Source organism: Anoplopoma fimbria, chromosome 20 (genome assembly GCF_027596085.1).
Source record: "Anoplopoma fimbria isolate UVic2021 breed Golden Eagle Sablefish chromosome 20, Afim_UVic_2022, whole genome shotgun sequence".
NCBI classification, from domain to species: Eukaryota; Metazoa; Chordata; class Actinopteri; order Perciformes; family Anoplopomatidae; genus Anoplopoma; species Anoplopoma fimbria.
Window position 1 is genome coordinate 9,445,880 of NC_072468.1, and position 563,943 is coordinate 10,009,822.

At 41.7% G+C, this 563,943-nt stretch overlaps 16 protein-coding genes across 32 annotated transcripts; 8 read left to right on the plus strand and 8 right to left on the minus strand.

Moving 5' to 3' along the window:
- Positions 1–576: 576 nt before the first annotated feature.
- On the plus strand, positions 577–121,402 carry zfpm2a (zinc finger protein, FOG family member 2a). Its single transcript, XM_054621880.1, has 8 exons — positions 577–794; positions 32,409–32,567; positions 40,454–40,555; positions 58,181–58,305; positions 76,367–76,478; positions 117,202–117,408; positions 118,165–118,392; positions 118,737–121,402. The coding sequence occupies exons 1-8, from the start codon at positions 755–757 to the stop codon at positions 121,331–121,333; spliced, it is 3,570 nt and encodes a 1,189-aa protein (XP_054477855.1). The 5' UTR covers positions 577–754; the 3' UTR covers positions 121,334–121,402.
- A 196-nt stretch (positions 121,403–121,598) lies between these two features.
- Positions 121,599–145,359, minus strand: si:dkey-122a22.2 (uncharacterized). The gene is made up of 11 exons (XM_054622017.1): positions 145,189–145,359; positions 144,450–144,612; positions 144,259–144,330; positions 143,794–143,870; positions 142,592–142,692; positions 140,436–140,552; positions 138,530–138,604; positions 126,086–126,224; positions 123,599–123,681; positions 123,375–123,471; positions 121,599–123,264 (listed from the first exon to the last, which is right to left on the minus strand). Exons 1-11 carry the CDS (start codon positions 145,246–145,248, stop codon positions 123,097–123,099), a joined length of 1,152 nt encoding a protein of 383 aa, XP_054477992.1. The 5' UTR covers positions 145,249–145,359; the 3' UTR covers positions 121,599–123,096.
- A 9,198-nt stretch (positions 145,360–154,557) lies between these two features.
- oxr1a (oxidation resistance 1a) lies at positions 154,558–304,006 on the plus strand. 3 transcript variants are annotated; one of them, XM_054621113.1, is made up of 17 exons: positions 154,558–154,701; positions 168,393–168,478; positions 220,498–220,694; positions 259,345–259,427; positions 270,797–270,904; positions 273,116–273,229; positions 283,321–283,473; positions 284,757–284,941; positions 286,742–287,430; positions 289,864–290,029; positions 292,995–293,160; positions 296,303–296,383; positions 297,583–297,708; positions 300,356–300,508; positions 300,662–300,757; positions 301,559–301,632; positions 301,868–304,006. In XM_054621113.1, the coding sequence occupies exons 2-17, from the start codon at positions 168,462–168,464 to the stop codon at positions 302,001–302,003; spliced, it is 2,544 nt and encodes an 847-aa protein (XP_054477088.1). In that variant the 5' UTR covers positions 154,558–154,701; positions 168,393–168,461; the 3' UTR covers positions 302,004–304,006. The 3 variants fall into 3 exon arrangements, with proteins under 3 accessions (XP_054477088.1, XP_054477090.1, XP_054477089.1); XM_054621115.1 differs by lacking the exon at positions 296,303–296,383; XM_054621114.1 differs by lacking the exons at positions 154,558–154,701; positions 168,393–168,478; positions 220,498–220,694 and adding an exon at positions 242,297–242,565.
- A 1,409-nt stretch (positions 304,007–305,415) lies between these two features.
- sqlea (squalene epoxidase a) lies at positions 305,416–313,668 on the minus strand. The gene is made up of 11 exons (XM_054622008.1): positions 313,212–313,668; positions 312,580–312,838; positions 311,039–311,216; positions 310,468–310,564; positions 310,247–310,360; positions 309,784–309,955; positions 309,234–309,329; positions 307,850–307,992; positions 307,493–307,589; positions 307,241–307,328; positions 305,416–306,589 (listed from the first exon to the last, which is right to left on the minus strand). The coding sequence occupies exons 1-11, from the start codon at positions 313,488–313,490 to the stop codon at positions 306,397–306,399; spliced, it is 1,716 nt and encodes a 571-aa protein (XP_054477983.1). The 5' UTR covers positions 313,491–313,668; the 3' UTR covers positions 305,416–306,396.
- A 4,453-nt stretch (positions 313,669–318,121) lies between these two features.
- LOC129109389 (protein LYRIC-like) lies at positions 318,122–326,115 on the minus strand. Its single transcript, XM_054621449.1, has 14 exons — positions 325,449–326,115; positions 325,051–325,170; positions 324,319–324,400; positions 323,689–323,862; positions 323,208–323,258; positions 322,875–323,009; positions 322,603–322,674; positions 322,404–322,472; positions 322,167–322,312; positions 321,073–321,189; positions 320,657–320,682; positions 320,438–320,600; positions 320,137–320,263; positions 318,122–319,105 (listed from the first exon to the last, which is right to left on the minus strand). The coding sequence occupies exons 1-14, from the start codon at positions 325,776–325,778 to the stop codon at positions 319,041–319,043; spliced, it is 1,677 nt and encodes a 558-aa protein (XP_054477424.1). The 5' UTR covers positions 325,779–326,115; the 3' UTR covers positions 318,122–319,040.
- Positions 326,116–326,882: 767 nt separating this feature from the next.
- ubr5 (ubiquitin protein ligase E3 component n-recognin 5) lies at positions 326,883–359,988 on the minus strand. 13 transcript variants are annotated; one of them, XM_054621207.1, is made up of 60 exons: positions 359,566–359,988; positions 355,912–355,956; positions 355,700–355,781; positions 354,604–354,680; positions 352,975–353,094; positions 352,124–352,409; positions 351,782–351,941; positions 351,392–351,541; positions 350,365–350,558; positions 350,041–350,157; positions 349,847–349,957; positions 349,390–349,544; positions 349,236–349,277; positions 348,936–349,053; positions 348,566–348,750; positions 348,268–348,377; positions 346,588–346,700; positions 346,252–346,398; positions 346,000–346,111; positions 345,725–345,879; positions 345,431–345,628; positions 345,027–345,237; positions 344,581–344,707; positions 344,283–344,434; positions 343,636–343,731; positions 343,128–343,251; positions 342,879–342,976; positions 342,364–342,521; positions 341,726–341,817; positions 341,474–341,620; positions 341,148–341,266; positions 340,836–340,962; positions 340,559–340,688; positions 340,160–340,320; positions 339,729–339,968; positions 339,350–339,473; positions 338,985–339,096; positions 338,725–338,856; positions 338,309–338,341; positions 337,464–337,721; positions 337,082–337,350; positions 336,162–336,373; positions 335,611–335,844; positions 335,184–335,257; positions 334,902–335,074; positions 334,030–334,179; positions 333,440–333,657; positions 333,010–333,130; positions 331,634–332,006; positions 331,365–331,452; positions 331,126–331,270; positions 330,786–330,916; positions 330,579–330,657; positions 330,205–330,386; positions 330,010–330,094; positions 329,743–329,898; positions 329,149–329,262; positions 328,837–328,981; positions 328,593–328,678; positions 326,883–327,633 (listed from the first exon to the last, which is right to left on the minus strand). In XM_054621207.1, the coding sequence occupies exons 1-60, from the start codon at positions 359,625–359,627 to the stop codon at positions 327,421–327,423; spliced, it is 8,628 nt and encodes a 2,875-aa protein (XP_054477182.1). In that variant the 5' UTR covers positions 359,628–359,988; the 3' UTR covers positions 326,883–327,420. The 13 variants fall into 13 exon arrangements, with proteins under 13 accessions (XP_054477182.1, XP_054477179.1, XP_054477187.1 ...); XM_054621204.1 differs by having other exon boundaries at positions 344,581–344,704; positions 350,365–350,576; XM_054621212.1 differs by having other exon boundaries at positions 330,205–330,383; positions 330,579–330,639; positions 331,661–332,006; positions 350,365–350,576.
- A 6,341-nt stretch (positions 359,989–366,329) lies between these two features.
- On the plus strand, positions 366,330–369,741 carry LOC129109199 (Krueppel-like factor 10). The gene is made up of 4 exons (XM_054621217.1): positions 366,330–366,528; positions 367,161–367,379; positions 368,115–368,958; positions 369,054–369,741. The coding sequence occupies exons 2-4, from the start codon at positions 367,170–367,172 to the stop codon at positions 369,308–369,310; spliced, it is 1,311 nt and encodes a 436-aa protein (XP_054477192.1). The 5' UTR covers positions 366,330–366,528; positions 367,161–367,169; the 3' UTR covers positions 369,311–369,741.
- A 774-nt stretch (positions 369,742–370,515) lies between these two features.
- On the minus strand, positions 370,516–378,776 carry LOC129109200 (antizyme inhibitor 1-like). 3 transcript variants are annotated; one of them, XM_054621219.1, is made up of 12 exons: positions 378,616–378,776; positions 376,644–376,765; positions 375,097–375,307; positions 374,819–374,992; positions 374,296–374,468; positions 373,826–373,960; positions 373,566–373,647; positions 373,008–373,082; positions 372,430–372,595; positions 371,977–372,092; positions 371,311–371,531; positions 370,516–371,208 (listed from the first exon to the last, which is right to left on the minus strand). In XM_054621219.1, the coding sequence occupies exons 3-12, from the start codon at positions 375,196–375,198 to the stop codon at positions 371,094–371,096; spliced, it is 1,359 nt and encodes a 452-aa protein (XP_054477194.1). In that variant the 5' UTR covers positions 375,199–375,307; positions 376,644–376,765; positions 378,616–378,776; the 3' UTR covers positions 370,516–371,093. The 3 variants fall into 3 exon arrangements, with proteins under 3 accessions (XP_054477194.1, XP_054477195.1, XP_054477193.1); XM_054621220.1 differs by lacking the exon at positions 378,616–378,776 and adding an exon at positions 377,715–377,968 and having other exon boundaries at positions 371,311–371,528; XM_054621218.1 differs by lacking the exon at positions 378,616–378,776 and adding an exon at positions 377,715–377,968.
- Positions 378,777–382,246: 3,470 nt separating this feature from the next.
- On the plus strand, positions 382,247–389,724 carry LOC129109201 (V-type proton ATPase subunit C 1-A-like). The gene is made up of 13 exons (XM_054621221.1): positions 382,247–382,395; positions 382,914–383,078; positions 383,696–383,763; positions 384,700–384,785; positions 385,054–385,148; positions 385,404–385,495; positions 385,670–385,768; positions 385,859–385,927; positions 386,070–386,162; positions 386,383–386,476; positions 387,310–387,407; positions 387,580–387,706; positions 389,085–389,724. The coding sequence occupies exons 2-13, from the start codon at positions 382,947–382,949 to the stop codon at positions 389,181–389,183; spliced, it is 1,152 nt and encodes a 383-aa protein (XP_054477196.1). The 5' UTR covers positions 382,247–382,395; positions 382,914–382,946; the 3' UTR covers positions 389,184–389,724.
- A 2,007-nt stretch (positions 389,725–391,731) lies between these two features.
- On the plus strand, positions 391,732–432,336 carry spire1b (spire-type actin nucleation factor 1b). Its single transcript, XM_054621373.1, is given in 19 exon segments — positions 391,732–392,407; positions 396,502–396,530; positions 405,713–405,949; positions 409,620–409,745; positions 418,944–419,018; positions 419,176–419,340; positions 419,916–420,002; positions 421,146–421,275; positions 421,911–421,952; positions 424,963–425,013; positions 425,895–425,966; positions 425,969–426,057; positions 426,169–426,262; positions 426,499–426,641; positions 429,535–429,672; positions 429,869–429,939; positions 430,043–430,070; positions 430,448–430,740; positions 431,540–432,336. Coding segments are annotated over 19 exon segments (2,487 nt in total). The 5' UTR covers positions 391,732–392,046; the 3' UTR covers positions 431,796–432,336.
- A 4,258-nt stretch (positions 432,337–436,594) lies between these two features.
- iqcg (IQ motif containing G) lies at positions 436,595–441,268 on the plus strand. The gene is made up of 10 exons (XM_054622088.1): positions 436,595–436,681; positions 437,034–437,163; positions 437,398–437,432; positions 437,510–437,632; positions 437,825–437,909; positions 438,072–438,233; positions 439,058–439,132; positions 440,697–440,828; positions 440,939–441,028; positions 441,145–441,268. Exons 2-10 carry the CDS (start codon positions 437,035–437,037, stop codon positions 441,265–441,267), a joined length of 954 nt encoding a protein of 317 aa, XP_054478063.1. The 5' UTR covers positions 436,595–436,681; position 437,034; the 3' UTR covers position 441,268.
- A 5,291-nt stretch (positions 441,269–446,559) lies between these two features.
- Positions 446,560–460,372, plus strand: rnf144b (ring finger protein 144B). The gene is made up of 8 exons (XM_054621756.1): positions 446,560–446,909; positions 450,031–450,298; positions 451,501–451,605; positions 452,722–452,782; positions 454,880–455,093; positions 456,709–456,853; positions 457,021–457,110; positions 459,223–460,372. The coding sequence occupies exons 2-8, from the start codon at positions 450,119–450,121 to the stop codon at positions 459,397–459,399; spliced, it is 972 nt and encodes a 323-aa protein (XP_054477731.1). The 5' UTR covers positions 446,560–446,909; positions 450,031–450,118; the 3' UTR covers positions 459,400–460,372.
- A 1,013-nt stretch (positions 460,373–461,385) lies between these two features.
- On the plus strand, positions 461,386–466,642 carry LOC129109824 (uncharacterized). Its single transcript, XM_054621965.1, has 14 exons — positions 461,386–461,485; positions 461,899–461,975; positions 462,469–462,541; positions 462,744–462,856; positions 462,965–462,990; positions 463,254–463,391; positions 463,510–463,619; positions 463,715–463,810; positions 463,899–463,982; positions 464,061–464,187; positions 464,322–464,427; positions 465,552–465,734; positions 465,846–465,920; positions 466,022–466,642. The coding sequence occupies exons 1-14, from the start codon at positions 461,458–461,460 to the stop codon at positions 466,103–466,105; spliced, it is 1,320 nt and encodes a 439-aa protein (XP_054477940.1). The 5' UTR covers positions 461,386–461,457; the 3' UTR covers positions 466,106–466,642.
- Positions 466,643–467,981: 1,339 nt separating this feature from the next.
- Positions 467,982–478,435, minus strand: nod1 (nucleotide-binding oligomerization domain containing 1). Its single transcript, XM_054622090.1, has 12 exons — positions 478,283–478,435; positions 477,290–477,486; positions 477,025–477,199; positions 473,739–475,545; positions 473,551–473,634; positions 472,612–472,695; positions 472,412–472,495; positions 471,578–471,661; positions 471,410–471,493; positions 471,236–471,319; positions 470,005–470,088; positions 467,982–468,891 (listed from the first exon to the last, which is right to left on the minus strand). Exons 2-12 carry the CDS (start codon positions 477,464–477,466, stop codon positions 468,819–468,821), a joined length of 2,820 nt encoding a protein of 939 aa, XP_054478065.1. The 5' UTR covers positions 477,467–477,486; positions 478,283–478,435; the 3' UTR covers positions 467,982–468,818.
- A 4,726-nt stretch (positions 478,436–483,161) lies between these two features.
- On the minus strand, positions 483,162–515,736 carry enpp2 (ectonucleotide pyrophosphatase/phosphodiesterase 2). The gene is made up of 25 exons (XM_054621963.1): positions 515,719–515,736; positions 514,806–514,911; positions 509,458–509,613; positions 505,372–505,497; positions 504,267–504,327; positions 503,996–504,093; positions 503,740–503,819; positions 502,843–502,962; positions 502,193–502,248; positions 500,038–500,103; positions 498,463–498,535; positions 498,120–498,228; positions 497,775–497,900; positions 497,017–497,048; positions 496,288–496,415; positions 493,599–493,674; positions 492,788–492,875; positions 492,427–492,596; positions 488,843–488,888; positions 488,470–488,609; positions 486,930–487,065; positions 485,733–485,810; positions 485,390–485,522; positions 485,076–485,229; positions 483,162–483,332 (listed from the first exon to the last, which is right to left on the minus strand). The coding sequence occupies exons 1-25, from the start codon at positions 515,734–515,736 to the stop codon at positions 483,162–483,164; spliced, it is 2,547 nt and encodes an 848-aa protein (XP_054477938.1).
- Positions 515,737–520,080: 4,344 nt separating this feature from the next.
- Positions 520,081–544,906, minus strand: taf2 (TAF2 RNA polymerase II, TATA box binding protein (TBP)-associated factor). The gene is made up of 27 exons (XM_054622015.1): positions 544,352–544,906; positions 544,058–544,112; positions 543,331–543,491; positions 542,390–542,508; positions 541,993–542,134; positions 541,517–541,748; positions 539,839–540,023; positions 539,523–539,636; positions 536,947–537,046; positions 536,220–536,305; positions 535,948–536,083; positions 534,938–535,092; positions 534,464–534,578; positions 533,967–534,076; positions 533,662–533,727; positions 533,393–533,519; positions 533,003–533,128; positions 530,658–530,798; positions 530,296–530,406; positions 528,933–529,126; positions 528,175–528,314; positions 527,688–527,757; positions 526,843–526,952; positions 521,929–522,158; positions 521,148–521,312; positions 520,831–520,933; positions 520,081–520,732 (listed from the first exon to the last, which is right to left on the minus strand). Exons 1-27 carry the CDS (start codon positions 544,399–544,401, stop codon positions 520,440–520,442), a joined length of 3,636 nt encoding a protein of 1,211 aa, XP_054477990.1. The 5' UTR covers positions 544,402–544,906; the 3' UTR covers positions 520,081–520,439.
- Positions 544,907–563,943: the final 19,037 nt, after the last annotated feature.

Consider the following 563,943-nt stretch of genomic DNA (forward strand, 5'->3'; position numbering starts at 1 on the left):
GCAAACTAATGTCAAATAGACTCTTTAAGAAATAAAGATGTGAGAAAATGTTTACCTGAGATAAAGGCGATGCAAATGTTGTTTTTTTATTATTTTTATTTGTATTATCAATGTGATTGTGATGCCTCATGAGCTCAGTGTGTCTCCATCTCCCCTCTTAAATAAAATAAAAACGTGGGCGCTAATTAAGGGCGACGCTAATTAATAACTGGAAGTTCAAGTAATTGTGGATCAAGTGAAGTTCACCGAGCTGCGGCTACGGTACCCGGGGAGGAACAAACCTTATCTTCAAACAAAAGCGCGAAACGCTCTCACCTCCCCAGTCAGTCCGTGCGGATCGCGGCGAAGCGCAGCCTCATCACGGAGAACGGCGCGGAGAAAGAGAGAGAGAGAGAGGAAGAGAGACAGAGAGAGAGAGAGAGAGAGGGAAGGAGGGTGTGCATCCGTGTGCGCGCGTGTGTGTATTGCGAGAGAGAGAGAGAGAGAGAGGAGAGAGAGAGAGAGAGAGAGAAAAGCTAGCTCCGGAGCCAGAGAATCGAGAAAGATAAAGGAAAGACAGACGGAACGATAGACTTGCGCGTAAAAAAAAAAAAAGTAGCGGTGCCCCCGTTCTTCTTTTTCTTTCTCAATTTCCGTCAGACACACACACACACACAACCAGACAAAATAACCCTAAACCGGCTGCTTGGATGAACCAGAACCTATCGATCTGTCAGTACTACACCTGGATTCAGTGACCAGCCGCACAGCAGGCATGTCCCGAAGGAAGCAGAGCAACCCGAGGCAGATCAAACGTAAGTTTTGTTGTTGTTTCTTAACGTCGTGTATCCGCTTTACTACCAAGTCTCCTGGTTTATTAAGAGTTTATTTTTATTATTGTAATGATAAGTGACCACGCTGAGGTGTGTGTGTGTGTGTGTGTGTGTGTGTGTGTGTGTGTGTGTGTTTGCCCGTCACGGTGCACGCCAGCTCCCCAGTCTCCCACCGCAGAAATATGCTTGTGTCTTTGAAGAGATCGTTTTTTACAATCTCCAAAGTTCCCCTCTTCTTGCTGCTGCCAAGTTGTAGCAACACAAAAAATGAAGTTATTCTGTTGTCTGTTTGATGCGACTGTTCTAGTGTGCGAGACAGTGTGACTGTTGGCTATTTATTCCAATATTTAATCCTACATTTATAATACGCAGCGAATCTTTATCACGAGATTGCTTTAAAAAGGCCGATTTATTTTTGACTGACATTTGTTATAAAATGTTTTTAATTGTAGCACGTAAATATATATATACACACACACACACACACACACACACACACACACACACACACACACACACACACACTTCCAACTCCTTGATATTTTCCCTTTACTACTTGCACACTCACTTGCAGGTGTAAATACGTGCACACACACTTTTTCCTTCCCAAAATTCCACAGTAAAGCACACACACACACACACACACACACACACACACATGGTGTAAATAATATTGATCTGAAGAGTCCATAGTTGTACCTGGTGTTTTGGCTGTGGAAGAGCAAAAGTGTGTTGCAAGTTATGGCTGGTTTTAATTTGAATTGAATTGAACTGTAGACTATAATAGCTCTAAGGAAAGTGTTGATATTGATTATCAAATTTTAGGGAAATTTAAATGGAAATTAAGAGCAGTGTTCTTTGTTTTACAGGCACAGAAATATAAATAAAGTGTGTCACATTCACGTTGATGAATTTTAGTAGTATAAAATATATATTTTTTCAAGATTTTTTAAAAACAACTTGTCATAATTGTAATGATTTTAAAGACCGTAGAGATGAATCTTAAATACGTGGGAATTTGTACACACACCCCCACACATTCACAAGCACAAAACACACTTTTACATCTCAGATCCAGCTGACATCTGAGTGTGTGTATGCTGTGTGTGTGTGTGTGTGTTTTCAGTTTGTCCACTGTAACAAGATGCTCCCAGCTGGTGCTGCTGCTGTGAAACTGTGGTTACTTTGGGGTCAAAATACCAAACCACTTCCACTGATTTGTCTTTGTACTCATGATACTGTTTGTCTGTGCTGAGAGACTTTATGTGGAATTCAGAGCTAATGCAACATTTCTATATATGTGTGTGTGTGTGTGTGTGTGTGTGTGTGTGTGTGTGTGTGTGTGTGTGTGTGTGTGTGTCCATGTGTGGGTGTGGGTGTGTATGCTTGTGTGTTTGTGTGTGTGTGTGAGCTCACATGCATGCATTCATGAGGGCATGTAGGTATACAAGTACTTTTTTTATTACACTCGCGTGACACAGATTCTGCGACACGAGAAATTTGCATGTCGTCACGTTTTGTTTTGTTTTGCACACAATTATTATTGTTTTACCTCTTACATATTTATGGCTCGTACATTTAAAACTTAAGTTTGTAAGGCATTCTAGTTTCTTCTTTAGGGAAAGAAAATTGGAATTTATTTGTCATATTTAAAAATGACTACATTTTATAAAAGTATTTCTAGTTTATTTTTTTTTACGATCAACCAGTTTAACTTTTATTTTGGAATTATAGGGAAAAGGGGAGTTGTTAAAATATTTTTTATGAATAAATATTGTTTTAATTTCAGTTTAGAACAGTCTGGTACAGTATAGTTGGCATTAGCTCTGAATTAAAATAAATATTTTTGCAGAAACACCCTTTTGCTTTAACGACCTTTGAGTTTCGTATTTGTGTTTATTGTTGGCATCCACCACGAACCCGCAACCGCTTCTAACCAACAAAGGAGCGCGACGCCGTCGTGACGTGATAGGCCCCGACTCATATCCGGACCAATCCCCTCGTAGCATCCCGAATTTTTGTTGTCGAGCAAAAAGGAAGCGCAACGTTTGTGTGTTTGCTGCGCTTTCGTCTTTGTGACCCATGCCTCGAATTAGTATGTCATGTGTAAAAGATCTTGTTAATATGGAGGCCCGTGTGCAGTCGTATAATCAAGCCCTAGTTAGAAGCAGAAAAAGGTCACGAGGAGCCTAGATCCTCCCTGCTACCCCGGGAACTCTGGGGGGAAAAAAAAAAAGGAGAGGAGGCACTGCACAGAAAGTCAGCACAGACAGTCATTCTAAAGGACAAAAAGGTTGTTGGGCGCAGTCCCCCCCTCCCACACACCTCCTGCATACATTGGGCCGTTATCTAAAATTGTGATTTATGCAGTATTTTAATATTTTGCTTATTCTTTCCCCTTGGGTGCTCTCTGAGCGGTGATAAAAAGGCGATGCTGAAAGAGCACCATTAATTTGCTCCGATGACTGGGGAGATAAGGCCAGATAATGGGAAAGATAAGCGGGGAAGATATACCATCAGAAACCCCGATTATTACCATTAAAATTCCAGCCCAGCAATCTGCAGCTGGCTGATAATTCCTTCTCCGTTTCCACCACTTTGGATGATAAGGCAAAAATAGTCACTCAGTGCTCCTTGATTAGGCTGCCTGGATATCCCGATAATACAGTGATAAATTATGTATTTTCCCCCTTGTTTTCTTTCTGTGAAACGTTACATCTGATTTCTTTTTATATTTATATATATATATATATATATATATATATATAAATATATATTCCTGGACCCCTTTCTGTATCCCCCGCCTCTTTTTGCTTTTCCAGGAGAAAAAGGGAAAAAAAAGCCCCAAACACTTTTATTGTAATAAGAGTTAGATAGGAGGAGGAGATAGTGGTGGAGGTGTTTTGTGTGGGAGCACATATCAATGTTATCAGCCCATCTCCCGGGGCCAGCTGCTAGCTGCTGTTGTTTTTAGCCTTATCACCCCGTGCCAATATGCCAATAAATTGCCCCGGATTGTTAGCCGTTCCAAAAGGCGGGTCGGCGGAATTTTGACGGGGGGGGGGGGGGGGGGTAGGAATGATGAAAATATCACCGATGCTCTGCGGATTGCGATTAGCTGCTAGTAATATGATGTGTGAATTCCGACAAGCTGCCCTCCATCCCCCCACCTTTCCTTCACGCCCCCCCCTTGCCTCTCCCTGGTGTCGTCTGTACCTCTATTCCCACTGTGAGAGAAGGGGGGAGAACATTTTGATGCTTAATAGGAAGGAAAGATATGAACAGGCTGAATTGAAACCGGCACCCCTCAGAGTAATTTTTCTGCTAAATTGCCACCCCAAAGTTTCCCCCGGCGTTAAAGGTGGAATCTGGATGATGTAGGGAGCGTGCCTCGCGCAGTGTTTATGGGTACACCGCCGGATGGGCCCTCTGAGGCCACGGGCGGACGTCTCATGTCAAATGTGCTTATTAAGCTGACTTAGTGCTCTCCAGCTCAGCTGCTGTTGTCTCCACCGTACGGGCCGTCTGAGAATTCATGTTGCCTCCCTTTTTGCTCGCCGCCATCCAACCACAATCCAGCGCCATCACAGTGCCTTGCTTCTGTAAGTTTGCACAGCACATGTCCCCCCCCCGAGCCTACCACTGTGTCTTACTGTCCCCCAACGCCTAATCTACTCGTGCGATAGCCATCTTACATCTGTAAAGCTGGCCCACTGCAGTAATGCCTTTTTGTGGTTTTGTTTTATTTATTTTTTTACCCATAATACCTTGTGGATAAAGTTGGAGCAGGAAACTAGTGGTGCTTTTGGTAAATATCGCTTTTTCCTACTCCATTTTCTTATTCTTACACTAATATATTTCTCCTTTTCGAGGAATGCGATGCCAACTGTTTGTTTATTTGTAACTGTTTACTTCTGTTTACACTGACAACCATGTTACTTTAAATCTAATATACTGTACGACGTACAACCCTTAGGTTTGTATAATTAGATCCCTGCTTTTCTCAAGTAGTCCGCTTGGAACTGAATGACAGCCAAAGAAGATTCTCTGCGAGAACTTTTTGTTGTATTTTTATATCATTGCGACCATTTTTTTTCCATCTCCGCTCTACAGTTAATCTCTCCAACTCCTTAGCATAAGGCCACTTTATGTAACGTCAGCATGCTGTTTACCATATCAGGTGACATTTCTATCTTTGAGGGGCATTTATCAGAGGCAGATTACAGTAGTAAGGGATAAGAGGAGTGTTTACTGAATTGACTGCCAACATCCTGTATCTGAATGTGTGTATGTGTGTGTGTGTGTGTGTGTGTGTGTGTGTGTGTGTTTGCTTGTGTATACATCGGTGCATGTGCAGTATGTGGGACGACTGGCGCGTCTTTAGCAGAGGGGTCGGAACTGTTAGCTTGATTTATTTTCTTGATTTATTTCACTACAGCTATGCTTGCTCATATAAGGTGAGCGTTGCTGTGGAAGTCGTACACGCCACGTTTTCACCCTTGGCCCAACAAACGCTGGCAACTCCGGCAGTCAGATGTTTCGGGGGTGTTAAAAAAAATAAATCAAAAAAATATGTTTGCATGCCAGCCTCCCTGTATATTTAAGGGGGTTTCTCTTTCATCGGGTGACAATCGGCGACTTGCCTCTCGTGTTTCTCTTGTTGATTTCTGTCAGAAGAAGAATGGTCGCTGAATGCCAACTTTCCCTCAAACATCTGTTCCCTGCCAATAACAGCTTGTGCCGTTGCCTCGTCTTAGCTGAAGGATCCCCGATCGCCTCCTCACTTTTGACACGAAACAACAACGCAGATGAATGTCATCGTCTCGTAATGTTTTTTTAAATCAATTGTGTTCTAAAAGTACAATGTTTCTTGTGCAGAGAAAGTGGCGGTTTATGTCACAGGCTCTAGCAGCTATAGGGAGAGGAATGTATGGCAGCTGCTGCTTCCTTTGTTGAGATATGTGTGTGTGTGTGTGTGTGTGTGTGTGTGTGTGTGTGTGTGTGTGTGTGTGTGTGTGTGTGTGTGTGTGTGTGTGTGTGTGTGTGTGTGTTTGTGTGTGTGTGTGTGTGATGCGTTTGACGAGCTGTGGTTGGCAGGCGATGGGACTGACGGTTTCTGATCCTGCCCTCTCTGTCGTTGAGGCCCTCAGCATGCCTGGACAGCGGTGTGAAATGTGGGCAGGGTTGCTGCAGAGGTGGAGGTCACTTCCTCGTGCCGCTTCCTCTTTATCTTCCTCTTTCTTGAATTCCACTGCTATTATTCCAATAAACCGCCGCTCAAAGCTGTCGCTGTTGTGTTTTTTGAATTCAGGCTGCGACTGTCAAAGACTGTGAATTTAGTGTTCATTTCAGAAATGTGTGCAAAAGCAAAAAAAATAACCTGCTGGTGCCTTTTCTGCTGGCTGTGTTTTCCCTCCCTGACCGCGCTCCTCTCTGTTTATTTAGATTTGATATCAATGACGCCCATTGAGCCCCCGGGTAACAATTGACTTTCAGCCTGCTTTAAGTTAATGGCCTTGTCTCTTGCTTGTAGGGATCAATATTGGTATTAATTAATCACCGTTATCAAGGGCGGGATCTGGTTCCATTTGTTGTAACATCAGCCAAATATCAATAGAGAAAGTGGACTCCCTGATCGTCATGGCAACTTCATCTCTTAGGTCAAAGAGAGTTTATCTTATCTTGCTGCTGTGAGTGGCAAACTGCTTGGGAATCTAGTTTAGACTCAGAGATCATCGATTTAAGCCGTTCTTTTTTTCCCCACCCCACCTTGTTGTTTTGGCGTAGAAAGAGGGGGGTAAAAAAAAAAAAAAAAAAGACAACAACAGAGAAAAGGCAGCATTCTAATCACAACAGAGATGTAAGATTTAAATATTGATGTCCAAAGGCCATTACAGGCAAAGAGGGCCTCTGGTCTCGCTCTTGTTCAAGTACGTCCTTTTAAGACCCAGACAAAGCTTTGATTATCAGACGTGTCACCTCGGAGTATGTCTGTATAGCTGACAGTGCGGTGGCTGCAGGGGGGGATTCGGTTTCCTACAGCCACCGCCACAGAATGTTAACGGATCGCGCTTTGCATCCTGGTTATTTTTTTTTTGCAGGCCTCGGCTCCATGCAGAACATCCTGGCACTCGCCGTCTATGATGCCGATTGGGATTTGTGTCGATCTGAATTGATTAGTTTAGATTCAGGGAAGATGATTTTGATGACTGATTCATCTTTAAGCATCTTTTATACTGTTGTGGTCGGTCTTGGCGGTGCCAATTTTCACCATTTGTGTCGATCTGAATTGATTAGTTTAGATTCAGGGAAGATGATTTTGATGACTGATTCATCTTTAAGCATCTTTTATACTGTTGTGGTCGGTCTTGGCGGTGCCAATTTTCACCACTATAATGTTGTTTTGAACACATTTCTCTTTAAATACAATCAGGTTTGCTTTTGAAATCATAATATGCAATGGTAATTGTAGCTACAGCTGTCAAATAAATACAGGGGAGTAAAAAGTTAGATTTTTTTTTTTTTTTATATATATATATCTGAAATTTTGAAAATTAAATTAAAAGCAAAATGATGCTCGTGCACAGTCCTGTAGTAAATCTACTTAGTTACTTTGCATAACTCCCCAAAAATTATTATAGCTGTGCTGTTTGTCTGGGCTGATTGAGATTTAAGTTCAGATTTAAAGGTCAATATTTTTTCACGCAGTCATCGCACATTGTTTTTAACATTATACTAGGAAACACATAGACTAATGAGTAGTGCATGTAGTTGTCCAATGTAAAGGGTACAAAAGAATTCGGCCGGGGGCAAAGGGGTTGGGGGTCACACCACCGCTACCTGCGGGAAACACTGAGGTTTTGCTTTTGAAATCATAATATGCTGTGTATAAGAGTGAAGTTCTGGTCTGAGCCTATTTGGGCGGCTGAAGGCCCGGATGCTTGGATGTACCTCATCATGCTGCAGAATGCTCCTCAGGGTTAGAGCACAGAGCAGGGGCACTGCCTGCTTTTTCCTTTTTTTTTCTTCCTCTTTTTGCCTCCGGGACACAATTGCCTCATTTAACATTCTCTATTTGGCCCCTGCCAAGAGGGGAAATAGCCAGGGTGAGTAAGAGAGGACGCCACACATCATGAATTCTCCTTTCATTTAACTTGCGCGGTCCTTTCTCGCCCCGGTGATGCACATGGATCAGGAATGGAGATATTGCTCAATTAAGGGGATTTCTGAGGTCGCTCCTGTGGTATTGCAGTTATTTTTGTGCCGCGCCTGGGTTTTGATGTATCATGGATATGGATATTGGGTTCGTCGCGTGCGTGTGATGCTTTGACATCTCCACAGCCCAGAAGAAGAAAACAGAACGGGGGAACTCGCCTCCGCCGCGTTCAAGGAACACAGTCTGTCAGTCTTCCACTGAAACTTTTTATGCGTGTATTAAGAGCCTTTTTTGTTTATTGCAATCGAATTAGCCACAGCTCATCAAAACGTTTTCATGGAATGTGTCAAAATTGATATTAGGGCTTTGACTGAATCTTGGACGAGAGAAGGGGAAAGGGGGGGCTTCTTGGGAATGTGACTCACGTTTCTCAGCAGGCATCGTCACAATACTTCGTCTGCAATGTACAGTAGAATTATTGGCCAAGCCTTGAGTTTGAATTCAACCACATAAACTGTTTCAGCAATTAAAAAAAACAAACATGAAATGGTGTTTTTTTTGTTTGTCTTAATAGATGACGATGAAAGGGGTTGATTTGGTGAGCAGGGTAGTAGCTGGCACATCCTAATAGCTGTTCAGTGTAAATCTCTGGCTTGGCAGGAATTACTGAGGATGTATTTGTGTGTGTGTTGGGGGGGGGGGCAGAACTTTTGCATCGGGATGAAATGCAGCCGGCTCCGTAGTTAAGGGATGGGTGGCGACAGCGGATTAAGTAACAAGCCTTTCAGTCCAATTTGTACATCAGCATTTTCCCGCCAGACGGGACGGACGGGCACGGAACTTAAAGGCCCCGCTGGAAAATCGCTAATGACAAAGCTTTGTAAACAGATAAACAATTTATGTCAAATATGCTGAACATATAAAACAAACTTCAGAAAACGTTTTAATGCTTTAAAAAAAAAAAAAAAGAGGCCGTGTTTTGATTCGCCCCATCGCGAAAAGCCGCTAAAGCTGTTGACAGCGCGGCTTACTACGCGTCACGTGATCGGAGGCCGCGTGTCTGCCCGCTGTGATTAGCACTCAGTGAACGCCGCTGTTAAGGGATAGCCATAACAACCACGTTGTAATCTGAACACTGATGATGACGATTATATCTACTGTAAAGCAGGCAAATCAGATTGGACTGGGAGGATATATATTTATATATGTAACTACATATAATAATTGACAGTGACGAAAGGAGTGACGTGCTGCGTCTCCTGCTTCTGATTATTTCAAAGCAGGCTTTGTGAAGTGACAGAGTAAACATCCATGGAGAGAGAGAGAGAGAGAGACGCAGCCGCTATTATTTCAGAATCAGCCAATTTTCTCTCTCTGTGTATTCCAGAGAATGCTTATCTGGTAATTACTAAAAAACTGTTGACATTGAGCAAGTGCTGTAGCCAACTAAAATGCCTTTTTTTTTTTTTTTTTTTTTTTTTGTCTTATGATATCAGATTGGATTTTAATCTTGGGCTCATGCATTCCTGAAAACCAAAGATAACTGGCTCAAACTCCTTATTTCCACCACGGGTGTAGAATTAAGAGCCTCATTTTGATAAAAAAAAAAAGAAAAAAAAGGATCATTACATCCTTCATTCATTGCTGTGGTGTTAATGTTTTCTTTCCCTCCGGTTCGGTCGAGAATGCCCCTGAATCTTCCAAGACATACATTTGACCATAATCACGTTTTTTTTTTTTAAAGCTTCAGAAACAGGATAACAACTGGGTCAGATGATAAGCCCGGGCAAAACAGGGGAGATAGAAAAAAAAAAAAAATAGAAGCCTCCTCTGATAGACGAGGAGAAAATCTGATTGATTGATGTCTGCTGGCTTTGCCACCATCACACGCCAGTTGACAGTTAGTTTGGGATCAGATGATTTGGCTCTTTGAGATTGGGGTGGAGGGGAAGCTAGGCAAATATGAAGGACACAAAGGTCAACGGCTCCTCTCCTCCCCTCTGTATCTATCCCCCCCCCTCGCAATAGCTTGCTTTGACAAACTGTAATGTGTTGCTAAGCTTTGTGGCAGCGGGGACACATGGTCATAGTTTGTACAGTAATATCCTATTGCCGTAATCTCACGAGGAGTGATTGAAAGTGCTGGGGGGAAATCTGGTGTGAGTGGGGATGGAGAGGGGGGGGCAACCCGTTGACATCATCAGCCTCCACCGCCACCGTGGACTGGCAGATGTCTCCTGACTTGTTTGAGCTGAATCCCCCATCCACCCCGTGGGATTGAAAGGGTTAAACGACGTCTCTCTCTGACTCCGAGTGGATCTGTTATTGCGAGCGGGATCTGATAAGGACGGCACCGCGTTATGAGTTTGTGTAGCAAAGAGGGCCAAAAATGGAATCTCTGCCATTGTGGAGTGTCTCTCTCTGCGGTTATGGGGGGGGATACATGGAACTGTGACAAAGGATGATTGGATGCATATTGTAAATAAACACCCAAGTCTCTCGCGATCGCCCTTCTCTGTCTCCCCCATAAAGACGTCTCATGTGCTCCTCAGATCGCGCGTCGCTGAGATGAAGTGACAAGGCTTGCTCCGGGTTTGAACCCGCGTGGCAAAAACTAACAGTTGGATAAGGTTTAACCAAATTAAACTCGTGGAAGATGTTTTAGGATTGTTTTTTTGTTTCAGAATGATTCGAAGCATTGCCAGACAGTGTTTGTCCCTTTTGCTATTGTCACGGAGCTTGATGAAATGTAATAAGACGGGCCTTTGGGTGCACCACAGTGATGTCTGTGCTATTAAATAGAAGGCCTCGGCTCCTCTGAGTGCCCATCTCTAATAGACATAACAGACATGTCCATTAGCTTTGAATGGGGCTGCTTTCAAGATCAAGGTCTCACTTGTAATGAAGTGCCTATGCAAATGCAAGTCAAATTCTACTATTGTGAATCGCTTGTTTTAATCAAGTTTTTTTCCCCCATCCCCGAAAGAAATGTAGCCTCCATTCAGAGCAGCTAACCGAACAATAAAAAAAAAAAAAAAAAAAAAAAAAAAAAAAAAAAAAAAAAAAAAAAAAAAAAAAAGGATAATCCGAAGACAATCCCCATCCAAATGGAACCGGACATCATTTAGGGGGAAGAAGACAACAACTCTTTGTTTGTTTGAAGTGGCTGATATGACAACCTTCTTGTCAAAGACTCAAGGCCAATAAAAGGGATTTGTAATTACCATAATTATCTCTTATATGTTTTCACCTAATGATGTCCATTAAAGTGCCTGAGGCTTCATTTGGAGACCGCCTCTCGCTGTAGGTTGGCGCCTGACTCACAATGCGGCGTGTAACATTAGGCGCCGCGCGAGTAATGAACTTCTTTCATCAGAGATGTTTATCGCGCCGTGCTTCTGCGGGAGGGGGAGAAAGAAGAAAAAAATGTACTTCAGCCTTTTTGTTACAGTTGGATTATAACAATTCTCATAGTTCCCACTTATCTTTCAAATTTCCTCTACATGTGATATCAACCCCAATTGGCTTCATGTCTAAACAGGATGGCGCTCTAATCTAGGCCGCTGTTCGCTTCATGTAAAACATCTCATTTTGTGGCTTAGGCTGGTGGCTGCCTTATCGTTACATAATTCGCTGCCCTCGCCGCGATTTTTCTTTGTGGCAATTTATTTAAATTCCCCCATGTTTATATATTTCCTGTCTCCTTTCATTCACAATGATTGCCTTTCGTGAGTTCAAAGACTCATCTTAGAGACTTTTGGGAACTTTGCAGATAGGGATTCGCAGTGGGGAGGAAGAGAGGGAGAGAGAGAGAGAGAGAGAGAGAAAGGAGAAGCTATTTTGTTGGAGAGCAGAAGAAGATGGAGTGTTGGTCCATGTCCATCTCCGTCTCGAGGCCCAATCCGGAGGTCGAAACCGGCCGCGATCCACGGCTCAGATTATAGTGCGCTAACGGTCCGCACCTCCGCCAGTGCTCCGTCGGCGTGTGTTGCTCTGTCTCCCAGCGCTGAGGCCCTCAGTCCTGAATGTGGCTCTGCTCCTGTGGTTGCTTTTTGGTCTTTGTCCGCCGCCTATCAGCATATCAGCAGTGTCTCTGAAGCCCGCTTGTATAATGCACCATTTATGGCTTTGTGGAGGGAGATGGCGGCCAGGCGGCGGAGTAGCTCCGGGCCTTCCCCTCGGTGAGTGGATTAGCGGCGGCCTGCTTTAGCGCACACTGCCGCGGTGTGAAATCGGCCCCGCTTTGGAAGCGGCGGTGGTGGCGATGAGGCTCCCTCCCTCTTGCTCTCTCTCTCTCTCTCTTCTCTCTCTCTCCGTTTCCTCACCTCCAATGCAAAGCCTCTCCCAGCCATCTGTGAAATGTGGAAACTCTGTGTCTAAGTTGAGTTCAGATCCCATCCCCTCCGTCAAGCTGAGGCCAGGAAGCAAATGGGCAGGCAGTCTACGGAGGGGGGTTTTGCAGGGGAGGAGGAGGTGGGTGAGGGTGGTGGTGGTGGTAGGGTGGGGAGGGGGAATCAGCTCACTGATGTCGTGCCGCGTGTGCAGGAACCCTGCCTGTTCTCCCCGGGCGAGTTGGAGGAGGGTCCAGGCCTGGGTGCCGGCCGAGAGATCTCTGGTTCCTGCTTGCAGGTCCAAATCCCCCTCTGTGTGTGTGTGTGTGTGTGTGTGTCTGTGTGTCTGTGTGGAGGCGAGACGGTGGCACAGCTCCCCTGAGCCCCTGCCCAGTCCTTTGAAGATAAGATGGTGATACAGAGTCTCTTTCGGTACGTCGCTAACCGATGGTCTTTGTGCGACACACATGCCTCTCTCCTTTCGGAGCCCGCGGCTAAAACACCTATGGTCTTTACTGAAACGAATCGGCCGCGCGGCCTCGGGTCAAATTAGATTATGAATGGGTGACAAAATCCTAGATCGTATGTCTAGGATAGTTTCCCACCACCACCACCACCATTTCATGCTGATAACGTATAGACTTCTGCTGTGGTTGATATTGTATTTCTATTCGATTCCCCCCCCATTGAGAAGAATCACTTTCATAAATTCCCCTTGTACAGTCAGACTTTTCTTTTTCCAGTTTTCCATGGCAACCAGCTGTCATCTTAACTGCTTGCTGATTTCTCTGCTATCCGAGCCGTATTGCTCTTGATCATGACAGCTTTTTAAACACGTTTTCCTCCTCTGCATTTATAAGCATATTTTGTGGCACTCGCAGGGCCCGATTCTCCCACTTCTGGCTCTCCACAGCAGCTTTTTTCACAAGAGCGGCCATCATAATCAGGCTTTTGAATTATGAACTCAATATTCCCTTCACTTTTCTTTTTTTTTCTTTCTCTATCCTGTGGCTTTGGGGGTTCTGATCTGTGCATAATGTCTTGTGATTGCATGGCATTATGGTGGTTTGGAAAAGCTGAGCGGAGGCCCGGCCACGCATCATCTTTCCATAGACAATGTGGATCTCTGTGTCTCTCTGAGCTCATCAGGGATGGGGCGTTGATTGCTTTTTGATACCCCTCCAATGTGGATGAGGTCCTGCATACATCAGCTAATTAGAATGTACTCACAGTGTGTGTGTGTGTGTGTGTGTGTGTGTGTGTGTGTGTTTGTGTGCGACAGACCCTACACTTCTCATCAGATCCTCAGCCCAAGTGCTCTAACCACACTCACTAAAGGCTTTATCAAACAAGAGAAGAAGAAAAGCTATACAGAGCAGGGGCGTCTGGGTGGGATTTGATGTCTGGGGAAAAATGAAAACACAGAAAATAAAAACCACGGGTAGTTGTTCCAGCATTTGGGTGAAAATTCCACAAACCCCCACGTTTTATAAGCGACACATGTGAGGAAAATCGGATCACTGCTGTCCAGGTTTTAAACCCTCGAGGAGAAACCACCTCCCTACCGTACCAGACCACACTGAGTAAAGTACGCAGCAGTGGTGGAGTTAACTTCGTCCCGCTGTTGCTAATGACGGGGTAGCTTTGCTAGAAAGCTCTGAATGGATGGCACGGCGGTGTGTGTGTGTGTGTGTGTGGGGGGGAGCTGCAGCAGCTAATTAGGCAGCGCAAATGAGTGAGTGGTATCGTCCCGTGCACCTTGATGATATTACGGCCAAAGTTTTTGCAGTTGCCTCTCTGACACACAGCACCTATTTCCCTCTACCTCTATGATCTGTGGAAGGTGCTGGGGAGTCTCTATATATATATTTCATAAAGGCATCCCATTACACCCCCATGGCTCGTTGGGGGACGGCACACTGTGGTCTGGTCCCCTAGCAGAGGAGAATAAAGTGTAGGACGTGGAGCTGGAACAGAAATCTAAACTGCTGTTTCCTCAGATAATCTTGACTTGGATCTTAATACCAATAAAGTGTTTTCTTTTTTTTTCACAGCGTAAGCCAGATCCGAGCGAGAACACTCCACTCTGTATTTCTGCGGTCATACTTTATTGAATATCATTTCAGATAAGAGGTGTAATCCTTTGGGTGGAAGTGATGTATATTGACCAGCTCGACGATAGCGATATTCAGTGCATGTCTCCGATATGTGAGAGTGGTAAATAACGATTTGTGTCGTCGGCTCAGTCAAATGGCGTCTGATGTTGAAAAACTGCTCCTTATTTTTTATTTATTATATATATTTAAAGGTGCGGGTAGGTGTTTCTTTGGTTCAGAGTATAGTAGTAACGCTAAATGCTTGATTGGCTGAATGAAAACGATAATCAGTCAGCTCATCAATCGCTCAATGAAAGCAGTGATAAAAGTATTCAGATCTTTTACTATTTATGCTACTTTCTCTGTAACAAAATACTGTATGTTCATGTCAAAATAAGTAACAGTCCAATTTAAAGTTCAGGAGAAAATATCCTTATATTAAGTTGTTAAGTGAGCCTGTGTGACTGACAGTGACTTGGCAACATGAGCAAACAGCCCCACAATTGCCATCAGATTTGAATCCAAGTGTTGCTTAGTTCTGATTGGTGCACAGAACTGCGTGATGTCACCTTTTTTTTTCCAACTGAGCCCCACCAACTTCAAATCAGTGTAAAAAAATAAAAAACAGATTAAAAAGCTACAGAAAGCTGATGTAACAAAAAGGGATATAACGTGTTTACGTACGGGAACCCATCAGTCATAAAGTGTTTGCAGAAAATCAGCAGTGCAACAACGTAGAAATTAAAGAATAAATAAAAATTAAATGATGAAAAAGTAGATAATAAAAGAGTGACATTACATCCGCCCAAATCGGACCATTGTACTTTAATAATCTGGATAAACACATTGGCATACTGTAGCACAGTGTTAGGCTAACAAATATATAACAAAGCATCACATTTTATAACCTTTGTTTTGTGTGTTAACTATTTATTTGCAAGTTCACTCTAGCTGTCAAATTATTGTAATGTTGTGGAGGCGAAGTGTAAAGTAGCTGAAAAAGGAGGGGAAAAAAAGTAAAGTAGAAGTAATCAAGTAATCTGCTATTCAGGTTTGTTTTGTGTCTTTAACAACTGCAATGACATTTCATTATATTTAATGTATTGATTGAATTGCTGAAATGAAATATTTTGAACGTACATGGAAATTAGAATGAGTTTATATCCCTACCATTGGTGTTAAACTCCCCAAAGGGTTAGTTTCGGCTGCCAAACAGCGACAGTACATCAGTAAATCCTCTCTAAACAGAGAGTGGCGGAGTTCAAGCAGTGATCCGGGTCATTCGGGTCAATACGACGCTGTTACAGTCTCACCTCTCAGAGTGACCGGGCTCCTTCCATCAGTGCAGAGCAGCCCTCTCTGCTCCCACACGCTTCATCTCGTCAGGGTTTGTTTTTATCTCGACTGGCCAGGCCCGTGACCCCTCTGAGCACTGATAGTCCAATAAGACTGCAAGGGAGCATCATCTGGGGGCCCCATTGTGGACACTGAAACACAACTTTAAGTTCCTCTTTCCCTGTTAAGTTTGTGTGTTCGCATTCACTCATGTGTGAATGTGTTGAACCTTTTTAGCAAAAGTTCAGTTGGGAAACTTCACAGGTAACTGCACGTGAATGGGGATGGGTTTAACATGAAATATGTATCATGAATTAAATGCAAATTCATCTTTGAAGCATTTTTAAAAAAGAAAAAAAAAGAATATGCCAAAGCAGCGGCAGGGCGAATGCATCTAATGCTGAAACAGAAGAAAGAAAAGGGCTGACCGTTCTGCTCAGAACTGTTCAATTCCATGAGCCTGCAGAGAGTGCCGTGTTTACTTTCCTTTAGCGTAGAAGAAGAGACAGGAGCGCTCTGGGTTCCCTGTAAAGACAAACATGAAACGGCATCACTGAGAGTTCTTTGGGCCCTTTCTCTCGTGTTGTGTGTAATGCAGCTTCTTTACCGCCCAGGTAGCTGCGGCCATCTGACTGCCGTTTGAAGTCGGCAGAAGTCGACAATATTTGCTTTTCAGCGAATTCTCTCCCACTGTGTCTCTCTGTTGCGTTTCAAAGTGTGGCCGGCGTGGAGCCTATCAGTTCACTCCCTTGGAGGAAATGGCCTAGAGTTTGGGCGGTTTGTTCGGCAATGAGGTCCTCGCAAGTGAGGGGGTCATTTGTTGCCAATGTAAGGGGGGGTGTGAGCGTGATTGACAGGGAGGGTGGAAGGGTGCAAGGGAGAGCCTCAGCTCGGACCTGCTGGGGTGCGATCTCACCAAAGCACCAAGCGCGGGCCAATCTCAGTCATCCCACCCAACGCCCCTCCAAACCCCCCCCCCCCCCAAAAAAATGGCAGAGGGTAGAAGAGAGAGAAAAGGAAAAAAAGTGCCAGACGAACAAAGGCAGCCCAAAAATGAACCTCCCTTTATTTCAATTCTTTTTTAAACTTGGTAGGTTATTTCACTTTTTTAGAACTTTTTTTGAACAATACAAACATGTTTTTCTAAAAAAAGAAATGAAGCCACACTAAGATCTGACCATGCATTCAATGGCAACTTGGGAAACATGCGTCACCGAAACATATCAGTACAACATTCAATGTGGGTTTCATTGTATCCGTCTAATTCTCCTTCTCCATCGAGCTCCTTGCAACATACAAGCATCCTGCCACCGAGATCAAGAGATGCAGCGTTACCTATTCCAACGGTTCTGTACTGTGCGTTTCCCCTAGTTCAGAGAAGCAGCTCCTCATGGCATTATCCAGTGTGTGTGTGTGTGAGCTGCTCCATCTCTCTTGTGGGGTTGTGTGTGGGTGGGTTCGAGGGGAGGCTGGGAGGCGTTATCAGCGCCAGATGCAGGTTGACTTCAGACTTTCAATAGAAGGTAAAGAGAGGGAAGGGGCGGAAATTAATGAGAGCCATAAAGCCAGCAGGATAAATAATTAGCCAACTGCTCCTAAGATCCGTCCCGTCATTAGCAGCTGCAAATAAAATCCTCCTTGCAAAGTTTGTTCGTCAAAACTGCAGCCTGATGCCTTTTTTTTTTTGTGATTGTTGCGAATGCATGGGTGCGTTTTTAAAGATTAATTTGTTGGCGTTTTCCGCCACGTTTTCCCTTTTCATTTGTCACGTACATTCAGAGTGACAGGTTTCCTCTGTCCTGCCACATGTAAATGAACGGAACCGGTGCTTTCAGCGCCGGCAGACGGAATAAAAACATTAAGAAAAAAAGAGACAATTCAGCTGTCATTGGATTCTTCATAAATCATCTGGATGAGGGGTGTCATACTTGTGTCCACATTTTGTTTTTTTGTATAATCAGTGGGACATAATGTTGCTTGTTTGCTCGAAGGAGGAATGCCCCCCCCCCCCCTCTCCCAGTCGGGCCTTCTGGAAACGGCACGGAGCTGTAAAAACACGTGGCTTGGTGCAGATACGGGACCAGACGTGCCTCAGAGCGCGTTCTATGTCCGACAATTGATGCCATTTCAGCGGGCTGATTGCTACTTTGCGGCGCCCTTGTCGGGATCAAAGCTAATTTTTGCTGCATTAGAAGGACACTTTGTGCCAGCACGCCGCACGTTGATCTGGAGTGTTTACACGCGCTTCACTTCCCTGAGGATTTCGTATTACTGTTGTCACACTGTATGGAGCGCAGCCACTCCCATTGTTCTAACACTCCGACCGGTAGATTTGAAAAAAAATAAAAAAAGGGCTGAGCAATCACCCAAAGACTTACATTATCCTCCAGTCTTTGATCGCTATTCATGTGTCTGGGCGAAGTAATCTTCCCCTCTAATCTCATTCACAGATATAAATAAACAAGTAATGCTCTGAACGAGAGAGATCACACGAGTGAGCACCCAGAGGATTATGGTAATTTGTGGGTAAATAGAGGTGTTTAAGAAAGAAAGAATTTGACTTTTTAGTAAAAAAAAAAGGTCTGTTTTCACTTCCCACTCAGAGAAATGAATCGGTGAATTGTATTTCACTCTGATATTCTGCACCAAGTGATGATCTTCTAATGTCTTTTTGGCAGATTTAGATTTATAACATTGTACTCCATAAAGTCAAAATTCCCCTGGGAATAATTTAGTTGATAGATACTTCAGTATTTGCTCGCCATTGATTAACAACTTATAAATAAAAGCCCAAACCATTAAATACCACCCAAATCAACATGCCCATATTGCCGATTGATTTTTAGGACATTGCTCTTTTTTTTTTTCTTCTACTCATCTGATCCAACTTGACATTTGGAAAGTCAGAAATCAATTATGTTCCCTTCCCAAATGAAAGGCTGAAAAAAACTAGTTTATGACTTTAAAGTCAGCCTGGCTCGCCTTTGACACGGCGCATTACAAAGGGAAAGGAAAATCACACTGCATACCTGATCCATAGAAAAAAAAAAAAAAATACAGAAAGCCTTTGAAATGGATTGCTGGGTGGGATCCAGTCTGGCACAAGTCGTGGCATTGATGGCACAGCCCCCCCTGGGCGCGGGGATACTTGGCCTGGACAAGACGGTTGCTGGGCCCCGTATCAGTGGGCACTGGCCCATCCTCCGGGAGCTCCTAAGCCATGCCGTCTGAAGAAGAACTGATGGGGTTGGCAGCACATATGGGCATACCACGGGTTTTTTTATTTCAAAAACAGTCCCCGATGTTATCGGCCTTCAGTCGGCAGCACAGCAGCATCAGCGGGCTTCACAGGGGATGAAAAAAGTACGAACCTCCTGCAAATTAACTTCAAAACAACAACTTGTCTTTCGTCCCACATGCGACCGCTCCTTCATATACAGCCCAGGTGCTCCGATCTAATTGCGAACCAATGCTTCTATCTTCCATGTTGGGTTGAGGTGACAATTTGTTCTAGCTAATTGGACTATTTTTTTGTTTTTAGATTTTTGCGTTGGCCTTCTCCTCACACAACATCAGCCCATCACAAATGACATTGTTATGATAAGCTTTAGACGCCACTTTTTTTTTTGTTGTTGTGTAAAAAAATAAAAAAAAAACATACAGGAAGTTCACAGCTGCAACAGTTCTTCTGTAATAGTTAGTTGATAACCATCCACCGGGGGTATTGAAACTTCCACCTTTGATGAAGAGTTGAAAAGGGAGCGTTTCACTGTTGGCTTGGCAGAACATTAGACGTGGCTGCAGGCGGGCAGGGGCAGGCTGGGGATCGAGCTGCTTTAATAGGGCTCATCCAGAGGTGACGGGAGCACGGCGTGCACTGAACTGGAGGTGTGAGCCGGGGCTGCCAGTACATATCTTTTGTCTTTCATTATCTTTATTTCCTTATTATTTTAAATGGCCGGTGTGTGTGTGTGTGTGTGTGTGCGTGTGTGTTTTTTCTTCACTAGAAGCTTTTTTGATATCCATTTAGATTGGAGCTTCATTAAAAAACCTCAGACAATGGAGTGACTTCTAATTAAGAAGCGCCGCATCTGGCCCCTGGCACCCTATCCCGTTGTTCCATCTATTTTGCTGGGGAGAATTCATTTGTTTCTTAATTAAGAAAAACACCAATAGCGTGAAAAATCTGCTTATGGTACCTGAATCCTAATTAGTTAAATAGTGAGGGGAAGGCGAAAACACATTCCAGTAGCCCTAGAAATGAACTCGGGAGCTGATAAAAATGAACTAACTAGCCTTGCATAAATCCGAGCTGGGGAGAAAGTGTGCCATCATTATGGCTAAGACAATATGCAAACTATCTTCAAAGAAATCAAATTGCCGGAATGTTTTCATTTGCATGCATTAACCATTAACATAATGAGGAGAAGTGACATTGGACCCGGATTGTGTGTCTGTTCGGATTGATAACTCTTCTGCATCTGCAAATAGTCGCCTCTGCAAAATTATGCCAGCAGTCAAATCAGTGTTGAACTGTGGAGGGAGAGGGAGAGTGATGGAGGGAGTGAGAAGAAGACAGAGACACAGAGAGAGTGGAGGAGAGAGAGTGGAGGCTTTTTTTTTTTTCCTCCGTTTTATCAGGGAGCTCTGTGCAAACCTGCTGCAGTGTTGAATCGGAGCCATCATCCTCTGACAGCTATCCTTAAACAGGAAGGGGCCGCGAGTCATTGTCTCTAAGGCTCTGTGGAAAGCTGCTGTGTGTGTGTGTGTGTGTGTGTGTGTGTGTGTGTGTGTGTGTGTGTGTGTGTGTGTGTGTGTGTGTGTGTGTGTGTGTGTGTGTGTGTGTGTGTGTGTGTGTGTGTGTGTGTGTGTGTGTGTGTGTGTTTGGGGGCAGGAGGGGGAACCAGGCGGATGTGCCCATGTGGCTGCAAGCTGGAGATGGACCTCGAGTGGGCACACTTCACACTCGTACATATCGGACACGTGCACACGCCTGCACACAAAACCATGCATGCATGTGTTGTTCCCCCCTCCCTCCCCTCCACAAAAAAAACCACACACACACATCCGAGTGCTTCCAGGATACCAAAGGCTCACTTATCTGTTCCGTAAAGACTCGCCACGTTGGCGAGTCGGCGGGCAACTAGCCAAATCCGCCGCTGTTTCTCCCCGACTGCAGGCGTCATGCGAAACGCCGAAACCGTCTTCAATATTCAAAATACATTTCTTCCAACACGCTACTTCCCGGGATCAGCCTCTTAGGTCAAATTATTCAATTAAGTGTCTGTTTATTACTGATACCAAAGCCGGGTGGCGGTTCTACTTATCACCTTTTTTGCAGATTGGTGTTCTCGCAGAATACCACCATAAAGATTGCCTTGGCTGTAATTAAAATGGCACAGAGACAAATTTGGCGCCGGGCTAGGACACGGGGAAATGAAGGAGGTAAGGGGAGGTGGGGGAGGTGGAGGTGGGGGGAGAGGAATTGCAGGGGCCACGTTCTGTCATCCAATGAAAAAGTTGAGGCTGTAAAAGCAGGCGGCGTTTTTTTTGTCAGAGAGCCACTGAACGCCACATACGAGCAGGTATGTGAAAACAAAAACAAAAGAAAGCAACCTTTGTGGTGGTGGTGGTGGTGGTGGTGGTGCGTTTATGTGCAGAAAATAAATGTAGCTCTGACTGGAGAAAGCGAGCAGGACGCGGCGATGGTTTTGCGTGGCAGAGCGGATGGCGTTTTCAAAGTCCCGAACGCCAGCCAGACTTGCGTCTATCCGCGGGCCCGGGTGCGTTTGATGAGCTATTGGCAGGCTGCGGGGACACGTGTTCCCAAGCCTTGTGGCGAAAAAACATACCTTTCACCGTCTTTGACTCCACAAGCCTGTGTGACTTCTCGGGGAAAAAATAGGAAGAAATCAAAGAGCCAATAAGCTGAGAGTGTTAAGCCAGAGAGAGAGAGAGAGAGAGAGAGAAATAGAGAGAAAAAAGAAAAGAAAAGACCTGAGCGACTTTGGATTTTGACAGAATCTTTATGCGCTCTCTGACAAAAAATTTGCATTGTTATCGCAGATAACTGGTGATGTTTTTACTTGGTCGTACATTTTTCGAGAAATATGTAAAATGTAAACCGAGCCTCTAACGATTCCCTTAATGACGCGGATCTTGCTTTTTTTTCCCCCCCCAAACAACCCCTCCGAATCGCGTCTTAGCGGGCTTTCTCGGTGCAGGATGTCTGATATCTGAATATTAAAAGGGAGTTTCAAGCTCATCTGCAAATGTGATTTGCACATATCACACTTCTGCAGTCGTCAAGCTGCTTCATCGCCAAGCTTCTGAGCGAAGACGGCTGGGGAGGGGAGGGAGGGAGAGAGGGAAAAAAAAAGAAAAGAGAAAGATGCACATATGGGTTGCTATTGATGTATTCCATTTCTGACCTAATTTAAATCCCTGCCAACGAGCTCATATGCATACTGTACATTTGCTAAATTACGGAGTGTAAACCTTGCCTCCTCGCGGAGACAGGTGTAAACATCGGTGTTGTCATAATGCGCCACCGGTAAATATGATAATCTTGCCATGCTGCAATAGAGCACAAAAATAATTTGGACATCATTTTGATGCCTGAGGGGCCCGGGGGGAATGCCCTCCAGAACGAAAGGTGGCCCATTGACATGCTATACACGCCAAGATATAATTATGGCTGCCTGTCTTTGTTCCTCCCAAGCTTCCTCTCAGAGCACTTGTAATTTGCTTGTGATTTTTCTTTTTTTGTTGGGGTGGGTGGGGGGTTATTCTTTATGATTGAGTTATTCTCCTCAGACTTCATAGGAAGTGACGTGGGATTCCTACACTCTTCAAGAGTCGTCGCTGGCTATCTGTGTAGGACATCGCTTATAGTAAATATGTTTAGTGTATATGCAGTGTGTGTCCGTCCGTCCTCCGTCCTCCGTCCCCCTCATTTGTAGCGCCGGGATCAGCGGGTCACGGCTCGCCACTCTCCTGCCGTGTCAGGACTCGGGACTGGCGAGGTTGGATTGTCATTTCTGAGGCAATATTTTGACAGCGCCTCCGCTTTTACCCGTTTGCCGCTGCTCAAAAAGGTCAGAGCGGCGCCACTTCCATTTACTGCGTGTGTGTGAACACTCAATCCCTGAGGAGTGGAGCTCTCTACATCTCCCCCTGCATTGGTCTCTCTCTCTCTCTCTCTCTCTCTCTCTCTCTCTCTCTCTCTCTCTCTCTCTCACGCACACACAAAGTCTTTCTTTCCGCCTCCCACCATTTGACTCACTTGTTTTAGGGAGATAGATGTCAAGGCTAGTCCCACACAGAGCTGTTAAAGCGGGCCTAAAGCTCGCAAATTGAAGGGAAATTACCACTTATGAACCTTTATAATTGTGTAAATGGAGAAAAAATTAATAAAATAATAAGGCAGCTGAGTTGAGTTTGGCTCACTGTGATGCTCGATTCCCCCTCCTGCCATCATTCCAATTAGTGTATCGCAAAGACAGCCACCTCTCCCTCCTCAGTCACCGCTGTGTTCTTGCTCGCCTCCTATCACACACACACACACACACACCACACAGCTTTTTTTAAACATAGCCTGGTATGATTGTTACAGCTGCACAGTGTCTCTGTGGTGTCATCCATTTTCCCTTGTGCTTAGCAGCCACTCCTCAGACACACTGAGGCAGGTTATGTCAACCAAATAAGGCACTTGTCAGCAACACAAAAAACACATTGTTGCCGGTCCATTGTCACCTGCTCTGCCAGCCATCATATAGGAAGTGATGGAGTGACGGTGTTTTGGGAGCGAGGTGCAGCCCCCCCCCCACCACAGGGGTATTATGGGTGTAAATCTCCCTTGTGCAGTTCTGCTCCAGGCCAGGGAGAGCACCATCATTAGCCAGAGCAGATGGAGGGGCTTCAGCACTGTTTTCCTCCCTCTCTCTCTCTCTCTCTCTCTCTTCTGTCGCGACTACAACTGCTGGAATCTGGTTCGACACAACGCGAGCAGGCGACGGCTGATGAAATCCGCACGAAATCAGATGAAAGCCATACAGTACGCACACAGAGAGAGGGCAGTCTGATTCATCATTTATTTGTGAAGTGATGAGAGAGGAGGTTTGGTGGAGTGCTCTTTGGTGTGTGTGTGTGTGTGTGTGTGTGTGTGTGTGTGTGTGTGTGTGTGTGTGTGTGTGTGTGTGTGTGTGTGTGTGTGTGTGTGTGTGTGTGTGTGTGTGTGTGTGTGTGTTGTGTGTTCACACGGCGCGCCTGTGTTTCTGTTGTTTTTGTGGCAGGAAAAGTGTCATGCAAGCTGAAGGCTCATAATGGAGGCTGATGATGATGTTGGAAGTTAAACGATTAGTCGATTGATCGATCAGTCGATCGACAGAAAATTAATCGAATTGGTTTAACGTATTAACTGATTTCTAAGGCAACAAAAACTTCAAACATTCTTTGGTTCCAAATTCTAAAACTTATTTATTTGCCACCTTTACGTGTCTCACATTAAAGGAAAATGACTGCTTTCAGTTACAGTCAGACAAAACAATTAATTTGTTGTCATCTCTGGTTTCGGCTTTTTTTAACAAAAGATGAAAGGATAAAATATTGCTCACTAATGAAAATGATCAAGTACAACTATTTTATGACACCTTTTTTAATATTTCCACCGGATTTGGTTCTAAACTTCTAAACTTGTTGTGTCATTAGCCGTCCTCTATATTCTATGTTATGTTTTTTTTTTTTACTGAAGAAAATATATCTGTAAAATGAATAAATAAAAGGTTGTCAAGAGTTTTTAACACTGGACTGGAGAGCATGACCGATATTAGAGACTTCTTAAAAAAAAAAAAAAAAAAAAAAAAAAAAAGTCAACATCAACCTGATGTAACAGCCTGATTCCAAGCAGCTAATCAGTGCAATCATTTATCAATGAGGAGTATTTATCTCCAGCAGCCACTAGCTCCCCATTGATGCAGCAGTATTTCACAGTGTGCTAGAGGCCTGCTATCCAGGGAGCATGGAGAGTGTGTGTGTGTGTGTGTGTGTGTGTGTGTGTGTGTGTGTGTGTGTGTGTGTGTGTGTGTGTGTGTGTGTGTGTGTGTGTGTGTGTGTGTGTGTGTGTGTGTGTGTGTGTGTGTGTGTGTGTGTGTGTGCTGTCTGAAGCACTGGCAGAATCCTAATCTTCCAGCAAGAAGCTTCACATGGCCAGATCAAGAATTAGGAGGGAGGCTGAGGGGTGAGGAGGAGAGGGGGAGGAAAAAAGCCCATCTCGGTCTGTGTGTTTTAAAGGACAGTGCTTTGAATGTCATTTGACAATTTCCTTTTAATTAGAACTAATTTACAGAAAGATGCCCACCAGCTAATCTTTACAGGATAATTAACTTCTATTTTCTTTACTTTTAATTAAAAAGTGGAAAAGATTGAGCTGATCCATAAAGAATTGTTCTTTTGAAATGTTCATCAGACTTCACACTTCTTTTGGCATTGGTAATATTTAGATCCTATCTGCTGCCCGCAGTCTCCACTGAGTCATCCCCCCCCCTTATCCGAGGTATTAAGAAGTGGAACTATCAATAGTAGAAATAGGAACCAGAGGAAAATTAGAATTAAATTAATGAAGAATTTATAGCAAAGGAACCCCCCCATATCCTTCATAATACTGGAATGAAATTCACATCTTAGATATATCCATTTCATAGAAATTCCTTGATGGGAAAATATTGTTTTATCTACATTATTTGATACAGTAATCAGTTTTTTTTTTTTCTTTTTCTAAAGGCTCCCCAATTAAATTCTTTGAAATGGCGCTTGACTAAAAGCTAATCACTGCAGAGGCACAATCACAACGTTGCTATTTCAGCGGCCGCAGACGGGCCGGCCACTGACTGTTATGAATATGATGCCTTTATTTTATGTCAGGTTAAACAGCGGCATTGTTTGAGACACTGTTTAGTGCCTCGGTGAAAACCCTCTCATCCTCGTCAGAGCTTGCTCTGAGGAAAAGTAGTTTCCTTGGCCACTTTTAGCCCCGTCCAACAAGACTTTACTTAGTGGAGATAAAGTGAGCCAATATGAGGTGAGCGCGCCGCAGACGGGAGCCTCCGCTCGTCTGCAGACGAGCCAATGGCTGAAGATGGATGCCCCCACTTAACCATGATAGCTCCCTGGAGGAGCCTCACTCAATGGCTTCATTAAAAGTGAACGTTCTGCTGGAAAAAAGCTCGCTTATAAACCCGTAATTAAGGCCGCACATATTTTACCCGCTTTGTTTCAGCTGTCACGTCCGGTGTACAGGCACATGGTTAACTTTTATTTCCTTATAAGTAGCAGAATGACACTAATAAATCACTCAGCTGGAGGGGATGTTACAGGAAGGAGCTGAGGACGCTTGAACACAGGGGAGCGGCCATTTTAACAGCATTTTGAATCGGCCCAAGTGTTACCCTGCAAGAGAGCTTAGCCCGTATTACTTGGAGATAGGGCTTTGTGTGACTTTTACCGGCCCAACGCCGCACCAGTGTCCACTTGGACGCGTGTCTCTGCAAAAAGCTCCAGAGATGGCGAAGGGAGGCGGGGAACCCGGCTAACTCCACAGAGAAACTGGCTGGCATCTGCCGAGGCCCTCGGGCACGCTCAGAGGTGCCTCCAGCATTTTAATGGCATAGTCAAATGCCAGCATGTTTTCATGCCGTTCCAATTCCAACTCGTTGGAGAAAGAAGTGAGAGCACGTTATTCCCCTTCAACGGTCCAGACAGAGACGCCCGGGCGCGACAACACAGGACTTTTTAGCGATTCGGCGGAACACGCTGAGATCCAACGTCGTGTCTGATTGGGATAAGATGCGCAACCACGATTGTGTTTTGGGTGAAATGCGAACAGAAATAGGCCTTGTTTTAGAGCAGTGACATTTTTCTGCATCTGGGCAACACAGAGACAGCGATAGTGACTTTTCATTTTTTCCCAGCCGATGGGTGTGTCTCAGTTTGACTACATGAAGCGTAATGTAAACTTTAGTGGGCCATCTAGACGCATGACGTCATCGGATTGCATTTAGATGCCTTGTCATCTCTGCAGCCTCACAGCACAGTGTGTACGTTCAAACGTGTGTGTGTGTGTGTGTGTGTGTGTGTTTTTTACAAGAATGTGACTACATTTACTCACCCTCCCCTCACCCCTCCCCTCCCTTTTCAACCACAATTTCCAGATGAGCGTTCGCTGCTGAGTTTTCAAGCCGTTTTTGTTGACTGTTGATTGTAAGTGCCCGAATTTAGGAAGGCAGCCATTTCTAATCAGGAGAATTACATTGCTTAGCAACCGGAAAATCAAGTTAAACAATGCCATCGCTTATTCTTGGTCACAGGCTGCGAGGCTCTGAGAACACATCAGTCTCTACTGAAGCTGCTCCGCGCTCCTCTCAGCGCACACACACACACACACACACACACACACACACACACACACACACACACACACACACACACACTTGAATTCACAGAAAAAATACAAACGGTAATTTACTTTTGACTCGTGCTACGGCTTTAGCTCCACATTTAGTTTGATCACAGAGTACAACTTGGAAAAAAAGGCTTTTTTTTAATTTAGTAACATTTACGCAGTATAAAAAAAAAAGGAGACGTTAGAAACAAGAAATTCCTTTGAGGGTTCCTGTAGCATATTAAGCTATTAAGAGTTGCGGGAATGGTATCTATTTCATTACAGTGATCAAGGATTAAATTAGAGGCTTGAGCCCTGTAACATATACACTAAGACTCCTCCAAGGCTGAGGGAGCCCTCTGCTTCCCAAAGGTCATTAGAGCTGAGGAGAGAGGATGGCCCCAAGTCTCTCCTCGCCTCTCCTCCACTTCCTCTTCCTTCTCTCTTCGCCTTTCTAATTCTTCGTGCAAGATGAGACACAACTGGTTTTTCTACTTTCACATGTGATTTTTCTCCAGCTGTGGAGGTAAACACGCAGCATGAATGTGCAATCTAAGCCTATACCTGGCCCTCACGGCGCACACAGCTACTTGCAACTTGAGACAAAGTCTACACTTCCTCCCTGCAGAAGTTTGAAGGCTCCTGCGGTGTGTGTTCGCGTGTGGGTGTGCGTGTGTGTGTGTTCGCCCTGGAAGCGAGGAAGGCCCCGGTATCAGCGTTGGCACAAAAGGACCAGTCACAGGGAGCGCAGTTGGCAGAGGGTTGAGCCGTGTGGCCCTGTTGGATCTTTTTTTTTTTTAGGGCTGCATTATGCATTCATGTTTAGTCTCAGGTGCTGCGTTTTATCCCCCAGGCCAGCTTGGACACATTTTCAATGGACCTTTTTGGATGCAAAACTGTATAGGTGGGAGCAAAAAATAAAAAATGATTTCCATGCTTATAGAGATCTGCCGCTTTGTTCTGTCAGATTCAATTACCTCACCTCTAATTAGGGAGCTATAGAGGAGGCTGGGTTTGTGATCCACGCATCGCACGGTGGAGCCCGCTGATAATGCGAGGTATCGCTATCACAGCCCGGCCACAAGCTCCACAAATTGAAAAAAAAAAAGAAAAAGAAAAAGAAAAGAGGGACCCTGTCAGCAGTCGCTCGAGCACTTTTGCACACACATATTGGTTTAGAGCTTTTATTTTAGTGAGTTTCGAAGGCAAGGTTTGCATATCTGCGTTATTTTTTGCCATTTAGTGTTTCAGTTTTCTCCTGAAAGATGTGCTCATTCCACCACCTCTGTCCTCGTCCTCTCCTCTCCTGTGACTCATTAATCCTCTGTCCATCATATGGTCTCAGAGTATCACCCCATTTTATAGACTCGGCGGGGGCATTACCATATCCCTCTCCGGAGCTGCACTCCGCATGGCCGATCCCTATCAGACGGAGGCCACGCCACGAACAAAAGAGCCACTGTGATCAGGCCTTGCATTCAGCCACCAATGTCTCTATTAGCATTGGCTGCTCCTGGCTGCAGGACTGTTTGAACAGGGGGGCTGAGATTTTCTTCCTCTCCGGTCGGCAGAGGAAGAGTCCGATGAATGCGGATGATACAGCTCAGGGCGGGAGGGCTAGCAAACCGGGTCTTTTTCTCTACAAAGTAAAGCTCAGGAATTAGCACCTGAAAGTGCGACCTGAACTGCTGTCGGACTTCAGGGAGAAGATGAGCATTGTGGGACAGCAACTAATGGTTATTCCTTGTTTTTATCCAGTGGTTTCTAACCTTTTTCACTTGTGACACCTTAGAATGAAGCAATGAAGTCTCGTCAGGTTAGGGACTGTTGAAAATGTTCAAGGATCCGGAATTTGAGGAGAAAAAAAAAGTAAACATCAGAGGACAGGTATATTTGAAATCTACTGTTTATGTAACAGAAACATTTATATTATGTATTTATAATGAGTTAATTAGCCTTTTAGCCTTACATTGGAAGCGCCTCAGATCGATTTGCACTAATATTTATATTGGGCAGATACTGACTCAAACAGCTGGATCAGGTGTCTGTGAGAATGGAGCAGATATACTCAATTCACTGGAACTAAATCCCGCCTGATGTTGCCTTACCCATAACAACAATTATCACAGCCACTGCCATACAGTGAGGCATACAGATTGTTAATTAAAAACTGGTATCGGATAGGTACTTGGTATCTGACGATGTCCAAACCCCAGGTATCAGTGTCGGTATCAAGGCTAAGAAAGTTGCATCGGTTCATCCCTAGCCTCAGATATTTAGGATCTCTTAGGGTTCCAAGTTGGCAACCACCTGTTCAGTGATATGCAAAGGTTACATCTCCAAACGTCCAGCAAATACTGACATTTGAGAGGCTGCTGCCTAAAGGACCATTTCTAGATCAATCAATTATCAAAATAGTTTAGTTCAGAAGAACCAAACTATTTGTTACACATATAAATGTTACTCATGTATGTTTGATGATGTTTTGAAAGCTGAGATTCATATTTCAAATTTAAAAACAGCTGCCATCAATGGTGACTTGGCTCTTCTTTTGTAAACAGTAGACTAGTTTAAAACGGCCGCATGGTGGAAAGCAGGGTTTGTATAGATTATATTACGAGGACAAGACAGATGCAACCAGATGCTACCAAAAGATTCCCAAGTAAGTTTCCAAAACACAGAGTTTGAATCCAAAATCTCCTCTCCCTGCTTCTTACAGATTTCTGTGTCTGTTTTAATGAGCGCAACCATTTTAAAGCGGACCAAGTTGCTTTCTGTCGGGCGAAAAACGCCAACGCGCTCCCCGCGGTGTCATTGGCCATCTGAACTCCAGAGTGAGTCCTGATAAGAGGGTGAGGCAGCACACATTCCATCCGGGCCCAGTTCGTCGGCAGACCCTATAGAAATGCACAGAGAGGCACGGGTCACACAGGCGAAATGTGACAGGATTTTAAACAGTACACAACTAAATATAGCGGGGGGGGGGGGGACGCCACTATCAGAAAATGAGTTAGGAGTGTGGTGCTGGTCGTTTAGAAAGTCATTATTCTTATCATTGCTGTCTCTGAAATAATTTCAGGTCTCTCCATGCAATGAATACTGTATAATAAACTAAACATGTGAGAATGCTCACAAACTTTGGTAATCTACGCCGTGCCCGAGAAGTAGCCATCAGACCCCCCCCCACACACACACACACACACACACACACACACACACACACACACACACACACACACACACACACACACACACACACACACACACACACACACAATGTCTCAGATTGGGTTGAAGTCCTTCATTTTTTTCCATATTCAGCAAGGCCTCCGGTGTCTCTATCGCTTTGAAAAAGCTCCATTTAGTTACTATCTGCTAGAGTGGGGAAGTGAGATGCCCTTATTCCGAGTCTATTAAACCTCAATTCTATCTCATCTTATCTCCCTAATCTTTGTGTCTTATTGACCATGAAGTTTATCTTTAATCTCCCTTTACCCTTATTATCGCGCAACACTGTAGGTCTATTTTCCGCGGTGCAATGGTGCTGCTGTATTTGCCGGCAACAGAGGAAGAATCGTTTAGTTGTACACACAGTTCTTATTCAGCTGTGTAATGGAATGTGTACAGAGTGTGTGTGCGCGTATAGAAACGCGTTTCTCCTCGCACTGTCCTCAATTGCCTTGGCAGGAGCTTCTTTCTTTTCTTTTTTTTTAACGCCAGTCATACAATCTCCCCTTGATGCTGCGATATTTATCTCCCAGCATCATCTTGAGCGATGGTCGCCTCGTGGAGTCACTTCACGCCTCGCTTCGCTCCTCAGCGAAATCAGCAGAAGGCGCCGGATAAGATCATAAAAAAACTGTATCCTAATTTGAAAAGCGCCACTCCTTTTTGCCTCTGCAGTGTCTATTAGGGAGATCTGTGCGCTAATTCTTTTCATGTCCGGGGCTTCCTGCAGATGTGGTGCTTTCTACAAAGGGGTAATTTATAAGACTAATGAAAAGAGCAAGCGTTTTTTTGCGGACATCGGGGGGGTCTTTTATGAGGCTCGGCGCGAGGGGAAGAAAGAGAAACAGGAGAGCCCCTGCTTTCTGAACTGAAATTATTGCTTTATTAAAAGCTGAGGGGGCCTCCCTCGCGCTACAATAGAACAAACACATTAGAAGGTGTCGAGAGGATATCGCCGCGCTCCGTTTGAGCTCCGGAGTGATGCACGAGAGGCTGCGAGCAAAGCGCATGTGTGACCGGAAAGACAGCATCCACATCTGGCAGCACTTTAAATTTGAATATTCCTTTAAATGCATCTCGAGTAGATCCTTTTTTTTTTTTTTAAAGAAAATTACGCAGGTTTTCACGTAATTTTTAAAACATAAACTAACCTTTAGCTTCTTCGCCGCGGTAATTCACGCGCAGGCGTGTTCTGGTGGGGAGGAGAGCAGGCAGGATGCACATTATCTTAATAACATTCAAATGCCGGATGAGATGTTTTTCAGAACTAATACAATCCCAGGTAGCAGTACAGTAATTCCATCAGCGCCCTTGATTGAAGCAAAAATGGTAATATGCAAATGGCGAAAAGGAGATGTACAGCTACGAGCGAAACTCCGGAATCATTTAGATTTAAAGAAATAATATTGCACAGAGGGGGGAAAACATTAATCACACGGAAAAGTGTCTCCTTTAAGATTGCACTGGTGTATTACCCGGAGGCACGGAATGTAAATGGAAAATCAACATTGTACCCTGTGATAAGGCTAACAAATTAATAAAAGTATTTTCTTTCCTCCTCCCCATGCTGATGCCTGTATGAAAAGTCTGGAAAAGGAACTTTTATTTCTTTTTTTTTCTTTTTATGCCCTCCCTCCATCTGTGTGAGGTTTTGTTTTGCAGGTGAAGCGGATTAACATCAGCGCTCACCTTGGCTGCAAGTCAGCGGTTTTTTTTCAGTCTCTAGGGGCTTTTTCAAAAGCTATAATGAAAAGACCTTTGTGGCAAAATAATATTCATTATTGACATGGCCTTATCTTTGTCAATGCTGTGTGTCTGAACATGGAGCGTATAGCATGGCAGTGCTGTGCTGCTCTTTGAGTTGCATCTACATTTGCGGTATCTCAACAAAAGAACCAAGTAGAAGGATTTTTTTCAGAGAGCCTGAAGGATGTGATGAAACTGCTGAACATCTCCCTTGTGTGTTTGTGCGTATGTGTGTGTGTGTGTATTTATATGTGTGTGTTCCCTCAGGTCCTCTGGAGGATGGCCTGGAGGAAGAGGAGGAGGAGTGCGTCTCCGAGGAGAACGAGCTCTTGGCCAAAGACGAGTTCTCGGCGGAGGAGAACTTCTCCGCAGAGTTTGAGGCGGAGAACATGAGCTGTGAAGAGATGGAGTACTTCTGCAGCAAAGGTGTGTGGTGGGGGGGGGGATTATCCACTCCTCATTCTAAGCCATGTGTTGTGCTTTTTTTTATATTTACGTGTCCGAGCATCAAAAAGTTAAACTCCTGCTAATGGCTTCTAATAAAAATGTTCAAATCAGACCTGGCAGGACTTGAGTCCGATGCCGACGCTTTCTACCGCAGTCGCTGCCGAGAGTTGAAGCCGTCCATTCTGATATTTGATCCCAGAAAACCAACCCAAGAGCAGTGGTTTGATCTGGGTGAGGGAGATGGCATCGGCACCGGCGCTGGCTCTCCCTCTGTGGCGGCGCATTGCGAAGGCTGTGCGTTACGGCGCACCGAACGCACCGGCGCTTCCCTTTATTTTTGCCTTCACTGAGGCCTTGTGAGCGCTCGTCAGCACCTGCTGCCGCTCCGAGGTCCAGCACTATGAAAGCGCCTCGGTGTCGCCAAGTGCGCCCGAGCCCCCCTTTGAACTCCGATTCAATTAGACTGCTTCTTTGTGTGTTTGTTTCATTTTCGGTCACACCTTGCCATCACAGGAGCTAATTTGTGGTCTGCTCCAGGTTACAGTGTGAAGATGACAGACGTGTCCCGCCTCACTCCCCCGCCCCCACCTCTTCCTACCTCCCCCCCCGGTCGCGTGGCTCCCACTACCCCAGGTGTCTTCCCCCCCCCACCACACACACACACACACACACACACACACACACTTTTACTGGCGCACGGATGCCATAAATTTGACTTTTTAATGAAGGGCCGATGCTTTGAATGCCTGCCTCCTCTTTCTCCTTTCAAAGGGGAAATTGTTTAGAATTATTTCTCCACACTTCTAAACTGATGTGCCTCGTGGGATTACATTATTGGAGAAAAACAAATCTTTCATGTTTCAAGGTAGGCTATGCCCCGGTAATCGTATCAATAACGCTTTCCTTTTGTTCTCCGGGAAAAGTTGAACGGCGCAATTGTTCGGAAATTGCAATTACCGGCGACGCTTCGTTGGCTCTACCCTTTGTCTCCGTCGTAATGTGGCCTTACACAAACTTCAAAGTGGAACGTATGGTCTTGTAATAACCCAGTAGCTATTAAATAGATGTTGGAGTACACACTGGTGGCTACAGCTAGAAAAGGAAGAAGAAAAAAGTACAACTTGTGAAAATCTTCAAAGAACCTTGTCAGAGCCGTTTGATATTTCTATTGTTTTGGTTAAAACCATGCGAGGACATGGGCCTCAAATCTCCTTTCCATGTTTATGAATAAAGTCAACACTAAATAGCAATCCCAAATGTCAAATACTACTTTTTTTCAGAAGGGACTGCTAATCTGTTCCTTGTCATACACAAGCCTTACTAGTCAGATTCTTTTCTATTACTTTGCTATCTAAGCTTACAGAGGCTAAGTCTCCCTGTGCCTCCTAAGACCTAAATGATGTACTATCCGAATTTCTTTTTCCTCGTTGGCAAGTCGTGTGCAATCATCAGGTGTAGCCATTTTCCCCATGATCCCTCCCTTCATTAGATCTATTTAAAACCAATGTCGGAGTGGCTTAAATTTACCCCACTTATGTGAAAGCGCCGTGAATTTAACAGGACGCAATCCTGGCGGCATTAAATGGTTTTAAGTGTGTTATTCCTCGACTATAGGAGGAAAAAAAAAAGAGAGCCTCCTTGATTAACTAAACCCTCTCAAATGTGATGGCGTGCGGTAATTAGCCCTGCGCGGACTTGAACGTGGGTTTTAAAGCAGCCACTCATCCCATGGCCTTTATCTTCTGCTGCTTCCCGGAGAATAAGGTCTCCCGTGTAAGGTTCCTCCACTGAGCAGTGACTCTCTGGTCTTAGCTTAGCCTTGTATCTGTGTAGTCACTCTCTGAAATGGGCTTGTCAGGGGGACCTAAAACCTCCATTAAAAGTTTCAGTCTATAATAGGTATTAAAAAGCTGTAGGAACACAAAGAGGAGTACCAATTTTCATTAACATATGAAGCACTTATTAACTTTGATCAGAGTGCGGTGAAGTAGCAAAGCCGCTTAAAGGCGCAAAGGTCAAGAAGTTGAATGCCACCAAAGACTCAGCCATTTGCCTTACCCTTGCAGAAAAGGGACTCCCCAGATAAGTGCGTGGAGCACCTTGGCGTCCCATCTTGGTCTGAGGCTTGGGAACCTCTAAATTGGGTGATGGTTGACCCCGTAACCCGTTTAGTTAATGGTGTCGTGGCCCCTCGATGGTCTTTGGTGCTTTCATGGATGTGGTTTGGAAGATGCTGGTGGTATCACATAGAGGCCTGTTAGCCCTTAATTTGCAACATTAATGTGAAATTTCACTGAAAAGGAGAAGTGGCATACAATACATTTACCTCCTAGCCCCTGCTGTATTATCTACATCAGTGGATCCTTACCTTTTAGGCCTATGACCATCAACACACACTTTTATTAGCTTGCTACTACCCTCATCACGTGGCATATGTCTTTTAAAAAAGTGATTTTATTCCTTGGAGTATTTCAAGTAGTAGTTTCAGAGGGAAAATATTTTACTAGTTACTCTACTACAGTTATTAGAAAGATTAAGTTACCTTGTCGGTTCAGATTTAAGTTACAAAACACGTGATCAACACATAAATATTGATGCATTTGTATTGAATGAATACCCAAAGTAGTTATAATAAGCCAAATCTAGACTAAACTGGTCTATTAATAAAAAGGGTAAAAGCGTAATGAATGCTTTTACTTTTGTTACTTTAAGGGGAGACAGCAGGTGAATAGGGTGAACAACCTACCATGTCAATAATACAATTATTTTGAAAATGCATGTTTAAATACAGAAATGAGGCACTATCTTATTAAATGAGTGCTGATTTACATATATTTCCAGAACAGAAATCTTAACATTGGATTAATCCAGGTTCAAAATTCTTGTTTCATTTTGTTGACATATGAGCCAAGGTTTTGATGAAGGGAAATTTGGATATCTTTTTGTATCACTCCATAAATGAGACAAATACTGTCAAAGTATCGAAAAGTATTTTTTTTTTTTAATGTATTTTTACCATTTTTTTAAGAATAAAATGTTCTATAATTAAGACTATGAATGATATGTGAATAAACCACTCTGTAAAAATCTTCTGACTATAGATAGGAATGAAAATGGAACTTTTGGTTTATGTAAGTGCTACTGAAGTGGAGATTTCTGGCTCAGAATGAAATACAGCTTAGCCTACAGGTAGCAGCTGCTAAGGTTGACATCACTCCACTAAATCTTTACATAAAAAACAGTTGTTTAATGCTATATCAATGCCCTGAATTTGGAATTTATAACGGTTAAGTATATTTTGATGATCATACTATAATAATACTTTGAGATAATACTGTACTTTTATTGTAGTAAACTTGGGAATAAAGGACTTTACTTGTGGTACATTTTTGTTAAACGGACTGAATGTCAGTGACACTCAACTTAAAGGTATACTATGCAGAAGATAGAAGGAACTGTGTTTAATATACATGGGATTAGAGGGTGTCTGCCTACCTATTGAGAGCTCTGTGAGAAAAAGGCCACATATCTAAAGAAATAACCTTGGCTTTTCCTTTTGATTGAAACAGAACCTTTCCTCAAACAGCTTCTCCTGCTCGGTACAATTTCACATTTATGGAGCTCTGCTTGTGAAGAGTCCACAGGCGATTCCACAGCAAAGATTTATACTCTATTGACACCCCCGGCTCCATAATTGTAAGAAAGATACCTTTTTTTTATACCGAGTGGCATCTTTTTTTTTTTACTGAAATTGTGAAATTTCACCTTGCTGTTTCACCCCGTCTTTTATTGTTGGCTATCTGTGAAGTTCAGCACAGGGTGTTGCCACAAGCTGTTCCCTTTGTGCGCTCCAAGTGTTGTCTGATGACAAATGGCTTCCTTAGTTAGCTCTGACGGCAGATTTACATGTCATTTCATGTATCTCATTTCCTCCATGTAAGACGCCTTTATGCGAGGTAAAATGACATGATTTTTCAGCTCAAACTACTTGTTTCTGATGCTGTTGTGAGCGTTTGTGTATCTAACTAGTGAGAACATATTGCGCTCTCCTCAAATTACAAAAGAAATAAGAAAATCATAATGCAGGCAGGAGCATTTTATCACAGTGGAAGTGAAGAGTGAGAGGCAGGGACTGCACGCACGGCGCTTAACACGGCGAACAACAAACCCACCTTGACCCCTTGAATAACCTCTCGGTGGGCAATTTGACTTGCGGCGGTCAGAGGCGTACAGTAACCAACGGAGAGTGGCAGAATTAATTATGCCACTCTTTGTGCACCACAGAGGCAATCAGAATCCCCAGCAACACGGGACGAAGATCTCCTTGGCGCTTTCGCCACAGCTGCCGGTGCCCAGAATGGCAAATGTGGAATTTTAATGCACAGCCGATGCTGGAGAATATGGGGAAATGCTAATTTGCGGTGCGATAAGATGAATCGAGTCATCCCTTTAGCCCCATTTGACTCAGTGGAGGAAATTAATCATTAATGTTTGTTAAGTATGACAATCTAACTGGGCCAGATCTACATGCTCAGAGACTGAGGCAGAGCGAGATAAAGACCCGGGCTGCAGACAGGGAGGAAAACTGCCAGATTCTGTAATGATGGGAATTTATTGGCATTTAAAGAGACAGTGGCAAGGCATTTCACTAATAGCCTCCCTCCATTGGAGTGCCTCTCTGCCTGCCACAAATTGCACGCAATCCAAACCTATTTTTCAGATAGCAGGGAAGTCTTACAGCTATGCTTGACTTTGGTGAATAAGGTTGCTTCCTGGATTGGACTTTATCTGTCGCAGCGTAATCTGCATCAACAACCCAATATGCAATATCAACAGACTAGCACTACCACTGGTGGTGTTAGTGGGGGGGGAATAACAGGCGCGGGCGACCCCCCCTCCTAATATTACATTCTGAAAATCACTGCCGAGCTCAAACACTAGCAAAGATTGGGATGGGTTTAGGAAAGTGGCAGCGGGTTAAAGTCATCCAGCCTCGAATCCAGTAACACATAGAATACTGTGCAATCTCATATGAAGACTTAAAAAATACTTATACTCCATTTTGCAGGAATTGCGACCTGTCTCTGGACTCAGTGGTCAGGATTAGAGTGCTCTGAGCTCCTTAAAGTCGCATGCAAGAGATTGACATTTTCAAGGGCTTCCTTGGCAGAGACAATGCTAAAAAGGGGGAGGGGGGAGAAAAAAACCAATATGACTTTGTTGCTACCTTGCTCCAGGAATTGTTTGTGTAAATCGCCTATAAGCTTATTGACCCGGACGCGTAGCGCGCTGCGTGCCACTGTGATTTGGCTAGAGAGCTGTCCTTTGATAGAGCGGCGATAGGGCTGATTTTAACAGCTCACTGGCTCCTCTTGCATGCCCGCCAACCCTGCGCCCAGCAGGCCTCCTCGCCTCCCCAGCACCCCCCACCCACCCACCTCCTCCCCGTCCCTTCTGTTCCGTTCAGCCTTCTCTCACTCGACTTTAAGTATCTCCATTTGATTGCGCGAGGAATGGAGCCTAAGCCAGATGTAAATTATGATCCAGTTGATAATGTAGAGAATGATCATTGACAATCTGTCTCCCTTGATAAGACGGTAGAGGGTTTCAATTCAAATGACGAAACAAGGCCGAATCTCTATTACTTACTGTGGACCTCTGCGAATGAAATGGAGCACCTCAATCAATCTGTTTCTCTATCACAAAGGTCAGATCTCCTTCGTCGTTTAAAACCATTAAAAAAAATGGGCCCTCCACATTCCGTCCGTACTGCAGGTTTTTTTATCAAATCGTGCTGTAAGCAAAGGAGTGCTGCTCTAGCACTTCTTCCTCTGCCGCGTGACATTTGTGCAGGAAAAACTTCATCAAAGCCCTGTGACATTGTTCCCTGTGAGGTTGCCGAGGCGATTGTGTTTAAAATGCAGTGCAAACTGCGCTAGATAGAAGGCAGAAAATCCTTAATCACTGCTTAATTAAGGAATCATCTTGTAGCTTCATTTCCCGGGCTGTAATTAAACACTTCCAATACGTTTCGTTACAGGGCTTAACATGTTCGCCTGAGATCAAGGTAGTGCCTTTAATGTTATCTCGGCAGCTTTTTTTTTTTTTTTTTTTTTTTTTTCTAACTCCGCTCCATTGGAACGAACTGTTGATACGCGCCTTTTGTTATCCTCGTCATAATACGAGCCTGGTTTGCTAAAGAGGTTCTTCGTGCCCAACAATAAATAGAGGGGGAAATTTAGTTGAGTGGGCTCCCTGATAATGTACTAGGGAATGGGAAAAGAGCGGGGGGTGGGGGTTTGAATTGCCAGCCCAAGCAGACACTTGCATAAGCAAAACTGGGTCATAATGACCTCATGTACTGTAAGTAGGACATTTTCTGCACACTTCCCTTCAGTATCTCTTTTTTTCCCCTTCGTATACGTCTCCTCTTTCAGCACGAGGCAGAAAGCTGACATCCTTTTGGCAATGTTTGCTACCTTCTTTGAAGTGAGCCACGTCAAAAAAAAAAAAAGCTAAACAAGCATGGTGTGTGTGTGTGTGTGTGTGTGTGTGTGTGTGTGTGTGTGTGTGTGTGTGTGTGTGTGTGTGTGTGTGTGTGTGTGTGTGTGTGTGTGTGTGTGTGTGTGTGCTTGATCTGGAGATTAACCTAACTGAGGACTGGACTGACGTAGTGTGTGTCCTGTGGCAGTTGTCGCTGAAAGTGTAATGACTAACACTCCGATATGTTTTTGGGAAGCTGGGGGGGGATTCAGATACAGATGTAGTAAACAACCATATGACAACCACATTCATGTATGCTCTATCACATTTGGTATGATTTTAATTATATGCACATGCTGTACAGGATACATCATTACGACGCATTGTTTCTGTCATATTGATATTTTAATCTACACGTCAATCCTCTTTTTCTTCCTTGTCGAGTGTGTGAAGTGTAGTAATCCATTGTAGTAATCCAGGCCTGTCCTTGACCGTTCACTATTGGGGGGGTTTAAAACATCAAAGGGACGAAAACGATACTGTGACAAAAGTGTTCCTCCACAAACTATCAACCGCCACTACACGCCCCGAGCAGATTCGCTATCACTCGCCCGAGTTAAGAGAGACGACCGGTGCGTCAGCCACTGTGGATTTATTCAGACCACCGCACCGGGGGTTCACCTACAAAGCACTGATTTATGTGCCTATAAACTTTGAGTACAAACTGTGCTTACTGTATACATGCAAGGAAATAGATTTCTTTTTTTTCTACAGTCAGTGCATCTTAGAGTGCCAAACAATCGGACCAGTCAGTGTTCTTTTCTGCTGCACACTCGGGAGGCGGAGTCTGTTTAACAAGGTCTTTAAGCACTTACATCCTGGAAAGAGATACCCAAATATCCCTTAGCGTGGTCTGTGCGAGCCTCGCGACTGTAAATCAGCCCTACATCCTATAACACACATTCTCGCTCGCTCCACAATAGATCAAACGGTAATAAATAGCCACCTCTCTCCCACACATTGCTTTCCTTCCTGTTCCACGGGGCTTCCTCCTGTTCCTGCAAACACCCATGGGAACTCCTTTTTACATAAAAGTATGCAGCTGGACCTGGTGATCTCACAGCAAAATAGACATATAACCAACTATATATACACAGTCCCACACAATGACTATGGCTCACATGACTTCAGATTGTGACACTTAAATATTACAGTAAAGAGATCCCCCAAATCCTAAGAATCAACCCTTTGGAAGGGCAGCACAGTCGATAATGCAGTGTTTCATTAAATTAGGAGTCTGAGCATTACATTTGGCTTGAGTGCTTTTATCACTTTGTCTTGTGTGCTTCATAGGACTTCTTTTTTTTTTTTATGCCCTGCAGGAGAGGAAGATGGCAACCGAGAAGCAGGAGAGTCGGAGATGGACGGGCAGGGCGAGAAGACCAGGCATACCGCCGTGGGGCCCGATGACTGGGACGGTCCAAGTAAGAGAAGTCTAAATATCACTTTCCTAGATAGCTCATTCACAGGTCGTCAAATACGGACGATCGGGCGGGGGCCCTAAGAATCTTGATACGAGAAGACACTAGTCACTTCTGCTAAGCGCGGGAGGATTTCTTGGTGGATGGGACAAATAAACACAGGGCTTTGACTCAGATGACCAGCTTTCTTTTCCTGTGTGACACTAAACCTTTAGTTATTTTAACTAAGATGTTCTGTCACGTGCGCTATGTCAATGAGTCGCTTATTCTGCAGTTATTTTAACCCAACCCAATATCTAACCAAGTAGTTCTGTTGCCTAACCCAAATGTGGCCATTTCACGTAAACCACATATTACAGCCGAGTGTTAAAACTACATTTAACAACCACATTTTACAACTACTTTTTCCAACCTTTTCTTACAGCATTTACCACGTGTTAGAACATCAACTGTGTGTTACAACCACATGTAACATTAACCATGTGTAATGTAACGTTCACGACGTGTTACAACCCATTGACACAACCACGTGTTTCACTATTAAATACTCGTGAAAACGTTAACTGTGTGTTACAGCGTTGACTGTGTGACAACCATGTGTTACCACATTACCTATGTGTTACAACAGCTTGTTACAACTGTGTTTTACAACATAAGCTCTTTGTCACAACAAAGTGTTGCATCCACATGTTGCAACCACATTAACTATTTGTTTCAACCGCGTGTTACAACCCTGTGTTACAACCATGTGTTACAACCCTGTGTTACAACCATGTGTTACAACCCTGTGTTACAACCATGTGTTACAACCATGTGTTACAACCATGTGTTACAACCCTGTGTTACAACCATGTGTTACAACCATGTGTTACAACCATGTGTTACAACGTTAACCATGTGCTGAGATCTGCTTCAAGATACTTTGCAAAAGGCTGCTTCGGCCTATGCAGCAAAATATGACGGGTAGGTATCAGATGACGTTTGACAGTAGTTACCAATTTGCAATGCATGGTGCTTAGTTTGAGGTTAAGTACAGTATTGATTTTGGCATTGAATAGAAAAGGAGCAACAGGAGCATTTATGGACACTTCTGGTTCAAAAGTAAAGTTATGTTCGTCATAGCAACTATAGATGGACAAGTGACTCAGAAGTCTGCATGCTACATAACAAGCCACTTTAACTCAATGCACACCCACCAGTCTGATAACAGTACATTCAATTACCAACAATTGCTTGCTCAAAGAAAGCAGGAAAATCTTTGAGAGGAGCATATAACGCAAAGCAGATGTAGCTTTTCTGAAGTTTACAACACATTTTTTTTTTTATATCTTGTGTTGCCCTTTTACTTAGGTAAGTAACTTCATCAAAGTGATGGATAATACATTGAACAAGATAGTTGCACAGCAATTACTGCTCAGCAATAGCCTGCACACACTCTGCTGAACACACAAAATATGATTCCAGTTAATGCATAAAATGACCTCAAGAATTTATTGCAGGTACATGCGTTTGAATAAAATAAAAAAAAAATAAAAGAATGAGAGAGGGAGATAGAGAGAGGTAGGGGGTAAAAAGAAGGGAGAGAGAGAGGGAGAAAAAAGTGGATTTGGGCAAGTTGTGCTCGCTGGCTCGAAGCCCCCTGGGGTGTGTATTTTATACTGACAGTGAATCAGTGTTATCGCACCTATCAGATAATGCATTTATCATTAAATTTCACATTTGCATTTAAATCTGGGGAAGGAAATGAGCATTGCTGGCTAAAGATAAGAGCGCTGGGACGACAGTAATAAACCATCACTGTGATCAGTCAGGGGACAGGGCTGAGGGGGTCAGCTCTGAACTATGGGGGCCGTGACAAAAAGAAGGCATCACATGCGGGGAAAAAACGGGCCCTTTTGGGCGAGAAAAATGCTGAGCTTAAAAATACCGCTTTGAAAAGGAGCGATGGATGTAGCATGACTCGATGTACGACTGACTGTAATTATCCTCCCCCTTCTACTTAGCCATCAGAATGAGAATTAGAGGCTCAGAAACACACTGTTGGACAGGCGGTGGACAGCGAGTGTTTTACGGGACTAAAGTGTATCTTGCGTACAGCCAGCGAGGACGGCTGAACTTCACAGGAGGTGATGTGAGACATGAGGCCCATTTCATGTTTTACTAAACCACTGCGTGAGTGGCTCACAGTTATCGAGTGACATCCAGTTTGAAGACTCTATCACTGTGTCCTCATCTCTAAACTGAAAAAAAGATCAACTTAGCACATGGCTGCATCCAAGTTAAAGCAACACGCTAATATATACGTGTACAATAAAGCAGGGTTTGTCATAGAGAAGCACACGGATCCTGTTCGTAATCAACATGTAACCACGGATATAACTCTGTCGACATCTCAATGATGTGATGATTTACACCAAGGCACTCGTGCCCCCCCGCTCTGTTTTCTCAATGGGCGCAGCATAGAGTGGGCAGAAATTAATCTTGGTGCATAATAATGCCATTCACTCTCCCATCATGGCGGCCATGAAAGGTCATTTCCCTTTTTAATTTTCCCCATTGTGCTGGAAAAGTCAGATGGGCATGTTGTAATTTGAATAAAGAGAGGGGGGAATCAGACAATCAGATAGGGACATTTGAATTGACATGACTTCCTGTTCAGAGCGATTAAAAGCAAATTTATTTAGTTTGAGACTGTCTCCCCTTTAATCTCTTTGTAAATGCTCAGATAGTTCCGCATTCAAAAAGTTCTTTGTTATTCTTTGGCTTAAGTTTAAGCAGGTGTGATAACCATCTCAAACAGATAATTTTTAATCACTGCGCGTGTGCATCTGAATAGGATGTGCAATGGCCGTTCCATAAAAAAAAAGAAAAGAAGGGAACTGAAGCCTTTTAATGAGGTGGGCTAACTCGGAACATGCCCACCTGCTTTGGTGATTCTATTCAAGCACCTCCGTGCCGTTTTCCCTTTTGCTGAGTAACAACAAAAGCCTTTACAATCTACATCCTTTAATTGAACTTTTTTTTCTTCTTCTTCTTGTCCCTGCATTTCATCTCCACTTTCGTAACTCATGTCAAGTGCTGTCCGCGATTGCCCCGTGTTCTCTGATTGTCTCTCTTGTCTGTAACGGCAGAGAAGCGTACAGAATGACTCACTATTAATCTGATATAGCTGCTGTGCAGAGAGTGCCGGGTTCTCTGATGTGGAACACCCAGTGAGTTCCCCTTTCTCTCCCCTCGTCTCTCTACAAGTATGTCCTTAAGCAGAATCTGCACACTGATCTTCTGTCTCGTGTTCATTTCTCGTCACGGGTGTTTCGCAATCAGCCGCTGATTTGGGAGATAGCGCGTTATGCTATTCTATTCATTTTCACGGACTGGCGCTGATAGGAATCTGACTCCGTCTCTCTCGTTCTCTCCCACTCGCTCTCCTCCAGGCTAATTGGGAGTGGTGTCTGTTAGCTAGCTAACTCCGCTAATGAACTTGTTCTCAGCCTTATCTAAATGCGTGCTCGTGTAAACTACACCCCCTTATGAAAGTCATGAAAATCCAGGGTTCGTTAAGAGCTGCTGTAATTATGATCACTGCCATGTCTGCTGAAAGTGTTCAGCCTGCAAGATACCATTTGTTTCAGTTGCCTTAAACTATCGGAACTGCACATATTCCAGTGTGGGTTGTCCACTAATGATGAAATGAAATTGTGCTGATTACATATATAACACTACATTGGTTGAAAAGCCCTGACCTTGCATTCATTGTAACGTTGCATGTACACATGAACACACTCTTTCAGGCTAATTAAAGATTCAATTTTACAATTGTTAAAGAAAACAATACCATACAGCTTTATTGACTTTAAAAAAATAAACATTAATAAAAGGGTTCAGTTTACTCATAACAGCCCATCACCCTGTAACCCTTTTAGGCTCTGGGAGAAGCTTCCCAAATTCTAAAGAAAATAACCCAGATGATGTCATCAGGGTTATCTGAACTTGAGCTTGGACTGCGGGGCTGGACAGTAAAGGTTGCCAGGTCACCAATGGCAACCTTTTTAAGAAATTGGCAACCAATTCTCGTTCCTTTAAACTTTAAAAGGCGTCGGCATTTAAAAGCAGTGACAGAATATTGTATTCAAGTAAAAGTACTTGTTTACTTTAGAGAAATTTTACTACTTACCACTAAAAGTACTGTGAAAATGTTCTAAAGTAAAGGAAAAAGTAGGTAGGTTAAAATGTACTCTAGAGTTAACATTACAGTTTTACATTAAAATAAGGGGGGGGGGGGGGTATTTGTAACAACAGGTAACTTGAAGAACATCTTTTAGGTTACAAAAGAGATTGCATTAAACGTCAACTTAATCAACATCATTAACAAGCTCCCTTATGTCCAAACCAACAGATGGTCACTCTTCAGTTTGTGCATACAAGTGGTTATCAATTATATTAAAAAGCATCTGCCTTCCTCAGTGTATACTAACAAGAATGAACCAGAACAGAGACAAAACTCAGACATGACACAAAAATGATCAACAATACAGATCCTCAAACTGCTCTTACAATCACCAGTGACACAAAGCATCAACGAAGCAGACAACTGGGTCATATAAACGATATAAACTCCACAGGGCTGCAGACGCTAACACACATATTAGAGCAAAGAAGAAACTGCACAGCTTCGCGCACATACACACACACACACAACTAAGTTGCTAGGCAACGAAGCGAGTGTGCTTCTGTAGGACTCACCTGTCTGAACGGCACCGCCAGGTCCTCCGTCGTGTATTTCAGCCATCACAGTCTAAGCTAAAAGTTCCTCTCTAGAGTATCCATCACTAGCATGTAAGCATTTAGCATGCTAGCTGGGTCCAGCATTCCTCAACTGCACAGGTCACGAGCGTAGTGGGTTTGTCCCTCAGCGTGTGCAGAAACACACCTGCAGCTTCTTCTCTGGTGCATTTGCCGATCCATCTACTTTCTTCTGTTACATTCTCACAGACTTTATCAGGACTTCTGTTTTCATTGTAACAGATGCGACTTGAAATACAAGCATGCGCTACAGGTATGATTAACAGTACTCACGTGAAAGTAGGCCTCAAATGACTGATTTTAAAAACTACCAAGAGGAAGTCAAAGGCGACTTTGTTAGGGTGTTAAGCGTTTCCCATTACCTCCTCAACCCCAGTAACCAGGGAGGGAGGCTACAGTTAGATATGTGATTGATTTGCATTATGGGAAATGTAGGATCCAGAGTTTTAGGGGCTTGACCTTGATTGATACTTAAAGTCAAGATATCTCAGGCTCTGCTGCTTTCATTCTGACCATTCTTTTTAAGAATCTGTTTCTTATTCTTCTTTTATGGAAGTTCAATTGCTTGAGCGCCCCTTCAATACAGAGAACATTAAAGACGGCATGTAAAACAAGATGCAATATTTATATTTTCAATTGAATTGAACAGATCTCTATTTCTTTCATTTTACGAATAAATCAAATACATAAACCATGGTGCTTTCCAGTAATAATGTCAACAGTAAAAGGAGTACTGTATTTTTGAAAACCTTACTGTAAAGAGTGATTAATGCTACTGCAGCTGTCAGGTTTTAACATTCTAAATCCCACACTAGTTTAACCTTTCACTTAAACCACTAATGCCAAGTAAACCTGCATTACTTTATTTGCGTCACACATAGCAGTGACCTCAGGATCTAAGATACTGCAGCAAATAATAGGTAAAATAAGGCCACACAGCAGAGAAGGAGACGAGTTCGACAGAGAGGTAACAGAAGCCATGTGATCATCAGCCTGGCCCAGCTTGCTCAGCCCCCGGTGCCAGCTGGGCATCGGCCAGGGCCAAGAGGCAGGGGTCAGCTGAAGGAGGTGGCCATCTGAGAATCTACCTGACGGTCAGACACAGACGGAGCACAGGCAAAGAGCCCCCCGCCACCCATTTTCATCCACCACCCTTCCTTTCCTTTTTTCAAGACATCAAACACGCTGAAAACGCAGCTTCACTCAGATGTAAAAACTCTCGAGTCTCATTTTTGACTGCAGCCAACCCAGAAGGGTCTGTGGCCGTCTTCTTGCAGTCTCCAACAAAAAAAACAATAACCATTTCAGGTTTAATGCACATATGTCATGCTAGGAGGATTGGAGGACCAGATGGCCTCAATGCTGTGGCAGGTGCCTCAACAAATGTTTGCGGTTGCCCGTGCTGCTATTTATATCACGGTGAAACACAGACACGCAAATATTTGCAAAAGGACAGTGGGCCCTTTTTGTCGGAAGTCAAAGTGATCAGCGAAATAAACAGATGGGATTAAACCTTTTGGGCATCAGGCATCTGAACATTGAAATTCCCTCAGTTCATCTGAAGAAATTTCTAGTTTATGAGTGAAAAAAATAAATGTCTTTATTGTAATCAACAGTTCACAATGTTCACATTTTGCATTTCAGTCAGAGGAGCTTTTCAGCATTTACCCCAACCGAACTGAAAAGCAAACTGACTCCAACTTCAGTGCAAATACAGCAAAATAAAAAACTTTTGAAATTCTTGCACGGTCCATTCGAGCGCAGTTCAGTCAGGTTGCTCTCGGTAAACAAGGCGCTTTCTAACTCGGCGCCCGAGTCCATTATAAAGTCAGGGTGTCGTCAAGGAAGGAGGGGCGCGGCGAAATGAGAGAGGGAGACAAACGGAGCACCCAGATGCAGATTAGGCTGCAGAAGATGAGGGTGTAAAAGGGATTTAATGGTAGGATGGATTAGAGAAATCCTTGTAACAATGTTAAATAATTATGGTTCCAGCCGAGATCAAAGCGCCATTGATTGAACCCCTCAAGCCTTCAGCACACAGAGTCTTGGAAAGCAAAGATTGGTAAACTAGTGCTCAGACCACTCCGGCTGCTCCAGTTAAATTGGATTGGAAATATTAGGATATAGATGAATCCTTCAGGAGGCTTTTCGCAAAGCTTTTGTCACCGGAAATGTAGCTTGGGAGCGGTATGAAAGGTTTGATAGTGTACTGTCTCGACAGAATCATAAGACGAGGGTGTCGCAGCTGTCTCCACTGATACCTAAGCGTTTTAAGTAGACTTATAGACACACTTGACTGTTATATCAGCAAAGTGGAAACTTTCAGCGCGGGGCTTTCATTCAAGGTTTTTATTTTTTATTTTTCCTTTCCCCTCCTCTTTCGTCTTGTAATCAAGAAATTTGGACGTGCATCATGGCAATTCTCTCTCTGGAAAAAGGAGGATTTTTTTTTTTTTTTTTTTTATCGCGCTCTTCCAGGGGTTTATTCAAAGTCTTCAGACAAGTCTCACAAAAACATGAATGACACTCAGATGGCTGATACTGATGATGAAAGTCCATCATCAGCCTCTCTGTGAGTTCTGGGCCCTGAGTGATGTAAAATTAAATTGCAATCAAAATGCTGTGTGTAAACATTGTCCGCCTTTTTTTTTTTCTCCAAATGCATTCGTTTCTTAGTGAGATTGCTGATGCTTGCTTTATGCATCACCTGTGTGTGGAGAGAAAACACCCTCCCCCACCGCCACATACACATATTTTCTCCTCACAATGTGTGATTATAATGATGAAATATGCAACAAGAGATTAGACAAATCACTGTACTCCTATGCCGCATCGTCTTGATGCAAATTTAGTCACTGATCCGCTATACTAAGAGGCTTTATGAGGGAACTTCATGGTTGTTAGTTATATAATCTAAAATAGGGCAAAATGCAATCGCTGTTCTCATCATCTGAGGAAGATGTCACCACATTTGGTTCTAGTTTTGTGTGCGGCTACGTGGGATGCGGCACGCAGAGAATGCCCTTAATAAGATAATTCACTTCCAACCATTTTGTCCACATTTCAGCTGAATTTGTGTCCGCTCACAATGCCATCTTTTTTCTTTTACTTTTCTTTTCACACTAACAAGTCCAAAATAATTCAGAAAGGGCTGTTGCTCTATATGAAGCCGACTTGCATAGCTGGTGGTGCTGGTGTCTCTGCTCCCGGGGGGGGACTTGACACCCATCGCGTCTTTCTTTAGCTCTCTGAATATGTTTGTTCTGCAACGCTCCCCCTCCCAGGCAGCTGTAGCGGCACCAGCTTTCTGAGAGGTATCACTGTAATTGGTTGAATAACCGACGTGTGTGTTTAGCATTAACACGGGGCGCTCGTGCAAGCGGTGCTGGATGGGGGGGGGGGGGGGGGTGGGATGTATAACGCTGGGTAAACTCTGGACTGCTCGACTGAAACTTCCTCGCATGTGGAGATTTTCATTTCTTTTGGCCTTAAATAAAACTACAGAGTGTATTTGAGTCTGACTTCGGTTTGTAGTTTTTTTTCATGCATGAATTTGCAAGCCTTTTTTTTGGGACAGATAGTGCTTAGTTTCATATGCATGAATATTTTACTTCCATTGAGTTTGGTGTCCTCACATTTTTATTTGGTTTGAAGGAATGCAACCCCACCCCACCCCCCACCCCTATTCACACACACATACTCATGTACAGCCTTCCCACTGATATGTATTGATATCAGAACAGTGAACCCCCCACCCCTCCCCCTGTGAAGGCCTCTCACTGGTGATGAACAGCTGGGCCCAGTTTGGCACCGCTGGTCACGCCAATTCCACCTCCTTCTTTTTTTCCTCCCTGTTTAGAGGTGGTGCTGGTGGTGGTTGGGGGGATTCGGTTTGTGCCCCGCTTGTCAAGTGAATTAAAATACCAAATAATAGCAATAATAACGATGATAAAAAAGTTCATAAAAAATGGCATGTTCCTCCCTGATTGTGCGGGTGTTGTGGTATTCAATTATGCAATTTTCATTGGCATATTAATCATCTTTTCAACAAACAAGCCGCCGTTAATTAAAGCAAAGCATGGATAAAGACGTGTTGCCGGATCATCACTCCGTTTATCACCGCGCGCAGACCCAGCAGTTAAGTAAATTCAGTCTGTGAGATGAATTTCAATGGTCTCCCTGTTACTTCCTCCCTCTCTCTGTGTGTATGTGTGAGTGTGTGTGTGTGTGTGTGTGTGTGTGTGTGAGCAGATACTCGTGTATTAATGCACGTTGTGTTCGGAGGTGTGGCTAGTGACGTTGAGAATGACTTTTATTGTTTAATACAGACATCCTATTCGTGTGGGAGGTCTGTCTTTGATTGTCCCCGTTTTTCCCTTAGGCAGATTTGAACGACAACTGTTCAGATTAGCCCCACTGACTCCGGTTGAATGGATGTAGATTTTGTCCACCTTTGCCTCTCAGTGGCCACAACCCAGTGTGTGGAAGAGGCCGGGTGGAGCAAGCAGCCCCTTTCTCTCCTCACCTCTCTTTTGCGCCGCCTCTGTGCCTTTTGCTCGCTGGTGGGAGGGGATGGAGATTATTCAGGATCTGGTAAGATATGGGCTCCTATAATCACAGCTCACTGCCTCTACTGTCATTCAGTTACTAAATAGAAGTGTGTGTATGTAGTGGGGCGGGGGGGGGGGGGGAGTCTTGGTGACGGGAGCAGACAGACATGCAAGCACTTGAGTTCCGCCGGCAGGTAAAAGAACTGGAGGCATCCGCAGACACGCCGGCTTGTCCCTGTCCCTCATTGTGGAGCAACTTTATCAGCGCCAGCCGCTTGCCCGCCTGCTAAACTGGAGGGGGCCAGTCGTCTCTTAACTTAAACATAAGATCTTTGTGGTTTGAAGCACTCGGCTGCCCCGCGGCCCCAATGTGGATCTGAAAAGGCAAACGTTGACTCCGGCGTCCGCCCATCACAAAATCACACCTCGTGGAAAAACTTGTTCCTGCTGTGTTAGCTGGAATCTAAATGCACTCAAACAGACTGTTGCACACTGGAGCGAGATCCAGCTCTGAAGGAAAGAGAAAAAAAAAGAGAGAGATGATGGAGGAAGAAAGAGAGACGGTGGGAGAGAGAGAGAGAGAGAGAGAGAGACTGGGGATGGAGGAGAGTGGGAGAGGAGATGGAGATGGAAGGAGGAGGAGGAGTGAGAGAGAGAGAGGGGGAGAGAAAAGTCAAAAACCTCCACATAACAATGCCGGAGAAAAATCAGAACATTTTCCACCGAAAGATGGGCCATTTCCAAATCCTTGTGCCCTATCAGACAAATTAAAGTAAATCAAGCATGAAATGAAGCAGAAGAGCCCGGAGATAAGGCTCCTTTAAGTCGTTTACAGATTAGGACAGAGGGAGAGAGAGAGAGAGAGGGAGAGGTGCATCTGGTCTCTGCCAGTGAAGGAGGCTAGTTTCTCATTTCACAATAGCAGCCTGTGTATAGGATTACTCTCCCCTGTCACCGACATGAGGAGCAGTGGGGGGAATAGACGTCCACATAAATGTGTCTGAATGTGTCCCCTCAGAAACCGTCTCCAGCCCCCCAAAATAAAAAAAACCTCTCCGCGAAGGGCCAGATGTGACACCCGATAAACCAGCGGCGTTTCGACCCCGGTGTACCGCTCTGATTTACTATTGTTATTTTTTCTTCACCTTTTTTCTCTCACGCTCAAGTGGCATCATCACCGCGAAAGCTTAAAAAAAAAAAAAAAAAAAAAAAAGAATCAAACGGATCCGGGATTGGCCGAGCCTGCATCATGTGACTGTACGGCTGTCAGCTCCTGTGCGCATGTTAAGCACGACTCAGATCAGGTTTTGGGGGCGGTGGAGGCGGGGGGGAAGGTGGTGTCGCGCACATTCTATTCTCAAAATGTGATTTTTGTTTCACTGTCGCAATCGCTCTGTAAACTGGGTTGTTTAATATGTGCGCCGCACTTCTATTTTCTGTCTTACATCAACAGATTAATTGCTGTTTTATTTTAGTGCTCGCAAATAATCAAAACATAATTATGGAGCTAGTTGCTCATGGAGGGAGCGATATTTTACAGTGTGCACACAGGCAGACTCACACACACACACGCACACACACACACACACACACACACACACACACACACACACACACACACACACACACACACACACACACACACACACACACACACACATATCTATTTAACGCAAATGCAAGGCAGGAACTAAACATCCCCCCTCCTCTTCCACACACACACACAGGCACCCACACAAGGCGATGGGTGCTCTGCTCTTTGATGCCCCCCGTCGAGCTCTCGCTGGGATTTTGTTTCACACCCTGCGTGTATATCTTTTCTGGGAGCGATGAGAGGTGGGCCGGGCCACGGCGCTCCGAGAGAGACGAGAGCTGGCCCCGCAGTCGCCGGCTAGCCGCTCTCCAAAGCGCCGACCTTGACCTTCCCGGGGACCCAAGTCTTAGGTTTAGCACCTCTATCGCGCTATCTCCAGGCATTTAAAAATACTCCTGAAACTCAACGATTTAACCCGCTTTTACGCTGTTCACATCAAAACTGGATGAGAGAAAAAAAAAAAAAAGAAGCTTAATCCATCTTATCTGTTGACTGTCAAACTGCTCCGGCTAAAACCTACTCACAAAAGACAACTAGGTCACCCAGGAAAAAAAACAGAATTCCCCCGTTACCCAGGGGAAGTTGCAGCCTGGTAATTGACTTGGGAGGAGATTCAGGAGCACTTTAAAAATAGTCTCTTCCTGAATTAACTGTGAGACTCGGAGGTGGCAATGTTTACTTGTGTTCATTGCTAAAAAGTTGCTTGTTTAGATATTTCACAGCACACTCATATACAGATCTTTCAAACCAATCTCTTGCTACATTTTTGTCCAACTATTTCATGTCACACTTTGTGTTACACACTTTATTTATGACAACTGAACAGACAAAATAGCAACTTCCTCCTTGCAGCTGAAGTCTTAGCCCCTGTTATCTATCTGTCTAGAATACACGCATCCCCAACGCACATTCCACCAATTACTCATTCAACCTGACACCCTCAGGTGGAGTAATGTCCTTTTGATGGTTTTGAAATTTTAAGAAAAGCATTTAAAAATGATCAGATTCCGGCGGGAGTGGCGTGTGTCCTCTAGATGTTGCCGGCTGATACGCTGATATCTCGGAGTGAGGACAGTCATTCTTTAGGTTTCGCTGTCTCTCTTTACATGCTATCAATAGAAAATTGCAGCACTTCTCCAAAGATGGATGTCTCAGAGATTGTTGTCAGCGAGGCCTGCTGCTAACTTCGCCGGGCTTTTGTGATGAAGCGGAGCGCTTCGCAGCTGGTGTATTTCAATTGTTCAATGACACCGAACAAGAGTGTCAGTGTTGGTAATGCACTGTGTGAGTTAGTGTGCATGTGCAGCTTTACTTCAAATCCAGAGAGGGTCATGGGCATGGCAAGATCCTGGGCTATCTTCAGATCACCATAAACACTGAATCCAGTATCCCCATAGGAATTATGTCCATAGTGGACGATTCTGCACTCCAACGTCCACTCCCAGCTCTCAATGCCAATGTAGGAGGTAGTGTGCCGACTATGCAGCAAGGCGGAAAGTAAGTGTGTGGAGGTCGGGGTGGGTGGGCATGTAGCTTGTCAGAGGCCCCTCGCAGACCTGCACGAGGTCTGCCTTTTCATCAAAGGAATAGTGTTTGCTCTCCGGCAGAGAGTTAGATGAGAAGATTGATAGCACTCTCTTATCTGCCAGTTAAATACAAGGCCACAGCCGGCAGCCAGTTAGGTTAGCTTAGCACAAAGACTGCAAACAGGAAGGGAAACAGCTAGCCCTGTCCAAATGGATCATGATCTACCTGCCTTCTTTAAAGCTCACAAATAAACATGTTATATTTTTTTTGTTTAACCGTATAAAAATGTAAAACAACATTTCCCCATTTTTGTAGGGTCTTGAGACGTTTTTACTTCTTGATAGAAACGCTACGTGACCTACTGTAAATAATAAAGCATTTTTATACTTTTTGTAGAAAATAAAACTGAGAAAGATATAACAAGTTAATAAGTGAGCTTTGGCGATATATTTTTTTATCTTCTAGGAAGGCCATGCTAGCTGGTTCCCCTTGTTTTCAGTTGTTGTTGTTGCTAAGCTAAGCTAACCACCTGCTAGCTGACACTATTGATTAAAGGGGTGGTACTCTTATCTACAAAAGGAGACAAAAATATATATTTTGCTTTTTTGTTGCAATGCATAGATATTGTAGAAAATTTGAAAGCATTAGCATTGCATTGACATTAGCATTGCACATAATTATTTTGTTGTGGTCAGAAGCGTCCAATGTCAATGTTTCCGTCTGTGGATTGACTGAAACATCTGTACTGAAACAATACTTTGCAGGCATTGTTGGGTCCTTCTACAACAACCTGGTGGGAGTCCTCCATCCAAAGGTGCCCCCCACGAATCCCACCCCAACCTCCAGCTCAGCCTGTGCGGAGGGTCACAGCTAAAATGCCCTAATTCCTTTGGCTTGTTTAGCTCTTTCACCCCCAAACCCTTCCACAGCCAGAAAACACGCCTCATCTGAAGGGATAAATCTTGCTACCAAGCAGCCCCCAAGACCCCCCGTCTCACTTGACCAAACGCATGTGGTCGTCAACTTACTCCCTGCTGTTAAGGGCCAGAAGCAGCTGGGTTAGGCAGGGTTTGTGGGAGATGGAGGAGGCTGAGGAGGGTGAGGTAGGAGATGGTGGTGGTGGGGGTCCTCCACTGTTTAAAAAAAAAGCGCCTTTCTCAGAGATAATAATGTGGGCTGTGGGTTATAAATGATGCATTTTGCTCACCAGGACCTGATAATAGCGGATTGGGTATGGGGGGTAGAAAGTTCATCGCTCTCTTATCAAAGCTCTGTGACATTTCTCCTTCAGCTGTAAAATTTCATATCACATATCTGCTTTAAAGATGTGGCACCTTTTGTTGAACCGATACCGTACATTCCATTTCACCCCATATGCCTCTCTCGCGGTATATTAATTTATAGCCCATTTGCGGGCTCTATAACGCGGCCTGTCTGTGAAGATGACTGGGATTCTGTAGGACATCTGTGAATTGCCACGCACAGGTTATTGAACTTTGAACAGCAGACATTTATTTGCTTTGATTCAAAGGTAGTCCGCGATATCAAGAGCGATCCTCTGCCTTGTGAAGCTCAAACACATTCTCCCCACTTGTCTCTGCTGTTGTCGTTCTTTGTTTCTCCATAACATCCTACCTCCATGTTAATATGCTGAAGATAACTGGGAAAAAAGGTGAAGTAAACCAAAAGCTTTTTTCTTTCTTGCCTCGGGCAATTTCTATTCCTTGAAGTTGGTTCTTTGAACTAGTTAGAGAAGTCAAATTCATGTTGAGAACGGCTCGAACAGACCCATTGCTTTAACAAATGTTAATCTGCGGTAGCAAGTTGATGATGTCATTTGTCATCTCTGACCATTCGCAGAGACCTCACTCCAGGCCAGAAATTGTATTAAGAAGATTCAGGCTTACACTTCATGTGCATTAATAGAACCATTTGTAAGGTGAAATGTGAATCTATCACCGCATTTCGAAGAACTAAGGTAAAGGGTATTTCAGTTCCAGTCTTAAAACAACATAACATTCTGATTAAAAGTGTAGTGTTTTACTTACCTTTAAAAACAGACTTCATCAAATAACCTATATACTTTGTATTGTTTGAAATTCCAGTCGAGATCCCAATATTTCCAAAGCAACCAAATATGTTCCCAAATATATGAAACTTCTGGGGAAATATGTATTAAATTATCGCCTATATATAGAACTTTTCCCATTGGATTGTATGTTGTAGCCAAAAAGAGTAGCTTTTAAAGACCTGGTGCAGAACAAACGTGATCAATAAGATGTTTTTTTAAGAGTGTTGATTCTATCTGATATTATTTAGGAGTAAATAGTGGTTGTTGAGCTTTTTTAGGGTCTCTGTCTATCAACAGTCCAAACCCATTTATTCTTTAAATCATACCCATGCTGGCACCCTGCCACTGAGAAGCTCATTAGCATTCAGTAATATAGCAATGAAGGGAGAGATGAGCTCTCCTATTCCTCCAAACCATAACATAAAAGAAAGACAGGACACACATTATAAAAAAAACAAAACAGATGCCAGCGTGGAGCATCTTGGGTGCTATCTGAGGAGGATCTCCACACACAAAGGGACATTCATTGGTCTGCCAAGTATCTGTGGAGTGCAGGAACAGACCCTAGAGTCTAGCGACAGATGATGATCTTATCGAGGGAGGGGTGGGGCGTAGGGGTAGGTGGTGGTGGTTGTGGTGGTGGTAGTGGCTGTGGGGGTAGGGTGGTGTAGAGGGTGAAGGTGGTGGAGTGGGGTTGGTTGGGATTTTCGGAGGAGGGGGTATAGTTCGCAGGCCACATCATGAGCTTCGTTTGGCCAATGAACACAGGAGATGAATGTATTAAATCCCCTCATAACTCATCATGAGCTCTCCACTTGGTTCAGTCTGTTTGACGGGTTGCATTTGTACAAAAGTATTTGTGAGTTGTGATTTTTGGGGACTTGTAAAAAAAAAAAAAAAAAAAATACTCATGACATCAAGAGTTCTTGCAACCTTGTCCGTATCCTAGTTGGTAACAGAACTACCAGTATATTCTTAGATTTTTCCCCAAAACCTGTCAATGATCATATAGAGAACATACAGACAGTTTACAGAGCGAAGTCATTATTCATCCACGGGGTGTTTTTGTGGAGAACTTCCACCAGTTTCTGCAACAGATGTGACAAGCCATCTGTGAGCCAAGGTCCTCAGGCAACATTTGGTGTGAGATGCGCACAACTGGCACCTAAACATGGCGGACCACAAACCGCACAAATTGAATCGTACCCTCTTGCCCCCCCCCCCCCCATCCCACCCTTCTCGCACCCACACTACTCAATACCTTCTTTTTTCATTCCAAGCATCCCACCCGAAAAAATTAATAGAAAGAAAGGGTAGAGGAAAAGGAATCAGAATCATTGGCTTGGGAATGGCTTGTGCCGTTTGTCAAGCGGGGCTTAACAGGAACTCGCATCCAAGCGGTTAAAGGCCGTGGGTCTTATCTGAGGACAAACAGAATGCATCAAGCGGTGGCTGTTGCTCTCCGTGATGACGACCAGCTGTGCACCAATGTTTAATTATTTCTCTGTAATGAGCTTACCCACCTTCCACTGCAGCACCGAGGAAGACAGCATGCAACAGCAGGAACACTGGAGGGGAGACGGAGGGAAAAAAAGAGCGAGATAACGCCGTCCAGATGATCTCACTCGTGGGCCTTTTCCAAAACTGTGCCTGCGTTTCCTCTCGAATACGACCTTGTGTTACGACCGTGTGTTGGTGTTGCAGAGATATCTTTTTTTTTCTTTCTTAAATATACCTTTGACAAAGATTTGGTTAAATAGGTGAATTTTTATTATGGGTGACATTTAGCTTTTTTATTGTCATCGGAGTGACCACCGCGGATGAGTATATGATCAGCAAGGGGGTTATTTGTGGCGGGTAATAACGCTAAGCAGTCATGTTTATGCATGCAACAGAGCACATAAGCGCACATTTCCATATGAGCACAACAGACAGACACAATGGCGCACCCGCAGATACACGGCTGATATTTACACAGCAGAACAGGGCTGAATAGGTCATTATACGGCGAACGCATCAGAAAAGTTCAGCGATCACTTCAGCCCATTCAGAATGCCCTGAATACCTATTAGCCAAACGTGCGAACAAATAGGTTAAAGAGACACAATGTTAACAACTCATGTAGAGTTTGTTTGAATAATAATACATCAGGATTATTTGCCTGGCTAGATAGTTGGCGGGTTGGCTTCCTGATAAAGCCTCAGTCTCTCCCGTTGGAGGATCTCAGAATAATGATGGAAGCTGACCCACGATCTCTGGCCTCCCAAAGATCATACCAATGATCAAACAGCCGCACATAATGAAAGCCTAAAACATCACTCTTTCCTGATAAAAATGTCCTTTGTTTGAGTTGGTGAAACTTATTTTGTCTAGAAAGTTCATAAAATCACACAGAACTTGTAGCTACAGATGTCTGAATCATCACACTTCCTCTAACAAGGCCTGTCTGGGTTGTCAAGGCAACCGGTCGGAAATGTACAGTTGAGAACTCTCCCATGTACACACACACAGGGAAACATCCTCTCTGGTAAACTATGTCACGGCCTGCCATGGGGTTTATCATAACTATTTGATTAATCACCATCCCGAAAAAGTAAACTGAATCTAAGAGATTAGATAGTAGGGGGGTGACAGGGAGGTGAGCACCGGTAGTTCCAGCAGCGCTATCCGGTTTCACTGTTAATTAACTGGAGCTCTGCACAGCACTAACAAGGGCCCAGTCTTCCCGGAGCAACAGAAATAGGCCTGCCACTAGCTGCTCTCGGCAGCCAGCGAGCCTGCACTGTCTCACAGAGATTATCTCAACACAAGACACCTTTCAAGTAAGGTTAGCGCGCCATGTGTCTGAGGAACACCATCAGATGGATGCTCGCTTGATTTGCTTATCCATTTTGAAAAAAAAGAAAAAAACAGCTTGGCTTTAACCTTCGCTGTTTACCGCGGGGCTCTGAGGATATAATGTGATGTAGGTTTGAGGGGAGAGGACAACTGAATGGTCGTCACTGTGATTTGATGTGGAACTGTGTGCTATAAAGATGTCTGACTGCTTTGGGTTCTGTTGTTTTTATTTTTTTTTATTTTAGGAGAGCTGGATGGCTTTCTTAAAGATGGCGAGCGTCGGATCCACAGCCGGCAGCAGCTCCCCGTGGGGACGACATGGGGACCCTTCGATGGGAAGATCGAGATGAACACTGACAGCACTGCACTGGTACGTCCTTGTTCTAGTCAACTGCTGTATCATTTTTTTATGTTTTGGTACCACTGTGCGATATTACCCAAACACAACAAGACAGGCCGAAAACACAATGGTTAGAAATGACTGGATAAGATAATAGGGAGCTTGAGTAACTTAAATCAGGGTGATTTAAGAAGTTATTCGCAGTAAGAGGAGCCAGAATCAGCTAAACAAATCTTATCCAACACATCATTCCAGAGTTTTGGGGCCTTAAAGGTTCTCAATGCGGAATTCAGAGCGTATCATTTGCCTTCACATGTCTCTCAACGTGGAGAAGGCTGAGCCAGCTAACAGTGCAAAAAAAGGCAACATTGAGACTAAAATGCAGTTAAATGCCCACGTGACTACATAAACAAAGCATGGAGAAGCTCGGATTACAACACACACAGAGGGAGAGCGACTTCCTTCTCTGATCAGGTAGACAAATACTCCACTATATCTTTACATAGCACATTGTCGTTTGCTGATATATTAATACTCTGAATCCTGTAAAGAGGTCTTTTAACAGAATGTAGCAGATCACAGTCAATAGCCCACTGCCAGTGGATTTCAGGTTATTTTCATTTCGACCTCAGCAATGTAGTTTACTGTCTCATGGAATGCTTCAAACTTAGCATTAACCTAAATCCTAGAACAAACAGAGAACCAGTGTAAAGAAGCTAAAACTGGTGTGATGTGATCCCATCTGGTAGTTCTAGCTTAATACCCTTTACAGCCCTGTACAAATCTAAATAAAAGCAAGTGAAAGGAGCATCGCAATTATCCAGACGAGACGAAACGAAGGCATGTATGGCAACTTTTACCATTTTCATAAGATCGGTACCTGATCAGGAACATGCTGTGGTCCTGTAATCAGAATGTCCGTCTTGTCAGGAATTTAGCTGAAGAAAGTTGTTTCCCACAGTCCTTCGTTGAGTGCAACTTACCAAAGTCAGTGGGCTTTATTGGAAGGTGTATAATGAGGCATACTTTACAAGGTGTTATAATTGGATGCTCTGAAGCACTTTGTTGGAAAAGGTCAAGCTGTCCATTGGTGGGGTGATGAGTAAAAAGACAAAGCAGGTCATGCTACAGTAGAAGAGGATGTGGACACACTTTCACAAACCGAGAGCCCAAATGATGTCTTTATTAATGACTTGCTTCAACATATTAAATAGCAATTATTTATTTATTTACCATTAGTAAGCCACCATTCATCCTTGATACAGTATGCCTAATTAAAAAAGTGTTTGTTGGACTAAAGGATCATTAAATTCATTTATTTGGTCAATCTTTGCCTCTGGCAGCCATGGGAACACGATTGTCCTACTGTACATCTAAAGACCGTATTAATGGCAATTCCCATGACAGGCAAACCCATTGAGGTGGCTCTCCTGGGACCCAACTGGCCCCCTTTGAAGTGCATCCATTTCAACCACTTAATCTGCATATTTCATGACAAAACGCTTTAATTGGTGGATTTTGAGTTCTGTCCAGGCTTCATCTGAATGAAGTCACAATCCATTATTTTTGATGTTACCCTGCACACAGCAGCCTTTATGTCTCTTGTTTCAAAGAGGCTAGTGTTGACCCGCCGCTCCAGTGGAGTGACGAGCCCCTCTACGGGTTTCATATCCCATTCTGCATTTGGATTAATTAAGAAATTCCTATTAAAATGGTAACCAAGCTCACGTTCATCCTGTTAAGAAACATAAGGAAAAGTCCATTAGGATTTTTTGGACTCGGAGGCCCTCCCCCCAACGTTTTTTTTCCTGAAACTTTATTAAATCATTTTCAGAGCAGTTTCGACTGTTTTCTAAGCTCCTCTTGCGGTTTTGAAGTCATCAGTGGCTTTCAATAACCCGGGCCGTATTATAGCCATGAAATACGGCTTCTCTCAGGGTAAAGCCAGTTATCCTTGGGCGGAAAAGTGATTTGACAGAGCAACACCTCAAGTCGCCCGCCAAAGTATCACACTCAATATATTTCTCCAGAAATCTCTGCATAAATTTCCCTAAAAGGCGTCCAATCCCAACCAAAAACTGTTCCTCAAATGACCCCCTGCAGACTCACGCGGAAATTATCTTTTGAGAATCTTTTTGTTGCTCGGGTGCTTTTCGCAGACACAAACTTTACCAATTCAACACCCAGCTGAACTAGATGCATAAACTGATTGTTGCTCTTGGCAAGAGTGATATGTTCTTAACTAACTGCCCTCCGAGGAATTCATCCAGATCCTCCTCAGGTTTTTTTTTTTTAAGTGAGCAGGTGCTGGTCATCACCTGTAATAGGCTGTGGAGGGGTTACAGAATATGCCAAACCTCCCTCGCAATTAAAAGCCGAGGAAGACGCTTTGGCATATTGCCTTTAAGGATCTCATGTGTGTCTATTCTCCCGGGGGCCCCTCTCAGTGCTTTGCCGCTTGCCCTCCTCCTCTCCTAAGTTTCATCTCTCCACCGGGGTACTGGCTGTTAGCAGCTTCTCACTATCTCTCATTAAAGGCTAGGTCAACCCAACTGGCATGTTTTGTTTTACCGAGCCTCCTTTCAGGGTTCAGTGTAACTTTTTTACTTTGTTTCTTGGACACTGAACGAGCCAGAAAAATATCAGCCGATTTCTCGTATTTTGGCACGACACGAGGGAATCATCTCATTTACAGTAGTGTAGTTTTTTTTGTTTTTTTTTAATGAAACCTCTAGTTATTGAGCTGTTGCCTTGTTAAAACATGCAGCCGTTGGCAACATCCGTAATGTGGTGCTGTGTTTATCTCAAGTTATTTCAGTGGGAGGCGAGGGAGTTGTGCAAACCTTCCAACACAGACGCATCAAGAAGGGGAACAAACTCTAATGCCTCACCTAAAGAGAGGAAAGGAAATTTGAAAGAACAAATGTGAAAGTGAGCAAACAAAGAAGAAGAAGAAGAAGCCAGATGCGTGTCAGAGCCCGGTGCTGCAGAGCAGGGTCAGAAGGCAGGCAGAGAGTGTTTGAGGCAGAAATAAAGGCTCATTGCTTCAGCTAGGAGGCACTCTCAGTCATTCTTATGAAGTGTGACCTCCACAGACTATTAAATCTCCTTTTACTCTCTTAGCTTTTTTTTTTTTTTTGAAACCATCGAGGTGAATGAATTACCCGAAGGCGGCCAGGTATACGGCAGGAGCGACACCTCTCTCTCGTGAATGAAACGCGTGACCCGCGCAGTGAGATATTGATATGCCCTCTCTGAAGTCAAACATATTTTACCCCTTCGTCCAGACGCGTCATTTCAGATACGGCTCTTTAGAGGTCAAGCTATTTTTGTCAAGCCGCCACGGGTTCGTTTCTCGATCCTTGGCACGGAGCCTGGAGAGTGACTAAAAGTCTAACGTCTCCTTAAAGTGGCTCACAGTAAATAATGAAAATCTAGTGAACTTTGCATTAAACTGGAGCAGGGCGGTTTAAGAGCAGGGCACGTGTAGGATCCAACCGGAGTCTGATGGAGGGAGGTGGCGAGGACAGGAGTTGGGGGAGGGTTTGCTGGTCCCCAGAGTCAGCGAACGGGAGCAGGAGCTGGAGCCGGCTAGCCGTATGGGCCGCGCCGTGGGAGCTGACGCGGTCCGGCTGCCGGTGGAAAACAGGCCTCGGTAGCCGGCTCCCGGGAGTGATGGATGATGCTGGAGAAAGACGCCGAGTGGAGCGTTACGCAGTGTTGTCCAGACAGGCCTGAAAAGAGAGGTGTACAGCTTGAAAAAGAAGAGAATAAAAATAGAGAGAGAGAGAGAGAGAGAGAGAGAGAGAGAGAGAGAGAGGAGGCAGGGGAAAACAGAGAGGAAACAAGCATGACAGGAAATCTGGGCATCTGCAGGACAGAGATAGGGTCACATCTCAACCGTTTATCAAAGAGGAAAGCAGATTTCACAGCTGATGGGTCGGCCGTGGCAGGTCTGCAGACCCCAGGGGCTCAGCTTTGGCGGGAGGCACTGGAGTTATAGTTATTGCTGTTGCAGACCTGTTAACGCAATCACATTACGCTGTATTGGGGCAACACATATGCCTGGTCTTACTGTGGTCTTTATCATTCCTAGATCACATACAGACTTGAGAGGAGTTAGTCTAAATACAGAACTGGTTTCCACATGTAGTATATTTTAAAGACGGTAAGAAGGAGATGTAAGGCAGCCTAATGGGACAAAAACAGAAGACTCTTTACTAGATTGACAGACAGAGACCAGAGTCTGAGTTTAAGACTGAGGAACGAGAGAGGCAGAGAGAGGCAGAACAGCAAGACAATAAAAACAAGCGAGCTGGAAAGAAATGAATAAAACGCCCAAGAGTTGGCGCTGTGCTGCTGTCGTCAGCTGCTTCCTCCGCCCCGCTCCTCTTCCTCCTCGTCCGCCTCCTCTCCTCTCTGTCTGACTGATGGAGCTGCCAGAGCGCCGTCTCATCCCTCACTTCTCTCACTGATCAATCAGACCATTAGACTCCAATTACAGCCGCAGCCCCGGCGCAGGTGAGCGACGAGCACATCCAGCACCCGGCTGCCGAACAACGCCTCCGCCCCGGCTTCCCTCGCGCTCTCTCTCTCTCTCTCTCCCAAATTAACGCAAATTAATAGTGACACTCAGACATAAATGTCTGCGACGGACGGGGCTAAATTAACAGTCTGGGTCGAAGCTATTGAGTAGCAGGTGTCTTTTTAAAAGAGGTAATTACCTAGGCCGGACAGAACCAGGAGGAGATGGCCCTGTCGGTTTGCCTGGAGTGAGAGGCCTGGCCCCGGTGAGCCTGGCCTCCATTGTAGGTGTTAATAATTGATTGGGAGGCGAGCTATTAATGAGCAGCAGATTTAGAGCTCGGTTGTAAATGTGTGTTGATGAGGGTGTTGCCGCCTCTCGTACAATGCCTTACCAATGCTAATTACCGGGGCTTAGTCAAGGTGCACTGTAATGAGTCTGGATTCAATAGAATTCCGGTCTGCATGTGTTTTGAAGGCCTTTTAGTGCAAATGACATGGTAATTGTAATGCATAATGTCAGATCAAGATCTATCGGGTTTTATCTTGTCCTCCATCTTTATGTACTTGTTGTGTAAGAGCTTATATGAGCATATGGTTTATGATAAAACACAATACTAGGGGCCTGAAACGAAGGCAATGATTTGGAAGGTTGAAAGGGCATTATAAGAGTCCCCTTAGCACTATAGGCTAATAATGTATAATAACCAATTTAGTCTTAACACGATATGAAGACATTACCCTTGAATGAAAAGTACTCATAAACATAGTTATGTGTTTGCCAATACATATATATGATAGTTGGAATATTTTTCACATCTGTTACATTTTTGTCTGTCATTTTGAATTGCTTATGATACAAAATGAAGCCTTCATAAATTATTTTAAATCTACTGGTGTCGCATTAGAGCAGAGCCATTAAATGTCAGTGTGCTTCCATACGTGCACAATGCGTCTGAGGTATGTGTGTGTGTGTGTGTGTGTGTGTGTGTGTGTGTGTGTGTGTGTGTGTGTGTGTGTGTGTGTGTGTGTGTGTGTGTGTGTGTGTGTGTGTGTGTGTGTGTGTGTGCAGGCACTAATGTGTGGGTGTGTGTTTGTTTTGGGTGCTGCTGTATGTATGGGAGGTGTGTGTGCGAGTGCGTGCTGTGTTTTTTGGGGCTGTGAACAGAGAGCTTTAGCTTGTAGACTACAGAAGAGCAAAAATGTCAAGATACTGTCCTAATTTTCACCTGGGACAGAGAGAGAGAAAGAGAGAGAGAGAGGGAGAGAGGCTGTCAGCCGATGGAGTGTGATTATTGTGTAATTTAGTACTAGGGTAGGAATATGGGCCTGTGCAACTCCCTCCCCAAAAAAAGATGCTCCAGAAATTATTCAGCCCATCACTCAAGCCATTTATCTCCCCCCTCTCTTTTTTGCCCACCCTCTCCCTTCCCAATATGTTTATTGTTAGCTACCCCTAAAAACTTTAACAAGTGGTGGCGGATTTTTCTGTTTCAGAAATTATATTTTTCTTCTTGTCACTGCTTCATTAATCAAGAGGAGGCATTCTGAAAAATGTTTTGTTTTGGAGGCTGCAATCTATTTTGTGTGTGTGTCTGTGTGTATGTGTGTGTGTTTGTGTGTGCGTGCGTGTGTGTGTTGTAGTTAATCTGCGCCCGTGGCAGGTTTCCCCTCCGAAACGCAGCGCTAAGCAGCGGTATCGCAGGCCTATTGTTGTAGCCTCTGTCATAGCAAGGAGAGCCTGATGCAGGCCTGGGCTCGGCTGATAAGGAAAAGAGGATTCAACATGGCTGGAAAGGAGAATCAGTGGGACTTGAGAGTGGAGTACGGATGGGGCAGATGCGCTCGCACACACACACACACACACACACACACACACACACACACACACACACACACACACACACACACACACACACACACACACACACACACACACACACACACACACACACACACAGAACCATGCACACACGTCCTACACACACGCACACAGTCACACATGAGCCGACGCGCACACACAAATCATCACCATCATCACACTGGCACATGCCCAGGCAATTATTTACAGTAACATCCAATTACATATGCAAGAAGGCACCCCAGGATAGGACCTCTCTGTGTAGCATAGCTGCTAAATGACACACACACATACACACACAAACACACACACACACACACACATCCTGCAATATGCATACACATACACAAAACAACCAAACAATTAAACTTTAAAAAACTAACATTTTGATTTATGTTTGCATTTAAAGGTGGCCAGTGCTTTCTATCTGTAAGTCACACTGTCTTGGATAGGGTCTTTTCTTTTTTTTTTTTTTTTTTTTTAAATGCCAGACACTATCAGGACTAACAGGATTTGAATTTCTAGCATTTGGACACACAAATAATTTTGGCACAAAGAATGTGGCTCCATCTAATGAAATAATGGGCCCAAATTTTAGGCGGAGAACCAATTTGTGATTGCATGCATCAATTATTTCTTGGGTTTAAACCAATATCAGGGCTGGGGTCTCTTCAGATGGGTAAAATGGTAATTATCTGGCGCTGCCCCCCCCCAAATCCCCCCGCCTCATCCATGTATTTATCGACGGCAATTTATCGATGGTTTTCATGTTCTCGCATTGCTAAAAATGAGTAGGGGAACATCATTGGGAATTCTATTGAAGTATCCCTTTAAATGTGGGCTTTTTTTCTAACGCAGATCAACATGACATTGATGTCCGTTCGGGAGGCAGATGGATTACAGGCTGTGGCGAGAGCAACCCACCACTAGTGGGTTTTTTTTTTATTTATTGCTATACGCATTTATTTCCCAAGCCTGCTCTTTCAGAGTTACTGCGTGCATGGCTTGAAGTCACTGCTCCTTGTATTTAGCCTTCAAGCACTCAGTCAGTCACCACAGTCAGACAGCTATTACGGCCCTGCTCCACTGTTTGAGAGATAATGCATGGTTGACTTGATCTACAAGTGAACCTGACATTTTCGCCATCCCTTACACCAAAACACAACTACACCCAAACTGATATGGCAGGTCCCCCCTCCCCGATAAGCAGAGCAGGCCTCACTGATTTGCTTCGTGCTCGCCATGATGGCTGATAGGTTTCCTCAATATGACAAGGATGCAGTGATCAACACAGATATAAAGATGGGGACATTCTGCAGGGCCAATCACCGTGTTAATGATTATGTACTAGTTAGTGTAGCATTCTTATTTACATTATCTTCTTCTAAAAGTTATAGAAAAATGGTATTGAAGCTTGGGTGGGAGCAATAATGGCTGTAATTTCTAACAATGAAGTCCATGTTTTCTCCTTTCACTCGTATCACAATGGGTCAAAGATTCTATTCTTCATCTCCTCAATATACAAGGTAAACACGTTGACGTTAAAATGTTGAAATTAAACGTGTTTTTTCAGTGTCCTTTATCTTCCCTAGCACTTTTGCTTTCACTAATTTAAAAGCACCTTTATGCTACTTTAGACTTCTGGTCGTTTCACACGGAATTCTCACTTTATTTATCCCTACATTTATCAGACAGCTATAGTTACAGCTTACTTTACAAACAAGAAATGAAAAACAAATCATGAAAATACAGTGTAATAATATTGATTGAACTTGGACCTTATGGTGTAATTTATCATTATTAAATACTCAGAGGGAGAATTTTTTTGCAGATTGTGTACTCTTACTTTAACAATCAATCACATTTAGCTCATATTACTTCCATTGTTATTTGGGATCTTGAATACAGGTCTGTTACTTGTAATGTATTTCAATAACATTGCTCTATTGCAATTGTTCCTTAAGTAAAGGATCTGAATACTTCTTCCACCACTTCCTGTTTCCTGCTTTGTGCTGTAAAGTAATTGTAGTAGTCTTCTGAAAATAAAATGTGGTTGCACACAAATTTATTATTGTAAAAATGCGACTACTGTTGGAAACATTCTAGAACATCCATTTTATAGAATTTTCTATACCACAGATCATAAAATGCTAAAAATGCCTTCATCCGGTAATTTATTTATTCTCTGCCGCTGTCTGTGTAGAAGGTAGATCTAGATAAGATGAGCGTGCCTTATTGTGCAGATTTCACACTAAGGAAACATTGCTCATGTCGCTGTAATGACATGAATGGCTCCATCCTCACAGTAGACACTAAAGATGTGGCCGTTCTACTGTAAATAGATAGACAGGCTGCTGTCTTCCTGCAGCAGAGCAGGACTTGTGACGGCTGAAAGCCCCACAGTGAGGCTCCAGGTCCTGGGGGGGGAAAGGGTGAGCTGGGGGTCCCTGTCCCCCCCCCACCCATTCGCATCCGACCCTCATACACAACTCTCTGGGTGTTTGCTGTCTGCCAGAGGACCATCAGGGAGAGACACAGTCTGCATAGCAAACATATCACACTGAAGAGATGCAGCATGTAAATACTTATGTTTCCTGTACGTCATAAACACACGCAAAACGGTTTTATGTGAGCATCGACACTCCTGAACAACTGTTCCTATCGGGATAACACTTACGTCACCCGCTATTGCTTACACACTTATCTCAAGATTTTCGGGAATCAGGGGTAAATGCTTCTTTAGCTGCAATATACCTTAACAATGAAACAAGCAAAGCTCAGTTTCAGTCTGTACATGCGACAATATTCAAGCTCAGAACTCCCTGGCTTCACGATTATCGCCTTCTTTTTACAGTACGCAATATGTCTTCCCAAATGAATGACTATATCCAACACTTCAATACACGACGGAGCACTGTTGCAGCAAAGGCACAAGAGGAGGAAGAATAAGAAGAGGCAAGAAAAAGTGAAACAAAGTTGAGTGGTGCCAGCTGCTTTGCCATCTGTCACTGTCACGGCTGCACAAGTGATATGTTGAAACAACTTTCTTGAAAAGTGGTGCAGATAATCCCCCGATTGGTTCCATTTGCAAACCTCCCCCATCCCCCCGATAGTCCTCTTGGTACATCCAGGACAAAGTGAGATCAGAGCAGGGTTTTGGTGGCTGAACCATCCCTCTCCATTAGCTGCGATTGTAAAAAATGTAAAGTTGCAGTTCTCCATGTTTGCCGTTGTCCCCCTTTCTTGGCACATTGGTATAGGAAGCAGAGCAGCAAAGGGGCTTTCCCTTGCTTCACCTCCTTCTGAGACTAGAAGGCCACCCTACAGGGATGCAAACCCCTGCTGGTGGACCTTGATAAGTCCTCGTTGTCCCCTTTCCTGGCCTTAGCCCTCTGATCCTCAGCCTATTTGGATTGGTGCCGACCAAAGACAAAGCTCTGTCAAAACGACCGAGCAGAGAAAATTAAAGTCCTGTGACAAAAAAAAAAGGTTAGCATTCATGATAAGAAAGCTGATAGGTGCTGGAGGAGATGAAGCTCTGGACAGTGTTCATTCGCTCCCTGATGGTCCAGCAGCACCTCATTAGATGGATGTGTATGAGGCTGTCAAAGTGGGAATATTATACCGCGGGGTCGTCTGCAAACTAATTGGGTAACAAAGACCATTTCCAGCTCGAGAAACCCATCTTTTAACAGTCAGCGTGCTGAGACTCTGATAAGAGAGTTCACGTCTAATGCATTTAGCAAGGGCCAAGTTCACCATCTTTATCTTATTTACTTAACTTGGTGTAAATATTGTCGGTGGATTTAGCCAGACCTCTCTGAAGTGCATCCGGGGATCAAACTATTGCGCACTGCAGCAATATGTAGACGATCAGGTGGTATGCAAATCAAACACACCTTTGGTTGGGTTTGTAAGTCGTTAGAACAAAGTGACATGCTTCCTCTTTGTCTTAAATTATAAATTTATAAAACATTTTATTTTTTGTTCTTTTGCTGTTATTATAATTATGATTCTGTACAATTTGATATGTTTAGAGCTCCGATTCCGAATGCACAGACTTAAGAGAGTCTCCTGAAATATAAAAATCACATACAGATGCTATTCTTATGCATCATGAAACTCCACCAGAGGAGAGAGGGGAGTTCAAAAGAATATTAAAATCCAATACCTAGAGGGGGGCACAGGGGTTTATCTAAAGTCAGGGGCTTTATTCAAGCATCATGCCTACTATTTTATTGTTTGTCTTTATTTGCTGCCTCTGACTGATCCTAGTCTTCCGCGTGTGGTTATGAGAGCAGGGATTTGTTGTGACCCCATTGACTGATTGACTCCTGAGTTCCCTTTCTTCCTCTTTGAAGAAATCCTCACCCCCATCCGCATGTTTATTCCCGACAGAGAGTGGGTGGTTCTGTCCGGAGAATACGCCACCCGCCACCTTGACCCCCAGGGGCCACGGTAATATCCATACAGGTGAACATTACTGGCTCCGGGTTCCCCTATTATGTTCCCTCACACAGCTCCTTGCCGCTCGGGGAGTCAGCCCCAGCTTACATGCAAGAGATCAAACAAGTCCTTCCCAATTGAATTCAAATGGGAAATTTCGAGTAATTCAAACAGTGAGTAGTGGAGCGACAGGGCTGTTCCGTCCCCTGACCAAAGCCAAACACTAGAAGTACACGTGTGTGTGTGTGTGTGTGTGTGTGTGTGTGTGTGTGTGTGTGTGTGTGTGTGTGTGTGTGCTCATACCTTCACTCATACCTCCGAGATATGATTAAGTCCTGGAGCGCATGCATTACAAATTCAGCTTTCTCTTGTTTACAACTTCAAATAGTTCTCAGGACATACGCATTATACATAGTTACGGAGGTACACGCACATTTACTGTGAAGTTGAATTATACATTCTCCACTACAAAGAAAGTTGGGGACATTGTTGAATGATGCTGAAGGGCTGGGGAGGGAAAGGAAGTTTGGACTGGATCATTGGAGAGAGGTGTGGGTGATGTTCAAATATTAAAGGAAAGGACTGGAGAGATGAGTGGAGGAAAGGAGAGGAGAGGAAAGAAAGTACAGGAGAGATGAGAAGAGGAAAGGATTGCAGAGGAGAGGAGAGGAATAGCAGAAGAATACATCAGAATTAAAAAGAGAGAAAGGAAAGGAAAAGAGAGATGAGAGATGATAGGAGATGAAGAGGAAAGGAAAGACACTGAGAGGAAAGGAAAGGAACAGCAAAATAAAAAATAGGCAATGAAAGGAAAAGAGAGAGAGGAAAGGAAAGGAGATGAGAGGAGGAAAGATAGGATTAGCAAAAGAAAAATTAGGAAATGACAGGTTAATAGAGAAAAGGAAGGAAAAGTGAGATGATAGAGGATAGGAGATAAAACGAGGAAAGGAAGGGAGAGGAGAGAAAAAGGAAAGGAATATCAAAAGAATAAACAGGGAGTGGAAAGGAAACAAGTGGAAGTAAAGGGAAGCATAACACCACAAAGGGAATGACTGGAAAAGGAAAAAAGAACAGCAAAATAAATTCATAGGAAAGGAAAAGAAGTAGAGGTGGAGAAAGGGGTTGCTTGTCTTCAGGGCAGGTACAGCTTACTCTAAACTGTTTGGCTTTAGAGTTGGAGCACCTCGATGCGCCCGAAGGTCTTGAAGAATGGAGTACAGAAGATAGAGAGCCCCCCTCCTCCTGAGTCTCTATTCTCCTCTCTTCCCCTCCCTGATTTAGTAAGATTCACTTTGAAAAATAATATGACAAAATCATTTCTGGATGTGCTGCTCATAATTTAGCATTGCTACCTAATCAGCATCCGAGCAGCCAATCACTAGTCGGCCTTATAACCACTCTGTTATGTCTTAAACCAGCCACTGAGCATGCGGCCATCATGCAGTGCCGCCCGCAGTCAATATAAATACAAGCAGTGTGGGCATTTCAATGGAGGGAAATAAGCAATAGCTAATGCAACACATGAACTTTGATGCGTACAGTCCAGTCAGCAGGATAAAAGGTGATTTAAATGAGGAAATATTTATTCCCCAAAGCGCCGCCAATGATAGCAGCAGCCGAATAAAGGCACATGCGCACAGTGATGGGTGTCCCTTTAAAGATTCCGGGGAACAGCAGTGACTCTCTCAATTTAATCGATTTTGAAAATGAAAAGTCAATTTAACAAAGTTGAAAAGAGAAAGATGGGCTAAGGGAGGAGGAAGAAGAAGAAGAGGAGGAAGAAGAAGAAAGGCATTCTCTTGCACTCAAGCAGTAAACTAACTGCCGCACAGAGCAGGCAGAGATTTCAGCTGAATTATCTCCCACCTCACATTTGCTCTTAGGCAAGCAGTTTAAAAAGCCAAGCGATTGAGCCAGTGATCCAATTTGAAATGCAGAAATGATTAGAGCAGCTTGCCTCATTTCATATCGAAATTCTCTGATTTATGACAGGGCACCAGCCAAGATCTATCTCTAAAGGGAATTAGTGTGCAATTCCTGCATATTTCTGTTATTTAGTCTCCCAATAGCAGATGCTATAGCCTTAGAGAGAGGGGGAGAAAAGGGGGGCAGGACGGCATGAAAGCCGTTTGTGGGTATCTTTTCATTTCGGCAGATGTAACCATGGCCATTTAGGAGAAGGAGGGAATGACACAAAAGCAGACTTGAGGAATGACGGTATATCTCACCTTATGTAGGATGTTGACGGAGAATCTTATTTTCAGGACGCAATGGAGGAAACATGCAGCAGCCCTAACTAAGCATTATGCACAGCTTTTCCCCCGGCATATATATTTGGCGGTGGTAGAAACACAGACTGTGTTTTTTATATTCAACAGAAAAAAATAAAAAATAAAGACCCTTGCAACCCATCCATCCTTGAGGCTAAGAAAATATTAATACGCAGAGCGATAACGAGGGCTAGAGGAAAATCTCCCTTAATGAAATTTCCAGTTGACCACATGCAATTTGTTTCATCGCAGTGAACAACTAATTGCAATGGACGTTATCAAGGTGTGAGTGTGCTGTCTGCTGTAAACTGACTGGTAAAACAGGTACAAATCCTTTATCCTCCCTCCCATGTTGGAAACAGAGAACATATAAACTTGACATAACCCATACATAAGCTTTTTTTTTTTTTTTTTTTTTTTATTATTATACTGCTAGTATCCTCTGAAAAGGACATGGCGCTCCTGAAAATGACATTGCCATGGAACTTGTGACATGCGATTTAAAGGAAATATATTCTGTTATGGATTCATTTTGGTTTAAATTAAGTTTAAAAGAAATCCACAGAAGTACGCATATTGAGGACGTCTGGGTGGTGGAAGGGTCAGGTTTTTCACCCAGGAGACTGTTGGTGGTGTCCCATGTTAAGTGCTTTTGTAGTCTTAACATGAACAAGTATTTTTCTTATGTTATTGTTTGGCTTTGTTTCAGTTTTGTAGTTGTTTTAAGCCAAACCTAGATGTATTTAGCTAAATCTAACCAAGCAGCTTCTTAGCTTTTTTTCTGTTTTGTTTTTATTAACAGCAATATCACATGTTTCGACATGTTTAAAACCACAGAACATTTATATAATTTTAGTTGTATGGGAAGGTCATTTTGTAGGAGAGGGTCAAACTGTGAAATGTTTTTGGATATTGCATGGCATTGATTTTGGACATTGCGTTACGTTGCATTTTAGAGTGGATGAAGTAAAATATGTTTATAATATATATCAGGGATTCGAGCGAAATTGAAATTGATAACGTGTTTTATTCTTTATCAAAAAGATGTAAATGGCATTATTTGCCTGGTGTTTTTGTTTAAAAAAAATGGCACTACTTTATACTGAGTGGGTGTTGAAAGCGGGGGTGTATGAAGCCAATGAATGTGTCGAGATATTCAGACGGAGCGGTTTTGATCTCTCAGTTGTCTAAATCCTGCAGCTGTGGGATCAAGACGGATACAGTGCCAGTCAGTGACCTTGGTGGAGGGAGAGAAAGAGGAAAAAAAAAAAAAAAAAAAAGCCATGGGGAAAATAATCATTCCCACCAAGGTTTGTATCGATTTCACCTGCCCTGACCATGAAGCGGGTTAAGAGTAGCCAGTGGTGGTGAAATGGTCAGCGGCGATATCATTAGCTTGTTGTTTACACAGGGAAGCAGGGAGTTAGAGGAAGGCTGAGTGTCACAAGCCACTTTCTTCTTCACCTCCTTCAGCTGATCAGAGGATCATGGTATCAAGGAGGGATTAGTAGCGACTTGGGATTTGTGTGATTGGTTAATTTATTGCGGTGATGGCAGGTCTTTCATCTATGGCAACATTTAATCAGCGCAGCCACAGAGGCTATTACAGGTTAGCTCCTTTCTGGAGTCAGTCCGGCTGTGCCATCAGCTCTATCACAATTCCCCTGAAATTTCCAAATTATCTGGAACAGGCTTTAGCTTCTCAGTAATAAAAATTAGAACAGATTCCTGATAGAAGCTTTTGCTCACACAGGGCCAATTATAAATAGTACAGCCCTGCCTTGGAAGAGGGAGACAGGGGTGAGGGGGAGGGAGGGAGAGAGGTAAAAAAAAAATCCAACTCTGAGAGATGTGCGAGGAACTTATCGTTCAGCCTCTGCTCTGCTCTGATCCAAATCCGGGTGGCTGAAAATTTATATTAGATCTTATCACAGAGGCCTAAGTCGAGAAAAAAATCAATGAAGGTTATCTTTTATGTTGCAGCAACTTGTGGAAATATTGATTTTCATTTTATAGCGAATTTGGAGCATCAGTTTGTAATCACTTCCTCGCTGACTACACTGTTTCGGTCACTGTATCTCTTACACGGGGAATGGTAACAGGGCTCAGGGAGGTGAAAAAAAAATAATAGTAAAAAAAAAAAAAAACACCGGCAGAGTATTGAAACCACTGGAGTGAAGGCAGAGGGTGGATAAACCATAACACACTGCACAGACAGGAAGCTTTTTATGCCGGCTCTGACAGGGATGATAGTGTGTAAACTGATATTTAACACTGTACCTCCGTCAACAAAACTAATATTGACTTGTTTTCTAACATCTCATCATTTGAATATTTATAATTAATAATTCAAATAAACTTGTAATATTAAAGAAGTTTTTTTTGTAAGTGACATATTTAATATCCAATAGGGGTCAGCATATTTTTACATTAGCATGTTTTGGACAGGAAAGAGCTTCCATACGTCACATCCGCTGCTTGTGATGTGTTAAGAGCAGTTTGTTTATTGTGCACCTCCCTCTCTACCAGGGAAATCTAAATGTTCTGCCTGTCAGTCTGCATTTCTTCAGGCCTCGGCCAATCAGGCCAAAATGATCAGGTCCTTAAAATGTTTTTCATTTGCATTTGGCTCCTCCCCCTCCTGCAGACACCGCTGCGTCTTAATCCTAAATATGTCGTGTGCGGTTGCTCCTTCTGCGTTTCTTTGTCTGCGTGACGTCTGGTACATGCGGCATGCTTACAAAGCACGCGGGCCACCATTGTCGCGATCGATGCATTATTTAAATCTGCACTAAAAAAAACTGTCACTGGGTTTGCTGCTGCTCTGTTTGCTAACAAAAGGGGAAGTAGAAGAAAATAGTGGTGAATCAAGATTAAATCAAATTTAAAAATTTAAAAAAGTTTCTATCTCAGCAGCAACTAAAGGATTAATCCAGATTGCTGTAATAATTTGAACACATTTCTAACAATGGGAAGACGTCTAGTTAAGGTGGTATTTTTGTCCCTGTTGGCTCCCATTGAGAGCAGCTGGAATATCATGAATTCCCAGAGGCTCAGGGGGGACGGCGGAGAGGCCTCTCGCCGCTGAATAAGAGATGGCTCCAGTCTGGAGATCTAAGGAAGGGTTAATCTGATTCCCATTTCAGATAGTCGTCCTAGCAACAATCGGCCGGTCTGCTCTGCTCCTTTGACAGGGGTGTGAGATTTTCAGGTTAGCCAGATAGAAGACTTTATTGTGAGGCTAATTTGAAATGTGAAATCGAGGATGACTTAAATTACAGAGGTCCTCTCTCTCTCTCTCTCTCTCTCTCATCTGCTGCCAGGACGGGATAAGAGGATGCCAGGAGAAGGAATAAGAATATCAACAGACACAATTTACTGTCTGTGTTTGATCAGTTTGGCAGTGTAGTTTGCCAGCGTGCAGATATAAATATATATACACACACACACACACACACACACACACACATATATATATATATATATATATATATATATATATATATAGGGACAACGTAGGAATCTGTCTTCATTTAGTGTCTTTAATTTGCAGACAAAATCCAAACAGATTGCTATCATCTCCCTGGGATGTATTTGCTATTTGTAAATAAATGCTCTCTGAAAAAAAAGAAAAAGTCAGTTTGTCCTCCAGCCTCCAGGACTAGATAGAGTTCATGGAGAGAGAAATGGGCGGCTGGAGGAGGAGGAGGAAGAGGATGAGGAGGAGGGGGCATGCAGGCGCACTGCCTGTGCTCATCTCTTGTGCATATCTGTGCCAATTCAGACCTTTAACATGCTCAAGTGACATTTGCATTTATCCTTGAAGGTAGTTTGCCTTCTGCGGGGGAGGAAGGAAGTGAAAAGCGCGAGCATTTTCTTCTGTTTCGTTAGGCAGATGGACGCCGTCCTGTCGCCTCGGACGGAAAAAAAGAAAAGAAATGAAAGTGTCAGGATTGCACTCCCAGACCCATTTTTTTCTCTTAGCTCAACTATTTCTGTAACATCCTAATAAAGGAGGGCTCCCCCCTGGGGTTCAAAGTATAATGGCCTTGAAATACTGACGTTTTGCCTTTGAGTAATAATAGTACTACTGTACTGATGTGCCTGGGATGGTGCTCACACTCACACATCCAACGCCTCCATTTTGCAGGAGGCGAGAGTAAAAGGAGCACCAAATAAAACAGAGCAGGAAATCACATGAGGATAAATAGAGCAAGCAAGATCCCGGTGACACCGCGGTGGATGTCGCACTCTATCTCCCTTTTTAGTTTTTTCATTTCTTCTCTCGATGGAATAAAACTCACACGCTTGACCTCTGACTGGGGAAGAAAAACGACCTTACAACATTCAGAATAATTTTTTTCTTCCCACGGCATATTATAAAAACCCCTAACCTCAATCGGCCTTTGAAATGGATACTGATTCTTTAAATTCTTCCCTGCTTGTTTTCAGGAAATGGTGAGATCCTGGCGATAGCGAGGCACAATGTGCCCAAAGTTCAGCGCTGAACGCTCGCTTCCTCCTCTCTGAGAGTCGCCAGCCTTTTCTTTCTTTCTTTCTTTCTTTCTTCCTTCCTTTCTTTTTACATAAATCCCAAAGACCCTTTCTTAATCTTTAAGAGATTAGATGCTGAATCATCGGGGTTCAATCCTGGATGATTATTCCTTGTTTTTTGACTCACTTGCTCCCATTTTTCACCACCGTGCAGCCTCACACACCCACACACACACACACACACACACACACACACACAAACGCACACACATTAACCTGCTCTGATTCTCAAATCTTCTCAGCAATGTAAAAAAAAACAAAAAAATGAAGAAAAAAGGGGATTTGGGATGGACTTTGGTTGCATGGTGTATAGTTTCTGAAATTGTGTGTTTACGTCCATTCAGAGCAGCAGAGGAGCGTAACTCAGTGGTTATTAATGTTTCTTTAATCACCGAAATAAGCAAATGATTAGTGTGTGTTATCTGTCCCCGTCCAGAAGACGAAGAGCACGGTCCCGGTGGTGCTGAGCGCCGGCCCCAGGTGGCTGCTGGATGTGACTTGGCAGGGAGCGGAGGACAACAAAAACAACTGTGTGGTGTACAGCAAAGGTAAGCAAGCAGCGCCGGCATCCTGTTATCTCTCGGAGGCGCGACACACCACGCCACACAGCGCCGCCGCCACAGAAAAAATAAAAAGAATATAAAAGACACTGACAATCCTCCATCCACTCCACTCCCCACCTGCCTGTCTGTCTTCCTCTCCATCTGTCTCTCTCTCCCTCTTTCTTTTACTTTTTTCTCTCTCTCTTCTCTTCCTCACTTTTCAAAGTCACAAACATGCAGAAATAATTGCACTACGAGGACACACACACACACACACACACACACACACACACACACACCACACACACACACACACACACACACACACACACACACACACACACACACACACACACACACCATATCTGTTTTACTCCAAAGAGTAATTTATATCACTAAACCTCTGATTAGGAACTGAGAAACATCACTTGACACACAAAGTTAATGGTCTTTAGATTTCACAAGGTAATTAATGCCTACTCTCCCCCCCATTTCTTTTTTTTTATGCTCCTCTTTTATACTAAGTGAATCCACTATCTCAGTGCAGATAACGAGCAAGGCACAAGTGGAGTAGGGGCTCTCCATTTCAAATAATTTGCTCTCGTACTAATACAGCGAAAGATTTATCTGGTGCATCTATAATAAATCAGACAGCACTGGATATGGATTCATGTAAATAAGCGAAATATCTATCAGAAAAAGAAGAAAAAAAGAAACATGTTGTTTATTCAGCCTTCACCCTTTAAAGCACAAAGAAAACCCCCCAAATGACTCACTGCCATGGGGATAAACCCCCCTCAATCTGCAGCATTGTGTCCGGCTTGCCCTCATTAAAACGGCCTGACGTGGACGTGCACAAACCCTCGTTTTTTGTTGCTGATTGCACGAGGAGATGCTTCAAAATGTTTGCAGCCCTGACACCAGCAAGTTTCCATGAAAGGGCCAGGCTTCTACAGCTATAATTGGGTCTTGACGGGTGTTAACCAGGGAGACGGGCTGAAAAATAAACACGTAAATAAAGATGTGTTTTTGGATCCCAGAAAAGGGCGAAGGAGAGGGGCTCCATTTATCACTTTTCAAAAAGTGATTACCCCGTGACAATACCCCCCCACCCAAAGCTGAAATGGAGCTTCTTCCCCCCTCAAAGTGAATAAGTGGCAGGAGTGGGATTTGCAACCGGGATTTTCAGTCTCCCAATTCTCATCTACTAATCACTAGACTGCACTGGGGAGTTATCCTCTTAACCGGCTACTTAACTTTGTGCTCTTTATCACCAAATCATTAAAGTTTTGATAAGCTGTGAAAGAAGATTATGCACTTCTCTAAAATCTTCTAATCTTTTTGCTCAGAGACCGACTGTATGAAACAAAAAAAGGGGGGGGTAACAGGATTTCTCACTTTATTTTGTCTCCTCCGCCACTCTTCATACATGTGTCCTGGAGATAGCATCATCATCATCATCGCCACCTCAGCTGTGTATCGTTTTCCTTTTGTTTCGCTTCCCGTTTGACCTTATTAAATTACACACAATGACATCTGCAGACGTCCCCTTGTGAGAGTTGTTCTGTGTTGTGCTGTATAAGTTCATTACAGCAAATCCCCCCCCCATAAGTATCTCCACAAGCTTGCCAACTGATGCGGACGATAATAGAGAGGATGTTGAATACGAAGAATTAATTTAAATCTCGCCGTAGAAGTTAAGTATCTCTCGTCACCTCGTAGTTGCGCCGTCTTAAGGCACAAAATACATCAGACGCCATTTTGTTCCGCTGATATTTCACTTACATTTTTTTCGTTTTGTGCTTAGTGATGGAAGTATCTTTTTCCCAGAAGAATTTTGAGTTTTCTCATCCCGAAAACTGCTACAATAAATTTAAAAAATTCGCCACCATGATACCACACGGTACAAAAACTTCAGGCTGTGTAATTCCACACTCGACTCGAACAGCTTTGTACCAACTCTGCCACAGAGAGCTTTAGATAAATTGGTTGGGTGTCCGTTTTTCATGGCTCTATATCCAAATTTTTGCTCCTGGCCACTCTTTTTTTTTTTTTGTGGTGGACTGGGAGTAAGTTCAGAAAGCGGTGAAGTGTTTGATGCCGCTCATTCCTCTTCACCGCCAACCTGCAGGTGTGGGCACCCTCTGGAGGTGACACTGAAATTGAATGTCATTGCACTGAAAAAACACCAAAACTTTGTCAAATTCAATTCTGAATCCGGCCTCTTTTTTTTTTTTTTTTGCGCTTCAGTTTTTGAAGCAGAGCCGGAGTCGTGTTTATCGTGTCAACGCTACGGCACGGATCGACTAAAACGAAAAAAAAACAGGAACTCTCTTCCCACCTTGAAAAAAAAAAAAGGCTGAGGCCTAGACTGTTTATATCTTCACCCTCTGCAGGCTGCTTCATTGCTCCCTGCAGATGCGTCACTTATGGAAAACAGTGAATATCTCAATACACAGTATGCTTTGCAGGAATATGCTTTGGCTTACCTTTCAGTGGTCTCGGCTTTTCTTTATGGCTGCCTGCAAAGATAGTAGTGGTTCACTTTGGATGCTTGCCAGGGTGAATCTATGGGGGAGTATCTCTAAGTAAGGACTGGTGATTGGTTTGAGTGGCTGTAGCTTTCTGCTGGGTGTTCTGTCTATGATTTCTGCATTACATTTTTTTTTGTACAACCGCTCATCTTCCAGCACCAGAACTTTGGAGAAATATGTGGAGAGAGGACAGGATTCCTCTGGGAGTTGTATTCCTAGCAGCGTGTTATGTATAATACATGCACTGGAGTGTGTAACAAGCAGCAGGGAGGTGTATTCAGGTCCCCCACGGGGCGCCCCCGGTCATCAGCACTGAGACAAGCTAACCCTATAGTGTCAAATATAGATTTATTTTTGGGATCCCACATTTCCTGTCTTCCGCCAACAATCTGTATTCCGTTTCCCCGTCTGTATCGTTTTGTCCAGACGAGCAGAGAGGACAGCAGCATTTCACCCATTTCCAGAAATTAGAAGTCAGTGGTAATATTTGAGGCATTTTAAATGTCCTAAATTAGGATTGACAGAGCCATCCCATGAATATGAATCCTTTTTTTGAATTCCCGTTTGCTCAAAATAAGAGGCAGCAAGAGCCCTGAAGAGGAAGTACAGTATCGTTTTTTCCCAGGCTGTCAGCGCGGCCCTGTTTGTTTTACATTAAACTCCCAGGAAGAGCCTTAGCAGCCAGCCATTACTAAAACTCTCAACTCTACCGGCACGCTAACTCATTATCGAGAAATCCACCTGGAACTCCCACAATGCTCTCCTCCACACTCCGACAGTTTCTTTGAACCCCCCGAAGTTATAAGAAACAGGCAGCAAGTCTGCAGAGTAATTATATGTTACAGTAAGGCTGGAGATGGAGGAGAGAGAGAGAGAGAGAGTGACAGACAGGGACTCAGAGAGAGAGAGACAAACCTGTAGAGAATTTTCCGTACCGATAAACAACAGATTGATAAACAATGCAGCTCAGAGATTCAACAGAGGAAAGAAATTCAGCCCCATTTTGATTTTTTTTTCTCTTCTCCCAGTTGGATGTGTCTGTTCAAAAAGCTGCAAACCTCCCAGATCGAAAGAATTTTAGCAACTGTTCGGTTTCTCTTATTGTGAACAAATCCCATGAAAAGAACGAGAATGCATTTGTCTTCTCCTCAAAACTTTCTGACCTCCCTAACCTGTTCTACTGAAGACGTAAATCCTTAAAAACACGACATGAATACATTCCTGAGTGTAAAATTGTGCATTTTGTTGGGAATTTTCAGGGATTAGTACATGTTTGGTATTTACAGCTGGACTGAAAGAAACCATGGAGCTGTCACAGTCTGGATCTGTGTGCAGATGAACTCAGACTTTAAAAATATATAGCTAGCACTATACTTTAAAATTTGTGTATTCTTGAAAATGCAAAGACTCTTACTGTAAAGGAACATTTTATTTCAATAATAAATTAGTTATATTTGATCACATTTGCAGAGAATCTTAGAGGACATCAAAAATGCCTTTTTAAACCTTTTAAATCACATTAATGCTCATGTTGTGCACCTATTTAACAATATATGAAATAATAAATATATTTCTCCTCATTTATTTCTCAAAATCCAATCTTCTTTTCTGCCTGTAAAACAAAACATGACGTGTGCTTACGTAAGCTAGTACAGACTAATTTCAACCAATAATATCCATCCTTCAATCAATCTGCAACATTTAGAGACAATGGAGGTGTGTCAGTGGAGCCACAGTCCTTCCCATAAAAGTGGAAGTAGTCATCGTGACGTCAGCCATTGGTTTGTGGACCACAGGTTTGAAGCTTCGAGTTAAGCATTTAGTCGGTCGCCCACTTGGTTTTTGGCTGACGCCATCTTGTCGCCAAAATTTTACTATCAATCACAAGGTAGCCCCGCCCTAAAGCATACCCTGCTTTATGGTCTATTTTACTCTAAATGGGACCATAATTTACTATCCATCATGCTGTATTGAAGAAAACTTAAAACTAGAGATTGAGACCATAAACTCATGTTTACAATGTTTACTGAGGTAATAAATCAAGTGACAATGTATGCAATCAGACTTCTTTTTGCAACCAGAGGAGTCGCCCCCTGATGCAAGTTTAAGGCATTTCTGCATTGGCCTCACTTTTTAGACTTTCTAAGTCTACCCCTTTTAAGCTCCTTTCTTCAGCTAACGTTTGCTGGAATCCAACACGGTCACATGACTGTACACTAAAAGAACAAGTGTCATTTTAGGTCTACAGTACAATATATGACTTCATTCAGCCTTCTTTGTGCCTTCCCCATTGTTACCTGCTATCTGAGCCCATTGAAACTATGCACACTCAATGTGACCACATTATGTGGCATTATTCAGAGGTCACCTAAACTTTTCAACAGTAAGCCTCTTAAGCCAGACCACATTCAGATACAGCTTGTCCAATAAGTCTCCGGAGCAACTCAGCCCCATTGTTCGTGCAGAAATTGACCAATGTAACTAGGCCGTTTTACATAAGCCCGGACAGTGCCGAATTAGCCAACTGGCTGTGTCTTTGTATTATTTCATATTCACTAAGTCTTCACAATCAGATCCTTTTTTTTTTTTAATGCCTACATTTGCTCCTTCCACTGCTCCAGAGCTGTGGACCTCTGAGGCAGAAGAGGAACTAGCATGACTTGCCTGGACAGATTTACTATCTTTTTGACTGTTTAAAAGAAGAAATAAATAACTCAAGCTTTCCAATGTATTGCCAAAGACATTTTGAGTAGTTGTTTTTTCTTCCCAACAGAAATGAAAGCGTTAAACTGCACTGTTTCCTGCACTGCTGCCTGGCAGTATGCAACATTAAACAGTGAGAGGAGAGGACTCTCACAGTTCAAAATGTAATTGTTCATTTCAACCCTCCTCCTTTTAAAATGAATAGGAGGTGCGAGGGTTATTATCTGTTATCTGGGAACATAGCGAAATAGTGTGACTGAATAATAACTAAACAACTGACACAATGTAAAAATTTCATTATCAGTGTATTAAAACAAAATTGTACCCTAAAGGAGTCTCCCACCACGGCTCCGAGCAGCCGACTAATTATGTTTAATTAAAAGACAACAGATCAACAGAATCGTTTTCATTAGGAAATTATTAATGATTCCACTGCAGCAATAATTGATTGCACTGAGCCGCGCGATAACTCGGTACGGTCAGGCTGGAGTGAGCTGGTTTTTTTAGGCATTTGGCAGCTGTTGAGCAACGTGTCTTGTGGCTGGAAGCCTCCACATTAGCAGCGGAAGAGAAGTTGTAAAGCTGGCTTTGTGGCGAGGAAGAGGAGGAGGAATGGCGTGTGTGTGTGTGTGTGTGTGGTGGGTTAAGGAGAGCTAAAATCCAAATCGTACGGCGATCTGAGAGGATTTAACCATCCCACACATGCAGTTTAGGAGAGCAGGCATTCATAACACGCACAATTTAGTGAGACTGGAACACACTTTTTATTTTGGTCTACAAACATGTTCAAGAGGGTGTTTCCCCCCCCATTTTTTCTTTCTTTCTGCCTCACTCTTAAGCATATAAACCACACACACACACACACACACACACACACACACACACACACACACACACACACACACACACACACACACACACACACACACACACACACACACACACACACACACACACACACACACACACACACACACACACACACACACACACACTTTGCTCCATTCAGAGCCATGTGAAAGACGTCAGCTCCAGACGCTTCCTCCGGCAGCCTTTTATGTGCATTGTTCTCCCGCCGTGCAGGCAGCTTCCCTCTGCTAGACGCTGTAGCACAGGCACCAGACGCCACACACTCTGCCACAGCACCCACATTCACTGTGAAAACACACAGGCGCCGACCAAAACGCCATTACCCAAGATCTGAATAATGGCCGCCGACACATATACTTCCATCCTGCATTCAGCGTGGACTAAGCCTCGAGACAAAAAGCAACAATACAGGGAGGGAAGTGATGGGCACTGATGAGGGGACCAGATTGTTCTTCTCATGCACCGCCACGCAGCATTTTTTTTGCAGCATGTGGTATCTTTTTTCTTTTTTTTTTTTTTGGCGCGTGCGCCTTTGACTCATGTTGTGAGTGTGCGCGCCCGTCGTCCTTGTATCAGTGCCACGGAAAGGTGTCAGGCTAATGAGCGTGGGCTGTCCTTAGAGCAGGAGGGTTTGGGTTGTGCCATTCACTCTGCATATTTAAATGCCTTGTAGAGCTTAAGTAGGCCCACTTTTCCATGTCAGGGCAGCGTTCAATCCTGCTGCGACCATTAATTATGATACCATTGTGCTCCAGTGTGGCTAATAAGAGTGATGTATTGCACCCTCGTGGCATTATAATCATCTGAGTGAAGTACCTGGACTACGCTGAGCTCGCTTTAAGCACCACGTTTAAAAAAAAAAAAAAAAAAGAGAAGAAGAAGAAGAAAAAAAGAGCAGTGAGCAAAGAGGAGGCTTCTTCCCTTCCTCTCAGTCTCTACCGCCGGCTGCAGTGGTTAATGCTCGCACATGAGTGTGTCACAGATTTAACTTCCCTATAATTGTATAATCAATGATGTGAAATGCTTCGGTATTGATCATGCTGGATGGCTGATTGTGCGTCTGGGACTGAAGCTCAAAATACTGCAAGTGCACGGCAGGCATTGGAGGTGCACATGCACCCTCCCTTTCTGCACTGTATAAGAATGTGAAATGTCCTCAAACACAGAACAGCCTAAGTGGATTTTTGAGAAGCGGCTTTTTAACATTTGGAGCATGTCTCCTCAGTGCTGAATGTGTTCAGATGCAGATTGTGGGGGGAATAAGAAAAAAAGATCACATTTTTATTACATTAATCACTGCAAGTTAATGTGATTATATGTACTTTATATTTCCATTCCTAACTCCCGCTGCCTTAACGGCATAATCAATGGCCGTTTTTCATATTCATTGAAAAAATTCTGCGGATATGAATATAAGCTTCTGGGAGATTTTTTTTTTAATCTACTGGCGGGATCTTGAGTCAGTAATTAAAGAGGGTCCGTTATGTGTGTGTGTGCGTGTGCGTGTGCGTGTGTGTGTGTGTCTTCTAAAAGCCCTTATGCCTGCTGTTAGGCCGGGTGTATGATGCAGCCCAGCGCCCCCGTCTCTGCTGTGGTAAGTAGGTGTGAAAAGCATTGTCAGTGTGCTTCAGGATAAAGCCCTGCTGCTGGATGCCATTGGTCAGAGTCAAAACCCCCACAACCACCATCACACACACACGCATATACACAAGATTCTGGAGCAGGTTGAGAAGAAGAGTGTGTATGTGGGAGAGAGGATGTAGGGGGTCGTGGAGGGGTATGAGTGTGTGTGTGTGTGTGTGTGTGTGTGTGTGTGCAGGGATAATCAGAGACAAAAGCTGAAAGCTGGAGAGAGGGGCCTTTCTGCACATCCACACAGCTTCTTTTTTGGTGGTGGAGGGGGGGCGCCTTTTTTATCAGGCTCGAAGGGGGTCACAGTGTGTGTGTGTGTGTGTGTGTGTGTGTGTGTGTGTGTGTGTGTGTGTGTGTGTGTGTGTGTGTGTGTGTGTCAGACAGCGTGAGCAAGAGAGATGGAGGGAGAGCGATAGAGGAATCACTGGGGTGGAGGGGTGTTTAGATCGTCAGTCAGCGTGATGGAAAACCACACGGTTAAAGTCTCTCTGAGGGTTGACACACAGGACTGCAGCGAGTGGAACTAAACAAGTGAAACTGAGTCTAGGTGAAACTCTGATGCACTGAGGGAGAGAGGAGATGATCATACTAAGGTGGATGGGTGGGGAGGGGGAGAAAAAAAACACAATGAAGGGGGGGAAAAAAGAGCACATGACACTGGAAGAAAAAAAAATACTGCTATGATACCGCTAGCTTAGAGAATAGAGTTAGAACCATTCAATTCGAACCTCATAAGGTCTGCTGAAGCGGGAGCAATTTTTCCCTTTGATAATGTATACCCCCCCTGAAAATCAAGGCCGGGCCAAAACATAATCAGATTTACTCTGAAGAAATAGCTCGGCGCATTACAAAATTGTTTCGTGGGGTCGCCACTGTGTTCATGCGGCAGAAAGCGGCGATAACCTTTATACATACCTTTGCAGCTAATCCATTTTATTGATTGTACATCCACCTGCGCGGGAAAGAAAAAAACACACAGCCCCCGTAGTCTTTAGAGCGGCGTATCAGTGTGATATCACCGTTTCTCTTTTCTCATTGCAGCACACGGAGAAACGCAACTGCACGCCACCTCTAGCATTAGTGCCTTATCTGTGGGTTGTTTTATCGCGCTTATCTGCTCACGCGATCTTCGCTATTCCACCCCTCTTAAAGTCCAATGCCATTGGTAAGGACACAGGGAAGCGTGAGGCTGGTTCCACAATGAGCTTTAAAAGGTGTAGTTGTAGCAGTTTGGCAAATGTGATACATGTAAAGTTGTGAATCCTGCTAGAGGGAAGCACAGCTAATACATGTTTCATCTTGTATTTGAATCATTTGGAGATTCTGAGGTTTTTTTTTTTAATTCGGTTGGTTGAGGATGCCAATTTTTAACTCTGAAGAACCCAAAAAAACAGGTTCAGAAGAGACTCTAAGGCACCCATACAGTTTCTATAAAAAGAACCCTGGTGTCAGATTTGTAATTGGTATCGGCAGTTGCTCTGAGTTGAGGTATTGTAATCGGTGGAACAAACTATGGTTTAGGTAAGTCAACGACAATGTTTGGTTATGCCTGTGCTATGGTTATGGGTAGGCAAGGAAGGAAGTGGTCAAGGTAGGGGAAGATTGTGGTTTGGGCTCCTGCATAAGAGTCTGATGTGGTACATGTCAGGGCTGGGTATCAGTACTTGTTACCTTTAAGGTATCGACTGAAGTGACCCAAGAACTATCAAAACTTCTCCATTCAAATGATACCTGCAATTGTTTCTTTTTGCGCCCAGATATAGAAAAAAAGGACTATTTGTCCAGCAACTATAACCCATTCAGCTGTGATTCCCGGCCTGCACATGGCTCTGAACACTGAGATGTCTGAGCTGGCGGCTAGCGGCACGTTGCTAACAGCGCAAACAGCACTAGTTAAAGCAACAGTTCTGTAAAAGGTAATCGTTTTAACCTGCCGGGGAACCGTAGGGTGGAGGTTATGGTTCCATGACAACGCCACCGGGGAACGGCGTTTGAGCCTTAACTGCAATGAACACTGTGCGCACACAGCTTGTATTCACACGATGGGTATCAAATGAAGTTCTATTGGTATCGGTATCACTTTAAGGGTTTTGGTAGTGGCATCGTGACATTACCAAGCCCAAGTGAATGCCCACCACTCCGACATCCATACAATGGTCTCCTGACTACATATATGGCACAGTACTTCCTGCTGTGGAACTGATCATTGGAAAATGGACGTAAACTGTGATGTGCTGAATCATCCACGAAAGATGTAGTTCCTCATGTGGATTCAGGCAGAGGGCATTGACCTGTTTTGCCATTTAACTTTGAAGACTTCTTGTTCTGATTCAAATTACAGTAATTTACAGTTAAGTAACAGCCCTGTTTTCTACATTTAAAGGTTGTTAAGACGTATGCCTTGTGTCTGTCTTCACCATGACACTGCTTTTGGCTGCTATCAGTATGAGCACTTCCTCTAGGTTGCTTTAGTGCCTGAGCTCTGCTGACCTCTGCCTGTCGGCGCTGGGTGACAGAGATGGGTGCCCCTGCTACTTGTGTGCGCTCGCTGTGTGTGTGTAAAGGAGAGAGAGAGAGTGGACAGAGCTGCGAGCGAGCGAGACAGGCGTGCTGTAGGTACAGTAGTGTAGAGGACTAGACATCAGTGTCGTCCAGGTCAGACAGGGCCATCCATTCTCCAAGCCCCAGGGAAGAGAGAGAGAGAGAGAGAACGAGAGGGAGAAGGAGGGAGAGTGGAAGAGAGGTGTGTGTGTGTACAGAAAAAGAGAGATGGAGGGTGGGGAGGGGGGGGCGTTGATGCACTGTTTCTCTTAACTCTGTCAAAGCCACTCCATTGTGCTCCCCCGTGCAGTGAGTGGAAACCAATCTGTCATCGCTCCACTAGCCAGCATACTAGAAGAGGGTTAGACCGCTGGAAACACAAGTCTATTCAATGTGAAATGTAACCGGAATCTGAGCCCCTTGGATTGAAGAAAAAAAAAAAAAAAGTGAAAAAAAAAATTGATGTGAGATTTTTGAACTCCGCTCTCCCACAGACTGTGAAATGGAAGCCGTGAGTACAGTATTTGGGGTCTGAGATAGGTTTCAGTCCCCTATCTCTGCCTTTTTTCACGGAGAGGTGATTGACATGTTTTGTTGATGGAACTCTATCCAAACCATGTGAGGTTTGCATAGGCATGAAGGGCTCAGTTGAATAAAAAAATAAAAGACAGACATCCTCGCTCCATATTACCCAACAGAGTTGGCCTCATTTGTTTAAGTTTCTTTTTTTAAATCTCTCTGGCATTGACATTATTGAGACCGTCACACAGGGGTGACTGAGCAGCAGAGAGTCCTCAAGTGGAGCTGTGAAGATTTCAGCTTTCTTTTTTCCCCCTCCATGTTTTCCTTACACCCATCACCTATAGAAAGCATCATCACCTGACCGGCGCAGAGAACTTGACCGCCTCCGCCGCTGCCCTGAGCCCGCTAAGCCTGCATACTGTTGAATAGTGGCTACTAATGCCGTGTTCCCATTGCCATTTGGAGTCACTTCTTCCCCTCTCCTCGCAGGAATCCCCCTCGCGCCATTTTCCCCCTGTAATCTCCCCACTCCTCTCTGTTGTGGGGTGGCTCGCCCGCTGCTCCCGTCACTATCCCACAGCCCCTCTCCTTCTTACAGCCGGCACCTCCACCATTTTAATCCCTTTGACCCGAACCCTGTGTGTTTCCCTGTATCAACAGCTCCTGGAGATTACATCCTGCCTGCCTCCTCGCCGCTGCGTACTTCAGTCGCTGTGGCTGCGGCCGGCTAGTGCATGCTAGGGTCTTAGTCAGACACTGCTGGGTGTGATAGCCACTGTGGCTAGTTGGCTCGGTCGGGGTCGTGGCCGGAGTGCAGGCAGCTGGAAGAAATGAGGGGGGGAAGAAAAATCGGAGCTGGCATCAGAGGTTTGTGGCCCTCAGGAGACCAAGTGGAGACTTGAGGAGGGCTCTGACCTCAAGTGAAAGTTTGTTTAGGTGAAAGGAAACATCGGACACTTTGGGGAAATAGAACATTACTATTTGATTATCTCTCTCAACTACTCTCAGTGTTCCCTTGAGCAAGGCATCAAACAACAATTATTGAAGGTGTTCGGTGAGCAACAGTTCTTCAGCTATACGAATAAATGGATGAAGGTGTGTGAATATAAAGCATCTTAAAGGAGACATATGCTCATTTTCTGGTTCATACGTGTATTTAGGGTTGCTACTAGAATTTGTTAACATGCTTTTATGTTAAAAAAAACAAAAAAAATTCTCATACTGTCTGCCTCAATATAAGTGTAGTCATCCTCTGTCTGAAACGCTCCGTTTTAGCGCCTGTCTCTTTAAGCCCACCTCTCGAAAAAGCTCCAGTCTGCTTTGATTGGTCAAGGTTTTTTGGTCTTCCCCATATGCTCTGTCACCTTCTTCACAGCTTTACTGCAGCTGGAGAATCACTGTATGTGTCAACGACACAGAGTATAGCAACACTTCTTCCGGTGACGTACAGTTGTGACATCACAACATCGTTTAAAGGCACAGCTTCTGGAAACGTGTTGTGTGCATTTCTCTGTGGATTGAGCGTTTTTGATTCATTCACAGTATTTATAAAGCACCAAGATCTTCCTTATAATCAAAAAAGACATGGAAATCATATTTTCTACAATATGGGACCTTCCAGGTTTTGGTGGTTTGCTTAACTCAATTATTTTATAAAAACAATACTATACTAATACTAATACTTCACCTTCAAACAGAAATACCTTCCATCTTAAACTAGTGTCATTGAATAGTGAATTAAATCTCGGTTTCAGTTTTCTTTTTTTGAACACATCTCTTTAGTTCCTCTTAGTTATATTTATTTAATTAGATTTTTAGATGAATAACCCCACATTGAAATCACCCTGTAACAGACACTGTGCTCAACAGTTTTTTTGTTTACTCTTGTGTTTTTTCACACATTTGTTCATTGTGTCATCATATCACTGGGGTAAACGTAAAATACAGCAGTGCCCCACTGATTTGCACCATTCCTATCTTACAAAGGAAATTTGTGACCCTCATATCATATTGCAAGATTTCTGGGTAATGAAGTGACTCAAAACAAATACAATATGACATCACTTGCTGACACCTAGTGCTGCAAACAGTGTGTATTGGAGGTAAAGGCTATGGATTTGTAGGTACAACTGAAACTATGAATAATTGAAATGATAAAGTAGTGCACTCCTAATTAAATACACATCATTTTAAGCAATTTCCAAGTACGTCAACATTCGGGGCAAAACTATGGTGAAGTTTGAATATTTCACTCAGTATGAGCATCATCTAACTTCAAAGAGGAAACAAGCAGATACGGTATACATATGTGATAATTACACACACTTCAGAAATGAGTTTCCCCCACAATTTAAGCTACTTTAGGGGAGGAATTAAGAGGAAACCGGGGTTCAAGAAGTTATGGGAGTTATCTTGAAGCAGCCTGTCAGGACCCATCACTGTTTCTGCATAGCTCTTTTGGAGAGTTAGAGCCGATTCTGTTGTGCTGAGCAGCAGCAGAGGGCCCCTCCCCTTCCATGTAGCGTTTCTGGTAATGGGCGAGGGCTTTATTGATGTGAACTTATGTGATCATTGCATAAAGAACTACCACGTCTCTCTCTCTCTCTTTCCTTCCCGCTCAGTTTTCCTGTGGGCCACATTAAATCAAGCCTCCGACCTAGACTCTGGTTAAATTAAACCCTATCAGCGTGTTGCCCTCTCATATCGGAGAACAGGCCTTTATATAGGCGGCCTGTAAATGGTGATTAGTCAGTGTTTTGATTAAAATTCAACCACATGTGTGATACTCCGACAGAGCCAATCACCTCCTCCTCTCCCTCCCTCCTCCGGTCTCTTTGTGCATAAACATATATTGAGACGTACACCCAAACCCTCCTCCCCCTCCCTCCCTCCCTCCCTCCCTCTCTCTGTCTGTCTGGCCTGTTCTCATGCCTCAGCAGACTGCAAGGCTGATTTAAGGGCCCTTACAAATGGGAAGGTTGCAAGTGAAGACAAAAACCAGAGACAAATCACACCGCGGCAGTCTCAAGGTTTTTCCGCTAAACCTATTCAACTGAGGAGGGGAGCGGCAGAACAGTGAGAAATATACACACACTCCATCCTGTCAGAACGCTTTTGGCTTATCTTGAGTGACTGTCAAGGCTGGGAATATCAGGGAATGGACAGAAATATATAAAATTAATAAGCCGCTGGATGTTGTCGGGAGTTATGATGCTTCATAAATCCTGGTTTGATCATGGCGGACAAGGCTTAAACCCACAGCTCCCTAATGCGCACAGCAGTGTTTTGGACTGGATTTCATTCTGTTTGGGAGATAGAAGCCCTTAGCTGGCAAAAGTAAGATTTATCTTCTCTCTATCCCCCCCACCCCACCCCATCCCATCCCCCATTTCTTTCATGAGTGACAAATATTAAAAAGAAGGCCTGAGGGAAGTTGGCAGCCATTACCACCTTTAATAGAAGGGCACAGGCGTAGCAGGGTGAAACCGGGGCCAACGGCAGAGAAATGCTATTCAAAGGAAAAAGAGGGAGGCAGGAGAGGAGGGAGAAATTGGTACTAACTTATCAGTTGTACCTCCTCGGTCGGGTCAGGGGTCGTGGAGCTTTTGTTTGTTTGTTTGTTTCTCGTACTGGAGGGATGGATGCTATCTCTGCTGCCATCCAAGCAGGGCCGCTCTGTCGAGTGCTGCGGGTAATATTTCATGTCAGGAATTAAGCAAGCCAGCCCACCGACTCCTTTCTACAGTCACACGGCCACCACATCCATCATGGTCCCCGCTTCCTCTTTAGTGTCGGTTTCAGTGTAGAACGCAATGGATTTACCCAAGAACTGCATTTAAGTACAAATTTGACAGTTGGTTACCTTACAAATTACAACTAAGACACAAAACATATGAAGGCATTGTAAAAACATCATCTACCTATCATGCACTTTGTATAGATTAGTTAGTTTAAACAATCAGCAGATTAATTCATCAGCATTCAGCATCTTTTCCTTGTCTTAAATTACAGTAAACTATATGACTTTGAGGTTTTGTTAGTTAGTCGGACAAGACATGGGAAGGTGTCAGTTTGAGCTCTGGATGATTGTCTTCAAAAGAAATTCACGTTTAACCACCCTAAAAATACATGGGACGATCAAGAAACCAGCAGATCAATCTGTAATGACAATAATCGTAAAATTGAAGGGCACTAGGAGCAGACCTCTACCATTGTTAACGTAAGTGAAAAACAATTGTGTATCTGTCCCGTGATTTGCACTGCTCTTATATGTTACGGGTTCTTCCTCGGTTCAGGCTAGACCCTTTCAGCCAGTTTCATGATAATCGGACCAGGGGTTTTCTCTGTGATCCTGCCGACAAACACACAAACAAACTGAACCAAACACATAACTCCTTGACCAAGGTAATAATTAAAAATAGTTTTAAATGAGCTCCATATTGATTTCTTTAGTAAGTGGCCACTTAATAACCATGATAATGTACAGCAGAGGGGATAATTGAACCTGAAGAGTGGTATATAAACGTATAGAACTTAGGAGTATTTTCACAGTGTTGTACTTGTACTTTCACCAATGTAAAGGATCTGAATACTTCTTCCACGACCGGCTGCTTTTGTCTGGATCACTTTCCTTTCAGGGGCTCCGGATGTGTAAATACGACGGTGTATAGAGAGACTAATTAGTCCACCACGTCTAATCTCTGGAGGCTATACCTGTCAATAAAAATGTTGTCAGTGACGATGACGTGTCTCTAAATGAAAGGCTCGGCAGTTTTGATATGTAAAACACATGTCATATTGTTTCATTCACTAACATCCCGATGAGACAAGTTGTCAACAGAAGTATAAATGACAACAAAGACATCTTTGCTGGACCGAATCAGAATAATGACATGCTTATTTAAGATTTTTTTCCTTCCCCTTGTTCTATTTGGGAGAGGTCATGCTTTTTGAACACAAGTTGTAGCGAGTAAATTTATTCCACTTATTTCTTGTAACGGCACGAAAAAGTAATGAGGTGTTGGAGATAAATATACCAAGACAATAAGCCATGCAATGCTACTTTTCTGCAGCTGCTTTAGTGTCAATTAGCACATCCCGGAGACTCTGAAGAATGTCGCCTCCTTATGTAGCTCCTCAATATGCAGCATCTGACTTTTATCCAATTACATTATGTGAGGTCCGTGGGCACGGCGGGCACGGCGCACATAATGGAGGATGCCATCTTTGGTGTGATATTCTTCGACACTTTTTTCTTCTTTCTCCATTGCATATGCCTATGGCTCTCACCATGAATTATTCATCCACACAGAAGAGGAGTGAGGAACCGGGCTCCATAGTAAACAGATTTTCTGCTCGCCATTTTCGCAAATCTGAAGTGTATAGGACATTGTAAGTACCAAATAATTACACGGTGGCCCCCTTTTCCCCTCCTGTCTGAGTGAACCTGGCCTCAGAATGTTATTTTGTCGCTGGTGAGTTAATTGAAGTTTGGTTGCTCTAGACCTCCAACTACAGATGAATAAAACCGGTGCGTGACGACACATGAGGACTCATCGTTTCATGTAATTCCATGTTAAAATAATCCTCCATTTAAATATTTCTTATCCCGCTTGGTTTATTTTTTTATCTCATCAAACATATTTGACTCAGGAAATGACTCCGGAATATTTGTGCTCCCTGAATCTCCCTCTGTTGATTTATTAAACCATAATAGATAACGGCCCTGGAATTTGACTCTGGCTATGTATAATCACTTTAGTTCCTTACTGGCTATTGTGCTGTGAAATAGAAAATATGAATATTACATGGGTTTTAAATCCCGACAAAAAATCCTTTTTTTCTCTCCCCAGAACAAGTAAAATGGACATATCCGTTGCATTACTGCAGCGCCCATCTTCGGCTAATGGAGATTTCACATTATAGCGCTCACATTACAGCACCGTGAAATGTGCTAAGCATTTAAGAAAAATGAACTTTTTAAATAGTCCATCAGTGTAAAAAAAGAAAAGGGATTGAGACATTTTTTTTCCTCTCTATTCTCTTGCTTTGGGGATTTGCCCTGACCTTCAACTGGTCGTATCTTCCAGAGCAGATCTGTGGCGGTGACACATGTCATGTGTTGGAGAGGATGGAGGAGGAAGCAGAGGAGACGAGAGGGAGTGATCTTGGTCGGTAGCCCAGTCGGAGTCGGGAGTCCGCCCTCATGTCAGAGGATGGGCATGTTTGGCCCAAAACACAGACTGAACCTCGTCTCACTAATCTCAGCACAAAAAACACCTTTGGGTGGCGGGGGGTTTGAAGGGGGGAGCGCTGAGGGGTTCAAAGCTGCCCTTACATTCTTGAGCTGTGGGGAGGGATGGTTATACGTTGTGGTGGGGTGGGGTGGGGGGGGGGGGACAAGAGAAAGAGTGACGGGGAGCATGGAGACCGGCGTGTCTCCAGTCTGTCCTCTTGTGGAGCCAACCTGGCTGAAGTCACGCCAAAGCCTCCTTTTCTCCTTCCTCCTCAGCTTTGTAGCGAAAAACCCTCCACGTTTTTCTCTCCCACTCAGGAGAGACAAACACAAACCACAAAAGAATAGACGACATCTTAAGACACACACACACACTTCCCCCATCTTGAATCTCAGGTACGCTATCTTGTACTTGAAAGCGCATCATCACATGTGAATGAAGTTAACACAACACATCGACCTGCGCGTCGGACGCATCGCTTGACTGAACACTCCCTTTTCACCAAGACAGATTGTGTGAAGGCGGTGGAATAATTTGTTATCGACTCAGCGAGCCTCTGAAATTGAGATAATAAACCCCCCCCCCCCCCCCAAAAAAAAAAAAAAAAAAGATTAACATCTGTACTTTTACAACGATGGCTAATGTCACACGCTTGACAACTATCATTACATCCTGCTTACTTTTGAGCGTTTGTTCCTTTAATCATCACAAGGCTGCATATTACCTTTTGTCTCGGAGCTAATTGATCGGCGGAGACCTCGCTGTTTGTGCGCGGTGCGCCTCGACTTTCAGCACATCTGTGAAATAAATAAATCATAAAGTTTGTTTTTTTCTCCACAGTCAAAAGAAACATTTTCTTTGTCTTTGTGTTTTGGTGCCTTTTGCGTCGATGCAAGGCTAAAAAAAATAATTAAAAAAAACGAAGACTACAACGTTTAGGGAAAAGCTCCTAAACGGGGGCTCTGAAGCTAGGTTTGAGCTTTGTCATCACGCTTGAAGAATTTCCTTTTAATGTACTGTAATGTGAAATTCAGTGGGGACAAGTTTAATTGAGTTTTACACAAACCAGTTGGGAGTAGCGCTGGAAGGTAGGTGATGTTGAGGTTTTTAATCTCTGGCTCCGGAGAGGCTTGTTGACGGAGTGGTTCTTTCTCTTTGTGGAGAAAAAAAGAGGAAGCCTAAGAAATGATACATCCGTGGATAAAACCAATTGGCAACCCTCAAAGGGACGGGGGGGTGATAAGGCAAATCCAGCACTTGTAGAGAAATAAAAGAATCCAACTGTTCATTAAAACGGGAAACAAAACAGGCGATTGAGAAGGAAGGCAGACTGCTCAGTGGAGGAGTGAGTGAAACAGACAAACAGAGCCAGAGATATCAGAGGCAAGGATTGGAAAATAATCAAGGATTTGTGAGGAGAATTAATAAGGAAGATAGGCACAAATAAGCATTTTTTTTGTCTGACTCCCTGCAAAATTAGGAGGGATGGACTACAATTATCAAACAGGGGAAATGGCATAAGCTACATAGACACCTAATTATAAAGGATAACCTAGATATGAAGGTTGCTGTCTTCTTATTTTACACACTTTGACTGTGAGTCAGTGGGGTCTTTTGTGCTCAGTAAAGCAGATATTCACTGGATAGAGAATATCCGGAGACTGTTTAATGTAGTCGTTCTCTCTTATTCTCTGCCAGCAGTCTATATATAATCCGTTGAGAAAAGGAACAATTTTAACTTCTCATAAAAGCTTCTTCTTTTTTAACCAAAAAAAAAAAAGTACAGATGATTTTCTAAGATAAAGCCAACAAACAATCAGATGAAAATAATAGATTTTATTACAATTACAATCCCCTCATAGTATAGTATGACTACATATAGTGTACTAAAGCAGTGTAGTAATAGTGTAAAAACACTGGAGAACGTGACGTCACTCGAGGAGTTTTTTTTTGCAAGAATATTTCATTGTGCTGTTTAAATCAGCCGAAAACTGACTGAGGTTTGGCCTGAATTCAGAATCGCTGGGTATCTCTATGCAGGACGGGGCAGACGCCTGTGTGATGTTGGACTGTTTGTTTCTGACAGTAACTCGCCTCCTGGAGGTTAGTTGGCTCTATCACCCGATCCGGCTCTCGGTAATGAGGTCTGGAGTGAGGGACTTAAGGTGATACAAACAAAGGGGTAATGAAAGACAGAAGAGGAGGGGGCTGACGAGGAAGGCGAGGCGGGAGGTGAAGGTAACTGGCGGTGAAATAATCAGCACCTGTGTGATCGGCCGCTCAGACATTCCATTGGTGTTTTGTGCGAAAGAGAGCCATTCATCAACGTATCAATAAAAATATGGAGCAGATTATTATTGTGTTTGCTTACCATAGCCCTCCCCCATCGTAAATAATGGGTCTGCCGCTGCTGCCTGTATTAATTATAATTAGAATGCTGATAATGTGTATGCTCTTTTATTACGGGAGCTGAATCAATTTTACAGTCTTATTCAGCCACACAAGGTCACACCAAGTTGCCAGGGTGAGAGATGGCGCTTTGTACGGCCGTTTCTGCAATCAGAGCCGAGGGGACGCAGGACAGAAGGAAGGCCCAAACTGGTCAGAGAGATGTCTCAGCATCTTTAACTACCATGAACTTTTTACTTCGGCAAAAAGCAGATTCACGAGAGAGGGAGAGCCTCTTTCACCAACATTCAATGATATCTAGTTTATTTTTAAGATGCTTTAATTGATATTGTTTGGGCCACTTAGGCGCAGAGGAGCTCCAAAAAATGCTGAAGAGCACAACATGTTAAGTAAATCATTAGAGTTAACCTCTTTGCAAACAATTGCTTATTAACACATTCAGCAGATGTGTGTAACATTAATTTTGAGTCAGGTTTCTTCCTTTCTTTTGCTCTCTTTTTTAGCTCTGTTTTGTATGTTTGGGTCTTTAGCTTGCAAGCTGCTCCATTAAAAAGGCTGCAGTTAAGTCCAACCTAATCACGTCCAATTCAAGTCTAAGACCAGGTCGAGTTTGAGTCAAAACCGGGTCCGAAGGCAGTTGACACCAAGTCAAAACCGAGTCCAGAGCAAATCAAGTCCTGTTCAAGGATCATAGGCAACGGTGTCTTTGCAATACATATATCTACAGATACGTTAAGGAAGGGGCGGAGGGGCTTTTCCTTTTTCACACATCATGTTGGTAGAATAGGCAACGTTCTGAAAAACAAACACAGGACTTTCACCCAGAAGGCTGCTGTTTGTGTCCCATGTGAAACCAGGAGTCAACATTGACTTAGTTCAACCTACTTTTGTACGTAATTTATGGAACAAAAAATACTATTGTAACGCAAACTACAGTCTTTTTTAAAACTATCCAATTAGATTTGTGGCCTAAACAGGTTCGGCACTGATCGCTCGTGTTTGTGACCTTCATAGGAGAATGTTCCAAAAATGTAGCATTCACTTTTTGTAAGATATCATAAGAACCGCTGTACGAGGATCTGTTGAATTAAGTGATGCCTTTTCACATGACACACATCCATTGTGAATGTAAAAATATAGTGAGTATTGCAGCCTTCAAGCTGTTTGGTGACATGTCACAATTCTGCTTAACAGGGATTCACACGTATTATAGCAATGTCAGTGTCACTTATTTCTCTGCACATTGTTACTTTAATTGGCACATGTTGTCAGAGCACACGCCAGGAAGGCAAAATGCTTTTTCACCAGTACGGTTGTTGGTGGGTTGGTTTGCATTTGTTGACAGTTCACAGGAGAGTGTGTGTTTTGTCCAAATGTTGAATCTCAACTTAGTCTAAATTCATAAGGCACCCCACTGGCTTGTTCCTCTGTTTCCCCCATCCTCGCGAGTCGGACTGTCAGATGGCCCAACAACAATGGATCTCACCGGCCTATCAGCCGGCTCCTACCTTTATGGCTCGCTGCGTGGCTTTAAAGACCGGATTTAGCATGGCTTGGCAAGGTTCAAAACCAACAAACCATGCCACAGATTTTTTTTTTTTATCTGCATATCTGTTTGTCCCATTTTCCCATTTGAAATGCATTGCGTTAAAGTTACATTAAACTGGTCTCCTCCCACTGTGAGTCCAAGAAGACCACAGCGGTTTGTTCCTAATGTGTCTTCTCAGTGAGTCACCTGTTAGAACAAATAAGCTCATAATCTTTACAATAAACATGATCACCCTAATTAATGTTATGCATACACTGGGATTTGTCCAATTAGAGACGCATATTTATAGCCATAGGATGCCGTGTTTCCAAATAGCTACATGGATTCGTTGCTATTAAGAGCAGCGCACGTATTTGTATATAATGCCAAATTTGCATTTCATGAATCGTCTGCTATCAGCGAACAAACATTTTACATATTTATTTTTCTATTGCCTCATCTCGCACCTTAATAATTGGGTGTGCATTTCCCTTTCTTGGGTGAGTTGTTGTATTTTTTTTTTTTGCCTGCGAATGTTAAAATGACCTTGTGTTCGTCTGTGAATGCGTGCATCTGTCATGAAATTATACATTCCATCAGCCCTCATTGAACTGGGCATTGACTCCGAGCCGCAGACTCCGGCTCTGGCAGTGAATCTTGATTATGGATTCTGTGATATTGTAAATGACTTGCGAATCCCTCTGAATGTTTCGGATTAATCGGTTTGTGCAGATGTGGTTCCCTTTTTCTTTTTTTTTTTGGAAGGCGCCATCTTGAACAGTTGCTCATTTCCATTCCGCCATCACATTCTGCATACAAAGCAGATTCACAGATAGGTAATCCTTGTAAGGTTTTTAGAAGACAGGTTATTAGAGGATTGAGCGCTCAGTGTGTGTGTGTGTGTGTGTGTGTGTGTGTGTGTGTGTGTGTGTGTGTGTGTGTGTGTGTGTGTGTGTGTGTGTGTGTGTGTGTGGGAAATTATGTACATTTTTTAAGTTCGTGACAATGAGCTGTGTCTCAAGGCAGGAGACATAGTAACTGTCTCCTTTCACTTCTCACCTAACAACATCCCACCCCCTTAAAAACGAGCACATAACAGGTTCCCACACACACACACAGACACCAACACACACACAATCTCCACCTGCTCCCCCTTTCTCCCTCTCCACCACCCAGAATTCTTTGAGACGCCTGAGGCTAAAAAGCTGGTTACTCTCCCCTGGCTCGCAGCTCACAGCTCTAGATTATTCCTGAATGCCAGAGCTGGTCTGCCCCCATCATCCCGCGAAAAAGCCCACCAACCCGCCCCCCCACCCACCCACCACCACCCGACCCCGTCTTAGACCCCAGCTCTACCTGTCACCTGTCAGACGCACCCCACCTTTAAGTGGCCAGTTATTTTTCCGTCGGTTTTTAGATGTCTTTCATATCATGGCTCATTAAAGCGCAGCGCAGTAGGCAGCGTATTTACATAGGCTACCGGGGGAGGTTTTAATTTGCGTCGGTACAGAGCATGACCGGAACTGAGGAGTGCAGCGCCAAAATGACTTTTTTCACACGACATCCCTTCCAGCCCCCCCCCCTTTTTACCGCCACCCTCCCCTCCCTCATCCGTTCCCATCTGAAAACATGTAGCTGGGCGTAATTGCTCGAACGGGGGCACAAAGACGGAGACAGAGCCGTCACTGAGGGAACCGGGGGCTTCTCCCAGGCGACGGACCGGGAGGCCAATCAAAGCCCGCAATGAGCGGTCCGTGGCTGTGATCATTCTACTGCATATATACCATTAGTGTCTTCAGAAAAGTCCCAACTCTTTCAGCCGCTGTGTAACTTCCTCGTTTTTTTCCCCCCACTCGCTTTGTCTGGCTGCTACGCTCATGGCTCAGTCCAGAATCCGACTATCCTGCCATCTGCGGCTCCACTTTCATCCCAGCAATGGCTGCGTTTATGTTTGTTTAGTTAATTAGAGGATATTGCTCACTTTCAAATTGATACTTTAATCATTGAGTTGGAGGTGAGTTTTAAACGTATTTAAAGCAGCAAAGAGTTGATTCGCATCGTTTTGTTTCACATCTTTAGAATGGTTCTCATTTTGTTTTGCTTGTCTTTTTTACAGTTTACAGTCAAAATGTTGGGCTTTACTTCCAAATTATGCTGTAATTCCAGTGTTTTCTTTAAACAGTAACTATGAAAGAGTTTTCCATGTTTTTTATTTGAGGGCAGGGGAAAGGAGGCCCCTCTGCTGAATAATTTACATGACAAGATAGTCAAGCTGCCAACTTCTGCAATTCTATCTCTGACTGCGCGCGGCAGAGGAATAACGTAATTTCCCTCAGACAAGATTTTCAACACAGATTCGCCCCCAAAAAAAACAGCAGACCTTTCCCAGTTCGCACGCAGAGACGCCCCGTATCAGTTGGAGATACCATTATCACTCTCCGCTTCAAGATTCTGTTCAAAAAGTCGCGGAGGGATGGAGGCTAATATTGTCATAAGATGCTCTGTGTCACTCCCCATTCTCCCCCTCAAAAAAAAAAAAAAAAAAAAAGAAAACACACAGCACTGGGAGACTCAGCAGTCCCAGAGTCCGCTCCTCAAACATTTGCTCTCCTCCCACATCTCTCCGAGGACCCGGCCCTACAAACTGGCTCCTGCGGATGCACTCCAAATAGCAGGCTGTTCATCACGCAGTGTAATAGAACAGGCTCATTCCCTAGCTGCCCCCCCCCCCCCCCCCTCCCCTCCACGTCTCCTCCCCCACATCCACTGATGCTCCTGCTGGCCCTACATCCCATCGCAGTGCTATGATATCAATCAACAGCAACGAGGCTGGCTCCGGCTTCCCCATCATCCACCCAACCCCTCCGCCCAGCCAGGCGCCACACCCCAGCAAAAGATGGCCAGGAGTTGCCATGCAGGACGGATGGACTCACGGACGGACAGACAGACACGTGGCCATGTGATTGCAGTGTAATTTTGGAAAGCATATTGTCTAATTTCGCCATCTGTCCGGGAGGGAGCGATGGCAGCGTGGAGCTCATTTGCCGTCTGCTTGCTTTATTGCGGCTATACAGAACAAGTTTTTGGAGCGGGATGTTGGTGGCAGTCCGCTGGAGCCGGGAGGCGTGTCGAAAAAACACAGGCATCAGGTTTACCGCCACTCCATCATGGGCGACTGTGTGTCTGACATCCAGAGGCACAAATACCTCCGAGTGAAACGGCACATTCAAAGCTCTGTTGCTTGAGTAAGTTAAAAATGCAAACTCTAGAGTGTCCTCTGAGAACAAGTTATGAAAACAAAATAGTTTTGCACTCTTTGACAGTTCTAAGTCGTCTCTCATACCACCAGGCCATTATGAATTTGGTCCAGTTTGCAGCGAATGGTCATATAGACACACACACACACACACACACACACACACACACACACACACACGAGCGCTCTCGCACATCGCTGTCACACATTGTGGATCACGTCTGGTTCAGCTGCTCCTTGGCTCCGACATTAATACAGAGCAGATTGGTGGAGATCTGCAGCCCTTGTTGTTTGATCTTTCCTCCTCTTGCCACATTTCCTGGCACTGCCCCCCTGCCACACCGCGTGGCGCAGGCAGGACTGGCATGGCCTCAACGTGCCTGCCAGGTTTGTTCTCTGTCTTCTTCCCCTTCCAACTTATTCCCTTATGCCCGCTCCATGGATTCGGTTCTGCAAATTACAAGAGCTCCCCTACCCCCAGCGACAGCCCGGATTCAAGAGACCTTCAATCCGCCAGTTTGTCTTCTTCAGAGAGGAGCGATGCTACCTCGGCCCGCGATGTGTCTCGTTTTTCTTTTTTTTCACACCATAATTGTCCTCTGCACTGAATTAGGTTATTGTCCTCGTTCTCTTTTCCAAGTTGAGCTGAAACATTCGCCTCTGAAAATCCCTTTTTTGGAACAAGTTATCCCCCCACAAGATATTAGAAACATTAAGCTGTTAGGCCATGACTGAACATAAGATAGGGACCAAGCTTCACCTGAGAACAAAAGTCATTCCTTAGCCAACAGCATCAAACTTGAACAAACACTGTATCATCTTATCACGACCTCCCCTCACATTTTCTATTTACTCAGGTCCGTCATTTGGCCCGTAATGCCTCAATAGAGAAATAGTTTGAAAATCGAAATGTATGAATTAAAAGCAAATACATCTCAGAAGGTGAAGGCAGCATCAGCACCTCCCGTTTGATCTGAAGTATTTGTATAAAGAATAATGTCTCTAAGTGCCGAACAATGGCGTCCTGTCTCTCTGCTGTAGGCTGTGATCAGGATGGGCGGGAAAAAAAAGAAGAAAAGAGCACAAGATAATTTGGTAATAACGTTGACGTTGAATTTGCACGTCCTATCTGCCATTTTTGTTTCAACAATCTGCCTCCTCTTTCATGAATCGGCATCAGATCTCAGCCTTATCTCCCACCTTTTTTTCTATTTCTTTTTTGCGTTAACCACTTCATTTGTGACTAATGGCATACGCGCGATCGTTATCGCTCTAATTTATTCCAAGTTTAAGATGAAGGGCCGGATAAGGTGCGAGAGACAATAAGTTGAAAAAGCCAGTGTGATGCCTCAGTTAATGAGGCACATCATCGTTTTCTTTTCTTTTTTTTCTTTGGGCCCGCCGGGGTCAAAAGCAGAACGCATGCTGATTGAGAGAGAAGGGGAGGAAAAACTGAGATGGCAATTCAGAAATGGAGAGGGAGAGAGAGAGCAGAGAGGGAGGGCGAACCAGGGGTTTCCTTCAGCGGGAATCAGCTTTTGAAGGAGATACGAGATCAGCTTTGAAATGGAAGATGGAGATGAGGGTTAGCTGAGGCCTCCATTGGAGACACCGACTCTACATGGATACTGCTGATGTCTCTGCTCAGAGAGCTGCACCTTCTGATGGACAGCAGTGTATCAGAATATGTTACTGTTCGGACTGCTCATAGCACTGTATAAGTATAGTTATAAGCAATCATACATATTCATAATGCTTAATAACAATAATAACACACTATAAAGCACTAGGTATCAAAATACTTCATAACTGCTGCACGCACTTTCTTATGATTTTTTTAGGATATTATAATTGTCATTGGTGTAATAACATTATAATCATTGTAATCATGTTATAATGCATTATAATGTGATTATAAGCTACTCTATGTGGTCATTTCTTGCTTTAAATTAAGTGAAAAAATTATTTCACAATGTTTTGTGTCCAGTTATTGCATAGATTTAAAAAAAGTCACCTTACTTAAAGCAAACAATGACCACTTAGAGTAACTTGTAATCACATTATAATGCATAATAACTGACATTATAATGCATTATAACTGACATTATAATGCATTATGAAATGTGAGCTTATAGGTCCCTTTAAAATGTGTTATGATTATTGTTATAAAGCATTATGAAAGTGTATTAGTTGGAGAACAGGTCCAGATGTTTGGACTAATGCTCAAGCAGCATTTTGCCATTTTAAGTGACCTTAGTGACTTTTAAGTGGTTTGCACCTTAAAGAGACAGTACACATTTTGAACATGTCATGAACACATCTCAGTTAAAGCCTTAAAGCTACCAGGGTTAAAGTTGTTTGTATACTCATAGTTTGCCTAAATATCTTTGAATCAATTTCTTTGCATCAATATATATATATATTTTTTAAAAGGCGGCGAAAAGAAATGTATAACTAATGATGAACACCTCACATTGGTTTGGCTACTCTTCCCTCCACGGAAGAATTAAGAAAAAAAAAGATAACTCTCAGGAGTGAACACGGTGTCTCCTAATGCGAAAAAACGCTGGGGATCGGGCCTGTCTCTCAGGCCTCCTGGGCAACATATGGAGCCCTCCAAGTTAGTGCTCAACTTCCCAGCGGCTGTTGTGAAAAGTGCCGCGCTAACTGCAGCCCTCCGAGAGCTAATTAGAAACCCTTGTGCATAAAAAAAAAAAAAAAAAAAAAAAAAAAAAAAAAAAAAAAACCTTGCTTGGAAGTTGCTGTGGGGCCCAGCCACGGCAGGATCTGTGCTGCCTGCGAGATAATAAACAACATTTGCATATAATGTCAACTGTTTGGCAACCTTCAGCGATGGCCCAGACGCTCTTGTGGCAGCCTTTTGAAACGCATCGATCAAAAAAAAAAAAAAAATAACAGTTTGGGCAAAACGTCTGATCATTTACAGCCTTTTGTATGTGAGAGAGAGATGTTCGCATCTATTCAAGCATTTTTTTTCTATTAGAATTCTGGATGCCTAAATCCTCCCTAATTATCGCTCCCACCCTCCAGTGGTTCAAACTTGTGATTTGTAACAGATAGAAAGAAAAAAAACCCACATAAGAGATCCCCGACAGTACGCATTTAGCTGTGGAGTAATTAAGCTGTATTAGACTTCATTCATACCTGCCAGAGTGTAATACCGCGCTGTTACACAGTGACGCTTTCAATTAATGAAAACGTCGGGAAAAAGGCGGCGTGCGTCTGGGATCACCATGCCGGGGTCTGGCTCCACTGTATTCATCACCGCGCTGTAAGCCAACACAATTACACAGACCTAACATAGTAATTGCTACGTAGCAGCTCTTACAATGGCGGCGATGGAAAAATTACCTTGACAGGAAACGGGGAAACGGAGGAAGAGGAGGGAAAGGAAGGGGTGAAGGGGTGAAGGGGGATGGAAAAAAGGCGCAACCTTTTACCAAACTGTAAATCATGCTTCACTTTTAAGAGGTGTCCGGAAAATAAATAATGTCTGAAAGTGCAATGATTTCAGTGATTTAGGGGGAAGCTTTTGAGAAGCGTATTACTAGAGGTGACAGCCGCTGGGAGATAGGCAGGTTGTGTTAAGAGGAAGGGATAAGAGGCTATGACATTATGTCTGCAGGGTTACGGTGTCAGAGTCGAGGCGTGAACCACCATTACTGGATCAATACTTCTCAGTTTTGCACTTATCTCTGGCCCCGATGGTTAGCAGCAGCAGCTTTTCTGGATATACACAGGGACTAAATGCCACTACTGAGGGAGGGAGGGGGGGCACACCTGCTCCAACGTCTACAACTGGAGAGGGAACAGGAAATGCTCTCCGCCGGGCTCGGTGAATATAGGACAGCACGGTATTTTTTTTTATCCAAACAGGTCTTTTGATTCAGTGTGTTTTTTTCTCTGAGTTGCTGTGCATTATTGTGCTTCGTCAAGTGCCGCCTCTTTAAGGAGAGCGAGGTCCATCCTAAAAGGTACAAAGACAAAAGTCGAACGCATGTCATCGCACGTGGGAACAAAAAAAAAAAAAAAAAAAAAAGAGGAAACATTGTCACAGTCGGGGAAACAAGGAAAAGTGCGCACTTTCAAGTCTTTCATTAAACTTCTGAAGCCTCTGAGTTAATCCTTGCCGCACGCAGAACAAAAACTCAGCATTCAACAATTTAAAAAAAATTAAAAAGCCAAGAGAAAGAGAGAGAAGAGATGAGGAGGGGGGGGGGGGGGTTGGGGACTGGCCTGATCGCTACATATTCATATTCCTATGCAGGCGTTATCACTTAAAAGGCTTTCTAATTACAACAACAAGACAAAAACTCCTTGGATTCCTTCCAGACCCGCTAAATGATAAAATAAGCTCGCGCTCTCTCCCTCCGTCTTAATCTCTGCAAAGCACCTTGGAGCCTCATCTCCCAAATACAGGCGAATGAATGTGAAAATGCCATTTGGAGATGCAGGTGTGACATTTGATAAGAAACTTCTGGATTAAATATGTTCTGCTAATGAGGAGCCCGGCTACCCCATCAGGGCAAACTATTGGTGGGATTGTGCGTGCGCGCCGATAACGCTGGCACGCGCAAACAACCCAAATTCATTATTAATAAACAGCCGCGGTCCCTCTCTCTCTATCACGCAGAGACTCTGGATCCTTTACGGTGGAGAGGCAGGGATGTCGGGTCTCATTAGGAGAGAGGGGGGGTAAGGGTGTACGAGGAGGGGTAAGGGTATCGACTGTTTTCATATTTAGCTGTTTTGGGGGCTTTATTTTCGTGTGTTTTTGGGGAGGAGGGGGATTTCAAAGCCGTATGTTAATGGCGCATTGAATGTTGGAACAAAAGGGTTGAAAGTTTCAGTGGGGAATCTGGCAGTGAGTGTAATATTCTCTGGCTATAGCTAATACGTGGGAAGAGAGGGGATAGCGGGCTAAGCCATCGGTGCAGCGGACTGGGAAGTCCCTGGCCCCAGCTTGACATTTATAACGATTTGGCGAAGATTAAAGCCGCATTACTGCTGTAGTCCATAATGTGGCCCTGTAATGAGGTGCGAGTGCATTACCGTCCTGTGGAAGTTAGCAGGCTTTTTCAGACCCTTTTTTTAACAGGGAGAGACACAGAGAGAGAGAGAGAGAGAGAGAGAGACAGTGACGTTGGTCATCTGCGGTGGGAGCGTCCGAGGCCTGCCAGTTCGGAGGCTGAGGCTGCCACCGTTGAGGACTTGTCAGTCTAAACCAGCTTAGTTCAGCCAGCCAGCAAAGTGTCTCCGAACTGACAGGCGGCACTTTGTTACTCGGACCAGTAACCGGAGGTCCATGTCTGACTGCCGCCTGGAAATATTTTATATTCAAATAGAAATTACAAATGGACTGTGTTATTTCAGGCACAGCGTACAGCAGTTAAAGGTGCACACAAACTCATACAGCTTTAGGAATTCTGCCAGCACTCTGTTTTTGACAATTACTATTTTGGCCTGGTGGCTTTATTTTTAGTTATTTATTATTTTTTACAGTACACAGAAAAAGAAAAAAAAAAAGGACAGTGGTTCCAACTCTAAAGCCAGCAACGGGAAAAATGAATATTCTAAAAAGGTGTTAAAAAATGCACGCGTTATCTGCAAAAATAAAGAAGAAGAAAAAAACACACACAGGTAATATTGCGTTGGCGTGTGCAAATGAAGGTTGCAGGTGTCGTCCGTCCATTTAAAACGCTCTTTATGATGTTAATTACTTGTTAGCGCAATTTCCCAGCCTCCGCCATCAAGCGTGAGAAGTTCAGAGACCTGCTGTTAGCTGGGAGTCGGCGCCGTGGCAGCGCTTCAAGAGCCCCCCGAACAGGACAGCCGGCGATAACGAACAGGTGATGGGGCCTGATGATGCCTATGGCAGCAGGATATTGCGGAGACAATTGAATTTGTGTGTGGGTGTGGGGGGGAGGGGAGAAATGAATCTCCTGGACAGCGTATCAAATGTTAAAACAACACACATTGCATGCAATTTGCTTATGCGAGAGGGTGATAAAGTGTGCTTATTTAAAAGATAAACAAAAAGGAGGGGGGGGAGGGGTGATCTCGTGCAGTAAATTGTGCATGTGTGGTTTTTTTCCCTATGAGTAACGCCAGAGGTTTATAGTCCCAGACAGAGGCAGCACTACTTTATGGCTCCTCTGTTTGGGTGATAGCAGTATTTATGATATTGGAATTTATGTTGTCCCGTGTCCACACTGTCTGCATTCTAGTGCTGGACCGTATTTAAATGTACTTCAGGAGATTCTGTGTTTGGATGATGTCAGCTTCAGCAAGAGGTCAGATTTGTAACCCCCTCCCTCCCTCCCTCCCTCCCTCCCTCAGTGCTCCTCGCAGGAACCCGGCCCTCCCAAGGTTAAACCCCGACAGTCCCAAGTTTCAGTCGAGGAGTGAAAGCCACTCTAACAGAGAGGAGTTTCATCTCCTTGGCCTCCTGCTTCAGCTAATCTTACCTCCCCCCCCCTCCTCCTCCTCCTCCTCCTCGTCTCTCCCCATTGCAATGACATTTCCACTCCGGCTCCTCCGACTTCCAACTGGACATATTTGCTCTCCCTCGCCGTTCATGTCGCGTTAAGATTTAAACGGCAAACATAAAATGTGTGAGATAACCTGCGAGAAAAAAGAAGGAGAAGAAGAAGAAAAAAAAGCTTTGGAGAGACTTGACTCCCAAACATTATTTTAAAGACCAGATCTGAGAGCTCCGGCGCAGCAGTCGCGAGCGATTATCTGCTGTGATCCCTCCACGATGCACCAGAGTCATTCATCTGCCGATCCCCCCAACACACACCAACACGCAGCCCTATGCAAAGGCAGACCCCCTAATCATGTCGACACCGTGTGTCAGCGCCGCGGATGAGCAGGGCCTAGAGATGAAGAACGGCTCTGTAAACACAGGCAGCCCAACCGCCCCCACCCCCCAACGCTGCTCAGAATAAGCAAATGGGAAGATTTAGGGATTTTGTCGGGGCCCAACTTTGTAGCGTCGGCTCAGGGTCCTTGTTCCGACGTTTTCCGGGCTGCTGCCTATGGGATATTGTTCTTAGCTTATGATGTGCTGCGTGCCGCCCGTTATAAGCTGTGTGTCTTCTGTCAATAGTATTACACCCCCCCCCCCCCTTACTCCTTTGGATTTAACTCTTCAGTATCCCACACATATTGTCTACATATTCTGCCATTGACCTTTGCTGTTGACCTCTAACATTCAGATAAACCACTAGAATCTTTACGAGGGAACTCTTATTATACGGCTGCAGACATTTCTTTTTTTTTTTCTCCATTCGACCTCATTGAGTTCTTTTTTTTTTTTTTTTCCAGCACAGTTCGATTATGAACTATCATGACAGACTAGTAAATCTAGCGTGCATCAACGGTGTGCGTTCCATAAACAGGCCAACCCAATTGGCTGCATCAAACGGGATGTATATTAACGAGAGTCAAGCGTTCTCTCCTGTCAGGATTCCATTATGGAGCACGCTCCCACCCCTTGTTTTGATACAGCGGTAATTTAAAGACCGATCTTAATTGACTTGTTGTTTTTTTGTTTTTTTCATCCCACATGTCTGTCGGAGCTTGCGCATGCACCGCAGCAAGAGTCTTGTTCTTTATTGGGCCACACACAATGTACCGAGTTCAATTTTACCATTCATAATGAATGCAGCCTCGCCATTCAAATGCAGCCATAAGCACACAGCAGATAAGAATTTAATTAAATGTAGATTAAAACCAAACAGGAAAACACACTGGCTGATAATTTTTTATCACGTCCCCTGGTCATATTTTTTTTTTTTTTTTTTTTCTCTTTCCACCCACCCCTCCCCACCCTCGTACTTTCGACTTGTTCTTCCTTGGGCTACATCTTTTCAGCTTGCCAAAAGTGGCGAAACACCTCACACATCTCACCGTGGCGCCGCCGAGATTGTGTAAAATGCAAAAGCGGAGGGGCGGTCACACGATTAATCAGAATCCTCGCGTCTGGGGAGGATTGAGGGAGGGTGAAGGAAGGGGGAGAGTGTGGGGGGCGGGGGGGTGTACAGGGGTGCAAGGAAGGAATTAGTTGCTTCATCCCAAATTTGCATCGTATTCCAGAGGACAACCCCAGCACTGTAGGCAAGGGGAAAACATATCTTGCTCTCTGCAGGAACAATTAAATATTATTTTTTTTCACGACAATGCTGAATAAATGTCACCTTCAGTTATCAAATTGTCCATACTTGCTAAACATGGTGTAACCAGCGAGTGCCTGGAAAGCATGCCCGAGCAGGGAGAAAGCACTATTTTAGATGTGGACCGCAGACTCAGCTAACGCGCTGTAACACACATTCAGGAGCTGTTCACCTCGGGCACTAGTGGTGTGCTGAAACTCCACTGGGGATACCAGTGAGGAAAAGAGACAACTGCAGGGATTTCCCCACTGTTGAACCCGGGTGCTCGGTTACATATTAAAACACATTATTTCATTTAAAGGTTCGTACTCTGCTAGCCCCCGTCTGTGGTGTGTTTTAATTATCATGAAAACCAACAGAAAGGCCTTCTCAAATATCTGAACGCAGCCTCAGTGTTAATGCTCACCATTTTTTTCCAGAAGAAATACATTAATTTCCCACCATCTGGTGGACTTATCATGTAGCATATTTCACTTGCATCCAGCTTTTTTCTAACAGTTTCAGGCAGCTGTTTCTTAGACGTCTACCTGAATGACTTGAAAGATATATTCTGCTCTTCAAATGTTTTGGTTTTTTTTTTTTTTTAATCAGAAGGGACGTTCAAATCTTCTGCACGCACACACACACAGATTCACAGCGATATGCTCACAGTGAAAAAACTGGATGATTGTAAATTGTCATTTTTATGACCGTAGTAATACGAATGTCGCTGCAGCAGAGAGGTTAGAAACGTGGTGTTTTTTTGTAACATGGCGGTCGAGGAAGGAACTCGTGCCATCCCGTGCCACCTCCACAGCGGCTGACACCGCCACTCTCTGCCTGCCTGGCTGGCTGTGCCCGCGGCCCGCCTGCCCACCGCGCCGGCGCTGCAACTCAGTTCCACTCTATTACCCTCACGCAGGCGATTGGCCTTTTCTGTGGGGAAAAGAGCAATTTCCTGTCGCAGTCTGTTTGATCAAGTGCTAAACCCTTGTGATCAATAGAGAGACAGATGTCGGCTCCAGATGGCCGCGTGGTGATACCTGGGGCAGCGCGGGGGCTTGCCAGGACGACAGAATGGCAATGAGCAAGGGCAGCGGCTGTGCTCCCGACGCACCAGCCGCCGAGACACAATGTGACAAACGCAATTAGGCCTTTTAGCCGCCGATTATTTATTTCCCTCGCAAACCGACAGAAAATTTAATTAGCGCATACTTTAAGCAATATGTAGAATTACAGGGGTGCAGAGACAGAGGGCATGCTGGGATGTTGCACCGGTGACTGGTGTGTGTATGTGTATGAATGTGTGTGTGTATGAATGTGTGTGTGAGCATTGCTGTGCTGTGAGCACCAAATTAGCACGCCTGCAATGAGCCACAGAGGCACTTTGCAAAAGAGAAATGTGCGTGTTTTTTAAAGGCACAAATCAACGAGTGTTCATGGAGGAACAAACACTTCATGAATTCCTTTCCTCAGATCAATAATGTTGAATTTCAAAATGGATGACAGGTGCATCTCCCTGGCTCTCTCTCCTTCTGGAGAGGGAAAGAAATAACTGCCAGCACCAGAAAGCCAAAATAGACCTTTCCAGAGAGGATAGACAGAGGAGGAGAGAGGCTCCCATTTTTTTAAACGGCAGGCATTTGCATTAGGGCTGGCATTCACCATACACCCCCCCCCACACACACACACACACACACACACACACTTAAAAACACACACAGACTGGCAGGCCTGGCCCATGTGGCGTGGGGCCGGAGCCATGTTGGAGGAACCACTGAGGCGCGTGGCGATGGCGCGCCGTTCTCTCCCAGGACAAACCGAGCTCACCGGCGCTGGCCCTCCGCCGTTCACCTGCTCCCGCCGAGGCATGATGGGTAGAGGGGGACACGGGCCACGGGGCCGCAGCTGGAGGGGGTGGAGGGGCAGGGCCCGCCGTGGTGCCCGACACACAGCGGCGCCCTGTCACGATTGGGGTCTTCTGGTCCCATTAGCAGGGCTCGGTTCAGGACGGGGCCCCCCCCCCCCGACCAGCCTGCCGCCGCAACGGGGGCCCGCAGTAAACACATGTCGACCGGACTCAACCGGGACGCAGGCGGCACTACCCGCCGAGAGGGGGGAAGACGGCTAATGGAGTGCTCGGTGGGACGGACCTGTCCAAATAAAGAATAAAGCGGCGTGGAGCGGAAGAGGAGCCAGTCAGAGTGGACTCTGCTCGGTGTGGAGCAGGGAGGAGCCGAGTGTGTGAGGCAGCTAATGAGGGAGAGCAGCTCTGTGCTGGACCAATTTGTGGCTGTTATTGTCTCAGACTGACAGCAAAGAACTCACAATATAGAACGTTCGAATAATCCTGGATAGGTCGTATATTGTTCACGGGGGGATTTTTATTTGTTTTGATAATATGTCAAAAATATATTTGTTTTTTAACTTCTTAAAATATTTTTTTTTAAAAATCATAGTAAAACAGGTGATTAAATGTCCCTCAATTAAATATCAATACATTAGTATGAATTGAAAACATTGCATTACACTCTAATATAGCTGCTAATTCAAATCTTTTTCCCCACTCTCCCTCTCTCTCAAAATGATTACAACACCATTAGCAGGCAAACATCCTCCTGCCAGTGTCGTTCTCACTGTAGAACAAGCGTCTCCAGAGACTACAGCCGGAGATCTTTTCATTTCAAAGTGAAACGTTTTAATTTCTGTCGTTTTTTTTTTTTTTTTTACACAGCAATACATTTGCTGAATCACTGCAGTTTTCTGTGTGTTCAAACAGTTCATGAATGTGCGCCCAATGACATTGTTCGGGGCGCGCGCTGCTTTTAATGTCTTTGTTGCCTGTGAATGTATGCACGTGGAGGGGAGCGGCGTGCGCGTGGCTCCCCCTGGGAGGTTTTTTTTTTTTTTTTTTTTTTTTTAATTTGTGGATTCTGACCCGCGTGCCATTCGCTCGAGGCCATCCATGAGCTCTAGGTCTGCCCGGCTAGATCTGCAAAACAAATTAAAAAAAAATAACACTTGATGCTAAAATTAGTGTTGTCGCTGCAGTGCACGAGGAGGGATACATCTGGGGTTATTTATTTATTTATTTTGGGGGGGGGGGGCAAGACAAGACAAGTCGGGGCTCTGTAAACACATATTTACTGAAATATATTTATTCCTCTGGGACATGAGGTTTTTTTTCCTGCTGCAATTAGGACATTTTATAAATATAAATATGTTGAAAAAAAAAAAACTCTGGTATGCTTAATTACTGCAATTACAGCAATGAATCGACAACAGACACACAGATTATTAGACATAAAAATAGAAACAAAAAATCAGAGATTTTTAGTCCCACGTTCTTAAGCACACTCGACGCAAAGATCACCTCAAACATGAAGTCAGAAGAAGGCCAGTTTGATCCGCATACGTTCCTCAGGAGAGAGGAGGTCTGTAGCACCTGCCTGCAGACCGGTGCCTGCTCTGTGCTCTGCCATGTCTGAGGCGCCTCTGCATCACCACAGCAGACACACACCGATCCACCGGGCTGCGGCTGGAGCATGAGAAGAGCGCCTCCTGGTGGCCGGGACACGAAGCGATGAGGAAGGAGGAGGAGGAGGGATAGAAGTGGGGAGAGAGAGAGAGAGAGAGAGAGAGAGTCAATCTGTGTCAGTGCCTTGGTGAAATAATAGTAGAGTCAGCTAATTCTAGTTTAGTGTACCGTCAATAATAGTAAGCTTGTTTGACCCCGTGAATGATGTGCCCCGCTCGGGTCTAACTCAGCGTTTTCCTCCCTCTCTCTCTCTCTCTCTCTCTCTCTCTCTTTCTCTCTGTTTGCTTGTGACGCGAGCTTGACAGCCATGACTCACCCCAATGTGTGTTTCTGACGTTCCGGGGAAAAAAAAAACCCCAAAAACGGTCCAAATATTAACAAGCATTCATCAGGAGGCTTTTTTGTTTCGAAGCTCACCTGTCTGCCGTCAGCGGGCGCAGGACCTATATTGTTCATCCGCGGTTTTAAGGTTTAACAACAACTGCGCGGACGCGGCTGCTTGCTATTCGCGGGTGTGAGGGACGCTCGCTCCCCGTGTGACCGGGAGGAGTTTGGGGAGCTGATGTGGAGACAAGAGGAGCAGAGGTCTTTAATTACAACCCCTCTCTGTGGCTGCAGGCTTCAGGCGCCACTAGCCTCACTACGCAATTAAGACCAGCAGTTAATAATAGACAGAGAAGACGACTTAAAGGAGCAGGATGAACAAACGGAGGGGGGGGGGGGATGAACACCAGGGTCGACAAAGAGAAATTAGATGTAGATTTGAAACTTTAAAAAAACAAAAATATGTATACAATGGCACATATTCTCTCCTGTTTCTCAAAGTGCTTTATAACACGTGACCCATTCAGGTAACGCCAAGGGGGGGGGGGGGGGGCACTGTTAGTTTTACCCAGAAGCCCCATTCAGCCCCTCCCAGTGATATGAGGCTGCGACGCAGTAATGGCCTCTGCAGCGGTAATGTGTTTGGACAGATGGGAGAGAGGAGAGTGCTGATGTGCTTAACTACGCATTTTACAGCTCAACTATTAAAGAGTTGTGCTGTTTACACACCAACATTTTTTGAATACCTGTCTTCAGGCCAGTTTAATTATCCGGGCCCCTTCTGTTATTTATTTATTATTTTTTGTTATTTTTTTTTTTAGTTGCCTGCTTTGTTGTCTCTCAGCTTCTGTGCGAGGCGTGAGAGATTTGTTTGCGGCTTCATTAAGATATGGTGGTCGGCGGCACGGTTTGCAGGGAGCCCAAAAAAAAAATATATATAAAAAAATATTCCTGCTCAAGTATCTCATGCTCTTTTCTCTCTGCCTCTCCCCTTCTCCCCCCACCCATACATACACAGATACTGTACACATCCGTTTTTTTTATAAAGTCATTTAAAGTGAGCAAATTAAAAAATGCCCTGTGATGCCTGCACTTTGAAATCTCTCAGGGCTTTAGGCGAAGGGGAGGCGACACACACACACACACACACACACACACACACACACACACACACACACACACACACACACACACACACACACCCCACACACACACACACACACACACACACACACACACACCTCGGAGTCCCTGTGATTCATCCTGAGACATTTGATTAGTTTATAAGTGCTTATAGAAGGAGAAAAGGGGTCTGCATTATAATTTTGTTTCATGAATTCCCTCATATGTTCATCTTCAACTGCATGTTCAAATGAAGCGTTAATCAAAGGGGAGGAGAGGAGGAGAGGGCATTTAGCCAGCAGAGCCATAGTCTCAGGGCCTCGGTGAGCCGGGTGGATATGCCATTGAGAGACTGCAGGAAGCAGTGGTTTTTTTTAATTATCTGGACTACGTACAGGATGCCGGTTTTTGATTGTTTTAATGAGGCAGCTGGCCTATTGTCTCCCTTTAATTCCTCCATTGTTTTTAGAATATGTCATAGTTCTTTATTCTTTTATCAGGTGCTCTGCAGGAGGATTCAGACAATAGCCTTCGTTCCAACTGCATTGGCCACTGCACAAAGGCGGCTCACTGCAGACAGTTAGCAGGCAAACAAGTGCAAATCGCGAGCTGCACTTTTTCCCCTCGGCCTTTACCCCAGTTTCGCCACTCGAGCTTTTTTCAATGCTTTACGCTCCAACTCTTGACCCCTCCCGGCTCAACTCTGTCACTGCCATTGTCGTCGGCGGCTCACCTGCGTTTCTGCGATTTAAATCACCTGTCGTGAAAACAGGCTGGCAGAGGGAAACAGCCATGGCCAATCTTTCCATTGAGCTCCTTCGTGGAATGTGAACGACTCGGCGCCGACTGTTTTCTATGCCTTGCATCTTCTTATGTGCATGATGCATGCACTGTAGGTACTTTGATTGCAGTTGATAGAGTGCAAACTTGCAGATGTTACGGCTGCACAATCACACGTTTGCATATCTAAGTTTTAGATTCCTAAATGTCTTGTGTGTGAAGTTACAAGTCAATATATATATATATACACCCATGATGTACAAAATTGCAGTAAGACCTGTCAAACATCTGAGAGAAACAGCTATGATTTTAAATTCTGATGACAACCTATGGTGTAGTTTTTAAACCGTAATCCTGCAGCCGGAGCACATGTATCTTACTAGCTCGTCTTGGTTGAGTGACTGTAACAAGTGCTGCCTCAGTGTTTTGTGTGGCTCAGTAAAACTGGGACATGCAGTCCTAAAAACTCACTTCCAGCATTGCTCGCACACAACAGATGGATCTGTAGCACTCTTGGCTGAAGGGATGCAATCGGAGTGCATAAAAAAACGCAGTAAAAAACATTTAATCGGCTTCATTTCGGCTGAGGGAAAGCGAACAGCATCTTTGATTTGGATTGATCCAAAAAAACACTGATTTGTATCTGAGCGTCAGCGGGGCCTCGTTCATAATTCTCTTTGTAAGCCGAGCGCGTGTGAACTAAGAGATCCATTCAGAGGCGAGAAACTTTTGTGGCTGCGACTGCGATATATATTCCCCGCCATTGTCGCTGGCAGTTTGTATCTACCTTGATGGTAACTTGGGCAGACAGTGGAGGGGAGTTTTGTTATTTTAATTAGGAGATAAAAATTCAAAGGGCCTCTCCAGGCAGTGTGTGGTATGACAGAATCAAAACGATGAAGTGGAGCGGCCTGAAGTGTGCGTCTCGTCACGGCAGATTGGCCGACAGATAGGAGCTGCTCTTTAAAGCAGCGCTGACATGCACACGCAGGCACACACACACACACACACACACACACACACTCACAGGAAGGAAGCCTGCACACAAATGGGACTTTGAAAGATAGCATATTTTAATACTATTTCACTCCTTTGACACGTTTGTGCTGGTCTAATTTCCAGCGCTTCACCGGCAGATAGGACGGGGCTGGTGAAGGTTTTAATCAAAACATGTGAAATCTGCAATATTCAATTTGGAATTAAAATAATGGGGCAAGTCCAAAACGGGAAACTTAACGATGATTTACACATAAGACATGTGGTAATGGTGTAAAGTCATGGTGACTGTGTTTTTGTTCGACACAGAGCTGCACTGGAGCACCTTCCCTTCATCTACAGGGTGGTTTTAAACATGAGTAATCAGTGTTCCACGTGTGTGTGTGTGTGTGTGTGTGTGTGTGTGTGTGTGTGTGTGTGTGTGTGTGTGTGTGTGTGTGTGTGTGTGTGTGTGTGTGTGTTGTCTTTTCTAGCCGAGTCTCCACCCCCGCCTTCATACCTCTCTCCTCAGGACTCTTTATTCCACATCAGCCGGGGCTCAAAAATCACACGTCCCCTCTCAGCCTGACACTCCGTCGCCATGTTTGCACATCTTTGAGAGCCAACAGCGCGCTTTAATTAATTGTCCGGCTTTTCCTCAGAAACAATGTCCTAATTCTGCCATTTAGCAGGAGCGTATCATGGTTTGTTGTTATCTCCCCGGCCAGATTCCTGTAAATAGTCACATTAAAAACTTTAATCTCTTCAATGGAAAAATGAAGTGCAGCTGAAAAGCCTGTCATGTGCCGAGATAAATATTATCTAAGCTAAAACCTTCACTCTCTCCACCCTCCCCGCTTCCTTCCTCCCTCAACCCCCCCTCTTCTCTGACTTAATGAATATGTTCAGAAGATTTCAGAGGAATGCTTAATCCCAAAACACAACAATCTAATAATATGAAGGACCTGTCTCAGTGTTCTAGCTGACAACAGCAACTGTAGGCTACAGTTTACCCAGTTGAGGTTTGCCTTGCGGCTGGAAAACACGTTTTAGTGACAATTATTCACCTTTGCTTGTGTAGTTTTGGCTAGATTTGAACCGATTTTTTTAGTCTAAGAGATTTCTGCCTCCACGACAGATCGGTGGAGGTGAATGTAATTTTATTCTAAGTGCTCATAGCATTGACATTGAGGTGTCTTTCCAGAAACAGTGTCTCCATTTCAGACCTCACTGCAAATATTTTTTATTGGAACTACATCAAAAATAGCCCTCATGAATATCCAGTAATGAGGGCACTGATTTTAGAAATACGTGTAGCTGTGGAAATGTTTGAATGTGATTCTTCCAATGCTGTGTGAACCACAAACGCCATTCCACTGTTACGCAACACACCGTTGAAATGCTGAGTTGAGGAGATTGAGTTGCACCCAAGGCGCACACAAGTATGAGTTCTAACGTTGCATAACACCCTGACATTCAAGTCCGGAACGACTCATGTTTACATGCAGCAAAGCTTTTCTTTTTTTCTCTCTTCTCGCAGCAAGCATTTAAATGTCTTCCTCCCTCTCTCCGCTTTGTCCAGGTGGCCAACTGTGGTGCACCACCACCAAGAACATGATGGAGGGCGAGGAGCTGGTGGCGTTCGCCGTGGACTTTGACTCGCGTCTGCAGGCGGTGAACCACATGTCTCTGAGCGAGGGCATGTACCCAGCCAGGCTGCTGGACAGCATCCAGCTCCTGCCGCAGCAGGCCGCCATGGCGTCCATCCTGCCCACCGCCATCGTCAACAGTGAGTGTCCGTGCACCGAACAGGAGCGCGGGGAGCTGGAACCAGACAGGCTTTTGTTTAGACACGCGTGCATGCTCTTGTTCTCTCACACACACACACACACACACACACACACACACACACACACACACACACACACACACACACACACACACACACACACACACACACACACACACACACACACACACACACACACACACACACACACACACACACACACACACACACACACACACACACACACAGTCCGCAGCCTGCACTCAGTCACCTGCTTAACAAGGAGCGTCGTCTCCGCCGGGCGTAGATTAACCCAGATGAGTCTCTGCGCTGGAGATAAGAGCCATCGACCTTCAAGTTTTGGGTTCACATAAACACACCGCGGCTCGCACGAACGTGTTAATTGCAAAATACACGCCTCATGCAAATAGTGTGTTTGTTTACTTAGCGAGGGCTATCTGGGTTCAGCTCGACAGGGAGGCTTCTGTAAGCAGATGGTCCAGTGTTCTTGTTTGCCCTTGAGAAAGGGCACCAACCGAGTGGTAGCAACACAGCGATATGCAGCAGCTGAGGATTTGTTGGAAAAGCCTTTTAACGCGGGCTTTGAGAGTCAGAGCTGTAGAAGTGGAGACGGAGGAGGAGTGTATATGTATGCCTGCATGTGTGCAAGCTCTTTATCTTTGTGCATGAATATGAAAGTGCTGGATTTATCCTGATATCATGTCCCCTTTGTCCCCTCTCCGTCCCCCCCTCCAGAGGACATCTTCCCTTGCAAGGCATGTGGAATCTGGTTTAGGAGCGAGAGGAACCTGCAGGCCCATCTGATGTACTACTGCAGCGGGCGGCAGAGGGAGCCAGAGACAGTGGTGGAGGAAAACGACAACAGCCCCCATCAGACGCCCAACATGTGTCCCTTTCCACAGTGCAATAAGAGCTTCTCCGGAGCCAGGGCCCTGGAAATGCACTTGAGCACCTCACACAGTGGTGAGTGAAGGATGGAAAAAATCTTTGTTTTTATATAGTCTGTTCTTGATGATGGCTACTTTCAATACATTTTTAAAAGAAAGAAGGTTTTAAAAGTGTTTTAGAAAAAAGAAAAAGACAAGGTTTTACACAGGTTTAGAAAAATGTCGTTTCTTTTCAAAAATATACATATCCTCCTGTCAGCTACCACAGTTGACAGTTTATCCTTGAGCGAAAAATATATATCTAGTGGAGGGGAATAAGCTTGGCATAATGCATGAGCGTTTGATGGTTTCTACAGTTAACTCTAAAGGAGAAGTGGGAGGCGAGATTCTGAGCATTTCTCCCTTTTATCTCCTTCACAGGTGTCAAAATGGAAGAGAGCCTCCCTCCTGGCACCAGCTTGAAATGCACAATCTGTAACTACACGGCAGATTCTCTTATTACATTCCAGCATCACATCATGTCTCACCTGTCACAGGCGGCCTTCAGATGCAATCACTGCCATATCAGCTTCCAGAGCCACAGGGAACTCTTACAGCATCAGGACTTACATGGGCACGGCAGCAAACTTCACAGGGAAGGCGACGGCACCGAGCATTCCCCCAGGGGGCCCGAGGAAAGCCTCCAGCAGCAGCAGCAGCAGCAGCAGCAGCAGCAGCAGCAGCAGCAGCAGGCCCGCGCTGAGCTGGCCAACAGGAAGGATGCTCTGCTGGGGAGTCCCAAAGGGACCCTCAACAAGGAGACCAGCACAGACGGAGAGGCTGACAAGGCTGAGAAGAAGCCCATGCTGTCTGTTCAGAAGGGAGAGGCCCACCCAGGCAGCAAAGCCAGTTTTTCTTACACTAGGATCAAGTCTGAGCCCTCCAGCCCCCGGCTGGCCTCCTCCCCTGTGCAGCATAACATGCCTACATTTCCCATGGGCCCCTTCTTGTCTCAGTTTGCTTTCTCCCAAGACATTTCAGTAGTCCCGCAGGCTTCTGAGATTCTGGCTAAAATGTCAGAGCTTGTTCACCGGAGGCTGCGCCACGGAGGGAACAGCTACCCCCCTGTCATCTACAGCCCTCTCATGCCCAAAGGGGCCACCTGTTTCGAATGCAATATCACCTTCAGCAACCTGGACAACTATTTGGTCCACAAAAAGCACTACTGTAACAGCCGCTGGCAACACATGGCAAAGTCACCGGACTTCTCCGCCCTCTCGGATAAGGTTCCCGAGGCGGTGAGCCCCAACAGTGGTCACAGTTCTGTTAGCATGTTGACCGGTTGCCACCCTACAGACGCCGACAACCACCTCATGCAGTCTGCATGTCTGAACACCAATGTTTTGGACATGATCAACGCTGGGGCCAAAGGGCCTGAGAAGGATCTAGCCGGACAGGTGAAGAAGGTCTCTACCCCGACAGGTGCTGAGGAGAGGCTGAACGGCAAGCAACTGGAGGGGAAAAGCCCCAGTACAGGTTTGGTGGAAAGTGACAATGACCCAAACAAGACAACCTGCGAAGCCTGCAATATCACCTTCAGTCGTCACGAGACCTTCATGGTCCACAAGCAGTACTACTGTGCCACGCGTCATGACCCGCCCATGAAACGTATGTCCAGCAACAAGGTACCCTCCATGCAGAGAACCATAAGGGCCCGCAAGCGCAGGAAGATGTACGAGATGTGTCTGCCAGACCAGGACCACCAGAGGAACCCTATGGGTCAGGCAGGTTTCCTCGGGGTTCCTCCTATGAACCCTTGTACATCCCAGGAAGCTGTAGAGAGCCTAGCAGACCGCTTCCACCCGCGCTGCGACATCTTTCCCGGCATGGTACCCAAACACCTGGAAGCCTCCTTGACCGTCACTAAACCTATTCTGGCTCCCAAATGCAATACAGTGGAGCAGCAGGAGCTGGACGCCCCCATTGATCTCAGCAAAAAGTGTTCGCCTGTCTCCGACAAGACATGTAGCTCCCCAAAAAGACTGTTGGACTATCACGAATGTGCCGTGTGCAAGATAAGTTTTAACAAAGTGGAGAACTACCTGGCGCACAAACAGAACTTTTGCCCTGCAACAGCCGCCGCCGCTGCTGCCGCCGCCGCCGCCGCCGCTCAACAACAGCCACAACAGCAGCAACAACACAATGAGACTGGCAGCCTGGAGCCGACCATGTTCCCAGATGTGAAGAGCGAAGGCAATAACAACCCTGATGACGTCTACGATAAGAGCCCGGGCAAGTGTGAGAAGAATGGCAGTGGGAAGGGGATGGTGCAGAATGGAGGCATGTTCCCCCCTCACCTGGGGAACGTGCCAGGACTCAAGCCTTTTGCTGAGCCCCAGCTCATCCCATCAAAAGACGAGAACAAGAATATGTTTCTGCCCCACTGCCTTTATCCCGGAGCAATAAAGAAGGTGAAAGGTCCCGAGCAACTATCGCCGTATTTTGGGATAAAGCCAACCGATTATGTGACCGGGGGACCAGTGATGCAGGGAGAGCCCAGCGAGCAGGAGCAGAGCGTTAACGGGGGAGGAGGCACAGGAGGAGGAGGAGGAGAGGCAGGAGCGACCAGAGAGCCGGCCCAGCAGCCTGCTGCTAACGGCTGCCCCCACCCTGGCAAGGAGCCCCTTCCCCTTCTCCCCAAAAACCGGGGCATGGTCATCGTCAACGGGGGGCACAAGCCCGAGGAGCGTTCGGGCACAGCTCCACCGCAGCAGGAGAATCAGCCCCAGCCAGACGGCCAACCTCCTAATCCGTCACCTACGTGGGCCGGCGAGAACCAGGCCGACTCCAACGAGAACATGTCGCCTTCCTCCAAGTCTCCGGGCGAGGAGGCGGCGCCCACAGCCAACAAAGGCGTGAACGGCTCTGGAAGTGGCAAGTACTGCCGCCTCTGTGATATCCAGTTCAACAACCTGTCAAACTTTATTACCCATAAGAAGTTTTACTGTTCATCACATGCTGCAGAGCATGTCAAATAAGTTGAGAAGAGGAAGACGTGCTCATCTTCTCACTCCCACACCTTTTACCCCCTCCCCCCACCCAACTTTTACCCCCTTTTTTCCTCCTTTGTTTTGGTACACTGTTGTGTCTGGAATAGTGCATCATGCAGTGCTAAACGCTGCTCGTGGACAATCAAGAGAAGCTTCTTCTTTCATCATTTTAAGACTTAAAAATGCAAAACCATCGGTTAAAAAAAAAAAAAAAAAAAAAAAGAGAAGAAAAATGAATCAAGAATAATATTGGTGCCACTTTCTCATTAATTTATTTTACAATCAGTATTAATAGGAGTAGTGATCTTAATTTAAATTCAAAATGAAATTTATATCAGAGTTGTTTGTAATGTTATTGTATAGTCATTCTTGTGTAGCACACATATTGTTTACACTGTAGTGTAGGCTCAATGAAACAAATAGACAATACAAAAATGAGATGCATTTTAGACACAAAAATAGCTACTGAGGCACTTGTGTATTCTTATTTGCTGTACCAGTTTCTGTATACGCTCACAATGTCACATGCAGATTGCTACTAATGACTTGTTTGCCTTAAAGAAATCACCATTTCGGGGGTGATAACCAGGCACAACCCTGCATCTCACATTTTGGCATATACATATGGCTTTGCATACATATGTGGCTGTTTGTCCCTGTCTCTTTTCTTCAACTCAGATGTGGATGTTTTCATGAGGATGGCAGCATTCTTGTATAGTACTCGTATTTCTGTTTGATGATACACTTTGGTCTCCCTTTTTGAAATTTTGCTCTCAATGCAATACTTTGTAAATGAGGGAACATTACTGAAAGCAGTATTATGAATTGGGGGACTGTGCATATAATTATTTGTAACCCCCGTAGGGAAGGAAAAAAAAAAGAAGTTGTACAAGAATTACGTTTATTGCTGATGAACAAGATGGGTGGGAGGTCAGTGGGGATACTGATGTAAAATGATCATTCCAATGTCCTGATTATGGGAGAAAATGTTTCTTAAAACGTTGTTGCTATGCATGTATATGGATGGAATTAAATTCCAGATCTGTTGGAAATTTTTATTTTGATGTGGTGTCATAATTAAACTTAAATCCTCAGGATAAACCATTGCTGTCTGCCCTTTCTTTCATCGAAACAAATCATGTTGGACACAAAAGTGAGTTCCATGCAGTTTAAAACGTATAAAAATACAGCTTTGCAGGCCAGACTCATCTGTCCGCTGATTAAAAGTCCAAACATGGAGGTCTACAACTGTTTGTGATGTAACTCAATTATATGCAAGAAACAAATGACTGAAGCTGACGCAACAGAGAGAGAGAGAACTCAATGTACGTTACCCTGTGGCTATAACAAGGCAGAATATTAAGACTGAACCAAATGAGATAAAATGAGCAGCGGCGTGTGTGGCCTTTACATTGATAAGGAGTAATGTATTAATTTTTGTCACTGGCCAATCAGGTAGAGAGACTGAAATAACAACTCGAAAGATAAGATTTCCCGACTCTAAGACAGCAAATATGTCATCGCACTGAATAACCCTCCAGTTATTTTACAATTTAAAAGCTCCCAATGTTCAAAAATTGACTTTTTGATGAACCCTACCAGACATGTACAAAATCTCTATAGATTGCTGCAGGGAAAGTTTTTAAAAATAAAAAATAAAAAGATGGACCTGAATATTTTATTGAATATTTAAAACATATTCAATGATTACCCTGTCCATGTCTGGGCTATTGTTGCATGTTGGCCATGGGTCACTCGCTCTGCTGTTTGGCTTGTCGTCGGTTGACTAGCTTCCTCAGGTGCTGGCTGATGGCAGATGGTTCCTTGTAGATCATTCGCCGGTCTGCTCCTTTTATGTGGATGTGATTGGCTGACGGGTAGGACTCCTCCAGAAACTTCTTTTGAAGCTCGGCTACCATCTGGTGCAGGGAAAATATATATATATTTTTTCCACACAAGCGTGACTACAGTACTGTCCTGTCACTGTACAAGAGTTAACAATGCGTTGTGGAGTTGTAAACACTCTCACCTGGTTTAGATGTTCTGGTATTTGCTGGTCAAAGGAATCGCCGGTGATCACGCTCACTGACGTCCTGCTGGAGAGCGGCTTAAACTTTGTGATATCCCTTTAAAAACGACAACAAAAATGTAATATTATGATGTTTTCTAATTCCAATGTTCATCTTGACTTCCACATTAAACATGCAAATTGCAAAACCACCCGGAAAACAGGGACAAAAACTGTCATCATACCTTACTTGAGATGCACTTTCATTCAGAAAGTAATGCTCATCCACAGCACTGCTCTGGTGGGCAGGGTTACTTAGTAGGTATTTCTATAAGAGACAAAGAGATAGAGAAAATAAAATTGTCACAACACCTAAAAGGAATGATTTATTTGTTATAACGCCTAAAAGACATATGTTACCTTCAGAGGCAACGGAAAACAAAGGGGAAAGCCACGTGACACTGAAGAACATATAGAAAGTTACGCCCTGGATAGTAATCTGAGAAATCCCAGTAAAAGATCTGTTCGGTAAGTCTATTGGCAGACATGTTGATCAAGCATCTTCACAGTCGCAGCATGTCACCCTTTTATTTGCCTTGCCACACACGGCTCTGGTCCCATATCACCACACGCTAACAGTTTTTGGGGCCATTTTATCCATGTCCCAAAAATAAAAGCATAACTCGGCTTTGCACTTTGTCATTTCTTTGCTTGTCTACAACCAACCTAGATCCCTGCAGCGTAATCCAAAATTGGGACGGACACAGTTGTGTGTATGTGTTGTAAGCAAGATCTTTACAAAGCCTCGCTTTATTTAGAACAACCCCGCGTATAGTTTATCATAACTGCCCTTACAGTATGATTATAGTTTGTTTAAATCCCTGAGTCAGAGCTGCTGAAGCGTCTTCCAATGCCAAGAGACATGTAAAGCTCTAACTTCTTAGTCCCATCCTTGCATTTTCCAAGATGATATGGAAAAGATGTGAAAATGAGCTACGAGCTAATTTGAATGCACTGAAGTCTGCGTCCGGCTCAGACCAGAATACTGATATGACATTGAAAATCTCAGTCTTGGTTCTCTTGATTCTGCGGCTCAGGGCAGAGAAAGTTCACCACACGCTACTGAGGAAAAGACGTGAACCCCCAAACTGAGCAGAATTTGCATCAATCTTCCGCATGCGATGAGACCAGATAGCTTTGGAGCCTCTAACATAGTAGCAAACAATTCTGCTCCGGTTCAATTAAGCGCTGGTTACAGAACATGCCCTTGAGAAATGGACTGCATGCTCTATTGAGTCCGGCTAGCTTGTGACTGTCTCTGTGCGTGTGTGTGTGTGTGTGTGTGTGTGTGTGTGTGTGTGTGTGTGTGTGTGTGTGTGTGTGTGTGTGTGTGTGTGTGTGTGTGTTATAACCTTCACTAGCCTGTCTGCAAAACCCTCTCTCTGTCCTTGGAGAATCCCAGCACAATGATGTCCTTATCTCTCTGGCAACGACTGTAATACTTGAAAAGCTGAAATGGGTCCCTCATCACTGCTGCCATCAAATCGTGGGTGGCTGGCTGCAGAGAACGCGCCGTCTTAACCAACTGTTAACAGCTGCGGCTCAAATGTGATGCTGGGGGGATGTTGGAGATCGCAGAGGGTCACTGAAGTCTCCGAACACATAAAAAAAAGGAATTTCAAGTGGGACAGAGTGGGTTTAAATACTGCTAAATTAGCTCCCCTGCAACAATCTCTTTTTTTCATGTCCCTAGTGCTCCCAACATGAGCGTTTGTTTCCCTGCTATAATGAGATGTCATCTATACAGAGCATTATGTTACCAACGAAATTGGTTGCTCTTCATCACTAGAATCTAGAACTCCTCCTCTGCCTGATATGTTTTCCATAGCAGCTCAAAAAAGACATGACTACAGGGCTTCATGACAGCACTGTGTGTGTGTTTTGATTCACAGCAGATCAGAGTGTGGACAAGTGCGAAATAAAAGAAAGAGAGAAACTTCATCTGCGGCAGAAAAAAGCGTGTCGCTTATATTAAGAGCCTGTTTCCTCGCGGCCTGTATGGCCTGTCAGAGGGCTGGGTTTACAATATAGCAGACGTCAGAAGATAACAGTGCAAACTGCAGCGTCACGTCAGCTCCGGGAACAGGTTCAATACTCATTTATTTTAAAAGTGAAGCCTGCCGCCCGTGTGCCAAAGAAATTCACATTCCCCGGCCGTCACTGAGACACAAACGCCTCTGCAGTCATCACCCACTCGCATCTCTCTGCTGAGGAGGGGACGGTATTATTCTCGCACTAGCACCATCCTGTGGCCGCAGGGAGAAGATGGGGTAAGATGGGAGGAGTTCCTTTTAAATTCCTTGAAACATATCATTGTATTTCCTTAATATTCCTAAATGAGGTTAATGAAAGCACAGACATTGCCCGAGCAGAGGAACAGAGAATAAAAGTGTTGTCTTCAGACTATAGAGATGTCAACATCTATGGTATTTAAGCCCTTGATGATGTTATGTTTATCCCTAAATCTCCTCTAAATCATCACTGACCTGCTATGTCACTTTAAGAATGATACAACCAGTACAAAAAAAAAATTCTTTAATTTCTTGAACATTCTATGTCACAGTCTTTGGGGCATACTGCAGTGTGTGCGTGTGTTTATTTGTGTGTGTGTGTGTGTGTGTGTGTGTGTGTGTGTGTGTGTGTGTGTGTGTGTGTGTGTGTTTTAGCCTGACCTGACGCTGGATGACCTCCTCCGAAACATTTTCGCCTTTAACTGTCGGTTCCATCACCCCGAGGATGATCAGCATGCGGCTCAGCCCTGTAGCTGCTGAAAACTGCCTGACTTGGAGCGAGGGCAACAGCTTACCATACCTGAACAGACAAACACACACACACACACACACACACACACACACACACACACACACACACACACACACACACACACACACACACACACACACACACACACACACACACACACACACACACACACACACACACACACACACTAAACTTCAGCAGGAGGCAAACCAAAGTCCAACAATTTAACTACACTGTGGTTTTTAAAAGCTGCATTTTTGGATTTGGGCCACTTGTGGGCAACAGAAGAAGCTAAAAACACACTGATATATGTTAGCCCTATAAAGGTGCTCTGGCTAACGAGGGTTCCCACTCTTTGATTTACTCAAAGACCGCGCAAGACTACGCCGCTTGTTCTAGCTGTTAGTTATTACTGTACAAAATGATTACTGTTTGCAGTATCCGAGGCACCTCAACCCTTAAAAATCCTGCTATGTAGCTTTAAAAAAAAGAGAAACCATTTAACAGAGCTAAAAGTTCTACTAAACGTTTCTCAACAAGCATCATTACATTATTAGCATCAATAGACGTTGACCTGCTTGCTAACAGTAAGCTAGCTTTGTTAAGCTAGAAAGCTAGCTTGCTTTGTTAAGTTGCAGTTGGTACAAACTACCAGTGTTAATGTAACACAAAGCAGTTAGTTAGCTTAGTTCGCGCCACTTAAGTCACAAATAATGGTAAAATGATTGAGGAATTTGGCTAAATGAGTTAAAAATCGTAATTATAAGTGAATGCAAGGACACTTTTTTGAATGACATGAACAGACATGAACAGGCCTATAAATTATCATTATGAAATAATAATTGATCGTAGAATTATATAATAATAGAAACTACAACAGTTGCCAGCCAGTGAGTGACTAATCTTTACATTAAATCATACATTACATTATTCATAGTATTGGACAATTGTGTTGTAACTTACATGTGCTACCATATGATGTGACTTGGGGAAGGGGCTATTCAAAATACTCTGGTCCATAAAATACCATAGAATGTTATGAGTATAATCCTGAACACGATTTAGCACACGGCAATGCTATCTGTTTTGGAGAGCTGCTCTGAAAGTTAGCCTACCAATGAATTCTCAGCTAAAGCAAAAGTATCCATGTGTTTTCCATGACTGGAAAACAGAGGTTTTGGAAAAACATGTAGGAACCCTGCTATTGGCTAGCAAATAGTTGCCTATTTGCACATCGAGCAGAGGAGTAACCGTGAATATGTAAGCATTCATATGGAGTCCACTTTTTAACAACCTTTAACTTGCTAAATGCTCCACAAGCTGGTAGCTAATGTTTTGGTGTCACAGTAACGTTAAATCTATCAAAGCATTTTTACTAGAAACAAACACCTGCTACTGTGGAAGGAAAGGCAAGCAAAGTCATACAATTCTTCCCGTGTTTTTTTTTTTTTTTTTTCAACCCCAAAAATTTCAAACTTTCTCTTGGAAAACATTTGCCTGGGGAATGAGAAACACTTTTTTTTCTTGGCAGATGAGAGAAGAAGAGCTGTGGGATTTTGTAACTCAGGAGGCCCAATCGGTCTCGGCTCACTGGTGCTCTGAATTGGCTGGTCTCAGCCTGTGGAGCCCAATCAATAGTGGCGTGCGCCTGCTGCCGCCGCTGCCGCCGCCATTGCCGCGCTGCCTGCCCCTACATACAGCCAACACACTGTAGATCAGCACACACCCCCACTCCTCTTGCACCGTGAAACACTCGTCCCTGTCTTAGTCCTGATCTGGGCCAGAGTTATAGCACTGTGTCCTATTAGTTTCTCTCTGCTATATTCAATCCTACAGTCAGTATCAAAACCTGATAAACAACTATGAAACGCCTTTATAAAATATCAAACGCACATGCTGCAGCAATGCAATTAATGCTTATTTATTCATTTATCATTTGACCAGTTAATTGCTTTAATCATCCAGTCCAAAAAATTTCCTTTAATGCCACTGCGAGGTCGTCACTGTTTTTTTTTTTGTGAAATGTCTCAACAGCGATTGGATGGATCGCTGTAAAATGTGGTTAATACATTCATATAGTAGATTCATTTTCCTTTATTGCCTGTATTACATTTTTTTAACCAGGGAGAAATGAACGTGGATTTTGCAGTTAGGTGGTAACAATGGGACTACCTGAGCGCAAATTATCATATGTAAAAAGTGATGCATTATTTGTTCAATTGACTATTCAGAACTGAACTACAACTTGAGTTGCTACAGTATCTTTTGTCACAGCACAAGCCAGTAGCGCAGTATACTTCATTTTACAACAGGCAGGCCTCGGCGCTGCTTCACTGCCGTCGTACTGATCATATCAAACGCTCATCATAAACGCTGCACTTCTCAGTTGTAAAATAACCTATTTCACCTGTTGTTGATATGACGTGCTGCTACCTAAAGAACTGTAGCTGCTCCGGCAAAGCATGTCAGCCCTGATGGGTCAGATAAAGCCGATAAAAACAGCAGGGGACGGTTGTGCACCTGCTACAAATGGCTGTGTAGAGAGAACATAAAGCTGCCATATTCAGTCCCTACATGTTCAAAGGTAGATCCATGCAGAGGGATGTAAAGAAACAAGTCGACTGTTATAATTCTCAGCCTTCGCCAGACAGAGAAAACTTTTTTAAATCAGACCTCCGGAGAGTGACATTTTGACATTTTCATCTTCCTTTTCCCCCCCGAAGTCATTCTGGCACCACAATTTAGAACCTACTCTCTCCGACCTGCCTCTTAAGGGACTTCTCAGTCTCTGCACATTTTCCACCTGTCACCCTTTTCCTACACCTTGATTCCAAAAATAAAAAGGGAGGAATATAAAAAAACCTCTTTCCCTATCAGCCCCCTCGCCCCTGGTTTGAATCTGGTCAAATCATTCCCGGCTCTGGCATTGAACATTATTTCAAGGATTCTCCAGCCACCTGTCCTATTCCCTCCTCTTTTTTCCCATTTTTAATTCTGCCCCGGAGTGAGGATTATGCGAAGCAAGGCATGCGTGTCAAAGGGAAATTTAGTGGGTAAAGACAGCCAAGATTGGCGGGATGAATTAAACAGATAACGGGAGGAGACGAAGTGGGGGAACCATGTAGAGCAAAACGCCTCACCGATGTTGGTCATTTCAGAGGGGCTCTTTTTTTTTTTTCTTCCCTCTCCCTCCCCACAGGAGCGAGGAGGCAATATCTAAATTAATAAAGTGATGAAATGAGTTTGTGCCGTGGACTTTCTGCTGTTTGACTTTCCCATCTGGATTAGTGCAGGCTGAATGGACGCTCTGTTACTTTTGTTACAACTGCGCAATTCACTGTCGGAATTTGGCCCTGCAGTGATAAGGCTCCCCTCCTCCTCCTCATTACCATCTCATTTCATATGCAGGGCCTCTGTTACCTGAGAGCCCGCTCACACACAAAACACCAACTATTACACGAGCTCCCGCCAACTATTACAATGAGCGGAGAACATTTAAACACCAACTATTACATGAGGCTCAACGAACTATTACGCCGAAGGAACACTTATTTCTTTAAAAACGGGTTACTGCGAGGACTTCCAGAGGCTATTATAAGAGGGAGGACACAAGGACCTGGACCTGTACACGATGAGGCCTCTAACTCTCACGCAGGCAAAAAAAAGTCTAGTGGCAATTTGACATTTAACCCCAAATTTTACATGGATCACAACACAAGGCTGTAATTTAATCAAAACTTGTAGAGCATTAGTCGGCTTCACACAGCACAATATGGTCTAAAGAGTGAATAAAGTAAAACATTTAACCGATAGAGAGAGAGAGTGTCATTTTATGACTAACTATGCAAATGCAGCAATATCTTTTCAAATATGTGTTAATTTGCATACACTTCCAGAACAGAAATCTGAACATTGGATAAAAACAGGATTGAAGTTCTGGTTTCATTTTGTTGAAATATTAGCCAAAGGTTTTTATGAAAGGAAATTTGGGATATCTCTTTGCATCACTCCATAAATCTGAATAAAATGTTCTATTTATAAGGCTCTGACTGATATATGAACAGACCTTCAGAATAAGTGTGTGTAAGTGTATGCATGTGGTACTGAAGTGGAGATTTCTGGCTCAAAATCGGAGAAAAACTAATTTTAAGCAAACATCCTTTAAAGATATATATTGTAATATGACGTACATTTTGTCACTACACTACATATGAATAGGTTTAAAAAATTAATATAATATTAATTATATAATAGATATCACCATGAAACTTCCCCGGTTGATTACTTACATTAAGACTATCATTTTTTATTACACATTTTCTGATACGTTACATATGCAAATGAGGCATTGTCTAATGCTAACTTTTGGTGAATTTATGAGAAATCTACAGACGCAAATAGACAAAGTAGTAAAATAAACATGCAAATGCATATTTTGGATGTTTTTTTTCTGCCAGTATCAAATAAGAAATGTTATTAAAGCAAAAAAGCCCCAAATCTGCATTGAAAAAAAGTCTTGAAGTCAAGACAAAACAGTACGCTTTAAACATGTGTGAAACACTACATGACATTTGAGGGACTTGTCTGAAACAAGCTGAACCAATCAATTAACACGACCCCTAGGTTTTTTCCACTGATGATATACATGCTGGTATTTATAGTGTTGGGTTGGTGTTACCTCCACATTTGCTATTTACATGAAGAAGTACAATGCAAAATAAATGTTGGACTTCATTGTGTTACATTTTACATTTTTGTGTTTGAGTGTGATTTGATGTCCTCTTCACAAAGACACTTTGATGTGACACAGTGTCTTGAGAGAGCCGAAGTGAAACGGGAACCTATGGGTTCTGCTTAAGAAATACATTTTTTTTTTTTTTTTTTTTTTTTCAAATTCTCATTTATATTCTTAACTATACCAATAACTACAAGTCCAGCCTGAACAGATCCTTTCTCAACAGTATGTGGCTCACTACATACGTTTAGATCATAATGGTATGGTCGTTGCTATTTAACACTTATGCCTTTGAGAAACACCATTTCCCACAAGCCCTAGACATTTTGCTGGCTAAATGTCAAAACTCGACAGAGGCGTCGTAGCTCTGATATGTTGCTGCAGAGATAACAACTAGAAAGTTGAAAAAATTTGCTTAGAAAAGAGCGTTTTTGGGATATGGACGAAAGCAAGTTAGAAGTATCCACACTATAGCTGTAGTTTTATCTGTGCATACAAAGTAATCAATGCTTTACTTCATTAAAGTCACAAAGGTTTCTATTTCTAATATCAAGATGCTGAATCAGAGATTGGGCTGCCAGTGGGACACAAGCCAGACAGAACCTCATGACTACTCTATAAGGCCTCTTCCACTACAGGAACTAAACGACCTGTAACATGGAGCTTCCCAAACCTGAACCTGTAAGAACGCGTGATGTTTAGATTTTAGGTTCTTAAAGAGGCGTCACTGTATGGCAACACCGGGATCAACGGCATCATTTATTTTCCGTGGGACAGACCACAATGCAAAAGTGGGACTAATATACATTTAAAATACATATATATATTTTTCATATATGTAATTTTTAATCATCAGTACCACTTTATAGGCATAAGAGCCTGGAGCTTAATACATTATATTTTTTTGTGAAAACAGTAAAACAAACTGTTGTAACTCTTCTGTAAAACTTCACATTTGGACCTTTCACGAGTCAGACACAGCCATCCAAGTTGTCAACTGCACTTGTTTGTCTACCATCACTGTTTAAAGGAGAAGTGTGTAGGTTTTAGTGGCATCTAGAGGTGTGGTTGCAGATTTCAACCAACTGAACCCCCCCCTCCGCTCTCTCCTCCCTTTCCAAGCACGTCGGAGAACTACGGAGGCCTTCAGGTAAAAATGCGAAAAGCAGTCTTTAGAGTCAGTGGTTTGTCCACTGAGAGCTACTGTAGAAACATGGTAGTGCAACACGGATCATTCTTAGCTAATGATTTACACAATGATTTTAAGTTTCAGGTGATTAAACACAAATTTTAAAAAAATTGTTATGAATATAATATTCCTTTCTGCCAATAGATATTCCAAAACCCTATTCACTGGACCTTCAATGGTCTGTTTTTATGTTTGATGTTCATACTTTTATAGTAAAGCTAGTCAGTAATAATCAGACAATTTTTTCACTTCAATCATTCACTATTTGAATCGCAAAACAGATCAGAGAAGTGGCAATTCACAGGTTCAGGAACCAGGCTACTTTACCACACTTCATACTGTCAAATAGAGACCAATCATACTGTATGTAGAGCAGTAACTTTGGCTCATGGAAAACTCATCATTTTTGTTTCTGACCATTTCTTTTTTGAAATGGTTACGACCATTTAGATTAGGGAATAAGCAGTAAAATGCCCAAATCACAGACAAGTGAAATATTAACGATGTAATACCCGGAGTGAACACAAGGTGTCGCTCTTGCACCACAGCCGACGTTGGCCTGAATCCTCCCCGCATCAATCCGACAGATTACACTGGGGGTGAATATAGGGGAGTGCGGCAGCCTTGATTCATTAGTGGAGTGGAACAGCAATAGTTACGCTTACAGTGCTTCTAATTACAATTAATTGGCATTCCCGGCTCGTCGGGGAGACTCTGGATGAGGGGGGAGGATCCGGGGAAGGGAAGGGGGGAGAGCAGCTGAGTCAGGAGAGGACTGAGGCCGACAATGGGAGCCATTACAGTACCAAACTGTGAAGCATAATGAATCACACACTGTTGGAGCCTTTCTGTATGGAAGCCATGTACAGAATAAAGTATATTCCTACTATATATTCCTAAAATAGCATTTATTTGTGTTTTTTTTAATCACTGTACAAAACATACATAAACATATAAATAAGGATTTTCTACAGTTCTCTATTCAAAACTGCTTGACATTTACCACAAAATAAAATCATTTTTCAATTTTTTAACTCACTTTGTGTGCGAACGAAGACAGGGATGAACCACTTGAACTGTTAACAAGTTTCACTCAAAATTTGTTAAGGTCCCCGCATACATCTTCTCCTATTGCTTAATTTCACTTCCTGCTGTCCCAACTCTTCCCTCTATCTCACACCATCCCTCCATCGGTCCACAGCCGGGTGATTGCTGCCAATCTCAGCCAAGCATCCCCGGAGGGGTTTAGAGCGGCGCTGTGTGCTCCAGCAGGTTATTGAACGCAGCTCGCGGTGAAAGCGAATGGGGTTCTGAAGGTGGGGGGGGATACGTTATCACTGGCTGCTACTGTTCATCAATGATGGGAAGAGTGCAAATGCTTTGAGATTACATAATGCCAAATGATGATGTTAAATTAACTACAGAAGCATCAGAGTGCAGAAATGTTTAAATATCTAGAGAGGAGAATCTGTTAGGCCTGTAAATCTATCCTCTCACAAAGTGCTGCGTGGAGGGATGGAAACACTCTTCCTCCTCCCTCATATTCAACCCTGCCCGGCTTATAAATCAAACCAAACGCAGCGGTTGCCAGACTCTGAGGGCTGGTCGCTCAAAGTGACAGTCATACGCTGCCTGTCATACAGAGCGGGCTCCAGGTGAGCTGGAGAAACGTGTCGATTATCTGATACACACTGCAGCAAGCTGTGTGTGTGTGTATGTGATGATATGCATATATATAAATACAGTATGTCAGTGCATAAATGTGATCATGGCTGTGTGTGTATGTTTGTGCAGGCCTTGCTCAGCATAATAATGACAGGTAGGATGATGAATGGGACAGAAAGGGCTGTTTTCATTTTGGGGCTCATAACTCAATCGGGATTCCATCTCGGCGTGCAGCCACAGCTGCTAGGCCACCGCTCTACCAGCAGCCATTTGAACACATCATGTATCCACACAGAAATAACGACAGGACGCACCCCATATACTATAGATCTACACATCTATTTAGCAAGATATAAGACCTTGAGCTGCGCAACTGAGAAAAAGACCTTAACTACAGACTTTTGTGTCTCAGCATGAAATTATCATCAAAATAGTAATTAAAAAGACTTTAAAAAAGGACCAAGATGCGTAGAGAAGGGATGAGGGGGCTTTCAAGTGGTGCTCCTGTTGAGGACCGAGTTGCAAAGTGATGGTAGATGAAAACGGAGAGTTTGCCAATCAATCAGCATTCATTAAATTGGAAGGGCCTTCCCATTAGAGGGAAGCATTCCCCACTGATCTTTCTCTCCGAGCAAACACATTCCCCATGGGGTAAATTAAGTTTTATACTCCACACTTACACACTCCAGTGTGTAAATGCACAGCTGAGTTCCTTCTTTTAAACACAAGAAGAAAAGGATTTGTTAGTGTAATTCCTTCAGTTATATTGATCCTAACTTTTGATGGCATTTGTCTAATTCCAGCCTGAATCTCAGACCAGTGAAGTCATCTGGAGATATAGAGGCTATTATTATGAAACGAGCGCTACAAGCCAGAAAAGTATCCACGTCTTATTCATGATGAAAAAAAAAAAAAAGCAAGAGTACGCTCCACTTTAAAATGATCCAACCGATGATGCCTACGAAAGTAGTTAGCAGCACTAGCTCCAAAAGTCGCTAAATCTATCGAGAAAGTTGCCAAGTTCGCAACACCGACCCCCCTTCCCTTCAAGCCTCCCTCCAAAGCCACTTCCCAAAAATGATCAGTATGGACGTAAACAAGGAACATGGCTTGTATACTTACAGGTGCTAACCCCCATTAAACACCTTTGGAATGAAATGGAACTTGGAATGTCAGCCAATAACAACAGGTTAAGCTAGATATTACAGGCCATATCTTTAAACATGATATGTCCATCACATATGGGCGTACTGGCCATCTCCTTGCATCTGTCTGGCCATGTGGTGGAAGTTTAATCCCAGTCTTTATCCCAAATAGTAAGGATTTATGTTGAAATGTGAGGAATCTTTCTGTCTGTATTCGAGCGAGGAGATGCAATGCTTCCAAAGCCTGAGCCGCTGAAACAAAGACTGACAGCACTGAGTGTCTCAAACCGGTGGCTCTCATCCAGAATGTAATTTGTCCAGACGTACACTGGGGCTTCCTCCTAATCTCTCATGCTAGACCCACTGCTTGATTTTTCCCATCAGGCAGAATTATCTTTGCCCGCGAGGAAAATGAGACACATGCTGCGATGCCTGCAGAAGAAAATCCCAAATAGGAAACGTTGACCCCTTACAACAAGTGTATACACACACACAGACACACACACAGAGAGAGACAGACACACACACACACACACACACACACACACACACAGAGAGAGAGAGAGACACAGACACACACACACACACAAACACCACTCTCGGGAGATGGTGGCGATTCATTTTGTAAAATGCAACAGAACTAATTTTGGGAGTGAGCCTCTGTTAATGAGCGGGGCTTTGATGTGTAAATCCTTCCGGTCCCAGAGCAAAGCCGATACGGTCTCCCCGCAATCCTGCTCAGGTGCAGCACTGCTCCCTTCTACTACGCTTATCTTGTGTAGCGAAAACCGTAAGACCTCCGACAACTAATAACCCCGTATCTAAGAGAGAAGAAAAACCCTTCTTCATGCGACCTTGCTGAACAAACACTAGAACTACCGACCTTGCGGTTGTATGCCTATGCCAACCAGTCATGTTGCAGTTTACATCAATGTCTCTCCAAAATGGACCGTACAGAGAGACAGACAGTCGGACGGACGGACAACTCGAACTCATAATCCCCCCGGAAGTGGAAAACATGGAAGAAAAGTTGATGAATGCCATTGTTGCTGTGATGCTTCTTTTCTTTCTTCACACTGCACATGTCATTCCTGTTTCTATTCCCTCTTGAAATCAGACACGGATGATAAAAATGATTTTCTCACCAAGTAAATGCAAGTCTTTTAATTTCCCCGTTGCTTCTCCACAGAATAATTGGATTGTGGCTGCGCTGTGGTGTACTCAGTGAAATGAATGCCTATTAATCGGTGGATAATTGGACACATGCCCCTGATAAATGGAGCCGCTCCACTTTGAGTCACGTACAAATTAGGCCATTTTGAGGGATCCATTTCTTATCTGGCTTCACTCATGCTGATATGAAATGTGAGCTAATATTGGTGGACGGATGCGCCGTATCATGGAGTAATGCCTGAAATGAGAGTACTTGATATTAGTTTATATTTTCTTCCTACTACGATATCTGAGCACACATTAACTCAACTTAAGTTGGTGGTTCTAGATGAAATATGAACAGAAATATGTTTTATAAACTCTTACAACCACTTTGCTGACATTGATAGAACTTGTGAAGGAAAGGTTGATATTGACCAAGGATTACACTTAAACATAGAAAGATATTCTAGTTTCACTCTCCTGGTAAAGTACCTACACAGTAAATAGGTAAGCAGGAATAGAGTGGCCCAGGAATGAGTCCTAAAACCCACAAATGAGTCAGCATTTTTGTGCTCCGGGTTCCCTCGTCTCAAAGTCAATGTGTTATTTCAATGGGTTTTCGGTTAGATGACTAAGGTTAACACAAGCTTAAGAGATTTTAAAGTTTTGCTCTATTAAGTAAAACGTGTCAGGGAATATAATGTATTAACAATGGCGGTTGCTAACAAGTGGCGAAATGAGACCATCACGCTATCTACTACACTTTTACTTCTTTACTTATTACTTCTGGTGACTGCATTTATGAATCTGTAAAGATTATAGTGTTGACTAGACGTGTAAGTATCTTAAACCTTGCCACAGGGGTAATTTCCTGCAATAAGTGAAAAATCAAATGGAAAATTCCTGTTGGCTTTTTTTGAGGGAACCTTTGAGACGCTAACTTCTAGGTTGGCCTTACAAAGACAAGTCATCCCTGAAGCACTCTATGTATTCAGATTATTAACTTTAAACATGATTTAAATTACTTCTGGGGTTCCTCATGGCTGAGTAATAGGACCATTATTTATTTGCACATAAGTGCAAATCCCAAAACACTGAAATCTGTTTTATTTTGCAGATTAACACATTTTTAGTTGTTATGGTATAAAATTTGAAACAACTTTTGGAAATTTTGTTTGATTTCTAACAAAAGAATCCTCGAATTAACAAAAGACTAAATTCATGCATCTAACAAATTTACAAAGCAATCTATCATAAGTGATGTTGAGCTGTATAACTGTAGAACGGATGAATTTACTTCTTAACAGTTATAGTGAGGAACTTGGACTTGTGTAGTACACTGTAAGTTTAAAACATAATTTAATATACAAATGGAAAACCAATATGATGAGAAGATCAATATGTTGTATTTCATTGGGAGGAATTATTATTCTTTTGTTGTCTAATTGTTTTTGCACTTATTTTAATCCCAAATAGTTTGAAAGAAAATACATTTCAAATAATGGATACTACTATTCTGTCAAAATATCTGATGGGTTTTGGGAAAAAAAACAAAAAACATTTTGATTTAATTTGTTAGTGGAAAAACACAGTGTAGATGTCCTTCAGATATGTGCTCATGATGTAGCCATCGCTGCCCGGCTGCTAGCTACAAGTAAAAGCTTAGCATGCGTTGTTAAATTATATAACTGATTAATTACAGTCTCTTCGGCTATAAAACACCTTTTAAGGATTACACATTACATGCGTCGCTTGTAAACAATCTGCAATGCGTCTAGTCTTGCATAATCGACAAGTCTACCAACATTCCCCCATCCCCTCCCGCTCTCTTTTATCATTAATAAAGACCCGACCTCCATGTATGATAATTAATGCATAATGAGATATATGCTGTGACAATGACTACCACTTGACATATATATCTCGCCTGGAGGATTAAAGCAGTGTTATTACACTCTCTGTCACTCAGTCCCGACCACCGCCCCAACCCTCGTCTGTTTCACGCTAAAGGAGCGCGATCAGCTAATGGCTTCCTTTGGCCTCCGATTAATCATGCTAATGAGCCCCGCCCAGCAAAGATAATCAACTCTTCTCTCCTCGCAGAAGCCAATAAGGGGGAGAGTTTGGAGCTTCAATGTGGAACACGCTGGCGCCTCTGCTCTCCTCATCCTAATCCTCTTTCTTGGTACATTTCCCTTTTTTTCCTTCTCCTCTTCCCTGCCTCTCGCTTTTTAACGGCTTCCTCTGTGCCCTTCAGAGCTCCTTATCATCCCCTCTTACTCTTTTCCACTCTGATCTTTTCTCAATCTTCTTTTCCACATCCCTCACTAGTTCCTGCTCCTTCAACATCTGTCCATCCACATCTGTCCATACTCTCTCCTCTTCTGCCTTTTTGCATCCTCCTGTTTTCATTTTCCCCAGTTCCATCCTCCCACACGCCCCTGAAAACCAGCTATGAACTCACCAGTACTCTGTCCACTGTTCGTCCTCGAAAATGTCGTCTGGGATGGGATCAATCAGCACCAGGTCTGACACTTGCCTGAGGACAAAGAGAGGACACACACACACACTAAGATGAACTAAGACTCATAGACTTCCCTGGTCCACTGTACCCCTCCAGGCCCCCGGCCGTAATGAGAATGAGATGGATGGACGTCCTCCCCTCTGTCTTCCCCGTAGATTCTTCTATCCTCCGTCACGACAGACAGATGACCACATATACGCCAGATCCAGGGGCAATATTTCCATTTGGAGGTGTCATCAATTCACCATCATTTTCTTCCTCAACGGCAGCAACATCGTGCCTGATTAAATACTAAATCTTTCGTGCCTGGTGCGGGCTACTTGTCACTTTAATCACCCGGTTGACTCCGAGATGGCCGAGTCATGGGGAGGATGGGAATGGACACTGGAGTATATTTTGATAAGAGCTAGTTTGGTAGGCCTACAATACTCGAAAACTCTTAATGCATACGCAGTGTTTGGGAGTAACTATGTACGTTACATGAAGCAGAGTGATGTAATTAAATCAAGAAATAAATCTTACTGTAATTTTTTTTACAGTTACTGCAGAATAAAGATGTAATTAAATTATAGTTACAAATCAAAATGTCTATCCAAAAATATTTTTGCAGTGAAAAGCTTATATGTAAAATATATCATTCATTCTGTAGCTCTGTTCCAATCTCAACTGAGGAACTTTGAATTTAAAAGTTTGACACTATTCAATTTGAGGTTTTTAGGAGATTTTTAGGTTTAAAATATTTGTTGTAAAAATAATCAAATGTTATATTGACATTACTGTAATGAGGTAATTAAAATCGCCACATAAATTGTATTTTAACAGTAGAACTAATAATCAGTAACATATTATATTTTCAAAAGTAACCATCCCAAGACAGTATTTGATGAACTATAAAGTCATTTTAAGATGAACTCTTTTAAAATGTTATCAATGATTTGTTAGTACAAGTCTGGTTATGTTATATTTTTTTAATCAACAAATCCCATGAAAAGATCCCCAACGTGTGCATTATGTATTCATGTGTGAGTCAGTCACAATCAGCGACTCATGTCTGTGGGTGGTCTTTGATGGTGGATGATGATGATGCTGCTTGCCTTGTAAACACACACGTCTTTAAACTCTATACACTAGTTGTGATGTAGGCTTTCTGTCCTCTCCCTTCAGAGCAGTATTCACAGGCAGAATAATAACCCCTGTGATCAGTGTACATTTTGGCAGCTATTTTAGATTTAGACAAAAATGCTTATAAATTTAAAGTCAAGATTTAGTCATTTTTATCCTTCATAGTTTTAGTAGACGACAAATCAAAGTGTGTAGTCGCCCAAAAGGTAATTTTAGTCAACTTTAAGTCATTGCCTTTAGTCACACATTTCACATTATTTAATCTACTTATTTTTACATCATTTAATTAACATTTTTAAGATTTTAACCTATAATTTTCTGATGAAAAACAGGTCTAACAAAGGCAGATTGTATGGTTGGATGCTTTGTAAAAGCTTTTAATCTTTTTCAAGGTTGAATAATTAAGAATGTAACTTTGTAGGGAGGGGCATTCAAAGCAAAAGTACAATTAGATAATCACTGGGAACTATTTAATCAAATATTTCTCTTCCTAGTTTTGGTTAACGTATTGATCACTCCCTGTGACGTGTAAACTGAACTTCGCTTATGTACGTTTTTTTATTATCAAAGTGATATTTAAGCAATTTAGTATATAACAAGGTGGGGACTCGTAAGATACGGATAATAATAAAGCTCCTTCAGAGCCAGAGATGATGTTCTACAGCTCTTTTCTGACAAAAACTGACCTTCATGTTAGATGCAGATTTCATTATGATATACTTACACGTCGTGAATGTGGCTGTAGAACCTGCCGTTGAGGGTGCCGATCTCAGAGCCAACCAGGATGAAGGGCTTGGCTATTTCAGCGGCCTGCAGGAGTCGGTGCAGATCATCCACCATGCTGGAAGGCAACAACAACACTGTCTCATTTGTCTCAAAACTAAACCAGGACACGCTGAGATCTGGGCCATGAGGTTTATTTATTCAGCTAGGTTGGACTAGGGCTCCTCATTAATATCTAATCTGACCGTTAACAGGTCGACTAAGAGTCATTATCAAAAAAACTAAATAACCTTGGTGGGGAGGGGGCGGAGTGTTACAAAATAAACAGCACTGCTGAAAACTCAAATGACAGCATAAAAGGAGCAGACCGCTGGTTCCTTTTCATTGCAAATCTGCAAGAAAAACAATCACCAGCAAACTTCTATCATCAGAGGGAGCATCATCATTACATGAGATGCAGCGGCTCCTGTCTGAGAGCCATCTGCTGCCCCGGGTTTTGTTGTGCTAATAAATCAAACCCAGAGGGTGTCCCGGTGGGATTAGGCGTTTTCACAAGACTCCCCGGGGTTAAGGTCATGCAGTCGTCAAACCTCCTTGAGATATTGAATTCTGGGAAATTGATTGCTCGCCCCTCAAACGGGGCAGCCGCCTGCTTCCTGTGCCAGGTGCCAAGGTAAACCACACCGCTGACCGTCGGAGAACCCCGGCCTCGCTCATCCCTTTCGGGCCAGATTTAAGGCTCGACGAGCGTGTTGCAATGTCGGAGGTGAGCCGATTGGAGCCCAATCCTCACAACAGTGTGAGGAAGGGAAGGGGTGTGTTCAGCGGAAGAGAACACATCAGTCTGTGCTGACTGGCACATGGAAGAGAAGTCCAAGTTCAAGGAAATATTGATTCCCAAGGGGCAGTTACTGTACAGTTGTAAATAATACAAAACCAAACTAGAGCAGCTGTAGGTTGGCTTTTTTAGCTTGACACAGTGCAATTGTCGAATTTACCAGCATACACAATCTGATCGGTCTAGTGCTGAAATGATCACTTTGATCGTCATACAACGAGCCGTTCTACAGAGAATAAATTTGATAATAAATGATTCAGTTTCCAAGCCAAAGCTCCATAGATTCTACAGTTCTAGCTTTTCAAATGTTAACGGGACAGTTCGCCACAAAATCATGAATGTCTATTTTTCCTGTTACCTGTAGTGCAAATATTAATCTAGATTGTTTTGGTGTGGGTTGCCGAGCTTTGTAGATATAGTAGAGATATCTGCTTTCTCTCAAATATTATGGGACTCTATGGCACTGGGCTTGTGGTGCTCAAAGCGCCAAAGAAATCATGACCAGGTTATTGAAGATACTCCAAAGACCTTGTTGTAAGAAGCACTACAGGTAAGAGATAAAATAGGTAGTTCCAATTTTGGGGTGAACTGTCCCGTTAACATTTGCAGCCCCAGACATTTATCAGCCAACAAGAGTCTACAGCCATGCTAGCATCCCTGTGGGGCTGTGAACACTGACGTCTGGTAATGGTGCTAATGGTAAATACTGAAGTCAACACCAAAGTCATTAGGATTCATCCTCTGGGAGTCATAAATTTGATGTCAATCCATTTGGTAGAAGTTGGTAATATCTACCAAGCACTCCAAACGTTTATTGGATCCAGCTTCCTCAGATGTAAAAATGATTTTCTCTGTGAACTTAAGATTTTTCAATTTTAGACCGACAATTTGTCTTTCTTTCTGGCACAAGCAATATGGAAACATCTTTGAGGACTGTTGGAAACATGATGGGTATATTTAACACTTTTCTGACAACATACTAAACGCCTGTGTCACCCGAATAAGTCTCCAAATTAGATGCTGGCTCCCCACAATCAGCCCTTATCAGACCCAAACTCACCTGCACCACACAATTCTGTATTTGGCCTACATCTCATTCAAAAAGTCCACAAATTCATTTTTACAAACTCAGCAACCAGGAGATGAATGAGACAGATGGCTCTGCAGGTGTAAAACAGCCCACTCACTCATTCAGAAACCGCTTTGTGACAAAAAAACAACTGGGCCACTATGTTTACAATGTAGACTTTGAGCACAGCAGAAATGTGTCACACCCCCCACACTCATATGAAAACTGCCAACTGGAGTAGTGTACTTACCGTCCAGACGTCGACATCCCCCAAACTTTCTCGGTTCCCGTGGTTTCATTCTGCAGCAGCCGCTTGCTGAAGCCCAGTCCCATTCTGTCAAAGGTGCAGACCTGAGCAGCGTGACAAACAGGGACAACACAGGTTTACAGGGATTTTTTAAACAACACCATGCTCTACATACACATGAGATGCTCTCAATAAGGACCCCCCTAACATAATCTGTGTATGTACTTTAAAAATGTATGATGGCCAAGTAACATTGATAAATAAGAGATGGTGTAAACAGTGCACTGTTACTGCTTTTGTGATTTAGTTGTTCAGATGTATCTAGGCCCTTCCCCAACAAGCCTGTGACCCAATTTGAGTCAGATCTCAGACAAACGACATGGGGCAGGCTGTCAGCCCAGACTTTCTGCTGTACCGAGTCCTTGTTTAGCAGAGAGGACGTGGCACAGCCACAGCTGGAACTCTCCCTACGTGACCCTGACAAACAACAATGCTGCATTAGTTGCAACTTATTCTAGACAAAGTTCAACACAGAGGGATATAATCATCTGAGATATTTTGTTAAGTTCAGATGAACCCACTTGTTTTAACAAGACGCAACCTCCGGTTCAGAAAAGTGAAGGCAATGCTTAACCTGCATTCTTTCTAATGGACAACAGGGGGCGACTCCTATGGTTGCAAAAAAGAAGTCTGATTCTATAGAAGTCTATGAGAAAATGACCCTACTTCTCACTTGATTTATTACCTCAGTAAACATTGTAAACACGAGTATCTGGTCTCAATCACTAGTTTCAACTCTTCTTCAATACAGCATGATGTTAATTTTATAAAGTATGCTAATTTAGAGTCAAATAGACCATAAAGCAGGCTCTGCTTTAGGGGGTGGCTACTTTGTCATTGAAAGGTCTCTACCAAGTCGTTGTCCGGTCTGGGAGTTGTCAGTGTTTTGGTTTTATAACTTTAACCCTTTCACAGTGTGTTTCCACTTCATGAAATTTAATTGTAACATTTTAAGTTGCCAAAAATGTCTTATTCAGCATTCAGTTGTACTCAGCTCCACCCTCTTGGGTCACGTCTAGTGGACAAATACAAGATGGTAACGACCAAAATGCATAATACAAGGTTTCAAAATCGCAGTTCCCGAATGTATGAGTGACGTCAGAGTGACATCACTCAGTGACAGCAACCCTGAAGCCCTTCCTCACCTTTGTTAGTGTGGCCACATTTTCCTGCACATGCAACCAAACGTCTGAGGACATTCCAGTCGGTGCGTCCAGTATTACTTAAGAAGAAAACAAAGTGGTTAGGGCGAGCTCAGCGAAAAGACTCACACAGACATGGAACTATGTGCCAGACAATGTAGATCAATGAGGCTCAGCTTCAGGATTTGGCTCGCAATCAAGCACGGCTGGCCTATATATAACACGCACACACACACACACACACACACACACACACACACACACACATACACACATATATACATATATATATATAAAAAAATCTGATGAATGTTATTAAAGTTTGTTTATTAGCTTTGGCTTCCTGTCATTTTAAAAAGTGGACCCGGGTTCAAAGCAAGTTGAGTGTCCCTGATGTAGATAACATTTCAAAAGTTGAAAGACAACCAGTCATTGCAGATCATAGAATATCATCATAGGATTTATTACCAACTGGTTGTCCTTGTCCTTTACACAAAAGATGCATCTTTTGACCCAAACCAACATCAACAATCTGGCCATCTGGATGTTAAAAAATGGAGAAGAATAGAAGGAAAGATTAGGTTTCTTCTTAAAAACGTGGTTAATTAAAAAGTATACTGAAAGGAACAATGACTCTTTTAGTATTAGATATAAGGAACCTTTAGGCAAGAGCATCTGTCCTTCTCTCTGCAGCGATGCATAGTTGAGGAACGGAGGGATGAAGATGATCAAGAGTAAACACTTTCCAATGGTCATGAGCACAGAGCCATACGACACTCTGCCTTCAGCCCCAGATTGGCTGCGCGGTCTTTGATTGGGATCCTAGTTTATGTAGAAAAGAAGGAAATGCTATGTTAAGTCACACATTAACCTGACTCAAGCACTCTATAGTTTGAAAAATCTTATACCAACCTATTTATTTATATATACACTTGTAAACTCTACATTTATGATATCATTTTAGCATTTTCAGTGGTTTCAAAGCACTGTAGTAATATTTAGTTGTTATGTGTTGTGTGTTATTAGTGGAAAATTTGACCCTCGAAAGGCAAATACTGTTTTGATTTAATTGATTTAATAAAAAAGCTATTGCTAATGATTTGTTAGAAAATAAATTATAAATAGTCGAATGCGTGAGTAAGCAGTAAATATGCAACTATTCACATATTTGCACTTCGTACAAAAGTGGGGGACACAGTCGGATACTTTGTCATTCTCCAGATAACGTAAGCAGCGTAAGATCAGTATAAGAACAGAATAGAAGCCAGCACTTGATCTGAACGAGGAAGGACTGGAGAACAGGTTTACTTTTATCTTAGCTTGTGTTAGCTAACAGAGGTCTGCTGATACTTGCACAGTAGCTATGAGCAGCAGCGAGCTATACTAACGTTGTATTACCTTTCTGTCGCCATTGGCAGGTTCGTTGTTTGATGCTGGAGCTTCGGTTCTTCTACGCATTTTGAAATGAAGAGTTGTAACAGGTTTCAACACCGCCACACAAATTGAATGAAATTGTTGTAACTTCCTGGTGGAGGGTACAGAAGCCGACAAGAGACAAACCTTGCCTTGCGCGTTTCACTATATTGCAGCCACCACATCACATTCCGCTATGTGTGTCCTTCTCCATTTATCAGTCTTTACTTTGCAATTATTTATGAATCACCTTCCTGTTAACACAATTTCACTAACACACATACATTTACAGCTCACTTTTTATATAGTGTCGTACAAGTAAGTTTAACACATGTCACAGTCAAAATGAATAATTAAAATAAGAATGCCATATATACATTTGTATGCTGTTGAATACTGCATGTTTAATGTTTTTAATGATATAGCAATAATTGTCTTTGACTAGAGCATTTATAAATGGAGGGGCCGAACAACTGCTTGCCTGCAGGGGTCGCTGCATCCCACAAACCCATCCTACAATCTCCATCATAAAGTACTGCACTCAACAGCAAAGGCAGCAGGATTAACATTAAATAGGCTCCTAATCACCATTTAATGAGACTCTTTTTGAACATCTCACACCCTTAAATGAAATGTGACCCTAATAAAGTCTTAACTAGAGGTCGATGATTAAACATGGAAAACTTAATCTTAATATAATCAAATAAATGAAGAGGATCTAAAATTGGGGCCCGTGATTGCATGTCCTCTACCCCTCTTAAAACAACCACTCAAACAATCATCATGTATAATGAAGCGTTTATGGCGGACCGGACAGCTGCTTCAAAGACATGTGATGTATGCAAATTGGTGTTTTTAATGCACTAATACATGTGTGGCACGCCAAAGAGTGCTGGTTTGCATCATTCTGGCACCGTGACATCCATACTGATGAATTGGGCATCACACACATAGACTTTTACACACAGCACTTGTTGTGAATTGGGCTGTGCTCCATGTCTCTAATCATTCTTCACATTTCAGACACCGGGGAGACATCAGATAATAAAACTTAATGGTTTTGGGAAGAGATTCAAGTTTTTAGGCAACGACAGAAACATATCATCAGAAAGGAACTACGAGGCCGTGTTTTAGTTCTCATTCAGAATCCTGATTCCAGAAATGTTCCTTTATATTTTATATTCACCAAAGAGAGAACAAAGCCAGCCTACCCTGACTATTTATCCATGAAATAGTATCTGGACAAAGCAAAACCTCAACAATAAAACCCTGTTTAGATAGTAGTGATAATAGTGACTGGAGCCATGTAGGGAATTCATTGCAGTAATTAAAAAGCCTGGGTGGACCTGAAATGATGAATGTCAGGTATTGACTCACTGTCAGGCTGGCTGTTGTGTATGTATGTGTGCGTGTGTGTGAGTTTTTGTTTCAGGGTATCTAGGGTTGATTAAAGCTAATGCCTCAGGGCCTTCTCTGCCTGTTGCCTCTGTTCAAGCTCCACATAATTAGAACTGAGAGGATGACGGTCTAATCACGCAACTGTAGCTTCACTCTGTAGTTTGTGACCGTCATTCAGAAAGCAGTCACTCGGCCCTAGCTTGACTTCATCGTGGTCCCTTTGGTATGAACAGCGGTGAACAAAACACTGTCTGCTGTTTGCCTCTTCTGGGAAATCAAAGACAACTCATTCCATTGAAGACTTGGACTTAGTAACAAGATTCGCCATAGTAACAGAAAAAAAAAACTCTGCCTTTAGTCTGGCATTCAAGGACATCATGCCAGACTTAAGGTTGGTGTCCCTTGGATTACCGGTGCAGGGTTCAGGGCTTTACACGTCTCTGATTGTTGACCAAGCTCTAAATCAAATCCATAGCAGTGATTGAACCCTGAAATTGGCAGATACGACCTGCAGTGCTACTTTATGATTGCTTTTTTTATTTTGTTAATAAGCCTTCCCTCTATTTTATTGTAAAAGAAGAATCTGTCATATTCCTACAATATCCCCTTAGGGATTTACAGTGCATTTGTTGTGGTGTTTACAGTGACCTTTATGTAATCAGTAGTATTATTAAAATCATCTTTGGTATCAGTGTAATCCCTTAGAGACTTCTATTATATCCTCTATACGTGTACTTCTGTGACAATGTTTGTAATGAAACTGCTCTGACCAAAGACAGTGTTGTAGTTTCCCTGTGTTTTGGGTGAGCATGATGTTACCGTGTCCTTTGGCGCCAACAGAACAAGCAGAGAATGTTCTCCATAGTGTATTGCTTGTGCACTCTGCTATTCTAATTAGACATTGTTCACCAACTGCCCTCAAGCCACATGTAACATCTTCGCACTGGTGGCGCGCACAGCTATGAAGAGCCATTCCTACAGTGCCAGGTCACCGTGACACCATCTTTGCCATTTGTGCTATGTCTGAAGGCAGCGGCCATTTTTAAGGTGTTGCTTCTCTCCCCGCCCTCCAGCCCTGACATTCAGCACACAGTACATTTCATCCCTAGTTACAGGGCAACCTCCCCACACAACAGATATAGGATGGGACAGCCAGAAAGAATGGGGAACAGAGCCTAAGTGCAAATAATAACCTACTATTTTGACATTTCTCACATGCCTCCACTTCCCCTTGACCTGTTTCAGCTCTTTCCCAAGCAGTGCAACTCACTTTGCGCCCTTGCTTGATATCAAGACTTTACAAGCACGTACATTAAATCAAATGGTGATTGAGATAGCATTGCCGTCGGATAAAAAGCCATTTCCTGTTTGTCTTATCTGTTTTGTCACAGAGCAGGTTAACCAGGGTGACATTTCCGCACTGTGCCTGTCTGTATCACCAAAGGCCATCGCCAAATTCTGCTAGGGCATTCATATCTAACAATATGTTGGCTTGGCTTTATTAAATCTGCCTGACTGAATGATGGTTTGATGTTCCAATGCGCCATCTCAAAGTGAAATCTCATGTTTAACAGGAGCTGTGGTTTGTAGCGGCTCGTATAGCGGCACTGCTCTAGGGATGGTGATGTTATTGGTCGGTCCACCACATTTGGTCCGGACTAAAATATCTCTACAACTATTCGATGGATTGCCATGAACATTTTTACAGATAGTTGTTGTGCTCAGAGTGATTAACTGCCATGACTTTTGTGATCTTCTTCCATTTCCTCTAGCGGTTAAGGTTTGTGGTTTTTACCAAGTGACTCAACAACCATTGATGGATTTTCAATTGTTATAACTTTGATGATCTGCTGACTTTTCATCTACTAGCTTGCAATTTTTCCTTGGTTTATAACCAACTACTTACAAAACGAATGAAATTCCCATCAGTATCCGCTGTACTTGTACAGTGTTTGCTGCTAATTAGCCAATATTAGCATGCTAACACACTAAATAAGAGGGTAGGCGTGCATTTCATAACTTTCAGACCATAATAGCCAACAGTGGAGTGAGACAAAACCATCCATGTCAGCCTCCGACTTGTAATTCCAAGTTGGAGCTATGGGGAATTTCTGACAGCAACTATAACTGCCTCGTTGAAAAGAACTACAGAGGTGTCAGCTAACTGGCGGCAACATGGCCGTACAGACAGTTGCCTCTTAGTAGAATCCAATATTAGCTCTAACTGAACCAATTTTAGCTATTTTAACCCTTAAATGCTGGATGTCTTTTCAAGCACTCCTACGTAAATCGGGCCATCAAACACTAACATAATGCAGATTAAACCATTTATAAACGCAAACTTTAAATAAAAATAAAAATTATATTTTTGCAAATTATGACATTTCTAGAAACGTTTATAGGCATCAGAACAATTTTTTTTGAAACACATTAAGCATTTTATCATAGCCTATTTTATTTTTTCATAAAACTGTACTATCTTTCAAATAGGCTATTCTTACTTCTCATGAACTGACATCTACCTAACTTACATAAAACAGCACAGTGCTAAAAATCACAGTCTCCTGCTTGTTGTCAGTGCGTCACGGTGGTGTGCACGGCTCCACTGTTTTATGGTTGAGTATGGTTAGGGAGACGTGGCATCTCCAGCGTTTGTGTGGGAGATCCTGAGCTGAAGCTGTTCCGTTTGTGGACAAACCAAAGACTTTAAGAGCAGCCATCGGCTTTTGAAAGCCATGCCAACTCTTTTCTCTTCTCCAGCCACGGACAAAACTGCCAAAGGCCGTGGTTTTCCAGGTTTTCCAGGAACGTGCAACACTTGTAAGATCTTCTGGCTTCCCAAGTTGGCCAGAAAAACTATTTGTGTGTTTTTAGCAGCACTGTCAAGTCAGTTGAGATAAATATGAGTTTCCCTCATCAGTCCTAACTTCTCTTATGACCTCTCATGTTATCTGAGCTGGTTTCATCATTTTCATGTGTTGTATTTATTCATAGTAACAGCAGGACAAAGCCATCATATTGCCAAACAGGAAAACACAACATCACCACTACCACTTGCTCCAGCAATAAGTAGATTAAAAAGCGTAACTCTTACATCCCTTAAGTCTCTATTGACCCAATTAACGTTTACAAGAAAAACATTCTATAAAAGGGTTTAAAGGACGTTTTCTTCCCATTCCGTCTAGGCTTAGAACATAAACATTAAAGATCTTTTTTTTATTTAATCTTTATTTAATCAGGCCGTCACTATAGACACTAGATTTAAACAAGAGAGAAGATGTGATGTGGTTTGGGAGCCTCAACAGTAGAGCTTTGTAAATGACACCATGAGATGGACATTTCTTCTTGACTGTAAGTAGGTCCATCCAACCTTGTGATAGCATGAGTCAGAAATTTGTAATTTGTGATAAAGCATAATACACTGTGATACACAGTTTTTACCAATAGCATGACAATACAGAATACCTCCATAGTCAAGGACAGACGTGAAAGTTAACTCATTTTTTGGAGTCAAATGTTGTTAATGTATCTTGAATGACAGTCCGAAGTATGACTCAGCACTGGTGGAGGATGCCTAGTTGGCCTACTTGGTCTTTTCTGCATTTAAAATTAGTCTATAATTCAGAAGTGATAGTTGGAAAGCATCAAAAGCAAACTGAGGACGAGTCTTAGTATTGATAAGGCTGAATCATATAATTTGAGTACAATTCAAATGGACCAAGGACAGACCATTGTTGCAACCCAACTCTGATGGTAAAATGGCTTGACTAACTACCATGAGTAACAAAAGTCTGTGTTATCTTTGTAAGTTTCATCTAGACCTATAGACTGTGGTTTGTGGAGCAGGATTGTATGATCAACGGAATTAAATGCAAAAGAAAGTTCAATGAAGAGGGCAGCACAAAAAAGTTTCTTTAATCCAGGGAGGTGCTATCAATGATGCTGTGACTCAGGCGTGAACCAGACTGTTGTGGCTGGAGTTTAGTGAGTCAATGAGGCTGCATAGTTTCAACTTGACCAATGATTTAAGGATTTTTGCCAAGGCAGGTTGTTTAGATATAAGACGAAAGTTGTTGAGATTCTAGGCATCTTCCTCTGCAGAGCTTTGTAAACATCTGCCCTCCCTACCAAACTAAAATAAAATTGCAGTCAGAAGACGCTGATGTATTGGGGACTCCCTCTGCTGGACGGATATAATTAATTGTCTACAGGTGAATCTGCAGACATGTTAAATAAGAGACCAGAGGAGAGGAAATGGTGATGAAAAGCTTGGGTGATCTGTTGTTAATGTGACCATATAGTTGTGACCATGACGAGTTCTTGAGAGATGCTATTGTGTCCCAAAATTTAGTGGAGGTGTCACAGATAGAGAACACTGACTGATAGTAATTTCATTTGGCCTTCCTAATCCTGCTGCTGCTGATGTTTCTTTGTTGCCTAAAGGTTGCTCAGTCCTCAGGGGTGCCACTGGATCTAGCCTTGGATCTGGCTTTGTCTCTGTTGTGGTTGCCATTGGAGAGTTGTGGGGAGAACCAAGGACTGTATCTGTTTATACTCAATGTTTGTTTCATAACAAGCATGTCCGTCAGCAGTAAAAGTAAAGGATCCCAGAACCACTGTTCAATTAGTTAAAGAGAAAATATTATGTGATGTTAGCATTTAGCTCAAAACACTCCCCAAAGAGCTGCTGCCATGGCCATAGACTGTAAACCCTGAGTTCAGTGATGCTAAATCAAAGAATCACCTCTTTTAATTTAATCCCTGACTGACGGAATTAAGATGTTCTGTGTCAATTTATTGCTACAAGGCTTCACTACAAATACAACCAAATAGGAGCAGTTATTTAAAAAAATTCTTAAAGTTTTTTCTATGTTGTTGCAACCACATGACAGTTGAGATGCTGTGAAAAGTTGTGTAAAGTTTTCCTTCTAACTATTCCATTGAGCTTTATTTCACATTACAGACAACACGTTCCAAGTAATTTCAGACTCAGTCAGATGAGAAATTCATACTTACTGGCTCTCAGTTAGTCTCAAGCCAAATTAATTTGAGCAAGACTGTTTACAGTTTAACGATGGGTATGAGAATAATCACACACATACACACTAAATGTTATTGCTGCAATAAAGTGCCTCTTTAACTAATTTCTGATAAATGGATTCTCCGCTCCATAAAAAAAAAACAGGACATGTATTTGTGGAGTGAAGAATATCTCATATTTTTATGGGCATTTTTTTTCTGTTTGAAAGGATGATTCACTGTGAAAAGGTATACGGAGGCCCCTTCCCCTCAAAGCAAAGCAATTTTTCAGGAAACGCACTGTCTCCCTCATTTATTTATGAGTGAGCTCTGGGGTGTTCGGGAGGGGAGGCATCGCAGGCATCGGTCTTCAGCCCTCCATGTGTTGCTCATCGATTTTAGCCCCTCGCTGCTGAAGTACACCATCAATCAATACAGTAACAAGTCTTCATTTATACTTGAGAAATGCAGTTTCCAACTCAGTGGGCACGGAGTTCCTGGTATTGTCAGTGTGGTCGAGAGAGACAGAGAGAGAGAGAGAGAGAGAGAGAGAGTGAGTGAGAGAGGCACTGGTCTGCATTTGGCCTGGGGCCTCATAACTCCAATGTGACAGTACATCCCCATTTTGACACAAAACACAACATAAATGCACAAGCAGAAACAGCCCCTTTTAAAATGCACGTTTTTAGGCGTTCGTTTTGATTCTTCTATGCAACCTCAAGTCCCCCACACTGAACCAGTTTGATATCTGTATTTTCTCCTTTACACCCACAGTGACAACTTTATAGTGTGTGGGAGCAACCTCTTGGATAGGAAGCAATGGTTTATATGAGGCTGTGTTCTCACAAGGCCACACATTTTAATGTAAAGCAACAGTCCAAGTTGTTGGTTTCCATTCATCACAGCCAGGCTTTTTTTTTTTTTTTTTCTACTGATACAACTTTTTCAAAGATATTCCCTTTACTCCAGATATAATAGCTCATAAAGAGTTGATAGTGTGCTATTTGGCCAACTGGAAATTCTGTCATATCTAACTCAGTTGGTATTTTTAACTGAGTAGCTCACATGTGACTAAATAGAGTTAAGAGACCTCTTTTTGCCATTTGATTAATCACCTATTGCTATAAAATTCTATTAGTATTCTGTCTCTATGGGGCAAGTGAGTGAGAGTTGCAACCTTCTACATCCACTGTTTTTAGATTCAATTCCTACATGGACCGTGTCAACGTTTTAGAGTAAGTTAATAATGCCCTTTAATCATCATAACATATCAATAGACTTGTGCTAAACTGTGTGCTTGATAGGCCTATAAAACAGCCAGTTGATCGATATGTAATTCATAACTTTTCAACACAAAGCATGTCATTTATTTTTTGTAGTAATCCTGAATGAACTTTAGGAATTGCTGTTATTTGTGATGCATCATTTTACAATGAAGGGTCTAGTGTTTACTGATACTCTATAGAGTCATGGGCCTAGAGATGACAGAAGTCATGAATTGGCAATAAATAAAATCAAAGTATTAATACGAGTTAAATCATTTGTTGTGAATGGTTTTCAAAAAATTTGAAAATACTATTACTTTTGAGGGCTATGGACCGTTAAAGTCTGTCGTCAGGGACTCTGCAGCTTTTTTCACTTAACCTCACTACTTCAGTTTTCTGTTCTGGACTATGGTACCATCCTGTATATGCATGCGTCAGTCCTGTTAACCACCTCTCTTTCATGTGACCTTTTTCATGTTTGAATCATCCCTTGGTAAACTCCCTGTGTAAACTACAAACAACTATTAGACCATCTTATCAAGATAAATAATCTTCAGAGTCTGTTCTGGACTTGCAAAACGGCCTTTTTTTGTACCACAACCTTTGAAAATTTACAAAAGAAACTTTATTTTTTATCTATGCAACATTCGGAATATAGCAGCATACCAGTATCATGTATGTAAAGACATAGTGGAGTAAGTTCTCCCTGAGCAGAGAATAAACCTGCCTTTGTGTTGTAATCAGGGTTTTGCGCGTGCCTTTTAATGCATGTGAGCGTGCCCGCCTGGTTAGCTCAAGGCTCACTCTCTGAAGCTTAATGCTTGTGTTTTTTGAAGGCGGTGTACTCACATGAACAGCGGGTCTTGCTTGTTCTTTTGCTTCCCGGCTGATAAAAAAAAAGAGTTGCTGGATACAACACATAGGTCATATAATGTTATATTTGGGTGTAGAACATAGCTAAGTTACCAAGCTCTCTAGCTAGCAAGCTACGTGGCGGCCATGTTGGCGTTCATTGTGCGAGGTGTGAGATGTGCAGTTTCACACAAAGCTAAATGCTGCTACAACAAACCTATGACCAACTGCGACTTTCTTGACTTGCATAATTATCTTTTAAAGAAAGAATATAACTGTTTGAAATGATTTAGGCTTTATGCCTGTCATGTCCTCTGTCAATGTGCTACAGTATATGAATGGTGTAAATGTTTAATCTGGCTAGGATATGTTTAATCTTCACTGGCCATTTTTTGGCCAGGTCCCTCTTGTAAAATAAATCATGTATTTTGATATTCTTCATGGTTAGATAGGCCTACAGGCTAAATGAAAGGAACTCTTCCAAATGAACAGTTATTCTCTGGAACTCTCAGTAAATATTACATCCATTGTTTGTGTTTCAGCATGAAATTAAAAGTAGCCTACTTTTAATGGGGAATACAGCAGGGAGATATTGCTACACCCTTCTACTTCACTCTATTTTCCATCAGTAGTTCCACATTTATTTCCACCCTTCACTGCAACTACTGTATCATTCTCATTCCTGCAGTGCATCCCAGGATGACAGCTCTCCCTCCGGCCCAAAGCTCCCCCTCGCCTCGCCGGGACGCCCGCTTGGTACGGTCCGCTCCTCCCCTCTCCTACGTCTCACCGATGGTACTTTCTATTGGAAGAAGGTCAAATGATTCCGCATGTCTGCATGTGTGTGTACATTCCCGCGACGGTGCACGCCTGATGAAGAAACACTCCTAATACCCTGAATCGCGTGTCCGAAGATGTTTGCGACTGTCTGAAGCGGCTCCCTCGTGTCATGTCCCTCCTGAAAGTAAGTACCGGAGTGCAGCGACCGGTCATTGTTATTTCCGAAACGCTTCAAGCGGCTTATATTTTGATACGGCCGGTAAGGTCGCATGCCTTTATTAAGGTTTAATGTTTGCAAAGTGTTGTGTTTCCGTGCAGCCGGCGGAGATCGGGGAGCCCGGATGGTTTTAAAAATAGTTTGTGTTAGGATGCTGCTCCTTGTGATGCTTTCAGGCGGTGCAGGTGGAATTCAGGTGAACGGTCGCTGGAATTGGTCCTAAACGTGGCATCGGATGCTGTTTGTGTCGTTTAAATGAAGTTGTACTACTACCAAGAGGCAGCTTGTGTACTGTTTATCTTTAGCACTGCTAGTAACGTGCACCAGCCCTATCTCCTTTCTAGAAAATGGATAAGGATCTTGGCAAAAGTAGGTAGGGGACTCCCTGCAGGAGTATTATAGGAACATTTAGAAGCGCTGGAGGAGAAGAAAGTAGCATTAAGTGAGATAAGTTCAGGTCACTATAGACTTTTTTTTCATTATTAGAATATAATAGAGATAAAAGAAAAGCATGACAATGCTACAGACCTACCAAAAATGAATTATATTTATATATATACTCAGATGTGTCTGTATCAAATAAGGTTTTCTTGTTAAAATGTGTTCATATGTGGATGTTTACCTCCTTTACTCTACTGTAAATGCCATCTGAGGTCAGTGTTAATGTGGGAGTGTGGAAAGTTCATCCCTCAGCAACTACAAAGCTCTTAGGAAGGGAGACTTAATGAAGTGAGTCATCAGAGTCAGTCCAGAACCCCCCCCTCCCAGAGTAGCATGTGGCTAAGCCTATTACCACATTGCATAATGCAATAAGGTATAGTCCCATAAGGTGCAGAGTGAGCTGCCTCCAGGGTCTGTATATTGTCCATGCTACTTAATCTCTTATTATACATCCTAATAAAACATATCCGCACAAAGCAGGATCAGTGTGTTCAGGTAAAGGAGCTGAAATGGGGAGCTGTGTTACTGTCCAGAGACCCGCTGTGCTCTGATGATCCACTCTGTAGTGAGATGTTCAAGGGCAATTTAAAGCAAAGTTAGATGCAGGAGTCGGGGTGTTAGGTGTTACATCTTGATGAAAATGTGTCCCGATATGATTTTGTTTGGTTGTTTTACTTGGTCCATATTAGTTAAAAGATATAGGCTTTCATTTTGATCTTTTCATTTAAACTATTTCCTATTATTGTCGCCTTGAATCCATTAAAATATACTCTCAAAAAGGAGCTACTCCAGGTAGAGTTTCAATTATTTATATCTCTATTAATAGTTTCGTTTGTGAAATATTGTAAAAAAAAAAAAAAAAAAAGTGCCAGTTAGTTTCCCCGCAGCCTAAGGTAACATATTCAGATGGATTGTTTTGTCCAACTAATAGTCATAAACCCAAATATATCAGTATATGGTCATTAGGGCTGGGACAAAATGTATGCTCACGTGGATTGCAATTAACAACACTAACAATAAGTTAAATTGTGGTGGATGTCCATTGTCAAATATCATCACATGAGTGACTTGAAAAAGCTGTCTAGCTTGCTATCATGGTAGAGAAGTGAAACATAGAGCCTCATTAAAAGAAAATACAGGAATGATCATGTGATCATCCTTAATTTATGCACCTTACGATTTATGATTACCTTATTTAGTTTATTTTTCTTTTTCTTTTTTCTTTTTTTTGTGAACGTCCTGTATAAAATGAAAATCCAGATTGAGAAGTCTGCCATGTTTGAGAGAAGGAGCACCATCACCTCTGTTACTACTATAAAGCATGGCGGTGACAAAAACACACACTTACACATACACCTTGAATGATGACTCTCATGATGAAATTATGCACGGCCCTGCTGGCTTTGATTAAACCTTCACCCTGCCGTCATCAGCCAGTGCTTGCTGTTACCAATTGATTACCGCATTGAGATTTGCCTAGATGAAACTGAACCGTATTCACTTAGCAGAGATGATTATATACATGGTATTTAAAAAAAAGAAGAAACAAATTCAATTGGTTCTAACAAATACATTTCAAGTATATCAAACTGTGCTTTCATGCTTTTGATGCTTTGTTTCCCTGCCGATAAGCCGGAGCTGTAAGGGACGAGGCTTGATGTTTATCAAGGTGGCCTCGACGAAATTCGGTATCTCTCCGATTCATCTGTGAAAGGCTATAAAGTCATGTGGTGTTTTAACAGCTGCGACTATCTCATCTGTCTCTGCAACCTCATTAATGCACACACACACACACACACACACACACACACACACACACACACACACACACACACACACACACACACACACGCCCGGCTCTCAGGTAGTCAAGGGAATCTCGGTGAACGTTGACTAAATTACCAGCATCACATCTGACTTTATTCCTGAAAACACTTTTTCTGGGTGTTAAGCTGCTGCCGTTTTTAGAACAAAGGTGTTTCCTACGACGACATCTAGTTCAATCTGCTTTACATTGAGCTGATTCTTTATGGCCTCCCATGATATGAAGGTAGATTAGTGGTTTCGTATCAACCTGAGAGGTTCCATGCAGATATAAATGGTTGGAGACGGAGCCCTTTGTAACCAGCTGATGCTAATCTGTGTTCAAGCCCTACTGAAACTCTACAAGGAGTTGTTGCAATGAAAAAGAATAAAGAAGCATTCAAGGCTGAACGATGCTGGGCATTGCCACACGAGACTGTTGATCTTAAATAATAAAATTCCTAAGAGAGGGTTTGTCTGAAATCAAAATCCCCTTCCCTCTGATCATGGGCCAAAGTTTTGACTCTGTTAAGCACTTTTCTTCAGGCTGCATAAGCACCCTGTAGCTGCTCAGTCTCCTAATGTTCTATTTCACAGGCCAAAAGAAAGCATTAAGTCTAAAAACTTACCTTGATTAATTTAATGTATCAAAATGTACCACGAAACACTTGCCAAAATACTTGCATATGGCCGACTCAGCAGTTGATGCAGGGTTTGTACGCCTGGACAAGTGAAGGAATTAAAAAAAAAATAGCAATCTCCAGGCCTGGAGAAGTTTTGGAAAAATAAATCAATCAAAGTTTTGGAAAAGTCATGGAAAATTGTTCCACAAATGGCTTTATAATACAGTACATAAGATCGAATGGGGAAAAATCTGTATTGGTTAAAAAATACTTTGATGTTCCGGCAGATGCCAATTCGTTAAGAGGGTAAACGTCTGGCTCAGACTGGAGTTAACTAGTACTTTTTTGACACTTGAATTTTTTATTAATAATGTCTTAACGTGGACAAGTCACGTATTAGGCATGGCTTGAGAAAGCGCAGGATCCAGGCCGTACATAACGTGAACTGGATTGTAATTTTAATTTCCAACATGGGAGAGGCAGCACTAGCTAGCCATACTAGATCAGCTAGGCACCAGGCTGCTGCTGCGCACGTATCAACTCAACCCATCAGCCCCTTTCTCTGTCCGGTGACAAACGTGAAAGCCGCGCCCAAGCGTCAGTGCTTCCCTCTTTCCCGCCATCAAACAAGGGACCACTGCTGTCTCCAAAAACAAAGCCCTAACAGCAGAGGTAATGTAACGGCAGCCACTAAAGGTGGCTAATTCTCACTACACCTACAAGCAGGGCTTGCCATTAGCATTGACTAAAACATCTGCAGTGGCATGTAACAGCCACTTTGGTGGGTGCCATATATAAATGAAGACTTCACAGGTTATCTTTAAATCATGTCCAATGAATTGCATGTGGAAATGAGCATTACAACTTCCCAGAGTCCAAGGCGGGGTCATCTAAAGTTTTGACAGTAAGAAGGTAGTGAAATAAATATCCTCCGATCTTGGCAAGCAGCCGCATGTTCGTTTCAATTCAATCCTGGTGGCAGCAATTAAACTGCTAGATGAAGGAATTTTATCCTGGATTAGTTTAGCTTTTGCAATCATTAGTTTATATACACTGTGTTAATGTTTAATTTTTGGAATTATAGAGACGTGTGGTGTTCCAAAACGTGAATTGATGGAGGGAGAGAAACAACCAGAGCGAGGGAGGGAAGGGGAGGGTCCTGACTCCACAAGAAAGCAATAAAATAATGACAAGGGCAGTGACATGGTGATTTGTTGCCTTCTGTTGTGATGTGATTCCTGGAATCCAGCTGAAAACGAATTTTGAAGCTTCCAAGAAATACATTCTTCCATTAAGTTGCTTTACGGGGTCCATATCGGCTTGAGACATTGTTTACAAAGATGCACCAGATATTCTGTGCCACTTAAATGTGTGGTGTGCTTTGCTAGGAATGACTGTTGTTTACAAGAAGGGTTGTTAAAGCTCCAGTTCTCTGTGATGATTTTACTTTGTATCAAAAAGAAAACTGATCACGCAGCCAGACTGCGGGCTACAAAGAGGCCCTCGTCTTGGTATAAACACCCAGAGGAATGATTTTGTTTCTCTCTCTCTCTCTCTCTCTCTCTCTCTCTCTGTGCTTTTCTTCTCTTTTGTCTGGCTCCCTCCCTGTTATCCCGCTGTCTAATGATGATAATCTCAAAAGAGATTTACGGAGGATAAACACCCTCAGCAGTTGTCTTAAAAAGAGAACAGGTGAACAATAGTAGAGGACGGGCAGTTTTAGGGTGTAGGTTGATCTGGGTCCATAATAGCTTTACCTACATACAGTAACCAGCGCCATGGGACTGGTTGGAGGATTATAGAGGATTTGCCATGCTAAGCCGCAGCCTTTCTTGAGCATAACAACAAACCACCCTCTTCTGTCTCCTCCCAGTCCACTCGGCCCATGATGCATTACGGGGCCGGCCATGTCACCCAAATCGCTGATTATATGGATATCATATAGGATTGGCGGAGGCCCTCCTTTGGATGTAGACGTTTCATAAAGTGATTAAAATTCGTTTTACTCGAATTGGCGGTTTGAGAGTAATGGATCTGCGCTCATTTCTTCTGTTCCGCCGTTTTTGGTCCCTTGCACGGACAAGTCTTTTTCTGATAAATCGGCACATTTTACTTTAACGTCCAAACTTATCATCCAAATAGCTGTCGGGGTAAATTAAGGGCATGTTCCGAGTGCATTTCCCCCCTTGCGAACGGAGTGATAATGTGACAGGCAGATGACACGCATCACAAAACCCGCGCCACGTAACTTGACGGGAAAAGGCGATGCTGTCAGCAAACTAAAATCAGATTCGGCCCCCGTCACTTAAGTTGAGCGACCATTGCCTTTGGTTCCACTATAGGACACGGCTTGAAAGCTAATTGAATCAAAGCAAGGGGGATGGGGTCATTTTTGACTGATACTCCACGGGCGTTTGTCTCTGTCAGCCTAATATCACACGGTGAAGTGACTCAGCAGTTCCCAACCCCAACTGTGTGGATGTCTTTAACTCAAACTGACAGTGTTCTAGCTCCCGTACATACCTTGCCATGAGCTACTCTGCCGGAAAGCTGAGGTTTTCTCTTTTTTTCTCACATTGTCATCATCATGTGCAGCCTCCACGCACATAGAAACTTCAGGAACACTCGCAGACAGAAATAGATCAACCAAGGAAGACAGAGGTTTATTTTGAGTAAATGGTGAGCTGTGAAGAAGAGATTCTCAGTAGTTTTCTTGGCATAATGTAATCTCAGGGGGCTGTGCAGTTCCTGACTGGAATGGTGTTATATTGTGCAAGCAAGCGAGAGCAGAGAATCGTTCCCTCGGTGTGAGAAATGACTTTGTTGCCAGGCCCTCATGTCAATATCTCTTTAAGTGGTTAATTTTTTCCATCGACCTGTTGGTTGACTGGAATTGAGGAAATGCTCAGAGAGGGAACTTTCTAGGAATCTGCTGCTTTCCACACTGTAGCTTACAGTGTTAATCTTATTAAAGGTGGGGACACAATGGTTAAGCGGATTTTATAGACGCTCCTTTCAGGATTGTGTAGCATTATTTTTTTTATTAAACTACTCTTAGCATTGTATATTAGGTAATAAAATAAAGCGATCTTGGTGATCGATTGATTCAAGAACCCTTAGTGGGAACTGGCTCAGTTGTATTGCATCCCAACATAACACCACGGACCTCTTGGCTTAAAATCTCCCCATATAGAACCATTATCATGTGACAAATATTCCACATGTGATTACACCTGAACCTTTTTCATTTGCTTGAAAGGTCTGAAAAAGCTAGTGAACCTTGATTATTATGTCAAAAAAGTATTTTTTTTGACTAAAATGATATGTTAGCGAAGAGCCACAGTTCATCTAGCAATAGTTTGATATTTTGCCATATTTGCTTTTTCTTGCCAAGAGTTGGATGAGAAGATTTGGACCACTCTCATGTCTGTACTATAAATATGAAGCTACAGCCAGCAGCCACAACAACAAAACTTTTCCTGCCTAGGTAGAAGTAGTCACAGCACATAAATCACTATAAACCATACATTGTTGACATTTTGTTTTTTATAGCAAATGAGATACAATGTGTTGATTGGCCAGCTTTTAAAGGTGTTGGTAGGCAGAATTTGACCTTTTGAAAGAGCCAGCCTAGCTGTTTCCCAGATTTCCAGTCTTAATGCTAGGCTAATCTAGTCTATACTGCCATAGACTGCCTGCTGACTCCTCATTCACTACTCTTAACCGGCCTTGGCCAGATGTTGCTGCCAGTTATAACACAGCTGGGAGCATCACCGTCCTCCAGCTGCTGCTCTGCATCCAGTGATACAGTTGGGGTGAAAACAATTGACTGCATGTCTATGGGGAAAACTTTTCGCCACTTTTATTGTCTTGGAAGGTGTGTTTGGCCATCAGCGAACAGCTAACGGAACCTTACACACAGCTGATTGCATCGCCGGCGTTCTACCGCCACTATGCCGCAACTCTGCCACCAGAGACACAGATATTCTATACCTCAACCTCATGTTTACACGCATTTGTCTTAACAAAATATAAGCCGCGGTTGTGCCCGTGAGACGGTGCTGAGACGTTGAGCCGATGCAGACATCTGCATGGATAAAGTGAGAGTGTATCTGTTGTGTAAAATGTGCGAGTAAAAAAACACGTCTGATACACTTGCAGTCTAGGTGGGTTGGTTAGCCAATTGTGGGTTGTATTCATTCAATCAAATACTACATCAGTGGTCTTTGCAGACACACCTGGTAGAGATCTGCTCTCTAGATTAATATGTGCTAATTTCTGACTGACGAGAGACGTCTCGTTTTACCAGCTCAATTCAAATGTACCAACGGTAATCTCTCCATCATATCACATAGTATCTATGACTAACTTTATGGCCAATTTCTGCAACCATTAGTGTTACAGTGAGCTCACTTTACATGCATGCTTTTATTTTTTATTTTGTACCTTATTATCTTGTATTGAAATTCATTATTGGACCGTGTACAAAAAGTTTAATGAAACATATTAAATGAACTCAGCCGGCGTGAAGTCATATTCTGTTTAGTGGAAATGTTAATTTAAGCAGTCTTCCATATTTTAACATCATTGCATTGAAATTCCCATAAGCATAGATAATATTACCCAAAGCCGCCCATCTATAAAAGATATAGCTATTATGATTCAGGCTACAATGAGCCTCCTGCTGCTCTATTAGATGGTGGGAAGAACTCATTTAATTTCTTTCAACCTCTCAATGTGCTAGAGTTATATCTGTCATATTTTCTGCTTTTCTGTCTATAGCAACCCAGTTACTAAATAGAAAGATATTTTCAAAGTCCAACGTATTGTCATTCTTAGGCCTAAATAATATATCCTGAAGTGAAAACAGGAATACAGTCAAGGCCACGTGACGGTTGGACACCGAATTCAAACAAGATGAATCTTTTATCCTTTTCACTTTTATCCTTTTCACTTTTCAGTGGCTGGCCAAATAACATTAAGATGTTTTATTTGCAGGGGCAAAGCTCTGATCCAGGGCAACCCTAACATCACATAATCACACTACAGACCTTGAGCATATTGCCGAGTTCCTCCGGGAGACGCAGATAAGATGCACCCCGAGCAGGTAACAACCACGCATCGCAACCACTAGCCCAACGCAAATATGAGAGTCGGAAAAATGTTTATTCGTCGCCCAGTAATTGACTGAGAATTTCCATAATGGCATTGTGTTTCCTGCCAGGCTAATGTGACCCCCCATTAGTTCAGGAAATGTGCTGCAATCAGGCTCCTTGTGCGCCACGAGACAAGGCCAAGGAAACGCGTGGGGGAGAAAGGAGAGATGAGGGACTGGAGGGAGGCAGGGAGAGATGTAAACAATGGTGAGGTGCAGACAATGGGACGACCAGGGGACAGGGGAGTGGAGAACAGAAGGGAAGATGAGTCATATCACTGCAGCGAACCGGGCCCTGATTGAAATGCCACTGCAGCTACCCGACTATATGTTTTAATACTCACCAAATGCTCATGATTTTAAAGCGGGCTTTATTGTCTCTTCACTGAATTTTTTGCTTTGAATCCCTGTATTATAATACAAAGAAACATAGACATTTTCTGTATTAAAGCTGCACAGGACATCAAGAAATCTTGTCCACGTCATATCAGTGAACTGTTTACCCTTCAAGCCTACGATGAATATCGATACAGTCAACATTGAAAATTGATTAAGACAACAAAAGGATATTGTCTTCACTTCTCAGCCAATGAAGCAGCCAGTTCAGTTTTTCCTGCTCTTCCTTGATTGTTTTCGAGGTGTATTGGAAGAGAAAAAACGGCCGTGCCTTGCTTTAAAATACTCCAGCTATACTTACTGTGTTGCATGGCTGCTGTTGTGTTGTTTTCCTTCCTCTGTACTTCTTCACGGCCGTTACTGATTTAGCTGCATGCTGGGCCAGCTGATCCTGCCTCTGATCAATACTCCACTTCTCTTGCTAACACCCTGGATTTCATCCAGGAACCAGCGCAGCTGATATCTTTATTCACCATCCCCTTCTCGTCATTCATAAACCTGGCGTCGGGGAGGATTGAAATTTACATTTGAAACAGTGCAGATTTGGGAGCAGAATTTACTCCATTTGCCTTGGCTGGATAAGCTTTTGGCCCGTTTGCAGTTGGTCGTGTTAACGGTGCACTGGGTACATGCTTAGCTCATCTTTGTTTTGTGTGAAATAGCTCAGTCAGCCCTGAACTCGAGGCTGCGTGTGTTAAAGTGAACATATCACCCCTGTGTCATCAAGTTGGTTTTTCTTTTTACGGCCGGCAGCTCTCAGCAAAAGTGCACACCAGCACCAGGCGACACCTGCTGTCCCTCTGTCTGTCCGAGGGATTCGCCTCAACCCATCGCATGCTTGGATGCTGATAGTGTTTGTCAGGATGCTCTGCATGTGCACAGACAATTAAACTGAAACACAAGGCTGGCTTAATGAAGCTTGGCACGGAGAACATCCTTAAACAAGGTTATTTTGCCATAGAGATAGAAGTAGACATGGTCCATTCATGTCGGGGGGTGGGTGGATCCACATGGCTCCACTGATGGGTTGTTGTGGTGCAGGTTTATGCATTGGTGATAGTGCCGCTAAACAGATAAACCCATACTTACTGACACACTTGCAAATATGAGCTACACATTCCATTTAAGATTAAAATGCTCTTTAAGTCCCATGCATATGTAACCTCACCCATCTCATGTCTGTTACATGAAACTATCTCAGAAGCGGACACTGGACACCATTTGGAAAAGGACAGGCACTTTAAAAAAAATACGTTGCAGGTAATCGGATGAACCACCTGTCAATCAACCTCTTACCGAAGCAAGTTAGAAAAGCCTTGAGTCCAGTTCTCTGCCCTTCTTTCGATGAATCGATATTTTCCAGTTCTGAAGTAGCTGATGCTATTGTAGCAGCTTCGCTAACCTCATTAAGAATCCATCTGCCTTGTCTCTATGTAATAGTGATACAGGGATGGCGTATTTTTGTAGGCCAGCCTCAGAAGTTAGCATTGAACTCGTTCCGTTGAGAATTTCGATTTTGGATTAATGAGTTTTGTTACAAACACAAGTTCATGATACTGCAGAAGTAAAAAGCTAACATTAGGCTATAAACTAACTACACCACAGTCACATTAGCGCAGATGTACACAACGAGGCTGTAAAGGCGGACTAGTCGGCGTGATGATGTTTAGTGATTTGATTTAGCCGCTTTTTTAGCAACAGCCTTTTTTAGCAGCCGCCTTTTTTAGCAACCGCCTTTTTTAAGGAGGACTTAAAAGCTTAAAAATTCACAGGTTATTTGCTGACGCATTTTAATTCAAAGACAAAAAACATTAAAATCTCTTAAGCACAGACCTTATTCTAAGCATCTAACCAAAAACCCATTAACTTCAAGAAAAGGGAACCGAAAGTGCAAAAATAAGTTCATTTTTCAGGTTTTAGGACAATTTCCTGCACCCGTCTTCATTGTTATGCTAATATTTCACTGTACATTTCCTACCGGTGTGACAACCTGGGTCACTTAATGAAATGTTTGGTCAGCTGAGAGTCAGCATCTGAATAATATCTGGACCTTTTTTTTCGTAGTTCCTTATTTATTTTGCTCTTCTTGCGGCTATAATTAATGAGAACTTTAAGATCACATTTTTGATGCAAATTTGGGATCTAGCTATGTAGGTTCAAGCAAAACACAAGCTTTGTGAATCTTATCTTCATCAATCTATATCATTAAAAAATACTTTTCTGATATGAAAAATATGTGAATAATAACCGTTGACAACTGAAAGGCGGCAAACATTATTGAGGTTCGACCAACTACTGTGAGCCCGGGAAACGTACAGGGAAAGGCACGGCCTAAACAGAGAAACGTGATTCTTTAGTGTGCGTCAGTTGGTTAACGTGTTTTTTGTGAAGAAAGCGCCATCTCATGGTGACACCATTTCATAAGCCCCAGCTTTGTAAACAAATGGAACATGAACACTAGTGGGTGTCTGACTTCACACTTAACAGAAAAATGGAAAAGAAAAGATCATGCAAATGTGATGTCGCATAATTTTAAATGAGACATTAGTCACTCAACTTCATGTGGTACACTTATGCAGCTCTCCTCTCCTCTTTGTTTGCTTCAAGTTGCTTTTCGTTTTACTGTATATGGCTTAAATAAGAAAAGTACTGGTTCATGTTCACTTTAAGCCCTCTGGCAGGTGAAGCCGGCCTCGTATAATCCCAAATAATGTCTGAATGTATTTTCAGTTTTGGTCCTGGTTCAGTATATAGACTCTAGAAAGCTGGAAGGTTTGTTATTATTTTTCTGAGGGTAGCGCTGGGTTTGGTAAGGCACTCTGTGTAATCACTTTAAAGCCCTGAAACACTGTGACGAATGGGTGGATGAGTCACATTTTAACAGCAATGGAAGAGGAAATTATGCGACTCTTTGAAAATCTCTCCCTGTACGCCCTGGGTTCTGAATTTTCCCTCAGATTAGATAAACAGTTCTGTTTAATGAAATGAAATATTTTAGAATAATTGGCTGTCAGTGGGCATGTACTTGCAGCCCTTTATGGAGAGGTATTTGTCATCTATTTAACTTCCCCCTGCTGCCATAATGGTATGAAATGTTTCAGATATAAAAAATAAAAAAGAACTGCTTTAAATTTGAACAATTTCCAAACTGATATATCTTAACAACTAGCGTATTGTATTTACAATGAAATGTGCTGATATTCATGATCCCCAGAGGATGAATTCTAATGACCTTTCCTCTAGTGCCACCAGGAGGATGACTGATCACATTTAGTCAGCTTTTTTTTGCATAGTGTCAATGTTGTTTTATTAGTAGAAAAACACGTTTTTGGCAGCAGCTGGTTGGCTGATCTCCAGCAGGGAGGACAACTTTGGCGAACAGTGTGTTGTTAGCATTGGTATTAAGGAAGGAGCACAGTGGCACCCAAACTGACCAAATTATCCTTTATAGGCAAGTTAAAATGCTGTTCATTGTGCTGCAACTGACCAGCTAATTGGCTATCTAGCCTGCATACAGATGTTAGCAGTGCATTTTTCATGTCCAATTTTAATTGTCTTTACTGTATGACCAAATTCCTGCAAATGCATCCCATTTCCATCTGCTTTGTGTTTTAACTGTGAGTGTGTCTAATTAGCAAATGTTAGCTTGCTGACGGGCACTAATTTGAAACCAATTTGGATGCATGGCAAACTATACCTGCTAAACCATAGCATGTTAGCTTTGACACTGGTAGCGTTGTTGGTTTTAGATGACATTAGCATATAGCACTGACTAACTTATTACTGCAAAGCTAGCTTCCCTAAAGGCGGACTAGTCGGCGTGATGATGTTTAGGAAGCGACTTGAAATAATGTGTGAACATGGATGGAATAAAAGTAGTTTTTTCTATTCTTCTCAACATTGTGTGAATGCAGCATAAGTTCAGCCTCAGAGCTGCTATAGTTTGATCAAATATGTTTTATAGAGCGGTGGAGCCACCGTTGATGGAGCGTGAAACTGGTGACAGACTGTTGACAACAGCTTTAACCCTCATTTGAGATGTGTGTTTTTCTGGCTTCTAAAAGTGACTCTAACCCTTAATCCAGCTAATTGCATTAACAAACGCAAGTCATACCTTAACAGCAATTCAGTGTGAGAACCTTTTTTTATTTTAACTGCAGGCTGTATTTAAAATCTTTTTTTGTCTGTAATACACCCGTCTGCCAATTGTAATATGAAGGCATACTTTTTTTAAATTTATTATAACATTTTTGTTGCCTTTTGCCTGTTCTGCTATAATTTGTGGCTCATGGATGCCACAAAGTTGGCCGGCACACTGCCTTAGATTACTTACAGAAGCGAGTACATCCACGGTATCCATGTCACCTGGAGGAATTATCAGATGTTTCCAGTGTCGCACTACTTTGTTAACCTTTACGCCTGCTTATTCAGCTCTGCTCTCTGCCGGCAGTGTGTGGAGGAGAGAGGAAACACTGCAGGTGTTATAAATGAGATGGTGTGTTTGTGAGTGCTTGCAGCATCTGACTGGTGGTGGTGGTGGGGGGGGGGGGGGATAGATGAAGCTGAGCTGGCTGCTTTAATCACCCCATTCTCCTTCCCTCTGGCCCTCCACTCATCTCATTACAGACAGGAGAGGGTGAGGAGTGAGACCTGTGTAGACCTCTGCATTAATTATTGAACCCTATCTTCTTTTACTCCAGCTCCTTCCTCCACAGTCTCTGATAACCTAAACTCCCAGCCATTATACAACGTGGTAGGTATAGCGCTGACATCCAGAGAGAGACCCACGTTAGGGATTTAACCATTCAGCGGCCCAGCTCCATGTGACATGTTTGCCAACACAAGCAGATTTCTCCTTCTTTTTAATTGGGTTTTAATTATTCCTCATCGCTCCAGTTGAGCCCCAGTGCTAATTAATTCCACTCTGGTTTGAATCTGTGTTGCTGTGGCAAAGAAAAACAAATGATTATCAAAGCTGACATTTGACTCCGTGCGTTGTCTTTGTCATGTCGGCCAAGTTCTGCTCCGCTCCCTTCCCTCCTGCCATGCCCGGTCAATTTGAATCGCTCAGTTGGAGTCCAGCAAATGGAAGTAGATGAGATCAGCGTGGCCAATGCATTCAAGCAACTTGATGGCAACCTAAATGTGATGCTGGAAATCTAACTGTTATTCCCTTCTGTCCCCTGTCCCTGTCTTTTTGTTTTGTGTGTGTTTGTTTCGTCCGTGCGTGCTTCCTGCAGGTTTGAAAAGTCAACATCAAACCTCGACCTCCCAAAGCCTCCGAGCAAGAGAAAGAAGACGCTGCCAAGATGTTCAGCACCAAAAGGTCAGCACAATGTCACTTTTGATCTATTCTTATCCACTCAAAAAAAAAGGAAAAAAAGAAGCCCTGCAGAAATCTCAGGGAATTTTAAAATGGCTTCTGCTGATAATGGCTGACATTTCTGGTCAGCTATGTTCCACTGATGACTTTGGAATCGAAAAGACATTGATGTGAAGATGATGTGATGGTTGATTTCAGGTCACAATACGAAATCATTCCCCTTTTTGTTTATTGTAAAATATGTGAATTATTTTGAGTTTATATTTTCAGCTCTCACTTTTCTAAATGGGTAGACCCCAGAGAACGTTGTGAACTGAAGTTTAAATACTCTCACACAGCCTCTGTAGGAGGTTTAGGAAACCCGGTTCACAGTCTTTCTCTGACTGTGTATACATTCTGTATTTTTAATGTGACTTGTGGTAGCGTACGTACAGTCTGCATACATCATTCATCAGTTGACTGCAAGGTTGCAAGTGGTCACATTGCTTAGCCGGTATGTGTTAGGTGGATCAAAACAAAGTGCTTTTGGTTGTTTCTTTCATGTTGTTTTAATCTGAAACAGCTCACAGCTTGGGTTTGGTTTGTATTTTACTATCTTCAGCACTGGATACATTTCTGAGAAAAGCCCATTCATACCATTGAAAACGCAAATTAATTCCTCTTGAATAATTAATTACGTGAGTTCTGAAAGAACTGTACGTTCTGTATCAATAACGTTATAATGTGCAGTCTTGTTCCCTTAAAAGCTCATTTTGTTTTCACAGCCTTCAGCTATTTAACCTAGGGAGGTCCTTTGCAGAAATTGCAGCTTGCGTGACTGTAGTTTTTCTACAGGAAATGTTAAATGTATGTGTCCACAGCCCATACTGTTTATTTTATGATTTATTCAGATATATTTTGAAATGTATTGTTTGTATGTGGTTAGAGCAATAGTGTTTTTGAGGGTGTTCTTTCTTAAAGTGGCCCTATTATGCTTTTCCACTTTTTCCCCCTCTTCTTTAGTGTGTGATATATATTTTTGTACATGTAAAAGGTCCGTAGAGTGTAAAACCTGAAGTCCACGCCTAAAAGGAGTTACCCTCCCCCCTCAGAATCACTGCTCCTGAGCTGCCTGAAATGGCTCGATTGAATTCTCTCCTTCACTTCCGTAACTTTATGAGGTCATAATGTTACAAAAGTGACGTAGAACTCTCCGGCTAGTTTGCCCGCCCTCAAACATAAAACAAAAAGATAGAGCTGAAGTTTACATCTACCATAGTGTACCAGTTAAGACAGCAGTCTGTCACCCAGGAGACACGTTTTGAGTTTTTGAAATGTGAAACGTTGACCAACCACAACTGAGCGTGCTAGCTGACCAATCAGACCATACCTTGCTTTCTGGAGGGAGCGATGCAAGGGCTACAACGGAGCATTTCAGAGAGAGGGTGAGAAGAGGTGCTGCAGGACAGTCAGGATGAGAAAAAAAGGCGGATTATGAGCATTAACGCATGTAAACATGTTGTAACTTAACTTGAGATAAAAATATGCACCCGGAAAATAGCATAATAGAGCCTGTTTAAGCCTTTCCAAAACCAAAGATACAAGAGCATAAGTGTTAGAAATTAAAATAAATTATAACTATGTTTATCTGCTCTAACTTAAGCTTTACAAGTTAGCATGTCTGGCTAACTATCTAAAAAGCAACAGTGGTAACCCTAGGGTTATTTACAACTCCAACAATCAGAATTGTTTCAAGAGGCTTTAGGATATATATATTTAAAAAAATGATGGCATATCCACTGTGTACTATTTCCCCACTGTGTGAAAGCTGGTCCTAGCTGCTACTATATCAGAATGTAGGGCAGCATTAGCAGCTCTGTCCTGCTCTTTATTGGATTGGGTGAAATTTACGCAACAGCAACCCCATACAAACTCTATCCGAGATAGAGTTGCATGCCAAAAGACTGTAAACAGTTAGTCCTCATTTAAAAAGCTTTGTTTTTCCTAACTCTAAAGCCGAAGCATACTTGAAAAAACAAACAGTAAAGCATAGATATAACCTCTGTGTTGCTTGTCCAACTAAGCTAAGGAGCCAAACAGCGTTAGGAAAGAATGACTTAAGAGTCTGATCCTACATTTTATAATACTAGCTCTACACTACAATACAGGAACAGCTCTGTTTCTCTATTTCCTTTTCTTTCTTATACATGGATCATCAAGTGGTTAGAACGTTAACTTTTTGTCTGGGACCTGTTCACTTTAGACTCAGTCATTTAGCACAATATGTTACCATCAAATGCACATGAAAAAGCCTTATTCAAGGGATCAATTTGAAACAACTCAGCTTGAAATGTTAAAAAGTAGCTTGAGACGGCATTTTCAACCAGCTTATCGATCATAAAGTTAGCTTAATTAGCTAGCTAGCTACAGCTAGATGACATTCGTTGAATTTGTGCTGTGATCAATTGAGTCTATTCACATGTAGAAATTGCCTTATTTCTGTACATAAAGAAATCTGTCTCGACTTAGTGGGGACATAAAAGTTGTTGTGAAATATAAGTAAACTCAGGGTGATAGTCAGAAAAATAAAAGCCCACCGGAATTCTTCTTGTTAGCATAAAAAAACGTAGAGCTTCTAGTGAAATTAATTTTGATTTGAAATCTGTTCTTCAATACCTGATGTTATTATAGTTCTCCAACTGATCCTTACAAGCTTAGCTGTTCACCTTTGACCTTGGGTCATCAAATACTCATTTATATACCACACACACACACACACGCATACAGGGTTGTCGTCTGTAGCAAAGCCGATAGCTTTATGAAAGGGCTTCGTATTGATGGCAGCAGAATCCACAGTGAGGAAATCACACACATCACTGCCATGTTAATGCACAGGCTTACCGGGGCTGTGTGTGCGTGTGTTTGTTTGAGTGTGTGCACATGCATGCATTAAGTGTGAGGTACAATCAAACAAGAATCCTGAGTGACTGCTGATGAATTATTGCATGCAAATTAAGTGTGGCTGATGTTTGTGCAAGTTGGATGGGCCAATAGTTGAGTGTGCTTGAGGGAGAAGGGGGAGGGCCTTGAAATAGTTGTAGCCCCGTGGCTCATGGATCATCAATGTGGCCTTGCACACTTCGAGACCACCTCTCAAATCCTGATTTGCATTGACAAAGAGGACCGGCCAATGAGTTCGTAAGATATTGACTGCTCCTTTGGCCAAACTTTGATAGTAGTAACTTTACAAATACGCCACAAATAGGTTTATTGTAGGTATTTGTTGTCTGAGAGAGGTATGAGATATCATAATGTGATGGGGACTGATTGCCGTCACAATGCCGTATCCATCCACCCGTCTCCTCTCTCTCTGTAACGTGTGTGTGTGTGTGTGTGTGTGTGTGTGTGTGTGTGTGTGTGTGTGTGTGTGTGTGTGTGTGTGTGTGTGTGTGTGTGTGTGTGTGTGTGTGTGTGTGTGTGTGTGTGTGTGTGTGTGTGTGTGTGTGTGTGTGTGTGTGTGTGTGTGTGTGTGTGTGTGTGTGTGTGTGTGTGTGTGTGTGTGTTACTGTGGGTGAGAAGATTATTAAACCAAGCCAGCTCTCCATCTTCAGGGAGCTGTGTCAGCACAGGCGACGACACAAATACGCTGAAAATGACTATAATAGGCTGCCATCTTGAAATTCAAAGACTCCAAAAGCTCATTTTCTGCTGAATGCGAAACAAAGCGTTTTCCTTTTTTTTTTTTTTTCTCGCCCTAAACTGCTGAACGAACCATAACGCGAGCGAGGAAATCTCTGTATCTGTCAGGGATCGCTATGTGCTGCTGTGGCTTTATCTGTGCTTTTTTAATATCGGCTGTACTCTTGGGCTCCCTAGAGATACCTCAAACCACGCTCGCATACAATGCAAGACCCAAATTAAAAGTCTCTTATTAAAATGTAATCATTCAAACGTCTTAGCGTAGCAGTCTCGTTTTGATTTGAATGGAATGGAAGTGTGGAACAGAGGGACGGATAATAAATCCAAAGCATTCTTTGTGCTTCTGACTTTTCTGTTTAGTGCGCTCTCCTCTAATGAACCACCTCACTATAATGGAGAAACGAAGAGCGCACGTATCCACTGCTTGATTGTTTGTGTCTACACATGCTCATTAAAATGTAACTGGAGCGCCGTTAATCTGAGTCTTTCATTCTGCATGAGAACATTTATGAAGTGACGCACCATAGCTTTGATTTGGGTTGCACATTGAAACTCTTCCTTGTCAGAGCTTCTTTCTGCCTGCAACTATAAATTGACTCCATAAAGAGAAGAGGTATGGTCGTCTTGGCATTTTGATGAACATTTCTGGACAGAGATGTCTTTATGGAAGATTATTTCTCCATGGTAAATGTTTTTCATCATGATAGAAGATATTGTATGATTTCACAGTTTTTATCCGTGTTAGATAAATTGCTTAAACATGTTGCGCCATTTTTCATGAATGTAGTTACTGTAGATGGTTATGTAGGAAAATGACGTCCCACCTTCAAAGCTTTTATTGGTATTTTTCTCTCCAACTAGCAGAAATAGCAGTGAGCCCATCCCTTCCTACCACAACTAACAGAACTACTGAACTGCTTTTAGTAATACAACTGGTCAAGCAGATTGCAAACTCCCAATTAAGCCATGTCACAAAACCTCTTAACCTCTTAATGTTCACCATTTTCAATTTAAAGTTTTCCCATGGACAGGTTGTGTAATAATATCGACATTTGCCTTCATTTATACCAAAAAGTAAAGACTTTTGGGTTTTTACCACCGACAAAGCTACAAAAACTTGCCGCATTGTAAATAAACAGGTTATTCCCTTATCACTGCTGACTGGAGGCAGCTTTGGAACAGCTCCTTCACAGGTGTTTCAAGGTTTGTTCAATGTCTATTTTTGCTGTTTCTCCCAGTCAAAAGGTTTCACACATGGCTCCTGGCTTTTTTTTTTTTTTGTGGACCAGTGTGGGAGGACATGTCACCATGTTGTTAATCTATTTGACTGTGACTCTTGACTCCTAACTATTCTTCGAGACATCTGCATAAATAGCAGTAACTGCTCTGTTTGTAGTTCATTTTCTGTGACACTACTTGTTCAGCTTACACCTAAAATGTTGCAGACGTCATGTAACTCTGCTACGCAACACAGCCTCAGTTTGACCCCAGGTTTCCAATTGAAGTCACCCAGCGCTATCTTCCCGGACTGTGGAGGTGTTTGCTCGGATTGGCTGTAACAAAGAGTAATTTGGTTTCCGCTCTTGGTTGTCAGCCGCGGGTTCATCAATACAAAGTAGGTCCTCCCAGCTGTTTAGGAAAGTTACCGGGACAGGAAATAACTGTCACGCCGGCAGCGGCTCAGACAGAGATCATGGCGAGACGGCACAAAGGTGTCACAAGCGTAACCAGTAATTGCTTTCAGTGGGAGCTCTAATGAAATTACCACAATATGAGTTGGACGCATTAGCTGCAAAATGGTGGACCTGACCTCGCCAAATCTCTCCACAGCTTTTTCCACATTTAATCTGACGGAGTTAATGTTTAATGTTGCCTGACTGGAATGTGGGATGCCCCATTATAGTGATGCATTGTGGAAAGGTGCCTTCCTGTGGATGCTGATACTCTCCCTCTGCTTCAGTGGATGACTCATCACAAACAATCCAAAAGAATAAAGAAAGTAAACACTTTTATCTGTACTTGCACCTCCGCCCTCATCTTAAAAGCCATCAATATGCCACATATTCATTATTGTACTAAAGCTTCCGATGGCAAGCTAGTAATTACAGTCTTAACGAAATATCAGATCCAACATTGACCCCCCATTTATCCTGACCTTCATAAGGAGTAATTCGATATCTGACTGTCTGTAGCTCTGAGCTGGTGATCGACATCAATGGGCCTCGCACTTGATTACTTATGTATGCAGGAGGAAAGAGAATGGTGTCTGGGGGGGGGGGGCAGAGTGCATGCTGGGATGTGTTAACCCCCTGCGAGGGCCTGCTGAGCCAATCATGATGAACAGGCTGTCACCCCGACGCCGCACGCCGACTCACCTTGGGCAGACCTTGAAGGGCGTTGCAACAGCGTCGCAGTGACTATCAAAGATATGAACTATGTTGCACTTTGAGGACTTAGTAATGTAATATACATAATGTCGGGCTGTACGTGATTGATTTAAGTTGAATGCCAAGCAAGTTTCTGCATTTGATTATGGTGTATGCTTGGCACCGACGGTCATTTCTGAGAGGCTGGCAGGTGTCTATTATAATAACATGACATCTCATAAAAGCTCCCGTCAGGATTTTGACCATCTTTGTACTACAGTGAAGAAGGTACTGTTAACAGAAGTACTTCTACTTTATGCTACAGCACCACTGATACCTCTAGTTCATGCAACCGTAGTCCTATTTTCTCTATCAGTCATAATTAAATTGTGTTCACCAAAGTATTGGACTTGATTTGGGAAGCGTCGACTTCACAAAAATGTCAAAGAACAGACAAATAACACGTGTAGTCAGATAATGATACAGGTTGCAAACAGACCTTTTAGATAAGCCATACTTTTCGTTGAAAGACGAAACCAAACTGTCCATTACAAACATAAATCCCTTGTTCTACTTTCTACTGCAACACCAAACTTGCCACAGTTATTTTTCACTTCTTATCCAATGTATGAAATCACTTCCGATTTAACGTAATGCTTTATATTTACTGTCCGCCATTTTATCTGAATGTTTGAAATATTACTTTGAAATCTATGCACCAGGTAGTGCCTTCACAAGTGTTTTCAGTGAAACTAAATAGTAGTATGTGTGGCATAGACATTCTGCAGTCTCACAATAAAATATGTCACATGATGCACAACGATGATGATTCAGGTGTCCGTAATCGCAGTTTACTGCTGACTATAGACCTTTACATTGCCATCCTGTCACTAGGGCAACATCTTTGGTCCAAGTTTACTCCCTGTCAGCTACTGCACAAACAAACATTGCAACAGGAAATAAAAGGAGCCCATTTAGAACGTTTATGTTGTCAAGTTTCAAAAGATCTATAGAGTAAACTATTGAGTGACTGTAGGTAATAATCACTCCCTCATGATTATTACCTACAGTCACTCAGGTAATAATCACCTGAGTGACTTTGGGTGCTTTCCTTGAAATGTATTTTAATAAACTAGTTAAGTAGAGCTTTATAATTGACCAAAATAATACCCAGAACAACAAAAATAAGACCCAACTTGTAATGGAAGCGGGTCCTTTAGACGGTCATCTCTGAAATTGATTAACCTAAATCGATACATATTTGACGGTTTGAACACGGCTTTTCTGTTTACTGCTCATGTGGCCATAACTGGACATAGTCAGGTTTTGGTGTCGGTACTCAATTTAGTGCCTCCCCATTCATCTCAGTTGTTCAACAATCAAACACTAATAATCCGACATAGAGAAGCATCAGACACAGCTACAAGACGTGTTGTCTTTTGTGTAAGTGACGGCGAAAGAGGAAGAACTTATTAAGACCTCTCCTTCGAGGATTACCACCTTCCCGTACATGTCAAAACAAATTAATATAAAACCCATTCTGTGGGACAAAGACATTTAGTGACGTAGGAAATCATGCAGTAAAGTAAAAGTCACGAGGGAGACTCTGGTCACACTAAACACGCAATCATAAATAACATCATAAATGCATGCAGGCCTTTAGATGGGCTTTTTGAAGGCTGTGTGTGTGCTGCTGAAGCCTCTCTCCTAGCGAGAGAACACACCCAGAGTGGACGAGAGGCGTTTATTCGAGCTGGCAAAAACAATGTGGGTTTAATCAGTCTCACGGCCAGAGATTTCCAAGTCGGTGTGCACCTCCACTGCTTAGTTCATCAATGCAGACGTCAGCGGCTTTTTGATCAGGCAGACTTCGATGCAGCAGGTCCTGGACATAAGAAGTGACAGCATCAGTAATAGAGCCGGAGGACTGCTAAAACTCTGCAGGAAGATGATGAGGAGAGGGCTTTCTGCTGACACTGGGAAGAGGGAGGTATCAAGTGTCAAGGGACATATTAATTCCACTGTTTCTTTCATGGGCCTAAGCAGAGTAAGACTGGATATACAAGCAGGGAAAATGTTTTGCACCTGTCAGTGTTTGCGCACCATATATATATTTATATATACACGCACTCAGAAAGCCAGATGTCATCAAAATCCCATAATTTTTCATTGAATGTTGATGTTAAATGTGTCGATTTATCTTCCAGGTTGCGCTGTCAACGCACACAAGTCAGTTTGTCTGTATAATGAAGGCGTTCAGTCTTACATGTCTGATTGACTCAACCACTGTATTGATATTGCATGCAATTTAAAGGAGATTTTGGTGTGGAGCTGTTGGTAGACAACGGTTGCCAGAGATAAATATCCCAGCACCCCGCTGTGGTCTCTGACACGCAGATCACCAGCCGAGCTTTACAGCCGCTGCACTGAACGCCATAACAGTCGGTCGGTTTTGTCTACAAGGTTAAGTCTGTTGTTGTATTTGTCGACGGATGAGGCAAGTCTACAGCTTACTGCAGGTTGTTAGTGGCAGTATTTAAGCCCTGGCCTTGTGTGCTACTTTCTCTCCTCTAATCATCAGTGGGATAAACACCACTACCATGACAACAGATGTATGTTGTGGCTGTCTAAAACACATGGCCTTGGTTTGAGGTGCACTTTAGCAACTAAGGGGAGAGATTTTTACCCTGGTGCTCTTTCTGTTTTGATGAAAATGGTTGAAAAAGAGCAACCCTGGCCTTTTTCAGTCTGTAAAATTGGGAACTGGCGACCTTCTTGTTAGTGTGCTCTACTAATATATGTTTTGTGTTTTCATCTTATCTGTGTGTTGGGGTTGTGTGGCCGGGAAAAGGAATGTTTAATGAAAGTGGTTGTGGCACTTTTTCACGGACAACAAAAGAAGCCCTCGACCATTCTTAAACCTGAGTTAGACACTGGACTTAAAGCATTTACCAATGCTAATTTTGCGGGATTTATTGCTTCATAAGCGGGAGGCCTTTTATATTGTTGCACGACATTAGCTTGCTGTAAATGTTGTTCATTGCCAATCTTAAAAAAAGTTACAGAAAAACTGAAAATCAATGGTCATCTATTTAGTATCGCACTCCTATGACATTGCCAGACTCAGTTAAAAAAGTGTTTTAAAACCTGGTGCCTACATTACCCACAATGCAACATGATAACCAATAGTTTAATTGGAGATTTGGCTGTGTTATGCTAGTAGTATCTAATGTAGCCTGAGATGTAGAACGGCTACAAAAGTATGGTAACCTCACCTAGTTCTAACTCCACACCCCCCAAAAATGTTAGTCTTTAGCCCCAGCTAATGTTGACCAAATGATGACATTCAAGGGAGCATTGGTTGGGAAAACCTAATCTGTTTTCCGCTGCTTTTTTTTTATGCCAGAAGGCTTTTTAAACTAGTTTAACATGCTAAAATGAACACATTAGCAACATTAGCATTCCTCTGAAGTCGTGTTTCTTGCCAACAAATGTATGCCTCCTAAGCAGCTAAATTTTCCCGTTTTGTTCAACAGCTTGTTGCTAACTATGAAGTTAAGTGCTTAGCAGCTAGCTTAGAGGGTTAAGCAGAGCTTTTTCCCCTCAGTAGAAACTGCTGAAATGGATAATAAGAGTTCATGGGCCCGAAAGCCATAATAATAAGCTCAAAAATGCTAAAATGTTTGGTAGAGCTCAGGTGTAATTCTGCGTAGATTTGTCACTACAAGTAACGCCTTTTTACATTACACATAGCGATTTGAGCCATTGGTAATAAGATATTGATTAGTACTGCTTTAAACAGCTAGGCATTTGTATTTCATGTCTGTGATCTAGTATTGGTGCCTTCCATCTAGTCGAGAAATGTCAAGTAAAGGCCCCTGAGATTCAAGTCACTGCACTTGTTTTCAGGCTTTATGTTGATGTTGCTTGCTGTCTACTTTGAAAAACTGAGGTATCATGTTGCTAATGCAGTGCATGTATAACCAGGATGAATCCAGTTAATATATATTGCATCCGTATTATCAGGGGCTGTTCCCAGTACACCCAGCACATATTTATATTTATTCATAGCATGTACCCAGCATTCTCTGGCACAACAATCTAAGTGAGTGGTAGGGGGACGGGGTGTAGCCCCAACCAGAGGATCCATCCCACCTCATAAACCACAACATCAATGTAACAGGAACATTAAAAATAGCATAAAGGTCAGGATTTAACATGCATGTTATCTCTTTTGAGGCAGATCGCACGTTATTCGTCCCACCCTCCTCCACCTCAGTGTCTCTCATTTTGATGAGCTGTCTGCTAAAACCTTAAGGTGTCCACCTCTGACTGGAGGCCGTAAATCTGCAAGAAGTTTTTGAACACGTCCTCTGCTCTGGTCACATGTTTCTTACTGCCATCTCCTGTTGATGCTGTGACCTTTCTGTGCATTAGAGCTACACGACAACAGCAAACACCATACAGCCTCTGGAGAAGGGTTTAAGAGATAACTTAAGATAGAACAGATGTTAATCATTTGTTGTATTGATGTGGGAATTGGTGCATGTTGTAATATTAAGTGGTAGTATTAAATTTTTTATTAATTTATGGTAGCAGTTCAACTGAAGCCCCTCAATAAGAGTGTGTTGGGGGTGCAGAGCGAATCGACAGCTATACATATCCTCAGGAGCCTCAATTATTTGAATGTAATGTATTTCCTCGCATATCAGATCAATGCACAGAGGTTGAATGTCACCTGGTGAAATTGGTGAAAGTGAGCCCGCGGGCCACAGGCACCAGCTAATGAAATTTTGATGCAGCTTTATTTAGAGCTATATTTTACAGGATTACGTTTCCAGGCTCCGTTTCCGACTTCAAAGGCGAGCTTTCACCACTGCTGGGGGTAACGAGCATAGCTGCGCCGCTCCCCGCAATAGGAAGGGTTCCTAACAGTGTTTAGCTTGGCTGCTTTCTTTTTTTTTCTTCCCCCACCCTTTCTTCCATCATTCAAAAGGCTCCCAAGTGATCAGTTCTAATCTGACTCACTTTATTTTTCATCCTTCTCCCACTTCGTGCGGTTAATCCATGAAGTGCTATATGCAGTGGGTTTGTGTGTGGCTCTCCTGATTTAGATTAGATTAGTGCTTTCATCACTTGTGGCCAGATGAGAGTTACTGGTAGGGAGGGGGGGCGTTGGTGTATAGAACTGCCAGCTCTCTCCATTTTAATGCTTCTGGACTGGTGACAGCTTTACCCCAGAATAAACACTATTTCTGCTGCACGTATGCGTTCATATCCTAAAGCTGATGTGAAGGCATGTCATTGGTTGCATCTGTCGGTTGTCACAATGTGCAGAGTGCATACAATAGGACCGCACAACTAATAGTCTCAAGATCACAATCTTGTGGGATCTATTTTGTGTTACGTTCCAGCTGTGTTCGCATTAGCTGGGGGATGTATCTCATCAAACCAAGCGCTCCCAATTTCTCGCTCTAAACTGCATCCACAAATGACAGGTGTGTGTGTTACTCCGTGTTATGTGAATGGGAAGAGGGGGGCTGGGACTGTGATGTGCATTACTTTATACACCTAAAAATAAGAGCAGAGCAGCAGTTGAGGTAATAATGTGAGAAATGCATAATTTTGAGGCCAATGCAGATTAATGGTAAAGCCAAACTTTGGAATTATAACTTCGTAGGGGTGTAATGATACATCGGTATAGATTGGTGTAAATGAAAACATCGATCATATTATCATCTTTTAGATACGCCTTTATTTTGAAATGCCCATCGCACATCTGTGTCATCGATTCCGTCCAAGCGCAACCCCTTCCTAAACATCGTTTGACATAAGAAATGTGGCACTTAATGAACAGCAGGAGTTCTGTTTGTTATTCTTTTTATTAAAAATAATAATTCGGTTTTTTTTCCTTTTTGGAAAGGACTAGTAATAAAATTGTCAAATCCTGTTTTAGTTGTTTTTTAGTGAGTTGAAAAATGTAACTGATTGTGCTGAATGGGCAGGTGATATTGTCTCCTATCGATGGCAGGGCCCTGATTTGAATCAAATCGAAAATGTATTTGGTCTTATCGATATATTTTCGTATCGTGATGAAACTTGTGATTTACATCCCTGTACATTAGTCAGGTTTTTTTTTTATCAGCAATGACTATCATGTACAGTCTTAGTCTAACTGAGGCAAGCTTCTACTGGCTGGAGTTTGGAGTTGGAAAAAAGAGGTTTGTATAACAAAAGCCCTCTGGACAAGGCCTCAGTGTTTCTGGGCAGAGACTACATCTCGCTACAAGCTGACCGTTGTTTTAATTTTTTTATTGCAATAACAATGCACGCAGTAACATTTAAAAAAGAGCGGGTAACATATTTGATTGTTCTAACAGTATTTTGCTTAAAAAAAAAATATATATATAATTTTGACCAGAATGGTGCAACTCTAGCCTATAGGATGGAAGTCAGTTCGAACCATACACCCCAAGTGTGTAGCGCTCCTACTGCTGGAAAAAAGGTGAATATCCACGTTACAGTCAACCTTCCCCTTTGGCCTCCTGCAGTACCTCCTCATAACAACCTCTGATGGAGGGGTTTGCAGCTCGGCCAGGTGCAGCAGCTGTTGCCCCGGGAGATCGCTGACCTGGGGAGAACACTGAAGAGGAGTCAAATTAACGCCTTATTTCATTACTCACATTTAAACACCAGCAGCGACAGCGCTTCTCAATGTCATCCAGAGGGTAAACACTACTCAACCAGGGGGAGAAGAACAAAAACATCAGCAGCACCATCACAAACATAGGAAGACCATACAAATGTACATCTCTACTGCTAGAAGCAAAGCTGGTGTTTATTTTAGTATCACTTCGTATTTTAGACCACAGCAGTTAATTGTAATGCCGACAGGATCTCTCTCTTCCTGTTGTCTCTTCCTCTCTTTGTCTCCGGGGGTTCAGTATTACACCATGCAAACAGATTGGGCCAGCGTTAGCCAGAGAGAGATGGAGAGAGAGCACCTCGGGGTGGTTGGATGTGTTTGTTAAGCATGCCAATTCACTGTGGGGAGAACGCCAGAGGAAAACAAAACAAGCATTTCAAAGATAGTCGCATCTGTAACTGTGCAGCCTTTCTCTATCTGGGCTTTTATCCTTGTGGCTCAGAGTATTCCATATCTTAGAACCGATTAAGAAAAAAGAAATATTTTTATATATGGACAAAAAAAAACAACAGTTTAGACAAAACTGCTTCAAACAGCCAGCAGTTAGGAGTCAGATATGCAGCTCGTACGGCTATCTCCCACTGTCATTGCATCTAACTCAATTTGCTGACTGCTTTGACATTTTTGTGATCATGGAAAAGTGCACTGGCTGAATTTATTGTCGCAGGGCCCCTGCCTTGTTGATGGATGCGCTCTGAGCTCATCCTTATCTGGCAGGAAGCATTAAAACATGAAGCATACCGTTTGTTTTTCTGCCTTTTTTCCCCAAAGTGGCCCAGACACAATGGCATCTAAGGACAGCAACGCTGGGGTTAGGGCGACCAAAAAAAGTTGAACAGGAAGTCATTGAAATGTTTACATCCTGTTCGTTACATTTGTAGGCTACCTGTAGTTTCAGACTACGTTTGGGTTATATGGCGTGTCCATCAGTGACAATCGTTCTCTACCTTTTAAAAGGTTTCTGATTCTTCACATCGTTAATCTATGGACACACATTCCAGTTCTCTGACTGAAAAAATGTTGACATCAAGTTGGAATTAGGCTTTCTCAATAAATATCTTTATTTACAGATACTAAATAAATAACCTTATACATTATGATAATGATAATAATTCTTATTATTATAATCAGCCACATCATGCACAACGTGAGTCCACTAGCCAACAATCTAGCGTCAAATCCTACATTTACACAGAAAATAAGAATTTTCTACAAAACGTGGTGTTTGTTGTCAAAACTAAGAGCCAATCAGCTCTTTGATCAGGAGACAGCCAGGCGTTTCCCATCATGCACTGGGCCATGCAGTCGGTGGAGAGCAAATGCGGCGCCTGGCTCTAAAACGGACACGAAGCTGGCTGCTCGCTCCACTTGCCACACTGTGTGTCCTACTAAAGTAGTGCAGCTAGAGTGGCCTGGAAGGCTATTGAGTTTGGACCATGTGCTCAGGTTTGGCTAAATTTGCCTCTGTTATTGCCTCTGCTTTTTTGAAAAGGGAAGTAAAGTTAAAAACATACTGCACAATTGATATGAGGCCCATGAAACATTTAAATTACATCTTTATAAGAACAAGGAAATATGCTACAGTGTGTTTGGACAAAGGGTTCGTCTAAAGTTGTAGTTCTAAATTTAGTTTGTTGCTGAGAGTAAGTTATATTAAGATAAAAAAAACCACTCTTTTGTCTGAACACTATATATGAAGCCAGGCTGTTAGCTTAGCTTAGCACAAGGTTGGAAATAGGGGTTAACAGCTAGTCAGACCCCATCACTGCGTAGCCCGGCACATAGCCCTCTGCATAAACAACAGAGTGCTGTATTTTCCTTTTAGTTTTTGTAAGATAACATTTTAATGAGTGAGGTTTAGAAGGTTTAGAAGAGGTAGCTGGATTCTGTCACCTTTAGACAGAGCAAGGCTAGCTTTTTCCACTTGTTTACAATATCTGTGTTATATTAACTGGCTACCTTCAAACTTCAGTATTATCAAACATAGCTGAGAGGATGCAGTCAATTTTTTCCCCTGCTGTTTGGTTCATGCACTTTAGAAAAGCTGCATGGTTATGAAATCATTGTTGTCCCTAAAACTCACTCACACATGCATATATATATATATAATATATATCACTGCATCGTACTATATATATAATATATATATATATATATATATATACTATATTATAATTAAATAAATAAATAAATAATGGGTTTTTTTTGGTTCCACTGGAGCATCTCTAAATTATATCTGACAAATGCACCCAGCGATACAGACTAGAGGCATCTTAAAATAAACTGCCCTTTTCACTCCGTCTCCTTCTGACTACTGCTGAATTCAAATCACATCCCCCCCCCCCGCCTCCCCTTTTTTTCCCCAGCGCTGTTGCCTAAGGTTGGGCCTGTGACTCATCGTAAAAGAAGGAGAGAGGAAGGTAATGTGGTGGCGCTCTGAACGCTATGCACATGGCATAAAAAGAAATAAATACTATATTGGAGCAAAGAACAAAGTTCAATAACTGAGTGCTCTGTGGACGTTATGCGAATGCTCAAGAGGTGAGCCTGCTGCACAGCAGAATGAGGCACTGTGCTCAGGGGGGGATTAGGAACGGATGATGTAAGGGGTGGAAGAGAAAACGTATAAAGCTAAAACATAGAGAGAGTTAGAGCTCAGGGCTGGTTTACTATCGGTTCCCAATGCACTTGCACACTGAAGGACACCATAAGCATTCAGATGACTTCCAGAGTCTGTCAATTATTTATGTATTATTTATTACATTTAAGTTCATGATTTCCTTTTGATAATACAAAGGTTAACAACCCATGTATCAAGTTAATAAATTATAACTCCAATTAATTCATAATTAATAAACTGTGAATATATTAATCTTAATAGTTAATAAATTCAAGTAAAATATAATTAATATATAAGTAAATAAATAATAACAATAACAACTGCTTATATTACATATACATATATTATAGAGAAAGTTTTCTATTTTTCAAAATTCTATTTATGAAGCCATATTGCTCTGCCATTTTATATTAATAGGAATGAATTAGAATACATTAGTTTTCATTTCCTTTAACATCAGTAATGGTAAACTGTCTCACTTGCATCTCCGTTTGATGGATTTAATTTGGATGATTAAGATAAGCTCTTCATTAGATGTTCATTTTATACAGCGCATGGAGCATACTGTACTGCGGTACACTGTAAATTAGCATGAAATACCGTTTTAATAAATCATGTTACAGGAGAGGTGTTTCCCAGGTGTCAAGGCAAATCGTCAAATCGGCACTGCTGTGAAATAGAAGCTATTTGCAAGCTCTATATCTGTCAGAACAGTATCCGAGCAAAGTACATTTGACTTCCATCAAACACCAACTGGTTATGAACAAATTCCCGGCTCTACTGTATGCGTGCTTTGTGAATTGCACGTTGTTCTCCTGTGAATTCTTCTAAGACTTCAAAAATAAATCTGCTCCAATGAGGCTCAATGCTTTTCACTCTGATTTCACAAATTCTGGCTGTGTAATGGCAACATCCTTTAACCTCCACACTGCTGCTCTGTCCATATCTGGCTGTTACAGTCATGTGTGTTGTATGTTGGTTTATGTGTATCTGATTCCCAGCCTGGCAAGTGTTAACTCGTAAATCTCATTGTAATCAAAAGCAATTCAATCTCCTGACCTGTGAGCTATGAGCTCTTTGCAGTCAGATTGCAGCTTGTGATGTGTTTACAGTCTTACGGCGCTGATTAAGTGAGGGGAAGGTTGTTCTCCACCAGCCACAGCTAAATTAAAATGGGGAAGTGAGATAGGGCCTGTCATCACCAGCTTTAGCACTTCCCACACACACACAAGAGATGTGCCAAAACAGTCAGCTGCAACAGCTTGCACACCTTTACAGTAAATTATCACTCCTACTTTGAAATAGCTGAATTCGAAGAAATACCCAGGATTTTCTGATCAGTAATGTAAAATCTGAATAGTGTAGTAATAGTGTAATAACATAGAGTAGTTAACAATTGATTGTTTGCTAATTAAAAATGTATTTTTTCCAATCATAGCTGAGCAACTGCAACTAGGCAGGGCAGGCCTGTGGAGCTTTGGATATCTCCACATGTAGAAGCAGTTTGCATTGAGATGTAGTTGGAGAGAAACTAGATACTTTTAGAAGGTTTGTTTTTTTTAGTGGGTGGACCGCTTTTTTAACTAACTCATGAAGCTAATGTTAGCTTTATATGCTAGCTATTTTTTTTTTACACAATTAACATTCACGAAGTGAAACCACACTGTTTAAAGGGTTAAAGTTCTAAGACACTTGACTCTAAATGGGACCATAAATAACTAAATGAACATTATGCTGTATTTAAGAAGTCATTTTCTCACAGAGTTCTATACAATCAGACTTATTTTTGGAACCAGAGGAGTCGCCCCCTGATGGCTATTATAAACAATGCAAGTTCAAGGAACTTCCACTTTGGCTTTTCAGACATGTAGGTTGTAGCCTGTTAAATAAAAAAAAAAATGTCTCTATATATTAATATTTTGATCAACAGCTCACCTGGAGGAAAATATTCACTAAACGAATCAGAAACGCTTCAGTTCTTTCTGATAGAGGAGGTTATCAGAGAGACGCCAGCATCATATATTTTCATTTTCCCTTTACTTGGCTTGTGAAATTGAGACATCCATATTTGATGTCCTTCCTGTGTTTTTTCTGAGAACATCCTCTCTCCCAGGGACCCGTCTCTGCTGCTCTGCCATTAGAAATCAGCCGTCACCTGATACGTGGTGACGAGAAATACATGAATCTCATTTACAGACCGTGTAGAGCAATGACTGGGTGGCTAGCAGCAGTTAAGTCAGGAATTAAATTGTCTATGTGGCAGAGTCGCTTAACAATTCATTCTGCCTGATAGCCTGCAGAGGCACATGCAGTCTGCATAAATGGAGCATCACTTGCTAATGTTGACATCTGACATGGTAACAGCGAGTGGGATTCAGCGCTGTGTCGGCATGAACGTTCAATTATAGGGACCGTGATACTGCTTCCTTTTCCTTTTGAAATACCCAAGGACCCTCAGTCGTAATGAGCTTTGTTCTTCTTGTCTGAGGACTTGCTATACACTAACAGATTGTATCTATCCAGTGAAGAACGCTGGCCTACACTTTAATGATGCTTGGAAAAATGGAGTGGTCAGACCAGGCAGCTGCTGATCTCACTAATCAGGCGCCCAAAAGGGAGGCTAGTCTCGAGGAACATAAAATGACTCAGTCTTCGGTCTCCTATCTTTCTTGCGTCATTTTGTTTCCTACTGCACTAAGCGTTTAGCAGCTTCTTCAGGGTTTTAATTATGTGTGCTGCTTGTTTTGTTGTTTGCTTGGATCCTTTTCCCCCCTCCCCATTGTTGTTCACGGAAACAATCCTGCTGTTCACTAATGAGAAATTAGAAACAAGATTGTGAACAACAAAGGGATGACTGACATTATATGACCAAAAGTAAGTGGACTGTTTGTGATTGCTAAATTGTCCCTGAGCCAGAATATGCTGCTATGATTCCCTTCGTTCTTCAGGTTTTTGGTTTTCTACCAGAATTAGGAACCAGTTTTCAGGGATTTGCCCCCATTCAGCCACCAGAGCATTAGACAGGTTCAACAACGCTGAGCTATTTGTCCTGATGTTTCCCTTCTTGCAAGAGATGTTCGTTTTCCAATGTTGAGGTCAGCGAGCCTGGTTTCAGACCTGATCATTCCTGATTTGTTGAGAGATTTAAACATGTCTGTTTCTACCGAATGAAGACACATTAAACCAATCAGACACATGTTTGTGGGATTAAGAATTTGAATGTCAATAAAATCGCTAGCTACCTAGCTAAAGGCTTGAAACATAGGGACATAAAAATCGTGAAAAGACCAACACAGCTGTAGGTGTAACCTTTCCCAAACAGTTTGAAGTGGACGTAGTCGGCATGACTTAACCCAGTGGTTTGTGGACTGCATTATCGAGGCTCAAATTCAGCATTTTGGATGTTGCCATCTTGGTTTTTTGAAACCAGTGAGGGGAAGTGAGCATGTGTGGACTTCGTGTGGACTTCGGGAGGTAGAAACGCTGTATACGACTCTGGTAGCGACCTGTCAATCACAAGGTAGCCCCGCCTTAAAGCATAGCCTGCTTTATGTTCTATTTTACTCTAAACAGTACCTTAACTTACTAAATGAACATCATGCTGTATTTAAGAAGATTTGAAACTAGAGATTGAGACCATAAACTCATGTTTACAATGTTTGCTGAGGTAATAAATCAAGAGAGAAGTAGAGTGATTTTCTATTAGACTTCTTTATAATCAGACTTAGAGAGGCCCCCTGATGGCCAGTAGAGATAATGTAAATTTTATGCACTTCCACGTCGGCTTCACTTTTCCGACCAGGAGCTTGCCGCCTGGTTGGATCCCCCAAATCCCGAAAAAAGGCTCCCCAGAACAAACGTACATGAATGTATGAGGACAAGATTGTCACTTTTACACATGGATACAGTAAATGTTGATTCGTCAATAAGATGGAATGATGAAGCGTTGATGTCACCAGTGTCAATTACAGGATTAAAAAAGCCACTGTACTATACTCACAGTAGCTCTGTCGTCTTCACAGGTTTGATCATTCCAGATCCATGGTCACCTCATGGCCTTGTTAGACTTGTATGTGGGATGATTATCCCACATACAAGTCTAACAAGGCCTGTTGCTGTGCAGCAAGCAGACACTAAAGGCTGCGCAATGAAACCAACAATGCTTTTATGACCGCTGCTGTTAAAGGAGCGTTTTACCTTCAAGTAAAGTGTATATATTATGTAATAACTGTAAACAACCTTGACAGTTGTCCTCAGAGGGATGCCTTCAAGAAGACCCTGGGCCCTGCTTGTGTTCTTTCTGGTGTCACGTAATAATTATTCATGTGCCAAATAATAGAAAGAGGAGCTGTTGGCAAAATAAGGTTTAGAAAGTCGAAATTCATTTCAATCAGATGTGTAATGTTCTACAGAGTATTCATGTCTGAAAGGGTGATGTCAACAGTTCATTTTTGCTCCCAGCAGGAGAGCGAGCTGCAGCCAGCCATCCAGAGGTTGGCTTGTATTTCCATATGGTCATATGGAAGGTGACATGTGACAACTGCAGGCACAGCTGGCCCTGCCATATGTGACAGGTTCTCTAAAGCACATTATTTCCTCCTGTCTGTTAGAAAGACAGCACTTATTTTTAGCCAATAAATTCCCTCTCTGCATCTCCTGCTTTTGATGAGTTACTACAGTGCTTACCTGGTCTGGAGTTTGTTTGGATATGTATTTGTGTTGAGAGCTTTTTTTTTTTTATGCTAACTGAGATTTGATGTTTTGATCTGCGGGAAACGGAAGTGGGGTTGTCAAGTACGGTTTAAAACAAGGTGACATTATGTAAATGCTTCACGTCGGCTCAGAGGGATCTTTCCATGCTAATGAGAGGTAACACTTCTAGACATTTTTTTTTGTGCATCACAGGGACAAAGCTCTGCTTATGTAACGGTTTTAGCAAACATTTCTCAACATTTTGCAACTGCTTTGCGTAAATATATTCAGATAAAGAGAAGCGACTTTGATTTTACAGTCAAACAGCTCCAGGAGGTATGGCAGTATTACTGTAGTTAATCTTGGTGAAGCTCAAACTTGGTTTCACCTCAAGAGTTGTAGTTGGTGCCAATGTACATTTTGACATTCTTCCTCTGATCAAACAGTTTGGAAACAGTTTCATGCATGTTAAAGCAGGGTGTAAACCCTGATATGCCACAGTGATATGACAGGAAGAGTCTGCCGGTAGAACATGCTCTTTAAATCCTGTGAAGTTCCATTAGATCATGTCGTCCCTGCTGCCAGGACAGACAGCGCTGTCGTCCTCCGAGACAGCTTGTGACTGCAGGTTCTGGTCTCACTGCATGATAGGAGTTTGCTCCTCACCATCCGTCTCAGGGTCATCCTGAGTTCAATGCCACGCAGAGGTAGTGGTAACGTGCATGACTCAAGCAGTCATGACCCATGCCTGTCAACCTGTCAGGTGGAGACGCTATCAAAGCCAATTCTCCTTGCTATCCGGCTTGCATCAGGCCTCTATCAAAGGATTGAGATAACAACCGACGTTTTGCTGATGGGAAATTGAAATACCACAGGAGTAAATTCACAAAAGTGGTTATAGAAGCAAGGAGAAACTTGTGTGGATTTTCCTTTTGAATTTCATTCCCAGAATTTCCCCAGAAGTTGATGCCACAAATGGCAACAAGTCTTTCTTACTAAACTTCCCAAATTCTGTAAAAGTTGGTTAAGTGGCTAGGCAGGTAAGTGGGTGTATATAAATGGGTAGATGGCTATGTAAATAGATGTGTATCAGGTATGGATGGGTAGATTTTATGAGGGGTAGATGGTTATCATGGGTAGAGGATTTGATGGTAATTTAGGGGGGCACTGTGTCTTAGTGTTAAAGCGGGTCGTCCTTCAATAAGAGGATCGGCGGTTTGATCCCCAGCTCTGTTAATCCATGTCGATCTGTCCATGATGGGCAAACCACTTAACCCCAAAACTTCTCCCAAAGGATGGGCCTGCGGTGTATGAGTAAGTATGAGTGTATGGGTATAGGGGTATCATGGGTAGATGCTTACATGGGTAGAAGTGTATACAGATATATGGATATGGGTAGATGTGTAGAGGTTGATGGGCAGATGGGTAGAAGCCTATATGGGTTTTGCTTATTCAAGGATCCCCAGTAGAAGCACATGGGGGCCTCTCGTCTTCCCGGGGTCTGAACGTGGCAGTGAGATTTAAAAGTAATACAGAAAGCATTAAAGGAAATACAGACACACGTGCGTGCACACTGTGATTACTCCCAGAGTCTTGTGTATAATTGCAATCAAAATCTTTTCATTAGGAGGCAGCAGAATCCCAGGCTGTCTTCTCAGGGGTTGAGTCCGATTGGATATTAATTTAGCCGGCCAGAGGTGTCTCAGCATACTGTGCCTGCTTCCATTAAATATGCAACAAAAGGGATTCTCTTCATCTGGCCTTGTTGTCCTTGATGTGTTTGACTTTTGAAACTAACATATAGTGAAGTGTAGTCATCCCAGTTGCATAATATCCACTCCCAGGCTGAAAGCCTCAAGGACACATGGCCACAATTATCACGAAAGGTCATTTAGTGTAGCAGAATACGGTGCATCCACTCCACTGCATACATAATTCAGGAGCACGAGCTCAGGGGTAGAATACATATTTGTTGTAGACTCTGTTGCCGGTCGGACATAGCACAACTCATTCAAGCCTGTTTTTGAAATTTATTGAAATAAATTAAATTAGCCTCTGGTTAAGTGGTAGAGGAGAGATCTGCTGCTGTGCTAAGGGCAAATGTCTGTAGTGTTTATGTCAGGATCTTCAGAATCAAATGGGTGGGAGACTGACTCACAGTATTAATGGCTTTTTAGCCCTCAGTTTTCACCCCATGGTGTCAGTCAGCGCTGAAACCATTGCACTCTACCTGTAGCTGATGTTTGATGTCTCATTCCGGTGGAAAACATCCATTTGACTGTTGAATAGCCACATTAAGTATGGTGGAAGCTGTTCTTGTGTGGTGGAAGTCAGGAACGATTTCCTCGGTCTATAAAATTGTCTGGAGCAACTTCTAAGAACTGAATAAATGGAATTAATCCTCAAAGAAATGGTAGAATTTAATGCTTTATCCAGTCTTTAAAGTCAATTGTCTGGTGAAATTGTATCGAGGCTCTGGAGCACAGCAGGAAAACTGTGTGTGTGTGTGTGTGTGTGTGTGTGTGTGTGTGTGTGTGTGTGTGTGTGTGTGTGTGTGTGTGTGTGTGTGTGTGTGTGTGTGTGTGTGTGTGTGTGTGTGTGTGTGTGTGTGTGTGTGTGTGTGTGTGTGTGTGTGTGTGTGTGTGTGTGTGTGTGTGTGTGTGTGTGTGTGTGTGTGTGTGTGTGTGATCAGCTATAAATTATTCAGCGATTTCTGCCACTAATGAAGATTCATCTCTTGGTGTACCTGCGAGTAGTCACCCGCAGAGGTGTGTGTGTGTGTGGAAAATGAGTTCTGCTCTGAGGTGGGAGTGAGCGGGAATCCGGGCAGAGTGTGTGTGTGAGAGAGCTAGAGCTCATGAATGCAAACCCATACAGGATTTACTCTTTTAAAGGAGGGAAATACGGGATTCTTCACCCCTAAGATCTCTGTCTGTGTGCTATCAGCTGTCTGCTATAAATGTCAAAACAATTCAGTTTTTCTCACCAGATTAGCCCAGAGACACGTACTCTGTTGTCTCTTACATTTACATGATGAACAGAGTTGTGTTCTGTAACCGAGCATCTTCATACCAGGCTGTCAAACAGCTGCGGCCCATGAAGACATTGCATCATTTGTTCTTCGTGTGTCTTTTTTTTTAAAATCTTTTTTGACTCTTTGATGAAAGGCGCCATCTTTTTAAAGAGTAACACCACCTTTTAACAGGTTATTTTTTTATTTTTTTTAGCTCTAAGCTAAATGATATGACTGAAGTGTGATGAAACACACCAGAGCTGGTGTTAAGACTGACATTTCCTACGTTAAAATTGGCTCAAAACACCATTTACATTTTTAATCAGCCCTAATCTTGCAAGGATTATTCTGACATAAAGTCTACCGATTGGCTCATGGAATAGAAGAATGTAAACCGCCTCTAAACAGACCCCCCCCAATTTGGGTATGGTTCCATCTCTCAGCCCCTTGCCCACTTTTTTTTTGCATTTTTCAAAACTATACAGTGTGTGGGCTCATAGGAACTTGTTTAAATTGCAAGAACTACACTTTTTACAGTACCCCAACACACAATGACCACAGTATGTTCATCTGGAAGAAGGTTGGAAGAGGTTTAACGGGTTGATCTCAAACCAAAATAACATTTTGGAGCAGCTCTAGCTTTTTTCAGTCAAATTATAAAGTTTCTTCTTGGATACTAAAATAGGAAACTTTACTTAGAGGAGATGATGATTTAGACTACCATAAGTGGGGACACACCTGTTAACGTTGTTGCACTGCCTTTAGTCAACAATAGAGGGCTGAAGGAATTAGTCCTTAAACCTATAAAAGCTATAAAGGAAAATAAAGGTTTCCCTGTCTCGAAATGTTTTTTGATTGTTTTTTTCTTTTTCTTAAGTGGCTGAAATAAGGTCTGTGGTTAACACAAGCTTAAAAGAATTCAACATATTGTTCGAGAAAATGTGTCAGTATGTGGTGACGTATTTTGTAAAGATTATCTTGCAGAACACACTTGCTGTGTAAATTTGTTTGCCACAGAGATTCATTTTCTGCAAAAGTCCAAAAATACATTGAAAAATTCCCACTGGCTTTTTGTCGAGGGAACAAATGCGATGCTAACTTTTGGTGTTTGACTGCAAAAACACGCCATCCCTGCAGCTCTCTATTGAGACCAGTAAGAAACTGGATAAACTTTGTTCACTTGCAAATGTTGTTGACTTTTTGGCCGTCGCTGCTTACATAAACAATTTTTTATGCTGTCAAGTATTAACCTGGTTTTCCATCATGATGTAAGCCCTTTCTAAATATAAATCTGACAAGATTAATGTCTGGTCTGATAATGAATTTTGATGCGGAATAAAACTATTTATGTAATGCTCCCCCCATCCCGACCCCCCCTCTCCTCCTCGACAGGCCTTGGCCTCCTCTGATTAAAAGCCCATTCTGCACTGCTCCCCTGTCACAGGCTTTACTCAATACATCACAGCGAGAGATAAAGATAAAGCTCTCTGCATTCCTATTTGCCAACAGAGGATTTATTTGAATGTTTACACTGGATGTTCTCTTTGGTTAAACAAATGTTTTAATCTGATAAAATAAAGTACATGACAACAGTAATACAAACCTGAGATTTAACAAAGTATTACAAAACCAAAACATATAATTTACAAGGGGGGGTGCAGTCATAGTCAAATCAATAGAATAAAACAGTTGACAGTTGTCATGCCAAACAATTGGACCTCACAGTAACCACACCTAAAAGTGATGTCACAGTGTCCTGGAGTTCACTTGTACATCACTGCAGCAAGATGAGACTTTAAATTAAGGATTCCCTGATACCAGTGTTTAATTATTAAGTTGTATGTCTTACCTTGTTGAATGCAACTTAAACACAGACTTAAACATCTCTTTTTTAACTTTCTAATATAGTAAAACACAACAATGGAGAGAGAGAGTAGATTTAGTGCTTGACTTTCAATCTATAGCTACACAGTAAGTCCTCAGGGGGCCTTTGTTTTGGTGTCCATCCCACAGTCCTCACATAAAACAGGGTGCAGTACGGCTGTTTTGTATTTGTCATCCACCACTGACCAATTACAAACTCTGTCTTCATACTCAGACTTGGCAACGTCAATGCTTTCCTTTGTCTCACAACAGTGCGTTTGTTCAATTAGTATCTGTTATTCCTTCACCAAGACTATGTGTTTTCTTTTTACAACTCACTCCACTGAGTAATTTACACCCACACAGGCAGATCAGTATTCTGCCCCGCTTGTCTGTCACATAAGGCATGGCGGTGCTCGGCCATTTTTCACTCTCTGCTCAAAACATCATTATGCACCGCCTGCCCGAGAATACAGATGGGCCGGGCGGAGTTTCAAGCAGGCAGAGTTTCATTGCCCGAAATATTTCAGGGCGAGAGTGGCGTTTCTCATGAAGACAGAGACCCGAGATCGTCCCAACCTCTTCATTCTGCTCTCTGGCAGCGTTTCACAGAGATGGAGAGCCTCGTGGTTTAGTCAGCCATAAAAACCGCTGAGCCATATGAACTCTCATATCAGGCTACCGGCAGTCAGTATAAAGACGTACAGCAGATTTGTAAGGAAGTATGCTACACACTAACTTTAAATGACTTGGTGTTTGCTCTGTACAGTCGCACAAGTGTTTATGATGTATAACAAAACATTTCAGTTCTAGGTAATCAAACAAAAGTGACACAGCATTGTTATGCTTACCCAAGTTTGACAGCAGGATGAAGCCATGCCTGAGACCAGATAACCACTCATAACCCAGGAAGTTTTCTTCATGGTTTACATGATATTTTACCTCAAGGCGAGACTTTTGTAACTTTTGTTAAAAAGCAGCCACTGTGCCTAAATGACAAATTAAATTGAAACAAGAAAATAGCTAGCCTGTGTCAAAATGTAAAAAGTCCACCTACAATTACCATAAAAGCCAGACTTCAGGAACATTTTGTACAAACAAAATAGATATAAGGAGTACCTAGCGTTAGAGGTACTGGTGGGCAGATGGTTTCTTTACCATTGGACAGAGCCAGGCTAGCTATTTTCTTAGCCCTGTCTTAGTGCTAAACTAAGCTAAGCTAACCTTTTGCTGGCTCTATTCTCAAAAAATCGGTGGGCCTCAGAGCATCCTCTATTGGGCCACAGAGGTACTGCCAATTGGTTGGATTGAATTAAAAAATAAAAATGTTTGGTAATAGACAAGGCCTTTTCTTCTTTATATCTAAATGTGCCTAAGATTTCACATAAATAACAGAAGTCAAAGACCATTTACGTTTGAATATCACCACACAAATCTCACCAAACATCAGGCGGAGGCAGAAGTGTTTTGCCACCATTTCCTCGGATGCAGTGACATAAAATATATTGTTTTTTGAAAGAAAAAGTAAAGTTTTCCTCTTTTTTTTTTAAATTCATGTTACGTTTTTGGTCTCACTTATTTGAGAAGGTGGTCCTCCAGATATTTTGAACATTCAGAAGTGGGCCACAAGTTACCAAATGTTGAGAACCTCTGCTAACATATACTGTAGACTCAGCAGCTTCGATCACATCGTGCAGTGCACAGTTTGCAACCACTGGCTGCACGTCTATGAGATTAGAATTAGAGAGACACAATGCTTAATTTGCTAAATGTGATAGATATCACCCCAATTATGATTCATTGTGTGAGTCCTCAGACAGCAACTCTCTATCTCTGTCTTGCCCGAGGTGCTATTGAGTTTCCATGACAATGATGGATGGATGTGGAGCGGAACAGTAACGGTTACTCTGCAGCTTGTATTGCTCCCATTTCAGGATGGAACACCACTTTGACAATTTGTGACCCGTGAGTCCAATCCTTCTCTTTCAAAAGCTTTGGGATTTGAATCCCTGCACAAGAAGCGCTGCATGTGCTGCTTCTCGTTGCAGTTGCAGGATAATGTAATAGGACAGCATGCTCAAAGCCAGGCTCTGCTCGGCAGCCGTGCTTATACGTAATGTCACAATAGGAGCACTGATTTAGGATCAACGGTCAGGTCACATTTACGTGATTTGTTTTTCTAAAGATAGAGCTGCCACTCTTCAACCAAAATGTTTTTATTTCATAGTTTAACAATAAGTTTCAGGTCCTACAGTAAAACCTTAAATCAAACCTAGGAGGTGGTTTTTGTTACCTTTTTTTACCTGCCAAGAATGGGGGGGAGGATTTCCACTGTAAATCCAAATAAACAAAACACATATGTAGTGTTGCTGTACTTAATTATACCATCATATACAGCTGCATCTCTTTTTCATAAAGTGCAAATTCGGTTCAGTGACTTGGTTCCAAGTAATGCATGGCGTGTCGCCGTTATTTTTCAAATGTCTGTGTTTGGCCTCAAGCGGGGTTGTCAGCTTTTCCATGGGCAGGCAGCTCTATAGGCTCTTCAGCCAGAGGCCTTTTTCACAAGACATTTTGACATGTCACTATGGGGAAAAACACTGGTACACTTAGAAAGGTGCACCAAGTAGACTGCAGATCTCCACCAAGTGTGCCTCCCTCTCTCCTCCGAAACTAAGAAGAGGTCATTCTCACCCAATTGTCCCTCCCAGCTTCTTTTAAAGTGAAGATGGTGGCAAAGTTAACAAAAGAAACAGGGATTCATTCATCTAATTTAACTTTAGTGGATCATAACTCGGGGAATGGAATTTATCTGGAGATGCTCTGGTTCAAAATGAGAACAAACTTTTCTATAGATGTCAGTTTTTGAGCCATGAAAATGGCCAAAATGTGGCCTGCTACAGACTGGGTAAGCATGTTTTTAGCCCAGCCGATTGACGGAAATTGATTTTGCTACTCAACCAGTTGTTTATTTGCTGCCCCTAATAAACAGTCTAATACATTTTTATTTTTTTCAAAAGGTGTGAATCACCACAACCACAAAAGTTCCTTGAGCATACAGTCACAGATGTGCACAAAAGATATTAGGCTTATGGGTCTAGAAGTATGTGAGATAAGCCATGGACTGACAGACACACGAAACCGAACGCATAAACCTGGCGGAGATGACAATAAAAGACATCAAGAAGCAATTTTTAATAGATCTCTATTATTTCCCCCCTCCTTGCAATTCCACAAACAGTGTGCAAATGTATTTTTTCTTTTTTTGTGTATTATTCATTTCTAAGGTGAATTTTTTTGTTTGTTTTGTCAGAATAATTTCAGCCAACCAAGTATTTTCTAAAATCTATTTTCAGTTTCCTTAATTCTAGTGCAGTCACATGCTATATCTGTTATTTCCCCCCCCCCCCCCCCCCAAAAAAAAAAACCTTTTTATTAAAAACCAGCTCAGATATTCTTACTTTTACAATGTTTCACATGTGAGAAAATATCATTTTAGGACTGAAATAAATCAGTTTGAAATCTGCACTGTCCTGCATCTGCAGTTTCGCACTGTAATTGTCTGCTCAGTGAAGTAAGGCTTCATGTCGGCGGATAGGGGGCAGTAGAAGTATGGCTATTTAACCCCCGCCTGACAACTGTATGAGCATCGGCACTGGAGCGGCGTGCCCGCTGTCCGCGTCTCTGATGTGGAATTGTCGGTAAAGCGGCGAGGAAAGGAAACATAGATTTGGGTCAGCTCTGGCCTGGAGGAGGGGAGCTGTCACGCAGTAACAGGGCTGTTAGTTGGCGGCATCCATCTAGTAGGAAGGATGCATGCCGCCATACTGGGGAGATCACTGTGTTCATGGCCGCCAGCCTGCCCCCCCATACTTCTTCACATTTTATAGACAGCACACGGATGCATTTCATGCCTTGTTGCTGTCCGGAATTCTGTATGTGACTCGTACATTTCTATCCTCTCACTTTCATCCACAACCTTAATCTTTTTAAACCAAATTAGCGTTGAAATTAGCATATTCCTGCCTATTTCTAATGCTTGAATAAGATATGCAACGCTGCAATCATGGCGCCTTCTGCCTATACGCCTCCGTGCTTTTTGATACATGAGACTTTTATCATAACCTTGCCGCATTAAATGAGTCTCTTGTCAATGTATCGCAGATGATCTCCATAAAGTTTTAGCTTTCACTAATCACGTCTCCGCTGAGTCGCCGTCACAATGAAAAGGTTGCTAAGGCGTCGAAAGGGATGCGCTCTCACAGTGATGGCCTGCGATCTGGTGCCCATTCAGAGCAAACGAGAGCAGAGACAGGGTGACTCATCACCAGATGGCTGAGTGTGGCACATCTCTGCCACCAGGAGACCCTTATGCTTTTACCACCTGGAAACAGGCCCGAGCAGCGCGGGCCCTGGAGCCAGGCCACCCGGAATGCGTGGCAAGGACCAGGCAGAAACATGGCACGTGACACCCCACCCCCACCCCACCCCATCTAATACTGGATTGTTTCCCTCTTCGTGTCTTCGCTGCTTCTGTGTTACTAGCCTGCCCATCTCCGTCTTGCTGACAGCTTCCCCATCCTTTTCCTCTCCGTCCTGTCCATCTCAATCTAGCCTTCTGTCATCCCATCTACTGTACCTCCCCACATACACACTTCCTCTTCCTTCCCATCCGCCCCTCAGGTCTCGGCTCGGGCATCAGTAACAGGCTCAAATCGGCTCATCCAGCTCACACCTCCTCCTCCTCCTACTGTCTGTGCGTCCCTGCTTGTCTGGCTTATATTGGCTAAATAAATTAGCACAGTGCCCCACTCTCCTAATGAGGACACGGTCACATGACAGGCCTCTTCCTCCGCTTAAGTTAAGCAGTTTGAGGGATCGATACCATTATCTCCTCGGCACAAGAGTCGATGGAACCCGTTCAGAGACCTGCTGGGTACGTACTAACTCTTTTTCAGTGGATTCTCCTTTTCTTTTTTTTCTTCTTTTTTTTACTTTCCCTAATGGTGTTTTAAGAAAAGTAGCTTTATTTAAAATTGAGGTTTGTTTGAAAAAGGAGGAAGCATATTGAGAGAAGGCTATAAGCATAATTAAACATTGTCTGTGCAAATGGAGACTACTGTTCAAGGGAATGAGTGAAGTGGCCTTTTTTTGTTGTATTGGGGCTCTTTAGCATGTCAATCAAAAGTACTTTAATGACTAGGCTTTTTCTGATAAAAGCTTCTCACAAAGCTTTGAACAGTTTGATAGCAAATTCCTTTTGCACTATGGTGAATACTCCATTTCCCAGTAATTCAAACAAGGCTCCAAACCCTTTCTGATACTGGTTTGGGAACCACTTTCAATCAATTCTGTTTGAGGATTGGGGGGCAAAAATAAAAATCACACTGGCATCTCCTCTCAGAAGAGCAGAATAGAGAGATTTGCGAGGCTTACTGGGATTGTGCAGGAAACAATTGTTTAGTCAGAGACGGGTTTGAAAGCATTTATCAAGCTAACAGGTGATCGTTCAGCATCTTAATAGGCCTCTTGAAAAAACCCTTCTGATTTATTTTTTTTGACACCAGATGGTTGCCATTAGGCCGCAATGACAGGGCCCTCAGAAGTGGAGCGAGCTGTGCGTCACTTTCACATGGCCAGCTTTTCACAGACCCATCATCCGCTTGCAAGATCATCTCTCTGCTATTGTATGATCACACAAAACCATTAAGATTTTCACAGTAAATGCAGAGGAAGAATGTGGCACCGTCTTTGCGCTCATGTGAATTAGATAGTGTCTTGTCGTTTTGGATACCAGATTTCACTAGAATAGAGAACAGAATGGCAATTCTTTTTATTTTTTTGCAGCAAAATGGAACTACTTTGACCCAATTTACCCTAAGTCGCATCATGCCTATTGTGCGAATCTGATAGCTAGCCGATCTCAAAAAGGTTAAATGTAAATGCACCCAAGAAATGGTTAGAGGTGCGTTCTAGCTATCGCTCCAAAGTAATCTTTAGCCGTCCCATAGTGTAACTATGTCAGTATTCAGTCTTAAACATATATGGTCTGTCTCATCTGTCAGACACAAAATAGTACTTGTTCTATCTCATCATAGCAACAAGGAATTATGTCAAGGGCCATTTCTAAAAATCCAAACAATTACAAGGTGCAATGAGCTGCTAAATAGTATATCTGATCCCTGATCAGTTCAACACCTCAATGTTGGTGAGAGGAAGCTTGGAGCGTAAATATTTGCGCTTATCCTGACCTTTCTGAATGTATACTTCATAAATGCACGGAGACGAAAAACCTACTTTACGCAGCATCGGACCGGGTGTGGAGTGGTGTGAAAAGGGTTTAAACTTCCACCTCAAGCTCTCTTGTTTCATTCTTCACACAAGTACTTGCACAGCCAAGTTCTAGACCAACTGAAAAGTAGGTCCCCTATTTGAAACTTAACTCTTTGTTTTTAGACTTCAAAAATGTGCAAAGACACCACGTAGTAGCACTTAGTGCTTCTAATGGCGTTTGCAAGATCCACTGCACCCACAGAATAACAACCAATCATAGCTGAGGTACTTCCAACTGTCGATCACTGCTTGTGATCAAACTGGGCAGCGCTGATCAAACATGAATCGTGGTTGTTACTGCTTTGCCTGTTTCTCACCTCAAATGTTTTGAGAAACATATTTTATTGTTCTGTTTAATTGAGAAACTTTGTTGACCCGACCGCCGTGTTGTAAACAGACCAGCCAAAACCGATCACCGCTCACCGTCCGGAGCCAAGCTGACCTTGGCCTAGCAAGTAAAATGAGCACTCCAGGTCAAGCTTCTAATCTCCACCACTGTGCCTTTAATCCACTTTGATTAAAGACGCTTAAGCGTAGCACCCACCCTCTGGTTACCCCTCAGGTAAACGCTGATCTCTGCTCTGTCAGCACTGTTGCTGTTGTTGGCACCGTTAGCTCAGCTGTTTACATGTTGAGAGCCGTGTGGAGGCAATATATGGAGTTTCGCACCTTTAAACTTTGCATGTATGCCGTGTGTATGGAAAGTGTTTCCAACACTTCTTAAATTCCACCCAAAATTAAATTGCATGTCTTTTCTTTTTTTTTATATATATCTCATGACAACAACCAGTCTTTATCCCGACAACCCGGCATATCCCAAGAATGCATTTTTTCCTGTCTACACAGACAGAAAAGTTGTCTGCATGTAGCCATCAAATCATTTCTTTATCATCTTATTTTCATAAAGCATTTGAAACTAGTTGGTTTTCTTTCCAAATGGTGTAGTCTTTCTTTTACAGCATCACTGCCTTAGCTTGTAAGCTACGGTTAGCAGCACAAGTTTGTTTACATTGTTGCTCCGTGCTCTGCCAGCTCAGCTGTCTATCAAACACTCACACAGCACCGCCCACTCAGTAGCTTGGAGGCTAAATGAGCCTTTCTGGTAATTCCCTAATGACTTTTTGTGTATTTTCCTTTTTCGGTGAAAAACAGTATTGTGAAAATCTCTTTGACAATTATTTTGTGCCTTTTTAGATTTCATTCAGGTGTTTGTTTAACATTTAGACAGTGTCACAAATAAATTGTCAACCAGAGAGCCCTGACCAGTTTATTTTTCCTACTGTTAAATGTCTTACAGGAGACTTAATTTAGCTCACAGCTCTTTAATAACCAAATGTAAATGATCCTGAGAAAAAATAAATATAAAAATAATTATTGTCTGTTGTGCTGGCATTGGATTTTTTTAAATGTTTTTCAGGCTGTTACCAATTATGATATTTCATTTGGCCTTTACGTTGAAGTTTAATAATACATTCCAAAACAAAAATAGATAGGACTAATCATGCCTGAGATGAATCAGCAAAGTGTTAGGAATTGTCTTGTTTTCCAATCCAACTTTGTCTCTTTTTAGCAGCGAATTTCTTCAGTCTTTCCTTCTTACGGAAGATTGTTGTTTCTAAATCTGTATTTTGTTCTTTCATCTTGCTATGCGTGAGCTTTTTTTTAGCAAATGTGCAAAGCAAACAGTGGGAGGCTCCCAGATTATTATCTACTACTGTAAATTAACACAGCACACAGGAGCACGAGATCTGTTTACCCAGTTCTTTCTGACGGAGCTGATAGCATTGGCATTGGTGTGCACACTCCCCGAGGGGCTCCACCGCAGAGCGAGGTAAACAAAACAGATGTGAATTACAGAGTGGATAAACTCATTAGCAACTTCTCATTAAACAGGTTCACATCTGCACTTCCAGTTTTGGAGGGGCGGCGAATTAGAAAACAAGTATTTATGTCAGCAGCTATTAGGTCAAACAAAGAAAGTTTGTGTCTGTCTGTTTCTATCTAGGTCAGGGAGCAGATATCAATACAGCATCGTTCAGCGTGTCGGACAGCAAGCTCGGGGAGTGTGTGTTGTTTCTGAGGAAGTCTATACTTGGATGACCCGTGTTTGTGTGTTTATCTGTGTGTGCGTGTTGAGTAGCAGAAGTAAGCGCACTTGTTTGTTTAGGAAGTTTGCAGGAGACTTGCACTGATGAATTAATGGTGGCAGAGCAGTGGTGCAGAAGATGCTCCGGGGGAGAGACACACAGAGAGAGAGAGAGAGAGAGAGAGAAGGCGTGGGAGAGCAAGAAAGCGAGAGGATGGAGAGAAGTCGCCAGCTCCATCCCGCCGTGCTCCACTCCCCGCCGCTAAAAAGCCCAGCTGGGGCAGACTGGCGCTCGCTCGCCGGTGGTGGCGTGGGGAGAAAGAGAAGGGAGGGAGGGGGAGTCAACACGACAAGGACAGAGCAAAGACGAGCCACAGGCTTACTATGTTTTTTGTTTTTTTGATGGTGAGGGGGGAACAGAAGTTATTCTGTACTGTGACTGCAGCCTTCCACACCAACACACTGCTGCTGCAACCAGCGGCCATCAGCAGCAGCTGGTGAAGGAGAAGGACTCTCCTGACTCACTGTTTACATCATGGGGACGAGTCGTGCGTCACCGTGCAGCGCATTAGGCTTTAGAACTGTGGCTCAGAAGCCGGAGGGTCACTGTTGTGCATAGAGACGCACCTGAGTCCAAATACCCTGATGCTTTGACTCTGAACCCCCCTATGATTTAATCCAACAAGTTACCTTAACCCCTCACCACTACGCGCTTAACCTCCACCGTTGCTTCAAAATAAACCTAATCCCTACTCTAATCCTAACCCTGAATGCAAATCCTGCGGCGGGTCAACAGAAAACGGGAAACACCTGTAGAGCAACTACTACTTAAAGAAGCTATAAAAGTTGTGTTGAGTCACCCATTTAGATGTTTTTAGAGACTTCACTATTTTGGTAACAGTCCCATGTCTATAATGCATTATGATCATTCTGATGATGAGTTTTAATCTTCTTATAGCACTGTATAACTAGTAGTAAAGCACTCACAAATGTATTTACTTTATTATAGTAATCATAACACCATAACATCATCAAGCACTTTAAACTACCATTTTATAAAGTCACTAACTGACATTTTTTTTCAATGATCATAGTTTAGTATACTTCTTTATTTTAATGATGCACTATAATCACTGTTATGATGCATTTTCATGTGATTATAAGTCACTCTAATTGCTCATTGTTTGCCTTAATAAAGTGAAAAAAAGTATTACAACTATGGGAATCATAATTCATGATTGTGATACATGATTCTTGCAAAAAAAGTCAAGCATTGAGAATATTTAGTGCTCATAACTATAAATAAACAGTTCTAAAGGAAGATTATAACTCATAAGTGTGTTTATAATGCATTATAGACACGGGTGTCATAGAAAGTGATACCGTTATTTTCTGTTCTAAGTTCGCCTCTTAATATTTGATGATGCTCACGTTTCGGAAATTCTTTCATGACCCGCTTGTCCTGAAGCTTTCGTCCACATCACTCGGTCTTGATCTGCAGAGGAAGTCATCTCCGACATTAGTATGCACCACATCGCTATGAGTTTACTGCTGTACAAACAATATGAAAAATCCACCTATACCTGTGATCCACAACAAGCGCCGCTCTCACAAAGCACCACAACAGGATCACATGCTGCCACTGTATAAACACATCCATACTCACACCGTGTCCTCCAGCAGCTATCTGTTTCAAAACACAGCTAAACCTAAAACACACAGCAGGTTTGTCTAGTGTGTTTATGGACGGGTATTAGTGAGGATGATACTTGTTGTCAGCCACGTCTACAACCTAATTCCTGTGGGGTTGTAGCACATATATAAAAAATAAAATAAGTGTGAACGCACATATGGAATCACTAATCTGCCTGGCAGGTCAACCACGTGGTTTCAGTGTTTACAGTTGGCTCAGGAGCTGAAGCAGCTTAGCCTCTGTGAGCAGCCCAGCATCAATAGCCCTGTTAATACACCTGGAGAGTAGAACTGTGCTGCTAGTCAGTGAGGTATAACAAACATACATTTTAGATGTGTTTACAGTGCAGTTCTTGCTTTTTCTTTTGAAGCACAAACTATTTTTACTTTCTTTTTTTTCTTTTTTTATTGTTTCTGCACTCATCTGTTGTTTGTGAATAGTCATTAAGGCTCAGTCCCGATTTGTTTCTCAAATAAGTTTTTGAGACGGCCGTTCGTACTGGTATTTGCAAGTAATCAGATAGGATTTGAGTGTCCCAGACATCGCCTGTGCTGAAGTCATGGCAGGCAAGGTACTAGTGACAAGTCCCGACTTTGACACATCTCCAGAAGTCCATTGGAATCGATTTTGGACAATCTACAGTTTTACACAATAATCAGATTTTATGTGGTTTTCGCTGTCCAAACTTTCTGCAGGATAACTGCTGCTCCACCTGGCTTTATCTTAAATAAGGTGCTGGAAGAAAAAGCATAAACTGAACTAAATCTTTGCTTTATTTTTTTCTTTTGGTCTAAAGGACCTTCATCAGAGCAAACATGATTCACCCATGCTGTCCAGAATTTCCAAAAATCAATCTGGATACAATTTGATTTGGCCTGGCAGTCTGAACAAGGCCCAAAATGTAAACATATTTTATAGATATATGAAGTTGAGGTAAATGTATTGAACTCTGAAAATTGACATTTTCCAACTGGTTTGTGATTGCAAGTGATGTGGAAAGCAGTTACTTTAGAAAAGAGAGGACAAAAGAGAGTGAATGTCAAAAAGAAAAGGGGGCAAAATAGTAATGTTCGCATTTGAATGCTCCTTCTCTCTCTTCTAACTCTTGTTCTTTCGATGGACTGACATCTTCCTATGGTGTTTGCCGTTCAATTGAAAACCTGTTTTTTTAACTGAGCGTCAGCAGTGCGAGGAGAAGAATAGTGTGGTGACCCGCATAGGAGGAGCAATTTGAAGTTTTTGCAAAGGCAGAGGAGTAGATTAGAGGGTGTTGAACTGGATCAACCTGTCAGCAGCATCTACTCGAGGCCTCCTGAAGCACCAGATGTACAGTTTGTTTAGACCCTTGGGCAGCAGACTCTAAAACTCAAAGTGTCACTCCACATAGGTGTTGAATCGATTTGCCACTCAAGGACTTTTTTCCTCTAATCCCTCTGCATTTGCATACCTCTCTGTTTCCTGAACAAGTATAAAGTACATAAAGAGGACGGGCGGCCTGCTCTTAAAATCAACACACGCTCAAAGGCTGCAGCTGTGCGACATGAATCACCTGCGGACCCCTTCATTCGTCTGCAAGTGTGCGGAGTGCACCAAAATATGATTCTTAAACTAAGTTCCATCAGTTTAAAATGCCAACTTGATATCAAAGCAGCTGGGCAGTTGCCTCATTGTGACGGAGGTGGGTTTATGGAGGCCGAGCTGCAGGAAGCTAACAGATGTCCCATTTGAGCTGAGCTGTGCTGGGAATATCAAGTGCAGCTTGCCCGCGTGGTGCTAGTTGGCTGCTGTTGCAGCAAGACAGGCTGTTCACTAAGTGCTGCCCGCTAGGAGGGATCAGTCATCTCCGTCGCTCAGCCTACCGTGACACCACGCTGCAAGTCACATGATGACCTGTGGGCTCATTTGGTCAGGCGTGAGTCAAAACCAGTAAGAACTTGTATATGAATTGTCAAAGGAACACTTTGACATTTGCTTAATTCATCCAAAATATGACGTGTAAAGACCACAAGTTGTGGTTTCACGGGTGGCTAGACTATTTCTTGGATATCTGGAGTCTCTACTGGTTGCTCGTTTACCTCTTTAGAGGTGTTGTCAGTCAGATGTTTTTAGCTCCTGGATAGAACGAGACAAGGAGAATGATATTTTTTTACTAGGGCTGTCCTGGAGCAAAGAAATTCTTAGTCAACTAATCAATTAGTTGATTTAATCGACAGATCTGTGTTTCTCCTCAAATTTTACCACAAACGAATCTTGTGTTTACCAGATGTGTGCTCATGAGTGTCTTGGGAATATTCAGCAGGAAAAAAACAAAATATAAAATGAACTTGTCGACTTAAGAAATCTTAGTCGTGTAAGACCAAAACTAACAATTTGTTGACTAATCGACTAAGAGAGGCCAGGCAGCCCTACTAGCTAAGCTAACCAGTTGAGAGTGGTACTGATTTTCTCTTTGCAGGTGATACACCGTTTCCCAACATGTTATTCCTTTAAATTGATTAGAACACAACCTAGGTAGCCTTAATCATCTGTTTTCAGTTAGCAAACAGCCTAAACTTATCCGCAATATCTCCATCTCTTGTGTAGAATCCAGAATCATAAGGCACATTACTTGTTAGACACTTTGTTGTCACTACACTGCAAGATACTTTCTCTTTTCCTTTAGCAAAGAGAATAACACTGTCATATGCTGAGGGCAACGGATCATAGTGACACTTCACAAACGCCGTCCACTGCTGTCCCATTAACACATGACAGGTTGTTTTAACTGTACACAGTAAAGCATTGGAGTTCATTCTTGACCGTGAGTTGCAAGAAATTTTGAAACAATTGAATATCTTTCTTCTTTTCTTTTTTTTAAACCAGGGCTTCATTACATTATACAAATTACGTACAAAGTTAGCTCAATTCATTTAAACCTGAGCCTTAATTTCAAGCATTTTAATTTAGAATAGAATTGACCACTCTACAGGACACATTTAAAGATGTCCTTGCTAACTGGCAAATATGCAAAATGTATCGTTCGAAATACCTGTAGATACTAATTTCATACAGCAAACCACAAACAGCTGTCGGGGATTTTAAACCTTCATGTCCAATTAAGTGAAGTCTAGTCAGGGAGGCGACAATCCTGCCAATGGTCTTCGTGGTAGCTCCGTTGCTATTAGTGCATTAATGTGTGTGTAAATGTGTGTGTGTGTGCATGGCTGATTGTAACACATTGTGAGGCTCTTTGCACCACTCTTGGGATAAAGCTGCTGTATAAATTCAGTCCATTCTCCATTTACATCTTCGGTTTATAATGGAGTCATTAATGCAGTCCTTTCAGCCGTGTTACAGCCTGTTAACTGAAACAGCCGTGGTGACGTGGCTTGTTGTCGCGTAGATTAGAACAAGGGGGCGTTCAGGAGCCCCATCCATCAAAGCTATAGTAGGCTCCACCTTCAGGATGCATTAACTGACTCTGAGAAATTTAAAATCCAATTTACTGTTGCATTGATCCCGCCCACATTTGAAATCAGATCTCCTGTCGTTTGTTTCCCAAGCCAGTGGTCGGTGGCTGAGAGTTCTTCAATGTGTAACAAATCAAAAGTGCTATATAAAGCTGCCAATGAAACAGTAACACAATCATATGTCCAACGCAGCTGCAATAAGGCTTTACTCACCATTTTCAAAATAAAATTCAGGTCAGGCTGGATTGCTGCCGTGCTGTTACTACAGCAATTTGAGTCTTTTAAGCCTTTCTAGCAATCCTCTCTCACTTTTACTTGAGGCTTACAAAGTTGCTCAATGCAGCTTTGTGTTGAATAAAACAAGATACAATACCATTGGAGGCATTGCTTTTTAATATTTATTATATACATCAAAAGGACTCAGTACACACAGGACGACCGTTTAACTTCATCTTCGTAGAAAAGGCCACGGAACTTGTAGGGCATTAGTCCTTTGATAAACATGTGAAGACTGCAGTTTTTCATTAATAGATAGAATTTCAATCAGTGAGTGCAGATCTCTGGTCAGGTGTGTCTCCCTCTCTCCTCACGGACAAAGAAGGGTGGAATCTCACTCAATTGTCACTTCTGGCTCGTTTTATTCATCTCTTATTGTGCCTAACTTTGGTCTCATTTTGAACCGAAGCTTCTGCAGATTAATTCCATAACCAATATGTTTTTGATCCACAAAACTTTTCTGTTATCAGTTTTTCAGCCATGACAAAGGCCAAAATGTGGCCTGCAACAGACTAGGTAAGGCTTGCTTTTAGCCTAGCTGATTGCCTTAAATGTATTTTTCTACTGAAGCAGTTGGCGATCACTTGCGGATCCTAATGGCTGTTTAAGAGGAGGAAAGAGTCAGCACCCTATAAAACTGTTTATTAAATATTTTTTCAAAAGGTGTAAATCACAGCAACCAGGAGATGTCCTTGAGCATAAACTGCCAAATGAGAATAAAAAATATGAGACTCATGGGTCCAGTAGAATGCAAGATTAGCCATGGACAGACAGAAACAAGCATACATACAAAACCAAGCGCATTATCTGCCCACATACTTTGGCCTGGCTGGCACAGATAACAAACTATATTACATTTGACTAGAAATAATCAAATGCACTTCTATCTGTACTTTCTTTCTAACCTTCTGTCGCTTTGGTGTGAGTCCGTTTGATGTGATTGACAGCTGCCCAGAGACCTCCTGGAAGCTCTGTCTTCATTTGCCACGTCCATCTCAACTGTCACTTTCCATTTAGGAGCTATTCTTTCTTTTACAGACCGGCTAACATCGTTGTCTTATTCTCCTTCTGAGAGGAGCAGATCTGGCCTTTGACTCTCCTTATGTGGACCTTTCTTATTGAAAGGTTAAGTAGCTGACAAAGCTACTGATGTTTTACTTAATTTATCCACTTTTTCTATTAAAAAAAGAATCGTAGTTTCCACTCAGATTAAATGCGCCGTCTGGTTTCGTGTTTGATTGTGAGAACACACGACTTCCTGGAGATTACCATGTAAGATTTATTAAACGAGACAAGTCCCATTTGCTGTGCATTTCAGCTTTTACATCAGTTTAATTGTATCACACTTGAGTGAGCTAATGTGTTTGCTCAGTGAATGTCAGCGAGCCGCAGAACGAGCCAAGCAACTCCTGGTGCAGAAGGGCATCGGGTTGACCAGCTTAGTTAACTGATGAGAAGGCTGTGGGAAACGAGGAGGGAGAAAAGGCGTTGATTAAAGACAGTGAGATAGAGAGGAAGGTGTGGGTGGAGATGTGTTACCGGGTAACTCCAGGTAACGGCAGCCACAGCTCTGAGTAAAACAGGCCCAAATGAGTAACTCATCCCTTGAATATACACATCCCGATTTATAGTTGACCTATTACAAAATGTGTCCTTCAACACCCACGATTTGTGTTTCCTGATCAGCTGGTGCCAGTGACACCAGCAGTGACAGATGTCAGTGCCTCCAGCCAGTCGCTGCTTTCTGTCCTGCAATGAACAGATGTGCAAGTGAGAGAACTGGCTCATAACCAGTGCATGAATCTTATTCCGTTCATTGCAGATTGTAATACAAATGTTTTGAATAACAGGGTTAGCTTTGCAAGATAAGGAAAAACATCACTATACTCTCCAATAGAAGTCCACTCTAAACTAAACTTAGCTAAATGTTGTCATAATAATGCCAAATTGTCTCTTCTACAACAATATGGTTTAATACCTTCCTTTTTACACAGTGTTGGTGAAAATTAAAAGTATCCCAAGCCAATTCATTCCTACTAAAGGAAAGAAGACACTAAGCTAAGTTTTGAGCAGCACATGATGCCAGCACCAGACTGGTGGGCAGGTGTGTGTTCTCCATAGGAAAACAAAAGCTCAGCCCGTCCAAGGCCGTTGTGCCAGTGATGACATGTAGTGTACCTCATGCATAGAGCCCGAGTGTGTCCACACAGAGACAGCGGGGCTGCTTTCTGCTGTTTCAAGGGCATGGTGTAAATGAGATGGACAGGGTTTTGTGCTAATTAAAGCGGGCAGCCAACCAAAGGTTTGTGCATCAGCAAACAAGCATGCTTTCAAAGCTACCTCTGCTCTGGGTCAGATGGGATGTTCATATCAGCAGCAGTCTTCAGTCTTGTTTATCTGACTTTCAGACATGCGCAAAGGAGAGAATGTTTTTCTTAACTTTTTATTGACATTTTTGTTTTTTGTTTTCCAAAATAGGGCATCCGTCACTCAAGATCAGACAATCAATCAATGAATCTCCACCCACACTGGTCTCAAAGCTTCTATAATAACTACCAAAATGAGCAATAGGCAACAAAAAATATAGCAGGCAAACTAACAACAAAAAGAAAGCTCTGCAGCTATGAATTATTCTATCCAACATTAGATTAAAGGTAAGTTAAATGTGACTGCCTCTATTTACCTTTTTACCCTTTTGGGATATAAATCATGCCAGTTAAGTACTGAATTAGGGCATGTTCAGCTTGGAATAGCATAAGTTAATGGCTTTTTTTTTTTTTACATTTCTTTTTACATATGTTTTATGTGTTCCCCATACGATATGCAGAGCATTAATATGGCATTAAACAACTATTTATAATGTTCAGATATAGAAAAGTAATGGCTACATGAGCAGAGAAGGAAGTCTTCTTTATGTTTTGTTTACAAAGCAGGCCTGCCTTTAACTGCATGTTAGCGTGCCTGGCTAGCTCATGGCCAGCTCTGCGCTGCGCTCATGCAGCGGTTACAGCTGATAACTTTGCAAAAGGGTGTCTCGCAATGCAAAGCGCCCACACTCTGGTTCCCCATCAGGTAGACACTGTTAGCTCTGTTAGCACTGTTGCCGTTGTTTGCGCTGTTAGAACAGTGAGAGCCGCTAACTCAGCAGTCGCCAAGTTGAGAGCCGAGTGGAGGCAATAGATATGTTCTGAATATCGTTTTGAACAAAATTAATTTTTTTTGGGGGTTTACTTTTGATCAAAGCCAGGTTAGCTACCTCCAGTCCTAATTCTACTGTAAGCTAGGCTAACACATCCTGACTCCAGCTTTGTACCCAATGCACAGACATGAGATTGACATCAGTCTTCTTCTGTGAGGCTTCATTTGACAGGAGCTAAGTTCCCTTACATATTTCCAAAGCACAAAGTAAAGGTAATATGGAGACAGTTTTCAATTGGTACTCTTCCAATTAAAATTTTGTAGTTCTAATTGGGAGAGAAGTGACACATACAAATCAGCTAACTAAATAACCAATGTATCAGTATCATAATGTTGTCTGTATTTTCTCTGTTTAAAGTATCTGTCACCAAATTACAGAACTGTAAAATAAACCCAATGGTTTTATCAGATTCTCAGAAAGTGTCCAAACACTATGTCTCTGAGAATCTGATTGAACTATTCTTTTAAAGTAAATTAGTTCTGACATTAAACGTGAGCACAGGATCTTTCCTAAAGTAATCTCCACAGTAATACCCCAACCAGTATTGGTTTTACATTCATTGCAGCAGTTGCTGGTTGTGTTTGTTAATATTACATTTAACACTTTTGTTGCTCAGAGATCTCTCAGCGTGTTCTTCTTCGTAACAAATTAAATGCAATGTGGGAAGCCAATAACTGTGATAATTAAAGCTCTCCTTTTCATCCTTCATCTGTCTCGCCTGCTGCCCCCCCCCCCCCCCCTTCCCCTCCTGCTCTTCCCGCCCGCGAGGATGATCTAACCTGATGCTCCGCACACTGCCAATACTCTGAACACATCTCTAATTTCTGCACCACCACAGTGGCATGACGTCGCACCCACTCCTTCTATTGACCAATCGTGTCGCCGCCTGTCGCTGGCGCTCGGCAAATGAGAGCGTGAGAACGGGACTGAGGCTAGCAACGAGGAGGAGAGGCAGGGAGGGAGGGAGGACAGTGGAAGACCGCAGTAACAGTCCCAAGGCCCCTGCAAATACTCAGTGAATCAAACACCGGAGGCTGTGTATGATTGAGCTGCTGAGTCTGACGTGGTGTGTTTGTCACCAAGATGGGGATAAAGGGAGCAAGTTTGCCCGCTGTACGTGTTTGTATTTGCTGCGTGAGTGATACACAGAGAGCCAGAAAGTGAGGGAGAAAAGCATGTCCCTGAGTCAAAGCCAGACACTTAATGAAGCAGTTATTTTTTATTTTCTTCTACTTCTTCCTATTTTCCCTATCCGCCTTGTGTCAGCTAAGATAATTCCTCTGTTAGTCAAGTGAAAGGCCCGTGGCTGAGGGCTGTTTCTGTGCAATGTTGACACATTTTAGAAAACGAATAGAAGCCTCTCCACCAGCTGTGCGCTCACAAGCCGGAACCGCTGATTTATGGACCGTTTTTTTGAATTGCAATGGAGCTGTTCGACATTGTTGGCAGATGCTGCTAAGTGATGAAGAAATCATTAGACGTAGCTCGAGGCCTGGTTGGTTGGCGAGGCATTATGAGTGCCGGTGTCTTGTTCTGATGTTGTTTTTGTGTGCATGCTTTGTGTGTGATTATCAGCCAGGCTAGATTTGTAATTGAAGCACAGGCTCAGTTGAAGTTGTGTTATTGTTACAGTGGTCAGAAACTTCACTTAAAGGTGCCAAATAAAAAATGAGGACGGCTGAGCTGGCGGCTAGCAGCTAACAACACGAAGGAGCTGACAGAGTTTACAGTACATGCCCACCTTCTATCCACCTTGTCTCTCGATGGATAAGTTACTGAACAATAACATCTCCTCTGCTCCCAATGGACATTAGTAATCATTCATATGGCCGCTAGAAGGCTTTGTCACTTGAACATCAACATATAGTGTTTTTGATTTGCTGAACTGATTGATTCTGTTGTTTTTCTTGAGAGGAATGTCTTGAATTTTACTGTCAAGGTGGAGCTGATTTAATCGTTTTATACTGAAAAAGAACAAGTTATATTTTGTATTGTATTATAGGTTTTAAGGATCTAAATTTGCAAAGTAAGTAGTAACCATAGCTGTACAACAAATGTAGTTAAGTAAAACGTAAAATATTCATGGAAATGTAGTGGAGTAGACGTATACTATAGCCTAAAACTGGATATACGAGTACCTCAAAATTATTTATTAACTGTAATCTCCACTTACATTTTGGGATGTTAAACACTTCATTACATAAGACTAGCTGATATATTAGGGCAAATCAGGTTTATTGAAGAGAAGTGACACCATGCAGGATCTAAAAAACAAAAGATGCACACACTGCTACACAACAATCAGCTGAAAAGTCACTAAGAGTTTTCCTAGTTCTCTGCCACAGCAAATTCTTGTTTCAGTAACGCATCTCACTTCTTTATTACAGTGTAACAGCCGACACTAACATAGACACACATCCAAATTTTTTCATTTTTTCATCCTGGCCTTCGTCTGCCTTCACCGGTGGGAAACAAAAAAAATGAGACATTATAAAAATGTCAAAGAGAATGTTTGCAATGGGGGTCACAAAGAATTGAAAAGAAAAAAAGCATTTGCTGAACAGGAGATGCGTCAGGGATGACAGATAACATCAAATACGATATGCAGCTGAAGGGGGGGAGGGGAGCAAAATGGACTCCCACTCAGCGAAGAAACGCTGCGTCTCACTCCTCAGTAATGGGAAGGCTCTGTAATGTGTTACATAAGGAGATTCTTGATTGCATTGTTCAACTCCGGCTCAAGGACTGCCACTAGACAGATGCTTTCAAACAGTGTGTTCAAACTACGAACGACAAACATTTGGTTGTTTCTTCTCGTCAAAACCACACCCAGAAAGCCCCAGGATGCAAGAATTAACGACGCAGCGCAGATTGTGACTTTTCATTTAATTCGCCCTTTTATTTATGTGCTTTGTGGCCGGCCTGTAGACGCCAACCCTCACCGCTTCTATCCGGAGGCGAGTTTTAAAGCCTCATTGGTCAAAACCGCCACACGACCCTTTGACACCGAATTGCTGCTCTGGCATTTAGCAAGGGCGGATGAGCGTAATGCGGCGTACAGCTCCATGCATCATTATGCAGAGGTGTCCTACAGATGAGCAGAGAGCGGCGAGGTCCAGGCCGTATTTCATAAGGCTTCCGGATGAAACTGGGTGGGCTCATTAACATACATGACCACAGGTTGTTGTTGCCCTCTCTTCCTCTCTGAGCCCAGCTGCAGTCTGACAGTGTCGACGGCGACTGACTCGCTCTTATTAGGCTTAAGCTCGTCCACACTGTTGTTTTGTTATGATTGCCTGCCTCGGAGACCGCAGCAACTGAAATCCCCGCAACCCGTTTCAAATAGTAATTTGATCTGAGTCTGATGGATGGTGTGAAGACGGGAGGATGTTGACGAGATGTAATTAGCGGGTACTCTGGAGATTACTCCCTCGGGTTTAGAAGACATCTCCTCATGTTCTTGTATGTAAAACTCCTCAACCAAATTGAAGATACCTTGTTAGTTTTTATAATTCATAACTGATTAACCAGTGCTGTAAAACAAAGTGACTGGTGCCTAGGCCTGGGTCTTAATTTTTTTTTATGATTTATGGTAATGATTGATGTTTACTCAGCTTGTTCAGATCTGTTGTTACTGCTGTTCTAACTTGTTATTTGATAGGTTTAACAGTCTTGGAAATTTCTCCAACTTGAAAGTGGTATTGCTGCTTGTGTTTATGACTTCTTTATATTCCCAACATGTGAAGTCTTTTGTGCTTAAGTGACAACGATTTTTGAAATTGGTCTGGTATTCAGGGAGAACGCTGTTAACAGCATCTGCGAAATGAGCTTCAAGGTCAATTGGTCTGGTATTCAGGGAGAACGCTGTTAACAGCATCTGCGAAATGAGCTTCAAGGTCAATCGCTCAACGTCAATGTAAACTGTGCCTAATTGCCCCTGATATGATTACATTGCAGCACGGCTAACGGCTGCTGTATGCAGCGCTCTACCTCAATACTGGAACAACTTTTGAAATTGTTGTTCCAGTTAGTCAGTAAGGCAGAAACACATGGGGAAAAAAGGGTTGAAAAATACTGAAGTTACCCTTTAAGATAGGTAAGGTACGAACGAGGCAGAGCCGAGAGACTGAACCGAACGTCAAAACTGCGGGCAGTAAATTCAAAACAATGAGCTGAAAGAAGCTAAAAAGCCAGCTGATAATGGTCACGTCTTTCACATTACACAGTCAGTTCAGTCCTTTTTCATGTAAAATCATTGATTAGTTCAGCTTCAAGATACAAAAATCGAATGTTCCTGCAGTTTGGGTAAGATACCTACAATGTACAAGGATAACATCATCTGCCCACCTCGAATACCTTGAAAAGGATATGAGCTCCTTGATCATCATTCACTCATGATGTTCCTTTACCTGAAGAGCACACATTTTCACGTGTTCTCACTACTCCTCTCTCAATAAATGAAGGTGATAAGATTGTTCCCCTGCCGTTTCTTTCAAAGTTACATAAGCAGCTTTCAGTGTTATGGGGACTCTAAGTCATCATTACTGTCAGACGGGTCATTGCGCTGTCAGCACTGTAACGGAGTATGAAGTCAACCCCAGCCTTTCCCTATAATCTTTATATAGCACAGCACCCTATCTACTGCTATACGTAAACAACAATTCCCTGAAAAAAAGAGAAGTGCATTGTCGTAGCTGCGAGGCAAGCAACGGGAAGGCAATGCAGACGCAGCTCCCTTTATTTATTTATTTATTTTTTTCATTCCTAGGTCTAATCCCTCTTAGTGGGGGAGCGATAAGCGTGTTTTGACTTAGCCCCAAATTTCTTGTTGTTTATGCATCCTTTGCCAAACCTCGTGGATCCCAGCAGAGTCGGATAATCTCGGTGATGCCAGTTTGGCAGGGCTGGAAACACACCACTGCCTCCTGGCCCGGGTCAAATCACAACAGCGGGGGTAGAAAACAAAAAATGCCTCTGCGTCTGTTTGCCTGCATTTTTCTCCTCCCTCTATTCATCTCTGCGTAAGCGTTTGCTCGCGGGTGGGAATGTGTCGGAGCCGGTGGCTTTGTTGACGTGTGCCTCTCATTCCTCTCTGGTGCTCATGATCTCTGTGCTTGCAGGGGAGATGGAGATTGGTGCAATCGCGGCTCTGGACGAAGCCTATTTACCCAGATAAAAAAAGAGCCTGGTAATCTTGCTGCAATTTCCCATAAGGGCTTTTTTCTGGGTTTCACAATTGAGAAAACCGGTTTGTGGCGTGGCATTCTCACAGATTATTAGTTGGGTTGTGAAATTCCACGCTTTCTAACATGTCCACTAGATACAGTACACTTTTCAAAGTGTTGTGTTGTTGTTGTTTTTTTACCCATACCAATGACACTTAATCTGCAGAGCATGGCTGTGTGGCTTTGCTGTAGCCTTACACCAAGTTTCATGAAAATTGGGTAGTTTTTCTGTGATCCTGCTGAAAAAAGGGTAAATGGACTGCATTTATATAGGGCTCTTTTACAGTCCCAATCATTCACTGGTGGCAGAGGCTAACATACAAGCACTGCCCACTCATCAGGAGCGATTCACACTCACACACAGATGTATCGTGGGTAATTTGGGGTTTTAGTATCTTGCCCAAGGACACTACGACCATAGAATGTATATGGAAAGTGGACAAAGTCACCTTGACGTCACCCATCGGTTTGTGGACGTGTGAAATTTCCAATCACACTATACTGATGCTCTTTGTTTGGAATTCGGTACCTCTGTGTAATAGCTTTGAATCCAAAATGTTGCTGTTTGGGCTCGATCGTCATTACAGTTACAAGTTAATGGAAACCTGCTGAGAAATTCATGGTCTTAGGTTAGATAAGTGATGATACTCGTTTGCTGCTCCATTAACAGCCATTAGGGCGGAAGCTGTAGCTGAAGTTAGCGGGCAGCTTTCAAGGTAATTCTGTAAACCAAGGAAATGTTGCGTTCACATCAGAAATGACTATGCTGACCACAGGTTAGCTCTTAGCAGGGTCATAAATTGACAGAAATTAAAAATTAAAGAGACAAAAATGACATCCTGTGCAGCATTTTTCACAGTCTTGTCATGTAGTAGACTCACTCTCGTGTGAACGCGACCGCTGTTCCTGTACCGGGACATTGTTACCACAGTGCAGAGCCTGAGGCGGTGTGGGAAATGTTGGCACCACGCAGCATGAGAGCAGGACAAAATGCTGACCCCACAGTACAAACACTGCAGCAAGAACAAGTATAACAAGCTTTATTTTCAACAAAAAAAAACTCAGCGTGGAGCTGAAGGTGCAAGGTTTGGGGACAGTGAGGAGGACAAAACAAGGGATGTACTGTTGTGCTGTTAGAGCAGATGTGATGTTACAGTGGTGAGCCCTGGATCTCTGTCACATGTCAGTGCCAGTTTACCTCAGTGAGCACTGTGACTGTTAGCATTGGCCTGATAAGACAGTCAGTCATTTTACATAGTTATGAACCCAGTAGTTACAGTTCAGATTGAAGTCATATCACAGTTAAAGGCAGAACATCATTAGGGCATAGAGAAGAGTACTGAATGGGCACTGTTTTGTTCTCTACATGGTAATCTTGAATTGAGTCTGTTAGACTCTGTCTTGATATTTTATGGGCTTTACTCAAAGTGGTGTTGACTACAGACCTATGGCTGGTGATACAAGGTACACGTGTACTTGTAAAGGTTTGTGGATTAAGATTCCCAAAAGAAACACTGTTTTGAGGCTTTGGGAGTTGCACGTTTGGGGAGCTTTGGAGCTGACTGACTCTACACTGCAATGCATCGTTCACTGTAAAGTCCCGCCTGTGAAGAAGTGCACAATAAAGAAAGTGGAATTTTGATTGAACTGCAAACATAAACATACTGAATCTCCATTTCCATCTATCTTTGTGAGACTTGAACACATTGGTTCTGTTCCTTCCTTCTCACTTGATCTCTGACACACAAATAAACACACACACACACACACACACACACACACACACACACACACACACACACACACACACACACACACACACACACACACACACACACACACATTATGTTTTGATGCTTTGGTCTTGTAGCTCAGTGAAACAGAGCTGGAAGAGGGGCTTCTGCTCTATGATGAGACAGTAATTAGTACCAACTCCTAAGGGAGTGGAGATGGACTTCACACACACTCTCTCTCTCTCTCTCTCTCTCTCTCTCTTGTCTCTCTTTCACGCTCTCTCTCTCTCTCTACTTTGTCTCTATGTGTCTCTCTCTCTCTCTCGTCCTCAGCCATTAACATCAGTTGTGTTCCATCCAAACAAACATGCAGCTTATTATCATTAGCACAATCTCACATATCCAGCTAACTTTGTCCTCCTTTCTTTAGCTTTGAGAAAAGGGTGTGTTTAGTTTTTAACGCATGTTGAGTGTTCAAGTCTAAGGGTCCTCCCCAAGGAAGTTTTAAGCCTCATACACTTCATTTCCTGCATCTTTGTAAGTTTTTACGCAACAATACATGGTGTAAATACCATGATGTTACACCATCATGGTATTACAGGAAAACACAAAGTTCAGGCACCAGGGAAATATTGTGTCATATAATACAGTAAGGCTCTCAGGCATTCTGTATTGCTTTCAACTTTTTATTCTCCTATAGATCAACTTCTCTCCTTTCATGTTATTCCTGCTCAGTCAACACACTCGTAGACATGATTTACTCTTCCCTCTTATTGTGTGTCTTGTGGAACCTTTTCATGGCAATGAAATTCATTTATAAACTGGACTTAAATAATAAGAAGAATAAAATCATAATATTTAAAGAAATAAAAGTTTTAATTTAATGAGAATAAATTCATAACATCTTAAGCAAAGAATCCACTCATCCTACAGTCTTCTGTGCAAAGTCAAGCAACAGCTTTCGTTGGAGTATTCAGGGCTTTTCTTTTTAGTTTTGGTGAATATACTTGGAGAAAAATGCTCAGTGAGTGTGTTTCTTCCAGACTAAATAGACTTTGGGGAGCACTTCTGTGAAGCAGAACATAATTTCAACTGCTGTTTATTCACAGCTCAGCCTGCTCCATTTGCCTTATCCTCCTCCTCCTCGTCCTCCGAACCGTTTGGGTTGGTTCAATTCCGAACGAACGCACACACACCCATAAAGTGATGGACAGGATCTCCATGGAGATTATGCGTTTTCATTAGCCAGTTAGACACTATGTCATGTGTGCTGCTTTGGTCCATCAGGGGATGGGCACTCGGGTGAAATGGCCAGAAAGATTCTGTTCGCTTCAGCAGTTTTTGCTGGAATGATTGAAAGTGTGTGCGCAGGAGCGGAGTGCTGGGAATCTTGTATTGCTGTTTCAGGACTTTTTCAGACTACAGATAGATAGTGTTTCAGGAGCCATTTTGCCATTTTTTTTTTATTTTTTTTTTACCCTAAGTTTTTACAGGAACGCCGAAGTATAATCTATTTTTTTTTTTTTTTATTTTTTACTTTCTGTTATGATGTGTGTGTCAGCGTGTTCTGTGAATTCTCTCTGTATACATGACTATGAGAACATATGTAAGTGGATAGAGCGTTATCCTTTCAGATTAGCCTAGTAAACCCATTTATAACCAGAGCAAACCCAAACCCAGGATGTCTTCATCCTTTTAATAAGCTTTCAGGAGTTGTCGAAGGCAGATTTGATTTGACCTAGCTCAGCCGGCCTGTACCTTTGATACACTTTATATAAGCTCTCTACCTCTAAATCCTTTTCCTGCACAACAGTGTGTAAGGAAAGCCTGTATGTCATTCTAGTAGCTGATGTTGGTGTTTATAAATGCTCTTTTATAAACACTATAATTCAATTCCAGCGTGACAGTGGCGGAGTCCGCTACTATCAATGAAAACAACCTTGTAGGGAGTTAATTACGGAATGTAAAGTTAATACAGTAAATGGCTATTACAGCCCAACTGCTACCATCAATAGTATGAAAAGCAGGACATGAGTCATGAATTCTTTATACCTTTTAAGATTCTTTTTAAAGGAGAACTCTTTGTACAGCTGTATATGTACAAAGAAAACAACAAGAAAGTTAAATCAATTATATTAAGTGCCTCAAAGTGATGTCACTTGTGTTGCCACTGTGGGCCACTCCTCATCTCAGAACTCAACACAAAACTTCAACCAAACTCTTGGTTGTCCAGTTGCATTCTGGATAATGTAGGCGGCAGGTTTTGACAACGATGAAGAATGCACAGAATAAAGAAAAGGACCGTATTGCTGGCTTAGCTGCGTCTATTTCTGGTAGTGCAATGCAGAGTACTCTTCAGTCCAAAAGGATCGAGTTCCAAAGGTTGAGAACCATCATTTCTGAGGCAAAATCCCAACTAGTGACACATGGCTGCAGTAGACCTCTACTGTAGAAAGGTCCCTGACCATGCAGAGCTCTAAAAGTGTTCACAAGAATTCACATTAGACCTTTTAAGAGGATTTGGTGAAAAGCTTTGCCCCAGCATTCTGGACCACTTGTAAACCATCAAAGGATGTAGTGAGGAGACAGGTGAAAAGCGATGGGATGAAATTAAAGCATAGATAATGATCTGCAACATTTTCTACCAACACAGACATAATACTAATCATTCACTCCAACCTTTGTTCTTATTGGTTGTTTCTCATTGAGATTTTGTCTCCAGCAAGGTCTTCACTCTGGACTCCTGCTGTCCCCCTCCAGAACCCCCTGCTTTATCCCTCTTCACTGTAGAGAAGGCTCTGCACTGAGAGAGCAGAGCGATTCTAATGAATTCACCCTTAACAAGGGGGTGATTAGCCTATTGATTCTACCTCCCAACTTCCTTGCTGCTGCAAAAATTGTCTTGCACAATTTAATTTCTGTGACACAGCACATTGACATCGACAACCTCAGATGCAAATACACCTTGATCGGAGCGGTGGAGGATGCGCGACTACTCTGCTGTGTTTCCACAACGGCGTTGGCGTGTATAATAGCTTTCAATCTTAAAAAACATATTAATAATGTGCTTTTGCTTGTCTCCCCCTGCAGACTGAAGAAGAAGTCCCAGTCGGTGGATATTGCCAGTGCAGGTTTCTCCCCGACTCTGGTGCCAGCTTCGCCCCTCAACAAGGCCACGCCACCTGTTGCCAAAACGACGGCCGTCCTGGCCGTGCAGGAAAACAACACGACCAACGCCCAACGTCGCAGCCCCCGGTGTGGCGAGCTGAAGAGAGGCTACACCATAGGTAAGTGACACGGGGACATGTCCATCTGTTTGTGTGGCAGCTGATGATGTAAAATCCATGACAAGAATTTTTAAAACTTTATTTATGCATACATTACCTGGTCAAGGGATTCAAACCAACAACCTTATGTTACAGCTCCATTTATCTTTACTCTAGATTAACTATTAATACAATACAAATATCTGCGAAATCACGTAAAAACTTCCATGAACTCATGTTGTAGAGTCTGGAATACATTAATTAATTAAACGTGTTACTCATTGAAATATCAGCCTTTGCTACATTCTTATATAGGGCTTGTTATTATTCTGTGTGTATTGATGTGGGTGTGGGGATATTTTAAGTCCACGCGCTCTCTGAACAGTCAACATGAATTTCTCACCCAAGTAAACTTCACCGTGTCACATCCACGGCTGGCCCCTCCGCGTTCCTCACCTTCTAATTAATTTCCTGCCCGCACATTTTAATTACGTGGTTGTGATGACATTTATTCCTGCAATGAATTCTATTTTGGGTGGGGTGGGGAAGCTGTCTGCTGTCGGGTTTATTTCTGTGTCGGAGGGCAGGTTGCTACTGTGAGAGTAAGTACACTTCAGGGAGCTGCCTTTTCACAGATGATGAAACGACTTTGAGCTAAACTAATTCCGAAAACTCATGAATGCAATGCGTCTGTTCGCTCCATGGGTGTGATTTGGTTAGCGAGCTGCTCGGGTCAAGGTGAGAGCGAGAGAGAGAGAGAGAGCGAGAGTGAGAGAGAGAGAGAGAGAGCGAGAACACCAGCAGCACTCTGCTGAACCACTGAAAGGTAATCTGTAAGACCTTTATTTTGACTGATCCCTCTTTTATTTGCAGCGACATATCATGGGCGCTTGTTGCTGTGCTGTGACTTCTCTATGTAGTTAATTTACCCCTACTGTACCACAAACACACCGCTGCTGCAGGACTTTATTTACGTGCAATAGAGTCCTTTATTTTAGGACTGCGAATACAAACACTTTTCTTAACTTTTTAGGTGGAGGAAATAGTGTTGTGTCAGCCACGATTAGCTTGAAGCTAAACTGACACATATCATATGAGCCTGACAATGTTTCCAAATACTTTTTCAAGGAAATATTGATATGATTATGCACAAAACATTAAGAAATTTCAGTTTTGTGCAATGGTGCAGCAATTAGGAAATGGCTCCTTGGCTCTAAATCAATTTGTGTATGTACATAAAAACGTATTTAATAGACCCAAAAAAATGTTTGGGGAAAATCAGGATTAACAAGGTTAATTATTTTACATGGTACCATGGAAACTGGATAATGACAAATGTAAAAACATAGAAAAACAGAGAGAAGGTCAGCAATATGAGAGGGTGCAAAAAATGCTTGAATGAAAAAAGTAATTTTGAAAAAAAATAAATCTGAGTCCCAGATGACGAAAAACACCATGGACACCAAAGTGAGTGTTGACATTTGAATACTTCCACGTCTGGCACTTATTATCACCTGGCAGGGGAGAGAACATTGACTGTTTGCTGACTAGTTGGCTCACTCTATAATGCTTGGAGGAGAAAATTGACGTGATTTCAACGTTTGTTTGATGGGACTGCACATTATCTGGGTGCATTACCTTATTAAATAAGCTGATTGATGATATGATGGTATATATATAGTCTTTATGTTTAGTGACTTATTACAAACAAGCCAAGAGGTGTAAATAGTGGTACAATACCCTGCCTATATAGCTCCATAGGAAAAGTTTGATAGATGACAGAATGCATTTTTTATTAGTATACTGATGCCCCCTGTGATTTATTTGATAGTAAACATTATATTTGCAACCAGATATCACATTAAACAGTGTTTGATGAGGCTTCTTTTTTGTAAAGCAGCGCCCCCTGTTGGCACATCAGTAACAGCTAAGGTGGAGAATGGTACTGCAGCACAGGAGAACGAGAGAGTCTTCCAAAACAAAAACCCACAAAATAATAAATAATACATTTAGATGAAGTTCTGTGAGAAGCTGACGAGGGAAAAACTGCTAAAACCAGGAAGACCATACAGTAACTGTAGATGGCGCTATCACTCTCGCTACCGGAAGGTTTCCAATTTGCGACTGGATTTAATGGGAGATTAACTTTTTCAATTCACACTAAAAATACATGTATACTGTATACTAAAATCCAGTTTGTTTTGCTTTATCACCAACGTGAACAAGTCCTGATGGAACCAGACCTAGGCCCCGCTTTTTGGGGGGTCTCCATGTGGTATTGTTGTCCGCACCAGAGTTCAGTTGAGGCCTTTTAAACCAGCCGAAATGAAACCAATCAAAGGGCAAATGCACCAGTTTGACCTGTGTCCTTATCTTTGGGTAACACAAGCAACCTGACTCAGAAATACAGTTTGGACTTTCTGTTTGATATGAGCTGAAATAAAGAAGAAAAAAAACATGACTTCAGCAAACTTTACCCTCTCCAACTAAAGTGAGAAAGTGAAAGATGGATAGTTGTCACCTCAAGCGTCTCAGGTGAGTTTATGCAGCTCTCTAAATTTAAATTTCCCTGCCTGGCACACAGCCTGCGATTAGTTATGTAAATCGGTGCAGCAGCTTAAAACTCTGCTACAGGGTCCGGGTGGGCAGGAGGATCGTGTCACCCGGGGGTCAAGGGTCACCGTTTGCATCACCGAGAACCGAAAGTAGGAAGACGATGTGTCGCTCTCCTATTAGCTTTTCTACAGAGTCATCATGTATCGACTCCGCTCCCCGGGGCCAGGCATCGACAGAAGAACGGATCGATCCGCCGCCGTCCTAATCAGTTCAGCGGGCGATAATCGATGAGGAGAAATTGCGGAATAAAAGCTCGGGAGGACAGGAGGAGCGACTGTTGATATTTCAGCCCTGCTCTTATCATCCACTACCCAATCGGGTGGGAACCGTGGGCTCTTTTTCTTAAAAGCGCGGGGTCAGAAGTCACAGCCACTCAGCCATTAGATGAAACGCCGCTGTGACTCATAGTGCTTTTTACGGCTTTTAACTACAAAGTAACAAATTGCACAAGCCTCTTAAGCGCGAGTCGCAGCAGTTAATCATTTGCTCCGGCCAGCGTCGGCCTAGATAAAAACACACTCACATCAAGGCCCCAGTTTCCCCCCCCCCATACGACTACAGAAATACTGCATCTGTCACTCATTTACGCCGCCGTGTCACATAATGAGACATTGATTAGTGACTGTGTCCCCTCTCTCTAGTTCCTATCTAGATAAGATCCAGGAAGTGGAGCCCTGTGGCATTTCCTATACAGTCAAACCCGGGCCATGCTGCTCCTGCAGAGCTGATCATGCTAATTTATTCTAATGGGATAGTAATAACGTGGCAGGCAGCTTGCTGTGCTGTCTGCCATACTTCAGACGGACCTGTCATTAGAGGCAGACGAGCACATTCGCTGCCGACATTTTAATGACCCGACCCAATGAGCCCCCCCACCAGGACGACACCCACCCGGCTCTGAGGAGAAGCAGTCGTCGATATGTTGCTGTGCTCGAATTAAGCGTGCCACATTTTAACAACATTATTGAGGCGTCCTTTCAACTCGAAATGATGAAGAGCAGCATTTAAGTGCGCCCTGATGAGTGTCGGCCATCGCTCGAGAGCAAAAGATGAAAGGAAGTGCAAAAAAAGAAAAAGAGGAGAGAAAGTGGATGACAGATGGGCAAGTCAGAGCAGGTCAGAGTGACGTCGCTCAGGAACGTTTCTTGTTTAGTGCAATAGAGGAAAAGGCGTCGCTCCCTGAGAAGGTGTGACACCGGCTGTCCCCAGACTCCCAGCGTCTCTGTCTGACAGCCTCGAAAGTCGCACCACCATGCCTGACCTTTTTGTCATTGCAGCCAGCCTGTAGCCTCCGTGAGCTCAACATGAGACATACCAAAATGTCTCCCCCGCTGTAGACTCATTAAGCATAACTCGTGGCGCTTTCGGCCTACAACGAGTGTGCATTTGAAAACGTGCTGCGCGAGGGCTCTTTGTTTTGTTTTTTCCAGAGGCTGACTCATGCTCTTCCTGTGCACTCACATACTAGATCTGTATGTGTTTGTGAAGAGGTTAACTACGGAAACAGTTTATGACCGTTTGGTAAGCACTAGCAGGCAGGCGACAAGCCGCCGTCCCTCCTGCCGATGTCTTTTCTATGGGGGAAAATGGAGAGACTTCACAGCGTGTCGCTGCAGATAATGGCTTCTAAAAGGAGAGCTGCTGCACTTCTCGTCTCCTTGCATCCTTCCAAAACTCCCCCACACCCCGCCCCAATCCTGTTTTGATGCTCTTTCTGCCATTTTGTCCTCAGATCCCTGCTCTGCTTATTCCTTCCCTCTTTTTTTTTTCTCCTCACTCCACCTCGTCTCTCACTCTCTCCATCTTCACACTCTCTACCCTGTTGTCCTCTGATGTATTTCAGGTGTGTCTGACACTGGGGGGGTACAGGCAGAAGGGTAATCTGTCTCGAGGACAGACGGACAAACACCAACAGATTGCTACTGACTGTGGCACCAACCTTGACTGCAGTCTTCGGGGGGAATTTTCATCACATTATGCTGTTGTCTGACTTGGGCTGCTGTTCCACTTTGTCTTTCCAATGCAACGTCTGTGATCAGACGACACTCCAATGCAACCTGCCTGATCGGATGGTGATAGTATATATATATATGTCGTGGTCAAAGGAGCGGCTGTAAATGCGGTCTTCACAATAACAGACCCCTGTTTCTTGGGCTAGTATAAGTGGAATTATACTGCCTTAGATTTTGGAGCGTACAGCCTCTTTCTGGCAAAAAAGCGGCAGCAGGGTGCTTGGAAGCGCTTCAACCCAGCGTTTCAAAGATGTTTCTATGACATATCACTACCATTGTATTATAGACTAGCATATCTCCTGTGCTTTTTATTAGTTGGGCTACTATATATTTGTTTTAAATAGTTTTTAACACTCAGAGCACCAAACGGAGGATCTTCATACTTTGTATAGATGAGCCTGTCACGGCTCAATTTGACAGAAGTAACGTTGGATCAAGGCAAGACAAGGCGTACGGCAATTAAAGCACAACACTCACCAGCAACACTCTGCTCTCCACTGCCACTTTTGCTCTCCACTGCGCCACAGCTGCCCCAGAACTCTCCTCAATTGGAACTCTTTTGAGAGGATACAGGCCCTTAATGTGTCCGTTGACAAAAGTCTCATTTAAAAAGACAAGTGGAACCAAGTCCTTAGTTACACATTCGAGGGACAGAAAAAGTCCTATTCATGCATAAATATACAACATAAGGAGGACCAGACCATTGTGTTGTAGCTTTGCTGGCAAAACAAATTTAAGTTTTTAAGGTAAATATCCAGAACTTTTTGATACACATTTTATGATTTTCTTTCAAAATTGTGTGTGTGTGTGTGTGTGTGTGTGTGTGTGTGTGTGTGTGTGTGTGTGTGTGTGTGTGTGTGTGTGTGTGTGTGTGTGTGTGTGTGTGTGTGTGTGTGTGTGTGTGTGTGTGTGTGTGTGTGTGTGTGTGTGTGTGTGTGTGTGTGTGTGTGTGTGTGTGTGTGTGTGTGTGTGTGTGTGTGTGTGTGATTATTCAAGCCGCTGACATGCATTGCCACCTCAGTGAGTGTGCATGTCCGGCAGAAACAGAGGCCGACTCTGCTAACGCAGCATTGTATCTACAGCAGCCGACAGAGGAAGTGCTAATAAACAAGACAGAACAACGTGTTGGCGTACACTGTCGCCCCAAGAGCGGCGAACCCTGCCACTGCCGCCATGTGACTGATTATTCCCCTGTTAGTTATTCATTGGATTTTCACTGCAGGGTCGAAGGGGGAAGGAACCGGTGCTGTGGGGAGCAATACGCTAACTGGCTGCAGGCTCACACCAAGCCTCACTTGATTCATGTCTCAGTGGCCAGAATTAAATTAGCAGCTATTCAATAAATAGTAAGAACGTGTCAGGTTGCATGTTAAGTCGCCACCCTGTTGCGTCTTTGCTTCTGATACTTGTTATTGTTTGAATGTGGACCCATAGCTGGAGTACCTGTCCTTGAAAAGCGGCGTATTCCAGCAGCAGCTGTATAGTCGCAGCGTGATGAGGAGCTAATCACTACAGCGGTTGACAGTTATAGCCAGCGCTGCAGGCGCTACACCGGTGTTGCTCTCTTTTTGTGTTTGATGTGATTGTCTCAGGTGGCCCGTCTCTTGTGTTTACAGATCCAGAATGTAGCCAGGGGGGGCAATTACACACATGGCACTTTTACACATCTTTTATTTTTCTATGGAAATGGAACAACGTACATATCCATGACCGTTTACTAAGGAAATTAAAACGGTGTTCGACCTTGGTGGCACAGTTTGCCCTGGATGATTTGAATATCTGCTCGCGAGTCATTCTTTCGTTTGACGGGCTAAAAAGTTAGATGATCCACGTCTGATCAAGGCTGGAAGACCATGTGACTGTCACTATAAATATATTTCTTTCATAGTGAGTCATGATGCCATGTCAACATCTACTCATGTTTGCTTGGACTTTGATCACATTGAGTGCTGAAGTCTATGAATAATTTCATTTTTTTTAAGGAATAGAAGAAAGAAATAACCCAGTGACCACAGGTCTAAACAACAATGCATGCTTTTTTTCTTGACTCCGTAAATAGATCAGCTTTATCCCCCACCGACCATCAGTCTCACCTAAGCTCTAAAGAGCCAGAAAGATGCAGTTGTAAGCTAAGGGAATTACATGTATGTGACCTCCATACAGCCTCTGCTCAGGTGTTTACATTCCTAAAAATAGCATCTCCATGCAGCCGTAGCTTTTGTTTGCTGACAGCCGGGTTCCAAAGACCTGGTCAATAAGCCCCCAACATGATATAACGAGCAGCTACTAACTCGTCCATATCTATATATTCTCCCTTCAGTTCAGGTTCCTCCCACACAATGCGATCTGGAAATGTCAGTCACCACTTTGGTGCAGACTGAAATGTGTCAACAGTCATTGGAGGGATTGCCATGACCGTTGGCACAAACATTTAGAAAGCATTTTAATATTGTTGATTATCCCTAAGCTTTTATCTTTCACCATTATGTGGTCACAATTTGAACTTTTCCAATACGTAGAAATAACAACATCCCCACAGTTGCACTTGGTGTTTTCTGCTACTTAGCACATGTTAGCATGCTAAACTATAGATAGTGAATGTGATTAACAGTATACCTACTAAACATTAGCGTGTTGGCATTCTCATTGTTTTATTATATTATCTATATTGGCATGCTGAAATTAGCAATTAACTCAAAGCACAGCTGCCTAATGCTGCATTCACATTGAATCAGGCAAACCGGATATCATGTTAGTGGACGAGAGCAGGGCAGTAAAATTAGGTAAGGCTGAAAGAGAATACCCGCAGCGGTGACGATAGGTAGGTTTAAATGTTATGACGTTTTGTAGCTCCCTGACATCGGAGAAAGTTGGTTAACTTTGCATCGGAATAGTAAGAGAAGAGAGGTGCATTTTACAGTCACTTGCTATACTAGAATTATGATATGAAATAGGAGACACAAAATCTATTTATTTCCTCACCATAGCAGCATATCATCACATGTGTTTTGTTTTGCATGTTAATGCAACATATGAACAGCCTCAGAGAGCTGCTAGCAAGGCTGTTAACTCTTAAAGGGCCAGTATACTCCCGTCATACCGACATTCACACCCACTTCACGCCGTGATTGGCCGGCTGTGCAAAGATGAGAAAGGAGCCAGTGTTTGAACTTATTCCTGTCACGCTCTTTTTTTTTCATTCTTGACACTTTTCATCACTTATGTGGAAAAAAACAAGTGCAACACTATGAATGTTTTCCTGATAGACTGCATCAAAATATGCGCTGTTATCCTCATATTTTCACAATATTGATCAACTATAAACAGCTGGTTTCCGACGGTGTCAAAACTAGTTCTAATTGGGTATAGGACCTGATGGCAGCGTAGAGACCTCGGTTGTCAGGGGTGGTTGGTTTGAATGTCCATTATTAAAAATTTTTATCGCTCTTTAAGGACATGTGGTTGGAAGCATTGATTTTAGGAAGGCGTTTAAAGTCAACCAATCAAACAGTTCTGTGTAGAACTTAAGAAGGGGGGTTATGTGGTCTGAAAAAAACACATTGTTACACATTGTTTTAGTAGAAACTTACCAAAGCCTTTTTTCCTTTTCAACATAAGCTTAGCATTTAAACCAGACACATGGAACTATCCTATTTACTCTCTTCCATACTGTTGTTACAGACCATGTGGGATTCAGGCCGTCAGAAAAAGGAGGCCACTCATCTGTGTTTAGATCCACCTTAAGTATGAGCTGCCCTCTGTGTTGTACATCAGTCTCGAATCTTAACATGCTCCTCCAAAGTGAATGAATGAGAAGGAGTGAGGGAAGGAGTGAACGGGGTGAGAGAGAATAACAGAGTTAAAGCGAGAGAGAAGGGAGAGAGAGAGTAAGAGCGATTCGTCACGCGCAGTGCCTTTGCCAGCAGAGCTGCTTGTGTGCACTGAGATAAGCCCGGGCCTCCTTTCCTTGGCGGTACAGGCTGGTCACGTAGCACCAGAAGGCAGCTTAGCCCCACCACACATCCAACGGAGAGTCCTTCCCTCACCCCCATCTTTACTTTCTCTTCCTCCCACACTCTTTCCTTCTGTCCTCCTCACTCTCTAGTGTCTCTCTCAGGATCTCTTCTTTTTTTCCCCCATCCTCTGTGTCTCCATCGCTGTTTGACACTGCTTGTGTATTTGACAGATCAGGTCTTACTCTTCCTAGCAACCGCGGGGTGAACAGCAACCCGGTTTGAGCTCGCTGTACAGTCCAACTCGTGTAGATGTTGGGAGAGGCAAGGGGAGAACAACAAAAAGGGGATGGTTTTCTACATTGTTCTTTGCTGTTAAAAAAGTTAAAGGTTCCATATCTGTCATTTTTTGCTAGATAATGGCAGGAAATAAAAATGTGTGATGTGACATAAAGGTCATGTATATTTCAATCATATCACATCCGATAAAATGCATAAAAAGTGAAATAAATAAAAACAGACTATAGTGCAAAGAGTAACATGCACTATAGTAACATGCTTCAGAAGTGTGTTTCCACAGAAGGTTTCAGATTACTATCTTAAATATTCAAATCAGGTCCCATAATCGAGCCCAACACCCAAATGTTCACTCACATGCAAATACTTCGAACGATAGGAAAAAGGAACCAAGGGTTACACAACATTCAGTTCTTTTCTTTTTTATTTGCATAACCCAATACCACAGATTTGCCTCAGAGGGCAAACGGACATCCTTTGTCCTTGGACCCTCCAATCAAATGAGTAAAAACTCCCCAAAAATATTCTTTAACGGGGGGAAAAAAGAAGAGCAATCTTTAGGGAGATCAGCTGAGGAGGGATCCCTCTCCCAGCATCGGCAAAAGTACTATAGATGTCGTGTGTACAGAATGAACAACATAAGACAGAAATGATGCATATAATGCTAGAAGTAAAAATAACACGGTCCAGGTATAACCACGAGAAAGCACAAAGACTCCTGGGAAGAAGTCAAGTTACTAGCATGTATTAATGGCGCATGAATGCATACGGATGGAGATAACTTAAATGCAATGTTTGACACCTATCTTGAACAGAAATATATCACTATTGGTCTCTATTTAATATACATTTTAGTGCTTTGTTTACATCAATGTTAAATAATGGTGCAGACCAACACACAAGCACGCGTTTATTGTCAAATTACTGCTTGGCACCGCCTTGAAATCTAAATTCTATATGCAGGTAAAACGTACTCGAACACAATAATACAAGCACATGGGCTTGGCACCCGACACACACTTAGTATTCACTGCACACACAGGGGGGGGATTAAGGCAGATGGGGAAATATTGTACAAGAGCCTCCACAGTTAATCCTGCGAAATTGGTGCTGCCCACAGGGTACCGTCGTCTACATAGCGCGTTGATAAGAAAAGCCCGACAACAAAATGCCTCCAGGGCTGCGTTCACACTAAACGGCACCAGAGGCAGCCAAATCACGTCCGCTCTCCCAAACCTTAATTGGGATATCTGATACGTCTGGCTTTTTCCTCCGTCGTTAAACAAAAAGCTGCGATCTCTTTTGTCCTGATGCCTCTCGTGCGGCGTTTGCAGACTCTGCAAGGTCTTGATGGAGACGCATCCCGCTGTGCATCAGACAAACAGGGGTTGTAGGTGTTACAGATGTGTGTCCTCATTCTCAGCTCATTATACTGAGTAGCTCTACTGAAATAATAAGAGAGGTGCGCGAGGCATGTAGTTTGACAGACACACACACACACACACAAACGGATGCTCCCTAGCAACCCGGAGGGCTCAGACACAATGTCGACAATGGTATGCGCTGGTCATCCCAAGATAGCAATGCAGCAGCTTTGACACTACCTTGGTTACAGGCGGAGAATGTCACCTCTGTTAATCCAGGTTTTTCCGACTTTTAACTCGGCGCTTAATACTCTCCGAGCTCCCTTCACGTTCTTATCCTGACCAGATTGGCTGCTCCGCTGAGTTAATGTCCAGAACTTTCCTTTATGTTTTTGTTTTTCAACAGAATTGGAAATAAACTGGCGATAAAAACAAAAACAGCACGTCTCTAAATTTTGTTTTTTCTTACCTGAGATGGTTAGCTGTATCACAAAGCCCAAAGTGTCGTGCTGATTGATTCATGCTGGCCTCGTTCCTATTTTGTCCCCCCACTGGCTCCTCTCTGGCTCCGTCAATCTCACACTAACCAGGTTGCATCCAGAGGCAGATTCTTGACTGATTTAAAGTGAACATCCTCTAAGGCCCCAATTTTCATAAATGGAGGTTTACATTGTAACTCAATGTCAAAACAGAAGGAGCTGCAGCTCCCGCTTATTAACAATAGGTAGCCTCCAGCAAACCACAGCATGCAAGGCACGCACACACCTGGGACAACAGCAGCACTTATCTTCGGGCCGCCTCAATGTCATGAAGATCAGTTTTATGTTAGCTTGGCCACGAATGTCCTTTAGATATTTGTCATTTCTAAACGTCCCCAGCGACGTGCACTGTGGTCCTTAAATCAATTCTGCGCTTTTAAGCTGCTTCCGCGTCCTTCACGTTTTTCAAGAGGGAGGGGGGAAAAAAACAAACATTAGATTGACTTCAAGGGTGCTTTATGTTCACCTGTTTCAAGGGTACTAAATGCAGATTTACTTTCACAGAATAATGTGCTCTCATACATAAGAGTCAACATTTTTGTAGATATAATTCTCTACACCGACTCACAGCTGGGCCAGAAGCGAAAGGCCACAGAGATTTGTTGCTACCAAGGCTACTGGGCTATTGCTTTCTTTCTTTTTTTCTTGAATTTAACAGAGCAACAAAAACATTAAGGTTTTCTTCTGTAGCGCAAGAAAGCATTTTAAGGAAAGAGTTTCGCTGTTGCTACTGTAAAAGATCTGTGGGTCGGATTTATTGGCCTGGCGGTGTAATTACGTTGACCGGGAGTCTCTCGGTGGCCCTGTTCTCGTTGGGCTCAATTTATAAATGCCACAGAGCTAGTAATCCCACTGTTTCCCCACTTAGTTTGGAAAAGGGCTCCAGCCGTCCTCTGGCTAGGATTGATTACACATAGCTCAAATGAAGAGTAAGCAGTTTTCCACTGCCTAACGCCAGCGCCGGCCCCTCGCTATGATTCGTTTTTTCAGCAGAGGGAAAATAAGATCTGCCACTTCTCACAACTGTAGATATTTGTTTCCCTTTTTGCTGGTGGATTTATGGGCTCCTATTATTCAAAAACAGCTCAATTTTGCCTGTATATAATGTACATGTGTTGGTGCTAAGGCAGGCTGAGCTAAAAACAGCAGAATCCCTGTTTATGTAATGTCAGCCAGTGCAAGGTGGTAGTAAATTAATCAATGCCTCCAAGGAGCAGATAAACCGTTACACAGCTATGGGTGATATTTACATAACTGTTAATTGAATTTCGCAGAAGCATGGAGTGTCGGTGAAGACTGATTAGTTGTAGTGGTGGAAATTTGAAAAGCAGGCCACGGCCGAAGTGTCACCTAAGTGCTCAATGTGGATCCTTGGTAATGTTTATTATCAAAACAAACCTAGCTGTTGCTCAATCTAAAGTCAAAGAGTTTTCTTTGTTAGTGGAGGAGTCTGCCATTTCCACACAGGATTTAATTTGCAAACCCACCTACACATAGGACTACAATATGGACAAAATCTTCTTTCACGATGTAGGTCATTGTATATCTCAATAGCATATGTATTACAATAAAGCATGTTTTTATGGTACTACAATAAATAAATAAATGGTCCATATAAAATAACCACATGCTTTTGTTAAGTCTTTTGTGAATTAAATAAAGTTAAATTAAAGTACTCATATTTTTCTTTTTTTTTTCAAGACCTAAATAATCAGACTTTCTGAGAAAATTGAGATAGTATAGGCTTGTTATTATTAATTTAGACAACATAATTGTGTATCACCATGTGATTCCATTAAAAGACGATCATATTGAATGATTGCCCAGCCCTACCTACACATGAGACGTTCACAGAAAATGAGGGGATACCTAATAGTGTTACTGTTTTTATTTCCATTCACTGTTTTATTTCCATTCACTGTCTTCACACTGTTTCAGAACATCGCAATATGTTACATTTTCTGCAACATGGAAATGAATGGTTAAAAGGTAAGAGATTTTGAGCAAAGCTAACCTAATCTAATATTTCAGCAAAAAGGGTCGTCAGAGTTTATTATTCCAAGTTTGTTCATTTACATATTTTATATTGAGAGAGCAATCGCTATAGCAAAAGCCTCATCTGAGTGCTTTTGGGTTTAATGTTGTTGCATCCTTTGTCCTTGTAGGTTTTACCTAATCAGTGGGTATGATGACAAAACATAATCCAGTCCAAAATGGTTGGAGTTGAGCTTCAGACAGGCCATGTGTGTGACTCATTCACATCCACCTTGACTCCTGCTCTTCTCCTCCCCCCCAGCTCTCATTAGTATGTGCAGGACTTTGCATTGTACATGCTCCGGGGGCCGTGTTTGCTATGCGCTGGTTTATCCAAGAGGAAGAATAGCTGGAGGACAGGATTTAGCCGGCCCCTGTGCAGTACGATGTCTTCTCCACACGGGTCACTGCTCTGGACATTCTCTGGATGGCAGGGTGCTGGGAAACTGTCACAAGGAAGCCCGGTAGCAGAAGCTGCTTCACATCCGGTTTGAATGCCTCCTTATTTTTTCTTTTTTTCCACTCCGGTTGCACAACATATTACTGGAGCTAAAGTCGAGTTGGAGCACATACAGGCTTTTAGGTATGTATTCAATATTAACATGAATACATACCTAAAAGAATGGCTCTTGTCATTAGAAAATTAAATTAGGTTCAGTTAATATCCAGTGGTTTATTTAGAAGAAGTGTGTTGTCTTTGCTTCATCTAGAATCTGTTTATGCCGTTGTCTCTCGAGCACTCAGTCTCCAGCATTTTTTTAGAGGCGAGACATCATTGGATTAAGAATGAAAAAACATTTATCATACTGGTGCTGTGTAGAGGCTGCCGGGTCATGGCTGTGTGGCCGCAGCGCTCAGACAGTTTCTATGTGAAGCCTCAGGTATGATATCAGTCTTCTGGTCAGACAGTACAGGCTGCTGGTGGTAATCTGCCACGTCGACGTGATTGACACATGTTGTCTGTCAAAGCACATACACATTAATATACTGAGTGCTGGGATGGAAACAGGAAGGACCACTTACAGCCTTAGAATGCATGCCTGTACATGTACGTACTGTATGGTTGCTGAGAAGTGTATTGGTATTCTATATTTTAGTTATTTGTCAGTCACAATGTAATTACATTGCCTAATTGTTACACATACTGTCTTAACTCTTGACTTTAACCTCCTTAATATGCACTTTATTGTCACACAAACAAGATTTTGATTAATTAATGGTTAAGGATACATTTAAAAAAGATTTGGTCTCGTCAATATTCTTTGTAAATCTTTATATTTGCTTTTTTTTTTTTTTTTTTTTTTTTTTTTTTCTTTAGATTAAGGGGAGAAGAATGATATAATTCTCATGTCTCTAAATAACTGTGTAGCTTGTCGTAATGTGGTTAGCTTAGCTTAATTTAGCAAAAAACTAGAAGCAGTTTGTTTCTCAGGGAGTTTAAGTTAGAGGGGCTCTTGTTGTATTTTAGACATTGAACAGAACCAGGCAGGCTGTTTCTCCCTGTCTACTTAATGCAGTTTGTAGTCCCATTTTGCTATATACTCAAATTAAAACACACACACACAAAAAAAAACTATATTATATGGTGGCGGATGAATTTAGAAGTCTCACAGCCTGAGGAAAGAATCTGCTTTTAAGTCTGGTGGTACATCAGCTGTGTCTCTTGCTGGTCGGCAGCACGGTGAACAGGCTCTTGCTGGGTGGGTTTTGTCTTTTAACATCCTTTGGACTTTTCGCAGGCACCTCTTGTTACCAATAAGAGCTTTCCTGGAGCATGCACATCCCATTCCAGTTTTTTCCCCGTTGGGGTGCCATTCTATTGGGGGTTCTATTGCTCCTCTTTAAAAGTTAATAGGAACTTGAACTTTTTTTTTTTAAGTTTTACATTTCCTACTCTTGCTCCATACGTACAGACATAAAAGGAAGCGTATTGCCCAAAATGTCATTTTACTTTCTAACTGCCCATATTGTGTTCTTCTTTTTTCTTGGCTTTTTTTGCGTACTCGCTTCATGTCTCTCTGTTTTTCCTTCAATCACTTTGACTCCAACTCTATATGGGACAAAACAACACAGAAAAATCCGGCAGGTACAATTGTATCAAAGTCAGCAAAGAAAAGCTATCCCTTGTAGGATTGGAAGAAAATGAGACTTTGAGCTCTTTAAGCACCACATAACTCAATGATTCATGTTTTTGGTCCATTTCTAGCTAAAAGATTTTTAGCCACAGAGATGGCTACAATGTCAACTCTATCAATGCTATGGCACCGTATTTGACTTGTATCATTAACAGAGCCAGTGTGACTCCTGTTAATGAGTCCCTCCTCGCACAGTTAATAACGTCTTCATTGGTTCCTAATTCGTCCACGTTACTCCTATGGACTCCGAAAGGTCGCGCCCATTTAGCTACACTAACGTCTCACACCTCGATTGATGCAGTATGTCCCCAGCTCGTAATTCAACCAACAAATTATTCATCTACTGCGTCTCCTGGGGGGAGAGATTCATTATCCAATTTAGCATACTTGTGGAGCTGGCTATGTCAGGTGATAAATGAAGAGTGTCCAGGGAGAGGACAGCTTTACAGCAGATAGAGAGCGCGCAGAACCTCTTACCATCTTTGTCGGATTTAAGATGTCCATTTGGCTCTAATGTCCTCCCATCCCATAGTGCATCGCTGGATCTGTCCACAGCCTGATTCTAAGCCGGTCGTCAAGGCGAGGAGGCTTAGAGCAATCTTTGTGCTTTTGTTCTTCCGTTGTTGCCGAGTGATTCATGAGAGGCTTTTTAGGGTAATGATGAAATATATGACAGTGTCTGCTTTTAAACTAAATCAATTAGCTCCTTTTTTGAAGGGTTAAGCACGGATAATAAAGTGAACACTGACATGACGAGGCATATTTGTGGAGTTTATTTGCCTGGCGATGCCTCGGTCTCGTAGCATCTCTTTCTGTTTCCCTGTCAGGTTTATTGTGGGCTCAACCTTCAGCGCAAGGCTGCGCTTTATTATTTTAATAAATCGCCCCGTATGAAGAGAGCATCGGTGCATGTCTGATGCATGTCCCTTCCTATTCCCTCCCTCCATCCCGCGCCCTCTCTTCCTTTCTCATCCACACCTCCTGTTTCTCCTCCCGCCCTTCCCTGTTTTACCTCTTCCTACTTATCCATACATTAACAGCACACTTGCTAGGGAATAGAAATGAGATGCGTTCATAAAGGGAGAAGTGGAAGGTGAACGGATGGAAGGCTCAGCAGACGGATGTGTTCCTACTCCTAAGCCAGCGGTCATCATTCCTCTGGGCCACCCAGCCTCTCGGGGGCTCGGCCTCAGACAGCGCAGACACCCACGGAGGATAGATGACCGTGAGCGGGGGCAGTGGAAGTGGTGGTGAAAGATAGCCCGCTCTGACGCCACCGGTCATCCATCACAACCAGCCACCCTGTAGAACTGTCCTGAGAGAGAAGCCCAGGCAATAGCAGCGGGGTTGAATTGTTGCGGCGGCGGGTCAGAGTCAGGCTGGACGACACCTCAGCCACCATGTTTTCTGTCTCTTAACATGAAGGCGTTTAGACAGAACACAGAGGCTCACTTCCATCATGTACTAACTGCGTGTGGAGACTTTTTCATGTAGCGAGCTCATTTGGTATTTATTCCATTTCCACTTCCCATAAAGCTCTCGTAGCAGCAAAAGATGACCATTTTGGATGATTTATGTCACTCCTTGGGTCACAAATCTGACACAAAGTGAAGAAAAACTCTCGGCCAAGGTTTCCTGAATTAGTTAGGGGGAACCCAGATGCATAAAAGAGAACAATTGACTGTGACAAGCGGCTTATCTTCTAAAATTAGGACAGTGCCTCTGATGGGATTAGGTTTTCTTTGCTTACGTCCTATATTTTTCTCATAGCAGGATAATGTTGTTTAATTTGTGAGTAGTTCTTATGGAGGCTAAAGGCTGGTTCCAAACCCTGGGTCTAAAGCTTTTGACACAATATCCTTAGGTTACCTTTGCTTCCCCTTTCATTTTGTACAGGACATCGTGTTCTTGGTTACGGTGAATGTTTATGAACTTCTCCATCGTGGTCTACTTCAACTTTTTCACACTCCTTTAAACACGTTTAGCCCAAAGCTTCATTTTTGACCTTTTTTGACAAGAAGCAGCTTGACCAAAAAAAGAAAAATGTCAAGACGAGGTAAAAGACTTCACTAACCCTCCACAGTGAATGGAGCTACTCAGTTTTTTTTGGAGATGGTTTGATGCCATTTCAGTCACGTAACCCTTTCCTAATGGTTTCTGTGTGTTGGAACCAAATGATTAACTGGTGACCTGTGTGTGGTGTTTGGTCTCTTTACTTTTCACCTGCTGAATGCTGGGTAGGTGTAGGTTAAGTTAGCAGCAGCTCTTACCTGCTGGAAGAAGGCACTGTGTGCTGATGAATTCACAGTACGGGAATCTGTGGAGCACAATACAATCCTTACGTAATCTGTACAGAAACACAGGCGCTAACTGCAATGTTAAAACGTCAATTTGTAGTTTTAAAAGCCGTCTCCCCCTGCTTCCAGTCTTTAAGCTAAACTAGGCTAATCTCCTCCTGGCCTTATCTACATACTCAATGCACAGACATGAGAATGTTGGTTCATGTCTCTCACAGGAAATGTTTCTACTTCTAGTGAAAGCAAGTGAGCACATTTCCTATTATTTTTTCCATTTCTTAGAAGTTATTTCTCAATTTCAAAATGCTGAAGACAGAAGTTGGACAATGCTGTATGTATGACTTATATAATGAGACACAAGACCAAAGTGTTAATAAACAATATATTACTAGTGCTTTTTTAGCTGCAAAGAGCAGCCATCTTGGATTTTGAGGTCAGGGTTGGTGGGGTTCCTCCGACTTAAGGCAGATGAAATTTCCAACTGGGGATTTCGGAAATTCCAACTTTCCAGTTCAAATGGAACATGGCATTAATATTAATCTTGGTAGCACAACTCCATAATTGTTGTACTCCTTCAACTGTAGCTCGCACGAGCTGCAAGATATGTTGAAGGCTCTTCTATGTGCATCGTTCATGATAAACAACATGTGAGTGACGGCAGTGGGACTTGCAAAACCACAGTGTCGAACAATTACAAGGCCTTATTCCATCGCATGATCAGATGATTCAGCTTGGCGTTGTCACGGCCTTAACAGGCGCCGCACAACGTTTGATTCACGTTCCCCTCTCATGAATATTTGGGCACCTGCTGTCGGAGTGAAAAACGTGTTCATTTGTCGTAGCGTCGACAGCTGCTGAGAGTCGAAGCATCACTTCCCCCGATGAGAAAGCCTCAGAGAGATTTTTCTAACAAAGGGCTGCTAAACACCTGTGATTGCCGCCATTGTCCTGATATCTCCGCCAGATTCCTCCAGCAAAGCTTACTGTCTTAATTGTTCGTCAAATGTGACACACAGGACAATGCGTGCTGTGTGTTCTGTATTCACACTCCGGAGATGTTTTGAGAAAATGCTGCGGTGAGATCCGTCGCTCCTGAGAAAACCATCTCAAGCCGTGTGTCTTTTGCCTCGCGCATCTCCAACGAGCCGTCCCCAATTACGGCACACTGATAAAGGCTTGTTTGTGTTTGCCAGCAGGTGCTTTGTGTCGCATGAGTGAACTCGCTGCTGCATTTATGTCACAGTGATTTCCACTGTAAACAGGGAAATGTCTGGGAGAAAGGAGCAGATTGTGGAAATATGAGCACTGAGTGTGAGTGTGAGTGTGTGTGTGCGCACATGTTAATACAGCCATTCCAGTGCACACATGCTGGTGCTGCAGCTCTGCTTATGTAACCTGGCTTGTGTAGTCCGTCCATCCGTCGACAACAGTGGTAAAGGGGCAGCTCCCCGGTGGCCTCTGTGGTTGTTGTTCCGTAATGAAAGCGGTCCTCTTCTCAGGATTAGGCTGCAGCCTACCTGGCTCTCAATGGGGAACTGCTGAGATTAACACTCGCTCCCCGGTGCCCTTCCACCCCCCCAGACATCCGCTCTCAGACCATGACAAAGCCTCACACAGAAGACCCTCTAAGGGCTTCTCGCTGCTGACACCAGGAGGTTTTTATACGGGTTCTTGTATAACGAGACTCCACCACTTTAAAGTCATTAAACAGAATGGTTCCCTCACTGGCGCGTTACTGCACTGGCAAGTGCTGATCTGGTCATATTAGAAAATTAATGATAAGCAAGGCGGTATTACAAATTGTGCACACACTGTTAACATATGCACAAATTAAACTCGTATAAAACATATGTATAATGACCTATCAGCAACAAACAAACGTGGTAATTAAAGAAAAAAATCTGAAAAACATATCACCATAATGGATGTCTGTTAACTAATTGGCTTCCAAGTCTCTTTAATCACCTATAAAATACAGAAAACAGACAATACATCAAGCATGCCACCGTAAGTAGAACAAAGTGTTGCATAATTTCCATGCAATGAGGCTCATGTTGGTGAATGAGCACAGAGGGAATTCTTTCATTTTCTCTCTTTGGTCACACTAAAGCTTAATTAGAGAGTGGAGGGACTTCTCTGAGAAAAAAAAGGCTTTCACAACTCGATTCAGCTTCATGGTTTTGGTCTGCACTGCTAGAGATTATATCCGTCAGCCCATGAGGTTGAGACGCAGAGAGGAGGGAGCTGTAGTCAGCCTCCCTCTGAGGACGCTACGGATGATTTGATGACCGCTCTGGGCAGCTGTACAACAACACAGTAGATCACGCAGCTACAAGGCCCTTTGGGGTGGCACTGGGCCAGTCTGAGACCTGTCTAAACACACTGTCCAAGTGCCAAGTGTACCAGCAGGGGCCCTGCGCAAGGGTCAGAGACGAGCAGAGAGACAAATAAAATCCCCCCCCCCCCACTGCAAGTCCATCAGCGGGTCTCGTGCATCAGCGTCAGAGCTGTTGACAAAAAGCTTTTAAAATCAAGGGGAAAAAAAGATTGTATTTTACACACATACATCCTTTAGTTACATAGACTAGTTTGACTTGTTTACCTGCTGCATACAGCTGAAGTGTTGAAGGACAACAACTCTGATAATCAATGCTTCAAGTCATTGATTACGGAAAATTCCAAACATTCACTGACTCCAGCTTCTCAGATGTGAGGATTTGCTTGTTCCATAACATAGTAAAATAACTTTGGGTTTTGGACTGTAGGTTTGTTTAGCTTTTTATGAAAAAAATGTAATTCATTTATTTACTTTTTCTTGAATCAATAATGAAAATAGTCACCCTACTCATTTGCACAAAACTAAAGTTGGATTTAGGATACACCTTTTATGAGTTATATCCTTGTGAACAGCAAGATTGGCAGCCATTCTTACCTTACTCTAAGTAATAAGCTCATTAAACAAATAAATATATTTATATTCATTTGCAAAGGATTTGATTGTGTCATCTGCATTTGTATTCTGATTGCTGCTGCTCTTCTCCCTGATAGAGGACAGTAAAGCATGCATGCACTACCCGATGTAGCCAGCAGATGGGGTACATTCAGTATTGAATGCGGCCCTGACTCAGTCTCAAATTGGTTCCATGTTCTCAAGCATAACAGCTGCTTCAACCTCAGCCCACCTGCCACAGATACCAGGAGAGAATCACAGGCAGTCCCCCTGTCGGATCACAGCTTGGAAAAGAAATGCTCCCATCTTTGCTTTTTTTATGATGATGAATGAGTGAACAAATGTGAACAAGCTCCACAATCTTGACCACCAGTTCATCTGAAACGTTCCAGTATTCCTGAATCCTGTCTCAGGGGATGAATATATATATGCATCCACTTCTCTTTAGCTCACTACCTGAACCCGCCGCCCAATTATGACACCCTGTTCTGGTCCGTCGACTTCTCACTTTTCCACACTCATTTACGCACCTCAACTGCCACCTCCCTCTTACTCCTCACCAGAGGAGCAGACACAGCACCATGCCCTCTTGAGTCCCATATGGGCACAGAAGTGTACTTTGGCTCCGAATGTGAAACTCCCAATTTATTAGAATGTTATTATGGTGGGAGTCAGATGGATGTCATTCTCTTGGGTGACATAAAGCCTCACACTAGCTGGCTACAACATATCCTTAGCAACAGTGTGGAAATTGCTGCTGGATGAGCTGGGTTGCATTTTTTTTTTTTTTTTTTAAATGCATGTAATATATTTCTTTGTAAATATATTTTGTTTCCTAAAGGTCATCTTTCATGCCCATGATCTGAATTATAGTAACATTTAGAAGTTTGCCTCCTATCGGCACTAAATCTGCAACTCATTACTCTTTTCAAATTACATGTAGGCAAAAAGGAAATAGCCGTGGGCCTGTAAGAGAATGTATAATTTGACTTTAATGATAATAATTACCAGTTATTTGAATAAAATATTTGCTAGTGTAATTGTTGCCTTCCAAATACATGGCTGCAGAAGGAAATGTGTATGTTATAAAACTCCTGTCCTGACCAGTTTTTTTTTGTTTTTCTGGGCTTCACTGGAAAAAGTATTTCCTTAAACATAAACTTTTTTCACTAATTCGTTTTTTGCTAAGTAAAATGTTCTCCCTATTGTCTGTTTTAGGGTTGAATCATATACGAGGGCCGCATGTGACATATCGGCTACATCCATGTGTCAGCATTGTAAATATAAGCCAATAGAGCAGCGGGCAGTTTGACTCCACTAGAGGCTAAAAAAAAAAAAAAAAAAAAAAAAAAAAGTTTGGCTTGTTGGCGTATTTCATACAGTTCCTGTTGTGGAATGATCACAGCGTCTGGGGGCTTTTCACGCCACCACGTTTTTGGCCAACGCCGCGTTTTTGTGCAATGACAGCGGGCTTTCTAACTTTCTGATCATCGCATCGCTCTTCGCTAACCTGGCTAGGTAGTAACGCTGGCGTTATGGAGTACATATATTCTATCACGGGCAGCGGAGCTGTCAGAGTTGTCAGGGACGCAATCTCTCAGAGACTGTGGCCTGGACCCGGACAGGAGACCGCCGAAATCCAGCAGCAACACGCCGGGACGACACACCACCGCGACACCCACACCCACAGCACAGGTTAGTCCAATATCCAGTCCCGTTAGCTGGGAAAGAAAACTGCAAGAGACGCCGCCAACTTTCCAGAAACAACAAACCTCCAACGCATGCTTTCCTCCAGAGCGCAGCGCCAAACCCTCTTCACAAGGCGTGCACTTATACGCTTCCTCCTTCCCCGGATACTTTCACTCTCGGGTAGAACAAATGTTATCATGTAGACATTAATAATAAATGCCATCATTAAATTCGGCGACGTTGTATCAACTAAACATCGCCTGTTCCTGTATTATTTCGTAGTTCTTTCTGCACTCAAACACGTTGTGTTTTGGCAGTGAACGCACCAGCGTTAATGCAAACGTTGAGTTTATTGGAATACAGCTCGGCTTGTCTTTCCAAATCACACTGTATTCACCAGATTAATTATACGACTGTACAACATAGGACTTAGTAACGGTTAACGACTCGCTTTTGAACGACGTTTGCAACTCTCAAACAGATCCTGCCGTTGCTGTCACTAGCAGGAAGCAGCCTTGCTGCCAGCTGAAATGGTATTTACCCAGTGTTACGGGAGTAAGGCCTGTGGTTTGAAATAGTCATACTGAAGTAGGTAAATAACAACAGTAGAGATAGATAAAATACTTTATTGCTGAACTAAAGCTCAAAGCTGAAGGGAATCAGGTTATAACCCTGTCTATTTATTGACGGACAATACATAAAACTTAATATTCATACACGTATGTGTCAGTATGTGAATATGCATTAGGCTGAGCATGGGGACACAAATACATTATGCAACACTTGCTGTTGCACACATTAGGGAAGACTTCCTGGACAACGTGTTATAGGACCGAGCTTGCTTCCCTGCTCGATTCCCCTGTTTATGAACTGATGCAAACGCCACACATCATATAAGTTCATGTCCTTCATGTGTTGGCTGCACTCTTGCCTGTCCAGTTTTGTTGTGAGTCCACGCTGCCTGTAACAACTGAAGCATTCCAAATATTTCAGATCAGCAGGCAGCGCGCGAACAAGCATGTCCTCCAGGCTTCTCACATCGGGGAGTATCTCCATGTTAATGAAGATTGGCTTTTCTTTTTCTCCCTCCCTTTTCTGATTTGCCTCTCGCACATCATTTATAATGAAACCCATCAGCGTCTTCTCTGACTTTGAATTAAAAGCTGAGAAATGTAGCCCTGTTGAAATGAAAAGCATAAAGGGATCCGAGCTCTCGGCCATCCCGTCCGTGGAAATATCACACACAAGGCTTTATGCAATTAGTTACTATCAATTGGTTTGCAATGAAACAACACAGAAAGTTGCCGTGTGAGGTTCTGCTCTGGTTTTAACGTCCAGGGGTCTGCGGCTCATGCAGAGTCATCAGCCTCCGGAGCTGGGTGGCGGGCAGGTTAATTGTACGACCTAATTAGGACAAAGATTAATCAGATGCATGCTCTGCTGCTCTTGAAACGCCGCGGATGGCAGTCGGGTTCATTAGCAGTCCCTGTGCCTCACTCTCTCTCTTCCAGCAGCGGAGTGGACCGCGGGGGCGTCTTGTGTCTGCAGGATACTGCCCCTGCTCAGGGGGACAGAATGAGACCAGCTAGACGTGGAGTCAGGTAGCGGAAGTGAGAGGATGTTGTTAGAGACGAGGGCGGGCACGGAGGTAGTGAGTGAAGCGTAGCACTGTTTGACAAGCTGAGCACGGATAAAGGGCCCAGTCGCGCTGTCCTCAGTAAACCTTTACAGCAACGGACATTGATGTCGTCACCTGAGAGTAAATGTCTGGGTTCTGAATGCTGTTTGAAGACAACACAGTACCTGGGGCAGAGGCATTCCTCCGGCCAATAGCATGTGAGGCTCATTCACAGTTTCATAAAAGGGTTTTGTTGCTCACTTTCCTTAAAAAAAAGTCTGTATTATTAGTTATGTATTTGCCAGAGAAAATCAAAGAGACCATTCACATCTGGGGCCGTATTCATGAAGCCGCCTAGTACAAAGAGTTGCTCCTGGTGACGAAATTCTTAGAATTATGACTTTTTCTAAGAATTTTCCCTCACAGAGAAAGACAAGATCCTGAGAAAGATGAAAGTTATTCTAAAAGCATCTCGGCCCTTAAGAAAGCTCCTAAATTCAAACACTGATGGGAGTGGGTAGGAGGACTTTTAAGAGGCTTGAGTTTTTAAAGCAGAGGGGAGAATGATGGAGAGACAAGGATGTAGGAGAAATATTCTTCAAATGCTGAGTGGCAGTGAGTTGATGAAACGCTATGATTAGATCGTGCAGGGAAACTGTTTGTGGTCGTTTTCATTGCAGTTGCGCTAACATTACCCCCCTAACGCAATAACGCCAGAACTGAAAGTGATCACAACACTACGATATTTGTTCACTGATTAATAGATTTACAAACCGACCAACGCTGCAACTTACGAAAGAAACTGACGAAAGCAGATCTGTGTTTTTTATAAATATAACTATCAGCATGTGGATAGGCAATAGCACAAGTAGGCCCATGGCTTACAATACTTAAGAGATGTTGATTACATAAAAAAGTATTCATAATTCCACCATATCTGAATAGAGACAAAATTCTATGATAAGTTCTATTCTGTCAAATCTGAGCCTAATATTGCTAATAGTGCAAGTTTCTGTCCCTTCCTTTCTCAAAGTTGCTCTGAGAAGTTTTCTAAATCACTCCCTAAGCAAAGCCTACCTTGTAAAAATGTTACGGCTTTTTCTGTGTGTTTGTGAATACGTCCTCTGGCGTCTTAAGACAGGACTTGTGATCCTGTCGTCCCTCCCCCTCCCATACGCAACCACTTGCTTTCACATGACCGCATTCTTTAATGACACCCGAGCCAGCTCAGTCTGCTGAATCGAGCACTGTGTGTCTGACAGATCCAAAAGCTAACAAGTGAGCTCAGATTATTTTGTTACATATCAGTAATGTTGTTTGATTAAAAGAGATAGAAAACTCGAACAGGATCTTGCTCTCATAGAGAGAAGTATCTGCTTGTGGTCGCCAGCCACTGTATATGGCTTTATTTATTGGTCATCTTATTATTATTATTATTATAGTATCAGAATATCAGAAACTTGGGGTAATAACCTCAAGCAAGCTGCTTTTAAAGTTTGCTTTAACGGCTCAAAAAGTCTGTGAGGGAGCCTTCAGGCCCTCTGTGATTTGTGGGACAGCACTGAGCTTTTGCAGGTTCATCGGGAATGCGTTTCAAAGTCAGAGTGAACAAGGGTTGTCAGTGGGAACGGGAGGTTGTTGCTCTATTTGGACAGATGTAGAGATGCAGTTTCAGAAAGTCACATGCAACTGGAAGAATTACCACATACAGAATTGTAGTGTGAAGGATGTTCTGTCTCGTTACCATCAACATCGGTTTAGCTGGCAGGTACAGTAGAGACTGAGACTGCAAAACCCTGCAGTCTTGCCTTTGAGGAGAAAAAAAGTGTAAACATAATGGAGAGGTTAAAAAGAACCTCTAGAGACACAACAGCAGGATTTAAGGTATCGACTGTAGACACAGAACTGCCAGCCGTGCAGGCATTGAAACGCATGTTAAAGCACAACATGCCCCTGCAGATCATCCGGACTCAGCATTAGTCAGCATCTTATGACTCTTCCCCTGCTGGAACAGATGCAGTAGTGTGGATGCTTCATGTCTGGTTTGGTCACAGATGTCTGTAAAGAAACTACAAAGACAGGCTATTCTGAAAAGGAGGTGATGGAAAAACATGAATGTGATAATTGATTGAGAAATAAAACATAAAAATGGAGAGGGAAGACTTTTTTTGAGAGTGCACTTTAATATCTAACTTTTTTTTTTTTTTTTTTAAACCAAATCTTCACACCTAATCTGTATTAAACCAAAATGTGCAAAGTCACAGTTCTGTACAGCGTCTAAGCATTGAGCAATGCATCACAGATCAGATTTCTCAGGGGCCTTTCTCAGGGACAGTGATTCCAAACCTTTTTGTCCACCATCTGCGGTTACATGTGTGTCCACATCAGCAAAAGAAAGTGATTATTTGGGTCATTTAAGAGACCTACAGAGACAAAACTCCAGGTAAAAAATCCAGAAATTATCAAGAAAAAGCAAAGATTTAGAGAAGCTGCCTTACTGTAGAAAATAATGGGGCAAAAGATGCTTTTAAACTGGACTAGAAGAAACTTGCCTAAAAATACATTTGCCCTTCATTTTACAGCTCACAGCTTTTGTGGATTGATTTGTTAGGCAATGGAATACGCACATTTCGTCATATTTAAAAGCGCTTCTGATCCGGCGTGGGCTTAAAGGCATAGTACAGATTATTTGAAGAGGGGATGTATGAGGTACTTATCCATTGTCAGCGTGTTACCTATAGTAGATGGAGGTCAGCTTGCCCCCAGTTTGGAGGCATTATACTGACTATGAATAAGTATCCCATATAACCCCACTTCAGAAAAATCCAAACTATCCTTTTAACTTTTGACATTCTGCTACAGGGAAGTGGCCATAATATCACATAAACAGATCGTGTGCTCATGAATTAATAGCAGGTGAATCACCAGTGCAGCAGTGCAAGAGCACGTTTGTCCTCCCCGACATTGAACTCCTCTCTGCGTCTCTTAAGTTCTCCCCGTCTCCCTAGGGTGGTCACTTATTTGTCACCGTTCACGTTCACCCCGAGGCTGACACCAACTCCTGCTGCAATTACCCGGGTGATTCAGAAAGTGCAATCTGCTGATGCTCTCGCCGCTGTAATAGGTGATTTTAATCACCTTCATTTCCTAAAAGTCCTTGAGCCATTTGTACCAGCGTGTCACTCGTTCTGCATGCCATTATGAGACAGTCCCTGGATCGTGGCCTGTCGGACTACAGCACTGCACACTACTTACTGGACTGTGCTCAGAGTTTGACGGCCCACTGACTTTTCAAGGAATGCTTTGTCCAAACAAACTGGTCCGTATCCGAGTCAACAGTACTGATAAACGTACTGACAATTTACCAACAATGATGAAAGGACTATGCTTCTCTTATGAGGAAAACTAGAAAGGAGGTGAGTGACCTCACAGTACAGTGCAAGTTCTGCCTTCTAGCTGTCAAAATGCTGTCATCATCCATTAAGAGTGTCAGCCAGCTAAACTAAGCTAGATGAGATGATTGTTGTGAGGACAACTTGTGCCATTCTCTATTGTCCCTGTCGGCTGAGTTTTCTCCATCTCCTCTGGGCACAAGAGTAGAAGGCTTTAACTTCACCACCACTGAAGTGAAAATACTTATGTCAAGCATTAAGCTAAATGATGTTTGTCTGGTCCGCTTTGGTTATTCATATTGGGAGCAGGGTTAACAATCTTAGTTTTTATTGCTGATTATTAAAATGTAATTGCAACTTTGGCAACTCATTAAACTTTAAACCATGCTTATTTTGTAATCCTTTGTTTGACGAGGCCCTGAATACATTTCAAAATGATTTCATGATTTTGAAATCTATATAATTGTATTTCATAATGAAATAATTGATTTCATAATTATCCTGATTTCTTTGAGCCTGAACTCATGATTCACCAGTTTATGTGATTTCTTGTGAGGATTGTGTTTCTCCTAACTGGAAAGGGTGAAATTAGAGCTAAAAATAACATTATCACAAAGAAATAAATACAAGTTTGCTTAAACTAATTTCTAGTTGTCGATTTTGAAATATTGGTTCAGGTTGAGGTATTTTTCCCATAATTAGTTCTGATGAGACGCAGCGGGCCTTCAACTACCTCCAAATATAAATCTATCCATCATTATTAGACGCTTAGAGTATTAAGAAGTGGTGTCGTTGCGTGCGTAGCTTAAGTAAAGTAACAAGCCGTGTTAACCCCATGTTAAAATGTTAACTGTGACCGTGTCACAACATTAACCACGCATGAACCTTCTGCGTCAACATACTGGCCAGTGTCTGCAGAGTTATTTCTAAAAGGACAGACCGCTCACTGGCCTTCAACGAGGTCAGAGCTCGTCCTTCCTTATCTGTTAATGTTTGAAGAGGCACTCCTAACTAGTTGTTTTCACCTGTGGTTAAACTCAGCACCACCCTTTTTTTTTTTTTTTTTTACCCCTGCTGAGTTCATATTCTTTTTTTAACTTCCTCTCCCTCTGGGCTTGCTGTATTGTAAAGGATAAACATTTTCCACTAAAGCAGTTTGTAAGATGAGTTTTGTTTTATTGCTAAGGAGAGAGACGGTTCATCGAGTTGTCAAGACTCAGGGTGTGTGTGATAGTTAGTCATGCGGATGGATTTGAGGAGACGCTGTCCTCTTTTTTTTCTTTCTTTTTTTTAAACTGTCAAGCTGAATGGAAAGCAAGCTGTCTGTGTTGGAGGTACAGCCTCTGTTTCTGGTTGGCAATCACAGACTGTGGTTAGACAAGAGGAGCATTTTACATTACTCACCCTGCTTACCACGTTTATCTAATACAGTAGTTGGTGATATTTTAAGTGCAAGTAGCAATACTGTGATATAAAAGTGCTCATTAAAAATAAAAAGTCCTGCATTCAAAATGTTACAGTATTATTAGATATAAATTAAATATTATCAATAACATGTACTTAAGGATCAAAAGGATATGTTCTAATGCCAGAAGGACCCATTTCATAGTGTTATACGATTTTATTAGATTATTATTATTAGGCATGCTTAAAGGAATAGTTCGACATAGCTTCATTACTTCTTGTGCTCCTGTTATACTCCATGTCAGCATTAAAGGGCCAGTGTGTAGCATTTTCTGGAATCTATTAGCAGAAATAGGATAGAATATTAATAATTATGTTTTCATTTTAATCACCTGAAATGATTTTCATTTGCTTATAATGACTCCTTCATAACTCTTCAGAGAGTCCGTCATGTTGTTCTCTCATGTTTCTACAATAGCCTAAATTGGACAAACCTAACAATGACTTTAGAGAGAGCCTTTTGAGTTCTTACATTACCTGAGGGTCAGCATTGTTCAACACATTTGTGAAAGCTGCTGAGTGCAAAACCGTGGTACCCCCAGCCGCCATCTGATTTCCGTTGCTCCTAAACTTGCGGTATTATGGTAGGAAGGCCTCTGAGCGTGGTCATTAAAGTCTTGGAAAGAAAGCAGTGAACGAGGGTTATTCAGTTGGTTTAGATCTGCAACTACACTGCTAGATGCCACCAAATCCTACGCACTGTCCCTTTAAATCTGTTTGGATCTAAAGATAACAGCCAAACAACCGTGTTGTTTAATGCTGAAACACCAACTGCTTTGTACAGTATGACACATATGTTCCAATAATTAACAAGAAACACAATGCAGAAACAAGTAACTGTAACTTTATCTACTCTGATCCAACTATGCTGCGTCCTAAGTGAAGGGGACTAAGACACTAAAAGAGAGGACACAATTGAAGGAAATAAGGAGACAATTCAGACAGATAGGATTTATCCCTGAATTGCCACAGTGGCCGCTGTTAAGAAAAAGTTAATGCACTTACTTAGTTACTCACTGATATTAATATAACCGTTACTATTGACATAGTATTGTATATCTAGTTGTCTATTCCCCATGTGTCCCCTTGTATTCCTCCCTGTACCTGCCTTTCGGCCAATTCTGGATTCAAATCTCGACTCCTAAACGCAACCTTTTGCTTTTGGCTCAATAAAAAGATCTGATAATGCAGAGTTTGTGTTTCTCAAAGCTGAGCTCATCACTTCTCCGGCTATTGATTGGAGCTGTAACCTGAGAGGATAGTGTTGCTGCCCAAGATGCAGAGGGCCAGCGCTCCAAAGGGCGACGCAAACCGATAGAGATGCGCCTTTGCATCACAAAGGTTGGAAGACACATGTGGGCTCACACCAACTATGCTCTGTTTTCTTCCAACTGCTTTCTACCATGAGATTCCTCTTGAGGCAATCCAAGGATTATTCATTAATAAGGGTGATTATATAACAATAATAATGAATGGAAACTGGTCATGAATTATTTTTTTGCACATTATCACACATCAGCTGAGTCTCAACATTGCGTCATGGAAAAGATGAATCGCAAAGTTGTTGCAGAAGCTACAGTGTACATTATGTATCATCGCCATCGATCCAGCGAATGCAGAGCTAGTCTTCAGCCATACCATTTATCATGTCCCCTTTTACCCCCCCCCCCCAGCACACACACACACACACACACACACACACACACACACACACACACACACACACACACACCACTAGTTTGACTTGCAAAGAAATATTGCTCAAAGTGCAATAACCATAACGCTAAAGGCTTGAGGAATCACAGTGTGATTATTGGGTCCAGGAGTCTGAATGCATGTGACAGCAGAGAGGAGGATGATGGGATGTCTGGAGCTTAAGCAAGGCCTCCTGTTTTCAGCTGTATGAACTGCAGATCAAAGTGCTGTCACTGTGTGTTACTGTGAATCATGGTATGAGGATATTGTCAGTATGTGTGTGGAGTTTCAGCACTGAAAGCGAAAAAATGCTTTTTGAAACTTTATTTTGCAATTTTTAGTTTTTGTTGGGGTTTTTTTAATAACGCACGGCTACGCTTGGATGGGTTGCCATGACATTTTGTACAATAATTCATGTTCCAAAGTGGATGATTCTTCCTGATACAGTAACTATGATTGGCAAATTATACTACTTTTTATAATACAAATAATAGTTTTTGCTTTAAACTGTTGCCTTCTGTTCACTTTTTGGTAGCCTACAGTTCATGGATTGCTTTCGGCCAACATTAGCACTCATTCAGTGGTTACCTTCCAACAATAAATAAAAAAAGAACACGCTGCATACTGCAAAAAAAGATATCTTGGGGCAACAATAAGGAAAATCTGCTGTGCGCCTCACGTTTTCCACCTGCAAAGCTCGCTCTGTCTGATAACAACAATATGATTTTGGATTAATGTCCCCACAAGCTGAAACTACTGGTGCAGACAGGTTTACCACACTTTATATTTTTAACAACCCCTTTTCCCGTTAAGTCTGCACCTGGTTCATCACTATGGAAACAGTCATGTACACACGCCGTCAGAATATTAATTGAAATGGGTCGTGTGTTAACGTCAACGTGCCTCTGTGCAGACCGGCGTCTGGCTTTTAAAGTCGAAGGGTGAGGAAAAAGAATCGTCTCGCCGCGTAAAGAATTTAAGCCACATTACCAGCAACACAACGGGAGTGTGATTAGCCGACACGGGGAGAGTGTTAATGAGAGGACAGGGCAAATCCAGTGCCTCCTGTTCTACTGTTCACTGCCCACACACACACACACACACACACACACACACACACACACACACACACACACACACACACACACACACACACACACACACACACACACAGAAAACTGCAGTTCAGCAAAGTTTCCCATAAAAGCTGAGTGGTGTATAGGGCCGGTTTGTGGAGGCTGGCGGTGTTATATAGAGTTGAGTGGTACTGAGAGTGTTGGCACCGGGATGTTGCCCGTCACACTGTGTTCTCTGTGTTTAAGTTGACAGCCCCACTAGACGCATGTACTGTGTATTCATTACAATGGGAAGACTACAGCTTATGCTAGCACTATAGCGCAGTTACACAGCAATAATGGCGTATTTCTTGATACAGTGCTGTTGGCGCTTTTCCTCCATTCAGTGACATTCATAAGTCTTCTGAGACAATGGGGCCTCTGGATTAAGAAAGCTGACATTTGCTCTTCTTGGTATGATGCATTGCCTTTATCATCCTGCAACTCACAATAATGGAAGTAATTAGAGGATCCATAAATGTAATTACTTTCCAGCAGTCATGTAAGACTCAAACAACTTGTGTATTGTTTCTCTAGTTGGCCCCCACTCTTTTAGCAGTAAATCTTTTTTCATTTTTTATTGACAGCATAAATAAGATCATCTAGTTGCATGTTACACATGTCATTAAATGAAGACTGTGTGTGTGTGCAGCCAAACAACACGCTCCCTGAAGCAGCTGCACACCAGCAGGACTATACACACACACACACACACACACACACCCCGTCAGTGAACTTGGCCTCTCGGCTCTCTGAGTCATTTGCTTATTACGGTATATATGATAAGGTACTGTTAGCTCCCGATGCATAATAGATGACTTCCTTTTTGTGTGTATGAGAGGCCCGTGGAACTTGCAGCTCCCCCTCGCTGTAATAAAGTTGTCATGTCCACCTAACAACTTGGTGTTGAGATAACAGCCCCGCCAGCTTAGCTTTAAGTTTGTCACTGTGGGACAGTCAGCACTTTTCACTCCTGTTTTATATGAGTAAACATTCCACTGCATATACTGCCTGATCGCAGTCTCTTTCCACAGACTCTATGACTTCCAGTCAGAAGCAGTGACTCTCCCTCCGTTCCTCCCAGCCCACTGCCGTGTCCCACATGTCAGGATAAGATCATTCACAATATTTTGATTACATTTTGGGTTGTCCGCCCGTCCGGTCCATTCTCGTCAACGCAATATCTCAAGAATGCCTCGTGGGAATTCTTCTTAAAATTTGGCGCATATGTTAACCCGGATTCAAGGATGAACTGTTTAGAATTTGGTGGTAAGAGATCACTGTTACCTCACAAAACAAGTTTTTTGGCCACAACTCAAGAATTCAAATGCTAATATTACAATTTCACAAAAATGTCTAATTAGATAAAATGATGAAGCGATTACACTTAAAAAACACTTAAATTCTGACCCTTGTCCTCCTCCCTGCCTATTCATGCTAAACTTTAATACACTCAATGTTGGGGAATGTTGCCACAGGTGCCTGTGTCTCAAGCCAAAATAGCAAATTGTCAAGCAATATTGGTTTGTGTTGTGAAACAGCCTTGTTATGTCTTTACCTGACATTCATATTGGATATCAGATGGTAAATGGTAAATGGACTAGTACTTGCATTGCGTTTAACTAGTTTTCTGACCACTCAAAGCACTTTAACACTACATGTCATCATTCCCCCATTCACACCCATTCATACACTGATGGCTGGGCTACCTGGGATCGAACTGCCGATTCTTCTGATTGAAGGACTACCCTGCTCTACCACTGAGCCACAGTCACCCCATACCACTAGCTAGCAAGCCAATTCTGTTTTGAAAATGGGACTTTGTTAATTTTTCCATCACAGGCATCATAAACTGTGCCAGAATAGAAGTTGAAGTCAAAACTTAAGTGCATTTAATTTGTACCGCTGTGCCTTAGTAGCGCCTCATAGAGATGGTAGCATGACTGTAGACTCTTAGTGTTTATCTTGATCATATTCTCTTTCTATTTATAATTTCCCATCCCGCTATCTCTCCTGATATATATTAAGATGTAGCACATTTTCTGGATAACACATTGAGAACTGGATGATATTACCAGAAAAATGTAATACCTGACAAAATATACTTCACTTCAGATATCATATTACCTCAAACATCCAAATCGAAAAAAGTTGCAATTTTGCGGTTGCGTTTGTTGATTTGCAGTAATCTATGGTAATTTTCTGTCGACTGACTAATCGATATTTCAAATAATCTTTTAGCACTGATATAAACAATATGATGCAAATGCCCATTAAACAATTATCTCTCATACAGTCTTAACAAACACCAACTATTCTAAGCTTCACAAAGTACAGTGCCACTGACTCTGTCCTCACTCCCTCACAAACTTTTGAGGGAAGTCTCCAGCTCTTTTAACTAGACGGCACCTGTTCAGCTTGGCTGTGCACTTTTTGGGGTTTTCTTTTTCTTCTAAAAATAACATCTGGGGAGGGCCGTGAAGCCAGCAGGCAGGGAAAACAAGGCAGCTGAGGGAAATTGGCAGCTTGAGGGAATGTTAGTTGTTGACTCTCCTATTCCCCGCCCGCCTCAGTTTATCATGGCTGTGTACAGAGCGAGGGGAACTATATATATTCAGCAGCCGTGATTCATACCCAACAGATTGCGCGGGTACAGAACACAGCACGTCTTTAGAATCAAATACAGCAGCATTTGCATTTAGCGCTTGTCCAAAATCATTCAGATTCAGTGTGTTCCTTGGCAGCCGTTGGATTTATTAAGTGTCAAAAACTCCCAAAGGTTTACACAGCTTCTGTGTCTTTTCAATGGGGACATGTTTCATTGTGCCTTTAATATTCAATCACTGAGGACATCCATTAATGGCCGCTATGAAAGAGTGGTTTTGTTCTTCCCAAGCTATTCATAGCGATGTCCTTTCAAGGAATCTTAAGTGTACAAGTGCCTTGTTATACTTGTTGATTAAGGCCTTCTTAAATTGGTGTTTTTTTATGTGAGTGGATGTACAGAGAGAGAAATCTAAGGATATTAATATAATAAATGTATGCATTTTGAAGGGCTTTTTAATATCCTCAAGAAGCTTTATTTCAGAATTATGTCACTCAGTAGGAGGTTTATCACAGTTTTCATGTCGCAGACCACGGCATAGATATATTAAACTACGGAGCCGCAGAGAGGTGCAAGTCAACCTTACTGCAGGACTTAGTGTTGGACGTCCAACCAGGACAAAAAACCCACACTGATACATGCTGTGCAGCGGTGTGGCGGGCTTTGACACGCTTTTTTTACTTAAGGGGGGAAATAACTTGTGACTGTTTGCATCCCAGATCGGTGAGAGGCAGCCTTTGTTTTTCCCGACACACAGCAGCTCCTTTCAGTATCGGATCGAGTCACGCTTCTTCTCCCAGCTCACCCAGTGCAACTGTAATCCAGCCCATTAACGAGCCGAGTAAAAATGTCCTTTATGGGAAACGACAACAGTAAAGCGGCACACGCTGTGGCAACTGTTGTTTTACTTGGTTGAGCAACAAATTAGATAACCGGCGACCTCGGCTCCACTCTGTTGGAATATTTTTTTTTTTACACTGTGCTGTTGGGCAAAGATAACTGCGTTTACTTTATCTAGATTGGCATTGGCCACAGGCCCATTTCTTCACGCCTTTCCTGTGCAGCCTCTCATCTCAATTCTGCCACATTGGGCTGGTTACATTACATTACATTACAGTCATTTAGCAGACGCTTTTATCCAAAGCGACTTACAGGAAGTGTCATGCATTGAGACATCATGCTGTCTCAATGCATGACGTGCAGCGTGTTACCGTTATGGTACAAAAGCAAATGCTGAGTATCAGGACAGAAAAAAAACCAAACAAAGATGAAATACTATCTGTTTGTATATAGACAAAATTTAAAATTCCAATGCATCACTGGATGCGCATATATGGCATGCAACAAACTGTGATTTGTGGACTTAAGAGGTAGCTTCCTTCTATAGAGGCAGGGCTCATTCAGAGACAACAGATGCTCCTGGTTTCCTGTGGAGCAGGATGAAACCAGAGCCTCTGTTACTGAAGATATCCCGGTACTGAGCTCGGCTGTGTGTCAGGAGCGTGACCAAAAAAAGCCCATTCTTTGCGCCACCATCCATGCCGGAGGGTTTAATTTTAGACCAATCACTGGCTCACCATGTGCCAACACCCCTGCAGCTGCTAATGCATATCCGATATTGTCTTAATTTCTCTCTCTCCGTCTTGCTCTTGGTAGTTCACTGTCACTCTGCCCTTCTCCTCTCAATCTGTATTATTTGGGAGTCTCCAGCCTGATCTTCAGTTAACCCTGGCTGTGCTAAGCCTGCACCAGTTTAGAGCAAAAACACTGCAAAAATCTTTATCGTCTTTGCAATTTTTGCAGCTAACAAAGTAGATCAACACCTCCGCTGTTTACAAACCGAGTGAGGTTACTTGCAGCCTGACACACTGCAATCAAACAGACACACAGCAGATTTATATTTCATAACATGGAAGCATGGAATCACAGTTATGACGCGCCGCCTCTAAATAGCAACTAAAACGCAATCATCCACACAATCCACAGCTCCGGTTTCTGTTGTCCCACTGGAAGTAATCATGCTGCCAAGGTTTTCATTTGGATACTGAATAATTGATTTGGCACACGCCCACAGTTTGTGCAGCCGTTGCGTTTTTGTTTTTTTACTCATCACAAATCCTTACCCAAGTTTTTCATAGTGCTTCAGGTTATTAGACGCACTACCCCAGCCGGGTAGTGTTGACAAAATCGAATATCATAGTAATTGCTAGAGAGTGCCTCAATATTGAATGAAGTGCAAATAATCTGGAGATGCCTATTTGGTCATATTCAAAGATAATATAAGATAATATAAGGTTGAGTAAGGAGTTCGGCCACAGTGAGACGTGAGCTATACTGCATTCGTCCTGAACAGAAAGAACACTGAGGCTGACAGCAGCATTATTAGCTATTAATTAACAAGCAGCAATAAAATCATAATGTCAGAACAAATGTATAGTTACTAATTCCAAAGATGATTGTTTTATATGGTTCAAAGACTAATTCCTAGAAATAATTGAAACCTTTTCACCCCCTGCACCAAAAATAAAACATTCTGCAGCCAACTGCCAGATATTTAGACAGAAGATATTTTTTAACTAAATTGAAAGCTCTAAATCAGATTTATATTATTCTATTATGATTATGATATGCTACATGATCATAGCATACATAGTGTGTACAGTATAATCCACTCGGGTATTACACATATCGATATGCCGACCCCGGATCTGTGACACTAAAACAAAACCCTTAAACCCTTAAATTACTTAACGGAGTAATATTTAACTTGGCCCAACACGGTTCCTGGGTTCCTTATTCTTTAAGACCTCCGACCATTCTTTTATACTAAGGAGTCACAAGCCTAAAAGCCCACTGCCAAAATATGCGTTTTTTCACCCTTTAATCCCTTGTTGTCAATGTTGATGCGCAGAATAAGCGAGAGCGACACCAATGCAGAAGCTCTTCCAAGCGCCTATTTTTAATGGCAGAGATAAAAATAGTTCAACTTCTGGAATGCTTCAGTCATGTGACTGGTGATTGGAGAAACAACCAATCACAGCTGGCAGACATTTCTCCTATCTTCCATAGATTTTGTGTACGGTAAACACATGGAAGAGAAGTTAATCGTTTTAGTGTTGGGCTATCCAGAGCTTTAAGTGCTTCTCTCTTTACGTCCAACAACGTTCCATTATCTGACGCAGATTTACTGTGCTGGAAATTATTTCATCCTGTGTTGTCGTCGTTTAGCTTAGTCAGTGCAGCCAACAGCTAAGTTACCGCAACGTCATCATCAGTGCCATCGCAGCACTCAGCGGGAGCGCAAGCACCTTGGTTAGAAGGACGGAAGTGGCACAGCAGGCATTTTCCACACCTTTTAGACCCTACATGTGAAAGGCCCCCTCAAAAACCAACAAAAAATGAAGTTAAAGCTAATCCTTAATAATAAAACAATCCAAATCATTGTACTCTCATTTGACAACATCCATAGTCAATCCATATACTTGCCTAGCATACATTTCATGAACGTCATCAACAGTATCGTCTTTACTCCACTGATATTTACACCTGAGGCAGCTCTGGTTTCCCCTCCCCTCTCACTTTCTGCCAGGCAGTCCCAAGCCCCAGAAATAGCAGCACTGGTGTATGACTCATGTTTTGAGCTATCAGAGATGCCCGACGAGAAAGCCACTTAAAAAAAGGGACTCATTAGTCATGCGAAACGCCCACAAAAGAAAGATTTCACAGGAGGCATCTCAGGATTACTGGGTCAACCTATGTCCAACAGAAATCCCTTCACCCACGCTCGTTGACCTCCTCCAATCAGCTCCTTTCTTGGCCCTTACACCCTACAGCTGTAATCCACAAGGCCACGTACATTCTTCCACGAGCCCTTTTGCTCATGCTCCTTGTTCTCAGCCCTAAAGACCAAAGTCCCTTTTCTAGATCTTGTCCGTTCCCAAGAGTCCCCTTCCAGTTTCTTTCATCTCCCCTCCTATCTTTTGCTTCTGTCTTTCATCTCCTTGCTTCAGTGTTCCATCCACCCTCTTGCCTTCATCTCCATGGTTTCTCCCAACCTCGCTCCACCCCCCCCAACTTCTTCATGTGCCTTCCTCTATCGTCTTCTGTCACCCTTATTAATGCATCCCGTCCACCCCAAAACCAGCCATCTTTACAATTACATATTTATTTTACTCTGGGACTTAAACCTCTCATTCTCTATCTTCTGCCTTGATCTTAACTTTTGCACTTCCTGTACCTTCTAGTACCTTCCAACCCTTCCAGGTCCCTTCTAAGGAAATTCAGATTATTCCTAATATTCTTAATATCTAAACAGCTGAAGCTAAAACTAAAATCCTTCAGGAGCCACTTCCCCATGCTACATCCCTCCGCATTTCCCAACCAACACGCAGCACTGAACCCTCCCTTCCTCCTCCAATTCCCCCCTCTAGTTCAGCTTGAGCACCCCACCACCCCGCCTCCTGACCGAATCCATCCTCCTCCTCTCGGGCTCGCATCCAGAGCGGCGGTGCCCCGATGGAGGTCAGCCTGGTCTCCCTCTGCCGTGCAGAGACAACAGGGGGAGGAAGGCGAGGTGCACCGCTCTCGACGGCTGTCACTGCGCCGTGCGGTTGGTGAGGAGAAAGAAGAAGAAAGAGAGAGAGAGAGAGCGAGCAGTGGAATAGAGGGAGAGCAAGGGCAGCAGGGTAGCAGCAGAGAGGGAGAGAGAGAAAGAGAGAGAGAAGGGGAGAGAGAAAGTGGTCCGGCGCTCACAGCTCACATCGCTGGCTGCCTGGCTGGCTCGCTCACTGTTGACGAATGAGCTGTCTACCCACGGGGCTGGGAAACGGCAGCTTGTGACAAGCTGGGGAGCGAGGAACATGAATGTAATGCGTACCTTGCCTCGCTTGCTTTCAGATACCGGCCAGAAGAAGACTCCGGAGAAGAAGGATGGGAGGCGCATGTCGTTCCAGAGACCCAAAGGGACCATTGAATATTCTGTGAGTAGCGTGCGAGCAAACTCTGCTCTCTCTGTGTTTATGTCGTTATGTGTTTTTGACGCTTTCCTGCTCCCGCGCTGCTGCTTCTGTGTGTGTCCGCTGCTGCTGCTGGTTTCTGCTGCTCCAGAAATAATCGAGCTGTAGCTGTTGTGTTTGTGTGTTTTGAAGGCACCGTGTCCGACCATGCTTGGTAGCTCATTAGCGAGGAGGAGAAGCATTTTGTGGATTTTTCCAGTGTAACACGTGTACCTCATTCTCACAGTGTTTACATATAGACAGGTGTGTGTGTGTGTGTGTGTGTGTGTGTGTGTGTGTGTGTGTGTGTGTGTGTGTGTGTGTGTGTGTGTGTGTGTGTGTGTGTGTGTGTGTGTGTGTGTGTGTGTGTGTGTGTGTGTGTGCGCACACACAGACACATACAGGGTAGCTGATGGCAAGCTTATGAAAACAATGTATCCTCTGTTAGAGAGTCCTTGTGCAGCAGCACAACGCTAAGCTCCATTTTGCATGTTGATGTATAGAAAGGAGAGAGGATCCTAGCAGCTCTGTGTGTTTCCTCCAGCTGGATCAGACCAGGACAGACAGACAGGCAGGCGGGAGTGCTGGCAGGATGTGTATTTGTTTTTCCGCCCCGTTCTCTGTGCCACGTCGGCGAACATTCCACCACAGAGTTCGCTGTGCGAATGACCTTCCAACTGCGTTGTCATTTCTATTGATTTAGCTGTTGTGTAGGAGAAGGGGAGGAGGGGGGGATGAGGCAATTGAGAGAGAGGGAGAGGGCTCTGGTTCCCTGGCGTGAGCTGAAAATGGAGCCTGTCTCTGCTTTGCCTGGTTGTGTTCTTGAAATGACCCTCAAATCCAGCTGCAGTCAGACTGCTTTTTCCTCGCCTCTCTCTCTCCGTGGCAACAGTGAGGAGCGGGATCGCCGTGGCTCAGCTCCCGCTATCTGCTTTGGAAAAAAAGAGAGGAAGAGATGAAGGGAGCAAGTAGAGAGGAAAGGAAAGGAGGGATCTCTTCTCCTAAAACTCCAGCTCCAGGTGCCACTGTAGTGTTTGACGGCAATTTGCCTTCTTTCGCCATCTCCAACACCTCAGTAACAGAGACACCACCTCCGCATCCACCGCCTCCCAGACCTGTCAGTCATCCAAGACTCGCTGATTGACAAGGCCCTTGTTTATCTCGCTGGGGCCTCGAACAACCTGAACCGTTACAACAACAGAATATTTGTCAGAGCCAAAGCACTGTGTCACGGCCCTCATATGACCCGATAAGTGCAACAACAAGTCAGCAAGACGGACTGGAATGCTGGTGGTTAGGAAAAAAAAGATTCATATCTCAATCACACAGCATAACATGAGTGATGGAGGGATGGAGGGATCGAGCACTGCCGATGATTGTGTCCTGTAGTCTGACACACTGCAGCGGCACGTAGCGAGGAGGCTCGGGGCCGCCAAGAGCGTTTAAGGCAATATGACCAAGCAACAGAGAAGACACACGGTCGCCACTGTCCCAGTGATTGAGAAGCAGCTTTATCTTAAACTCATCTCCCCTGTGGCCGGCGACGTTTCCTTATTTCGCTTACCAGCAGATACGTCTTCAATCTATCACCCGGCGCCCACCGGAAAAGGGAGGGTTTCCTTCTTACGCTGCCTTATCAATAAAATCTCCCTCCTTCTCCCCCCCTCTGCCTCACCCGCAGGCTTCTTTCACTGTCCCTTTTTTTTTTTCGTATTGAGAAACAACCTGAGCAGCTGCAACCCATCTGCCTAGACACTGATAACACCATTCCATTCAGTCAAGTCCCGCCATTGGCTGACCTGCATCCAATTAAAAAAGTGTTTGAAGTCCGTGGGAAAAACAGAGATAGATGAGGAGACAGGAGGACGCGGACAGAGAGAGGCAAAAAGCAGCACAGAGGTGAGCCGTCCTCTCAGCCAGTGAAAGTCAAACAAAATGAAGAACCGAGAGAGTGCGGGCCACACACATTTATCTCCAGACACACCAGCTTTATCACACCGTGGACGTAGGTTCTCTAGATGGGAGGCTGTTTTGGATTTTGCCTGAACTGCAGGTATCCACAGGGTGTTTTGACTAGTACATAGCGAGGTAGGTTTAAAGGATTTAAGGATTTATTAGTGTCATTTTGGTTAGAAACTGATGCACACCTATTCTACTGAGGTGCTGGCTCGCAGGCCTCAAAAAAAGAATGGGGAAAGCATAACACCCCTAATTTCAGTTTCCTAGCTTTGGCCATCATTTTATATCGGTTATGAAAACATTGCACTCTCCAAGGTAAGTGTCATTGATCTTTGGACACGGTGGAATCGCCAAAAGCAAGTCAGAAACGAGAGCAGTGGAATGATCAGATGGGTTGTCAACAGTTTAGGAACATTATTTACAGGCGAGTCCCACAGGGAATTGTGTGCACACAATTATGGTTGAACCAGGAATTTGGTCTCTTAACTGTAATGGATGTTTACACAAAGTTACTAAAGAAGCAAGTTTATAAAAATTTGTCTTTAGTAGTAATTAAAAAGAAATCGGCAAGCTTGATACATGATGATAACCTGAGGGGTTCGTTTAAGACCTGTCGACCAAAGGGATTCAGAGACACTGACCATGTACGGACAACATCCCCTGTTCTTCTCCTATCACCTCTTTATCACCTCAAATACAGCCACACATGCCCCTAAATGATACAACCCTTTAACCAGTAGTAACCATGGCCCAGAACTACAAATATAACCTCTATATTGTGATAAACTGGAGTTGCTCCTTAATGTTGAGTCATGTTTATTTTTTGGCCTGACCCTCCCTGCCCACACGCTGTTTCAGTTTATTGCAGTGCTCTCAGCAGAACTGGCACATCAGAGCTTTCATTACATTTTGTATAATGACACTAGAGAGCAGTATTTAGGGGAGAGGCTGTCTGGATTCCAGTGTGTAGGCTGTGGTAGAAAGAAGCATGTCGTCAGCATTCACAGTGTTGTCACTCTGCCAGCAACACGATCAGTCAGACAGCGTCATCAGCTGTGTGTTCTCTCGTGGGTTGGAGTTAAACAGTTTTCGTGGCTCTCAGTCATTGCCCGGAAATGCATATTCACTCTCAGATGGGTGATATTTACGTTTTACATGGACGTTCATAGTGCCCAGAGGATGAACCCTCACAAACCCTTGACTTTTTCCTGTAAAGCCACCAGCAGCTCAAAGATGTGACATATCCTGTGAAATATCTCAAAAGGTATTCAAACTCTTTTGATCCCTCCACATTCCTGAGGATGATATTATAATAACTACCTGTTACGGCTCATGTAGTGACATAATTGGGTCAAAATCTTCAATTTGTCCAATACTTTGCTGTCTGGCAAAAATATTTGCAAAACCGATGAGATTCACATCAGCCTCGGCTTTATTTTTTTAAGGGATAATTATCAAATGTTGGTAAATAGCATGCTAGCATTGTCATCTTTACCACTTTAGCGTGCTTAGTATGAGCATCTGACTCGGAGCCTCACAATGCTGCTTAAAAACCCTACTCTTTATGATATACAGTAGGATCCAGATGTATCACAGTGACACCAGATGTGAAGAGGATCTCTCAGTGTCACCAGTCTGCAGGTTGAATGGAGTTCTGCTGGGCTCAGAGGGAGCGCTGTGGGCATTAGAGGACTTGCGGACATTAGATGAGTCATACGCTCGGCGCCATGTGTGAGAGCGGGCATGGAGAGACACACACACACACACACACACACACACACACACACACACACACACACACACACACACACATCGGCGGCACTCTTAACTCTGCTCCCTCTCGACAATCAGTCACTCTGATTGCATTATTCACCGCTGGGTAGAAGAGGAGATCCCACTGTTTGAGCTCCTTCACAGCTCGCTGTCTGAGAGTAGGAGAACAAGTCGGAGGATGATGGAGGAATGATGGGATCGGAGGGGTGTGTGGATGGCGACTGTAAAAGGGATGGAGGAAGCTACGGAGGGGAAAGCATGTGGAGAAGATGGAGACAGCTGGATGGGTAGAGGAGCAGACTAATGCCAGGCCCAGATGTCAGCATCTTGCCCTGTTTTGTCGAAGCATTCTTATTTGAACTGTCGCTTACGCTCCACCTTCATGTGGAGCCTAGGATTCTTGGGGAAAGCTGCAGGCCATTGGCGTTAAATGACTTGTTTTATTTCAACACTTTGTGTTAACAAGCGAGGTGACTTCTCCAGTCAGGGTTTGAGCCAGAGCGTACCCTTGGGACAATCGTTTAAAACATAAAATGTCCCATCGCTACAACCTCCCTGTGCCCAATTGTCCCCATAAACCCAAGGCCAGGAACAGTGCTGTTAGCAGGCTTCCCATTTTTTGATTTTATAAGCTAAATCAAGATTTATTTAGTTCGTTAGCCAACCTACAAAATGATTTTGGCTGTTAATTCCACTTTTGAATGTATTGATTAGAGGGATGGAATCTCCCAGATTGGATACTGCCCACATTGGGATCTGACCAGCAAGACAACATGTCGCTGGCTGAGTCTTCTTAAGTTATTGCTGATGAAAAGCACTAATTTCCTGATATTGTTTCCTAAAAATAAAAGCTGTTGAATAACAAAATAACAGGGATGTTTTATTGTAAAGAATTTAAAGGAAAATGTGTTTACCACCCAATCAGTGGAGCCTTTTTTACGACAAGCAGCGAAAATAAAGGGAACTTTTATTTTGATGAATTAATAGAAAATGACATGTCTTATTCCATCGTCATTTGTCCACAACAAATATCCGTTCCGTCAGTGTCAAAATGTGGACACCCAAACTTGGACACAGCTGAGTTCGATCTGGCGCATCCGATCACAAAAGTTGCAAATAAAAAAAACAAAGTGTAACCACAGCCTAAATCATAGGGACTTTCTTTTTGCCTCCCTCTTTCATTGGATCCCCCTATTTGTGTTGGTAAATCAGTGGAAAGGCTTTCAAAGCTTGGAGCAGGAGAGCCGTGCCCGTCACAAAGAGAGATCCTTCAGAGCTTGAGAGTGAGACAGCAAACTTGTTCTGTGTCCCCTTAAAAGGACAGAAGGATGCCACTTTCTGCCCCCATCACTTAGAGAAGGTCTAAATTTAGGTCTGCCAACCATCAGCAAGGGTGTAGTTGAACACAATACACATGCCATTAGCGTAGTAACGACAAAGTCGCCATGGCAACTGTCATACCAAAGCTGGGCTTCATCGTTCATTATAAAATGAGGAGCGATGGCTGCTTTGATACGGCATTAAGGGTGATTAAACAGTGCTCTGCTGAGTTTTAGCTCCAGTTTGATTCATTGTGTTGATTATGGCTTCTCTTTTTACCTTACTCCAGTTTGTTTTATTTTCAGTGTGAATCTGAGGTGGTCTCAGTTCACAAACAGGTCCCAGACCAGTGAATGGTTACCCTTTAAACACATTTTTCTTCTTACCAATAAGAAATGAGTGTGCATCTTTTTTCCAGGGTTGGCCTTTCGCAGTAGCACTCATGGATTTACTCTCATGTTCCACACTTAGCGTTCCTACCAAGATGCCAGCGGACTCTTTAATGGAGCTGTTAGTCTTTGGCCGTCCAGCCGACTTGCCCTTGTAGAATCTGTGCGTCCTCTCCTGTTCAACAAGGTGACCATTAGCTACACGTCAGTCACCCTCAAGATGGCTGTCACGGTCGGTCTTCCTCTACCCTTCTGCTCAGAAGGACAGATTTCACCCCTAACAGGAAGAAACTTAATTATTCATCCCCAGTTCGAGATAAATAATGGGATTTATTGATCCGGAGGATAAGACGATAGGGTGCACCTGTCATTAGCGGTTATGATCCTGATTGTGATTACTCTCTCTTTCCATCCCTCCCCTCATTCTCCAGTCCATGTGTCAATAACAGGTCTTTATCAGCGGGTCACATTTACATGTCCCCTGTCCTCTGCTGCTAAATTGAGTTAGAGATAGCTCCCTTTACAGTGCGATCGATGGTTGTGTCTCTTCTTGGCTTCAGTGGAGTCACATTTTAGTGTTTCTGTGACCCACGAAGATACTCATGTTGTCAACAATACTGCCATATGTAGATTAAGTGATTAATGAAGCTTGAAAGCTCGAATGAAATGGTCAGTACTGTGCGCCGCATTTAGTGCCAAGATCAGCCCACCATGTGGCTCTGCCAATGTTTACTTGATTGAACAGCAGATATTTTTTGACCAATATTGATTGGCTGAGCTCCTCACAAGAGAACTACCAGAGCAGCTTTTTGATACGAGAGCCAGCAGCCATCATTGGTCAAGCTTTAAGCTTTAGGATATCTAGTTTGGGAGCAAAAAGAAAAGCTTTCGTCAAAAGAAGCCACATACGTGTCCTCATATTGCAGGATGCAAAAGAAAAAACAGAATAAAAACGGTGTGTTTAGCAGCTGTGAATGTCATGCAGGCCTGAGTGTCCTATAGGGTCGGCTTTGTGCTGAGCAACAGAGGAGCCATAAAGCTAAAAATAAATAGTTCATGGACGAGACGATAGCAAATAGCACCTAGGGAGAATCGATGCCCTGTGCTGAAGCCGACTGCATGAAAGGCTCTGACACTGTAGGAGCACTGCTAATGAAAAACTCCTTCAGTCCCTCAAAACAAGACGTATATTTTAATACATTTTCCAATCATAAAATGCCAGCCATGTACCAAGGACATCACACAAACACAAATGCTGAACAGGAGATCGTAAATACCGTTGGGATGGGATTACTTATTTTATTACACAGTACAGTAATGGGTTTTACTGTTATACTTTGAATTTATTATTCTGCTTTTTCAGGCTGTGTTGTAAAAACGCGTGTCATTGTAGAGTCTCTCTTGGTCTGTTCTCTGTGACTTTGAGGACAGGATATTTACCAAGCTGACATGCCGCTGTTGTCTGAGCGAACAGTACGTCTCCCTTTACGGAGCTGATGAGATGACAGGGTATGAAGGAGCAGTTGCTAACAACACAATTATGCGGAGACATTTGACATGGGACACATGCCTGTCACCACATCCCACTAATGTCTTTTCTTGGAGATTTATTTTAGAAGCTACGGTAAAATGCACCAAGATATTTTCTAGTTTATTTTTTCACCATACTGCTTTACTGCATTTGCTTGATTTGACAAGCTTAAATCACAACAAATTGAAGAGCAATGATATTCTGACAAAGCCGGCCCTATGAGACGTAGGCTCTATAGGTAAATGTTAGTGGAGCCATTTTTCCATATGGGCGCCCAATATGAGGGGAAAGGAAAGAATAACATTTATAAGTTTTACTATGTTTTAATATTACTATACTAATACTATTATTTTGAATATATACAAATAAAGCCCATAACAGCATCATCATTTAGTCTATTAAATAGGCCCAGAGTTAACTTCCATTACTCCCACCTTAGATTCATCAGGGATAGTTTGAATGACAGTCAGGTGTTGGGGAATAACCTATAACATCATTTTGAGAAAAACAGTTTTTCTTTTAAGTTTGCTGCATAACTTGATAAGTTTTTTATGTGACAACTAGTATCTCGGATTGGACTCCTGGGTTATGACATTTGCATGCAACGTAGAGAAACCTTTGTATACTTGATTCCAACAGTATTCATGAGGTTAAATCCTCAACGTCATGCCTATATGAAATGAGTTGCCTCAGCAGCAAAGGATGAACACAGTTTGATTTGCTGGATTTGGCTTCTTCTCAATCTGATCAACATAACAGAAGACAACAAGTGCTCCCTTAAAACTGATAGCTAACTACAAACTAGCATGCACTTACAAACTAACCCACGTGCCCGCTTCTGATAAGTGAAACACCAGGTCTGTAAAGCTTTTGTTTCTCAGTCCTTCCTAAATACTGGGTAATGGTATATGTGGTTTGTCTCATCAAAAAATCATCCATATGGTATGCAAATTTCCAAAATGACCCAAATTTGGCAGCTTTGTGTACTACATCTTAGACGTGTTCCTATCTATATCACACACAGACAAGAATGGTCTGGATCACTTGCAACAAATTCTGTTCATTCCAAAAGCCACAAGCTTTGTCCATGTCTTCACGGCCTCGGTCGCTGTGCAACCTCCGTTTAACTCAATCTAAATTTGGATCGAATTATTGAATTAAATCTGGCCTGATGAACAAGCAGTGAAGATATCGAGGTATCAAATAACATTTTGAAATATGAAGGACGCCTTTCTAATTTGATTTGTTCCTAGAGCTGATCAAATTAACATTTAATCTAGCAGGACAATTTAATCATCTGAACAAACTGCTGTTATTGTATATCTCCACTTTGACCCTTCAAGGAGATCTGTCTGTGAACAGGGCAAAAATAGACATCAGGATTATCAGGCGGTCTGTGTGTGAATCAGTCATTTTTCACTTGTCACACTGATAAAAAGAGTTATTTTGTCTATGATTTTCATCTATGGTGTAGTTCTGCTCGATGTGTAACCTCTGCCAGTGATCTAGTATCTCAGTCAGCCCCGAACAGCCTACCCATCCAGTCCCCCTGTCCTGCCTTGTTTATCCACACAAAAATGCTCACCCTGCTGAGTCATGGAGATTGTATCCCAGCAGCGTGACTGACCTCAGATCTGATGAGCCTGTTCCCCCAGTGAGTAGAGCATCCAAACCCAGTGTAGCCCAAAACCTTGGCCTCGGTTTCGTCGGCCCAGTGTTGCCCAACCCTAGCTTGTTTTTCATAGTCGAGTCCAGGCTAAAGCGACTGGAAGAAGTAACCTATGACAACAGGACTGTTGATCAATAACAATGACTCTACAACTATTTTATCAGCTGCTGAGATTTCTAGATTCTACTTTCCAGATAGTTTTCAGTTTCAAAGCCAAACCTACTTACATTGGCCCGCCAAGATGCTCCTTCATCCACTTTGTTTAATTCCTCAGCGATGCGCATCACAAGACCCTTCAGCTTCAAAAGTTGAGCTCTGCTCTCAAGCCAAAAACAAGTGACACAGCAGTATTGCTTTCATGGTGATTAGTCTTTGACTAGCTGTTTCTGCAGGATCCCAGCCAGCATTAGCCAGCTTTTTCTCACAGGAATATGGTCAGTAACACTAAGAGGGTTTTCTCTTAGATGTTATGTCAATGTTGTTGTCATTCTTCTGGCTGCCTGTAGTGGGCTCTCTTCAGCCAAAGCCTTATTATGGATGGGTGTTTGCCTGAATCCATTCATTAGATTTTTTTTACCAATTGAAATAACCGTGATCACCCTTATTTTAGTAGCAGAGGCTTGGGCAAACATTCTGCTGAAGTCAAATAGAATACACAAAAATTTAGAAATGTTTTCACTTTTCCAGTGTGGCATGTAGGTCAGAAATCTACTTGACAAAAGGCAATTTTAACTTGCCATAAACAACTTGTTGTTCCTGCTTCTTGCAGGAAATGCCTTGTCAGACTTTATCAGCAGTGTTTTTCCCTGCAACTGAGAGGAAACACGCTGCATATTACATTTAGATTTAAACAAAGATTTCTTGCCAATGTCAAATCTGAGTTGTGTAGGAACTGCACATTTGTTTAATAGAAAGGTAACACAGACTCAGTCCTAACCCAGTCCACAGCTACATTGTTCCTGCCCCCAGCCTTGGCCCCTCTCTCCAAAAGCCATACTCTTGCAGGCACTGATTCTGGGGATGATGCCCTTGTTCTCGCTAAATCAAGCTCACTTCTTTATATTTCAAATATTAGAAATATGATATATATATTCCTTAGAGCTCTGTTTCAAACCAAATATTAGCCCAAGCGCACTTCATGTGTCTGTTTCTGAGTTTACTGAGTTAGTTAAATCGAAAACATTCCCTGACTGCGAGTGGCCTCTGGGTTTCTGCATTTTCTGCTTCTTTCCTCGCTGTTGTCATGCGTAGACATGACCATGACCGTGTCATGTGTGACTACCTCACACACAATGAATCTGTGTTACTAATGTTCCAGCTTGTCTGTCTTGGTTCCCCTTACTCTACTACCTGTCTCTGTCTCTGTCCGTCTGGTGCAAGAATATCCTCCTAGAAACATACTGTCACGTGAAGAATTTGGAGAAGCTGTCGTTCCATGTTGTTTTTGTGCAACTGCTTGCCACACACACACACACACACACACACACACACACACACACACACACTCACACTCACACACGGAAAGCTGCACACATACACATGCTGAAAACCGCTGTGCATTCCCATGACTGTTGCACTAAAACACACAGTGCCATTATCCTGTCCTAATTATACACGGCTCAGGGTCGGCCCTATCTGTCTGGTTCTCTCCCCTGAGCTCACTTTTTTTTTTTCCACTTGTACCACGTTTCTCACACACGCAGGCACTTTCTGACACGGTTGTCATCCTTATTTGGAAGGTAGAAACTCCCACTGGGCATGTTGGATGCTTAACTGGTTCAGACACGTGGAGCACGTCTCTGTTGTATGGATTTTAACTGGCGGAGACAAGCAAACGCACCTGGGTAAAAAACTGCAGGGTGCAGCAGCTGAGCACAGGATGCCGTATGATACGTTAAACTTAACATGAAGCACTGTCTCTTCTTGTGCTTCTCTATACACTTAATATGGTTCTGGATATGTTTATCAAATTGAATTAAACTAATATATATTTATATATACCCTGTAAGTTCATTCCCAAAACAATGTAGTGTGAACTGCTCCTTGGCCTTAGAAGTAATGCTTAGCTAATACTGTACGTATTAATCTAGTTAGCCGCACATGCTAACGATTACATCTGACCCTAGAACAGCATTTTTTTGACAGACCTGCAGGGCCTAGTTACAGTTGCTAAGCTATGCTTGACCAATCACCATTCAGGGGAGGGGTTTAGTGAACAGTCAAACGTTTGTTTTGCAAAATATGCTGTTGCTTTTATGGTCTAAATGATTAATCAGATATTTCAAGGATGAATCAATCATGAAATCAATCAATTCATAGTTAGCCCTAGACCTTATGCACATAAGAGTCTGTCTTACTTGAAAATGGGGAGAAAAAAGGTAGCTACTTGATTGGTTCACAAGATAACAAAAAACTGCTGCTGACATTCATGTCAGTTCATATTTCTGCCAGCAACGATGCCTCCCCTGGGAATCTATTCCTGGTCAACAGCTGACAGCTTCGATTTGCATAACATCCCAAAATCTAACATGCAAATATCCAACATTAAAGTAATAATTGCACAGCTTTGTTTTTTTCAGCTTTTCTTTCTGTGTCTCTCTATCTCATTATCTGTGTCACATCTTCCAATTCTTCCTCCCTCTACAGCTTCATGAATGCCCTGAACAGGATCAGCAGTGTGATTTTGTGTCCTCTCTCTTGTTTTGTGGTCCAGGTGGAGTCGCGGGACACGTTGAACAGCATTTCGCTCAAGTTCGACACCACACCCAACGAACTGGTTCAGCTGAACAAGCTGTTCTCCAGGGCAGTGGTGCCTGGCCAGGTGTGAACCGCCGTGCACGCTTTCACTGATATATTCAGCTGCATTGCTTCACCACTGTCCTCCAGCAGACTCACATCTACACCTTCTCACGAACCGGTCACTTGTCTTGATTTCACCATCACTAAACATTCTCTACAGTGCATCTGGGATCTAGGTGGAGCAGTTGGACATCGATGTTATTTTGGGAACATCACATGCATGTGTTTATCCTTCTACTCATTCAGAGGAACTCTGTAGGGAGCTTAACTCAGTGTTAAGATCCCTACTATCTGCATCCACACTTAATTGCCTGCTAATTACAGTGCTATTTGTCCCAATAGGATGCAATTTGTTGCAAAGGACCAATTTTGTTTCTAAAAAGGTATAATAATATATGCGGTGCTCAAATTGTCCCAGAGATACTTTAGTTCCGAATACATGACGCAAAACATCACATCTTTAGCCCGCTAAACACACTGCCAGCCGCTAAGCTTTTTCATCTTCGTCTTTTATTGTTATAACAGTGGTGTGTGGAGAGTATTTACTGAACTATCAGCTATTTCGAGGCTCAAGCTGAAGTTAAACCACGACGTAAACAGCTAATTTCAAAAGCTGTACTTAGATTGATTTCATCTCTTCAATTCTTACAGGCCCAAAAAATTTAATTCAGTACCACATTTAAAGGCCTATTACTGGTACCGGCAAATACCGGTTGAAACATCTTGTACAGGTTGTACATGAATGAACAAGTCCTAGCCTCAGTGATAATTTCAACATTTTGGGAAATACTCTTAACTTGCCTTCTTGCCAAGATTGATACCACTCTTGGCCTGTACCCTGAATATGAAGCTATGGTTAGCGTGAATTAGCATGACGACTGGAAACAGCTAGCATGGCTCCTTCAACCACAACCTATAGATACAGAGGGCCAAGAAGTCCCGCCCACAACAGAGAAAAAAAATATTCTTGGCTCTTCAGTGCCTTTTTATGGTGTGAAAGTGCCTGTTTATGGTGTGGTATGCACTACCAACAGGCTAAAGAACTCATAACATTTTTTAAAACTGAAAAACTGAACGTTGACTGAATGTGGATAAACTAGTCAGCTATGCAGTGTTATGTTTGCAATGGACTTCCTTAACTATAGTAGCTTGCTAACACATAGCTAACATTAGCGCGCTAACTAGCTAACTTGTTCTTATTTATCGTACTTTATTACTTAAGTTATCAACTGCACTCCCGGTAAACATATAGTGCTAAAATAAACCTTTGACATGCTAACATGTTTCATTAGCTAGCTACAGGCATTATGTTTGTTCTATATTGAGGCACAAAGTGATTACCTTCAGATCAGACGCGAAACATGTTGAGTGAGCTTTAGAAATGCTGGTAAGAAGATGTTTTTTGTTTATTTAAGTTTTTGGACAGAGCCAGTCTGCTATAACTGTTTCACCCTGTTTCCAGTCTTAATGCGAAGCTAAGCTAACTGTTTTCCTGGCTGAAGCTTTCAATAATTATTGATCTAATCATCTTACTCCCAGTAAAAGAGCAAACAAGTATATTTGCTACAAGGTCAAACTATTTCTAAAACGGCTTGCCTTTAGCCTTTTGTGCCACTACATTATGCAACAGATGGAGTTCCCAATCTCTGAAGATAGCAATACACATTTATTAAGATGTGTTTATTGCAACACACAGATTCATACATTCCATCACATTAGAGATAGAGCTAACACAATTAGTTGAATAATGGATAAATCCACAGAAAATCCACCTGCAACTGTTTTATAGTTGCTTCAACCTTTTTTATAATGAGCCGATAATCTTTGGGTTTTCATAATTCTTATTGTCTTTTTTCTGACCTTTTCTGGGACAAATGATTCATTAATCCACATATTATTAAATATTGTTTATAATATTTAGTTGCTATCCTATATAAAAATAAATAAAATGTAAACATGGTTTGCGTTCTTACTACATGAAAACATTATTTCCCATCACTGACAATTCTGACACATCGCTAACCACGTTCTCTGTTCATCCCAGTCAGTAGCGTGATGCTATTGATTCATGTTATTTGTCTTGCTTTGTGGTTGGTCTGTGTGCGTATGCATATGTGTTGTCGAGACATTCTCTTTTATATCTTCCTGTGCGTGCATGAATGTGTGTTGTGTGCAATGCGTGTTTGCACAAAGGCAGCGCCTGTGTAAATACAGACATGGATTGTGTTTGCAGGTTCTGTACGTTCCTGATCCCGAGTACGTCTCCAGTGTCGGAAGCTCCCCCTCCCTCAGTCCCATCAGCCCCCTGTCTCCCACCTCCTCAGAAGCTGATTTAGAGAAGGTGACGGTATGTTGACCACACCTCCGATCTCACACACTCAGAAAAACATTACTAACCTAACTTCTGTCATGTTATTTATGGGTAAAATGAAGAACTGTATGACATATTTACCAATAAACCTAGTAGATTTAGAATGTGGATATTAAACTTTGAATAGATAGATAGGATAGATCTTCAGTTAGCTAATGTTAGGCAAGTTTATCATCCAGTTAACAGAAACGAAGAGGGACAGCTATGAACATTTTATTTGTTTGATGTGGACCATTGTTTTCTTTAATTTGGTGAAAGATCAGCGTGATAAATAAGCAAATTTGCTAACAGAACAGTACCAAAGATACAAATAACAAATGCATTCAAATGCTACAATCTCAGCAAGTTAAGCAGGTGACTCCAAATACAAGTTTACAACGCGTCTTAATTTTTAACAAACGGTTAGACCCATCAGTACTTACCTCCACAACCTTATCCTCCAACCACTGCTATCACATTTTAGAGCTCCGTTCATTGTCAGCCTGAAGGTGAACATCCGAGACGATGTGTCATGCTGTTCGAGGGCAGAAAAGACAAGAGGTGCCAATCATTTCCAAGGATAGGTCAGACAATAAAACCTGCCTTGTATTTGCAAAGGACAGGAAGTGATGCGTGTGACTTTCACGTACATTCAAGGACCTTATGTGTTGCTTTGCAATTAGGGCCGCAAAAAAGAGATTATAAAACACAAGTTTTCCATAAGCCACAATTTGTTCTTTTTTTATTTATTTTTTATTCTGGTCATTAATTTATGCTGTGTTATTAAACTCCGTAGGGCTGTGCTCAACACAGATTTGTTGTTCATAATGAAGCATTATCAGGGAAAAAATAGGGTGCACAGGATTGTTTTACCACAGGTGTCTAGTATAAGTTTGCACATGTGCAGTTCTGAGCCTGCAGTGCTGAGCCTGCAGGATGAGCGGATCGGGTAGCGAGTGACGTTGTTGTTGTTGTTGTTCCTCTATAGCGTAAACATGCTGATAAATTATATGATATTGGATCCGTGCATAGACTTGTGTACTCGCTGATACCTGATCCATCTTTTTAGGCTATATCTGAGTAATGTCTGATACTGGTATGAATCTTTAATGCCAAACTCTCCTCAATAAGATGAATGTCTAACAGACATCCTGGATAACTTAAAGAGGGGCCACTACTGTTCAAACTAATCTTGGACTTGTAGCTAAGTAAGCTGCTCTGACACAGCATATACTTATCTATGAGAAAATAATTATTCTTCTTGCAGTTGTAATGTAACAATGAGTAAATGTAATTTGGCATTTATGATACTAATCAACAGATGCATACTCTCAAAAAAACACATTTTAAAAATATACTTACTTAATTTCTACGTCCTTAATTTGGGTTAAGTTGTTTATTTTACTCATTCTATTCATTTGTCTTCTTAAATATGACATTTTTAAATTGCTGTCTTAAGGAGGCAGCACAAAACATGCATATATATATGTACTTTCATTTCTTTGCCCCAAAAGACCATGACCTTGTGGGTTATCTGTCTCATATTCACATTGACCTATGGAGGGAGAAGCATATTTCCAGAGCAACCCTCTGTGGAAAAACAACTGCTTGTGGTCCTTTTGAGCCATGAAGCTGACGTGTAAAACGCTGGAGCGTTTAGAGAACAAAGTGCATGTGTGACACGGGCTATTAGAAAAACTGTCTCTGCTAATGCATCGCCCCTAATTGGTATCCAAGCTGCTGACAGCAGTTTTTGATTCATGATTGTAGTTTCTTTGCATTACGATGGAAACACGTGGCATTTAACCATGCGGGCAGATGTATTTGTGAAGACCTCACACCCAGTGTGAACATGTTCTGTCTGTTTTTGTGCATGTAAACATTGTATGGTAATAAGTCGGGGTGAAGAATCTATGCAATATCCCTTTAATTCAAAAGGTTTATTCCTGCTCTGATATATGGCCAAACGCACATTGCTTCACATCACATGTTTCCCACTCAGTTGAAGGTTGAAGCATGTTGTTTGTGACCGCAGAGACTTCAGGTCTGGTCCAGTCAGCCGAACGCTTCCTGCCCTCACAGCTCTTAAGACCAGCAGTGCGAGCCATTTCCCTCGGCTACTGTGTCTGCAGCATCTAAATGAGCCAATCACCGAGAGGCGCAGGAAGCCCAGTGGTCCCTTAAGAAATATGACTGTTTGCTGATCTCCATGGAAACGGAAGTCTTGTTTTGCCGCTTTTGTGAGATAATGTATACTGTTCCCTCTCCGTCGCCGACACTGCCACTGCATACCCACTTGGGTTCAGACACCCTAACCACCGCAAAGCGTCCCCCCGTTTCGTCCGCTCTCGTCTCCGTCAATACCCAAAAGAGTGGGGGCCCCCCCTCATTTACTGCTTATCTATTTGGGTCATGCCTGCGAGAACGGGAGCCCTCTCCGCGGCTCGGGTGAGGATCAGAGAGAAGGGGCCGTGACTGCGGTGAAATTAAGCCTTTAAAAGTGATGCCGTGTCTGATATTTAGAGCAACTAATGAATGGAGCAGCTCGCTTTTCCCAGACGAGCAGCCAGGCAGCAATTATTCCAGGCAGAGGAAGTGTTCTTGGAAGGCAGAAGGGAGGGAACATTACCTCACCCGATGTGCCAACTCTATATGTGTTTGTGGAGGCGTGTGTGTGTGTGTGTGTGTGTGTGTGTGTGTGTGTGTGTGTGTGTGTGTGTGTGTGTGTGTGTGTGTGTGTGTGTGTGTGTGTGTGTGTTTGTGTCAACACTGCATGTTTGTGTGCGCCTGCCTGCACACTCCTATCTCCTTCTCTTCCTGTATGTGTGTGTGTTTGGTAGTCTTATAGAAGCAATCAGCATCCAGGTGCTGTTTGATTTTTAAACCACAGGAAAGGACCTTAATAACTCACTCTGCTTCTTTTATTTTTTTCTCTCCAGAATCCTCCGGCATCTTTTAATTACAAGCCAATTTTGGAGCTCGGCACACGCGTCTCAATGAGGGTATTATCTAAATAAATGGTTCTGGGAGGTGGATAGTAATAGCAACGTGAGCAGCAAATAGCTGGTGTAACCCTGATGAAGACTGGTGCTCTGAAGAGAGAAACTACTTTCAGATGCTTCTCTTTTCAACTTTTGGATATAAAGAGAGACAGATCTAGCACCAGATGTTTTAAAGTCCCATTAGATGTTCAGATAGATTTTTAAATAATCCAAGCCATAAAAAACGTTCTGTCACTGCATAGTAATTTGTGTGGCTATTCATCGTAATCAAAACTGAAATCATCATACATGTTTGTCATTTTTTATCGAAGCCCTGCTAGCACTCACTCAAACACGGTGCTATGCCTTGAGGTTTACATAGAATAGTCAGTACACGAAAACGCAGAACATAAAGAACCCTCAAAAACCCATAGCGAACATGGTGATGAGAGGACTTTTCAAAAGAAAATCACAAATTAAACAAAGAGTTATCGTTCAGACTGGGATAGACGTCGGCCATGAGTGAGCACAGAGGAGCCATAAAGTCAGCAAACTGACTCAAATATGTCAATTACATGTTGACATGTAATTACACTAGCTAACATTAGCTAACACTAGCCACCATCCATGCTCCTGGTCATACCAGTTTTGAATTGAGTAAGTGTGTGTTTTGGATTTGTTTGTTCAGAAATCTTCAAAAGATCTTCTTTTGTTAAAGGGAGAATGTGTTTGTTTTTCCTTCAAACGTTACATAGTCTCTCTTTTTAAAGTGCCTCAAGCAGAATTACTTCCATCACACTGTGCAGACACCTCCGGGGAGATGCTGAGGAGTTTTAATGTTGGATAAGTTAACACACATTAGTTTGGGTTAAGCACTGCCCAGCATCTATGTGGAATTTGTGTACACGTCTTTTATCGTCGTTTCACACACAGATTATCCTCCATGAGTGCCTTAAATAAACCCATGGAGAAGTTTCCGGTGTTAAACATACGCTTCAAACTAATATCCAATATGTCAGGTTCTGAAGTGACAAAATCATTCAGGTGCAGTTTTACTTGAAGATAACTGAAAAAAAGATGAGTTGGAGGTGAGTTGTACTTTTCCTGTAGTTGCCGAAATCCAGTTAAAATGTTGAACATATAAATCTCCTGCAGGATGAACACCCTTCGATTTCCATTGTAAGAAAAGAAAAAGAGGGGTTGTTTGGCAGAGGTGTCAAATCAAACGTGCATCATATGCTGTGATGTACCTGCTACACAAGACTGGCCATGCTTCAGTCAGCAAGGTAAAAGTTTTTCGCCATGCAGCCTCGTGGTCCAGCCTTTCTGTGAGAGAGCTAAAGGCTAGATAATGCAGCTCTGAAGTGTCTTCAAGCACTCGCTCTGCCTGCTGGCCTGCCAGTATTGGCAGAAAAAAGTAACACATCTTGAAGGCATGGATCGTTGGCTGGCTGTCTGGATGACTGTGTGCGCGCGTACGTGCGTGCGTGCATGTGCATGCATGGGGCGCTGGCTGACTTTCCGGCTGGCGGTCTTGCTGTAGTTGGATGATTTGTCAGCCGCCCAGCTCGCTGGCGTTCTTGCTCTCTGGTCATCTGTGTGGGCAAGCACGTCCTCTTTGTCTTACCCAGACCTTCCTCGTGTTCAAACTGACACACACGCATGCATGCTTACTCACCGCCTTGATCGAGCTACTACTGTGACCTTCCCTGTCTCTTCCTCTTTTGGCACCTCATTTGCCTCCCTCCGTCCTTCCGTCCTTCCTTCCACTGGGGTGTGACCTAAAATTAGATATGGAGGAAGTAGAACCAGTTTAGATTACCTATTTATCTGGCGCCACATGGCTACGCTTGTGATGATCTCACTCAAGTGAACAGGTCTCATATCCTAATGTCCAGCATCCAACATGTTTTAGGCAGAATCTTTTGGTTAACTTATGAAAATGACATCTTGTTTTTTTTACTAGGACAGATTCAGTAAATGTCTCATCAGGGTATGAGCAACAGTACACATCGTACTTGACCTCTGGCTGCTGACATCTGATGAACCCCAACCAGTGTGTGCTCCCTCTTGCAGAACACGGCCATGCCCACACGGTGGAGCTATGGATTGATTTTTGATTGCACCATGTGTCACTGACAAGGTCAAAGCCGGGTGGCACCTGCAGATCTTTGTTATTACATCGAGAGAAAAGCAGCTGATGCACCATTCAAAAGACACGCTGTCTTTTTAATCTATATGTACACCTGCAGAATGTATTTTATTGATTTATTACCTGTCATTTTGTCCTTCACCACCACAGTAGGAGGGAAGCCATATTTAACAGAAACCACAGTCTCTCTTTAGATTCTTTGAACTGAGAGAAATACTGGTTGGCAACTAAGAGGATATTGATTTTTGTAGCCCCACCACAGCTGTCATCGAACACTGCTACACCCATCTCCTGTCCCCAGCGTCGGTGTCAGACCCCTCCCCTACTTCCTGTAGAGTAGATAACTGTGATGCCTCTCCTTATTCTCCCCTCCTTATTCTCTTCCTGTACGTCCTTAGCGATACTCTTCCATTCCTACCTTCCCCATTCCTGGCTCGTCTCCACAGCCTGCCCCCTTCCAGCGGTTACTCACAGTCTGAGGCCAGCAGCTTTTTCATCTTTGGATTTCAGTGCAGCAGCCAGTCTACTATGCTGCACTATGCGCTTTCTCTCCCTTTGATGTCAAACACACACTGAAAAATCCTGTTTCCAAGACTGACTAGAATCTGGTTACTTCAAGACATCGACATGTTGTGGCTAACCTCAAACGAGGTCAAAGAAAGTCTGTTTCTCTTCATTATGGGATTTTTCAGTGGGGTTGTGTTAGCTCCTCACCATCGTTCTTTACTATTTCTGCTGATTGTTACCTTACATTACCTCTACTTACCTTGCTTTACCCTTACCTTACCTTAATGTCTACGGTTTTGCAGTTTCAATGAAAGTTCTGTGCGAAGGTGAAGGTAAAAATAGGACGTAATGAAGAGACTAGCCGATTTAGCATCATCCCTCACAGTACCACAGTCTGGCACCAGCTGAGAAAGTATTGAATGCCAGTAGAGGCCGGCGAAGGACAAACACTGGTCATATATTAGAGGATGCAAAGAAAGCAGCAGCCCGGAAAAGCAATATTCACTTGAAATATGTGAGGTGGCTGTGGCAGGGTGATGCTGTCCTACCTTCCACTGCATAAAAACTTTATTGATCTGTAAGCTGTATGTGTACCACTGTACGAAATAGAGTCAAACTGTCCGATTGACACAGAACTCAGTGCTCACTCTTGAAGTTTATTTTAATAAAAAAAAAAAATGTAGAAACACTTTAACAATGCCATTAGGATATTCCTGTCAGTGGGCAGTGTTCCTGTGTGTTTGGGGATACATAGTGCAGGATTTGAAAAGGTGTCTTTTTTTTTTGGTCAGTGTATAAACCCAGCACTGTGATAATGTTTGGAATCTAGAGCCACGCTAGCAGCTTTGAGTCAAATGCTAATGTCAGCATGCTAACGTGCTCACAATAACAACGTTTGGGGATGGAGGTGGGGTGGTGGGAGAGAGAAAGCAGCCAATGGCAGCGTGTAGCAGGAAGTAGTAAGCAGCACAGGTGGTCACGGGGGGGAAACCACAGGGTGGATGAGTTGGCAGCTTGATCAGTGTGAGATATGATTGGAGCTTTGGATCAGGTGATGATTCGCTGATGGAGCATTACGAATGAATGAATACCAAGGGTGGAAAATATCCGAAAATCCGAATTTATATAGCGATAATCGTCACATCATCCATTGCATGAGCTATGATCTGGTGAAACTAAACTGCTGAGTCAGTGACATGGTTTGTTTTGGGGGTTTTTTACAACTAGAATTTCACATTAAAAGATAAATAAAGGGACAGATTGTCAACTTTTGACAATATGCCATCATTGGCAGCCATTAAACAGACCAACTAAATCTCACTCTTTTCACTGTATTTTCCTCTTATTTCTGACGGTAATCATCCCACACAGCAACATAATGTACAAATGCAACATTATCGTTTCTTTTTTTTGCTTTGCAAGTCAATATTTGGGCACTGTGCCAAAATAAATTGTTACCTAATCACCTTGTGAGCAGCAGCTCTCAGCTGATGGACAGCGTGTGCTTCTTCACAGTCCTCCTTTTTAAATGGACTGTGTGCGACATGTGACAGGTGTTAGTTTGTCACCAACACATAACACCCATTTCTAACATGTGCCAGACTTAATAAGAGGGAAGGGGAGACGATGTTTGTTGTGCATTTCTATGAGGGAGGACATGTTTGGACACCCATTGCTGTTCGTTATAACCCAGGTGTGTGCTGCACATGTGGACAAAAGCGTGTGTGTTCCTGTTCCCAGCTGTGTCCTTGTCAGCTTTTTTATTTTTTTAAGGTGGTTGATTTAACATCGGAGAGGGAAGTGACTCAAAGGGAAGTGAAGCGATTTAAGTGCAGTTGTGTAGGTGAGGTGTGCTCAGTTTAAGTGAATGACGAGCAGTCCTTTGTTTGTTTTGAGGATGTTCGCAAAACTTTTTATTTTCACCTCCGATTCTTCTCCTCCTTATCTCCATTTCACATTTTTTAGGTCCCTTCCTCGTCTCCTTGTTCAGAGAGGCTTGTTTTTGGCTGCAGCAGATTGTTCCCGGCCCCCTCAGCCTTTCCCGGCCGCCGGTGTCTGGGCCGTGTGTGTCGGTGTGGGTCAGCGGCTGCAGGCTGTTTGTCGACTGCGCTGGGAGACTGAGAGGGGGAGGTGTGGGGGTGGGTGTCAGGAGGACAGCAGACAGTTGTTATGGGCTCAGGCTGTCTTCTCTAAGCTCTTCACCGCTCTTCACTGCACTCCTCCCTCCCCTCCCGGCCTAAAAATCCCCCTCGTTGATGACTCCCACACACTCATCGCTGTCCTCCTTTTCCCTTTTGTTCTTTGTCCTCACTCCAATCACTCTCTTTCATTGCCTTCAGCTCTCTTTATCTCCTTGTCTTTCTTTATTTCTCCACAGCAGCTTTGCACTGCTTTCCCTTTTTTTTTTTTTTTTTTGTCGCTTCTGCTGCAGTTGCTTCTCTGTTTTGGTCTTCCTCATCCCTATTTCTCCTCTCCCTCACTTCTTCGCATCTCTCCATCCGGTCTGACTCCTCCAGCAGTCATTCAGCGTCACAGACTGTCCAGCGTTGTTCAGTCGGCTGAACAACGCGGCCCTGCAAAATGTCTCCTAGTCGGACAGTTGTCCCCGTGGACGGTTATTCAGACAGACTTGAGTCAGTCTCTCCCCCTGGCTCAGACATCGCATGGCAACAGGCCACTGGTAGAAACACCAAACGCACCACACCTCGTGTTTCCAGCCCAGCAGACACGCCATCTGTGGCAGCTTGCAGAGTTACCATGGCGTAGATGAAGAAGAAGTAACAAAATACACACTTTATAGTGTATCAGTCAACATATAATACAACAAGATGGTTGAGACATCACTTACATTGCCTCTTGGTTGTGGAGCATCTGGTGGATTACAGAGAGACAGTATAGCTGTATATTTTGAATCATTCTCGTATCTGTCAATTATTCTTACATTCATTATAAGTATCATTAAAATTAAGACCATAGTTTTACATTTGCTTGTTATCATTATTAATCTTTATTAAAGATACCATATTTTTTGCAGCACTCCATGCTCAATACAACCACTAAATAATATAAGATTCTTGTGTGTGTACAGTAGGCATATAAAGGTATCATTTGATAACATTTGATGCGTCGATGTACATGAAGAATACACGAAAACACACAGTTTTCGATGTGTTTTAGTGTAGGAGCCGCCTTCTAAAGGACATAACACACAGGGTAAAGTAGTTTATGTGAACCGGGGGTGCCTCTTCCCGCCGCTAGCAGAGTCACAAGGTGATAGGTAGTTGGCTTGTTAGTCTCATGGATGGATCACTGAACAGACCCACAGCAAACCCCTGGACCTCTTGTTCTTGTTAGAAAGTCAATCAAACAACCACAAATGCCAAAAATGACCGCAAGTAGAGGAAAAGGCAACCGACATCAAAGAGATTCAAAAAGCCCACTAACATGTCTGTGTGCAGGGGCCCATTGTCTCATTATCGGACCATATCCAGACAATAACGATGGCCCAGTTGGCCCTGGGCAAGTAAAATGCCATATGGGGCTAGAAAATATGGCAACTCACTAGCCCAATCAGGCAGGTGGTAAAAAAATATTAAACACGTTATTTTCTGCAGCCCTTTTCATCTCTTGAGAGTTGCACATGCACGGTACCAACCAGGCCACTTGCCCGGCCAGGCAATGTGAAAGATAAAAACATTCATGTTGAACGCTGTCTGGCATCTGTTAATTACAGTGAATAAACAATGTAACTATTAACGATGAACTGTTTGTTATTACACAGAAACACGTTTTTTAATAGATTTATAAATGTGCTCCCTAGTCTGGCCCCTCATTCAACAGTTTCCAAACCCGCCCTTGACTCAAGGGCACAAGTATAACACTAACTAGGTAGTGCCGAAAGCACAATAATTAGATCTCCGGTCTCATATGAATGTTTTTCACCTAATTGCTGTGTGAGGCTCAGGCACACAGGAGGCACATTCACTCGGCTCGTCATTGGGTTTCTCCTAACCTGATTGTCCCGCTGTGCAGAAAATATCTGTTTATATATAGATAATACATGTAGAGACTCAAACGCATTAGTTTGATGAAATGAGACGCAAATTAGTAACACCATGTATTACCAAGTGAACCAAACTCTGCTTGTTCGACAGTGCTCATCATCTTATCATTTAGTTGAATGCTGTTTAGAGATTTAGTCACGATGCATTCGTATGCACGTATTAGAACATTAAAGCATGTAAACCCAAAATGCATCAAGAATGAACCTGAAAATAGGCACAATGTGTCTCCTTTAACTCCCGACTATAAATGTAACTTTTTTTCTGTTTATGGTGACGAGGGACATACTAGTCCAGCCTCAAGAACAGATGATAGGTACTATAAAAGTATAAAAGTGTGTACTAACTAACAAATGGTGTCCACACCCCCTCCCATCCTCTCTCAAGGACTCTGATGGCCCCCCCAGACCAGACGGCGTTCACCCCCCGGTGTTCTCTGCCCTGCGCCAGTCCAGAGTGGTGTCATCCACCTCCGAGGAGGAAGAGGCCCTCACAGAGAAGTTCCTCAAGATCAACTGCAAGTACATCACTGATGGAATGGTAAGACGCGTTATAGAAGGCACTCTGTCTGAACCCTCCTGATCATGTAACAGACACACTGCTGCGAACTGCTGTGGTCTAAAGATAAAATGACGTCAGAAAAAAACAAAAGCTGAATGTGAGGAAAGGAGAGAGATTATACGTCAGCTGGAGGTATTCAACACACTCCATATTTCAAAAAGCTTGTCTGTAGATTTGAAAAGAAAAGTAATGCACTTGAGATAAGTCCTCATTAAAGCTGTTTTTATTTTTCTTGCTTTGTTGTTCAGTGTTGTAAACCATCGATCACTCAGAGATCAAGTGCCTCAAGTGCCTGTTGAGATTTGGTAGTTTACACCCTTACACAATAATACAAGAACAAATCAGCAAAAATTGCAAGTGCTCCACTTTATCTGCCAATGCTGTCAGTTTAAAAAACAGGATCATCTTTGCTGTTTCAGTTGCTAGTTCTGTGTCCTTCTATGGGATTCTCAGCAAAACATGAAGTCACGAACCGAGGCAGACGTAAACAAGGCAGTTGGAGGGATTAAGCAATTACACTAAAACGCACTCAAATCTTTCACAACTGGTATCTTAATAAACGGACGCATTCCAGCTCGCCGTTGTTGTTTTTTCTTTGTTATTGTAGAATTTTCTTCAGAAACCTGGAACGAGGATAAAATGAGAGCACAGTAAACACTGTGGGCGCATGTGTGTGGGCAGATCTGAAAAACCCTGTAGACCAGCACGTGAAGAAGAGCATCTCTCCTGCCGACTGTAGTTTAATTCTGCTGATTAGACTTAATGTTGTTCTGCAGCCCCTTGAAGTGCTGTAAACTGAGTTATCTAAATTCAGGATCTTAAAAGTCTAAAAAGAAAATTTGCAGGTTTGGTATGATAATTCAAAAGTAATTTCAATTGTAAAAAACTAAGAAAACATTTTGTGAGTGTGTGTCTCTGTCCAGGCAGCTGTCCTGCTTACAGACACACACGCACACACGCACATGCACACACACACACACACACACAGATCCATGATATTGAACCACTGCTGATTCACTCCCAGGTACCAAATGAAAGCACTGGAGTGGTCACGGTCCAGGCAGTCAATAACTTCTACTTGATTTAGGACATTTGCGGCCTCAAATTGATTCGACTCCCAGTTGTTTATGTGACAGCGGTGCTTTTGATCATCCTTTGGTGGTTGATGAACATGCTAAGCTGTTCTTTTTCAGATTTATATGAAGTTCTAATGGGTTCCGTTTCTTCCTCGCCCGTCCCTCTCTTCTCCCGTATTGATTCAGGGTGCGGTGAGCGGGGTGTTGCTGGTGACACCCAACAACATCATGTTTGATCCCCACCGGATGGACCCACTGGTTCAGGCCCACGGGTGCGAGGAGTACGGCATCATGTGTCCCCTGGAGGAGGTGCAGTCTGCTGCCATCTGCAAGGAGATCACAGACCCCAAGATCAGAGAGGCTGTGCCCGAGTAAGAAAGAAACGCCGACACATACTGTTGTTGTTGTTGTTGTTGTTAAGTATGGATGGTAAAGACTAACACATGTAGTTATTCAAAGTATATAAACCCTGACTTCTGATTCTAATTTACTCCTACATACACTCTATCTTTCCCCACAGTTTAATTCCAAATGCCCTCCTCCCACTCTCACCCTCGCAGAAAAGCAGAAACCTCGCTATAATCAATGTCATTCTCTGCTGCACCCGCGGTCCGATTGCGTCAGCAACCAATTTCAAGTTTTCAGTTTAATCCCCCACCCCACCCCCACCCTCTACATACCAAAATAAAAAGGAAACAGCAATTACACCAGGGTTAATGAAGTATGCCTTCACCCTCCTACGTTCGGATTGCTCACCTCTTATGCACTAGGAAGCAGCCACTTCAGAGGATCCACTTGTGTTTCTTCCCGCCAGATTTTTTTGTGTTTCATTTAAATTGTTTTAATGTTGTTGTTGCAGACCAAATTATGTAAGGGCAAATGTGATCTAATATTAGGAGCCCTGTGGAGTCAGTTTTTTGGGGGTCTGTGTGGCTCTGTGTTTAAGCAGTCCAGTGTTGCCTGTGAAGCAGTTATTGTGCTGGCAAATGATTGGTTTGTGTGCCAGGCCCAGCTGTTTCCTCAGCTGTGATCCATTGTCTGTGTATCCTCTCCTTCTCTTTCTCTCTCTGCTGACCTCTCTCTTTCTATCTCTGTCCGAAAACACAGCTGAGCAACAAGTGCCCTGCAGAATGGGATTCTTTGTGCTGGTCAAAAACAAGTGTTTTTGTCTTGCGACCTTATTAGAGGTTTTCTAGTAATAGAATGTTTTTAATTGCGGGAAAGACAGATTTGTTCCTTTTGTACAGTTAGAATTGGGAATCTGCTTAAGTGTTTTTTTTAAGGTTTACAACCTTTTTTTTAAATTTATCACTTAACAAAAACTGATTATCCAAATATGCACAAAGTTTGAGCGACAGTATTTATGCATATATCAGTTCTGTCCATTGAGCCTGATCTCGTGCTGAATACTGTACAGTTGGGATAATTGTGCTGTGTGTGTGTGTGTGTGTGTCTGTGTCTGCTTTGGTCAGACCCTGTGCTGCAGGCATGCCATGAGTGATTTTCCATGCAACATGAACGACGGGTCAAAAGGTGTTTACTTTGATAAGGCTTCCTCTAACCAGTTTGCTGTGGTTCCTGATTTCTTTTACGTTACCGTTCCAGTCATGCAAAAGTGATTTGCCAAACTTTGAAACAAAAGTCTTCACAGTAAACTGACAGTATGACCCGATCCACTAGATATATATAAATCCAAACCAGTAAGACATGATCATTCAAAGAAGATCAAGGCAGCTCTCTCTGCAAAATAAACTCTCAGCAAGGAAATGCATGCATTATGCATTGTCACTTTTAATGATAGATTATTGATCATAACTGTGGCTGCTGATTGGTTAGAAGTGCACACAGGTGATTAAGTGTTGCGCTTCTAAAAAGATGGGGGACTCAAAAAAGAGCATATGCAGAGAACCTGACTGAGGTCAAGCTCAAAAATGTCCCATAATGCAACTGAATAGTGTCTCATTAGAGCATCCATGCCTGGTAAACACCCACGTCTTTGCAACTCCATGAACCCAGTTTGTAACAGTTTTCTCAGACATTAGATGACTCCTCCAGAGCTACTGAAGGCATCGTATAATTGATTTTCCAGGCTAGCACATATTAACCATGTCCAAATATTCCTCTACTCTTGATAGAGCTGCATGTGTCTTATTGCTTCTCTTTGTTTCCAGTGACCTGGAGCCTCTTCCCACTGAGAGACATCCCTCCCAGCAGAAGGAGCCAGAGCAGCGCCTTAGGGAGCCGGGGGCCAACGACAGCGGCAGCACGGCCCCGCGCAGCACCGAGGGCTCCATCTCCGAAGACGTCTTCACCGAGACGGAGCTGTCCCCCATCCGTGAGGAGGAGCAAGCGTCTAACGAGGACCTCCGCCTGGATAAGTCCTCAGGCGCTTCCACAGAGTCCGTGCAAACCATCATCAAGGTGGAGGCCAGCGGCGCCGGGTCCCAGGCCCCAGGTGGTGCCCTCAGCGCAGTCAGTCAGCCGGAGGAGAGTGCTGCGGCGAAAGCAGAGGACAATCCACCAGACACTGCCACAGAGAGCGATAGCAAGTCCCCCATGGGATCCAAGCAGCTCAGTGTAGAGAAGCCACCAAGCACACCCACAACCACCACCACCACCACCAGCAGCAGCAGCAGCACTAGCCAGGCCCATGGTCCCAGCAGCAGAAGCACTTCTCGCCCGGGGTCCCAAAGCTCAGCCACCCCTGGTGCCGCAGACACCACCTCTGACTCAGCCAGTCCACAGGGGGAAGTCCACGAGGGGACAGACGTCTCCAAAACGGACACTATGCAACAGGGCACGGAGGAAAAGGAGAATGTAGAGAAGACGCCAAAGGACGGCACGCAGAACTCTGCAGAGGGTAAACACGTTTACATAGTAACATAGTTGGAAAACGTGTAACTCAAAGATCATGAAAAACAGGTAGAGGACATTTCAGGTGATTAATCTGGCTTCATGTTCTTTTAGCTGCAACCCCTACATCCATTTTCTTCTGAGGACTATCAAAGAGAGTTCCTCTCCTCTCTGGCTGCTTCGGAATCCCGTCTCATGTTGGTTCCCGATAACCTTTCTGTTCCCACTCTGCCTTGGTGCTAGTAATTGGAATATAAAGACGAAGGGAAATGGCAGCCTCTCTGTTGTTATCAGCTCGGCGGAGCTAGCCGGGCTTTATGGGGCTTTATGCAGCTCTTTGATCTCGGGCTCTGGTGGTCTGGGCCACTCCTCTGGGCGATAAGCTAAAGCCTATCAAACACCACAACGCCACAAACACACGTAATGCCCACAGGCAAAACACGAAGGCAATGAAACCCTACATCCAAACACCTTCTGAGACAGCATTCAGAGAGGTGTTATTTACACATGACATACTTCTCTGGTTTGCTTTCATGTGGATTTAGACAAATACTACCTCCCCCAAAGCCTGGAATAAACTTATTTTGTTCTCATTGCTATGTGTAAGATTATAGGATCACACCAGTGGCTAAAGTTGTTTTAACCTGCCAGCTATTGGAAGTTATCGTCCAGGAACATATATACAAAACCAAAATAAAGTTATAAGATGTGGACCTCTTAATACTTTTAGATAACGTATATTTATGTGCAATCATTCAAATTTATTGTACACAAAATAGAAGAAGAAAGAAAATAAATGCTACAGGCATTTTCCTCATCTTTCTCCTTAGCAAGTAGTTAAGAAGAAAGATTGTCTATTGTTTCACAAAAACAATAGACATCGTCTTCAAGGTTTACTGAGAACTTATGTTCAAATGGCAGTTTCAAATTATCCTTGAACACACCTGCAAGTAGTTTTAAAACAGCCCTTTCTCCCAACTGTGTTACCACCACCGATAACATAAAGCTAGCAGAGTGTTCACTGTGATGGATAACCCATCTCCAGCAAGATGATGTAAATGAGCTAGGAAAGCGGTGACTGCCTGGAAGATGTGCTAGAGGAAATGGCTGGCAAATCCTCTGCAATTAGTAGTTAATTGGCTAACACATACAAAACCATGACAGCATCCTTTTAATTAGAGCCTGGGTGGCACAGTTTGGGTCTTGTTATCCGACTGTGGCCTCAGTATGTCACACTCGCTTGTGTCCATACAACCCACTGTCCACTCTAGACACGTACTTGTGATTCCAAAAAAAGTGATATCTCTCTCCCAAAGACGAAATAGTCCAAGATAGAGAGACAGGTGGAGAGCGAGATTCGCCATTTTCTCCCCGTCAATTATTGTCGCACAGAGGAGCCGGGCTGCAGGAGCAGCTCTAATTCATGGGATCTCAGCAGGGCTGCCCATTATTCTGTGCACATTAGCACAGCCCACACAAGTAACGGCAGCAACCTCAAAAACAAGCTGCATAAATACGGAATTAATGCATTCTGAAAATTGAATTTGTCCCGCTGAGCGTGTTGTCTAAGCAGATTATTTTGTCTATCGTTATTGCTAGTTATGTTGAATTGCCCAACCAGGAGCTGACAATATGTGGCAGTGTAATGTCACTGGTGCAGTGATGTCATTCAGCACCCCGGGGCTGCAACCTTATAATAGGCCATTGATAATGTACCACGGGCAGAGGACTCTATCAATTATAGTGTGCTTCTCCATTTGTTTCTGTCGTCTGTCGCATTTCTGCCGCAAAATGACTAATGCCAGTTGAAGTAGCCAATAAATAGAGGATAGAAAACTAGGTCACATGCATAAAGCAAGAATAAGGGGGAGAACACAGAGTTAATCAACAAGATGTATGTTGTTTTTAGATGGCAGACATTTGAAACAAAACACTAGTGATTTTTAAAGTAAGCTTGTTTGATACTTGGGAACTGTGCTGGTTTGCTTTCCTGAGAGAGTTGGGTGTTTAGATTGATACCACTCTTGTGTCTGTACCTTAAATATAAGGACTGGAAACGGGGGACAGCTAGCCAGGCTCTGTCCAAAACTTGCAAAGTTTACCTAGCAACACCTGTAAAGCTCACTAATGAACTTGTTATATCTCATTAGTTTGATCAATACACACAACATAAGTGTACAAGCCTGAGCCGGGCTAGCAGTTTCCAGTCTGTACGCTAGGCTAAGCTTACTGGCTGTAGCTTTATATTAAGCATACAGTTATGAGTTATGTTTAATCTTCTCATCTAACTCTCAGCAAGAAAGCGAATAGGCATGTTCCCCAAAATGTCAAACCTATTCCTTTGTCCTGTTTTGTTGCAGCTATTTAGCTATAAAATAACACAATTAATAATACTAATAATTTTTATGCTTTTGTGACCATGTGATGTTTCCTCTTCCAGGTTCAGGTTCTGCAGAGAGACGGAAGCACCCCACTCACAAGTTCCTGTGTCTGCGGGTGGGGAAGCCCATGAAGAAGACGTTTATTTCCAACGCCAGCGCCTCCATGCAGCAGTATGCCCAGCAGGGCAAGAAGCACGAGTACTGGTTTGCTGTGCCGCAGGAGAGGTCAGTGCTTCAGCCACAACTTTGAATACAAGCAAATCCTTTTTGTTGCAGCTGAAATAACTTTAGTGAAACCAGTGCTGTATCTGATTACGTGGAACAATGTTTAAAATGGAAAAACTCTAAAGTGAAGTACATGATATGGTAGCCTCTGATAAGTCCACTTACAGTGCAGCAGACTTTGTTTTTAATGCAGGGAGCTGCAGATATTTGGCCTTGTGCGATCCTAACATCCTTACTCCTAACACACCACAGTAGTCAGCTGAGTTACCAAGGCGCCCTCACCTCCAGTCCTTTTAATATTTGAAACCAATCAAATATGCACTCTTTGTCAGGTCTGACTCCCACTGCGGCTCCTGCCCATCTCCCTGTGCTGCCTCTACCAGACAGCAAAACGATTTATTATTCATTCACTCTGCAGGGAAACAGACATGCACTTTATTCCTGCGCTGGGACAGACAGACACACACGCACTAGGGCTGTAATCAACCAAAGAAATTCTTGGTCGACTGAAACCCTGAAATTTCGACTAAAAATCGACTAATGGGGGGGGGGGGCATCACGTGCATCTGCGCAATATAATAGCACATGATTACCGAAAATATATACTGATATCAGCACAAGAAGGCAATTAAACAACAATTCAGGGAAAATTATCTTTATTAAACATCCCAGATCATGTACCAAAAATAAAGCAAAGGCATGATTGTCTGGCGCGCTGGCACTGAATATCCAGGTTCCAAAACTTTTAACAGGTTCTTAAAACCTTGGCCTTCCACGACACCAATGGGCCTCATATCCTGAGCAATAAACTGACAGTTCCTTCTGTGATCTCATGTTTGCGTTTGGATGATAGAGGAGGATAACATCAGCTGGTCTGGTGTATCGGAGGGATCCTGCAGTTATAAAACGAATAAACGATTATTAGACTAAAATATTGAAATATGTTTAATATGATATTAATAGGCTATAATATTGAAATATTACCGTTTTTAGATGATACGCCATGTTTGTAGTCGAGCTGTGATTTTACATTCGACTTTTTTCCCGCCATCTATTTTGTAAACATTCTGCCACACTGCCGATGTCTTTGACATGGATGGTAGAGGAGGAGGACTCAAATGAAACTTAAATGAAACGCTCAAAATAAAATAAATATTCAGCAATTAAACCACCGGACGTTGAATAACATGGACCTTCTTCTTCTACCTGTCTCTAGTGGGCTAATCCAAAATAGTGAAAACAAGGGGGGTGTTCTCTGAAGACAGGCTGTTTTCTGTGAAACAGGGCTCTGAAAACACCCCCATTAGCACTTGGTACTTTCCTCCTGATGACGACTTTATGAAATTAACGCGGCAAAAAATCGACCAATCAGAATTTTGGTCGACCCAGAACGTATCGACCAATAAGTCGACCAGTCGACTAGGACTTTACAGCCCTAACACGCACACAACCCATCAAACAATAAAGCTTGTGTTTTTCCTAGTTTTGTATCCTCAGCAAGTGTTCCGCCAACAAAAATGCTCAGGAACTTGTTCTGACCTTCGCTGTAATGTTTTATATCAACCTCAAATAGATATGGCTTGTTTGTGTTTTTCCAAGTTGGAGCGCTCCGTCTAGATGTACAGTTGCCAAGCAAGCAGCAGTCATAATTACATTAGAGCTCTTTGTGATGCAAGGAGACGCATTTCATGAAAAGTTGCGTAATATGTTTATATGGAGAGTTAATCCCAATAGCCTAATTTAATAAATCAGAGGCCATTCATTAGAGCCAAATCTGGCTCCAGTTCAGTGGTAGTTACACTGACTGTTGTATCTCTTTAGAGAGAAGGATACAAAGGAACAATAATGTTGATAGCAAACATGAGGTGAATCTGATCAGTCACTTCCATTTTTAAATTGCACAGCACCTTTGCTGTTTTCAGTACATGGGTCTGTACTTTAACAGCAGCAACACCCTTGGTGTTCTCTCAGGCTGCTAATCACATCTGAATCAAACAAACAGGCTTGTCTTTTTTAGTTAGTCATGGTTCCATAAATGCTTTTTGGTTATGTGATGTGTTAAGAATGCAGTAATGACACAGAACCCCCATCCCCCCGCGCACTGCATTATTAATTATGAACTTCAGGAGTCTTGTTTGTTATAGCATTGTTGTTGTCGTGTGCAGGTTGCTTAGCTGCAGCTTTTCCCACCTGGAAAACAAGTTTGCTGCGATGCACTCTGCTCCTGGGGATGACAACCCCGCAGGCACTGCAGATTCTGAGCTAGTATTTAGAGACGTGGCTCGCACAAGTGACTATTCATTATTTTTAACTTGTCTTTCTTGGCACTGCAAGCAGGCTGAGGTGTGTGGGAGGCGTGATCATAAGCTGTTGGGACTGACAACACAGCGGCTCATAGTCCTTTTCTTCAGACGCCGCTAGACTCTCTGTAGCCTGACCTAGATGGGAGGCGGCCCGCATGATGTGTCTTTAAGTGTCCCAGCGATGGTGTGGGAAGAAGGGGAGGCCATTGAATGAGCCGTACACAACCACAACACTGAATAAAGCTCAGACTACTGAGCCTGCACAGCTCTGTCATGTCTGTTTGTTTTATGTGTAAATTAAAAAACTGTTAGCTAACCCGTTTGCTGTAACAACTTCATCATACGTGAATGTTGTGTCTACAGCCTGTTCGGCTGCCCACAAGGGAACAACAAAACCAATGTAGGCAGGTTCAACTGTTTGTCATTATAAGACCATTTTTTTCCCCAAAGTGTTCCCACACTTCAGCACAAAGTGATAACTTTTGTTGCAAAATACTCGATACTGACAAGAACACGCTGTGTCTTGTTCAGTGTCTGTCTCTTGATGTTGAAATGCTTTCTTACGGCCGTTAGGGCCGTTGCTTTAACATTCAAAATATTCAGTTATTCTCTTGACTTTTGGGAGTTGATGTGCTGATGGGAGTTGTGTTTATTCCCCATAGGTCAGACCACCTGTACGTCTTCTTCATGCAGTGGAGCCCGGACATGTATGGTGAGGGGGTCAGGGGGATGGGACAAGAGCCTGGGTTTATGGTTGTCAAGAAGAATGAGGTGACAGAAACAGCTGAGGACGAGCCCATCACCGACCTCAACGTCAAGGAGTGGGAGGTAAGGTCTACACGGCTAGAACTCCTGCTTAAAGCACACCTGTTGTGTTGTCTCAAGCCTCACAGACATGGATTAAATATGGTTCCCCGCTATGGTTATTATTACACCATTATGGTTTAATCCATAACTTGTGAAGCCAGAACTTTATGTGGTGTATTGTTAAGTTTATTTTTGTGTGTTAATTTACATGTTTTATATAAATGTGTTGATTTGCTTTCATTATGTTATACATAGTCCGAACGTATTGTGCTGATCATGTTTTTTAATCCATCAGAATTGTGTAGTGTTCAAAGCCTTAGTTTTGTATTTTGCTTCTTTATATTGCACTTCTATGTACCACTGCATATTTCTTGATTTGATGGTAACCTTTTGTGTGAACTTTCTATCACATGTAAATTGTGTAAGTTGTGTGAACACTTGCTTTGCTTGGAAATGCGCTTCTCTGAACTTCCAACCAAAGTGTTTTGCATGTTTGTGTAATTGTTTAATCTTCTCAGTTAGTGTAATGTAGTTCCATCACATGTTGTGTGACTGTCACAAGCGTTGGTCAGCATTTGGCAACTAATTTTGCTGAATGGCAAAAGGCTAACACAATTATGAGTTGCTGCAGGGAATGTAATCATTGAGCAACTAAACAGTTTGGGGGTTTTTTGGGCTATGAAATCACCCCAAACTCATGTGGCACCGATGTAAATTCAATCTGACTTCCTTTCTCGTCAAACTAACTTCTCAAGGTGTCTTCATTGCACATTTACAGAATGTGGCATTAAGACTAAGGAGCATAGACAAGGGATGTCCATCTAGATTTTCAGCACTGTAATGGGGTACATCACTGCACTACACATTGGATGGTTTTGGTAAATTGAGATTGTTTTTCGAGTCTGTGGATAATGAAAGGGATGCATCAGTTGCATGAAGAAATTGATACGATGGAAGCACTGGCCAGGATTAAAATTTTAATGTAAATGAATGATGTAGGAAACAAATCTGTTTGTCACTACATGATCCATTACATTTGAATAAGTAAACAGGAACCTGCTGCTTTTGTTTGTCCTGTACATGAATTTTAAGCAGGACCGCTTTTGCATGGAGCTTCAAGGAAAAGAAAATAGATGTTTTACTAACATAGTTTTGTCGAGTTAATATATTTTTGTTTTACAAAAGGGCTGGCTCAATTGTCTCGTATTAATGTAGTATTTATTAATTTATTCGTTTGAATTTGGACTTTGTTTTTGTAACCAGGGATCTTGTGAATCACAATCTATACCTCATGGGTTTGTGGTGTTACTGTGTCTTTAAATCCTGTCTGTAATGGGACAGGTCATATTTTCTTTTGACCAATAGGGAGCCGGTTTCTCTCCTGTCCCGTATTGTTATTGGATTTTAGCGATGTCACACAAATCCTACGGTGTAGAAACCCCATTGGAAAAAAAAATGTTTCTATTTTAGTCGAGCAGGCTGCCAGGCTTCATACCAACTCCGTCTCCTTGTCTCGGGGCTACACGGGGGAACTTAAAGGATTTGTAATGTGACTTTCCAGCTTCAACATCGCCCAGAAAGCAAGACATGTTTTCTAGGAGGGTGAAAGACCAAGAGAAACGGATGACCCCCAAGTACACCTGTGTATGTTCCTGGTGCCTTGCTCGTGTGTCAGTGATGTGTGGACGTTATTCGTGTGTGTGTGTTCTCTTGCTCTTGTTGTTAGCCAGCCGGGCTAGCTCGCTAGCGAAGCTAACTAGCCCGCTAGCCGATATGTTCTAGGTCAGTGACAGATGTTAAACAAAGTGGCCACTATGTAAGCACTGTTTAGCAGTCAGGAAAGTGCTCTCCTCGGTTGTCTGTAATACGATGTGTGCGGCTCTGTGTGCTGGCTCAAAGTTTCAAGTTGCTAGTTGCCAGTTGAAAGGTGCTGCCCCCTTTTTAGTTAGTTTCCTAACCTTACATTACCATACTTTTTTTCAGAGTGACCAGTTATCATGTTCAAATAAATGTTTCGAGTGTATAGCTTGTAAAGTGACAGTTAAATAGTCACTTGTGCTGTATGACACCATATGTAATTCACTGGTCACTTCCAAAGGCTGAGCTTTTTCATGACATTGATCTGTTCAGATAACAGGGATTTGATAGACATTGAAAGTCAGGTTAGCCTGCTGCTAGCCTTATGTTGCCCTTTATCAGGGGACACATGCACTAAAAATCCTTGAGCTGCAGGTGAAGTGAGGCACAGATGTATTTTTTATTAAGGCTGTAGTTTACCCGTTCTGCTACGTTATTGAGTGCTGTAAAGAGGCAGCTTGTTACCAAAAAACGTGAGTGCAAGTTAGTCTCAGTTGTAAAAAATAATAATAATAAAAAAAATAATAAATAATTTTGAAAACAGTTAAAGAACTAAAGGCAGCTTATGACATATGTTCCCAGACAGTTTAATATTCATTGAAATATAGACCTAGACCAGTCAATATCACTGTCAGCGTTTGTTATTTGTGGCTTTGTTTGTTTATATCGTGCTTAAGGCTTTAAATGTCTTTCCTGTACCGAGACACGATGGACTAGTAAACACCAACATTAACTCAGTGGCAGAACAGAGGCAGCAGCTCTCAGTGGAGTTTGTAGCGTGGGGTGTAACTTTGTTGGAATGCAGCCATGCTTATAGGTCATCGCGTTGGTCCGTCTGGGCTGCAGTTGTAGTTGTGGATTATTGCTCCGGACAAAGAGGGAGTGGGTTAATGTTCATGGACTTGGAAAGTAGTGTTTCATCAATTGTACCTCAACTATTGTCTTCTCACTAAGTTTTGTGGGGGGTTTTTTTGCATTTCTGGAGAGACTGATTGTACCTTCTGCTGGAGTATTATTTCCATCCTTTGGTTTAAGTTAACTTTTAGTCCAATGGTGGTGTTATTTAACATATTACACAAACATGCAAAATGAAACATGCACTTTTAAATGCCCCACCCCTTCTCTTCTTGTTAAAAGTTAAAAATATTTTACATCTACCTTTATTTAAAGAGCAGTGTTAAGTACACTGAAATCGCACTACTTGGTGCACATAATACCTTCCAAAAACTCACCCTTTCCTTTCCATTGCCAGCGATAGATCTGGCAGAGTTTTATGTTCCACCTGTTCCTGTCTTTATACTACCAGGTAGTGTCTCTGACGGAGTACCACCGTCGGATTGATGCACTAAACAGTGAAGATCTACGCTCGCTCTGCAAAAGACTCCAGGTGCCCTGACCAGCCCTGTCTGCCCTCTCTCTGTGCTCTGCCCAGCCCTGCGGCCGCCCCCACCAAGATGGTCTCCCATAGGCTCTAGCAGGCTTCAGCTGCTGCTGATGTCGCATACTAACCTCAAAAACACATCTTATTATTGCTTTACATAACTGTTATGTGTTAAGTAGGTTTCATGAGTGTTTGGCTCAAAAAACTTATTCCAAACTTGCTATACAACATCAATTGGGAATGACTTCTCAAACATTTGATTAAAAAAATATGTTTTATCAATTCATAACAGAAAACTACCTGATGAGGTTTTCATGTGACAGCAGCCTTATCTCCATGTGTCAGGCTTTCCATCTTAGACTCCTTGTAATGGTGTTTTTAGAGCGTCAACCCACTAGATCAGATATGATCAATACGTAGATTTTATATAGGCCACACATAAATGGGTATTGCTCAAATGACCTGAATGTATAGAATATTTAAGGATAAAGCGATTGTGTGTTGGTGAGAGGGTGGAAGTAAGACTCCCTTGATTGGGTGAGTGATGTTTTCTGAGGACAATGGAGGTAGGCCCCATTTGAATGAGGACTGAAACATGAGAGTAACCCAGCCACCAGTGGTGAAGCGCCCCACAATCAGCCTCTGTTATCGAGAAAGATAAATAACCCAAACAGTCTGTTGGTCAGAGAAAATGTCAAACTGGGGAGTGCAAATTATTCATTGGGTTGATTTCCCATTCACTTTGCATTCTCCTCTCCCAGACAGTGTCTCTGCCCGCTCCCCTAGTCTGCCAAACCAATCCTAGTCGTCTGGAGAGTGGCATGGCTATATTCAGCTTTCATCAAACTGTTGGATTATCAGTGTGTCTCCAGCAAACACTGCGTTCATAATTTTTGCAGGAACATTGTTTATTTAAAATGGGAGCTTTTGTTGCTGAGGTTAGGCTTTGGTTAAAGGCGAGTTTCTTCATGTCATCCCAGCCTTTATCCTAGAGCTGTTTAGTAAAACCTTGTAGAGATTTGTGGTTACTGCTTTAGATAGTCTAACTATGTAGGAATAGCCTGATATGATGCAAAACTACATTTTAGGTTTATGACAAATAGCTGTAATTGAACACATCAAGTGCCAGTGCCTTTATGGAAGCTGAATTTCAAACCACTCCCTGTGAGTGTATATGCATGTCTGACGTGTATTTGTACTTGTAGATCACCACCAAGGAAGAGGTGAACTCCAAGCAGGGCACATCCATCAAGACAGAGCTGGAGCCAGAAACGTTCAAACCCAACCTCAGAGAATCCAGTGACCTCCTGGAGGCCGACCAGATAGAGAAGGTACAGACTGGTGCACAAACCTGCTCTAATGCAACACTGCCTTATAACATATCATTAATCTAACTATGTGCATTTAAATGTTACTCACAATTTAAAAGATAAGGCAGGCAATCTTATCGCCAACGAATCACACAAACGACGAGAAGCAGCAATTTATTGATCCTGCTAACAAGTGTGTGCATCGAATGCATGATATATTTTAATCCTTTGTGCTACAGAGGGACATTATTGTTTGAAAACTATAAAACAAAAAAACATTAAAGAGCCACACAGTTGGACTAGTGAACATGTTCCTTTAGTTTTAAAAAAAAGAAAAAGAGAGGGGGGAACTGTTAATATATGTAAATGCTCTCTGGTTCAACACGTGTGTATTAATCTGCTGCCGAAAATAGAACTCAATAAATTACCTATTATCTTTTTTAAAAGATGTACATTTTCAATACGAACCAATGGGCTTGGAGCTCTTGCCACTTATAAGATAGGAAAGTTCGAAGATAATGAGATAGGCTAATGCATTTATTTTTGGTCTCTTGATGGGAATTGATTATAAGAAAAATATTTTTAATAAGTGTAATAGACTTATCCTTGAAATGGATATACTGCATATTCTAATATAATATGGTCTGTGGGTCATGTGGTTGGCTCTTACATGCAAATGAGAGGACTTGCTGGTCTTTTCACTTTCAAATTTGTAAGAAAACTAACCAACTCATCCATTCCTGGAGCACCCTTTCAGGATTATTTGTCTAAATGTACTGGGGCAATAAATGTGTTCACTCCTATACTAACCATTATGTATCTAGATGTATAGACAGAATCATCAGCAGGTACTGTAGGTGTACTCCTTACCTCAGACACAGAAACCAATAAGCTGTGGTCATTCGGTTGTTCTGTGGGTTTACAGCTAATATGGCTGTTAATATTCCTGAATTCCAGCCACATAGAACTAATTATGGACATATGTTTTATAAGCCATATAAAGAGCCTACATTAAAATAAATACAAAAGAACACTAATGCCATGATTCAAGTTCCAACAAATGTATTTTATTAAGAGGTCAACCAGTTGAACTCTTCACAAGACATTCAAATGTTAAATCGACATTTGAATGCTGCTCAGCTTTATTTTTCATTTTCTTTTGCATGTGTATCATTCTGTTAAAACCCGGAATATCTGCACAGTTGCATACAAAGATTAGGCTACACTGATATAATAAGTACTATACTATTTGTAGAATTAATTTCCAGTGGTGGCTGCGTAGGATTGTTTGACTCGTGTGATCCAAACATTTGCACTCCAGAGCGTTGTTCAAAAGTCCAAAAGTTTAAATTTATTGAAAAAAAGATAGATTTAATCATTTCCACAATTCACATGTTTAACATGCTTTTAGTGAACCAAATATTCTGCTTCAATCCATATTTTGTTAGCATTAAGCTCTCCCGCTAGCTGCACAGTTATATTCATTAAAGAAAGACTAATGTCATCTGATGGATAACTTTATTCAAACTGAGAATTTAGTTTGAGGGGTTTTCCTTTTTGGGCAATGACGTCACAGCATACATTCCTTTATTCGAAAACCTCAATAGAAACTTTGAATGTTAAAAGAAAAAAAAAACAGAGCCCTTATTACAATACAATGCAGCCTGTTTATGTTTTGGAGCGAGCAGTGAGCGATTTTAGTGGAGAAGAGAGAAATCTGAGTTGAACGTGGAGCAATACTCTCAGCTCTCCACTCCGCTGACATGCCTGCACCGGACACAGGAAATGTGCTGGCAGGATAGATATTCCCTGAATTCCCTGAATACCTTTTCATAGGCCACTTCAAATTCCGACCTGCTGTATCTACACAGTGCTGTCGGCACTGCATCTATACGAGCACTCAATTAAGGTATTTGATATGCTATTCATTCTGTTATTTATTTATTAGACATAATTCCATTTAGATATTTTAGCCGTTGATAATTCCAACTGCTTTGCGGTCACAAATGAGTCCCAGTTGGCATATTGGCTGATTGATTGCCAATGTGCCGCTTCCTCCAATCACCTCAAGCTCAAGTCGGCTCGCAGAGGTTGGCCAAGTCGAGGCTCATCTCCTCGTTGCTTCATCTACAACTGCCGATTACGCGACCGCTTCTGCTCCGCCGCAGGAGGATGTGCTGAACCAACAAGGGGAAAGAAAGAGCAGAGGGACCGATGAATTATTGGAGAGCGAACAGAACATTTAAAGGCCCTTGTTCCATACAGAGGAAATGGTGCAGCATACTGTTAAAAGAGTTGTCACTTTTAATTCCATGTTTTAGTCAGTGTCTGTTTTATCTGCCCGTTAAAATGAAACATAAACTGCACTGCTCCTCCGGCGCCTTTGTCGGCTTTATCTCCCCCATGCACCAGCTCCACTGTTAATCCTTCAGTCTGTCAGCAGCAGCAGGGCAGCAGGCTCTCTCAGGGAGGGCCGGACCTCTCTTTCTCCTGAGACTGCTCTGTGTGTTTGGAGCCCTGTTACTCTTCTTTAAACACCAGACAGTGTTAAAAGGTCACCGCAGATGTAATTGAGCATTGGTGGCTGTGGCCTTTCTGTGTTTCATTTCCTTTCTCCTCTTTTTTTCTGCCTTCATCCTTCCTTTTTTCTTTATTATTTCCCCCACAGCTTGCCAGGAATCTCCCACCTCGGACCATTGGGTACCCATGGACGCTGGCTTTTGGCACATCAAAGCATGGCATGAGCATTAAGAGTCTGTACAGAGCCATGCAGGGCCAGGACACTCCAGTGCTCATGGTTATTAAGGACAGCGACGGCCAGGTAAGCTGCGTGTTTAACAGACTGCAAGTAGTGCACTGTAATATATTGGAACCGACCTGGAGAGTTTATCAATTTCTAATAATTCTCCTATTGATGTCAGAGTCGTGTCCCGAGTGTACAGTAATCAGTTGTACTTGTGTTTTCTCTCTCCAGGTGTTTGGTGCGTTGGCATCTGAGCCCTTTAAAGTCAGCGATGGCTTCTATGGCACAGGAGAGACCTTCCTCTTCACCTTCAATCCAGAGTTCGAGGTACACTGCCTTCCTAAGTTTGTAGATGTTGGTTTTAGAAAAATATACATTTCCCAAAATGTATTTGGGAAATGTATATTTGTGTGTGTTGTTGCGGCACTGTCCCAGGTGCTGAAACGCAGCGCAGATCGATTGACAGACCGTCTCAACAAAGCAAAGTCTCTTATATTTGTGTATTTATTTATGCATTTCTTTATAGACCTATCATTTGATGTGATAATTGCACATTTATTTATCCTGATCTCTCATTCTACAATGATAGAAAAGTAAAGTACAATGTAAGTAGATAATGACAGCAAGTTTGAGGAAGTTTTAACAGCTTGTGTTGTCGTCACCCCTCCCACCACCAGTTTAATGCACATGCTTACCGGCCCTCATCTCGAACATGCTTGTCAGTCACATATTTTTCTCGATGCATGTGACACCCAGACACACTCTGGTCCTCATAAAGGCTGTGATAAATGTCTGACTACACATCTTTATACATGATATAGTTCTCTAAAGCCTCACTACTACTCAGTGGCATTTAGTGTTCTGTGACCTGCATTCTTGATTATCATCTCTTGTTGAAAGCATTTACACTTAATGGATTTAAGCCAGGGTTACTGAGATCAGTCTGTTTGTTTGTGTTATTGTGTGTCTTTGATGAATGTAACTTTGTTAAACACCAAGGTCACACAGTAGGTAAACATGCATGTGTTCTGTTCTAAGCAGGATTTAAAACTTCTGGATGTTGATAATATCATCATTTAACATGTCCTGTAATATCTTCTAATATGTGCTCTATTGTGTCTGCGACAGGTGTACAAATGGACAGGGGACAACATGTTCTTCATGAAGGGAGATATGGACTCCTTAGCTTTTGGTGGAGGAAGGTGAGCCCAAGCTGCCTTTGATGATACAGTGTCAGAAATTTGTTTTAATTGAATCTAATGATACAATATAGTTCAAAGTATGGCAGCTAAATGAAATAATGATATTAAAGAGGCAGATAAATTATGTTAATTGCCTAAGAATGTTTTAGTTCTGTAGAAAGATGCATCAGAGATTGTAGCCACCTGGAGAAATAGTTTGTGGCCCCCCTGCTTAGTTTGTTCTCTTTCCTTCCAGCGGTGAGTTTGGCCTGTGGCTGGACGGAGACCTCTACCACGGCAGGAGTCACTCCTGTAAAACATTTGGGAACCCCATGCTGTCAAAAAAGGAGGATTTCTATGTTCAGGACATAGAGATCTGGGCTTTTGAATAACAGAACAGTGCACCACAGGGGGAAAAAAACAACAAGTCCTACAAAGGGCAAACTGAGGAGTCCTCCTCCTTTAGAACAATGGCAACGCCCCAAACCTAACTGCACATCACCAGGGCGCCCCGGGCCGGAAGCCAGCTATCGGATGCTTGTTGTGCGTTACTACTGCAGTTATTACGGAGCTTTTTTTCTTTGTGAAAAATTACCTTTGTGTGTATCTTGTTACAGCCTTGTGCAGCGTCTTTGCAGAGTAGGGGGAGTGTGTGAACTAGTGGAAATGATGGTGACGGGATTGTGGGATGAGGTTGAATCAGAGGGGTGAGGAGAGGGAAAAGAGGCCATCAGGCCTTGACGAGGAAAGGGACTGTCAGAACTCCTCTCACCTGAGAGGTGGTGAAGATAAAGGAGGCTGAAGTTTGGGACTGCTGCGAGGAACAGAGAACTGCCCCACCGGTCCGGATAGTGCACCTGAACTTCACAGAACCTCGAGGAGTCCCCGGCACCATCTCAGACCCCCTAGAACTTTGTTCATTCAGTAGGTTGTTACTCACTGTGCCGTCAGCCTCGGCGGGGAGAGACCCAGTTAGAGGGACAAGAAACGAGAATAAAGCTGAACACATTCCATTACTCTTGACGGTGATGGTCGAGTGTCACATTTAAGTTGTGCTTTGTGGTGAAACACTGATATAGAAAACCCATCAGCAGCAGGATACGATGACACTTGACTCAGAGAGGAGAGAATATTTACTGGGTAGCAGGGACGTTAGTCTTTTTACAGCAAAGTTTGGGGGTTGTCTTCTGAGGCTCAACTATAGAGTATTGTGTATTGTAGTCCTCCTGTTGTTCACCGTCCTAGCACACCATCTGAAAGCACATAGCTATAACCAGATCACCATCGTCGTAACGTTCTGTTCAGTGGGTGTATGTGTCCAGCTAACACCGGCTCCTCTCGCAGGATGCTGGCTGTACTGTTTGTAGACAGTAACGTGTTGCAATAGATTTGTGGAATATGCAAATAACTGTCCTGTGACCTCAACTACCCGCGGGCCGCAGCACTTTTGCCGCCGCCTGTCGCTCTTTCAAGAGAGAAACTTGGAAAGCTTTTACGTCTTGATACACGATGCTTTTCTGGGTATCATTTGAAAAGCCTGAGACGTGGTTAACTGTTTTACATGCATATATGACAATTATATATTGGTATATATGATTATATATGGATTTATATAATCATATATATTTTGCTGTTAAGTGTGACAGTGATCTATTTGTGCTGATATTTCAGCTGTTACAATATAATGTATATTACCCTGTAAATTAATGTTCAAATAGTAGATTTGTTCCTATATATATATATGTATTTATTTATATATATATAAATATATATATATTTATATATATATATAAATATATATATTTATATATATATATAAATACACAATGCTATATAAATATATATATATATATAATAAAGTGTGGATTGGTGGGTTGCTTCTAGCACTTTAATCTGGTGTAAAAGCGTTAAGGCCAGGTTATTATATTCTCTTAGCAGTAGCTGTACAGTACTTTTTTTGTTTAGATCATTAAGATGTTAACTGTTAGTAGAAAGCTTGCTGCTACCAATATCAATAAGGGTATGCCCTAACGCTCTGTGTGTCTAAAAGGAGGATTACTCTGGTAGGAAGGGGGGGTTGAATGCGGTGAAACATGGCGGGGGGGGGGTTTCTCTCCTCGTGCGGCCGTCAGGTGAGTCTCCATAGGTACAGGTAGGTATTTGGGCAGACTGACCTCTGACAGGTGGCTGATGGGTGAAGGGACACGTGTACAGTACGTAACTCTCCCCCGACGAGCTTTCTTCCCCCCTTTCTGGTCTTCCACACCAGTATTTGTGTCCTTGTGGAGCGTCACAAAGAATAATATGGATAATTCTTCCAATTATTTCACCAGAATACAATGTATCAGTGATGTATAAATAACAATAAAGCTGAATTAATTGTTGTAACCTGGGATATGACTGAATTTGTGATGTTTATTTTTTTGTTTTTTACCTATTTAGCAGGGCTGTATTAAAACAGGTTGTTAAATTTTAAAAGCCATCATAAAACTCAAAAGTAACAGAATTTAAAAAGATCAATACATTTTACAATGAATCATTAAGCTGTTAGTCTGGTCAATGGAACTGCTGCTGCTGCTGCTATGTAAGTTGGATTTAGTTTCATTCTTGAGTGACCCACTGCTTACACATGTTTGAATTATTTAAGTGGGCAGCTCTCTTCAAATTAAAGCAACAATGACACACACAACTGTAAACTCCAAATGTTAAGCAGGAAACAAATGGATCTTGGGATATAATGTGCTATACGGACGAATAAATAAATGCTCAAGATGCATGTCATACCCTTTCATTTAACACTGTCCTTTGTCAAACAAAGGTAAAGAAAAATACCCCCACAAAAATATTATTTTAATGAAGTATTTATTAATCCTTTCCTTTTTTTTTACTTTTATACTTGTATACACTTTTCAAGCAAATTTATGTTATTATTATTCATAATAGTATTTTGAAATGTATCTGTTTATTGATTGTAATCATACACTGTACCGCTTTTTATTTATTGCAGTGGCAAACTCCAGGTTCCACACATTCTACAATATGGTAGGTGTAGAAGATAATTTGTCTCAGGCATTAGAATACAGCTCAGCTACTTTGAAACCGAACATTGTTTGACATTTGGACACAGGAGTCTGAGAAATAACTTTCTGTATACAGAGTCCAGTTAAATAACAGAAACAACATTAACTAGGCCCTGTGGTCATCGAGAGGCCTTGTAGGTATGGAAAACTTGTTGATGATCGTGTTGGTAAAGCTACAGCTTATAAAATGTTTTTAAAAGGTGAATTTAAATGACAATAATAGCAAATTAAGTCTAAATGTCTAATTGCAGCTGAAGTCACAGGCAATATATATTTTTTAATTTTAATTTTACCCAGCAAGAACTTTTAAGGCCTTGAATTATATATATTCACCCTGTTCTGATCAGAGACTGGCTTACATGTATTGTCATAGATGGAGGGGATAAAAGCCTCTTCAGCCTCAGTGTTCCTACTGTGCTTTAATTGAAACCAATTCAGATATAAAAGCTGCATCAAAAGACTGATACCAAACTAATTATTAAAACTCTTACAATCTCTACAATTCATCATGTTCCAGTATATTTCCAATGCTAAAGCACAGCAGAGGAACTAAATCTAAATCAAAGGCAATTTATACAGAAATCCTTCATCTGTGAGTGAGCACCATCTAACGGTCACTTTTGTTAGTGTTTGTCTATAGGGTTTAACTCAGTTCACATGCTATTGTCAGATATTCTATCAACAATATCTGCTGTAATAAAATAGGAAAACTGAGAGACAACTCTTCTCTGTCATGTGTGGTTTATTTAACGGCCCATCAAGCCAAATGCAGGCACAAGTAAACACAGCAGTGGTGAATTACATGTGAGGACTTCCTCGTCTGTGTCAGCTCAGGACAAACACTGCCTGAGCATCATCCGCTGACTTGGTCCTAATATGAGTGTTGTGCCTTCCATCTCAGGTCCCCGTCAAACCCAAACTTCCCCCAGGCATCCTGCGTCAGGTATTTAATGACATCCAGCAGGACTGAAAGTGCAGGGATCATTCTTGAGTTCTGGGATGATGAGTTCTGCACTGTCAGCATATTTTAGACTGAATGTAGAAACCAAAAACATGTCCCTTATAATGTATGAAAAGAGAAACGGTATCAGGAAGGCAGGAAGTGATCATTACTGTAAGAATGTGTGTGATTGAACAAGTGAAGCAGATATTTTAGTCAACAAAACAAGGCTGGAAAATATACTGGGTTTCTGTATGAAGTACAACATGATTCAGACGGCTTGCATTTATAACATCCCATCATCAGTGCTTTCGATTTAAAAATGATTCATTCTAGTAATAGAATATATATTATCATTACATGAGGATTCCCGTATTTAATACAGACAAAATTAGCTCAGCAGGAAAATATACAGCAGAAAAATGGCTCTATTGCAAAATCATTATAAAATTCAGATGCCATGTTCCACATAGCAGTTCTGTTGGGCAGGATTAATTCCACAGTATTTAATATTCATGAAAATCGCATTGGCATTATTGAATAATATGTCCAAATTGAAACAAGGCATTAAGTAGGACATTAAGACAAGGCCATCTTCAGGAAGGCAAAGGCATATTGTGGAAAATCCTCGACAGCCAAATGGTTTGGTACATAAACGCTGATTTTTATACCAACATATGCGAGGATTGTTGTGCTTTAAATTACGCCGTGACTATGACAACCTTCCACTGAGTTTGGTCCTTCTGTGTCCAGGTGTTGAGCTCTTCAGTACACCAGGTACTTGAACTCAGAGTAGATGAGTGGAAACATGACTGTGCAGGCTCGGTACAGGATGGCTCCACTCTTGAATAAAGCTCGAGGTTTGGTGTACCAAGACTCAGACTTGAAGTTGACGTAGATTGCGAACATTGCCACGGCGAAGAAGTGTCCAATGAGGGTCATGGGTTTAGGGGTCAACCTGGTAAAAAAAATCACAGTGTCAGCAAGTGTTTAGTATTTAATCTAGTATTTAAAGGAATATTTCTGTCATTTTGGGAAATATAAGATCGATACCACTGTCTGTACGATGAATATGTAGCCAGCTAGCAACCAACTAGGTTAGCTTAGCACCAACAAGTAGCACTTACTGTTCACTGGTCGCAGCTAAGAAATTGTTCAGCACATTATCCCCCCGTACATTTTTACATAGTTAACAAACTAGATACAATACAATTAGTGAGCTTTAGCTTTGTGCTAGCTCAAGCTCAACGCCAGCTTTAGCGTAGCATTCTTAATGTGTTGACATCAATAGAGGGTTGCCATTGGAAGAGAAATAACATTTGAACTTCTGAGGTGCTGGTAAGTGGATTTTGGATATAGCAAAGCTAGTCACGTTTTTTTATGCTAAGCTAAGCTAGCCGGCTCTAGTTTTACATTAAGGGTGCAGACATACGAGTGGGGTATCAATCTTCTTATCCTTCTATCAGCAAGAAAGCAAAGCATAAAGCTTATTTCTAAAAAATGGCAAACTATTCCCTTAACCCAAAGACCCAAAGACTGCGTTCCATCATGCCATGTTAGAAGAATTCTGTGTATCCTGTAATTTTGGAGGACCTTATTTATTGCTTACACTGAGAGGAGTCCAATAGGCCCAGCGATGCACTCTCCGCCAAGCTTGAAGTACTGGAAGCAGGCTTTTCTCAGCTCATGAAGAGAATCTGGTTAACACAAAACAGGCACATGATGAAAATCAAAATTACCATTAAGTGGTATTTAAAATAATTGCAGATTTTGACTTTTGTGCTTATGTAATGGCAAAATAATAATCATTTCTAATTCACTGCCATTGCTTTCAATGAGGCAGAGGCAGGCAGAGACTCACTGTCTGTGGCTGCAAACAGCTCATACAGGGCTTGTGCCAACACATTCACCACAAAAGAATGTGATGACTTGCGTTCCCAGTGGAATTTTTTCTTTGCCTATTGAGAAGAAGAAAAAAAATCTGTGTGATATTGCAGTTGCTCACCTATAGCAGAGGGAATAAAAGGACAAGGCAAATGTGATGTAGTAGAGGCTCCATATAGCTTCTACTTGCTGTCATACACTTACACAGGCCTTATTGTTTACATGTTTCATACATAAGAGTGTTTTTAATAACAGTTATGTGAATGCTTTTAGGATTATAGTGAAACAGTTAGGCGTTTGCATGAAAAAGGTTAAGTCTAGTCCGTGTGTTTACCTGCAGCATAGCACTGTCGTCATAGAGATCTGGGATATTTTCGAGCAGACTCCTCCAGATGCGAACGTCATTGAGAGCCACACTCATCCCTCCTCCCGTCAGAGGATGCCTCATGTTGTAGGCATCACCCAGGAGAAGCACGCCTGCAAACGACACACTGCTGTTTGTCTCTCATCCAAAATACACCACCAGTTGTTGTCTGTTTTTTTCCCCCCCTGAGCACTAGTAGTAATAAAATCCTCCAATTAGTGCCAAACTCAGTGAGCAAGATGACATCTGGAGGATGACTTTCAGTGTTTCTCTGTGCTTCTATTTGTGTGTGTTTGAGAGTGTCATTGCTCATTACGCTTACAAAGCTCACTAGTGTTACAACTACAATCCAACACCCACATTCACACATACAATCAGTGTAATTTAATTTCACTTTCTTGCAGAGAGTTAAATCAGAAGATCAATACCACTTTTCACATTTGAAGCTACTGTCAGCGGCTAGTTAGCTTAGCACAAAGTTTTGAATCAGGGAGTAATAGCTAGCCTTGCTCTGTCGAACAGTAACAAAATCTGCCTCTAAAGCTCAAAAATAAACACATTATACCTTGTAAGACTACTCTGACTTGTTTTCAGTCTTTGTGCTATGCTGAGCTAATATGCTGCTTCATAGCATAGCAAAGCCTAGCTTAGCATAACACAAAGACTGGAAACAAGGGGGGAAAAGGTAGCCTGGCTCTACCTGCACATCAGAAGCTCACTAATTAACACATTGTAGCCTACTTTAGTTAGTTACTTTTGTTTTAGTTAGTAGCCGTTTAGCTTAGCTTAGCATATAAAATGGCAACAGCTAAACTGGATCCGTCCAAAGGTATTTTATTTGTTTAATCCCAAAAAAAGTGTAAAATCTACAACTTCTAATTTTTACACTTTAATTAGGATTAAAAAAATAAAAATACCTTTGGTCAGAGCCAGGAAAGCTTTTTTAATTCTTTATGCACAGCTAAGCTAAACAGCTGCAAGACATAGTTTCATTTTTACAGCACAGATATGAACACTGTAGTAATCTTCCCAAAGGACTCAGAAAAAAGCTAATAAGAGTATTTAATAAAAGGACTGTTCTGTTAAATGTAAGTATCAGGTAAAAAAAAAAACATGTAATGTTTTTATGCATCTATAAAACATAGTACTACTTACTAAAAAAAAAAAAGGACAGCATTTTTAAAATGCAGACTAATTGCAAAATAGTCAAAAAACAGGAAAGCACTTTAATTTGTTTCATCATACAGTAATGACCAAAGTGGTGCACTACTTTCCAAGACATGCATTACACTGTACACAAGCTGAACTCAGTTCAATAGATTATCTCTGGTCATCTATAACAACACTGTAGTACCTGGCTTGATGACAGGGGAGGGAGGGAGGAAGCTGGCAGGCATGGACCTGAGTCGATCGTTCTGCAGTGCCACCATGAAAGGCTCCTTTAAATGCTCTGAGGGAAAGAGAGAGGGCATGCTGTCAATCACTCAGATGAAAACCTAAAGGTGCACACCGTGCACATGCACAAGAAAAAGCATTTTCTTTTGGTGTCTGAATGTACTTTTATTAATGCACCAGCGTGACTGACTCCGCCATTTCATCTGGACCTCTGTCAAGGTTACCAGAGCTGATGCTTTGATACAGTGGCTTTGATATTTCAGCTGAATAACAGAGCACACCGAGAATGTCAAATCCTTTAACTGTAGCTCCCCTGGCCACACACACTGTATCATGCAGCAGTCTGGATAGATTCCTATCTACCAGGACGTCTGGCATCACTGCCATTATTACAAGCTTTTATTATTCATCACGCACAGGCCAAGGGTCATTTTTCATTAGAAATATCGTAATAACATAAGAATAAAACCGTATAGACATTTTCAAAATGTATCTATTCTGTCTTTTACCTGGCAGCTGTGGATATATCTTCTCAGCCATGTACTCTGAGAGGTTTCGAGGCATCTCCCCCCTGATGTCCACCAGTACTCTGGTGTCTGAGGAGGAGATCTGGTAGACGAGCACCGGGCTCGGGTTGGCCAGCACCAACTCAGCATGGTTGGCTTTAAACTGGGGACAGTCCTGTGGGAGAAGCACAGTGAGCTGCTGTGATCGAAACTTCTTGTTTCAATCAATACTTGGAGACTTTTTATCTCTCTCGAAGCAGTGTTTCGAGGGAAAGTTTTGATAGTTAAAGTTTGCAACTGATGATTATTTTAATAATTGATTTTTCTGCTTGTTATTCCGTCAATTCATTTATATTTAATTTTGTATATAAAATATCTCAATATGGTAAAAATGTCACACCTAAAAAGGCTTTCCAATGTATACAGTGCAGTGGGATTTATGGCATCGGAGCTGGGTGGCATTTACCTTCATGAGGCATCCAACAAAGTGAGAGGAGGTCTGAGCTTTCCCAGAGACCAGAGTCTTTCTGAATTTAGAGAAACAGCCATCAGCCACAACAGTCAGCGCAGCATGGATTTCCTACAGGACGGAGGTTCACACAGTCATCACACACCCTCTGCATTAAATGGAGTCTTTCTTTCCATGAGATGAGGGTCGGAAAGTGCAGCAGTGCTTCCTCTTCTCACCTTAATGTCTCCAGTTTCTTTCTCCTTGTACTGCACTCCGGTTACACAGCCGTCCTCTTCTTGCAAACTGGTCACGCTGCCTTCTATGAATGTGACACTGGGGGGCGCAATAAGGAAGTTAGGGACATGGCCTCCAGGGCAGCATGGGCAACATGACAGGAGAAAGCTACTGGAACAAGATAAATGCCTATTGAGCATATGGTCAGAATGCAGAATAATTTTGATTGTAAAGCAAGAGCTATCAAGGCCTTTCAGAAACCATCATTCTCTATCGACTACTGATAATTGTGTAAAAAGTCCTCTACATAAAGAAAAGTCTGAAATAAATGCTATGAATGTGTTATTTCACTAGTCATGTAGAACATGAAAGCTATTTTTAAACAAACTTGTCATGTAGTTTGGCCTTGCAGGGCAGAATAAATGAGCAGCATGTGAACAGATTTTTAATTATACTCCTGTTCCCTCCAACCCTCAGTGCTGTCAAAAACAATGCCATCCAATTAGCCAGTTGGTCAGTTGGCATATGGACTCTTTGTTTCTTGTGTGTGTGTGAGTGTGTGACTCTACTCACTTTGGCTGGGCCAGGGCGGTTCTCCTCAGGCCCATGATGAATCGACCGTGATGGAAAGCACGTCCACACTTGGTGCTGTCCTGCCCCTGAGGGTACGGGATCTCCACCTCCGTGCTGGTCTCTATGTCGTGGATCACATAGCCGTTCACCAGATGGGCATCCAGACCCTCCACTGAACCTGAGGGCCAACACACACACACACACACACACACACACACACACACGTGACAGGTTAGTCTCACAACACGCAGTCATTATTCACTCTCCCTGCTACTGTTTACATACAGCATGTGCGAATCAGTGCATGTGGATTCATATCTTGACTGACAGATTTGACTCCATAGTGTTTACGGCTGTACCATTCAATCAAATGGAAATATTCTAGATATATTTTATATATTTAATATACATTTTCCACAATTTCATCATGGCCAATTTGGTACCTTTCTTCATTGAAAACCAATATTTTCTGGCATGTTTTCTAATAATTCAAGTTTTTTTTTTTACATTTTACCAACAAATTGTACCTGTAAGAAGGGGGGTTTGAAAAGGGGATACTGCATTAGTGTTTAATAATTTATTTATAAATAAATGTATTTATAAATAAATTACTATATTAAAATTAAGGAATTCCTCATGAAGAATGATTACATAGAGATTCTGCCATTCACTGGATAAATGAATGTGCTGCAAAAATTGTTTTAGGCACACATCATCTACAAACTTAGATGAAAAGAATTTACAATGATTTAACAAGATGGATTAATTTGTTATTTGGACAATTTAATAACAAATTCAGCTGGGTTTTCTGCGTTCCAGAGGTTTATTTTGGATGTTAGGTTTGAGGAACTCTTTCATAAAAAAATCAATGTAACTGGTTTTGTGAACTATTAGGAACATTAACTTTTTCATCTAAACCTATACTATCATGTATCAAGTGAAAATATATAAATAAGTAGAGTTAGGGAAGAAGCCACTGAAAACTTCAAATCGTATTGCATCAAACATTACATATTTAGGACTAAATAAACAGCAAGATCAGAATAAAACATCTTTAGGAATTATTTCATTTTAGATTTTAACACTCATCTGATCTGCTTTATTAGGACTGTGTGTGTCAGATTTGACCGACAGCACTGCCAACATAAGCAAGCGGCCAAACAACCGTCACCAGATTCTGATTCAAATATTGCAAACTTTTCCCACTGAGCCCTACCCAAAATACAGAAACCAAAAGCAAACTCAACTTAGTGTGTTCATTTAGTGTGCTTCTTCATCGCTCATAGTAAGAAACTGATTGGGAAATATGTTTTCATTTAACCAAGAGCTATAATGTGCAAAAAGAGCTGACTATGGGGCACAGGTCCCTGATATATATTTATATCTATATATCTCTCTCTCTCTCTCTCTCTCTCTCTCTCTCTATATATATATATATATATATATATATATATATAGAGAGAGAGAGAGAGAGAGAGAGAGAGAGAGAGAGAGAGATACAGATATGCAGGTCAGTGAGAGAAGCAGCTTCCGTCACTGACCTTCCAGTCCCAGCTCTCTGAGCGCCCTGAACCCTCCAGGCTGCAGCAGCTCCCCCACTATCCTGTCAGGCTCCTTCAGGTCCCTCTCCACCACCGTCACCCTCCTCCCATCCTGGGCTAGGACTGCCGCCATGGCAGAGCCCAGGACCCCTGCCCCTACTATCACCACATCTGGCTCTGGGGCCGCTGAGGGGCCACTGGCTGAGGCACTGGGTGAGGCGGAGGACTCTGCATCTACTCTTTTCCTTGTTCTCCGGCTCTGGAAACAAACAGTGGAGAGTCTTGTTACTCCCAGTGTAAAGTCCAAACTGAACTGTACTGTTAGGCAAACATTGGAAAATGAAAATTTTCTATACTTCATCCAAGAACTAGCTCTCTGATTTCAGTTGTAGTCTTTGGACATTGCAAATATGCATAAACTTTAAAGCAGTTTACTTCAGAAATGCTTGAATACAACTTGAGAATATGAAACTATGCGTTTTTCCCAGAGATTAAGTTCACAAACTTAATATAAGGCTTCAGTTTAATGAAAAAGAAAACGATATGTAGTCCTCTTCTTTCTTTTTTTATCTCTCTTTGTCTTCCTTTGTTCACATGACTAGGTTAAAATGTATCCAGACGAGTTTTCTTACCTTTTTGCAGCTTTTCTCTGCTTTCTCGCTCCTCTGTGTTGAAGTTTGGGGGATTAAATTGTTGATAACAGGTAAAAAAGACAAGAGACTCAGAGGCAAATATAATACCTGAGAGACTCTGAGCTTCTGGACATGAAAATACCTGACATATGATAGCAGCAGGCCGACAGTCAGAAATAAGGCTGCGGCCATTAAAAGCTCTTTGTGAGCATAAGTCAAAAGTGTGTTGGATTTTTTGTAAAGGTAGGTGAAGCTGGCTATTCCCAGGAAGGTCCACATCTTTATGGATTAAAAAGAAAATAGATGGTAAAAGCACTAGTACTGAGAAACCGTTTGTTTTTTTAAGGCTGACAGAAAATTAGCTCGCAATTAATAATAACTCTTCATGTTGTTTCTCAGCTGATCCAAAAACAAGTCAGCCAATCCAAAACAAAAGGTTACCTTTCTAACTCATGATAACTCGCTCACAGACAGTCGGAGGGATGCTGCTGAATATTTTATGATAATGAGAAACGCGCACCACTTCGGATTCGGTGGTTTCGCGTCCGACCTCCTCCACAGTTCAACCCTCCAATCAGAAGCGACGCGCCGGTGAGCAGAGCTCATGCTATCCTCCCATTGGACAGCCGCGCCGGGTCTGGACCTCCCCTCGGCCACTGATTGGACAGTCTGCTGGCAGGACGGTAGTATGATGTGATGTCAGTGGAAAGGTGCGCGTTGCATTTATTTTACAGACACAGAGGCTGCAAAGATCGTTCAGGTTTAACAAGATAAACCACTCTGTGACGTAAACATTGACATGTTTACGGCACAGAGTGTTAAATAGCATAGATGCTTTCATGCTCCATCTACATATAGCAAGCTGTCACTATGTCAACCCAAGTTGTGAATACTGAGGGGGAAATAATGCAATATATAGCCCAGATAGCTCAAAAAAATCTCCATCTTAGGATCCTTTTATGTGTGCAGTGTACAAACATCCAGTTTTGTAACAGAGTACTGCACCATGTTGTCCTGGAAAGTATAAACTAAATTATTTATCACGCCAAAAATACAAACTAGATATAGCATATCAATAAAGTGTTGGAGCTGTGGTGAGAACAATGCAATAATGGTCTTTTTTCTGCCCAAAACTAAAACCCTATTTGCAGTCAGTTATAACCTTAATTTAAAAAAAGATTAGAATTATATAAGCAGTCATACCAAAATGTATTATTTTGGCACAATAACACCTGAACAAACTCTCGAAAGGGACCAATACATATACAGGATCATCTGAAGTGCAGTGAAGAAACATATAGTAGTGGTAAGAACTCGTTAAAACAATAATAAGTTAACAGTAAACAGAATCGAGTGAAGGTAATAATTTACAGAATTAGAAATCATGCATCCAAATAGGATGCATGATTTCATCATATAAATGATTAGATTATAAAGCCCACAATTATTTAACATATAGAGGGGTTCATCATTGGGCAGATATAGGAATGAATAAAATAAGAAACAAACACATAGAGTCGATAGGGCACATTGCCGGAAAAATAATGCATTGTCATAATGTAAATGAGATCATTCCTATAACACATCCATAAATCATTAGAAATACAGTGTAGTTTCCAAATATAAACAAGGATATTAGACATACCAAACATATATTATTGGAAACAATCACGTTAACTAAATAATCATAAGATATAGTTAAAGTTTCACAAAGACTTACCTTTATACAGTAAAGATTTTATTATGTGTATTTGCACGTAATGATTGTTTGATCCAGATGAAAACAGCTGTAAACTGGGAGATACTGCTTCAACAAGCAGTTTTTGTTAGACACCTGTCTCTCTGAACCTGCTACATAAAGACGTACGGAGGACGAACTTTTAATTGAAATATATGAAGTAGAGTGCTGTTATATCAGCCATTTAACAAGTAAAGGCTAATCATTGGTGCTTGTTGTCTGGGATGACTCTGCCTGTTGTTACTGTAACTTTCCTGTCAGTGGCAGCAGAGGACCATTTTTACATTAACTATTCCCTCGTATATAAAAAAAATGTAATCTATGGTCATTAAGAGCTATCATTATGACACATCTTTTCTATTCTCCCATTCTCGTTTGGTATAACTTTACAGATATTGATGTTATAGTGTGTTAATAATATTGTAAAGGATACAAAGTCCTTTTGATTTTTTTTATAGGTTTTGCAAATGTTGTATAAATGTCCCTGTTTTCTGTTATGACTACTGGATGAACAAAGGGACTTGAAGGGCCTGGAGGAGACGAGAACTGGAGCGCATGGAAAGAACATTTGGTAACTATTAAATCAACTAGTAGTGGTAGTTGTAGCAGTTGCAGTAATAGTTGAAGGAGTACACAGTTGTTGTTGTTGTTGTTGTTGTTGTTGTTGTTGTTGTTGTTGTTGTTGTTGTTGTACTAGTTGTAGTAGTATTAGTAGTAATTGTCGTTGTAGCAGCAGCAGTGATAGTTATTGTAGTAGCTGTTGTATGAGTAGTTGCTGTTTTACTAGTCATAAAAATGGTATATAGTATGCCTTAAAGATAGTAATATAGAATGTCATAAAATGCCATAGTATAGTGGTCCATAAAAATGTCATAGTATGGTTTGCCATAAAATGTCATTCAATTCAATTTGATTGGTATAGGCCCATAACACAGATTTGCCTCAGAAGAGGACAACCTGTACATCATACGACATCCTCTGTACCTGAACCCTCGAATAAGATAATGAAAAACTCCCACCAAAAAAACTGAAATAAAATGGAAGAAACCTCAGGGAGAGCTACAGTGGAGGGATTGTCTCCCAGGATGAGCAGAACTACTATCGATGTCATGTGTACAGAATGACAGCATAATATATTACAACATAGTCAATCCATGAGAGATATTAAAATAAGAATGGTAATAGCAGTAGTAGCACTAATAATAGCAGAAATAATAATAGAAAAAGTATTACTACTAATAACAGAAGAAGTGAATACAATAAAATGATAATGATAATAAAAGCAACAGTAGAAATGTTACTACTAATAATAATAAAGTTGTGTAACAATGTCATAGTATAGTATGGCATTAAAATATTTTAATATTATAAAAAAGTCATAGTTTAGTATGTCTTACACACATAGTTTACTATGTAAAAAATGTTTTGTATATGTCTAAAGCGTCATTACATTTTTTCTTATATTAAGTCACAAAAAGGCCATAGTATGTTATGAAAAGTCATAAAAAAAGGCATAATATAGTAAGTAAAAACAGTCACAAAGCCCATAGAAATAGAATGGGAGTAGAAAGGGCTTTGAACTGTTTTCACTGGTTATTTGACTTGTACTGTTACTGTTACTGCACTACTTCACTGCTTGTTTAAGTCATTACTGCATAACCTCAGCTCAGTGAGTTGGTGACTTGCTGTAAGTCGGCTTAGTTTATACCTTCTTAAATACAGTCTATGGATTATACGGAAGTTAAGACGCTACAACGGTCGCAATAGCAATAGTACACATAAAAATGGCCGCCTCTATGACTTCTCTATTATTTATGCCATTTTATAGAATTACTTATTTGACATTCTATACTATGATTTTTTTCATGACTTTCTACAAACATGCTATACTATGACTTTTAAATGACTTTTTTAGATCTTCCATACTACGACTTATTGGGAAATTAAATACATTTTCAAGACTTTTTTTGCGTATTGTATTGTGTCTTTTTAAGACATACTATACTATGACTTTTTTGCGAGTTACTACAATTTTGTGTTTTTTGCAACCTGCAATACGATGATATTTTTGTGAGTACTAACAACATGTTATACTCTGACTTTTTAATGATTTTTTTATGATACTTATAAACGTTTTTTTTCAACATGATATATGACTTTTGTTGACATACTATACGATGACTCTTGGACATGCTATAATTTTTTTCTGACTTTTTTAGACATGCTACACTTCTTAAATGACTTTTTACACCATACTATACTATGACTTTTTGAAATACTATACAATGACCTATTCTAAGTTTTTTGAAGATGCTATACTAAAACTTTTTTATGATACTTTTCAACTACTACTCTATGACTATTTTTTACTTTTTTCAATAATATACTAAGACTTTTTATTACTTTTTTTAACATGCTATACTAAGTGTTTTTATCAACATACTATGCAATTACTTTTTCATGACTTTTTTCAATATACTACAATGACTTTTTTTAGACATACTATACTGTTCCTTTTTTATGACATAGTTAAATAAAACTTTTTAAAACTTTTTTAGCTGTCGTTGAGGTTTAATCATCATTAAATTGACATAAATATTGTATCAATATCCTCATCTGTTGGCCAAAACCAGTAATGCACCAACGGCCTCACAGCTGTTTCCACTCTCCTCACATGTAGTTCACTTGACCTCATTTGTTTAATTGCAAAATAATCTAATTTTACTTTTTTCTCTAAAATAATTTTGGATCCCGACAAACAGTTTCTTATATAAGCAGAAAATTGTTTAAGCAATCCTGTTTTTGCATTTACTGAACACACAGACGGTAAATAAACACATTTTCAAATTTCTGTAATTGCTCTCTTCATCTCCAATGACCTAAATAGGTAATTAGTCTTTTTCTGAGGAGAGGTACATATATCCACATCAGGTGTTGTGGAATGACAATAAATTATCTTTGAATTATTAAAATAGTTGAATAGGGTAGAGTATGTATTTTATAATAGTTAGCCTTGAGGCCCAAGGCTTCATTCACCCTGACAGCTAATGAAAAGCTGTGTGTTCTGACGGGGGAGTGAATTATGTCTTATTCATAGTCATCCTGTTTCATTAACACTACGTAGCAGTGGGTTGCTCGCCGAAAAATAAACTGCAATATATAGTAGCCCAAATATAGAAAAACTGGCCTTTATTTAGTCTTTTTACATATGGCTTTAGCTTTTCTTTTATTACAAACTGGTTTTACAAAAGGTTCTGAAGACTTTTGAATCAACCACAGGTGGAAAATCAAGAAGAGGCTGATGACACTGCAACGGTACATCTACGATCGGAGGCTCCCACACGGCTCTGGCCTCAAAGCAGTCACAGATAGTAAAAACAGCAAGGGAACGGTTGTCTCAAAACACTGCAGTACAACATCAGACAAGGGACAAACCAGATGGACAGAGTCAATTGAAGTGTTGTAGTCACAGATAGAAATGCAGAAATACAGAGCAGACATGATTTCCCTTTTCGGTATCATACAAGTCAAAAATGTTCACGTCGTGTTGAGCCGTTCATGTGAAATAAACATTTGATCTCTCAGCTCTTTTGGACCAACAGCGCTCACTGTACCATTATGGCTCACAAAATAAAAGACTGCAAAAGCAAAGGCCAGCTCGACATCCTGGCCCAGCGTTGAGGGACCTGAAGCATGTTGACCGTTTTCATTCTCTACACAGGAAACTCCAGCCGTTAGCCACAACATCAAGATTTCTAAACAAGATCAGTATTTTCTACATCTAATTACTACAATACAGCTCTTTCAGTTATTTGATTCAGTGGAATTAGAAGACAGAATCAAGAGTATCAAATTTATACTTAAAAATCATTAACACCGCGTTACATTAGATTGCACTGCATCTAGGTTCAATTTTCAACGATCCATCGGCTGACACTGGACGTGTACAAAAGTTGTTTCATTTTCCCAACTGGTTTTTAAGGTTTGAGTCCATCATGAAGACCTTAGTTCAAAGTTCTTGTCACAAAAGGTGTTGCATAAACAGGATATGAAGTCCTTTGCATACAGAGGTCTGCAGAGGGGACTCAGTCTCATGTCTCTCTTCTCGCCTTCTTCTTCTTCGCTGGTTTGGGCGCTTGGCTCTCATCAGGTTTTTCTGTGGAAACACAAAAAAGGCAGAGTGAGATTAGTTTCACAGTTTGTGAAATGTGATTCACATGGTTTTTATACATTTTAAAAAGCTTCCTCAAATGCTGAGTAGGACGTTTCAAATTAGGAGGATCACACATTCACTTGGTTCACTGCTGAGAAAAGATTTAATTGACTTCCACTCTTGTAATTATTCTTTAATAGGTACAATATAATATGATGGCTCACAGAGGATGATGCAGGGACAACAAGGACAGAAAATGTGCATGAAATGCGCACAGATTCCTGCCTTTAGGAAAGCACTATTACTGGAAAAGGAGGGATCCGTAGGAAATGTAGAAAAGTAAGAGAGTAATGTTGTTTAGGAATCAACAAGTAAGAGATTACTTAAGAGAGAACACATGATAAATGTGAATTACAACACAGTACTAATGGAAAATTCTGGAGAATACAGATCAGACTTGTTTATATGGTGTTATTAAAAGAGTTGGGGACAGACATCGTCGAAAGATGCTTCTAAATATAAAAGGACATGTAATGCTGTCTTTAGGTAATCTGGCACACAAACTTTGAGGACAGGTAACTGTTGACAGTCTTAGTAGGAGCAAGAACGAAAGCCACTACAATACCATAGTACCAAGTGGACCACACAGAAGCAATGGTTGGAAAATGTAAAAGACAGCTGATATGAAAAACATTCTCAGAATTCCCGGTTCTCAATTAAAAAAAAAAGGAACATGTAAAGACTGTTGAAATATATGCAAGTTTATAGACATTTAAAGTTGGTATCAGTATATATTTACAGATTCCCTGAAGGCTGTGACTGCACATTTTAAAGAGCTTTACTAATTTACCTGGAAAAAAGCGAGCTGGTTTGAAAATAAATTACGGGCCTGACATCTGGCAGTAACAATTCCCAAGCCTCAGTTATTTCATCCTCCAACATGAATCACTAGACGACACACCGTGTCTGACTGACATATCTAGCATTAAATGAAGGGCCCCCATTTTAACATCTTAAAGTTTAAATGTGCTTACTTTGTTGTGTTGGAGCGGAAAGGTTGTTCTGCTTAGCAGTGGGCTCTCCATCAGTTGGCTTCTGTGGCACTTGTGTGACAGGGGGTTTCTGGGATATGTTGTCTTTTACTGGTTGCTCCACTCTCGCCTACAAGAAAAAGGGTACATTTCCTTCTTTTTAGGTCTTCGTCACCTCAGCAAGAGATGAATGAATGAGGCAGTTAAATGTTATTAATGTTAGAAAATGACAAATCTGGAAATGTTCTGCAGAAAATGTTCATTACGGAGATCTGCTCTGGTGTCAGATATTAGCACCACTGACCTCTAAAGCAGCTGCTTTGACAGGCTGGACGGCAGCAGCGTTCTCCTGAACGGGCGGCTGCTTCTTCAATGAGGCTGCAGGTGCCGCCTCCTTCTTCAATGAGGCTGCAGGTGCCGCCTCCTTCTTCAATGAGGCTGCAGGTGCCGCCTCCTTCTTCAATGAGGCTCCTTCTTCAATGAGGCTGCAGGTGCCGCCTCCTTCTTCAATGAGGCTGCAGGTGCCGCCTCCTTCTCTGGCTCCTCGCCCTTCACAGGACACAAGCAAAGTTTACACCAAACTGTGCAGTGTATTCATAATAAACTGCATTTTTCAATGTCAAAGATTGTAATATTAATCAGCTGATCACGAGGGCCAAGAGAAAAAAAAACTTTTTGCATGTCAAACACAGAGAAAGATTTAAAGTCTTCCAAATTAATAATAAGTACTAAGCAATTTATTCAAATTTTTAATATTACTGGATTATACAGGAGAGATGCACCTTGTAATATACATATCAAAGTACATGGCCACAAAGGCTTGTACATTGAATGTGGAATTACCAAACTTTGCTTTCTGTATTTTTGTTCTCCAACATTTGCTTCAGTCACATACATTTCTGCAGTCTGTGTTTGTGTGTTATTCTCACTAGCAGTTACCTGGCCAGCTGTTCCTCCCTCCTCACCGGCCTTCTTCTTCTTCTTTTTCTTCTTTTTAGTTTTAGCAGCTCCATCAGTGGCATTCTCTCCCTTGTCCTTCTCATCTTCATCATCGTCCTGACGAACAAACATGGATAAAACAGAGGCGCAAATGTGACAATGACAATGAGGAACATCCTGAACAAGAGCTGCAGAAACTTTTTTGCAATATTATTATATATTTAATTTCAACAAATGTATAAAATAATCAAAATATAATCATCAAAATGTTCAGTGCAATGACCTGTCTGCCTGAAACTACAGGGGGTATCCTGTACCGTTACATCACCGCTGCTAAATCGTTTGTCTCAACTTAAAAAGGCAACTATAGACATTTTACACATCCAAGTCTGTTTACAGGAGCGGGGAGCACTACTGCATATGTGAACTAAAGTCTTTTGTGGCTCCAACATGGAACTGTGTAGAATCTGATTCATTGTGTCAGGTGGTGCTGAAGACTTCAAATTTGAAAATAAAAGAGATCCAGGACTGTGGAGTTAATTTACCAGAACTCCATGGTTGCCTCTATTTTCTTTGATTCTACTTTAATCAAAATCCTATTAACATGTTGTTTTTATATTACCGTGTAGTTTTTTTTAACTGTCTCTCACAAATCTGACAAAGTTATGGGAGTGCAATGTAAAATGTATGAGGTGGTCGCTCAGTTAAATCGACCAACTGCAGGATTAGAAAATCAAACTCTGGCGCCATCTGGTGGTAGCACCAAGAACAGCATTGACAAACAGCAACACATGCTACTTACATGATATACTTGTATAGTATTCAAATCATTAACGATATCGTCACACCAGTATTTCTCATGTAATGACATGACAAAATGTCTTAGATGTGTGTAGTACAAGATTATATTGCAGTGGGTTGTGTTGAGTCACCATTATGAGCAACAGGGCCACAGTAAGGTCAAAGAACAGCAGACAGTTGCCTTTGGGCCCGCACCCAGTCATCAGTTACTGGGTTGGTGATTATTTATTTTTTTTCAACTTCCAGGGATCTCCCATAATGCTTAGTTTTGTACCAAGCCTGGGTATACTTACAGCAGCTCCAATCAACAGATCAACCTTAGCGGGCTCAGGGGAGGGTTGCTCCAGAGCGGGAGGGGGCGCAGGAGTGGGCTCTTCATAGTTGCCCCAGGCTTCAGAGGGGGCGTTCCAGTCAGAGCTCGGGTCGACTGAACCACCATCTGAGAATAACAAACGCAATCAGAAAAAAAGCTAGAGGTGTGAGGGAGTACCGTAACTATGAAGTTACATCAACATTCATTTTATCCTTACTGAGTCCAGACCACTCGTCGTCCACTCTGGGCTGACTGAGCCAGGGCAGGTTGCTCACAGGCTGGGGCTCTACAGAGACACAGGACCAATAACTGAACCTGACATCCTCAAGGGAGACTTTGGAAAAATATGCCATCTAGGGGTGGGAGCCAGGTTAAACCACCACTTGTCACATCATTGTTTTATATTGTATACTTACCAGCAGTACCAACACCCAGTCCAGTTAAAGACACCAGATTTTGCTCTGCCCTGTCAATCACAGTCCACGACTCTGAAACACACATTCCACAGATGCTACAAGGTCAATATTCAACACAATTTCCTTATCAAATCAGTGCATCTGTGAGTTAATGAAAAATGCGTGTTATAATTTCAAGGATTATTACGTCTTTTCATGGAAGCACATAAAGTGTGTACACCAACACATGTAGGATTCATCCAACAAGCATTTTAGTGGTAAAACATTTATACCATCAATCTCCGCTCTCCACAGTGATGCTGGCTCCCTACTGGTTGTCCAGGGGCCCGTCTTCGGAGCAGGAGCAGGAACCTTTACAGCCATGTCCTTCACAGCAGCAGCCACCGCTACCACCTCACTGCTGTTAACTAACACCAAGAGAGAAACTTGATACTTCGCCAGAATTAACAAAGAACAAGTTGGCAACACATCTAATATGAGAGTTCCCGGGAAAGCATGTGAACTTTTGGTCGATTAAACATTTTGCATAAATGAGATCAGTACTTGGGGTGTCTCTCTGAACTGATAACCAGTCAATAGGTGAAGCATTCTCTGCTGATAATTACCTTGAGATACAGCTGCCTCAACCTTCTCTGTCTTCACCTTTGCAGATTCTCCTGAAAAGAAAGGATTGAAAAAGGTCAATATATGTCAAGTACACTATCCTTGAGAGCCTACAACTCAGCAAAAACACCACAGGGTTCACTTTGGGAGTCAATTAAATTCATGTATTTATAATGTGTCATGTCAAGAGACCAACTAAACGCGACAACAACCTATACGGAACAACAGTCAAAAAGAACATGGCTCTCCAGGTGCCATATTAGGCTGTTTTCCCAAGATAGCCTGGGGGGTTTGTGATTTGTGTGAAAACACAAAAGTAAAAAGGAAGAAATAAACATCACAATTGCTAACTTGTTCACTCTTCCAATTCAAAACTTCAACAATTATTTTTTTTTATTTTTATTTTTTTTAAATAAAAAAATAAATCACATTCTAAAAAAATATATACACATTGTTTTAAGAGTTACATCTTTTAAAAGCCACCTTTTTTCTTCTTCTGGCTGGCAGACGTGGAGGCTGCAGAGGCCTTGGGCTGCTCTGGGGAAGCGCTCGCACGCGTGTCCCCTCCTCCAGGACTGGCTGAGCCATCACTGGAACCCTTATCCTTCTTGCGTTGCTCACGCTTCTCCTTGTTGCTGACCTTGGTCTCCCATGTGCCTGAAAAGTACCATTAAGTGCAGCCTGGCATTAGTTGGTAAGTGCAGCCTGGAATTAGTTGCAAAATACTGCAAGGTTTCATTATGGGATTAGTGAGGAAATATGGTATGGATTAGGCAGGACAAAGGAAGACTGTTGAAATGCACACAAACTATTTTTTGCTGAGAAAAAAGGGTCTAACGTAGGTCGCATTCTACCACATACATATCGTGTATAAATCTAGTTTTATTTTTTTACCAATGATACATTAAAGTTAATTTAAAAAAAAAAAAAAAAAAAAAAAAAAAAAGATCAGCAGTTAGTCAATCCCTATGTGGTCAATGAAAATAGCAGCTCTCTAAGAAACAAAAACGTACGAAGACGGGCCTCTCCAAAAAGGTGATACAGTACACTGACATTACTTCGTCCGAAAAAAGAAAAAAATACGTATCTATGATGAGATGTATAATATTTCACCTTCTTCCGGTTCTTTGCCATCTGCAGTCACTTTCTTTGGCTCCTTAACAGCCTGTTTGGCCTTCTTCTTGGATTTCTTTAACTAGAAGAAGGGAAATAGTGGGCGTAGAGTAGAAAAGAAAGTTAAAAAAAGACATCTGGGATTGTGCGGCTGGGTTTATAGAAACAGTGGAAATACTTCACAGCACATATGATTTCACCTCCAGGAACAGCAACTGAGCAAGCAGTGGACTGAACCATGGGCAGTCAATCAAATCAGCATGCTCAGGCCACGTCTATTTATAAGTGAAACTACATCCACTGTCCAAGACTCTCTAAATATGTTACATGTCCTTTTTGTGAACGCTATTTCCATCTCTTAGTGTATGCACAATTACATCTTCTGAATCCAGCACCTTCAGGACCACAGTTTGTGTTGCGTTGTGGTTTCCAGAGGGTGGCATTAGATGATAAGGCTGCACCTTGTGCTACCCATAGACAGGAGCCATCCAAGTTAAAAGCTGTAACCCAACACTGGCAGCTGGTTTGAGTATGTCATGGCAGGGTGACAGTGAGAAAAGGTGGCGTTTTCGCAAGTGAATTCTATAGAATGGGACCCGAAAAATAAAGATGTGCAATTATTAATACAAACACAACCTGGGCCCATCCGTTACACTGGACAAATCGAGATGTCCAGGTCACATCAGCATGTTATGTTGCGAGTTGTCTTAAGTCTTTGGTAGAGCAAATTACCTCCGAAACCTTTTCAGCCTTGACTCCTGCTGTCGGCGGCTGGTGATGTGGCACTATCTCTTCCGACGCTATGGCTTCTTCCTGTGGCTCAGCAACAGCTCTCCCATTCGGCTGGGCTTTCTAGAGTGAAAACGTGAAGAACAAATGTAGAGGATCATGACAATTCTCAGCTTTATTATTAGTACATAAATATATATAGCAAAAATAATAAGCGTAAATGTGTAACATCGTCCTAGGCTAGCATAGCCAGGATAGACAATAGCCTGGAGCTAGCTCGGGTTTTGGCCATGACATGAGATTCAACTGTCACTGTGGTGTTAGCATGACAGCTAGCCATGCTAACCATACTGCTATCAAGCTAGCAGATGGTGCAGATTGCTTTTATTTATGCTACGTACCTTTTCTGTCTTTTTCTTCTTCTTCTTCGGCTCTTCGGATTTGACAGGTTTACTGACAGCCCGCTTCACTTCAATGCCGTCGTCCAGGGCGCTTTCGGCGGGTCGTTTCTTGAAGAGAGACCGGCAGGTTGAGGCCCACAGAGCGACCATCAGCACCAGCCCGGTACACGCCGCTAAGAGGATCACCCATGGTGGGATAAGCTCAGGCTTCAGTCCCAGATCCACCCCGAGCTCGGAGCGCAGCAGCCCCAACCCTGTGGACAGCAGTTCATTCAGACGATGTGTCAGCAGCTTGAACTGCTGAGAGGCCGCGTCCTGCCACTGCTCCATTTGTATTGTTTTTCAAATAAACCGACCGATTAGTCACGCTTTGGTTGCCACTATGAGCTGCGCTAGCCTGCAGTGCTAGCTAGAAATAACGGAACGACTTCGACATGATGGGTGACGATAAATGTAGTTATCCCCTCCTCCGCCAGCAGCCTCGACCTGACTGGGTAGCAGGCTAGCTGGCTAAATCTGATTAAGGCTGCGGTGACAAACTACGTTAGCTACCTAGCCAGCTAGCTAGCTGATATCATCGTAAGATAATACGCCTCCGTTAGCTGACCACCACAATGTGACCGCGAGCAGGCCAGGCTCACCTCATATGGCTGCGTCCTGACTGGAGGAGAAGCGTTGCCTTCACTGCCGCTTGTAATGTGCAGTTTTCAGGTTGTACGTCCAGACGGCGGATCATGGCAGATTGTTGTGTAAAAACTGATTTAAATAAGGATTTCGTAACTACTACTATTTTGAACATATTTACTATCTATTTTAGGTGACATGGTGAAGAGTATGCTCAAGATACAGAATTACAGGTATAGTTATGTGGTATAACATTTTTGTATCATATTTTATTCTGGTTATTGAAAAGGTGCCATAGCCCTATGAATAACACAAGTTTCGGGTGTATATTTGGACTTTGCGAACTTAATTAACTAAGCACACAAAATTCAATTTTTCAAAACAGCTCTTGAATGCATCACATGACAGCAGCAAATAAATGGGCGTGGCTACTATTACGATCATGCTGATTGGCCTCGACCCTCGGTTCAACATTAACAGACCTAGTACCAAAAAACATAGACTGTCTTAAGTGTCTTGACAAACAATATTCCATTAACTCTGTGAACAATGATTATTTTGTAAACGCTTACTTTGTAAGTATTTCTATTTACATTTAGTTAGGTTTTTTAATATTGCAAATACATGAAACTGCCTCACTTAACAAATCTAGTGCAAACCAGCACACAAACACAACAATTGTAATGTTACTTCTAATGATACTACAGTAGATTGTATCCAATGGTCTATAAACAGCTGGGATTTAATTCCCAACTACACTTATCATAAAGCATTGAGAAAAGAAAATTCAGGCTGGACAACTTATTTGCATCCAAGTTTATTTTGAAATTCCCTACTCCCCCTGTACAAGAAAAAAGGACTTTCCACAAAGGCAGCAGTGAACTGTCAGTGATAGTACTTTTCTAGGGAACGAAAAAACTTATAATCACAGTGTGTCTTCTTTTCTTCTTTTAAATACTTCTACTGCTGTCATCTTTGGCTGGGTTTCGGCAGACAGCTTTCTGTCAAACCACATTCCTGGGAAGCAAAAGTTTAAGCCAATAGAGCAGGGCTGTGGGCTTTATGTTTTACAGTGCCAATGCAGGAATGTTCTGGACTGTATACCTCTTCTTCATTAACACAAAAGAAAAAGAAAACAATAAAAATTGAAATAAAAATAACAAACTGTTTGTGTTCACAACACAAACAAATATTACCGCCTGGGGAGATAGCGACAGTATGTCAGATTTCATAAAATTGTATAGACAAAAAATAAATCTACAAAAATGGAGCTAGGTAAATATTACACAACAGTAAACATGTTTTTATTATTTTTTTTTCATTTTTTTTAAACTCTTATGTCGAACCTCTACACAAAACCAAAGTTCTTGGTCTTAATGGCTAGCAGGAGTTTCTGTTTGAGTATCTGTTTTGAAGAATATAGTGGCACGTAGAGACGTGAGATGCAGGTGTTGGCTGTGGGGAGGTGCTGGTCGTCTGGAGGCCGGATGGTGATGGAGGGCATCGGCTGGAAGCCCTCCTCGCTAGCTGGCAGGGAAGGGCTGGAGGTCCAGAAGTACACCTGAGTACAAGGAACATCGTGAATCACATTTGCCATTTCTATCTATTAAAGGGATTATTTCTTTTTTTGAGTATATTTTATTTGCAATAACATTAAATAAGGGTGCAGCCTGAAGAAAAAAAAGTATCAGGTAAATTATCTCTCTGTTCTGGCCACACTGCCTGGTTGAGCAGCATGTGGGCGGTGACTTCTTGCTTTTTATTTTAGTGAACATGTTAACAGGTTAGAGCAGCCACACTGCCTGAATGAGCAGTTGGCTCAGGTGCAGCTCAGCCGAGTGTCAGCTGCCTTCCCCTTCCAGAGATACGAGCTCTCGCGTATATTTTCGATGTGTGGTTAACAGCAAATATAGACAGTGTAAATGATCTTCAGACAGTATACTGACATCATATCAGCAACATATTTACAGCTTCGATGTCTAGATCTGTAAAGCACGTCACAGACAAGAAGAAAATGGTACTATGTCTTTATAAAGCAACATTTTGTTTTTTTCAAAATAAAAGCCCCCTTTCTATGGACAAATTGGCTTTATTTGTTAACACAGGGTTTTTAATTCTTAAATATTTCTAGGACAGTGTTGTAGAAAATTCAATGACTTGCACTGCTCCCTTAATTAATAGAGTACCGAATTTTATTGGAGATTGTTAATATTAACAATTCAGCACAAGCTTCTTACCCTTTTTCTGTCTAAAATAAATGTAAGTGACCTTTATAATGAAATGAATAACACATTCTGGCCATTATGAAAGGCAAACTATGTAGAAAGAAGGGCTGGCAGCAGCAGCAACCATGTCTGTGTGAGGCAGCTGTCATGTGTCGCTCACGTATGCAGTGTGGCCAAGGCTTGAGCCTCATGTGATGTACAATCAACTATTACTAATACTAAGCACTGAACTGCTGAGAGCCACAGTGAGTTCCTCTCATCTGAAGGATAATAAGCATAATGAGAACAGACTTACCAGATCTTGCCTCTCAGTCATGCTCATTTTCTCCACTATGGACCAAAACCAGCGTTTAAACTGCAGCAGTTTGTCTGCATTTTCCCCTGTTGGATGAAGTACAAGCTTTGCTTACTCTGTTACTGTAAAAATGTACAAACATCCATCTTTTATTTCTTAAAAATGAATGCAGGAAACAGGGATAAGACAGGAAAATAAACAGAAGCAGATACAGATCAGAGGAGATACAGACAAAGCAACATACCAGATTCATCATTGAAGGAGGTGAAGCTAATGAGCATCTGGACGTTGACTTCTCCACAGCCGTTCACCAGCAGCCTGAAGTCCTCGGCCGTCAGGTCCTCCAGGGCGTTTTTAGGAAGCACATCCAGCAAACCCTTCCTCATTGCCTTCAGACACACATCATAACTGGTGTGAATACACATTTTGGAGACTGACAAAGCATCTGTCCGTGTTCCAATAAACTGACACTGAGAAAAGGTTTGGTAGAACACAATAAATGCTTCTTCCTCTCAATTGACTTTGACTTCTCAGATGTTCAAAGAGTTTTACTTACATGGAGAGGCTGCTCAGCCACCACCAGCATTCTGTGCTCAGCATACTTCCTCACGTACTCGTACACATTGAGAGGAGTTACTGGCATGTTGACCCCACCAGACAGAAGCTCCACCTGAACCAGGGAGAATAAGGCATCAACAAAGACTTTATGGAATAACATATTTCAGCATTCATATTTTACTTTCAAAAAGCCAAACCTGAAGCGGTACATACATCATATCAATTTCCTGTGAAGTACTCATAGATTACTGAAATTTTTTGAGGATGCACTGAAAAAGGACAGCTGAACCTTAAATTGTGTATAGATTTTGGTGCATTATGGGTTTGAATTTGAGTGTAGTCAAGAAAAGGTTACAGAAAGAAAAGCAAATTACTGTGTTCTGACTGAAATTAGCACAGCATCCAAAAATGTATTATTGTAACGCGTCGCAAATTTCCAGCTAGTAGTTTTGTGGAACATCACAATTTAAATTAAATTTTTCAAAAACATTGCCTCAAGATTCATTGCACCCTAAAGCCTCATTTTAAAACACTGCTATTTTAACTCTATACAGCATGGGCAAATTATTACTTTGATAGTGGGTTCCTTTACCTGTCCGGCCCCCTCCTCTTTGCAGAGGTCAATGGCGAAGGCAAGGTCCATGGCAGCAAATACTGCGTCTGCTTCACCAGCCTGAGAATGGCGGATCAGCTGCCGCAGACTCTCATACATGACCGGGTCAAAGAATGCAAAGTCATGCCAGTTCACCTGCAGTAACAAAGAAGTACATTTAGCAACTTCATTCTGAAAAGCACCAGCATAGTGTATCAGGGTCTAACAGTAGGTGCAAAATTGAATCATAAAAACAGATTCTCTTACCTTCCTGCCAAGCAGCACTTTGATGACATGTCTGTTCAACGTGATTGGACAGAGTTCATTTTGGAGCAGACATAACCCCAGTATTCTGTAGAGAAAACACGACATTTAACGTATTGTATCCTATATTGTTAAAGATGTGACACCAAAGATTATAAGTCCCTTCATGTTTGACCAATAAAGCAGACAATTCATTACCTTCCAATGTTACGGAAGCAGTTCAACCGGGCTTCTGTGTTCTTGCCGGGCCGAGGGGAGTAGAAGCCTCTTTTGCCAGGCTGGTAGAAGAGAGGAGCGTTGTCGTCCCCATCGTCTGGGTCGTCCAGCTCCATGTCCACCACACTACGGGTTGAACCATGGCGCTTACGGTTTTCCTGCTGCTACAACCACACAAATACGAGGAGGCTGTTTAGAAGCATTTATTTCACGGAGGCACTTATGACATTTTAGGTCTATAGGAGAGACATATGAGTTGGTATGCCAATCCACACTTGATTATTTCCAATGGAAATTAAATGACTAACTCTACATGTTGGGAGAGTATAGAGTGGGAACAAATATGCTGAGTTTACTTGTGCTTTCTCTGGAGCCTCCAAAAGACCAAGGTCCAATATGCTGTCGGCACCATTTTCCCTGGAGGACATAGAAGATCTAAAGGGTTAAAGTTACTTTATAAGACTTTCATTTTGATATAATGTACAATCTTTTCAAAGAACACTTTAGAGTGACACGAAAAGAGAGCAGAACAATGTGTGTCACTACAGTGAACAGATGGTTACCTTCCATGTGCAATGAGAAGCTCCATGGCTTCCTCCACCCTGGCTCTCAGAGAATCCTCACTAGCCAGCAGCAGCAGCAGCTGGGCAGGGGACAGCTCCAACAACATGCCTGTGATTTTACTGGCAAAAGCCTGGGGAGGAAAACACACAGCTGGGATAAGTGTGGTGAAGGAAAGCTTCAATTGTTCCAGTCAAACATACACATATACATATAGTTGTCTTGTGGAGTAGTCAAAGTATTTTCCAATTTGAAAATTGATGTGGCTCGATGATGAATAGATAAAGATATATATTTTGTTTTGGTAAAACAGAGCTTTGATGGATGCAGATGATTTATTACCGGTTGCATGGCGTGAACTCGTGGGTAGAGCCTTTCACCAAGGGCTTGTCTGTGTGCAGGCAGGGGGTCGGGCTCATCACTGGGGTTTCCCTCTGACGAAGGCCTGAAAGGCCGGGTGTCTATGGACAGCTGCCTCCTGGAGTCTCTGTAGAACACAAACAGTTTGGCTCAGTCTTGCACGGCAAAAACTATTGTTATTTATTGTAAAAGGGGAATGTATGTATTAATATGGAGTTTACCTGTCTCGGTCTCTACGAGAGCCCGCTCGAAGCCCTCCACTTCTCCTCTCTCTTTCACGGTCTCTGTTTCTCAAGCGCTGCATTAGATCTACAGACACAAACACGCACAAATACACATTGTTCAAGTTCACAGTTAAGTGTAACATTTTTTAGTAGAAAAAAAAATCCTTTTACTCATGTGATGACTGCTTTAAGCATCATAAAAGTACCATTGAATGCAACAATGAATGAGTTCCATAATACAGTATAGTTTCTATGTATTGCCATACTTGAATTGTAATCGTGATGACACGTACTGCTGGCCTGCATGCCCTTGCTGACACTCTGAACACAGTCCAGATTGGGCAGCTTATCGTTGGAGAGGAGGGCCAGGGCGATGGCCGTGTAGAAGCTGCGCGCCACACCGCTCCCCTCGCCCGGCTCATCTTTGAAGGTGACCTTCACCCGGTGCACAGCCATGGGTGTTGTTGTGCAGCGCCTGCCGAAGTGTGTGTTTAGCTGACGCATGGTCTGTTGTATCAACTGGTCCCGATCCCGGTCCACCTCCAGGGCCAGGTCACGGGACTGCAGGTTCCTCAGCTTCTCCATCTCCCGACGGAACTTGGATTCCTTTACCTCAAAGCCGCCTAGCTCTGTGAGGATCTGTGATGAACAATAAAAAACGTCAAAAGCATTATAAAACTGCACTCCAGCATCAAGGACATCACCATCCCTCAAAAATAGAAATTAGGCAGTTACATTTATTTTTAAATATAATTAAATAGGGTTCAGGGTATACCAATGCTAAAAAAGTATTGCAATACCCTGCTGTTAAAAAAGGACTGGGTTGCGACCCACAGGCCAGTCCCAGGAGATTTTAATCAGGGTCACCAGATACTTTGCTGAATATCTTCCATAGTCTTTTGTTTAACATGTATATCTGCAGTACATCTTTGAGCCTCATGGGGGAGCCTGAATGTTCGTGTTGTTATGATAACTGTAACCTACTTATGACACTGAGTTTAACATGAAAGGCTAGCGTACATTCCGGCTGCACAGTGCTATGAGCAGGTGTCCTACTAGCAGAACTCAAGGAATACCACAAGCCAGCTCTAATTACCGACCAAATGTACTGATTTAATTAAATTCCCCATCTTTTCTAAATCTGTCCAAGCATCTCCTGTAATTTGGCAAACACATAATCCACCAAATAAAACATTTAAAGTATTAGTTTACCATCTTTCTCAGTGAAATGAACATGAAATAGACAGAAAGGGTAACAGTCCGGCAGTGACATTCTCTCAACACACACCACCACAAACAACAAAGTGCTTCCTACATGACTGCAGTGCCTTCCTGATTTAAGCTGCTTTTTCCTCATCAACACTGTAATTAAATAATTAGAGTCGCTAGTCTGCAGCTATATACATCTTTTAGCTGATTGTTAGCAAACCAAGCACGTAAAAAAATACACCAGCTTTCTGCTGGGAGCTTATGTGATTTTAGGTAAGGCATTTTCTGACATAATACTTGTTGAGGCTCATTGCAATACATAATTTCATGTAAAAGCCTCAACTTTAAAACCATTTATACAGGTATAAAAAGCAGGGTAATGTCAAGATAATTGCTACATTTACTTGTCAATGAATAGTAAATAAAAACATACCGATCCAGGCTCAGCTCCGACATCCTCCATGAAGACACGACCAAACAGCTCCAGTGACAGACGCCAGCGGCCGAGTAGCATGTCATGTGAGATCATCATCCCCATGAAACTACAGTGAGGTCTGAACCGACAAAGAAGCACAAATTGTGACGCTGTATTTGTATACCATATAAAACAAAAAATAGTATATTACAACATTTGAGATTTTCTTCAGGACTAGGTTCGCTGTGGTCTTCTCTAACCAGTATTAGAACTTGTATAAAATGTGGCAATTAATGGATGACAGTTCGAGATTTAATTTGAATATACTGTATATATAAATTAATTTAAAAACAGGTTAAGCCCAGCTAACAGGCTTATATCTGAGGGAAATATTAAACTGCCACTTTAGCTAAACCAACATCACAAAGCAGTGATTAGTGTTTGGTACCTGAATGATGGGAGAGGGGGTCCATCACTTTCTGTGAGGCCAATCTCAGCAAGTAGGCTGCTCTTCAGCTGGGCGGCGAGGTCATGGGGTGAAGGGCCTGGTTTTGAAGCCTCCATCTCCTGATCTGCTAGTGACTGGTTCTCAGTGCTCCGCTGGCCAGTTTCCATACTCATAACATTCTTCAGGTTGGCTGAGTAAGACATCTTAGTGGGAAGGATCTGTTTGAGTGGGGTTCAGAGTTGATCTTTAGTAATGTGAACATATGTCTTGAACGTTAACAGTGTGATGATGACAGAATGGAAATATGAAAATGGGACACAGACCCACAGGCTGTGCTCCAATATCCACACTAGAATTTCAGAGTAAGCAAAAAGAACTACCCAAAGAAATCCATTATTTCTTGGTGTCCATTATTTCCAATGTTCTCAATGCAGCTGGAAATAATGAGTAGGAAGTAATGAATTCCGGATAATTTTTTACAGATTTCTATTCAAAAGTCAAGTTACTTGAACAATTACCAGGTGTTTGTAATGCGTGGATATTAGAACACAGATGCCAGCGTGTTTGTCCAGTGAAGAGGGGTGGTATACCTGAGAGGGGGAGGGTAGAGAGGAGCCCATGTTTACCTCCAGGCAGTTCCTGTCCATGCTTGCCTCAGCCAGGCCTTTGGTTGCCATGTACGAGGAAGAGTACAAGCCCTGAGAGGGACGGCCGAACAGATCCTCCTTCCTGGCATTAGGCTGTTAGAGAGGAAGCAAAATTAACTTGAAGCCAAAGAATGCATTGGGCCATTATACAGATATTGTGTTGTGTCAATCTAGCTAATGACCGAGTCCAAGTATCCACTGCCTCGGCCCAACAACCACTGGACCTGGCCTCGGAGCAGAGAACATATTTCTGCCTCTTCCAGTCATTATTTTGGTTTGGAGCAGAATTTCATCAAGAAATTCTTTATTTATGTCAACACTGTTAAAAAAATAATTTGGAAGACCATTTTGTTAAAGTATTGAAGTTGTAACTGGACAAAACTAATCAGGGTTCCGTGCTTACGTTTAGTGTGAGCAGCCACCTCCTGGACAGTCATTTGATCCGTACATTGGATGCATAAAAGTCAGGTTATGGCTGAGCACAAGGGCTGATCAAGACGTGTAATGTGTATTAACACAATGTACAAGATCAATAAAAAATCTGCCCATCACCCTATCAGGCATCTTCTCAACTTGTCATTTAAGCAATGACAAGTTGAGAAGATGCCTGATTGGGGAATGTTACCTGCTTACTCATCTATATTTTTCACGGGTACTATCTTGCCAGTGTTGCCAGGGTGATTGAGACATGCACGGCAGTCATCACTGTCACTGGATGGCAAGATGTTGCATGCTGTTGACTGTAAGGAGCTTTGTTGACCGGGCATCTTTAACCCTTCCATCTTCTCACAAAGAGGCTGAGCAGTGACTCTGACCTGCAGGAGGTGGGGCTGGTCTGCCAGTGGGATGGCCTCAGCCAGGGGAACATCGAAGGGGTTGGGTGGGATGCAGCCCAGGAAGGTCATGGAGTCAGAGCGTCGGAAGAAGGGGTGGTTCTGACCCGTTTCAGCTGGGACTGGGTCCTCATCCTTGTCCTGCAGAGTTGAACCTGAGGTGAAGCACAAACAAATTTGTCAGCACACACATTCAAATTACAGTTTGAGGAGTTCTTTGACATTTATGACTCATTGACTATTGTTAGATAATAGTTATCTTACTTTGATTGGTGTCCTCGTCGTTCTCGTGTTCAGAATCCTCATTGTCCAAACCCAGTTCCAAAATCTCACGATTCCTACAAAAAAAGTCAAAGTAGATTATAAACACTGTTGTAGTCAAAGAAGTATTTAATCTAATAAGCCATGGTTAAACGAATGCCCTTATTATCGTTCTTACCGACGATAATAAGGGCAAAGACAATAGACAAAATTGTGTGAAAACAGGATTTTGTTTTGGTTGCTATCATATGTATTTCTATCCAGATAATAAAATTGTCTAGTTTTGTTTAATGTTTAACCCACTGCAAAAACATAAGCTATGGGATGTTCTTCTTTTTGTGAGGTAACCAAACACAGTTATGCTACAACTAAAGTAAAATCTTGGGTTTCTGAAAAAGAAGACAGCATTTGAACTAATTTCTTCAGTTACCTCTTTCTGTCCATCTGTGGGGTGTCCAAAGTGGTCTGCTGGTTCATGGCCTTAATCCAGTAAATAAGAGCCTGGAAAACGTAGGCCACATGTTTCAGTGAGCACACATCCAGCACCGGAAGCACATCAGAGTGCTCATCATTGTGGGAACGCATTAGTGATAAGGCGTAGTTCAGGAAGTCGCCCCGCGCCGACATCATGCCCTGGCGAGCCGTCAGCAGGGTAGCTGCTCTCCTGGAAAGACAACAAATCCGGTGAGAACACTACAAACCTTACCAACTCTGGAATGCATTTATATTTTATGGAGTTAATTCAATAAAAAAGTGTGGACCATACTTTTAACTGCAAGCACAGTTGGACTGAACATAGATTGGGACTGCAAATAGTTTCATGGCTACTAAGGGGGTCTTCCTGAATTCTTTTCTGTGGTTTCCTCAGTTGTTCTTGATAGATTTCGGGTGTCTCAAAGTCTTATTGTTACATTTAGTAGTCTCATCAGTTGATAACAGTTTGGTCATTAAGAAGAGTTTCCGTAAAACTTGTTTTTTTACCTGCGTCCCTCAAGGGTGCGTAGGCTAGCCTCCTCCCTGGCCGTCATACGTTCCCTGCGAGCTGAGTGCTGAGATGCGTGAAGCGGGTGACTGGGGTGACCCGGGTCTCCAGCAGACGACAGAGCCGAGCCGTATCTCAACTGAGCCTCGGTGGAGTCCATGATGGACACCATCCAGTTCCAGGTGGGAATCAGCTTTTCTTCAACATAGTTCTGGTTCCAACAAATAATAAACATTTCACTCATATTGAACTCATTAAAAAAAGAAAAGAGACTTAAAATATCCGCTAAGGGTTGCTTTGCACTGTTATATCACATATGTAAGGCTGTACCGCATAGTTCAAAGGGAAGCTTCTTTCATAACATTATTCTGCAGAGCTTTTCTTTTAGCACGACAATTCATTTTGTTTAAACCTGGCGTTTGGTTGCAGGTAAATATCAGGATACTCATCGTAAGTATCAACATTTTAAGTATCATACTTTATTTGTAGAATTAGATTCCAGTGGTGGCTGTGTAGGATTGTTTCTGTCTTGTGTGTTCGAATTACTCCAGGGGCTCCAAAACCCAATGTTTTTCAAAAATTCACATTATTTTATCTAACAAAATATTCTACCTCAATCCATATTTGTTAGTGCTTAACTTATCAAAACCCAACATCCTCACTGCAGTCAAAAAAGTGCTCTCCAGCATGTTTTCAGGCGATATATATTCATTAAAGACAGATGATCTAATAAAAGAGACTACTCATTTAATCAAATGTATGACTTTTTTCAAGGATTTTATTTATTTGTGGGATATTAAAAGCTTCTTTCGAAACCTCAGTAGAAGCTATTTTATTTTAAAGGTGTCCTTCAGAAATTAGTATTGCGGTGCCTTGACAGGGCTGTTAGAGTATTTTGATCAATGGCCGTGTTTCTTACCTGCAGGTTGACAGCATCCTGGTAGGTGAGCTTTACAGCAGCAGGGTACTGTGAGTAGACTAGATGGTTGTACTTGGGAATCAGACTCATGAGGTCTGAGATCTGCCTGATGACGATGCTGTAGGCCCGGGCCAGGCTGCTGGCAGATGTCAGATAGCTGCTGGAGTTGCTGGCCTCCAGAGCTGCCGCCGCGGCAGCCGCACTGGAGCTGATCGCACTGGAGCGACGCAGGTTGGTAGGGTCGATGTATATCAGGCCTGTGGAGCTCGCTGGGAAAAAGACAAAGATCATTGCAGGTACGATCAATACACACCGTTCTTGTGACTGTCATCTGGAACCGCAAATAAACATTTCACAATAAAAATCCCATAGCTCCACTGACCAGCTGGTGTTGAGGAGCTGGAGGGAGCGCTCCCAGTGGCCCTCTGGCTGGGGGTGTTTCTAACAGCCCACTGCATGGAGCGAGGAGCCTGGGCTGCACTGTTGGCATGCGAGGCGCTAGTTGTCCTCTCCAGCGGCTCATCCAACAGGAACGTCTCCTGGTCGACATCGTCGCTCTGACTGCTGCTGCTGTCCGAGTCACTGGAGTCATTGGACTGGGAGTCATCCTCTGAAAAGAAGGCAGGGACACTGCTGGCGCCTTCAGGGAGGAGGAGGGGGAGGATGTGGGATGAAGAAAAAAAGATAGACGAGATTAATGGCTTTGTATTCATCTCCCCTCCCTTTCTTTTGTCTGTTACATCAGATTTATCCAGGCAGGAGTGCGGGTTAGTGAATCACACCACTACAAGGCCAAACAACACTAATATGATGGTGAAAAACACTGAAGAGAAAACAGCAGCTGCACTCTGTTGATCACCTTGTGCTAAACAATATAAGCCTTCATTTTCTGCATTTTTTTTCATTAGGGAGAAAGAACAGCAATCTCTCAAATGTACTGAATATTTTAAGTGGAAATGAAATAACATTTGTTAGAAATAGACATTTTAGATGACCAAGGAGAAGGAAAAAACACCACACCATTTGGGAAAGCTTGATTAGTGAGTTATTTGGGTGAAAAGGACAACACTTGTGATGAATTTTGGTTAAAAATGACAGAGACATAATGGTGGAATGTGAGAAAGGGACGAGCTGAAGTAACTCTCAGCAGGAAACTGTGTATGCACTTTGCAAATTCACTCTTGCCCTGACATCTGTATATGCATTGAAGTAAAGAGGAGCTCCTACCAAAAATAGGAAATGCCAAGGACACCCTACTGCCTGCGAATGAAATACATGGGGTATTCAGCCAGGGACCATTATGTCTGCTGTATCATTAGCTCTCCAAACATAAATCCCCACAATTTCAAAATGCTGACTGTTAAGCACCAATGATTTTGTGAGGACTGCATTAGTCTGCAACTCAATGAAAATACACCACAGTGCAGCAAGACAGAAATGCAATTTCTATTTAGTAAGCAGTTGGAGCCTCACAAAGATTTGGAAAGATTTCAGTTCAAGGATCTCAATAAGAATGGTGTACACATTTCCACCAAGAAACAAACAAAAAAAAGAACGAAACAGTAAAGTTTTATGAAGGGGGATTTAAAAGAAAATCTAAGATGAAATCCAAACTGAAAGATTAAAAACAGCTGTTGACCAACCTGCTTCAGAGCCGGCTGTGGCTGCTGTGACGACACTCCTGCGGCCGCTAGCGTTATCCTGATTGCTGTGGTTACTTTCACTGTCGCTCTCTGTTTCAGCCGCTGCAAGAAGATCCAGCTCCATGTCGCTTCCTAAACACAGAGACGATGACAAACAGATGATTAACTCACTGCTGGGTGCTTTCAGATTCAAGTTTGCAAAACAGTGTCATTAATTCCCTAGCATTCCTAAAAAAAAAGAAAAGTAGGGTGTGTCTCACCATCTTCGTCGTGCTCATCATGCTGCCCTTCTGCCTCCGCATTTTCCTCTCCCTGTTCCTCTTGGTCGTCATGATGGTCTTCCTCACCGGCTACTCCTTCTACAACTTCCACCTAAAACAAAAACAAAAACAGGTGCTCAGGGAAAAAGCTTTGAGGCAAGGCAGAGATATTCCCATCATCACCTTAAATTATACCGTAATAGGAATGGAAATAAAAATATTCATCCAAAACTCAGTGAAATCATGCGGTGTAAATAACTCTAGATGGCGTCATACTTTCTTTGAAACCAGTTACCAATATACATGGATTCACTTGCATGCAAAGTTCATTAAGGCCTTAATGATTTTATAATGAGGCTCCCCACCTCTTCCACATCTGCTGACACAATGTCATCCTGCTCCTCGTCTCTTCCTCTGACAGGCTGAGACTGGCTGCTGCGCCGAGGCTGGGGGTTCCTGATGATATAAGAGGCAGCTGTCTGACTGGAGCTGGGTGGAAAAATAATGGAGCACAAGACCAGAAGTCATTATGTATTGAATAAGAAAAATCAAGCATCTTCTGGTACTTTTGGTTTCCTCTCTCCAAGACATCAAGTGAATGACTCAGTGATTTCATATCTTGGCCATGGCACATTAACATGGGGCTCTTACCCAACTAACTGATACAATATGAGCACATTTCAATCTACCGTAACACAGTGAAAAATAAAGACAGGAAAATGAAGGGCACTAAAATCAACTGACCTGCTGGACTGATCAGGTGAGGGTCTCGGAGGCAGCGGTTCCACAGAGAAGAGCTCCTCACTGCCCTGAACGGCGTCTATGCTGGTGCTGGCCAGAGTGAACGGAGCAGTGGGTCTCGCTATACCCATTCTCACTGGCACAATCAGCGACTCTGCTACGTTACACAGCTCCTCCACAGCGTAGGGCAGTAGCGCTTGGAAAACCCGTCGACATTTCCCAATGGGTTGGGGGATGAAGTTGCTAGATGAAGAAAAAAAAAAAAAAAAAAAAAAAAAAAGGAGAACAGGCCGAATCAGCATTTGCATGAATTAAAAAAAGAGCGTGTGTAATTGATGTCATTGTGTAGCCCCAATTGTGTGGGAGATTTGAGCTGATTAATTCCGACAGTCTAAAAGTTTAATTGAAAACCTTAATGATACGTGTGTTCTTACTTTTTCTTCTTGGATGAGGCCATCTCCACGCTGAGGATGACAAATACCCGGGCGACAGAGCGCAGGAACCTCCTGGTGACATTGACTGCCTCTTCTCTCCGGCCGGGAGTGTACTTGTTTTGCAGCTCCTTCACCAGTGTACCCAGCAAGGTGTCTATAAACTAATACAGGATAACAAAAAAAACATGCTCTGATAACCGAAATACTGACATGCATGCACATTAACAGCAATAAAAACTGAAGAAAACGCATTACTGGTAATATTGAGATGCTATGATTTATGTTTTTCATAAGAAAGAATTACAGAGAAATGGAAATTTTGTTTAACATTGTGTCAAATTAGTGTGAAGGTTAGGACAATAATCTTTACCCTGATGCAGACAAACTAACTGGACTTACAGTGATGTCAGGAGCACACTTGACGATGAGGCAGTGGGTGAAACAGTCAAGGCGAATGGTGCCACTCTGCTGATTCAAGTAGACCTGCTCTTCAGGCAGGAGGTGGGCAATTCTGCTGCTGGCACTAAGTCTAAGACAAACAAAACAAATACAAAACTAAAAATACTTGTGTGGCATTTTTCAGTTCTTTGATCACCACAAACTAAGCGCACTCTGTCGAGCTCTTCTTACCAACCACATTATTTTGCTGAGGGTGGCGTTTTGCAGCAATACTTACGGGTCTTTATTCTCCTGAGAGCCAAACATGATCATAGACTTCAGGGCGTTCCAGTCCTGCAGGACCCTCTCCAGAGCCAGCTGAGCAAAGCGGGGAGGTTCTAGATCGTGGTCTGGCATATCAGAGTCTGAAAGAAAGGAAAAAAGAAGAATGTTCTTATACACCAGATGTCATGTAGGATTAATATTTTAAAAAGACCCAGCATATATCAAAGTTGGTACTAAAAATGGGGAAATAATCTGATGTAAATCTTGAGTAGCCAGCACTGATGGTTATATGTTGGGTAATATGTGAGAAGGATCCTGAACCTACCCTCTGCGTTTGCAGCCTTGCGGTTCCGGTCTTCTCTGATGCGTGGTGGTCTGTACTGACAGTGCTCAACACTCTGCCTGGCAACAGTCTGCACCAGGAACAATAATATATGCTCTCCCCTGCAGATGGAAATACAAATATGTCAGAACTATCACTTCAGCCTCACTTGAACAATACCAAGTATCTTCCGTGCCAAAATAACAAAGTTAAGCTGATTTAGCTGGAATTGCCAGCAGTTATTTGCAAATAATGAACTACACAAAAGATAGAACACTATTGTAGGTGAAGTGGAGATTAAGGCCACAAAGAGAGCAGAGGGGTCTTACCTGCTGTTGGGTGTTGTGACCAGGTTGGTGGTTGTGAGTAACCTATAAAGCAGATCCAGGCGAGCAGCCTTCTGGCCGGCGATCAGCGTTTTACACTTACATTTCTCCCAACAGTCACAGTATGCTGTGGGAGAGGTTCTCTTCAGCCTGGGAAGGGACAGAAGCAAAGTTATAATCATGAAAAGCAACGGTGAAAAAGATGTAAACCTTTTACAAAGATTTAATGAGGCCACGCTCAAAAGTAGGACTTACTTGCAGTCGTGTCCTTTGTGACACACCCTTGCACACTCAGTGCAGCAGCAGAGGGACTCGAGCAAACCGCAAGTCCGACACTCAAAGATATCCTAAATGCAAAGTCATTGTGATGAACAATACCAACGAGCCAACTTTCATCTGAACAGTATACAGGGTTCATACACATCTATACTAATACATTTAAAGTAGTCTCCATAATTTATCCATGTGGAAACTGCCTGGGTTTTTTATTTTTGCAAAACTTCTCCAGGCCTGAAAATCCCCGTTTTCAAATTTCCACATTTTTTTCATGACCGTATGAACCCGGATTATACATTAAAGAGATTAACGAAAATGGTCTCCAAAAATTATTGAGGTTCCACTTATGAGGTGGAAAAAAAGGAGGACTCCCTGAAGCTACGGACCTGGAAGGCAAGTAGCAGTAATCAAATAATATTTTGATCACTCTTTTTTGGAAGGCTTATAGAGTTTTCAGTTACATAGCTGTCTTTAAAACCTTATAATTATCAAAGAAAATTCCCATCCTTAATGGACACTGGTTAATGCTGCTATAGAGTGGCTACAACAAGTCACTTTTTCCTGATGATGAGTGCTTTTCCTCTCATTTCAGTGAAATTATATCCTTTAGCTCTGACCTGGTTAATATGCTCAGCTCCAGTCCAAGTGAAACTGCAGGTGTCATTGCAGCAGAGAACATAGAGTGGCGAATCATCTGGGTTGGTCCCCGAGGGGCAAATCATTTCCATGAACACAGAGTCTGCATCCTCCTTCTCCGCAATGCCTGGGTCACCCACTGTGTTAGACATTTGGAGGAAAATATGGAAACGGGAAGAATGCCAGTTACAACACGTAGTTAGCTGTTGAAAGCAGGGCAGCTAAATAGGTCAGGATTCACATAACTCGTGGATAACCTCCAATGTCACAGCTGTTACCTCATCCAGTTAAAATTACATTAGATTTTTTTTTTTGATTTTAGATTAGATGTTTTCTCAGAATATAGAGAAAGATATGGTGGCTGGTTGTTCATGCAAACTTCATTTAGTATAATGTGCATAATACTAGGGCGGCATTAAATACAGGTTTGCTATCCTAACAGTCTACCTTTCAATGACAAACCAGTTTACAACAGAAGGATGACTTATTAATTTACCCTTGGCCATTTTCTGAGCAGCCTCCAGTACAGTGATGGCTGCTGGGTAGGCTCGCCCACTGACTGCCAGCATGAACGGGGTCATTCCACGGGCATCCCTAGTGAAACAACACATCAAGGACACACATGAGGGACAGGTAAACAGGCAAAATAAACACAGAATGGCAGATAAAAAAAAGAAGGTGCATTAGTTTTGTGTACAGTAAACACTGATAATAAGTATGATCATATAGAAATAAGGAATCGTACTTGGCAGAGAGTAGCTCCCGTAGGTGTGGCCTCAGAACAACACTGTCACACATCAGCTTGAGGATGAGGTGGGCGTTGGCCTTCCTGTCTTTAGATTCAACCACAGATGGCTCAGTGGACGGCCCTGCTCATATGGAGAGGACAAAGCATAAGATGACAGATGCAACACAACACATACAGTATAAAGCTGAAGGACTAATTGAAATTGAAATGAATAATATCCGAATGTCGTAAAAAAATCAATATAATCTTCTTAGATATCTCAGCATGAACTCAATAACACCATTTTAGGAATGGTGTTATTGAGTTCATTTTAAGCTGCGATACCAAACCAATGCAATTTTAACATAAAAAAAACAAAATATAACAAACAAGTATTACATTATAGGGGAATTTTTTTGAGGTCTTTTTGTTGAGTAGTAGTAGTAGTAGTAGTAGTAGTAGGACAGTATTTCGTATGGATTTGAGACACAGCTCCTTCTTGTTCCTCCTCTATGATGTCATGTACCTGGTATGGTGGAGGTGCTTGGTCCCTGGCTAGTCCCTGTGGAGGCAGTGGTGAGTGAACCCACAGCTGGTGCTAGAATGAAGTCAATGTCACCGTCTGTTGATTTAAAAAAAAAAAAAAAAAAAAAGAACTTTCTTTGTAGATTGAAGATTTCACTTCAGTTAAGAGACACTTCACCGCAAAGTATCATTCAATCAGGCAAAGGAAGGAGAGTTAAAATCATAATCACACATTACGGTACAGTTGCATAAAGCCGCCTTCAGATTGACAACTGTGGCAAAACAACTCAAGAGGTTGCCCTGGTGTGGGTGTGCTGCTACAAACTACCAGTGAGAAGATGAAATACAAATTGAGAACTCCAGTTTTAAGGATTACGACACACAACAATGCAGTTTAAACTCCTTTGATTCAGTCAGGATTGTATATCTTTGGAAATCTTCCACACGCTCTGGACTGCATTGTGGCAAAAGCAGAGAATGGAACAAGTTTTTTAGCTGGAATACCTCATAGTGGCACCTCCACTGTACTAAAGCAGGGGTTACATTTATATTCTTGCTTTTTGCTGCAGTGATTTTGTGTGTCTTAAAGGGCTCTAAAGAGCAGACATATATTATCTTAATTATACAATCTTGTACAGATGCACTGACCAGGGTCCATTGGTGGGGGGTCAGGGACCCAACTTGGTGGGGCAATGGGTGGTGACACAGGGTCTTGGTGGTCGCTAGATGATGGGCCAGACTCATGACGGCCGAGACCTGCTGCTCTCAGAGACCTCCGCATCATCTCCCTCAGACGAAGCCTGGTGAGAGCACAAAAGAAAATACGACTCTGAAATTAAGACCAACAATGGTGCTTTGGTTTTCATAATATGGACAACATTTGATGCAAAAAGATTCCCTTCTTATTAGGGAGCCGTGTGTGGAAACAGCATAACTGGTTATTTACCCTCTGCTGCTGGAGGAGCCGGTCCTATTCCCTGAACTGTTGCTTGAGACCACAGAGATGGCGTTGGCAATTGCCTCCACGGCAGATAGACGCTCTGCAAATGTGTTTCTCTCAGACCTTTCAGCTTCTGGAATGAAACAGCATGGTCACTTAGCATGGAGAAGAGACACTTGGGAAACAGGCAATCAGACTGACACAGCAGCACTCTCGAAACTAAAATTGGGTGTTTAGAGAAAAGGTAATTTTCTTTCTTTTTTTTGTCATTTTACATTTTCTAATAAAGATGGCAAAGTCCAAAACAGAGACACTGGGAAGAAAAATGTGACTGTAATAAGGAAATCAAAATAAACTACTACTGAGATCAGACTCAAATATTAAAACAATGTATTATGTTGTCGTTAAACCTAGCTCTCCTGACATTGATTGTCTCCAAAGCACCAGCTTACCTTCCTCCTCTTTGGTCTCCTTGTTACTAACAGGGAAGCACACAGAGACGGCAGCATGGAGTATATTGCGGTTCCCATCGCAGCGATGATCCAGAAGAGCTCCGAGGGCCTGGCTGCCCTGATCCAACAGGAAAGCCTGCTCGAGGTTCACCAGGTACAGTCGGCACGCCTCGTAGTCACAACGCAGCACGTGCTGCATCAGAGTCTGTTTCTGAAGGGCACAAAGACAATGAAGGGAGTACTGATTATGATCACTCATTTGGACATCTTCGATGTTTCACTGCAGCTTAACCTGCATTGCTTTTTGGTCTTTCAGACAGATTTATGTGTAGGAAAGTGATAATAACCACTACACTAAAACAGTTTTGTTGTTCTTTTACATTGTATAAAAAGGGCATGTTTACCTCGACAGCCATAATAATAATAGCAGCCTTCTTTTTAATCGTAGAGTTAGAGGGGAGGTTGGCCAGAGAGTGCACCCCCATTCCCAGGCTGTTTATAGGTGGCAGATCCAACCAATCAGGATCTCTAATTCCACCCATGCAGTCTTTGGCCATAGGGTAGATTGTGCCATTTCCATCTCGAAGGATGATGGGAGATTCCTGGGAGAAAAATGATTTCAACATTTTAGATTTGTATATACTAAGGCATGTGCAGAACTGCAAAACACACGTCACCTATTTGGGAGATTATCTCACCTGTCCTGCAGTGAAGATGGCCACATTGCGCTCACTCTGGCCCAGGAAGGCCAGGTTACTGGTGGGGAAGTTATTCTCCTGTTCAGCTTTGCCTGTGGCCAGGTCAAAGATACAGTACCTAACCCAATTACCAGTTTTCAGCACTGCGTGGACTCCTGGAGGAATGAGAGATATTTAAGTGTTGGTATTACAAATCTACAGAAAACTACAAATAAATTAAGTGAAAAACTATATAAAGTATACAGTGACATATAGAAACGCAGACAAAGACTCACCTTTTGAGTCAACATTCACGGCCAGAATCTCCGCCTTTTCTGGGATACAGAGCTTTTTAGGTGTGCGCTGAAAACAATCAGGGACTTTAGGAGTCCCACCAGTTTTGACCACCTGTAAGGAGCAGATTGAAAGAGACGAAAAGTTAAATCAACATAAATGTCAGGAGGAGAGATGCCTTCACAGCTATATTCACACTGAACTCTAAATACTGAGATGAAAACGAAGAATATTGAATCAATTTATGTCCATACCTGCAGCTCGTCTATTCTGAGGAGCCTGCAGTCCTGCAACAGTGATGATGGGTCTGAGTCAGTGGGAGCAGCAGTGGTCTGGTTATTCATGCTGCTGGATGTCCCTGGAAACTTCACAGCAACATACGCGCCATCCACTTTAAGCACCTAGAACAAAATATGAAGGTAATGAGTTTTTGTTTTTTTAAACGAGATATCACGACAGACCAGTGACATGTGAGCAGGATCTGAAAGTAGCCACAGACTCGATTACCAGCCCTACCTATTATTCCAAGATATAACCACATTTGCAAACATTGATGCATTCCATGCACTCCATGTTTTAGATGCACCCACCTTTCCCACAGGGACATTTTTAACATCCTCCACAAACACCACCTCCCTGAGTGGCCACTGCTCCTCGTTCACCTTCTCTTCCTCTTTGGGAGCCGGGGTGGAACGCCTTCGCTCTGTAGCAAAGAATACTAACTGTTAGTCCTTTGATCACAGAATAATCAGTTAAGGCACTTAATTAGTATTCACATCTAGTGATTACAAACAGTACGGCATCATAGATCTGACTAGGACATTAAAATATACTGGTGACCAGGTGGACTAAGGAAAATGGCTTATCAAAACAAGAGTGCTAACTGTAGGGTTCATGTGATAAGGGGAGGTAAAAAAAAAAAAAAAGGCAACCAAAAACACCCCAGCTGGCCATACACAGGGAAACAGGCAGGAAAAAAAAAAAAAAAAAACAAAACTTGCTGATAAAAGCCTGCGCACCATCTGTTTCAAAGTCGAAGGACTAATGAGAGCGCAGAGTGAGAAAAAAAATTGGTTCCGTGCCTGGGAGATAGAGAGGAAAGTTGAGAGACGAGTGTTGCTGTGAGAGCTAGAGGTCAAGAGGGGGAGGGGAAGAGAGAGGGAGAGAGAGAGAGAAACCGAGCTACTGTTCCTCCCGGGGAAGGGCTGCCCGCACCGAGACCTGTCCATCACCATTGATGATGCCGTAGTGACGCCAACTCGGACTGTGAGGAATCTGGGTGTGACCCTGGACGACCAACTGTCGTTCTCAGCAAACATTGCATCGGTCACACGCTCCTGCAGATTCCTCCTCTACAACATCAGGAGGATTCGCCCCTTCCTCACTGAGGAGACGGCGCAGGTGCTCATCCAGGCTCTGGTCATCTCCCGCCTGGACTACTGCAACTCACTACTTGCCGGAGCCCCGGCGTCGGCCATCAGACCTCTGGAGCTTGTCCAGAAAGCTGCAGCACGTCTGGTGTTCAATCGCCCCAAGTTCTCTCACACAACTTCCCTTCTCCGTTCTCTACACTGGCTCCCTGTAAGAGCTCGCATCCAGTTTAAGACTCTGGTGCTAGCCTACAGGGCAGTGAAAGGAACAGCTCCTTCCTATCTCCAGGCCTTGGTCAAGCCCTACACCCCCGCCCGACCACTTCGCTCTGCTGCCTCGGGGCGACTGGTTGCCCCGTCGCTCAGAGGTCCCTGCGGCCGATCCACCCGGTCACAGCTTTTTCTGTCCTGGCCCCTCAGTGGTGGAATGAACTCCCCACCGACGTCAGGACAGCAGAGTCACTGCCCATCTTTAGGCGCAGGCTGAAAACTCACCTCTTCAAGAAGTACTACCCTGAGCCTTCCTCGTAGCACTTATTGCATTCGTATTAGTTGTTGCACTTACTGTATTCGTATCAGTTCGCTGCACTTATTGAATTCGTATTTGTTTACTGCACTTATCCTATTCGTAGTAGTTTGTAGCACTTATTATATTCGTATTAGTCTGTTGCAATTATTGTTTTCGTAGTAATTTGCCTCTGCACTATACTTTTGCTCTGGCTTATGCTTTAAGATGCTTGTTTAAGAAAGGAGATGCACTTATGACTTCTGGTGACTAGTAGTTCTCTTGAATACCTATGTTGAATACACTTCCTGTGCTTTGGATAAAAGCGTCTGCTAAATGACTGCAATGTAATGTAATGTAATGAGAGGGAGAGAGAGAGAGAGAGAGAGACGTACTGTAGGGCAGCGAGGCACTGCTAGCTATAGACGAGGTATCACTGCAAGTAGATGCCGGGGAAGGAGGGGGACCCATCTCAGTCTTCACCAGCTCTGGCTTGCTTTCCGTCCTATGGATTAAGACAAAAGATACATTTGAGAAATTCTTGCATATCTTCATTCTGTAGCCACGGGGACTGACGTCTATGTCTTACAATTGTGGTTAAAAGTGTAATGAATAAAAATGATGGAGGACCATTCATATACAAAAAATAAAAAATAAAAATAGACAGATTTTTCTACACAAAATGAAACTGACTTGATTTCCTGGGTCTTGGTGGTCTTTTCCATATTCTTGAGGCTCTCTGGTGAGCGCAGCTGGAACCTGCAACTGTCGTTCATGTTCCAGACGGACTCCAACAGGACGCCCACTTTGGGAATCCCTGCGTTGACAGAAAAGGCCACTGCGCCGGCATGGTAGAGGGGGTTATTCCTCAAGCACACCTAAGGAAGGGAACGGTAAATTGATTTTAAACAAACTGCAAGGCTTATATTGAGCTCACACCGGGACTTTTGAAAAAACATCTCAAGACAAACCTATAATAAACATTAAAAAGGAAACAGAAGAGGTACTTAGTCAAACACTGACATACAAGATAATAACACGCCCAAGCAAACGAATGTCTTACCTGTGTTCCCACGGTGATGTTTGGTATTGAGGAGATGCCAGCGCTGGACTTTGGCTTTTTGTTCTTGGCTCTGGCCTTTTCAAGCATCTTCTTGCGTTGACTAAAAGGCACAACACCCCTGTAGACAGATGACAAGCAGTGTGACGTTCGTACCTTTCTCTGACAAAAGCCTTTCTCACTTTTAATTGACAAAGGCACCATATCGTAACTCTTGCTTAATGTCACATGATAGCATCCAACAAAAAAAAACAACAGAATTTTCCCCATGAATAACCCTGTAAAAGAGAAAAGTGTAATGACCTATTGTTTTGCGTTTGACTTTGATGAACACTCCCGTTACACCTGGCAGGATAACAATGTTATGGTGACATTCAGGAGGCAATGTTATTGTTAAAAACATAGAATTATGATTCCGTTCAATGTGGTTTAATGGAAAAAATGTTTTGCTTCTCACCACCAGTAGAGGCTATTCTCCAGCTGTACACACGTGTAGAGCGCGCAGCAGTGCAGCGACACCATACGTTCCCCCTGCAGCTCAGGGAAAGCCTGAGCACTGTGCTCCAGCTTAGAGGCCACTGTGCTCAGTGTGTCGTCCACCCAGGTTGCCACCTATAACACACACACACACACACACACACACACACACACACACACACACACACACACACACACACACACACACACACACACACACACACACACACACACACACACACACACACACACACACACACACACACACACACACACACATAAATATTTGTAGTGCAAGGATGGCTGATTAGTACTTTTTTTTTTTTATTTCTTTGGCCAGTCACCATCTTATGGTTACACAACTTATCCTGTGGTCAAGCGCTGCTACCAAAATCAAAGCAGAGCACACGTGTTCAAGGGGAGCAATCATAATCTACCTTGTTGGTCTCTGTGGCTACAGTGGCTCTGATGCTATTGGCAGACATTAAGGTGATCTTCTCATTGGCCAAGCCCAGGAAGGACACACGTGGGTGATGAACGGAAGGATTCTGATGGAACAAATAAGAGAAATGTTTAATAAACTACCAGGGCTTTCTAGCGTAATTCCATTTACATAGGTTTAATTAACCACCTGTGCATTCCTGTAGGGTTCAGGTTCGCTCCACTTCCACTGATATAGCTCTCCTTTGGAGCTGACCGCCACCAGCTCTGAGAACATGGCTCCGATGCTCACAAACTTCACACCATCCTATAAACGAAAATTAGAGATCTTAGTCAGGTAAAAAACGTAACCCTATTTGTCCAATGAACGGAATTTTCTACTAGCAAACACCATTCAGGTTGCAGCAACATCTCAAGAAGGATAACAGAAATAGTAAAAATTGTCATAGTAAAGGTTTTTATTTCTGCGTTTTTAGATAAACATAATCAACATTTTTGTTTGCGCTCCTCCTACCTTGTCAGGCCACCACTGGAGCTCCTCTCCCAAAGAGACAGGGCTCTGGACCGGGATGCTCTTCTTGTCCAAGCTGGGCTCGCCCTCGCGGCTGGTGGAACCTCGCTCTGTGTCGAACGAGGCCCCATCAAGCCACCGGCGCTCGCGCAACCTCAACACGGACTCACGCTCGCGCAACAGCTCGGAGTCGCGCTCTAAGGGAAGAAGGAGAACTGGTATGCAATAAGGTCACACCAGTGGGACAGAAGTAAGCCACTCTCTGGGAAAGCCCCGTCAACATAGTTTTAAGAATAGAGAGAGAAAGATAAGATTCTTTAGAATCAAAATTGCAGTGCTGAAGATTGTGTGGGAGTCTAAATTATACTGGTGGGTGAGTCAGTATGCACGCTCATATGTTAAAGTGTGAGGTAGAAGAGGAAGTGGATGGACAGAAGAAAGCATGCATATGGGCTAAAAGTGGGCTAGGTAGGTTTTTAGAATAGACTGCCTTAAAGGGTCCCTGTTAAGACAGGTGGGCCTAGCGGGCCTTTCTCAGAGAGCTCACAGTATGTACTACAGCCATGCAGCACACAACACCAAACATTTATAGCCAGTGACACCAAACACCTATATTACAAATCAAGCTAAACAGACTGAAGAGAACATTTACAACCAGCTAAAACCATTGCATTCACATTAATTTGTGTAAAACAGCTCAAGTATACATTTAGCAAAGAGGAAAATCATATTTGTGTTTTCTTTACATTTGCCCTACAGTACAGCCATTTTTGTAAAAAAAAAAAAAAAAAATATTCAATGTATGATTGAAACCTAACCCTGGCAAGTGCTTTCTTGCAATCCATCAAAAAAAATATATATACTGAAATAACTTTAGCAAATTAACTTAATGTTACGGTGCTGTCTTTTTAAAAAATATATAAATCAGCTATTAAAGCTCCATCTTCATAACAAAAGCAACCATAGTCACCAAAAGCCTCACCAACACCCCGCCTTCCCGTCTCTAGTCAGAAATGAGTTGTAGAGTTACCTCTGGAGGATCCCAGGCGAGACAGTGAGGAGCGTCTAAAAGAGGGGTAGCCAAAGTAGCTGATGTCCTCAGAGAACATAGCATCAGCATCAATAATCACACTGGGATGGGCTGAGTGGATGTCTGCATCCAACAGGGACATCAGGTCCTCTGCGGGGGACAAAGGAACAAATGGATGCAAGGTTTCATGATTTATGAATTTGACAAATACTGTCTAGACCATTACAATGATCAAAATTAAAATCATTTTAAAACTATATAACTCTTCCACACAAGCCTATTTGTATTATATATTGAAATGCTGCTAAGCCTGAACTCCATTTTGCACACAATATTATCACTTTATATAAGCTGTTGTCCCTTCTGTCTCGTTTCTTTTTTTGGACAAACCTCCTGGGAGGTAGGACTCGCTGGCTGTGTCGTCTCCATCATCTCCGTCTTCATCATCCCGGCTCAGCAGGTTGTTGACGGCGAGGTTGACATCCAGGTTGGTACGCTGGAGTTCCCTAATGATCACACTCCTGGACTTCCCCTGGAGGACTACCTGGGCCTGGGGAAAAGGACAACAGGTTAGAAAACACATTTATCAATACTTATTTGTGAATGCAGATTAGCAAGTAAATATACACTGTTTACATCACAATTTGTTTCAGTATGTAAAAGGCTTTTAATCCATTTTGTAGCTTTTTTTTTTTTTTAAGAAAAGATAAATACATGCTGAGACATTGGTACCTGAGTAATAAGTTCTTCAGGGATGACAGAAGCTGGTATGACTGGCTGAGGCTGGCTACCCAGCAGGCCCGAGCCGCGATCCCTCCCAGTACGGATCACCCTGGTCTGACGGCGGGAATCGCGAGCTGCTGTCGATGACCTCCCCGACGTGCCTCCTCCCCCGCCACCGCCTCCACCACCTCCTCCTCCTCCTCCGCTGCTGCCACCTCCGGCTCCGCCTCCCCCTGCTCCTCCTCCACTTCCACCTCCTCCGCTGCCTCCATTCACACCAGAGCTCCAGCGACTCCTGTTACATACAGCGCAAGGCCATGGTCAGACACAGCTGCCAAAAAAACTCCATCTGACTAACAGAGCAGACTCAAAACAGGCACATGTGTGGATACGAAGGGATTCATTGCCTTTGCGACAGCGGAGACAGGGCAGTTCAGACTAATAAGGTTTTGCATCAGAAACATTTGCAGAAAGGTAGTTAAATAGTGTCAATTTCCCTAGTTTCTTAGCAGGTATTGTAAGAGAAAAGACCTTTGCTACAGTATGAATATTGCATTATGTACACATTTTGGATGTTTTAGCTATCATTTGGTTTCTGTTTGACAGTAAACTGTTAGGAACTCAATTTTGCACTGGTCAACAACAGAACTTAGAAGACTGCAAATGTAGTTTTAATTGAATACTCTTCGATGTATGACGTTTGGTGGATAAATTATTTTAGAGCACCCTGAAGTTCTCTTTTCAGAATGACCAACAGTGTGGGGAATTCACCCCTGACATGCTGCTCCGTGAGTGCTGTGCTCTCTAAACACCGAGCTTTCACAGGACCGTTTGTCTCTGTCAACCCTGCCAGAACTTACCCAAGGGTGTTGCCTGCCAGTCTGCCCAGTGTGTCAGAGCCAGAGAGGAACCAGGGCGGATCACTAGTCCTGCCTGGCCTGGAGCTCCTTCCTGTCCCTGAACCACTGCTCAACTTTGAACTGGAAACAAAAGATGGGAGATCAGTTACAAGCCTACAGAGGTCCCACACAGGACCAAAATACCTTCTTTTATTGCCTGGGTTAACAGAAACTAAATTCAGCCAAGGTCTGTTAAATTATACCCCTTGGTTCAGGATTCATTTTCTTGTTAATATTATACTGTGAAAAGGAGGGGGCTATTTGGAGACTAGCATGGCAACACCCTTGGGAATCAGAATTGGCTGCAACTCGTTCCTCATTCAAGACTTTCCTCTTTTAAAAGTTCTTGGGGTTTTGGGGCTGCGACTGCTTTCTCCTATTTCAACATTTCTTATAATGGAATGCCTTTAACCAAAAGCAGTTTACTTTAATATTCTCAACTAATGTGCTCTTAAAATAATCAGCAAAAATCTTGTTTTGTTGTGGCAAGGGAACTAAAGTATGACAACGATTATTTGCCAACAATTAATATAAAACATACAGTGACACTGAATTTAGATAAGTCCAATGACATAATAAATCACAATAAGTACCAGATTGTAATGGGAAACAATGGGATACAGAAACGGGGATTCACATTATTCAGATGCAATACAGACAAACAGCAAAATCAGACAGACAACAAGCTGACACAATCCCAGATATTAGACCTTGTTTAGCAGGCTGTGAAACTTGCCAAAGACAACATGCCAAACTCTTTTTCCATAGACTTCCCAGCAGCCCACAATGGTGCCGACTGAAAAACGATTTCAATGTGAAAACCACCTCATCTTCTTTTGCAAATCGTGTGCTCTGCAAAAACATTTGGAGCAAGGAGCTCCTCAGGCTTTTACAATCTCATTCACATGCATATTTAGCAGCTAGAGGGGCATTGAAAGCTCTGAAATCACTGTTGGATGTTGTTCTGCTGGCAGGATATCTACAACTATCAAAGAGACATTCATCACAAATAAATGCTCATTGCCAACACAAAAAAGAGCAGCTAGAAATAAAACTTAATTAAATAGCACACACTTGCGCAACCTTAAAAGGCAACTGGCTTTCAGAAAGTTACACAAACGATTTTCCTTGCTGTTTGTTGGGTGTCAAGATTGGAATAAAAGCAGAAGTATTTAGAAAAAACTAAAATGTCGGAATGCGTTTAACTTTGAGGAAGAAAAGCAGCTCTGTGGTGAGAATAACTTAATAGAAATCGTAATCATAACAAGCAAACCGTCAAAGTTTCCCCCTGTCACCCAGCTGCCTGTTTGGAGAACTCTTTTGGGGGCAGACCTGGGTTTTCAAATATTTGTTTCACTCCTGCTAGATTGATATCTTTGTAACAAAGAAGCCCGAGTATAATTCTATGAGTGAAATCATGTCCAACAGCCTCATACTCGGCCAAGAGGAAACGCAGCAACCACCATCAGTGAGCCTGAGCATGTTCAGTGCATCTTGTGCTAGACATCTCCCCAAGCAATCTGTTTTCCAACTCAGTGCCAAAGCTAAAACAGTTTCCGGGACAGATCCCATCATAAAGAGGTCTCTCACCCATCGCTGCCATCCGGTTTGCTGAGCTCCAGGCGGTCGGGCTGGACAGCGAAGCTGATTCTGCACACGCGTCCATCCTAAAAGAGAGGCATTTATGGTTTTCAGTGTCACACATTTGACTAATGAAAATGAACTCTATGTCCGTATTATAATGTGATGTCAAATTATCAAATCAGGAATTTAAAACATGCATCAAGCCAAACATAAAATAACATCATAAAGCCAACAACTCAACAACCTTTTGCCTTTCACATCTGAGTCTATATGCAAATTACTGCTGTACATATCAGTTTATATATTTCAGAGGCGCTGTATACTGGAAGATATAAATTATGTTATAGCTGAACCCAACCCTGTGCCATTAGGTAAGCATTAAGATTAACACACTACTGTGTGTGTTAATATACAAATACATTGCAAAGGCACAACTTTTGACAGCACACTCATCCTGAACACACTTCCACCTGCATGCCCCAGTTTGTAGAACTTTCTGTCAAAAGCCCAGATAAACAAAGTGAGGTCAATTACTGCATGCCTCTTCAGTGTGTCTGTAGCCCTGTTCAAACTGGATTAGCCTAATTGAAGTTTGCCTGGGAACCAGACGAATCTGTGGGCTGTTTTATTTGCTCTGAAGCATCTGGTCCCCCCTCCGCTTTGGACTGATTATTAGGCACGTTCTGAAGAGCCAATTGGAACCGCTTATCTAATATGGGGCGTGTTCCAGGAATTTACTAAAACAACCAAGATGGCTGCAGCTGATGTGGAACTTTCTGTTATCAGCTATTACGTCAGGACAAACTTGACAGTGTGTTTTTGTTAAAAGAAGAACAATGAATTTCACTTTTAGCTTTTCTTGAGAAGAAAGCTGTTTTTGCTGTACTTCTGACAGGATAGGGCAAAAGTTTAATGCACTCATTTACTATATTGATGCTACATCATCACCGCTCATCTCTGCCTACTCTAGACTGGTTTTATTGTCTTCTTGCTCAACGCTACGTCAAATTTTACGGCATTTTGGGCAATAAATAAACATTAAACATACACTCGAGATCAAGTGTTTCATTAATGCTAATGATGTAATGTCTCGTAGCATTACCTCAAGGAGAAATCCAGCATGGTTTGGACCAACAACACACTGTTTCAGGGTGGCCTGCTCCAGCAGACTAAGGTGTGGATGACTGCATTAGGAAAAGAGGAACAAAAGAACAAAGAAAAATTAGACAATATATAGATTGATAATAAACATCATGTTTACAACAATTGATCAAATTAGACAAAACCAGGGTTTCAATGTTTACACAAACGTACCTATTATAGCTGTATTTGTTGAGCTTCTCCGAGACTTCACGAAGCCTGAAAAGATGATGAAGACTATATTAATGCAGGTAAGACCAGTAAAAAAACAAAACAATGAATGCATATTAATGTATGCAATACAGAAATGCAGGGCTGGAAGATACTTTAAAACATGTACCACTGATACGTAAATCATGTTTATTTCACCAAATTTAACTGTCAAAACTTTACACTAACACAGACCATTAAGGTGAATTTCAAATGGCTTCAACTCGTGTGCATCTCTTTAATTTATATGGTTAAGCATAGGAATCCCAGGACATGTAGAATATATCACTTTAAACAAAAATGTTGAATAGCATTGGCAAACAAATAGGAGGCAAAATAAGATTATAGCATCTGTCCCACTCAACAGCATTTAATGATTCCGTGATGACAAAATGGCTTAAAAGTTTGGATTGTTTTGCTTGCAACATCAGCTGTGACATCGGTTGACTAACGACAGGACATCAGAGCAGAGGTCACAGCCCAGAGTGGGTGTGAAACTCTAATCTGATGATGCCAGAATAGGAACCTCTGAGAAATTCAACAGAGTAGCAAACTGTACGTAAATATTTAGTTCTGGTCACTGGTTATAACGATGTCAATTTTTCGAGTTAATGTTTTTTTCACTGATAATTTGGTAGCCTAATTGGCTAATGCTATGGAGGAGATGCAAGCTAGAGAGGCCAGTCAGAGATGCTGACTGTTTCAAACACTTCATCATTGCATGAAGGATCAAGCCGCTGCATTGATCCGTTAATAATCCAGAATCCTAAAGCGAATTAAAAAACACTATATTTCCAGAATAATAGAACGATCTTTAAAATAACAGAATTGTATGCTCCGTGACTGGAAGTTTTGGACTACAATGCTCCTTATCTTTTTATCAATTTCAAAATGTGTTAGTTTGGGGGTTGTGTTATTCCTGCAGATTATCTCATTTTTATACAGATGAATCAGTCCAGACTGTTTCATGCTCATCCATGCCATGGAAGAATCCCATCTGCCACTAACCAAACATTGTCCATTCAGAAAATAAATATGACAACTAGTTCTGAGGCCCCTGCCACCCAAACTATATTTTTCCACCTCCTCAATGGTGCAAAGCAAGTGTCAAGCCAAAATAACACACCGAATCATACCAAAAATACTATACATTCAATGATTTATATTTACCAAACATGCTTAACCACATTGTGTGCTCTGAGATGTATCCTGATTTGTGTCTAGTTTCTTGTCAAGTCCCATACATCAACTCTCAACTCTTCAACCCATTTGGCTCATGCTGTCATCTTGAATTTATAGTTCATACTGCAAACTGTTTCCTTGACACATGGACTGTCATTCCAAAGAGATATAGAAGCATTGGGACACCTGTAGTGATGAATGACCTAATTGAAACTCAAGAAGGATAGAAAAAAACTCATCCTCAGTGGTAAACGTAAATGCAGTGCAGTTATGGATGATGTATACTACTTAAACACAATTGACATGTTAATACCAGTTGTAAACCTAAACATACCGAGATAGATAGATAGATAAAATGCTCATGATTGCACAAAAACAAACAAAAAAATGTTGTCCACGCAGGCATACAACTTAAACAGAACTTAAATGTAAATGTCTCATTTGTTGGTTCACTTTCCATTGTCCATGTCATTCCACTGCTTGATGAAGCGTGCCCTCACACTGACAAACAATTAAAAATGTCTAGAAACTGTGTGAGATGAAAATAGTAAAGGTAGAAATCTCCTCACAATACAGAAGCACATTATAGGCCAATGCAGCAGTCCAAACACTTCAGGGAGGTAAGAGATATTTACTCACACAGCATCCAGGTCAGTCAGTCGCAAATCAACCAATCAAACAAATGGCACCACTCTAGCACAGACACAAAGTCTACTCGCCCCTGTGACCGATTTAACTCACTAAAGCAAAGCAAAAACGTATTAAACGTCAATTGCACTACAGGGGAAAGCTATTTGCCGTTAGACTGTGCTAAACTTATGTGTCAAAACAGACCTAAGTTAGGTCAAGCAAACTACTTGCATTTGGTTGAGGAAATCTGACCGGCAGTTCATGTCAGGCAATCGCTTCAAATGAGCCAAGCTGGATCAAGCCTTTTAACTTCAGATAGAGGCACTTATCTGCTTTGACAACTGCAAGTTCCTTCATGGGGAAGAGAGCGGAGGGGGGCCTCCCAGCAGCACATGGTGACTGTAGCATGCAATGGCATGCATGCCTGGGGATGAAACAGCCATGACCTCTTTAAGGAACCAATGGTCCAAACCACCAAGATGTTTGAGTGACTTTTTCAATAACCAGCAGAACCAGCAGAGTAAACAAGCTTTTCTGACAGTCAAACCAAAGCTGGTCCCCCAGAGTTAGACAGTACACCAACCTGCAAAAAAGCAATCACATCCTCTGAGCCTTTACCAGGTTCTTAATCTCAAGGTCATTCTAAAAACACTTCCAAACCTCTTTGTCTTTAAGTAGAACAGTTCATTAATCACTTCAATCTCAATGGATGGTATAAATAGGTTTATCATAAATCACATGTTCTGCCCAAATACAGGTCGCACACAATTTCCTGGACATTTCTTTTTACCCAACTACTGCTGTCTCAGGATCTCTTCAGTTTCGACATTTTCCTAAATAAACCCCATTAAACGCAGTGTGATGCATGCCAGCAGCATGTCACTACTAACAATATTGTGTGCAATTGAATTATCTGTCCCGAGTATGCAATAGGTATTTGGGTAACAGTGAATAAATAAAGTGTAGGATCACGTCAACGCTGATGAGTGTAGCATCGATCATACACACTTTATAAGCCTCGGCTGGTCCCCTTACTAAAGTAGATAACAGGATTAATGTCAATGCAATGTTGCTAACTGTGCTTCACTGCATATTTTTAGATATTTATCTCGGTACACAATGTTCAAAAGGGACAATTTTGAATACATTATTTCCGATGATGTTAGCAGGTTAATTGTGCCATTAAACTTTGGAATAATACACTGCCACATGAAGACCACGAAACACAAATATTTGGCTTTGTCAGGAGCGTGGCAGCGAATTAGCTCGCTAGCATTAGCAGCTAGCTATCAGTTAGCTGACGTTAGCTACTTCATTGATCATGATAATCAACGCGACACCCACAAAACAAACACTGACACATGTCAAAAGAATGCATTTATGATTTGTGCACGAAATCTCGTGTCTTTTCAACAACGTTGCGATTTACGACCCTTATTTCCCTCTCTTTTCCCCATCCCCCAACCCGCATTGTCTATCTCAACTTTGACTGTGAGCCAATCCTCCCGGAGAATCGAGGAAACAGCCTGCTAGTGTTAGCTAGCGCGATCCGTGCGAGGGCCAGTGGACGGGTTAGCATCGAGCTAGCACCGGACCCACTGTTTAGGTAGCAGCAGGCTAGCGAGGATTGTTCAAGATGCCGGGCCTCGTTTCAACCCTGGGGGGTCATTTAAATTATTTAAACCCGACTGAACACGCATGACAACGTCAACATCGCTCGCAATGGCAGTACTGAGCACTATATACCATACCCTGCGCGTAAATATCGATTAACACTCTTCTTTTCCACGGGCCGCAACAAAATACCTGTCATTGAGCTGATCCTCAGTCCCGGGCAGCGGGTGAACCACGAAGTGTATAGATGTCATGGGGTCAATCCAAAATCACACACAGACGTGTGAACGATGTGGAAACTGTTGTTCTTTCGATAACTGTGTATATGTGGATTCATAGGAATCGTTTAATGGCGAAAACCCTCGAGTTTAGATCCCAGCCTCCTCACCCACATGCCGCCATCTTAACTCTACCAAGCTTCTTCTCTGTGTGTTGATTAGTGCACATGCAACCACTCCGCTGGTTGGACCCCGAGCACAAACAGGAAATGTGTTAAATTGGACGGGATTGGCCTCAAGAAGAAAGGCAAGACTACTGTAATAAATAAAAAAAATACTACACTTTCACACTCCGACGTCTTTGTTCTCCACCAGTTCGGCCGATGCATCTGTGTTTGTGAGCATTTTCACGCACCTGCAGTCATTTTCTGGTCCATTATTGTACCACAAAGGCCGAAGAAAGGATTGAGATTTGGTAGGGAGGAGGACTCTTTCCGAGCTAAGACAATAGCCTACAACGCAAGAAACATAATACAATATTGATCATTTCGGTTTCTCGTGTCCAAAGAAGAAAAACGAGAATAGTCGTGTTTTTTGTGCAGTTACAAACCAGTACAGTAAATATTTAAACATGCTTTTTTACCATCATGGAGGAACAATTTGGCAAGCGTATGAATAGCTCAACATTGTACCTGATAACAGACCTTAATTCTGTAGTTATTAAATTAAAAATTTCATCATATCTCTAATAAAGAAAAAAATGAAATAAAGAAAAATCAATGGCATATTGGTGGTGTTATTTGCTATAAGGAGTATCCACCATTGTGACCAACCAAGTCTTAGGCCTAATATTATGTCACCAAATCTTAAGGGAACTACGTGGCTATACTTGGCATACTGTCAGCATTACTTTGGGAATGGAAAAAAAATCATGTGGGACCCTCAATTTAATGCTTCTATTCTTACACTCGACTTATATTTAAAACTGAACCAACTCAGGTCTGAGCTCTACAAAGGGGAGAGAGCCGTAAGTCTCCTCATGCTGGGCTCACTCCCATGAAATACTTTGTAAGTGTGTAATATCCCCACATCATCTAAATCCTGGAAATGATTTGAGCAGCAAAGGTGCAAGCATGCTCCGCTCATTCAGAAATAATTAAAATAATGTAGGCTCAAGGTTAACCTTGGGTAAAACTGAAAAAAGAAAAGTCTACTTTGACACGTGCCCTGGATGTAAGAGGAACAACCTGCGTACCTATTTTACGAGTTGTTGTCCTTTTGTGCCACTAAAAAAACTTGTTTTTAATGATGGAGTATGGAACAGGATGACATGCTCAAATAAGGTGATCATCCAGAATGAGTTTTGTATTTCTTTCTTTACTAACCACAATAGACTTTTGCACACAAAAAACATCTTGTTCAGCTTGTTAAGCAAAAAAAAAGCAGTCTAAGAAGACAGTGGACGTTGCACATTTGAATGTAAACCAAATTTAAAAGGATATGCAGCTGATCTTTGGTTGTTGATTTTTTAACCTACAGCCTAATCCAAAAAAAGCCTTTGTCTTTCTACACCAGCAGATGGCAGGGTTTACCTTTCACAAAGAGATCAGAATCAGTCCCAGAAATCCATGCTATAAAGCAGAGAGTATTTGAGAGTGGACGTTTGCATTCGGGCACATAGAGGTATATATAATATAAAGCTAGCTCCAGACCTATACTCTGGAGCTATACTACCTAACTGTCCAGGAAGGCCATTTGTCAAAAATATCTGTACAGAAATAATCTGTTTTAAAAATGCCCCCAACAACTGGAACTGAAAGTGAGAGGTTCCCTATCAAAGTTCAAGATAATGATGTCCAGATAAAATGAAATTAAGTATGACACAGAGAGAACATTTTGAGGCCCCGGGTCAGGTTCCTCATTCCCTGTCATCTGCAGTTCCCACTTAGCTAATGCAAAGAGCATTGAACCTATTTTCTACCAAAACGACTATAAACTTTTCCTATATCCAGTCCGGCCTGCAGTTTACATTGTCAGGACTTAAACGGAATAGATGTTTAGTAAAGTAACAGGTAAACATCTAGAATAGAAGACAAATGCAAAATAAGTTGTATGACATTTATAGATTTTTATGAAACAATTTTATTTGTATTTTTCCAATTTTACTCACATGATACTTCAGTGTTATATGCATTGTTGTTCTCAGGATATCTAAGTTAAAATAATGGGCAATATTGTATACATCAATATTTAGAATAAAACTGTCTATTTTCATCGGATCATTTGGCTACAAATGCCATAATTCATGTGACCAGCAGAGACAAAAGTTTAGGGCTAGGGGTTTTTACACCCTCTAGTTTACTGAGTTCCATACAGAGGTCAATGAAACTGGTTCCTCTGGCCTCCAGAAAAAAAAAAAAAAGACTTGTTGTGAAGTCAAATGAAACCCCAGAATTCTCCCGAGCTATTTTTAGGTAGTTGGGGCACTGGGTCATCAAATGACCTCTAGTGCTGTTGAGTACGTGTACAAAGAGTCGGAGCCAGGAAAACTGCTCTGTCATCAGAGGTTAGTGAGTTTGTAGCTTTAGAAAACCAGTCAACATGGTTAAAAGAAACAATAGATTCTACTTAATGAGGTAATCGGTTAAGTTTTTAAGCTGTTATGAAATTAGTTTCAGTGTGTTACATCTCCTAAGAAAAAAATAAGTGACACCCAAAGCTAAACCCTCACAGCTGATTACTTATTGAACTGTAGATCAGTTGAGCAGCAGCAGCTCCTGTCAGTCAGGGTCACAAGCAGAAGTATAGGTTATTCCCAGTGAGGTAACACGATCACTGGCTGGAGACTAAGACTTTTAAATAACTCCTCTTAGTGCTGTCTGTGACATATCTTTACAGGTCCAGGGCAGGACTGACCATCAAAGGGTAACTCTGCCTGGTAACAACAGGTCAGTCCAGGTCCTCAGGCACAAACCCTCATGCTCCAAACAGATGCTGCGCAGCTTTAAGGGCATTTCGCCGGCCTGTAATGAGCTGTTCCTGGCTTCTGTCTCATAACAGGCCTTTTACTTTTTTGGGGGGAGAAAGACAAAAGTCCATTTCTGTGACAGCAAAAGAGAACAGTGAGTCCTTGTTGGCCTATAGTCTTGCTTACCATTCACAACACTGCTAGAAAATTGGCCGACATTTTGTAGAAAGCCGTAATGTCTGGGGCAATGCTGCCACTAAAGATTCCAGCAGAATCCATTTGTCCATTGAGGATGTTGTAAAGTTCTGCTCAAAAGAGCTGAGCTATCGTAACTAGTTAACATCAGCCAAGAATCTGGGTCCCCATTGCATCACACTTTTAAAAGTAGGGCAACCTGACTGGCCAAAAGACCAGAAAACAGATACAAATGTGCTCTTTTGTGCCATGACTACTAACTCTGCAATGTTAGTGGCCCGATAATCCTATCGATGAATAAAAGACTGAACCCTGCTAGAACACGCATTACAGCAGGTTGCCTTTACAATATTTTGTTCTGCACAACACAGAAAAGACAGTGATGCAACATGAAGTATTAAAGCTGCAAAAATCAGTAATATTTCTAATGACAATAGATTTAATCGCTTTATGTTTTGTATTTTTCGACCTGTTGAGTTGTCAGATACATGACTCCAAATAAGTGCTAATGTTGCTCTGTGTTCGCCAGTAATGTGTCAATCAGCAGCTGTCCACGCCTTCATGAGGCGATAAGAAGGCGATCTGGTGTTTTAAGTGTGTTCTGCTGCCCCCAAGTGACCAAAGAAAATGAATGAATGGAGCTTTAAGTCTTGAGTTTTTGGTGAAATATTATTTTCAATGGAGCCAAACATTTGAATGAGTCCCGTGATTATAGTACATCAGTTTAAAGGAACACTTCAGCAGTTTAATGATGCACTCTCATAAAGTTGGGGGACTTGTGAGAGACAGATAAAAAAAATAAAAAAAAAGAATGGTCAAAAGCTAGTTTTCCCTAATGTGAGTCAGGATAAAAAAATGCTGGATCTGAGAGTTTTTTCTCAGACTTTAATAATAATAATAATGATAATGATCTTTATTTGTAAAGCACAATTCATACAGACAATGTAGCTCAAAGTGCTGTACATTTACATGTAAATAAAAACAGGAAACCTTCCTTTAACAGATCAAATAAATAAAAGTGGTAGGAATAAAGCATGCATTTTGCACTTACATGTTAGGTGCAATTCAAAGAATTTCAACAGATGAATAAAAACTGGAAAACATTTAACATTTAAAATGGCAAATATAAAATAAATTTAAAAAGTGTTTGGCCAAAAATTGTGTTTAATGCATAAAAGGTCATTTGAAATAAACATGTGTGTGTAACTCATATTAAGTGCTGTTTTAAAGCCCCCAGCAGAACCACAGAAGACACTACAGCTGTTCTCACAGGCGAGGACTCTCAGTAAAGTGTCTTTTATGTGTGAAATTGGCGGAGTGACTCTTCAACTGCTACAGACGCAACAAAGAAAGTACAATAGTATATATGCATGAGTCAGTTCAGCGTTGGGCAGAGGGATATGAACACAGTGTTGACTGCAGCTTCTTAGTAATATATTTGGAGTGTTTTCTTAATACATAAATATGTAAGAATGTTTAAGGATATTTTATACGATACATTAAATATTAGACTTTAGAACGGTTCATATTTAAATGGAAGATTCTTCAAGAGTCTGAAGTTAAAGAATTAATTTGTAATACATTTTAATATATCGATACAGTAGACTTAAGATGGTGATATTGTTCCTAAAGCCTAACCTTTTATTCTTCGGTTTGTTGTTGATTAGGCTGTTCGAGGGGAAAAAAATAAGATTTTGAAAAGATTTATCTTTTCACACAATTCTCTGTACTACACACTATAAATTTGAGTTAAGTACATTTTTAATAAATTGATACATAAAAGGAACTTCTTCAAGAAAGCAGAACACAACTGAACAATGGTTTCAGTTTAAACTTAGTTTGCTAGAAGCTATAATCAGCATGTCAAGATGTTAAATTAAATATCCTAGAAATATGGATTTTGATAAAGAGAACAAAATTATTTCCCTTGCATTCAGACTCTGCTCCTCCAACTACACATTGCTGGATATGCTTTTGAGGAACATCCCACAGTGCCAGACTCAGTCAAAGTGCTGCGTGTCTGTGTGTGTATTTCTCCATTGTTAGCTTCCAGCCGGCCTTTTGTTCTGGTTCTCTGTGCTGTGCAGGAAGGTCTAGACAGCTGACACTTACCTAATCCAGAGGGCTGCCCGAGGCCACCTCCTGTTTGACCGACCTCTTTCACCCTCAGAGGACAAGAAGCCTAGTGATGGACACAGCAGTCAACTTAAAAAAGGAGAATAAAAAACAAGTTCACTAAGGTCAAATGTGAGGGAAGTTCAACTTCAACTTCAAGAATTTTGTCACTGGGAGCTAGTTGACGCCTCTTCAATTTCACCAAATGAGAAATGGATTTTCAAAGGAAATTTTAAAAAAGAGGATAAATCCATCATAGATAAACTCATTAATATATTCAAGTTACTGACGAATTCACTGGGAGTGTATAAAAATGAAAAGAACAAAATGTCAGTCACCCTCCTATTGCAACATGTAAAAGTGTTAATATAGTTAAATATCATTATACTATATCCCTTCAAAGATATTAATTCTGCTATTATGTTACATATTTCATCACATTTTGTCCCCCTTTTTGTCTTAGTGTTTTCACTTGTTTTATTGTTTGCATTAGTCTACTTGTATTTGGTGAAATTGCCAAATAAATGAAGTTTAATTCTAATCTACATTACATTACAGTCATTTAGCAGACGCTTTTATCCAAAGCGACTTACAATAAGTGTATTCAACATAGATATTCAAGAGAACTACTAGTCACCAGAAGTCATAAGTGCATCTCCTTTCTTAAACAAGCATCTAAGAGCATAAACCAGAGCAAAAGTACAGTGCAGAAACAAACTAATATGAATACAATAAGTGCAACAAACTAATACGAATACAATAAGTGCTAAGTGGAAGGCTCAGGGTAGTATTATTATCGATTATCTATTATCGACATATATCCTCAGTGGAGTTACAGCTCTCTATAGGAATGGGCTCATGCACTGTATGTGATGAGATAACTTAGATTTTCATACCCCAAAAATACAGCAGCTTCCCCCCTACAACACATACATAATATAATTAGATATACAGCCAACACTTCCAGACAACTTTATACTATTTCTGGAGAAGTTCTGGCAATAAACGGTGACCATATATTGATATTACTTAGTCAATTACACATAAGACTTTAGTTTCTTTAGAACTTTAAATTTAGCTAATGTAGATATATTTCTGGGGAAATTGCGAAGTATTCTAAATGTATTGTAATGCTTTATTTAGAATCTACATCTTGCAACAGATGATGACACAGCATCTGTTTATGCAGTTTCAGCTCCCCAAAGTCTGATTAGTCATTGAAGGTGCGTTTCTGCTCCTTATGAAGACGGGGAAACGTGGAGACGATGGTGTGTGTGTGTGTGTGTGTGTGTGTGTATTGGGGGGGGGGGTGAAGGGAGGCGCGTGTAGTCAGGAATGTTTTTTTTCACACGCCCATGCTGTTGTGTACCACGCTGCCTCCACGGTGCCTTCAGCCCCCGATCACGCACCGACTCCCCCCCCCATTGGTCGGCGCTTAACACACCTTTGCGTCCCATTGGACGAGTTGTCGAGCAGGGGCCCGTCGGTTCCCCCACCGCGTTTGAAACGATGAATGGGAGCGAGGAGGAGGCTGAGGAAGAAACCTGGAAAACTTCAAACTTTAGTCAGAAGTGTTCATAAGAGACTGAAGGACGAGTTGTGCTGTTGAGCAGTGAAACCTGGCCTCCTCAACCCACTTCACACAGACCCACATAAGATGTAAGTAAATACACTTTTCACGGTGTCATATGTTTCTTCTTATATAACGAGAATTGCTTAAAAAACATTAAAATAATATTCCACAATATGATATGTTGTTTAAATAGTAACATTTGTTTGTTTCATGTCTAATACTGGTTGTCATGCCTCGTTGAGCAACGCAGCCTCTATTTAGGTCATAGGTCATTCATTTACCACCAGCTTCACCACTGATAGTAACTCAGGAGGAGTGTGTTGTCTGACTGTGTGTGCGTGTGTTTGTGTGTGTGTGTGTGCTGCTCGGGTCAGGGAGGGGATGACGGTTTGTGTAAGCAGCACAGTTGGTGCTTTTGTCCCCCCCCCATCAGGGAAGTAGGTGAAAGGGCCCCAGCACTGAAGAGCAGCAGCTGATCATGCTCAGTTCACATGATGCCCTTTACATAGTCTGCATATGTTGATTAATGTCTTAATCAATTAGCTTAGAGACATATATTTAACACAGTGTGTGCGTGTGTGTGCATACTCACAAAATGTACACAATATGTGGTTTATGTGCTTTACCCAGAGTCATATAATGAATATATATGATTTAAAATGAAAGAAAAAGCCCATGATGTGTTGTCTTATACACATTTTTTGCTCTTTTTAATCAGATTTGCAACATGGAAGTTGAGGAGCTCCAGGGTGAATTCCAGCCGGCTCCTTTGGGTGCCCCTGAAGTGGAGGCTGTGGAGGCTCTGATGTCCATGACTAAGCACTGGAAGACCAGGGGCTTCAGGCTCAGACACGTCAGGCCCTTAACTCCGTCCTCAGACTGCTCAGAGGACGACTCAGTCCCCTTTGGGTCTGCAGTGTTACGGGACTCTCCATCGGTAAGGGATCCATGTGGGCTGAGGGTTTAGAACAAACCTGCAGTGTGTGGGTTTCAGGAATCAGACCACTGGGATATATTTTGGAAGTGTCCAATGATTAGACCTTCCTGGGCAGAGCTTCACAAAGCACTAAAAGGCATACTTAACGCTGATCTTGCAATTAACCAACATTATTCAAGGCGTCCAGATGAATATACGTTTGGTATTTTAATATCCACTAAAAAAATAAAAAAAAAAGCACTCACAAGGTTCCTTGAACCCCCGCACAATACAGAGTGCATAGATATAATAAATCACATTTTTGTAATGGAAAAGATTCCTCTTTTTGGTGTCTCTTCAGAAAAATTAGTTCATCAAATTCTGGACCAAGTGGGTCAAATATTTTGTGAAGGTATAGAATGAATGACCCTGTTATGTTGTCTTAGTTAAACAAACTTTATTGACTTTTATTCTATTTTCTTTCAAGTCCCCCCTTGACATTTGTGTTTACACCTTACCGATCCCAAAATGTACAAAGTTACTGAAATTTGAAAAAAATGTGGACGGTAAAGAATTAAAAAGGCTTTTTAAACAATGAAAACAACAAGGATATCTAAGTTTACAGTAAAGAAAACTAATGAGATACAAACAAATGTATACATATAAAAATATACCCACAAATACAATATATACAGATACACATGCACACAAAGCTGAGTTTGTCAATAAATAAAAAAAATCTTCTTTGACTTTCAGTGCATGACACCGCCATACAGTCCACCCAACTTTGAGGCCACCCATTCCCCCCCAGTGGCAACATCACATCCACCTGCAGCAGCTAGATGTCCTAGCCGGCAGCCAACTGAAGAGACTGACCTGCACAGACCCACGGCCCGGTTCAGGTGCACCAGTGTGATCCGTCACACTTCAGATGATGTCATTCATCGCGTCTCCAGGGAGGACAGACTCACCCGAACTCATACAAAACGCTTTAAAACATATTTGAGTTCTGAATGTGGGTTGAACAGTACTGTTATACAGCCTGACTCTAACGCAGCTGTGCCACAGAAATCTTGTAATGTGACTTTGCCATATGTGGCCGAAGACAGACAGACCCAGCCTAGTCTGTTAGGCCTGGACGATAAATCAATCACATCTCAGGCTGTCTCTGGGGTCTCTCCTGTTCCTGTCTACAGCCAGATCCTTCCCGTCTCTTCTCCTTCCTCCACCGTCACAGCCCCTGACGGTCAACAGCAACACCTAATCCCATCAGCAACCACCACCGCACTACAACAGCAAGCACAAGCTTCTCCCACCCATGTCTTCCTCCTGGGGGGCCAGGTGGCAAAAGGCCCTGTGATGCTCTTCGTTCCCCAGCCAGGTGTCCCCACACTCTACCTCCAGCCAGCACTGGTGACCCCCGTCGGCTCAAAGTTGCCAGCCATCGCCCCCGCGCCAGGTCGCCCCTCTTTGGAGCAAACACAAATCCTGCCGCAGCCAGAAGTGTCCCGTGCACGAAGTCATGTTTGTCCCCGCGAGGACTGCAGCAAGACCTACTTCAAGAGCTCCCACCTCAAGGCCCACATGAGGACACACACGGGTAAGGATTTTAATACCATTTGATACTTGATTAAAAAAAAAAGTTTCTTGATGCTGTGATGAAAACAATCTGCTCCACTGTCTGCGTTCCGACAGGTGAGAAGCCCTTCAAGTGCAAGTGGGAGGGCTGCGAGAGGCGGTTCGCTCGCTCCGATGAGCTGTCCCGCCACCGGCGCACCCACACAGGGGAGAAAAGGTTTGCCTGTCCCACGTGCCTCAGCCGCTTCATGCGAAGCGACCACCTCGCCAAGCACGCCCGGCGGCACCTGGCGGAGAGGAGGGCGCCCTACTGGACGTTAAAGGTCGCCCAATCCGCTGACCTCACTGCTTCCACGAGTCGGTCCTCTCTCTGAGACTTCCTGATGAGACACCGGAGTGAAGATTGTGACATTTGAATCCTGTGGCTTTGAGTCTCGCAGAGCAGCATGTGCCGTTTTTTTTTTTTTTTCCACTGTCACCAGTCCGTTCATAACAGTTCCTGTAATGATTATAGTTGAGTAACGAAGGTGAAGAGACTGTTTACACTTGACAAACTACTGCGTCCCTCAAAACTGGGCATTTACACAAAAAATATTAACTGTACACTGTTCTGAGTCGATTTACAAATGAACGCCTAACATGTTTACTTGTCAGTAATATTTGACCAAAGAATGTTTAATATTGTTCTTTAGTGCCATACGAGAATCTATTTCTTATTAAAAAAAATAATTGCACAACCCTTATTTCTTGCAGGGACAGTATAATTCTTTATTAAAAAAAAATTGAACACATATTTTCTCATTTATTTCAATGTCTCCTTGTAATGACAAGGACTTAAATCATATTCAGTCCCTATGTGGTTTTGACTTGAGACATCTAGCTCCCCGAACCAAATCCCTGTTTGCCTTTGATCACATCCTCCAATATGAGAATTGGAAGTCCTCATATTATGAAACCATTTCTGAAAGTTTTTATCAGTTATTTAGGCAGGGCTTCAGAGAACATGTGAATATTAATGATAATTAAACACAGACGCAGAGATTCACAGTCCAGTCAGTGAGGTGTTTATTACTGTTCATGTTGAAGCACAAATACAGCAGTTATTTTCCATCATGCCTTAAACTGAGATTAGGAAACAACTTCACATATATTGTAGACACTCTGCAAGAATCCTCGCACAGTTGAGAAATAATATTCTTTCAACACGGTCCTAAATTTTGAAAAAAAATATTTAAAAACAAAATTCAATAGATATAGTGAAAGAAAAAGAAAAAAAGGGGTCTAGCATTATAATTTTTTTAATAACTTTATTTTGTTGCTTTTGAGACCCCATTCCATGTCAGCTGAATCATCTTCCATCAACACTTGCCTTGTCCCATCTGCATCACATGCTATGCTATGTTGTGGTACAGCAGTTACCTGCCGGCCCTTCCCTGGTCTGGTCTGGGAGCAGGCTGCTTAGCACTTTAGATAAACTCAACACTGAGCCATTAGCTTCTCAACCACACCGGAGCACACTGCGCTCATCGAGTTTCCAGCAGTGGATCTCATGGTCACACTGGCTTTATTTACCTCATCAAACAGATGAGTAAAAACACCTTCATATGCAAGCCCCAAAACACTGAGGACAACAAATAATGAAATCAAGCTCTTATCACACTGAATTAACTTTACAACTAATTAAAATTATAAATACACATCTTGTAGTAAAGCTAAGAACTGTGTTCCATTTAAATACAACGCTTTACTCTGGGATACATATCTTACTTTACAAGACTGGCAAAAGCAATTAAGACATAGATAATACATTTGTCAAATATAATCATTTAAAATCAATACATGTCTACTGTATGAGTGTAAACTGTAGTGCCGTGGGACGGCCAAAGCAAAAGGGAAGAATGCATCCGTCTTTTAGGAGTCATCCATTTTGTTGCATACTAGTTAACATCTACTTGGGTTTAGCAGGTTTAATCACTTACTCTATGTTGGGGTTTGTAAAAGGAATTCAGTCTGGTCCCAACTATTTCAAGCTATATCTGCACAGCGGGTTTAGTTCATCCCAGTTGAATATGGACCACTGAATAAACTATACAACCAGAGGACCAGAGGAAGCTAGCAGCAGGAACCAGTAAAGTCTTCCTATATGTCTGGTGATTGCTAAGCTGGGACAGACAGAGCAGCCGCTGTTTGGCAGGAATTGAGGAAATAAGGGACCAAAGAAAAGTTCTTCAGTGTTGCCTCGTGTGTGACACCGTTGTCCTGCATCTCAAACCTGGTGGAGGAAAAATAAACATGAAGAAAATCTGATCCTTTGGGGTGGATGTTATAACGCACTCCAAATTTGAAAAAACAACTCCCCCACTGATTTCCTTACCAGTCTCTGGAGGAGATGACATAGTATACGGGGGGTGGTGGTGAGTCTGTGGCGCTGCACAGAGGCTGACCCATACTGTAGGACCCTGCTTGGGCGAAAGTGAGCCAGTCTCCGATGTTTAGCTCAGGCAACAGGCAGTGATCCACCACCTGGTCCAGGTCGTCCCCAGAGGGACCCCACAGGCTGCTGCTGAACACTGGAGCATCCAGGGATTTGTTCTGCTAACACACAGCAGGGATTTAGACAATTAAATAAGATTGTCAGGCGACCAAATGAAACGCAGCTTGAATAAAATTTCCAATTTCTCTGGGTTTGAACAATATTGGAGATATTTGGGTTAATGTTAGTACACAACTCAACAAAATATATTACACAAAAATGTCTTTACATTTAAATGCATAAATGTGCAGATTGTACCTTTAACTCAAGCACTTCCTGAAGCCCTGACTCACAACCTGTACCCTTGAAATTAATTGCCCATTACTGTATTTTCTTCCCCATTGATTACATCATCTATATCACTCAACCAGGGTAGAAGAGTGTGGCATCAAAAGGTGATTATTTATTAGGATGGGAGGATTTAGGTGGATGTATATTTAATTAAAGACAAAAGGTGTGTATATAAAGACAAACATTTTAACCATTTAAAGAATCCTTGAGACTCACCTTATAAACAGATGGAGCAGGAATCAGTGTTTCAGAGAGTTTGCTGGCAAATGATCCGTACACCCCCTCGTTCACGTGGTACTGGAACTCTGGCTCATCGTTGGGAGATGGATCGTCTGTTCAGAGCGATTGGTAGACAAAATATTTTACAGTGTAATGGATTCATTTTTAAACTTTGTAGATTTTGTTTCATATTACAATTTATGAATCGCACTTTTGCCTACTTCTCTTCGGTTGACTTTACATAATGCACCTTTCATGTAACACCTGCTTTACATTTTTACAGTTGTAATGTTGCCAATTCCTAGACATTCTAAAAGGTAGCCCCCCTCATAGTTCTACAGTACAAGACGGTTGAGGCTATCAAAATGCACCATGTATTCATATTAACATAAGCTTTAATATCTTTATTTATATACTGTATAACCTGAGTGAATATATCAGGCCACTGACCGTGTGCTTCGTCCTGGCAATCCCGTGCCACCACCTCCTTGGAGATGACATTCACAGCCAGAGTGAAAGCAGAGGACACAAAGAAGCTGCCAGGCTCGGCAATTATGGAAACTCCAGTAGAAGGAGGGAAGTATAGATCAACCATAGACATGACTGCTCTGTTGATCTGCAAAAGAGATGACAGTGGTAAAATTGTGGAACCAAAATCACATTTAAAGGGTTCCTTAATCCTATCACATTGTTGTCCTTTAAAAGAGTGCGTTAAATCAGATCTCTCACTAAGGAAATAAAACTGACTATTGTCTTACGAGTGTTGTACAATGTAACATTTAAACAAACGTACATATTTATATTTCTTTCCTCTTAATTTCAAAAGAACATGATTTACATGCTGTATTAGTGACTTTGTGGTGATGCTTGCAATGTACTTGTATTGGGTAGGGTGTACCCCTATATAGGGTATAGGGTAAAGCCAACTTAATATCATGACACATTTCTCAACCTGTGTCGCTTAAACAGATTAGACTGGCCTGTGTGTCCTTCATTAGTGTTATGTAAAAAGCAGATAAGACACTGACCAGTTCCAGCTGGGTCTCAGAGCCACTGAAGCCACCTCCAATGTCCAAGATTTTCATGTTGAAGCCAATTTCCTCCTAAGGAAAGAAAAAAGCTTGTAAACATGTTACCAAAACACAAGTGATTACCAAACAAAGAGTGTTTCTCAAGCTGTCAAAAGTGTCCAAAACATGACAGTGTGTACAAAAATAGAAAGAAACCAAAATGCTAGCAACATAACTAACCCTGTACCGAATGTTAAAAAAAAAAAATGAATAAAGTGATTAATTGGATTAAATGAGTGAGTCTTTTAAAAAGAAAATGTATATACATTTGTAATTAATTCAGAACCGAAAAAAACCAAACTTAAATGAATCTAACTCGTCAGTGTGTGAGAGACAGAAACTAAGCAGAACTACCAGGTTTAAACAGAATGCATAGACATGCAAAACAAAAAGCTGCACAGCATATAAGTGTTAATTTACAATTTGAATGTCAACGTACTGTATTAAACTTCGGTACAGCTCTATACAGAAGTGAACAGTGACGCTGGCAACATAACAATATTTAACATCACTTACTCCCATATCAAAGGCACAACGGGCATCAGATATGGCATGAGCGTACACCTGGTCATCCTCACAGGTCCTGGAAATGTGCGACCTGTGGGGAGGAAATGATGAAAAAGGGGAAGTTTAAGGTTGAACTTTGATACCTTCACAGGGAGTTAAAAATGTATCCTGTAGCAGGTCAGACTAAAGCATTTGTTTAGCAGATATCTGAGCTGTTGTGCTCCTTCTACACATCTGTATGTTACTTAAAAGGGCTTAAAAGGACTCACCTGACACCAACTACCTGCACACCCAACTCCTTAGCCTTCTCCAGCAGATGCCTGCAGTCCTTGAGGGAACAGCCAAAAGTCATGCTCATCTCATCGTCCAGGCCAGATGCTTCTGTTGAAACCTGTAGCAGCAGCCTGAATTAAATAAAAGGATTGCCGTTACGGGTTTGCTAAGAAAAAAAAAGAAATATGATGAATTAAATAAAAGTGGTATGTAACTAGAATGAGTTGAGACGCAAGCACGTTTAACCACAAAGTATCTGCAGCTGAGACCAAATTATTTTGTAAATGGCAATTCCAATATGCCAGAAGATGGGAAACAACATTTCAAGCCAAATCCTGTCAGATGAATAGTATCTAATGGCTTGATAAAGGTGACATAATCGCACAAAGCCAATTACTTAATGTTCAAACATCAGCTTTCAAGTCACATGATTATTAACACTAGGACTAACACCTCAAGCACTTACTTGGCATTGGGGTGGCAGCGAGAAATCTTGCGCAGCTCTGCTTCATTGTCACACACCAGGAGGTCAATGCCATTCTTAGCAGCGTATTTAATCTGGGAGACTTGTTTGCAAACACCGCTGTAGATGATGTCCTCAGAGGGAATACCGTGGCTCTGGATGAGCTCAAGCTCAGACTGAAATACAAAAGAGACCAAGTTAGAACAGTGTTCCCTTAAAATACTGCATGTGGGCTAATCAACAGACATTTCATCATACTATAGACAACATATACGCTTAACAATATATTAAAAGGATGGCACTGAGGTACACTGACCACTTGGTGGTGCCTCTATATCTATTCTACAGATTGTGGGAACAGAGTTGTGCAATATAAATTCATAATACTTTCTCTAGCAGAACAGGGTGTGGGACTTTACTGGACCGTATTTGTTACCCAGTAAAATAAGGGTAGTAAACTCCTTTAAAAAAACAAAACGTGTTAATTACACAATTTTCTGCTCAGTTTGCAAATTTGAGAGAGTACCTTGTTGGTACAAATGAATCCAGTTCCAAGGGCAGCAAGAACTTCAATGACAGCTGGACTGCTGTTGCATCTGACAGCATAGTAGGGTCGAATTTGGGCCATGTGGGTTCGCCAGCGAACATGCTGCCTCATTATAACTCCCAGGTCTGCTACAAAGAATGCACTCTTCTCAGACTGAGGAAAAAGGAGACAAACATGTGGATGAATAAGAAAAAAAGACGGTAAGAAATTCAGGTTTATGTTATGAATGTGCATGTTGTTGCAGTGAGACCCCTTACCAGAGTTTGTTCATCAATGTGATTGTCAATCACATCACAGAGGGCTGTGCATCCCTCCAGTAGACCGACAGAATACTGTGGTTCAGCAGCGATTCCTTTCATCCTCTCAACCGTTTTCTTCTAATCCGACAGGCATAAAGAACGTGGATAGTCCGAAGTAGTCTTGCTCGCACCTACTCGAGCCCCTGGGGTCCTAGTCTTATGCAACAAACTGTGCAAGAAAAGGAGAAAAGTCAACATAACACACAAAGTCCAAGAAGCAAATCAATTCAATCATATTTGGATAATGTATAATCATTGATGTTGTCCAGCTTGTTCCTAGTTTATTTAGTAGCTGGAACCTAATCCTTTCTGTGATGCCCAATCAAACAGGTCATTTTCAGGGAGCATCCAATCAAAGCCCAGAGCAGCTTCCACATTACAGGACAGCTTTGTGGAAGAGGCCTATTCTTCTAAAAGCCACTGTGAAAATAGAGTCTGGGGCACAGAGTTCATTTACTTTAGCATCAATTACTCCCAACAATCACCATTAATCCCTGAGCTGGTGACCCGTGAAAGGTTTTTTCTGTCGGCAAGGTACAATACAGGCGGCGTTAATGCCACCACTTTACTTTCAATAAATGTTGCACAATACATCAGAGAGGCACAACAGTCTGGACTGGACCAGGTGTGACATGACTGTAGCTTTGGGAGGTTAAATAGGGAGACTAACAATGTGGCTATAAAGCCTGCAGTGCTGCTGACAACTGTGACAAGGCAGGGGCTATTGCTCCAAAAAACTGCAGTATGCTCGTTACTCCAAAAAAAACCTTTTGGAGTCTGATCGGTTTTATGTGAAATATTGTGCAGAAATATTGGGACAGACAGTCTGATACAAACACATGAACGGACCTCCTTAATTTCATTGTGAAGCCTTCAAATCAATGAGTCCTCTGCAGGAACAAAGGTTAAAAATAGTTGGGAGATAACTCAACCCTATAATCCCTTTAAAAATCAACCAAGACTTTATGTAACTTAGAAAATGCTCAACTATGTCACTCATAACTTTTCCCAGATGAAAGAAGTGATGACGCATGACAGGGTCATACAGTCAAATCATTATATTCATATTACACTGCAGAAAGAAGAACTACATTGGAAATGTAGTCACTATTAGCAGGATTGATATCTATAACCAAATAATGATCTCTTATTGCAACTAAATCAAAGCAAGACAAAAAAAACTACTCCAGATAAAAGAAGTCCAGACCACAAAGCCCTGTTATTTTAATAGAAGTGGTATAAATAGATCTGAAATGCAGGCTCTAAAATAACTATTAGCCTGAGTGGGATTAATCTGGGACACGCAGCTTGTTAATACATTTTCCTTCTGTCAAGAGATTTGGTGACGCAGTTTGAATAAATACAAAATGATACGTATCCATGCAAATAGAGACACATGCACAAATGCAAACATGGTTTTATATGGCATATGTTTCTATTATTAAAATATCATAAGTAAAACAATCAAAAAGGATGTATTCAAATGTAACACATATTTCACTCACATGGATGAGTCCTGGGATGAACTCGTCCACTATCAGCTAGGATCCCAAGGTGGCTCGGCGTTGAAGTCAAACGGCTCTCGGTAAAGAGCTGCCCCTAGATCCTCTGGATAGTTGTTGTACACCTGCAAGAGCACAGACGGGAACAGGACACATAGTAATCAGACACTGACAGAGAAACAACTCTGACAAGGAGATCACTTGCATTCTGTCCATCCTGGGAGAAGGATCCCTCCTCTGTCGCTCTCCCATAGGTTTCTTCCTTTTTTCTCCTGTTAAGGGGTTTTTAGGGGAGTTTTTCCTGTGCCGATGTGAGGGTTCCGGAACAGAGGATGTCACAAGTGTACAGATTGTAAAGCCCTCTGAGTAGAAAATTGTGATTTTGGGCTATACAAAATAAACTGAATTGAATTTAATTGAATCACCTGTGTCCCCTCTGACACATGATCCAGTCTACCTCGACAGTCATACGGTGTCTGTACAATCAAATATTATAACCGATAAAGAAACATTGGTAAGCTGATAAGCAGGGAAATGTTGAGTGTAAAAAGGCAATGGGTGGAGAATATGGCAGTTGAGCATCGGTATATGCTTGTTGTTGACTTTGAATGTGATACACATTTTCTGTAATTGGTATTGGTTAATGTTTAAAATGTCACCCTTTGTTAGTTTGGACTATGGTCCGAAATAAAGTTCACTGAATTGGTGCAATCATGGCTAACTAGCAGTTTTGTCCCAAGTTGACTGTTACCACTTCAAAACACTTAATGTTTACAGTCAATGAAGCTAACATCACTTAGTTTGCTGTAGATATTAACAGATCAACTAGCGACGATTAGCATAGTAGCACAAGATATTAGCCTTAGCTTGCTAGCAACATACCACATAATCAGGTTAAAACGGAGGTGACGTATTTTTTAAGTAATAATGCCCCAAAACAACTATTACGTTATCTTTAACCTCTGAAAGCTAGCATGTGTGGCTATTAGTAAAACACGCCCAATTGCCCGGTTAATTTAACAACATGCTAATTAGCAAGCTAACAACGCGGTTAGCCAGAAGATCGGTACTCACGTTTGCTGAAAACCCAAAAGAGGGGACAGAACGCTTCTTCTTTTTAGGCGGAATTTTTAAAGAGTGGTGGGGTTACTAGAAGAGAAAAGGATATCGGCCATGGAGGTGGTGGTTGAGGTCGAGCTGTTATCGTCCAGCGGTATGTCGAAGCGAGATGGTACGGACGATTAGTGACGACTGAGCGGAAGCAACCGTGGAGGTCGACCGTGCAGACCGACGGACAGGACCATGAAGTGACATTTCTCCAGAAGGAGCACAACAATATCCGGTTAAATAACAAAATAAAGCACAACTAATACTCATATTTTACTTTTTTTTAGTAATGCAAAGAACCAATGCGGAAAAACTGAATCCACGAAATATCTACCAGATGATAGTATTTTTTATGAAGTGTTTATACATACTTTAAACATTGCTTAATGACACATGTGATAAACATATAACGCTATTCCGGTCTGACTCTACAGAAGAGTGGGGAGTTCGACGCATTTTAGATGGGCGGAGTTTAGAGCTGTCAAAACCACATAAAAATAAACATAAGACAACAACCTTTGATTTACAACACCATATTAGATGTCATCTATCAACAAGGACATCAATTACTACATTAATCAACCCCGGTCCTAACTTGAAATATTTACATTATTATTGTTATCATTATTATTAGCAATAATACAAATAATGATAATAATAATAAGAACAAAAATAATGTTAAGAAATTAAATTAAAAGCAATAAAATAATAATAATCATTATAGTTATTATAATTATTACTGACATTATAAAATAATATTTACAGATGAGAAGCGTTATGCTGTCATATCCCAATACAATTTCAGAATAACTATATTGACAAGATAAAGTTACAATAACCTGGCCAAGTCAAATTTTCCAGGAATTACCTGTGTTATGTCTTCATTGTATTTCCCATGGCTCAGCAATAAGGACAAAATGCTGTCTAATAAAATCTGCAGAATTTTCCTTTTTTCGGTAGCCAAACTCAACAGTTGCAAAGCAGTAGTCCCACGCGTAATAAGTTGATAGATGCATGTGCTTTGCCCCAAGTTCAAGCTCAGAATGAATTTCTCTTTCCCTTTGCTTTTGTTGTGGTGACTTTGGGGAGTTGTGCCTGCCTCCGAAAATGCAGGGGCTGGGGCAGTGTTTCTTCCAAGGAGATAAATTTGCATGTCTCCCTCCTCAACATTGAAGGAGGAGGAGGTGGGTGCCATGGGAAGCTTAGCTACTATTAGCTAAACAGTAGGAAAGGGTTTTTTCTGCCGCTGTTTTGACTCTATATCAATACTGCCATCATCTTGATTTTTAGAATCACAGACCTCGGCATAAAATCACCAATTCAAATGTAAATGTGTCTAATTCCACATTGTCATAGGTTTCTTAAGGCTTTAATGTATATTTGCAAAAATGTGTATAAGGGTTTGCGTTTGTCTGCGTTTGATGATCCACACATGTATCCTGGAGTCAAAGTCTCTTTTCAACTGTGTCTGTGCAGCCTTTGGCCATTTATTGTTTCCTTCGTTCAGTGGTTTCAATGAATTGTAACAGAGTGACAGGGACCCACAATGCAGTTTTTAATTATCTAAAATCTCACCAAAAAGTTTATCCTTGGAATACACATTAGAACAAACCATGATCTCACTTCTAAGTAAGGCATCATTTTGTGTTTTTCCAGGATTCAACAAACTTTTGGATTCCATCCATCCAGAAGCCATTTTCTCCCATTGAGATCATATGTTAAACAATACCAAGGTAAGATCTCCTAAATCTTTACCGTCCCATGTCATAAAGGTGCAGTAACAGTGCATGGGGTTCTGCTTTTTTTTTAGCATCTTACAAGAAGGGTTGTGAATTCACAAACTGAAATTCTTCGGTGCATTAGATGAGCTTTGAGCACTCCTTGGGGGAATAAATAAACAATAGCAACGTTTGTTTCGCTAATAAAACTTTTGCTTTGGGTCCATTGTAAAGGCCGCAGAGGCATGTGGACTGCAACACAAAAGCTGTTCCGTGTTTTGTGCCTGTTTTCTGCGACACTAAACGAGAACATGTATATATAAGTCTAATCACGCATAGCATCTAAAGTGGCTTCCAGTAAAGCACAATGTTTGATTTCTATTGTTTGGATCATAATGGCCATCGTGGCCATTGGGTATGCGTGAGCCAGACATGTGTACCACCCACTGTGCAGGCAAATACTCCAGTGGCTGCATTGTGCAGCAGGAATTCATATTTGCAAACATTACAAACAGATTACATCAACACACAGACTTAGAAAGCCCCAGCATTGATGAACCCTGACTGACCAAGAGTCTCCAGTCAGATAGGAATAAACATCATATTCCAACGATAAAAATACAAAATAATTAAGCACCTTCAACAAAATTGATTGTCCTCTTAGTTTCTAAGCATAAAAAAACGCTTAAAATAATATATACATCAACAGAATCAAAGGGAATATATGTATAAATGTGCAGTACCTTTGTATATTTGAATAATCATTTACTCATTACAGGGACTTGAGTGACTGGTTAAACCACCACAAACTCATGTTACGCAACAGACTCTAGTGTTGTGTTGTTAAGTCACTCATCAGGTTTTTTTGCCAAAGAATGTTGCTAAGTAAAAGGACCTCCGAACAAACTTTTCCTCACACTGCTCTGAATGTTAAGTAGGGAAAACTGGCTGCAGGAATAAAACAAAACAAAAGCCTATGTCATTTAAACGATCTGATCCAAGAATGCTAGTGAAAGTCTGTTTGCTGACAACTACATAGACATTTGTGAAAATTCAGTGTGATCTTTGACACAGCCAGAAAATGTATTGTATAATTCTTAATTTTTCAGTCCTACAATATGCCTTCTGAAAGGAAGCACCTATCTCTGGGCTTTCCCAGGACATGTCATTTTCAACAATTGTATCAAAGTGGTGGAGACATACAGCAAGATACACCATGATTGTCGAACAATAACACATTTCAACCCCTTGTTTCCTCTCTGCCATGATAGATGGCAGTATAAGTCATTCTTAATAAGTTCACAACATCACTCACATATGTCGTTTACTGCAAAGGTATATTGTTTCTGAGAAAATCATACCATCAGGAAGACCACATCAATAAAAGTAAATATAGACATTTTATGTTACATTATGATTTTTAAAATATTCATTAAGTAAGTCATGTTGGAGAATGCCCATAACCTTGTGTCTGTATTAAGGTGCATGAACATGCAGCTTCACAGATATAGTCTAAATACTGCATTTGTATACATAAAAATAAAGCCATCATGTAGGCTACTAGTGTGTATGTGAGTGTGCTTGAATTTCTCGAAACAGTAGGTCACCGTAGTCAAGATGAACTGAGTACAGGTAGGTTAAAATGAACAGGTGATGTGCACAGTGGGACAGTGTATACAAAGCAGATAGACAAGCCTCATCCTTGGAGCGCATACGTTATTTTAGAACTGTAGGAGAAAAACAGGGAGCTTTTCTAAAGACATGGAGTAGGATGTAATCTGTGGTCCCTTGTTTGTGAGTAGCTGTGATGGTTTCCAGAGAGCTCTGGGACTCCATGCAAGGTGACAGTGTTGAATGATATGTGTGTGAGGTGATGGCAATACGCTTGGAAATAGTTGTTTTTTTACCATTTAATGCTATTTATTGCTAAAACAACACTTTCCTCACTGAATTGAACACTAAGAGAGCTAACACCACACTCTCAGCAGTAGTCTGCGCTCTGCAGGCTGACTGATTATGGTGTGTGTGTGTGTGTGTATGTGTGTGTCCTGATAACATCCCGGCAGACTGGCCCCTGGCCAGCAATGGGCAAACTGGACCTGCCGTTTGATGTTGAGGGTTGGCTCCAGGCAGACCAACCATTGTGTCCCAAACAATGAACCCCAGACCCACTGAACTATAAACATGTCCCTTTGGGGGGCGTTTTCCTTCAGAATCTGTGCAGGAGACACCCAAAGTCAGGAAACCTGAGCCGGCTTTTCCAAATTTAGCAACTCGTAAGCCTCAAATGCTGCTGACTTGGCATCCAGGAGCGCCCTTGTGCTTCTCTAATAAGGTAATAATGCAATTTGGAATGTGGACTGACGCTCAAGTCTGGGGTGGAGTTCTTATCACGTCTTGTAATTCAGGAAATTTGGTTAAACTCCATATCAACAATATTAAAATGGTGCCTCAACAAAACAGTTTTTTGTACAATTGACTTTAGTGTGGAAATGTCTTCCCCACTCTAATAAATAAAGTCCTTATTCATGGCAGTTACTGATCTGTTATTGCTTAACATTCATACAATCTTGAGTTGACTTGTAGAGTGTGGCTAAGTCATTGAGACCCCACCTGGACTCTATCGCATATATCTGCCCTACCGAAGTGTCCTTGAACCTCAGCATCAAACTCTCTCACGAGAATCAGCATGGCAGTCATCATAGTCCAGTTACTTGCCCTGCAGTACCAAATGTCCACCGGCTGTGTTCGCTGCGGAGTCTCCCCACTGAGCGTGTGAGAGGCCTTCCGGTTCCTCTGGCAGATCAGCTGACTCTGATGCTGCTGTCAGGAGACCTCACCAACTGCATTGAATGGCAACTATGAAAATTACCAAGCCATAGACAGCTATATATTTTTTCACTGCTAACGGCCACATTTGGTATTCACAGGTGAGTGAAACTGTCAAACACGAGCGTAACTAGTCACCTCTGCTGCTGCTGTTGTTGTTGTTGTGAGCAAAGCTGAGTGGCTAACGGGTAGCTAATCCCTGGATGTTGCCTGACCTTAACCATCTATGTGTGTTAGCTTTCTTTAGTTTGTATACAGTGACGTTATCGTTTAATTCTTATTTCAGGCCCCTGTAATGTTAGCTATTAGTAACGCAACGATAATACGTTAGTGTTTGGAAAACTACCTGCAATGGACTTAAACACTGAATGAGCTCCTGTTGCTAGGTTAGCATGCTTTCATTAGCTTGCTAGCTTAGTGGTAAACAGCCCAGCAGCCTTTTGGAGATAAGATGTAGCTAAAGACAAGGAGACATGTAAACACAGTACTTAACCTGCACTGTAACCAAATCAGTGCTGTTGATAAAGAGGCAAACTCCGTGTTTCACAGTGTTTTATTAACTGCCGAGCTGTATCATAACACAGCACGCATTAGTCTGAATTTAGTTTTTTCCTCTCAGTTTTTCTCTAGCTGCACCAGTGCTGTCGAAACCATGACAGAGTTTTGGTTGATCTCTGCACCGGGAGAGAAGACCTGCCAGCAAACATGGGACACCATGATGGCAGCCACCACACGTACCAACAACCTCTCCACCAACCACAAGTTTAACATCCCAGACCTTAAGGTTAGCATTAGTTGTGGGCTTCTCTGCTTTCACAACATCACACTTTTCTCCCATGCTGAGGCATTACTTTGTGGTAATGAATCTATTGACTCAAGTAGTAGAATGTGCACATAAGTTTCTTTCTTGCATGATTCATAGCTGTTTTTGATAGTTAAAAAAAACTATTGGTGTTTTTTCATGTAATAGTAGGCTAAATTCACTCACCTGATATATCCACTGTCAAGAATAAGCTGATTGTGTGTATGGGAAGCAGTCTCCACACCGATCCGTCGCCTGCATGTTGAAGCGGTCGGTTTTGGTGAAGTTTTTGTCCACAGAGCTGCCCAGCTCGTCTGGTTCGGTTCCTCTCTGCCGAAGGTGAAGTAACCCCGCTGACCTTGCATCCGTGTGGGGCTGCGATGTTCTCCTGGAACTGTTAGCGTTGCATGAGTGGGCCCGGACAAAGAGGCGCCATCATAAGCACACAGGGCCCCCCTCTGGATGTCACTGTAGGCGGAATGGACCTCAGATGTCACTGTTAAAACACAACCCTGCTGACCCCGCTTCAAAAAAATCTCAGGGCTGATCACTCAAAAGTCATAATGTGCTGATGTTTGACTTTTTGTTTTCAAAAACAGGTGGGGACACTAGATGTCTTGGTTGGGCTGTCGGATGAACTGGCCAAATTAGACTCCTTTGTGGAAAGGTATGCCACCTGCTGTATTCTGACTTTGAATGAACATTGCTAGTGTATGAGAAATTACTGCTTTAGGGCATAATACAAAATCTCCTAACCTGCGCAGCACCCCTGACTCTCTGATGTAGCTGGTTTACCATTACCTAATCCCTTCCCTTACCTTTTAACAGTGAGGAATTTCACAGGGGCCCGAGGCTAGCGGGCCTCGCAGTCTAAACTTGGCAATTTACAGTTGGGTGACAAACCAGCAGCTCTTTTTGTAGTCGTATTTATACCCAATGACTTATGTGCCGCAAGTGCGTTTGAGTGTATTTTATAGCCTTTTGGAAATACTGACATCCAAAAACTCACACAGTCATTACTGCCTGAGCTCTGAAAGACACAGTTTCACTATGTCTGACTACAACCTTTAATCTAGTTCCTTTTTGGAAGTTTCCTTCCTGGGAAAAGGAAGAATATCTAAACTACTGAATTCTTCAAAATTGCACACATTAATGCATTTTATTTGATTATTGATTGGATTATTTGGATATGTTTTTTTTTTTTTCATCATTATAAGAATAATACAATTTTTTTTTTTATAGTTAGACAAGATCAAACCTAAGTGGCAGATGTACTTTCTTATGAACTTTTTAGGCTTGAGGTGTGACTTGGCCTTCAGTGTCTCCCTGGCTTCACTACTGTTGACATAGTTCTGCTTTTGATCTGCTGCTGAACGGTTACAAATCCTGAACTCTGCAAGTCTGCCATATTATAAATTGCCTTGTCAGGAACAACAGGAATATGTGAAAGTTTTTGATGTGTGTGTGTTTGTGCTGAATTTGGGGGATGAGGTCGTGGTAGTCGTGTGAGCATGTGCAGGGTCGAACGCTCATTTTGCGTCGGCTCTGTGCTCAAAGTTCGCGTTGGCACGGCATTGTTTTGATGTCTCCCGGTTGTTCACAGTGTGGTGAAGAAGGTTGCTCACTACATGGCTGACGTGCTGGAAGACAGTCGAGACAAAGTGCAGGAGAACCTGCTGGCCAATGGAGGTACAGTGTCAAAATTATTTTAGCACCAAAAAAAGCTGTGGGAATGCAAAGCAAAGTCAAATGGGCGATAATGCTAATAACATCCAAGCCACACTGATGTTGTTTTAAATATTCTTTACAATCCTTTAGAATTTCAGCTGACAACTATTTGATGCATGAGATCTGAAATCACACTGCAATTAAATCGTAGCTTTAATATCTCAATATAAACTGATAATAAGCTGATTATAGCCTGACATGTCTGTTGTTGTTTTTTTCTTTTTTTCAGTGGATCTTGTCACCTATATCACCAGATTTCAATGGGACATGGCTAAATATCCCATCAAACAGTCACTTAAAAACATCTCAGAAATCATCTCAAAGGTAGGTCTCTCAGCTAGTTATAAAATAGTGAACTATGCGTTTGGCCATATTTGGCAGATATTGCTGTAAATGGTCTCTGTGTATGTTTGTAGTCTGATGGGCACTGGTAGAGCTCTACTGTACTGTAGGATTCTATTTCCCGCTGGGCCCATCCAGGGCCTATAGGGGCTCTGAGCGGAAGTCTTAAAGGGCATGTCACTGCATTTTATCCGTCAGTTGTAAATAATTTCAACCATGTTTTTCATCATTTCCCAGCAAGTATCCCAGATTGACAATGACCTGAAGGCCAGAGCATCGGCTTATAACAACCTGAAGGGAAACCTGCAGAACTTAGAGAGGAAGAATGCGTGAGTGACCCTAAAGTACAAATGTGACGTTTATCAAAAAGCAAAATATATTATCTTCACGGATCATCTACCTTTTTCGTAGGACGGTGTTAGCATGGTCTGAAAAGTTACTGCGACCCTGAATAGCGGGTCGTATTACGTCTATGTCATTGTAACACTGTTGTGCCCCACCAGGGGGAGCCTGCTGACCAGGAGCCTGGCCGACATTGTCAAGAAGGAAGACTTTGTTCTCGACTCGGAGTACCTCATCACCATGCTGGTAGTTGTACCCAAGTGAGTATTATTTCTCAAGAATGTCGGAGAGAAAAGGAGAAAGAGAGATGAGACGCGCTCTTAGTGTCTCCTCATCCTCTGTTCTTTCAGGACGGCGTACACTGATTGGCAGAAAACATACGAGACACTGGCTGAGATGGTGGTGCCACGATCCTCACAGTAAGTGATGTCATCAATGATTTTGATTTCATCTGTATTTTTCTTTTGAATTTCTTTAATTGAGTATTTATATGCCCATTAATTTACAGTTTGTCATGAACATTGTAACAGCCGTATAACAAATACCTGTCTTTTCCTCCAGTCTGCTATTTGAAGACAATGACAGTGGATTGTTCAGCGTCACTCTATTTCTGAAAGCCATCGACGACTTCAAACACAAAGCCAGAGAGAACAAGTAAGAGTTCACACTAAGCTTACGCGTGCCATCATTGACAAGAGCTGTGAAACGTGTCTGAAATAGTTCAAAAGAAGCCAGACTTTGTGGCAAATATAAATAGCTCTGACCAAATATATCAACTGGACAGTGATCACAGGGTTTATATTGTAACTTTGTACACACAGATATATTCATGATCAAATGAAGCTGATTCCTGCCCTCGCCATCTTGTTTCTAGGTTCACAGTGAGAGACTTCCAGTACAACGAGGAGATGATGAAGGCAGACAAAGAGGAGATGACGCGGCTCTCCACAGATAAGAAGAAGCAGTTTGTAAGTGATGGAACAGGAAATCTTTTTTGTTATAGTTCTTAATTCGTTGTGTAGCTTTCCCTAGGAGATTTCTTTACAATGCTTAGCTGCTAAACCTTGCAGACCGACATGGTTCCACACTGGGTACTTTTGGGCCTTCTTGTAATATATTCAAGGAACTACATAAATGGTTTTGCGTGTTGAGTAACCGACCATCTACAATGCAAATTGTGTGAATGTTTTATTATTTCTATACATAATTTATGTTTTTCTGAGCAACCATTGGGTTCATTTTTAGTACATTATTAAGATAAATTTACAGAAATTTCAGTCCAGGCTGAGATCGGTGTCAGTACTTTTATTTGTCAAAATGACCATTTTGTCATATGATAATGTATATCCATGGGGTAGGTTTTACAAGTGCTAAATCCTAGCAACTGAGAATGAATAGTTTTAAGACAAAAATCATTACAATCCTGATAGCCCAGGATGACACACAGCAAGCAATGTTTTCATCAGGATAATGTCAATTTGGTTGTATTACAAATGTTGTTTTGTAGTTATTTTTTAATCTGAGTGTATGATTTTTTTTACTTTTTATTTTTAGAAAACAGTCAATTAAAGAGCCTGAAGCAGTTTGAAATATTGGCGCTGTGCAGCTAGTAGAAGTCAGAAAACTCTGACCCCACATAAATCCACAATAACAATTAAGAATGTCTGCCAAATTTGGTTTTGATAAGAAACAAACATTTTATCTTGTTGATTGCAAATTCTTTCCTCTCCTGTCTGGGCGAGATTGTATTAGTGCCACATCCAAAAATGATATGAGCCTAATCTGCATCTGCTCTCTGCAGGGCCCGCTTGTCAGATGGCTGAAAGTGAACTTCAGTGAAGCCTTCATTGCATGGATTCACATCAAAGCACTGAGGGTGTTTGTGGAATCTGTTTTAAGGTACTGTCATCAGAAATACAGTATTAATATCACCCCCACATATAACTACTTATAAACACCCGTACATGTATCTTATTATAAACTTGCAGCAGTTAAAAAAAAAAAAAAAAAAGAAGAAAGAAAGAAAGAAAATGATTTATGAATTACTTATTTATGTAACGTGTTCCTCCAGATATGGTCTGCCGGTGAACTTTCAGGCCATGCTCCTGCAGCCAAGCAAAAAGAACATGAAGAAGCTGAGGGAGGTGCTGAATGATCTGTACAAACATCTGGACAGCAGTGCAGCAGCTATCATCGACGTGAGTACTTTCATAATAATATGTAAAGGCTCTGACTACAAGGTTGTAGCAGCGAGAAAAACTCTGCACATCTTGGAGCAACTTAGTTATGTCCTACTATAAAAAACTTATGATATGATTATCATATCAGTTGGTATGTTTAACCTACAATACCTCAATCTTTTTCAGAGACTTTAAGTTTTCTATGCTATCTTGCAGTAATATGTGTTTTGGCTTTCCAACATTTTAATACTATTCATTGTAGTTATTTTAGACCTAAATGTATTATAGTAATTAACTAGTTTAAACACAGAAAATGTGTCTTAAAGTCACATTTCACACTAATTCAAATCAGCCTTTAAGTATGTTCACATTTTAGAAGTGACAAAATAAAGTATACTCAAACGATACTTTATGAAAGTTTGATATTTCCAGTTTGACACATGACTTTACATTTACTGAATACTTTCCTATTAGTAAGATGGTAAAAGTTAGTTGATTTTTTTTTAGGAGGGGATATTTATCTGCAAAAACATACTATGAGGATTAGAGTGTAGTAGATTCTGTGTAGAATTGTTATCAATGTTGTACATACTGCTTGAGTCTCTACTGCTTCAGTCTCTGCTTCTCCTCCATCACTGTGTCAGAGAATAACAGGTGCTCCTTCTCATGGCCAGAGCTGGTTACTGCAAAGAGAAGGCAATTACAGTGGTCTTAACCTCTCTACATACAATCTATGCTGTGAACTTGCAGTGTTTTTCCAAATAATGTTTTATATTGAGGCATAAAGCTGTATTGATTGATATTCCAATCTTTAAACAATGTTGAACACATACATACATTCTCTTTTAAAGAACACAGATAAACGAAAGTGATACATATGTAACAACCGGACACATAAAAATATGAAAATTGTGTTCTACGAGTAAAGACCAATGAAAGCATTGTTTATATATATATACACTCACACATTTAAATAAACCTCACACATTTAAATAAACCCACAATGCACTTGGAGGAAAATAATTAATTATTTTCAACTTGAAAGATATGCCCTCAAAGTAAGTATTTTACTGATACTATATAAAATCAGGGCCTTACAGGTGAGAAATTATATTTTGTCCAATTTTCATCAAAATTATGCATTTGATTTCTTAGTTGTGTAAATTAGTTACTGATGAGAAACTTAACATCAAATGGAGTTTTGGCAAAATTGAAATCTGTTTATATTTCAAAGTTTGAAGGTAATGCGAGGATGCCTGGGATTTAAGGAGTGAGATGTTTCACGCTTTTGTGTTTTTTTTCATCGTCCTCATGGGTGGCGTTCACTTCTTAGTTTTGGAAACAGCTGCTTACACACACTAACAGCCTCAACTGTTTATTTCTGTTTTTTCGTCAGTCTGCGATTGACATCCCGGGCCTGAACCTGAGCCAGCAGGAGTACTATCCTTACGTCTATGACAAGATCGACTGCAACCTGTTGGACTTTAAAGTTTAACACTTTCCCCACTTTCTCTTTAAGCTGAGTGTTGAATAAATTTGATCTTCCCTTGCCTAAACATCCCTCCTCTCCAATTGCTGTCCATCTCCTCACTGCCGCCTCATCCCATCAGCCGCTTGATTGACAACGCTGCATGTTCATTCCTTGTGGTGAAGCTTCTATCACTTTTACAAGCAAGGGACAAAAAAAGGAAAAAAATACTTTTAATTATTGTTATTGTTTACAGTTTGTTTATCTTCTTTTTTGACGTGAAATGGATTAATAAATCATGTTGAAAAGATGTATATTTACTGCGTCATTCCACATGTGCCCGCTTATATCGATGGCTACATCCTCAGTGTTCAGATTTGTGTTTACATGTTATCACTGTTACCCACGACAACCAGACCTGCTGTGTTTGTGGGATGGCTTTGTGTATCAAAGATGTGATATAAGTGCGTGTGTGTTGTTGTCTCATGTTGTGTATATTTGATGTCAAATAAGATCTGTATCAGAGTATTGTGTGTAAGCCAGTGATTAAATAAATATGATTGATGAATAAATCATATCAAATGTGTGTGAATTTGTGAAGGGATTAATAAATTGTTTTTTTTGGATTGAAGTCAGAATATTTAATTGTATTTATATATTTTTAGTTCAGTTTTTAGTTATGTGAAAGTCTTTTATTTGTTCTTTTATGTGTGAAACTTTATGCTCCTGGCTTTGACCAGAACTCCCCCGGAAAAGAGGTTTTAGATCTCAATAGTACCATTCTGGAAAAATAAAAGTTAAATAAACAAAAACTAATAAATATGATCATGGTGTGAATGTTATATGGTGATGTGCGTAAGGGAGGAAAAAGAAACATATTGGTCCAGCTCTGTGTAGTAAAAAGAGATCCTCTGTGAAGCTTTGTGATGACTCATGATCATATGCAGAGCCGTAGGCGATTTCAAAGATAGTTCCTCTTTAAACAGAAATCCTTTGGAATGCACATGGCTGCTGGCAAAATACTTCAGTTTCAACATGGAGGGCAGCGAGGATTTCAACAGCAGAGGGCACTAAACAGACACTTAAGATGATGTCCTTGGATGGTATATTTGAACATGTTGGAAACCAAAAACTCAATTAAAGTATCATAAGCACACAATATACAAAGTGGCCCTGCCAGAGTTATTGATATTTTGTTGATTCATTATTCCTGGTTGGTCGAGGTAGAGCCACTTTTCAGATGCTGTTGGGAAGTTTAATCCCCAACAATGCATCATGTTTTACAAACTGATCTTGTGTTTTTTGACTGACATCTAAAATAAAGTAACAAGCTACAGCTGCGAAATAAACCTACTGCCAAAAACATAAAGTACAAGTATTGCAATTTGTAAATAAGTACATTACGAGAAAGTCTTTCCTTTTGTGAAAACTGTTTCTTTTTACTTTTCCACCACATATAGGTCAGAGTAGGTGCATCATCTGAACTGCATGCACGTCCCATGACTTACAAACCAGAATCAAGTCCTACAAGAAATATGCACATAGCAGTGACAGCTCTCAATTAAATAACATTTGACAGAACAATGTGCTGATCCAACAAAGATCTTCACATCACATTCAAGGAAGAAACAATTATCATAGAAATTACAACAAAAATGAAAATAGAAATAATGGAAAACAATAAGGAAGTACAGAACAGAAGTAGGCTGGAATTAATATTAACACCTGGAAAGTTAAAAAGCACACAGGTGTTTTAACCTGATTAGACCTCTACTCAGGATGAAGATGGGCACCGATATGATCTATAATCTACTCTACTCTGTCCTAATTAGAGGACTTATTGAGTGGGCGGACTATGGTATGTGCAGGGCCTTTTGATATCTGATGATTTATAAGTATGTCCAAACACATGAACAAGAAAAGATAAATAAGAAAAAACACACCATAAAACAAAAATGAAAAAAGTAATAGAAAAATTGGAACTTTATTCAGAAAGTGTTTGATGAATAAATACATATATATATAAAGAAAAATGTATTAATTCATAAACTGTCCCAAAAAATAAATAAATACTGCATGTGCCCTCTACCTCCTACCCTATGTGCATTATTTAGAACCTACCCAGTTATAGGTACCGCCAACCCCAAGTTTTCTTTGTCGTCACTCTGTGATAAATTGATTAAACACTCATCTATTAGCTCATATGCACCATGTAAGCACAGCGTAAACTACAACACCATGTCAATTGATATTGTACTTAAGTGGTGCATATTCCTTTTCAGAAATGTGTGATTACATCTGACCACCTACAAACATGACTGTGAATTTAAAGAGTTTTTGTGGCCCCCAAGCGGATTCTCCGGTTGATGATCAAACTGTGACTACCATAAAACATGCGTGAATGAACTGTATCTGAATTACTAATCACATCAATGCATGCCCAGGTGTTCTAATCAATCCACCTCTTAAAAAGGCAGGGAACAGATGCAGAGGCATTTGGTGTGTGTGTGTGTGTGTGTGTGTGTGTGTGTGTGTGTGTGTGTGTGAAAAGAGAGAGAGAGAGAGAGAGAGAGAGAGAGATCATGTGATGAAAGAGTGAGTCTGGCTTGCTGGGTTGTGTTGTGAGACACACAAACACACGGCGGAGGCTACGATCACACAAACCCGCCACAAACACACACCACACACACACACCTTGGTAACGCTCCAGTACCGAAACCCGAACGAGGCGTCGGCGCGGGCGGGGAAAACATCCACCGGCTCGCTGCTGGCCGCTGCCTCGGGGGAGCAGGAGCGAGAAGCATCAATGCCGCCAGGTTCCCTCTCATACATCGGCGTGGACCTGCTCTCGTCATCGGGCCTCCTCCTGCGCTGCTGAGATAATGAAAGGATGGCCGAGCGCCGACGCGGGGACCACGGAGGGCTGACGGACGCCGCCGCGGCGACTCACCGGGATGATGAGCAGCAGCAGCGTCGCAGCGCCATGAGTTCGACGGAGGAAGCGGCGCTGGAGGGTCTCTCTCTGGAGGAGATACTGAAGCTCTACAGCCAGCCCATCAACGAGGAGCAGGCATGGGCGGTGTGTTACCAGTGCTGCAGGACGCTGGCCAAGGGGCACCGGAGCAGGGGGAGCTCCGCCGCCACCGCTGGAGCATCATCATCAGCGGCGGCTCCGAGGAGGATATCTGGACCGGAGGATGTCAGGATACAGAAAGACGGGTCCGTGAGGGTGGAACACCGGGGCTGTGAAGGTACAATATTATGTAAGAACGAGTGCGCCTTAAGCCACTCTCGATCTAGGCCAGACCATCACATGCATTTCAAATAATGGGCTGTTGTGATTGTAAGACTAGAAGACTTAGGAAGGGGCAAGATAGCCTACAAAAATCACATCACCCAAATGTGATATAGTGGTAGGCTAACACGGAGCAATAACGGTACTATAAATAAAACATCCAGCAAGTGGAGGCTTTAGAGGTTTTCCCTGATCAGGTGCTTTATTAGTCTTTAATCTGCAGCAGGACAATATCAGCCAGAGTCATAGGGCCTAATTACACCAGATCACTGACAAACAAAGAGTCCCCTGGCACACCATACTGTAGTGGTTCTGACTGGTTTTCACTATTCCTCCCCACTGAGGGCACGTGTGTGTGCGCATCACGGGGCTCCATCTCTCATTGAAGGCCTCTCAGCCTGTTTCCCACTTCACATCACATCGGTGACGATTAAAGCATGTGATTATTGCAAGCTGAAATGTGCATGCATGGGGCCGATGTATGTGTGTAAACAGAAAAAAGGTGATGGTTCACCCCATCATGGGCCTTGAGTTTTTAATGGCCTGATTACAGCTGATCCTAACTGCCTCTGACATGGGGGGCCTCTGTTTAATAAGGTGCTATAAAAAAAAATGAGGAGTTATGGCCCTGCTGGTGTGACAAGTGCTCTGAGAAACATACAAGAAAGTGAGAGGAGACAGTGGCAGCATATAGCGCGCCAACTGATAAATCACTGCAATATACTGGAAATGTCCTATGAGGGGGTTTGCACAGTGTCTGTGGGGCTATATGCAGGGCATTTATACTGACTTTATTGTGCTTTATGGTAATTTGTGGCTCACATGGGAGAGAGTTTAAGCGTTTCTGTGGTATCTGTCTAGCATCCCTCATACTACAGATCTGTTTTTACAAGGTATCAACCAGGATTCAAAACAAAACAGATGACACAGCATTCCATGTGATGGGCGTGTCTGTCTGAACACATTACAGTGTCCTGTCAGACAGAGTTCAGTGTATGCTGTAATCACATTTGCTGATGCAGTGAACAAAGAGCGCAGAGCAGACTGACTAAATGCCTATCTATCTATCTATCTATCTATCTATCTATCTATCTATCTATCTATCTATCTATCTATCTATCTATCCCTGTCCGTAATGGACTACACCTGAGGGATGTGCTCTTAACTCCAGCTGCAATGTAAACACACACACACACACACACACACACACACACACACACACACACACACACACACACACACACACACACACACACACACACAGTACTGAACACTGCTCAGTCAACATTTAGGCCTTTGATTTCTTCAAATGCGCCACACGCTTTGTCTAATCAACTTTTATTAGCAAAGCTGAGAAGCACAGCTGTGAGGATGATGCTTAGAATGAATGGGCTATTTTTAGGAGCATGGAAGCGACCATCAGAGAGGGGGGTCCAGGCGTTTATTCCTCAGCTGCATGCGCGTGTGATGTCACATCATGCAAAACGTATTGACTTGTTGTAGTAATGCATGTTTTGTGGCATTTGTATTTGCAATTTACATAGTTTTGGGGTTAATATTGCTTCAGAAATCATGTTGCTATTTAACAGATTTTGTATTTATGTTTATTTATTTATTTTATATCACAAAACAAATAGCAAATATAACTTGCATCACAAACAAACATAAATAACTTAACAATTTTTAGCAGGCATAACACATTTATACATATACATATAAAGGCTACTGTACATAGGTGTTAAATGCAATTGTTATACATGAACATATCCTTTCTACATCAGTTCTAAATAATTCACCCTATAACTGGAAACAAAGTAAAGTTATGATGATGCCAAAGAATCATCACAACTCAGAATCTCAAGTGTTTGATACTGTCCTGATTTCTCATTTTATAAAGATCTTTTTCCTGTAAATAATACTATTTGAGAAATAAAATTAAGGAGTTTGAAAGCAGCTTTTATGGAATATCAAAAATAAAAACATTGCTGATCAGCACAACAGTGTTCAATAATGTATTTTGATTATCTTGAAAACCCCAATTAATATTGAGAGGGGATGAAAAAGGATTGCTTTTTCAGATAACCTGCTGCCAAAAGGATGCAGACAAACATCTTACTGTTTCCTTTTACAACAAATGTGCAAAATACTAAACACACTTTTTATATAGTAACCACATACAGCGAAACGCATTATCTTACGACTGTATTTTATACATGTATCCATTACTTTTACCTGACTATTGAAGGTGATCATTTATTACCTATCTATATCAAGTCTTCCTTTCTAGCTCACAATCCTCATGAACCCCATGACGACAACTAAGTATCCTTAGTCTAAGTCATTCTGGGAGTGTTTTGATCAGTGCACTGCTACCACACAGATGGTCTTGGTTTTTCAGGGTGATCTGCTGGTCTAATTGCCACTTATTGGTGCTGTTCAGCATCGGCTCTCTCTCTCTCTCTCTCTCTCTCTCTCTCTCTCTCTCTCTCTCTCTCTCTCTCTCTCTCTCTCTCCCTCTCTCTCCCTGATGCACAAGCTTGACTCAGATATACTCATTGATGTAAATAATGAGATAAATCTGTGACAAAAGTTTTCAGGATTTAGGACTTCTGAAGCGCTCGTCTGCTAAATTGACTTGGAGTTAAATCTGGCAGGGTTAGTGTTTGACCCACTCTTAACAACGTCTTCCCAGGGCTGGGCGATAATTATAGAATCATATCGTGATAAAATCATATATTGAGATTTCGTGATACACAATTTAATCGTGTTTCAATGGAATCATTGCGTGATAAAATCATATGTTGAGATACACAACTACATCGTCTAAATTGATCATAATAAGCCCGTATTAGCTAAAGTTATTTCTGAGATAATAAGATTATTTTGCAGCAAAGGTCTGAATTAAATTAGAAAATATTCAGTACTTTTCATTTGTCAAGTATTTAATTCACACAAGAGTATACAAAATCATGTGGTTATTTCATATAGACCATTTATTTAATGAATAACCAGAAAATATGCTTTATCGCGATATATATCGACTTTGACGAATATTTTTAATATCCTGCTGTTTCCCTCCCCAAGCGTTATAGCATAATCAAGAAAGCACATTGGATATGTTTTTTTGTTTTTTTCATTGGATGCTCACATCACCCTGTTAACCTTTCTTCACCCTACATACAGCAGCGTGGCAATCAAACCTGCTGATACTGAAGTTAAGGTCATGGGATGATGTCATAGCTGTTGTGATGTTGCGTGTCACAAGACAAAAAGAGCAATTTATTTCGAGGGTCATCTGTCAGCAGGCTGTTTGTTCACACAGTGTAAGCTTGGCAGATGTAGCCTGGAGGAGCATTTAAGTGGGTCTTCTTTTTGAAGGGAGCACATTCATGCAACATGGCTCCTTGGGAGGAGTCTAGTCATCATCAGTCACATGCAATGAACCACTGTAATTAGAAATTAAACAGAACTTTTATTAAAACTGGTCTAGTTTGCATAATGAGAACAGAGAGCAGTTTTGTAGAAATAGTTTAATGAGGAAGGGAGTGTTTAATCACTGATAAGTAAGCTATTTAAAAATTCCACGATACAACAGGTTTTCCTTTAAACCTGCACCAAGAACATGAGCATTTACAGGATAAGGCAGTGATTTTCCATATTATTCTTTAAGTCATTTACATTTCATGAACCACAACCAACTATGACTTGATCCTACTATCAAGTACAATTTTTTCCAAAAACTATTAACAGAATGCATCAGAGCCACACCTCTGGGAGCCATGTTCTTTCAGCGCCATTCAGCATACCTTGCACCGCAACTTTCTCCTGATATATTATATTATATGATATTCAGACACGGAATCAAAAGTAATGCATGACCTTTTGACATGAAGATCATCATCACATGGGCTTAACTTCTGTCGGTCATACATTTTTTTTCCACTTTAACGGAACAGTTATGAAGCTGTGCATGTGTGTGTGTGTAAGCTGCTTTGTGCTCAGGCTTACATCTGCTGCTTATCACAACACTGCTTTCTTGTTTCCCTGCAGGTAAATACAGCCCTTGCACAACAACAGAGGTGAGTAACTCCACTGTAGTTCTGTACTACTTCTTGTTTTCTACCATTGCATGCTTACAGAGGCTTGAACAATATTATGTGGAAATTATTGACTATTAACATAATGTCAAAGTACATGTTGTGGGGGAGGGGGGAGATCATACATTGGGCACATTATATATGGAATAACCAGGACATTTTATTTCAATTAAGCTTACTGTGCTTTGGCAATGTTTACCTCATGTTTTATGTTCAACCTAGTTGCTGGGTTTTAAAAAGATAAAATATGCACATGTTTAAAATTAGAATTTTGGTCATATGAAAGGATTAGTTTGAGTGTAACTAGTTGTGAAACCTTGATTGGAATGTTTTTGTTGATTACCTCACAAACCTCACAAAGTGCAAGCTGGGAAACTCAAGCGTTTCTGGAAAGGAACCCGTCCGTCAATTAACGAGATATTCGTGGAGGGAGATATATGGTTGTTCAGGGAGAGATAATGGCAGGCTTAATCGCAATAAAAGCATTTTCTACTTTTTAAATATTAACCTACCACAGTTGGTTTCATTAGCTAGTTACAGTCAAAGACGGCAGCCAGCCACAACAACAGAGATGGCATATTAGAGCGGGCACCCCGCAGGATTATTTCAAGTGCTGGTCTGTGGTTGAAACTGTCATAAGCCATGGGTGTGTGGTGTGTTGATCCTCTTGCCTGCAATGCAGCCGCTCTGAGTCCCCTACTGCTTAATAAACCATAAACCATATTCATAAATTAGATGAAGAGATCGATACCATTCATATGTCTGTACACTATACAGACATATGAATGGTAGCGCTGAAGCCATGAGGCAATAAGCCTAGCTTAAAGACTGGAAACAGGGGGAAACAGCTAGCTGGGCTTTTTCCAAAGATCAAAGATACACACATACTTTTAGCCTTAATATAATTTATACGGTTGAGTTAAATAATAATTCACCCCACCTACAATTTCCATAAAGGGGAAATTAGCTATAGCCAGCTATATTGCTGTAAATATGGGTATTTTGACACTGGCTAATTGACACATTGTCTCATCTCTGGCACAGCATGTAAGTCATCTTTACTTTTCTGTTTGTGTTGAGGTTTAATAGACAAGATACACAGTGTTAATTAGTGAGCTTTTAAAGTATTTTTAAACTTTGGATAAAACAGGCTGTCTGTTTCCACCTGCTTCCAGTCTTTATGCTAGGCTAAGCTAATCACCTCCTGCCTTATGCTTAACATCAGAGTGGTATTAATATTCTCATTTAACTCTCGGCAAGTAAGCAAATTACTATTCTATTAACGCAGGGCAAATACTGTAGACCGGCCGCAATACAAGATGATTTATTTTACTGTCTAACACAACGCAATAATACTGTCTTATCAGCATTGCTGTAAATAGTTTATTTTGGCTGCTAGTTACACAAATTGTTATGGCAAGACAAAAGACAGAAGTTGTCAGCATGGAAGACCATTCTCAGGCATGTGTCCCTTTCTCCCCTCACCCAGCATGTGTCTTCTTCACCCTGTCATTTCCTCCATCAGTCCCAGAGCTCCCAGCTGACTAGTAGGAAATGTCACCCAGCAAGGCCTCCTGTTTGATGGCAGTTATGGGAGCCGTTTCCAACCTAATTAAAGGGCTCTTTTCTCCAATTAGCATGAACTGCTGTTAATTGTTGTGATGGTAGATTGTGAGAAAAGGGCTTACAGCTTCTCTGCTTTCATGTTTTGGGGAATATTTTGCTGGATGTTGTAGAATAGATGCAATAATTTTAGCCCGCAGGGTATGTCTTTGGTGTCACTCGAGAGTGTTCGAAGCTAGTAAGCGGTTTGGTCTAAAAGTATTTTGTGTCTAAATGACTGTAATGTAATGTAATGTAATGTAATGTGTCTGTGATGTTACATGCTGACTGAGGATCTCTTTCTAGTTTGTTAGAGTCAGAGTGTTTTCAGGGGGCTCTGGAGTTGGATCGCTGTGTAATAGGGCTGCGATAACAGATGGGCAGCTACTAACTCAAGCACACGCACACACACACACACACACACACACACACACACACACACACACACACACACACACACACACACACACACACACACACAAACTGTAGCAGTAGATAATGTGAAACTGTTTAGTCAAATCTCTGCTAAGCAGCTTTGCACGAGAAATGAGCTCTCACAATACAGTGCACTACGACTGGCTGACAAAACCACCAGCGAGTTGTTGGGGCCCCTTGACAGTGCTAAATCCTGCGGCAGAGAAGTTCTGCTACAGCATGCAGTGTGGAATTAGCCCAGAGCTGGATGAACAGGAGCACATGTGTAGCTGTGGCTGACACACATTATCTGCACACGGCTTTGAAAACAGCGTGAACTCCAACAAATGATGCGGCTGCGGATGTCAGATGATGCTGTTGTCTTCAGAGTCAGTGAACCGAACTCCTGACAAGGCTCTGTGTTCAGTACTTACTATTGCTAAGCCCACTAGAACGGATGATATTTGTTAGCAAATTTTCATTCAAATGTGACAATTCTGCTCTTTAGCTTCACATTTCCACTGTTTTATATGCTGGCAATTTCAAGGGAATTGGTAATAGACATGCTACTGGGACCCTTCTGGTCCTGTTATGCTGTATAACCCATGCATTTGTGGATTATGCTTCACCACATCCCCCACTGTCAAAGTTTAACCATGCATGCTTCATGCCCTCCTAATATCTTAGCTTTGAAGTCTAGGAAGGGACTAGAGTTTAACGTCGAATTCCGTGTTTAACGTAAACTGAAAATTCAGTCAAGAGTTATGAAAGTGCAAAACTTTAATGCAAAAAAAGAGTAAAAAACAAACAACAAAGGTGAAAGAAAACGCATGTGGTATTGTTCAACTCTATGTTTTGTGTGTGAAGTCATGCGGGTTCCACATACCAGACAAACCAAAAGAACCGAGCTCAGTCATATGACAGCCAGAGGTCAGGGCATAAGGTGTAAGAGTCTGAGAAAGGAATCTCCTCAGCGCTTGTTTGTGTGTGAGAGGAAGTAACCCATATTTAACACTAATGTCATGCATTATTAAGTGGACAGATTGATTTTAATATGATCACAATACAGCAGTATGTTTGTTTGATAAGGAGTTGTGTGTTATCCATTGTTTTGTGTGGTTCCTCCAGTTTTAAAATCTTTATCTTATAAAACATGTCCAATCTGGAGAATGGCCTTAACAGATATTTGGATCGAATTTGATGGAACACAGGCAAACTTTGCAATTACCAAAGTAATTTCCCTGTGTCTGGAATTACAGTTGTACAGTGATTAGCACTGTCTCCTCACAGAAAGAGGGGTATACCACGCCTTTCGCCCAATATCAGCTGGGATCGGCTTCAGCTCCACAACCCTTTTCAAGAATAAGGGGTTACAGATACTGGATTGATGGATTAAGCTGAAGTGCTCTTCTCGCTCTCTATAAGCGCAAATGTTTTTAGATTAATTAATTGAAATTGGATGCCTGTTTGTGCCATCCCATCTTTGCCATGATACATAATTAAGTTTCTCTAACCCGTTATGACTTTGGTGATCCCCTGACTTTTCTGCTAGTGCCACCAACGTTTTAACCTATCCAATAAAATATATCAACATCTACAAAATGTATCGGCAAAAAAATTGGTACAGATATTTAACTTAAACTATATTACAGTCATATACACACAGGTACATACATGATACATTATAGTGTGGCTGACTGCACTGCAAGTCTAATTGGTAGCCAATGTGGAGCTTCAGCTTCAATTAAGCAGTTGAAACTTACGTGGAACTTCTAAGAAGTTATTGAAGGATGAATACGTGTTTTTCCTTATGTGTCCCATCAAAATCTGTACAGTTGATCTCCATTTTAAAAAAATAGTCACATTCCCTTTAAGATTAAGTAACAGTATGTCCTAGTCTACGGAGCTATAGTTAATTTGAGTTGTGCATAACTTCACTTTATGATGTCTTATTGTCTTTTGTTAAAAAACCTTAAAAGGACAGTAATCAATAAAGATGTACTTCACTCATGCAGTTTATTTAGTAAATTTTGTTTTAGTAAAATCCTACTCGGCTCACTTACTGTTTACTCTCTGCTATGACCTAATTCCAATGAACCCACTAAGTAAATATAAATGTTTTAAATCCCCACATTGTTTCTACAATCCTTTAATTCTGACCAGTGCATGCCAATTCTGGTAATCCTTCTGCTAGTTGGCTAACAGTGGTTGATGGAAGGCTTTTGCACATGAGAGAGCAGACCTCGTAGATTTCAGTTAGCATTTAATTAGCACACTTTGCACTGGCATTTATCACACAAAGCTACATAACTAAAACTAATGATATTCACAGTCTCTAACAGCTGGTGTCTTTGTCTGCGTCCACTAAAAATGCATATTCGACCATGACATCACATAGCCAGACGCCTAGACCGTCCTTTGAAACGATGAGCTCATTATTGATAAATCAAGCGACAGAAAATTAATAAACAATGTTTTAATTCATCCTCTTTTAGAAAGAAAGAATTCCAAACTGGTTCAAGCTTCTTAAAATGTGAGGATTTTACGCTATTTCCTGTTTGATATCACTTTTCATAAAATATTTTTTTAGGTTTTCAATTGTCTGTTGGACCAAAAGAAATGAAAAAGGGAACATTCACATTTTGGGAAACATGCTTTCTTGCTCTTTTGCCGAGGAGTTAGATGAGGAGAACGACACCACTCAATATGAAGCTGGAGCCAGTGTTGTCGTCACCATGACGTTGCCATGCAACCAGCAGACACTCCAGGAAGTTCCCAGCCAGGAAATAGTCTGTCATATAACACCATGTAAATCAACAAATTATTGTCTTTAGACATTGGGTTTTTGAACAATTTTAATAAAAGGATAGTGAGCCTCAGAGGTGTTGGAAGGCAGATTTTGTTATCTCTAGACAGAGCCATGCTAGCTGTTTTGTGCTAAGCTAAGATATGTCGTCAAATGGATAAACCCACAAGGGCACTGATTAATTGAAGGCCTACCATAAACAGGCCTCATCTGTAAACATATATGAACCTTGTGCAATTTGCTTTCATCATACATTAAATGGTTTTGAATAGGTACCTTTAATTTTACTTAAAATCTGCTTATAGTCCTAGCTTTGATGTAATGTTGTACTGGACTTCTTACTGTAGGAAACTGTATAAACAGTGAATTATGGCAGCAGACACCTGGCCATATTAACCCAGGGGGTCCTATTACATAATTTGTAATGTATTGAACCAGAACAAAAGTGTTACATCTACACCATAAGGCTCTGTTGTCATATCCTATTGTGTTGGTGTTCAGTCCTTCGTGTTCTGAGGTCATGTACTACTGTTGCTTTTGAGAGCTGTAGTGAAATTCAACCTTGAATGGATCTGGCCAACACTTGGGTGTCCTATTTTGAAATGACTTTAATTAGTTATGCAAACCTGCAGTGTCCATCATGGATAATAGACTATGTAAGTGGATGGTAGATCGATATTAACTGTAGGTTGAAGAGAAGGGCCCTTAATGGGATATAATGCTGTCTTTGTGGGGAAGAATTCAAAGCCAGCAGGCGGATAACTAAGGAAAGCAACAACTGCACACGTGAGAGTACCAATAGCCCTTTGCTTTGGGGACAATGTCAAAAGATTCCCCCGTGCGTCACAATGGTTTTTACTTTGGCCCAGCTTGTGTTCTCTCCGTGACAGGAATGCTGAAAATGAAGCCAAGCTGTTTGATGTTGTTCTTGCATGCGAAGATGGCCACTCAGCACCGGCAAATCTCCTTTGGTTGACATCTTCATCCTCTCCCCACTTTTCTATTTTCCTTCTTCTTCTTTTTTCTTCTCTCCACCATTTCCCCACCCTTCATTCTGCTCGGTCGCCTGGAAGACTGGGAACCAGTTAGGGAGATTTCTAAGTGGAATGGGGACGTTTTTTGCTTTAGGCTGCCTTCCCAGTCACGGATAAAGTTCTTATTTCCCTGCAATCAGTCATAGTTTGCAGTTAATTATTTGTGAGGAATGTGTAAGAAAATCACGCCTTCAGGTTTTGAGTGACATCATAGACAGGATACTGGCGAACACTAACTAGAGCTGACAAAAAGTACCCTCAACTGCGATGATACATCTTTGTTTGTGCTATTTTTTTTCTTATTGGTTTGTTTCTTTAAAAAAATGGACCATGGGTAAATAGCATATCTCCTTTTGGTAAGCAACAATAAAAGGAGACGGAGTGCAATGCATCATACTGCCCACCGGAGGGGAAAATAAATGGCACCACAATATGCAACCAAGGGCTGAAATGCTAACAAAATGCGCCTAGCTAGCTAAAAAACATTAGATGTCAGCATGTCAAAAGATTATTTTAGCACCCTACAGGTCTAACAGGAGTGCAATTGATAACTAAAATGATGATGGGATGTTAGCTGTTAGCGAGCTAATGTTAGCTAGCCAATGTGTTAGCAAGCTACTGCAGTTAGCTAAGGCACTGGCAAACATAATACTGCATAGCTTTCTGATTTATCCACATTCCACTACAACACAAGCTGCAAAATGTATTTCTTAATGCCGCCCTGTTGGTAGTGCATTCCACCACACGGCAGCTTCTAGGCATGTTTCTGTTGTTTGCTAGCAGACAAAAAAGTGATGTGGAGGCACCTACACACAATACAAAGTTAATGGAGAGCCATGAATTGTTTTCCCCGACTGTGTTAATTGCACTCCAGTTGCTTCTCCAGCTGGATAAAAAAACAAACATCTTTCATCACTCAGTGAAAATATTGGAGATAAAAAAAATTGTCAAACCCATCTGCTGCAGCCTTCCATTTATTTTTAATTCATTTAAGTCATTCTACTTTTGCAGATCAGATAACTGAATTCTTGAAGATGTGTGTGTGTTTATTTTTTCTAGATAAGCTGCGGATAAAGAACGGGAGTCTGAATATCCACATAGTTAACACATGAAGCCATTAGCTGCTTGGCAGGTCAGATCATTCCATATCGGTCACATTTTTTTAACATTCTCATCTGACTGCTGAAGAGGATTTGTCAATTACAGCCTGAGGTTGCGTCAGGTCCCTGGGAGAGTATGCTTGCATGTGTGTGTGCCTGCATGGTGTCATATATCAGCGAGTGTGGTTCCGGTTGGAGCTTAGACAAAGAGGTGGCATTCAGCCATTCACCCCCCTTGAGGAAACCCAGCTCTCCTACGCACTGATGGGGGAGAATAGGACAAATCTCTCATATGACTCCTCTTCCCTCCGTGATTGTCCATTGATCTGCACTTGATCTTCATGTCTGCACAAACAAACACACACACACTCTTTATGATTCTGATTCTCACTGTTCTCCGACCTCTCTGATCCGTTCAACAACTCGCATCATCTCATCAACTTCTTCTCGTTCCTGTCTTCTGATGCATTTCTGTATCCCATCCCGTCTTTCTCCCTCCTACCCTCGTCCCCCTTTCTCTCAGTTTCTTTTCTCTCAGTGTTTTATATCTCAGTTCTTTCTCAGTGCTCAGGGCTGCAGAATAATCCCAAATGGATTTCACACTCTTGTCTTTTGTCTTGGCTTTGGCATTGCTGCCTTTATCCACCATGACTCTCTAATTCCAGGGTAGATTGAAGGCTTTAACTGAGCATTGCGTTTTACCAATCCCCAATCACTAGAATAGATATATTATGTATTTTAAGATTTGGGGAATATTTTCTTTGAGTACCTTTTAAAGCGTTATACAAATAAAATGTAATTTTATTATTATTATACAAATTCAACATATTTTACCTTATTTGTATTGTATCCCAAAAAAGCATTATTTCCACCTTACAGGGTTGGCTAAATATTTGTCCAAGCTATATTATTGTTGAGGTTTGATACAGTAAAAATATTTTACATTTTTTTTAAATAAAGGATTGGTGTGTTGGCTTCTTGCAAGAAACTATTGTGAGACACTACCAAACTCACATTTTCAATTTCCTAGAATCCATGATTGCTTTAGGCCTTTCTTCTGGCTTTGACCGACCACAAAGATGTGATAAAATGAAATGCTGTTGTTCAACTGACTCCTTCTTCCTGGAAGTAGAAACAATAGAATGGTTTCATAAAGCTTGGCTCAGTCTGCATAAATGTATTGCCTTTACTTAAATATTCCCGAGGTGAGTTTCTGCAAGACGGCTGTAAAATAGTATCTAATAAAAGTTGAGCTTACCAACAAGGGTTTGTTTTAAATGTACGTACTAACATCACGGTAAGATCTGTCTGAGTATGAGACGTGCGCTAACTGGACATACTCTGCCCTAAAATGCTAAATAATTAACTGTTAGTATAAATGATTACAAATGATGGTGGGGATGAGAGGAAAAGCGCGGGAGCCAGCATCCATTAAATTTGGTCACTGAAATTAATTCAAGCACTGTTTAATTTGAAGAACAAGCTTTCCAACGTATAATAGCAATCTTTCAAGCCTACAAGTTTAAATGTTTAATGCAAAAAAAACGTTTGGTGGAGTATCATTCAAGTCCTGACGTCCTCAAAGTCGAGGATGAATCCCAGACAGTGAATTCCTTTATCCTTTAAAAGACAGACCGTATCCACATGAGGACATGTGTGATGATAGTGTTTTCCTTCATGCGTCAGTTAATCACAAGATCTACTATCAGTAATCTGGTCGCTTGCTTTCGACTGGCCGATGCTGGGAGCGTTGTGTGTTTGCGTGCATCAATGAATGGTCCCTCGTCAAAGGTTGAGTCATGAGGTCACCGTATTACAGCTGTTCAGCTCAGGCTCGGCACACTAAAGAGGATCATATTGCATAACAAAGATGGAAATCCATATTTGTTTTTATGATGTGGCAGATGAACAACAGAACAACGCACGAAACAAAATAAACGATGCATCCGTGAGAAAACAATGTGCTTGCTTATTATTCGTACATCCAGTTCAGTCATAAGACACCAGTTAGTTGGCTGGATTTAACTGACAATATGTACAACCGGTGTACATTGTAAGTTATTAAAATAGTTGCAAGTAACACAATGTTCATACATAAAAGAACATGCAAGCATGCAGATTGTTATCAATGTTCCAGATCAAGGTGACGCCTACAGAAATTAGTGTAAATGTGAAGTTGCTTCTTGGTTGTCCCCCGTGCTCTCCCAGGTGATAGAGTCTCTGGGCATCATGATCTACAAGGCTCTGGATTACGGGCTGAAGGAGAACGAGGAGAGGGAGCTCAGCCCTCCTCTGGAGCAGCTCATCGACCTCATGACCAACATGGCCGAGGCCGAGAGGGACGCCTGCCCCGACGAAGGCTACGAGGCCACAGAGGAAGAGGACGAGGCCGAGGATGACCCCGACAACATCTCCAGTGTCCACGGCTACAGAGATATCTTCAAGGTACGTACAGGAGCTGACTAACTGACTTTTTATGCTGAGGCTAACTACTCAATCATGTTGACTGATTGCAAACATGTAAGATCGAGCATGTCACTTCCTGTTTTAAGGTGGATCTAACCTGGGAAAGGCTATTGTCAACAGCTAATAAGACACGAAATTTAAAGCTGCACTGATGATTATTTTTATAAACAAACAACAGATTGAACAACTATGCGTATTGTGAAAGGTGAATTCTCGCACAAAATAGACACCAGAGTATTTTAGCGTCCTTCAGCTCATCGTTTTGTTTTTATGTTCTGCAACGTTGCTGTTTTTGTTCATCCACCTGTTTTCCAGCAGCGGCGTGCTGGTGTTTTAGTGGAAAAAACTGTGCTACATGCCCAGCGCCAAACTGCAGATAAATAAAGTCAGAGACTAAAAGAATGCTAAAGTTGCTCCATGTCTGCTGTATGTGAAATTAGTTTATTTTTAATTTTTTCGGCCAACACATTAGCCTCCATCAACTTTCTAAGACTATATAGTATGTCAAATATGTGTTACCTTAGCTAGTTGTGAGGTTCTGCCCCCATCTGGCAGACAAAAACTGATTAATGCTTATTTATAATACTTTTTTTATTTCATTTTTTATTTTTATCTTGTCTTTCTTTTACTATGTCTCTTGTGTGCACTTTACTCTATGCTGCTGTAAGCCTGCAAATTTCCCCGCTGCGGGACTAATAAAGGATTATCTTATTTTATCTAATCCGGTTCAAATGTTAAATTTGGATGTTTTAAAGTGTTTAATTACTGGACATTGATTGTGGGCTACTGGATAGAAGCAAAACATTTAGGAATGTTTCCATCATAATTTAACAGAGGACAACTACAACAGCTATTAGGACTCTGAATTCATGGATTCCAACAATGGAAGAAGTTCACTATACCAGTCATTAATTATATTAAGTTGAAGAACCAGTCGAACATTTTGATTAAAATGTTTCATAAGTACAAGTACAGAAGTATCAGTATCACCAAAATATGCTCTAGTATGAAAGGTAGAAATACAGATTATTCAGAATTGCTCCTTTCGGAGTGGTATCTTATTATATCATTTGTATTATTGTATTAATATTAGGGACATATTAACTTGTAACATTTATTTGTTAATTTGGAGTAAATTTGATTTATTTTTATATACTGTTGGGGGGTTATTATTTGTAATACCTTGAATATTATAATGTTATTATATGTTTTAGACGAAAATGTTCATTTAAACAGTAACTTAATTATAACTGTTAAATAAACCTTTTGAGTAAGAAAGTAAGTAAGAAATATTAGAAATACTCTGCAATCTGGTGGAGTACAAGAACAAGGTTATTTAAAATGGAAAAGCAGTTCTTGACTGAACAAGACTCAATGATGGATTCCAGGAACAGATGATATGAGCGATGGGGAACTGTTCAGGGAAAGATGTGTGTGAGAAAATGGACTCTGAACCACATTGTAGTCTGGCTGCCAGCCTCATCCTTGCTAAGTGGGGGTTGTGTATCTCTGTTGTCCAATGGAGCACAGAGTCACTGTGTCAGGCCTCACATGGCCTCGCACTGTTTACATAATGACCACAGACCCATTCACACACACACACACACACGCACACGCCCCACACAAACACTGCTCTCCAAGGTATCTGAGCAGTGTGGCAGTCTGGCTGGCCCGCTGGCTACCAAGCTGTCAGTTCCAATTGTCGTCTCAGTATTTTTTACCCTTGGACCATTCACTCTATGTGCTCCCTCGGTTTACCTTTTGTCCTACTGTACTAACCCTAGCTGACATAGAATACACTATTAACTGTTTTGAACTGAAAATAACAAAAGCAGTATATCCATCGACACTGGATGCAGCATTTTTTGTGTCATTCACACACTTGCGATAGGATGTGGGGCGGAGAATGTTTATGGAGAGACGATTGTCTGCTCTTTCCTGCATTTAGTGACATTTTCGCGATGCAGTCTGGACAAAAGGACACCAAGAGCATGCCAAGCATTGGCCCAGGGTTCCTTCTGTTCTCTCAGAGAGAGACAAGGGCGTATTCTGTCATCACTGTTGGTCTGTCTGTGTGTCTGACCTCAGGCATAGTTGTGTTGTCAATTGTGTTCGGTCAGTTGTTTACGAATGTCTGCTTTTGCGTATTTAGTCTTTATTCAGTGGGCCTGAGATCCTTAAGCAAACAGTTTCACAGTGTTGGAAGAAGTGTTCAAACTCTTTACTAAAGCAAAAGTGGCACTACCCATCTGTGAAAATACTCCACTACAAGTAAAAGTACTACATTAAAAAACCTTACCTAAAGTGGCAATCTAAAAGAATTGAATTTAAATAAATGTTGATTAATTAGTCACTAAAACTGAAGGAGGTAACACAATTGGATTGATCCTGGGTCCCACTGATGACAGTGTTGCAATACTTTTATATTATAAATTTGTAGTATTACAAAGTGGGTATCTTTGGCGACATTCATGGAAAGAATACAGGCATAAGGCACGGTCCCAAGTGTAGTAAATATTTCATAGTTTTCCTCATTTTATACACACAAAAAATGGAACTTTGCACACACAGTTCTGAAAACTTGAAGCCCATGTATCAACAGCAAGATTTAAGACTGCTAAACTCTAAGCACAGCTCCACCAAAAGTATGTAAATATTATCAACAGTGTGATCCCTGCCAGTGTTTTGCTTTAATATTTCTGGATTATTACTGCTGCATTAATGCATGTTGCATTAATTGCTGTAGCTGTTTAAGGTTGTGCTAAAATACTTTTTGTTGCAATTATGTTGCTAGGACAACAGCTTTGGTCCAAGTGTACTTCTTGTCAGCTACTGCATAAACAAACATTGCAACAGGAAAAACAAAAGGACTCATTTAGAATGTTTACATTTGAAAATGTAATGAGAAAAGTAACTAAAGCTAAAGCTGCCTGAAAGCTAAAACTGGCAAATGTAGTGGAAGTAAAATTACAATATTTGCCTGCGAGATGTAATGGAATGAAAGTATAAAGTTGATATAGACTAAAACTGGGAGAAAATTAATCACCAACAATTTATATAAGGTATTAAGTGTGGTTTTGGAGAAAAAAAACTGCGGAAAAACTGTTCCAATTCTTTGGTTTCATATTTTGAAATGTGAATACTTGCCGTTTTCCTTTTACAATTCTAAAATAAATTTCTACAGCCTTTGGGCCTTCAAAAGCAAAACTAGCCAATGTTGCCATTTTCTGAATTTCTTTTAGGCGGCAGATTCATTGATTCATTGAGATTCATTGTCAGATTGATAACAAAAATAATCGTTAGTTGCAGACCTGGTCGCTTTTGTCTTATGGCAATCCATGATGTTGAAGGAGAGGAGTAGCCTCAGTTGACCAACAGTTGTTTTTAGCATTTTTAAGTATTGTTAGCTAACAACAAGCCAGCATGCAAACTGTCGTCAAACTTTTAGGAAGTTGTTCACAGAGAGTGGTGACAAATCATAGAGGACCCCAAACATGGCTGCCAGTGGGCGCCTTACATAACCTGAAATTCCTTTACCAAACATGGATATTGTAAGCGATGGTTTAAGAAAATACATTGCACTTTGTGAATCATGTGAAGTGTGTACTGAAAATCTGTCTTCCTCTGTGCTGCCATGTCTCCCTTGTAGCTGTGCACAGCTCATCTGCCCAGTCTGTCGGACACCTCCAGTCACTACCAGGCCGTGTGTCGCGCTCTGTACACAGAAACCAGGGAGCTGGGTACTTTCCTGGAGAAGATCAAGAGTGCCAAAGAGGTGGGTCGTTATCATCATCATCATCATCATCATCATCATCATCATCATCATCATCATCATCATGACTGTGTTCTTGAACAGCTCTTTTTTTCAGACACGTTAATTTCAGTTTAAAAGTGTAATATGCAGCATTCTGTTGGTTTGTGTTTGTAGACGTTCAGCTTTTGTTGGTTGGCCAATACAGAAGTGCCTCAAACTTACATTCTCTCTAATGGCCATCAGGGGGCGGATTGTATAGAGGTCTGATACAAAATGACTCTACCTCTCACTTGATTTATTACCTCAGTAAACATTGTAAACATGAGTTTATGGTCTCAATCTCTAGTTTCAAGTATTTTTCAATACAACATGATGTTTTTTTAGTAAATGATGCTCTCATTTAGAGTCAAATAGATCATAAAGCAGAGTATGCTTTATGGAGGGGCTACCTTTTGATTGACAAGTCGCTTCCACAATATTCTACGGTCTGGGAGGTTGTCCGTGTTTTGGTCTTATGACTTTAACCCTTTCACAGTGTGTTTCCACTTCATGAAACTTAATTGTAACATATTCTTAGTCCGGTTATACTTGGTTCCACTCTCTTGTGTCACTTATGGTTGCAAACAAATACGATGGTGACAGTCAAAAACCAAGATGGCCCACCCAAGATGATGAATTCGAGGCTTTTAAACAGGCACTACAGGTCCATTTCTTGTATACAGTCGTGGCCGAGACGGTCAGTAAGCTTCATCCAGTTTGCTCTGTGTGTGTGGCTCGCTCGTGCTCTCGGTCAAACAGACACACTGATAGCAGCACACAACAGAGGAGAGTAGGTGAAACGCTGGAGCACGTAGAAACACACAGAGAGAAAACATACGTTCTCATCCATCAAATATGGACGCTTTGTATCATACAGATGAAGATTCAGGCATATTTTACCTTTAAGCCAATAGATATGTGTTTTATCTACACATTATGAATTTACTGCACATTGCAGGCGCTCCCTTCTAATGAAAGGTTACCGGATGATCCCTGACCTTTACATAAAGGTCATAGCAGGTCGTCTCCTTAGAAGATTTAGCATTGTGACCTTACATGCACCCCACTAATCAACATGACTCTCTCTGTGTGGTTATGACTGACAGGATTAGGATTGTGGAACTGTTGGTGCCTACGGTGATAGGCATATAAAAGGACATAAACTATCTGCAGATGAAAGGTTTCATTTTTATTTTTTATTTTTTTGTTATTCAAAAAATATGATGGATATATTTGCTTATGTGTTGCTATTTTGTAAATGCACACAATTTATGTACAATATTTGGGGACTTTGGTTATGTGAACTTAAGTAAACATAGTGGTATTATCTTTAAGCCTTTAACAACCAGTCTGTAGTTGTATAATGTCAGTTTTTCTCACTGCTTTTGCATATTAAAGGCTCAAACAAGGAAACCAGCAGAGCATATAAGTCATGTCTGAGTGAGCAATATTGCCTGTTTCAGTAATAAGCCATCATTTCTGAGAGGAATGTCTGGATTACAGCATGTAACAGGCATGGACAAAAGAGATACACACATTAGGACATGAAGACAGCTGCCTGTGAAAAGGAGCAGTGGGCGGTCAGCTGATACGGAAAGGCATCCATGGTAATGACCGTGGATAAAGAAATGAATGGACACATGAGTGCACACCCTATATTCTTCAAGCTGTGACATAACACCCAGTAACTCTGACTCACAGCTTTCTCAAACAGCTTATCCTCATCATTTCTATGCAATGCTTATAGCATTTCGGGGCAAGTTTCTTATCTATCTATTAACTGCATCTTATAAATCATTTTCCCACCCATAATTCATACATACAGTGTATTTATTAGAATAAACCCTGGGTCCTTAAATCTATGATTTCCCAATGCCCCCCTAATTTGCAACATTAGAATAAACCTTTGATGAAGCTATTTATAGGTCCTTGTTACTTATTTCATAGCAATTCCACCCCAATTTTACTGTGATATCTTTTGGTTGGATGTGGGGAACTTTATTTGGAGAGCAGGGAAGGTTTTTTTCTATTTTTTTTACCCCAAATTGATGTTTTAGTTCAGCATTGCATTACAAAACAGTTACATAAATAGTTACATCATACCACTTTGCCATGGCAGAGAACAACAGTTCTGTCTTTGTTTCAGGGTTGCATTAAAGCTTATACTGGCGGTGCACATTAGGAGCTCCATTAGGATATTGAAGCATAAACTGGGGTACACTGTTAAACAGGTACCAATATAACACAGCACATTATTCTGACTCATCATGGGGAAGGTTAAAGGAAATATCTTCTCACATTAATAACCCTCGGGGCTATCACAATAATGGTCCCATTTTAGGATATCTATGGGTTATGATATGTTAAATTATATGATAAATTCAAGCCATTTATTAAATATGAAATATCTCTTAACTTGTGCTGGCCATTTCTAATCCAACAAAGCTTTCTCCCTGACAACAGCTACATGTATAGAAAAAAATCAATCCAAATTTGAATTGGCCATTTAATATTTAAATTATGCTTTTTTTATTGGCAGAGTATTGTTGTTACCTTAAGTTAAAGTGTAGGTGTTTTTTCCATCCACTAAATAAAATATAGACTTCATTGAGTTTCATGGACACACTGCAACATAGATGCTGTTTCAGAGGATAATCCAGCTTGGACAAAAAACTAAATATATTCTAAATTTTTGATATTTTTTGGGATGGAAATTGTCAAACTTGACAATCGTGATTATAGGAAAAAATACCAGCCATCAGCAGCTTTGATACAAACTTGTGTATACGTCATTACTGTTGTAAAGTCGAAACAGTCCGCTGCAGTGTGTGGATGACAGGCCGTGCTAACACACACCCCACGGGCTGACAGGTTGAAGTGGGTCACCGTCAAGAACGAGAATGACATGTTGGTTGTTCATGTCCGACATAGATGACAATATCTGGAGACATGCTTACTCTCATTCTGCCAAAAGCACAGAGTTCAGCTTCTCACAGCTCACATTCTTAGAGGCATGATTCATATAATCATGTGCTAGACTCCGATTGTAGTTATAGAAGGGTCTGTGGTGTAACATTTTTCCAACTACTCCGCATACCGCAAAGGATTATTGCTCCTTCAGTGTTTAATTGGGATGCTATCTGTTATGGGTCATGTGTCCATGTTCCCAATTATTTTCCCTAAGTGATTGTTTAGTTTGCACATTTAGAATGCATTATAATCACTGCTTTCTACTTGAATGAAAATGCTTGAAAAGCATATTGGGAAAAATGAACGTTAGCTCATAGCATAATTTTTTCATCACAAATTCATTATTGGCTTATTTTCATGCTCCCCAAGTTCCCATTGAGGCTGTTCCTCTAATCACAAAGCCTTGTCTTGATTTTGCAAGACTCTTGTCTCGACTCATTTATTAAGATAGAGTGCAGGAGTCATTTTGGGCTTTGTTTCTCCTCGGGAGCACTTTGGAGCTCAGCTGTGGGTTGGAACATTTTCTGTAAGGAGGTGTGTGTGTGTGTTTGTGTACCACCTCAGGGTTCCTTCCTGCAATGCACTACTGCTGCTGCCCTTTTAGTGTGCATATACGGCGTAATGCATCGGCATGAATAGAGGGGATTTAACTGGTTACATAAATCTCTTTTAGGAGAAAGGACTGTTGCAGGGTGGAGATGCCCGAGAAAGAACCCTGAAAAAAAAGAAAATTGGAGACTGCGTTCTTTAGTGGCCTGGAAAATAAGGAAGTAACGTTTATGACTATTGTGGTCCCCTGACTTTAACTCGAGCACCACAATGACAATGACATTGACATTTGTGGTTTTGAGGGAAATTCCTCAACAATTATCACGCCATCCTCAGGACAAATACTAAATACCTGCAAAACAAATGCCATTCCCATCATCCCTACCAAATATTAGCATGCTAACATGTTCAGCTAAAACGGTTAACACAGGAAATGCTATACCTGCTAAACAGGCATGTTATTATTGTCATACCAAGCATGTTAGCATGCTAATGTTAGTATTTAGCTCAAAGCACCACTGTACCTGCAGCCTCACAGAGCTCCTAGCATGGCTGACTCTTCTTTTATAAAAAAACGTGTGTGTATTTGTCCTGCCGTGTCTAGTAGGTTACCCACAAGTTGCGGCAAACGCAAAAACTCTGGCGAGACTCTCTGCCCGACGCCATAGCCTCACATCTTGTGGTAAACTTCTAGACACAGCCATTAACCTGTTTGTATAGTTTTGGGTCTTTGTAATATCTACAATAGTTAAGAATAAGTTTAAAAAACAACAAACACAAGGAGGGAGTCATAAAATGTTGGACAAGAAAAAGCTTAATTGTCTCTAGAAACTAAAATCAAATACTACGTGTGACCTTACTTAAGTGTCATCGTCAACAAATATGGAAAAGTAAACAGTTTCAAAGCCCCAAAATGAACAGATGAATGTGAGACAAGAAAAGAATGGCACCAAGCAGCCCTCCCACCAACACTTCCAAGTCTGCATGGCAGAGCTGTGCCGATCCACAACCAATCCATGTTTATCTGTCCACCACTACCAGCCATGTCTGCCAAATAGTTACTCTGTCTCGCCACAAAGACGCCTCCTGCTGCTAGAGATTCACAGAAAAGCAGCGAATTAGAGGTGATTCACAGAAATGACTCCGGCTCCTATTTTGCTTGTGGATAAGTGCTTCTTGTCAGCTGTCGAGAGCTAAAACGAAGAACAACTAGAGCAGAATTTACTGACTAGAAAAATGAGATTGTGGATGCAGTTGGTAATTGCCCTACTTATTCATGTGGACGCTTTGTCCAGGGTTGCTCTGCACACGTTTGAATTAAAATGCTGTCCCAATCAACTGCAGAGAGCACTGCTTAGTCAAACCTTTTGAAATGGAAATATGTGGCATTGATGTGATTTCATGACGCGCCACTCGTACCAATGAGATAATGGGGTTTAAAAGCAAGGGAACTAATCTCTCTTTATTCTCTTCACTTGCTAGATTAGCAGTGTTTTAATTGGATGGGCTGTTATATGCCATTAGGCCCTTCAGCATTGAAGAACTGTACACACTGTGGGCATGCAGAGTTATGATGCTGCAAAATGCATTATGTTGTGAGTGATATACTGCTACTTTGAGCCTACAGTCCAGTCAAATGCAGCCATGGAAGGATGAAGATGAATTGTGATTTCCCCGGTGGGTTGAGGTAGTTAACTTTGTGATTGTCTTATGAAACAATCTCACCACAAACATTACCCAGAGGGAACATATTTTCTGCCTGTACACTGGTTTAAAAATGCTGTTCTTCCTCCATACTGTCAGTAGTTCCATACTCCCTGTCACTCTGTCTCACTCACCTAATTGGCTCACTCTGTTCACCTGCCTGTCACTCTCTCTCAGTTCACTCCAGCCACTCCCAGTTCCACTTCCAGCTCACAGCCCAGCCCCCTCTCTCTCACCACACTCTCCCTCACTCATCTAATCAGCTTCATGCAGTGCACCTGTCTGCCACACCCACCTCATCAGCACAATCCCTCTCACCTGCTCACTCTGCTGCACCTACACCCTGCAGTATAAATGCCCCACTCATCCACACACTCGCTGCCAGATCGTTCGTTGTTTTCATGCTCCAATTTCCAGCAATTTCCCGTGGACTGATTTCCCATTGCCGACCCTGCCTTGCCTGTGCCCCGGTCAACGTCTCAGCCTTCTGTCCCAGACCACGGTATTCCTACCTTGCCTCTGCCCCGGTTAACCGTCTCAGCCTTCTGTCCCAGACCACGGTATTCCTACCTTGCCTCTGCCCCGGTTAACCGACTCAGCCTTCTGTCCCCGACCACGAGATTGCCTGTCTGTCTGCTGTGTTCTCAGCTTCAAATAAAGCTCCAGAACTTTATCTGTCTCCTCGTCGTACTGCTCTTGGGTCCACACACCAACCGTGACCGTACGATCTGGCCACGACATGGACCCAGCGTTCGACACCTCGTTAGAGGCCCGGTTCGGGTTCATTGAAGAGGCGCTCCAGAGACGCGAGACCAAGGTTGTCACCAACACCGCTGATGTTCGTCACGCCCTGGCGAGCAGCAACCAGGCCTGGACTGCCCTGTTTAACCAGGTTCAGCAGCTCACGACAGCCATTTCGCAGACCTTCGCTCAGCCTGTTCCTAAGCTTGTCTTGCTGGCTTTCCTGACTGTGCTTGTCTCGCCGGCTATCCAGACTGCGCCTGTCTCGCCGGCTATCCAGACTGTCTCGCCCTGTCTGCCGTCCAGACTCCTGCTGTTCCGCGGCTATCCAGACTGCGCCTGTCTCGGCCGCCGGCTTTCCTTTCTGGCCGCTGCCTGCACCTTCTGTCCCGCCGGCTGTCCAGCTGACGCCTGTCCAGTCAGCGTTCCGGCCGACCTCTGACCCTTCGGCCGACGGTGCTCCGGCCGACTCCTGTCCTGACCCGGCGTTCCGGCCGACTCCTGACCCGTCGGCCCGTCCCGGCCGACTCCTGGTTCCTGCAGCTCCCGGCCGACTCCTGGTTCAGCAGTTCCGGCCGACTCCCCGTCCCGTCCCGGCTGTTCCGGCCGACTCCTGTCCGGCCGACGTCCCCCGTTCCTGTTCCCGCTCCTGTCCGTCGGCGCCCCTGCCGACTCCTGTTCCCGGGGTGTCCGCGACCCCCCGTCTCCAGAGCCCCAGTCTCCAGAGCCTCTCCGCCCGACCTCCAGAGAGGATCCGCCCCCAGCCTCGAGAGACCCTCCCCGACCTCCAGAGAGGATCCGCCCGCCTCGAGAGACCCTCGCCCGACCTCCAGAGAGGATCCGCCCGCCTCGAGAGACCCTCGCCCGACCTCCAGAGGATCCGCCCGCCTCGACAGACCCTCGCCCGACCTCCAGAAGGCCTGGTCGTCCCCATGGCCGACCCCCAGGGAGGCCCCTTCGGCCTGGTCGTCTTCATGGCCGACCCCCAGGGAGGCTCCGTCGGCCTGGTCGTCCTCCAGTTCGCCCCCCAGAGGGGTTCTGCCTCTCCGCCTTGGTTGTCCTCCTGTTCGCCCCCTCCAGAGGGGTTCTCCCTGTCCGCCTTGGTTGTCCTCCTATTCGCCCCCTCCAGAGGGGTTCTGCCTCTCCGCCTTGCCTCAGCCTTCAAGGATTCTGACTCTGCGGCCTCGGAGGAGTTTTCATGCTCCACTTTCCAGCAATTTCCCGTGGACTGATTTCCCATTGCCGACCCTGCCTGTCTGGACTTCCCTGCCTTGCCTGTGCCCCGGTCAACGTCTCAGCCTTCTGTCCCAGACCACGGTATTCCTACCTTGCCTCTGCCCCGGTTAACCGTCTCAGCCTTCTGTCCCAGACCACGGTATTCCTACCTTGCCTCTGCCCCAGTTAACCGACTCAGCCTTCTGTCCCCGACCGCGAGATTAGCCTGCGCTTCCTCTGGTTTCCATCTGCCTGATCCCTTGCCTGTTTCCCACTGTGAGTCATATCCTGCCTGTCTTTCTGCTGTGTTCTCAGCTTCAAATAAAGCTCCAGAACTTTATCTGTCTCCTCGTCGTACTGCTCTTGGGTCCACACACCAACCGTGACAAATGCTAACACATTTTAGGTTACATTTTGTTTTTCTTCGCTCTCTCACTTTCTATTACACCCACACGCACTGACTCTGTCCTCTGCTGAACTTTGAGAGCACCAGCAGAGGAATGCAGGTTAGCTCCTTTGTTCCAACAGACAGTCAGTCAGGCTGTCAGTGTTTTACAACACTCTAATGGCCTCACGTTGTGCAAGTTCACACAGGTGTCAGGGTGGAAGATACTGCAAGATACTAAGGGACTGTGTCAGGTTTATGTATTGTTTCTTTTTAGTTTTGTCTTACTTAAAAACGGGAATTTGTGATAGTGTCTTTCTTATTTAGGGCTGACGCTATTATTCCAGAACATGCTAGCAGCTGTGTGAGACTAATGTTAGCTAAACAAGAAACAACTGTCAGCCCAACTTTAATTCTTGGCTGTCATGGTTAAGTAATTGTAGTGAGAACTGAGAAAAGCACAGGTGTTACTAATTACATTATCCAAGTGTTCTTTTAAGACATGAAAGTTTAGCCAGCATGCCCACTACAGGGACCCTAAATTAAAAACCCTAAGTTAAATTGAATTCAACCAACATTCATTTAATTGCATAGCTTCACCTGTGCTTTTGCTTCTGTTTAATATCAAAATGTCTTCAGGGGAAACTCAGTCTGAAAACTCAACCATGGGTCTACAACCATGTTATCAGCTCTTGCCAATGCTCATTGTATAAGCAAATACAACAAAACGGTAGTAGTGGTTATGGTGGATAAGTTTGACTCTTAGCAGTCGTGGGAAATGTAATGTAAAAATTACGAGTGTTTGGTAAGGCAGCAGTTGTGATGCTAACATGCTCACAATGACAATGCTAACATTCTAGTGTTTTGCAGGTAATGTTTACCATGGTCATTGTCTTTACTTGCAAGCATGCTTACATGCTAGCATTTTCTGATGTGGGGAATTAGCACAAGGCACAAAGTGCAGTCAAAGTGGTAAGGGGACCACTGAGGTAATTACAATTCACCCTCTGGGGAACATGAATGCTTGTGCCAAAAGTCATGGCTATCCATCCTTTAGTTGTTGACAATATTTCCTTCTGGACCAAGTGACCTTTTAACCAAGATTGCTAGCGTCATATCTAGAGCACAGCCGCAATCGTTGCTAAAAATTAAAATATCAATGTTGTATTTTCTTGTCAATCTGTAAAGACTGACTACATCTTTTTTTTTTTTACAATATATAATATGTCAACAAACAGCTATATCCGTCATTTAATTATCATAATTCATCTTTAATTTCATAGATTATGAACAGTAATTATTGTGTGGTCTTGTGAAGACAAACTGTTTATGTGATGATGGTGACTAGTGGTGCATCACACATAAAAAGTTTATGTTAACTGTCTAAGTGTTAAATTGAAACTGAATGGCAATTACTGTCAGTAAAAAAAATAAAAAATCTTCCTCAAGTATAACAATGTCACAGGCTAAACTGGTATAAAAACAGCTATGTCTTTGTTGGTCCACATGTACTGGCCCATCACCCCTCTCCTTTAGGTTATTTATTTTCCAAATGTCTTACTTTTTTGATTTACTCTTTTACATTCAAACTCTGTCTCTCTCTCTCTTTCCACCAGAATCTCCGTAAGATGGAGGAAGGGTCATCAGAGGACCCTGGCAGAGACCTAAATGAGCTAGAGAACGATGACTGGGTAAGCAAACAGACTCAACTGACATCTGGCCTCCAGCCTCAACTGATCATTTCATCAAAGCCTAACTCCCTCTCGCTCACTCTAGAGAGGCTAGAGCAAAAATGATTGCTAATTTTTACCTTCCCTTTCCCATGCTGCCCTTTGCTTCCTCCGTCAGGCTCGATTCTGGGTTCAGGTGATGAGGAGCCTGCGTGAAGGAGTCAAGCTGAAGAAGGTGCATGAGCGTCAGTACAACCCTCTGCCCATTGAGTACCAGCTCAGCCCCTATGAGATGCTCATGGATGACATCAAGTCCCAACGCTACAAACTGCGCAAAGTCATGGTCAGTGTCCAGTTTTGACCCCAAATAAAAATTGGTCCTCCTTCTTGCTGCACTTCCCATAAGGGGATATTTTGCCACTTTATTCTGTATAACAACAAGGTCAATTGATCATCTTTGGGTTTATTGACTTTTGGTTGGACAAAACAAGATATTCAAAGTTGTCACCTTTGGCTCTGGGAAGTTGTGATGGACATGTTTTTTTTTGTTGACATTTTACAGACTAAAGAATTTAGCGATTAACCACTTAGAATAATAATTATATTTGACTAATTGATAATGAAAAATACCTATTAGTTGCAGCCGAAGCTGATGGCTCTGTTTATGGTACTTGATTTGGTTGTCTTGCAGCAGATAATTTTACACTTCAGACTTCATGACCTTTTCAGTACCTCAGTGTGTAATGTGGTACTAGATTATTAAACTTTTCCATGTCATGCACTCCAGTTAGTAAATAACATTCCGCAACAAGCTGAAATCTTGAACTAGATTTATGTTACTGATGACAAAGTAATAAGGAATCAAGTCTGTCTGTGTGTACCTTTTTCATATTTCTTTATTCTGTTCTGTTGTTTCAGATAAATGGAGACATCCCACCAAGGTTAAAGAAGAGCGCTCATGAAGTCATCCTGGAGTTCATCAGGTCCAGACCACCTCTCAACCCTGTAAGTGCAGTTTAAGACTTAAATATCACAACCCATCCTTGCGCAGCCTGTATTACTCTGTGTTGATTACAACGAACCTGGTAAATGTCTTCAAATGAAATATCCAGCCAGAACAGTGGTTCCAACCATTTGAGGCTGGTGAGCCCTTCTCAGTTGTATCATACATTTATCGGTTGGGACCAGTTCAACCAAAGAATGAATTGGTCCCTTGTTTTATTCAAACTGATTTTAGAGGTTCAAAGAGGGGAAATTTTCCAGTAATTGACAAGAAAAAAAGTTTAGATTATTGGTCTGGATGTCTGAAATGATAAACATGTTTTTTTTTTCTGCTCCTCCGTTCACTTAATCATCTCGCGACCCCATTGTGTGGGTCCTGGCCCCCAGGCTAAGGAGATAGAAATGCTGATTTGACAAAGCTATAATGCCAGAACTATCAACTGTTAAAAAAAGATTTCACCAAACTAATATTCCTAAATATATGGAGAAGAAGTTTCATATATCAATATTTAGCTGATTTATTCTGTGTTACTTCATTGTCAATGAAACGTCTTTGGGTTTTAGAATGTTTTGATCCCAGATATACGTTGGTTTTTGCAAGTCCTTATTTACCCTAACAAGAAGAATAGAGCCACTATTGCCACATTTATAGTAAATACACCAGTTTGAAATTAAAAGGAATTTTCCTTATATTTACGACAGTGGAAAAAATGAATGTTTTTGACCCTGTTATTGGATGTACATTAAAATTGACCTAGTTAATGCTTTTTTATCATCATATCGAAAAATGTTTTAAAATTCTGTATTGAAGTATATTATTGAAAAAAAACCGATATATAAAAAAAAACAATCCAGCCTCTCTGTAAAACATGAATGTTGTAGCTTTCCTATTCAAGTTTCCCTGCACTGTGAGCTCAGTGAAATGCTGCGTTCATCACTTCTCTGTTGATATAAATCTTGCTGCAGAACCAGCAAGTGATGTTTCAGCAGGCCGTTCAACTCTAGATAAGGAGAAGAACAATCAGTCACAGGAGAAACAAGGAGGTGGTGATGAAAAGGCCTGCTGGCTGTAACCCTGTTAGTTGTTGTACTCTACTCACTCTCTGTGTCACTATCTCTATTTTCCCCGTCATCGACCTGATCTAGGTGTCAGCCCGTAAGCTGAAGCCACAGACTCAGCTTCCTCCAACGCTGCATGAACGCATCTTGGAGGAAATCAAATCGGAGAGGAAACTTCGACCAGTGTCTCCTGGTGAGGTCCGCAGGGGAAGGCTGGGTAAGGGAACTCGCCACTTCTCTTTTCCTGTTCTTATTGGTAATCTTATTGGTCGCACACGCACACACACAAACACACACACCCTCCTCACTCACATGAAACATACTTCACTCTGAAATGTATTTTTTAAGCTGAAGTATGGAGCTGGTGCTTGCAGATGAGAAATGTGAAGCAGCTTCATGTTTTAGTTCCTTTTACACTAGACTACACTATTATTTGTCCCCCTGTTTTTTGCTGTTGTAGCTAATGCTGTCTAACTTTTCACTTTTATGTTGCAACTAATGCCTTTCATTATGTTTCGTTGACTTGAATGTTTGCAAGATAGTGGAAGTTTTTAAATACTGCTAAGTGTCTGCAATTCTTTTAATCCTAACGATGCTAAAACCACAACTGTTTCTGAATGTCAGTAATCTATCTCCATTGGCTGTGGCTTATTTGAAATCCTATTATCTCCTATCATAAAAGTGGCTTCACTTCAGGAATCTAGAACCAGACAATAAGCGTGTTATACCCTTGCATGTCCTGCCAAATACAAGCAGATTACATCCTTTAATGTAGTACAGTAAGTCTTGCCTTGATTTACCTCCTAACCACAAGCAATAACTGTCCTATGCCATGACTGTTTCTCGTTGCAGTTATTCGGCCACTTAGCATGTCTTTCAGTTTTGACGCGTCAGGTAAAGTCTACCTCGCTGCTTGTCTGGCTTATTTTATTTTTTTTATACCTCTTTCTGTTTCTTTCCTTGTTGTGGCTGCTCATCTGCTCTCCCAGCCTGCACACACATCAAACACACTCAATCAGCACACAAGGACACAGATGAGTTCCATGTCATGCTTCAGTGGTTGGTGGTGGTCGGCTGTGGTCTGTGGAGGTGAAACATGGGGACCAGGGACACTGGTGGTGGGTAGAGGGACACAGATGAGAGAAACACCATTGAGAGACGCTTTGAACGGCAGAATGGACACGGGATTTTCACTCACAGTACTAACAGACAAGTCTGTAGTCAAGGCAACCACTGAGAGACACTGAGGTAATGTCCTTTTTATTTTTCCGTATTTTATACCTAGCTTAATATATTCAGATTTGACTACTTTTAGCATTTAGTCTTTCATCTTGGAAAAAAGTGAAATATAATATAATTCAACAGTAAGAAATGAATAGAATTTGAATAAATACATTATTATTAAAAAGAAGCTCAGTCAATAAAGAAAATATAACCTCACATTTGTGTTTAGGAAGCACCCAAATAGGATTAAAAATGGGTGTGATGATAGGCCCACTGCACAGCTTCCCACTGACCTTTGATTAAAGGTTTGCAAAAACTTCTTAGCATGTAAGCATGGTAGTCGAGATGAGGTGGGAATAAATGCTTGAAACATCGTGCTGCTGCCTCTCTACTGGAAAATCAACAAAAAAGGGGCAAAGCTGAAGTTAGATCTACCACAACCAAGTATTTTCTGTGATGTTATACTTTTATTGGTCGGATAAAAATAGCTTGGTAACAACTCCGTAATTGGACTTGACTTAGTAGTTGTGAGCTACGGCTGCGGTACTACATGTCATGTTTTTCCTCTCTTTTGACACTAGGGAATCCTAACTTCTTATTCGCATCTGGTCGTCCTAAAGGGAGAGATTAAACTCAGTTGGCTGATTGGAACAGATCACATCGTCTCACAGGCGGATTGGGATATAAAAAGGGCTATGCTGCCCTTGGTGCTTTGTGTTTCGATACTGAATTAATGGCCAGTGATGGTTTAAATAATGTTACATTATCCAGCTGAGTTTAATGTACAATGTCATTGTTTCTTCTTTTTATTTGTTTTATTACTGCTGAGTACATCATGCTTTTCTTTATTTTTTCAATGTGAAATTACATTGCCTCAGTGCTCTCAGTCTTTCTTTGGAGAACAACATTTTGGTGTAATACTCCTACTCAATTATATAAATGTCTATCTACAGCTCCTGTCATACAAATCCACAGGATTACGTATATGACTCCTGAAAAATGGTCCTGGTTGTTGCTGCTGATCTCTAAACTCTCAGGCAATGTGTCACCTTTGCTATGTACATCATCTGTCAAATATACTGCTCAAAGGCAAATCTTAAAGGTGCAATGTGTAAAATCTGGCCATACTTTTAGGCTGAAAAATACAAAGATGTGGCTATACATTACACATTGCCCATTTAAGTAGAAGTGTGTAGCCAGCCATCAGACAAAGGAAGGAAAATGAACAGCTGAAACATTATACAAAAGAGTCTTTCATGTACTATGTGACTTTGCAGAATTAAATCAGGGTGCAGCCTCATGCTCTGCACAGCCGTCTCTCAGTAGTGGAAAGTGTTCAGCATTAAATATGTCCAACTAAACAAGACAATTCTGATTGAAGTGATAAGGAAATACTGCTGAGGCAGGCAAATCAGAATAATGCTGGATTCTTCTTTCCTTCCTACTGAAGCCAGTGTCTATCATCGCACCACAGGCTTTATCACCTCTCACATACTCATTCATGGTGTCTGATAATCTGTGTGTGTGTATGTGTGTACAAACTTCCCTCTATAATGCATCATTCTCATACGGAGGGATCAGTTTGATTCTCACTTTGCTCTGTATTTTATGGGGAGATGCTACATTCCCACTGACAATTTAATAAACATGATTAAGGTTTTAATCAGGAGCAAGAAAATACAGTTTCAAGGAGAAATCCATTTCCTCAGATGTGGACACAACTCTTGGTGATGTATCATGCACTTCAGGGCATCATTTATTGTTTGGTGGTGGCCAAAGGGAGATGGTGTGTCTGACTGGAATGTTTATTATCCATCCACAATTTATGGAATAGCTTCAGATTTTTGTAAATGCGCTTAGCTTGCGAGAGTTAGAGGGGATGATCAACAACACTTTTATTTCTGTGCAGTGTACATGAAGCTAAAGCTAGAAGATTGTTAGCATAACAGCATAGAGACTGGAAGCAGAGGGAAACAGTTTGTTGTAGTTTTACGGGGAGTTTTAAGGGACTATTTCACAGTAACTTCTCTACAGACAACAGGAAGTCACTGCACCCAACCAATAAATAGTTCCAACATATATAACTACCTGAAAAACCACAATTTATTCTTTCAACTTTTCTTTTTATTTAACGTTACAGATTAAACAAAGAAGACACAACAAGTTTATAAAATAGCTTTAGAGCTAACTGTTAGCTGTTTCCAGTCTTTCTGCTACGCTAAGCTAATCGCCTCCTTGGTCTCGCTTCATACTTTATGCAAAGAAAGTTATAGTGGTAGCAATCTACCCATCTAATTTTCATCCAATTAGCAATTAACTATATTTCTCCAAACTTGCCTCCAGAAATATATTTCTGGAGGCATTGCCCTCCATGGCCCTCAACATGGCAAAGGCTGGGCCAACGGCTTACAGCTAACCACGCTAACAGTGCAAACAACTATAACAGTGCTGACAGAGCTGAGTTTTTACCTTTGGGGAGAACCGGAGGGTGGGCCCTACGCTTCGCAAATAAGGTCGAGGGAGGGTGGGTCGTCCACAAATGTTAATTATCCACATTCAACCACACAATAGTGCAACAACTGCATATATCATGATACATAATTAAGACCAAACAGCACAGACATACCAAGAAAAGGCATGTTATCATAGTTATCTTAATGAAGGAGATGTCCTCTTTTAGGTCTTGGCAAAACTCGCAGTATGCCACAGGATTTGTTCCGTGCTGGAATAGGTAAAGTATGAGCTCTGGTGTGATATGGAAGGCCTTTTTTTTGCCCTTAACCTAATGGCCTTGTCTGTCTGCCTCCCTGGCTGTAAACTAATATATCCTCTATTTTACATATTTAAATACTGAAGCCTGGTCAAGACACAGGTAAAGTGTACAATAATAACCAATTATGGCTAGTTTGTTTGTTGTAAAGTGAAGTCTAAAGCCTGTTGATGTATTCTTTTAGCTTGTAAAAAAGTTATTTCTCGTTCAGCTGCAGAGACAGATCTCCTGTTGGATGCGTTTCTCTCAAACTAGAGAAGAAACTGAAATGGGAATAGAGAGGATTCAGGGCTCCCACAGATTCCATCGGCTGCAGCTCTTTATCTGTCTTTTGCAGCATTGCCTCACTCTAAATCCTCTTTTCTTTTTTTTTTTCTCATCGAGAATCAGGCAGCTTGTTAGGTGGTTGGTTCTTGTTTTCTATATTTGGACTCCTCTCTCGTTGCAGAATGACCTTGATGCACTTGGTTTGAAGGATTCAGCTTCCCCCTGAATAATAAAGAAAGGGTCCTCCATGCTCTGTGTGTAACACCAGCCTGCTCCCCTGCCTCCCCTCAGACCAACTTAACTCATCCTCCCTGACCTCTTTAACCTTGGGAATGGATCTCAAACCTCAGTCCTCTGTATAGGATTCAATGCATCTTTTCACTTCACCCTCCCTTTAAACACACTGGGATTTGAAAACTGTCTGTTTCCCCCTTTTTCCCGGGGGTAGAACAGTCAGAATAGATTGAAAGAATAACACACGCAAGGAATCCTATGAGGATTTGTTTTGAGATTCATGCCAAGTGCTTTTCCTCCTTCAGCCTGAATGACTCTCTCTTGTGTGTGGCACTGTGCAGATGAGTTTAGTCCGTACATGGGCAGGAGGACGTCCAGCTCTCTGTCTCTGACCAATGGGGCAGGCTCTTCCAGGGGGAAGCCTCCGGATCTCAGTCTGCACCTCCGAGGAAGAGGCTCCTGAAGGCTCCCAGCCTCGCCGAGCTGGACAGCTCCGACTCCGACGTCAGTATGCGTTCATTTGTTTGTGTGTGTGTGGGATGGATTTGTAGAAATTTCACCTGGCATGTGCAGAGCAAATAACGGTTGAAGTGTTTGTGTATTCCACGCATTCAGGATGAGATTTTTGGGCGCAAATCAGCAAGCAGCTCCAGCGTGGCTACATCTTTGATGGATGATACGTCCCCGGAGTGTGCTCTGGGGAAGAAAAGTGAGTCAGGAATTATTTCTACATCCCTGTCACAGCTCAGTCGCCTCCTCAGCTAAACCATACACTGACTATGATGAATGAGTTTTCATCTTACAGCCTCGCAAGTCAGAGATTTTCCTTTTTTTTCTTGCTGTTTATAATCAGAAGTTCTTGAGCCTTGAATAAGCCAATGGAATATTTCCAGTTAAGCTGCCTCCTTGTCTCACTTTCACCTCTCTTTCCTCTATAAACACCAGCTCCCCCCATGTTCCTGCCCATCTCTTCTACACCCCAGCCAGAGAGGCGTCAGACCCCCCAGAGGAGACACTCCATCGAGAAGGAGACTCCGACCAATGTCCGACCGTTTCAGCCGCCATCCAAAAAGAGCTCCAAGTCTCTGGTGAGTCAGCCATCTTTACTGCATATAACAGGCAGTACTCTCTGGTGCAAAGGTGGAAATTTCAGAAACTGCAGTTCCTCAAATGGCCACTTAAGGCTGGCTTTAAAGTCAAGTCAATCCCCATCGTAATATGCACAACTTTACAGCAGGAATTAACATTTTATAGCCTACGAAAACAATTTTGGTCTCTATAGCAAATATCTTTGTTCATGACAACCATTCGGGGGGTGACTTTTTATTTAAGTCACAAGTTTAATTTATATTAAGGCTGAAGTTAGTGTAACCACTTTAAGTCACAGGTAGATGCCGTACCGAGTCGCTGGCTGCTAGCTGTCTCCTTTGTAGCGTCACCATGCCTCAGTTCCATCGATGATCCACCTCTTTGCCCATTTTAGACTAAGGCTGTGTCGTCACTGCCAAGATGGCGACAGCCGGAGACACCCACAACGGCTCTTCAGAACCTCATAGGTGACGTCACGGAGACAACAACCATATTCCATACAGTCTATTGTATATCCTCAGTAGATGAAACCCATCATGAAAAAATACTAGGTCCCAAAACGTTTTGAAAAAAAGTGGCATGATTAGGGTTTCATTGTTTTAAAAATTGTTTGTAAGAGCAGTTGCAGTTAACTAACAAACAAAAAGAGTGGTAATCTGGCAAAATAACATAAGCAGTATTCAAATCAGTGTGACAGTATTCATCGTTTGTGTACAGAATGTTAACATAATTAGACCTTACCTTTGTGAGCCGGATGAGATGTTATTTCATTCTACTGTACCCTTGCCCTGTGAATAGTATGAATGACAATGTTAATCTTGATCTATTGGAGCGGATTACTGTGGGCTCTTTGAGGACAGTGTAGTGTGGCAAAGTTTTAACTCAGCCCCGGCCACAGATCCTCTCCAGTAACTTAATAAGCGAGACAAAGGGACAAAAAGCATTATGATGCTCACAGAGAAGCAAAATGAGAAGGGCCTGACATGAAACAGTCATTGTCATCTCTCTTATCCTTTTATTTGCGTGTGTCTTCCTAGATTTCTTCTTTTTCCATTTTTTCCATCACCATATCTGCTGTGTATGCTGTTCACGTTATCTGCTGGTGTGACTTCGTCAAACTGCAGGAACCTTCTTTCGTTCAGGTTGGGATGATAGCTTCGTATCGTCCCAGGATCTACCTCCTCCGCCCGTCTCCCTCCGCTCTACACACTTTGCAGAGCTCCCATCCTATCGAGGCATTTGCGTTGGGGTTGATGAAGGCGGGGTTTGCTCTGTGCAGGGCTGTTTACGTCAGAGGAAGAGAGTCGGCCAAGGTTTGCCAGTCTCCCTCAGTCCGTCCTGGCATAATAACTGTAGCTTCCCATCCGCTCCTAATGCTTCCCGCTCCACCAGTAGAGGTCATTCACCTATAGAGCAGGCTGCTGCCATTGTAGGCAGAGGACAAACTGCTTTTTATCTGAGGTGTGATCACATAGCTAGTGAACAATATCATTAATCTAATAATCATTCACTTCACGGCTTTGGAACACATTTTAATTCTCCACCACAAGTAGGTAGCTTCAGCTAAAATTCATCTAAATCTGCTCTACATATCATCTCTTTGCTGCTGACGGGATGCAATTATAATAAAAATGTCTATTTTGACCTCCTTTTTTTGCTTTATTTGTGGCACTATAGATGACAAGAAGACACAGTTTATGATCCTTTTTTTCCACATATCTCTGAAGATATTACTTTTTTTCTTTTGAAGCTGTCTGATGCTTCCTCCCTTCTTGCCTCTGGTTCCCGACAAAACCGAAACCAGTTCAGTACATTTGCGGTACTATAATGTACAACCGCAAAACCCCTCAACAACTGGTACAGCAAAAGCTTTATTTCACAAAGAGCATTTCCGTTACATTTTTAATCAGAGCTAAACTGACATTTCAGACGAGTTGTTGTCAAGTATATGTTGACTCTGCAGCAAACGCCATGTCTGCTGGCTCGATTCAATCATGTGTGAGTCTGAAAGAGCACAAAGATCTCTCCCCCTGCAGCATCACTGATGGTGTCCAGCAACCTCTGCAGCAAACCAGTTGAGCCTCTGCAACAGGACGTCTAGAGCGTAACCAGTCCGACCTTTTCCTGGATAGACAGGACCATGGCGTATCAGATCGAGAGGGAGAAGGCAACCTGACGGAGCATGGCGGACAGAGCAGTGGAAACCTCAACGGCTGTTTTACTGAGCTGCTCGGAGGGCGTTTTGAATTGAAGGAGTTGTTTGGAGGAGGCAACCAGAAGCCCTGCATGACTTTTGGAACCACCTCGAACATGTTGCTCATCAGTTTATAATTCTGAGGTTTAACTCCATCTGAAATTGTTTACAGTCTAAACAACAAACAAATCTCACACACCCTGATGTGTCTGTAGATGCCTCGGCGTCCTTCAATAAACTCCATGAATATTTTGTTGCTGTAAATGAAAAAAAAAAACAGCGGCAATGACATCTTCACAGCGATAGACTTGAGAGTACTCAAACACAGCTGATCCACCAGATACAAATGAACAGTCTGTGTTCAGGTGGAAAAGTGTCTTGAAATTATATTCCAGAACAAACACAGACAGATTTCTGTACAGTCTCCGTGGGAACGCTCCTCTGAGACAAGCATTGTGAGGAACTCTGCTGCAATCATGTCCTCCCATCACTCCAGTTGTTTACGCATCATGAGCCCTCTCTTTTTTTTCTTCAGCAAACAATGAGAACACTTTAAGCAGTCCGGACCCACGCAGACTGCTCTGAAAGGTGCAGAGGGATGGCTGTTTGTGCACTGAATGATAAACACAGAGCCCTGAGTGTTGGATCCGCGTTTGGCCAGGGATAACCCACAGCTCTGTATGTGTGTGTCGTTGCAGGAGGAGTTCTGTTTCCCTGTAGAGTGTCTGTCTCTGACGGTGGAGGAGGTGATGCACATCAGACAGGTGCTGGTTAAGGCAGAGCTGGAGAAGTTCCAGCAGTACAAAGACATCTACAACGCTATGAAGAAGGGAAAGGTATCTTCTTCTTTGTGTCCGACCCATTCTGTCTGTGTCATGTACAGAATAATTCACTGAGAAGATGCAGTTGTAACATCCTTAATGAATGTTGTAGCAAATAAATCTATCAACTAATTACATTGGGTCAAATTGTGGACGTTAACATTAATTTCTTGTTATTTCAACGTGTTCTTTATCTGTTTTTTTATTGCAGCTTTGCTTCTGTTGTCGAAGCAAAAGGTTTTCCTTTTTCACCTGGTCCTACATCTGCCAGTTTTGCAAAAAGTAAAACACCTTTGATAATTATCTTTTGTTATTCAAAATGAAAATGATACGAATGAGTGACCGGTTTTATTCATCACTTCCTCCAAACTTTTCTCCCTTTCAGGCCTGTGTGTGCGCAGTGCTGCAAAAAGGTGAGTCAAAGCGGATAAATCAATCAGCCAATCAGCTGCCGGTACAGCATGAAATCCTATTACTTTATTTGTTCAGTCAGCTGACAGTAATGTGATGCCATTTAAAAAAAGTTTAATTTTACTCTACTTTAGAGAGCTTGCCTATTACTTTTAAACAATGTGAGTCCAGTTAAGTGAGTTCAAATTCATTTTAAAATAAGGGCACTTACTGTTAAAGGTAAACCTTTGTCCAAACTCACTGTGAATAAAACATTATGGCAGGATTTTGAGTTTGTGAAGTTTTATGAAAAATGTACACCTATAATATTCATCAGTATTCTTTCTCAGTTACCAATTAGCTTTTTGTTATTACCATTCATGTCTTCCCTCTCCATCAGATGCGGCTGCCATCCAAACCTTACTCCAGTTTGCCAATTTACTCCATCGGCTCGACCAACACTCTCCCCAGGGAGAGGGTAAGTGCCATCGCTGCCATAGGACAAGGGCTGTCTGTGGCTGGAGGGCCGGGGCCGTCGGCCGTGGGAGGGGCAACTGCGCCCCCCACTTTGAAAGGAGAAACAACAGGGGCATCTAAAATAGCTGGAAAAGCCTCTGGAGCTGCAGCTGCTGCTAAATCTGAGAAATCGTCCAGTAGCCCACAGCGCCACGGGATTCACAAGACCATGTCCAAGTAAGAGCTATGAGCACAATACTTCTGACTATCAGGAGTGCATGTTGTATCATAACTAATTATTTTGTGGAGAGTTTGTGTGATATTGATACAGGGGCCCCTAAGACCAAAAACACAAACTGTTAATGAGTAAAATATATTACACATGCAAATGCTAAAACATGTAGCAAAGTTGAAAACATATATGCTTATAATCACAAAATACAAAAAAATACAAAAAAATACAAAAAAGCACAAAAAAACACAAAAAAACAAAGAGGCATTCAATCAGTAGCTGCTGTTGATATCCAGTCTGTATCTTTAGATAATAGTGCACCGTCACTGTGACATCTAGTGGCTGAAAAATACTATGATCAGAGCTAGTAAAAGATACATAACATTTTTATTAATTTTATTAACTGATTGGAAATAATGGAAAAATTGCATTAAACAAATTTTTTACTAGGATATTGGTGTTTAAAGGGACCGGCAAACTCAGCAACTGACATAAAAAAAAAAATCTAGATTGATAAATAGCATGACAGGTAAGAGGATTTGGGGTTGACTTAGTATCTTTCATAAACACAAGTGCTTTAAATGCAAATGAAAAAAATTAAAGTAAGAAAAAACATGCTAAATGCCATCAGTTAATTAAATAAAAAGCATTTTTTTGTAATTAGGTTGAAGGGATCCTTTACAAAATGCGTCAATGCCCACATAAACTGCATAGTTTGAACAATTAGTCAAAAGAAACGAAACTGTAGAAACACAAACAATAGTGATCCTGTTCATGCCGAGCTTGTCCTCCTGTTCCGTTCAGGCTTACGAAGCACGGCTCTTTGAAGTCCCACGAAGAACTGGAGCTTCCATCGGAGCTGACGGAGGACTGGGCAACCATGGAGGTGTGCGTGGACTGCAAGAAGTTCATCTCTGACATCATCGCCTCCAGCAAGCACAGTCTGTCGCTGGCCACCAAGAGGGCCCGCCTAAAACGCAAGACCCAGTCCTTCTACTTGTCCTCCCCGAAAGGAAGGGAGGACTACCGGCCCTCTGAACGAACAATCAAGGAGATCTGAATCTCCTTCTCTCTCTCTGGCTGCTTCCAGCTCCTACGGCACAATTACAAAGACTCAACACTGGATGTGATCTTACTGTACATGTACACTTCAGTCTGATAAAGCTCAAAGTCCGAGTAATATGAACCTCAGTGGTTGACAGTGTGTTTTTTGTGGCTGTGTCCTGATCGTGTACAGCTCCTTCAAACAACAGCATACTGTAAATCTGCCAATCTTTTTTTTCTATTTCCATATCATAGATGATCCTTTAATCTCTGGCCACAGACTTTTGAGCCAAGAGACAAGAATTGTTGTGATGTCAAAGTGGAATGACTTCCCTTCAACTCAAATGGAACAACAGCGCAATCCAACCCAACTCACGTTCAAATCGATAAGCACAAGACAGACGAAGGACTTGCGTGTGTTTGACCTCCTCAGTCACCGGCACTGCAGAACACACAAGGCCTGCAGAGAGACCATATTATAACGGAGACACTCAAAATATGGAATATTAAACTGTACATTTTGTATGGGTTTTCTTTTCTTTCTTTTTTTTTTTTTTTTTTTTTTTTTTTTTTTTTTTTTTTTTTAAACATATGTGCGTACAGTAAATGAATGTTCGATGAAGGCACAATCAGTTTTGTTTTTTTATTGGGAGTATTATTTTGAGACTCTCCCCTACTTTCCCCCACACCAAGCGTACTCAAATGCAGGCTTCAGTTTTTCTTGAGGAGTCTTTGTTTTCACATCAGTTTGTTTTTTTTCAACACATTTAAAATCTGTTTTCATGCAGACTTAGTGCCAAATATTAGCATCTTTCTACTCTTTATGTCAATCAAAAGAAAAGTAATTTCCCCCTGATTTATGTTTGCAAATCTTGATATTTCAAATTGAATATTCAAGACAAAATAAGCACAGCTCAGTTTTCTATAAAGAGTTGAGCTAATCTGCTTCATCAGGTCTTTGTGGGTAAGATTTGATCAGATTTGATTGGCAGTGGTCTGGCACTTCAGAGATTTCAGTATTGCACTTCCATAAAGTAAGGGGACTTGTGAGTGACATATTATAAAAAGAATGGTGGAAAATGAAGCTGCAGAGGCTGAGATAGTGTCCCTTTTGTGTGTGTGTCTCTGTGTCCATTAGTCACTATATGGGTCAAGCTTCAAAAACATTTCCCATGATGCAACTGATTCTAGTAAAACATTTCTTGCGGGTAAATGCCCACACCTTTCAAACTTCAAAGCCCCTGTTGGTAACACAGGAAAACACTCCCACAACTGTCAATTCAAATGTTTGTAAATCCTGATCGCCAATAGAGAGAAGCAAAAATTAAAAAAAGACATTCTTACTGTTTGTTCATTTGTAACTTACTTAAATGACTCAGAAGTGCAGGGGAGAAGGTATGGAAACATAATCACCTCCAGAACAATGTGTGGGATATTTTTCATTCTTGCCTTTGAATAATTTGTTTAAACCATCTGCATAGTTATTCATTTTTAAATGTACCTTTGGGTATATAAATATGTGGTATATATTAACTCATATTATTTTCTTTATATTTGTATTGTGAGAATTAGTCATATCAAGATACCTTTTTGTACAGATGCACAGTTTATGAAACCCGGTTCACTGTACAGGCAGCAAAAATATACACACACATACTCTATGTCTTAACATGATCCCTTTATGATTTCCCTCCATTATTCAGAGACTTATTGGCAGAAGGAAATACCAGATTTTTTGCCAGGATTTTGATTCCATTGTTCTTCCAATTCCTCATCTCCCTCTTTAAGATATCTCTGCCTTAAGAACTGCCTTTTATCACGCTCGTACGTTGAACAGTCATCTACTGTAACTGTACATACTTTGTTTCTAACGTTTTGTTTGTAGATCAGGTGTGTGTTGCCTCGATGGTATCTTGACGGTGAGACTGCTGCAGACCTGTGTCTCTGAGTGGGAAACTATCCCGGTACAGTGTGTTTAGGGGAGGAGTGGGAAGCCCACGGATGAAAACCTCACAGTGTGACAGCATCATGCATGTACTACGGTGTAGCTTGTACCCTCAGTCTGTATTACCTTTAAGCTGTAACTCCCCGCCGAGAGTGCAACAAATGATGACTACAACAATAAACTATAATGCAATACCTGATCAAAGTATCTGCTTTGTGCTGTATTTAAACGTATGTCTTTCTCTTGGAATTTATTATTATTCCAAGTAATATTCCTGATTAAATTAATTCTTATTTATAGTATTCTTGCATTTATTTTTAATGCACTTAATAGATCCCACTTCTCTGCATTTTTATTTTCTTATTTACACTGTTTGATGCACATATCTCCTGTATTTCTCATTCCTCATTTTTTTTTTATTATCCACTTCTTAGATATATTGCGTTGTATATTGTAGCATTATGTACGTAATATACATTTCACATAGAACAATTTTCTAATGTTTCTTTATTCTAAAAATATAAGAGCATCTGTAATGTACCAATTTCCACCCCGAGGATCAATAAAGTACTTCTGATTCTGATTCTGGAAAGGCTCCTGATGTTCCTGCAGACAGGTCAGGATGATGATAGAGGGAATCTTCCACCAGGGCAGGATCCAAATTGTCACAGCCTGAGACCCATGAGTGTTCAATCTACCAGGTACTGGAGACCCTTTAATAGATAACAGGGTTCAAGTAATTAGATATCTGGTTGTCAATAAGCTGTGGGGCAATGGAGGTCTGGAGGCAGTATCCAGTTGACACAACAAACTTGAGAAGCAGCCTATGGACCACATTGTAGAACTTGAGCCAAAGATGTATAAGTAAATTTTAGAATATTTTCAGGGACTGTTGCAAAAACCCATCAGCTACTGACATCGGAGTGTGTGTGTGTGCGTGGCTTCTGCTGCTCCTAAGCTCTGACTCTCATCATCTAATCAACTGCTGCAGTATGTTAAACCCTGGCTTTCCTCACAATCCTCACCAGATTGTACCGTCTACTATGTGGTTGTTATATTTCAGGCCTTAGAAGTGTATGGTTTATTTAGGAATTTAGAATTTTACTACTCTCTGTTTCCTTGTGATATGATTAATCTCTTTCTGCTAGCCTGCTGTTCTGGATTCCATCAATTCAACCAGCCCCAGGAACACAAACCTTCTTTCTTTTTTACCAATCTGCTATTATCTCCATTCTGAAAACCAAGTCTGCAATAAAACCTATTAACCTGTGCACTGCGTTCTGAGTTCATTCAGTACTGAACCTAACAGTGCCCAACTGCAGCCTCCATTCACCATTAAACTGGCAGTTTTGTTGTGAAATGGATACAATTGATCAAAACAGATTATTGTTTTTTGTGTGTCACAAATTTTACAATACAATTCTGAGATATGAGATTCTGGTTGATATGATGTTTAGATCTAAAACCTCAAAATGCAAGTGGAGTGAAGCAGTTCACCTAAGGTGTTAATGCATCTTTCTATCCAACACTTTATTTCAGATAAGGTTATGATGGTGGTTACTGCTAGGAAATTTGGTATAGATGTTTTTGGTCAGAGAATAAGGTAGTTTACACTTTTGATGAAACCTCTGACATTTGTTCTTTTTTAGTTTCAACATCTTGGACAATTACACCCTAAACTTTTATCGACTACAGACTATTTTTGACTAATGGACAGATTTAGATAAGGTTTGCTTTACATATTCATACCCAAAGTTCCCAGATACCTTTCCTCTATTGCCACCATCTGGTATACAAAGTAAGTGAAAGATGAAGACCCAGAATTAGAAAGAAAAAAGCTGGTTCAGCGAGATAAAACAGTCTTACTTGGGCTTTGTTGCAGGTTTACAGTATTATGGGTATTTATTGATGTATTACTTGTAACAGAATAGCATCTACTGAAAAAAGGGGGAAATTATGATGGACAAAAGAACCCAAAACAAATGGAGAGAATTTAAGTTTCCATCACAGTCTGGCTTTTCCTCAACCAAGTAACATAATCTAACTCCTTTACATGCAAAGTAATGCATTGGTTTTGAACCAATGATGACAAAGTTTGAAAATAAGTCGGCAAATAGGGGAAGCCAACCAAGTATTTTTGCCATGAATGACGATGATCATTTCTATTCTATCTACAGAGCAAATTAATAATAATAATAATGTACAACTAAATGCTGACACTGTCATGCTTTTTGTTATGTTAATGTTTTTCTGTATTCAGTTCAGTGTACTGTATCATAGGTTCCCTTCACCTACACCTCTGAGGGGTCTATGTGTTCAGTGTCCATTTGTAGTTGTCAGTTAACTCGAGTCATTTTCATTCATGTCCTCTCACATTGGGAGTTGAGCAGGTTAACTTACACCACAAGAAAGTTGTATTACTGTCAAACACAATAGTGTAGAGGTGAGGGAGAACATAGGTATTTTGTTAAGGTTTCTAAGAGGCAGAATTCATTCTTTCACAGTTTATCACTTCAACATTTCTGCAGCTAGACAGTCCTGCACTTTCAAAACAACTCAGAATAAGAGATTTAGACGTTTGGCGTCTGCTTATAAGCGTCATGTCTTCTACTGTTACTATAACAACAAGTTCACCCGTCATGGAGGCTAGAAAGTTTTTTTTAATTAAAACCCAATTTTGCTTCTTTTTTATTTTTATTTTATACTTAATTTTGCCGTGAAATTAAGTTTAGGTGGATGATGATGATGATAATAATAATGATAATAATAATAGTTATAATAATGCCGGAAATGCTGCTGTTTTGTCATGTTATTTCTCTTTCAATAAAGTTGCGGGGGAAAAAGTGTGTTACCATAGTTACATGTAAACTGTCAAACTTTGTTGTAGAACATAATGCCGTTTGGTTTGAAGGAAACCGTATTATTCACGGAGAGGGACAGTTGCGGAAATAATTAAAGTAAGTGACTGCCACAGTAAATATTGTCTTTTCCCATGAAAGTTAGCTAGCATAATGCTACAGCTTACTACTGTAGGCTTCACCGGACTAAATATCTCTTAGTATGATTTGACTTTCCTTATCGATTAAAGAACATGCGTTGTGAAAATTAACAATTATATTTAGCGTATTTTGGAAGATTTGGCATATTAATGAGCTATAGAAACATCACATTTCACTAGTTTTGGGATAGCATCATGCTAGCAGCAACTTGAAGACAATGGTTTACCTAGCTAGCTAACTTACCTTGCTTATCATCAACAATACGTGTCTTGGTAAAACGTTATTAAAAAAATTATCTATCTCTCCACAGGATGTCTTTATCCCAGATTCAGAGTCTGAGACTGGCAGCTGTGCTGGAGGACTGTTCAGACCAGTTGGACATAGTGGGACTTACTGTGGCAGTGCAGATAGACAAGGAGCGAGGCTCTGCAGCGGCACAGGTGACTGTGTTTATCCCCTGTTTCTGTTCACACTCCAGATAAACATCTGTCAAACTGCTGCCAGCTGCTTTGATCAGATGATGATGATGTGAATGTTTACATGCTTGTTTATTCTCCATTTCGTGATCTTACTGCATACATTTATTGAATAAAACAACTTTTGTGTGTGTGTGTGTGTGTGTGTGTGTGTGTGTGTGTGTGTGTGTGTGTGTGTGTGTGTGTGTGTGTGTTTAGGAGAAAGCCAGACTGACCAAGCTGAGGAGAGACTGGTGGGTAGTACTGACAAACAGACAGAAAAGATAATATTTCATAATCACTGAGTTTGTGTCTGTGTCTCTCTCGGCAGTCAGTACGTCTCTCAGCAGGTGTTGAAGCTGCATTTGGAGCTGAAGGAGAAGCAGAGAATCAGTTCTTTGCTGCAGGTGGTGGAGGAAGTGGAGCAGAAGAAGAAGGCTGAGGACATGAGAAGGTTCATCAGTGCATAACTCAGAAGCAATATCATCACTAATCTTAATCATTAATAAGAGTAATTTTATAGACATGGTGTAGTGTGACTTTTGAGAGCAAATTAATGAAAGAAAGGCCGGAAGAAGGGGAAAGAGGGATAAAAGGAGAGAGGAAGTCTGTGTAGTATCAGTAATGCAAGTGTTTCTTCACCCAGAGAGGCAAAGAAAGAGCTGGAGCAAAGAATGCAATCTATACTGAGACAGAAAGATGAGTTCCAACAAAAAACTGAGACACTGAAGGTGAGAAAGTAAGAGCACATTCAAAAACCATAACTGCCTGTATGGATGGCTTTTAGAGGTGAGTGAGAATCTGTTCATTTGAATCCTGAAACAAAATAAAAAATGTTTGTCTGTAAATTGGTGTCAAAGGTGTCCCAATACATCCAATACTTCTCCCCCCAGGACATGACCCAGCAGGCCAGAGACATGAAGTATCAGCTGAATGAGACGTCATCAAGGTTTGCAGACAAGAAGAAGCTTGAGGAGAAAAGCATGGTGCTGCAGCTTCAGCAGGTGCAAAGGGAGACCAGCCAGACTGAGAGGCAGCAGGAGGACCAGCGGGAGGTGGGTCCCACAGTCCATCCATTCTAATCCTGTCTTGGTTAGTCCCACCCAACCGGCAACCAAGCCACCAGAAGGAGATGTTTTCAAATTGATCCTCCTTCAGGGTGCAGACATGACCTAAGCCATGCTCTCTCTGCCCTTTCCGTTCAAAACCGAAGGGACCGTACCTCTCTCAGCATACTGATCAGTGTTTTAAATTTTTTTCTTAAAGTGGCCCTATTATGCTTTTCAACTTTTTCCCTCTTCTTTAGTGTGTTATATATATATTTTTACATGTAAAAGGTCCGTAGAGTGTAAAACCTGAAGTCCACGCCTAAAAGGAGTTACCCTCCCCCCTCAGAATCACTGCTCCTGAGCTGCCTGAAACGGCTCCATTGAATTCTCTCCTTCACTTCCGTAACTTTATGAGGTCATAATGTTACGGAAGTCACGTAAAAACTCCTTCCAGCTAGTTTGGCCCTCAAACAACAAAAGAGAGAGATGGAGCCGAAGCTCCGGAGGAAGAGTTTTTTGAAATGTGAAACGTTGACCAATCACAACAGAGCGGGCTAGCTGACCAATCAGGGCAGACTTTGCTTTCTGGAAGGAGGAGCAAGCGCTACAACGGAGCATTTCAGGGAGAGGGTGAGAAGAGGTGCTGCTGGACAGCCAGGATGAGAAAAACAAGGAGGATTCTGAGCATTAACGCATGTAAACATGTTGTAACTGTAACTTGAGATAAAAATATGCACCCGGAAAATAGCATAATAGGGCCTGTTTAAAATTCTACACCCGGACCCCAGAGTTAAATGTTGTCCAAAACATGTTTTCACCTTCTCTCCCAGCTGCTGCAGATACAGCTTATGGAGGAGAGAAGAGTTCACGAAAAGTCAGAGAAATTCCTGCAAAATCGTCACAAGGTTGGTACAGCAACATCACTATTAACAACAGACTAATGTTATTACAAGTATTGTGTAATTGCTGATTTCTGGGGCTCATTAGCTTATCTGTGGTTAAAGGTTTAAGATGAGTTTAAACACCTAAATGCGAAATGCTGTGTTCTCAGAAACTGTGGCTTAAACTGCACCTGTTCTTTAGTCTAAAACCCAGTTGCTGTGACCTTAATATATGCACCTTCATGTCAGTAGAGGTCACTGTACCTAAGATTAAAGTCGACCTAAGGCCAGCCAGGGCCTGTATATTTAACTGCTAAAACTGTGAGAGTTTGGACTTGAGTGAAAGATAGAAATTAAAGTCCTTCCCTTTTAGCCGTATTTGCAAACTTGAGAATAAAAGCTATTTATCAAAGTTTACAACTTAAAAATCCTAAGTATTATTTTTCTATGGTTGAGTTCTACAGATCACCTGATGTGAACTAAAACTATAGTAATTCTGTAATTAAACTTAAAATGCGCCCCATCTGCCAACAAACTGAAGATGTCAGTTCATAGCAATGACTTCATAGGTATTTATTACTTGCAGTAATTGATGCACCAGCACCAGTCTTGTATCTGCTATGAGGATATGTGGTTAATTTGTCAGTTAAGTCTGGTCTTCACGTAATCATACATCCAGTTTTTGCTTTTTGTAGGATAAATTAAATGTCCATAAGAACCTGCATTCCTTTTTTTACAGAGCATTCAGTTTAACTAAGTACACAGTTCTGTAATAGACCTCTGAAACTTACAGTGAGCTGAATATTCTTGATGACACAGAAACACCCCCTAGTCGTCCCCTTGCTGGTAGAGAAACTCAACACCTAATTTTAGCATGAAAGCTTCAGCAGATGCAACAGAGGCAATGGAGTGTTAATGCGTGGTAGGAGAAGGTGTTAATTTGCCTCAAGCGCTGTAACACTGATCACCACATTTTAAGCTTAAAAGTAGTAGCTGTTGTAGTATTATTATAGTTCTTCTACTGTAGTATTTTAACTACTGTATTGCTACTGTCAGTTGCAGGCTCTCAATCATTCATACTCCATACTGTCCATACTGCTGACAGTTGATTCCTCTATTAATCTGTCTAGCCCGTGAACACGACGTTGAAACGCATCAAAACCCCACACACACACATAAAATCATGCATTCTATTGTACCAGGCTTCCAATCTAGCCCATATACTCTATGGATCTAGCGTAGTTTTTACCATTTTCTGCCAGATTGAGCCATTTTTCACATGCTATTTTCCTGGTTTCCAGTAGGGTTATTGCTGCTGTATTAGGGAGAACTGCCCTGTTTGATGCAATCAATTGAAATCAAGGGTTCAAATTTTGAAAATGAATAGTTGGCTCAAAGATTTTACTGAGTGAAAGTGAAAAATATTATTGCTTTTTTTTCCACCCAGACATTTTTGTCCTCTAAGAACATCAGAGCAAATTCTGTAACTGATGCACAAGGGTGAGGTTGTTGTTCGTGTTTTGCACCAGCCCCTAAACTTTTGTATGTGGTACCGTCACTATAACTGTTGCTATGGTTGCCGTTTTAGGAGTTGCAGCAGCAGCTGAAGCAGTGGCAGCAGCTCACAAAGCAGATGCTGCAGGAGAAGGAGCAGAAGCTCAACAGCGTGTGCTGCAAAAGAACGGTGAATATGGACAGGCTGTTGGAGATGAGGAGGAAGGTGAGCGGCTCCAAGGGCAGAACGTGACGCGGTGAACATCTGCCCATGCTGAACTGGATTCCCAACATTCACTTTTAGACAAACACTAATGAGTGCTGAATTGTGTTCAGTTCAGGGAGATGGAGCAGGTGGTGATGGAGGACAGGGAGGAGCAGGAGAAGCTGCGACTACAGCAGGCGGAGGCCAGAGCTGCTACCAAGGTAACAACATCCAGTCAGAAGTTACCGTCATGCCCTATCAGATCAGTGGCTCTAGTTTATGTAGTGTACCGATCCCTAATTCTGACGTTGGCCTGTGTGACCTTTTGACCTTGCAGCTGCAGGCATGGTGGAGAGGCTGCATGGTCCGCCGGGGCCTCGGCAGTTTTAAAAAAGCAGAAGATGACAAGAAAGGCAAGAAGAAGAAGAAGGAAGGAAAGAAGAAGAAGAAGAAGAAATGAGTCCAACAGTCCTTTGACACATCATTATAATAATTTATTGTATAAACATTTTGTTTGTCATTTCAAACATACAGTATTCAACAAAATACAAAAGCAAAATAAAGAAAAAGAATACTAATTTCATCAAATATTTCAGGAGTACTTAAAAAGTAGTAAACTGTGTCTAGGTAACAGTATCATATCATATATAAACATATCAGCAGACACAATAGTAGCACCTTGATTCAAAGTACTCTTATTCCATATTTTATGCACAGCATGAATGCAAGAAATCAAAATGACTTCTGGCAACACTACACTACTAAGTAGTCTACTGTAACTGACCATGGGCCATACATTTAAACACAAGTTAACGCCTTTATCATAACATGATAAGGATTTCTGTCCGACACAGTATTTGAATACTTTTAAATCACACAATACAACCAGCTGTCTTTCCTAACAGTAAATCACAGAGAGGTGAATCATCAAAAAGTCACATCGATGTAGGAAATGATTGTGGTAAAATTTCTCCCAGCTTTATGTCCCCACATATGACGGAGGAGCAGAAGACCTGGTGTTGCAACACAGGAAACCCCTCCACTTTAGAGAATTATATGAGGATAATGTAAGACAATTCAAATAATTGTTAGATATGGCCCTATAAAAATTATGCTACAGGAGTAGCATAGCAGAGCCAGAATATCCAGTCTATAGCCAACGGTGTCGACACCCGTAACAATAACAACAAGCTGTGACTGAGAACCAAAAAAAAGTCGTCTGGAGATTGAAAACTCATTCTGAGTTTAAGTTGTGATCCTACCATAGATGACAGTGTTGCTAGTGTGTGTGTGTGTGTGTGCAGGTCCTCTCCGTGGGGCCAAATCTTCACACTTCCGGTTCCTCTTACTCAGTCGGGTGGGTCTGGTCAGCATACATGTAGTTGTTGTCTCCGATGATGACACAGTTAAGACGGGAGCTGTGGATGTTGATGCTCGAAGACTCGGCTGATGGAGGACAGAGATGAAGAGGAGGAGGAGGAGGAGGAGAGGTATGTGCTGCCCCCTGTTGTCCACAGCTGCAGCTACATTTCCCTTGATTTGAAACACATGAACAAATTAGTTTTCAGAACTTCTCAGAGTGCTGAGATAGGTCAAGTGGAACTACTGCAAAAATATGCAAAAAAGACAACAACTCATAGTGTAAATTCTAGCTCAAGGTGCTTTTTATTCAAAGGAAATAAAATAATAATAATAGGAATGTTAAAAGAGGTTTGGCTGTTACCCACCCTTCATTTTGAGCTCAGGTTCCAGCATAAGAGGCTGATTTTCAGCTACAGCCGATGGGTAGGTGTCGTTCCCAATGACGCAGTCGATCAAGGTGGAGTTGCTGATGTTCACTATCAAAATGGTAGACGGCAGATTCTGGATTGCGACTGTTTTATGTGTGACCGACGGAAAGAAAGGGATAAAAAGGGAAGAGAATATGAGAACGGGAAGTTGTTGTTCCAGAGTGATGTAATAGCAGAAACGCGTCACCAACACAAAGTCTATGGTTCCTGAATATAATGGAAAAAGCTTGCTTTGCAGAAAAGTAAAAGTAAAACTAACTTTCTACTTAAAGTGTAAGAAGAGGAAAAATAATTTGACCTTCAATTGTAAAAAAATAAATAAATAAGACCAACAAAGGATTAAACTAATAGATATATGGTGATTAAATAAAGACCCTGAATGTTTTATTGTAAAAATAAATAGATAAAAACTATACATTAAATGTAGAGCTTACCTTGTGTAGTTTTATCCTCTTTAGGGCGATCACAACATGAGACCTTCTCACACAGAAGAGCGTCTATGGGGCAGCAGAACAGCTGGCAGGCTCTGTTGCAGCTTTTCTGCGCCACCCTCTGCGCCACCTGGATGATGCACTGCATGATGGAGGTTTTGCCACTCATCATCATCTAGAGGAGAGAGATGGACCGAAATCCCCTTTAGCTTCAAAGTCTCACACAGTCATAACACACCAGAGGGTAACACCTGGACGGAGTGGGTTTATTTGTTTTTGTACAAACAACAGCTCACACCACGCGACCACCTGCTCAGGTTTTTTAGGTCACGTGCACTTTCACTTTGCTGGCCAGTCTTTCCCCGGTACAGCAACAAACAATATGCGGAAATTGTGGTGTGTTTGGATGCAGACAGTCAATGGTTGGAGCCAAACGTTTTAACACAAAACAAAATTAGTTTTAGTTTTATCTTGTGTTCACGCGCTCAATCCCGTGATTAGTTAATTCCACATACAAGCTCAAACTGACGTCTTTGGATACTTTAATTCACGTAAAAAAAAACTGCATAAGTCTTGCGAGCTATAGAAAAGCTGCCGCGAGTCGCATCCCGTTGCAGGAAGTTGTCTATTATGGATATACTAATACATTATGATATTCAGCTGATACAACAAAAAGTAAATCCTCTGTCCAAACACAAATACCGATGTAATGTAGCCATATACCCCAGAAACAAAGGGGGAAAACACATCTTCAAACAGGTGTTAGTTCAGGAAAAAGTTAATTTTTTATATATTTATAAATACTAAATCTCACCTGATCGAACGGTCTTTCTCTCGCTTTTGTAATACTACTGTCATTAACAGTACTCGTTGCTCATCATACGTGTTGTACGCCAGTTACATTATAATCTTGTTCGTGGCTGACAACGACTGATATACAGATTTTCTCCGGAAACCCCCGCACGCATGCGCACTTTGATTTGGGGTTTCCGTCTAGGCATGGCTATCATCAGTGCTTGAATAGCTTCGTTGACAGCAGTTTTTTTGGAAAAGTCCCAGTGGCACGCAAAGTGTCTCGTGGAATTTGTTTTGGTCCTATGTGATACATTTTACAAGTTCTGCACGAGACACGAGAGTTTTTAGTGTGTCTGCAGAAAACGGACAGAACAGTAACACCATTTTCGTCCCAATGGTTCCTTAGCGCTGTGCTCCTGGTGCCTTCACTGTCCCTCGTTAAATCCAAGCTTAATACAAGTTTAACGACGTTGGGGACGTTAGGAACGTTAAATGCTTTGCATTATATTGGATTTACAAAACTGGTTGTAAGCAAAACAAGATTAATAGTATATGACATCAGATGTCACACACCTGTTTAGCACTGAAGCATCTAAGGAGGAAATGATGCAACAGGAGTAAGCAGGATGAGTTTGTAGCAGTACAGACAAACTTAATTTTTGCAATTAAGATCACACAAAGCCCACTTTATAATAATAATAATAATAAAATCTTGAAAACAACATACTTTTGAGGAAATATGATATGGTCAAAATAAAGATACAGTTTGCAATATGGTGAGGAAAAACGGACTTAACTATCGTCTTCAAATATAAAGAGCCAGAGCTGTTTTCAAGTCTTTTGGATAAAATCCAAGTCAAGTCTCTTGCAAATCAAAAAGCAAATCATTCTCTTCTATTTGTGCCATGATCATAGCAGGAGTTTATGGTACAACTTTGCCTACTTCAATTTTCAATGGAAAAGGGAACTTGTCTTATTAGGTCAAAACACCAGCAAAACAAATGCAGTACAAAAAAACAACTTTATTGTGAAACCAGCACACTTCATCTTGTGACATTTAAAGGGTCCAAATTTTATTACAACAATGCAAAAAGAACAATATTCAGATATAGTTCAGACAAAAATCACAGAAACGTACTTCAAAAAATACCATGAGATTGTAATAAAAACTAATTATAAATAAAAAAACAAAAAATCAGCTGATCATCACTAAATTAATTTAAAAAGACAAACAGTACACAAAAATAATTTGAATAGGTATGAAGCAATATTTAGTAAGAATGATATACACATACACATACATATCAGCCAATGTGGCATTCACAAGTGTATTAGGGAGCCAATCATATTCCTGAACTGGCAAGGGGTTGTCCTAATGATGGATATCAGTGACGTAATTTATAGGCAAACTAGTAGTAGTGCGTCTATGAGAAGGTACTCCCTAAATCTTTCTTTTAAGTGAGGCATACTATGAAACCAATTACAATATGCTATATATTGGAAGAAAAAAAAAAGTCTGACATAAAAAGAGAAGCAGAAATGGGAAACAATATAAAAGCACATAAATTAAGAATTGTTACATGTAACTAACCTTTGTTGCATGTCATTTCCTCCTCGCCCCTCTCTCCTAAAATCTGTTGCTCTGTCCAATCCAAAGTAGCCAAGTGTGTTAACAGGAAGTAACTGTATCATAACTGTAACATCATTACATAACTTTCAGTTTTAGTGTTAGCAAGTGATACCTGTAAGTTCTGCTAAGCCTTTTGTAATTTAGGTGTGACTTTATTTTATTGGTATATACATTCATGAAATAAATAAAAGATTGTTTCAGAATAAGCAGTATTCATGCATTTTCTAGGCAGTTACATTATTAGCATAACATTTTGTAATTTAAAGTATATTGTTTCTTTTTTGTGAGTTAATATTATGGTTAAACAGAAATTTGATCCAATGTCAAATATGTTGACCATATTCTTTATTACCTTCAGGGCTGTAACCAGGACTTTAGAAACACTGAGGTCATGAGTCCCACCCAAAGCCACCCCTCACCACTTTTAGAACATTTTGACCAGTAAACCAAAAAGGCCACCATTTTCTTTCTATTACTCAGACTTTTCAAAATGTTAAATATCCATTTTTCAGTACATATTCAGTTTTATTCATTCCGCACAATTATGTCATTTGTATTACCCATTATGAATGTGTAGGTCTCCACACTGCCAGGAATATAATTATTCTATAAATTTGTCTTTATCTATAAATTATTGTTGTCGCCTAAAATAGTCAAATTAATATATAAATATGATCAAATATAATAGGATTGACGGCTAATAATAATTCATTCTACACGAGAATTGTGCGAGCAATAATGCTGCGGAGTAAGCAGTTACAGGAAGGAGTTGTACATTTATCAGAACTGAACTTAGAGGGCGCCAACACAACAACGTTGTTATCATCTGTTAACGCAAAACGCCGGTTAGTTTGTTATCCGACAAGCCACAGTAGATGAATACAACAACAAATACAGTTGTTAGTTAAATAAATAAACATCCTTTAACGTCCAATCAGTTGACATTTTAATAATCTAATCGACCGTATTTGTCATTGATGTATTTGCTTTTTACAATTTGACTCGTCTGATAACCCTTTACCACAGTTCCTGGGCAGCTCATGGCGTGACTTCCATTTTTACGACTGCACCTGAATGCGTCGTGGTTACACTGAAATAACCAGCAGGAGTGGAGCTCAGCAGAGAGCAGGCACTGCTTCCTGGATGGAAACAAAACGCAAGAGCAGACACACACACACACACACACACACACACACACACACACACACACACACACACACACACACACACACACACACGCAGGCCAACTAGGAGCGAGCAGGACGCTCAAACATGTTATTAGTTTTTCATTAAGCATTAATCGGGAGGCGGTAACCGGTCGACAGTAGAATTCGGCCGTGACAGCAGAAGGTTAACAGCGGACTCTATCAACACATGTGCCCGTGCCACAGTGAGAGCACTGCGGCTGTGGATCTGGACTCGGGCAGCTCCTACACCCAGCGGTCCTACAGGCGAGGTATGTCCCGTCCTCCCCGTCTCTCCTCTGCTCAGACTGTCTTATTCTGTCTGCATCACACGGACCATCCATTAACCGAAACTGTCTACACCTTAAGACATATTTCCACCCTTAATGCGTCAGGATTTTGACCCGTACGAGAATGCAACCTTGACAGGGAGATGCCGGTGTGTCAGATGTGGTCTGTTTAAATGCACTGTAACAGATTATACATCACTCTGTTACCTTTATCATAAACAATGTTAACCTCATACTAATATGCATAGGAAGCAAGGAATATACCTTTAGGAATATACCTTTAAATAACTGCAATCCAAGTCAATATCCACCTCACTGATTCTGGTGAAACTGGTGAATAAAGGTTTGCACATCCCATTATCTTAATTTCTGGTTATTGCTGTTTTTCAACTTTATATGCTCTTGTTTTTGGCTGTCTTCCCTAAAAACTATAGGCTATAGGTGGCCAGAAAACCAGAATGGCAGACATGAGGGAGAGATTGCAGCTGTATAAATGATGCCGTATATATTCAGCTATACACACTCCCCCAGCACGCAGTCCCAGCTGCCTCAAACACAGTGGCAGCCTGTGTAAAAGAGCAGCAGCAGCTTTTCACTGGGGCAGATCTTTTTCTTTTTCCAGTTTCTGCCTCTTGGTGTCAACAGTGATGCTTTGATGCCCCCCCCCCGGCTGGAATGCAATCTAGACCTTGATCCGTGTGGACTGCTAATCACGGAACTGCCAACTCCACACCTAATAGGAATGGTTAGCACACAAGAGCGTTTTGATTAATAAATAGCTCTAACTTATTCTCAGCTGTAATTGCTCGCTCAGGGGGCAGGGACTGCAGTCCAGATGGGTTCTTGAAGGCAAATACTAATAGGGATGCGTTTTGTATGGAAGCTTCTGGTTGTTGAGCATTTGGCATTGACATTTGAAGTATTTAGATTAAACCAATCATGCTGGAAACGCTTCTGAAACAGCATTCAGAAAATGGCCTAATCCTCAAACTCACTGTATTATATAAGAATCAGAAAGCCACAAGTTATTGATGTACTCTACAGTTCACAGTCAATCAAAACGCCTTAAATCCATCACATCAAAGGTGGAACGAGACTGATTCGTCTGTTGTTCTGACATAAAACACACTTCCGCCAGACTCAGCTATTGACAAATGCTCACACATAATCTCAAATTCCTCTAAACTTTGAAGTTGGTCAGGAACGAAAGGCTTTACACTGTTTTTAAATACACACTGGGGTTTCCATGCAGCAAAGCCAGCTGACTAAAGAGACCTGTCATTTTCCCATGAGAAACCATGGCGCTGCCAGTGCTCGGGCAGGACAGGACAGGCTGAGAGTGTGTGGAATGACGACTGCAGCCGGCTCAGCTCTCCTCCCTTAAAGCAGTGCAGGACAATGCACCGTGACTGTGCAGAAATACCATGACGCTGCCTGCTACACAAGCTCCACTATCAGCCAACTGCATGTACGCCACTGCCGATCGGTAGCACATGATAAAAGAACACTCACTGAAAAATGTAGGACACTGGTGGTGGTGTTGGTGGTGGCTGTATTGATTGAGCTGCCCCAAAAGTTTTCCTGCCAACTTCACCAGCCTTGATGAAATAGAGAACACTGCATGTTGGATAATGTGTGATTTCTACAGCCACTCCGGCTGCAGAGTGTGTTTTTAACGCCACCGTTTCCTCTGTGACCTCTTTTCTGTGTCCAACCACTGTTATCTACAGGATTAAATCACAAATCCCAGATTATGGGGTTGATTATTTCTCATACTTTTTTGGGATTGGGCAGAACCAAAGGGGAGCTCTATGGGTTTGGCTTCATTGGTTTGGCTTCATTGGTTCCCTTTAATATCAGATTAGGCCTTTATTACCCACCAACCTCTGTCCTGCTGTCCCAAAAATAGGCAACTAGTGCATGATGTCTGAAAGCCAAAAAGTGGGAGTCACGGATTACATTCATGCTTGATGCTATAATTTAACAGATTTTGTGTAAAATACTTTTTTAGTTTTTTGTTGTCTGTTGGTTTACCACTTTTGGTCCAGACTGAACAACTATGACATGGGTTGGAACGTGACTTTGTGCAGACATTCATTGGGCCGGCAGGATAAATCCTCATGATCCCCTGATCTTTTCTCCAGCCTCACATTAACATTTGTTGTCTAAGTGAAATTTCTCAACAACTGAATAAACAGCCATGCAATTTGGTGCACAAATTCCTGCATCCCTCCATGAATTAATTCCTTCCATATTAATTGCTATACCTCTGGGGATCTTCTGACTTTTCATCTTGCCTCAGCTGTAATATATATTTGTATAGTCTGTAATGCTCATGGGCAAACGTTAGCATTTTAAACATGCTAAACTGAGATGTGAGCATCTAAACATTAAAACTGCTCAGCGGCCTTTTAGTTCTAATAATATTAGCATGTTAGCAGGACATATGTTAGCTCAAAGCTAACATATGGCGGTAGAGCTGCTAGCATGGCTGTAGACTCGTATTGTTATCAAATTAAAAATATACATTTGACCCGTTTTATTAAAGTTTTTTGCCCAAGAACATTGTCAAATTGTTGTCATCATTCTGCAAGAACTGAACATCACTAAAGTATGTTTTAGTCAAAAAGTTTTAAAACCATTACGTGTTGAACATAATAGCTTGCAAGTACCCACTGTGGCTACACAGGCGTGTATTTACCATGTTTCTAAAAACGATCGGCAATCAATTCTTCCTGTCAGAATGAATGAGGGGCCGGTCAATAACTGTAGACTCAGTAAACACAGACCTTGGACTTTGGCTGTAAAAATGACACGATGAGTAATCAATAACACTGCAGTAATTACACATAATTATGTTTGGCTTTACGCACCGTGCAGCTTTGAACAGTGACTAATTCATCTCCCAGGTAACGGAACAATGACAGCGGAGAGCCTCAGGGAGAGGTGAGGTCATCACAGTTGGTGCAAGAGTCACCAGAAGAGATGACAGGTTCCGGAGGCAGGGAACAGTGTTGTGTGAACTGTGTGGCAAAGAGGAAGAAGAGTGTCAAACCTACACTGATGAGGCAAATATATCAGTGCTGTTTTGTTTTGCTTCCAGGAACATGGAGGCCGTAGCTCCTCTACGTCCCAAGCAGAAGGGCTAGGAGTAGCCTGATTCCCCCCTCCCCTGCCCGCTTTGCTCCACCATGGCCAGCAGGAGTCCCACGCTGAGCCGGGAAGGCAGGGGTTCAACACCGGGGATCCCCGAGGCCGGTTCTAAAAATTCCCAGCCTGGGCCCGAGGCCTTCTGCAAGTTGTGCCTAAGCGAGCATCCGTCGGCAGCCACCAGGGAGCTGCAGGGCTGTGACTGTGTCTTCTGCACAGCGGTAAGAAAAGACAAACATAGCCAGTGCTGTGGAAGTCAAACCAGTGATACTTTGTTACTGAAACAGGGCAGGGGGCCTCCAGGCTATATTTAGAGCCAATGCAGGCTGATCCCCTATTCATATTGCTTGTGATTCTTACTTTTAGGATTACACAAAAAGTGATCCAACACCAGGCTTTTCTTTGGGCAATTTAGGCAAATCTCCAACACTTAAATCACTTGGAAAGGGACACTCCCTTTTTTTATTGCAGCACAACTTCCTGTTTTAATATCTTAAAATAGATCCTCTAATGCCAAATCTGGCATGTTGCAGCTTTAGAGAAAGGAAGGGGTTTCAACACAGGGCTGCCTTTCCCTCACATTCACTTTTTGTTGTCGTGTCCTTGGAAATTCATGTTATTAATCAAAGCTGTTGGCAACTTCATGGATCTCGCAAACATTTCCTGGGAGCCTTTTTTTAGTTATTTTTGGTGAGAAGAAGTGCTATCGCTAGAATACAGAGCTGTATCATTCCAAACAGAGGCAGAGGTCAACTACCACACTGTTCCAGTCCAATACATGCCTGACATATAGAAACTGAGATGTTGGTGTTATGACCTGACGCAGAGAGGTGGCTATACAGTGGCAGGTGTTAATCTCTGTCCGAGGTAAAAAGTTGTCACTGTTGCAGGCACAAGGTCACAGAGATAAAACACACACACATACAAAGTGTCACAGGGGATGAAGGAGGGAAAGGGATACTGTAAATCCTGCTTATCAGTTGAACTTTATTTTATCAACCTGAACACAGACTATTGCTTTTTTTATTTGTATTCCAGCTCAGTATTCTGATGAACAGTACATCATGCTTTATGAGAAAGCACATGACTAGCACAAGTTTACACGTAAAAATGGATCTTAAAAACACTTTTCCATTCGTTTTTCCACCGGAATCCAAGGGACACGTAAATGTTTTGTGTTGTCTGCTATCAAACACCATCTACCTTTGAACAATGTTGACAAAGTTCCTCCGAAACTTCCATATTTCATAGCTGAGGCAACATATGACTTGATAAGAAACGTTGATAAGAAACTTATGCAATTTATGAAAATGTTGCATTTAGTTTGGCCTGCCTCTTTTCCTCTGCTTTATTTGCTTATTGGATTTGTCATGAGAGGATTGTCATGTTGCTAATTCTGCTGTGTTGTTTTCTCCCTCTCCAGTGTTTGGAGCAGTATGTTCAGCTGGCCATCATGGAGGGTGGGGGGGCATGCATCACCTGCCCAGATATGGCCTGCCTAAAGACCGGAGTGCTACTGGACTCTGAGGTATGCCCTGCTCAGACCCAATGATATGTAGGTCATGAGTGATAAACAATAAAAAATATTCAGAGGTCATAAAATAAAAAAACATTGTGGGTGCACAAACAGGTCCTGAACTAAAAACCCTGTTTTATGCAAACGTGGTTTGGGAATATACAGTTTAATTTCTCTCTAATAAATTTGCTGCAGTTTTACTCCAGAGTGCTGCAAGCAAACTTCTCAAGAAATATGAAGTTGGATTTTCCCTCTTGTGTTTTTTAAAGCTGTGTGGGCTGGATTAACTAATATTAAGTGTTGTGAGAATGAGATAATGCGAGCAGTCAGACAGAAAGTGAAACTCTATGAGCTGTCAAAATTCGTAGATACCAGTCAGTAAACATGTCAGAGACGAGGCTTATAATGCTGATTCACTCACAAATGGAAAATTCTGCTTCTCAGTTCCTCATTTTGTAATGTTTTTCTTTTCTTAATACAACTACAGAAATAAACTTTTTTTGTACTCTTTAACTAGTGCTATTTGGACTTCTGTGTGATTAGAATTGGTTTGATTGTTGAATTTCTATCCCCTGTTATCCAATACAAATAAGACAAATTTTAGACTGCAAACAGTATGAATTGGCGCAAATAACATGCTCTGCATTTTAGTCTTTCATTTTAAAAGATGGAAGGAAGAAATAAATAATTTTCTTGAGCTTTGATTGGTATTTCTTACTGTAAGCTAATGTTGGTTTAAGCAATTATCTAGAGTATTTGCTGACCTTTGCAATATATTTCTTGTTGATAAGCTGCAGATGTCTTCTTGCAGCTTTTAATGCTACATGGCAGTATAATTGCTGATTTGCAGATTTTTTTCCATTTAAATATATTGCAACTAACTTTTTTCTCTAAGTGGCTATTCACTCACTACTTTCGTGTTATAGAAAATTGCAGTTGCTAGGTGACCAGTTGTTCCTGGATGATCTTTCCAGCAACCACACAACCTCATTTAACCTTGATCACCATGTATTTTTGCATTTATCCATTAGGGTTTAAAAAAGATACTAGATGTCCTGAACATCTTGCATGCAAACAATTCATTCAAAGTAAATAAAACTCATTTCTCTCTGTGCTGTGTGATTGCAGATAGCTAGCTTGGCCCCAGAAGACCAGGTGGAGCTGTACCAGCGTCTGAAGTTCGAGCGAGGTAGGTGTTATCATGCTGATGACCGGTGTCAGGCATTGGGCTATTTCAGGTCGCACTTCAGCTGGTGTGTCATTACCAGAGCAGCCGCCCAGAGTGCTGAGCCTCACATGGCTGGGAGAATGTGGGGCCTCCTGCTCTTTTTCTATTCTGCTGTGGTCCAGTTTCACCACGGAGGTTACTGGCACTGTAGCTTCAATACCTTCAGTTTAACCAAACTTTACTAGCAGTGAATTCAATAACAAATGCTGCAAGAAGTCCATGCCACCATTCTGTTCAATTTGAAGTAATGATCGTTTCAGTGCTGGTAAATGATATGACCTGTATGTAGATGTTTGCGCCATTTGTTGTGGAAACTATTGTGAAATGTGTATATCTTTGTCTTGCACTGGAGGCCTTGGAATATTAGGAAAGAAACTGTTGAAATAGGTTTCTGTTGAAGTTAACAAATTGCAAACGGAGGTTTGCCTTCTAGCTTTATTGGTCTTTTCCAGTTGCACAGTATTGTTTACTCTGGCCATAATTCAGACCAATTATAATATTGGAAGTATAAAGAAGTGCAAAGTACAGTACAGTAAATTGTTTTGCAGCAGAAAAGCTGGTGAGGGTATCAGAGCATGAAAGCTCAATTTTTTTGTTATGATTGTAAAACATGTCAGATTTATTATTTGTACGCATTCCTTCTGTCCCCGTAAACTAGTTAGAGAGTTGTTAACCTAATAGATAATCCATTAGAAAGGACAACAATGGATTTATTAGATGTTTTTAGTCATGCTAACCAGGGATTGCAGTGTCTGTTGGTTAGTCGGCCCACCGCTTTGGTCCAGAATGATGAATCTTTTTTAGATATTGGACAGATTTCTATAAATTTGGTATATTTACCTCCCCCTCAGGACAAATTGTAATAACTTTAGTGATTTTCGGACTTTTCTTCTTAAACTGTCCTTCATATGTGTAAAACTATCGACGTTCCCATTAGCTCAGCTGTACTTGTTTATTTATGAGTAACATGGTAACCATTGCCTGCTAAACATCAGCATGTTAACATTCTCACTGTGGGCGTTTTAGCTTTAAGCTCAAACCACAGCTTTACCTGAAGTACAGCCACAGTCACTCGAATGTCGACAGCTAGTTTTGTGTTTTTGTGTGTCTCGAGATTTTTTAGTTTTTCTAAACTGGTAATGCGCATAAAAATGTATAACTTACCAATCTATACATGTCCTTTGTGTTTAGCATGCTAACACCCAGTATCATGTTAGCATTGTCATTTTGAGCATGTTAGCGATGTGCTGATGAAAGCATTTAGCTCAAAAGCACTGAGCTCAAGTCACCAAATAGGCTACAGTATCAAAGAGTCGCTAGAGTGGCGAAAGTGTTGTGCTATCAGAAGGCTACTAAATCAGATTATACGTATGCAGTTGGTATTAAAGGAAAGTGATTTAATTTGAATTTATTTTACAAATGTTTATTGGGATGATAATCATGATTGAATAATAGCCTATATTTACTGTATATTTTTTTTACTATTTTTATATTGTCTTTATTTTTTGTGTGTAGATAGGGAACTATTAACTGTGGTAGCAGGTTGGCGGAGTGACACGCTGCTAGTAAGACAGTGAAGTAATGTGTTATGTTTGTTGTTATAGTGTGGACCATGTGTGAAGAAGCAATCCATACATGTTGTGTTTTTACTTCCCCCACATCCTACAAGTTGTAACGTGTTAATTTACTATTTAATACTTAAAGCTAACAGTAAACAGTGTTGCAGTTTTCTTTAGGACTACAAGGATTCTTTAGGAATACAAAGATTTTCAGATTACAATTGTATAAAACAGAAAGAAAACACCAAATCCTCACATATGAGAAGATGGAAACAGTGAACGTTTGTTGAGGGAGTACTTGAGCAATTGACTTACTGTTTCAGCACTAACTTTGTTTGTTGCAGATCAGTAGAATTACTGTTTGAACTTATAGTACTGATACAGATTACTTGGGATTCAGAGAATAGCAAAACAGGTGTTTATTTTGTTCGTAACATCTACATTTGCTTGATGTCTACTTCAGAAATTCTTATTCACATCCTGTCTTTGCTCCCTGCAGGAGTGAAGTTGGACCCCAGTAAAGCCTGGTGCCCGGTGCTTGAATGCCAGGCGGTGTGCAGTGTGCAGCTGAGCACTGAGGGAAAGCCCGACACCGTGCCCTGCCCGACCTGTCACATCGTCTTCTGCTCCGGGTGCAGAGGGCCCTGGCAGGGAGGCCATACCTGCCCGGAGCACCAGCCCATGATGTTGCCCTCGCCCTCTCGTGAAAGCAGGTCAGTGGGCCAGCCATTTCATGAGGAAAATCCCATCCTTCCCTTTAATATAAAAAAACCTGACAGTTATTGTGGCAGGATACTTCCATTGAATGGATTATAAAATGATGTGTAGTTAATCTCCGAGCAGAGGCCCTGAGCTGAATATACAATAAACATTAATTCAGGATGAATAGCTCATTATTCCTCAGCAGTGCCCTCTGTGTAGTCCCCGTTGTACAGCTACATCCTGTTTCGAGCTGTGGCTCTGCCGGACTGACTGATGTCATTGGGGAGTCACTGACTTATATCGGAATTCCATTGTCACTGTGCCAAAGGGAGGAGGAGGGTGGGCACCAAGCCACGTAGCTCCCTGTACTGAAGGAGCCTGTGCACTGCAGTGGGGCAGTGGTGTCTGCAGTGTGTTGTAAAGGATGGTGCAGGCCTGAGAGGAATGAAGGGATATCAACTTTAAGTTTGAACTTGAGAGCATGATATGCCTTTCCTCAGCCTGCAGGTTTAGTCTTTAAGCCCAATGGTATTGTACCAGGGCCATAGCCAGTAGTTTAGAAACAGTGCGGTAAGGAGTCTGACGAGCCAACATAAAAAGTATTATTTTCAAGATGAGATTTGGCTTTTTAATTGAATTAATTGTATCTCCCTACATAATGATCTAATTGTTTTTTCTTAGCCCTCTCTACTCTAGAATGTTGATTATATTGGTTTTTTTTTCTTAATCCATCAGCAACAAGCATCAAATCCCTTACATCACTGACCTATGCTTTAAACCTGCTACGATCAATTCTTTGATTTTCAAAAGGGAAAAAAAACGTATGTATAATGTAAAATGAGTCACTTGTGGTGCCCAACCCATAGAAAAGTATCACCTGACTCTGAAGTTCCCCTCGGCTCTATGGAGGTTTTTTTAGCATCTCTGAGCTAATTGTTTTGGTTCAATCATAACATTCAGCTCATATCAGCAAGACCGATCATATCAACCCACTGCATACTAACTGCCCAGCACCAAATAGCCAACAGACAAAGTTAGCATCTTGCAGAGATGCACCACCCTCAGGTGGTGGCGACCAATGCAGAGCTAAAAGGACAGTGAATATTGGTCAGACTCAGACTCAGACTTAGAATCATTATTTTTGATGAATACTAATGTTGCTCTTGTTTCTTCTGGATTTGCACGTAAATAGACAATTGGTGCTAACCAGTAGGCCCCAACAACTTTATCAGGCGTTAATATGTCAAAATTGTGTTCACAGCTTGTTGTCGTGTCCCCAGGTGGCCAATCAATATTAATAAATTAAAATGTAAAGATAATGAGATTAAAAAAGACAGAATCAGCCTTGTGCAATTTCCCTGAGATGATATGTAAACTCCTCAGGTTGCTTAAACCCTCAAACATGACTACAGGGTTTTTCAGTGGAAGCTATGGCCCTGTACTGTACGCACAGAATACTTACCTCATACCTTTAAATACCAAATAATGAACCCAGTTCAAAGTTAGCACTGACCCTTCACTCTGCTGCTAAATAAAGAATTCCCACTCTGCCCGGAGGCTTTCGTGGCCTCATACTCCACTGTGCCCCAGCTGACTGCATATATGTGTCTCTTTCCCGATACACAGGGCCCGCTCCAACAGCGACTCTGACATGCCCATCAAGCAATGCCCTATGTGTGGTATCTACATCGAGAGGAACCAGGGCTGTGCACAGATGCTGTGCAAGAGCTGCAAACACACCTTCTGCTGGTACTGTCTGCAGAACCTGGATGTGAGTCTCCCCTGTTACCTACACTGGGTGAAATGTAACTATACGGCCATGCCACCTGTTTTTACAGCCGAACTCTCTGCTTCACTATCTTTAGTTTGTGTTTAAATGTCCTTGGTGATTGCTAGATAGTAGATTTCATGTCCTCACGTGTGTTTTTGTTATTGCAGGGGGATATCTTCCTGAGGCATTATGATAAGGGGCCATGCAGAAACAAGCTGGGACACTCCAGGGCCTCGGTTATGTGGAACAGAACGCAGGTGAGGTCACTCGGCAGACATCAGACCATACATACAGTATTCATTTCAGGCTTGAGATGATGCTGTCATTGTCTGAATGGATTAACCTGCAGTCATCTGTGTGTGGTCAATTATTGCGTGCGTGGGTTTGATTTTGGTAAAACTGTGCCATCCCTCTACCAGGATTAGATGTTAAAGATTTGTTTAACACTGTTTTTCTGTCAAATCAATGAGTCGCCGTCTCCAGTGAGGACTTTGAAGGAACCTACGCAGGACAGTAAAGTTTCCGTGACAGCATCTTTTTGGCACACGTAATTGAAAATTTTACAAAAGTTGAAATACGTGCAAAACACTCAACTTTCTCTTTAAAGACCTTTAAAGTCTAGTTAGCTCGTTCTAAGTGGTTTGTTTTCTGCTAATGTGCCCAATTTTTTCTGTATCAGACATTAAACTGAACTAATACCAGCGCTAATCTCAAATTCCTGCCCCGTAATGATGTTGTCCGTTCAACAAAATGATCGGTCGCCAAACCTACTTTCTTTTTACTTCCCCTGCTCTGATGCAATTATCACATGATTATCATTGTGTTTGCTGTGAACCTCCTGAACTGATTGTGTCTCGGTGTGTCTGCATTGTATCTGGAGAGAAGAAGAAGAAGAACAACATCACGAACAATTCATGACAAACTTGGTGACACATCTTGCCAAACAGGTTTTATTAGTTATACAATCTGCTGGTCCCGAATTCCTTCTTAGCTGCCAGCATACACTGCTGTGGGGACGGTGCATTTAAAGTACACCGTGTACAGCATTTGCATGGCACATTTTTACATGTTTTTATTTGATATGATGTGATTTATGAATTTGCTGACACCTCCATGCACTACATGGCCGAAAGTATGTCATTTAAGCCACACCATGGCTTAAATACGCTTATAGAAGAGAGCCACAGCAGCATTAGTGAGGTCAGACACTGATGTTGGCCAATAAGGCATGAGCCAGGAATGTAACTGGAACAGCGGCATGCAAGTTCAGCCCAAAGGTGTTGGATGGGATTCAGGTCAGTGCTCTGTGCTCGTTAATGCCTTCCATACCTACCTTGGGAAAACTATAATCTTTGTGCACAGGGACATTTTCATGTTGAAGGAGGAAAGGGCCAAACACAAACTGTGGCCACAATGCTGGAAATATACTATTGTCTAATGTATCACTGTATGTTGTGTAGTATTAGGATTTCCTTTACTTTAAAACTAAGGAGCCTAGTCCAAATAATAAAAAGCATTGTTTGACAAAACTTACAATAAAACCTGTGGACAGGAGGTGTCCATGAACTAAAATTCAATATCAAATGAATAGTAATATCCTGTAATGAGATCATGGTCTATGTAGGCTCTGATTTGATTTGAATGTTTCTGAATGATTACAGTAGATTACCCATAATCCAACCAGTACCCTTCATTGTTTGTGTCAGATTTTTCCATCACTGTTTCATTCCCACCATCTGTCCTTGGTTTCAAAAGGAAGCTTCAGGTCCACTAACTGGCGCTTTATTCATGCCATAAAGCAACGCCTCGCAATACCATAAAGTATTATAGTATTACATACATTTTTGTATCTTACATGTTATAAAATACAATGTAGAGGCTGTTGGAGGCTGCCAATCTTCTCAGCAACTGTGTAAATATTTGCAATAATGACTATGTAAAGATGTATTTGTGTTAAAATGCTGCACCTGACGAAGGTTAGTTCAATATTCACTCTCCTTTAAGCCCTGTTTTGGTCTCCACCAACTCCTGAGGCAAAGGTTTGGCTTTTTAGCTGCTGTTAAGTGCTTACTTTGTCGCTTTACTGTTTAGTGCAGGGTAGCTAGTGTACTGTGGGTTATATAATTCACTGCCAACAGCTGACAGAAGTTTGAAACAAGATGGATGAGCGGTTAGACCAAAACTGTTAAGTTGGTGATCATAAAATCAAAGCAATGGGCTGAAAGATGCTAAACTTAACTGATCTGTAGCGTTGGATGATAATTCTTCATAAGAGCAACGCCTTTCACATCACACATAATTACTTGATCCATTGTAAATATAAAGTATTTATATGTGTAGCTCAAGGATGTCACTGTGTTGTCCTTCAGGTGGTGGGGATCCTGGTGGGGGTCAGCATCATCGTGCTGGTGACATCTCCGCTCCTCCTGCTGGCCTCGCCCTGCATCCTCTGCTGTGTCTGCAAGCCCTGCAGCGGGAAGAAGAAGAAGAAGACGACCAAAATGACGAAGAAGGACCTCAGCCAGCCAGACTCCTCCACGTCATAGCAGCTCTCCCGGTCCAAACCAGGATCAAACCAGGATCTAAGGAAGCCCAAGGAAACCAAGAGAGAGCCAGGGCTGCATGGTGGATAAGAATAACGTTGGAGTACTTTAACATGACTGGACAGACTGGAGGCCTTCGTCAGTGGTTCAGTAATACCGTCAATGTCAACATCTTCAGACTTGCACTTCGAGGCTCGGCGCGAGAGCTGCTCAAAAAACTGAATTACAAGAGTATGTACTTTATACGGTGGAAGTGTAAATATGAGGAGAATGAATGTAACTCACCTAGTTGTTTTCCGATGGACAAGCAGTAAGGAGACAACGACGGCTGTGAGAAGATTCCTGGACAGGGCTTCTGTTATCTCTCTGTCTTTCTCTAACACATAACACGGACACACACACACACACACACACACACACACACACACACACACACACACACACACACACACACACACACACACACACACACACACACACACACAATTCAAAGTGCAACGCCACCCTCATGTGCCAAACGTCATGATGCCAAACCAGAGGTGTTAGGTGCTCAAGTGCCTCACTCTACAGTGCCTGGTTGTATTTGATTTGCCTTCCATTCTATCTTTATCTTATGCAAAAATGTTAGCATTTTGAAAATGGACATCTGTCGGGATCACACAGGGTTATGAATGCAACACATTGTTTGATAACGGGAGACGGCGAATGGTGTCATGTGTGCACTGTATATTCTGTACTGATATGAAATATGATAGGGCTCCAATGGTGCACAGAGAACTTTTCTTCTGCTAATGTTTGTTGTTTCCACCTGGCATATGTTCCAGACCAAAGGCTTCTAAAGGGTAATATGTACTTTTCTAAAGTGTGTAAATGTGTATTTATGGGTTACGTGTGTATGGTATTCCGTTTTCATTTCTACATTTCTGTTGATGTTTCTGCATCAGATATTTTATAAAAGCGCCATTGTAATTGAAATAAACACACTGTATTGAACATGCATCAGAGGGTTTTGTGTTTGCGGTTGGCATTCGTCATTTCATGGCGCAGTTATTCTCTTCGCACAAAGGTCATGAGAGGAAAGTACAGGGAAGTTAATGTAGCAGAAGTGAAAATACATTGTTATTATCACTGTGGAGAACGTAGAGGTGTTGCTGTAGGGATGAAGGTTTAAAAGTCTTAAAGCCAACAAACTGAGTGATGGAGCAGATCTCAGGTCCACTGGAGGTTTGCTCCAGCTACAAGTGATGCATAAAAACTGAATGCTGACAGTTGATTTTGACCTGCACATTACAAATCTAGAACATATGCTATTATTATTTTTATTGTAACTTCTGTCAAAATTTTGTATTTTGAAAGCACACGTTTCCTGAAAATTCCACAATGCAATTTAAAATAAGACTGCATACACATTGATTTTGACTCAATATCTGGTTTTCAGAATTATTGTAAATTGAATGATTTCACTTGTAAAATAAGTATGATGAAAATATGGCTAATTAAACCTACAGATTACACTGTATAGATACGTACAGTATGAATTCGCAACATTAAGTAGTCCATAGAGATACTAAAGAGTCAAATGGAAATTTTATTTTTCCAAAATAATTGAAATATAATTAAATCATTGTCAAAAATATCTATTCTATTACGGAACACAGTAAAAGTAATACGCTAAAATTCCATATTTTAGGATATTTTTCTTACTTAACCCCCGAACAACATTAACAACAATGCTAATAATAATAAAAACAACAACGATCATTTTAATAATAAATAATATTAATATTGATATTAATAATTATAATTATTTGGTGGTTAGGAAACAATGGATATACATAGGACACAATGTATCAATATATATGTGTATGTGTATATGTACATATTTGGTTAACTCATATAGGCTTCATGTAATTTGCATATGGCCATATACCAGGGTCTGGTTTAAAAAGGGATTTAGTGACACCATGTGGTTAAACTGGGAACTGCACTCGTTGTTTTCGGAGGAAGGACGTGGACAACTTGCAGTCTCCCTGCAGGAACCGTAGAAGTTGAGATCCATAAATGGCAGCGCAGGAGGACTTCTTCGTGGGTAAATCAGATTACTTCCAAAGCCGTTTACAACGTGTGTGTGTGTGTGTGTCTGGTTGTTGACAAAAAGTGTCCGGAGTGTTGCGGGCCACTCGCGAACAATGAGGGCTTTGTTGTGCAAAAGTGTCCACATCATGTGTAGAGTTTGACCAAACAAACAACCAGGTTGGGGTGTCTGTGTAGCAGACAGAGCAGTAGGCTGCATGCAGTCGAGGAATGTCGAATAAGTTTATTATTATATTTCAAATAGTTGTCATACAATTGTGAATGTGTGAATATTTTTTTATTTTGATACACAGGCTCTCATATCCATGTCACTTTAATAGCACGTGTTCCTTATGTCACACGACTAAAGGAGATCAATACACCGTTATATTATATACTGATATTGCTCAACGTTTATGGTGCACACAGGCATTCCCAAGATCCCATTCTCACCCAATGATGGGCCTGGAGATGTCATGTGCTTCAAACAATACAATGCAGAGGAGGTAGATGTACACGTACACACACACACACACACACACACACACACACACACACACACACAATATGATGTTCATTATAATACATACTGCATGATACAGAAGGGTGTTTAGACCCAATTTCTCTACATGTGTTGAAGATTTTTTCTTTCCTTTTTTCCTTCTAACTTCATGTAATTTTGTTTTGACTGAGGTGACGTAGTTTGATATATGTGATGATGTGTGGTTTCTGCATTTCTGTTTTTTGATTGACTTTATTTAATTGTTCATCGTTTGTGGATGTTTTATCATGCTTTTTTTTATTAGAATGAACCACATGTGGTTTCTACTTTTTTCAAACATTCTGACCTGATACATATCCACTTAGGATCAAAACTTTTATTGATACATTTATAGGATATTTCTTTGCATTGAGTAGTGTTTGTGTGTGCGCCATGATTTAAAACGGAGTTAGTGTTGTCTGAGGGTTCTGGTCTGAGATCAGTGTTCGTCTGTGCAGGTGCTGATGGGGAGAAAGATGGAGGACTGGCTGAGGTTTTCAGTCTGTTACTGGCACTCCTTCTGTGGCACTGGTACTAAAACATCAGGCCCAACACTCATCATATTGTCATCAGTGTGAATAGGCTCTTTTAAACACACATTAACGCTTATTCTATTGTCTTCGGTGCTATTATAGTTTATACATCTTTTAAGATATGTATACAAAAATTGATTTTAAAATTGAGGCCAACAGATATTATCTTCTTTCTTTAAATTGTTATCTTCTGTTATTAGGAGCTGATCCTTTTGGGTCTCCGACCCTCCACCGGCCCTGGAATGAAGGAACTCCTATGGAATCAGCCAAGAAGCGACTCCGGGCCGCTTTTGAGTTTTTCTCCAAGCTTGGTGTGAGAGAATATCACCTCAATTTTACATTAAAGCCGCAGTTACACACAGCTGATTATATTTTATGCTTTGTGTTTCCCCTGTGACCTCTGCTTCTTCTTTTTTTACAGGTGAAATACTACACATTTCATGACAGGTAGTTGACCATTTCATTGTTTTTGATAGGTTTGTTCATTTCTATTTTTTATCCTGGCTTCCATAATCAAACTACCTTGACTTTACATGTGAAAAATGGTTTAAATGGATTATTAGATTACATATCTAGTGCCACCAGGATTTGCTGCAGTGGAGCATTTAAACCCTCCTTTGTCGACTTCTCCTGTGCATATCGAAGCAGTTAATGAATTTATTAGTATTTAAAAGTAGTGAAATCTAATATCCTTCCTCTGTTTTCTACAGGGATATGGCTCCTGAGGGCTCCACCCTGGAGGAGTCCAACAGGAATCTGGATGAAATAACAGACCTGGCTCTGCAGCTGCAGAGACAGACTGGAATCAAGGTGCTGTGGGTCACTTGCAACCTCTTTGCCCACCCAAGGTCAGTGTTTTATTCAGAACCCCCCCCAAAAAATACCTGAGGTTTAGCAGGGAGAGAGGTTCTTTCTCAGTTAATTTAAAAAACAGCATGATTTATACACATTTTATCCATGTGACAGGTACATGAATGGTGCAGCCACCAACCCTGACTGTCACGTTCTGGCCTACGCTGGCGCTCAGGTTAAGAAGGGACTCGATACTGCCAAGAAGCTGGGTGCAGAAAATTTCGGTTCGAGTGACTTGATGTTGCCAATGGGTCTAAAATATTGACATTCCTTCAGTGCAGCAATGTTGCCATATTATTGTATATATTTGTATCCTCAGTGTTTTGGGGAGGAAGGGAAGGCTTTCTCTCCGTTCACAACACGGACGTTGCTGCTGAACTGAAGCACATGGCCAACTTCTTCAAAATGGCCGTCGGTGAGTTTGCACATAAATACGGGATTCATTCAGAATCAGAGTCAGGATGCATCCTACGTTCATTTCATGTCTGTTTATTTTTCACCAGAGTACAAAGAGAAGATTGGGTTGAAGTGTCAGTTTCTTATCGAACCTAAACCTAAGGAGCCCTGCAAACACCAGTATGACTATGGTAAGGTTTGTCTAAACAAATACGCTATATGTAATCTAACAGTCCTAACGATGCATTTTATATATGACTCTTCTTTAGATGCTATGAGTGTCATTGGATTCCTTAAGCATTATGGTCTGGAGGCTCACTTTAAGTTGAACATCGAGCCCAACCACACCACTCTGGCAGGACACTCATATGAACACGACGTTGTCATGGCGTCTGCGTGAGACATTTTACATTATACATAAGGGAACCCTTTTGCTAAATGTTGCAGCATTACAATTTTTGCACATCAACAGCATCTTTACCACTAAGACCGTTTTACATTCTGTATCATCCTCGCCCGCTGGTGGACAGGTTTGGCATGTTGGGTTCAGTTGACTCAAACACTGGCTCTCCTGACCTCGGCTGGGACACAGACCAGTTCCCCATGGACATCAGGAACACCACCCTGGTCATGAAGGTGAACTTTTTTCTTTAATTTGTATCAGGAGTTTATTGCCAACAATGTTTGTGAGGGTGTTTAAACACTGTAAGGGAAAGCATACAAATTTGCTTTAGCTAACATTGCTAAGGTACTTAGCAAAGGTTGATAAAATGTTATAATTTGGTTAAAGCAGTGGATATAAAATAAAACGCCAAAAAGAGGGATTGCTGTATCTCGTCCAGTGTTGAAGTGTTTGTGTCATGTTTGTTTTAAAAGACCATAATGATTTTTAAAATACAGTGGGGAAACGTTCTTCCGTTTGTCTGGGTTGAACGTATTACTATAAGCGGATGAATATTCTAACTTTTTTTTTTTCCTTTTTCTTTAATACTCATGCAGATTACCACCTAATGGACATTGGTATATTATTATATAAATATAAAGTTATAAAACCCACAGCTTCGCTATTTACTGAATTTTATTGACTGCTTAAAATGATTTTAAATAACTGTATACTCTAATGTGTATAAATTACAATACTACATTACATTACAGTCATTTAGCAGACGCTTTTATCCAAAGCGACTTACAATAAGTGTATTCAACATAGGTATTCAAGAGAACTACTAGTCACCAGAAGTCATAAGTGCATCTCCTTTCTTAAACAAGCATCTAAGAGCATAAACCAGAGCAAAAGTACAGTGCAGAAACAAACTAATACGAATACAATAAGTGCAACAAACTAATACGAATACAATAAGTGCTACAAACTAATACGAATAGGATAAGTGCAATAAACTAATACGAATACAATAAGTGCTAAGTGGAAGGCTCAGGGTAGTACTTCTTGAAGAGGTTAGTTTTCAGCAGTGCTGAAATACTATGAAAATAGCCTACACACTGTAATAGTGCTCAAGCCCAGCATATATCTGTTGTTGCCTAGGAACAGATCCCTAAATAAGATAACATTTTGCTAAAACTGCTGCCCTCTGTGGCAGTGAACAAGTCCAAAAAATTAAAATAGATAAAGAGGCTAGATAATATAGAAAATATTGATAGGTGCGGCTTTAATGTTCATATATATATGTTTATTGCACAGTCCATAGTAAAGAACAGTGATACAGGAGGCTAATTATTATTTAGTGTCTCGTCTTCTCCAGGTCATCGTTGAACAAGGTGGTCTTCAGCCAGGAGGCTTGAACTTTGATGCTAAGGTGCGCAGAGAGTCCACAGACCTGGAGGACTTGTTCATCGCTCACATCGGAGCCATGGACACCTTTGCCAGAGGACTCAGAAATGCTGTTCGCATTATTGAGGACGGGCTCATCACTGGTATGGTGAAGGTATGTATGCAGCTAAAGGAAAATCCCAGTTAAACAGACTTATATTTTCAGGTCAGGCACTATTAGGAAACATTCTGCACTACATATGTTTGGTCTGTGTGATTCAAACAGGAGCGTTACTCAAGTTTCAGTCATGGCATTGGACAGAGAGTGGAGGATGGTTCTGCCTCTTTGGAGGAAATGGAGGTAAGACTGTTAGAGACTTGCAGCTAACGATCCTCTTAGAAATATACAGTAAGTGACATGATGGTTTCAAATATATTGGTTTATGTGTTTTGTTTTCTCAGGCCTTCATCAAGCAGAACGGTGAGCCGAATGTAACATCGGGCAAGCAAGAAAAATATGAATCCATCTTTAATCACTACATATAATAAAATAATTACTCTCTGGTGTCTGAATATGACATGGTAACATTTGGCCTTAGAGTGTCAAACAGAAAGTTAGAAAGGCAGAGTACTTTATTAACCCTATGGGGTTAGGAGTTGCATTTTTTGCATTTGTTTCACTAACTTACTTAAAACTAATACTGAACATTGAAGGTAGAGAGCTGAAATGTTTAAGTATTATTGAAGTATTTTACAATCTCTGTGTCAATATTTGTTGTGCTCTTGACATATCCTCCTGGCATTTGTTACTGTGAGGCTATATTCATATGAGCTAATGACTACTGATATTTACTGTGTAGTAAAACACATTTTCACATTGCAGTTGATGAGTTTCATGAAGTATCAAAAAATAAGTTTTCCTTGTAACTATTGAATAGATAAACATGTATATCCAGACATTTTGTTTGTTGTAAGAGAGCACAATATTTCTTATTATTCACAGTGCATAGTGTCTGAAATCTTACTGTGTAAAAACACTGTGGACACAAAGTGGATAAAAAATAAATAAAACATTAAACTAGAGAAGGCAATTCCTGAAGACATTGGATGTGAATGCTGACGGTTGAAAGGCTGATGCTAAACTGAATTGCTTTTTTAAATTTGTATGAAGAGGCTGCTGAAGCAGTATGAATGAGTTGGAAAAGTGGGATATGGCTGGGTTCATATGAATTCTCAATACTTTCAAAAAGTATAAATGGGGCTAAAAATTTTATAAAACGTATGAAAGATGTGGAAGATTTTGATGTTTTGAAAAGAGTATGATCCAATAGATTTGAGTTCTAAAGGCAAAATAAAGCAGCTGAAGCAGTATGAATAGTTGGAAAAGTTAGAAAGTGATGATGCAAAAAATATAGATTAAGCAATGAAAGAAGTCAAATTGGAGTTTTAGAGCAAGTACTTAAATGATCTTAAGTATACAAAGAAGGAATTGATGTTTCCTTTAATTGTCTCCTTTGGAATTAGGATAAAATCAGTTTGGGTGTCAGCCCAGTGTTGAACTATAAGAACTTTTACTTTTGCAACGCATACAGTGACTGTCAGGGAATGTTTATTTTGAAAGACATGCCTCACCCTGAGCTTCCTGTTTGGATATAGTTACTGTATGGGACTTTTATTTTGAAAAACGAGGTCATCACTAGTTTCCTGTTACAATTTAGTGATTGTTTGCAGCTTTTATTTTGAAAAGCCTGTTTCATCCTCACTTTCCTGTTATGATAAATTGTGTGTGAATACTCTAATGAGAAATGTTCTACATATATCGGCTGCCATCCATTCAACCGTTACCAAAAAGTTCTGTCAGCCCCGAGACTGTATAAAAGTGGTGTTGTCAAGTGACGTCACTCATTGGTTTGTGGACATTGGTTTTGAAGCCTTGAGTTCAGCATTTTGGCTTTTGGTGACCATTCATAGTCATTTTTTCAAAGAATTCTAATGATATGAATGAATGATAGATATGCTCGGAATTCTGTTTATAGCTTACTATTAATAGAAAACCATTAATGCCACAATACTGCAAGTAAGAGTTCTGCGTTAAATTTTTATTTCAAGTGAAGAGACAGAGCCCAATCAGCCCAATGTATTTAAATTAACTTAACACATGTTCAAGGTAGAGCCTTCGATTCTAATATGATGCTGGTTAGATAAATCAGTAATAATCTGCCATGTTTGATTGCAATGTGTTAGGATAGTAACATGATTCAATATTTTTTCATATCGTACTATCATAATAAATCCATAGCAGTTTGGTGCCCTAGGCCCAGGTTGCTAACCTTGCCTAACAGTTAAATTTGGCCCTGGTGTTTTTTTCCAGTGAACCAGGGTTTATTTCAGCAATGTTTCTTACCTTGAGTAGCTGCAACTTGGGTGTGTGATGTAACCATGTCATGGCAGGGGTATTTCTTAGGACCCAAGGAACCCAGTGTTGAGTAAAGTTGTTTTTATTAGCGGTTCTCGAGAAAAAAAAAAGCGAGCAGCAACACCACAGGCCAAGCATTCGACAAGTTCTAAACAGACATGTTTTGAACAAGCACTCAGGTAAGTATATCTGTAAGTATTAAAGCCCCTTTGAGGTTTAGTGCAGGTAGTAATTACTGTGTCTGATCACAATAACCAGGAGGGAATTGCCTCATATATTGTATTGAGGCAAATAAAAAGGCCTATTGAGGGAAACGGATCCAGAGAATAAAGAGAGCGGTCTTCTTTATTGAACTAAGCCTTTTCACCACCAGCACTGTCAAGAGTCCATCAGGAGAAATTCATACAACTGAATACATTCATATTGGGATCCAGTTACCAAAGGCAGAGGTGTGAATATCTCTGTACAGACAGTAAACATTAAAGTCAAATAATAAATATAATGAAGTTATTGTTCATATATGCATACAAATAAAAACATGTATCTGAAGTCACGGGGAAGGATGTTTTTTTTCCCCCGTCATGACATTTCTCTGCAAACATATTCTACATAAAACATTAAAAACAGGCTGTTTGCTCAGTGCAAAAATGGTTTCATCAACAATAAACGATGTGATATGTATACAGTATATTTCATCAGACTTTGTGCCCATACCAAACATTTTCACCCAGGTGAAATCAAACACCATACTGTTTCAGATTGCTGACACTGTGCATGCATACAGTGAACACACTTTATATACGGACATTATTCAGCAGATACTCGTCTCACAGGAGTGCCCATTCAGTGGAACTGCAGCCTTTTCTCCTTCACAAACTGTTTCTCTTCCTCTTCAGAGAGCTGGTTTCCTTTCACACTGTAACAATACGATCAGACATTCATGCTTTCAAAAGGGAAACGCATAGAAATTGCTCTGTTGACACTGTTGAAGGGTTTGTCACCCAAATGAATTCTACAAACTACTACAGAGAGTAGTTCACGTTCAATTAACAGGAACAGTAAAACATAGGGCATGTGAGCTTCTCGATGCACCACCATAATTACAATAGCACATTAAATAAAACTATGTTTAACAATTCCAACCCAGATTGTCTTTCAGGAGACATTCATTTAAATTCAGTCTACAGTTAAACATGAAGGGCTGACTGGACAAACTCAGACAAGTTTTGGTCATTCTCAGTAACAGAAGGCTACTTCAATACACCACTTTTACCAGTAGATGCTGCTGTTTCCTTGGTAATAACTGCATCAATAACATCATTTAAGATGTTATTTTCAATATTTAACCTGAAATAACAGATTTTTCATTCATCTAGTGTGTTTGTGTCCATGTGATGAATGTAAGTCCAATATTCTCTCACTTTTAGCTCTGTTTTGGGTCACTACCAACTACTGATGGAGATATCAGTCCCTCTTGCTGTTAAATGCTCCACTGTGTCCACCAGCTAGTCTCTCACTGTGTCTGTCTGCTGTTTGCTGCTGGGCAGGATGTGTTTTTAGAGCTTTTTCTCTGAAAAGAGCTGCCTGCTGCGGCCAAAAACAACGCTATGACAGCTGTGAGAGCGAGCCAGAACAGTAAAGATCCAGCCCCCTTTGCCCCTCCTACCAGCAATACTACATTAAATGATAATCCTATTGGTTTGTAACTGACAATGAGACGTCATTGTAAAGGTCCTGTTTAAAGGAAATGTTTGCCACAGAGCTTATTTTCTTATCTTTTGTCGCAGGAAGCAGGGTCGTGCTGAAAAATACTTCATCCCTACAGCACTCTATTGCTCTCAGTTAACTGAATTCATGTCTCCTCTCTACCTGTCAGAGCCTTTTTTCTGAAATCTTGGATCATTTTGATAATTGGATCAGATTAAATGTTACACAGACAGTGTGAAAACTGTTGGTCCATTGCATTTGGAGGCCATTAGAGAAAAAATAAATGCCTGAAAGTCACTGTGAAATGATACTTGATCCTCACCATATCTCTTTGAGTGCTGTGTTGTGAGTGAGGGCCTCAGCGAGGTTTTTGATCCCATCCACAGTGAACTGGTTGCTGATTAACCTGCAGACAAATATACAAAGCAGGGACTTTCTGAAAATCTATGTCGGACCAGGGTATTCAACAGGGGTCTCATGTATAACCCTTGTGTATGCTAAAAAACAGGGCCTTAGAGAGGCGTACACCACTTCCCACGTTTTTATAGATCACAAAGGATGTGATCTATAATAACAAATCTTGACGGGAGAATGTGCGGACCTGCACACAAACCTCAGATGGTGAGGTGGTGAATTGAAGCCAAACTAGAAATGAAATGTGAGAGGCAACATTATATGTATAATAATACCTCTCACAAATTAAATTTCACTTCATATCACACGTTACTTAGCACTTATAGATCCTCTTTATCATTCAACAGTCAAACCAGCAGTGTTATTTTGCTTGTACGAGGGAGCCATAACGATTCCATAAGCACCATTCAATTATAAAAGATATAAACTGACTCAAACCCAATATTTCATCAGCGCTGTCTGCTCTCCTCAGTGTAGAGAAGAGGGCTGGACTACAAACACTTTTTCATCAGCTGTTGAACAGCTATTATTTCATCATTTGTATGAAAATAATCATTTGTAAGGTAACATCAAATAGTGTTAAAGAATTGCAGAACAGCATCAGTAGTTTTCAATTACCATTTTAGTTCTCTTATAGTTTTTGTGAGTAAAAACTATACTTCTTTACGCAATCACACATCATGCCGTAAACATATAAATACTGTGGTGACACTGGTTATGTGTAATGCTGCATGATGGATACTCTTCCACTGTTAGGACTATGTAAAAGGAAGAATTAGGAGGGAATAAGTGTTCAGGGATCCTCTCACCCACAAGCACTTGAATTCTGTGTCAGAAAAATGATTTTCCATGCATTAACATTTATGGTTGAATGTGTGCGTGTAGAGGGCGGGATGTGAGCCTGATCAAGGTGTGCACATTAACAAGTTGATTTGTGATTTATTAAATGTAATTGTGCACTGGCAGGCATACGCAAGGTATTTTAAATCAGAATATTTTTTGGCGTAGGCACATTTCCTAATTTGTATGAAAGCAAACATTTTGTGTAAATCCTCAGCACTGTTTTATAAATGAGACCCCAGGTCTTCGCATCATGTGAATAAATACAGAGCATGTTCATGTGTGTGTGTTTTCTTTACCAGAGGTGGCTTAAACCTGTGTTGGCTTGGACCAAGTCAGCCAAGTATGGAGTGGCATCATCAGTCAACTCATTCTGCACTAACCTACAACAGCACAGACAGGTAATTCAATACAGACAGTACTTCTGTAAAAACTGCTAAAATCACTTAGCTCAAACTGGGCGACCTGCTTACCAGAATATCCTGAGAACGCTGTTCTCTTTCAGCGCTTCTGCCAGGTACTTCCCACCTTTAGATGTGATGCCGTTGGCTGAGAGACTAGAACACAGAAATAACTCAATTTAATCAATGAGTTTATATCAGTAGGTTTTTTATTGTCTTTGTGGGGGTCTGCCTTCTCACCTGAGGTTGGTGAGACTCGGGTGATGCCTCAGACATTCAGCAAATGCTTCTGCTCCCTCATCGCCGATGCTGTTCCCCCACATACTGCAAGCAAAAATATCAAATCAGTCATCGGAGCTGCATCAGATAGAAACAAAAACAAAGGACCTGCAGTATCCTCCAAGAGAAAATGTATGAGACATGTTTTCACGTTTTTAAGGATCAGTGTGTAGCATTTAGGGGGATCTATTGGCAGAAATGGAAAATATTATTAAAAAGTATGTTTTCTTTGGTGTATAATCAACTATTAATAAGAATAGTTGTGTTTTCTTAACCTTGATATGAGCTGTTTATATCTATAAAGGAGCAGGTCCTCTTTACTAAGCCGGCCACCATGTTTCTACAGTAGCCCTGAACGGACAAACCAAACACTGGCTCTAGAGAGAGACATTCGCGCTTTCATGTTTTTGCTTTGGCCAAGGTAGTTCTCCTACATGCTTGGCACACGGGAGAAGTTTTAGTTGGTTGCAATCTACAATCGCGCAGCTAGATGCCGCCAAATCCTACACACTGCACCTTTAATTTCACATTTTTTATAAGCGCAGAGATCTCCATCAAGATCACCAATGAATTTTAGATAGGGCTGTCAGCCTGTCGTTGAGAATGGCGCAACTTGTTAATACTTTTGTAAAGATTTGCCAAATTTGGGTTCAATCTTTTTAGATACCATGAGGCACATGTTCATTGTCATTTATATATACAGAAACATTTTCTTTAATGAGCACAGCGGGATGAGAATATCCTGCATTATGTGATCTAAACCACCAAAGATGTTTTACAGCAGTGAAGTCTTACCCCACATCAAATATAGAGGTGCTCCTCTGAATCGCGTTGGCCAAATGCCTCCCACCAACACTAGTGATCTTGTTTTTACCAATCCTAAGGAAAAAGTAATGTCAAAAGCAATTTAAGAATCACAAGATACATATTCATATTCCAGATATTATATTCATAATAGTACTGATACTTTATATTGGTACAGGTTAGAAACATACTTGACAATTCGCAGCTTTGGGCATTCCTCAATTATCTGAGCAACTAGCTTGGCTCCAACATCTGTGATGTGATTGTTGTAAAGTCTGAGGACAAAAATACCAGTTAATATTCAGTTTCACTTTCAGAATAACAATGCAGAATATTACTTTATGGGGCACTAGCATTATGGCTATACTTGTTTGTGTACCCAAGAACCAAAACGTAGCTTTGAAGAAAAAACTGAATGTAGAAATATAGAACAATATCCTTTTATACACTGGTCCTTTTTTCTTCCAATCAAAAATTGTCAATTCCCTGCTGCTGCTTCAGGCTCAGGGCACACAAATCTGCTAATATTTGTAAACCTCTACAGAAGTTAACTTCCATAAAAAAAAAAATAGATGCACATAAATAGATGTGCATAAACTTCAGAACACGGATAGAATGACTAAAGATTTAGCATTTTCAAGGAGTCATTTGCCAAAGATTAGAAAAAAACCAACTAATGAGCAAGAGCTTCTTTGCTCCCCCATTAATCATCTCACCACTCCTCAGATTTATCTTGTGACCTTTAGGAGGGACCCGATCCCTCGGTTGGGAATCCCAGAATTACTTAACTGTATCTAATCGAACACCCAACCTACAACAGTAAAACTCTGCTTATGCAATGATGCACCAGTATTGACATTCTAATTATGCCGTATACAATGATCAGCATTCAGTCACGGGAACATTTGTCTGTAAAAAAAAGTACTTTTACTTCTGATACTTTAACTACACTTTGCTGATAAAACTTCAGTAATTTCACTCACTTAGGATTTTGAATGCAGAACTTTTAAGGTGAGGTGAACGTGTATTTTTAGATTGTTGTATTGGCACTTTCACTTGAGTAAAATATCTGACTACTTCTTTCACCACTGGTACACATATATCTTGGAACAATTGCCTCGTTTACTCACCCCAAGACCTCCACAACTTTGTGCTTACACAGCTCCTCTGCAAGAACCTCGATGCTGCTGTCAGACAGGTGATTGACACAGAATCTGAAGACACGCAGAGGGATTAGTGTTTGGTTAGATGAGTTTAGTCTGAATATCCAGCAATGGATGATCTGACGGTAGTTAAAAGGCGTTTATATTTATTTTACCTTACTATTGTCATCTTAGAGAAGGAGGGCCTCAGCTGCTTCACCCCATAGTCACTGATGTTGTTGTTGTCCATGTCAAGGCCCAGGTGCTTCCGACGGTGCTGCAGTACAAAGTTCAGGGCGGTGCAGTCGCCTGAGAACACATTGCAGTAACCCAGCTTGATGAAGCCAGCTGTGATGCCTTTCGCTGTCATCTGTGCGATGTCTTTGCTGCCTGTCTCAAAGATGCACCGCAGCATCCACAGGAAGTTGGGCAAAACGTGAACTTTCTTGCCCTCTTCGCCGTTGAAGTGGGGTAATCCCAAGAGGTGGGACTTTACACTGGTGGAGAGGTAGGATTTCAGCAAGGCCCGTTTTTTCTTTAATAACACAGGGGACACCAGGTGCTCCATCAGGCCGACGTTAGCCTTGGACAGCAGTCCACACAAGAACAGATTAGTGAACTGGAGGTGTTCATTTGTTTCAAATGGCGTCTTTTCGTTGGACTGCGAGGAGCCACAGATGCAGAAGTTGAAAGGCAGACACGATTCTTTTTTCCTGCTGCACTCTGTGAAGAACTTGAGGATGGAGCCGGCAGCAGCCTGCTCATCTAACACAAGAGCAAACGCCGCCAGGAAAGACTGGAGGATGATATGGAGGACTTCAAATGTAGCGGGGCTCCCACTGGCATCATACTCAGTGACAGGTCTAAGAAAGCCCAGGGTCAGGTCCTCCTCTGACAGGCCGCACTCAGTGATCTCCTCCTGGCTGTAAATGAAGCTACCTCTCTCCATACCCTGAAGGGCCAGTTTGGCAAATGCTGAAAGAGGCCTGAGCCCCGCTTTGAAGGTCTCTGAGACACACCGAGTTCTTTTCTTCAGCAGAGACGGCGCAGGCGAGCCAAGGCGGCTGAGGAAGACCTCAGACAGCAGGAGGAAGATGTCCGTGAGTGTGATGCAGGTTTCAGGCAGATGAAAGCTATCGTGCATGGTGTGCAGGTGGCTAAAGCTCTTCAGTACAATCCAGCAGAACAGCGGGGTGGAGCAGAGGCCACAGAGGTGGGGGCTGGCATCCAGCTGAACTGACACCAGATCTCGGTGCTCCTGTTCCTTGAAGTGGAGATCGATGTAGGTCTTCAGATGAGCTGGAGAGAACCCCCGCAGAGACACTTTCTTTCTGATCACCCTGCTCTGGATCTCGGTACCCGTTCGGGCCGTCAGCACCTTCTGGGAGCCCTTGAGTAGTTTCCCACAGAGCAAGCTGATGAGCAGCTGGAGAGGGTGCGCCTTGACTTCTGGTGACACCACTTCAGTGACATTAGTCAGGTCATTCATCTGAATCTCATCATATCCGTCAAATGTGAAGAGAACCTTCTCTGGGAAGCGCAGGATGTAGTCAAACACCTCATCATCTGGATCGTGATCTGGGTAGCAGTTGTATTTGAACAAAAGGTCTCTGAGGGAGATCTGATCTGAGTCCTTGAAGATGCTGAACATCCTACAGCGGAACTTAAAGAAGAAGATGGCGTCCGTCTGCAGCTCTTTCTTGGACCAGAGGTTCTGGAGCTTCTGCAGGAGGATGGATTTCCCCACACCGGCATCCCCCATCACATAGATGGTTTCACCTTGTGGATTGAAGACCGCATGGTCTCCTAGGAGCTGGTCCAGACTCTCCAAGAAGTCCAAACTTTCATTGCAGTCGTTCAGCAGTTCCATCTGTGTGTCAGTGTAAAGGTCCTCCAGACGGGTCTCCTCCCGCTGGCCGTATGACATGATGAAGCTGGTGTCCCGGCTCATCTCATGCCTCAACTTCTCACAATACCTGCTGACTTAGAGGAGGAAGACAGTGAATTAGTGCAATACAGAAGCTTTAGTGGTATTATAAAGTCTGATGATTCAGAATATGTTACTAAGGACACAGGGGCGGCTCCCAGTCAATGTTATGCAAGTCACAAGTAAGACTCATGTCATGTCCCAAATCAAAAGAGGTAAGTCCTAAGTCAACACAAGCAAGTCCCAAGTCAAGGCAGGTAAGTCCCAAATCAAGACAGGCATTTCCTCAGTCCTAAATCAAGACTGTGAGGTCACAAATTAAAACAGGCTAAAAAAGTGAAGACTGACATGTCCCAAGTCAAAACAAGCAAGTTCCAAGTCAACATGTTCCAATTTCAAGACAAGCAAGTCCCGGGAACACTGACAAAGATTGGGCTTTTTCGGAGGCGGGCCTAAACAGACGGGCACTAAAACTGAGTGGTCCAGACACGGTGAATAAAGATATATTCAGTAAGCCAGTACGAGAAAAGTAAAGCTTTTTTTAACACTAAAACATGTAAATATTTTCAAGAAGAAACCCAAAATACAAGTATGAACCTCAAAAAGAGCATGATACGCCCCTATAGGTGGAGCACAGTGCTTACAACATGCTTGGACCTGAGCTGCTGTTTCACAAATCACCACCAATTATTTAAAATAAGAGCTTAATTTATCAAATAAAATAAGTAAAAAGACCTCAGATCTGCCCATACATTTGATAACACTTTTATATTCTGGGTTGCGTAATGTTTCCATTGGTACCTCATATCGTAATTGGGCCATATGTGTGTTAAGTCTTTAAATTAGCTTCACTGCCAGGCAGTAACTCATTAAAGAATCAGTTATCACAAACTTATTCATCACACAATATTTTGAATAATGAGTGTCTTTATCTTAATATTTTTGAATACATTCTTCCATTTAAGCATTTAGAATGTCTGATTTCTTCTTTCAATTTGATATTTTTACATTTCTACCCAATTCTACACTCACTGGTGTAAATGGGGTGGACAGAATAGCAGAAACACCTCTCTAAATGATCCAATACAATACAAACCTTCATACTCGGCTAACATATAGACATCAGTGGACATACAGTTAGGTATTTTAGTGCCACAGACACTTTACAGTACATGATATCTATGAAGCATAAAAAAGGAGCATCTTGATGGTATAGAACAGCATTAGTTTACATTACATTACAGTCATTTAGCAGACGCTTTTATCCAAAGCGACTTACAATCAGTAGTATATTACATATCATTCACCCATTCACACACTGATGACAGGCTACCATGCAAGGTGCCACCATCAGACTCTAACTAACATTCATGCATCATCCAGTCCACACCGATGGCAAGCCTTCGGGAGCAACTTGGGGTTAAGTGTCTTGCCCAAGGACACATCGACTGCCGAAGCCGGGTATCGAATCACCGACCCTCTGATTGGAGAACTACCTTGCTGTTATACGGACTGTTACGGACTGTTATACTTACTGGGATCGGTGTTAACCACTGTCATCGCCGTTACATCAATGCTTGGGGTGAAGTTGATCTCTTTCAACCATGGCTGGAGGTCTATGTATGCGTCACATACTTTATATATGATGTAAATAAAGTACTGACAGGCCTCCTCCCCTTTGCATTGTACTAGCTCCAAGATTTTGCGCACCTAGAAAACAATATATAAGAATATATTAAATTAGTTTTTTTCAATGAATGAAAATGTAACAAATGGCATTTTTTTAAAAAGATGTCCTGCCTGATCTGTCTTGGTGGCCGATCGCTGAACGATCTCAACATCTTCTTCACAGACGAAGCCGCAGGCCAACAGGTTGTCCAGGATGCATTGAATACTCCTCAACCTGGACACCAGCAGCTCCCTGTGGTAGGTGAGGATGTTAAGGCACGACGCCTGGGCTTCTTCCATCCGACCCATATTTACTGCACAACGGTCACCTGTGTGGGATTAAAGATGACAAGGCAGGTAAACTGTATTGTGTGCCATTAAAGCATCTTCTTTAACCCTCTTTAAATCTGATTTTAGGCATCCACAAATTACAGTAAGCCCAATGATCTTCAAAGATACTGTGTTTACACTTATATCACAGATATTATAATAGTACTCACATACCTAATGAGAATTGCAGAAATTGGTAACTGTGTTTTGATAACATTATTATTATTTGATAACATTATACATAATATTTTTAGACGTCTGAATAAGAATCCTTATGAGACAAGTACATGACCTCTGATGCAATAATAGTCTATAAAACACTCGTGATCAGTACTAGTTAAAACATTTGAACCACAGCAGCTGCCCAACAGTTGTTTACTGGGTTGTCCTTTTGACAAATCAATGGTATAAAAGTCATAAATTGATAAAGTCGTACACTAATCTCCCTCTTTTGTTCCACAGCTGTTTCCTTAATCTTTTGAAGGCTCCTTTTGTGTCAGTGAAGAAGAACCAGTTAGTATAACTAAATCACGAAACAACTCCCAAGTGGCAATCCTCTGTTTTAATCATCTATCAGCTAAACTGTTGAGGCTCTTACATTCCTTTCTTTCTCTGAGTTTAGAAAGTCGGTTTAAAGAACATCTTTGAGTGACGACAGACGAACACAAAGCTACAAATCTTGAAACAACCGCTGCTTGTTGCGTCACTAGCGCTAACTAACGTTACTTATGTTTGTCTGTTTTGGTATCTAGCCGAGATAAAATAAACCCGCAGTAGAAAAACAATGCTACCTACCGAAAGATGAGTGCTATCATGGTGCTACATCCACATAAAAACGCTGCGAACACTGCACTTTAAAATAAAATAAAACGAATATTATAGGGAACTAACTCTTGTTGGTGTAACAAGTGACCATGGGTGTTACTTTGTGTAAACTACCGGTGTTACCCGCAGATGTTCTCTGTTTTAGGAAGCGAAAGTATTCGCGTCATTTCGCAATTTAGTAATGCTGCATTCATGTCCTCACGGAAATATAGGGACTTAAAATCACAACAGATATTATTTTTCACCTTTATTGAACAATAAGTTTATAGGGGTGCTTTCATTTTATTTTACTGCCAATTCAAATGCTGCATGTTTTGTAGTTTCTTTTGTTCACATAGTGCTACTGAGATGTAATTTAAATTCTTGTTTTATAGACATTTCTTGTGAAAAATGCCCCTAAAATTAGATAAGTATTCTTCTAGCTGATAGTATGATCTACTGGTACATAATCCTATATAAGGTAATATAGTTGTATATTATTATATCAACTCACTAACACACAGAAAACCTAGAGCCAGTCAGTATAATTCTAAAATGCAAGTATTATGTATATACAGTATAGATAATACAAGTATAGATATAGATATATTTCTGGTGCTCTCCATCATTGTCTGCTGTGTCTAGAAATGTATACATATTTTTTTCGCTCCAGCCCCCTTATAGTGTAATTTAGCCATGTTTGGACTATTACGTTTTGTGCTTATGAAAACCTATTACATTTACTTTATCTTCTATTACGGGCATCTTATTAGCTCTTCAGCTTTGCCATGAATTTCAATCTACAAAAGCCAACTGAAAAACATATTCAGTTGGAATCTTTTTGTTACTTGTTTGGCAGTATAAACAAGAGCCTTAACTATAGAACACTGTAATTGATGGAAAACTACATGTACTCTACTTTTGTCACGTATCCATATCCACTGACCTATGATTAAGTATTGTGTTGTATTGTTATACCAAAGTCGATCAGTTAAACCCTGTAGGAATGCAGCCGGTGATTAACCAGCATGACGTGGTCAGGCCTGATGTCAGCGTGAACCAGAGCGATGCTCTTGAGGGCGTTCAAAGCCACCAGCATCTGGTGTGAGATTGTTCTTATCACAGACAAACGCAGCGGCCTTCTGCATTTCTCTCTCTTTAACTCGTGCAGATTTTTGTCTAGTATCACCAGAACAAGACACATGTGGTCATTGTGCGTAAAAGATTCAAGAAACGTCACAAAATTGCTCTTGTTCAGGTCCAGGATACAGATTTGTTTGAAAGCAGATGTCCCTTTTTTACCAGCCCAGATTAAATGCTAATGTACAATCCTGACTGCCATGTTTTCCATGGTGTCTGATTTTAAACATTGGGCCTCTTTCCCAAAGCCCCCCTCTCCCTTCAGATTTACATTAGGCACCAGACAGAATGTCCCTCTCATGTTCCCCATAAATCCTCTCTCTCTCTCTCTCTCTCTCTCTCTCTCTGTATGGTGACGAGGACAATATTTTTAAAAGTTTAAAATATTTAAAGTGTGCTCACTGATGCAATTCCTTCATCTGATGACGACCTGTGCTTATACCCATCTTACACCTCCCAAAGGTTGGTTTCTATGGTGATGAAAAAGGTGTTTGCAGTACTTGTCATTCAAATCATATCGAAATTGCAGAGGCGATAAAATAAACTGGATAATGAAAAGAAAAATCCAAATGTATTTTTCATCATATCAGGTGGAAACCTAAAAACAGGAAAATCTTGAATGAGATGAAAGGGATTTGCATTGTGTGGAAATATTCACAACATACTGTTCGACTGAACAGGGGAATTCAGAAAAATGACACAACTAAAGGTGTGAAATTCAATGTCACATTGTTTTCCAGGATTTTCTACGTTTCCTATAACTGTGGCCACAGGAAGAGAAGTGACAGTTGTTACGCACGAGACGAGTCACCTAAACTCAGCCCTTTCATTTTAAAAGAGGTGCAGCATTAGCAGACAGACACTTAACTTAGGTGGAGGAACAGAGAGTAGACTATCTTCTACTATTATTCTACTCATCCTATCATATCTTACCATCATGTACCTCTTGTTTTCCACCTGGGTTTCACCTGCCTCTAATCATTACTGCGTGACAGTTCAGACACTTAAAGTTCTCAGAAGTCACACAGCTGTCTCCAGAAAAGCACTTTTCCTGTTTAAATCAGAAAAAAAACGCCTGGACTCAAATTTATTTCGGATGTGAGTTTGTTTGTGTTTTTTTCTTTACTTTGGCAACATGTTCTAGCAGTCAGTGTCCACGTGGACATATATGTATTGTGTATAACTGTTGGCAGGCTCATGTGGAGGAATATGAAGGTGCTATGTGCTGTAAGATTGTAACTAAGATGTATTTCATGTTAGACTTATATGATATACTGACTGACATTCATCAGACAACCATGTAGATGGACTGCTTCATCTGAGTTGGGGGGACCGGGATTGATCGGCACACCTTTCACTCTCTGCCCTATTTCTCTGTCATAATTTATATAAGAATATTCTTAAGCTTTATTTCACAGCTATAGAATAAAAATGTTAAAAAAATGTAGTAATGCGGAAACCTCTGGTTCCGAAAAAGTGCCTTAAACTTCCTTTTTTCTAAAGGGCATCATGAGAGTAACTACTTCTCACTTGAGTTATTACCTCAGTTAACATGAGTTTATGGTCTCAGTCTCTAGTTTCAAGTCTTCTTAAATACAGCATGATGTTCATTCAGTAATTATGGTCCATTTAGAGTAAAATAGATCATAAAGCAGGCTATGCTTTAGGGCGGGGCTACATCGTGATTGACAGGTCGCTGTCCATACTGGGAGTTGTCCTTGTTTTCGTCTTACAACTTTAATCCCTTCAGTGTGTTTTCAGTTCATGAGGTTTATTAATAATATTTTGGTTTCTTAAAAAATTCTTACTCAACTCTCTGTTATACTTAACTCCACCCTCTCTTGATACTTCCGGTTGCAAAAAAACAAGATGGCGATGGCCAAAATGCACACATGGGGGAAACCAACTTGTTCACATTTGACTCAACTTAGTGTTGAAATTATGTTAGCCACCTACCATGACTCAGCATAGACTTTTCAAATTGAAATATTAACTAGAAGTAACCTTTCAAATATCTCCATACACACAGCTTAATAATACGTTTTATAATAGGTTTGGTCATCAGACCACTATTTTTAACTTTCGATACCATAAAACTGACATGTTACCTTTACCAATAGTAAGTGACTTACGGATGTTTGAAAATAGAAGAGAAAGGCAGCTCAAGAAAGCAAAAATGTTGATGTTCCATTTCTGTTTCTGTGACTTTCTAAGGAACAGAAAATAGATGTGTGCCAACCAACACCGGTCTCCCCTACTATTTACATTTAAAGCTCACAGCTGGAAGATTGAGTTTGAAAGCAGCTGGACTAACTCTAAAATGCAACACAGTTTAGTAAAACACTTGTTTATTGTGATGACATTCATAAAGCATAAATAGATCTCACAGGTGGTAAATGTTTTAGGGAACACATTAATACATCATCATCACTGACATTATTGTTATTGTGCACAGAACAAAAAGTCAAAACACACACAAACACAATCAACGGCAAGACACAAACAGAAAATATCTTGAATTCAACATATACACACTGTGTACACACACACGCACTCACACACACTCAAGACACACAAACAACAACATTGCATTATCATTTCATTAAAAAAAATTAAGACAATTTCTTCTTAATCACTGAACATTATCTGTTCATAGTGTAAAGAGTAAACAGAGTGGATCGATGTCATATAGCTAGGAAAGTGAAAATGTTGAACTATCTGTCCTTTATACTCAGGTGATGGTTTTGTCTGGGACTGATTCTGTTGATGGCTTTGTAGTGCAATTAAATGATATTTTACCACTTTAAAACATGTAATCATATTTACACATATGGAATATTGGTTGCTAGAGAAGAATTTAAATGTGTATTACCTGTACAAAAACCCTTAAATATGATAACAAATAATACAAAATATGTAAGAGTATACAAGGCAATCAGTCCTGCATTATAAATTTGATCTTGTAGTCCTGCCTTGTATTAGGACCCCACATCAAATTGTAGTTTCAAGACTCATCCTTTTATATTGTGCTACTATGATGCATTTTTGCAAAAAAGCTGTGTTTAATGAAATTGGCCCTACAAACATTTTTTTTTGTTGTCCTATAATATTCCAGAATAGGATTAGTGTGGGTTTCTTGGTCTCGGGGAATAAATTCAGCTGTACTAAAAAATTCCGCTAACAGGTCGATCTCTCCATCCTGCTAGAGAGAAAACTTTTCTGCTAAAAATAAATCAAAGTAAACTTCTCAGTGGGCAGATGAAGATTAATGGCCTCTATGTTATTTACACATTATGACAACAAATAACTGGTAGTGATTCAATTTGAGCCCTTTATATATACTAATATAGGTCATGTTGTTCAGTTTGATGTCATTTCATTGAATCTGAGTGCCGACCATGAAACACTAGCACAGAGAAGAGGAACTTCTTTACTTCCCTGCTGCTGATCAGAATAAAGTGGACAGTGCCACAGCTAGTAGTTCAGCCTCAGTGGTGTTCAATGCCTTGTCTCTACAGACCGATGAGATGAATGAGATTAAACCAGATGCCCAGTGAAAGGGCCACAACAGAGCAGCTGCACAAGGCAGCCATTGCATCAAGTGAGAGTCTGGAGCTGGTGTAAGTCAGAGTAACAGAGGTGATAGCACCTCCTCCTTGTACCACATACATCCACCACGGTTGAATAAAAAGGAATCAGCAACATCACTGTTGACAGAGAGCCAGCGATGTCAGATCTCGCTCTCGTAGGTGTGCATGTAGGTCTTGAGCGAGAGGATTTCGCCGTAGCTCCGGGTCGTTCTGCGGTACAGGTCCAAGCCCGTCAGAATCTCCACATCTCGGACTCGAGCCGTGTGCATCTTCATCAGGTCCTCCACCCAGCGGGACTCCTCCTCTGAGCTCTGTGGGGAGGCAGCGAGGAGCACAGAAACGTTAGCTACCTCCTTCCCCTCTATGGACTCTGAAACACGCTGGAGCTCAAACCCTAAGTGATTTGGCTTTGAGGGAATATAGTTCACATTGTCATGAGAGTGAAATGAGAAAATAAGAAAATAAACATCACTCTCATGGTTGTGAGTACGGAGCTCGAGTCAGGACTTAGTTAACCTAGGGTAGTATAAAAAACATAGACTTCATATAAGAAATGGACATAGTCTGAGTGACGTTACCGATTGGTTTGTGGACTGCTGGTTTTAAAACCTCCAGTTCAGCATTTTGGCCATCGCAATTTTGGATTTTCTCCACCTTGTTTTTTTGCAACAAGTGAACGGAAGTGACTGTATTTGAACTACGGAGGAGTGATACAGTGGTAGAGACCTGTAAATCACAAGGTAGCCCCGCACTAAAGCATACCCTTCTTTATGAGCTATTTGACTCTAAATGGACCATCATTTACTAAATGAACATTATGCTGTATTGAAGCGGACTAGAAACTAGAGATTGAGACCATAAACTTGTGTTTACAATGTTTACTGAGGTAATAATTCAAGTATGAAGTAGAGTCATTTTCTCAAAGACTTCTATACAACCAGAGTTGTCGCCCCCTGCTGGCCATTAGAGAGAATTTAAGGCACTTTACTTTTTGTAGGGTTGTGCGGCATTGTGTCACTTAATGGCCCATTTAAAGCCAAGGGACCGAATGACCATTAATATCTTTGTTCCTTCATGGCTGGGTGTAAAAACACTGGATCACTGGGTATGTGATTGGCCACAGCAGCGTGTGGTCGGGTTGCATTTCTCCAAAAGCTGATACTGCAACCAATCCATTTGTGAAAAAAAGTGATGTATTATGTTTAAAATCAATAAGGATATGCTATACAAATAAAGGTTATTCTGTTTTAACTTTTTGCCACTGGCCCCTGCTTTTGTATTTTAACATCCCTTGACACCTTACCTCCTCAGGGTAAGTGCACTACGCACTTTTAAATAAATGGGCGTTTTTGGCGCAACGTCTAATTTTGGTTTGAATGCAGCCACACATGCTGAAACTATTTATTTGTGATGAACAACCGGGTGCAGTGACAATGTGTAACATCAGTCTTTCAGCAGTTTGGTTGCCAGGTTTGGTGCCATTGTTCCTGTATAGAAACATGTTCGGAAAACTGTGCTCACTGTATCTGGCAACGCAGAGCTGGATATGGACAAACTATAATGTCAACGGCTCTCACTTGCTATCATAAACAAAACAAAGACAGGGATTGAGTTTTAGCTTTAGTCGGAGGCACTTTTTAGGGAAGTTTTCTTCTCAGTTATCTCAATTAACCCTCTCCAGAGCCGGACGTAGCACAATGATTCAGCAGCATTTCAATCTTCATATTTCGGTGTTCATGTTGTTCCCCATCATCATAACAATAGTTATTTTGAATTTAGGACAGGGTCTATGTCATCCCTACTTAGGATGGCTCACTTCGGAAATCCCTAAGTAAGGACAGTTCTGTATTAGCTAAATTCCCATCCTACGATAAGATAGATAGATTGTTTTTATAAATGTATCAGGAAGCATTTTTCTGTATGCCAAGGTCATCCTCAACTGAGAAAAGATAGGATTTCAGACTTTCTGTAGCGAGGCTCCAGGTATCTATTATGTGGTTGTAAATGAATGTTATTAACTGTAATGATGCATTTAAAGACGAGATGTTCCTTACGTTGCAGGTCTCGTCGTTGCTGGCTCTGTGTGGCAGGATGAAGGCAGCGCTGCTGAGCGGGCCGCTACACGAGTCTGCAGCCTGCGTGAAGTCTAAGCAGCTGGTCAAGACCACAAAGAAGTGTGTGGGGACGGGTATCACCCGACTTACATACCTGCAATAACAAAAGACTTGAGCTAACTTGTTTCATTTGTAACAACTGGACAAAGGTTTCCCCTTAGCCAGGATTAGTTTTTTTTCTTCCTATTTTTCTATAAAGAAGCATGGTGTGTATTGAAGCTGAATCAGAAGTGGAGTAAAAGGAATGCTCTTACTCTTTTATTTTCTCAGCAGAGTCCCTGACACCATCATAGTCGTAGTCAAATATGGGTCCAATGAGCACATTCACTCCGTTTCTCTCAGTGGCATATTTCTTCACCAGCGCTCTCTGGAAGTAGCTCCATATTCCTGAGAGAGGAATGTGGAAGAGAGGGGGAGCAAAGAGACAAAAAGATGTGAGAATGAAACAGGCACGATGGGATGGGAGGTGATGGATACAGAGAAGCGGTTCATATATCAGTTAATCTATTAGCAGTGATTTGGCTTTTATTTTTCAGAATCACAACATACAAGGATTCAAAGGGACTTGAAGAGACTTTGAATCACTGTTTGACTTACTCTTGAATGCAGGATACATGGGGACGGTGTTGGTGATTAGGACAGCATCGTATTTTTTGTCCATGGTTGTGGAGAATTCTGTCAATAAAGACACAACAAAAAATTATTTGTTAGAATTATTACCTTGTGGTGTGAATGGTGTGAATGCCCCAGAGAACCTGTCAAATTGCAGTTTAAATACACATCTGTCCATAATGTCATCACGTCTTTTATTCCTACTTAACATTTACGTGAAATTGTAATAATATGCATATGAATTCTTTAACTCTGGCAAAAAAACACATTTACCTTGATGTTTGACCAACAAATTAGAATCAGTTCAGACGGAAAAGAGGGACAACTCAAATACATGATCTCAGCAGTGGAGTTAGTGAATGAAATGTTATGAGAACTGATAGGAATGATGTGCAAAAATATGAAAATAAGACCCAGACTGTCAACGTGAGTACGAGACAGCCAGCATTAAACCTACGAGTGTCTTTGTTTAAAATGTAGAATAATATAAGCCAATATATCAAAGTGACTAATGATTATTTCTACAATCAACTAACAGAAATGATCTTTTTCCGATGCATTTATTAATCATTTATTGTAAAAATGACCTTAAATTGGTCCGATTAACACTCCAAGACACTAAATATTAAATTTATATGAAAATGAACAAGCTACCAAATATACATTTTATTATCTACTCCAAGAGATCTGGTTGTGTGTGTTTGTGTGTGGTGAATGCACTCCGAGTCTGTCTGTTCTAGGCAAATCTCTCCTACTACATGACCCATCAAAAAATGTTGTGCTCATTTATGACTGTATGCTCAAGGACCTCTCGTTGTTGCAGTGATTCAGCTTTTCAAAAAAACATCTTATTGAGTCTTATCTGATACCAGTATACTGTAGATAAATATATTAATTCCGTGCCTCTTAATTGGGTATAAACGTTGCGTTTAAGTTGCGGTTAAACCTTTTAGCAGAAGCTGAAATGTGACCCTGTGTAGAGCGGGTGCTGACAATTGCAGAGATCAAAATGCAAGTGAAAAACGCATCTGACACATTTGCGGTCTATATGGGGGATTAGACAATTGTGGTTTGTATTCATTCAATCAAACATTACAGCAGTGGTCGTTGCAGACACACCTGATGGCCTTCTAGTTTTATTAGTTGTACATCTCAGTGTTGAAGCTGTGGGGGTTTACTCACGTGGTGGGTACAGGAAGGCGTAGGTGATCTGTTTGTCTGCTCTGTAGTTGGTACAAGACTGACTGTAAGATGGAGGCACTCTGGTATCAGGTCTCACACAGTTGGACAGGGCTTCAGGCAGAGGAGACACTTCTACCTGGAACACCACACGCACGCACACACGCGCACACGCACACGCACACACGCACAGGACAGATGTCAGCTGACTTATCGTTTAAACTCTTGATGCTTTTCATTTGTCTGGTGGATGAGAAAGATGGTATGTAGGAGGAAAGAAATTGATATATATATATATTGTACTAGTAGAAAACGGATATATCTGGATTTAAAGAAAACTTTGACATTTAAAAAAAACCAAATTGACAGTCATGTGATACGATGTCATGACGACAGAGGGCATTTGCGAAGCTGTGCGTTTGTGGCTTTGAGCCACATCCACCTCTCTCAGAATACTTTCATGTCTTTAAACTTCAGTGATAACCCTTTCATCTTCAAACACATTGTAAAAGACTTTCAGTAACAAGTAAATTTAATTCACCAGGATGAGTAATGAAACAGTTTGGCATCTGACACACAGATGTGTCGATTACAACTTGAGACCACTTGGTCAATAGCTGTTAGAAGGTTCGTGTATGTCAGTAAGAGATATATTTATCATATGACATCAAATAATAATACACGGTTTAAATTACTGCCATATAATTGGTTGATGTGAACATATGTAACCCGAGAAAAGCTTAATGAATATATACTAAGTGCGAAAAGGTTAATGGTTCACTTTGTCACCGTCTTTGCCAGTGTACTGAAATAAAAAGTTAAGACGCATTAGAAATATGTAATTTATTGGCTAAAAGAGTTTTTGATCTATCCCGGAAAAAAGTTGGTAGGCTCAGAATAAATAAAACAGTTTCTGAATTATCTACGAATCTGCCCTCACATATGCTATCAGGGAGAATCAACACAAGTCTTTCATAGCATCTGGGGTCCCTGCATATGTTATCTAGAGAGGACAGACTTAGCACATATGATGGAAGACAAAATATTCTACTGAGGATATACTATAAGTAGCCCTCCGCAACATCCAAATACATTTTTTTATTTTCAAATTTTAATGTAAGATTTACTTGAACTTAAGTGTGACACCCCTAAATATGTTTTTCGGAGGTGGGGTTGGTGGTGGATGTGTGTGCTCTGTTGCATCTTCGGTTGCTGTACTGAAGACTATGTTATTATTTACTATGTAAACTGTGTTGTATATAACATTATATTATACCTTGTTAGAAATAATAGCAAATAATGAGTGTGGCCACTGTAGTATTGGGAATTTGAACATATTTAAAAATTAGCAATATATCGGGTTAGAGGGTCCTTTTATTTACGTAACCCCCCTGTCATAGAAGAGACTTGTGAAGCCGCTATTGGTTTACAAGACTGAAACTACACTCCACCATCTGGCATGCTGTCCTCTGAATGAAATGCCTTTACTGCCGGTGAGCTGACAGTAAATATTCACACATGAAGAGCACAGGATGAAGAGTACCTGTCTGCTGACGGAGTATGATGTCCAGAGAGGCATAGAGAGCGCCTCGCTGTAGCCGCTGATGTAGTCACTGTGGTGGAGGATGGAGTACTTGGTACGGAAGAGTACAGCGGGTCGGCCGTACGGCAAGTTCCTGCTGTCTGAGGGAGGAGGAGCACAGGGGGGAGGACACAGCAGAGGTGTGGGATGAGACCAGTTTATGAAAACTATTTATACCGAAGTGAAAGAACAGCAACATGAGGGTGACACCACGTGATGCATCGTTGTGTGGAAAGGATCATCATGGTGGATTATTTACTGTATTTTTACAATTCAAACATGTTTAGCTTAAATATATCAAGTGACATTTTCATTAACATGGTGAAAGACTGACCATCCATAGCTTGCCTCAGTCGCTGGTTTAGCTCCTCCACTTTGTTCTGTAAGAGACAGAGCCAGAGTGACTCCATGTTATAGCCTCGTACAAGGGTCACTTTCAGACCTCTCTGGCCCCTACTTTTTACACGCAACTGCAAAAAGATCGGAGATTGAAACAATCTCTTGCCAGAGATCTTCATGGAAATCACAAACACAGTATAAAGTGAAACACTGCAGAGAGGGGCTTGGTCTCACTCACAACCAATCCAAGCTATTAAAGAAGTAGATCTCAGAAAATATAAAGACTACTCCAAGACCGAGAAGGGCATCAAATGTAAACGATAAACCTTGACGGAATGAGAGGTTGCCTTTTTATTGGAATGTTAACTACAGATTTTGTTTGAATGACTTGACTGTGAAGTGAACTGAGTCCAGCTCTGCAGCAGAAAGCAAAGATGCTACATGGTTATTTAAGGTTTTAAGGAAGCTGAATAGAAGGCCGTGGTAACACTTTGTCTTTTCAAAGTGACTTTTGTGATCAAATGTGCCAGATCGGAACTCAGCTGTGTCCACACTTGACACTTCAAGGCAACCTAGCTGATCAGATAGAGAAATGGATATATGTCAAAGGAGCGTCTTTAAAACAGTTCCTATAATTAGTATAATTCTGCAGTATTGGTAGACTTGTTTTAATTAAGATTAGCTGCCAATGAAGCTCTGCTTATTCGGTGATAAACACACTGAGATCGGAACACAATGCGAAACCAGACCACCTCGGCAGGTGGTCTGGCTGATCGGATCCCAATGCTAGCAAGATCCGATCTCGGAGCGTCGGATGCGTCCTGACACAAGTCTTGAAAAGAGAAGTGGAACCACGGCCGAAGACACAACAAAGCAATCAGGTAATAAGATACAAGTCAAACAGGCTCTTTCACATACTCACTCACAAACAGACACGCACAAATAATGAATTAACATGGGTGATAGGCCCATGCAGATTCATCTTTTTTACAGGGGTGCTGTGTAAAAAGACAACTTAAAAAGCATCTAAGCATTCCTAGAACTGCATTTGAAAAGCAAAACAGAAAAGGTAATAAAAAAAAACCACACAAAAAAAAGACAACAGCATTTAGTCACTTGCATGTTTGGTGAATGTTTTCCCAATTGCGCAATTTCTAGTTCTTGGAAACATTTAAAAAACGTAATAATTCAACAAAATTAATGAAGACTCTTCAGAGCAGCCAGTGATGGAGTTTGAATTATACTTTTAGCAGCCCAAAAAAAAATCAACGGATCACATGACGTCAAGATAAAGCAACTGATCCTCATGTGTCATCTTTCTCATCTCAATCCAAAGATCGACTCCATTCTGAGTCAGTCTTTGGACTGAACTGAAGGATGGTGGATAGTTCCATTTAGCTCCCTCATATCTTTAACATGTTGGGTGAAACCCAAAAACTCAGTTTTCAGTATTGACGTGTAGACCTGCATGTTATTAAGAGCACTGAATGGCCCAACCTGCACACTGACCTTCACAGCATTTCAATTGTTTTAGCATCATATGGAAAGAGATTCTTTTTTTTAACAGTGCTTGAAAAAAACACTGTTTACAAAATGTCTGTGTATGAATGGACTACGCCTCAGCAGGAACACAGCGAGACTGAGCAGTGCTTCTTTTCAAGGTTGAGTGGTCTCATGTTGAAACACAGTCAAAAGAAGGAGAATATTGGCCTCTGGCTGGCAACACAGTCACAGTAGTCATACTCTGTTGAACTTGGTGAGGTACCAGTTTGGCATGGTGAAATCAATTAAGCATCATATAATTCTTAATTGACTGTGCAGCCCTCTCACAGAGGAGAGAGCTGTAACATAAGGAACATTTTTGGAAAACATGCTGACAGGCAGTTTTACGGACATTAAAGTATCCTATCGTTTCTAAACGTTGTAAGCTAATTACTGTAGGCGAGGTGACAGTAGCACATGTGTTACAGAATTATGGTGATCACAGCAAAACTGCCTTGTTGCATGGACTCAAAAAGTTGTCCTTGCATCATTATCTTCACATTAAAGTAATACAGTGTCATTTTTGGAGATTGCTTGTTGTTGGAATTAAAAAATTGATTGCAAACATACAATAGATACCAAAAGTATCCATGTTTCACCACTAGCTTCACTGCTACAGGCCAACAATTCATATTACATTATGCAAACGGACGTTTTCATTAACATCAGGTTAAAATACACTGCTTTTCTCCTGGTGTTTCCCCTGGTCTTATCATCTTTTTAGATCATACATTTTACCAGTGTCATGTATTTTCCAACCAAGTTTCAGGCTTATAGGATAACTCCACTTATTACAACTTTCATGTTATTTTTGTAATTTTGCCCATTATGAACTGGTTCACACCTGGCATTAACATAAGTCAATGGTGATACGTCCACAAGTGGACAGCTGTCAGTACAGGTGAACGCACCCAAGACACATTGAGGACGCATTGAGATCCGATAGCTCAGACCTCATTCAGAAATGGTCAGGGCAGCATATGACCACATACTGTTAGCAGAGTGTACGTGAATATTTTCTTTAATTTCCAACTAACTATGTATTGGAAGTGCATTGCTGCCTCCCGCCTGTTAATGACAACCAATGCATTTTATCTTCGCACGTTTTTATTTGCATAGAGAGCGGGGAAGTGAGATCCAATAACTAGTGAACACTGCAGATGCATGTAGAGATGCATTCTAATGCCAGGTGTGAACCATAGACTGTCCATAAGAAGTGGATGTTGTCACTGTGAGGTCACCAATTGGATTGTGGACTACAAACAGCATTTTGGCTGGCGCCATCTTGGCAACGCCATAAACCATACTCTGCTTTATGGTCTATTTTACTCTAAACTGGACCATAATTCACTAAATTAACATTATACTGAATTGAAGAAGACTAATAACTAGTAAGCAATACTATAAACTTATGTTTACAATGTTTACTGAGGTAATAAATCAAGTGAGAAGTAGAGTCATGTTCTCATGGACTTCTGATCCTTCTTCCACTTGAGTTTCTTGTGCCTTCAGACTAATTTTTTGCAAAATCAAAGCATTCGAAGAACAGTTGCTTTGGTGAATACAATCGTATCAAAACCATAAAACCAATGGTCAAACCTATGAATATTAGTTCTAAGTTGTAATGAACAGGAATTATCCTTTAGGTGCATTAAAAATTAAAACATGCCATCTAAATCAGATAACAACTACTTAAGATAAGATAAAATAAGATAAGATAAAAAGAATCCTTTATTAGTCCCACAGCGGGGACATTAACAGGATTTACAGCAGCATAGAGTATAGTATCACTCCTTAGCTTTACAGCTGCTTAAACTTGGGATTCATTACTTACTAATTTACTTAATGAATTATCAACACTTTTTAAAAGTGAAGTTCTAAGGCAGGAGATGAAGATCAGAATGATTTTAATTTCACTGTTGTTATCCCTAATCTAAGTGAGCTTGACAGACAAGCCAATCTCCTAAAAACTAGTATTCCTTTCAGCAGTGGACAGGAAGCTGGGCCCGGGTCTGCCACTGAGTCATCATGGCTGACCTTGTCCTCGCAGCTGCAACCCAGGTCTTCTGTTCCTGCAGGACCAAGACCAGAGGCTGCCGGCCTGGAAACCTCCTCTGGCATGGTCGGCCTGTAGGTGGGGCTTCTCAGCAGGTGGTTCAGACTGCCATGGGTTCCATTATTGGGGGCTGGTTTCAGACCCAGAAGATCTGAGAGCGGAGAAATCAGTTTCATGTCAGCCAAAATAATTAGTGGAGGCTGTCACACATACAACACCACTTATGTTGTGACTAGTTAACTCACATTTTCATTGAAACACATTTTGGCTAGTCTAAGATGACTAAAATCAGAGACATACATTCAGACGCAAACACACAAGGACAAAAAAAATATGCCTTACCACACATGACATTATAAAGCTCAATGTTTTCAAAGGCTGGAACTTTAGTCTTGAATTTGAATGTAGGCCCATACCCCAAGAAAATAGTCTGAAAATGAAAGGGCACAAGTCAATAGTTTGTCACAATAAATAACAACAGTTAGTATTAGGGTGACCATATGAGAATGGGGAGACGGTAGTTATGGTGGCCGTGGTCACGTGGCAATGGTGGTCGTGGCCCCCAGTACATTACATTCAGTGACGGCGAACAGTAGTGATAATAATAGTAGTAATCTATCCTGCAGATTTGACAGAACTTTTTGTTCGGATCCAGTAAGGCAGCAATGATCCATGGGTATTCCCCTATCCCACTCGTCCCAGTACTTGCAGTAAGAATTTAGCTTTTTGGCTGGATGTTCACGTGCTCCATGTCAGCAACGGATGGGTTCATTTCACTCAGTAAATGTTATAATTCAACATAGTAATTGCTATGCATCGCCGCTATATGTAGTTGTTTATCAATTTGCTGAAGGACTTCACACGACTAAAAAACGACAATTCATTACTGTGGGCTTCGGACATAACACCAAAATAATGTTTCATAACCATCGGTATTTATTGTTTTATTAGGATAGAACAAACAAAACATGGGTTAAGTCTGAATTTTCTGTAAGTCTGGTCACCCCAGTTAGGTCACTGTTTCAGTTCTAAGACCTAAATACTTGAGTATTATGGCTATTAAACCAGTTGAGGCTTGAGTTTATGGACAATAGAATAGTGAAAAAAGCCAGCCAGAAGACCCCTTCATGCCACTGTAGCTTATCAAGAGTACCTGCATGCTGTTGATCTTATTGTCATATCCATGGTCCCCAGAGAAGCCACAGTGCCTCTTCCCTTCAGGAACTTTCCTGTAATGAACAGTATCAATCAATCAATCAATCAATCAATCAATCAATCAATCAATCAATCAATCAATCAATCAATCAATCAATCAATCAATCAATCAATCAATCAACCAGAAATTGGTGGCCTATGTGCAGTAGACCAGAGTAGGGTCGACCTGCAAAGGCTATGTGATATCTATGGCGAAAAGAAAAACTTTAATACCAATGCTTTGCAGTCTTACATTGATCATACGTTACAAAACCTGACTGGAATGTTCAGATTATTGTGTCAGATGAAAAGAAAGTTTTGGCAGCAAAAGTCACAAGACAAAGCTAAATATTTCATACCAAACCAACCAATTTTGTTCCATACCGCCGTTATTTGCTGCTCAGCTAATTTGTTGTAATAAAGATCCTTTTGGCAATTTTTGTAGATGACCACCCATCCATTGTGCGAGCTTAAAGGAGAATGAAATATCAGCTTTCAGACCTTTAAGGATCTAGGAAAGAACTATTCAGGATCACTGGTAAATCCAAATATATGTGTTCAATCAGAATGCAACCTGGCACCTCCGGGTCAATGCAAAAACCTAGTGATTGACAGGTCACTACCTCGTAGTGTTTGGTCTGGGAGTTGTCCAAGTTCTCATTTAACCACTCTAACCCTTTGTTATCAGTTAATTAAAGTTTTTTGTTACACTGTGGACGCCTACAAATGTCTTATTCAGTGCTCAGTTGTACTAAGCTCCAACCTCACATGTCACTTCTGGTTGCAAAATAAAAACAAGATGGCGACAGGCAGAAATGCGGATAGCGACAAACCAATAGGTGACATCATGGTGACTACGTCCACTTCTTACATATATGGACAGTTTATGGTTCTTTCTCTTACGGCAGTGAGTTTCAAATGTTTTTAAGCGTGGTAGGAATCTGGGGTCAAAGTGGAGGAAGAAGAGGTAGGAACAGTTGAAAAAGTGACATGTCACGTTGCCCTTAAGAAGTGAAACGGATCCACAAGGGTTTCAGAAATCGCTACATTAACCTAAAATGTACCTAGATAGTTTAGAAAGACCTGATACAGCGTGCCATCAGGTTCACACATGTATTTACGTTTAAACCGTGGTGTTAATTACAGTTGAACTGCAGCATGTTGCCAGTATTCACCTACTTTACCCCTCAGCCACAAGCACTCCTTCACACCAGCCAAGCCACAGTCCTCTAATTGAAAAACAGCCATTTTTAAATAAGTGTCCATTAAAACACTACTTCCAGTTATACACCTTAATATATGTGTGTGTATGTTTGTGTGTGTGAATATGCCTGTCTAGGGGGTGAAGCCACAAGCATGTTAAAAATGTAAATGACTAGCTGACAGGGAAATGAGACAAACTCAGTGTTTCATTTGGTGAACAGTTAGTTGGTTTGGGTTTTACGCAGACAACGACTGTACTTGGGTACAGTAAATGTGCCTGTGTGTGTGTTTGCAAGAGAGTGTAAACGCTCAGACACCTTGCGCTGCTCTGCATCAAACGCCTGTCAGAATACATTTTTAACACGTAATTAACGCTTCAGCAACTGCACTTTTGAAAAAGACGTGTTTTTTTTTTTATATGAGTGTGGCTCGAAACGGGACATCTTAAAACTTTTCAAGACTACACGTGTTAATGATGCGTTGCTAGCAGCCCACGTTAGCATAAAATGTGTTTTTAAGTAAAGCAAGATGTGCAGTAAAAAGCCTCACTGATGGGTGGGCTAAGATGCCACGTTCTTACATTGACTGCAAAAAACATTAGCAGCAACTAATTAAAACTAAATTTGTTAGAGCTTCTGGAGAAATGTATATCATCTAAAGAAATAAAAACTCCTAACTTCTTTATTAAATAATGAATAAATAAGTTAGAAGGAGAACCTTTTTCATGATATGCATGTATTTATCTTTAGTGCAAAGAGTAAGTCACTGACTCCGGCAGTATTTATATGATGTATGTGTGTGTCCTGGTTTGGCTAAGTTATGGCTCCAAGAAGAAGGGGTAAAAGATGTAGAGGATCAATATTAGAAATCAATGAGAGACAATGGCTTCAACAAATATGTGAATTTTGTGAAGGGTTCCAATAATACATCTACAATTCGAATTTTCACTATGAAACAAGTTTCCTTGTATTAAACTCAAGCCTGGTGTTATCACACACATTTTAAGTTGGGTATCATGTTGTATAGTTACAGGTCAAAGGTGGAAAGGGAGATATCTTAGCCCGAAATTCTGGGTTTCACAGTGGGGGTGGAAAGTGTGTCAGATAGAAAACTGCACATCAGAGTTTATTCTCTATATAAAAACTTGTGAGATGTGTATCAGTTTCCTGCATAAATCTTCATTCTGAATCATCTTAGATTTATTGATACCTTTTAAACACTCAACACTTCAGTGAATGTCTGTGTGTGCTCTCAGTGAAGTTCTCATGTGCTTATTGTCTCCGCCAGGAGATAATGTATTGGGTCTTGTGTGTGATTGCGTGTCCACCTATGTGTCTGCATGTCTGTCTGTCCACAGCAAATCTTGCATACTGATGGACACATCAGCCTATTGTCTTTTGGGCTCATTTATAACTGCATGCTCAATCATGGTTGCGGGGCCGTACCTGGCGACGTGCCACTTCCTCTCCACCAACAGGTGAATATCTTCAATGCGCCGGTTGTTGGCGTAGTGCAGTCTCTTAGGCAGGTGCTGCTTCAAGTACGGCTTAAAGTGCTGGTCTGCCTTCTTACACTGGAACGAAGGAACAATCATTGGTATTTTATTTTCGTAGAAGCCAATCAGAGAGGTGACAGACAACCCAGTATGTTCCACCTTATTTGCGCTATAATAGTTGAAATACAACTGATATACAAACCAAAAAAAGTATTGAAAGGCTACAACTTTTTTTTTTTTTTTTTTTTTTAGTAGCAAGAATTTTAACAACGGAGAACATTTTACAACAGTCATTACATTGATTGTAAAATCCTTTTACTTAAAAGCTTTAAAGCTCAAAACTAATTTTCATAATTTTGCATTTAAATTATTTCAAACTTCTTCTAACATCACTGGTATTATTAAAAATCTTTTTTATATTTCTTAAACTCTTTATGTTTTAAATATCTTAAAATTGTTTTACCCTAATGAATTTGTTTTTATTACTAGTGTTATCCTATTTTTGTTTTTTTTATCTCTTTTATATTCTATTGGTTGTACTGTTTGGGTCTCCTGTTTTTAATACCCGTGTTATTGATTTGTTTCTCTTGTAAAGAGACTACTAAATTCTCTATCGGTATGTTCACACAGTTGAAACTTTATACATGTTCTAGTATTTTTCATGCAAGTATATACTTACTGTTAGATTTGCAGCAACAGCCTTGGGGTCATCTGAAATACAGAACATGGTCAGATTAGGGAAAGCTGTTAAATATAACAAAGCAACGTACTGTTCCGTTTATCTTAATATTGTACTGAATGAAATGAATGAACTCTAACTGGTACTGATAAGTTGGACAAATAAGACCAACATTTCTGAACACAAGGAAGCCTGCATGAATACAAGGGCAAAAATCCTAAATAACAGTAAGGGGAGACACTGCAGAGTTAATAGGGTAAATAAATCACCAACAGATATCATCATGACACTTCACCAGTTGATTACTTACATTCGGACAATTATTATTTTGGTACTACAAGTTTTGTAATGACACATTACCTTATTAAATATTTGCTAAATTGAATACTTTTCCAGAACAGAAATCTGAACATGGATAAAGCAGGGTTCAAAGGTTTTGTTTCATTTTGTTGACATATAAGAGTCAAAGTTTTATACACAGGAAATTTTGGATATCTCTTTTTATCACAAAATACTGTCAGCAGCCATAACAAATAAATCTATTTTTACCATGTTTTTAGTAATAAAATGTTGTATAAATCAGGCTATGACTAATGTATGAACAAACCCCTCTGCAAAAACCTTCAGCATATAGATACGAATGAGTGAATGAATGAACAACAAGTAAAAAAATTATATTAAAATATATCACCATCTATCTTCCCCAATTGATAACTTCCATTAAAACAAAAATTCAATATTTGCTTTTCTCTTCCTACATTTAGGGTTGTTGGGGTATCTTGAGCGTATTCTGCCCAGAGACCCAGGGATGAGGATGATGTCATCAACGTTGGTAATGTAGTTGCTGAGGAACTCTGTGCGATCACAGTGGGCTTCTTCCATACCTGAGAACACACAAGGGTATGAGTGATTGGCTGGTGAATCCTATAATGAAGTGAATGCACAATTGCCTCTGTATCTAAGGCCAGCGTGCCTTTGAGCAAAACACATTTTCCTAAATTGCTTTAGTATAGCATGCATGCAATGGGCTCTTCCAGCATGATGACTTGACACCACAGTGTATGTGTTTGTGTTTCTGTGTTTGTGTCTTTGTGCTTCTGTACCGTGATCCCCCACCAAGATGATGTTGACACAGCGGTGCAGTTTCATCTGTTTGAGTCCATCCATCAGTTGGCCGACAATCCTGTCAATCATCCGCAGAGGGTTGTTCAACTGAAACACAGGAAGGGAGTGAGAACCCACTGTGAGTGTGTGTGTGTGTGTGTGTGTGTGTGTGTGTGTGTGTGTGTGTGTGTGTGTGTGTGTGTGTGTGTGTGTGTGTGTGTGTGTGTTTTGATACATAATACCCAAAGAGAGACCCTATATGTGTGTACAGTTATCATGTGCTTTCCATGCAATCGCATACGTCCCCAGACATAAACACAAATGCAGATACACAGTACTCACTTCTATGCTCATGGGCCCCATTTTGTGTCCATATGTGTCCGGTTGTTCCGAGTGCATGGCGTAAACATAGGGCCTGAAACAAAATGGAGATGTGCATGTGGTAGTTGAAGTGATAGTAACAAACAGGTGCTTTACAGTGCATCACCTGCAGTAATGGAGACTAAGTCATAAACTCAAATACTGCACTTATGTATAATTTAGAGATACTGTACATTATTGTACACTACTTTATGCTTCTAGTCCACTACATTTCAATGGAAATGGAAATGACTGTAGTTTTTACTCCACTACAATTATTTAACAGTTATAGTTACTCTAGTGGCCCTATTATGCTTTTCCACTTTCTCCCTCTTCTTTAGCGTGATATATATATTTTTGTACATGTAAAAGGTCCATAGAGTGTAAAACCTGAAGTCCACGCCTAAAAGGAGTTACCCTCCCCCTCAGAGCCACTGCTCGTGAGCTGCCTGAAATGGCTCCATTGAATTCTCTCCTTCACTTCTGTAACTTTATTAGGTCATAATGTTACGGCAGTGACGTAAAACTCCTTCCTGCTAGTTTGGCCCTCAAACAACAAAAAAGAGAGACGGAGCTGAAGCTCCGAGGAACAGTTTTTTTAAATGTGAAACGTTGACCAATCACAACAGAGCGGGCTAGCTGACCAATCAGAGCAGACTTTGCTTTATGGAGGGAGGAGCAAGCGCTACAATGGAGCATTTCAGAGAGAGGGTGAGAAAAGTTGCTGCAGGACAGCCAGGATGAGAAAAACAAGGCGGATTATGACATGAACGCATGTAAACATCATCTAGTAGGTTGTACACTGACCAGGATAAAGAAAATAGACAATGCAGGCAGAGTGGTTGTACTGGGGCCTATGGGGTTTGGAGGGGCCGTAGAGAGAGCTATGCACCATGAACCACTGGACTAAAATAGATAACTGTATATAAAATGTAAAAATCTTCATAGAAACAGTAGCAGCTGTAATCCTTACAGCAGTACAAGTAACAGTAGTATCAGTGGGGATATTAGTAGCAGACTGATGAGTCTTATCTATCATTAGAGGGCAAAGTCATGCACAATCGGATGTAGCAAAGGAGATCTGCAAGGTAAAACACGGAGCTACTGATCCATCACTGTCAGGAGGTAAACAGAGGCACGAGTCAGCGTGGGAAAATGACAGAGTCAGTGAACGTCTCATTAGCTTTGATATGTGCGTATCTTTCATAGATGTAAGGAACAGGATTAGCCCCCAGGTAACTTAACCATCCATTCACGGTTTGAGTCAAACTTAATTTAAGTATTTGAGGTCCAAATAACTTTGAGCTAAGGAGTCTGTCACATTCAAACCAACGGGGGATAAATGCAGTCATTATAATATATGTATATTTTCTTTCTGAACACCCAGCTGTGGTACTGCATTACATTACAGAGCTGCAAAAAAACTAAAAGGTTAGTGAAACGTTTTTTCCCCCACTCATGCTAAGCTGTGACTGCAAAGACAACAAAAAAGAGAAAACAGGAAGATGAAAGACAAATGTGAGATGGACAAAAAGAAAAAAGAAAAACAGATTTCACCTTTCCCCTTCAGGGAGGTGGAGCCACTGCAGCATGGTCAGTATCCGCCTCTCCAATGGAATAACACTAGGAAACAAACACACAACGAAGGGTAACATTAGGTCACATTTGAAGAAAACCATTAGCTGCAATTGACAAACAAGCCAAAGACTTAAACACAGAATTACAGTGATAGACCCAGATTCTGATACCCTCTGTGACCCATTAGACCATTAAACACCAAACTGTTCCTTCTGACTCTCAAAGCACCCCATAAAGTAGAACACACTTGGAGCCCTCTCACTGTTTAAAGTGTCTGAAAGTAAAAAGGCTGCCTGTGTAGTGATGAGATGAGGCCACCAACCAAGCTGCTGGCTGTCATAGAGTCCACAGCTGTCAACCATCAGGCCCGGGTCTTAGGCCCTTGAGTGGGGCTTGATGTATGAGGCGCGGGGGGTCTCGCTGCGTGAACACTTGACAGCAGGTTCAGATACCTTTCTGCATTTTTGTCTATGTTCACACTTTCAGCAACATTTTCCCTCCTCTTGTTTTATGTAATCTATTTCTTCTTCTCTCCTCTTTCTTTACTCTCCTTGTGGTTAAGGGGGGGAGACCTCCCAGAAAGCTGAGCCCAACACAGACCGTCAACCAGTCAGCCAATAATCCCTGGTCCCCATTACCATGCCAATCCCACAGTGGTACTATAGCGCTAAATTATGTACCAAAAAAAGGGTGCTTTCTCAGCCAAATAGAAATGTCAGCACACTCTCTCATGGGCACAGTCCTGTCTCCCGCTCCTCACTCTGCCTTTCTTCCTCACGCACCTCTTGTCAGTGCCAAGTGCAAGAAAAGCCCTGTAAACCGCACGCTCCGGCCCCCACGGTTCTGTAGGGCGGCACGTCTGCGACCCCGGTTCACAGAGGAACCCTGCGTAGTGTAAACAGGCCCATTTGCACAAATTGCTGTGAAAACAGCCCTCTGCTGAGATCTGCCTCCCGCTCCATCAAAGCAGTCTCTGTGGCGATAAATGTGGGCTCCTTTGTGTTCTACACACAGGCTATAGGTTTCTATGCCGCGGCCCGAGTGAGCAGCAGGAACATGAGCGGGCATGTTCTCCTGACATCCTTTAGGGAACTTTCACCACCAAATAATTTAGAGTTCCTGAATTATCAGTTATAAGATGATGCATCCGCAGTGGTATTTAAGGCCCATTAACGCCATAACATCAGGTTTCATAGTGATGAGGACACTTTTGTCCCCACGTGATTGGCCGATATGTCTCAATGTTGTATAGCTTCCAATATCAATACAGGCCAGAGAGCTCATTTTTGGCAATTTATTAATGTGTTATTACCTGGTGCCAGAGTATATAAACGACAACAAAGAGTGCTTTCAGTATGTTAAACAAGCTGACATCTGACTCCCTGTGAGTTTTGTTTACAACGTCTGATTCACTTATCAGGCTACATGTACAAATATAAAAAAATGCCAAAGACAACTATTCTAGATCTGCACAAGAGTGTTAGGGCCAGGCTTAAGGAAAAATATGTATTTAACTTTTTACATTTTTAAAAATGTACTTATTTCGCATTTCAAGGAGAATTTACTTTTAAATTATTTTATTTTGCATTTAAAAAATATCTCAACATTTTAAGAATAAATTTAAAGTTCCATTAAGGGAGTAAAGACAAAATTTCAAGAATAATTCAAAATTCTAGCATTAGTGCAAATACTAGAATTTCTTTCTGCTTTATTCTAAAATTGCAAAATAAAATAAGAAACTCTTCAACCTCTCCTTTTCCCCTCATGCCTGGCTCTAATACTCCCTTCAACTGGACAAAACAGCTCAGACAAATGAGAGCAGAGTTTAAAAGTAATGTATGAGAACTGCATTAGAAGCTTTAAATTGTGCTGACTAAGCAGCAGGGTGGCAGAGAGAGAAGAGGCTGCCATTGCAAAGCGACCACACAGCTGTACTGGCCAAAGTATTAATAAGGGAAAATATTACTACAAGTATCGAAAGCAAGGAAAGTCATTTACTTTCAGTTTGTAAAAGATTTTCCTTTTGGACATCCAGGGCTCACAAAGAGCACCAACAAACTGAACTTAAAGGGCAAGGCCTGGAGATGCATTCAGAAAAACATTTAGCTACAGAGAGCTGAAGATGTAGACTCACACAGGCCAGAAGAAGGTGGCAGCCTTCACTCCCTGCTTGAGCGCTGTGATCCAGATCTAGGAGAGAAACAGTGCAGTCTTATTATTTCATCAGTCTGACAGTTTAGTAGGACACTTTTGGAGCGTTACCCTGAACAAAAAAAAAGCATACAGTAGGTTGGTTTTGTTTGGTTTGTCAACCATTTTGAAAGACACTGGTAAAGCCTTGCTGGTTAGCAATGCATCCTAACTCAGTATTCTGTCATATAAATGAGAAATCACTCAAGAGTTCTAGACAATTTGATGTCATGGCTTTGGTCTCGCACGAACTAAAAGTGATCCCAAGCCAGCTTTCATATTAACATCTGGTATTAATCACTGGATTATAGAGTTTATCAGTTGTGGTTTCGTTAGATCTGAGTCCTGCCACTCATACTGTAGTGGGCTTCAAAAGAATAGTCTTTACTGCCTTTGTTGGCGTCTGATCTGTGACCTGTCAGATGGATTTAAAAAACACTAATGTTCAAAGTCATACACAATAGTTATTTATTGTCAAAAGAGAAAAGAAAAAAAAATCTTTGTCAGCTCACTGATAAAATACAGTCATAGTGTTGATGAACTACAGATGGAAAAAGAAAGACTACAGAGAGGAAGAGAGCAGATAGAACTTACCGGCTGTCCTCCCCACCAGCGATGACTGAGTTTCTCTCGGCTTCTCAGGGTGAAGGTCGCATCAAACACCGGGTCATGCATGGAGTTACCGATGATACCATGAGACTCTGGATAGAGACCCTGACAACGATTTATATTAAGATTATGCCTAGGCCAATAATATTTGTCATTTCATAACTGTACTTGATTGGTCTACTTTTCTCAGTGTTGCCCACAAAAATAATTAATGCCATTTTCACTGAGGTACTTCTATTGTATCTATTTTAAAGGCTCCCTCTTTCTTCTTAACTACATTTTGGTGGGGAAAAAATAAAGGACTTTCACCCAGGTAACTGTTGTTTGTGTCCCCTGTGAAACCCAAAGTAAGCGCTGACTTTGCAATTGTTACGTAACGTTGTTACGTTTGTCACATAACACTTAGGAAGAAAGTCCGCTAACTGTTCTGTTACGTTTTTCTATTCCGTTGTAATGTTACGTTGTTAGGCTTGTTACATAACTTTATGCAATAAATTCCGCTTAGTGCGATTGTTATTTATTTATGCTAGTTCCATCAGTTATATTACGTTGTTAGGTTAGGCTGTTACTTTTGGTTGCTATGTTTTGTTCTTTAGCTAAGTTGTTGAGCTACGTTTTTACTCTACGTTGTTAAGCTCGTTACTTAACGTTACGTAAGAAAGTCTGCTGATATTTATGTAGGCTAGTTATGTTGTTACATTATAGTTATGGTTATCTATAGCCAAAGCTAGCCACAGCTTAACTTTGAGCCTAATGCTAATGCTAGCAGACCATTTTAATTTACAGCTGAGATTAACCCCTGTAAACCCTGAAGGGAAACTGTTTCATCACAACAGCAACTTACAACCTGATCATTGGTAACAAACTGCTGCTGTGCCATACCGTAGCCAGTGAGTAGAGGTTGGGGAAGGTTTTTGAGGGGTAAACAGGCCTCATGTATGGAGCATGGGTTCCACATGTTCCTGAAAGAGAAAACAGAGCAAAGGAAGCCCCGATTTTAGCACAAAGACACCCATGAATAGTACCAAGTCAGTTATTGATCGTCTGTCAATGCTCATGGCTTCATAAATCACCACATCAACACAGTCCCCCTTACAGCTAAACAAAACATTTATCTTAGTCCCCATCCAGGTCTTACTCAATTTCTCAATGTTGGGGATGACTGTGTTTCCTCTCTTCACATAAGAAGCTCGAAATCCATCCACAGACAGCATGATGAGTGGCGGGCGCACAAACCTGCACACACACACACACACACATATAAGAGGAAGAACAAAAATAATGCTGTTATATAAAAAACAAATTTGGTTATTAATCAGCAAATTATTTAGATATGTGGCATACATGTAAAAAACACTTTAATTAAAAACATTGATTTATTCTCCTTCACTGCTCAGATATTAACGTACCCAGCAGGACATTCAGATGTCTTGATCTCCTCACACTCGTCCTGCAACCATGAAGTGTCCCCTAAAAGAACATGATCAGAGGAGAGATTGGGAGATAAAATGTTGTAGGAAGCTGAGCGGAGCAAATAAAAAAAGTCCTGAATTTGTATTCAAGAAAAGTCTTTAAATATATTCTTCGTTATGCTGCATGTATGCAGTAGGTCAGTGATCATACTTCTGAAACTATATTTTTGAAGCAATACTAACTTATTTTACAGAATCAGACTTTTTTGTTTTTGGTGCTCTGTGTGTGTGTGAGAGGACCAACAGTGCAGAGCTCTTCCTCACAGCCCAAATGTGTCGGAATTCTACAAAATAATAAAATGTTGATCTGATCCATTCCCTGTCAGAAGTCTTTCAGGTCTTTTTCTTTAAACCCCAACCTGGGCTTCAGGGATCTGCTTACTAGAGAAAGCTGACATTATGTTACTTAAATGCATTGTAAACTGTAGATTTGTGTGCAAATACAGGTAGCACTTGTTCATATTTGTATTTTCACAAAAAAGGACCAAAGCATTTAGCATCAAAATTGACTGAACTGGTTGTTAAGATGTTTAGAGTAACAGCTCACAATATTCCTCCAAATTCATTACAACAACTTAAACATCATCCTTTTCTGTGGAAGCAGATGCATTTCATTAAAGTGGTTGTCGGGGGAACCCTTCAACATCACACAGTGGATAAGTAGCGTGTTAGAAGTCATGCCTATGTATGTAAGCTCTCAGCTTTATTAGAGATAGGAATCTTCTCACTTGTATAAAGCTTGGTGTCCTTTAACAACTTACTTAGGACCTGATTGTTAAGGTCACAGTAGATGTCTTAACTTTGGTGTATCGTGTTTGTTCATTCATGTTTTGTATTGTATCAGCTTTTTCATGAGTCAACTCCATTATGTACTGTAAACCTGTTAATGTTTAAATAGCTCACAAGCTTAATAGCGTTAGCTATCTTGACTGCAAACTGAAGTACTGCAGGACACTTTTTTCAATGTTTTAATGTCCTGAAAAACCCCCTGATCAATAGGCCTTACCATGCTAACCATTGTATGCAGTTTTATATTTCAAACCTTTGCACAGTGCCTTGTAGTTGGTACAACAGTCTCCTCTGGCCAGACAGTCATCAGAGCAGTGGCAGGCATGTTGTTCGTTCCGAGACTCCCCACACCGATCTTTTCTGCACTCGTAACCCCCTTCTGTATACGGGAACGAGGAAGAAAACCGGCAAGGAAGAAAAAAAAACAGTAGACTCAAAATTGACATATGTACGAACAACTAATCCGATCTATAGAGTAGCGCTGAAACCACCAGCACTGAGAAGTGAAAGCTGATATGGTTAATGTTGCCAGCGGTTTGGCTGCATAGCGTACAGCTGAGCACTCGGCAGTTCGGGACAAACATTGACAACACTGCTTGTGTTTTGGCCAAAGATGAGAACACCAGATGAGAGTTGCAGCTTGGGTATGTAGCATCATTTTCTGGCACAGGGAGGGTTACAGTGGCTGGGCAGTGGTAAGCCAGAGAACCACCAGGCTGAAGGAGAGGGCATAAAATCAGACCACTAACACTGGGAGAAGCAGGGGGAAATGTTGACAGAGCTAAAGAGAGAAGGCAACACATGAGCATCCAGTTTAGTATCTCTAAGACATGATATCGCAGATATGTAATGAGAACAATCATTTGAACCAACCAAGGTTTAGGAAATGGCTGTAGATTTAAACTGACTAAAACAAACATCCCTACTTTTAACTTTATTAAGCCCTGTTTGCATTTTTCTAGACTAAATAGGGAAGCAATTCTAAGTTTAGATCTAAAATAATCACGGCTTGGCTAAATGGCTCTTTAGCATGGCAACATACTGTAAAAATAACCAAAAAGTTTCATCATCAGAGCTATAAGTGAAGGACATATTCAACCAGAAACCAGATAAATAAAGGCCTTTACACACCGGCGGCGTGTCAAAAATGCTGAATACTCGCCTGCGAATGTTTTGCAGTAGAACAATTCATACCAAACAGGCAGCAATGCAACTTGGTTGCAACTTTATCAATAATTGGTTTGAAAACATTTGCACTGGCAGAGGACCAACTACTAGGATCAGAGCAGCGTCTGGCAGTCTGTCTGAGGTAAACTGTTGTATAACTTGAGCAACTGTAAGCTGATTTATTAAGTTTGCATTTAGCAAAATGTTCAGAGTAAATTTGCTTCTAGTAAACAGTTGTATATGTGTACAGCTTTTATTGTGAAAGGTAAGAGCGGAAGGAGAGAATCTGGTCTGTGCTGCCTTTGTTAAGATTGAAAAGGGCAATCAAGTTTGCCGTCTTGGTTGGGACTACAGAGTCTCCGTTCCACACAACTTGACTGGTTGATTCCTTTATTCGTGATGTTGCTTTATCTTCACTGAATATTTGCGTGAAAGTACTCATGACAACAGTAACACAACAACAAGTAAAACTCAATATAGATTATGGGGTGAAAATTAGTTTTTAACGGTTATATCATTGGATTATTGTTATTGTATTATTGTGTGTGTGAGTAGGATTTCACAGCTGTAGTTAGACAAGTGGGGAAATATATAAAACTAGAAAATATCGCAAGAAGTTTTCACTGTGTGGCTGCTACTGCCCGAAGGTTCTGAGACAGCTGTATCAATGAGGTTCATTTAGAGTTCATTTGGGGTTCATTTGAAAAAGAATGTAAGTTCAAATGCATAAATTATTATTATTAATAATAATTATCAACAGAGAGAAAAGACTCTGCCGAACGCATTGATGTAATTTTTATGTTTGTTGTGTTTTAATGTGACCATTAGGGCACTTGAGAATGAGGAGCTATCACTCCTCTCATCTCTGTATTTGAGATTCATTGGTCACACTTCTGTGCATGTGTCATTTGTTACCATGGTGATTGGAGCACCTGGGTGAAGAGGCAGACTAATTACAAAAGCATTTTGACCAAAACTAGCTGTCAAACTCCGTCCCCCAATCGTAAAACCATGATTCAAATGGACAACATATTGATTAAATCATTAGAGAGATAAGACTCTGATGAACGCAGAGATGGACTTGTTTGTTGTTTAAAAAAAATGTGAGCTTCAGAGCAGATTAGAAAACTGTAACTATCTGCTTTCTTTGAGAAATTGTCGTTAGATTTAATATAATGGAGCAGTTAGTTGGAGTTCATGTCGCTTTCAGTTTATTGGAGTCAAATGTGTACGTTTGTTGGATTCCATAGACACATGTCTACGACCAGCACATTATTTCCTACTTTTTTTTTTACCACAAAATGGTGTATGAAGAGTGAAAATGGAGATAGGAGCAAGTTGTTTGGAAAGATTACAGAAGATTTTACAGCTCTTCTCTACTCTGGCGATGACATCACGCACTCTAGGTCTGAACATTCCATCCAATACACACCCATTATAAAATCTGAAAAAGGCTTACATTTTCCTGAAACTTAAACTCTGATGTCATGAAATCTGTGTTAGCTATCAAAATGCCAATTTGGCCCAATATAGTCCAGAGTTTTGTTAACTTTTGAAACCTTGAATCATTTTTTAACGTTTAAGTATGATGAGTCAGTCTGGGCCCAAAGTTGAGTGTTTTTAAGTTCTCTCCACGCCCAAAACGCATTAATCTCTATGGGAAAATTTCTCGCCGTGTTTCCCGGTTCCCCTGGAAACCGCTGGGCAAATCTCTGAAAAAAGTCATAGAACACGATTCCCAATTAGGCCGCACGTTTTGATGTATTTTGACTCATGTGCTTGCAATGCTGCGGGACTAGTTACGCGCCAAACTTTTGCACGGAAGATGGAGAATAAGAAGAATATTATTATTATTATTATTAAGCCTGCAGGATTATATACTATGTGCTGTTGCACAAGGCTTCACAGCCTTGTTGCTACACAGCCAAACAGTATAATACTGTTGGATAGTGTGAACTATAGCTAGGGATGCACCGATACCGAAAATTAGGCCGATACTGACTTAAAAACCTGCATCGGTTATTGGTGACAATGGGGCTAATCTGTTCAGTTCAGTTCTATGTTTGAATGCTGCATACATTATATACTGGAGTTTTAATATTTCCTGTTTAAGTTTGGACTTATTTATTGCTGTAATAAAAAGGTTTACACTTGAATTATAATTCCTGTTATTTGGAAGATTTTTACCAAGTTGCTGGAGCACAATTTATTATTTTAATAATAAATAATTCAATATATTTATATTTATGAATTTATTTGTGACATTTTGTTGTACATAGTTGGGAAATAAATGTTTAATGCAAGTCTGATGTTGCCTTACACATAAAATAATGACCCCACCCTTCCACACAGTGAGGCATACAGCTTATTCATTAAACACTGGTATCGGATCAGGTACTCGACCAGGTATTGGTAACGGTATGTGCACTAAAAAGGTTGCATCGGTGCATCTCTTTCTATAGCAATGAGACACATTTTATAGGCTCATCATGTGTTTGGTATGTAAATCTTAATTTGTGAAGTATCTAGTAACTTCAGCTGTCAGATAAATGTAAACATACATTTTGCCCTCGGAATTGTAGTGGAGAAGTACAAGCTAGTAGAAAATAAAAAGTTCTCAAGTACCTGAAATTTACAGAGTACAGAACATGAGTAAATGTACTTAGTTACACTCCACCACTATGATTAACTTTCAGTTATCAGAAATTAAAGGAGATTATATGTGTTTTGTCAGCTACATTTAGAGAATTGTTCTATCATACGTGAAGCATGTGTTGTGTAACATGTCTGTTGACAGAGTCACTATGAAATGAGGAATAATAGTGTAAAACAAGAGCATCATATTATTCCTCTCTATCTCACATACAACAGGAACAGCAGTCACAGGAAAACATCAAAGCCGCATTACAAGGCAGATTTTCCATTGTGTTGGGGGAAAAAAACACCTGATGAACATTAAATGCCAGATGTCCAACAACTTCCTCCAGCCTGACCCAACCTGTACCACCAAGAGACCCTTTCCTCAGATATCAAACACACTGCCAAGAATCTGGGACACATTTTCTTTCTTTCAAATCACAGCACAATGTCTATTCCTGTCACTTTAAGACAGAGGGGATAAAAGAAAAAGCTGCGTAAGAAGAAAAAGAACATACAGAGGGTGATTGAGTACCTGTCCTGAGGCAGAGCTGATCGAAGTCAGAGCAGCAGCCGTTGTAGGTCTTGCACAGGTTGTCACAGCGACAGTTTGGCGGTTCCAGCTCAACCAGCTCAAAACACCTGTTCCTGCAGGAGCCGGAGGTCGGCACGTACTGAGACGCAGAGCGAGCTGGCGGGGAGAGAAACAGATTCAATGAGTGGACATTTTAAACAGTTTAATGTGCTTTTTCTCTGTGCTGTGTCGTCTCCCAACACTGCTGAGTCACATCTGAAGACAGTTTGAACGTTAATACGCAGAATCAATTCCCAGCATCAGTAAAGTGGACTAAAACATTATCAAAAGTATTTGGTATACCAACAAATTCCTCGCTTTTCCGTTCCTTTAAAAATACTGACTCAGCAGTGTACAACTTTCTTACTTCTTGCTAACTAACCAAATATATATAACCGCCATTGTTGATGATTAAGCACTTTGTATGACATATGTTTGAGATGTAATAGTCTTTAGGACCTTTTTTTCCCCTTAGTCTATTGATGGTCTATTGATATTACATTATATAACGAGTGGATGCAGTCACCATGACGTAACCCACTGGTTTTGATGTCAAGTTCAACATTTTGCCCGTCGCCCTCTTATTTTTTGGATATCATCATCTTGATTTTTGGATTTTACCATCTTGTTTAGTTTTGCAACCAGAAGTGACACAAGAGGGTGGAGCCAAGTACAAACGCACACTGATCTAAAACACACTGTGAAAGGGTTAAAGTTGTATGATGAAAACATAGACAACTCCCAGATCAGACAGCACCGTGGTAGAGACCTATCAATCACAGTAGCCCCGCTCAAAGGCATACCCTGCTTTATGGTCTATTTGACTCTAAATGGACCATAATTTACTAAATGAACATCATGCTGTATTGAAGAAGACTTGAAACTAGACATTGAGACCATAAACTCGTGTTTACAATGTTTACTAAGGTAATAAATCAAGTGAGAAGTAGGTTAATTTTCCTCATTGACTTCTATACGATCAGACTTACTTTTGCATCCCTAACGGCTATTAGAAAGAATACAAATTTTAGACACTTCAGCATTGGCTTCACTTTTCAGACCCAGATGTTGGCATTGGGCCAGTGGGGGCAATAACTGGCTTTACTGTTCAAATGTCTATCAATCTGTACTGACCTGCAGTCAGTAATAATTATACTAAGTATAACATACAACTTTGTCAAAAGCAACAACTGTGGTCCGCAAACTAAATATGTATTTCATAATAAGTGGTAATAACTGTGACAAAACGTCCGTAAGCCATGTGCCAAACTCAACAGTTACTAAAGTTACTAAACTTTAAATCCTCTCGTGGGACACAAACTGTGGTATTTCTGTCTCACCATGTGGACATGTTTCCTCAGACACAATAACACTCTTGTCCACTGAGGTCCCAGAGGACGGTGGCCCCGGTGTGGAACCCAACCCGCATTGTGAGAACCCCCTGGCTTAACTGAAGACATCCTGGAGATCTGAGGGTGAGTGAACTTATTGCTACATTTTTTAACAACACGCTCCTTGTCCACTAACTTGGGGAAAAAAACAACCTCGCTTACAGAGAAAACCAGAGGATGCCAACGGGAGTTATTCAACACGGTGCGTTTATGTGTTCCTGTGTGGACATATGTGTGTGTTTTTGCAAGTACACGTGCATAGGTGCGCTATGTGAAGGAACTGAGGCGTTACACTTTAAATTATTTATGCTGCCCAGCTAGTTGGCACGTCAGTGTGGACTCGGAGCATGGTGCAGCATCAATAACCTCTTTGCTGTAAGACTCACTCCTGCTCTGACACAGCAAATGAGGACTACAGGTCAAAGGTGAAAACCTGTGGATGCCTTTATGTCTCAGCTTAGTAAAGCACAAACAACCTCCTCCTGGCTCCATGAGTTCCAATTTGAACTTAAGTTCATAGTGAAACTCTTTTATTTGACAACCTTCCGGTGTTAAAGGTGCAATGTGTCAGATCTGGCCAGAGTTTTTGTTTAAAACATAAAATGAACTAACATAATCAACAGAATGTGAAGAAGCTACAGTGTTGATGTTCTGTCAAAGACGTTTATGTATGGTGTTGCAGAGATATCTACTGTAATGTGCATGCTAACCAACTAGCCCCGACCATTATGCCTTGTAATACTACTTGTACCTGGAGAAGCGATAGTGAGTCACTGTAGCGTCCAGTCTGCACTCAGGACCAACGTGAGAGGACGAAGAAGTAGAGCTGCCCCGAGGGCTAGAAGGTACAGCGTCCTTGTACACTTTGATAGTTTATTTATTAGATTAAACCCAAAGTCCAATGTCTGGTATTTTCGTTTTGTCCTCCCTGCCACCAGTAGACTACTTCCCCGGGTTGACAGCGGTCTGGAGGTCTGGTAGACGGACCTTCACTTAACAGTTAGCTGTTAGCAGTTAGCTTTGTTTTCTCGCTTCTACCACATTGGATTTAATCCAATAAACAAACTTTAAAAACGCCCTTACAGCCTGCAGTTAGTGTCACTGTAGACACAAAGATGGCCAACGCCACTTCTGAATATGATAAGATAGCTTGTTATTTTGACTGTCTATCCCAGGCTATTGATTTCTTGATTTAATTGACAGATCTGTAAAACTAAGTTCCTCCACAACAAAAGCGCCACTTTAAACCTTGTGTTTACCAGAGATGGGCTCCTAGGTTTTTAAGTCATTCAGGATAAAATCCCACATAAAATGCATATTGACTAAAACAATCTTAGTCTGTCAGGGGGCAGCACTAGTTATATATAGTTATAGTTGGCCTTTTGTTCTTCTTATTAATGACGACTGTAGATTTGATTGTAGGAACCCAGTAGTAGAAGTGAAGAAAAAGGGGTGATAAAGAAAGGTAATGTGCACTTAGATTAGATACCAAAAAACTAGATTAGATACCATATTTATACAGTTCAGTTGATTACATTTATTCTCAGAAACAGGATTTTCTTTTCTCTCATTTTAATAATCAAAATTTTAGGTGAAAGGAGGATGTGATGAAGTCAACTGTAGATGAGTAAGAGTTAACATAGCTTGATCCAGAAATACAATCTACCCAAACAAGGACATTTCAGTCAGAGGCTTTCAATTTTGAAAATACTAAAGTCCCCAGATGGTTGGTAATGTTCTTAAGAACTTTTAGTGATGAACAAAGCGAGGTCAGGCAGGTGAAAAATAACAACAATAAATTTACGAGGTTGAAAGCTCTGGGAAAAGTAAGTAGACTTTTTCCAAAAGTCAACATTGAACTCAATCTTTTTCATACATTTTGAGTTGTCTAAGTAGTAAGAGAACAGGTGTTACTAATTAAGACATGGCTCCGTTCTATTCAAGTGCCCCAGTGAGGAATGATGACAGTGTGACAGTGAGCCAGTCTGAACAACACCAGGACCCTGAAACTGAAGCAGCTAAATGGAGTCTGGCCATCATTCATTTCATTATTAACACCTGTGCTTTTACCACGGTGACATGTTTAAATATATTCTGTGAAAAAGGCTTATGTTCTCCGCTGAGAAAGGCCTATTCCATTACATTTAATCTAAGCTATGTAAAAAGTCTCCTAATGCAAAATTTTGCAAAATATACATTAATAAAATTCCAGAATGGACTGCAGCCACCGCCACCTGTTGCTATGACAATCTAAGCAAACCTCTGCCTCCTCATGCTGACAGGATTCTTGAATCTGAGGCAGAAAATGAGCTCCAATGCTCTCTTAATATTGACTCAAGGTAGAGCAACACAAACACACACTTTCTCCCCCTTAAAAAAAACCACACACACGGGCTGCCCAATCACAACCTCGCAGTGTCACAGTGATCCGTTGTAACGCCCACCACCACCACATACTCTCTGCTCGCTTATTTCATATGCGCTGGCAGACACTTCATATAGAAAACAACCCGGCAAGCAAACTGAGCAGGAGACATTCCTCTGGAGCGGCTGGTGGGAAAAGTGAGTTCTCATGTTGTTTCGTTAGAGCGACCATCTTGGAGACGGCCAGGGGGTGGACACGTGTCACTCCAGTTGATGTTGGGGTGACTGATTGCCCCTGATGCTCACATAGGTTATGAGATTTACTCTGCTTATTTTTTTTTTTTAAAACAACCTCAAAAGTTGTTTTCTGCATGTGTCTTGGACCTGAATCGCGGCTTCAGGCATGTCCCACGAACACTTGGCCAAGATACATTAACGCAGGTCCAAAGTACTGTTCACATTGCCTGTGCCGAGCCACTTTGGCAGCTAAGTTAAAGTGTGACTTTTTTGCTGGGGTTTGCTTCACTGAACACAGTTCTGAGGGGCTTTTACATAAACTCACTTCATCCTGCATTGTTCTCATCCATTTGACAACTGAAAACCACACAATACTTGCAAAGCGGTGAAGTGAGAGTGCGGCAAACAATTATTTTCATCATTACTTAATCACATCATCGTTCATCTAAACTTTTAGCACAAAAAATGTCAGAAAAATCTAATTGAAGATGTAACATTGGCCCTCTAATAAATTTTTAGTAGACATTTTTCAAAATGTTTGGTATAACTAACAGTTATAAACCCAAAGACATTCTATTAAAAAAAACTGCAAAACTTTGGGTTTTTAAGCAAATAGAAGATGTCATCTTGTCGGTTTTCTTCACTATTTCATGGACCAAATGATTAATTAATGAGTCAAAATAATAATGAACAAAAAATTCTAAATAATCTATAGTTGCAGCGCCACAATAAAAAAAGATAAGATAAGATAAGATAAGATAATCCCTTACAACAGCGTAAAAAAACAAAGATGATAAGATAAGATAAGATAAGATAAGATAAGATAAGATAATCCTTTATTAGTCAAAGATGAATGTAAAGCTTCACAAGATTCTTAAGAACGCTTTTAAGCAGGAAAACAATAAACTCTGTCTTTCTTTTCAGAATTTTCTCTCATCTTTTTTTGTGAACTGTTGGGTGTCTTCAGAGCTCTAGAAAATATTTTTTAAAAATTCAGTCTGTGAAGGGATGCATTATTTTATTTATGTCTGGAGGAAACATAATTTTGCTGAAATGATACCACACCAAAAGAAAAAGGACTGACACCCAGGTTCCCACTTTATACTTCACCAATTCCTGTAGGAACCTTTTCTGTTGCTTTCTATCCACAAGGAGGTCAAGGGTCGTGGTCAGTTACAGAACAGCCACCCTAAGGGTCGGAGTGCCTTCTATTTTTTTTTCAAGCCACCTCAGTTGTCTGAATGCTTGGCGGCTCGGGGTCAAGCAGTTCAGAAGATGTTATCTAGGTTTACCCGTAACTAGGTAAGCGGTACTCACACTCTGATCTGGCAGAAGTCCCGTCCTCTCCCGAGCGTCTGGGCCGGTCGTAGACAAAACCCCAACACACGTCGATGCCACACAGGACTGACAGGAGCCAAACGTACTGAGACAACAACATCACATCTGACATTAGAATGGACATTTTTATCACTGCTGCATATAATCAAAGGTCTTGGGTCTATTCTCCATTAGCGAGTCAATGACAAAACCTAAACTACAGCCACCAATGAGAGCACTTTACATTATTCTTATGCAAAACCTGTCAAGTCTTTGTGGCTATTTTAAGAAAACATTTCAATTTGTTGTATTTTTGGTTGGCTTTACATTTGAATATTGCAAAAATGTTCTTAAATGTGATGTATGTCTTTACCAGCTTGCTATATGAAAGAAAATAACCACTCAAAAGGGACTAAGCCTGTGGAGCACTGCCAAAATTAATTCTCAACTTTACATTTTTGCTTACAGTTTGTTTACAGTTTGTTAGGCATTCAAATTAAAAATTAGAACGGAAGAAAATATATTAATAGAGCACTTCCTTTCTTGGAATTAGTCTAACACAGGGCATGCTATAGCTGCATTTTCTCAAGGACTTGTCAAGACTGGTGCGGTGCAAAGTGAATAGGGACCACCCGCATCCGCATAACTATCGCCTTTGATACTTTGAATCTACAATTGTTCTGCAAATGCTTAGCAGCAGGAAGGGAAGTGAAGGGGGGAGATGGGGGGGTATTCAGGGAAATAAAAAGCTTAGAAAACTAGTTGAGCGCCCTTTCGACCACTATGAATTACGCAAACTACCAGAAACACACGGGTTAAATGCGTAATTGCGCACCGATTTACGCACAGCTATGTCTAAAACTCCTAGGCGCCCTGCGGCTAAAACACTTGCAGACGCGGACTCTTACCGTACCAGTTTCTGAAGCAACATGTTCCTCCGCCGGGCCGAGCGTAGTCCTGCGCTGTAGGTCGGAGAGTGAGTGAGTGATGCTGACTCCGGAGCAGAAAGGACCACCGGAGAGGAGGACCGTTGAAGAGAACAGGAGGGAGACGGAGGGGAGGGGGGATGTGACCGAAAGGAGCGCACCGGATTCTCATTGGAGTTGGGTTGGAGGAGGGCTCTTATCTCGGCCGGGATTTAGATGATACAGGGGAGGAAAGAAAGAAAAGATGGGGAGGGGGTGTGACTAAGTTCGCGTCAGGAGCAGAGCTCATCAAAAACTGATTTTGTTCGTGTGACAGGTCAGACGATTGCGGCTGGGACTGGGAGAAAGAGTCGCTTGAATCAATAATACCAACATGCACAAACATAAACACATTACAACAACATGTGTAGCGGGCTTTCGGCCTAAATCATTCATGCCTAATGAGTGTAGTTACCGCGGTGTTATCAATCTTCACAAACCCGAAGATTGATTGATGTGGGCTATTTACGAGGAACACATTTAGTTGCATATTGAATAATTCCTTCCCAAAATATGAAAGAATAATGGTTGTGGTACATCTATAAAAACCAAACAAACACACAGAGGTTGATTTTCCTTCTGTTGGTTCTTGTTGAAAAGGTGTTGATATTGTGTTAAACAGTATTTGGTATCGTGGATATCTTATTATCCAATGAAGAGGCATCGTTCAACCGCATACTTCCGTGTGAGCTTGGAGACGCGTAACCATGGTAACCCGTGCCAATTTGTGAGAATAATTAAGGCTGTGTTTTTCCAATGGGTCTGGTTTATTTAGTGAGAGAGAGAAAGGCTGGTGTTTCTGGTTAAACAAAAGGGATTTGACTCTTTAACAAAAAATAAATAAATCTCTGTAGGGATCCTTTATCTTATTCACTGCTTAAATCCTTAAAAAACAACAGCAGCATGTGTTTATAGAGGCAGTATACCTTCAGGAGCATGGAGCCTACTTCTAACTAGATAGTGAAGCGCAAACATACTCTGCTAATGTTAGCTTTTAGGTAGAAACCAAACGCTTTAGAAATGAATATGTCCTTCTAACCTCTCCGGTTTACGAGGATCATATTATTACAAAGTTCAACAGCGAACAGCTCGAAACAAAGTAACAATCTCAGTTCACATTACAAGTTCCTCCTGCAACACAATGTCACCCTCTATAACGACAACAAAGTGCTCCGGAGGAGAGGGACGACATCGCCCAGGAGCTGAGCAGTAGGCAAAGGACCTGGGAGGAGGAGAGGGACACGTGGTTGCAGGAGATAGCCAACTTGTGAAATCCCAACTCGAGCGTTAGTGAAGTAAAGTCGAGCGATGGAGAATCAAAGTTCAGCGTCAGCCAAGAGTCCCACATTGAACCAGGTGAAACAATGGACGATGTTCCAGGTGCAACGACGGCCGACGATGGAGAGCAGCACTTCCGACAGGAGTTCTTGAAGAACATCAAGTTTTGGAAGAAGGACAATAAGCCCATCAAGCCCATTGAGCCCCCCGGTCTTCAATAATGACATTGTAACAATCTGGCAGGAAAGGAAGAAGGCCGTGCTGCAGGACTTGGAGAACTTGAGAAAAACTGTTTCGACTTTCACTGAGAAGTACCGGTCGGAAGAGGAGATGGCGAAGTGGGCCTCGACCCAAAGCGAGAAAGACATTCAAGAGGCAAACGAGGTAAAAATCCTCATCAAAATCACAGAGGATTTGGTGCCTTTCATGGTTAGTCCACTTACAGGGGCAATCGTGAAGTCAGCTCATCAAAGGGTCAGGGTACGACCCAAATCTGAGCAAGATGGGAGCGGGGGCCCCTGCAAGTTGACGTACCCTGGAGACCAGTACACAAATCCGAATATGTGCGAGCCACAGAGTGATGAAAATCTAGATATGTCCGAGCCAGAGGACCATGGGAATGGGAATACATGTGACCAGCCAGAGGATACTGAGGACACTACTCAGGACACTGTCCCTCAAACCAGCAGCGAGGACGGCAGAGCAGACAAAGGAAGGAGAACAGGTAAGGAGCTCTCAAGGTGGACTGGGTTCAAGAACACCTTCAACTCAAAGTAAGTCGTTTGTATGCAGTGTGTGTATGGTTGGGGACTTCCTAAAAATCTTGGTATTTGACCAGGATGGGTGTGGTTTTGTGTCGTGACGACCCAATGCGAGCCAACCAGTGTGATGCAGGATGTGAGGCACCGTCCCAGGGTGAGAGGCCCCTTGAGTGAGTGAGGGGTGGCATTAGGGATAACATCAAAAAGGTCTTAAGTTTGGGTTTTCTCCAGTTGATCTGGTTTCTGCCCAAAGTACAAAGACTTTAAGGTTGAGAAGAATTGGATTCTCTCAATTAATTAATACGAATTAAGAGTCTCCACTTCTTCTAATCCAGGACTAATAAAATCATAATAAAAAATAAAATGAATTGTTGTAAAATGCAGGTTAAAAATACGTCATTGTCACTGTCGGAAACACAACCCCGTGTATGTTTGCAGTTAATGTTAAGATAAGTAAATTAGTCTGATTGTTCCCTTTCACGGACAGACGATATCTAAAACTCTGATTGTGACTGTGGTTGTTGCTATATTCAAACTACTCTCCTGTGGTGTATCTTGTTCTAACACATCTGTCCACGTGTTGGAAGTACCAGGTTCGAATCCAGGCGGGAGATTATAGCTCTACTACTGTTGACTACAGAGACATTTTTCTTGGTTTATGTACTTGCTGAATAAGATTATACTAGTGCTGGTGTTACATTTAATCTGAGAATATGTTCAGATATGTCGAACAGGGGTTGTAATAGGTTCTTATGCATAGTCAACGTATTACCTACAGTGGATGACGGTCGGAACATGCCCGGTTTGGAGAAACAGACGATGTACGAAGGGAAAAAGAAATGCACTGGTGTGGATGGCGAAACATATATTAGCAACCCAAAAAAAAGCTAATTTAAAAAAAAAAAAATTTGAAGTTTAAGTGTATGCTGTATTTAGAATAATTATTGATGAGGAACTGAATTGAAAGGGAAACAGATTTATGCTCTAAATTGACAAAAACAGTATAGATACGTTTCACAACCCCACTTTAAAAAGACCTGAAGTGAGTTCCTTAAAGGGACAAGAAGCAACACATTCTAACCAGACATGGACGCAGAAAAACAAAAATCGAATGTCTTCCATGAAGCTCAAAGGTCACCACAACCCATTTTACAAAGAGGCATCAATACCGTACATATTGCTTTCGGCACACATTATAAAATAATGCATTCAATTTATTTAAAAAATAATTAAATCAACAAATTTTACAAAACAAATTACAGTGTAGAAAATATCTGGGCCAAATTCCTAGGTTAAGCAGTCTTAATTCTCTGTGAAGCTCATGAATTCTACTTGATGTCTTGTTCCTCTACCTTTCTGTCATGACTGGTTTGTATCTACTGTACTTTTGTAAACCTAATATTGTCTGGAAGCTTTCAGTAGATTATTGTGTCTAACAAGAGGAATATAATCAGTTTAACCATTTTGTAATCCCGAGAAGGGAATTCAGAGGGAAATCTCATAACACATTAGAGACAAGGGTTCCCAGGATCATTCAAAAGTATTGACTGGAAATAAATGCTGACAGGGACTATTTCACCAATTTAAAACGTGATTTAACACTTGGCATCACTATTTCTATACCCTAAATGGATAATATTGAATTCTGCATGGTTTTTTTTCATTGTTTAAAACCATCTCATCAAACCTAGGAAACAGTGCCAGAGTAAACCCAGCCACAAATGCCTTTTAATGGAACTGGATTCAATCTGGTAAAAACATCCATGAGCACAAAAGTGTCTTTCATAGTCAATGATAGCGGTTGGGTTACAAAAAGATGTATTTAAAAGAAAGCACTCTAGCATTACTTGAGTTACAATTGTACAGTACAAATTGTACAGGAAATTCCTCTGTTTTAATTTTCATATGGGAGAGAAACGGGGGAAAAATGCCATTTGCAGGATGTTAAAGACACCGGAGGCCCAGTCCAGGCAGAATGGTTTAATCCACACCACGATCCATCATGGTTTCCCCTCAGAAGCCGCTCTCTGAATGCTGGGATTGAGGTGTGGGGATGAGGCACACCAGAGTGGTGTCTACGTAGGGGAGGGAGAGTGCATGAGGTTTTTGCCTGTTTGTGGAGAGAGGTGTATGTGGTTGCATGCCTCAGACAGATTGGAAGCAGTGTCTACAGTCCACACACCCCTGCAGGCTGTGTGTGTGTGTGTGTGTGTGTGTGTGTGTGTGTGTGTGTGTGTGTGTGTGTGTGTGTTGTGTGTGTGTGTGTTGAGGATACGAGGACGGCTCTGGAGAGTTTACCTTAATGACACTGCAGCCTCAGTTCAAAAGTCCCTGTTTCCTCTCTCAAACAAACACGGACTGCTGCTTCTGCTGAGGAATTCAGAGCTGAAATATATCTAAGGATCACAACACTTGCAACAGCATCCATTTCTATGAAACTTTGTCCACATGCCTCCTATATGACGATACCACTGACTAGAAAGTATTTAGATAAACTAAACACCTTTCGCTTTCTATTTTGGGCCTCTGTGCTCACCAGAGACGCACGCCTGCTACTGCAAGACGGATGTAACCAGTTAACCCTAGCTGAACCAGTAGCAGTTGGAAGCCGACCTTTGCCCCCAGATGTTTTAGTCGGACAAGGACGGCGAGCGCAGGGACCTGCCGCTGGCCGGGCTGTTGCTGTAGGCGTGGGAGTTGTCCCTCTCCCTGTCCTTGTCCTTGCTCTCGTGTTTGTGCTTGTGTTTGTGCTTGTGCTTGTGCTTCTTCTTCTTCTTCTTGTGCTCGTGGTGGTGGTGATGGTGGTGGTGGCCGTGCTCGCCCCCGTGTTTGGAGGACGACGAGGTGGTCTCCTTGGGGAAGGACGGCATGGGCGTGGCGGGCAAGGACAGCATGGACTGTTCCACTGACGGAGGCTCTTTACCTGGGAAGAGAGAGAGGACAGGTGTGTGTGTTAGCAGGTAATTGGTGACTTAATTTATTTTTGGAATGATCAGTGTATGTGTGTGTGTGTGTGCTCACCTGGTGTGGAGGGCCTCTCTAACAGATTGAGATGATGGTGAATGAACGCCTGACTGTCATGAACTGTCTCCATATCAATATCTTCATCTTCCATTGTGTTGAACTACAACAAACCAGAACCTCACATTAAATATCAGAAAACGTGTTGACATCAAAAACAGAACGCTATTATTTGTATACATCTTTGTAGCGGCAGAGACAGTATTGTACCATATCATGGCAGATTTCACTAAAACACAAGTTCATTATTAGTTCGCCTGTATTAAACACTGCCAAGCAAAAGTGAGGTCAAAGGTCATGTCAGAGCAGTCCATTACCCTGATCTTGAAGCGCCCTCCTCTTGTATCGTCTTCCTGTTGCTGCAGTATCTGTCCCGGCTCTGGAGGGGAGCCCAGCGGGGTCTCAGCCTTCCTCTTCAAGCCCATAGGGGGCTGGCCCACCCCACACACCCCCAATGAAATGGGATCTGGCTCTTCATCCACCTGGCAGACGCAAAAACAAACTTTAATATGTAGTAGTATGGCTTACTCAATGTTCTTTACAAAGGCGTTTTGCTGCCGACATCTACTGCAGGTAATACACCGACTTTTACATAAGTACCACATAAAAGCAGAGTTCAAAACACCCAATCTATCTCTTTAACCCGCTTCCACGTGACAAATTTGGGGCTAATACTGATTCAATCAGCAGTCGCAGAGATGTTTTATAGTCAGAATTGTGCACTTATAAGTGAGTACAACGGTGATGCAATGGGAATGAGGTGCAGCCAAGTACAGTTGGCAGCACTACAGTACCCATAATTACACAGATCCAACCTAAGATAACACCGTTTCTATGAAGTAGTTACTATCTGTGTGCCATCTGAAGATTTGTTATGTTGCATTAATAAATCAAAGACATTCAAAACAGACCACCAAGCAGCTCTATGATTACATCACCGTTAGCATAGAAACCAACTAACTGAAATTGCAAGGTCAAAGCAGGAATACAGCGTGCTAAGAAATAACTTAAAATCTAGTTCAGTTCTGTAGTTCATAAAGTGCATTTCCTATTAACACTACACCAACTATCCTAAGAAATGACCCCAACGATACTTACAGTGGAGTAGCTCATGCCCACGCCATGGATGCCTATACTTGCGGGCGTCTCCATGACAGCGCCGACCCCCATCTCGGGCTTGATGATGGGGTTCAGGACAGCTTTTTTCTCCTTCAGGTTGAGCACCAGGCCCAGTTCTGGCAGGGGGAGGCAGGAGGGTCGCGTCAAACCAAAAAGAGTGTAGTAGAGGTTCACGGCGTCACAGCGCAGCCGCCAGTCGTGGGAGGTGCCTGAGAATGAAGGGTGGCAAGTGAGGGCAGTGGGATGGAAAACAAAAGGCAACGCTGGTTAGATGGAATGAGGTAGAAACGAGTGCTAAAGGCTCATTGTGTCACTTTGTAACTGACCAGTTAACTAAGATAGCTACGGAGAAAAGTAGGGAAGCACCTACTCTCCCAAACTGGAAAACATTAATGAGATATTACTTGAGTAGCGAAACGACAATATAGGAAGACAGCATCCATGAAAAACAATTCCACAGAATATGGAGCTCAATCCAAGAAGCTCTGTAGATTGAATGGGCCGGCAAAATCACCCGTCATCCCCAAAATATCAGGGAACCCTTGATCTTTGACCTGTGTGTCGTGTTTCTATGTGTGTCTATGTGTGTTAGTGTGTGAAAGTATGAATATGTTTGTGAAGGAGGGGATACAACGTTATTTGCACACCTGTAAGGACAGACATCTGGAATTTGGGGATGAGCAATTCAAGCTGCAATTATACCCAGACCTTTACTCACTCAATAAAATACGTAATTAAATCCTGTAAACAATTTGATTTGGCTGGTAAAATATCTACTCAAACCAGATTTTTGAGACAGCATTTAAAAACAAACTGACCCTCTTTTTTTTTTTAAATCCTCAGGCATGTTAACAGTGCTTTTATAGGTGAATTAGTTGTTACGGTCACGTCTGAAAAGCTCTTATTGCCTTAGTTAAGCACACTATGGCGACTAGAAACTACTCTGCCACTGACAGTCGTGGCTACTTTCCACAGCGATTTACTAAACTAAACTTAACGTGCAGAGGTGAGAGCGCAAGCAGGATTTGAACATCCCTCTCAAGTGGTCTACTTCCATCACCTCTTTGTGTGATAAATACGAGTGCAACACCACGAGCACCTTTAAGTAAAAACTGACCATAAGTGTTTACCGTTATCCCCACTTGAACCATTAGTGCCTATTGCTCCTTTCAATGACAGAAGGCCTCTGACCCCACGTTACATTAGGAAAAGCTTATAACATTTTTGCTTTCAGACAGTGGTGGTGCAAAACGACTTGTTTTATAGTATGTAGTTTACCCCAGCCATTAATCCTGAGCTGCATGTTCTTCAACCACATATTTTATTATGTCATTCCCACGAGACAATGTGAACTCAATACAAGATAATTAGCCCTCAATGACATGAGGCCTATTATCGCCATTAAATCCATGATTACATGAGTCATTGGAGTAACTGTGTCTAGAGTTTGGAAAGAATTAAACAACAAATATTGCTGAAGCTCACAATCCAAAGGCCATGCAGGCGCCTAACATGGGAGTAGAGGGGGGGGGGGACTGTGGCTTTGGAAGAAGGTTGAAACAAATGAGTTGAACAGCAGCAGAACGCACGCTAAGCTTGTGTTCTTACGGCACTGACCTTCAGCCAGTGAAACATCATCCTGTGTGTGTGTATGTTTAACACGTGGGGGGCTGTGGGTTAGAGTGTGTGTGTGTCGGGAGGAATAAAACAACCAACACATTTTCACAACATAGTATTTAAGGTGACCGCACTCTGGTAACTGTGTATTTAAACTGGCAGTACAGTCGGGCTGTCCAGCAGCCTCCCACACTGACTGACCGACAAACAGAAGTTCACTGGAAATAATGAACATCAATGTCTTTGGTCGTCCTTCAAGCTTGTACATCAATAAATTAGATAACACACCGCAACAAGAGCCCAGTGTCCTTCAGGAATATGGAATTGTGAACATGTACTTGTATTAGTTTTTTTTAGATGGTGTGTATTTGGATTGGCACACTGAGCCGTTATGGCCTGGCTGGCTGGCTGAGAGACACATAGGACCCCCTGGAAGAGAGAAAAATAATGAAACCCGAGGACACAATACAGGATACGTGGCGGAGGCTCGGCACCAAAAAGTAGACCTTAACCTTCGACCAGACAATAATGAAGGAAAAACACAGGGAGCTGAATATTTGATATTTAACACTGAAGTGCTATCCCTTCCACGGAGAACGTGCTACTTTCAACTGATCCTGATACTGACGGTGGTTAGCTCTTACTGTGCCTAGTGAGTTGTCTGAGATGTTCGACGACAATGAACAAGGACGACAGTGGAGCCAACAACAACCCCACCAAAGGGCTGAGACTATAAAGTTATAGTACAACCTGGGAAAAAAACCAGAGTGTGGCAAGGAAGACATTTTTACAGGGAATATGGCACGTGGACCTCTTATATAGTAACCATAGACTGCTTATAATAACTGGACATAGTCACCTTGACGTCACCCACTGGGTTGTGGACTACAATTTGGAAGCCTTGAGTTCGGCATTTTGCCAACCGCCGTCTTGTTTTTTTGCAACCAGAAGTGACACAAGGAATATAATATTTATATACATACAGCGGGTAAAATAAGTATTGAACACGTCACCATTTTTCCTCAGTAAATATATTTCTAAAGGTGCTATTGACATGAAATGTTCACCAGATGCCAGATGTCGGTAACAACCCAAGTAATCCATACATACAAAGAAAACCAAACAAATAAGTTCAGAAATTAAGTTATGTGTAATAAAATGGAATGACACAGGGAAAAAGTATTGAACACATGAAGAAAGGGAGGTGCAAAAAGGCATGGAAAGACCTGGAATTAGCAGGTGCAATTGTTTCAAAGAAAACAATAAGTAATGCCTTCAACCGCCATGGCCTGTATGCACGCTCACCACGCAAGACTCCATTGCTGAAGAAAAAGCATGTTGAAGCTCGTTTAAAGTTTGCTGCACAACATTTAGACAGGCCTGTGAAATACTGGGAGAATATAGTCTGGTCAGATGAGACCAAAATTGAACTCTTTGGATGCCATAATACACACCATGTTTGGAGGTCAAATGGCACTGCACATCACCCCAAAAACACCATACCAACAGTGAAGTTTGGAGGTGGGAACATCATGGTGTGGGGCTGTTTTTCAGCATACGGCACTGGCAAACTTCATATAATTGAAGATGATGATAGAAACTAGAGATTGAGACCATAAACTCATGTTTACTGAGGTAATGAATCAAGTTAAAAGTAGAGTCATTTTCTGAAAGACAACCAAAGGACCAAAGGAATACACATTTGAGCCACTTCCACACAGAATAAATTAAAATCACCCAGCCACATGGCCAATACACGTGGTTGGAAGTGAATGTACAGCAATGCATATGGACTTAAGCAAGTGGAACTGGAAATGAGACAAGACTGTGCAGCTATTCCTAACAACTCCACTTTCTACAACATGATGAACTGTAGCAGGATGTGTCCTTTTTCCTCTATTAGAACAGAGTTCTGGAAACAAGCTGATTGAGAAACACAAGTGATTCATTTAGAGTTCATGCAGAACCTCATGGGATCTCTTAAAGAGGATTACAGAGAACGTTCAAACTCTGTCAGTGAGTTGTGCAACAGCAGACTAGCAGTCTGACAGAAGTCAGTCCAGTCGTACACATGTGGAAAGGGAAACTACTGCCTTAGTTCCATGTGAACGGCAGAAAGTCGTCTGTTATCACCTCCTTTTATCAATGAGATGTTAACATATGTAGCATGATTGTTTGTATCCTTACTGTAAAGGGGCTTTTGGTTGGAAGGGATGCTGTAGCAATGTAAGTGCTTATCTGTTGACTAAACAACACAGAGAACAGAAAAACGAGGTCCTTGAACACTGATAACAAATTGTTAAGTAAAGCAGAGGGGTAGTAAATTAGTTTTAGTTGTTCTCTAGCAATGAAAAAACTGAATCCTGCAGTACTCAACTTCCTGCATGGTTACTGAGTTTTCCTTAAGTCAGCTCAAAGAGGAGCCCTGGTGATTCCAAACTTCTAGGTCGCCGTTATGAATGAAGCTTCAAAGCCATTCTGTTCAGCCCTTATAACACTGATGGAGCCAACTGTGCTGTTCTTAGAAATGTGCATGAAATAAAAACCTGGAGGGGGGCTTGTTACTTTCTGCTGTCTGAAAACATTCAGACAGCACCAGTAGGTTGTGAATTAGGCAGGAAAAGGGGAAAGATGGAAACAGTTAGGTGGTGCCTTATTTGTTTTCAATGCCACTGTGTGCCCAGGCTGGCCAGCAAAAACTTTGTTCACCACATCCCTGATACACCGCTACCTGCTTCTGATCAACAAAGACATGGGCGATGTTATCATGGTTGGGTCATATCCAGTGAGAAGCTCCTCAAATCAGATTGATAAACTACACATACTGTAGTATATTGACGGCCAGTAATCCCTGTGTTCTGGGAGGTAAAATTACTGTTTTTTTTCCTATGGAGTCTGGTGATTTTGGTGAACATAGATGGATACAACTACTTCCACTGTGGAAAGGGCTGTCTGGTGGCAAGGTACAGCAGTGAAAGTATTCAAAATAAAGCGTTCACTTAAACAGACATCATTTTTAGTGGAGCTTTTCTTTTAAGTGTCAAAAACACATTTTGCTGCTGCCCCTCCTTTCTGTTTCTCCCACCCGTTGGGTGTGCGACCGGCAGCTACTGTAGGTAGTACACTGATATGGATAAGTACCTGTGAACTATCCCTTTAAATGAGGGCAGCTTGACTGACCGAATGACAACAAGATTTCATAAGGATTTTACATCCTGTCGTTTCATAAAGAAAAGTGTGTGTGTGTGTGTGCTTGCGTGCGTGCGTTTATCATACCCGAGTTCATAAGTTTCCAGAGCTGGTCCACCAGAGCTTCATTACACAGAGCTGAGTCCGTTGTCTTGGTGAAAGGTGGATTCTTACATAGCATACCCAGGATCTTATGTCTGATTGGACAACAAATAAGAAATACAGACAAGAAAATGAAAATCCACGTTGGGTTTTTTAGCATTAACTGAAGGCTTCTTCGAACAGCAGAGGAGGTATACTGGTTTCTGGAATTATTCCTGGCACAAAGACATCACTTCCTAAAGCCATTTTAATCCCAAAGATCAGGCAAAGCTAACGTGAGGCTTCAGCAGTTTGTGCTTCTGTGGACGCTGTTTTCTTGCTGAGCCACAACAGACTGTCCAACTCAGACTGTTAGAGCCTCATATCATCTTTATCTGAAATGTAGACGTCATCTATGGATGAAACAAGGTCTGTGGCTTTTCTCACCCTTTACTTACACTGAAATCACTTTAGGAAGTCTACATTGGTGTAGTGAACCTAAGTTTGAACCTATCCTTTAATGCCTCTGAAGGTGTCAAGGGGCCGATTAAAAAAATACATCCCAGATTAGAGGCACAGTGACATTTGTTTTCGTTTACCCTCAACCTTTTGAAGATTTTTGTTGACAAAGCCTGTTTTCTATAAAAAAAAAAAAAAAAAACATTCTATAAAAAAATGTTAATTAGTAAGTGTGACAAAATAACAAACATGTTCATTTCTGTTTCATGTAATAGCAGAATGTGTGGCAGAATTGAAAATACAATTTAGAAAGACAAGATTTAATGTCATACAGACGTTTCATTTGTAACAGCATGAATGTGTGTAAAATGAGAGCAAGCGTGGGAGCTGACCTGACATAATGAACTGTGTCATTTTGGACCATGTTGAGCAGCCACTGCAGCTCCGCTGAGCTTCTTTCAACTACGAGACAAAAAAAAGACAAACACAAGAAATCCTGAATACAGGGTCTCCTGATCCTGATTATTTCAAAATATAATATAACAAACACTGTGTTTCTGTCATCAAACATAGTGTCAAATTATAGCATACAAGCAGAGTAAAGTGTGTAAGGAGTTTTTGTACATAAAAAAAAATGTAAACATAAGACAACCGAGGCAAACCTCAAACAATGTACAAGTTACAATTTATTCATGCTAAACTTTCACATATAAACACCTTTACTTTAAAGATTTTAGTCATTCTCAACTCTCAGTCCCTCCGAGGATAAAAAGTCAAGTTAGTGACAAAAAAGCTGCCTGTCACATAAATTACATTGGTAGGCTTAGGCAAGCTGCCGTTTTCTTTCTGATAATAGTATACTTGTGATAACTGTCCTACCTCTAGTATAGTCCACCAGAGCCTCCAGTGCAGCGACGCGAACGTCTACAAAGTGTCCGTACTCGGCGTAGGACTTAAAGAGTGACGCGTCACTGGGAATGTGACCGTTCTTCTGAAGCTGGCGGATCGCACTCAGACAACTACAGAGAGGGAAGAGGAGGGGGACAGGTTTCTCAAATGAATGCAAAAAACATGGCTAATAGAAGGCAATACGCCTTTTCTATGTCAAAATAATAACAAACAGTTTTCACTACCTTTAAATTAAAGCTATGCTGCCTTCAGGTGCCTGACAAAAAATATAACTATTACAAACTGAGCTGACGTAATATAAACTAAGGGATTAATATGCCAAAAATCAAATTACTTTTTTTTTTTTTATCCCATATTTTGTCTTAGAATTAAATTTTCTCTAGTTCTTCTGTGGAACATCTACTCTTTTACATATTACTGCAGGTAACACTGTATTCCTTGTAGTTTATGGAATACCAGTCTTTATTTGTATTTTCTGATATTTTAAGCAAAGGCTTAACTTAAGAACAAGACTTAAGCACTTAAGCCTAACTTCCTAAAATAATTAGTGGCTGCTTGTGTTTGTAGATAAGATCCCTGAGTGAACAAAGTCTGATTAGACGGCAACTTCTTTACTTGGTTGAAAGCAATAAGAAGTAATATACCAACATTATTTTAACAACTAAAACTAGTGTGTTTCAGGGGATCACCATTGAAACACACACAGGCAAACATGCTGCGCTCTTAACCTGACAGTGATGGTGTTTCTGAAGCTCGGCAGCAGTTTCTCCATGTTGAGAAATCGTGTGATCTCCTCCAAGATGAGACGGACGTCGTTGTTCAAATTGTCCACTGTGCGCACCTCGTTGTTGATGCTGATGGCCGGGGTCAGAGAGTTGGTCAGTGCTTCTATCAGCTCAGCACGGTAGTAGTTATCTGAAAACTGGAGGAGAAGGTGTTTGTGTTTGATCACTGGGGCTGAAGATTTACTGTTGGCATCTGTAAAATGACAAACATTTAGAATATGCCACGGTTTCAGGGTTTTAAATAAAGAACAGTTTTACCGCTATTGTTTATGATGCCACATAATTACAAAAAAATGGAAAATACTGTGCATGTGCTAGCTTTTGGCCGCATGATTGATCTTTAAAAAGGGACAGTGTGAAGGATTTGGTGGCATCCAACGGTGTGGTTGCAGTTTGCAACCAACTGAATACCCTTCCGCTCACTCCTCCCTGTCCAAGACTACTGTAACATAGGCCCCTCAAGTGCAAAACTGTGGTAGCGCTGTTCGCCTTGCTCAAAGGTCATCAAGCAAGACAGCGGCTGACGCTCCACTGTTTTGCACTCTGCATCACGTTGCTGCAGTTTTACAAGCATGTCAGAGAACTACAGTGGCCTTCATGTATGTATAAACATGAATGGCTCTCTTTAGATCCAGTGTTAGGTTTGTCCCTCTTGGGTTACTGTAGAAACATGGCGGTGCAACATGGCAGACTCTGTTAGTGGATCCGCTCCTTATGTAGATATGAAGGGCTCATTCTCAGCGAACAAGAACACAATGATTTTTAGTTTTAGGTAATTGTACCAAAAATATAGTTTTGAATATTTTATTCCATTTCTTATAAATGCTACACACTGTTCAATTAGTCCGGTAAAATGGAAATCAGAGCGTCTTTAGCTTCTGTACTGTGACGTTTTTACCCAGTGAAACAGAATATTTAATGGGTGTTCAATTACAAGAGGGATTCAAATCAAATCCTACACATTTGATTGGACAGTTAAAAAATAGGGGAACTTAGAATAAGCACACACCTCCGTTGTCGCTAAAATGTGCAGATTGATTGATGAACGGATGTCATGATATTATTGGTTGGCACTAGCTTGAGTAGGCATACATCCTTTATGGCTTTACTGGAAGAAGAGATTGTATTTTGATAGAAATATACAAAGAAATTAATGAATTTATTTATTTTTTGCATTTATTGTTAAATAGTTGCACAATGTGACCGGGGATGTGATCTAAAAGGTTTAAAAAGGCATTTTTCATTTCGCCTAGACTTTTAGAGTTATCATGTTAGTAAAGGTGTCTGTGTAAATGTGAGTCTTTACTTTGTTTTTCCTGTTGTCGTTATACTTGATGAGATCAAGGATGAAGTTGAGGACATCTTTGGGACAGAGGTTCTGGACGTCTCTAAGCAACGCCATGGCAACGGGCATCGTCTGACATGGAACACAAAAGACAAAACACTCATCTTGATATGACGATATTGCTACGGAAAAGAAAGAGAAACACAATTTCATAGCTCGATTTAACAATGTGCTTCAGTGTAGCACATGACCTTGTAAGTCCAGGAATTGTCCCCATAATATGTTCTGAGTGGGATATTTTACTGCTGAAAAATCCATTTATCAGGACTTTCTAGTGGACAAAACAAATAAAACAAAAAAGTTAGACTGCTGTTTGACGGTACCTTTTGCAGGAAGTAACTCTGGAAGCTGATGAAGTTGTTGGTCTTGACGATGTTGGGGCAGCTCTTACAGCAGAACATTCGGGTAAACAGGGACTTCATGGCTGGCGGACCCTGCCACGTGCTCACCATGGCATTGGCTATCTGCAATGTTTCCATACACACGAAAGAAGAGAAGAACGCAGTTATACTATAGTCAATTACTTCAGTTAGGTTCTGTTCAAGCTGCCACACGTAGAGGACAGCATACGTAGGTTGTCATCACGGTAAAATAACGCCCAATTTAAACAATCAAGATATCTGAAAAGCTTGTCGAAAGTAAAATGTACACAGACGTATAAGCTGCTCTCAAGAGCTATGCTAGTTACTTGGGAAATACTGCATGGCACAGAAATGACAAGTCAATAATGTTGTTACTTGTATAACAACGTCCTTACTGTCTGCTTTTGTGGTGGGAGCTGAACTACAAAGTAAAAGGCACATTTACACATGAGCAGCACACAAGGTTTCCACAGGCACGGAGACCAGCGGCTCCAGTGGTCTTTGGGTTCCAACAGGATATTGGGGAATTTATGTTAATGTGGTAATATGGGACTAAGGGTCACTGACACAGGATGTTGTCATTTGGTTAGATAAATAAAGGGGGGGCATGCACGCCGGAATGTTTTTGTATGAAGCGTGTGTGCACACATTGACGGACACATCTGTGTTTTTGTGTGTGTCAAAGAGTTTTTCAACGTGCGTTTGTCAGTTTTTACAAAGGCACCCCCACTCCACACACACACACACACAAATACACAGTTTTTTAGCCCCAGGCTGTTCCTTCTTCCTTCCCACATTTTCTACCAATAACAAGCGAGTAAATGCCATCCCAACCAACCATAATGTAGCCAAGTCCATCTCAGGTCAGTCATAATTCACTTTGTGGTCAGTGTGGGTATGTAAGTCTGTGTGCGAGCTTGTGTGCAGTATATACCAAAGGCCATTACGATGGGAGTCTGTTGGGGGTTCTTTTGCCAAACACAGCAACCTAATGAAAAAAGTGAAGTTCTGCCATTTCAACCTCCACTCAGTTTATCATGTTGGGAAAATATTGGTTCAGGTGGAACCCGAATGGCGGAAATCCAGTGGGGTTAAAGCGGGAATAGACCAAATCCAGAGAATGGAGAATTTCCTGCAGCCACAGAATAGGATTATTCAGTCAACCGAGCAGCAACGGTTAAACCGGTGGGTGGCCTTGCTGGCTGGGAGGTTATATGTTGTTCTCATACTGTAGCCCTTTGCACAACATTGTTGGAAATACAAAAGAAAATTATTTTTACCCAAATGATAAATGAAGGACAGACGAGACTGTCATCTCCTATTAGAAATGACATGTTCCTAAAAATAAATTTGGGGGTGTCCCTAACCAAAGGAATTCTTAGTTGACTGACACTCATACGAATTTGTCAACTAATCAATTCGTTGATTTATTCAACAGATAAGTAAAACTTAGTTTCTCCACAAAGTCTCACACAAAAGCACTACTTTGAATATTGTGTTTACCAGAGATGTTTCTTTGAAATAAGTAATTTAGCATGAAAAAAAAGCCTTAAAAACAACTAATCCTCAAAAGAAATCTTAAAATGACTAATTGGTGGCTGTGTTCTGAGTTGAATTTTTTTTTTTAAACTAAGCAGCATTCAAATGATGGTCTGAAATTTGAATGTCAAAGTCATGAATGAAGCATTGGAGCTTCCAACTATTCGGTACAGAGAGACCTTTCATGAAATATTTCCCTTGACCTGTCTATCAAAAAGAAAAGAACAAGGTTTTAACATGAAGTTGGGCGTGAGAGTCAGAGTCTGAAGGATCATCAGGTTGATAGCCTCTCAATACCAATATTGAGTTGGGCCCTACGACACATAGAAGGCTCAACAGAACCGGTCCCCTAAACTGCACCAACAAACTCAAACACAGCCCTCAGAGAAGATAAAATCTTAAACCCAATCAGTTGTGCTGTACATACTGTTTAATTGATAAAGTGAGTATGTGAAACACATCCCTGACATTCAAAATGTATCTGCCTGATGTATCATAAATCACACCAAAGTATAAGTTAGGATTAAGTGACGCCTGAGGTGACTGTTATTCATATTAAGTGTGTATCCGTGAGACTGACTCCAGAGTACATCTGAAATGTGTGGAGGAAAACACGCTGCAGCGTCACACATTCATTCAAGTATGTTCTTCTTTAGCTGGGCCAAGCTGATAGCCAGGTGCTTTGTTTAGATCACTGAACTCACTTACTCACATAACCATTAAGTCGCTGAAATACAAAACACACAAATACACTGACTGGCACATACCTTGGCCAAACAGAAGCAGGCCTGCATGCGGACTTTGTAGAAACACTGTTCCTGCTCCAGGATGTCTGTCAGAGCCAGTCTGGAGGCAGGAGTAGGGAACTTTTCCAACGCTGAGATGGCCTCCTCCTAGCAGAGAGATAAAGCACAGCTTTTGTTGGCTGAGAGAGCTGAAACACTTGAGTTTACAGTAGCAGCCTAATTAATGATCACAACCTGTTAATGCAACCTGAAAATAAAATGAGCAGCAGAAAAAATTTATGAAATGTTAATACAACTTTTAAGTTACTTTGAGGAAAATCGGAACAAACTTCAGGGCGATACAAGATGTACAAGAAAAAAAGTTACTTTAATGATTTTACAAATGTAAAAAAAAGTTTGCCAATAGCCCACCTGTGCAACTACATCTCTCTCATAGCGCAGCTGATACTGCCACATGAAGTCAGCCTGCTCAAACTCCACCTTCCTCAGAATGGACATATCTGGGTCAATGCGGATCCAGAGGAGAGGAGAGTCCGCACTGCAGATGGAACAGGAGACAAACACATTTAGGGAGTTACGGGTACATCTACATTAACGTAATACAATATGTAATCATACAGTGATAGGACAATAACTCAATTTCTAAATGGTATGTCACATTGACTGCGGAGACGTCTTACTCCATAGCCGATAAATCCATGTCAACTTCCTCTCCATTCATCAGAGGGATCTTCTTTTTCTTGTTTCTGGGAAAAGAAACCAACATATGATCAGTCAACCAAAAAACAACAAGACTAACACGGGGCGCATACATCTTTGTTTTAAAACTGTCGTTGACATGTCTGTTTCCCTAGAACAGCACTATGAGATGAGATGAGGGCTGTGTTTATTGGAAGAATCTGGCGATACGAAACGTATCATGATACGTATAAGTGTTACAAATCAATATATGGTGATGAACCACGTGTTGTGCTGGAGTGCGTACCGTCTGCTCTTGGAGTGACAGGGGATGTCGTGTTTGAGGCTGTTCTCCTCAATCTGCAGCGTGTGGTTGAAGGATCCATCCAGCTCCTGCACCGTCACTTTGATGGGACCCTGCAAAGAAATATGCACAAATGATTATTTGACCGCAAAAGTAATAATAAATTATGTTAATGTAATGGTACTTCTAGTGCCTTACAGACATGGAATCTATAAGATGCAATTCTAGATTTATTCATCCGTTTAAGTCATGGGGAAATATTCACTGTTCAAAAACTGTCTGTGATATATTTGGTACCTGGCATAGAAGATAACAGAGAGGACTTTTACTCTGCAGTGTAAAAAAAGAAATAATGCATTCATTGACTAATAGGTCCAGCAAGCTTTCATACTTGTGGCCAGCTGTATACCTTAAATCTAATTGGAAACTTCAACAAATGGACTTTCAGTTTGCTCTAGACACAGACAACACATTCATTCCACATGTAGCTCAACGCTTACCACATATTTCTGAGTCCCAGATGACGTGTAGTCCTGTCGGATCTCCAGCTCAAGCACGTTCCTCTTCCTATTGAAGGCAAAGCTGCCAAAGAATTTCACCACAGCACTTTGATCTCTGAGTACAAAAACGTTAAAGTCAACTGAGATAACCAAGGAGAGCCTGAAAAAACAACCAGGTGAGAGAAAATTCACCTTGTTACATTGTTGCACTGATACTGTTGCAGTGATAGTCTATAAAGCTGTCACAAATGTATTTTCAATTCAAGAGCAAATTATGAACTTGTGTTGTTTTTATTTTTTAAATGTAACATTTTGTGTTTCCATTTCTTATGAAAGGCGTCAGGAGCTAGGTCCGGCATGACTCAGCATTTAACCTGGATTGCTTCCAACTGTCATACAGTACAACTGGTTCATTAATAATAATAATCACTACGTTTGCTTGCAAACAGACATCCAGGACAGATAAAAGGATACACCCATTGTTTGATGAGGGGGCCGATGTCTTTGCCGGAGACGTTGGAGATGGATTTGAGAAAGGCGTGAGTAGACAGAAGCATCTGGCTCCACATGTGACTCTGGTACTTCTGGGACGAGGCCGTGCTCGCCAGGCTCAGAAGCTTGTTGAAAACCTACAGGATGACAGCAGAAAACCAAGCATTCAAATGAAGTCCAGTTTTTGTTATGAAGTCAAAGAGATAGTTTGGATGTTTTGAAGTGGGGTTGTATGAAGGGGTTATCCATACAATAGAGGGCAGGAGGCAGTTTGAAGAAGCAGATAGGAGTAATGACACAGAAGCAAAGCAATGTTATGCTGTGGACTGAGGCAGTATCAAAATGTATTGTAGAGCTAAAAAAGAAGACGATATCTATATATGCTCTCGCCAAAGTCACCAGACTCTATTTGAAAAATCTGTAATTTTACCCTGCTGAACACAAGAGTCGCTGGTCTACCACTGCCTCGGTCGGTGAGTTTCTTTGTGTGATTTTGTTATTATATGACTGTGGTTATTTCTGATTCACAAAAGTCCCATAAAGATGCAAACAAACTAACCAATCAAGGCAGTGGAAGACCAGCAACCCCTTTGCTCTGCGAGGAAAATTACTGTTAATTTTCCAATGGAGTTTTGTGGCTGTACCGAGATCATAGATGGATACAACTGCTTAAGTTCCCGGTAAGAAACATCTATCTGTCGACAAAGTAAACCAGAGACAATATTCTAAACAGAGCGTACGCTTAAACTGATATTGATTTCATTAGATGGCTAAAATACACTTTGCTGCTGCCCCCTGTCCGCAGCTGTACATTGCTTTGCTTCTGTGCTGGTACTCCTGTCTGTTTCTCCAAATTGGAGGTGTGCCAACCCCCATTTAATGTAGGTAATACACTGACTATGGGTCAGTGCAAGCACCTTGGACAAACTCACTTCAAAACATCTCAACTATCCCTTAAGCAATTTTCTGACTTAGACAATCACATGTCTAACCTGCAACATGAACTCCATGCTGATCCTGTTTTCTATCAGCCTCATCACCAGGTGGGCCTTACACTGGAACATCTTGTAGTACTCCCAGGACAAAGTGTGGGGATGCTTGATGGAGAAGTGAAGATGGGGAGTGGGACTGAGGAGAAAAATAGTTTGATCAGTGTAACATGCAATTATGATCCAGAAAATGACTTAGTACTTGTACTTCAAATGTTAAAATGAAATCACTGTAAATGATGCATAGGGATTCAAACTGAAATTGAATGTGTTACTTGTCTTTCTCTTTGCCTCCGATGAAGGTTGGGTGCAACAGAACTCCTCCCATCTTTAGTTCATATTCCACAATCTTGTCCAACTCCTGGGAAACAACGGATTAACATTTATTAACATTTACAAGCTCAGAAAATAATTCAGTCATTTAAATTTGGTTTTATATTTAACGTCATACATTGTTTTATATATATATATTTTATATGTTTTATATATATATATATACACACTAATATTAGAATTATTAAAAGGGTCAGTGAGCAGCATTTCAGGGGAACTATGAGCAGAAATTGAATATAATGTCCATAACTATGTTTTCATTATAATCACCCAAAAATTAGAATCGTTGTGTTTTCATTAGTTTAGAATGAGTTATTTGGAATGCAGACGAGTGACCATCGCCTGCCAAGGCAATATCCATGCTTAAAATTCACCAAAGTTGAACTTTACGCTAAAACAAAGATTCAAAAGTTTTTTTCACACATTCGCTTGCAAAACATGGAGGTGATCGGTAGGCGTATGTTAATTTTGCACGTGTGACCATGCCTTTACATCGCCATTTTTCCACAGTAGAACGGACAAACCAAACACTGGCTGTAGAGAGAGCCTTTTGCATTTTTAAACTCTCACAGCTGAACTGCAGGAGTTGGGCTACTATTACCACCTCCACTGACCAATTTTCTGGAGAAACCTCGTAAGAGTATTGACAGTTGAAAGTAAAGCCGTTACCTCTTTGATCCAGTGACGGTACTCATTGACTCCAAAGGTCTTCTTCAGGTAAAGGCCGTAGATGTAGCCAGAGATTCCTTTCAACACCCACTCATCAGCCCTTCAGAAGAAACAAAATATCAAGTCACTGCAGTCAAAGCTTACAGAATAGAAATAATTTAAAAAATAACAGTCAATTTATCAGGGGTAGGTTTAGTTCCCTATGGTTTATATGGTTAATGTCAATCCTTTCAGGAATTATTCAGAAGGAATAGCATCAAACGAAGGGCCCTTTATATCAACAATATTTAATTGAATTAACTTCAGACTGACAATAACTTTGAAAGTCCTGTTCTTTGCATGTGACATGTGGCTACCAAGAAGTGTGAAGCTCCTTAAAAATCAGGCCAGAATAAATAGGAATAAGTAGTTACCCAACACCTTGAGACTGAGAGCTAACCCGGTAGCACACACTGTTCTGAGCTCCTTAATAATAATTAATAATAATAATTAAGCCTTTATTAGTCCCACAATGGGGAAATTATTTCTCTGCATTTGACCCATCCCGGAGGAGCAGTGGGCTGCAATGAAGCGCCCAGGGAGCAACTTGGGGTTAGGTGTCTTGCTCAAGGACACCTCGGCATGTTGCCGGTAGAGGGGTTTGAACCACCAACCTTGTGGTTACGGGACAAGCGCTCTACCTCATGTGCCACAGCCGCTCCAAAAGTGGTCACCCTTTTATTTAAAGGCCACACTTCATCACTGGATAAGTGTGAATGTTACCCTTGTGGTATTTCTAGGAAGAAACTTGGCAGGGCAGAGACAACTCTCATAAATTTATCAGCCTGGATTCATTAGCTTGTAAAAAAGAAAAAAAGAAGGAGAGACACAATACGCTGATTCAACCATGGTGGTTTAATGACCACTTAATGCTGGACTAAATCAGCCAAAAGCCTGCCTTAATATGTAGTAAAGATGATTAAATCTGTTTGTCTGCTATAAGCAACGTAATGGCAAGTATCTTATTCCAGATTTCATTCACTTTCAATTTCCTTTTATATTTTTTATAGCGGCCGCACCAGCGTTGTGAGTCTGTGAGTCATTGTGGCAAAATTTGGTCCAAGAGACACCTACTGCAGCAACAACTACCGCAGAAACGGTTTGGAGTGCTTTACCAGGTGTAGGAAGATTTATGGCTGGTGTGATCCCATTGCAAGATGGTCTCTAGATTTCATTTTTTTATTGTAAATGTCTTCTATTCTGTATTTATAGTTCTTGGTTTTGCTTTAAATTTTTTATTTCATTTTCTCCGTTTGTGTTATGTACCAATATTATGTGAAAACCTACTTGGCAATAAACCGTATTCTGATTCAGATTTTAAGATTTAAGAAACATTGAGAAGTATTTGCCAACAAAGCCTTCAGATAAGTCTCATTAAGAAGACAACCTGGCTCATCCTCTATTAGACAGAGAGGCAGAATTTAAACAGTAACCCAGGCTCTTGTTTTCTAAAGATCATAAACAACTTCACTGTCAATACGGTTTCCTAGAATTGTAAAAGAGAATTTTCTTGTGTGTTCTCCTTTATGTCTGAAGGGCCACTGAGCTCGGCCTGTTTTCAATTACAGGCTCCAGTTAACCCCCTACTCTGATTAATTGCTCGCAGGCAGCGCCACGCTTTGCTAAAATCAAAGAGATCTGACTTTCCTGAGGTCTTCTCTTACACGACACCAGCCAGCTCAACAACATAAGCATGCCAGGGCCCCACATCTGATGTGTGTTTAGAGGTCAGCGAGGAGAGGAAGAGATGGAGGATGAGAGGAGGTAAAGGAAGGACACAGCATTTCTTTCCAGGGTACTAGCACTGCTAGAATGTGTTAGGGCGCTTTTAAAAAGCCAACATTTAGTCTGTTTTAATCAATATTTTGTGCAGTGTGTTTAGGCAGTTGTGAACTGCCAAACGATTGTGATTTTGACCGAGTTGTATGAGCTTTTTGAAATGAAAGATGAGGAAATCCTGTGGGAAAAGTCAAGTTTTTTTCTTTTGGACTTCTCTAAAACACTAATATGTGTGATTTTTATATTACACTTACTGAAGTCAGACTGCGATTTATTTGCACCACTTAACACTTGAACTTATTGTTCTTGGGATCCTTCAAGCTTTCAGTGTTGTCTCAAGTGAGGCAGTTGTTTTCGTTTGTATGAAAGTTCCAAATAAAAGAAGAAACGAAACCTAATTTTGACATACCGTCCCTGCATGTTAAGGCAAGTTTGATTTAAGATTTTTTTAAGACTTCTTTGATGCCATACGGAATAACATTTTAAGACCAACTTCACAATAACAAAAGCTGAACTTGCTGATGTAGGCCATCTTGTCAAAACTGCATGCAAACATACGTGCAGACAATGCGCTGGAATAAGTCTCCTACTCCCGTCACATTTCAAATTGCAATGTCATAAAAAAAAAAAAAAAGGATTTATAAAAGCCTACTTCTTTCTTTTGAAGGATCGATTTAAGGCATTTTAATACAAATTAAGGCATTACTTTTAGATTAATGAATTCAATGCTGTTTAAGCCACTCTGTGTTGAGTCTCACCATGACATCCTGGAGATAAAACAGCCAAAGAACTGCTGAGCTAAGGCCTGGGCCAGACAGCGGCGAGTCTGCGGGGTCTGGTCTATGATCATGGCGCTGTGGAGCAGGTTGGTACTAAAAAAAAGTTTAAAAAAAAGAAATACATCAGTTTAAGGTCAGACAGAATGAGATAAATACAGTGAAAAATTTGTAAATTATCAAACAGAAAAAAACTGCCACTTCTCTATAGCTGTGAATATCAAAACACAAAATTTGCATGTGGGGACACACGTTTACCAATCCTATCCTTCCTCCACACACTATCTCGTGCTCTAACCTGAAGATGCTCATGGAAGCATAGGAAGACACTTGCACATAGGCCTCGTCCACAAACACGGTCTTGAAGCAGGCGTAAGGGTAGCGGCATGTCAGAATCTCCTCGTAGAACTCAAAGATCTCATGGAGGTACGACATGGAGTGTTTGAGCAGTGGCAGCAGCTGTGGCAGGCAGAAATGGGTCACCTGAGAGGGGACAGGACAAAGTATGATGCTGTAGTTATTTATTCTGCATATTCAGAAAAATGTCTGATTAAGCAAGTAAAAAGTTAAAAACCAATGCTATTCCATTTACCAAACTGTTAGAAAAAACTCTATGGTGGAGCACATGGGTACAGTAATACTAATGCCTGTTGTATTCTGTCTGATTTAATGACAGCTATCATAATAGAATACAAATATGACCACTTTTTGTTTCTCTCCTGCGCTGATTCCTAATCTGGGGCTCCCGACCCCCACTAAGAATTGCAAAAGCTTAACAGGGGGTTGCGGGGCTATTTTGAATTTTAAGGGATGTAAAACAACTTCTTCTTTAAATATACATTTGCCTATATCTTAGTCATTTCTGTGAAGAAAACTAAATGGAAACGAAATTATTATTTTTACAGTTTACAATGGCCAAGCAACATAGAGAAAAAAGAAGCCAATGTATGTATGATTTTTCAAATTTAAATAAATAACAAATACAAAGTAACAGAGAATTGTATAAAAAAAAAATCTAAAAATAACAGTACAACTCATCTGTGATGCAACATTCAAAGAAAATAATCTGCTCAAAATTCATCTAAATCTCTTGTTTGACACAAACTTCTGCAGTTATTGCGTTTACTTTTTGGGTTAATTGTACAGTTTATCATTTGTTCGGTACTGTTATTGTTACATATTGAATACAATATGAAATATCCAGAAAATGTGTCACCTAATCACAATGATAAAAAGGGCTCCCTTGCTTCATTTACTACCAGTGACATGTTACATAGGCAGGGTGTCCTTACACCTCTTGACTGATCTCAGTTCATCTTCAACACTGCTACCGTGTTTAGGGACATCTAGTGGTCATTAGTGCAAAATACAAGGACGGACCAGATATGACTGCTTTACGTCAGACCTCTAGTATAAAAATAATTAAGTTGACGTCATAAGGTTTTCTGTTGAGCTAAAACTTTCATGAGATGATGTTCTACATCATTGTAAGAATTGTGTGTTTGGAGATTAGTCGGCAAAAACTTGCTTTACATATTCAAGAATTTAATTGGAGATGTAATTTGTTCATTTCTCCCTCATCCTGCTGCTCCTGACCAAATTATGCAGATATGGAGGCTAACAGTCCTACAGATCTGCATCAAGCTGTATGTGAATTAAATCTGTCTCATAACTAAACTGAATCCATATATTCTGTTTCCGTAAAAAAATGTGTCACATTAAAGACGATATAGCAAAATGCTCTGACTGCTGTTTCACTGTGATTTTAAACACATCAACTTTAAGTAATGCTGTGCTTAATGTTTAAGTAAAAACAGATGTTTTAAGAAAAATAATCATATCATTATACATTTTGCTAGTGTAGAAATAATCAATACAGACCATAAAAACAGTGATATAAGGTTCCTTTTTAGCATCCCAAACTACATGCAGACACATCATCATTTAAACCCATCACTTGGTCATTGCAGACCCACCTCATGCATGTAGGGATCAACAAGGATTTCAAAGGGCCCCACTGCCAGGGAGATGTTTGGGGCCGCGGTGGGGATGGGCAGAACATAGTGGTAAGTCTTCTTCCTCATGTCATGGGTGTAGATGGTCTCCACCAGGTCGCCACAGGACACGGCCACCATGGAAGCATCCACGGTGAACTCCAGCTTCCACGTACACAGCTCTGAGTAGGAGTCCACACAGGGGAACCAGAATCTGGGGGAGCAGACCATAAGATGCAACCACTGCTATAATATGGGCTTTAATGGTGGACTGTGATGGTCAGCTATTAAGTGAGAGTGTGGACAAGAGCGTGGGAAATGCCAGAGAGGAAAGGAGTGAAGACACTAAGCTAAGAGTTGTTACATGACACACTACAAGACTTAATTATAATGTACTTAAGGTGTGTCGTTATTCGACTCAACTACTGTAAGTCACGGTTAGAAACTGTTTTCTAGACCTGGTGGAGTTCTGGTATCCAAAGGAGAACACATGAGCTCCTCTCTCCGCCATGCTGCCTTCAACATCAGGAACAACGAAGTGGAGACCCCCTTTTGGCTGGTCCAGGGAAAACTCGATGTACACCTTTAAGACTTTCAAATCTGGAGACACAAAAAAACAGACATATTGGTGTATCAGTCACATTCTCATAGTTCCTTTTCTGTCAATAATCCAAGTTCAATTTAATTTGGAATCTCATTTCTTTATAAAAATCTGGAAAAGATGGCATTTTAAAAAGGGACAGGACATTATGATAGGCTTGGTTCAGCAAAGACACACCGCTGAATCCTCTGCAATTTACATAGTAAATTATCCAATATAACTCTGCTTGCCTTTTTAGTTTGTTTCTGTCTTACCATCTCCTTGTTTCCAGAGTTCAGAGGGAACTTTGATGACCAGCTCCCCGTGTCCTGCATCGGGGTCCACAGCACTCACTGCTGCCGTGTAGGCACTGGAGAAATAGTTGAGGTTCCTCCTACGTAGACGCACACAAGACATTCACACAAAATGATCATATCGCCACCACACATTTTTTCATAAAGAAAATGATTTTAATAATAACATACCCAGCCTTACAGAAATCTTAGATAGATACAGGAGGATTGAGAGACCGTATACAGGTAAACTAACAAGATAGCTATGTCCTTTTTTTGGCTAATCCAGTAAATTGAATACTAATAATTCATCACAATGATGCAAAAATCTAATTAGATAGCTTACAAATCTCTAATGTGTATCCTCATAGTGCCCAAACCAAAAAGCAAAAAAGTCTAGATAATAATTTGAAAATGACTGGTTAGCATGTTTGACTCAACCAGCTGACGTACTGGCTGAATGATGCATGCTACCCAATTTCACATAATTGAACCAAAACAAGTTGGGAAGAAAGCAAAGTTATGTAAAGTCATCCAACCTGCATGTGGTACGATGTGACGTGGCTTTGGGGGTGGGTTCACAGTGTTTCCACAACATAGCAGCCTATTCAAAATACATCCATAAACTATCATTTAGACATTAACATGATCCTGAACATAAATTAGCCCTTTCAGATGGCACTGTTATCCGTTTTGGGGAGCTCTGATAGTAGTCTAGTGGGGCTTTTTCAGATAAAGGAAAATCGAGGAATGTTGAAATAATTTTCCAGGATAACATGCATTTAAAATCTCTAATTTTAAATGCATGGAAAATTGGTCAACTGTTTTCCAGGACGAGTGGAAATCCTGTAGAAGCCAACGGCACGGCATGCTTTTGGAACTCCGTACACTCGGAACACTAAAATGTGCACTGACATACTCACTGCTTGGACTCATGGTGGCACACCTCAAGTGTGGGGTCGTTGTAAATGAATGGGGCTTCAAGCTCATTGACCCGGACCCTGTAGATCCGGCACTGTTTACTGTTAAGCTTGATCCGGTTCAGGTTGACCACTGTGGGGAAAATGGTCAGCTCAACATAGCCCTAAGGGAGGCACACGAATGGAAGCAGTTGGTTAAAATGGGCCGTAATTGTCATCAGTAGCTGAAGTGATTTCCATTGTATGGATTAAAACCCCCAAGATGTACAGCATTAAAGGGTGTGTTCACCCCAAAAATGTTCAAAAAACTAGTATCTGTGCTGGCTTTAACCCAGCAGCAAAGTTTCTCCATGTCCTTGTGACTTTTGTTTCACATAATTCTAGAGGGCTGTAACACAGTGACAGAAGCCTACATAATATCTAGCAAATACATATAATGAACCACTTGACTAATTATTTAATAAACTGGAGTTCTCAGTGTAATATGTTTTTAATAAATTATGTAATTCTTTGTAATTGCAGTTATTAAGTATCCCGATTGGAATGATTGTAATGTGTAGATAGGAGTACCATTAGGTGGACAAAAAGAAGGAAAATTTAATTGTCGAGCAGTTATCTCTTACAATCATCTATAATATTACAAGGGGGGTAACATTAACTGGATAGGACTGACTGAACAAATTAGACTGCTGAGGTTTTCATTCTAGTGTTAGTTCACTTCTGTACTCACAATGACAGACTTCCTCTGGAAGTTGATGTTGTTGATGCACACCACCTGGTGGGTCGTAAAAGCAACGACAGAAAAGCAATGTCAACATGTGATATGAACTCAAATAGATACTACCTCTCACTCAGCAAGCAGAGACCCTGAGGTAACGTTAGTGCCTGTAACAGTGGACGTAGTTACTTTGCAAATGCTGCTAATGTTAAGCTAGCGTTACGTTAGCTTTGCTTTAGGTTACTAGAGACATGCCTGCAAACAGTTTCATTCATTGCACGCCAACATTATACAACGAATACTTATAATTTAAAGGGGCGAGGGCTCTCAAATCCTTTATCCTTCTTCCTGTTCATCGTCGTTGCTTGTTCTTGCGTCTTGAATGAAATGTTAACATGGCACAACAGTGCTCCGCGAGGCTTCCTTCTCGGCAGCCGTGTTGGGCTAACGTCACTCTGCTAGTTCAAGAGTCAGCAAGCAAAAAAAGTTCAAAGGAAAAAGTTGCATTCCAACGTGAAGCGCCTCTAACAGAAACGTTATAGCTGTGTGTAACGTTAACGGTACAACGAGGCTCGCGGAGAGGTGCTCCAAGCAGCACTGTAACTATGCCAACGTTAGAATGTCTGTAATGACTGCTTTATTCGGGTTGTTTCGCCCGGAGATTGCTGTGCGGAGTTTTTATTGATAACACAATGGACGTATCCATAAATAGAGGTCGGCCATGACTAGCAGTCGGTATTGTATAGAACCGATAATGTCCAAATAATGATTTCTGCGGTCGACACGGATCAAAACATTCAAATATCCCCTCACTGTCCGGCTTCTGATGGAATTGAGTCCGCGGCTCCAGTGTGTGCAGCCATTTTGTTAGTAACCTTTGACCTCCCGCGTAAAATAAATGACAACAAATACTTTTTTTTGTATATCAAGAGACAACCCCCAAAACGTACAGCACACATATAACAGTCAATTTATGTGATTGTTTCTAAAACAAATGCGAATGAATGTAGTTTATAAAAAAATGTTTTTGCTACGTCAGAACGGGGCGTACACTGCCTGTGCACGAGCTTCGCGAGAACGCGCACCATACCTTCTACTGAGACCCGACGAGCCAAGAAGCCTAGCTGCTATTTTAGACTGTCTTAAGGATATCAACTGTTGGATGGCACAAAACTTTCTTCAACTCAATAATTCCAAATCAGATATCATTTTATTTAGTCCCCCAAACCCCATCACTCCTATTGTAAATGCCCTTGGTCCTCTGTCTTCAAATATAAAATCCACTGCAAGGAACTTAGGAGTTCTTTTTTGATTTCGACTTCAGTTTCAGACCTCACATCAGTCCAGTCCTGTTTCCTCCAAATCAGAACCATCTCCAAAATAAAACCTATCCTCACTCCCCCAGACCTGGAAAAAATCATACATGCATTTGTCTTTTCAAGACTGGACTACTGCAACTCCCTCCTCTCTGGCATTAACCACAAGTCACTCTCTCGCCTCGGACTGGTTCAGAACTCAGCAGCTAGGCTTCTTACTGGTTGTAACAGACGACATCATATCACCCCAATCCTGGCTTCTCTTCACTGGCTCCCTGTTCGTTTAAGAATTGATTTTAAGATTTTACTGATCACTTTTAAAGCACGTCTGGCCCTGGCCCCGACATACATAGGAGAAATGTTGACCCCGTATGAGCCAGCTCGCAGCCTGAGATCCTCAGGAGGGGCCCTTCTGGCTGTTCCAAAGTAGAGTGTAAAAACTAAAGGCGACCGTGCTTTTGCCATAAGGGCCCCTCGGCTTTGGAACTACCTGCCTGAGGAGATAAGGCTTGCAGAATCAGTAATCTCTTTTAAATCACTTCTTAAAACACATTTTTACAGAATGGCTTTTATGTGATGTCGTCGTTTTAATGTTTCGTTTTATTTGGTTTTACTATTTTATCTTATATTCGCTCACTATTTTATGTTATCTATTTCACTTGATTTTATTTATTTTGTTAATTTATTTGATTGTCACTTGTTATTTAATTTTATTTCTTAGTTTAGTTTTATCCTAACAATTGTTTTTAATGTTTCATCTATTGCACTGTTTTGCTGCCTTGTCTGTCGAAGCACTTTGTAAACCTTGTTTTTAAAAGGTGCTATATAAATAAAGTTCTTATTATTATTGCAGCTCTGCCGAATAATGCGCCTCCCCTAAAGTTTGTGGATACTAGGTGTGGTTTCAACAGCACTAGTTTCTAAGCTAACAATGTTGCCAGAGAGTTGTCACAGGGTTGTAAAACACATATTTACAAGATAAACATGAGTGTTTCATTTCAAACACTCATGTTCATCTTTTAATGAGGCATTCTATTTGAGATCTTGAGCTTTCCAACACACCAAAAAACAAGCCACAAGTCATTCTCAACTTTAAGTCTGAAGACTCCATCTAACAAACAGCAGTCCATCATATACAATGAGTTAGGGCTGGATAATGAGACAGACGCAGTTACCCTCTGTATCAGTTATATGACATTTGCCAGTTTCTACTGTTCATAAGACTGTAACACTTTACTTTAAGTCCCCCCTTTTTGCTCCATAACACATTTTAATGCAGTTGTAAGCAGCTACAAGAACATTTTTTAAGTTCACACAAATATTACATTTTTGTCATCAATTCTAGCTCATAACACATAGTTTGATATTATTACAACAACAACAACAACAACAACAACAACAACTGTGTTTTACTGTTATCCGGTTCTACTGTATTGTCAGTAATTATCTGCTTACATAGCTCCACCTTCTCAAGAATGTCTTCCCCTGAACCTTCAAGTTAAAATGCTTTCCAGTTTTCACCATATATTTAAACTGGATGACAGATTTTAGTCATGAAACATCTGGATCCTCCAGGAAGTCCTTCGGCCGTCGAACGCTGACTTTTAACATAAAACTGTTTGCAAGACAATACTGTTCTTGATAATGGCAGGCTGATGGAGACTTCTGATGAAGATAATAGTGCCTTCATTTCTGCACGAAAACACCCACCAGATGAAATGATTTTTAAAGTCGTCAAGACAGATGCAAAATTCAGTAAGGTTCATGTTATGGAATCTCATTTATTTTGAGAAACATTTGATTGCCATTACTTGAATTTAATCGTTATTAGGGAAGAGGGAGGACTTACTTACCTTTATGTCATCATGGACATTGACCCGGGAATTAGTGTATTTGGTTGTCTGACAGCACTCTTTGTGGGTTGTGATTGCTTATTTACTCATATTTTATCTTTAGGTATTTCATGCATATATTAAGCTTTGTATGCTTATGAAAATCTTTATATTGCGCATGTTTTCCACAGGTTTCTGGCAAGGTTGTGGTTTTGGCTGGAAACTGGCAATCTGATCTGGCAACACGGTTGCCGGGTATTTTACGAAGGAAGGGGTAAGCCTCGTGGAGCTCTTCAGAAAACACAGACCTTCTTTTTGCCACGACAGCTAAACGTCACAAAGAGCGGCAAGCTCCGTAGCAACAGCCTTGTTACAACAAATTGACTTGGTGCATTGATATTTGTTTTTACATTTGGTTTGTTAATAATGACTGTTTTTATTGTCCTTGTTATTACATGATGGAAAATATTTGAACTTGACAAAAGTTCAACATGTGAATAATAACTAACTTATCTGTCAATTGATCGGGATTATAAGACATGAAATAATAAACCCAACAACAAAAAAAACAACCATGAGTCAATTTGGCTAGGTGTGGGTTTTCCATGGTGTGCAGTTATAACAAAAGGGCAATTTTCCGTTTCATCAACGTGATACTGATACTAACAAGCAGTGTGCTGGGGTGTCCACTGGATACGGTGGAAGTGGTGGGAGACAGGAGGATGATGGCCAAGCTGTCATCCCTGATGAACAACACCTCTCACCCCATGCAGGACACCCTGGCAGCTCTGTGCAGCTCCTTCAGCCACCGGCTGCTTCACCCCCGGTGTGTGAAGGAGAGGTACCGCAGGTCCTTCCTTCCAGCTGCTGTCAGGCTGCACAACCAACTCTGCTCCCAGCAGACCACATGACCACATGACAATAATAACCTGTACAATATATTACACATTACACTGTGCAATAATAGTTAGAAAAGTTAAAATAGTTGTGTTTTTTTTCTCTGTCTGTAAATATAATATTTCAGTTATTGTTGTTTTTCTACTGTTTTTTTTTTATTTTTATTTTTTTATTGCTTATTTATAATACTTGTTTTATTTTATTTTTCATTTTTTATCTTGTCTTCATTCTACTATGTCTCTTGTGTGCACTTTACTCTACGCTGTTGTAAGCCTGCAAATTTCCCCACTGCGGGACTAATAAAGGATTATCTTATTTTATCTTATCTTAACAAGTGGTTTAGCGTATGACCTTGTGTACACAAGCAGTCGCCTTACCCATCTCCACCTTTAGTACATGTTAGTTTTATAGGCAGTCAAGTCATGCCATGTGTGGTGATTATATCGAGAAAAAACAAGGAAACCACTTTTTCTCATATCATCTATAATGCTGACTACTAAAGAAGTGATTTTACGCTTTTAAAAGAAGAGTTTAAGTCAGTTAGAAATAGAAGGCATCAAATTGCATGTCATCTCTGTATGACGGATGTGTATATTGTAAAATAAGAACTGCAAGTCAACAAGATAGGAAAAAGGAGGAGCGATGAAAGGACGGGGCACCGGCGTTACAACTTGGCAAGATGTAGACGTGATGTTTGTTTTGTTTAACGTTTTGATATCTGAGTGACAGTCAAAACATCGGCATCAGGCTTCAGCCGCTCCCATGTTCGCTGGTATTACAATAACCAGCCCACACAACAAACACAAACACACCAATTATCAATATGCTTTTCTTTCAAGCAGAACTGAGCGGTGGCATGTGATTGTTTCTCTTTACATGTCTCTGTCTCTGCCCCCACACTACAACTGATATAAATGTCCATCCATCCTGCCTCCCCGGAAAACACTCTTATGGTCTGCTGCAGGTACAGTATGGATGCCTATGGTGATAATAGTGGTGGTTGGGGTACTTTAACTGGGGATTACAGTATGAAAATGGATCTTAGCTCATTTACTGAGAATCTTTAGGTTTATGAAGTAAATGTTTATAGTATATGAAGTTATAAAGAGTCCCCAGAAACTTTGATTGTGGGTGATGAAATGCAGTTCATCTCTTTCTAAAAACAAAAGAGATGGTTGTTCTCCAATTATTTGACTGCCAGTGCAGTACTTTGTTAGTAATACAATTAGCAGTAGACATGTGCATCTGAAAATCTAGTTGTGAGAATTCTTTATAATTTTTTTTATCTCTGGACATTTTGTGAAATTTCTCAAGATGTATTGGCAGTATTCTTGACCTGGCATGTCTTCATTTGCAGTGCCCTGTAAGCCAATGATGGTTGGGTATAGTTGTGAATAAAGATAAAATAATACAAGTTTTATTCATTCCTTCAAGAATAGCCTACGCTTTTCCGCTGCCTTACTTTACCAATAAATTACATTAATGTTATGTAATAAATTCGTTTTTTATCAACAGTCAAGGCTGCAGTCACATTCAGCTGACAGTGTTTTTTTTAAAATAATTGCTAGTTGTGAAATCTCATACTTAATTACAGATTCATTGAATCTTTTAACTAGGCTCCATCTGGTAACCCTAGCGCTTGTTTCTGTTGACATTATTACTGTAAAGGATTACAAAAATGACAATTGTGTTGGGCCACCCATGGTTGTGTTACTGTCAGCACTACCAGTGCTGCCCTTCTTGTGTACTACTAGCAGTTCGGCTACTTTTACGAATGATGCTTGCACTGCTGCTACTTCAGCTAGTATTGGAGCTAAATTTCTGACTTGCCATAATGAAAACGTATTTATAATTACAGTATTGTCAAAATGTACATTTCGTATTCCTCTAATTGACCCTTTAAGACCCTCTATACTCAATGCTGCTGTAAATCCTGTAAATTTCCCCGCCGCGGGACTAATAAAGGATTATCTTATTTTATCTTAATCTAACGTGCTAATACATTAGCACTTCATTAACTAGCATTAGCACTTCAATGCTACATTAGCTACTCAAAGTATACTGAATGCATAGACTTGTTGCTTATGATTTTTAATAATTGTAACAGTAAATAAAGACCTACCCAACTTTACAGGAACAGTGTTTATCTTTTTAACCTGTTTTTACAGCTGAATCAGTTTGACAATATATCCTTCAAATGCATATTGTAGACCCTTCTGCCTGCTCCTCTCTCCGAATGATATTTATTCACTGAGTGCAGTTTGTGACAGGGTGGGCTCCATGGAAGCTTTGACAGCTTGTCTGAGTAGTACCATTTTGAAAATTAATGCTAATATCAATCTGATTCTTATAGCGTGATATTGAAATGCTTCTACAGCATGTTTACAGTAGCCCATTACAGCAATCTTGGGACCTGCTTTATACTCAACAAATTGAATTTAATTGAATCTACTACCATTAGCATACTCACTACTTGAGTCGTCATTCTGTAATATTATGTATATTGGTTTAAAATATTTTTGACCATTGTGTGTCTCTCTCTCTCTCTCTCTTTCAGCTATGGAAATAAAGCCTCTCACGGTGTGTTTGGCCATCTGTGGTGCACTCTTGGCAGGTATTACCGTAGGCAGACATCAAAATTAAGTCTCACTCTTTAGCCATACTTTATTTTATTCATGCAAAATCTCTTCTCTTCTCCAGTATGTCATGGTTGTTCTACAGGAAAGGAGTTCATCACAGCATTTCTTCCTAACGTCAAGTGTAAAGCTCAAAAAGGTCACACTCTCCATTTGGTTCTGACTGCTCAGGGCTCTGAAGCCAATGTTCACATACAGGTTAGAACCATTTACATTTTAGGAAGGGCAACAGTCCAAAAGAAAGATAAGATCCAGTCTGTTTAAATTTGGCTCATGAATGTTTAACCAATCCAGACGAATTGTTCTGCAGGTGGATTCAGTGCATTTCAAGAAGCAGCTGAGACTCTCTGCAGGTGAAAGCCGCTGGGTCTCTCTGCCGCGTGGATCCGAGCTGCGGAAGCCATATGTCACTTCCAACTCAGCGGTTCGAATCTCATCTAGCGCTTCGATCTCTGTGGTCTCTTTCAACCGTGGCTTCGGCTCGCGAGATGGTGCGGTGGTTTCCCCAAATGAAGAGCTGGGTTCTGACTACTTTGTGTACGACCAATCACCAGCCAGAGGCGACGCGGACAATCAATTAGCTATCATTAATGGCAACGAGCCCAACCGGGTCACCATCGTGACTCGTGTAGTGGTGGTGCATAAAAATGGCTGGTTTAATTGGAGGCGTAAGATTTCGAGGTACATAAACTTGGTACCGAGGGTCATAAACTTGGCACCCTACGCATCCTACCTTTATCAAAGTCGCAAATCTTTGACAGGCATCCGGATTCGGTCCCAAAAGCCTGTAGCTGTCTTAGCAGGCCAACGGTGTCTGAGGCCAAGTAGAAATTGTCAACACGTGTATGAGCAGCTCCCCCCTGTGGCAAGCCTGGGTAAAGAATACTTGGTACCCAGGATCGGCTGCTTTAGAGACAAGAATGTTGCAGTGATAGTAGCGGTTGAAGACAACACCGTGGTGACACTGCAAGCGGCCCGACACTCACATAAACAGTTAAGTTCAATGTTAATCATGTAATATACTGTTGAAGCTACATCCAAGGCTATCACTGCCTGTCTCTCTGTCTATCTATCCATCTAACCCTGTCTCCAAAAAACTTACGTTTCAATACAACTAAACTGAATTCTCAATTGCATTTCGAGGTAAATGTATTTAATCCCCATTACAGTCACAGTTTTAACTTCAACACTTGGTTTGATGTTTTAAATATATACATATGTACATAGAATCAACTCAGGCCAGCAAAGGGTCAATTATTTAATATGCTCCATCTTGTACTGGCTATCTTGTAAGAGGCATATCAATATGTTATCAATGACACTATCAATGTGTTTCCTCATTTAATCTAAACTTAAACTACACTTATCTAACTAACTAAACATATTTACACCAACAGGCGCCTGCGGAAAGCTGGGGACGTCAAATATTTAACACTGAGCACAAGAGAGCCCCTGCTTGTCAAGAGTGATAAAAAAGTGATGGTGCTTCTCCAAAAAAGCCAATGGTCACGTAACAGTTTTCGAATAATGCTGACCCCTACATGCAAGCTTGCCACCAATTGGGCGGTGGAGACAGCGGACAGACATCACAGCATTATTGTTATTATGTCGGAGAGGGAGGGGGCCGGCAGTGTGAAGGTGTGTTTGAAGAAGGGACAGTGCTTCTCGCCTAAGTGGAAGAGCCTCCTGTCCAATAAGCAGTGGATGTGGTCCAATGTAGCAGTGGGGACAAAGCAGCGTCATGTGACAGTGGAAGGGGACGCCCGTATGGCAGTCTACGCTTACGGCAAGGGACTACGCCATGCATACAGCAGTGCTGGAGTTTGTTCTAAAGGTACACACACACTTAGACCCCTTTACACACACGCATGAGACAGAAGAATATCAGGGCCACATTGGGGGGGGGACGTGACAAAGTATTTAAAGTCAGAATTCTGAGTCTAAAGAATACTAAAAACTAAACTCAGAAATCAAATACATTTTTCGCATGTTGCACTAATCTTCTGTACAGTTTTTATGGCTGAAAGTGAAGAGATATAATTATGCACTTAATGATGACACAATAAAACGTGTGAATTTATTACTAAATGAGGTGTTTTATTCTTCCTGTAGACGACGTCCCTCCTACACCGACCCCGGATCCATGTGAAGATGTGAAATGTCGCATTAAGGAACGTTGTGTGAAGGGAAAATGCGTCCATGTTTCTACGGCAACCTGCCGTGCGGTCGGCGACCCCCACTACATGACATTTGACGGCCGACGCTTTGACTTCCAGGTAGGGTTGGGACGGCTTGACCAAACATCACCAGCTATTTACTATAGAGTATGTCTCTACTCTTACTTGTTACATTCTGTTGAGGCCGACAGGGACACACTAGACAGAGACCAACTCTCAACAAGGAGTATGTTGGAGTTTGATAGACTATCACTATCGATTATCTAAATGTTTCAGTATAACTAAATGTTTGAAACTTATAAAAATAGCATCTGCATACTGAAATTTGTGAAAATATAGAGGGTTTTGCATGGTCTAAGATATAACCCAAGAGCTGTTGAACACACACACGCACGCACACGCACACACACACACACACACACAAACACACACACACACACACACACACACACACACACACACACACACACACACACACACACACACACACACACACACACACACACTCACTCACTCAGCACCCCTAAGTGACCTCATGGAAAGAAACATATAAGAACTGACTCAAGGATGTTCCAAACCAATTAAAAAGACAGATAGCTTGCACAGACATTTTAATGATAGATAGCTCAGCGCACCTGTGGATCAAAGAAAACAAGTAAGAGTTTACAGATTTAAAAAAAAGCTGTGATAGTATTTAAGACCATGTTAAGGACAAAGCAAATCAGTTCGCCTCCGGAGAGTTTAATTCTTTGCTTAAAGAATAAACTCTTTTGCATCGAACTCTGTTTCCAGTGTTTTCTTCAAACTTCATCGAGACTTCAATAGGTGTTTAATATAAAATAAGTAAAAGAGTTGGAGCAGTAATTCGGGCTTCATCAACTCGCCCAGTCCGAATTTCTGTTACCTGACAAGTATCTTCATAAAGTGTGCAGTCATCTTTGTAGCTCCGCTGTAGAAGCACTGTTCCTCAACTAGCAAACAAAAGCACAACTGAATTAGGCTGCTTAAGTGTCATTTAGGAGTGGGACAAAATGACATGCATGGTGAGCTGAATTATAAGTCGGTAGATGGGAGTGCTGCTAAAGCCAACACCACACCTAGAAACCAACCAGTTTTAGTACGGCATGAAATGATGAACAATACAATGGTCGACGCCAAAATACACATCAACGTCTAGACGTATCTGTGGTTACATTTTTGTATACATACACTGACATCTGTGCTAACACTATGGTCAAAGCTTGTTCTTGGCTACATTTTCAAATGGTTATGAGAACGATTATGAGATTAAGGGCGCGTTCACAACATCCTTGTTTGGTCAAGGTTGAACCAAACCCTGGAGCGTTTAACTCCTTGGTGCGGTTTGTTTGGGTTGGTGAAGACGGACTCACACCTAATCACAGCAAGAATACAATTTATGTGTAATTTCATTGGTTCAAAAAAAAGTTGTCTTTTCCTTGCCCATTTTCATGTGGGCTACCAGTGTTTGGGAAGTTACTCAGGAAGTGTAATAACTTACTTTTTTCTTATTACTCCTTTAAAAGTAATAATATTACCCTAATTAAAACTTGGTACCAAAAGTTATTAGTTACTTTACTAATTTAATTACCAATATATTTCACACCCTTGTAGAACCTGGCCCTCTTCCTTTACATCAGGGGACGGTCACCATAGTTCAACCTCGACGTGATGTGAAGATGCTAGTGACCTGCCAGGCGTTCACATTATCGTAACATAAGCTTACCTTGCACAAGAAACAAATAGCGTTCAGGTAACGCAGCGTTACTTAAATCAATTACTATAATATAATTACCGTTTTGGAAATTGTAATGCCTTACACTAGTAGTTGCTGGGGAATAGTATTACAGTGTGTTATTGGTACTGCACGTTAAAAAATAGTCCTCTTCTCAAAAGGTGGAAGAATGGAGTGCGTCTGCTGGATTAACCATGGCCTACTACTATAATTCAAATTTACTGTTCCTGATGGCTTTGTGACATAAGGTGTCAAAAGTGTTTATAATGAACCTTGCTTCAGTTGGCCAATGAAATTCATCTTTTCTTTCAGGGTACCTGCGCTTACATTATGACAACAGTTGCAAAGATGGCATCTGACCTTCAGCCTTTCACTGTGACAACCACGAACAACCACCGCGGTAACCGTAGAGTTTCATACGTGAGGACCGTGACTGTCTCTGTTCACGAGCAGACAATTATCATCGGCAGTGAAAGAGGACAAGTACAGGTAACAGATCTGCTGTCATCTACTGTAACAAGCAGTAAATGTAATAATCAATGTTCAAATATTAAGACGATCTTTGTGAGAGTAACAAACTTATTCATACAAAACAACCTTATTAGTCAAATTTTAGATAATGATAAGGAAACAGCTCAAACAGCATGCTTTTGTTTTACCAATAACTTCTTATTGCAATTTAAAGGACACAAAATCAATGGTATTATATAGAGAGCTGAAGTCCAGCCATCCTCCAGACTAGGGTCTGTTTCACTTGCTACACAATTTCTTACTCTTTTGGCATAGAGAAAACTCACATTTAAAGGGACAGTTCACCCCAAGTTGAAAATACATATCGTTCCCCTACTTGTAGTGCGTTTTATCAATGTAAATACTTTTCGTGCGTTTTTTTGTGTTTTGAAGATAACGGCCCTAGCAATGTCTGCTTCCTCTTCTCTTTTTAACATTATGCACATGCAGTGTAACAAACAAACAGTTAGTTCTATTCATTGTTCTGTTATTATCTTAAGGTGAATGGAGAACTTCAGTACTTGCCTGTCAGGTTGTTGAATGGCAAGATCTGTATAAAGCAGAGTGGAGTCTACGCTGCCCTCACCACTGATTTTGGCCTGAGTGTAAACTATGACTGGAACACAAGGCTGTACATCACAGTGCCATCTTCCTACTATCAACACCTCGGAGGCCTCTGTGGAAACTACAATGGAGACAGGAGCGATGACCTGCCTGAACCGAAAGGTGAGGACGGGGACATAAAGGGATAATACTGTAGGTGGAGAGATGGTTGGGTGGAACAAGTGGTACAATGTGGCTGAAATGTGACTAGAGGAAAGTACACTTTCTTCCCAGAAGTGTTGAATTGGTGAGCAGTGCTAGGTAGCATGGAGGTAGTGGTGGAGGGAGCTGCATCGGGAGACTCTGGCTGTGATGAAAGACTAGATAAGAAGGGGAAGTAGTCACTGGGTCGTCACTCATTGATTTGTGGACTGGAACATTGAGTTAAGCATTTTGGGTGTCGCCATCTTGGTTTTTTAACCGTCGCCATCTTGTTTTTTTTCAACCAGATAGTGACACGAGGGCGGGGGGGCTAAGAAGAAACGAATGCTTAACAAGACATTTGTATGTGCAAATGCACTAACATGCACAAAAGCACGCCAGAGAAGCTCAGATAAAAACACAGAACATAGAGTTTCTTCATTCTCTGCTCAGGTGGACATTACTCCACTTTAATGCTCTGAATATTGTATAGAGAACCAATGAAAGACAGTATGCCAAAATAATTTTGATCCAGATTTCTGAGTTCAGCTGAACTCCAACAATTGAATTGCATTTAATTTAAATTGATTTTTGATCAGTTTGCTTTCTGTTCTCTTGCAGGCTCTAGTCTCTCTGCTGTGCTGAACATGATCCAGAAGTGGAAGACCAAAACGTCCGATCTGTTCTGCCATGATAACTGTGCCGGTCACTGTCCTGAGTGTTCCACACAGCAGCAGGCCCACTTCAGCCATCCCGACCGCTGTGGGATTCTGACAAAGTCAGATGGACCATTTTCAGCCTGCCACCAAAAGGTTGACCCCTCGATGTACCTGGACAACTGTGTCTATGATGTCTGCATCAATAAAGGTGAGCCAATATTTGAAGATGTTTTGGGGGCAGAATACACACTAAAAATATAACATAAAAAAACTGGGGAAAACACAAATTGATTGGAGCCATGTGGTTCTATGTTGTCATGAGTTCCTGTGATAATAATGTGTCTTTGTGTTTGTCTAGGTGCTAAACAGATTCTCTGCGATAACTTGAAGAGTTATGCTGATGTCTGCCTTTCAGAAGACGTAAAACTCAACCCGAAGTGGAGAATGGTTACCAAATGCTGTAAGTCGCCAAGCAAAATATTATTCCTCTGAAGTGCTTTAACTTATCATAAACCATGCAGTGAGGTTCTGGTTGAGTATTTGGTGGAAAGCAAGGAGTGAGGGACTGAAAAGGTGGGGCTGATTTACCTACCTAGGCAAACTTAGGCTAACTCAACCAATGGCAAACTAGTGTTGAAGAGCATTTTTGGGGGGGAAATGTTGAAGTGCACCCTCATCTGCAAGCCAATTACCTAATTCACAGCAATTGACTTTGAGAAGCTTCTTATTGACTATTTTTGATTGATTTCTGTGAAGACCCGCCCAACTCCGACTCTGATTGGCTAGTACTCGTTATCTTCTTCACAGAATCTATTAAGATTATTGCCGATATACAGGATTGGTGGACAGTTAGTATGGTTCATGATTTCAAGGGTTATGTTTTCATAAGGATGGCAGTCTTCTTGCAGAGTGCTCTCATATATATAATTACAATGTAAGATTCTGAGGCTGGTCATCAGTATGGAAGTTTAGATGTGGTGTCATAAATAAACTTAATGTTAACCTAAATGTTAATATGGGATACGTATATAAGACTTAAAAATGGAACTTCATATCAAAAAGGTTGGCGACCCCTGACCTAGATCCATCAGCCCCTAGACAATCTAATATTTACCTCAAGACATTATCTGAAAATAATGAACAGGAGTAGATAATATATTATATAATAATTTAATATATATAATTTTAAGTGGCTACCTGAAGGACTTTTTTGTTGCAATGATAAAAAACTAGATTATGGAAACACAAACTACAGGTTTGGGTTGGGTTTGGTGTTATTGAAGGTATATCTGTTACATCCCCCACCCCCAGTCCTTTCTTGTCCCAAAGGAAGCCATTATGAGGCATGTGGTACCCCCTGCCCGGCCACCTGCAAGTTCCCAGACAAGAACAAGCTGTGTAGAGGCCCCTGTGTGGAAGGGTGCCAGTGTGATGAAGGACAGGTGCTAAGTGGAGACAGGTAATGAAGCTATGATGCTACTACTACTAACATCATAGATAGAAACAAAGAAACACATTCATTCAATATTTGGTGAATTCTATGCATGAAAAACAACATTTTGCCAGGTTATGTTCTGCTATTTCATATTCATACTAAGACCAGTATTCATTTGTTTGAAAAGTTTTATTTTTGCTGTCCCATGATCACAATTGAATTAACCAAAACAGGCCTTTCCAAGAAAAACAGGCTCTTTAGGATCTTGACGTTAGCTTAAATGTCTAGTGCTTTGGAAACCAGCCAGCAGTAGGCTCCAGCTCATAACCGACAACATGATGTTGTGAAATCTTGATTCTGAGGCTGTGGAAATGGAACAAGACACCGGCCCGGTATCCTAAAAATTACGTTAAAATACAATTAAATTGCATTTTCAATTACGGTTCAAGTGAAATGTATTTGCTCCCTGAGCACATAGCAAACCGTGTAATTTTACTAAACCTAAACCAAGTCATTGTGAACTACTCTGCGCTCAAAACTACAAAAGCTGTTCAGAAAATAACATCTGCGTGACATTACAAGGACTCCGGGTGTTCATGCCCTACAATAAATCACAGCTTGTTAATCTACTCAGGGGAATAAACTGCCTGATATCAACAATAGAAATCACAGTAAATATGTACCTGAAATATTTGTGGACATCAACTGAAGTGTGCTAATTGGCAGCACTAAACCATAAAAGACAATGTGTATGTACTGTACATTTAATAATTGTGTGTGTGTGTGTGTTTCAGATGCGTTCCTCTGAGTAGCTGTGGATGCAAGTATCAGGGCAGATATTACCCATCAGACACCACTTTCTGGGGTGATAACACCTGCACCACCAAGTGTAAATGCCTTAAAGGGAAACCCCAGGTGTGTGTGTGTGTGTGTGTGTGTGTGTGTGTGTGTGTGTGTGTGTGTGTGTGTGTGTGTGTGTGTGTGTGTGTGTGTGTGTGTGTGTGTGTGTGTGTGTGTGTGTGTGTGTGTGTGTGTCCGTCCGTCCGTCCGTCCGTCTTTCTTAAGAACCCTGTGCTATCACAACTACTGTGTGCTGTCCTTGTATTCATCTCTTTCACTGTGAACTGATATTCTGTTATCTCATTCTACTGAAGTGCAAACCCATCACCTGTAAGAAGACGGAGCACTGTGCCTTGAAGGACGGTGTCAGAGACTGCTACCCAACGTCCTACGGGACATGCCAGGCCAGTGGAGACCCCCACTACCGAGCCTTTGACGGACTGCGGTTCGATTTCCAGGGCACCTGCACCTACATCCTGTCTCAACTCACCAAGGGATCAGACCAGGACCTGGAGCCGTTCCAAGTGCTGGTCCAAAATGAGAATAGAGGCCGCAACAAGGCTGTGTCCTACACCAAGTCTGTCTCTCTTACTGTGTTCGATAGCATCACTGTCAGCATGAGCCGAGCCAGTGCAGGGAAAATGCTGGTAAGATTGGTCTGTCTAGAGTTTTTACCCCTAGTCCTCCTCACCAATCAGTCTGTAGTGTAGTTACAGTACACCACTGCTCAATTTTTAGCTAATTCTCATATTTTTAACAATGAGCCAGGAACCATTAGTTGATGACGTGGCTGAGGTGCCCTAGTTGAGTTGGGGGCAAACTAAGAAGCCAACAAAAAAATAATTTAATAGGCTCTTCATCTGTCATTCCTATGGCGTAAATGTAAGCTAAATCAACCCTCAAACACAGAGCTTATCTATTGCCTTTCACACAGCCCTCGACATGGCAACGGCTCAGCCAGAAGCTAAGGGTGCTATTGGAGAAAGCAGTGGGTTTGTGTAAGTTTGTAGGTTGACATGGACAACCTACAAACCCAACAAAAAATCATTGGTGCTCCTGAAATCGCACAACATGCAGTACATACTCTGTACTCTCTGTATACATATATGTGTACTATTATTCAACATACTTTGTGTGAGTAAACAGTGAGTTAGTTTGTATCCTTCGGGACACACTGAGCTCTAATTACGTCACTTCCTGAGAGCCTCCTTTCCGGTTAGAGCAGCGTAACCATGGTAACCAGTGCCAACATCACTTAACCAAACCATGGCTTGTGAGGCCTGTACTCATTTAAAATATTAATTATTATAATATTATAATAAAATAATAAAAAATGTAAGCTTCGCAATGCAATGCCATTTCTGTTGCTAGTGTTTTCGTCATTACCTCATTGCATTGTGTGATAGGTGCGGTGTCCAGTGTTGACATTCTGTAATATTTTACTGGATGAAGAATGCAAAAATATCTCACATGCTGTTTTAGCGTAGTTAATAGCATGTTAGTATGGAATTTCCAACAAAGCGCTTACACTGTTTTCCGGGCTGTAAATATTAGCTAGAGCTAAGCACATTTAAAAACAACAAATGCTCGTATGCACTTACACACACAGCACAAACACTAGCTGTTATATAGCTAATATATCCTTTATTTATATATATATTTATTTGTACACTGTAATTGTGCACGTGTCCATGCTCCGCCCTCAGGTGAACAGTCAGCCAGTGAACTTGCCTTACTCCACTGAAGACGGCAAGCTGTCCTTGTTCCGGCGCGGCTACTTTGGCGTGGTGACGACATATTTCGGTTTGACGCTCAAGTTCAACTGGAACAGCCACGTCAGCTTGACTTTACCCAGTTCATACTCCTCTGCTACAGCTGGTAAGTCGGGGTTTGTTAAGCTAACTCAAATCTGCTGAAGCAATCAACATGTGACGGCAGCAATTTAGTCATAAAGCAAACAAGGCTTTCTTGTCAGATTGAACTGAGTCATACAGTTACGCAGGAAATATGGTTTATGGCAGTTTATGTCAGCAGTTTAAACACTGGGGCCTGTATCAAGAAGCAAGGTCACCTTTTTTGCCCGGGGTAGATGAGCATGGCAACCAGGGATTAGTCACCATGGTAACCTATGCTGCTTGGCTAACCTGCTAACCTGCAGGTCAAAACCCGCCAACAGCCCAAATACTGATTCACACAAATTGAAATGCGTACCTCATCAGTGCATCACAGGCCGCTATGTTACCATTGAATGAAATTAAAATATACCTAAAACCTTGAAGCGCTTCCTACTCTTAACTATTCTAACTGCTCTACCTGTGACTGCTGTTGTTGTTGCTTGTTTCTCTCTATAAGGCCTCTGTGGAAATTACAATGGAAAGCCCGGTGATGACTTACTGAAACCTGATGGCACCCAGGCTAAACACGTGAACGCCTTTGGAGACAGCTGGAAGGTGAGATTTGGGATCTTTGTAAGAAAACTCGACCTGAAAAATACACAAGTGAAAAAGCAGGTCAGTGGTACCCACTACATGTGCGGCTCCTGCTCAATACAGCCGATCCAATATTGTCTGCCGTCCGGTGGACAGCTGGGAAGGAGAACAAAGTCATTCTTAAGTAAAATAACCGCCTCTTACTAAAAGCCTACCAATTAATAAGAGAAGAAAGACATCTCACAACATTCATCATAAAAACACATCCTGCCACATGTCCAGGCGTTGTGTCATGACAAGACTTGAAAAATGGGAGCCTATCCTTTAAATATCAAACATTTAGTTTATGGTATTTTTAGTTTATTCAAGTTGAATAACACTTTGTCATGTCTTGTCTTTAAACCCAGGCAGGAGGAAAGCCTGGCTGCACTAGTGACTGTCCTGGTGGTAAATGTCCGGAGTGTGAGCCTGTACTTATACATCGTTACCAACAGCTGCGCTACTGTGGCATCATCGCTGACAAGCTGGGACCGTTTGGGTAGGTACTGCATGCTGCTGGGTTCGGTAACAAACAATTTATACTTATGCTTAGTATAATGGAAAACTATATGAGCTCAGATATGTTTAATGTCCAGAAAAAAAGATCTAGGGTTGTTAAACATGTGCAGTAGATTTCTTAGTTTCTTACTTTGTGTCTATACAGACTGTGCCCTTTTCTGTCTCTGCCCATACAGGAAGTGTCACAGTAAACTGGACCACACCTCCTTCCTCACAGACTGTGTTTTCGATTTGTGCATGTACGGAGGCCACTCCTCCGCCCTATGCAACAGCCTATCAACTTTCAGCACCTCTTGTCAAGAGGCGGGAGCGAAAGTGGGGAGTTGGAGAACTGACCAATTTTGTCGTAAGACACGCACACACTCATTGCGAAAAATTGAAAACTACACTGCCCATCCATCCATCCGTCATGTGCAACTTGTTCGGAAATCAGTACTTAACTGGCAACCTCAAAATGAGGACAGGACTTTAGGGTGTAGCATGCAGTCGCTGGTCCCTACTGATGTTGATAAAGAAAAATCTCTTTAATTTTTTTTTTTACTTCTTAAAATACTGTCGTGTTTTAAGATGTAAATACGACATTGTGTTAGGGCCATTGTAGGTAAATTAAAAAAATGTAAAATACGTATCTGGGGGAGGGGGGAATATTCTTGTTAATCGGAAATTTACGAGAAGAAAAGAAAACATTCTTAAGAGATTTGAGTGCCAAATATATATTATCTCTGAGATTATAAAGTCATACATTTCGAAGAAAAAAAAAAAATATTTTCATAAAAGAAGACAGAAACAACATGAAAGACAATATATATGACCTTCGCCTTGCTCAGAGGACATCAGTCAGAGAGGACAGAAATCTATATTTTATCTTTTTTATGTGTTAATCAGTTGTTAAAATAAAAACGTATGAGGTCTAACTTGAGGGTAAAGTACAACTCACATCAATGTATCTTTCAGCCCAGCCTAACCATAATAACACTTTAGGTGAAAGACATTCAGACGGGGGCTTGCATAACCAAGGTTTGCATTCTCTAATCTCAGAGAATATAGAAAAAGAAAATTATGCAAATTTGAGTTTTTTTCTCCAGTAAATTTAAGACTTTATTCTTGTTTTCTACAAATATCACTCCCTTTTGTGCTTCCAGTCTGGGCTGGATGTACGCCTATAGAGATAAATTAGATGTTTATCTTCTCAACTGATTCTGCGAGAGGTGGCAAACAAGCATACCTCCCTAAATGTCACTGAAATGTTCTTGGCTAGTGAGTGGTCATCCTAAAGTCCCAATAAGGTCCCAACCATGTTTAATGTTTGTGAGGAGCATAATCACATCAATCTGATCCTGATTGACTTGTGCATCTCCCTGCCAGCTCCATCATGTGGCACGAACAGTCACTATGAGCTGTGCGCCCCCTCCTGCCCGCTGACCTGCAGTGGCCCGACCCCTCCAGGGGGCTGTGACGTGAAAGCGCCCTGCACAGAAGGCTGTGTGTGTGACGACGGATTCATGCTGAGTGACGACAAGTGTGTCCCTCTGGCAGAGTGTGGCTGTCAGTACGAAGGACAGTATTATCAAAATGGACAGGTACTACAGCGGTAACAGTATCAAATGCTGCTTCTACAAATTCTGTTACCAACATCTTCTTCTGCCACCACTATTACTACTACTGATGTGGCTGGTCGGCTCTCTCCTCTTTTCTCAGGTCTTCTATCCAGGACAGTCATGCAACACCCGTTGTGTGTGTTCAGAAGGTGGACAAATACAGTGTGATCTGAAATTCAGCTGTTCGGCCAATGAGATGTGCGTTGTAAAAGGGGGCTTGGCCTCCTGTTCTCCCAGGAGCCATGGTTCTTGTTCTGTGAGCGGGGTCAGGGTCGTCAGGTCTTTTGACGGAAAGGTAAAGGACATTTACACTTACACAATGTGTCTAATCTATTTCATCTTTTTCAAAAATACTTTATTGTTGAAATAGATAATTTTATAGATAAAACATTTCATATTTTTATGTATTTAAATAATGACAAAACTCAAGTACAAGTTTAATGTCAGTCTTTCATCACAGTTGTCACAGTCTTCAGTTAGAGGATCGGCAGTTCAATCCCCGGCTCCACTAGTC

Bases quoted from the DNA above. Each gene is read 5' to 3' on its own strand.
- LOC129109199 (XM_054621217.1), top strand. From the start codon at position 367,170: ATGGAAGTTGAGGAGCTCCAGGGTGAATTCCAGCCGGCTCCTTTGGGT. The intron at 367,380-368,114 runs GTAAGGGATCCA...TTTGACTTTCAG, and splicing joins TGTTACGGGACTCTCCATCG to TGCATGACACCGCCATACAG. The intron at 368,959-369,053 runs GTAAGGATTTTA...GCGTTCCGACAG, and splicing joins CCACATGAGGACACACACGG to GTGAGAAGCCCTTCAAGTGC.
- LOC129109389 (XM_054621449.1), bottom strand. From the start codon at position 325,778: ATGGAGCAGTGGCAGGACGCGGCCTCTCAGCAGTTCAAGCTGCTGACA. The intron at 321,190-322,166 runs GTAAGTATACCC...TTTGTTCGTCAG, and splicing joins ATCTGTTGATTGGAGCTGCT to GACGATGATGAAGATGAGAA. The intron at 320,683-321,072 runs GTAACTGCTAGT...TGTCCTGTGAAG, and splicing joins AGGGAGGAACAGCTGGCCAG to GGCGAGGAGCCAGAGAAGGA.
- rnf144b (XM_054621756.1), top strand. From the start codon at position 450,119: ATGGCCAGCAGGAGTCCCACGCTGAGCCGGGAAGGCAGGGGTTCAACA. The intron at 450,299-451,500 runs GTAAGAAAAGAC...CTCCCTCTCCAG, and splicing joins ACTGTGTCTTCTGCACAGCG to TGTTTGGAGCAGTATGTTCA. The intron at 452,783-454,879 runs GTAGGTGTTATC...TGCTCCCTGCAG, and splicing joins GCGTCTGAAGTTCGAGCGAG to GAGTGAAGTTGGACCCCAGT.
- oxr1a (XM_054621113.1), top strand. The intron at 270,905-273,115 runs GTGTGAACCGCC...TTGTGTTTGCAG, and splicing joins GGGCAGTGGTGCCTGGCCAG to GTTCTGTACGTTCCTGATCC. The intron at 273,230-283,320 runs GTATGTTGACCA...TCCTCTCTCAAG, and splicing joins CTGATTTAGAGAAGGTGACG to GACTCTGATGGCCCCCCCAG.
- iqcg (XM_054622088.1), top strand. From the start codon at position 437,035: ATGTCTTTATCCCAGATTCAGAGTCTGAGACTGGCAGCTGTGCTGGAG. The intron at 437,164-437,397 runs GTGACTGTGTTT...GTGTGTGTTTAG, and splicing joins GAGGCTCTGCAGCGGCACAG to GAGAAAGCCAGACTGACCAA. The intron at 437,633-437,824 runs GTTCATCAGTGC...TTCTTCACCCAG, and splicing joins AAGGCTGAGGACATGAGAAG to AGAGGCAAAGAAAGAGCTGG.
- LOC129109201 (XM_054621221.1), top strand. From the start codon at position 382,947: ATGACAGAGTTTTGGTTGATCTCTGCACCGGGAGAGAAGACCTGCCAG. The intron at 383,764-384,699 runs GTATGCCACCTG...GGTTGTTCACAG, and splicing joins TTAGACTCCTTTGTGGAAAG to TGTGGTGAAGAAGGTTGCTC. The intron at 386,163-386,382 runs GTAAGAGTTCAC...TCTTGTTTCTAG, and splicing joins CACAAAGCCAGAGAGAACAA to GTTCACAGTGAGAGACTTCC.
- ubr5 (XM_054621203.1), bottom strand. From the start codon at position 359,627: ATGACATCTATACACTTCGTGGTTCACCCGCTGCCCGGGACTGAGGAT. The intron at 348,378-348,565 runs GTCAGTTTCATT...CTTAATCCATAG, and splicing joins ACCAAGACCCAGGAAATCAA to GACGGAAAGCAAGCCAGAGC. The intron at 336,374-337,081 runs GTAAGAAACACG...TGTTGGAACCAG, and splicing joins AGGATGCTGTCAACCTGCAG to AACTATGTTGAAGAAAAGCT.
- sqlea (XM_054622008.1), bottom strand. From the start codon at position 313,490: ATGTGGACCTTCCTGGGAATAGCCAGCTTCACCTACCTTTACAAAAAA. The intron at 311,217-312,579 runs GTCAGTGACGGA...GTTGGCCCTCAG, and splicing joins CAGAGAGCTGGGACTGGAAG to GTTCAGTGGAGGGTCTGGAT. The intron at 307,590-307,849 runs GTAAACACACGG...TCTTCTCAATAG, and splicing joins ACGACAGTGCTATGCTGCAG to GCAAAGAAAAAATTCCACTG.
- LOC129109200 (XM_054621219.1), bottom strand. From the start codon at position 375,198: ATGAAAGGAATCGCTGCTGAACCACAGTATTCTGTCGGTCTACTGGAG. The intron at 374,469-374,818 runs GTACTCTCTCAA...TTTGTATTTCAG, and splicing joins GATTCATTTGTACCAACAAG to TCTGAGCTTGAGCTCATCCA. The intron at 372,093-372,429 runs GTCAGTGGCCTG...CGCTCTGAACAG, and splicing joins TTGCCAGGACGAAGCACACG to ACGATCCATCTCCCAACGAT.
- LOC129109824 (XM_054621965.1), top strand. From the start codon at position 461,458: ATGGCAGCGCAGGAGGACTTCTTCGTGG. The intron at 461,486-461,898 runs GTAAATCAGATT...TGGTGCACACAG, and splicing joins GCAGGAGGACTTCTTCGTGG to GCATTCCCAAGATCCCATTC. The intron at 465,921-466,021 runs GTAAGACTGTTA...TTGTTTTCTCAG, and splicing joins CCTCTTTGGAGGAAATGGAG to GCCTTCATCAAGCAGAACGG.
- taf2 (XM_054622015.1), bottom strand. From the start codon at position 544,401: ATGAACAGGAAGAAGGATAAAGGATTTGAGAGCCCTCGCCCCTTTAAA. The intron at 542,135-542,389 runs GTAAGACAGAAA...TTGTGTCTCCAG, and splicing joins ACTCTGGAAACAAGGAGATG to ATTTGAAAGTCTTAAAGGTG. The intron at 533,728-533,966 runs GTACGCACTCCA...TTCTTTTCCCAG, and splicing joins TGTCACTCCAAGAGCAGACG to AAACAAGAAAAAGAAGATCC.
- si:dkey-122a22.2 (XM_054622017.1), bottom strand. From the start codon at position 145,248: ATGCGTAGAAGAACCGAAGCTCCAGCATCAAACAACGAACCTGCCAAT. The intron at 144,613-145,188 runs GTAATACAACGT...TACATAAACTAG, and splicing joins CTGCCAATGGCGACAGAAAG to GATCCCAATCAAAGACCGCG. The intron at 140,553-142,591 runs GTAAGTACACTA...GTTGCCTTCCAG, and splicing joins GGGATGTCGACGTCTGGACG to CATGGTGGATGATCTGCACC.
- enpp2 (XM_054621963.1), bottom strand. The intron at 502,963-503,739 runs GTATGGCACAGC...AATCGTTGTCAG, and splicing joins ACCTCTACTCACTGGCTACG to GGTCTCTATCCAGAGTCTCA. The intron at 497,901-498,119 runs GTACAGAAGCAC...GTGTGTTCTCAG, and splicing joins CATCTTGGTGGGGGATCACG to GTATGGAAGAAGCCCACTGT.
- nod1 (XM_054622090.1), bottom strand. From the start codon at position 477,466: ATGGGTCGGATGGAAGAAGCCCAGGCGTCGTGCCTTAACATCCTCACC. The intron at 477,200-477,289 runs GCAGGACATCTT...ATTGTTTTCTAG, and splicing joins CGGCCACCAAGACAGATCAG to GTGCGCAAAATCTTGGAGCT. The intron at 470,089-471,235 runs GTAAAGAAAACA...ATTTGTCTGCAG, and splicing joins ACAGGTTTAAGCCACCTCTG to GTTAATCAGCAACCAGTTCA.
- zfpm2a (XM_054621880.1), top strand. From the start codon at position 755: ATGTCCCGAAGGAAGCAGAGCAACCCGAGGCAGATCAAAC. The intron at 795-32,408 runs GTAAGTTTTGTT...GTGTTCCCTCAG, and splicing joins CAACCCGAGGCAGATCAAAC to GTCCTCTGGAGGATGGCCTG. The intron at 40,556-58,180 runs GTAAGAGAAGTC...TTTTTATTTTAG, and splicing joins CGATGACTGGGACGGTCCAA to GAGAGCTGGATGGCTTTCTT.